At 42.9% G+C, this 576716-nt stretch overlaps 1 protein-coding gene and 1 pseudogene across 1 annotated transcript; one reads left to right on the forward strand and one right to left on the reverse strand.

Annotated features, from left to right (window-relative positions):
• The first annotated feature begins 73923 nt into the window (after window positions 1-73923).
• On the forward strand, window positions 73924-83658 carry LOC132402414 (cytoplasmic tRNA 2-thiolation protein 1-like; annotated as a pseudogene).
• Window positions 83659-172532: 88874 nt separating this feature from the next.
• On the reverse strand, window positions 172533-426563 carry mei4 (meiosis-specific, MEI4 homolog (S. cerevisiae)). Its single transcript, XM_059986607.1, has 5 exons — window positions 426504-426563; window positions 424090-424344; window positions 417261-417859; window positions 275389-275520; window positions 172533-172941 (listed from the first exon to the last, which is right to left on the reverse strand). The coding sequence occupies exons 1-5, from the start codon at window positions 426550-426552 to the stop codon at window positions 172702-172704; spliced, it is 1275 nt and encodes a 424-aa protein (XP_059842590.1). The 5' UTR covers window positions 426553-426563; the 3' UTR covers window positions 172533-172701.
• Window positions 426564-576716: the final 150153 nt, after the last annotated feature.

The raw sequence follows: 576716 nt of genomic DNA on the forward strand, positions 1-576716 counted from the left end.
TGGAATGCCAGTTCTGTGAATCAGTGCGGGTTAAAACGCGCCCGACGTTCTGAAGGAAAAATAAAGTGACCACTCATAGTCGTACTAAGAGGAAATGAAAGCAAAATACAGGAATTAGAAGTGCTCAGCAGGTCGGGCAGCATTTGTGGAGGCAAGGGTGTGGTTGATGTTTCAGGTCGAGATACGTCAAAAGTCCAGCCAGGTGGCTGCACATCGAGGAAATGGAAGTCATCCAAAGAACGAGGGATAGATCTGTATGGAAAACCATGGTCACCAACGCCCACATCGGATATGGTACCTAGACAGACATACCGCATCAAGACATTTCCATTTCCACCACAGATGCCGCCCGCTTGCACCTGCTCAGTTCTTCAAGCAGTTTATAGTTTGTTCTGGATCCTAACATATGCAGTCTTTTCTGTTTCCATGAAATGAAAAAGATTTTTTTTAAATTCCAGTATCAACAATTTAGCTGAGGAGACCAAATATGGCACCGAGAAACATGCAGATGACATGATGTGAATTGGAATTAAGAGAACTGTTAAAGGATGCAGAGAAGCCTGAAGTGGATATAAATAAGCTAAGTGACAGATGGAGGATAATGTGATAAATGAGATAAAACTAGGTTTAAGGTGGGAGGCGAAGGATTTAAAAGGGCAATTTTCTCACACAGAGGGTGGTATGAAAACACAAAGTACACTGCAGATGCTGTGGTCAAATCAAGACGTACAAACAAGCTGGATGAACTCAGCAGGTCAGGTAGCATCCCGGATGCTGCCCGACCTGCTGAGTTCATCCAGCTTTTTTGTACGTCTTGAGGGTGGTATGGAGCAAGCTGCTAAAGGAAGTAAGAGAGGTGGGTACAGTTACAAATGAAAAGGCATTTGGGCAGGCACTTGGACAGGAAAGGTTTAGATGGATATGGGTTAAATGCAGAGAAATGGGACAAGCTCAGCGAAGCAACTAGGTCCTCACAGGTTAGTTGGGCCGAAGACCTATTTCCATGCTGTATAACTGTGACTCTTTGATTTTAAAATGAATAAAACCACAGGTACTTGAAATGTAAAGCAGATCCGGCCACATTTGTGGGAAGGGATTCAATCTTAAAAGTAATTACTGTGTTTTCACTTTTTATCACAGCAATGTGAAGTTATCTACCTTACTTATGAACAAAAATGCAGAGTATTATTTAAGTGTGAGAAACTGTGAAATGTTGATGTTCAAAAGGACCCAGGTGTTGATATTACAAATCATTGAAAGCCATGCAGGTACAGTATAAATGACAGATAAGAAAGCAAATGGTTTATTGGCCTTTGTGTCAAAAGCGTATGAATCTTGAATGAGCTCTCCCAAATCCCTTTGCATATTTGATGTTTAATTTTTCTCCCTGTTTAGAAAAAATATACCCCTTTATTAATTCGACCAAAGTGCATGACCGTACACTTACCTACACTAGATTCCATTGATCACTTGTTTTATCTGTTCTCCTAATCTGTCCAAGTCCTTCTGCAGACTCCCTGCTTCCACAATGCTACCTGCCACTGCACCTATCTTTGTATCGTCCGCAAGGCCATCAATTCCATTTTCTGTATCACTGACATATAAAGTTTAAAGGAAACAGTCCCAACACCGAACTACTTGTCACCAGCAGCCAACCAGAACAAAGCCCCTTTGTTCCATAAAACCACAAAACATAGGAGCAGAGTTACACCAGTCGGCCTATCAGGTCTGTTCTGCCATTTCACTATGGCTGATCCATTTTTCCTCCCAACACCATACTCCTGCCTTCTCCCTATAACCTTGCACACCTTGATTAATCAAGAATCTATCAATCTCCGCCTTAAATACCCCAGTAACCTGGCATCCACAGCCACCAGTGGCAATGAATTCCACAGATTCATCTTCCAAATGCTCCTCATATAATAAGGCTTTCATTCCCAGAATCATTCTGGTGAACCTCCTCTGAACCCTCTCCAAATGTTAACACAGACTTTCTTAGATAAAGGGCTCAAAATTGTTCACAATACTCCAAGTGAAGCCTCACCAGTGCATCAGAAAACCTCAACATTACATCCTTGCTTTTATATATTAGCCGCCTCGAAATGAATGTGAACATTGCATTTGCCTTTCTCATCAACGACTCAACCTGCAAGTTAATCTTCAGGAAATCCTGCATGAGGACTCCCAAGTCCCTTTGCTCTTTGGAATTTTGAAGTTTCTGCCTGTTTAGGAAATAGACTACACTTTTGTTCCTTCTACCCAAGTGGACGATAATACATTTCCTGACACTATTACATCGGCCGCTTCTTTGCCCATTGTCCTAATTTTTAATAAACGTCTAAAATAGGGGATCCCAACCTTTTTTTATGCCAAAACATTAAGCAAAACATGTTATGCCATGGACCCCAGGACCACAACCCTTGCTCTGAAAAGTGACCACTCGATATCCTGCACAGCTTTATAAAACACCACCTAGGTTACATCTGGAGTATTGCATTCAGTTGTGCTCACCCCACTTTAGGAAGGATGTGGGGGCTTTAGGGTCAGTGCAGAAGATGTTTACCAGGATGCTGCCTGGATTAGGCATGCGCTATAGGGATGGGTTGGACAAATTTGGTTTATTTTCTCTGGAGAGGCGCGGGCTGAGAGGTGGCCTGATAGAAACTTACAAGTTCAGTTCAGTTTCAATTTATTGTCATTTAGAAACCACAAATGCAATGCAGTTAAAAAATGAGACAATGTTCTCCAGAATGATATCACAAAAGGTCACGACAAAACAGACTACACCAGAAAATCCAGATAACGTTTGGTAATCCCCAAATGCAGAGTCCGGAGAGGCTGCTGCATATTAATATCACGCTACCATCTTAGCACGTTCCCTGGAAAGGAGCTCCAAACCCACCAGACAAAACAAGACTACCCAGACACACCAAGTCAAGAGACCAACCTATCACCCAACAAACCAAAAACTAAACCTACAAGACCACATAGTTACATATAGTTATAGTAACATATAGTTACAACAGTGTAGACAATTAATAAAAAACAGACCATGGGCACAGTAAAAATAGTCCAAAGATGTTAAAAGACTATAAGTTCGAAAGAAAACACCACACAGTTTCCACAGGTCATCAGGGTCTCAACAGACTCGTCATCCCACACAGGCGGCAGAAGGGAATACCCCCGCTATGGACTTCCACGGCGCCAGACTCAGCCTCGCAGACGCAGCACACAGTGAAAGCACCCCGACCACAGTGAATCTCCAAGCCTCCGGCGCAGCCTCTCTGAGCACCATCCTCTGCCGAGCGCACTACGACGCCCCCGGCAACGTGACCCCGAGGACTGGGGGCCTGTTCTTCTCAGCAGAGACCCAGACCTCACAACAGCAGCAGCAACGTTTTTCATCAGATTAGGATCGTGCACGGCACCCCGCTTAACAAATAACAGATATCAGCTCCGGAGTGGCTGCTACAAACTGCGTTGTGCTGCCATCTTGGTCACAGATTATATGAGGCATAGATGATTGATATCTTTTATCCTGAAGTTGAAATATGTAATAATAGAGGGCATGTATTTAATGTAAGGGGGGGTAAATTCAAGTGAGATGTGTGGGATAAGTGTTTTACACAGCAAGTGGTGGCTACCTGGAACGTGTTGCAAGGGGGTGTTAGTGGAGGCAGGTAGGATGGAGGCATTTAAGACGCTCTCCTACATGCTCATGAATGTTCAGAGAATGGACAGATATGAACGATTTGTTGGCACAATTGGTTAGTTAAGCACTTAATTACTATTTTAAATAGTTTGGTACAACATTTGAGATCGCTAGAGACTGCATGAGGTTACTAGTATGTGGTAATACAATATGCCAAAGATTCATTTGGCACAGCTGCTGGCAACTGATCAGATCTCCATTATAAAGACTCTAGCATAATGGTCCACATGCCATCATCTGCTGATGAATGATTAGCTTAACCCTCTCTGTCTGCAGTTCCCCTTTATGGTAAAATCCCACTAGAAAATAACAAGTCTAATTGTAGCTTCCTTTTTGATCTAATATGAGTTTTCACACTCCCCTTCTCTTCACCTCTCCTGATTGGAATCTGTGTCAGCAGTTTTGAATCATGTTCCAGGTGGTCAAACAATCTCAATAGTCACAGTACAATTACATTTACAATGGGATGTCGGGTGGGAAGGTTGTCTCAATGGAAATACAGTACATATTTACCATGAGATGAGACTTAAAATGGGAAAATATAAACCTCAAAACCTTCTTGCCTGCTTGCTAATTACACACTCATTATATGTATGCAAAACAGTCCCTGACACTGAGTGAATTTTCCATTAGAGTAATTCTTTGTACAGCCAAAATGGTCTTCTGAAGAATGAAGAGAGGTATGCATATATTTTATTGTAATTCAGTTTTTTTCTATTATTGTGTATTGTACTGCTGCCACATAGACAACAAATTTCATGACACATGCTGGTGAGATTGAATCTGATTTGCCACTGACAATTTACAGTGACATTTGACCTACGAACCAAGATGTTTTGAAGAAGTGAAATGAAACTTGCTGTCACAAGGTGAACATGCAAACTGCACATAGCACCAGACATCAGGATTGAACCCAAGTGATTGCAGCAGTGAGACAGCAGCTCCACCTGCTGACTCACTCTGCTCCCAGTGTTGTTTTTCTTACAAATTTTCTCCCAGCTTACTCTACTGCCAATGTCCTCAGGTTTTTACAGTCAACCTCCTCTTTTCCTTTCTTGTGGACTATCCCCTGATGCCAACAGCCCTGTAATCCTCTTTCCCCCTCTGCTCACTAATATGATTTCAAACCATCTGGACACGTTTTGCTAAGACAACAGTCCGAGAGAGGAAAATAAACTTTTGTGTCAACTTCCCAATTTAAAGGAATCTCTATTGCACATGACGTCTTCACAAATAACGTGCTATTGCATCTGAATGCCCCTGTGTCACATTAGCACACTGCATCAAGTTCACTATAATTTCAATATCAATACTCAAAACAAAAATTGGAGGTCAATTGCTCTTAACATGTGCAACAATTGTGGCTGCAAGTTAATGCTTGAAATTCCTGATGCATAATTGCACACAGTAATTCAGAAAAATATCACACTCGAGTCGTCAAAAGAAAAAAAAAACACAATTCTTTCTGAAGACGTCATCCAGTGGAACCCCTTCCTCAGCCATTTGTTGGGTACCATACTTCTCAACTTGTTTATCTGTTCAATATGCCAGGCTGCTGAAGGTGGCAGGTTGAGTGGTGCCACAGCATCAATCACTCACTCAGACCAAGGAGCTCAGTATTGACGACAGAAGGAGGAGTTCCTCGAGACAGTCCTCATCGGAGGATCAGAGGCAGAGAAAGCCAGAAACTTTAAATTCCTTCAGAAGATCTGTCCTGGGTCCGGCATGTAAGTGTCATTACAAAAAAGGCATCACAGCACCTGTATGTACCTAGAAGTTTGCAAAGAGATTAAGCACGTCGTCTAAAACACGGGCAAGCTTCTATAGGTATACAGTATAGGTGTATATCAACTGGTTGCATCATGGCCTGATATGGAAACATATGGTTTCCATATGATATGGTTTGTGAATGGAGTAATCTACAAAATGTAGTGGATACAGTCCATTGCAGGTAAAGCCCTCCTCAATACTGAACATATCTACAAGAAATGCTGTCACAGAAAGCAGAATCAAATACCCCCACCATCCAGGCTATGCTCTTCTCAATGCTGCCATCAGGTCAGTGGCACAGGGGCCCCAAGATCTATACCACCACATTTTGAACAGTTAGCACCCCTCAACCATCAGGCTCTTGAACCAGAGAAGAAAAGTTAACTTCACTCACACTATCACTGAATTGTTCCCACAGTCTATGAACTCTCTTTCAAGGACTCTTCATCTCATGTTCTTCATATCTACTGTTCATTAATTTATTATTTATTTATTTATTGCTATAGCTTGAATATTCCTTATCCGAAATCCCAAAATCCAAAATTCTTTTGAGCGCTGACATGACAATCAGAAATGGAAAATTCTACAAAGTGCTAGAAGGTTCCCAAGTGATGTGTGTGTGTCTCTGCACACCACAGAACGTTCTAGGAAGTGACCTCACATATGTAATGAACAGAAGTTAATGGAAAAATAGGAAAACACTGCAGAAAGCAAAAAATTAAGATCTCCATTATGTATTGAAAGAATAGATTTGTCCGCATCGGAGAGAACATGTGGCTTATGCTGATCATGAAGCAAGCAAAGTTCATCACGACAAACCGGAAATTGAAGATAATTGTGATTATTCAGCAGCTGGTTGCAGAAATTAAGAAAAGGCATGGCACTATATTTTTAAAGATTAAAACGAAAGATAAAGCATCTGCTGATCACAAAGCAGCACAGAAATTCATTGATACATTTACAAAGATCATTGCTGATGAAAATTGTAACATCAGACAGACAAAGTCTGCAGTGCTGATTGCTTTGATACCAAACACAAAGCTGGAAAAAAAGTAAACTACAAACGCAGTAGACTTTTAATCAAAACTCAGTATCGTAAGTGGAGGCTGTTGTTGGTTTCAGGTATTCTGATGCTGCTGTGCTGCTTATGTTACCCTGCACACTTTATCTTTTCACTATATTAACAGTGTGTAATAACTTTTACTGTTAGTACAAGTGTAAGACAAAGACTGCTTAACAGTAGTACATAAATTCAGAGCCAGAAATTATGGTGGTCCCAAGCTATATATATCATATATTCTAAAATCCCGAATTATCCAAAATCGGAACCAATTCCAGCAGAAGCATTTTGGTTAAGGGACGCTCAACCCATATTATTATTGTTTATTTTTCCTCTTTTTGTATTTACAAGGTTGGTTGTCTTTTGTACACTGATGTTTGTCCGTCTTGTTGGCTGCAGCCTTTTATTGATTCGATTGCGTTTCTTCATTTTACTAGGAATGTCCACAAGAAAATGTATCTCAGGGTCGTGTATGGTGACGCATATCTAGTTGGATAATAAATTTAAGATCTTTGAGATGAGCTTGATGAGGCAGCTGAGACAAATGTATGGGATATTTTTATTTTGGTGGCAGTGAAGACAAAATAAAGAAATCACATTTGTGAGTAAATACCCGTCCCTCTGTGCACAGATACTGCCTCTTGCCTCTTGCTCAAGGCTCAATGCTGACCTCAGGTGTCAAATTACATTTCTCCTGTGACTGCATAGGCTTATTGTGGATGCTGGTTCCAAAGTTGCATTATTGGTAGGTTAATTGGCCACTGTAAATCCCCACCACTGTGTAGGTGATTGGTAAAGTGTACTGGAAATGGAGAATTAAAATAAAATTAGTTTGGGATGATTGTGAAAGGGTGCAGAAGCTTGATGGGTCGAAGGACTGTTTCTGTGAATCCTGACTTTGGTGAAAGATCTGTGTTGTAAGAAGACGTTGGAAAGACTACAGAATAAATTTATTTGGGATGATGAACTTCATTTATGATTAGAGTTGGAAGAAATGGTGTGATTATTTTCCTAAAGACAGGAAAGGTTGAGGAGAAAACAGCTATTCAAATTTGAGAATCGATTTATGATTTTGCTACTTCATCATTATTGGATATTTCCATACCTTTAATCTTTCTGCTAAGGGTGGCAAAAAGACAAAAGGGAAAATGAAGAAACTATTCCATGAATTAAGAATTGTTTAGGTCTGGAAAATAGAACCTGAAATGTTCCCTGTAAGTCCGTAACCAGACTATCATCTGGTAGCACTCACATCTACAGTGATAAAATGGTTTGAGAGGTTGGTCATGACTAGACTGAACTCCTGCCTCAGCAAGGATCTGGACCCATTGCAATTTGCCTATCACCACAATAGGTCAACAGCAGATGCAGTCTCAATGGCTCTTCACATGGCTTTAGACCACCTGGACAGCACAAACACCCATGTCAGGATGCTGTTCATGAAATATAGCTTAGCATTGAATACCATCATTCCCAGAATCCTGATTGAGAAGTTACAGAACTTGGGCTTCTGTACCTCCCTCTGCAGGGATCCTCAACTTCCTAACTAGAAGACTACAGTCTGTGAGGATTGGTGATAACATCTCCTCCTCACTGACGATCAGCACTGGTGCACCTCAGGTGTGTGTGCTTAGCCCACTGCTCTACTCTCTCTATATCCATGACTGTGTGGCTAGCCATAGCTCAAATACCATCTATAAATTTGCTGATGATACAACCATTGTTGGTAGAATCTCAGGTGGTGACAAGAGGGCGTACAGGAACAAGACATGCCAACTTATGGAGTGGTGTTGCAGCAACAATCTGTCACTCAATGTCAGTAAGACAAAAGAGCTGATTGTGGTCTTCAGGAAGGGTAAGACGAGAGAACACATACCAATCCTCATAGAGGGATCAGAAGTGTAGAGTTTGAGCAGTTTCAGGTTCCTGGTTGTCAAGATCTCTAAAGATTTAACCTGTTCCCAACTTATTGATGCAGTTATAAAGAAGGCAAGACTGTGACTATATACTTCATTAGGAATTTGAAGAGATTTGATACGTCAACAAAAACACTCAAAAACTTCTATAGATGTACCGTGGAGAGTATTCTGTCAGGCTGCATCACTGTCTGGTATGGGTGGGGTGGGGGCTACTGCACAGGATCGAAAGAAGCTGCAGAGGTTTGTAAATTTAGTTGGCTCCATCTTGGGTACTAGCTTACAAAGTACCTAGGACATCGAGGAGTGGTGTCACAGGCAGCGTCCATTATTAAGGACCTCCAACACCCAGGGCATGCCCTTTTCTCACTGTTACCATCAGTACAGAAGCCTGAAGCACACACTCAGTAATTCAGGAACAGCTTCTTCCCCCCTGCCATCCGATTCCTAAATGGACAATGAACCCTTGAGCACTACCTCACTTTTTAAATACATATTTGTTTTTGCACGATTTTTAATCTATTCAAAATACAGATACAGTACTGTAATTGGTTTATTTATTTATCTCTGCTAGGTTATGTATTGCATTGAACTGCTGCTGCTAAATTAATAAATTTCATGACACATGCCGGTGATATAAACCTGATTCCGATTCTGAGACAAGATGAAGTTAAACACAGGTTGGAGGAGCAAGAGCTTATATTCCATAAGACCATAAGACATAGGAGCAGAAATAGACCATTCAGTCCTTCAAGTCTGCTCCACCAATTCATCATGGATGATCCCGGATCCCATCATGGATTCCATCTGGGTAGTCACCAAACAGATAGCATGAACATAGATTTCTCTAATTATTCCCCTCTTCCCTACCTTTCTCCATTGCTATTTGTTGTCCCTAATTCTAGTTACCCCTCACCTCTTCCCATCCCTCACACTTTCCCATGGCTTTCCCATTCACATGATTCCCTTTTGTTCCACGTCCCCTTTGCTGTATTCCATGGTCCACACCCATCTCCTATCAGAGTCTTTCTTCTTCAGCTCTTTACCTCTTCCATCTGTCACCTAACAGGTTCTCACATCATTAGTTACATTCACACCCACACCTTCCCATTCATGTGGTCCCACCCATCACCATCCAGCTGGTTGTACTCTTTGCCCTTTCACTGCCTGATTCTAACTTCCACTGCCCCCCCCCCCACCACTTTCCAGTTAGATCCACCACTAATGTAAGATCCACTGCAAAACATTGACTGTTCATTGCCCTCCGTAGATGCTGCCTGACACGTTGTTCCTCCAGCATTATGTGTATGTTGCTCAAGATTTCTAGCACCTGCAGAATGTCTTGTGCCTGTGTTATTGTGGGGTTAACAGTTTGCCAGAAGCTACTAGTATTATTCAATCCTTTGGATGTAATTAAAATTTCTTCTGTTAGGCTATTTTACTGAATTTTCTCTGACACATGTCAAGGGTTTGCTGTGTTGATGAATTTGATAAAATGGGAAACCAACATCAGGCCTCACAGGAAGCCACGGGGCAACAAAGCAGTAGTTCAAAGTAAATTTAATTATCAAAGTACACCTATATCACCATATACAACCCTTACACGAGGTCCATCTTGTTGTGGGCATACTTAGCAAATCCATCGAATAGTACCTCTACCATGATCAGTGAAAGGTCAACGATCTGTGCAAATAAATAAATAGCAATAAATAACAAGAACATGAGATAGAGTTCCTGAAAGTGAGATATTTGGCTCTGGAATCATTTCAATGATGGGACAAGTGAAATTGAGTGTAGCTATCCCCTTTTATTCGAGAGACTGATGGTTGAGGGGTATGGACTGTTCTCAAACCTGGTGGTGCGAGTCCTGAGGCTCTTGTACTTTCTACCTGATGGCAACTGTGAGAAGAGCTCATGACTGGGGTGGCGGGGATCTCTGATGATGAATACTCCTTTAACAGCATTTCATGTAGATGTGCTCAATGGTTGGGAGGGCTTTATCTGTGATGTACTGGGCCAAATTCACTATTTTTGTAGGATTTTCTGTTCAAGGACATTGGTGTTTCCATACCAGGCCGAGATGTAACCAGTCAATTTACTCTCCACTACACATCTATAGATGTTTGTCAAAGTTTTAGAAGTCACTCCAAATCTCTGCAAACTCCTGAGGAAGTAGAGGTGCTGCTGTGCTTTCTTCACAACTCCACTTACATGCTGGGTCCAGGACAGGTCCTCTGAAATAGTAACACTCAATAACTTAAAGTTTAAAAAGAATGGAGGTCTTGCTCTACCCAATTTTAGGTTATATTATTGGGCAATTAACATACGAAATCTTACGTCCTGGTTATATTATATTAATCGTGAGGATTGTCCAATATGAGTCTTTTTGGAAGCCAACTCTGTTACGAAATTTTCTATTATTTCTCTTATTGGATCCTCTCTTCCTTTATCTTTAAATAAATTAACTGACAGTTTGGTGGTTAAACACACTTTGAGGATTTGACTACAGTTTAGAAAACATTTTGGTTTATTGAGACTTTCCCTTTCTAATCCTATTTTTTTTAAACCATCTACGATTGATCTGTTTTTTAGAGAATGGGATAGATTAAACATTAAACGATTTCAGGATCTGTTTGTTGGAGGGACTCTTTCTTCTTTTGAGCAGCTCAGTGAAATATAACCTATCAAATACCCACATTTTTCAATATCTACAGATTAGAGATTTTTAAAGATCTAAACTACATATATTTCCTACCAGTCTGGATAAGAACATAATAGATGTAATTTTTAATTTGAAACCTTTTGATAATAGCTCAATATCTTATATTTATGGTCTGTTGTTGGGATTGAGAATGGCTCCTTTAGACAAAATTGAAAAAGTTTGGGAGAAGATTTATAGACTTCATTATGTGATGAGCCCTAGATGGCTATTTTCAAAGTAGTTAATTCTTCATCATTATGTGCTCGTCATTCCCTCCTACAATTTAAAGTGGTACATAGGGCTCATATAGTGTTGGGAGCGGGCAGTGGGGTAAGAGGCAGCAGAGTGAAAGGGCTTTGGCTCCACAGACTTCGACAGTAGTCGGACAAGGTGAGGCAGTTGTTGATTGCAAAAGGAGGTAGTATATGTGTGAGGCCAGTTTTCTGTGGTCGGTGTCAGATGTGGGAGGTCCTGGAGTCTCCCGGCATCCCAGACGGCCACATCTGCACCCAGTGCATCGAGATGCAACCCCTAAGGGACCGTGTTAGGGAACTGGAGCTGCAGCTCAATGACCTTTGTCTGGTCAGGGAGAGTGAGGAGGTGATAGAGAGGAGTTACAGACAGATGGTCACTCCGGGGCCACGGGGGACAGAGAAATGGATCACAGTCAGGAGAGGGAAGGGGAAGGGTCAGGTACTAGAGAGTACCCCTGTGGCTGTACCCCTTGACAATAAGTACTCCTGTTTGAGTACTATTGGGGGGGGGGGGGAACAGCCTACCTGAGGGAAGCGACAGTGGCCGTGCCTCAGACACAGACTCTGGCCTTGTGGCTCAGAAGGGTAGGGAAAGGAAGAGGAAGGCAGTAGTGATAGGGGACTCTATAGTCAGGGGTTCAGACAGGCAATTCTGTGGACGCAGTAAAGAAACTCGGATGGGAGTTTGCCTCCCAGGTGCCAGGGTCTGGGATTTTTCTGGTCGCGTCCAAGATATCCTGTGGTGGGTGGGAGAACAGCCGGAGGCCGTGGTACATATTGGAACCAATGACGTAGGTAGGAAAAGGGAAGAGGTCCTGAAAAAAGACTACAGGGAGTTAGGAAGGAAGTTGAAAAGCAGGACCTCAAAGGTAGTAATCTCGGGATTACTGCCTGTGGCACACAACAGTGAGAATAGGAATAGAATGAGGTGGAGGATAAATGTGTGGCTGAGGGATTGGAATCAGGGGCAGGGATTCAGATTTCTGGATCATTGGGACCTCTTCTGGGGCAGGTGTGACCTGTACAAAAAGGATGGGTTGCACTTGAATCCCAGGGGGACCAATATCCTGGCAGGCAGTTTTGATAGAGCTGTTGGGGAGGGTTTAAACTAGTTTGGCAGGGGGGTGGGAATCAGAATGTGAGTGCAGGGATTAAGGTAGAAGGATAAGGGCAAGAGTTGATGAGGAAGGACAGGCAGAGGACAGAACATAATTGTAGCCAGTTAAAGGGGTTGAAATGTCTCTATTTCAATGCTAGGAGTATTAGGAACAAGGAGGATGAACTTAGAGCATGGATTAGTACGTGGAACTACGATGTTGTGGCCGTTACTGAAACTTGGTTGGAGGAAGGGCAGGATTGGATGATGTAGGGGTTCAGGTGTTTTAAAAGGAACAGGATGAGAGGTAGAAAAGGGGGGGGAATGGCATTGCTGGTCAGGGATAGTATCACAGCTATAGAAAGGGAGGACGCTGCAGAAAGAGTGTCCACGGAGTCAGTCTGGGTGAAAATCAGAAATAGGAAGGGATCAATCACTGTGCTGGGAGTAGTCTATAAGACCCAAATAGCCCTCGGGACACTGAGGATCAGATAAGCAGGCAAATTTTAGAATGGTGCAGGAAATACTGGGTTGTAGTTATGGGTGATTTCAACTTCCCTCATATTGACTGGCACCTCCTGAGTGCAAGGGGGATAGATGGGGCTGAATTTTTCAGGTGTGTTCAAGAAGGATTCCTGACGCTGTATGAGGACCAGCCGACGAGAGGAGAGGCTATACTGGATCTAGTTCAGGGTAATGAACCTGGTCAGGTGACAGACCTCTTTGTGGGGGAGCATTTTGGTCAGAGTGACCACAACTCCCTTAGCTGCAGCATAGCTATGGAAAGGGATAAAATCAGACAAAATGATAAAGTGCTTAACTGGGGAAAGGCTAACTTTGAAGGGATGAGGCAGGAACTAGCGAGAGTAAATTGGAAACAGATGTTCAAAGGGGAAAGCACAGAAGTAATGTGGGAGAAGTTTAGGGACCACTTGAGCTGGGTTCAGGATAGGTTTGTCCCACTGAGGCAAGGGAAAAATGGTAGGAAAAGGGAACCGTGGCTGACAAAACATGTGAGGCAACTCGTCAAGAGGAAAAAGGAAGCATATGTTAAATATAAGAAGCAGGATGTAGGAGAGGCTTATGAGAAATATAGGGTAGCCAGGAAGGAGTTAAAGAAAGGACTTAGGAGAGCTTGAAGGGGGCATGAGAAGGCCTTGGCATGTAGGATTAAGGAGAACCCCAAGGCGCTCTATGTGTATGTGAAGAATAGGAGGATGATGAGAATGAAGGTCGGACCGCTAAAGGATAAAGAGGGCAACATGTGCCTGGAGGCAAAGGAGGTTGGGGAGGTCCTAATTGAATACTTTGCTTCAGTATTCACAAGTGAAAAGGATCTTGATCAGGATGAGGTTGAAGTCGAGTGGGCCTGTGTGTTGGACAATGTGGAGATTAAGGAAGAAGAAGTGCTGAATCTTCTTAAAAACATCAAGATTAATAAATCCCCAGGGCCGGATATGATACACCCCAGGTTGTTGTGGAAATTGAGAGAAGAGATCGCAGGAGCATTAGCTATGATCTTTGAATCCTCTTTGGCTGCAGGGGAAGTGCCGGAGGACTGGAGAATGGCAAATGTAGTTCCCTTGTTTAAAAAAGGCAATAGGGAGAAACCTGGGAACTATAGACCGGTGAGTCTTACATCAGTGGTATGCAAACTACTGGAAAGGATTCTTAAGGATAGGATCTACGAGCATTTGGAGAAGTACAGTCTACTCATGGATAGTCAACATGGCTTTGTGAAGGGAAGATTGTGCTTCATGAGCCTGATTGAGTTTTTTGAAGAGGTAACAAAAGAAATTAATGAGGGTAGGGCAGTGGATGCGGTCTACATGGACTTTAGCAAAGCATTTGACAAGGTCCCTCATGAGAGACTCATCCAGAAAGTCATGAGGCATGGGATCAGTGGAACCTTGGCTGTTTAGATGAAAAATTGGTTTAAAGGAAGAAAGCAGAGGGTAGTTGTGGAAGGAAAGTATTCTGCCTGGAGGTTGGTGACTAGTGGAGTGCCGCAGGGATCTGTCCTGGGACCCCTGCTATTTGTGAATTTTACAAAAGACCTGGATGTAGAGGCAGAAGCATGGGTGAGTAAGTTGGCGATAGACACGAAGATTGGAGGAGTTGTGGGTGGAGCTGTAGGTGGTCTAAGGTTACAAAAGGATATCGACAGGCTGCAGAGTTGGGCAGAAAAATGGCAGATGGAGTTCAATCCGGACAAGTGTGAACTGATGCATTTTGGAAGGACAAACCAGAAGACTGAGTACAGGATTAATGATCAGTTACTTAAGAATGTGGATGAACAAAGAGACCTTGGGGTTCAAATCCATACATCCCTCAAGGTCGCTGCACAGGTTGATAGGGTGGTTAAGAAGGCCTATGGAATGCTAGGCTTCATTAACAGGAGGATTGAGTTCAAGAGCAGAGAGGTCATGTTGCAACTCTACAAATCTCTGGTGAGACTGCACTTAGAGTATTGTGATCAATTCTGGACACCTCATTATAGGAAGGATGTGGAAGCTATGGAGAGGGTGCAGAGGAGATTTACCAGGATGTTGCCTGGATTGGAGAACAAGTCAGATGAAGCAAGGTTAACAGAGCTGGGACTTTTCTCTTTGGAGCGTAGAAGAATGAGAGGGGACTTGATAGAGTCTATAAGATTATGAGAGGCATAGATAGGGTGGATAGTCAGTACCTGTTTCCCAGGGCACCAATAGCAAACACAGAGGGCATAGGTACAAAATTAAGGGAGGGAAATTTAGGGGAGACATCAGGGGTAAATTTTTTTACACAGATGGTTGTGAGTGCCTGGAATGACTTACCAGGGATGGTGGTGGAGGCTAAAACATTAGGGGTATTTAAGAGCCTCTTGGACAGGCACATGGATGAAAGAAAAATGGAGGGTTATGGGGTAGTGTGGGTTTAGTACTTTTTTTAAGGATTATATGGGTCGGCATAACATGGAGGGCTGAAGGGCCTGTACTGTGCTGTGGTGTTCTATAGTTCTATGTCTAAAGACAAGCGCTTTCGTTTTGGTGCAGACATATCTCTTTATTGCAACAGATTTAATAATGGAGAGGCTTCATTAATTCATATGTTTTGGTCATGTTTGAGCCTTGAAAAATATTGGAAAAATGTATTCCAAACTTTTTCTGTACTTTTTAAAGTTAATTTTAAGCCCAATCCTTTGACTGCCTTATTTGGTATTGTTGAGAAAAAAGCTATAATTTTGGAGCCTTCTCATTTGTGGGTATCGCCTCCTTATGGCGATCTTGCTTAAATGGAAGGAGATTGCACCCCCACTCCCCACCACACATGCTCAATAGTTATGCAATGTTATGTCATGTTTAAATTTAGAGAAAATTCATTGTTCATTTCTGATTCTAACCAAGATTTTCAAATGCTATGGGGACCCTTTCTGAACTATTTTAAAAATCTTTGAATTGTTATTGTTATTAAAGTATAGATCTGGGCTATTATTATAAAACACTATATGGTAAATACTCTTTTTTTTCTCTTTTTTTTTAGCAACCAGCTTTGTCTTGGTAGTGGGTGTAGATTTTTCTTATAATATAATTAACCGTATTATTCTATTTCATAATTCAATTTATTTTATTTGATTGATAATGGATATGGGATACCGTGATTGTCTCTGTGATTTATATATAGTGCATTTTGTGCTATCTTATTTTGATTTATAATAAGTATCCTTATGAATTCTGTATTTGTGTATATTAAATTTAATAAAAATATTGGAAAAAGAAAGTAATTTAAAGTTGGTAACCCTCTCCACCTCTTGTGCTCCAATGAGGACTGACTCATGGACCTTTGCTTTCCCTCTCCTGAATTCTATAATCAGTTTCTTGGACTTGCTGACATTGAATGAGAAGTTGTTATTATCACACCACTCAGCCCAATTTTCAGTCTACCTCCTGTATGCTGATTCCTCCACAATTTAGCCCATGACAATGGTTTCACCAGCAAACTTGACTATGGCATTGAGCTGTACTTAGCCACACAGTCACAAGTGTAAAGTGAGCAGAGCAGGGGGCTAAGCACGTGGCCTTGTGGTGCACCTGTGCCAATGGAGATTGTGGAGGAGATGTTATTGACAATCCCAACTGACTGGAGTCTGCAAGTCTAGCCAAAGGTGGAATTGTGTGCAATTTGCCAGCCAGATCTTCAATCTTGATCTTCAGTAGGAGGTCACTACAGTAAAGCTAAAACAGCGTCTGAAAATTCAAAGTTCTAAATATGTGTCAGGAGCCTTTCCATAATTCCATATTATAAAATATATGTAATTTATATCATTTTGTATCATATTATAGTTGTATTTCTCTTTACGATCTGCTTATAATTTCTCCTTAAGCCTTATTAATTAGTCAGAGGGAACTAAATTTAGGGTCTTGAAGATATAAATAGTGAAAAATTAATTGGTTTAACAAAATTCTCTTTGAGGTTATTCAAATATCAAAAACAAATTTGTTTCCTGAGGATGACTATTTGATTCTTAGAGTGAGATGACATTGGTCATCTCTGAGGCTGAAGTACGCAGGTGTTTCCAACGAGTGGACAATCGCAAGGCTGCGGGACCAAACAGCATCCCAGGGTGAGTACTCAGGATATGCGTTCGACAACTGCCAGGTGTGTTTACAGACATTTTTAATCTTTCCCTCTCCCAGTGTAGAGTGCCCTCCTGCCTCAAAACATCCACCATTGTCCCTGTATCAGAAAAGACCAAGGTAACATGTCTGAACGAATGGTGTCCTGTTGCACTCATCTCAATAATAAGCAAATGCTTTGAGAAGCTGGTCAAGGATTACATCTGCAACATGCTGACATCCACACTGGCCCCCCTACAATTCGCCTATCTTCACAACCTATTGACAGATGTTGCAATATCCACAGCTCTGCACACTGTCCTTACACAACTGGAGAAGAAAGATGGTCATGTGAGAATGCTGTTCTTGGACTACAGTTCAGCATTCAACCCATAATTCCCTCCAGGCTCGACAAGAAGCTCAGAGACTTCGGCCTTCACCCTGCCTTGTGCAGCTGGATCCTGGACTTCCTGTCAGATCGCCAGCAGGTGGTAAGAGTGGGCTCCCTCACCTCTGCCCCTCTGACCCTCAACATAGGTGTCCCTCAGGGCTGTGTCCTAAACCCCACCCTTTACTCTCTGTATACCCATGACTGTGTCGCCGCCCACAGCTCCAATCTGCTAATTAAATTTGCTGGCGATACTACAGTACATAGATTGGCCTAATCACAAAAAATATAGCAAGGCAACCTACAGAGAAGAGGTCATCACCCTGACATAGAGGTGTTAAGAAAACAATCTCTCCCTCCATGTCGCAAAAACAAAGGAGTTGGTTGTGGACTACAGGAGGAATGGAGACCGGCTAGCCATCATTGACATAAATGGCTCTGGGGTTGAGAGAGTGAACAACTTTTAAGTTCCTCGGCATACACATCACCGAGGATCTCACGTGATCTGTACATACCAGCTGTGTGGTGAGAAAAGCACAACAGCGCCTCGTTCACCTCAGAAGGTTGAAGTGTGGTATAGGACCCCAAATCCAAAGAACTTTCTAAAGGGGCACAACTGAGAGCATCCTGACTGGCTACATCACTGCCTGGAATGGGAACTGTACCTCCCTCAGTTGCAGGACTCTGGAGAGAGTGGTACGGACAGCCCAGCGCATCTGTAGATGTAAACTTCCCACTATTTGAGTAGTGTATATGGATTTTAGCAAGGCATTTGATAAGGTACCCCATGCAAGGCTTATTGAGAAAGTAAGGAGGCATGGGATCCAAGGGGACATTGCTTTGTGGATCCAGAACTTGCTTGCCCACAGAAGGCAAAGAGTGGTTATAGATGGGTCATATTCTGCATGGAGGCTGGTGACCAGTGGTGTGCCTCAGGGATCTGTCCTGGGACCCCTACTCTTTGTGACTTTTATATATGATCTGGATGAAGAAGTGGAGGGATGGGTTAGTAAATTTGATGATGACACAAAGGTTGGGTGTGTTGTGGATAGTATGGAGGGCTGTCAGAGGTTACAACAGGACATTGATAGGATGCAAAACTGGGCTGAGAAGTGGCAAATGGAGTTCAACCCAGATAAGTGTGATGTGGTTCATTTTGGTGGGTCAAATATGATGACAGAATATAGTATTAATGGTAAGACTCTTGGCAGTGTGGAGGATCGGAGGGATCTTGGGGGTCTGAGTTCATAAGATTTTCAATGCTGCTATGCAGGTTGACTCTGTGGTTAAGAAGGCATATGGTGCATTGGCCTTCATCAACCGTGGGACTGAGTTTAAGAGCCAAGAGGTAATGTTGCAGCTATATAGGACCCTGGTCAGACCCCACTTGGAGTACTGTTCTCAATTCTGGTCGCCTCACTACAGGAAGGACATGGAAACCATAGAAAGGGTGCAGAGGTGACTTACAAAGATGTTGCCTGGATTGGGGAGCATGCCTTATGAAAATAGGTTAAGTGAACTCGGCCTTGTCTCCTTGGAGCGGTGGAGGAAGAGAGGTGACCTGATAGAGGTGTTTAAGATAATGAGAGACATTGATCATGTGGATAATCAGAGGCTTTTCCCCAGGGCTGAAATGGGCATAATTTTAAGGTGCTTGGAAGCAGGTACAGAGGAGATGTCAGGGGTAAGTTTTTTACGCAGAGTGATGAGTGCGTGGAATGGGCTGCTGGTGGAGGCAGAAATGATAAGGTCTTTTAAGAGACTCCTGGATGGCTACATGGAGCTTAGAAAAATAGAGGGCTATGGGTAAAGCCTAGGTAGTTCTGAGGTAGGGACATGTTCGGCACAGCTTTGTGGGCTGAAGGGCCTGTATTGTGCTGTATGTTGTCTATGTTTCTATTTAGGACATTTACAAGGACAGATGTGTAAAAAGAGCCTGAAGGATCATTGGGGACCCGAGTCACCCCAACCACAAACTGTTCCAGCTGATACCATCCGGGAAACAGTACCGCAGCATAAAAGCCAGGACCAACAGGCTCCGGGACGGCTTCTTCCACCAGGCCGTCAGACTGCTTAACTCATGCTGATGCAACCATATTTCTATGTTATATTGACTATCCTGTTGTACGTACTATTCATTATAAAGTACTATAAGATGCATATTGCACATTTAGACATAACGTAAAGATTTTTACTCCTCATGTATGTGATGGATGTAAGTGATAAAGTCAATTCAATTTAATTAAACATGGAAATCAGTGTGCATCATATATTGTTCTATCTGTGGTATGAAATTATGCTCAAATAATTTAATCCTGTAAAAGCTAAGATAGATAAAACATTATTTATCTCAGAGGATGTTACTGTTGCAAGGTTGCTCAGTCAGAAATATATACTTGAAGATACAAAGTGTTAGCATTGAGGTACTAGTAAAAAACAAAATGTGCATTAAAAAGTAAGTGCAAAATACAGATGTGCAATGAAACCATATACTTATATATGTAAGAGGTACATACAGGTACTGTATTTATATTTAATGTTGTAGATTGTAAGTTCCCTTCTTTCAAAGTTTGATTCGGTATTTGTTCTGCTTGACACTCCGAATGAAGATCATGACAACCTTGTTTCGGAGCACATGATGACCTTGCACACTGGGAAGAAGCCCGTCTTGAGCTTTGCCACAAAGTAATGTCAGAGGACATACGATTCAAGTAGTTCATTTATTGAAAATGCATCAAATGGACCTTTACCTGACAGATTAAAAGTACAGAGAAATACAGAAATAATGAAACCATTAATACAAACGTTTGTAGTTATGTCATTAGTATATAATAGTAGTCATGACTAAGACAGCACCTTAGTAGCATTGGAATCAAAGTATTAAATTCTTAACAGCCAATAACCCAAAACTGAAATACAGTTTTATTATAGTCATACTACTACAGCAATGCACAAATTCCAAAATTTAGAATCAGACAATTTCAGGGAAAACGTACATGATATTGGGTGAGGAGTATCCTTTCACTGTTGGTGTCTGGGTATAAATTTGATCGAGTACAGAATGTGGCAGCACAAAAAAAACTTTTCTCAATTAGTTCACTTGTACCTTTCACCAGGTGTGAGGATAAATTATAGAAGATTCATAATGGAGCTCCATGATCTATTTCAAAGACTGATGTTTGATAATAAAGGATGTTTTTTTTGTATTTGTTCATGTAATTTTTAATGTCTGCTAATGCTGTTGCTGCATGAACAAAGTCACCAGGCCGACCTAGCTGATAGATATGAAGTAGCCTCTTTATTCGACAAAATGAGACAGGGCAAAACTGAGAGAGATCCTTTCAGAAGAAGAGGCCTACTTGACACAATATTAAATGCCATTTTTATCTGCTAAAGATCAAAGGACAATTCTATAGTTATAACGTATCTGGAACTATGAATAACTATAACTATGAATGACGTATAACTTTCACACCTCCTTCTTCAAACCCGCATCAGCATTGTCTGGTCTTCCAATGAACTGTGGTTCATGGCTCTTAGGAACCCATTGTCCAGAACTACATTTCAAATTTAATCTACAGTCCGTATTCAGACCTGAAAATCGGTGACTGAAGTTAATGGTTTGTATACAACCCAAGTCCAGATTATGTGCCAAATTATGTGTCAAGGAGGCGGTACTGTTCCATGAGGCCTAGAAACAGAGAAAACCTACTGCACAATAAAGGCCCTTCGGCCCACGAAGCTGTGCCAAATATATCCCTACATTAGAACTACCTAGGCATTACCCATAGCCCTCTATTTTTCTAAGCTCCGTATAGCCATCCAGTAGTCTCTTACAAGACCCTGTCATTTCTGCCTCCACCACTGCCATTGGCAGCCCATTCCATGCACCCACCACTCTCTGCGTAAAAAACTTAACCCTGACATCTCCTCTGTACCTATTTCCAAGCACATTGAAGCTATGCCCTCTCATGCTAGCCATTTCAGTCCTGGGGAAAAGCCTCTGACTATTCACATGATCAATGCTTCTCATTATCTTGAACACCTCTATCAGGTCACCTCTCATCCTGCGTCACTCCAAGGAGAAAAGGCTGAGTTCACTTAACCTATTTTCAGAAGGCATGCTCGCCAATCCAGGCAACATCCTTGTAAATCTCCTCTGCACACTTTCTATGGATTCCACATTCTTCCTGTAGTGAGGCAACCAGAACTGAGCACAGTACTCCAAGTGGGGTCTGACCAGGATCCTATATAGCTCCAGCATTACCTCTCGGCTCCTAAATTTAATTCCACGATTGATGAAGGCAAATACACCGTATGCCTTCTTAACCACAGAGTCAACCTGTGCAGCAGCTTTGAGCATCCTATGGACTCAGACCCCAAGATCCCTCTGATCCTCCACACTGCCAAGAGTCTTACCTTTAATACTATATTCTGACATCATTTTTGACCTACCAAACAGAACCACTTCACACTTATCTGGGTTGAACTCCATCTGCCACTTCTCAGCCCAGTTTTGCATCCTATCGATGTCCCGTTATAACCTCTGACAGCCCTCCAAACTATCCACAACACTCCCAACCTTTGTGTCATCAGCAAATTTACTAACCAATCCCTCCACTTCCTCATCCAGGTCATTTATAAAAATCACAAAGAGTAAGGGTCCATGGACAGATCCCTGAGGCACTCCACTGGTGACCGACCTCCATGCAGAATATGACCCGTCTATAATCACTCTTTGCCTTCTGTGGGCAAGCCAGTTCTGTATCCACAAAGAAATATCCCCTTGGATCCCATGCCTCCTTACTTTCTCAATAAGCCTTGCCTGGGGTAAATTATCAAATGCCTTGCTAAAATCCATATACACTACATCTACTGCTCTACCTTCATCAATGTGTTTAGTCACATCCCCAAAAAATTCAATCAGGCTTGTAAGGCACAATCTGCCTTTGACAAAGCCATGCTGACTATTCCTAATTATATTATGTCTCTCCAAATGTTTATAAATCCTGGCTCTCAGGATCTTCTTCATTAACTTACCAACCACTGAAGTAAGACTCACTGGTCTATAATTTCCTGGGCTATCTCTACTCCCTTTCTTAAATAAGGGAACAACATCTGCAACCCTCCAAACCTGTGGAACCTCTTCCATCCTCATTGATGATTCAAAGATCATCGCCAGAGGCTCAACAATCTCCTCCCTCACTTCCCACAGTAGCCTGGGGTACATCCCGGCTGATCCTGGTGACTTATCCAACTTAATGCTTTCCAAAAGCTCCAGCACATCCTCTTCCTTAATACCTACATGCTGAAGCTTTTCAGTCCACTGCAAGTCATCCCTACGATCGCCAAGATCCTTTTCCGTAGTGAATACTGAAGCAAAGTGTTCATTAAGTACCTCTGCTAATTCCTCTGGTTCCATCCACACTTTTCCACTGTCACACTTGATCGGTCCTATTCTCTCACGTCTTATCCTGTTGCTCTTAACATACTTGTAGAATGCCTTGGGGTTTTCCTTAATCCTGTTCATCAAGGCCTTCTCACAGCCCCTTCTGGTTCTCCTAATTTCATTCTTAAGCTCCTTCCTGCTAGCCTTATAATCTTCTAGATCCCTATTATTACCTAGTTTTTTTTTAGCCTTTCATAAGCTCTTCTTTTCTTCTTGACCAGATTTACAACAGCCTTTGTACACCACGGATCTTGTACCCTACCATCCTTTCTAGGTATCATTTGGAACGTACCTACTCAGAACCCCACACAAATGTCCCCTGAACATTTGCCACATTTCTTCCATATGTTTCCCCTAGAACATCTGTTTCCAATTTATGCTTCCAAGTTTCTGCCTGATATCCCCATATTGTTGGTGCCAGATGGGGTAGTCTGAGTACATCAGAAACTGCTAATCTCCTGGGATTTTCACACACAACAGTCCCAAGAGTTTACAGAGAATGAGGAGAAAACCGAAAAAGTCATACAGTGAGTGGCAGTTCTGTGGGTGGAAGTGTCTTGTCAGTGAGAGAATTCAGGGGAGAATGGCCAGACTGCTTCAAGCTGACAGGAGGGTGACAGTAACTCAATTAATCATGTGTTATAACAGTGGTGTGCAGAAGAGCATCTCTGAAAGTACAACATGTCAAATCTTGAAGCAGATGGGCTACGAACACACTCAATGACCACTTTATTTGGAACAGGCTGTAGATTGGGGTTGTCTTTTTTCATAATTGACTGTAAACATCCAATGTCTGTTAGCTTCACAGTGAAACATTCTGATTGAAAGTGTTTGTGTTTGAAAGGATTTCTCTGGAGAAAAGTTGATCCTGTAGCGGTGTGCTACACACAGCGCTAAAATTACGACACGGAGTCGGTAACTGCAGTCGAAGGAAAAAACTTTATTCGAAATCCTCAGCCTCACTTTTAAGCCTCCCTCAACCTGCCCCCCGTGGCGCAGAGGCTCCAAAGCTCTGTGCTCGCAAACCCCCGTAGGCTATCTAATTGTGAGTCGGTTCGGATGCGCCAGGAAATGGGTCGCCACAATCCTATACTTCATCCATTACTGAGAAAATATGTTGGGCCTGCCCTTTGTTATGTTTGTCTACATTTTTCTGCTGAAACAGCTGAAGCAGTGCAAGAGTTTTTACCTACAGTTGAGAAGGTTCCGCTAGTACCCCAATTCCCTCAAGATAAGTGGATGTTTTATAAGGCTCACTGAGGTAAATATGCATACATTTTCAAAAGCTAAAATATTCTTTGGTGCCCGTAAAGTTGAGTTAAATGGAAAGTTTTTAATGGGCCATCATATTTTTTTTATCAGTGCCCGAAAATATAAAATGTTTTTGTGTATGTGTTGTGCAAGACTTCAAATTGTTTCCAATGGGCAAAACCAAACACTCTTTGCTTTAAGAGGCTGGGCTGTGGAGAAGGAGAGGTGGGTGCAAGAGCTACGTACCTGCTCTCGATCTGCTTTGTATTCTGTGTTGGGTGTTTATTATGGTAACTAGTCACATGAGTGAGGGTGTGGTAGATGCAAAGAGAATAAGTTATGAATTCTTGTTCATTCTGCAGCAGTTTGTATCTTTGGTCCAGCAGAGGTCACATCCTTGGCTGACCACTGACATAACACTGAATAATATTTGGCTTACACTTGGGTACACTTAAGTTCATCGCTTCAAGATTGCATGTTTGCTAATTGCTAAGAAAGTATTGAATACAGAATTCAACTTCTGAGGCAAGCTTTGGAGCTGGGAGTGTGTCATGCGAGTGTAACAATTAAGTAGTGGTCGCAGGCTAGTGGCGATTGTTTCTGGCTTTTGGTTTAGTTTTGCCACTACTGTGGACCCCCAAAGTTGAGCAGGGTTGGTGTCATATTTAGTGATGTGAGATGTGGATGCAACAGTTGGGCTGAGAGTCACTAATCACGGTTCCCTCTGAAGGTTATATTTTTAATTTAACAGTAGACCCATTCTAAAACTGTTTTCCAGCACCAGATGCTCTGACAGACCCTCTTTTTAGTTCTGACAAAGGGTGCCTCTCGTGATCTGGGCAGAGCTGCTTCTGTGGCTGTAGCCTGTAGCCTATATATACACGTGAAATGAAATTCATAGAGGTTTCCTACTTTTAAGACCATAAGATATAGGAGCAGAATTAGACTCTTCGGTTCATCAAATCTGTTCTACCCTTCCATAATGGCTAATTTATTATCCTTCTCAACCTCATTCTCCTGCTTTATCTCCATTGAGACACTTACTAGCCAAGAACCTATCAACCGCCACTTTAAATATACCCAGTGGCTTGGCCTCCATGCAGTCTGTAGCACAAATTCCATCAATGCACCACCCTCAGGTTAAAGAAATTCCTCCTTGTTTCTTCTCAGGGGGTGGATTGCTTCTATTCTGTGACTGTGTTCTCTGGTCTTACACTGCTCTGCTATAGAAAACCTCCCAGTCCACGTCCACTGGAGGCTTTTCGATATTCAACAGGATTCAATGAGGCCCACCCCTTGTTCTTTTAAATTACAGCCAGTCCAGGCCCAGAGCCAAACAAATGGCCCTCATGTGTTAACCCTTTCATTCCTGAGATAATTCTTGTAAACTTCCCCTGGACCCTCACCAACATCAGCACATCCATTCTTAGATAAGGAGCCCAGAAATGCTCACAATACTCCAAGTGCAGTCCGTCTGATGCCTCAGCATTCCATCTCAAAATGAATGTTAACACTGTGTTTTCCTTCCCACAAACTCGACCTGCAGGTTGACCTTTGGAAAATCCTGTGTGAGGACTCCCAAGTCCATTTGCATCTCTGATTTCTGAATTTGCTCACTATTTGTCAAATAATCTATACCTTTATTCCTTCAACAAAAGTGGGACGCCCAAATACTTTCCTGCACTGTATTCCTTCCGCCATTTCGGCCATTCTCCTCATCTTAATCCTTATGCAGACTCTGTGCTTCCTCGAGCAATACCTGCATTTCAACTTATTTTTTTATGATTCAGAAGCTTGGCCACAAAGCCATCAATTCCATCATCCAAATCATTAACATTTTACGTGAAAAGAATCTTTCCCAATGCAATTCCTGCAGAAAACCACTAGTCAGCGGCTTACAACAAGACAAATCCCCTTATTCCCACTCTTTGCCTCCCAGTCAACGAATAATGGACTTCTACATCTTCCCAACCATAAAAATCAAGCTACCTGGCTTATAATTTCCTTTCTTTTACGTCCCTCCCTGCTTAAAGATCGGATAGCTTGTGCTAGCTTTTTATGTATCCGATGCACGAAAGATATGAGAAGAAAATTGTGGTCTTTGTAATTCGCAGAGTAAGTTCCAAATTTTAATCTGGTGCCTGTAAATGTTCCTGGTGCATCTGGTGATATTTAGTTTACAATTGACGAAAGCAAACAAAGTTTATAATTACATCAGAGTCTTCCATTTACCACCTCTTCCATTTTGATCTTGAAACAGTTCATGTTTTATTCTTATTTAGTCTTATTCAAAATCTGTTGTGACCTGTATGAGTAAATTCTGCTCTTATTCCACTTTGAACCTGTTGAAGATGGATTTTCTTAGAATTCCCATAGAACTTCCTGGATTTCCTGAACTATGAGGCCATATTTAACAAGGTTCACACATTTTGGGTCAGAGGTTATCACTAATAAAATCAGCAGGTGTGGGGTGCGAAATATCATGGAGGGGGGGAATCAGATTTTGGACATGCATCCCAATATTTGGTTGGGGTCCAGGTCACCAACTGGATCAAAATGGGAAATTATATGGTCAGGGAATTCTTTCTAGTAAGTTGTAGGAAATGCTGATACACTTGTTGGACGAGTAGCAATGCTGTAAATTCACTTCACTCATAGATTCACCCCTCCTCCCCTGGTGTCAGCTGCCAGATTTGAAGCTTGGAATACTCAGTTACACAGTTTAAAAAATATATATCATTTAAAGTAAAGTAATTGTACTTCATACTAAATAACCAATATGCAGATCCATAACCTTTTCCAGGTTTTATTCATTCACATCTCAGTGATGAGTCTGAGCTGTGTACAGGATATTTAAAATTCTTCAGCCTCCGCAGCTGCGAGTATCTGTAGATGTGAGCTTCCCACTATTCAGGACGTTTACAGAGACAGGTGTGTAAAAAGGGCCCGAAGGATCATTGAGGACCTGAGTCACCCCAACCACAAACTGTTCCAGCTGCTACCGTCTGGGAAACGGTACCGCAGCATAAAAGCCAGGGCCAACAGGCTCCGGGACAGCTTCTTCCTCCAGGCCATCAGACTGATTAATTCACACTGATACACCTGTATTTCTGTTATATTGACTGTCCTGTTTACATACGATTTCTTACAAATTACTATAAATTGCACATAGCACATTTAGACAGAGACATAACGTAAAGATTTTTACTCCTCATGTATGTGAAGGATGTAAGTGATAAAGTCAATTCAATTCAATTCAATTCTAGCCTTCCCAGAATTTTGCTTGTGGCATCCTGTCGCATACTATTCCTTCACCTTGATAGTGTTTCTCAACAACTGTTTATGGATTTCAAAAAAAAAAGTTTATTTCAACATGTTACATACTCGTGACACATGACAGTGGTGCCCTTGTCATGTGACTGGGGTTGAAGCTGTACTGGACTTGAGGTGATGGTCTTGTGATGGTGGAATGACGTCATTTTCCCGCCAGTAGAGATCATGTGACGGGTTTTTTTTACAGGTTATAAAAGGTAGACCCCACCCTGTGAGGAGGGGCAGTTCGTGGCTGGATTTGCCAAGTTGACTTCATGCCACTGCGTGTTTGAAGTGATGACGCAGTTTAGTTGAAGGATGAAGTTTTTATTTAATGCCTAAAGTTTAAAAGGTTAATGCCAACAGGTTCTTTATGATTCTGTTAGTTTGAGAATTAAAGGAGAGTGAAGATTCAAGGTTGGAAGTTAAAGATCGAGGAGAATCGCTTTCTACGGTGAAACGGGGGCGACCTTTGTTTGATCCTTATTTGGAAGGATTTCGTTGACTATCTTCGTGTTAATCCCTAGGTTTACCTAGAAAGGATTGAAGGTAGTGGAGAAGGAAAGGTCAGTGCCTTTAAGCCGTTCTGTTTCGAAAATTCTTCATGGGAATTTCGACGTCGGGGATCGAAGCAAGCGACGTGAAAGAGAACTTAAATCGTCCTGTAAAGTCTCTCCTTTTAAATGGACTGTGAGCATATCGAACTTTTGGCAATATCACTTTAAGAACTGTTTTGGCAATATCACTTTAAGAACTGTTTTGGAATATCACTTTAAGAACTGTTTTGGAATATCACTTTAAGAACTGTTTTGGAATATCACTTTACGAACTGTTTGGGCTGCCGCTCAGCAGCTGTTTCCGGTTACGGTAGTGTTTGTTTACTTTTGGGGGGTTTGTTTTCAGAGTTTAATAAATGTGTTGTTTGTTATAAGAAACCCTTGCTGAACTCATATATTTATTGTTGCCTGAATACATAACATTAAATATGGGGGCTCGTCCGGGATTGAATTTTTTGAGTTTACATGCTTGCTAACTTTTAAATCGGTGTTTTGGAAACGGGGATTACTCGGTTCTTTTGTTTGGCTTGTTGTGGTATTCGGCAGCAATGAATATTGATGAGTTTCTGGCTTCGCCAGCTGCAGAGGTGTTGGCGAAGGCGGAAAAAAACTGAGGTGTTTGAGCTAGCTAGTAGATTGCAACTTAAAGGTATTTTGCAGACTACTTCTAAGGCTGTAATACAGAGGAAAATCGCGTCACACTATGTGGATTCGGGTGTTTTTGATGAATCGATTTTAGAGTCGTTTCGAATAAGTAAACTGGAGATGCAGTTGCAAATCGAACAAATGAAATTGGAACAAAGTAAAGCTGATTTGGAGAGGTGTAAATTGGAGGCAGAACAAAAGAAGAGAGAATTTGCATATGCAATGGAGGAATTAAGGACTGGAAATCAGTCTTCTGGTTCTAAAAAAACGTTTGTTGCTAGTCAAGAAATTAAATTGGTCCCTCCATTTAGTGAAACAGAAGTGGAAAGGTATTTTCAACATTTTGAAACTATTGCTCGGATGTCAGAGTGGCCGAAAGATAAATGGTCAGTGTTGTTACAGAGTGTAATTAAAGGCAAAGCACAACAAGTTTACACAGCTTTAACAGCTGCGCAAGCACTTGATTATGATATTGTAAAGAGTCATATTTTAAACGCATATGAGTTAGTCCCAGAAGCATATAGGGAAAGATTCAGAAGTTTGAAAAAGTCTGTGGAAAAAACTTATGTGGAATTTGCCTATGATAAAGCTGTGTGTTTTGAGAGATGGGTTTCTTCTAAAAATGTAAATGGGGACTATGATACATTGAGAGAGCTGATTTTAATGGAGGAATTTAAAAGAAGCATTCCTGTTGAAGTAAGGATCTACTTAAATGAGAAGGATGCTGATAAATTGCAGGACTGTGCTAGATTAGCTGATGAGTATGTTTTGATCCATAAGAACAAATTTCCTCAAGGCAGAATTTTTAAGAGGAAAAATAACACGGAGACTCCAGATAAATTTGAAATTAAATCGGAGGTTAATGAGAAAGTTAATGAGCAAGGAAAGCCTGTGAAGGAAAGACAGTTTGGTCTTACTTGTAACTATTGTAAGAAGCCTGGCCATGTAATAGCTAACTGTTTCAAATTGAAAAAGAAAGAGAAGGAAGCAGTTCCAGATGCTTGTGTGCAACATACTGAAGAACCTGTAAAGTTACAGGGTTTGATAAAAACAAATGAGGCTTTGTTAGAGTCTGACCAAGTTAGAAAGGGATATGATCATTTTGTAACTGAAGGGTTTGTATCCTTGAAGGAAGGATCTACTCTGGTGCCAATAAAAATCCTTAGGGATACTGGTGCTTCTCAATCATTGATGTTAGACAGTGTGTTGAACTTTAATGAAGAGTCTGATACTGGTGAGGTAAATTACATAAGAGGTGTTGGAAGTGATTTTATGCCTGTACATTTACATAAAGTAAATTTAAAGTCAGGGTTAGTTACAGGATTTGTTAAAGTAGGATTACAGCATAGCTTACCTGTGAATGGTATTTCTTTATTGTTAGGTAATGACTTGGCAGGTGGACAAGTTTTTCCTGAAGTGCATTTGACAATGGAGTCAGAGGAACCAGAGTTGAATTCTAACACAGATTCTTCCTGTGTTGTGACTAGAGCTATGGCTAAAAAGATTGATGCGCAGAATGAGGTTGTTATTCAGGACTGTTCAACTCAGGATTCGAGTTTTGAGGATGTGTCAGAGACTTTCTTATCTTCGTTGTTTGAACAAGATTCTGGGAGTAAGTCTGACTATAAAGATTTATCTTTGTCTAGGAAGGAGATGATAGCAGAGCAGAATAGAGACTCTGAGATTATAAAATTAAAAGAGCAGGTTTTACTAGATAGTGAAATTGATAAGGTGCCAGTAGGATATTACTTGGAAAAAGGAGTGTTGATGAGGATGAGGATGTTTAAGCCTGGAGATAAGGTGTTGGTTCTTTTCCCAGTGCAGACAAATCCTTTACAAGCTAGATTTCATGGTCCTTATGAAATTGTGTCTAAAATTAATGATGTGGATTACGTGGTAAAAACTCCAGATCGTAGAAGGTCAACACAACTTTGCCATATAAATATGTTGAAACCATATTTTGAGAAACAATCTGATGCTGTGACTGTTGTGGTTAGTGAGAATGAGTTTGATTTAACTAGGAACATGATAGATGATTCATCTGACTTTCATTCTAAATCCAACATTGTTTCTGTTAGGTTACCAAATTCAACCATTCTGGAAAATATTGATGAAAAATTAGCACATTTACAGTTAGAGCAGAGACAACAGATGAAGGAGTTGATTTTTGAATATAGGGAGTTGTTTCCAGATGTTCCGAGAAGGACTAATATAGCTTCACATGATGTAGATGTTGGGGATGCCAAACCTATTAAACAACATCCATATAGGATGAACATGGAAAAATGTGAACTTGCTGAGAAAGAAATTGAATATATGTTAGAGAATAATATCATTAGACATTCTAACTCGAATTGGAGTTCGCCATGTGTTATGGTGCCAAAGCCAGATGGTAGTATTAGGTTTTGTACGGATTATAGGAAGGTGAATGCTGTAACGAAAACAGATGCATATCCAATTCCTAGAGTAGATGATTGTGTAGATAAAGTTGGAAAGGCAAAGTTCCTTACAAAGATTGATTTATTGAAAGGGTATTGGTGTGTTCCATTAACGGACAGAGGTAGAGAGATTTCTGCATTTGTAACTCCATCTGGATTATATGAATATAATGTTCTTCCATTTGGGATGAAGAATGCCCCAGGTACTTTCCAGAGGATGATTAACTTTGTGATTCAGGGATTGAAAGATACTGATGCTTATATTGATAATTTAGTGACAGGAAATGATACTTGGGAAGCACACATTATTGCGATGGAGAAATTGTTTGAAAGGCTTTCAAAAGCTAACTTAACTATTAATTTAGCTAAGAGTGAATTTGGACATGCCACTGTGACTTACCTTGGTTATGTTGTGGGTCAAGGTAAGGTAGCTCCTGTTCAGGCAAAAGTTCAGGCAATTTTAGAGATTCCCACTCCAACGGGGAAAAAGACTCTCAGAAGGTTTTTGGGAATGGTAGGATATTATCGGAAATATTGTAAGAATTTTGCTAATGTTGCCCTTCCGTTAACTAACCTTCTGCGGAAGAATGAGAAGTTAGTATGGACGGTGCCTTGTCAAGAAGCATTTGAAAAATTGAAAACAATGATATGTCAACAACCTGTGCTTAAGGCACCTGACTTTGGAAAACCTTTTTCATTGGCTGTGGATGCTAGTGATGAGGCTGCAGGAGCAGTATTAATGCAAAGAAATGAGGGTGATGAGGTTGATCATCCAGTAGCTTACTTTTCTAAGAAATTTAATAAGCATCAAAGAAATTATTCGACAATAGAGAAAGAATTGTTATCTCTTGTTTTAGCTTTGGAATATTTTGAGGTATATGTTAGTACAACTCAGAAACCACTTATTGTTTACACTGATCATAATCCGTTAGTTTTTCTGAGTAAGATGAAAAACAAAAACAGAAGGTTATTAAATTGGAGTTTGATGTTACAAGAGTACAATATTGTGATAACTCATATTAAAGGTAAAGATAATGTGGTTGCTGATTGTCTATCTCGATGTTGAATGTACACTGTAATTTTTTTTTATGGAGTGTTTTTTTTTCAATTGTAACACTCCTACTGTATTGTGACTTATAAGCTGTTATATGATGGTGTTGTGTATTGTGTATGTTATAAAATTTATACCTTTGTTTTTCTTGTAAGCAATTGTTAAAAATTTTTGTTCTTGTCAGACCAAAAATGTTTTTTTTTTGGAGGGAGGTGTTACATACTCGTGACACATGACAGTGGTGCCCTTGTCATGTGACTGGGGTTGAAGCTGTACTGGACTTGAGGTGATGGTCTTGTGATGGTGGAATGACGTCATTTTCCCGCCAGTAGAGATCATGTGACGGGTTTTTTTTACAGGTTATAAAAGGTAGACCCCACCCTGTGAGGAGGGGCAGTTCGTGGCTGGATTTGCCAAGTTGACTTCATGCCACTGCGTGTTTGAAGTGATGACGCAGTTTAGTTGAAGGATGAAGTTTTTATTTAATGCCTAAAGTTTAAAAGGTTAATGCCAACAGGTTCTTTATGATTCTGTTAGTTTGAGAATTAAAGGAGAGTGAAGATTCAAGGTTGGAAGTTAAAGATCGAGGAGAATCGCTTTCTACGGTGAAACGGGGGCGACCTTTGTTTGATCCTTATTTGGAAGGATTTCGTTGACTATCTTCGTGTTAATCCCTAGGTTTACCTAGAAAGGATTGAAGGTAGTGGAGAAGGAAAGGTCAGTGCCTTTAAGCCGTTCTGTTTCGAAAATTCTTCGTGGGAATTTCGACGTCGGGGATCGAAGCAAGCGACGTGAAAGAGAACTTAAATCGTCCTGTAAAGTCTCTCCTTTTAAATGGACTGTGAGCATATCGAACTTTTGGCAATATCACTTTAAGAACTGCTTTGGCAATATCACTTTAAGAACTGTTTTGGAATATCACTTTAAGAACTGTTTTGGAATATCACTTTAAGAACTGTTTTGGAATATCACTTTACGAACTGTTTGGGCTGCCGCTCAGCAGCTGTTTCCGGTTACGGTAGTGTTTGTTTACTTTTGGGGGGTTTGTTTTCAGAGTTTAATAAATGTGTTGTTTGTTATAAGAAACCCTTGCCGAACTCATATATTTATTGTTGCCTGAATACGTAACAAACACGATAGTGAAGGCAGAAGTTACCGCATTTTTCTCCTGGATTTCTTTGTGTGTGTTGTCAGGTTTATTGTTGTATGCACAAGCATGGTGGAGTACAGTTACAATGTCAAACTTGTAGCAGAATTACAGGCAGATATGTGGATTCAGAGAACACACAAAATATAACTTCTACAGGAATTATACAAGACAGTGAAGAAAAATACCATGCAAAACACAATTAGAAACAAGAGATGGTCCATTGTGTTCACTTCCTTGGGTAGAATGAGGGTTGTGCAGGTCGATTCAAGAAGAGGTGGCTGCAGGAAAGTCAGTGTTCCTGATCCTGCAGTGTAGTGGTGACCCTGGCAGTCCAGAGTGCAGGTTCAGAGGGCGAATCTAATGGACAAGCTCCCCTTGAGGCTCCCTCCAGTGCACCATTAATGACAATGTCTCCAACTGTATTGGTGCTGTTTCTGGCTTCTTTTTTTTATAACCATGTAACAATCACAGCACGGAAACAGGCCATCTCGGCCCTCCTAGTCCGTGCCGAACTCTTAATCTCACCTAGTCCCACCTACCCGCACTCAGCCCATAACCCTCCACTCCTTTGCTGTCCATATACCTATCCAATTTTACCTTAAATGACACAATTGAACTGGCCTCGACTACTTCTACAGGAAGCTCATTCCACACAGCTATCACACTCTGAGTAAAGAAATACCCCTCGTGTTTCCCTTAAACTTCTGCCCCCAACTCTCAAATCATGTCCTCTCGTTTGAATCTCCCCTACTCTCAATGGAAACAGCCTATTCACATCAACTCTATCTATCCCTCTCAAAATTTTAAATACCTCAATCAAATCCCCCCTCAACCTTCTACGCTCCAATGAACAGAGACCTTGAAGTGCCTTATGATATTTCTATTAGATTACATCAGTGATTCGGTTGTTGTTGGGCATTAATTGGCACTAAAATCTTGCATGGGAGATTGAAAAGAAATAGAAATCTACAAATAATCTCCATAATATCACAAAGTGAAGGTTGAGTTTGCAAACAGAGACTCTTGTGAAAGGGGAGACAGAGAACAGGACAAATTAGGCCAAACGTAGACATTTGCTTGCCATTTTTAAAGTGTATTACTTTGTCTTTGTGTTTGTAATGACACAAACCCTTTCAAATCAATGACAGAAATTTCACATTTAAACATGTCAGAATGGACCTGTATCCTGTCATTTGTGGCACTAACCTCTAAGAATTTCTACCAGGAATACCTTGATCGAAGTATATGTAGTAAGTGTTGAATGTCTCAAATTCAAGAAATAAACTTTGATGTCAGGTTACTTGTGTCTTCAGCTGAGGTTTATCTGTGCTCATCCACAGGTAGGAGTGAACTGGGGAAGTCTGGGATGTGCATGGATCTGAGGCACTTGGAGAAATCTCTACCCAGTTATTCTCAGCATATGTGAAAGGAGAAGGAAGGGAAAAAATTCAGAAAATATTTTTCCTATTTTTAAAAACATTCCATGGATTGTGACATTTTGTCACTTTGCATCCTTACTGAATGGAAATGTATGTTTAATTTTGGCAGAAATGTTACTTTAGCTATCCGTAAAATGAATTATCATTTATTCCAATAGTTTTTAGTTGATTTAAAAATACTGTGACTGATTACCATTTTGACAAATCTACACGACAAGGCTTCTGTTGGTCTTAAAGAAATTTATCTTGCAATGGTAATTAATACAAACTGTGCAAATACAAAAGAAAAAAATAATATTAATAACAATGAATATTGAGAACACAGGTTGAAGAGCCCTTGAAAGTGAGTCCATGTATGTGAACAGTTCAGTGATGTGCCTCAAGAGCCCAACAGTTGAGGGGCAATAACTGTTCCAGAACCTGGTGGTGTGAGTCCTGAGGCTCCTGTATCTTCTTCCTGATGGCAGCAGTGAGAAGGAGCATGTCCTGGGTGGTGGGGATCCCTGATGATGGATTCGCTGCTTTCCTGTGACAACGCTCCAGGGAGATGTGCTCGATGTGGCCCAGGTGAGACCTGTAGCTATTCCTCTGCCTCCCGCAACCACTCCGCAACTTAGCACTTCTATTTGCTTGAGCAGGTCTGCAAATGTAACCACATGCACACATCAGTTTCACAGTTATAATTAATTTCTCGTAGCAACTTTCAATGCTGCGTCAGGCCAGACTCCATAGCACATTAACGTTTGACACTAATTAAAATGTTGGAAGAGGGAAACAGAGACTGGTGAGATGTCACTCTAATCTCTGCTCAGTAACAGTACTCAAAGCTGTGATGTATTTGTTCACTCTGCACAGGATCACTCACCTGGAATGCAAGGGAGGGGGAAACGGGTTTTCCAAGACTCTGCCTTAAACTCATTGGGTTACTATTGGAGAGGATACTATTGGAAATTACTCTCAGAGACAGGATTTATGAGTATTTGAATCATAGAGAACTACAGCTTGGAAACAAGCCCTTTGGATCACCTGATCCATGCAAAACTATTATTATGTTGAGTCCAATTGAGGTGCACCTGGACCATTACCCTCCATACCTCTCCCATCTATCGACTTACCCAAATTCCTATTAAATGGTAAAATCAAACCTACATTCACCCACTTCTGCCAGCAGCTTGCTGAGCACTCTCACCACTCTCTGGGAGAGAAAACTCCCCCAGAATTGTTCCCTCATGTTCCCCTTAAACATTTCACATGTCCCTCAAACCATGACCTCCACTGCTAGTCTCACGCATTCTCAGTGGAAAAAAACTTGCTTGCATTTAGTTTTGACTTTTCACAGCCAGCGGGTCACGCTGGAGACTTGAAATCTTCTCCGTGGGCGCTGACTGACCCTGTCAAGGCCAGCTTGCCATCCAGTCCCGTGGTTGTTGCTTCTCGTTCTGTAAGCTTTCTGCCATGGATGTGTCCATCTCTGGCATGAATCTTTCAGCAGAGGTGTCGGGTGGAGCCTGAGACTGACAGATCATCCATCTGTTTCACATCCTGTGCGACCGCTTTCAACGTGTCTTAAATCACACTGGTGACTCTGGTGTTTGCCAATGAGAGAGTTTCCTCTGTTACTGGCAGTGCTTCCTTGGAGGTTCCCGTCTCCTCTTTCTCTGCACCTTCCCCTGCAGATATCTCCAGCTCTGGCCTGCAGCTCTCAGCTTGGGCATCAGGGAAAGCCAGCGTCTGGCAGGAGGATGTGGTTGAGTCCGACTCTCATACAATGGGCAGCCTCTTTCAGTGCCTCTCAGATAATGCTGGTTTCCATGGCATCTGCCCATGGAACCATCCTCTCTGCTGTTGTCTCCTGCATGTTTTCTCACCTTACCTCTCTTCTTGGACATCCTTCTGCCATACCGCAATTTCCTCAGAGGCACACATGATTGTTCCATAGGAACTTCAGCTGGTGCTGACCTGGGTGTGCCTTCCCCTTCCCCGGGGTTGGCGACTTTGTCCAACGATCTTTCAATTTGCCGCAGATCAGGTTCGTGAGAGGTGCTGGCATTTCTGTCATCCACGTGGTCTTGAATGGGACGATTTCACTTGGAATGTGGCTGCTTCTCTTTGACTGAAGGTCAGAGTTGGATTTTTTTTATTACCTCTTTTTTGGGGACCGCACACATATAAATGTAAAACCAACTATCAAGACAGTCCATGTATGGTCCGAGGAAGCCACCTCAATGTACAGGACTGTTCTGACAACACAGATTGGGGCTTTGTCAGACCTGGAGGAATATGCTGGTTCAGTCCTAGGATATATTAAGTTCTGCACAGAAAATGTATCAACACAAAAGACAATGAAGGTGTTTCTCAATCAAAAGCCGTGGATTAACGGCAATGTGAGGGCACTACTCAGGGAGCGCGATGCAACCTTCAGGTCAGGAGACAAGCAAGCCGACAGTGAAGCACGGGGGAATCTCCGCAGGGGCATCAGGGGTGCAAAGCGCAAATACAAATTGCGCATTGAAAATCAGTTTGATAACAACAACCCCCGCAGTATGTGGAAAGGCGAGAAGGCGCTGAGAGACGACAAAACCAATAATCTGCTGCCAGATGATGATGCCACATTGCCTGATGTCCTAAACCAGTTCTCTGCCCGCTTTGATACTCAGGGGGAGGAGGCTGCTCCACTCATCAACCCACCTGACGATGGGTCCACTCTGGTCCTCAAGCAACATCCGGTGAGGTCCACCCTGAGGAAAGTGAAGGCAGCTGGCCCAGACGGAGTGCCCGGCCGGGTACTGAAAGCACATGCCAACCAGCTTGCTGAGGTGTTTACAAGTATACTTAACCTCTCACTGTTCCAACATGCCTTAAAACCTCCACCATCATTCCAGTGCCCAAAAAATCAGCTGTGAAGTGCCTGAATGACTATCGCCCTGTAGCGCTGACACCCATAGCCATGAGGTGCTTTGAGAGACTTGTGCTCTCACACATTAAGGCTACAATCCCACCTGATCCGGACAAACGCCAGCTTGCCTACCGGGCAAACTGCTCCACAGAGGATGCAATCACAACAACCCTCCGTATTGCTCTGACTCACTTCGAGGAACCAAACACTTACGTGAGGATGTTACTTGTGGACTCCAGTTCTGCATTTAACACAGTCATCCCCCATAAACTGGTCAGTAAACCGAACACTCTTGGCCTTGGTTCCTCCCTGTGCTCGTGGGTCATGGACTTTCTCACAGACCGACCACAGCAAGTCAGAGTTGGTAATCACACCTCCACCACCCTCATCTTAAAAACAGGCACCCTGCAGGGCTGTGTGCTGAGCCCTATGCTCCACACACTCTTCACACATGACTGCAACCCCACCTACACCTCCAACTCCATAATTAAATTTGCAGACGATACCACAGTGGTTGGCCTGATCTCAGATGAGGATGAAACAGTCTACAGGCTTGAGGTGGATCATCTGACGGAGTGGTGTAAGAACAACGACCTGTTCCTTAACACTTCTAAAACAAAAGAGATGATCATTGAATTCAGAAGATCAAAGGACAGAGTACACACCCCCCTCCACATACATGGAGAGGTAGTGGAAAGTGTGGAAAACCTGAAGTTCCTTGGAGTTAAGTTGTCAAAGCAGCTGACATGGACCACCGACACCTCGCTGACATGGACCACCGACACCTCGCTGACATGGACCACCAACACCTCGCTGACATGGACCACCGACACCTCGCTGACCTGGACCACCGACAGCTCGCTGACATGGGCCACCGACACCTCGCTGACATGGACCACCAACACCTCGCTGACATGGACCACCGACACCTCGCCGACATGGACCACCGACACCTCGCCGACATGGACCACCAACACCTCGCTGCTTGTAAAAAAGACACAACATAGACTCCTCTTCCTCAGAAAGCTGAAACAGGCCAAACTCCCACAAAAGCTGTTGATTAACTTCTACAGAAGCACAACTGATACCATCCTGACCAACAGCACCACCGTGTGGTGTGCCAGCTGCACAGCCGCTGAGTGACAAGACCTGCATCGCGTGGTGAAGGCGGCCCAGAGAATTGTCAGGATGGAGCTCCCAGGACTGGACACCATCTACTCCAGCAGACCCAGGAGGAAAGCAATCAGGATGAGCAGAGACATCACACACCCCAGCCTCTCCCTGTTTGACCCGCTGCCGTCCGGCAAAGGGTTCAGGACACTAAAAGCCAGAACAAATAGACTGAGGAACAGCTTCTACCCAGAGCTGTGGCCTCCATCACACCACTCCCACAGAACAATGACTGAAACTGTGAGCACACACATGCACACGCAAGGTCTCAAATACTTGCACTAATGGCACTTTGTGCATTACTGTGAGACTGTGATATAAGTGTGGAGTGAGATTTGCTATTTTCCAGTCCTTTGGCGCCATGCCAGAGCCCAATGATGTTTGAAAGATCACTTCTAATGTCACCACGATCTCTAATGCTACTTCTTTCAGAACCCTAGAGTTCAGTTCCTCTGGTCTGGAGCTTTTTGAGCACCTTCTCTCTTGTAACAGAAACTGCACCCACTTCTCTTCCTTCACACACTTCAACATCAGGCATACTGCTAGTGTCTTCCACAGTGAAGACTGATGCTAAATACTCATTTAGTTCATCAGCCATCTCCTTGTCCCTCATTACTATTTCTTCTGCCTCATTTTCTAGCGGTTCTATGTCCACTGGCATTTCTCATTTATTTTTAACACACTTTAACAATGTCATCAAGGTAATATTGTGTTCCTGGGATATCTTGGAGCACTTGGTCCATTGCTCTTTGCCAAATTGTTGGAGCTGATGCGACACCAAAGATGAGACAATTATACCGGAACAGTCCCTTGTGAGTGTTGATCGTGAGGAACTCCTCCATCTCCATTTGCAGATAGGCTTGTGACAAATCAAACTTTGAAAACCCCTCCCCACCTGCCAAAGATGCAAAACTGTTTTCTATTCGTGACAGGGATACTGCACGGTACGCAGCACTGGGTTCATGCTCACCTTGAGACCCCCACATATACAAACGGCTCCAGCCTTCCCTTTCCTGCTCCTCTCAGCCTTGGAGAGAATTCCAGATGCCTCCAAGCTCTGACGTTCAGCATCCATTTTAGGATGTAGTACATAAGACGCTGGGCGCACTTTAAGGAACCTTGGTGTTGCTGTTTCATCCAGTTCAATTTTGGCCTTTAAGCCTTTGAGTTTACCAATCCCCTTCTTGAACAGCTTCTCATTAACATAATGCAGCCTTGCCAGTCTCTGGTTAGTGCCGCCATTTGGGCTGTCGTTGCCTGTTGATGTCACATTGAGAGCTTTGATTGAATGCTAATCCAGTTGGATTTTTCTCAACCAATCACATCTGAAAAGTGCTGGCCCTCCGCTGTTCAATACGTAAAGCTCTGACTGAGAAAATCTGCAGGTGCTGGAAATCCAAGCAATGCACACAAAATACTGGAGGAACTCAGCGGGCCAGGCAGCATCTATCTGCTGCATTTGGCCCCCATATGTCACCTTCACTTTCAGTTTGCCTTTGGGGGGCACCTTTTAGCCTCTGTAGGTCCCTAGCATCACTGAGGTCTTCTCTAATGGTATCTTAGAAAGCAGTCTGTTTAAGTCAGCCTCTGGGATTACGGACAAAGCTGATCCTGTATACAGCTCCATTTTCATTTTTACACCAGGCTCATCTATTGTGATCCGGATTATATTGCAATCCGCTTCAGTAATACCATGCACTTCTATGCATGACGGTTCACCTTTGTCAGACTCTGTGTTGTCTGCTTCTATTTTACATTCAGTTGCTTTTCGCCTTTGCTTAGTTTTGTGTTTGAGACTCTTCACTTGGCTGTTCTTCTTGACTGCCTTGCGCATTTTCTCTACCTGACCTTGTCTGTGACACGTTCTGCAGATTTTTCTTCGAACCAACAGTCATTTGTATCATGGGAAGTTTTGTCACATCGATAATATCTTTGGCTTTTTGCACCATTCAGGGTTATTTAGTGCATTTCACATTCTAACCACTCTTTCTGTAGTTCTGCTGCAGTCTCCAATGGTCAGTGCCAGTTCTAAGGTGAGGTCTCTTTTGTCAGTAGCCACTTTTGAATGCCTTGCCTACACATGCCACGTACGAGCCTGACCCTTAATGCATCAGAAAGTCCATCTCTGAAGTCACAGTACTGGGAAAGGTTGCACAGCTCTGCAAAGTGTTCAGAAAGGCTTTCATCTTTTGACTGGCTCCTTTTGTAAAATCTAGATCTCTCAGCTACTACCAGCAGTTTAGGGCTCAAGTGATTCTGTAAAATTTTAACAATTTCTTCGAACGTCTTGTTTGCTGGCTTTTCGGGGGTCACTAGGTTATGTAAGAGACTGTATGTCCTTGCACACATTAAGCTAAGAAGTGGAGGGGCTTTCTTTTGCTCCTCCACATTGTTCACATTACAGTTCACAGTTCAGCTCCCTCAATATACGACTCCCACTCTTCATTAGTGCTATCAAATTCATCAGCTTTCCCGATGGAAGCCATCGCCACGCTATTTTTACTTTAAATTCAGTGTGTTTTTCATTGTTACTATGCACTGTACTCACACATTTGTTAGTGTCTGCGATAGCCTTCTCATGCTGTTTTATCCTGTAACTGTTGGTGATATTTTCTGACCTTCAGGTTCATACTCATCTCCATTTTGTTGTGTCTGCGCACAACTCCATATCAATTAAAGTCCCCTTCTTTCCTTTGTGAATATCCATGACTGTGTCGCCACCCACAGCTCCAGTCTGCTAATTAAATTTGCAGATGAAAGAAGCTCAACAGCTCAACAGCTCCTCTTTCACCTCAGACTGTTCAAGAAATTTGCTTTGAGCCCCCAAATCCTAAACTTACTACGGGGCACAACTGAGAGCATCCTGACTGGCTGCATCACTGCCTGGTACGGGAACTGTACTTCCCTCAATCGCAGGACTCTGCAGAGAGTGGTGCGGACAGCCCAACACATCTGTGGATGTGAACTTCCCTCTATTCAGGACATTTACAAAGACAGGTGTGTAAAAAGAGCCCGAAGGATCATTGGGGACCCAAGTCACCCCAACCACAAACTGTTCCAGCTGCTACCATCTGGGAAATGGTACCGCAGCATAAAAGTCAGGACCAACAGGCTCCGGGACAGCTTCTTCTACCAGGCCATCAGACTGATTAATTCACGCTGATACAATTGTATTTCTATGTTATGACTGTCCTGTTGTGCATACTATTCATTATAAATTGCATATTGTACATTTTGACAGAGACGTAACGTAAAGATTTTTACTCTTCGTGGATGTCTCCTCCCTTCCCTCTGAGTCACAGAGCCAGACTCAGTGCCAGAAAACTGACCATTGCAACTTTCCATAAGACATAGGAACAGAATTCTGCCATTTGGTCATCAGGTCTGCTCGGCCATTTCATCATGGCTTCTCCATTTTCCTCTCAGCCCCAATCCCTCGCCTTCTCCCCATATCCCTTCATACCCTGACTAATCAAGAAATTAACTACTTCTGTCTTAATAAACTTCTGTCCCAATGACCTGGCCTCCATCCCACCAGTGGCAACAAATTCTGCAGATTCACTGTTCTCCGGGTCAAGAAATCCTTCCTCATCTGGACATACCTCTCTTCTGAGGCTGTGTCCCCTGGTCTTAGACTCCACCACCATAGGAAACATCCTCTCCACATCCACTCTATATCACAGCCTTTCAATATTCGCTGGGTTTCAATGAAATACTCCCTTATTCTTCTGAATTCCAGCAGGTACAGGCCTAGAGAAATCTACTGCATCTCATATGATAAGCCTTTCAATCCCAGAATCATTTTCGTGAATGTCCTTTGAACCCTCTGCACTGTCCGCAGATCCTTTCTTAGATAAAGGGCCAAAACTGCTGACAAGTGAGGCCTCACCTGTATCTTATAAGATTCAAAAAGTTTATTGTCATTCTAACCGTACATCAGCTCTGCAGGGCAGAATGAGACAGCGTTTCCCAGGAGCAGTGCAATCATAACATAACAAACGCAACACTAAATAATAAAGATAACAATAAATAGTAAAAACACAACAGCCACATGTCGGTTAAAAACAAGTTATAACTGTCCAGTGCAAGTTAAAAGTGTCCAAAGCAGAGTCAGGTAGAGCAGCTATTTAGCAGTCTGACTGCCTGTGGGAGGAGGCTGTTTAGTTGCCCTGTGGTTTTAGTTTTGATGCTCCTGTAACGTTTGCCTGATGGCAGAAGAACAAAGAGATAAAAAACAAATAAGCCTCAACTTTATATCCTTGCTTTGATATTCTAGTCCCCATGAAATGAATCCTAACATAGCATCTTCCTTCCTCACCACCAACTCAACCTGCAAATTAACCTTTAGAGAATCCTGCACAAGGACTCTCAAGTCCCTTTCTGTCTTAGCAGTTTGAATTTTTTCTCTATTTAGAAAACAGTCTATGCTTTTACTTCTACCAAGATACACTACCATTCACTTCCCAACACTGTATTCCACCTACCATATTTTTGTCCATTCTCCTAATCTGTAAGTCCTTCTGTAGCGTCTCTCCTTCCTCAACATTACCTACCCTTGTACCTGTCTTTATACTCTTATCTCATATCACTACTGCAGTCCTCTTCATCTCCTTTCTCTTCAAGTCTCAGTGCCAGAGATTCAGTTACTATGCACACATTCCCCCCCCCCCCCGTACCCATTTGGCTGTCCCCTCAACAGCTTGCAAAACGGTATGCTTATTATTGAGTGGAACTGCCACTGGCATACTCTGCATTGGCTGCCCCATACCCATCCTTCTGACAGTCACCCAGTTTTCTGCCTCTTGCCACCTAGGGGTGACTACCGCGCTGTAGTTCCTATCTAACAATTCCTTACTCTCTGGTATAGACGGAGGGCATCGAGTAGCATCTCCACTTTCTGAACTCGTTCTCTGAGGAGTTGCAGCTCGATACACCAGTTGCACACGTGCTTATCGTGGGGGCTGGAGGTCTCCCAGAATCCACACATATCACACACACAGCAAAGCACTGTACCTGCAAACAACCTTAACTTCACTGACTGTGTCCCTGCAACCAGCCTTAACTTCAATGACTGTGTCCCTGGAGTCGTTTTAACTTCACTGACTGTGTCCCTGGAGCCGTTTTAACTTCACTGACTGTGTCCCTGCAACCAGCCTTAACTTCACTGACTGTGTCCCTGGAGTCATTTTAACTTCAATGACTGTGTCCCTGGAGTCGTTTTAACTTCAATGACTGTGTCCCTGGAGTCATTTTAACTTCACTGACTGTGTCCCTGGAGTCGTTTTAACTTCACTGACTGTGTCCCTGGAGCCATTTTAACTTCACTGATTGTGTCCCTGGAGTCATTTTAACTTCACTGACTGTGTCCCTGGAGCCATTTTAACTTCACTGACTGTATCCCTGAAGTCGTTTTAACTTCACTGACTGTGTCCCTGGAGTCATTTTAACTTCACTGACTGTGTCCCTGGAGCCGTTTTAACTTCACTAACTGTGTCCCTGGAGTCATTTTAACTTCACTGACTGTGTCCCTGGAGTCATTTTAACTTCAATGACTGTGTCCCTGGAGCCGTTTTAACTTCACTAACTGTGTCCCTGGAGCCGTTTTAACTTCACTGACTGTGTCCCTGGAGTCATTTTAACTTCACTGACCGTGTCCCTGGAGTCATTTTAACTTCACTGACTGTGTCCCTGGAGTCATTTTAACTTCACTAACTGTGTCCCTGGAGTCATTTTAACTTCACTGACTGTGTCCCTGGAGTCATTTTAACTTCACTAACTGTGTCCCTGGAGTCGTTTTAACTTCACTGACTGTGTCCCTGGAGTCATTTTAACTTCACTGACTGTCCCTGGGTCCAGTCTAACTTCACTGACTGTGTCCCTGGAGCCGTTTTAACTTCACTGACTGTGTCCCTGGAGTCATTTTAACTTCACTGACTGTGTCCCTGGAGTCATTTTAACTTCACTGACTGTCCCTGGGTCCAGTCTAACTTCACTGACTGTGTCCCTGGAGTCATTTTAACTTCACTGATTGTGTCCCTGGAGTCATTTTAACTTCACTGACTGTGTCCCTGGAGCCATTTTAACTTCACTGATTGTGTCCCTGGAGTCATTTTAACTTCACTGACTGTGTCCCTGGAGCCGTTTTAACTTCACTGACTGTGTCCCTGGGTCCAGTCTAACTTCACTACCTGTGTCCCTGGGTCCAGTCTAACTTCACTGTGTCTCCTGAGCCATTCTGACTTCACTACCTGTGTCCCTGGCGTCAGTTTAACTTTACCAGCTGTGGCCCTCGTGCTCCCGTGCTCTGATTGGGAGCAGTCCAACTCCCTTTTCGGTCATCCTCCCCAGCAGAATCTGAAGTGCGATACCTGTTGTTGAGGTGGACGGCCTTAGGGGTACTCTGCACATCTTTCCCCTTCCTGACTGTCACCCCATCTCCCTTGTCCGGCTACCCGTACGTGTGGCCTGTCTATCACCCCCTTAGCTTACCAAATGATCACCCAGTCTCCAGCTCCAACACCTTAACGCTACAGAAATTTGCTGCAGTATTTGTTGATGTACCAAATCTCCTGAAACTTCTAATGAGATCCAGCTGCTGGTAATAGAGTTGGAGGAGGGAGTGAATGTTTCAGGCAGATGATGAGTGCTGAGGATTTGGAGCACGTCACTGCATCTGTCCACATTCAATAGGAGCAATTTTCTGACAGCTGAGCTATGGCCTTGGGACATCAAGTGGAAAGTTACGGGCCAGTCTTACCCATTTTTCTGGATTTCAGGGAAGGAGTTCCCAGCCTGGTGTCCATGCACGCTTTGGTTAACGGTATTGGTCCGTGGCATAAAAAAGACGGGGAACCCCTGTATTCGGGTAATGCTCCATGCGCCGTAATGACAGGATATCCCCAGCAGATGGCAGCAAATGACCACTGGACATCAGCAGGCTCCGATGGGTCAAGCTGCATTAATTAGGGTGTTTCCAGGCCGAGAACATTCATTTTGTCTAAAAGGGTAGATCAGAATCAGGTTTACTATCACCGGCATGTGTTGTGAAATTTGTTAACTTAGCAGCAGCAGTTCAATGCAATACATAATATAGAAGGAAAAAAAGTAACTCAATTACAGTGTATATATATTGAATAGATTAAAAATCATGCAAAAAGCAGAAATAATATATATTAAAAAAGTGAGGTAATGTTCAAGAGTTCAATGTCCATTTAGGAATCGGATGGCAGAGGGGAAGAAGCCGTTCCTGAATTGCTGAGTGTGTGCCTTCAGGTTCCTGTACCTCCTATCTGATGGTAACAGTGAGAAAAGGGCATGCCCTGGGTGCTGGAAGTCCTTTATAATGGACGCTGCTTTTCTGAGACACAGCTCCCTAAAGATGTCCTGGGTACTTTGTAGGCTAGTACTCAAGATGGAGCCAACTAAATTTACAACCTTCTGCAGCTTCTTTCGGTCCTGTGCAGTAGCCCCTCCATACCAGACAGTGATGCAGCCTGTCAGAATGCTCTCCACGGTACATCTATAGAAGTTTTTGAGTGTTTTTGTTGACGAACCAGATGGGGAAACTGGCGGTATAAAGACAGGTGAAGGAAGGGGTAGAGCAAGAGTTAGCAGGTGATAGGTGGATCCAGGTGAGGAGGGTAACAGGCAGGTGGAGGAGGGGATAGACAGTGACAGAGAAGCTGGCAGTGTGGATGCAGCAAAGGACTGCAGATGGTGGATTCTGATATGAAAGGAAGATGGAGCCTGGGATTAAATAGCCTCTCCTGCAAGCCCATGCAGATAAAAACTGTGCTACAATTTACACCATTCAGATCAAGTCCTCAACCTATTGCCCTGACAATAAGAGATTTTTGATGACCTAAAATAAGTATTTATTTCAACTTGTGGTTTGAGAACAACACCTGCAAAACATCAAATGTATCATTCAGTTTTCAGCATTATAATCCAGTTTCAGTGATTAGTAGTGTACAGCCCCTGTTGTAGCTATCCACATAATGGTGTCTCCATAGAACATAATTTTCAGATCCCTTTCATCTTTATTTGCGCGATTATAGCTCCAGTTGTCAGTAAACAGAAATCTCCATGCAAAAAAAGAGAGCGATGGGGAGAGGGAAAGGATGGGGGGGGGGGGGGGGTCTGCTGCTCAATCATTGACCCTGAAACCAAGACCCACAGGTCCCTTACGGAATGATGCTTGCACTCCCGACACAAATTAAGTGCAAGATTTCAGGACATTGCAACCATTTCTCCTGGAGTGGGGACACTGGAGGCTTGAGTCCACATGGGGATTTGAACAGGATTGCTTGTGACACGCTACGCAGCGTTGTACCATGGGGCCTGGACGAAGTTTGAGCGGTGCAATGTTGTGTCAGGAACCTGGCTTTGTAAGTGGAACAGAGGCCATTCTTCAGAATTGAATGTGGACTCCAGGCTGGATTTAAAATACAGCTCAGGACACAGGGCTTCCTGGAGCTGCAGGTTGGAGTCAGTTGCAAACAAAGAAACTCTCCACTTGGACTTCAGATGCCTGCCCATGCACGAATGCGGCCTAGAGTCAGAGGGGATTTTGGGTGTCTGGAGTGTGGGTGTGAAGAAGGAGGTGTTTGAGAACTCTATGTAATTCAAAGGAAGCACTGTAGATACACTGTAACTGTAGAATTGTCCTGCTGTTACTTTTGATCTTTAGCATATAAAAATGTCATATAATATTGGATCAGGCAGGACTCTGTCTCCAAGGGTGTCTCAAATATGATGCCTCTATAGTCGTTTCACTGGAATAAAGTCTTCTCTACCCACTAATTTCTCTGCTGTGACCTTGTTCATGTCACAACAGGGAGCTACCCAGAAACCTTCCCAGACTGGCCAAAGTGAAGATCAAACACTGACATCTTCACACAACGAGGCACCCGGACACCCAATATGACCTGGAACCTCAGTGCGTACTGCTACTCTGGGGAAATAAAACGAGTAAGGTGTCCCGGATGCTGGGGAGGCGAGTGCCCATGATGGAACTGACTGAGTTCACAACTTTGTGCAGCTTCTTTTGGTCCTGTGCAGTAGACCCCCATACCAGCCAGGTCCAAGGTACATCTGTAGAAACTTACAAGTGTCTTGGGTGACAGACCAAATCTCCTCAAACTCCTAATGAGATATAGCCACTGTTGTGCCTTCTTTGTAGCTGCAACGACCAGCAGAAAAATGGACGACACTTCATTGCAAGATGTTCCAGATGTGAGCAGGACTGGGACAGCGTCACCACATTTGTACGCCATGAGGAGTTAATCATAAAGTATACTCCCCCTCCTCTGAAGACTCAGCTGTCCTAATTCGGTGGTGAATTGTGAAGCTAGCGAGTTTATCGCTGTGTCTGGAAGGACGGTTCACATCCATGTTTCCAGAGAACAAAAAAAGCACAAGAGTTTTTAATGTATTTCTGGTACAACAATCTTGCTCTGAGACCTTCGATTTTATTTACCAGAGACTGTACATTTCCCAGCAGGAGAGTCGGTAGTTGGCTTTTAAACTCTACCCATGTGGTCTCATGGGACGATTCCCCAATAATGTATTCTCCAAGTACTGTTATTGTGCCTGCCCTTACAGAGACAACACAGGCTCGGTCACCTGTACCTGTGTCACACCTGTCACAGCTGTATCCTGGAGCACTGAGCTGTCAGTCCTGTCCTCTCTCTGATGTTTGTGTTATGGCCCTAACATCCCAGTCTTCAGTACCAATCTTCAATAAGGTCATTTGCCATGCCTGTTAAACCACACACATTGAAATAAATGCACTTTCCCTGCCTTGACTGCTCCTGTCCATCCTGATCACTGGACTTGCTTGCTAACTACTGCTTCACCTGTAACAACGGTAACTTGTCCTGCAAGGATATTGGTCCTTCTCCGATCTCATCTACCCCAAAAGACTTCCCGGTGATCCACTAGCTGCTCAGCCACACATTCATCTAGCTTATCTTTCTATTTCTGACATCGCTAGCAAGTAGCACAGGGATCAGTCCATGATTGAATGGCAGAACAGACTCGATGGGCCGAATGGTCTACTTCTGCTCATACATCTCATGGCCTTAATCTGGAGATTAAAGTCCTGATTCTTGGCTAAGTCCCTATACTCATTTTGCAGGAACTCACCCCCTGCCCCAAGTATGTCCTATGTACAAACATGCATAACAACATCTGGCTCTTCCCCCTCCCTGAGGCTTTATGAGTACTGTGAGCAGTTTTGGGCCCCTCGTTTAAGAAAGGACATGTTGGCGTTGGAGAGGGTTCAGAGGAGGTTTACAAGACTGATTCTGGGATTGAAAGGCTTACTGTATAAGGAGTGGTTGATAGCTCTGGGTCTTCACCCATACGTATGTAGAAGAAAGAGGGGAAATCTCATGGAAATTTATAGAATGGTGGAAGGCCTAGATAGAGTGGGTGTGGAGAGGATGTCTCCTGTAGGGAGGGAGAGTCTAGGACCAGAGGACACAGATAGAGTGGATGTGGAGAGGATGTTTCCTATAGTGGGAGAGTCTAGGACCAGAGGGCACAGATAGAGTGGATGTGGAGAGGATGTTTCCTGTGGGGAGGGAGAGTCTACGACCAGAGGGCACAGATAGAGTGGATGTGGAGAGGATGTTTCCTGTAGTGGGGGAGTCTAGGACCAGAGGGCACAGATAGAGTAGATGTGGAGAGGATGTTTCCTATAGTGGGAGAGTCTAGGACCAGAGGGCACAGATAGAGTGGATGTGGAGAGGATGTTTCCTGTAGTGGGGGAGTCTAGGACCAGAGGGCACAGATAGAGTGGATGTGGAGAGGATGTTTCCTATAGTGGGGGAGTCTAGGACCAGAGGACACAGATAGAGTGGATGTGGAGAGGATGTTTCCTATAGTGGGAGAGTCTAGGACCAGAGGGCACAGATAGAGTGGATGTGGAGAGGATGTTTCCTGTAGTGGGGGAGTCTAGGACCAGAGTGCACAGATAGAGTGGATGTGGAGAGGATGTTTCCTATAGTGGGCGAGTCTACGACCAGAGGGCACAGATAGAGTGGATGTGGAGAGGATGTTTCCTGTGGGGAGGGAGAGTCTAGGACCAGAGGGCACAGATAGAGTGGATGTGGAGAGGATGTTTCCTGTGGTGGGAGAGTCTAGGACCAGAGGACACAGATAGAGTGGATGTGGAGAGGATGTTTCCTATGGTGGGGGAGTCTAGGACCAGAGGGCACAGATAGAGTGGATGTGGAGAGGATGTTTCCTGTGGGGAGGGAGAGTCTAGGACCAGAGGGAAAAGCCTCAGATTAGGAGGACCTCCATTTAGAACCGAGACGAGGAGGAATTTCTTTAGCCAGAGAGTGGTGAATCTGTGGAATTCGTTGCCACAGGCAGCTGTGGAGGCCAGGTCCCTGGGTGTACTTAAGGTGGAGGTTGATAGGTTTTTGATTAATCAGGGTGTGAAAGGTTACAGGGAGAAAGCAGGAGAATGGGATTGAGAGGGAAATGGATCAGCTATGATGAAATGGCAGAGCTGATTTGACGGGCTGAATGGCCTAATCCTGCTCCTATGTCGTATGGTCCGTCTCAGGTTTCCTGCAGGCACTGAGAGGCAACCTTGACCCCAGCTCCTAACGAGCAACTCACCGTGTTCTGCAGGTACAGAATCTGTCTGAAGGGTAGCGACGCGTCTCCTGCCACTGTTACCCTGTCTGATCGCACCCCTCCCCTCAGTCAGTCAGCACTGATCACTGATCAGCCCCTTAGTGTCCATGAGGGTATACCTGGTCACGGGGGAACCCTGACTGCTTTTCCTCGTGGTCACTCACTATCTGACGCCCGTACCTCAGTGGCTATCTCACTTGTGAGGTTCTCTGCTTCCTAGATGGTCCAGATCCTTGGCCCAGTTGGGGAGACTGTGGGGGAAATCTTGCACAAGAAGCCTCCCGCTCCCCCAAATGACATCCAGCCCACACGGAATCTAACACTAACGACAAACACTGCAAATCCGTGGCCTGCCACGTGATCCAGGTGTCTTCAGGAGGGTGTTGAGACCAGGAGCACCAGAAGCCACCGCGGTGCACTCCGTGGATGGAGTCTATCACTACGGACCCGCCAACCCTGTTGACACCAGCTGTCCCGCCTGTCGAAGAGCCTGGAGTTCCCACACTGACTCCCTCCAGAGTGGAGGCAAAGTCATCCTTGATCCTGGGAGACCAACTAGGAAGGAGAAGCAGTCAGGGTAGTGAAGTTGGAACACGAATCCCATTTGTGAATGGCACCAAGTTAGACTGAATACTGACTGCTTGGAGTTGAGAATGTAAACCGGGCTGCTGACTTTGAGAACATCCTCTCAGCTGATTTATTGACACAGGTATGAGTAAGTCACTTATTTAGTTGACCGTCTTTATATAAAATCATTATTAACTTGTGTCATTGAAATCTGAGGGAGTGAGAAGAGAAACCTTTCGAAAACGGCATTTAGAAAGCCAGTACAAAGCTCTGCAGCTTAATGAGTCATTGATGTAATTCATCACCCAAGAGCAAGAAAGAAAAGTGACAGGGAGTGACAGACGGAATTAAAAATAAACGAATCTGGCTTTACAAGAAAGGGCAATCATTTCTACTCACTAATGCCCCATGTCTTCACGGGGATGAATAACTCACTGACAGAATCTGATCATGTCACAGGATTTCTTTCCTGTCAGAGAAGATGAAATCCACCCATCTCCCTGTTATGTATTAGGTTGGTTAGAACAGAGAACACTACATTATAGTCCTGGCCCACGATGTTGTGCCGAATTTTAACCTACTCCAAGATCAATCTAACCCTTCCCTCCTTCATGACCCTCCAGTGTTCCTTCATCCATCTGCCTATCTGAGAGTTTGTTAAAGTTCCTTGATGTACCTGCGTTTACCACTAGCCCTGGCAGTTACCATTCTCTGTCTAATAAAACCTATCTCTGAAATCCACCCTACAGTTTCCTCGAATCACCTTAAGATTATGCATTTTCTGCCCTGGGGAAAAGGCACTGGGTGTCCACTCTGTCAAAATTTGAAGGAATTTTATTAGGAAGTCCCTTTAGAACAGAAATCAGGAGGGATTTCTGTAGCCAGAGGGTGGTGAATCTGTGGAATTCATTGCCACAGGGGGCTGTGAAAGCCAAGTCACCGGCATATTTAAAGCAGAGGCTAATGAAAGTTCAGACTAAATGTATTATGAAAGTTCATATATGTCAGCATATACAACCCTGAGATTTATCTTCTTGCTGGCATACTTAATAAATGCATAGAATAATAACTATAACAGAATCAATGAAAGACCCCGCCACCTTGCATGTTTAGCTAGTGTTTAGAAGAGAACAAACTGTACAAGTACAGAAATAAATAAACAATAAACATCGAGAACGTGAGATGAAGAGTCCATTGGTTGTGGGAATATTTCAATGATGGGGCAGGTGAAGTTATCCACTTTGGTGTAGTAACTGTTCTTCCTGATGGCAGCAGTGAGAAGAGAGCATGTCCTGGGTGGTGGGGTCCCTGGTGATGGATGCTGCTTTCCTGTGACAGCGTTTTCATGTAGACGTGCTCCATGGTGGGGAGGGCTTTATCTGTGATGGACTGGACCGTATCCACTACATTTTGTTGGATTTTCCATTCAAGGGCCGAAGCACAGTCTGGTTTGCACACTCTCTACTACACATCTATAGAAGTCTGTCAAAGTTTTAGATGTCATGCTGAATCTATGCAAACTCCTAAGGAAGTAGAGGTGCTGCGGTGCTTTCTTCCTAATTGCATTTACTTGCTGGGTCCAGGACAGGTCCTCAGAAATAACAATGCGGGGGAATTTAAGGCTGCTGACTCTCTCCACCTCTGATCCTCCGATGAGGACTGGCTCATGTACCTCTGGTTTCTTTCTCCTGAAGTCAATAATCAGTTCCATGGTCCTGTTGCTGCGGCACCACTCAGCCAGATTTTCAGTCTGTATGCTGATTCATGTCCACCTTTGATTCAGCCAATGACAGCGGTGTCATCAGCCAACTTAAATATGGCATTGGAGTTGTGTTTAAGCCCCACAGTCACCAGTATAAAGTGAACAGAACAGGGGTCTATGCACGCAGCCGAGCGGTGTTCCTGTGCTGATGGAGATCCCGGAGGAGACGTTGCTGCCTCTTGAAGGTGCCCTCGATACTGGGGAGGCTGGTGCCCGTGATGGAGCTGGCCGTTTGCAGTGGCCCCTCGAAACCAGACAGCGACACCGACCAGTTAGAATGCTCTCCACGGTACATCTGTAGAAACTTGGCAAGTGTCTTTGGTGACAGACCAAATCTCCTCAGACTCCTAATGAAATATAGCCTTGCTGTACGCAAGGTGTGGGCTCAGTAGCACCATATATCTGCAGCAAGATTTCCCCCATCTTGTGCTCCGTCCTCACCAGTTTTCCTATTACTTGCAAGCTAACTCCCGATATTTCATGTGGAAGGTCTCCCTGATCTCTGTAAAGCAGCACTGTGTAGTATCTCTTCATCCAAACAGTATTCAGCTTCATCTCATTCTATCTAGCAAGGGCTATAACCTCACATTTCTTCCTTTCTAAACCTCGCTGCCTCGGTAAAACAGCCAGCAGAATCAAAGACCTCACCCACCCTGGACATTCTCTCGTCTCCACTCTCCCATTGGCCAGAAGATACAAAAGCCTGAAAGCATGTACGTCAAGGCTCAAGGACTGTCCATGGGGCCAGATGTCACCCAAGTGCAGAGTGAGAGACACTGAAGAGGGTCGATAGTTCACAGACTTTAATGCCCTGGACTTGATACTCAAACACAGGACATAGAGCACTGAGCCGGGACTCCTCTTCAGAGTCAGGGCATGGAGCCGGGACTCCTATTCACGGGACAGACTCAGACACAGGACGTAGAACACTGAGCCGGGACTCCTCCTTAGACACAGGACGGAGTTGGGACTTTTCTTGACACGGGGTCAAGACCCTTCTAGGGTACAGGGCTGGGACCCCCTTTAAACACAGGACACGGATACGGAGACGACACAACGATAGACGGTACTGTACCTGGGCACAAGTTTGCTCCAAGCAGCTGGAGCTCCTGACCCACCCTGGCGGGTTAACCTTGCCGGACCCGCTCTGGCGAGGGAGGGCGGCTTGCTGGCCCTTGCTTCGGGAGGGGACTTGGCTCGCTCCGGCTATATGACTTTGGCTTGCACTGGCTTCATTTAACGCTGTTGCACTGAACGGCTGAAAGCCGGAGACTTGTAAACTGCTGGGTTGGGTCGAGAGTAAGTTGCCTTTAATCACCAAGCCTGAGGGACACGGGAAAACAGGGAATTAAAGGGAAACAAGGAGTCAACGGTCCGGATCGTAAAACAAACAAGGTAAATTTAAAGCGAACCCAATCCGGACCATGACAACAACCTTCTGGAGGAAATCAGCAGGTCAGGTAGTATCTATAGAAATGAATAAACAGTCAACATTTCAGACTGAGATCCTCTGCCAGCTTCTCCCTGCCTTCTGCCCCCTTTCCTTTCAAAGATCAAAGTTGAAAGTGAATTAATAATTAAAGTACATACACGTCACCATATATAACTGTGAGATTCATTTTCTTGCAGGCAGGCTCAATAAATGCATAGAATAATAACCATAACAGAATCAGTGAAAGTCCACACCGACTTGGGATTCACCCAGCATGCAAACGGCAGCAAACTTTGCTGCCCTATTGAAGGGTTCCAGTCAGAAATGTCGACTGCTTATTTCCCTGACCTGACCTGCTGAGTTCCTCTAGCATTTTGTGTGTGTGTTGCTCAAGATCTCCAGCGTCTGCAGAATCTCTTGTCAGCACCCTGCATCCCCAGACGGAAGAGAGCCTTGTCGACTGTTTATTCATTTCCATGAGTGCTGCCTGGCCTGCAGAGTTTCTCCTGCATTTTGTGTGTGTTGCCGCAATGAGTCAGGCTCCCTTCCAGTCACCTAAAGGGTCCACCCAGAGATGGGAGCTAGTTGTTGCTAGCTAGGCCAACATTTCTTGCCCATCCTATTGCCCTCAAGGAGGTGAGGGTGAGTTGCCTTATTGAACTTCTGTTGTCCTTTGATTGGACAGGAAATTCAAGATTCAAGCTGATTTGTCACACGTACATCGAAACATGTGGTGAAATGCACTGGACACAACCAGCAACAGCATAAAAAGCCCTGTTCCTCCCTCTCACACACATATACGGTCCTCTAATCCGATGACAGGCCATCGTTCTGTGGCATCCAGCCTCCAGTGGACTTGAATTCAGACTCACTCACAGGCATTGGGCCTTCGATTCCCCCAGTGGCCTTGCAGACGTTCACAGACTCGAGGCTCCTGCCAATGGGCCTCAATGCCCGGACATCCAATTCAACCCTCAGGCCTTGGTACTTGGCATCGACCGCAGGCCCTGACGACCATGAACTCGGGCCTTGCTGATGATAGGGCCCAAAATACTTGGCCTTGAACTCTGGCCTCACCGATATGCAAACCCAGGCGTAATTGCGAATTCCCAGACTTAGGCCCAGTGGCACAGAAGGAAGAGTGATACATTTCCAAGGAGGAGGATGACAGCAGCCTACACCCAACATACTGGCACACTCTCGAAAGAACTGCAACGTGCTGTATCCCAGCTTGGTAGCCATTGCCTTGTGCAGAACTCGGATACCTCATGAAGCTGCCTTCCGTCGGGTGATATCAGGGTCTCAACGTGTGACCTTTGTCCTGAAACATTAACTCTGCTTCTCTCCCCACAGTTCCTGCTGAGAATTTCCATTTTACTCCAGGTTCCGGCATCTGCAGGGTTTTGCTTTTCGAAAGCGACACCATCGGCTGATTCAGATAAACCGCACGGGCAACAGCATAGTGTGATGCACGCTGAGATTGTTAATCATAGTGCTGAGCAACAGATCCAGCACTACATCCAGTCCCCAGCTCAGAATTAACAAGAGCTCAGTGTGGAGCCAATGTTCTCATATCATTCATTGCCACGATTTGATGTTTTGATTGAAGTTCTCTGGGAGATACCCACCCTGGCTTCTCAATATGAACATACACTCTCAAACATGATGCTTATGTGGAAGGAATTAATTGTTCTTTGGATGGTCTGGAGTGTTTACATGGAATATTTTAACAATACTTCTCTTGTTGGTAGCTAAAGAAAGACTTATTAATTCTGTGTCAATGGTGAGCATATTGCCAAATCTGTCACTTCCTTCTTCTGGAAGTGAAGGGGAGAAGATGCAGCCCGATTTGAAGAGAATCCTCCATTGCACTGTGTGAATCTTCTGAGGAGTGAGGCAGTATTCATGAACCAACAACATCCAGAAGGTAATCGACCGTACAGTAAATGGCCCTGACGGTATCATTGCCATCATGCGTGGAAGAGTCTCCTCGAGACAAGAGACAAACACACAGACTGAAAGAAAGAGGACCAGTTGCGGTGCCACGGTAGTGTAGAGGTCAGTGTGACGCTATTACAGCTCAGGGCGACAGAAATGCTGTCTGTATGTCCTCACCGTGGAATGTGTGGATTTCCTCCGGGTGCTCTGGTTTCCTCCCATGTACCAGTCAGTAGGTAAATTGTCCTGAAACTAGGCAAGGGTTAAAGCGGTGGGTTGCTGGAAGGCGTGGGTAGTGAGGTCAGAAGGGCCCGTTGCGTGATGCATCTCCAAATCAATGAATAAACAAAAGGAAGTCTGCAGATGCTGGAAATCCGGGCAACGCACTCAAAGTGCTGGAGAAACTCAGCAGGTCAGGCAGCATGTACAGAAAAAGTACAGTCGAACATCTTTTCCAAATACTCCTTGGTGTTATTGAACTAATTAAACATTTTGCAAGTGTAATTGCAGCAGGAGCATAGAGAAGTGGCACCGGTTGAGATCCAGGACTGATGCTGGTCATGCAGACTGTGTCAGTGAAGTTGTACTAGGGGCACATATATGGGCCAGGCCACTGGGGAGAACTCCAGCCTTCTATGAATGATGACAGGAGGACAGTGTCTCCACACTCGCAGCACAGTCCTGACAGCTCTGCCTTGACTCTCCCGTTGAATTATTTGGGACGCGTCTTGATTTCAGATCTTTTGGAAAGGGGTGAGAGAGGCACCTCTGAGTCAATAACTGAACGAATCGTCCTCACGAGCACAGGTGAGGCACAGGTAGTGATGATGAAATGCGTGCTGCTGCTAAGCCGGTCACATGGCCAACAAAGTCAAAGCTGTCACTGGTCTCCGGAGCAACGGGGACGACTGCAACTTCAGGCAAAGTCTGGGCCCTCCAGCCTGGGCATTGGGCTTGGTACTGGCCGTGTCTGAAGGTGCAGGTGGGGGAAACTCTCATCACCTCTGAACTCTACCTGGATAGGTATCTGCTGATCAGGAAGGGAGCTTAATCTGAGTTTTTTGTTTGGCAGGCTGCTTTGGGCTTCTCTGTTAATGCCCATATTTATCAAGGCATCCTGTTTAACATCTGCCCACCCAGTTTCTTCACACCTCTTTTCTGCCAGTGCCAATCTACTGTCCACAGAGCTTCAGCCACACTGTCCATTGCCTCGGCTGCAGCTACAGTTTAACCGCAAAGAGGCAGCTATGGGTTGTCATCGTGGGATCGCAGATGGCCTGGAGAACTGTAGGTTAGCTTTCCCATGCCTGCTTGTGTTTTTTATATAATCACCCAAACATGTGTAATTATCCAGTCGATTTTCCGGTAAGTATGATGCAGTTGCCTCTGTATTTTTTCAAGAAACTTCTTAGTTGCAGTAGCAGCTGTTTCCTTGGTTAATTGGAACCATAGAACATTACAGCACAGAAACAGGCCCTTCGGCCCTTCTTGGCTGTACCAAACCATTTTTCTGCCTAGTCCCACTGACCTTCACCTGGACCACATCCCTCCGAACACCTCTCATCCATGTATCTGTCCAAGTTTTTCTTAAATGTTAAAACTGAGCCTGCATTTACCACTTCATCTGGCAGCTCATTCCACACTCCCACCACTCTCCGTGTGAAGAAGCCCCACCCCTAATGTTCCCTTTAAACTTTTCCCCCTTCACCCTTAGCCCATGTCCTCTGGCCTTTGTGGAAAAAGCCTGCTTGCATTCACTCTGTCTACACCCATCATAATTTTATACACTTCTATCAAATCTCCCCTCATTCTTCTACACTCCAGGGAATAAAGTCCTAACCTATTCAACCTTTCTCTGTAACTCAGTTTGTTACTGGAATTTCTGTTGCCTCTAGTATGGTATGAGAAGACCACGACCACTCTTTTGTTTGTTCTCTCGACACTGTAAGAATTTAAGATGTACCTCACAGCTAGCAGGACAGAATGGTCAACATTGCTACAGATTTTACAACAGGAAATCTAGATGTCTGACTGCAGTCGGGAACGCCTAACTGACAGTATAGACTGTACATGGAATCCAGTGTTTGGGAGACCACTGGGATGGGATTTCCAGCTGCTGCAGTGCTCCAGAGGTGTTGGCGCGTGGCCTAGTGGATAAGGCATCGGTCTAGTGATCTGAAGGTCACTGGTTCGAGCCTCAGCTGAGGCAGCGTGTTTGTGCCCGTGAGCAAGGCACTTAACAACACATTGCTCTGCGACGTCACCGGTGCCAAGCTGCTTGGGTCCTAGTGCCCTTCCCTTGGACAACATCGGTGGCTTGGAGAGGGGAAGGCATACAGCTTGGGCAACTGCTGGTCTCCCACACAACCCTGCCCAGCCCTGAGCCCTGGAAACCTTCCAAGGTGCAAATCCATGATCTCACGGCATCTCCTGCCGGTTCGTGGACACATTTCTGATTTGTGAAATGTCCTGGTTATGAACAGGGAAAGATCTGTAGAGCACCAGTGAGCACCCAAAACACCGTGGACACTTCTGATCTCCTTATACACTGTAATGAGGAGATGCTGAATTTTTACCAGACTATTTGAGGATCGGTGTGTTGATTGTACGTAGAAGGAATGGGTTCAACCATTCATCTAACATTCACCCACCTTCCAGGACATGCTCTCGTCCTGCTGCTACCATCACGAAGGAGGTACAGGGCCCTCAAGTCCCACATCTACCCTGCCCGGTTCAACCACCAGATTCCTAAACAGCATGAATAATTTCACTCACTACAACAATGAACTGAATCCACGACTCATCTCCAAGGACTCTGCAACTCGTGTTCTCAGTGTTACCTATCTATTTATTTATTTGCACAGTGTCTTCTTTTGCAGATTGCTTGCTTATCAGTCTGTGTGTAGATTTTCATTGATTCTATTGTATTTCTTTGTTCTACTGTGAATGCCGGCAAGAAAATGAATCACAGCGTAGCATATGGCGACATATACGATATGTACTTTGACAGAAATTTACTTTGAACTTTGAGCTGGGCGGGTTTTTGATCATTAAAGGGATAGGCAGGGAAATACTACTGGGGGAGTAGACCTTGATAACTAGTGGAGCAGGCTTGGCTGGGTCTACCGCTCCTATCCCTGCCTCTTACGTTCCCATGAATGGAAATCTCTCCCTGTCTCAATTTCATTAGTGTGAAGCATGTCTACTATTGTGTCACAGGGTGGGGATCTTACACTAACACATCTTTTGAGCAGCTGATCGGGTGTCCTACCTGGTCAATATCAGAATCAGGTTTATTATCACCGGCATGTGTCGTGAAATTTGTTAACTTAGCAGCAGCAGTTCAATGCAATACATGATATAGAAGAAGAAAAAAAATTAATAATAACAAATAAGTAAATCAATTAGAGTCTACGTATATTGAATAGATTAAAAATCGTGCAAAACCAGAAATAATACATATTAAAAAAGTGAAATAGTGTCCAAGAGTTGAATGTCCATTTAGGAATGGGATGGCAGAGGGGAAGAAGCTGTTCCTGAATTGCAGAGTGTGTGCCTTCAGGCTTCTGTATCTCCTTCCTGATGGTGTAGGCCACCGTTAGTCTCGATAGACCATGGACTTACGCCTTGAGAAGTTTCTAGGGCGCAAGCCTGGGCAAGATTGCATGGAAGACCAGCAGTTGCCCAAGCTGCAAGTCTCCCCTCTCACGCCACTGATGTTGTCTAAGGGAAGGGCATTAGGACCCATACAGCTTGGCACCGGTGTCGTCGCAGAGCGATGTGTGGTTAAGTGCCTTGCTCAAGGATACACACACAGCCTCTGCCAAGTCTCGAACTAGCGACCTTCAGATCACTAGACAAATACCTTAACCACTTGGCCACACGTGATGGCAACAGTGAGAAAAGGGTATGCCCTTAATAATGGAGGTTCTTAATAATGGATGCTGCCTTTCTGAGACACAGCTCCCTAAAGATGTCCTGGGTACTTTGTAGGCTAGTACCCAAGATAGAGCTGACTAGATTTACAACCCTCTGCAGCTTCTTTTGGTCCTGTGCAGTAGCCCCTCCATACCAGACAGTGATACAGCTTGTCAGAATGCTCTCCACGATACAACTATAAATGCTTCTAAGTGTATTTGTTGACATACCAAATCTCTTCAAACTCCTAATGAAGTATGGTCGCTGCCTTGCCTTCTTTATAACTGCATCGATATGCTGGGACCAGGTTAGATCCTCAGAGATCTTGACACCCAGGTACTTGAAGCTGCTCACTCTTTCCATTTCTGATCCCTCTATGAGGATTGGTATGGGTTCCTTCGTCTTACCCTTCCTGAAGTCCACAATCAGCTCTTTCGTCTTACTGACATTGAGTGCCAGGTTGTTGCTGTGACACCATTCCACTAGTTGGCATATCTCACTCCTGTATGCCCTCTCGTCACCATCTGAGATTCTACCAACAACGGTTGTATCGTCAGCAAATTTGTAGATGGTATTTGAACTATGCCTAGCCACACAGTCATGGGTATAGAGAGAAAAGAGCAGTGGGCTAAGCACACACCCCTGAGGTGCACCAGTGTTGATCGTCAGTGAGAAGGATATGTTATCACCAATCTGCACAGACTGTGGTCTTCCGGTTAGGAAGTTGAGGATCCAATTGCAGAGGGACGTACATCTGCCTATTGTGGAAGTTAGCTATGTTCAAAAGCAGATTTTTTTAACACAGTGATTCCCAGAGGGGATGGTTACGTGACCTAAAAGGTGTCAGGGGAAATACAAGTCATTGGAGGATGTTCAAGGTTCTTGGGGTGAAGTGGTAAGCAGCACCCTAACTTGAAGTGGGAGATCTGACTGACTGTTAGTGAAGCAGGCACTTCCAAAAAAAAGGATGAGGCACTGGAACACTGGATGAGGCACTGGACCATAGCTCAGCAGGTGGAGAGCACTCGTTGTCACAACGCCATCTGAAATGTGGCAATCTCATCTGAGCTTACCCACCAATCAGACATTATTGGGGATGCATAAATTAGCCACCAGGGTGCTCAACAGCTCCCCTTGACTCGCAGCATGGAGCGTGTACACGCAATTTAACAGTTGGTAAGTCAAGTACTCCCTTTCATTTTTCTACCAAAAACAGGTCATGAGACAATACAGCACTGGCCAGAACCAAACTGTGAAGTAGAGCCAATCAGTGAACCTGCTGACCCCGAGGATTCCTCTTGAGGTGTTCAAAGTGACCTTGGCTTCACATGTGCAGTCAAGAACCATGTTTAGGGATTATGAGGCCTTACATGATTGGTCAATTGCGCTAACTGGAATGGTACAAAGACCAGCTCCATTCCGACTAACACTCAGATTCTGATCTGAATCCTTGACAACGTAGTTTTGTTGTTGTAATCGTCTTCATCTTCACCTCGCCGTTCCTTTGCGCACCGCTACCATTGTTTCATCCGTGTCAACTCACTGCCGTTGTCAACATCCGATAGGCATTCCCAGTTTGTGTTAATTTTTTATTTTAATTTAGCCCCATTAATGATGGATAAATTTGTATGGCGTGATTTCTGAGTCTGAAGGTGGTGAGGCCTTGAATTCTAATCCTACTAAGAAACAGAAACTACAGAAATTGTGATAATACAATGTTACATGCCTGCAGTATGATTTTAATTCTGTTCCTGTCAGATTAGCGACAGTAATTTTATTTGCAATACTGTACTGTTGAATGAAGCCATGAAACCATCAAGATTGCAGGAACACTTCCATAAGACACTTTGAAAAGGCTGCTTATGGTATTACTCAGTCCCAGAAGATGAAAAAAGCATTTGAAAAGCATTGTACATTCGAGTCATTTGCCAAGAAAGCTAAAAATGACCTTGATACTGGTCTTGTTTTTTATAATGTTTGCAAAATGATAGCAAAGTATGGAAAATCTCATAGAATTGGTGAAAGATTAATAATGCCTGCTGTATCAGAAATGCTCACCACTGCTCTCAAAATGGGTAAGAGTATTTTAAAATCAAATCCTCTGAGCATTAACTCTGTAGCTCATCGTGTTGAGGAAATGAGTGAAGACATTGAGTGTCAGCTATGCTCTTCGTTGCATTTCCATCCTCCTACCTTGTTGAAAGAGGCTTCAGTGCAGTGAGCCACATCCTCACAGAAACCAGAAACCAGGCTTTTGCTGTCACAACTGGAACCAGATATTTCAACTCTTGCTATAAACCACCAAGCTCAAGGATCACATTGATATCGAAGCTGCTGGACAGCGCATGGGTGCTGTATAAGCTAGGTTTAAAGACAAGTAAAAATTTAAAACAGTATAATTTTTATCATGTTAGCACATGGTAGGCATGATTTCACACTGTTGGAGCACTGGGAAGTATATTGTGTCTAAGAGGGGTGTTAGCAGGTATGAAGGTGCTTTAGGGTGACTTTGGGCTAAAAAGAGTTTGCAGAACAGTGTTTTAACACAGAAGGACAAATGCACATTGATTAAAAAAAATAGCAGTGCTTCCACAGTGGAAGTAGGGTAAATTCCTTCTGTTTGTCATCCGAAATGTGGGACATTTATAGACCTAGTAGTGAATGACTGCAAATTAAAATCAAAACTGAAACCAGTTCCGAGATCTTTTTGAAGGACATGTCAGGAACATTTGCAAGATTCATGTAAGACCAATTGGAAACTGAACCTAGCAAATGACAGAAAATTGGTCCTGAAGCTACATAAATTGGAGAACTTGTAAATTGGCTCATTTTTTTTTCCACATGTACCAAGGTACGAGAAAAGCATTGTTTAGCATCATTACAGAGCAATTCAGCACATCAGTACCATCGACGAAATGCAAGGAGAATATAGAATGCCGATGAGGCGTCAGCCGTCTCAACTTGAGCACTCCTCTCTCCTCCTCGAACCTTACCCCCCTCTGTACGCACTACCCTCCACTCTCTCTGCACTAATTCCAACCTCACCATCAAACCTGCAAAGGGGGTGCTGTTGTAGTGTGGTGCACTAATCTCCCCCTTGCTGAGGCAGCTCTCAGACACCTCCTCAAACCTACCCCTTGAAGAAGTCTGCACTCCAGACCATCAGAAAACTGTCTCCAGCACCCTCACTGACCTCATCAACTCTGGAGGGATCCCATCCACTGGCACCAGACTCATAGTTCCCTCTCCCCTGAACTTCTTGCTTCTGACTCCGACCCAAGATCCACAAACCTGACAGTCCGAGCAGACCCACTGTTTCTGCTTGCTCCTGCCCTCATTCCTCAGTCCCATTCTATCCCTGCTGGTTCAGTCCCTCCCCACCTACGTCTGTGACACTCCTCACACCCTCATTTCCCTGGCCATGACTGCCTCATCTTCACCATGGATATTCAGTCCCTCTACACTTCTATCCCCCATCAAGAAGGCCTCAAAGCTCTCTACTTCTTTCTTCACAGAACAACCAACCAGTTTCCCTCCTCTACTGCCCTCCTCTGTCAGGCAGAACTGATCCTTACCCTTAACAAATTTTCCTTTGGCTGCTCACACTTTTCCAGACTCAAGGGGTAGCCATGGGCACCCGCATAGGCCCCAGTTATGCCTGCCTCCTTGTTGGCTATGTAGAACAGCGCATGTTGAAGCCTTCCCTGGTAATACTCCCCAACTCTTCCTCTGCTACATTGACAACTGCATTGGTGCTGCTGCTTCATGCACCCATGCTGAGCTCGTCAATTTTATTAACTAACTTCCAACCTACCCTCAAGTTCACTTGGTTCATCTCCGACACCCTCCTCCCCTTTCTCAATCTGTCTCCATCTCTGGAGTCAAACTGTCAACCAACATCTTTTATAAAGCTGCTGATTCCCACGGCTAGCTTGACTGGAGCTCTTCCCACCCCACCTCCTGCTCCCTTTCCTCAGTTCCTTTGCCTCCGCCGCGTTTGTTTTCTCAGGACACAGTTTTCAGTTCCATGACATCAGAGATGCCCTCCCCATTTAAAGAATGGGGTTCCCTCCCTCCACTGTTGATGCTGCCCTCACCTGCATCTCCTCCATTTCCCAAACATCTGCGCTCACCCCATCTTCCTACCACCTTTACAGCGATAGAGTTTCTCTTGTCTTTACCTATCACCTCATGAGCTTCTGCATCCAACGAGTCATCCTCCGCAACTTCTGCCACCTCCAGAGGGACCCTACTAAACATGCAGGGATTGCTCCTTCATTGAATCCCTCGTCTGTTCATCCCTCTCTCTGATCTCCTTCCTGGCACTTATCCCTTGCAAGCGGCCTATGTGCCACACCTGTCCATTCACCTCCATTCAACAGTCCTTCCAGGTGAGGCAACACTTCCCCTGCGAACCTGCTGGTCACTTACTCCGCCCGCTGCTCGCGATGCGGCCTCCCCTACGTTGGCGAGACCCGTTTGTAAATTGGAGGACCGCCTCCTCAAGCACCTCCACTCCATCCTCCACAACCAGAACCTCCCCGTGGATTAGCATTTTAATTCCCATTCCCGTTCCGACATGTCAGTCCGTGGCCTCCTCTTGGATCACGATCAGGCCATCCTCAGGGCGGAAGAGCAACGCCTTATATTCTGTCTGGATAGCCTCCAAACTGAAGGCATGAATATTGATATCTCCTTCTGGTCAACAAACCTACCTCCTCCTCTATTCCCCAGTGACCTTTCACTTCTTGTCTCTGCCCTATTACTTCCCTAGGGGTCCTCTCCTGCCTCCCCTTCTCCTATGGTCCACTCTGCTCTCCGATCATATTTCTTCCTCTCCAGCTATTTACCCCTTCCCACCCAACTGCCTTCACCTATCACCTTCCTTCCCCTCCCCCCCCCCACCTATCTTCTGGCACCTTCCCCCTTCCTTCTCAGTCCTGATAATTGTTTTCAGCCTGAAACGTTGACTGTTTATTCGTTTCCATAGATGCTGCCTGACCTGCTGACGTCCCCCAGCATTTTGTGTGCGTTGCCGTGGAGAAGATGCTTTTGCAGCTGCACAGAAAGTGCACAGCAGGCACACAGCAAGGTCGAGACAGCCATGGCAAGAGTCTGGAGTCCTATTCAATCATCTCATAACGGTGGGGTAGAAACTGTCCTTGAGCCTGCTTTCAGGCTTTTGTATCTTCTGTCTGATAGGAGAGGCAAGAAGAGAGAATTCCCCACCTGTTTTATTATGTTCAAAGTTCAAAATAATCTAAAGAACCTACATGTCAACATATACTCCCTTGAGATTCATTTTCTTGCAGGTATTTACAGGAAAATAAAGAAGTGCAGAAGAATTTATGAAAACCATACATAACGAAGACTTTCAAACAGCCAGCCTGCAAAAGTAGACAAACCGAGCAAATAATAGGGGAAGTAAATAAATAAAACTGAGTTGTGGGGTCACTGAAGGTGAGTGCGTAGAGTGGCGTTATCCACTCTGGCTCAGGAGCCTGCTGGTTGTAGGTTGACTGTTCCTGAACCTGGTTGTGTGGGATCTAAGGCTCCTGCCCGGTGGTGGTAGGGAGAATGGCCTCCTGACTTTACTGAAGCAGCGAGAAGTACAAGGTCTAAGAAGTGATGGTTGGTTTTCCTGATCTGCAGTTTCTTACAGTCTCAAGCTGTGATACGTCCAAGTCCAATAGCTTCCATGGTGCATTGATAAAAATTGGCAAGGGTCATCAGGGACATTGTGAATTCCTCGGTCTCCTGAGGAAGTAGAAGCTCTTGGCCACAGCAAATACTTGTTTGGATCAGGACAGGCTGTTGGTCATGTTTACTCCTGGGATTTGAAGTCCTCAACCTTCTTGACCTCAGCACCACCGTTGGAAACATGAGCATGCACACTGATCCTTCTTCCTGAAGTCAACAACCAGCTCTTTGGTTTTGTTGACATCGAAGGGAAAGGTCGTTGTCATGGTAACGTGTCGCTAAGCTTGCTCTCTCCTCCCTGCACTCCAGCTCATCATAAGATATGGCCTACTACAGTGCAAACCTGTAGATGAAATTAGAGCGATATCTGGCCACGCAGTGGTAAATATATTAGTGCGTGAGCCAGGATCCCAAATTTGGACCACCGGTACCAGCTGGGGGAATCATTCTTATAGTGATTTTTGGCAAGGTATGCACCGCTAGTGCTAGAAAATATGTGATAGCATTGCAGTGTTGGAAGCTTCTTCAAATCATTCTTTGACCATGTGAACGACATGGCCAGTGACTTGAACCAACAATCTGCTGCAAACTCCGCTCTTAGCTGAGCTGCCAACCCTGTGGACAGACTTTCTGGAAAACCTCCGTCACAACAATGGAGAGCTATCCGCATTCTGGATATCGTACATTGACGTGGTAGGGAACGTAATACTTGGGCTTCGGCGTGCCTCTCATGAGAGGGACTGGGAGTTGCACCTCCATGCTATAAGAACCATGATCCCATGGTGCTTTGCCTATGATAAGATGAATTATGCCAGGTACCTGGTCCCTTACTTTGCTCAGATGATGAACCTCCCAGAGAAGAATCCTTCTGTATATGAGGCCTTCAAGACAGGCCAATTCTCAGTGCAGCTGTCAAGTAACAGCCCCTTGGGGCAGATTCCTGTGGACCAGGCTATCGAAGCCACAGTGAACAAAGACACACAGACTCCTGGAGGCACATCACGGTTCAGCCTGAATGCTGGAGCTATCAAGCGTTACTACATAACAGCCGAGCACCGCAGTGCATTCTGGGACAGTTAAGGGAGATGTTGCATGGCAACAAATCAGAGCTTTGTCATGCGGAGCTACAGCGGCCAAGAATCCAGAAAGATGAGGAAGCAGTTTCAGCAGTGGTTAGCCTCACACATGAATGTGTCAACCCATTTGCAGAGAAGCGGGACTCATTAGCATCTCTATGGCAAAAGCAGCCCCCAAGGACATTGCCTCCGACTTGATGAAGGCATATGAGATTGGTGAGCAATGCTATGCAACCTTCAAGGATGAGAGACTAGAGGAAGACCCACCAGCAAAGAAATTCCATGACCCAATGAAAACCAACAAGCTGCAAACATTCAGTGATATGTGTAAGAGGAGAGAAGTGAAATCAAATGGGAGGGCGATCATCTTGAAAGCAGACAGGTCTTTGTTTGGATGCATCATAGTGATGGCACAAGGGTGCAGTCTACGTATGGAGGATATTCTTTCTCATCCCCTTGGACCATTGCCCTGGGCCCTGTCCACACCAGAAGGATTGCTGAGAAAGACAAATAAAACCACTTGAGCCACAACCTTGCAGAAAAATGTAGCAGTGGAAGAGCAACTCCCAGGAAACTCTGCTACAGTGGTTGATGGAATGAACTTGGTCCAAAGAGTGAAAGGTGATCAAGTTACCTGCAGAGATGTTGCCACAACAGTTCTGGGCATGGCTCTGAGGGAAGGCAGTCAGAGTAGCAGAATAGATGTTGTGTTCGACACACAGAAGGAGAACTCTATGAAGAATAGTGAAAGATCTCTACGGGGTGAAGAGACTGGTCATGAGTTGCAAGGTATCACAGGCACACAGATGGTGAGATAGTGGAGGAGCCTCTTGACCAAAGTCAGTAACAAAAATAGTCTCATTAGTTTCATAGTCCATGAATGGAGGAAGGCGGAGTACAGAGCAAAGCTACAGGAGAAGTTTCTGTGTGCAGCTGTGAATGACAAATGTTACAGAATCACATCTCAAGACAGTGAGGAGGTGTCAGCTCTTCAGTGTCAACAAGAAGCAGATGGCCGCCTACTTCTCCATGCTGCCCAAGCCACAAGAGAGGGATACCAATCCGTAGTGATCTGCTCAGAAGACACAGATGTCTTTATCGTGTCTTTAGCATTTTGTGACAAGATTGAGGCCCCATTGTTGCAGAAGTGTGGCACTAGAACCCGTACAAGGCTGGTAGACATCAGGAAGGTTGCTGCCACTGTTGGCATAGAGGTCTGTAGGGCTCTCATCGGGTTGCACACATATACAGCCTGTGACACTGTAAGCACTTTTGCAGGCTAAGGGAAGACAAGTGCCCTAAAACTTCTGACCAGCAACAGGGAAACTCAGGACACATTCTTAGAGTTGGGTCAGGAATGGGACCTCTCCCCAGAACTGATGGACAAACTGGAGGCATTTACATGTCACCTGTATGACCCCAAAGCATCAGCCACCAAGGTCAATGAGCTCAGGTATCACCTTTTCTGTGCCAAAAAAAGTGAAATCGAAAGTCATCGACTCCCACCATGCAAGGACTGCTCAATAAAACATGCACAGTGAGCCAACTACCACGTTGCTATATGGAGATGTTTGGAGAAGGACCCACAAGTGCCTAGCCCTGTTGGCCGAGGATGGAAGATGGAGAGAGAAGAGGAAGCTGAACAGTTGGTGGTGCACTGGATGGAAGGCCAGCCAGCACCCGATGCCATCCTGGATCTACTGGCCTGTAACTGTCCAAAAAATGTTCACTTCCAAGATGTGTGTGTGTTGCAAATGGCCTCAGGTGTACTGACATGTGTAGACTGGCAGACTGTGAGAACCAGGCATCCACCTCAGAGAGTGGGGAAAGTTCAGAAGATGATGTGGAAGACTTGGAAAATTATTATGAATGTTACTAGGTTATGAATATATGGAAAACAAAGTATGGAAAGCAGTCTTTGATTAAATATATTCAACGTGCAACCAAATGGAGCCTGGGTTGTGGCCATGTGGAACCCCACATGCTATGACAAAAGCTTAAAATTTTTTTGATTTGATACAACAATATGGAAAATATCATGACATTGATAAAATTCCAGAAATCTCTCCAAATGAGGTTTTTTACCTTTGGGGGGGGGGGGGTAACATTTTCTGCTGTACTGATGTTAATATGGAATATATTCAAAAAGTCATTACTTATTTGAGTTCCTGAATAAATTCTCTACAAATCCATGTGATTATAGGTGTCCTAGGGTTTTTATTGACTTTTCCAAAATAAATAAGACAAATATTTTTCTAAAACTGAAATGATTCACTCTACTGAAATCGGGCACTGTACTGCGAGTGCCACTAATGACATAGTTTTCAATGTAAATTCTGTAACAACATTTGATGAGAAGTGCTTGAACTCAGCTATCATTGTGACAAATATCAATGTTGAGAGATCACTGTTGACAAAATACCACTAGGTTGAATGTTGTACTTTATATTGGCCACTTTTCAGAAATGCTTATTTTAGGGTAGTGTTTTAAAATGCATGATAGCGCACTTAAAGCTACCGCTGGTGCAATGCTATCGCATATTTTCCATCTCTAGAGGTGTGTGCCTTTACAAAAATCACTATGAGCATTATTCCCCTCAGACGGTACCGACCAAGGTTCCTGGCTCACGGTCTGTGCAGGGCTTAGGACAGGGACTGACGATGCACCCGTGTTGAGGATAATTACCGTGGAAGGGCTGCTGCCTGAGCTTACTCACCATAGTCTGTTGCTCAGACCGTCGAGGATCTAGCTGCTGAGTGTCAGGTTAAGGAGTTTGGAGATCAGCGTGACTGGAATTGCGGAATGAGGTCTCCGGACCTGTGCGGGCAGCAGGGGAGTCTGAGGTTTTCAGAGCACTTGAATCGGTTCCATGTTGTTTAATGTGTCACAGCCGCGGATTTGGCAGCGCATTAGATACGGCAATTGCGCTTGTGAATTTGCACGTGTCAGGTCATCATTATTTAACCGTGATAGTATTTAACCACATTCTTGTCGCGACTTGGACAGAGCATAACAAAGTTTGGTTTGCCTTCCCCGAGCCGTTGGACTTTCAAAATCAACTGACTGAAGACTAGCAGTTATTAGTTTAATGCTTGGATTTCTCTTCGGCCGCAGTATAGGCTTCATTTTCCTTTTGAGTGTTAGTTAACGACCCTGTCTGGCCTAGTTTTATTTTCCCCTTTTTTCGAATTAAAGTCTGTAAACTCTCAACCTGTTTCAGCGTCTCTCACTCCGCACTCGGGCCGTATCCGAACCCGGTAACAGCAAGTCTCGACCACAAAGGTGGACCCAGCAGAGAGAGAGAGCAGCTGACCTTGGCCGTGAGGTTCATTGGTCAGGTAGGAGACAAGCCGCAGGCAATGGAATCTGTTCTCAGTGAAGTTACGGAGGCAATGAGACAGATAACCTCGTGGCGACAACCCAGTCTCACTTGGAGGAACAGATATCGTCCCTATCCGCAACTGTTCAACAACTCACCACAGACAATCGGACTCGGGTGTCTGTGATTTCCGCCGTCCGCGAACTTACTGTGAACGGCCAGCATCGGCTGTCAGCTCAATTCAGCAGCTTCAGGCCGCCTCAGTCTCACAGGCCTCCTTCTCTGCTGCCCCGGCAATCTCTGCTACTAATGCCCTCTCTCCCGCTCCAGGACCACAGCCGACTCCCACCACCGTTCAGGAACAAAGTATTCCCCCACCAGGCAGATATTCTGGTGATCGATGGCTGCAGGAATTTTATTACCAATGCGAGCTGCCATTCCAAGCCCAGCCTGGTCGTTTTGGTGATGATGTGTGAAAATTGCGAACATGGTCACTGTTCATGCCGGACCTCCACTCAGCCTGTTCAACGCTGGACGGGAGCAAGGACACCCCCAGCCCAGTCATTCCATGGCGGAGTTAAGGAGAGTTTTCGATCCTCCAATACGGGGTCAGGAGGCTGCCGACCGGTTCTTGGACCTGCGCCAAGGCAGAGGAACGGTGGGAGCCGATGCAGTCAAATCCCGTACCCTTGCAGTAGAGACGGGATGGAATGAGGGATCTCTCATCACTGCCTTCCCGCGTGGACTGAACGCAGGGGTCCGGCATGAGATCGCCGCCCGGGACGAGCAGGAGAGTCTGGATGACCTGATTAATCTGGCTATTCGAGTTGACAACCGGGAAACGGAGTTCCTGCCGCTATTGTGGTGATCCGGGATGTTCCAGGCGTCCAGTGAAAGAGAATTCCCGTCCGCAGGGAGGGGAATCCTGGCTTCCCCTGATTCTGTAACGCTCGCAGCTTCCTTGTCGTGGGGGTCCCAGACCCATGAACTGAAGGCGTTTATCAACTCTGGTGCAGCCGGGAATCCTATGGACATCTCTCTCGCTTGAAGATGGGGAGTTCCGACTCAGGAATTAGGAGAAAAGATCAACGTCAAGGCGCTGGACCGTCGACCTCCGGAAACCGGCCAGATCCACCTTCCCACCCAACCCCTCCAACTGGCGCTCGGGGACACCCACCACGAAGAAATATCTTTCTGTTTGGTTAACTCACCTGAACTGCCCTGGTTATCCCGACATAACCCACGGATCGATCGGTCTCTGAAGGTACTCCAAGAGTGGGGACCGGCATCCTGTCTAACTGTCTGGGCCCAGCTCAAGCTCCATTCCATGAATCCCCTCCTGTGTGGACCTGTCTGGGGTTCCGGCTGAACATGCGGATCTCCTCGATGTTTTCAGTAAAAGAAGGGCCACCGCCCCGCCCCACACCGGCCATACGACCGTGTCCTGGACCTCCTACCTGTCACTATTCCTCCCCAGAGCCGGCTCGTCCTGAAACGGCGGCCATGGAGGAATACATTAATTAGTCACTGAGCACGGGGTATATCCGGCAGGAGCGGGCTTCGTTTCTGTGAGCAAGAAAGACGGCAAGCTCCGTCCCTGCATCGACTACCGGCCCCCGAACAGCATCACTGTGAACAGCCGCTGCCCTCTTCCCCGGCTGGCGTCTGCCTTTGAACATCTCCAGGGTGCGACAATATTTTCCAAAACAGATCTGCACAATGCTTCCAGTCTGGTTCGCATAAGAGAAGGGGACGAGTGGAAACCAGCTTTCGGCCCCTCTCATGGCCACTATGTGATGCCTTTCGGTCTGGCGGGTCCCCGCTCTACTCCGGGCCTTGGTTACCGATGTGCTCGGGGACATGTTGAACCGGTCTGACATCTTTGTCTATTCCCGCTCTCGGCAGGAGCACGTCCAGCGTGTCCGGAGAGCACTTGGTGAGAATAACCTGTCCGCCAAGCCTGAGAACTGTGAATTCCCCAATGGCCAGGTGTCGTTTTGGGGCCATATACCCACCCCATCCAGCGTGCAAATGGACCCGAGTGAAGAGTGGCCCCAACCCGTCCACAGACACGGCGCTTCATCCCGAATTTCGGCCCCACTCCCCAAGGAGACCTCGGCTGGATCCCACCGGACCGAGCACTTTCCGAGCTGAAGCGACGTTTCACCACCCAGACCCGTCTCAGCCATTTATCGCCGAGGAGGATGGATCCGCTGTCGGCACTGGAGCCGTCCTCTCTCAGCGGATCGCCGGCTGCACCCCTGTGCCTTTCTTTCCCGTCGCTTGGCTCCGGCCGAGAGGAATCACGACGTCGGGAACCGGGAGCTTCTGGATGTCAAGGAGGAATGGCGACACTGGCTGGAGGGGGCAGAGCGTCCATTCTTGGTCTGGACAGATCACATGAACCTCTCCTATACTCAGGATGCTCAGAGACTCAACTCTCGTCAGGCCCGGTGGACTCTTCACACGGTTCAATTTCATCCTCGCTTCCCGTCCCGGCAGCAAGAGTACACAGGCCGACGCTCTCTCCCGATCTGAGGACAAGGCCGATCCGGAGCCCACTCCCCCTCGCTCCTGTATCGCTGCTCCGGGGACCTGGGGAATACAGGCAGAGGTGAGGGCTGCCCAACAATCACGTCCAAGCCCGGGTGGGGGACTTCCCAACCGGCTGTTTGTCCCTGCTGAGATGCGTCCGAGAGTGTTGGAATGGGGTCACTCCTCCCATCTGGCTGGACATCCGGGAATTCATGGACCCAGGAGTTCATAGAGACAATTTTGGTGGCCATCTGTGTCCCGGGATGTCCCACCTGCGCTCGGAACGAGACATCACGCCAGCGCATCACGTACAACTCGCTGAAGGAACTCAGCAGGTCGGGCAGCATCTGTAGAAACGAGCAGTCAACGTTTCAGGCCGAGACCCTTCGTCAGGACTGAAGAGGGAGGGGGCAGGGGGCCTATAAAGAAGGTAGGTGAAGGAATGTAAGGGGAAAGCACTGTGGGTGGTAGAAGGAGGCAGAACCATGAGGGAGGTGATAAGCAGCTGGGGGAGGAGGCAGAGTGAAACTGGGATGGAGGAAGGGAGGGGGAAGGAATTACTGGAAGTTGGAGAATTCAATGTTCATTCCAAGGGGCTGGAGGCCACCCAGACGGTATATGAGGTGTTGCTCCTCCAACCTGAGTTTGGCCTCACCATGGCAGTAGAGGAGGCCATGAATGGACATACCCGAAAGGTGTTTACATCACGCCTGCGGCTCTGTTATGTCCACTGCCTGTGCCCTGCCGCCCCTGGTCCCACCTCTCCATAGATTTCATCTCTGGTCTGCCCCCGTCTAATGGAAACACCACCATTTTGGTCGTTGTGGATTGATTTTCCAAGGCTGCCCACTTCATTGCCCTCCCCGAGCTCCCACCGGCTGGTGAGACTGACACACTCATGGTTCAGCATGTGTCAGGCTCCACGGCTTTCCTCAAGATCGTGGACCACAGTTCACTTCCCGCTTTTGGAAGCTTTCTGCTCTCTTGTAGGAGCCACGGACAGTCTCTCGTCTGCCCCCCCCCCCCCCCCCATCTAATGGTCAGACTGAGAGAGTGAACCAGGAGTCGGAGACAACCCTGCGCTGTCTTGCCTCTTCCAACCCCACGTCCTGGAGCTCCCAGTTGGTTTGGACAGCGATCGCCCACAATAACCTCCAGCCGTCCTCGACCGGTATGTCTCCCGTTGAATGCCAGAAGGGATTCCGGTCCCCGCTCTTCCTGACAGGAGTTCCTGCTGCTGAATTGCTGATCCAGCGCTACAAGCGCACCTGGAGAGGAGCCGGGGCTTCCCGGCGGCTGATCGGCTCCATCGACAGGTAAGGCCATTCAGAACAGGAGATGAGGTCTGGATGGCATCACGGGATCTTCCCCTGAAAGTCGAGAACCGGAAACTGGCACCGCGCGATGTGAGATCATTTGTCGTGGAAAAGGCTGTCAACAAGGTGTCATAGATTGCGTCCACCAGCGTCACTGTAGATCCACCCAGTATTCCATGTTTCCCAGCTCAAGCGGGTTACTACCTCTCCCCTGGCCCCAGTCACCCCTCCTCCCCGCCTGGTAGATGGTTCCCTTGTCTATACTGTGCGGCGCCCCCTGGCATCCCGCCGGGTACGTGGTAAGGTCCGGTACCTTGTGGTCCAGCAGAACGTACTTGGATCCTGGCGAAGGGCATCTTGGCCTAGAGAGGGAGGGCCCTGTCACAACCACGGATTCAGCAGCGCGGTCGTCGCAGTGCTTGTTGAGACTTGGACAGAGCACAGCAAAGCTTCGATGCTGTTTTGCATTCAGCCTTCTCTGAGGCATTAGACTTTCAAAATCAACTGACTCTGAAGACTAGTGGTGTTCATTTAATGTTTAGATATTCTCTTTGGCTGCAGTATAGGCTTCATTTCCCTTTTGAGAGTTTTAGTTAACAGCCCTGTTCGGCCTAGTGTTTATTGTTTTATTTTCCCTTTAACAGCGTTCGTATTAAAGTCTGTGAATGATCAACCTGCTTCAGTGTCTGTCACTCCGCACTTGGGCCATATCCGAACCGCGATGAGAGTCGTTAAGACCTGGTGTTTTCTGTAAAATCTTGGTAAGTTTAGTCTGACTGGCTCGGGCATTTCTCATGGTGGTGGAGGAAGGGAAGCCCCTTTCTTTGAAAAAGGAAGACATCTCCTTAGTCCTGGCATGAAAAGCCTCATCCTGAGAGCAGATGTGGTGAAGACGGAGGAATGGAGAGAAGGGGATGCCATTTTTACAAGTAACAGTATAGAAGCATAGTCCAGGTAGCTGTGAGAGTCCTTGGGTTTATAATAGATATCAGTAGATAATCTGTCTACAGAGGTATAGACAGTGAGATCACGAAAGGGGACAGAGGTGTCGGAAGTGCAGTGAATTTGAGGGCCAGACTACTACAGCACGCCCCTGATGTGCAGGTTTGATGGTGAGGTGAGGATTGGTGCGGAGAGAGTGGAGACCAATGCGTTCAGAAGGGTTGAGCTGAGCACCTGCTCAGTTTCCACTCTTGTCCTTGATAATATTAATCTTTCTTTACCCTGTAAATTGGTGTGGAGCAATGGAGCTGACCACAGGTTCGTGCTTTGCCATCAGGAGTCGAGGCAGCCACGCCTAGTGATAGCCGCCCAGCTGTAGCAGTTCTCATTCTCCTCGTATCTCTCAGAAGATCACAAAAGCACTGGATTGTCTAATTGGCTCAAAAATAGATCCTCAACAGAGAAGTTACAGGCTGCAGAAGAGGTGTTTCTAGTGTCTAGTTGTGTCATGAGCAGTCTGCAACACATTGCTGTTGGTCGCTGATGCCATCTTGCCACTTCTCCACTCAGAGGGTGGTAGAGCGTAGAGCTAACTGCCAGATCAAGCAGTGGATCTGGGTTCAATTTCACCCTTTAAGGGAAATTTGGATAGGTACATGGGTACGAAGGATATGGAGGGATGTGGTCTGAGTGCAGGTCGATGGGACAAGGCAACTTGATGGTTTGGCCTGGTCTAGTGGGGCCAAAGGGCCTGATTCTGCGCTGTCAACACAGGCAAAACGCTGGAGGAACTCAGCAGGCCAGGCAGCATCTAGGAAAACAGTACAGTTGACATTTCCAGCCGGAACCCTTTGGCAGGACCTGCAGAGTTCCTCCAGCAATTTGTGTGTGTTGCTCGGATTTCCAGCATCTGCACATTTTCTCTTGTCTGGGATTCTGTGCGGTAATGTTTTATGACTCTATTACTCAAGACAGGCGTCTTCTTTGGCATGCAGACTCCACTGGAGTCGGATGTTCAGACATTTGGCTACCTCCGTGGACTGGCAGAGATTTGCAGACCTGGGGCTCAGGCCAGCAGCCCTCAACATCCAGACTTCGAACTCAATCCTGGGCATTGACTCAGGTTTCTTAAATCACTTGCCTTCTCTCTCCTAAAATAGAGATACCTTTGGAGAGCAGATCTTGGGCGGCAGCACACCATTGAGGTAAATCCTGACAGAATTTACACAGAGAATTACAAGTAAATTATAATTTAAATGGAGTAGTTCTACAAAATGTCACAGTATAAAGGGACCTGGGGGCTCCTTGTACTTGGAATACAAAGGGCATGCTTGCATTAACACATAATTAGGATTTGAGTAGAAGTGTTCTAAAGGGAGGATGAGGTAACCTTGCTGACAAGGGAGCAGACAAAGGAGAACAGTATAAGCAAAAGAGACAGCATACAATACAGTATAGCAAACAGTGGAAACTAGAGGATTGGGAAGCTTTTTTAAAAAAAACAGCAGAGGACAACCAAAAAAGTATAAAGGAAGGGAAGATGCATTATGATAATATAAAAGAGGAGACCAAAAGCTTTTTTCAGATATGGTAAGAGTAAAAGAGAGGCAAGATAAGTTACCCCTCATATTCCCCCTTAAACATTTCATCTTTCTCCCTTAACCTATGACCTCGAGTTGTAGTCTCTCCCAACCTCAGTGGAGAAATTCTGCTTGCATTTGTTCTATCTATACACCTCATAATTTTGTATACCTCTATCAAATCTCCCCTCAGTCTACGTTCAACCAATTCAGCCTTTCTCGATAAGTGAAGTCCTCAAGTCCTGGCAGTGTCCTTGTAAATTTACTTTGCACTCCTTCAATCTTACTTACATCTTTCCTGTAGGTATATGATTAAAACTGCACACAATACTCCAAACCAGCCTCACCAACTTATACAACTTCAACATAACACGCCATCTCCTGCAATCACTACTTTGATTAATGGAGGCCAATGTGCCGAAAGCTTTCTTTACAACCCTATCTTTCTTTGGAGCGTAGAAGGTTGAGGGGGGAACTTGATAGAGGTATTTAAAATTATGAGGGGGATAGACAGAGTTGATGTGGATAGGCTTTTTCCATTGAGAGTAGGGGAGATTCAAACAAGAGGACATGAGTTGAGAGTTAGGGGGCAAAAGTTTAAGGGTAACATAAAGGTGAATTTCTTTACTCAGAGAGTGTTAACTGTGTGGAACGAGCTTCCAGTAGAAGTGGTAGAGGCAGGTTTGGTATTGTCATTTAAAGTAAAATCGGATAGGTATATGGACAGGAAAGGAATGGAGGGTTATGGGCTGAGTGCAGGTCAGTGGGACTAGGTGAGAGTAAGTGTCGGCACGGACTAGAAGGGCTGAGATGGCCTGTTTCCGTGCTGTAATTGTTATATGGTTGTATCAACCTGTGATGCCACTTTCAATGAATCATGGATCTGTGTTCCCAGATCCCTTTGTTCTACTGTACTCCTTAGTGCCATATCACACATTGTGTAAGAACCACCCTCGTTGGTCTTTCCAAAGTACAACACCTCTCACTTGTCTGCACTAAATTCCATCTGCCATTTTTCAGCCCATTTTTTCCAGCTGGTCCAGACTGCACACCCTGATAGTCTTCCTCACTGTCCACTACACTTCCAATCTTCGCGTCATCCACAAATTTGCTGACCCACATTATCATCCGGATCATTGATATAGATGACAAACAACAAATGACCCAGCACCGAACCCTGTGGCACACCACTAGACCCAGGTCTCCTTAGGAGATTAGTGAGCAAAATTAGAGCACATGGTATTGAGGGTAGGGTACTAACATGGATAGAAAATTGGTTGGCAGACAGGAAACAAAGAGTGGGGATTAACAGGCCCCTTTCAGAGTGGCAGGCAGTGACTAGTGGGGTATCGCAAGACTCGGTGTTGGGACCGCAGCTACTTACAATATATATTAATGATTTAGTTGAAGGGATTAAAGGTAACATCAGCAAATTTGCAGATGACTCAAAGCTGGGTGGCAATGTGAAATGTGAGGAGGATGTTAGGAGAATTCAGGGTGACTTGGACAGGCTGGGTGAGTGGGCAGATGCATGGCAGATGCAGTTTAATGTGGATAAATGTGAGGTTACCTGAATGGTGTCAAGTTAGGAAAAGGGGAAATACAACGAGATCTAGGTGTCCTTGTTCATCAGTCACTGAAAGTAAGCATGCAGGTACAGCAGGCAATGAAGAAAGCTAATGGCATGTTGGCCTTCATAACAAGTGGAGTTGAGTATTGGAGCAAAGAGGTCCTTCTGCAGTTGTACAGGGCCCTGGTGAGACCACACCTGGAGTATTATGTGCAGTTTTGGTCTCTGAGTTTGAAGAAGGACATCCTTGCTATTGAGGGAGTGCAGCGTAGGTTCACAAGGTTAATTCCCGGGATGGCGGGACTGCCAAATGTTGAAAGATTGGAGCGATTGAGCTTGTATACACTGGAATTTAGAAGGATGAGAGGGGATCTGATTGAAACATATAAGATTATTAAGGGATTGGACACGCTGGAGGCAGGAAACATGTTCCCGATGTTGGGGTAGTCCAGAACCAGAGGCCACAGTTTAAGAATAAGGGGTAGGCCATTTAGAACGGAGTTGAGGAAGAACTTCTTCACCCAGAGAGTTGTGGATCTGTGGAATGCTCTGCCCCAGAAGGCAGTGGAGGCCAGTTCTCTGCATGCTTTCAAGAAAGAGTTAGATAGAGTTCTTAAAGATAGCTGGGTCAAGGGATATGGGGAGAAGGCAGGAACGGGGTACTGATTGTGGATGATCAGCCATGATCACAGTGAATGGTGGTGCTGGCTCGAAGGGCCGAATGGCCTACTCTTGCACCTATTGTTTATTGTCTCTAATCTGTGTGGGGTCCATGACCTGACCTGGGTTGGAAGACTTTGTATGTGCGTGAGTGGAGGGAAGGAACAGGGCTTGTTTTGCTGTTGCTGTATTGTTGCTTGTTCTGCCAAACATTGTGAGCATGCGATGTTGATGCTGGAATGTGTGGTGACATTGGCGGGCTGCCCCCAGCACACCCTTGACTGTTTTGTTTGTTAACGTAAGCCAGACATTTCACTGTATGTTTCGATGTACATGCAGTAAATAAACTTGAACTTTGAACCCACAAACAACTAAGTCTAATATCCAAGTATCTAACTTGAACCTAGAGCACTGTAAGCCCGATGCTAAGGGCAACCCCACAGACTGCCCGATTTGGCACCGGCAATTTTTTTTATTCCTACCTTATTCTGATCCCTCTTCATTCCCTAGTGGCCAATGTATTTATCTCCTCGGGCGTCAGTTGTGGTAATTCTCGGTCCTCCAAGGTGTAAAGTCCAAAGGTTTGCTCCTCTCTTTGGGAATTTCACTGGAGTTCAGTCCTAAGTATTCCATTCTGGGGCATTGGCTTATGTGTGCAGTTCTAGTCACCTTGCCATAGGAAGGGTGTAGAGAAGATTCACAAGGATGTTGCAGTGTGTTATTATGAGTAGAGATGGGAAAGGAAATTAAGAGGACTCATGACTGACATATATAAAATTAAGCACAGTATAGTGGTAGCATAAAAGTAAAAAGAGAAGACATACAATGTGGCGAAATTAGTGGGAAGCCAGAGGACTAGGAAGACTTTAAAAGGCAACAGACGACAACAAAGAGTGCATTAAGGGAGGAGAAGATGAAATACGAGTGTAAAATAACCAACAATGTAAAAGAAAATTTGGAAAGGTATTTTTAAAACATAAAGGATCAGAGCGAGGCAAGAGTGGACAGTGGAGCGCTTGAAAATGATGCTGGAGAAATGGGAATGGGGAAATGACGAGGACTTAAATGAGTACTTCGTCTCTGTCTTCACAGTCGAAAATGTTATCTTTTGTAACTCCAAAACATAAAAGCTGATTGAAAGGAAAGCAAGAGAGCTGGAATGTGAGTCTAACTTTGCTTTTAAATTTAAGCAACGTTTGCACTTACCACGCGGTGACATGATGCCGTGTGCCATTTACATACCTTTAGAGATAACCTGCCAATTGCATTATGCAAAAAGAGAGAATGCTTGAACAAATTATATACACAAACATACATATGAGGGATAATTGATAAGTTCATGGCCTAAGGTAGAAGGAGATGAGTTATACAGCTCTCATTACGTGCACATGCAGGTCAACTCTGAGTGATTATGCAGAAAGTTTGAAGTTAATAACTCATCTCCTTCTACCTTAGGCTACAAACTTATCAATCACCCCTGATACGTTATTAACTTCAAACTTTCTGCATAATCACTCAAAGAGTTGAACTGCATGTGCACGTAACGAGAGCTTAGGCCACGAACTTATCATTCACCCATGCTGTAGACACTTTCTGGAGGTCCAAGATCCATATGCTCCACGACCGCTGGACTAAGTGTGTAAATGTAGGAGAGGACTATGTTGAAAAATAAATGTGCTGGGTTTTCTAAAATTGACTCCTTCTACCTTAGGCCACAAACTTATTGTGTGTGTGTAAAAATACTGTATATATAATTGCTCAAATATTACTGAAATATTAAATACACAACACTCCTCCCTGCTTAGCTATAAACTTCAATATAGAATATAGAGATCATGGGTTAAGTGTGAAAGGTGAAATATTTAAGAGGTGTGTGGGGTGTCCAGGGAGGTGTAGCATCTCTGGCGAAGGGTCCATTCTGGGGTGGCCACTCTCCTTGGTCCTCACCAAACACCCAGCTCTCACCTATGGCTCCAAGTAGCTGTTTGCATGTGACAATGGCCAAACCCTGGTGCGTCACTTTGCCAAGTGGGCTGAACCAGGTGAGGGTGGCTGGCGACCTCATACCGTGGCGAGGCAGGGTCGTGCGTGTCCTAGCTTGCGAAGTCAGGTCTGGTGGACTGGGCAGATGAGATCTCCGGAGAGATCCAATAGCTAGGAAGGCAATACTGCAAATGCTCCATGGAGAGTGAAGGACGTACAAGGCATAGAAGACCACAAAAGACCCAGTTTGTGATGTTTGTTCGTACCATTGGACCCCGACTTCTGAAGTCAAAGGAGTGGAAATGCCCCACTTTAGAAACTCTCTTGCACAGGTTTCCTGTTATCGTTGGACATGATGGGCAACTACCGCTATATACAGACATCCACAGCAGAATCAATTTTAAATTGTCCCGTTCAGGCCTAAAGAGTTAATCACTGTGGAGGTTTCTTACTCTGGTGGGACAATCTCTTTCCTGGTAAGGGGATCAGTCTTCAGAGCAGGTGAGACTTGTGGCTGGGAAGCAATCTCAGGTTCTGGGGCCTCCTCCATGGTGGTTCCAGGAGCTCGGAATTCCTTTCTTCTGGACATGTGGATCACAATGTGTGAGTACAGTGTCTAATGTCACCATTTCCTTTACCTTTTTCAAAGCCACTTCACACTGCCTTGTCAGTTACCATTTCTACCAGATCTGTAGCAATGAGTTCAAAGGTTGGAGTATAGTAACCAGGTTTAGCAGAAACCTTTTGTAGTAATAGCCAAATCCTGAAAAGGACCAAAACTATGACATGTCCTTTGGCCCTGGGGCATCCACCAATACTTGAATTTTCCCAAAAAACTTGTGTAATTCTTGTGCATCAATGGTGTATCCATTGTAGGTGATGCTTGGTTTAAAGAACTCACACTCGTTGTGTTATCTCTGAATCCATAAACTAATTACTTATTACAGAAATTAACAAGAAAAACTAAATGAGCTCAGGCAAACTGCGCAGAAAGTTGATGAACAGAAATCACTGACGATACACAGACAAACTCAGTCTGAGTTACACCTGACAAGGATTCACAATGACCCAACAAAGAGGGGTCAACATGCCCCCCGAAATACACCCTGGAGCACGTAGGGGCATTGACATTACTGTGCTGATTAAATTATCCCGAATTGAATAACAGTGATAAACACAAAGAGTTTAACAATTCCCATGATCTCAAATGACACAGTTGCAAAGCAGTGAAAACCCAGAGCTAGCGCAAAGACGAAGAATTAGACATAATGGTGAAACAATCCAAGGACGAAGCACAGCCATGAGGTGACAGGAAGAAAGCAACAGTCCACAGACAAGAAGAAACCTCGTTTCTCGAAACAACCCTTGGTCGAGACGCAAGATATAAAGAGCGTTTGACTTGTCTCTGTACATGCATGTGATGGAATGCAGAAGGATGAGACCCAGATAGCTTTTGCACAGTACTGTAGTAATTTTGCATTTTGCACTGTGCTGCTGCCACAAAGATAAAAGACCATGACATACGTGAGTGAAGATAAACCTGATTCTGATCTGGGTCTCTGTCACGGACTGGGAGTGGGAAGGGAGCAGGGAGAGGGGAATCGTGGTTGGGAAAAGGGGAAGGCTGAGGGAGGCAGTGGAAAGCACCAGAGAGACATTCTGTAAAGATCAATAAACTAATGGTTTGGAGTAACTGACCACGGCTGGCGTCTCAGGGTCGAGTGTGTCTTCGACCGCAACACCACCTGCCCCAGCACTCCTCCTCTGCCACCTGCGCCGCCCTCGCCATTTCCAACATTCTTTGCTCCCACAAAATTCGCAAACTCGATTTCTGCTCCGCGTTGTCAAGTACAGGACTGTGCAGAAGTTGTAGGCACCCTAGCTATATATATGCGCCTAAGACTTTTGCACAATACTGTACCTTCCTCCATCACTTCCTCTGGCAACCCATGCCAGACTCGTAGCAGGGAATACATCTGTTGGTGAATCTTACAATGCAGTCCTCGTTCTACGGTGGGACTGGACTAGATTAGGCTTTTCACTGCAGCAGTAGTGGGAAAAAGGCAGAAACCCTCAGACGTCCCTAGGCCGGGCCCTCTGTTTTGCTATGAGTGCTCTTGTTTCTGGGCTTTTGGAGAGGAGATTCATCAGACCATTATACCTGCAAAGCTTTACCATTGGGATTGGGGCTTCCGGCACATTTCAAACATCTTAAATGGTCGATATAGTTATGGGTTAAATCTGTTGTCGCTTTCCGGATGAAAGCATTAGCGACTATCGTGATGACTCCTTGGAGACAGTAGAGATAAGCCAGCCACCATATGATCTGCATATCGAGACTATTTCCGATAAAGAACTTTGTGGCTGGACAATGGACCAGATTGAGAAAAAAGTTGGTAATGATGCTGTAAGTGAACAAGGTGTGCACAGGTCTCAGCGTAGATGATATTGCTGAGACAGTCTTGATGAATTTCCTGTGTGGAGATTTGCTCATTTTCGTTGCTGTGTTGTGATTACTCGGGGTAGTGAAGGGTTGATTCCTCATTGCAAACTGCTCAAGTATGCTCATGAGAAAGAGAGTGAGGAGCATGCCTACTTCAATAAACTGGACTTACTTCTTCAATGAGTGTGTATATTGCCCTAATGCAGTTTGGGGCTGTGCCTGTACTTCCCTGAAAGATCAGGAGTTAATCCGGAAAGGAGCTGCTTTGGGTGTGAAAACCCCTCTGTGAAGGAAGATGCCTGAACAAGGTGCCTGTGCATGTCCAGCCGAGGGCTCTGCAAGCCTCGTACTCTTTTGGAGGGACTCAACCAGGGGCTTCCCAAAATTGGCATTGGCAAGCATAGCCACCGCTAAACAAGGAACCACTCAATGAGACAGCAAGTAAGTCAAGAGCAGCTGATTTTTGAATATTTGCTGCTAATTTAACATTTATGATTAAATTGTGTAAATTGTTTGCCCGAAGCTGCCTTAAAATGTGAATTGGCCATTTTCTAAACAAGGTGTTTTTATCAATCTGAAAGAAGAACCCATGGTATTACAGGAAAGATACCAGCATGGATAGAAGATTAGCTGACTGGCAGGAGGCAATGAGTGGGAATAAAAGGAACCTTTTTCTGGTTTGGGGCCGGTCATGTTCCACAGGGTTCTTTGTTTTTCCACGTTGTGTGTCAATGATGTGGATGATAGAAACAGGGAGGCTGCAGAAGGACTTGGACAGATTAGGAGAATGGGCAAAGTGGCAGATGGAATACAATGTTGGGAAGTGTATGTATGGTCATGCAGTGTAGAAGAAAGAATGGACAGAAATCAGAAGGACTTGGGAGTTCTCTTCAGATCTAAAAAGCGTGGATTGGGACAGGTTGTTCTCTGGCAAAGATGTCGTTGGTAAGTGTCGTTGGCCTTCAAAGGAGAAATTTTGAAAGTGCAAAGTTTGTATGTTCCTGTCAGGATTAAAGGTAAAGTGAATAAGAATAAGGAACCTTGGTTCTCTAGGGATACTGGAACTCTGATAAAGAAGAAGAGAGAGATGTATGACACGTATAGGAAACAGGGAGCAAATAAGGTACTTGAGGAGTATAAAAAGTGCAAAAAACACATAAGAAAGAAACCAGGAGGGCTAAGAGAAGACATGAGGTAGCTTGGGCAGTCAAGGTGAAGGATAATCCAAAGAGCTTCTACAGGTATATTAAGAACAAAAGGATAGTAAGGGATGAAATTGATCCTCTTGAAGATCAGCTTGGTTGGCTATGTATGGAACCATAAGAAATGGGGAGAGATCTTAAATGGATTTTTTTTGCGTCTGTATTTACTAAGGAAACTAGCATGGAGTCAATGGAAATAAGGCAAACAAGTAGTGAGGTCTTGGAACCTATACAGATTGAAGAGGAGGAGGTGCTTGCCATCTAGAGGCAAATCAGAGTAGATAAATCCCCAGGACCTGACAGGGTATACCTTTGGACCTTGAAGGAGACTAGTGGTGAAATTGCAGGAGCCCTGGCAGATATATTTAAAATGTCGGTATCTACGGGTGAGGTGCTGGAGGATTGGAGGATAGCTCATTATTCCATTGTTTAAAAAAGGCTCAAAAAGTAATCCGGGAAATTATAGGCCAGTAAGTTTGGTGTCTGTCGTAGGTAAATTATTGGAAGGAGTACTAAGAGATAGGATCTACAAGTATTTGGATGGACAGGGACTTATTAGGGAGAGTCAACATGGCTTTGTGCGTGGTAGGTCATGTTTAACAAATCTATTAGAGTTTTTCGAGGAGGTTACCAGGAAAGTGGATGAAGAGAAGGCAGTGGATGTTGTCCACATGGACTTCAGTAAGGCCTTGGACAAGGTCCCACATGGGAGGTTAGTTAGGAAGATTCAGTCGCTAGGTATACATGGTGAGGTAGTAAATTGGATTTGACATTGGCTCAATGGAAGAAGCCAGAGAGTGGTAGTGGAGGATTGCTTCACTGAGTGGAGGCCCGTGACTAGTGGTGTGCCACAGGGATCAGTGCTGGGTCCATTGTTATTTGTCATCTATATCAATGATCTGGATGATAATGTGGCAAATTGGATCAGCAAATTTGCTGATGATACAAGGATTGGAGGTGTAGTGGACAGTGAGGAAGGTTTTCAAAGCTTGCAGAGGGATTTGGACCAGCTGGAAGAATGGGCAAAAAAAATGGCAGGTGGAGTTTTATATAGACAAGCGTGAGGTATTGCACTTTGGAAGGAAAATACAAGGTAGAACATACAAGGTAAATGGTAGGGCACCGAGGAGTGCAGTAGAACAGAGGGATCTAGGAATACAGATACAAAATTCCCTAAAAGTCGCGTCACAGGTAGATAGGGTCATAAAGAGAGCTTTTGGTACATTGGCCTTAATAAATCAAGGGATGGTGGTGGAGGCTAAAACATTAGGGGTATTTAAGAACCTCTTGGACAGGCACATGGATGAAAGAAAAATGGAGGTTTATGGGGTAGTGTGGGTTTAGTACTTTTTTTTAAGGATTATATGGGTCGGCCCAACATGGAGGGCTGAACAATTACAGCACGGAAACAGGCCATCTCAGCCCTTCTAGTCCATGCCGAACGCTTACTCGCACCTAGTCCCACTGGCCCGCTCTCAGCCCATAACCCTCCATTCCTTTCCTGTCCATATACCTATCCAATTTTACTTTAAGTGACAATACCAAACCTGCCTCTACCACTTCTACTGGAAGCTCATTCCACACAGCTACCACTCTCTGAGTAAAGAAATTCCCCGTAATGTTACCCTTAAACTTTTGCCCCTTAAGTCTCAACTCATGTCCTCTTGTTTGAATCTCCCCTAATCTCAGTGGAAAAAGCCTATTCATGTTAACTCTATCTATCCCCTCATAATTTTAAATACCTCAATCAGGTCCCCCCCTCAACCTTCTATGCTCCAAAGAATAAAGACCTAATTTGTTTAATCTTTTCCTGTAACTTAGGTGCTGAAACCCAGATAACATTCTAGTAAATCTTCTCTGTACTCTCTCTATTTTGTTGACATCTTTCCTATAATTTGGTGACCAGAACTGTACACAATACTCCAAATTCAGCCTTACCAATGCCTTGTACAATTTTAACATTACATCCCAACTCCTATACTCAATGCTCTGATTTATAAAGGCCAGCATACCAAAAGCTTTCTTCACCACCCAATCCACATGAGATTCCACCTTCAGGGGACTATGCACCATTATTCCTAGATCACTCTGTTCTACTGCATTCTTCAATGCCCTACCATTGACCATGTATGTCCTATTTGGATTATTCCTACCAAAATGTAGTACCTCACACTTATCAGCATTAAACTCCATCTGCCATCGCTCAGCCCACTCTTCTAACTGGCCTAAATCTCTCTGCAAACTTTGAAAACCTACTTCATTATCCACAATGCCACCTACCTTAGTATCATCTGCATACTTACTAATCCAATTTACCACCCCATCATCCAGATCATTAATGTATATGACAAACAACATTGGACCCAGTACAGATCCCTGAGGCACACCACTAGTCACCGGCCTCCAACCTGACAAACAGTTGTCCACCACTACTCTCTGGCATCTCCCATCCAGTCACTGTTGAATCCATTTTACTACTTCAATATTAATACCTAACGTTTGAACCTTCCTAAATAACGTTCTGTGTGGAACCTTGTCAAAGGCCTTACTTAAGTCCATATAGACAACATCCACTGCTTTACCCTCGTCAACTTTCCTCGTAACCTCTTCAAAAAATTCAAAAAGATTTGTGAAACATGACCTTCCACGCACAAATCCATGTTGACTGTTCCTAATCAGACCCTGTCTATCCAGATAATTATACATCCCATCTCTAAGAATACTTTCCATTAATTTACCTGCCACTGACATCAAACTGACAGGCCTATAATTTCTAGGTTTACTCTTAGAACCCTTTTTAAACAATGAAACCACATGAGCAACACGCCAATCCTCCGGCACCATCCCCATTTCTAATGACATTTGAAATATTTCTGTCAGAGCCCCTGCTATTTCCACACTAACTTCTCTCAAGGTCTTAGGGAATATCCTGTCAGGACCTGGAGATTTATCCACTTTTATATTCCTTAAAGGCACCAGTACTTCCTCCTCTTTAATCGTCATAGTTTCCATAACTTCCCTACTTGTTTCCCTTAGCTTACACTATTCAATATCCTTCTCCTTAGTGAATACCAAAGAAAATAAATTGCTCAAAATCTGCCCCATCTCTTTCGGCTCCACACATAGCTGTCCACTCTGATTCTCTAAGGGACCAATTTTATCCCTCACTATCCTTTTGCTCTTAATATAACTGTAGAAACCCTTCGGATTTATTTTCTCCTTACTTGCCAAAGCAACCTCGTATCTTCTTTTAGCTTTTCTAATTTCTTTCTTAAGATTCTTCTTACATTCTTTATATTCCTCAAGCACCTCATTTACTCCATGCTGCCTATATTTATTGTAGATATCTCTCTTTTTCCTAACCAAATTTCCAATATCCCTTGAAAACCATGGCTCTCTCAAACTTTTAACCTTTCCTTTCAACCTAACAGGAACATAAAGATTCTGTATCCTCAAAATTTCACCTCTAAATGACCGCCATTTCTTTATTACATCCTTCCCATAAAACAAATTGTCTCAATCCACTCCTTCTAAATCCTTTCGCATCTCCTCAAAGTTAGCCTTTCTCCAATCAAAAATCTCAACCCTGGGTCCAGTCCTTTCCTTCTCCATAATTATAGTGAAACTAATAGCATTGTGATCACTGGACCCAAAGTGCTCCCCAACACATACCTCCGTCACCTGACCTATTTCATTCCCTAACAGGAGATCCAACACTGCCCTTTCTCTAGTTGGTACCTCTATGTATTGCTGCAAAAAACTATCCTGCACACATTTTACAAACTCCAACCCATCCAGCCCTTTTACAGAATGGGCTTCCCAGTCTATGTGTGGAAAATTAAAATCTCCCACAATCACAACCCTGTGCTTACTACAAATATCTGTTATTTCCTTACAAATTTGCTCCTCCAATTCTCGCTCCCCATTAGGTGGTCTATAATACACCCCTACAAGTGTTACTACACTTTTCCCATTCCTCAATTCCACCCAAATAGTCTCCCCAGATGAGCCCTCTAATCTATCCTGCCAGAGCCCCACTGTAATATTTTCTCTGACAAGCAACGCAACACCTCCCCCTCTTGTCCCTCTGATTCTATCACACCTGAAGCAACGAAATCCAGGAATATTTAGTAGCCAATCACACCCCTCCTGCAACCAATAAAATAAATGCATTTAAGAAATTCTCCACCTCTTCCTCTCTGTTTATCTCTAACAGTATAAAGAACTTTACTGTCTTCTTTTACTTCCTTCTCCCATACATCTGTTTCTACACTCTGGTTCCCCTCCCCACTCACATCTAGTTTAAATCCACTGCTGCCTCTCTAGCAAACCTACCTGCAAGAATATTTGTCCCCCTCCAGTTCAGTTGTAAACCGTCCCATTGGAACAGGTCCCACCTTCCCTGGAAAACTGCCCAATTATCTATAAATCTGAAGCCCTCCCTCCTGCACCATGTCTTCAGCCACGTGTTGATCTGCACTATCTTACTATTTCTAAACCCACCTGAACGTGGCACTGGTAGCAATCCTGAGATTGCTATCCTTGAGGTCCTGTCCTTTAACTTGACACCTAGCTCCTTAAACTCACCTTTCAGGACCTCCCTCCATGGACCATGACATCCAGCTGCTCACCCTCCCTCTTGAGTGCTTCACTTGGAGTACTGAGAGCTGATTTGGACCCCATATCTAAAAACATTGGAGAAGGTTCAGAGGACCTTCGTCAGAATGATTTTGGGAATAAAAGGAATAAGACTCTGGGCCTGTAATCACTGGAATTCAGCAGAATGAGGGGCATCTCATTGAAGCCTATTGAATGTTAAAAGGCTTTGATAGAGTGGATGTGGAGAGGATGTTTCCTATGCTGGGGGAGTCTAAGACCAGCGGACGTGCTTCAGAATAGAGGGAAGTCCATTTAGAACAGAGACGAGAAGAAATTTCTTCAGCAAAAAAGAACTGAATCTGTGGAATTCGTTGCCACAAGCTGCTGAAGAAGGCCAAGTCGTTGGGTCTGTTTAGGGCGGAGGTAGACAGATTCTTGATTAGTCGAGGTATGAAGGGTTACGAGGAAAGGCAGGTGATTGGGTTGGCGAGGGAAATGGATCAGTCATGATGAAATGGCAGAGCAGAAATGGCCTTATTCTGCTCCTGTATTTTGTGGTCTTGTGGTCTAATAAAATTGCTGGTATCAAACATTCTTATCATGTTCATGTCTGCTAACCTAGCAATATCATGAAGTAAGTTTTTTATTAGGTTAAATTGCAAGGACAATGAGGTTATCGTTAAAGCATTTGGAGTAATCTTAGTAGACAGATGGAATGCAGTGCTGACGATATAGCACCAATCTGCTACTTGCCACAAACTCTTACAATGGAACAGCAAAACTAACTTACAATTTGTTTTCTTGAAAGTCAGAGATTTTTGACTATTAGATGCAATAGTTGATCATTAGGTAATTTACAATTTGCACCACATGTTGTGAACACTTTTTATGTTACCTTTATATTCCAAGCTTTAAGGTAATTAATTAAAGAGAGGGAAAAGAACACTAATATAACCAAAGTGATGAAATATCCCCTTTGAGAAACAGAATGCTATATAAATTTGGTTAATCTGGATATCGTTCCTATTTCAGTAAGACCAGGACATTAATCATACTGGATTTGAGGTTAGAATCAGATTTAATATCACCGACGTGTGTTGTAAAAAATTGTTAACATTGTGGCAGCAGTACTTAATAATTGCGAAAAATAACTGTGAATTACAATAAGGATATGTATAAAATAGTTAAATATGTAGTGGAAAAATAAAGATTAAAAAAAGGTAGAAGGATAACGTTTATGGGTTCAATGTCCATCCAGAAACCGGATGGCAGAAGGGAAGAAGCTCTTCCAGAATTGTTGAGTGTACGCCTTCAGGCTTCTGTACGTCTTTCCTGATGGTAACAATGAGAAGAGGCCATGTCCTGGGTGCTGGAGTCCTTAATGATGCACAGTACCTTTCTGAGGCATTGCTCCTTGAAGATGTCCTGGGTACTACGGAGCCCATGATGGAGCTGACTAAGTTTACTACTCTCTGCAGCTTACTTTGATCCTGTGCAATAAACCCCCACTCCCCACCATTTCTGAAATTTGCTCAGAGGTGAAAATTGAACGGTATGTTTGAGGGAGGAAGGAAAGCCAGAACATCAGAGCAGCGCAGTGCCATAACTTCTGGTATCTTGGATACCTGTTGTGAGCATTTGTTCATCTAAAGAGAAGTGGCTCAAAGATTACACTGCTGGCACTAAGATCTCCCACCTTGCTGAAATTTGTGGTGGGGGGGGGGTCATTTTCTACATTCTAGACCCAAGCATGCTTTGAATTGATCTGGAAAAGGCTGCATGTGTGGCAGGAGCCTGTTTACTGAAAATATAAAACTGTTGATGCCAGCAATCTGAAATAAAACATGACATGTTGGAAACACTGCAGAAGTTGGCAACATCTGTGAAAAGATAAGCAGATTTAACCTTCTCTGGTATCTGTGCTAAGGTGCTTCTTCCCTCTTTCCCAGTTTCCACACCTGATTCTGTCTCCACAAAGGCTGCCTGTCCTGCTGAGTGCTTCCAGCATTGTCTTGGTTTTTATCTCAGATTTGCAGCTTCTGCAGGTTTTGTTTTTCTTCGCAGTATGTTGACGGTGGGCGAACTCGGTGACTGTTGTGCCATGGAACCGAAAGGGCAGGTATCTGGATGAGCAGAACCATCAGTAGCAACTTTGCTGATGACTGGGAGGAGAACCAGAGCCAGGCCAAGCTTATAATCATCGACATATGTTGTGAAATTTGTTGTTTTGCAGCAGAAGTACAGTGCAATGCATAAAAATTACATTACAATGAGAAATACATAAAAATGGAAGTGTGAAAAGAGTGCAAAATAGTGAGGTAGTGCTCATGGACTGTTCATAAATCTGTCGGCAGAGGGGAAGAAGCTGTTCCTCAGGGAGATTAGCTTTGTCCTGCATTTTGTGAGCAGGAAATACTTGGGAAGTGCTGTATCTGTAGTGGAACAGCCTTGCTGGAGGGGTAACCAGTTCTCAAGTGTGGGTCTTCTGCTCTACACCAGCCTGTGAGTGTTTCTGTTTGCTGTGCGCAGTGCTCTTGGCCTCTTCCTAATATCACCTGGAGAGATTGGAATTGACTGACTCCTGACCTCTGTGATCTCGGCAGGGAGCTGACGGATCATTCACTTGGCGCTCCCGGTCAAAAGCCCTGTCCTCCCCGGGAACTGTCAGGTCGAATTTCTCAAGCTGTGAGATTCACACAGACTGTTGACACAATTTGAGCTTGAAAACATTGATATTTTATCACATGGTGCTGAAAACCACAGTGATCTAACTTCTAAACCCAAATCCTTGCATTAAAAGCTGAACTGTTAGGATTAGCTGCAAATCCTTGAATAATTAATTCAGAGGCTCCCATGACAATATTGATTTTAACAGAAGAATGGATCTGGAAAGCGAAATGTGTAATGAATTTAATATTTCAGTAATATTTGAGTAATATTGTAAATTTATTGTTTGATTTTGTACTTGTTTATATTATTCATTACGGGTTATATATAGAAGTATGTGAATGGCATACGTCGTTACACCAACATGTCACATGTGAGTGCCTCACTAAAGTAAAATGAAAGGGATATGTTTATCCCCAGCTCCTGTGTTTCTGATTTTATTAGTTCTTGGAGTTACAAAACACAACAGAACGTGCACTCCAATGGCCTTCTTTGACACTTTCGTTCTGAACGCCCTTGTTTGCTTTTACTATGTAACCCGTAGTTTTGGCCAGCTGTGTTAATTTGGGGGAGTCAGCCTCCGGCCTGGTTAAACTTCAGAAATCTTGTTTGTGTGGTATGTTTCCCTGTTACAAATCAGTACCATGAATAACAGACAGTACACCATATGCAATTAAACGATTGAGCTTTATAATTCTTAATTTGACTAAAGGGTTAGTCAAGAGAACAAGAAGAAGAATGGCCCATTTTAACGAAATACTCTAATGCACATGTTGAAGCTCACAGTTTTCCCGTCTGTTCATTCTCCATCGATTTCCCCCGGGTGTCATTGAGTCCCGACCCCATTCCAAGTCCACTCCGTCCTGCAGTCTATGACTTCCCCGTACTGGCATCTTCTCTCTCCATCTTCCAACGAACCAAAAGCCAGTGAAATCCCTTCTTTCAGGCACATCAGAAAGAAAAACATCTCCCCTCATTGGCTAGCACACATTCCAAAACCTCCATTTTCTCTAGTCATAACCCATACACTGCAGCTGCAGGGAAACCATTACACTAGCTGTGTTGCCTTTATGGCAGTTATTTATTTTATAATATTTTCGCTTAGTAATTCGTTTGTTAGCATTCTAGTTAAAGTTAGGATTGGTTAAAGTAAATTCATTGTCTGTGAGGTATTGCGGCATGCGATGACGTCACATCCGGTTTCGCCGAATCCTGTGGGAAAATACCGGTTTGGAGAAACGGGAAGGTGGGGGTCGAGACATGTGAGAGCGCAAGCAGCAGCAAAGTTTTCTTTCTACGCACCAGAAACATAGTGAAGGAAACACTGTAAGTCATGAGATAATCGATAAGTTGAATTAAAATGTTAACGCCTATCCTGTTAAAAGTAACGAGGGTCGATAAGGTTTATGTTTTCGTTAGTTAAAGAGTTGCGGATAGTTTGCGTCGAAGTGTATTTAAAGCAGTCAATGGCGTAGGTAGATTCTGACTGTATGCTGCACTTTAATGTAATGTAGTTGTTGTAGTTTTACTTTTGCAAGTATTTACAATGTAAATGTAATATTAAGAAGGAAACAACTGCTGTACAAATCTTGTATTGTTTTATCAACAGTTTTCGCCATACGTTAATGTGGAAGAGTGAACAGTAAATGGTTAATCTTACTGTGATCCTGTCGTCATTGACAAAGGTTTAACTCGGTGTTTAGTTCGGTGTTCCGTTACACCCGAGCGAGAACACTACACTAGCACTGAACCCTTTCCCGGGGCTTTACAATTGTTTGCACGATTTGTGTTTTTTTCACTGCCCGCTTGTTGGTCTTTTTTTTTTAAATGGGTTCTTTTGGGTTTCTTGTTTTGTGGCTGCCTGTAACATAGAAAACCGACAGCACAATACAGGCCCTTCGGCCCACAAAGCTGTGCCAAACATGTCCCTACCTTACAACTACCTAGACTTTACCCATAGCCCTCTGTTTTTCTAAGCTCCATGTAGCCATCCAGGAGTCTCTTAAAAGACCCTATTGTTTCTGCCTCCACCACCATCACTGGCAGCCCATTCCACACACTCACCACTCTCTGCATAAAAAAACTTATCCCTGACATCTCCTCTGTACCTGCTTCCAAGCACCTTAAAACTATGCCTTCTCGTGCTAGCCAATTCAGCCCTGGGGAAAAGCCTCTGACTATCCACACAATCAATGCCTCTCATCATCTTATACACCTCTATCAGGTCACCTCTCATCCTCCATTGCTCCAAGGAGAAAAGGCCGAGTTCACTCAACCTATTCTCATAAGGCATGCTCCCCAATCCAGCATCCTTGTAAATCTCCTCTGCACCCTGTCTATGGCTTTCACATCCTTCCTGTAGGGAGGTGACCAGAACTCCAAGTGGGGTCTGACCAGGGTCCTATGTAGCTGTAACATAACCTCTCTGCTCCTAAACTGAATCCCATGGTTGATTCACCAATGCACCATATGCCTTCTTAACCACAGAGTCAACCTGCGCAGCAACTTAGAGTCCTATGGACTCGGACCCCAAGATCCCTCTGATCCTCCACACTGCCAAGAGTCTTACCATTAATACTATGTTCTGCCATCATATTTGACCTACCAAAATGAACCACTTCACATTTACCTGGGTTGAACTCCATCTGCCACTTCTCAGCTCAATTTTGTATCCCATCGCTGTCCCACTGTAAACTCTGACAGCCCTCCACACTATCCACAACACCCCCAACCTTTGTGTCATCACCACAACACGCCCAACCTTTGTGTCATCACCACAACACGCCCAACCTTTGTGTCATCACCACAACACCCCCAACCTTTGTGTCATCACCACAACACGCCCAACCTCTGTGTCATCACCACAACACGCCCAACCTTTGTGAAAGGAGATGAATCTCAAGATAGTATGAGGTATCCATAATTTGATAATAAATGTACTTTGAACTTTAAAGTGCTTGCTATCTTGAGGAATACAGATACAAAATTCCCTAAAAGTGGCGTCACGGGCAGATAGGGTAGTAAAGTGAGCTTTTGGTACATTGGCCTTTATAAATCAAAGTATTGAGTATAAGAGTTGGAATGTTATGGTGAGGTTGTATAAGGCATTGGTGAGGCTGAATTTGGAGTATTGTGTGTAGTTTTGGTTACTGAATTACAGGAAGGATATTAATAAGGTTGAAAGAGTGCAGAGAAGGTTTACAAGGATGTTGTCGGGACTTGAGAAACTGAGTTACAGAGAAAGGTTGAATAGGTTAGGGCTTTATTCCCTGGAGCGTAGAAGAATGAGGGGAGACTTGATAGAGGTATATGATGGGTATAGACAGAATGAATGCAAGCAGACTTTTTCCACTGAGGCTAACGGAGAAAAAAACCAGAGGACCTGGGTTAAGGGTGAAGGGGGAAAAGTTTAAAGGGAACATCGGGGGAGGGGCTTCTTCACACAGAGAGTGTTGGGAGTGTGGAATGAGTTGCCAGATGAAGTAGTAAATGCGGGCTCACTTTTAACATTTAAGAAAAACTTGGACAGGTACATGGATGAGAGGTGTATGGAGGGATATGGTCCAGGTGCAGGTCAATGGGACTAGGCAGAAAAATGGTTGGGCACAGCCAAGCAGGGCCGAAGGGCCTGTTTCTGTGCTGTAATATTCTATGGTTTTATCTCAGCCCTTGTGAAGTTTACAAACTCTAAATCACAGCACACTCCTGCTTTGTGCCTTTAACCTGATCACTGCAACTGAATAGTTTCAATATCTATTTACCCAAACACGAGGTCTAACCTCTTGAAAGTTAAATGTTTGCAAATGAATTCCAGATATTTATCACAGTGAGACTCCCCACATGCATATACACCTCATGCTTCATCAGCTGAAGAACTGACGTCTTGAAATCAGCAGGAGGCTTAGATGTCGACAATCAGTAGCGAGTTGGACCCTGATGCTTTTGAGAGATCCAAAGGTTGTGCAGAAGTCAGGAAAGAGAAATAAGACTTTTTGCTTATGAACATTTTATTAAGTATTACAACAGCAAAGAAGAGCAAGAAAGGGCATCGAGAGAAGAAACCATAAAATAGCCAGATTGAAGTGGTGTGACACCTGCTACTGAATACTAAGAAGTTTCTAGAACAATACAGAAATAACTGTCCTGTAATTACTGTAAAATTCACTGGACAATAATATGTACATTATCATCATTATGTGCTTTGATGTATGACTTGGGTGATCATACTCTTCATGACCATGAGTGTTCTTGGCAAACTTTATCTACAGAAGTGGTTTGCCATTGCCTTCTTCTGGGCAGTGTCTTTACGAGAGTGGTGACCCCAGACATTACCAATACTCATCAGAGATTGTCTGCCTGGTGTCAGTGGTCGCATAACCAGGACTTGGGAGAGGCATCAGTTGCTCATACGACCATCCACCACCGGCTCCCATGGCTTCACGTGACCCCGATCGGGGCTTAAGCAGGTTCTCCACCTTGCCCAAGGGTGACCTGCAGGCTAGCAGAGGGAATGAGTGACTTACACTTCCTTTGGTAGAGATGTGTCTCCATCCCACCTCTCCTATAGGAGTAGAAGCAGTCACAACAAAGCTAAACTACAGGAAAAACAACAACTCTACACCCCAATGCAACAAGGGTCAACAGCTTGGTGTGAACCACACAGGGAAGTTACATCTCACACTGTTTGCCAGTGGGAATTTCTACCTGTGCGGATTGCTAACAGGTAAGAGAGCAACATTTGTCGACCAGTGTGAAGTGAATTTGGACAAACCCCCGGAGTACGAGAATAAACTGAGCAGTCTCCTTTGTGGTTGTGCATTAGGGTTTAGCATGCCTTCAACTTGCAGAGAGCTTCTCAGGACACATCCGCAGGATAAGCAGGAGGAGAGCTTTGTGTCATTTATTTCCCCAGGGTCAACTTGAAACAGCACTCAATCATTGTTGGAAAAATCAAGGATCAAATTTAATCGCCATATACATTTGCATGTTTTAAGAATTTGCTGTGATGTGTTGGTCAGGGTGTGGTATGCAAGAAAAAACAACAACATTTAACAAAGATAAAGAATAAAGAATTATATAAAAATAATGTTAGAGGTGAAAGCATGAGTAAGGAATAAACTGTGCATAAATACCAGTATGTATTCACAATGTAAAGAGCATTATCAAATGTGGTGTAAACCATTTAGAGTGCATTGCAGTGGCGGGGGTAATAGAAGGGGGTGAGGCTAACCAGAAGGGTGGATCAGGTTAACTGAGGGCAGGGAAGTAACTGGCAAGAAGGAGTGAAGGTTTCATTTTAATGGCCCTACAGCACTTCCCAGAGGAGCGATTTGTTGAATTGCTGTCATTTAATTATTCATACATAGTTGGGATATTTCAAAATTTCGTGTCAATCCAGTTTTTAGAAGAGTGAGAAAGCTACAATAGCAAAGTGTGCTGAGATGCGAATGCACATTGGATCGTCCACAGGAGTGATGGGAATATGTGTCAGATCCATCAATAGGAGTGATGGGAATTCACGTCGGATTCATCGGTGGGAGTGACAGGAATATGTATCGGATCCGTCAGTGGGAGTGACAGGAATATGTATCGGATCCATCAGTGGGAGTGACAGGAATACGTAAATCTCCTCTGCACCCTTTCTATGGTTTCCACATCCTTCCTGTAGTGAGGCGACCAGAACTGAGCACAGTACTCCAAGTGGGGTCTGACCAGGGTCCGATATAGCTGCAACATTACCTCTCAGCTCTTAAACTCAATCCCACAGTTGAAGAAGGCCAATGCACCGTATGCCTTCTTAACCACAGAATCAACCTGTGTAGCAGCTTTGAGCATCCTATGGACTCAGACCCCAAAGTACCTCTGATCCTGCAAACTGCCAAGAGTCTTACCATTAATACTATATTCTGCCATCATATTTGACCTACCAAAATGAACCACCTCATACTTAGTTGGGTTGAACTCCATCTGCCACTTCTCAGCCCAGTTTTGCATCCTATCAATGTCCCACTGTAACCTCTGACAGTCCTCCACACTATCTATAACACCCCCAATTTCTGTGTCATCAGCAAACTTACTAACCCATCCCTCCACTTCTTCATCCAGGTCACTTATAAAATCACAAAGTGTAGGGGTCCCAGAACAGATCCCTGAGGCACACCACTGGTCACTGACCTCCAAGCAGAACATGACCCATCTACAACCACTCTTTGGGCAAGCCAGCTCTTGATCCACAAAGCAATTTCCCCTTGGATCCCATGACTCCTTACTTTCTCAATAAGCCTTGCATGGGGTACCTCATCAAATGCCTTACTGAAATCCATATACACTACATCTCCTGCTCTACCTTCATCAACGTGTTTAGTCACGTCCTCAAAAAATTCAGTCAGGCTCGTAAGGCATGACCTGCCTTTGACAAAGCCATGCTCACTATTCCTAATCATATTATGCCTCTCCAAATGTTGATAAATCCTGCCTCTCAGGATCTTTTCCATCAACTTACCAACCACTGAAGTAAGACTCACTGGTCTATAATTTCCTGGGCTATCTCTACTTCCTTTCTTGAATAAGGGAACAACATCCGCAACCCTCCAATCCTTGGGAACCTCTCCCATCCTCATTGATGATGCAAAGATCATTGCCAGAGCCTCATCAATCTCCTCCCTCGCTTCCCACAGTAGCCTGGGGTACATCCCATCTGGTCCTGGTGACTTATTCAACTTGATGCTTTCCAAAAGCTCCAGCACATCCTCTTTCTTAATATCTCCATGCTCCAGCTTTTCAGTCCACTTCAAGTCATCTATATGATTGCCAAGATCCTTCTCTGTAATGAATACTGAAGCAAAGTATTCATTAAGTACCTTCGCTATTTCCTCCGGTTCCATATACATTTTCCCACTGTCTCACTTAATTGGTCTTATTCTCTCACATCTTATACCCTTGCTCTTCACATACTTGTAGAATTCTTTGGGGGTTTTCCTTAAACCTGCCTGCCAAGGCCTTCTCATGGCCCCTTCTGGCTTTCCTAATTACATTTATAAGTTCCTTCCTGCTAGCCTTATAACCTTCTAGATCTCTATCATTACAGAGTTTCATAAGGTCTTTTCTTCTTGACTAGATTTATAACTGCCTTTGTACACTACGGTTCCTGTACCCTACCACCCTTTCCCTGTCTCATTGGAACATACCTACTATTGCCTGAACATTTGCCACATTCCTTTGGTACGTTTCCCTGAGAACATCTGTTTCCAATTTATGCTTCCAAGTTCCTGCCTGATAGCCTCATAGTTCCTCTTACTCCAATTAAATGTTTCCCTAACTTGTTTGTTCCTATCCCTCTCCAATGCTATGGTAAAGGAGATAGAATTATGATCACTATCTCCAAAATGCTCTCCCACTGAGAGACCTGACACCTGACCAGGTTCATTTCCCAATACCAGATCAAGTACAGCCTCTCCTCTTGTAGGCTTATCTACATATTGTGTCAAGAAACCTTCCTGAACACACCTAACGAACTCCACCCCATCTAAACCTCTTGCTCTAGGGAGATGCCAATCAATATTTGGGAAATTAAAATCTCCCACCACAACAACCCTGTTAGTATTACTTCATTCCAGAACCTATCTCCTTATCTGCTCCTCGATGTCCCTGTTACTGTTGGGTTGTGTATAAGAACACCCAGTAGAGTTATTGACCCCTTCCTATTTCTAACTTCCACCCACAGAGACTCCGTAGACAACCCCTCCATGACTTCCTCCTTTTCTGCAGCCACAACACTATCTCTGATCAACAGTGCCACACCCCTGCCTCTTTTGCCTCCCTCCCTGTCCTTTCTGAAACATCTAAAGCCTGGCACTCGAAGTAGCCATTCCTGCCCCTGCACCAGCCAAGTCTCTGTAATGGCCACAACATCATTGCTCCAAGTACTGATCCATGCTCTAAGCTCATCTGCTTTATTCATAATACTCCTCACATTAAAATAGACACATCTCAAACCATCAGACTGAGCACATCCCTTCTCTATCACCTGCCTATCCTCCTTTTCGCACTGTCTCCAAGCTTTCTCTATTTGTGAGCCATCCTCCCTCTCCTCTGTCACTTCAGTTTGGTTCTCACCCCCCAGCAATTCAAGTTTAAACTCACCCCAATAGCCTTAGCAAACCTTCCCAGCAGGATATTGGTCCCCCTGGTATTCAAGTGCAACCCGTCCTTTTTGTACAGGTTACACCTGCCCCAAAAGAGGTCCCAATGATCCAGAAATCTGAATCCCTGCCCTCTGCTCTAAACCCTCAGCCATGCATTTATCCTTCATGTCACTCTATTCCTATACTCAGTGTCGCGTGGCACAGGCAGTAATCCCGAGATGACTACCTTTGTGGTTCTGCTTCTCAATGTCCTTCCTAACCCCCTGTATTCTTTCTTCAGGACCTCCTCCCTTTTCCTACTTACGTCGTTGGTACCAATATGTACCACGGCCTCTGGCTGTTCTCCTTCCCACTCCAGGATATCATGGACACGATCAGAAACATCCCGGACCCTGGCACCTGGGAGGCAAACTACCATCCGTGTTTCTTTCCTGCATCCACAGAATCGCCTGTCTGACCCCCTAACTATAGAGTCCCCTATCACTACTGCCTTCCTCTTCCTTTTCCTACCCTTCTGAGCCACAGGGCCAGACTGTGTGCCAGAGGCGTGGCCACTGTTGCTTCCCCCAGGTAGGCCGTCCCCCCCAACAGTACTCAAACAGGAGTACTTATTGATAAGGGGGACAGCCACTGGGGTACTCTCCAGCATCTGCCTCTTGCCCTTCCCCCTCCTGACTGTTACCCACTTCTCTGTCTCCTGGGGCCCCGGTGTGACTACCTGCCTGTAACTCCTCTCTCTCACCTCCTCACTCTCCCTGACCAGACGAAGGTCATTGAGCTGCAGCTCCAGTTCCCTAATGGGTCTCTAAGGAGCTGCAGCTAACATTGAGAAGAAGGCATGTCCTGGGTGATGGGAGTTCTTAATAATGGATGCTGCCTTTCTGAGGCACTGCTCCTTGACGATATCTTAGATACTACAGAGGCTAATACAAATGTTGGAGCTGACTAACTTAATCACTTTCTGTTGTTTCTTTTGATCCATTGCTGAGGTCCCCCACCCCCCACCATACCAGACAGTGATGCAGCCTGTCAGTATGCTCTCTCCATGGTACATCTCGATAAGTTTTTGAGTGCTTTAGGTGACAAACCAAATCTTCTCAAACTCCTGAAGAATTGTAGCTGCTGTCTTGCCTTCTTTATAGCCGCATCGATATATTGAGACCAGGTTAGATCCTCAGAGATCTTGACGTCACTCTCTCCACTTCTCATCCCTCTATAAGGGTTAGTTCATATTCCCTCTATCCTTTCTGAAGTCCACAATCAGCTCTTTGCTTTTAATGTTTTAACGTTGTTGCTGTGACTCCGCTCAACCAGAACACAAAAATACAACCTGAGTTTGGCCTCATCATGGCAGATTGGGGGACTGCTTCATCGAGCACCTCCACTCCGTCCGTCACAATAGACAGGACCTCCCGGTTGCCACCCACTTCAACTCTGCCTCTCATTCCCATCTAGATATGTCCATACATGGCCTCCTCTACTGCCATGATGAGGCCAAACTCAGGTTGGAGGAGCAACACCTCATCTACCGTCTGGGTAGCCTCCAGCCTGGTGGTATGAACATTGAATTCTCCAATTTCCGGTCATTCCCTCCCCCTCCCCCTTCCCCTATCCCAGGTCCCTCTCTGTCTCTCTCCCCTTTCAACTTCCTGCTCCTTTCCCTCTTCAGTTCTTTCATGCTTATCCCCTCCCCCCTTTATCTTTCCTCTGATTGGTTTTCCACCTGGCGCCTCTAGGCCCTACCCCCTCCCCTATCTCTGGGCTTCGGCCCTCTCTTCCCCCCCATTCCTGATGAAGGGTCTCGGCCCGAAACATTGGCTCACGGATGCTGCCTGACCTGCTGAGTTCTTCCAGCGTCGTGTACGTATTCTCCGCTCAACCAGCTGGCATATCTCACTCCTGTATGACCTCTCACCTCCATCTGAGATCCTACCAACGATGGTTGTATCATCAGCAAACTTATAGATGGTATTTGAGTCGTACCTAGCCAGAAGGTCCTAGGTATAGATAGAGTGGGCTAAGCACACACCCCTGAGGTGCACCAGTGTTGATCGTCAGTGAAGAGGAGATAGTTATTACCATTCCACTCAAAATGTTGTCTTCCAGTTAGGAAGTTGAGGATCCCTCAATCTTCATGCTCTTGAACTCACTCATCGCTGAACTGAACTCACTTTCAAGGACTCCTCATCTCATGTTCTTGATATTTATTGCTTACGTATTTATTATTATTTCCTTTTCCACCTTTCTTTTTGTATTTGCACTGTTTATTGTTGCTTTTACACATTGGTTGTTGTCTGTCCTGTTGAGTGTCGTCTTTCATTGAATCTATTGGGTTTCTTGTATTTACTGCGATTGATTGCCCACAAGAAAATTAATCTCAGGGTTGAATAAAATGATATATACACCCTCATATATATATCAGTATACTTTATGTACTTTGATAATAAATTTACTGTGAACTTTGAACTTTCATCAGCCTCTGCTTTAAATATACTCAATGACTTGGCTTTCACAGCCCCCTGTGGCAATGAATTCCACAGATTCACCACCCTCTGGCTACAGAAATCCCTCCTGATTTCTGTTCTAAAGGGACTTCTTTCCATTGTGAGACTCTGTCCTCTGGTCTTAGACTCTCCTTTTGTAGGAAACATTCTCTCCAAGTCCTCTCCATCTAGGCCAGAGGTCGGCAACCCGCGGCTCCGGAGCCGCATGTGGCTCTTTCATCTCTGTGATGCGGCTCCCCGTGGTTTGTTAGTTTTTGAAATGTAATTCGAAATTTGAAGATTTGGTGATCTTGTACAATCTAAAAACTTTGTGGAGACCCCATTTCCTGGCACATCCGAACCGGCTCACAATTAGCCACCGTTCCGGCTAAGGGAGATAGCCTACGGGGGTTTGTGAGTACGTGTCTTTTGGAGCATCCGCGCCCACGGGGACGGGTTGAGGGAGGCTTTAAAGCAAGGCTGTTTAGTTCGAATAAAGCTACCTTTTACTGCAGTGTCTTTATTTTAGCGCTGCGTGTAGCACACCGCTACAACGTGTTTTTTATCGCTATTAATATACATCACCATTGCCAATGCCCGACACCCGCCAGTGCGCGCTTTCTTTTAATTCTTCGATCCAAGGTAGGCTAACTATGGAGTAACCTTCAACCCAATGTCTTTTTTTCGGAGTTCAAAATGTTTTTGTTGCATGCAGAAATGTAATTTCGTTTTCTCTGCAGGAGTTCATCAATTTCATAAATGCAACACATTATAGTTTGTTTATACATAGCATAAAGGCAAAAAAAACCGTTGTATGCAGTGTTATTTCATTTTAAATGTCAAACGGGTTTTGTGGCTCCCAGTGTTTTCTTTTCTGTGGGAAATGGGTCCATATTGGCTCTTTCAGTGGTAAACGTTGCCGACCCCTGATCTAGGCTTTTCAATATTCGATAGATTTCAATGAGATCCCCCCCAGGACAGGGAGCAGCATGATTGTGCCTGGCCCTGGTCCATTCAGGAGGGGCACCCCCTGGTAGTTACCATATGCAGGCATCTATATGTAATGCGCTGTAAGGATTCACTGCTAATGTAATGGCTTCTCTGTAATGCTCACTGCTGAGGTGACAGTTTCTCTGTAGCAGCAATGTTTGGGTTATGGCTGGCGATAACAGGGCTGTGCTGTGCATGTTGGCCAATCAGAGACTGTTGCTCCGTCTTGTGAATCTGGAAGGAGATTTTTTGCGCTCTTTGTCGAGGACAGATGAAGGGGAAGACACGTGTGGAGAGAGCTGGTAGACCACACTTGAGTTTCTGGGCGTCATTATTTCACAGGGCCTCATGTGGGAGAACCATATCTCCTTCATCAACAAGAAGACTCGGCAGAGGATCTACGTCTTGCTGCAGCTGGTAAAATTCCATCTTCCCCAGAGCATACTGACCCAATTCTGCACTGCCATCACTGTCTGGTTTGGTGCAGCTTCCTCTCTCGACATATGAAAACCGCAGTGAACTGTCGGATCAGCAGAGAAGCTGCAGTCTACCATCTCTGCAGGTCTCGTATGTGTCCAGGACAAAGAAGCAGACAGGAAAGATCATTATGGGCACCACCTACCCTGCAAACAGTTTTCCCAAAACTTCCCTTCCGGTAAACTTACAGGGCTCCTAAAAGAAAAACTTCATGTCATCTTAAAAGCTTCTTCCCCCAGGCAGTTAATCTGATCAGCCATTCTAGTTAGCCTCTCCCGCAGCCCCCCTAATTATTACATCACTGTCACTGCACTGCATAAACTTTAAACATCCTTTTATAACGCTGTTTAACTTGTAAATTTATGTGGGCATTTTATTCCATATCCATACTATTGCCTCTACCTCCATGCTAAAAGCCATGTTTTTTTTCTCACTGCTGCCATCAGGTAGAAGGTACAGCAGCCTCAGGACTCGCGCCACTAGGTTCAAGAACAGTTACTACCCCTCAGCCATCAGGCTCTTGAACAAAAGTGGGTGGCTACATTCATTTAAGAACTCTGTCATATTGCTATTTCATGCTCGTTACTTATTGCTATTTATTTATATCTGCGTTTGCTCGCTTTGTTTACAGTTAACAGTTCCTGTTGTTTACGGTTACAATTCTATAGATTTGCTGAGTGTGCACGTGGGCAAATAAAGTGGATCCTCCTTGATCCATGTTCCTTGACCCTGCCGCACCGGATGTTCAGAGGCCGGGTACAGGAAAAGTTGATGTCTGTAACTCTGCAAAGCAGTGAGCTCTCTGGATTATAGACCAGGAAGGGTGGCAGAACTCTCCTGAAGGAGACAATATCTGCAAGCTTCACCATGCTGCTGGATTTGCAAACTGTGAAGGGTGGCAGGTCTGACCATCAATATCCAGGTCTTTCAGATTGCACTGGGTGGAGGTAGAACAATCCATGGACATAGAGGGACCTGTGGTCACCTACCTTCAGGAAAGATATCAATCTTTATAAGGATGCTGCCAGGAATCGAGGATCTGAGTTACAGAGAAAGGTTGAATTGGATAGGGGGCTTTATTTCCTGGAACGTAGGAGGATGAGAGGAGATGGGATCCAAAATTATGCCAGGTGAATGCGTACTGTCTTTTTCACCTCAAATTGGGTGAGACTAGAGGTCTTAGGTTAGGGGTGAAAGATGAGCTATTCAAGAAGGGTGAACTTCTTCACTCAGAGGGTGACGTGAGTGTGGAATGAGCTGTCGGGGAAGTGGCAGATGCAGGTTCAGTTGTAGCATTTAAGAGAAGTTTGAATGGGCTATGTGGATGGGAGGGGTATGAGGGGACATGGTCCAGGTGCAGGGAGATGGAACTAGGTAGAAGATCAGGCCAGCATGGACTAGCTGGGCCGTAGGGTCTGTTTCGGTGCTGTAGTGGTTTATGACTCTGTAACAGCTCTGATCCACTATGGGAACTAAGGCCAGCCTGGCTCTGCTTCCAGGCTACAATGTGAGGTTATGTTTGGGTTGGATGAGCGTTGGCCTGCGATTGACCAGATAATCTGCTTCCTTTGTCTAATTCCTCTACCTTTTTTAAATATACACACTCAGAAGTACTTTATTAGACACCTCCCGTACCTAATAGAGAGGCCACTGCGTGAATGTTTGAGGAATTCTGCTGCTGTAGCCCATCCACTTCACGATTTGATCTATTGTGCATCTTGAGATACTGTTGTAACGTGTGGTTATTTGAGTTACTGTCACCTTCCTGTCAGCTTGAACCAGTCTGGCCGTTCTCCTTTGACTCTTCTCATTAACGAGGTAATTTCACCCCCAGAACTGCTGCTCACTGGATATTTTTTGTTTTTTACACCATTCTCTGTAAACTCTAGAAAATGTTATGTGTGAAGATCCCAGGAGATCAGCCGTTTCTGAAATACTCAAACCACCCCGTCTGACAGCAACAATCATTCCACGGTCTAAGTTACTTAGATCACATTTCCCCCCACTCTGCTGTTTGGGCTGAACAGCAACTGAACCTCTTGACCGTGTCTGCATGTTTCTATGCACTGAGTTGCTGCCACGTGATTGGCTCATTAGATAAATGCATTAACGAGCAGGTGTCCAGCTGTGCCTAATAACGCGGATGGAATAGGTGAGAAAGAACCACAGGATGTGAATACTTCTTACTGTAATTTACAATATATTTTATTTATTGCACCGTACCGTTGCTGTGAAACAACAAATTCCCCGACATTCGTTAGTGAGAATACACCTGATTCTGATGCCGTGGGAGGGTTGCAAGTACAATAACCCTTACTAATAACCATATAACCATAAAACAATCACAGCACAGAAACAGGCCATCTCGGCCCTCCTAGTCCGTGCCGAACTCTTAATCCCACCTACCCGCACTCAGCCCATAACCCTCCACTCCTTTCCTGTCCATATACCTATCCAATTTTACCTTAAATGACACAACTGAACTGGCCTCTACTACTTCTACAGGAAGCTCATTCCACACAGCTATCACTCTCTGAGTAAAGAAATACCCCCTCGTGTTTCCCTTAAACTTCTGCCCCCTAACTCTCAAATCATGTCCTCTCATTTGAATCTCCCCTACTCTCAATGGAAACAGCCTATTCACGTCAACTCTATCTATCCCTCTCAAAATTTTAAATACCTCGATCAAATCCCCCCTCAACCTTCTATGCTCCAATGAATAGAGACCTAACTTGTTCAACCTTTCTCTGTAACTTAAGTGCTGAAACCCAGGTAACATCCTAGTAAATCGTCTCTGCACTCTCTCTAATTTATTGATATCTTTCCTATAATTCAGTGACCAGAACTGCACACAATATTCCAAATTTGGCCTTACCAATGCCTTGTACAATTTTAACATTACATTCCAACTTCTGTACTCAGTGCTTTGATTTATAAAGGCCAGCGTTCCAAAAGCCTTCTTCACCACCCTATCTACATGAGACTCCACCTTCAGGGAACTATGCACTGTTATTCCTAGATCTCTCTGTTCCTCTGCATTCCTCAATGCCCTACCATTTACCCTGTATGTTCTATTTGGATTATTCCTGCCAAAATGTAGAACCTCACACTTCTCAGCATTAAACTCCATCTGCCAACGTTCAGCCCATTCTTCTAACTGGCATAAATCTCCCTGCAAGCTTTGAAAACCCACCTCATTATCCACAACACCTCCTACCTTAGTATCATCGGCATACTTACTAATCCAATTTACCACCCCATCATCCAGATCATTTATGTATATTACAAACAACATTGGGCCCAAAACAGATCCCTGAGGCACCCCGCTAGTCACCGGCCTCCATCCCGATAAACAATTATCCACCACTACTCTCTGGCATCTCCCATCTAGCCACTGTTGAATTCATTTTATTACTCCAGCATTAATATCTAACGACTGAACCTTCTTAACTAACCTTCCATGTGGAACTTTGTCAAAGGCTTTGCTGAAGTCCATATAGACTACATCCACTGCCTTACCCTCGTCAACATTCCTCGTACCTTCAAAAAATTCATTAAGGTTTGTCAAACATGACCTTCCACGCACAAATCCATGCTGGCTACTCCTAATCAGATCCTGTCTATCCAGATAATTATTAATACTATCTCTAAGAATACTTTCCATTAATTTACCCACCACTGATGTCGAACTGACAGGTCTATAATTGCTAGGCTTACTTCTAGAACCCTTTTTAAACAATGGAACCACATGAGCAATATGCCAATCCTAATAAGGTTCCTTGTTGTTTGTCATCTATATCAATGATCTGTATGATGATGTGGTTAACTGGAACAACAAGTTTGCAGATGACACAAAGATTTGGGGGTGTAGTGGGCAGTGAGGAAGACTATCAGAGCTTGCAGTGGGATCTGGACCAGCTGGAAAAATGGGCTGAAAATTGGCAGATGGAGTTTAATGCAGACAAGTGTGAGGTTTTGCATTTCGGTAGGACCAACCAAGATAGGTCAAACACAATGATCAGTAGGTAGGGCACTGAGGGGTTTGGTAGAACAAGGGGATCTGGGAATACAGGTCCATAATTCAGAGATAGCGTCATGCCTGCAGAAAAGGAGGAAGTCATGGAGAGATGGTCTACTGAGTTACTGTGGGTGGAAGTTAGAAACAGGAAGGGGTCAATAACTCTACTGTGTGCTTTTTATAGACCACCTAATAGTAACAGGGACATCAAGGAGCAGATAGGGAGACAGATTCTGGAATAATAACAGGGTTGTTGTGGTGGAAGATTTTAATTTCCCAAATATTAGACCATAAGACAAAGGAGCAGAAGTCAGACATTCAGCCCATCGAGTCTGCTCCGCCATTTAATCATGGCTGATCCATTCTCCCATTTAGTCCCACTCCCCCACCTTCTCACCATAACCTTTGATGCCCTGACAACTCAGATACCTATCAATCTCTGCCTTAAATACACCCAATGACTTGGCCTCCACTGCCGCACGTGGCAACAAATTCCACAGATTCACCACCCTCTGGCTAAAAAAATTTCTTCACATCTCTGTTCTGAATGGGCGCCCTGCAATCCTCAAGTCATGTCCTCTTGTACTAGACTCCCCCACCATGGGTAACAACTTTGCCACATCCACTCTGTCCATGCCTTTCAGCATTCGAAATGTTTCCTTGAGGTCCCTCCTCATTCTTCTAAACTCCAAGGAGTACAGTCCAACAGCGGTCAAATGTTCCTCATATGTTAACCCTCTCATTCCCAGAATCATTCTAGTGAATCTTTTCTGAACCGTCTCCAATGTCAGCACATCCTTTCTTAAATAAGTAGCCCAAACTGCACACAGTATGCCAACTGAGGTCTTACCAGTGCCTTATAGAGCCTGAACATCACATCCCTGCTCCTATACTCAATTCCTCTAGAAATTAATGCCAATATATCCTGCATGAGGACTCCCAAGCCCCATTGCATCTCAGAACTTTGAATTCTCTCTCCATTTAAATAATAGTCTGTCCATTTATTTCTTCTACCAAAGTGCATGACCGTACACTTTCCGACATTGTAATTCATTTGCCACTTCTTTGCCCATTCCTCCAACCTATCCAAGTTTCTCGGCAGACTCTCTGTTTCCTCAGCACTATCGGCCCCTCCACCTATCTTTGTATCATCAGCAAACTAAGCCACAAAGCCATCTATTCCATAATCCAAATCATTGATATATAACGTAAAAAGAAGCGGCCCCAACACGGACCCCTGTGGAACACCACTGGTAACCGGCAGCCAACCAGAATGGGATCCCTTTATTCCCACTCTCCGTTTCCTGCCAATCAGCCAAAGCTCTATCCACGTTTGTAACTTTCCCGTAATTCCATGGGCTCTTATCTTGTTAAGCAGCCTCATGTGCGGCACCTTGTCAAAGGCCTTCTGAAAATCCAAATACACAACATCCTCAAAAAATTGCACTAGGTTTGTCAGGCAGGATTTTCCTTTAAGAAAACTACGCTGAGTTCTGCCTATCTCGTCATGCCTCCAGGTACTCTGTAACCTCATCCTTGACAATCGATTCCAACAACTTCCCAACCACTGATGTCAAGCTAACAGGTCTATAATTTCATTTTTGCTTCCTTGCCCCCTTCTTAAATAGCGGAGTGAATTTTCCATCCTCTGGAACCAAGCCAGAATCTATCGACTTTTGAAAGATCATTGCTAATGCCTCTGCAATCTCCACAGCTACTTCCTTCAGAACACAAGGATGCATTCCATCTGGTCTGGGAGATTTATCTACCCTTAGACTGTTCAGCTTCCTGAGTACTTTCTCTGTCGTAAATTGATTGGCATCTCCCTAGAGTGAGGGGTTTAGATGGGGTGGAATTTGTTGGGTATGTTCAGGAAGGTATCCTGACACAATATGTAGATAAGTCTAAAAAAGGAGAGGCTGTACTTGATCTGGTATTGGGAAATGAACCTGGTCAGGTGTCAGATCTCTCAGTGGGAGAGCATTTTGGAGATAGTGATCACAATTCTATCTCCTTTACCATAGCATTGGAGAGGGATAGGAACAGACAAGTTAGGAAAGCATTTAATTGTAAGGGGGAATATGAAGCTATCAGGCAGAAACTTGGAAGCTAAAGTTGGAAACAGATGTTCTCAGGGAAATGTATGGCAGAAATGTGACAAATGTTCAGGGGATATCTGCGCGGAGTTCTTTGTAGGTACATTCCAATGAGACAGGGAAGGGATGGTCGGGTACAGGAACCATGGTGTACAAAGGCTGTTGTAAATCTAGTCAAGGAGAAAAGTTTATGAAAGGTTCAAAAAACTAGGTAATGATAGAGATCTAGTAGATTACAAGGCTAGCAGGAAAGAGCTTAAGAATGAAATTAGGAGGGCCAGAAGGGGCCATTGGAAGGCCTTGGTGAGCAGGATTAAAGAAAACCCCAAGGCATTCTACAAGTATGTGAAGAGCAAGAGGACAAGACATGAGAAAATAGAACCAATCAAGTGTGACAATGGAAAAGTGTGTATGGAACTGAAGGAGACAGCAGAGGTACTTAATGAATACTTTGCTTCAGTATTCACTATGGAAAAAGATCTTGGCAATTGTAGGGATGACTTATAGTGGATTGAAAAGCTTGAGCATATAGATATTCAGAAAGAGTATGCGCTGGTCCTTTTGGAAAGCATCAAGTTCGATAAGTCTCCAGGACCAGTTGAGATGTACCTAGGCTACCGTGGGAGGCAAGGGAGGAGATTGCTGAGCCTCTGGCAATGATCTTTGCATCATCAATGAGGATGGGAGAGGTTCCGGAAGATTGGAGGGTTGCAGATGTTGTTCCCTTATTCAAGGAAGGGAGTACAGATAGCCCAGGAAATTATAGTCCAGTGAGTCTTATTTCAGTGGTTGGTAAGTTGATGGAGAAGATCCTGAGAGCCAGGATTTATGAACATTTGGAGAGACATAATATGATTAGAAATAGTCAGCAAGGCTTTGTCAAAGGCAGGTCATGCCTTAAGAGCCTGATTGAATTTTTTGAGTATGTAACTAAACACAATGATGAAGGAAGAGCAGTAGATGTAGTGTATATGGATTTCAGCAAGGCATCTGATAAGGTACCCCATGCAAGGCTTATTGAGAAAGTAAGGAGGCATGGGATCCAAGGGGACATTGCTTTGTGGATCCAGAACTGGCCTGCTTACAGAAGGCAAAGAGTGGTTGCAGATGGGTCATATTCTGCATGGAGGTTGGTGACCAGTGGTGTACCTCAGGGATCTGTTCTAGGACTCCTTCTCTTCGTGATTCGTATAAATGACCTGGATGAGGAAGTGGAGGGATGGGTTAGTAAGTTTGCTGATGACACAAAGGTTGGAGGTGTTGTGGATAGTGTGGGGGGCTGTCAGAGGTTACAGTGGGACATTGATATGATGCAAAACTGTGCTGAGAAGTGGCAGATGGAGTTCAACACAGATAAGTGTGAGGTGGTTCATTTTGGTAGGTCAAATATGATGGCAGAATATAGTATTAATGGTAAGACTCTTGGCAGTGTGGAGGCTCAGAGGGATCTTGGGGTCCGAGTCCATAGGACGCTCAAAGCAGCTGCACAGCTTGACTCTGTGGTTAAGAAGGCATACGGTGTATTGGCCTTCATCAATTGTGGAATTGAACTTAGGAGCTGAGGGGTAATGTTGCAGTTATATAGGACCCTGGTCAGACCCCACTTGGAGTATTGTGCCCAGTTCTGGTCGCCTCACTACAGGAAAGACATGGAAACCATAGAAAGGGTGCAGAGGAGATTTACAAGGATGTTGCCTAGATTGGGGAGCATGCCTTATGAGAATAGTTTGAGTGAACTCAGCCTTTTCTCCTTGGAGCGACGGAGGATGAAAGGTGTACAAGATAATGAGAGGCATTGATCATGTGGATAGTCAGAGGGTTTTCCCCAGGGCTGAAATGAGTAGCATGAGAGGGCACAGTGCTTGGAAGTAGGAGATGTCAGGAGTAAGTTTTTTATGCAGAGAGTGCGTGGAATGGGCTGCTGGTGATGGTGGTGGAGGTGAATAGAATAGGGTCTTTTAAGAGATTCCTGGACAGGTTCATCGAACTCAGGAAAATAGAGGGCTATGGGTAACCCTAGGTAATTTCTAAATTAAGTACATGCTCAGCACAGCATTGTGGGCTGAAGGGCCTGTATTGTGCTGTAGGTTTTCCATGTTTCTATGTGTTGGAGGGTGCGAGGGAGGAACTACTAAGCCTGGTGCAAAGAAAGGCCACAAAGATCTGGGCAAAAGGAGATTGGGATGGGGAGGGTTTCTGGAAAGATTGTTTGTTGTGGATGGAGAATTCTGAGGAATAAATATTGGGACTGGTGATCATTATATTGCTGATAATGGAGGGAGCAAACTGCCAGTGGGTTCAATGGTAGCTGGTATGGTATAGCAGGTTAGGGCCTGGCACTGGGAGGGGCAGCTGGAGGTCAGGATGAGGTGGTGTTTGGGCTGTAGGATATCTGAAAGTTACCTGACCAGCTTTTTGAAGATTAGCTTCGTTTGTCACCTGTCCATCAAAACATCAAAATGTAGAGTGAAATGTGTCCGCAGTCCGAGGATGTGTTAGGGACATCTGCAAATGTTGCCAAGCTTCCTGTGCAAGCATAACATGCTCACAGCTCACTAACTTTTACTAACGTGCATGTATTTGGAGCCGCCGGAGGAAACTCACGTGGTCACAGAGAACATATAAACTCCTTACAGACAGCGGTGGGAATTGAACCACAAGCTGCTGCCGTAAAGCATTGTACTAACCACTGTGATACTGTTATCGGTCCCCCGTCTAGTTTTTTTTATTCATTCATTTCCAGGGAGTGTGTGTCACCAGCTAAGCCAGCATTTATTACCCGTCCCTAGCTGCCCTTGAGAAGGTGGCGATGAGCTGCCTTCTTGTGCTGTGCTGGTCAGGCATGGTGCTCTGGGAGTAGCAGACCCCCAGAACAACCTGGTCCACTTTTCCATAAAAAGAGCATTGCCCAGTGAGTGCTGGCATTTTCTGCACCTCAAGACACGAATTGGATTTGAGGCGAACGGTGGCTCTTGCCTGGAAATGCCCATTCCAACTTCCAAATGCTGTAAAATCACATGGAAGTTTAAATGTTGGAACCCTGCCTCCGTGATGGTGGCCCTTGGTGTCAGTGGATTGCGTCCTGCCACATCGCCTATAGAAACCGGAAAGGCACAACAGATCAGCTGCCTCTTGGCAACCAGACTGTGATTTACACAGAATCTGATTTCTTGATTCTTGGCAGATGTCAGGAACAAGCAGAGTCTCTGGAAACTTTTGCAGCTGCATCACCCAGCAGCCAAAAGCAGGGCTGAAAGACTAGTACGCGTTTCATCTCCTCCTTCCTTGTACACGGTCTGCATCACATTCAGACAAGAGGCCTCGTCGTCTCACAGTACGCTGCTCAGAGCTGCTTTTCGGCTGGCTCTGTTTTGGAGAGTGGTTACTGCCAGTGCAGGTTATTATCGTTGTCTTCTCCACTTGCTGCCCTGATTTCTGAGGGACACCGATCTCCATTCCACATCGCAGGGTGCGGGGCAAACAGGCTGGGAGGCAGCCTTGTGAGCCATACATGTACATTCTGCAATGAAACATGTCCCTCCCTCCGTTTGGAGTGCTTGGCACTGATCTGCCCTGGCAATGTCTTCCACCTGTTGTGATGGGCGTGACAGCGCCAATAAAAAGTCTTCACTCCCCTCCCTTGGAAGTTCTCATAGTTTACTGTTTTACAACATTGAATCACAGCAGATTTAATTTGGCTTTTTTTTGACACTGGTCAAAAGAAAAAAGGATCTTTCGTGTCAAAGTGAAAACAGATCTCTACAAAGTGATCTAAATTAATTATAAACATAAAGCACAAAATAATTGATTGTATTAATATTCACCCCCTTTAATATTACACACCAAATCATCATTGGTGCAGCCAATTGGTTTTAGAAATCACATAATTAGACAATAGACAATAGGTGCAGAAGTAGACCATTCGGCCCCTCGAGTCTGCACCGCCATTCTGAGATCATGGCTGATCATTCACTATCAAGTCCCTGCCTTGTCCCCATATCCCTTGATTCCCCTATCCATCAGATATCTATCTAGCTCCTTCTTGAAAGCATCCAGAGAATTGGCCTCCACCGTCTTCCGAGGCAGTGCATTCGTGTGGAACATTCCACAACTCTCTGGGAGAAGAAGCTCTTCCTCAACTCTGTTTTAAATAACTGACCTCTTATTCTCAGTCCATGCCATCTGGTACTGGACTCTCCCAACATCTGGAACATATTTCCTGCCTCAATCCTATCAAATCCTTTAATTATCTTAAACGTTTCAATCAGATCCCCTCTCAATCTCCTCAATTCCAGCGTGTACAAGCCCAATCTCTCCAATCTCACTGCGTAAGACAGCCCTGCCATCCCAGGAATCAACCTAGTGAATCTATGCTGCACTTCCTCAATTGCCAGAATGTCCTTCCTTAAACCTGGAGACCAAAACTGTACACAATATTCCAGGTGTGGTCTCACCAGGGCCCTGTACAAATGCAAAAGGACATCCTTGCTCTTGTACTCAATTACCCTTGTAACAAAGGCCAACATTCCATTTGCCCTCTTCACTGCCTGTTGCACTTGCTCATTCACCTTCATTGACTGGTGAACTAGGACTCCTAGGTCTCTTTGCATTTCTCCCTTACTTAACTCTACACCGTTCAGACAATACTCTGCCCTCTTGTTCCTGCTTCCAAAGTGGATAACTTCACATTTATTCACACTGAATGATATCTGCCAAGTATCTACCCACTCACCCAGCCTATCCAAGTCTCCCTGTATTCTCCTAACGTCCTCTTCGCATGTCACACTGCCACCCAGTTTAGTATCGTCAGCAAACTTGCTGATATAGTTTTCAATGCCCTCATCTAAATCGTTGACATAAATTGTAAAGAGCTGTGGTTCCAATACAGAGCCCTGTGGTACCCCACTAGTCACCTCCAGCCAGTCCGAGAAACACCCATTCACTGCTACCCCTTGCTTTCTATCTGCCAACCAGTTTTCTATCCATGTTGAAACCCTGCCCCCAATGCCATGAGCTCTGATTTTACTCACCAATCTCCTATGTGGCACCTTATTGAATGCCTTCTGAAAATCTAGGTACACAACATCCACTGGCTTACCCTCGTCTAACATCCTTGTTACACCCTCAAAAAACTCCAACAGATTAGTCAAGCATGATTTGCCCTTGGTAAATCCATGCTGGCTCGGCCTAATCCTATTTCTGCCATCAAGATGTGCCACTATTTCGTCCTTAATAATGGACTCAAGCATCTTCCCCACAACTGACGTTAGGATAGTTCTCCATTTTCTCCTTCCCTCCCTTCTTGAAAAGTGGGATAACATTAGCCACTCTCCAATCTTCAGGAACTGATCCTGAATCTAAGGAACATTGGAAAATGATTACCAATGCATCCGCAATTTCCTGAGCCACCTCTTTTAGAACCCTCGGATGCAGACCATCTGGACCCGGGGATTTATTAGCCTTCAGTCCTACCAGTCTACTCATCACAGTTTCTTTCCTAATGTCAATCTATCTCAATTCCTCTGATATCTTATGACCCTGGCCCATCCATACATCTGGGAGATTGCTTGTGTCCTCCCTGGTGAAGACAGATCTAAAGTACGCATTAAATTCTGCTGCCATTTCCCTGTTTCCCATAACAATTTCTCCCAATTCATTCTTTAAGGGGCCAACATTGTTCTTAACTATCTTCTTTCTCTTCACATAGCTAAAAAAGCTTTTGCTATCCCCTTTTATATTCCTGGCTAGACTGAGCTCATACCTGATTTTTTTCTCTCCGTATTGCTTTTTTAGTTAAGATCTGCTGTTCCTTAAAACTTTCCCAATCATCTGTATTCCCACTCATCTTAGCCCTGTCATACTTCTTTTTCTTTAATGCTATACAATCTCTGACTTCCTTTGTCAACCACTGTGGCCCCTTCCCCCTCTTTGAATCCTTCCTTCTCATTGGAATGAACTGCTTTTGCATCTTTTGTATTATCCCCAAGAATATCTGCCACTGCTGATCCACTGTCTTTCCTGCCAGGGCATCCGCCCATTTAACTTTGGCCAGCTCTTCCCTCATGGCTCCGTAGTCTCCTTTATTTAATTGCAACACTGACACCTCTGATCTGCCCTTATCCCTCTCAAATTGTAGATAAAAACTTATCATGTTATGATCACTACTTCCTAATGGCTCCTTTACTTCAAGATCACTTATCAATTCCTGTTCATTACACATCACCAAGTCCAAAATAGCCTCGTTCCTGGTTGGCTCAAGCACAAGCTGTTCCAAAAATACATCCCTTAGACACTCCACAAACTCCCTATCCTGGGGTCCAGCACCTACCTGATTCTCCCAGCCCACCTGCATGTTGAAATCTCCCATAACGACTGCATTACCTTTAGCACATGCCAATGTTAACTCCCTAATCAACTTGTACCCAATATCCACGCTACTGTTTGGGGGCCTGTACACAACACCCATTAGGGTCTTTTTACCCTTACTGTTCCTCAGCTCAATCCACACAGACTCTACTTCCCCTGTTCCCAAGTCACCTCTTGCTAAGGACTGAATCTCATTCCACCCCCTCTTCCCATATTTCTGTCTCTACGATAGCACGTATACCCTGGTACACTCAATTCCCAGGCCTGATCCCCTTGCAGCCATGTCTCCGTTATCCCAACAATATCGTAGTTCCCCATTCTCATCTGAGCTTCAAGGTGTATGGTCATGCACTTTGGTAGAAGAAATACAAGCATAGACAATTTTCTAAATGGAGGGAAAATTCAAATCTCCAAGGGAGTCCTTGAGTAGGATTCCCTAAAGGTTAATTTGCAGATTGAGTCAGTGGAGAGGAAGGCAAATGCGACATTAGCCCTCATTTTGAGAGGATTAGAATATAAAAACTAGAATGTAATGTTGGGGCTTTATAAGGCCTCACTTGGAGTACTGTGAGCGGAGTAGGGCCCCTTATCTTGGAAAGGATGTGCTGACATTGGGAAGGGTTCAAAGGAGGTTCACGAAAATAGTTCTAGGATTGAAAGGCTTATCGTATGAAGAACATTTGATGGCTCTAGGCCTGTACCTACTGGAATTCAGAAGAATGAGGGGTGAAACCTATCAAATGTTGAAAAGCTCCAATAGAGTAGATTTCAAGAGGGTGTGGTGGGAGAACCTAAGGCCAGAGGATACAGCCTCAGAACAGAGGAGCATCCATTTACAACAGAGAGTGGTGAGTCTGTGGAATTCGTTGTCCCAGGAGGCTTTGGAGGCCAGGTCACTGGACTAAGACAGAGGTTGATAGATTCTTGACTGGTCAGGGTCTGAAGGGATAGGTGGAGAAGCAGGAGACTGGGGCAGAGAGGGAAATGAATCAGCCACAATGAAATGGCAAATGGTTGGGCCTGATTTTGCTCATGCATTTCTTATGGTCTCCTGTGTCACCTGCATGTGGGCCGTAACAACAATGAGCTGGGCAGCAAGGACTGGCAGAACCTGGGGCAACGTGCCACTGGTCAAACCCCTAGTATAACACCATAAGCTTACTAAGCTTCATACTGTCTGACAGAGCAGGAACTACCAAGTGCAGTCTGGTCTGGAAGAGCCTTGTGGTAATAAAAAGAGCACAGCACCAGGTTCATACTGGAGCATCGTTCGATGCCCAGTCTTCCCAACGTGAGGGTTCCGTTCTTGTCACCAGTGAGTAGAGAGAATAAGGAAGCCTTTGCTGGTCGCCACACCCAGCGCAAGTGTTGGGCATGCTTGCACAGCGATGAAGCAGACAAGTTCAGTCATGGAGGGCCCCAAGATCTTAGATAACCATGTGCAATGCTGGTACCAGTCTAACCAAAACACCCTGACACTGCACGCAGGGCCCAAACATTAGAAGGTGCAAACACAGCAATCTGCTCGCTGCAATAGCCATTCCAATTCCAATTCCGCTCCCGCAGTGATGAGGTCGTGCTCCCTCGGGAGCAGCCACTCCACTGGTGCTTCCCATGATGGTGTGTCACCTCGTCCAGCGTAAAGAGGGAAGGTGTTTTGTTGTCGGAGGCTGTATTTCATTGATGTGGCGGTGGTGGTTGAATGGAAACAGGGGGTCCCCCTCCTAGAAAATGTCGCGTGTGAACCACGCACTGGGGGGTGAAGGCGTGCTGGAGTGCAGACGTACAACTCCAAGTTTCACAGCTTCAGCAGACCACACACTATCTGTGTGGTGTTGGCAGGCCTTCCCCGTCACCATGTGGGCTGCTCTAGCCTCCTCTCATACCCCGCTGATTTACATGTCGGGAGGTTAACTGGTCACAGTAAATTGCCCCTGGTGTGTTGGCGCATGGGAAGGGAGTTGGGGCAGGCAAGAATTCATAAGGCATGGGAAAGAGAATAGGGCATAGGGAAATAAACCTGGGAAGGGGACTGAAAGCCAGCATGTTTGCAATGGGCCAAAGGGCCTCCTTCTATGGACTAAGGGCTGCTGTCTGTCAGGAGTTTATACATTTTCCCCATGACTGTATGGGTTTCCTTCGGGTGCTCCGGTTTCCTCCCACAGTCCAAAGACGTACGGGTTAGGGCTTGAGAGTTGTGAGCATACTGTGTTGGTGCTGGAAGTGTGGTGACACTTACGGGCTGCCCCCAGCACAATCCTTGGACCGCGTTCTTCGTGGACACAAATGGTGTGTTTCGATGTACACGTGACAGGCAGAACTGATCTCATCTAACTGGCCTTGCTCACTGAGCACCTCAGGGCAAGACCTTGGGGTCTGAGACCCTGCTCCAAGGGCCACAGTGTGTCCTCCCAAAGCTTTTAGACCTTCACCTAGAGGGCTTTGCTGTGTCTTACAGGTCCAGGAACTTCCAACGTAACCACATGAGATGTAATGCCTGCCCCATCCCTGTCCCTGTCCCTGTCCCACCCGCCAGCAACCTAACCAATCCTTTGAGGCAAAGCAGTGATTCACTTCCAGTCTAGCATGCTGCAGTCAGTGTCTACAACAGATTACATTGGTTAAATGATTTTATTTTGTCACAGATTTGATATTGAAATGCTCAGCAGGTCCTGCAGCATCTATGGAGATGTATAAACAGATGACATTTCAGGCCAAAACCCTTCATCTGGACTGGACATGGAGAGGATGAGTCCTATAGTGGGGGAGTCTAAGACCAGAGGACACCCTCAGTATCGAAGGGCATCCATTAAGGACAGAGATGAGGAGGAATTTCTTTAGCTAGAGGATGGTGAATCTGTGGAATTCATTGCCACATGAAACCGTCCTTTTCTGCCGAATTAAATCCACTGTGATTCAATGTTGTAAAACAATAAAATGTGAAAACTTCCAAGGGAGGTGAATACTTTTTATAGGCACTGTACTTTGGTCACTCTGAGTGAAAAGAAAGCTAATCAGAGGTTGGAAGATGATTGTTTCCTTTCTTTATGCAGTATGTAGGAGAATCCACATGGATTTGTAAAACAATTTATACCGGTGAGCAGTTTAAACTACTGGACAAAAATAGCGTTCCTTACTCTCAGTGAGTGAACCATCAATTCCATTCCTTTAGGAATATTAGCTTGACAAGTGCTAAAAAGTGGCAACTGGAATGTTGTAGCAAGTTCCTGTTACATCTTTTGAGCTTCACAGAGTGTTTCTGAGCTGAATTCTTAAAGCTTTAACCTTGATGGACCATCTTGACAAGGTCAAAGACATCGAGTGCTGCTTCACAAAAGGAGAACTGCTGTGAAGCTTTCAGCTCTCACCCATGAAGTGACACAAAGGTTCTAGAAATTGAGGTCTGACTTTGTGGTATCCAAGAAGGCATCGTACTGTGGTGTCCTTTTACCTTATGAGTACACAGGGAGCAGGGGCAGCCAACACAACTCTTGCTGTACAGTTGTGTTAGCAGACCTATTGAAATAGTGGTATTGAGAAACAAGCTGCTGGAGGAACTCAGTGCTTCAGGCATCATCAGCACTGGGAAAGACAGTTGACATTTTGGGCAAAGATCCTTCATCTGGACTGGTAGAGCAAAAACACTGACTTCCCATTTTCCTCCTCAAATGCTGCCTAATCTGCCAGGTTCCTCCAACATTTTGTTGCTCCAGATTCCAGATCTGCAGTATCGAGTGTCTCCTTTGAAATGGTAGCCATTCAACTATTATCTGCATTTGGTGAGGACAAACAAACCTGTGGTGGTTCTAAATGGCAGCCAGGATGTGGGATATATATTTCAACAGGAAATAGAAAATGAGTGTAATAAGGATAATGTTACAATGGTCATGGGGAATTTCAATATGCAGGTGGATTGGGAAAACAGGTTGGCGCTGGATCCCAAGAGATGAAATTTGGAGACTGCTTGTGAAATAACTTTTTAGAGCAGTTTGTGGTTGAGTACTCAAAGGAAAAGGCAATTCTGGATTGGGTGTTGTGTAGTAAACCAAATTTGATCAGAGAGCTTAAACTTAAAGGAACATAATATGATAGAACTCACCCTTTTGTTTGACAGGGAGAAGATCGAGTCAGAGATATTTGTTTCACTGTGGAGTATAGAGAATTACAGAGGCACGAGAGGGGAGCTGGCCAAAGTTGAGTGGAAGGGGACACTAGCATATGGCATTTGTTAGGGGAACAGAAAGGAGGCTCTTTGGATGAGAATAGGGTTCCTGGATGGTTTGTTGCTTCCTGGGTGCCAGGGTCAGGGAGTCCACATCTCAGATCAAGTCCACAATGTCCTTAAGTGAGAGGGTGAGCAGCCAGAAGTCATGCTTCACGTTGGTACCAATAACAACGTTGGTGACAAGGTCCTGCAAAATGAATTCAGGGAGTTTAAGTTAAAGGACAGATCCTCCAGGGTTATGATTTCAGAATTGCTACCCGTGGCACCTGCTAGTGAGGCCAGGACTAGCTAGATCACACAGTATGACATTGATTTTCAGAAGGCTTTTGACAAGGTGCCACTCATGAGGGTGCTTAACAAGTTAAGAGGCCATGTTTTACAGAAAAGATACTAGCATGGATAAAGCAGTGGCTGATTAGCAGCAGGCAAAGTGTGGGAATAAAGGGAGCCTTTTCTGACAGTCTGCCAGTGACTGGTAGTGCTCCACAGGGGTCTGTGTTGGCACAGTTTCCTTCTATGTTATACGTCAATGACTCGGGTGATGGAACTGACGACTTTGCGGCCAAGTTTGCAGACGATACGGAGATAGATGGAGGGACAGGTAGTTTTGAGGAAGTAGAGAGGTTACAGAAGGACTTAGAGTAGGGAAATGGGTAAAGGTATGGCTGATGGAATACAGTGTCGGGAATTGTTCGGCAGAATGGAGAGAAAATTCAAAAATCTGAGGTACAAAGGGACTTGGGAGTTCTTGGTGCAGGATTCCCTAAAGGTTAATTTGCCAAGTCATTGGGTGTATTTAGGGCAGAGGTTGACAGATTCTTGATAGGTCAGGGCATGAAGGGATACAGGAAAAAGGCAGAGGATTGGGGCTGAGAGAGCAAAAACCAGCCATGATGAAATGGTAGAGCAGACCTGATGAACTAAATGGCCTAAGTCTGCTCCTTTATCTTACGATGCAGGAGGGATGCCTTCAGATTTTTGGTTCACTGGGATCTCTTCCAGAGAAGGCGGGACCTGTACAGAAGGAACGGTTTGCACCTGAACTTGGAGGGGGACTAATATGCTAGCTGGAAAGTTTTCTAGTGCTGCACTGGGGGTGGTAGGGGGGGTGTTTTAAACTAGGTTTGCGGGGCGATGGGAACCAGCACAACTGAACAGATAGTGGAGTGGTTGTGGAGAAAAGATGTTGTTAAGCCTACATACAAAGTGAGAAATCTAAAGGTCGAGAATGGTGGGATCAATGTTCTGAGCTGTGTAAATTTCAATGTAAGGAGTATTGTCGGAAAGGGGGATGAGCTCGGGGCGTGGATCAGCACATGGGATTACGGCATTGTTGCCATCAGTGGGACTCAGTTGCAGAAGGGGCAGGACTGGCTGCTCAGTATTCAGGGGTTCCATTTGTTTAGATGTGATAAAGTGGGAGGGGTGGTTGACAGGTCGGTGTGACCCACCCTGCAGATAGTGAGTACTGGGAGCTAAACTTTCCATGCACAATACACAGGGAAGTGAATTACTCTTCGAAGATTGGGTAGTTCCAGTATAACTTCCCTATAGGGAGGGTAGCCATGGCTATTTATATCTGATAGGGATACATGTTTTTGAGCGAGCTCGAACTTTGTGGTGAGCAAACCCAGTACCATCCCAGTGGCAACTGACATGGTCACATTACGCCAAGAAGTATTATTTTAGAAGTAATTGATATTTAGCAGTAGCCCGTTTGCAAGTGGCACAGCATCACACCTAATACTATCAATTGGTCAACACCCTGGTTCCCAGTAGTTGCACAGGCAAATGCTGGTTGATATTATGAACGTGTTAATGGTATAGCTCCTCAAAATTGAGCATGATGAATATTTTATTTTTCAAGTCGGAGACTGGAATGGTGAAGTAGGAAGCAGATTAGACTGAGCAAACCCCGCTGTACGATTCTGCCGCTCTGTTACGGTTAATGCTACGTACTGATAGTACTCAAGGTGATAAACCAGAGGAGATAACAAGGAACATTTAAATTGTAGGCATACGTGGAAATGAGGTAGAGTGCCCAATTTATAAAGTTCCCACACAGATGTACGGGATTAAACAAACAATGGAAGTAACTGCAGTTTTTATATTAGTTTACCCGAGATCGTTATAAACTATAGGAACACCGGATGCTTCTGGTTGGATTTGTATTACAATCAAACCAACAGCCAATGCAACCACATTGGATGAACAAACATACATATTCAGAAACAGCCAGATTATCATCAGGGTATTATGATAACCTACATCAATACCCTAACCACTGTGAGGTGGTCGATATTGAACACAAAATGCTGGAGGAACTCAGCAGGTCAGGCAGCGTCTCTGGAAAACATCACAGTCGACATTTTGGGCTGAAAGCCTTCGGCAGAACTGGAGTAAAAAAGCTGAGGAGTAGATTTGAAAGGTGGGGGAGGGGAGACAGAAACTTGGAGGGGGAGGGATGAAGCAAAGAGCTGGGAAGTTGATTTGTGAAAGAGACAGTAGGCCATGGAAGATAGAAAAAAGGGCGGAGGAGCACCAGAGGGAGGCAATGGGCAGGCAAGGAGATAACATGAGAGAGGGACAAGGGGATGGGAAATGGTGGGGGTGGGGGGTGATGAGGAAGCATTACTGAAAGCTTGAGAAATTAATATTCCTGCCATCGGGTTGGAGGCTCCCAAATGGAATATAAGTGTCACTGGGTCCAGACATGGCCCAAGTGCGGAGTGAGAGACACTGAAGCAGGTTGATCGTTCACAGATTTTAATGCGAATGGAGTTAGAGAGAAAAGAAAACAATAAACACTAGGCCAAACAGGGCTGTTAACTAAATTGCTCAAATGGAAAATGAAGCCTACACCGCAGTGAAAGGAATAACTAAATATAAACCGAATACCGCTAGTCTTCAGAGTCAGTTGACTCGACAGTCCAACATCTCAAGGAAGACCGAATGCAAACAGGCAGTGAAACACTGCTGTGCTGGGTTCGAGCCTCGGCAAGCACTACGATGGAAAGAATGGAGTTAAATTCTATCACAATGAAATAATAGTTAGGTAACGTGCATATTCACGAGTGCAACTGCTGCATATGCTGCACTGTTGAATCCGTGACAATAAGGTGTCAGTCCTCCAACCTAAGTGTGGCCTTATCCCGACAGTAGAGGAGGTCATGGATAGATATATTGGAATGGGAAGTGGAATTAAAATGGGCGGCCACTGGGAGATCCCAGTTGCTCTGGTGGATGGAGCGTAGATGCTCAGCGAAGTTGTCTCCCAATCTACGTTGGGTCTCACCGATATATAAAAATCAACTAAATTAGGATGCAATCCTTTCCAGAAATATATTCTTGACCATTGAGGAAGGCAATCCCCCCAGGAAACTGTGGATTGCCTCTATAAACCAGGTGTTTTGATAAAAGAACCTTCACTTCTCATGTTCAGTGTAGCTAAGCAGGATGGATGACAGCAACTGGTTCTCAAATACATTGCCTGAATGAAGAAGCAGAACCTAATTTGGCCCAGCAACCATCATTACGGATTGACTCATAAAAAATATAGATCTTGCATGGATCTGGTCTGTGGCTTCTGGTCACACCCAATTAGTGAAAGTGACAGACATTACACATACTTTACAGCACCTGGTGGCTCACAATATCAGGGGACCAGACTCACACAAGGTTTTTGGAATCGTCCATAGATATATTTTGCAGGAGTCACTCAGACTCTACAGGAATACCAGACGTGGTGTGTATGTTGAAGACATATACTGCATAGCCAACACACTGGATGTTGTGTTAACACAGACTGAGCCTGTCATTAAACGATTGACGGATAGAGGCTATGTAATTAATATTAAACAAATTTCAGCTCTGTCAAACAGATATAACTAAGACTATTAGACTATGACATAGGAGCAGAATTAGGCCATTCAGCCCATTGAATCTGCTTTGCTACACCATCATGGCTGATTAATTATCCCCATAATTTTTTGATGCTCTGTCTAATCAAGAACCTTTCAACCTCCTCTTTAAATATAATAGCAACAAATTCAACAGATTCACCACTCTCTGGCTGAAGAAATTCCTCCTCATCTCTGTTCTAAATGGATGGCCCTCCACTCTGAGGCTGTGCCCTCAGGTCCTAGACTGCCCCCCTTTAGGAAACATAACTCTTCACATCTACTCTGTCTTGGCCTTCCAATATTCGACAGGGTTCAATGAGATCGCCCCACCACCCCTCTTCTAAACTCCAGCAAGTACAGGCCCAGAGCCGTCACACGTTAACCCTTTCATTCCCAGAATCATTCTCCTGAACCTCTCCTGGACCCTTCCAATGCTGACACATCTTTTCTTCCAAAACTGCTCACAAACCTCCAAGCGTGGTCAGACCAATGCCTCATAAAGCCTCAGCATTACATCCTTGCTTTTAAATTCTAGCCCCCTTGAAACGAATGCCAACATTGCATTTGCCTTTTTCTGCCACTGACTCAACCTGCAAATGAACCTTTAGAGAATCCTGCACGAGGACTCACAAGTCCCTATGCACCTCCGATTTTAGAATTTTCTCCCTGTTTAGAAAATAGTCTATTCCTTCTATCAAAGTGCATGACCATACATTTTCCTACCCTATATTCCATCTGCCACTTCTTTGCCCATTCTCTCAATCTGTCTTCCTTCTACAGCCTCCCTGCTACCTGTCTCCCCCTCCACCTGTCCGCAGACTTGGACACAAATCCATGAATTTCATCATTCACATTATAGATACATAACATGAAAAGAAGATGACCCAACACTGACCCTTGCAAAAGGCCACTAGACACCAACAGCTAACAATAAAAGGACTCCTTTATTCCAATCAGCAAATGCTCTATCCATGCTAGCATCAAATTCTATGCATGACAAGTACCAATCAGGGATGGGGTTTAACTTCTGAATTTAGACAAAACTTAACTCGAGTAGGATATCCAAAGACCTTAAAGGCATTACAATGAACCCTAGACCTATTGAATTATGCTGGAGCTTTCACATCTGACTATGCTCAACCGTCAAAGCAGTTTTACGACAGATGTGCACTGAAAAATTAAAAGCCTCCGAAGATAATGAGGCACTAGAGGATCTGATGAATGCAGTTCAGCAAGCAATTGACCTGCGGACAAGAGGTCCTGCAAAATGTCTTGCTTCATACATTCGAATTTCTCCAATGAAGAAGATGAAACACAAGCCCCCCCCGCCCCCCCCCTTACACTCCGAATCATAGAATTTCACCACGACAGAACAGAAATCTACTGCCTTAGAATGATGTCTTATTATGGTATTCTACACATTTAGTGTAGTCAGAAAAACCAGTTATTGTACAAACAGAGTTTGTGGCTTTGAAAAATGATAGCAAATTACCAGCAAATGATTGGAGAGCTTCCATAACTAGATACGGGGAACGGTAAACACTTTTACAAGATGACACTTTACAGTGGGAATACGTTCCGGACAGCTGTGGCTTGCAACGCTTATCCATCGTGGAAGATGCAGAGCCATCTCTGACCCTAATACAGCACAACATCCTTGAGAGCACAGTTTTCAAATACGCTACTTGCGGTGAATCAGCAATGAAAATCTGGTAAGATGGATCCACTCAATTATAATTCCTGCTCCTGTTTATAAAAGGATTCTTCTTGTATTCTGGGAGCTGAACTTGAATCACGAGTTGCAAGTGCACCCTTTAGGGAATTGTGTAGCTGAACTGGCAGAGGGTAAAGCCCTAGAGTGATGTCCAATGCAAGTAACTACAACCAGACCAGCCTTGATATGTATTGACCGTAATTATGTTGGGAATACAGTACAAAGAGATCTCCCCATCTGGTCAGCTACTGGATGGGGAACACATAGAGGTAAACTACTCCCACATTTGTCCAAGTGGAGAATTGTCATTGACTGGACCACTAGTAAAGCTGTTAAACATCCCAGAGCATACTGCAGGCCACTTACACAGCTAAGATAATAAACTGGCTGTGGTGAACTACATATACCAGTCTGGACACGCCCCCTGCTGGCTGCTCCTGTGGCTCCTCCCACAGACCCCTGTATAAAGGCGATCGAGGCCTGAGCCCGGCCTCTCAGTCTCCAGCATGTAGTATGGTGGTCAACCACTGCTTGTTCCTTCTTCCAGTCAATAAAAGCCGATATCCGCTCCCTGTTATGTACGTCCACCAATGCCACCCCTCATGAGTGCCTATTTTCTTTTCCCAGGAAGTCTGCCACTGGGACCACCCTACCGGCTTGGCTGACGTCCCCAGGGCCAGTGCTGCTCCGGAAACATGTGAGGAGTAATAAATACTCCCTGCTGGTCGAGAGGGTTCACCTTCTACATGTGAACCCCCAGTATGCCTACGTGGTCTTACCAGATGGGCGGGAGGACACGGTCTCCGTCCGCGACCTGGTGCCCGCAGGAGCAGCAGACCCCTACCCTGAACACTCCACGGTAACTATGAACCCTGTACCCACCGCGGTGACACTGTGCACACCGAGCCCTACACAGACTCTTTACGACACTCCCATACCAGGCGTCTCGCACACGCATATACCAGGCGCCTCGCACACGCATGAGGGATCACTGACGCCTAGTGGGCTGACACCTCCAGTTAGGCCGGAACCAGCACAACCTCCGTCTCCGGTGCAATCACAGCCGGCACCTGTGCAATCACAGCCGGTGCTACGTAGATCGCAGCGACAGATTCAACCACCTGATAGACTTAACCTGTAAATATACTTGTAAGAAACTTCACCCCATGGGGACTCTCTTTTAAAACAAAGAGGGGGTGAATGTGGTGAACTACATATACCTGTCTGGACACGCCCCCTGCTGACTGCTCCTGTGCCTCCTCCCACAGACAAAGGCGATTGGAGGCACTGCTCCCCTCTCAGTCTCCAGGATGTAGTATGGTGGTCAACCACTGCTTGTTCTTTCTTCCAGTCAATAAAAGCCGATATCTCGCCTTTACGTCTCAGAGAGAGTTATTGATGGTGCATCACTGGCCAATGAACAAACTTTTGGGCTGGACCTTACAATGATCGGGGAAGCCAGGGTTTTGTGAGTAACTAGGCAACACGTAAAAACTGCCCAGGATGATGCTTTAAGAATGCTCCTGGATACTACTGAATCCAAATCCAAAGGATTTCCAGCAGGGTACAAATATGAAGCCGGTGGTGAAGACAGGGTTTGCAGACGCACCCTAAAAAGTTAAGGAGCAAATAGCTCCTGGCCACAAGTGGGAAGCACTGACTCAGGAAATCCACCTAGGGTTTTGATATGATCGTGGTGGCGGACTAGCCAGTCATGCAGAATTAGCTATGTGATATGGGTGACTTTACATGTGGAATGATTGTAAGTGATTAGCTGCAATTTGTGAAGATTATCTAATAGAGGAGTAGTCACAAGGCCACCTCCTATCAGATAACAAGGCAACAATAAGCTCTTTGTTCATTATTTATAGAAACACTAATGCACAGTCCACAGAACGTCGTCGTCGTTCACTGTCTAAATAATTTTCTTTTGAATTATTCTCACTGTAATCTGCAGCATGTAATTTCCCTTTACTTTTAAATCGACTTAATGAACTGCAAATTTCACGATCTGCTGAAGGACTAGGTCGATATTACTCCCAAGCAAACAGGTGCAGTGCCTGTAAGTGAACAAGGGTACATATGCATGGCTGGAAGTGAGGTGGGAGGGGGACTCCAAGCCAGGCTAATAAGGACCCCCCCTCTACCCAGCATGTTATTGGCAAATGTGCAGTCACTCAGGAACAAAATTGAGAACCTGAGGGCACGATTGCTGTATCGGAGGGAAATGAGAGTTTGTTGTGGTCTATGCTTAACCGAGACGTGGCTTACTCCCAGCACCTCAGACTCGGTCATCAGACCTGAAGGCTTCTTGATTCACAGAATACACCGAACTGCTGATTCGGAAAAGGCAGGAGGTGGCGGTGTGTGTTTTGTGATAAACTCTTGGTGGTGCTCCGACGTGGCGGTTTTGTTGAACTCGTGTTTCCCCCGACCTTGAACGCCCTAATGATCAAATGCCGACTGTTCTACTTGCCTAAGGAGTTGTCATCCGTGACGCTCACTGGAGTTTACAAACCACTGGTGGTCGACTAAAACCAAGTGCTTGAGATACTGCATGGTGCCATCTCCATCCAAGAAACAGTTAATCTTGACACATTTCAGATCACAGCTGGGACTTCAACCAAGCTTGTTTGAAGAAATCCTAGACCAGTTACCATCAGCATATAACCTGCAGCACCAGTGGTCCCACACACTAGAGCACTGTTATACTAAGATAAGGAATGCCTACTGAAATCTGATCACTTGGCTGTTCTTCTACCTACATATAGGCAGAAGCTAAAGTGCAAGGCTCCAAAGATTAGAATAACAAAGAGGTGGTTACAGGAGGCAGCCGAGTGGCTATGATTGCTTGGAGTTGGTAGGCTGGGCCTTGTTCAAGAACTCAACTGTGGATTTGAATGAATCCGGTTGTCACTGACTTTATAGAAACAGCTATAGACAAATGGGTCCCCACAAGCTCATTCAGAGTCTTCCCTTAGCAGAATCCCTGGATGAGCCATGAGATACACGGAACACTGTGGGCCAGGTCTGAGCCATTCAAGTCTGGCGACCAAGAAAGTTACAAGAGGTCCAGATACGACCTCCAGAAAGCCATCTCTCGGAGGAAGTGGCAGTCCTGGAGTAAACTTGAATCAGCGAAGGGTGCTGTACAGTTGTAGCAGGGCATGAACCTCGTCAGACACATCAAGAGACACAGACCACAACAAGACTTCGTTTTCAGATGAACAGAGGGATCTGGGAATACAGATACAAAATTCCCTAAAAGTGGCGTCACAGGTAGATGGGGTAGTAAAGAGAGCTTTTGGTACATTGGCCTTTATAAATCAAAGTATGAGTATAAGAGTTGGAATGTTATGGTGAGGTTGTATAAGGCATTGGCGAGGCCGGATTTGGAGTATGGTGTGAAGTTTTGGTCTCCAAATTACAGGAAGGATATTAATAAGGTTGAAAGAGTGCAGAGAAGATTTACAAGGATGTTGCTGGGACTTGAGAAACTGAGTTACAGAGAAAGGTTGAATAGGTTAGGACTTGTAACCATATAACTGTATAACAACTACAGCACGGAAACAGGCCATCTCCGACCTTCTAGTCCATGCCAAACACTTACTCTCACCTAGTCCCACCTACCTGCACTTAGCCCATAACCCTCCATTCCTTTCCTGTACATATACCTATCCAATTTTTTTTAAATGACAAAATTGAACCTGCCTCTACCACTTCTACTTGAAACTTGTTCCACACAGCTACCACTCCCTGAGTAAAGAAATTCCCCCTCGTGTTACCCCTAAACTTTTGCCCTCTGACTCTCAACTCATGTCTTGTTTGAATCTCCCTTATGAATTTCCCAATGGAAAAAGCCTATCCATGTCAACTCTGTATATCCCCCTCATAATTTTAAATACCTCTATCAAGCCCCCCCCTCAACCTTCTATGCTCCAAAGAATAATGCCCTAACTTGTTCAACCTTTCTCTCTAACTTAGGTGCTGAAACCCAGGTAACATTCTAGTAAATCTCCTCTGTACTCTCTATTTTGTTGACATCTTTCCTATTAATTCGGTGACCAGAACTGTACACAATACTGCAAATTTGGCCTCACCAATGCCTTGTACAATTTTAATATTACATCCCAACTCCTATACTCAATGCTCTGATTTATAAAGGCCAGTATACCAAAAGCTTTCTTCACCATCCTATCCACTTTATTACCTGGAGCATAGAAAAATGGGGGAGATTTAATAGAGGTATATAAAATTATGATGGGTATAGATAGAGTGAATGCAAGCAGGCTTTTTCCACTGAGGCCAGGGGAGAAAAAAACCAGAGGACATGGGTTAAGGGTGAAGGGGGAAAAGTTTAAAGGGAAGATTAGGGGGGACTTCTTCACACAGAGAGTGGTGGGAGTGTGGAATGAGCTGCCAGATGAAGTGGTAAATGCGGGCTCACTTTTAACATTTAAGAAAAAATTGGACAGGTACATGGATGAGAGGTGTATGGAGGGATATGGGCCAAATGCAGGTCAGCGGGATTAGGCGGAAAAATGGTTCGGCACAGCCAAAAAGGGCCAAATGGCCTGTTTCTGTGCTGTAATGTTCTGTGGTTCTATGTTTCTATGAGTTCAGTGCATCTGTGCTCACTTTGACTGTCAAAACATGGAGGAACCATCATGAATTCTCACAGACCCGGTGAGCCATGTACTAAAGACCTGTGCTTATCAACTGGCTGGAGTGCTCTCTGAGATCTTCAGCCTCTCACTTCGGCAGCCCAAGGCTTGAATTATCCCAGTGCCTGAGAAGAACACTGGAACCTGCCTCAATGACTATCGTCCAGTGCCATTTACCTCCACCCTGGTGAAGTGCTTTGAGAAGTTGGTGATGCAACATATCAATTGCTGCCTGAAAATTGACTTGGATCCACTGCAAACAACACACCCGAAATGCTGGAGGATCTCAGCAGGCCAGGCAGCATCTGTGGGAAAGAGTGAAGTCGATGTTTCAGGCTGAAACCCTTCAGCAAGACTGGAGAAAAAAGGATGAGTCAGAGTTAGAAGGTGGGCGCAGGCGAGGGAGAAACAACAGGTGATTGGTGAAACTGAGAGGGGAGGGAGGGGTGAAGTAAAAAGCTGGGAAGTTGATTGGTGAAGGAGATACAGGGCCAGAGAAGGGGGAGTCTGATAGGAGAGGACAGAAGGCCATGGAAGAAAGAAAAGGAAGAGGAGCACCAGAGGGAGGCGATGGGCAGGCAAGGAAATAAGGTGAGAGAGGGTAAAGGGAATGGGGAATGGTGAAGGTAGGGGGAGGATGTTCATGTCATCAGGTTGGAGACTACATAGGAGGAATACAAGGTGTTGTTCCTCCAACCTGAGAGTGGCCTCATTGTGACAGTAGAGGAGGCCATGGACTGATTGGTCGGAATGGGAATGGGAATGGGACGTGGAATTAAAATGGGTGGCCACTGGGGGATTCCGCCTTTTCTGGTGGATGGAGCGTAGGTGCTTGGCGAAGCAGTCTCCCAATCTATGTCAGGTCTCACCAATATACAGGAGGCCACACCGGGAGCATTGAACACGGTAAATGACCCCAACAGACTCGCAGGTGAAGTGTCGCCTCACCTGGAATGACTGTTTATGGCTTCGAACGGTGGTGAGGGTGGATGTCTGGGGGCACTTGTTCCGCTTGCAAGGATAAGCACTAGGAGGGAGATCCGTGAGGAGAGGTGAATGGACAAGGGAGTCATGTAGGGAGCGATCCCTGTGGAAAGCAGAAGGGAGGGGCGGTGGGATCCCGTTGGAGATGGTGGAAGTTATGGAGAATTATGTGCTGGACGTGGAGGCTGATGGGGTGGTGGGTGAGGACAAGAGGAACCCTGGGGTGGTGAGAGGATGGCAGGAGGATGGGGAGAGTCTTCACCCCCCAAGTCTGTTGGGGTCATCCACTGTATTCAGTGCCACATACACCGACAGGGCCGAGGGTTCGCCCTTCTGAAAGATGTTCTGAGACAAAAACCTCAGGGTCACCAGATGCATGATGTAGTTACACTCTCCCTTTCAAAGTGTGTGTAAAAGTGTGAGCTCATTAGGGCCTGGAGTGGGGGTGAACCATCACAGCCATTCAGAGTGTTAAGTTTCACTTTGTAGGAAGTACTGGCCTGCAAACCCTACTGGAGCTGACGTGCATCCGATTCCGTCCATAATCTCAATTGGAATTGTTATTTTTTTTGCCCTTAAGACAGCCTTCTGAAGGTCATACCTGGACTTGGTGTACAGTTCTGGATCCCCGGTCTTGAAGTGCAGATCTCACCCTCAGCAGACTACGAATCTACTGGTTCATGCACGGCTTTTGATTTGGATATGTCTGATATGTTTTTGAAAGCCAACACTCACAGACACAGGTTTTGATGAAGCTGGTGATAACTGTGGTGCATTCATTCAAAATGGAAAATGAATCCCTGAATATTGTTCAGTTCACCATCTCGGGGCAGACGTGTAAGCTTTCTTCTGCCTCTGTCCTCACCACTGGTGCTGTGGCCCTCTGTCTCTGCCTATGGGAGTAGAAGTACAGCCAGGTGATCAGACTTTCCAAAGTGTGGGCGTGGAATGGCACAGTAAGAGCTCTTGATAGTGGCATAGCAGTGGCCCAGTGTGTTGGTTCCTCTGGCTCCATGGGTTATATGTTGGTAGTAGTTGTTCAGAAGCTTCTTCAAGCTGGCCTGGCTGAAATCTCCCACGGCGTCGTCTGCTGATTATGTTGATCAGCTCCTCCAGTGCCTGGAATGTACATCACCATCAGGATAATAGCAGAAAACTTCCCTGGCAAATTAAATGGACGATATTTGACTACTTGATGTTCCAGGTCGGCTGAGAAGGACTGAGACAGAACTGCTACGTTTGTGCACCACGGTGATTTAATCATAAAGCATACTTTACCTCCTCTGCCGTTAAGAGACTGAGCTGTCCTGTCTTTGCAGAGAATCACAAAGCCATCCAGCTGCAGCACTGCATCCAAAATGGCGAGGGATAGCCATGTTTCCGTGAAGCAAAGCACACAGTAGCTGTAGTGTTATTCGCTCTTTCAAAGTCTGCATAAAAGGCATTGAGCTCATTGGGGAGTGAAGCATCACAGCCATTGATGCTGTTACGTTTTATCTCAAGAAAGCAAAATCCATCGTTAAGGACCCTAACCATCCAGGACATGCCCTCCTCTCTTTACTACCATCAGGGAAGAGATACAGGAGCCTGAAGATACCCACTCAAATGTCTTAAAAACTGCTTCTTCCACTCTGCCATCAGATTTCAGAATGGTACATAAACACATGAACACTATCTCTTTCACTAAAACTATAGTCTTAATTAATCATCTTTGTCAATTGATCTTTGCTTAATTAAAGTCATAATAAAACTATCCATTTCTAAGTGATCCGATGTAAAGTCTCCATTCTCCTTCCGGATCTTTGTAATATGTTGTTTGGCGTTGGAACACCTCAGCTGATTGGCTAGAAATTTACCAGATTTGTCACCATGAATATAATAGCGACTCTTACTTTCAAGAAGTTGGTGTTCAACAGGTTGAGTAGACAGAAGATCAAATTTAGTTTGAAGTTCTACACGCTTCAAATATGCTTTCATGGCATCCCAGACAATCTGGAATGATATTTCAGATGACGTATTGGTGTTAAAATAAAAGGTTATCTGATCCTTAATAAATTTTAGAAAATCATCATCTGATAATAAAGTCGAGTCAATATGCCAGTGTTTATTCCTCTGAGGGAGACCGGGAAAATTTAAAGACAAAGTAATTGGGACATGGTCAGAAATCAGTATAGTCACAAGAATAGACAAATGGAATAGGTTGATTATTGAGTAAAAAGTAGTCAATTCTAGTAAAGGTATGGTGAACATGTGAAAAAAAGAATAGTCTCTCACTAGGATGAAGGAAATGCCATATTTCAGAGATACCATAATTAGAGAGAAAAGAGTGAATAGTTAAGGCAGATTTAGTAGGTAATCTAGTAACAGAGGACGATCGATCCAAATTAGGATCTAACCAACAATTGAAATCACCACCCAGTATAAGAGAGTATGAGTTTAAATCTGGTAGTGAGGAGAAAAAACGTTCAAAAAATTAACATCATCAAAATTGGGAGCATACAGGTTTGCTAGTACAACTTTAGTATTATTTAATTTACCAGAAACAATAATAAAACGGCCATTTGTATCAGATATCTTATTATGGAGTTCAAAAGGAATATTTGAATTAATAAGGATGGAGACCCCCCCCACCCCAGCTTTGGCAGTAAAGAATGAATGAAATTGTTGACCCGCCCACTTTGACAGAAGCTGAGAATTATCAGAAATACGAATATGAGTTTCTTGAAGGAAAGCAATGTCAGCTTTGAGTTGACGTATTTAAAAATTTTTATTCTCGACTTTATTCCTCTGAATCTCTGAATGAGAATATCTCTGTTGATCATTTCTTAAATAATCTGAATATTCCTTCACTTTCATCTGATTTTAAAACCAAACTTAATGCACCTATATCATCAGAAGAAATATCTTTTGCAATTTCTGCATTGTCTTCAGGGAAATCTCCTGGACCTGATGGGTTCCCCGTAGAATTTTATAAATCATTCTCTTCACTTCTTTCTCCTCAGTTATTCTCAGTATTATCTGACTCATTTAATTACGGTAAATTGCCACCCTCTTTTAATGAGGCATCTATTATCCTTCTATTAAAAAAGGGTAAAGACCCAACAGAGTGTTCCTCGTATAGGACGATTTCTTTGCTTAATGTTGATGTTAAAATCTTGGCCAAAGTTTTGGTTTATAGATTAGAAACTGTTATTCCCTCTATTATTTCTGATGATCAAACTGGTTTTATTAAATATTCAGCATTTATTTAACATTTTATATTCGCCTTCAACTGGGATTCCTGAATGTGTTATTTCCCTCGATACGGAGAAAGCATTTGATCGTATAGAGTGGAACTACCTTTTTGCAGTTTTAGAAAAATTTGACTTCAGTCAAAGTTTTATCTCTTGGATCAAATTGCTGTATCTGTGTCCTACTGCTTCTGTTTTGACTAATTTTCAGAAATCCCAGTTATTTAACCTCAAACATGGCACCTGTCAAGGATGCCCTTTAAGTCCCTTTCTCTTTGATGTGGCGAGAGAACCTTTAGCGATAGCATTTCAAAATTGTCCTGAATTGACCGGGATTTGGAGGGGGGGGGGGGGGTGTTGAGCATAAAGTTTCTCTTTATGCTGATGATCTATTACTTTTTCTTTCAAATCCGTCCACATCCTTACCTCCAATGTTTTCACTTCTTGATCAGTTTAGCCAGTTTTCTGGCTATAAACTTAATTTACATAAGAGTGAACTTTTCCCAATTAATAAAGAAGCACAAGAATTAACATTTCATGACCTCCCTTTTAAAGTAGTTCATAATCAATTTACTTATCTTGGGATAAAACTATCCATTAACCAATGTAAATTAATAGAAATATCATATGCATTTCATGCGACCCTTTGACTGAACAAACTCCACAATGGACAGTCCCAAGCCCGGCTGCAAAAGGAGGAGAGTTCCGCATGGGTCTAACAACCCCATCCTGTAAAACCCAGAGACATCGACAGAAGCTCCGACAGGGAGAGGAAGGATACATCAGGAAAACGAGCCACACCTGGGGACAACTTGCATAGGATAGAGGACTCTGGTGAGCCACACCCTCCCTCTCCCTTCCCCCATCCCACTTTCACTCTGCCTCCTCTTCCAGCTGCCTATCACCTCTCTCATGACTCTGCCTTCTTCTACTACCCATAGTGCTTTCCCCTGACATTCCTTCTTGACCTTTCCTGCCTATCCCCTCCCCCACCCCTTTATCTTTCCTCTGATTGGTTTTCCACCCTCCCCCCACCTTCTTCACAGGGCCCCTGTCCCCTCCTTCTCCAGTCCTGACGAAGGGTCTTGGCCTGAAACATTGACTGCTCATTTCAATGGATGCTGCCCGACCTGCTGAGTTCAAACAGCTTGTTTGTACCTGGTGAGCCACTGTTGGGGACCTGTGCCCCATTAGAGGTAATGGGACAAGTATCCGGTCTTTGACTAAACAGCGCACGCACAATGCTGGAGTAACTCAGCAGGTCAGGCAGCGTCTATTCATTTCCATGGATGCTGCCTGACCTGCTGAGTTCCTCCAGTATCTTATGTGTGCTGCTTTGGATTTGCAGACTTCTTTTGTGTTTACGACTTGACCGAACAGCTCTTTTTACAGATCAGGATGTTTATAACCTGGATCTATGCCCCCCTCAGCCTTAGCATTAATAGCCCCGGGAGGCATTGGCGGTGCTTGAAATAAAAATTATGTTTGAGGTGTTGGATTTGTTTATTAGTCACATAATGTAGTTATAAATACACCTCCTGGGGTAAAACTTCGCCCTCAAGTTATTTTTCAGCTTCACCAAGTTGATTAAGTTGATGTCACGCAGCGTAGGAAGAGGCCCTCCTGCCCACGGAGTGAACATTGACATCAATGATCCATTTGCACCAAATTCTCACCACACTCCCAGAGTCACTATCAGAATTATTATCATTGACTCAGATGATGTGAAATTTTAAACAAGAGAAATTCTGCTGATGGTGGGAATCTAAAGCAACACACTCAAAATGCTGGAGGAAGTCAGCGGGTCAGGCAGCACCTGAGGAATGTTTTGGGCCGAGTCCCTTCATCGGGATGGGAAAGGAAGGGTGAAGATTGCAGAATTTGCTGTCTTGTGGCAGCGATGCATTGCAAAGATAGAAGATCACTAGAAATGACATCAATAAATGGTGCAACATGACAAAAAGAGTACAGAGGTAGTATTCGTGGACCCCTCGGAAATGCGATCACAGAGGGGAAGAAGCTATTCATAAAACATTGTGTGGGTCTTCAGGCTCCTTGATGGTAGTAATGAGAAGAAGGCATGTCCTGGATGGTGAGGATCCTTAATGATGGATGTCGTCTCTTGAGGTGAAATCCAACAGCATCAATGGCAGTGATGCTTCACTCTCCACTGAGCTCACAGCCTTTATGCAAGCTTTGAAAGAAAAAAATGACACTACAGCTCTGCAAACCACACAGCATGGCACACCTCCACCTTCTGATCTACCTATAAATCACAGCTACCTATAAATCACTCGAGGAAATGGGGGAGCAGCCCTATAGGGGTGTGGTAAGTGCCAGCAATGTCCTGGCCTACACTGACCAATGCTCAGAAGTTTAGAAGAACAAGTTTCCTCGGACATCAGACCATATAGGTTGGGCAAATGTACATTCATGTCATCATCCCCAAACTCCAAAACAGATACTAATGAAGTTATTGGCATAAAGGTTTCTTGCATCCTCTGGCTGCCTTACTGTGTGTAAAAGAGGTCTGGATAAATGGGGAATCTTTTATGAATGGCATTATTTGGTGACGTGACTGCTTCTAACTTACTCTGGTGCAGCACCGTGGCTCAGCTATCTCTCAGCACCAGCTACCCAAATTCAGTCCTAACCTTGGGTGCTGCCCATGTGGAGTTTGTATGTTCTCCCCGTGACCACGTGGGTTTCCTCCGGCTGCTCCACTTTCTTCCTACAGTACTAAAGATATGCAGGTTGATGGGTATACTGGACCTTGCGAATCCCCCCCGGTGTGTGTTGGTGAGTGACGCATAGACTGCAGAGGGTTGTAGACTTAGCGAGCTCCATTCCATGCCCAAACGTCCCCACCACTATGGGCATCACCAAGTGTTGGTGCATCAAGAAGGTGACATCCATCACTGAGGACCCTCACTATCCAGGACATGCCCTCTTCATGTTACTACCATGGTGGAGGAAGTACAGCAGCCGAGAGACCCATTGTTTTACCAAGTGTTTCTTCCCTTCCACTATTAGATTTCTGAATTGCTCACAAACATAAGAACACTACCTTGTTATGAGTCTTTTGTGCTGTTTATTTATATTGAAACTTCTAGCAATTTTAATGTCTCGTACTGAACAAAACAATTTTAATGATATATGTTGGTGATAATAAACCAGAATCTGGTTCTGTGCTCCTGGCTTGGCAGTGCTGATTCTTCGGTCCTTGGAGCCTTGGAGAAGGTTCGTTGCTCTTGTTCTGAACATTGCTGCTCAGTTTGGATACTTTGGCGCTATTCTCTTGCTCCCTGTAGGTGTCCAGGCAGGACGGCTACAGTGAGACTGGTACTGAGAAAAGAAGTCTCGGCCTCAATAGTCGGCTGCTCACTGGCTGTAGCAACATATGAGAGAGCAGGAGGTAAAGAGAGGGGTGTTCAGAAAGGTAGAGGAGGGTTGTAGACTCAACTGAGACTTGCTGAGAATGAGAGGAACCTCAAACTATGAAGGGTGATTGTACATAATGTAGGAACATTAGAAACGATAGGCATTTGGTTCCTCTGTTACATACCCTGTGGGTATCTTGTGACTGTCTCATGACCATGATGTAATTGAGTATCTGGTGAGCGTGATGTAATGGTCTTGTGATGGTGGGGTGATGTATTTTCCCGCCAGTATGAGGTCACATGATGTAATTTTCCCGCCAGTGTGAGGTCATGTGACAGTCTGTTTTCGACAGGTATAAAACAGGGAAAGCCTGTTGTGACGCAGGAGTTTTTGTTGGGACATTGTTTAAGTTGTCTGTTACTCCGTCATGCTGCGTATTTGGTTTCATGACGCAGCTTTGTTTTAAAGTGGAGTTTTAATTCTTACTGTAAGGTACATTGTCGTTGTGCCTGCAGTTTTGAAAATCACTGCCAGTTGTGTTTGATGTATCTTTGATTTAATTTTAAAGTCCAAGTATTGGAGAGTGAAGATTTACCAAAGTACGGAAACCCGAAGGATCGAGTAAAGTTGGTGTTGTCGGTGGTAATGCAGGATTGACCTAATTGGATTTTCTTTCCGGAATTAGAAACCTGCATCTGAGAAAACCCCTGTCTTGTAAGGGCAGAAAGGGTTGGGGCAACGATATTTACCAAGACAAAGGTCAGTTCCTTCAAGCCATTTTTACTTCCTTCATCCTGAATACTTTGGGCAAGGCATATTTCAGCTGGGATCAGCAGTAACGTCACGTTGAGGAATTTGTTACCTCAGGAAAGTCTCTCCTAATTGACTGTACAAATCATTTGGACTTTCACATCTATCGCTTTAAGAACTGTTTAAGTTGCCGTATAGCAGTTATCTTCTGGTTAAGTTAGTCGCTTGTTTACTTTTCATTTTTATTGAGCAAAGTTTAAATAAATGTTTGTTTATAAAAATCCTGTCTCAATTCTCTATTCATTGTTGCTGTATCATAACAATTAGGGGCTCGTCGTCCGGGATATGTTCTGTTTTTAAGTTCCTTACAAAGATTGATTTGTTAAAAAGGTATTAGTGTGTTCCATTGACGGATAGAGGTAGAGAGATTTCTGCATTTGTAACCCCATCTGGGTTATATGAATATAATGTTCTTCCATTTGGGATGAAGAATGCCCCAGGTACTTTTCAGTGGATGTTTAATTCTGTGATTCATGGGTTAAAAGATACAGATGCCTATATTGATGATTTAGTTACAGGAAATGATACTTGGGAAGCACACATTACGCGGTGGAGAAACTATTTGAAAGGCTTACAAAAGCTAACTTAACTATTAATTTAGCTAAAAGTGAATTTGGTCATGCCACTGTGACTTACCTTGGTTATGTTGTGGGTCGAGGTAAGTTAGCTCCTGTTCAGGCAAAAATTCGGGCAATTTTAGAGGTTCCCACTCCAACTGGGAAAAAAACTCTCAGAAGATTCTTGGGAATGGTAGGATATTACCAAAAATTTTGTAAGAATTTTGCTAATATTGCCCTTCCATTAACTAACCTCTTGAAGCAAAATGAGAAGTTTGTGTGGACAGTGCTTTGTCAGGAGGCATTTGAGAAATTGAAAACTATGATATGTCATCAACCTGTGCTCAGGGCACCTGACCTTGAAAAACCATTTTCATTAGCTGTAGATGCTAGTGATGAGGCTGCAAGAGCAGTATTACTGCAAAGAAATGAGGTGACGAGGTTGATCACCCAGTAGACTTTTCCAAGAAATTTAATAAGCATCAAAGAAACTATTCAATTATAGAAAAGGAATTATTATCCCTTGTTTTGGCCTTACAACATTTTGATGTGTATGTTTGTACAACTCAAAAACCACTCATAGTTTACACCGAACATAATCCATTAGTGTTTCTGAGTGAGATGAAAAACAAAAATAGAAGGTTACTAAACTGGAGTTTAATGTTACAGGACTATAATATTTTGATAACTCATATTAAAGGCAAAGATAATGTGATTGCTGACTGTTTAACCAGATGTTGAATGTACAATGTAATTTTTTTTATGGAGTGATATTTTCACAGTTGTAACACTCCTACTGTATAGTAATTTGTAAGGTGCTATATGATAATACTATGTATATTGTGTATGTTATAGATTTTATATATTTGTTTCTTTTAAATAGTTAATTGTTAAATTAACAATTTAACGTCCTATACATTTAATGTCTTTTTATAACATCTTTTTATATAATTTAACGTCTGGCTGAATGTACTCCTGTGCCTAACCAGTACATTATGGAATGGATGAGAGTCATTGTCCAAGATGGCATGCAACTTGGACAGCATCCTCTTTTCAGACACCACTGTCAGAGAGTCCAGTTCCACCCCCACAACATCACTGGCCTTACGAATGAGTTTGTTGATTCTGTTGGTGTCTGCTACCCTCAGCCTGCTGCCCCAGCACACAACAGCAAACATGATAGCACTGGCCACCACAGACTTGTAGAACATCCTCAGCATTGTCTGGCAGATGTTAAAGGACCTCAGTCTCCTCAGGAAATAGAGACGGCTCTGACCCTTCTTGTAGACAGCCTCAGTGTTCCTTGACCAGTCCAGTTTATTGTCAATTCGTATCCCCAGGTATTTGTAATCCTCCACCATGTCCACACTGACCCCTTGGATGGAAACAGGGGTCACCGGTGCCTTAGCCCTCCTCAGGTCCACCACCAGCTCCTTAGTCTTTTTCACATTAAGCAGCAGATGATTCTGCTCACACCATGTGACAAAGTTTCTCACCGTAGCCCTGTACTCAGCTTCAGATGACAGACTGCTATCCTGACATTCTCCTGTAAAATGTCTTGATACAATATTGCGAAACCTCTTTTTACTGGGGGGGTGTCTGGAAATGCAGCTCGTTAGCCCTTTGCTAGCGGCCACTGGACTCCGCGGCGAGAAACCCATCTTTCTTGGGCTCTGTACGTCTAGGACTTTGGTCCTGCCAAACCCGTGAGGTTGGGATGCCTCACCCACTTAAACCCTGGTTTGTGTGAATGCTGTGTAACTTACAGCCACCCCCCCACAATCGCCCGTCAGCAAGAAATAACAGATCGTACACTGCATACAATTATAAAGAAGGTATATTTAAGAATGTTAACTTAACCTTGGAATTATTAGAGAAAAGGAAGAAAAAAACAAAAAGGGACCATTATAATAAAACAGTTGTTATGTATTCAGGCAACAATAAATATATGAGTTAGGCAAGGGTCTATATAACAAATAACACGTTTATTAAACACTGAAAACAAACCCCCCAAAAGTAAACAAACACTAACGTAACCGGAAATCAGCTGCTGTGTGGCAGCTTGAACAGTTCTTAAAGCGATGCAGCTCAAACAGATCTTAAAGCGATGTTGCAAAAACAGTTCTTTAAAGTAGTATTGCCAAAAGTTCGAAATGCTCACGGTCCATTTAAGGGAGAGACTTTTTAAGACGATTTAAATTCTCTTTCACGTTGCTTTGCTTCAGTCCCCGAAGTCGAACTTTTTCCCACGAAGAATTTACGAAACGTAACGGCTTAAAGGCACTGACCTTTCCTTTATCACACTGTCCTCAATCTTTTCTGCTATCCCGCAGAGATTAACACGAGAACAGTCAACGAAATCCTTCCGAATAAGGATTAAACAAGGTCGAACCCGTTTCACCGTCGATTTTATATTTACTATGTATGTCCTATTTGGATTATTCCTATCAAAACGTAGCACCTCACACTTATCAACATTAAACTCCATCTGCCATCTTTCAGCCCACTCTTCTAACTGGCTTAAATCTCTCTGCAGGCTTTGAAAACCTACTTCATGATCCACAATGTCATCTATCTTAGTATCATCTGCATACTTACTAATCCAATTTACCACCCCATCATCCAGATCACTAATGTATATGACAAACAACACTGGACCCAGTACAGATCCCTGAGGCACACCACTAATCATCGGCCTCCAACCTGACAAACAATTATCCACCACTACTCTCTGGCATCTCCCATCCAGCCACTGTTGAATCTATTTTACTATTTCAATATTAGCACCTAAAGATTGAACCTTCCTAACTAACCTTCTGTGCGGAGCCTTGTCAAAGGCCTTACTGAAATCCATATAGACAACATCCACTGCTTTACCCTTGTCAACTTTCCTCATAGCCTCTTCAAAAAATTCAATAAGATTTGTCAAACATGACCTTCCACGCACAAATTCATGTTGACTGTTCCTAATCAGACCCTGTCTATCCAGATAATTATATATAACATCTCTAAGAATACTTTCCATTTATTTACCCACCACTGACGTCAAACTTACAGGCCGATAATTGCTAGGTTTACACTCACAACCCTTTTTAAACAATGGAACCACATGAGCAACACGCCAATCCTCTGGCACCATCCCTGTTTCTAATGACATTTGAAATATTTCTGTCAGAGCCCCTACTATTTCTACACTAACTTCCCTCAAGGTCCTAGGGAATATCCTGTCAGTACTGGGAGATTTATCCACTTTTATATTCCTTAAAGGCACCAGTACTTCCTCCTCTTTAATCGTCATAGTTTCCATAACTTCCCTACTTGTTTCCCTTAGCTTACACTATTCAATATCCTTCTCCTTAGTGAATACCGAAGAAAAGAAATTGTTCAAAATCTCCCCTATCTCCTTTGGCTCCACACATAGCTGTCCACTCTGATTCTCTAAGGGACCTATTTTATCCCTCACTATCCTTTTGCTATTAATATAATTGTAGAAACTCTTTGGATTTATTTTCACCTTACTTGCCAAAGCAACCTCGTACCTTCTTTTAGCTTTTCTAATTTTTCTTAAGATTCTTTTTACATTCTTTATATTCCTCGAGCACCTCATTTACTCCATGCTGCCTATATTTATTGTAGATATCTCTCTTTTTCCAAACCAAGTTTCCAGTATCCCTTGAAAACCATGGCTCTCTCAAACTTTTAACCTTTCCTTTCAATGTAACAGGAATATAAAGATTCGGTACCCTCAAAATTTCACCTTTAAATGACCTCCATTTCTCTATTATATCCTTCCCATAAAACAAATTGTCCCAATCCATTCCTTCTAAATGTTTTCGCATCTCCTCAAAGTTAGTCTTTCTCCAATCAAAAATCTTAACCCTGGGTCCAGTCCTATCCTTCTCCATAATTATATTGAAACTAATGGCATTGTGATCAATGGACCCAAAGTGCTCCCTGACACATACCTCCATCGCCTGACTTATCTCATTCCCTAACAGAAGATCCAACACTGCCCCTTCTCTAGTTGGTGCCTCTAAGTATTGCTGCAAAAACCTATCCTGCACACATTTTACAAACTCCAAACCATCCATCCCTTTTACAGTATGGGCTTCCCAGTCTATGTGTGGAAAACTAAAATCTCCCACAATCACAACCCTGTGCTTACTACAAATATCTGCTATTGCCTTACAAATTTGCTCCTCCAATTCTCGCTCCCCATTAGGTGGTCTATAATACACCCCTATAAGTGTTACTGCACCTCTCCCATTCTTCAATTCCTCCCAAACAGTCTCCCTAGACGAGCCCTCTAATCTATCCTGCCAGAGCACCGCTGTAATATTTTCTCTGACAAGCAACGCAACACCTCCCCCTCTTGTCCCTCCGATTCTATCCCACCTGAAGCAATGAAATCCAGGAACATTTAGTTGCCAATCACACCCCTCCTGCACCATGTTTCACTAACAGCTACAACATCATATTTCCAGGTATCAATCCATGCTCTAAGCTCATCCACCTTTCTTACAATGCTCCATCGTTAAAATAGATGCGTTTAAGAAATTCTCCATCTCTTCCTCTCTGTTTATCTCTAACGGTGCAAACAACCTTACTATTTTCTTTTTCTTCCTTCTCGCATACATCTGTTCCTACACTTTGGTTCTCCTCCCCCCTGTATCTAGCTTAAATCCATTGGAGCCTCTCTAGCAAACCTACCTGCAAGAATATTTGTCCCCATCCAGTTCAGATGTAAACTGTCCCGCCGGAACAGGTCCCACTTTCCCTGGAAAACTGCCCAATTATCTATAAATCTGAAGCCCTCCCTCCTGCACCATGTCTTCAGCCACGTGTTGATCTGCACTATCTTACTATTTCTAAACCCACCTGCACGTGGCACTGGTAGCAATCCTGAGGTTGCTATCCTGGAGGTCCTGTCCTTTAACTTGGCACCTAGCTCCCTAAACTCACCTTTCAGGACCTCCTCACTCTTTCTATCCACATCATTGGTCCCTACATGGACCACGACATCCGGCTGCTCACCCTCCCTCTTGAGAATACTGAGAACTCGATCCAAGATATTGCGGACCCTGGCACCAGGGAGGCAACAGACCATCCGGGATTCTCAATCTCTTCCACAGAACCTCCTATCCTTCCCCCTAACTATTGAATCCCTTATCACTACTGCTCTCCTCTTTTCCCTCCTTCCCTTCTTGAGCTGAGGGTCCAGTCTCGGTGCCAGAGACACAACCACTGTAACTTGTCCCTGGTAGGTCGTCCCCTCCAACAGTATCCAAAACGGTATACTTATTGTTGATGGGAACGGCCACAGGGGTCTCTGCTCTTCCTGTCTATTCCCCTTCCGTCTCCTGACAGTCACCCAACTACCTGTCTCCTGACTCCTAGGGGTGACTATCTCCCTGAAACTCCTGTCTATTTCTGCCTCTGCCTCCCGAATGATCCGAAGTTCATCCAGCTCCAGCTCCAGTTCCCTCACTCGGTTTGTCAGGAGCTGCAGCTGGTTGCTCCTTTTGCAGGTGTAGTCATCAGGGACAATTGCACTTGCCCTGACTTCCCACATACTGCAAACGGAGCACTCAACTGCCCTAACTGCTGCCTCCATTACCTACTCCTAAGGTAATTAAATTCATTAAAGGAGCTTACTCCGCCTTACCTCACTCGGAGCGAAGCTCGTCCTCAGCCTCTGCTCGCTTTTTAAATTCTCCCGCTGCCTCACTTTCACACGCCTGCGCAGTCGTGCCCTGTTCAGACCTCGCGTCTGCCCGTTCTTGGCGAAGCCGTCCCACTCTGCCTCAGTCCACTCCGACGATGGTCGCTATGACAATGGCCGCTGTATATGGTGGTCTTTTTTTAAACCTTGGTGTGCTATGTCACACGCCTGTGCACTCTAGCCTCTTTTCCCCGACCAGTTAAAAAAAGCGGCTTCTCTCCGAGATGCCTTTACTTCTTCCCTCTCCCCCTCTTGCTTTGACAATGGATACAATGGATTACAGGAACATTAATGAACTCCATCAACTTTGGACAATGGAGATGGGAGGTCATCTGCTCCACTGGGCCAGGGAGAAGGAATTGGTGAGAAAATGTGGAGTGACAGTGTGAATGGTCTCTGTGCTGCTGCTTGCCACTCCAAACAACCTGCTGAAGGAACTCAACAGGTCGAGCAGCATCTGTGTGGTTGTATAGAATCCAGATCCAGTGTTTCGACCTAGATCTTCAAATACCGCTGGACTTGCTGAGTTGCAGCAGATGGTTTGTTAATCCAAGTCCCAGCAGTTACGGTCACTTGTGACTCCAATAAAAGCCTCCATTGGACAGAGAGGTTAATCACTGGAGCTGATTTGCAGGCAAGAATATACGTAGTTTATGCAGCGTCTGGAATTTTTATCACCGTTTGGAAGTACCCAGTTGCTGATTATATTCAGGAAGCAGTTAAAAAAATCTCCTTTGAGAGACTGATCAGGATTATTAAGATGTAGAACAGGATAGCATGCTGCATATGTAATTCCCATTTGCTCCTCTAGGATGGAAGGAAACAATTATTTTATGACCCTAATTATTCAACCTGCAGACTGTTAGCACTGGAGTCAGTCAGACATTTCTTATGTCAATTGACTTTAGTGTGAATGGTTTTCCAAAGTAATTGTCAATCTTTCCTCTGACTGAGATAAATCCTTTCCCAATTTACACATAAATGTGTCTCTTCCTTTGGGTAATACCAACTTCCTTTTAATTTGAAGTCACTCAAGTTAACACTGTGATCAGTCTTCATTTATTACAAGGCTGAGGCCATAAGGGATAATTGCTCTTTCATGCTTATGAATGTTGGTCTGGATGATAATATTCAAAGCAATCCCATGGTGTTTATGATAAAATGATCACGTTTTCACTTTATTTGAATAATGTTAATTAGGAGCATAGTTTAAAGGGAGACCTGATTTAAATTTCTAGGGCATTGCTTTATCTGTTCAACATTTCTTTGCAGACAATCAATGGACTGTCTTCCTGTTCACTATTGATCTTTTGATGCTGATGTGTTCCAGTTTTTCTAAATTCATTCACAGGATGCACATATTTAAAGAGGTGGTGCAGTGCGTTCTGGAACTACTTTCATTTGGTCAGGGGTTCTGGCATTCAGGATGGTTTTCCTGACAAGAGATACAGAATGGTGAAAACTCTTAATAACAGCGCTTGCTGTCCTAGGAACTTTATGAGTGTGATTGGCTGGATGGCAAGCTGACTGACTTCTGAGCTGTCCGACTTAAGTAACTGCAGCCCCTCTGAAAATAGAACTGCAAAGGAACTTTGCATATGATGTTGAGCGCAGTGGTTTGGTGTTTATGACAAAATTATTAAACTTCTCAGTTTATTTGAATAATACTAAATGGGAGCAGCATGGTAGTGAAGCAATTAGTGTAATGCTTTATAGGTTGGGGTACAATTCCTGCTACTGTCTGTAAGGAGTTTGGACGTTCTCCCGGTGACCATGTGGGTAAACTCCAGGGGCTCCCAAATGATGTATGGTTAGGGTGAGTGAGTTGTGGGCATGCTATGTTGGTGGGGGTGGAAGGGGCACTTGTAGGCTCCCCCAGCACAAATCTCACTGATTTGATCTAACCGAAAGGACACATTTCACTGTGTTTCAATGTTCATGCAACAAATGAATAAATACAGCTGATATTGTTTCAAAATCCACTCAGAAGTACTGATTAGAGCTCACCCAGCTTGCTCTTTTTCTTGTACATAAGGAAAAGGAGCAGGAGAAGGTATATTGGTACTTTGAACCTACTCTGCTTGTTATGAGGCTCCTGGCTGCTCTTCTACCTCAGCACTACCTCTGTGTCATTTGATCCTCAAATAAAACAGAAATGCATCCATCTCTTTTGAATGAACACAATGGCAGAACCAGCACAGCCTCCAAGGTAAAGAACCCTTACCAAGGTAAGGGTTCGTGATCACCCCTGGATGAGGAATTCTCTCCTCATCTCCATCCTTGTCCTGGCCTTAAACTCTGAGGCAGCAGAAACCTTCTCTGCATCAAATCTGTCAAGTCTTTAAATAATTCTGTATATTTAATGAGATCTTCCCACATTCTTTCTAAACGGTAGAAAATACTGATCCAGTGTACTTAATCTCTTCTCACGTAGTAAACCTGCTATCTCTGGAAGCAGTCTAGTGAACCGAGCCTTCACTTCTGGGTTTGTGGGGATACATTAGCTCCCATATGATTCTAACCAGCGGTACTGAGCCCCAGTTATGCCACTTGCCAGGATCCTGGTCCCAGCATACTTCGAGTGGAGCCCATCCCATTAGAAAAGTTTCCTCTTTCCCAATACTGGTGCCAATGTCCAACAAATTCAAATCTACTTCTCTTGAACTAACCCTTCAGCCATGCATTTCGTTCTCTGATCTTATTAACCCTATGCCAGTCTATGTGGCTAAGTAACAATCCAGAGTTATTACCTTTCCTTGGTTCTACATTCTAATTTACTCCCTAGCTGCTTTAGTTCCCTCATCAGGACCTCTTTCCTTTTTCTTCTTAAGCACATGGACGATGACAACTGGATCTTTCCCCTCCCGCTCCGAATTCCTCTGCAGGTTAGATGAGATGCCCTGAACCTGGACATCAGGCAGACAACACAGCCTTCGGGACTCTCAATCATTATGACAGAGAACTGTGACTATTTCCCTCACTATGCTATCCCCCAATTACAACTATATTCCTCTTCTCTTCCCCCACAGTGCCACGGTTCAGTTGCTCATCCTTTCTACAGCCATATTCTCATCCTCACAGACACAATAATCTCAGACCTGCTGGGCAAGCTCAAAGGCATTACTACCATTTGGATCCCACTTGCAATCACACCCTTCTGTCCCTGGCCACAGACCAAACTTGAAATCGTTTATCTACCAGGTGCGATTGGCTCCTGAAACACAGTGTCTCGGTAACTCTCCCCATCCCTTATGCATCACAGTGTTTGCACCTTAGGTTCCAGGCCAGCAACGTTAAGCCTAGGTCTCTTGAGCAGCCAACACACTTGCTGCAGGTGTGGTCACCTGGAACCACAGTGGAGTTCTCTGGCTCCCATATCATGCCACTACAACAATTAATTCTCCATTCCTATTTTATATAATTTACTGTAATTTGATATCTTTTACCAAATTAATCTTTATAAAACTAATAAATATATAAAAATAATTCAAAAGCGCACCTGGGCTTACCTGCTCCTCACCTGCGCCTCTCTGCTGAAGTCCCTTGAGCCAAAGCTTCGGGTCCTGGACTCCTCCACTGGTCTGCTCACATAATGGCCTCGTCTCACCGAAGCCTTTTGAGACAAAGTCTCAGATCTCCCACTCCAACAACGGTGGCTCTGCTTAAAGCTAACATTTTGATTGGCCCCGACCTAGTGCTTGATTACCACGCACCTTTTATCTCACTGAATGTCCCAACTAGTCCCACTCACTACTCCTCGTTACCACAATACACAAACCAATGGCTCCTTGTGACCTCAAGTCTGCTGAAAGTTCAGGAAGTCAGGGGGCATCAGATCCAAGGAAACCTGGCAGTGTTTATTCAGAATTGACTTGCCCTTAGAATGCAGAGGGTGGCAATAGATGGAGGTATTTTGCTAGAGGTCGGTGGTCAGTGGTGTTTCACAGGGATCTGATCTTCGACCCTGCTCTTAATGATTTTTTTTTATAAATGACAGATGTGAAAATAGAAGAGTGGGTTAGTAAATTTGCAGATGACATGAAGATTGGCGGTGTGGATAGTGTAAAAGGTTACAAGACATTGAAAGGATACAGAGCTGGGCTGAGGAGTGGCAGATGGAGTTCAGCCTGCAGAGCTGTGCAGTGATACACCTCAGAAGGTGGAACTGGAAGGCAGAGTATTAGGTTAATGGTAGGTTAACAGTGTGGAGAGACAGAGGGTCCATGTCCATAGCTGCTTCAAAGTTGCAGTGTGAGTTGATAGGGCAGTTAAGAAGGTGTATGGTGCGTTGGCTTTCATGAGCTGGGGGGGGGCGGATTGAGATCAAGAGTGGCAAGGTAATGTTGCAGCTCTATAAACTCCGGTTAGTCTGCACTTGGAGTACTGTGTTTAGTTATAGTGGCCTCAAAATAGTAAGGATGTGGAAACTTTAGAGAGGGTGCAGAGGAGATTTACCAGAATGCTGCCCGGATTAGAGAGCATGTCTTATGAGGGTAGGTTGAGTGAGCTAGGGCTATTTCGTTGAAGCAATGGAGGATGAGTCGTGACTTGATAAAGATGTACAAGATGTAAGAGGCACAGATCGAGTGGAAAGCCAGAGACTTATTCCCAGTATGGAAATGGATAATACAAGGGGGCATAATTTTAAGGTAATTGGAGGAAGGTATAAGTGGGTGTCAGAGGTAGGTTTATTTTACACAGGGTGATATGATGCATGGAGCATATTGACTGGGGCAGTAGTGGAAGCAGATACATTAGGGACATTTAAGATAGGCACATGGGTGAAAAAAAATGGAGGTCCATGCAAAGAGAGCCATCAGATTGATGTTGGAGTGGGTTAAAAGGCCAGCACAACATCATGGGCTAAAGTGCCTGTACTTTCCTGTGACGTTCTGGGTTCTGGGTACATCGTCACTTGGACTGGGCACCTTCCTTCAGGAACTCCAGTTTTCTCCCATATTCTAAAGCAAAGTTGGTTGCAATCAGACCTTACCCACCATACCAACTGTTGATGTTTTTGACCTTGACAGCACTGATATGACCCACAATCCTTGTGAACACCATGACTACTGGACAGCCATAGGACACTACAGTACAGAAACAGAAGCTCTTTGGTCTATCCAGTCCCTGCTGAACTGTTATTCCATTGCCTGCAGCCGAATCACAGCCTTCCATACTCCTCCCATCCATGTACTTATCCAAACCTCTCTTTAATTTTTAGATCAAACCTGCATCTGCCACTTCTGCTGGCAGCTTGTTCCACACTCTCACCACCCTCTGAGCGAAAAGGTCCCCCCGATGTCCTCCGTTCTCCCCGAACCTATGACCTCTACTTCAAATCTTACCCAACCGAGCAATGAATAAAGCCTGCTTGCATTTGCCCAATCTATACTCCCCACAATTTTGTATACTTCCATCATATCTTCCTTCTCTCCTCATTCTCATACACTCCAGGGGCAAAAAGTTCTAACCTATTCCACTTTTCCCTATAACTCAGATCCTCAAGTCCCAGCAACAGCACAAACACAAAAGGTTTTGCAGATGCTGGAAATCCCGAGTAACACACACAAAATGTTGGGGGAACTCAGCAGGTCAGGCAGCATCTATGGAAATGAATAAACAGTTGACATTTCAGTTCAAGACACTTCTTCCGGTCTGAAAAGGAAGGAGGAGAAACCAGAATAAAAAGATGGGGGAAGAAGGATAGCTAGAAAGTGAGAGATGAAGCCACGTAGGTAGGAAGGATAAAGGGCTGGAGAAGAAGGAATCAGATAGGAAAGGAGAGCAGACCACAGGAGAAAAGAAAGGAGGAGGGGACCCAAGGGGAGGTGATAGGCAGGTGAGAAAAGGAAAAAAAAGGCCAGGTTGTGGAATAGAAGAAGAGGGGAGGGGGTGGGAAAAGTGTTTTTACTGGAAGAAGAAATCAATATTCATGCCATTAAGTTGGAGGATACCCAGACAGAACACAAGATATAGATCTTGGCACAGGAGGAGGCCATGGATTGACATGTCAGAATGGGAATTAAAATGTTTGGCCACTGCGAAGTTCCACTTATGGCGGATGGAGCGGAGGTGCTTGACGAAGCGGTCCACCAATTTATGACAGGCCTCACCAATGTAGAGGAGCCTGCATCAGGAACACCAGACACAATAGACAACTCCAGCAGATTCACAGGTGAAGGGTTACCTCACCTGGAAGGACTGTTTGGGGCTCTGAATGGAGGTGAATGGGCAGGTGGAGCACTTGGGCTGTCTGCAGGGATAAGTGCCAGGAGGGAGATTAGTGGGGAGGGACAAATAGACAAGGGATTCACAGCAGGAATGATCCCTGAAGAAAGTGGGGGGGGGGGGCAGGTACAGATATGTTTGGTGGTAGGATCCCTTTGAAAATGGGGTAAGCAGTGGAGGATGATACTTTGGGTGCAGAATAGGAACTCTATCACTGCTGAGGTGGCAAGAAGATGGGGTGAGTGTAAATGTTCAGGAAATGGAGGAGATGTGGTTGAGAGCAGCATCAATGGTGGAGGAAGGGAAACCCTGTTCTTTGAAGAAGAGGACATGAGTTGAGAATTAGGGGGCAAAAGTTTAAGGGTAACACGATGGGGAATTTCTTTACTCAGAGAGTGGTAGCTGTGTGGAACAAGCTTCCAGTAGAAGTGGTAGAGGCAGGTTCGGTATTGTCATTTAAAGTAAAATTGGATAGGTATATGGACAGGAAAGGAATGGAGGGTTATGGGCTGAGTGCGGGACAGTGGGACTAGGTGAGAGTAAGCGTTCGGCATGGACTAGAAGGGCCGAGATGGCCTGATTCCGTGCTGTAATTGTTATATGGTTATAAGAAGGAGCACACCTCCGATGTCCTGGAAAGGAAAGCCTCATCCTGAGAACAAATGCAGCAGAAATGAAGGAACTGAGAAAAGGGAATAATTTCTGTGTTTCTGTTTCTGTGCTGTAATTGTTATATGGAATAGTGTTTCTACAGGAGACAGGGTGGGAAAAGTTATAGTCAAGATAACCGTGGGAATCGGTGGGTTTATAAAAGATATCGGTCGACAGTTTGTTTCTGAGGTGGAGACAGAGAAATTGAGAAAAGGGAGAGAGGTCTCAGAAATGGACCAAGTGAATTTAAGAGGAGGGGAGAAGTAAGAGGCAAAGTTGATAAAATTGATAACCTCAGCACGAGTGCATGAAGCAGCACCAGTGCAGTCATCAAAGTAGCAGGGGAAGAGTTGGGGAGTATTACCGGGGAAGGGTTGGAACATGGCCTATCCTAAGTGGCCAGCAAAGAGGCAGGCATAGCTGGGGCCCATGTGGGTGTCCATGGCTACTTCTCGAGTCTGGAGAAAGTGGGGGGAGCCAAAGGAACTTCAGAAAATTGGTGAGGGTGGAGATTAGATCTGCCAGAGGAGGGTGACGGTGGAGAAGAACTGGTAGGTTTCTTTACTGAGAAAGAAACAGAGAGCTTTAAGATTTTCTTGATGGGGGAATAGAAGTGCATATGGACCAGACATGCATGGTGAAAATGAGGTGGTTATGGCCGGGGAATTGGAAGTTACTGAGGAGAAAGCGAGCATGAGAAGTGACACGGATGTAAGTGAGAAAGGACTGAACCTAGAATGAAGTCGAGGTATGAAGACATGAGTTCAGTGGGACAGGAGCAGGTGGAGTCAATTGGCCTACCTGGAAAGCCAGGTTTGTGGATCTGGGTAGGAGGTAGAAGCGAGCAGTGCGGGTCAGGGAACTATGAGTTTGCTGGCAGTGGATGGGAGTTCTTCAGAGTAGATGAGGTCAATGATGGTGTTGGAGACAGTTTTCTGATGTTCTGGAGCGGGGACCTCTTTAAGGGGTAGGTGTGAGGAGGGTCTGAGAATTGCCACCTAGCCTCAGCAAGGTAGAGGTTAGTGCATCACACTACAACAGCACCCCCTTTGTCTACAGGTTTGATGGTGAGGTTGGTTCAAGAGAGTGGAGGGCAGCACATTCAGAGGGGGTAAGGTTCAAGGAGGAGAGAGGAGTGCTGAAGTCAAGACGGTTGATGTCTCATCAGCAATTTGAGATGTAAAAATCCAAAGCAGCAAAGAACAAGTGGGTGTCCAAGAAGAGGAGTTAGGAAGGAAGTTGAGAAGCAGGACTGTAAAGGTAGTAATCTCTGGATTACTGCCTGTACTACGTGACAGTGAGTATAGGAATAGAATGAGGTGGAAGATAAATGCGTGGCTGAAGGATTGGAGCAGGGGGCAGGGATTCAGATTTCTGGATCATTGGGACCTCTTTTGGGGCAGGTGTGACCTGTACAAAAAGGACGGGTTGCACTTGAATCCCAGGGGGACCAATATCCTGGCAAAGAGGTTTGCTACAGCTACTGGGGAGAGCTTAAACTAGAATTTCTGGGGGGGGGGGAACTGAACTGAAGAGACTGGGGAAGAGGAGGTTAGCTTGCAAATAGAGAAAGCTTGGAGACAGTGTGTGAGGGAGGGTAGGCAGGTGATAGAGAAGGGAAGTGCTCAAAGCGATGGTTTGAGATGTGTCTATTTTAACGCAAGGAGTATTATGAACGAAGTGGATGAGCTTAGAGCGTGGATCAGTACTTGGAGCTATGATGTGGTGGCCATTACAGAGACTTGGAGGGCTCAGGGACAGGAATGGTTACTTCCTGTAACCATACAGATGGATGTCATGGAGGAATTGTCTACGGAGTCTCTGTGGGTGGAGGATAGGAACAGGAAGGGGTCAATAACTCTACTGGGTGTTTTTTATAGGCCACCCAACAGTAACAGGGATATCGAGGAGCAGATAGTGAAACAGATCCTGGAAAGGTGTAATAATAACAGAGTTGTCATGATGGGAGATTTTGATTTCCCAAATATCGATTGGTATCTCCATAGAGCGAGGGGTTTAGATGGGGTGGAGTTTGTTAGGTGTGTTCAGGAAGGTTTCTTGACACAATATGTAGATCAGCCTACAAGAGGAGAGTCTGTACTTGATTTGGTATTGGGAAATGAACCTGGTCAGGTGTCAGGTCTCCCAGTGGGAGAGCATTTTGGAGATAGTGATCATAATTCTATCTCCTTTACAATAGCACTGGAGAGAGATAGGAACAGACAAGTTAGAAAAGCCTTTAATTGGAGTAAGGGGAATTATGAGGCTATCAGGCAGGAACTTGGAAGTTTAAATTGGGAACAGATGTTCTCATGGAAAGGTACAGAAGAAATGTGGCAAATGTTCAAGGGATATTTGTGTGGAGTTCTGCATAGGTATGTTGCAATGAGACAGGGAAGTTATGGTAGGGTACAGGAACCATGGTGTACAAAGACTGTAATAAATCTAGTCAAGAAGAAAAGCTTACATAAGGTTCAAAGAGGTAGGTAATGTTAGAGATATAGAAGATTATAAGGCTAACAGGAAGGAGTTTAAGAAGGAAATTAGGAGAGCCTTCTGCACGGAGTTCTGCGTAGGTACATTCCATTGAGACAGGGAAAGGGTGGTAGGGTACAGGAACCATGGTGTACAAAGGCTGTTGTAAATCTAGTCAAGGAGAAAAGTTTATGAAAGGTTCAAAAAACTAGGTAATGTTAGAGATCTAGAAGATTACAAGGCTAGCAGGAAAGAGCTTAAGAATGAAATTAGGAGAGCCAGAAGGGGCCATTGGAAGGTCTTGATGGGCAGGATTAAGGAAAACCCCAAGGCATTCTACAAATATGTGCAGAGCAAGAGGATAAGACGTGAAAGAATAGGACCTATCAAGTGTGACAGTGGGGAAGTGTGTATGGAACTGGAGGAAATAGCAGGGGCAATTAATGAATACTTTAGTTCAGTATTCACTACGGAAAAGGATCTTGGTGATTGTAGTGATGACTTTCAGCAGACTGAAAACCTTGAGCATGTAGATATTAAGAAAGAGGATGTGCTAGAGCTTTTGGAAAGCATCAAGTTGGATAAATCACGGAAACCAGATGAGATGTACTCCAGGCTACTGTGGGAGGCAAGGGAGGAGATTGCTGAGCCTCTGGCGATGATCTTTGCATCATCAATGGGATGGGAGAGGTTCCAGAGGATTGGAGGGTTGTGGATGTTGTTCCCTTATTCAAGAAAGGAGTAGAGATAGCCCAGGAAATTATAGACCAGTGAGTCTTACTTCAATGGTTGGTAAGTTGATGGAGAAGTTCCTGAGAGGCAGGATTTATCAACATTTGGAGTGGTATAATATGATTAGAAATAGTCAGCGTGGCTTTGTCAAGGGCAGGTCATGCCTTACGAACCTGATTGAATTTTTTGAGGATGTGACTAAACACATTGATGAAGGAAGAGCAGTAGATGTAGTGTATATGGATTTCAGCAAGGCATTTGATAAGGTACCCCATGCAAGGCTTATTGGGAAAGTAAGGCCGCATGGGATCCAAGGGGACATTGCTTTGTGGATCCAGAACTGGCTTGCCCACAGAAGACAAAAAATGACTGTAGACAGGTCATATTTTGCATGGAGGTTGGTGACCAGTGGTGTGCCTCAGGGATCTGTTCTGGGACCCTTAATCTTCGTGATTTTTATAAATGACCTGGATGAGGAAGTGGAGGGATGGGTTAGTAAGTTTGCTGATGACATAAAGGTTGGAGGTGTTGTGGATAGTGTGGGGGGCTGTCAGAGGTTACAGTGGGACATTGATAGGATGCAAAACTGGGCTGAGAAGTGGCAGATGGAGTTCAACCCAGATAAGTGTGAGGTGGTTCATTTTGGTAGGTCAAATATGATGGCAGAATATAGTATTAATGGTAAGACTCTTGGCAGTGTGGAGGATCAGTGGAATCTTGGGGTCCGAGTCCATAGGACACTCAAAGCTGCTGTGCAGGTTGACTCTGTGGTTAAGAAGGCATACGGTGTATTGGCCTTCATCAATCATGGAATTGAACTTAGGAGCTGAGAGGTAATGTTGCAGTTATATAGGACCCTGGTCAGACCCCACTTGGAGTACTGTGCTCAGTTCTGGTCGTCTCACTACAGGAAAGATGTGGAAGCCATAGAAAGGGTGCAGAGGAGATTTACAAGGATGTTGCCTGGATTGGGGAGAATGCCTTATGAGAATAGGTTGAGTGAACTTGGCCTTTTCTCCTTGGAGCGAGGGAGGATGAAAGGTGACCTGATAGAGGTGTACAAGATGATGAGAGGCATTGATCCTGTGGACAGTCAGAGGCTTTTTCCCAGGGCTGAAATGGTTGCTACAAGAAGACACAGGTTTAAGGTGCTTGGGAACAGGTACAGAGGAGATGTCAGGGTTAAGATTTTTTTTCAGAGTTGTGAGTGCGTGGAATGGCTTGCCTGCAACGGCAGTGGAGGCAGATATGATCGGGTCTTTTAGGAGACTTTTGGATAGGTACATGGAGCTTAGAAAAATAGAGGACTATGGGTAACCCTTGTAACTTCTAAGGTAGGATCATGTTCGGCACAAGTTTGTGGGCCGAAGGGCCTGTATTGTGCTGTAGGTTTTCTGTGTTTCTTAAGAGGAGGAAGGTTGGCAATGGGAGAAGGGGCTATCAGTGCGGGGTGTGGAATTCTTGCAAAAGGAGTGTGCTCAGAGTGAGACACGTGCAAGAAGAGCTCGGCATTGTGGCGGGTGCTGAACTTACTGGAAGGCAGAAGGAAGTGGGCAAAGATAAGGCCCCTGCTGAGGACAGAACATTCTGCCTCAGAAAGTGGTAGGTCAGAGGGAACGGTGAAGACATGGCAAGCATCAGAGAGGGGCAGGTGAGTTAGTGGTGCCAGGGCAGAGAGGAGGGTTGGGGTGTTCAGCGAAGGTGGAGCCTGAGAGACAGGGGTTGGAGAGTGGTAGTGGGGGAAGAGTAGTCTGGAGACCCTAATGCAAGTTAAGTCTGGCGGTTGAGGTCCAGGCTGGAGCTTGAGACTGCACAATATGCTGTCTGAAGGCATTCAGGGTCATAGGAATGAGCAATGATGGCAGTGGAATCTGGGGTCTGCATCACCCCAGTTGGTATGACAGCTGTGCGTAGACAGGACAGCCCAGAGGGTGGATCTGAGGAACGGGAAAGGTGTGACCACACTAATAGGGTTGTATTATAAACCGCCAAGTAGTCAGAGAGAACTGGAGGAGCAAATCTATAGGGAGATAGCAGACCGATGTAAAAAACAGGAATTTGTAACAGTAGGGGATTTTAACTTTCCACATACTGACTTTGACCCTCACACTGTGAAAGGGCTAGATGGCTTGGAGTTTGTCAAATGTGTTCAGGAAAGTTTTCTAAATTAATATATAGAGGTACCTGAGAGAGAGGATGCAATACTTGATCTCCTATTAGGGAACCAGACAGGTCAGGTGACAGAAGTATGTGTAGGCGAACATTTTGGGTCCAGTGACCATAATGTCATTAGTTTCAAGTTAATTTTGGATAAGGACAGGTCTGGTCCTCGAGTTGAGGTTCTAAATTGGAGAAGGGCCAATTTTATGGAGATGAGAAAGGATCTAGGAAGATTGGATTGGGATAAGTTGTTTACTGGCAAGGATGTGTTCAGTAAGTGAAAGGCCTTCAAAGGCGAAATTTTGAGAGTGCAGAGTTTGCATGTTCCTGCCAGGATTAAAGGCAAAGTTGACAGGCATAGGGAACCTTGGTTTTCAAGGGATATTGGCGATCTGGTTAAGAAAAAGGGAGAAGTGTATAGCAGGTATAGGCAACAAAGAACAAATGAGGTACTTGAAGAATATAGAAAATGTAAGAAAATACTAAAGAAGGAAATCAGGAAGACAAAAAGAATACATGAGGTTGCTTTGGCAGATAACGTGAAGGTAAACCCAAAGGGTTTCTACAAGTATATTAAGAGTAAGAGGATAGTAAGGGACAAAATTGGTCCCCTAGAAGATCAGAGTGGTTATCTACGTGTGGAGCCTCATGAGAGGGGGGAGATCTTAAACATTTTTTGTGCATCAGTATTTACTCAGGAAACTGGCATAGCATATATGGAAGGAAGGGAAACAAATAGTAGTGTCACGAAACATATAGAGATTAAAGGGGAGGTGGTGCTTGCTGCCTTATAGCAAATAAAGATAGATAAATCCCACGGGCCTGACATAATATTTCCTTGGTCCTTGAGAGAGACTAGTGTAGAAATTGCAGGGGCCCTAGCAGAAATATTTAAAATGTCCTTAGCCACAGGTGTGGTGCCAGAGGATTGGAAGGTAGCTCATGTTCCATTGTTTAAAAAAGTCTCCAAAAGTAAACCAGGTAATTACATCAGTAGTAGGTAAATTACTGGAAGGTATTCTGAGAGATCGGATATACGAGTATTTGGACAGCCAGGGGCTGATTCTGTAGTCAGCATGGCTTTGTGCGTGGTAGATCCTGTTTAATGAATTTTGTAGAGTTTTTCCAGGAGGCTACCAAGAAAGTAGATGAAGGAAAGGCTACGGATGTTGTCTACATGGACTTTAGTAAGGCCTTTGACAACTGGAAAAATGGGCCAGAAAATGGCAGATGGAATTTAATGCAGACAGGTGTGAAGTGTTGCATTTTGGAAGGACAAATCAAGGTAGGACATACACAGTAAATGGTAGGGCACTGAGGAGTGTGGAGGAACAAAGGGATCTGGGAGTACAGATACCTAATTCCCTGAAAGTGGTGTCACAGGTAGACAGGGTTGTAAAGAACGCTTTTGGCATCCTGGCATTCATAAATCAAAGTACTGAGTATAGGAGTTGGGATGTTATGATGAGGTTGTATAAGACATTGGTGAGGCCAAATTTGGAGTATTGTGTGAAGTTCTGGTCACCTAACTATAGGAAGGATGTCAGTAAGGTTGAAAGAGAGCAGAGAAGATTTACTACGATGTTGCCGGGTCTTCAGGAGTTGAGTTACAGGGAAAAATTGAACAGGTTAGGACTTTATTTCTTGGAGTGTAGAAGAATGAGGGGGCATTTGATAGAGGTTTACAAAATTATGACAGAGTAAATGTGAGTAGGGAACTTCTTTATTTAGAGAGTGGTGGGAGTGTGGAACGAGCTGCCATTTGACATGGTAAATGCGGGGTCACTCTTACGTTTTAAGAAGAGATACATGGATGGGAGAGGTCTGGAGGGTTATGGACTGGGCGCAGGTCAATGGGACCAGCAGAGTAAAGTTTCGGCACAGACTAGAAGGGTTGAATGGCCTACTTTCTGTGCTGTAGTTTTCTATGAGTGTTGGCGCATGGCCTAGTGGATAAGGCATCGGTCTGGTGATCTGAAGGTCACTGGTTCGAGCCTCAGCTGAGGCAGCGCGTTGTGTCCTTGAGCAAGGCACTTAACAACACATTGCTCTGTGTTGTCACCGGTGCCAAGCTGCTTGGGTCTTAGTGCCCTTCCCTTGGATAACATTGGTGGCGTGGAGAGGGGAAGGCATACAGCTTGGGCAACTGCCGGTCTCCCATACAACCCTGCCCAGGCCTGCGTTCTGGAAACCTTCCAAGGCGCAAATCCATGGTCTCACGAGACTAACGGATGCCTATTATTACTGTTCTATGGTAACAATTGTGTCACCAGTCTGTAGGTGTTCACAGCTGTTGGAGCAGGGGCTGGAGTCAGGGGGATCTATGGTATGAAGCATCCAACTGAATTGAGATCCAAGCGGGAGTCAGCAGAGGCAATGCTCTGGGGGTGTCCAGGGCCTTTGGAACCAGAATTGGATCTGCAGTCTGGAGGCCAACAACCTTCTGATCCTTACAGGATGTGACAAATCAACGGTTGAAGGTGTCGATGATTAGCCAACAACATTCTTGTAAATTTTCCCTGACTCCTTCAATCAACTGGTCTTTCCTGAAGGTAGGTGACCAGTACAACACACAATACTCTAAATGACGCCTCACCAATGTCTTACACAACTGTCTTACATAACATCCAAACTCCTGTACACAATACTTTGATTTATGAAAGGCAATGGGCCAAAAGCTTTCTTTACAACCTTAACTATGATGCTGCTTTTAAGAAATTATGAATCTGTATTCTCAGATCCTTCTATTCTACCGCTCTCCTCAGTGCCCTACCATTCATTGTGTAAGTCCTAAGCTGTTCTTTCCTCCCAAAGTACAAGTACTTGATCACTTTGCACTAAAATGGACATTTTTTTTGTTCTAATTTAGTTGTGCTCTTTTTTGTAAAATTTGTGTTTTTTTTGGGGAATGCTGCTACTATGATGCCATGTGTCTGTGATGTTGCTGCATGTGATGCATCTGTAGATACATGCCTACACTGTGTGAATGAGAGACACTTGCTCTGTGTGTGTGTGAGAGAGAAAGAAAGGCCTGCATTGGTGCCAAGTCATTGGGTATATTTAAAGCCGAGGTTGTTAGGATCTTGATTAGTAAGGGCATCAAAGATTATGGGGAGAAAGCAGAAGAATAGGGTTGAGAGGGATAATAAATCAGTCATGAAAGAATTAGGGAGTACACTCAATGGGCTGAATGGACTAATTCTATTCCTGTGTCTTATCTACTTGTGCTTATGACAATAAATTCAATTTTGACTTTGATTTGGAGACAAAGACTGTCTTCACACTGAACATACTTTTGATCATGTTAGGTGCCATGACTATTATGCTGAATGAATTAGACTTATTTTGCAACTTCAGCATAGCAGTTAGCATAACACTGTTATAGCACCAGCAGCCTGGGTTCAATTCCACTGCTGTCTGTAAGGAGTTTGTATGTACTCCCACTAACTGTGTAGGTTTCCTCCTGGTGCTCTGGTTTCCTCCCACATTCCAGACTTACAGGTTAGTAGGTTAATTGGTCACATGGGTGTAATTGGGCAGTATGGTCTAGTTGGGCTGAAAAGGCATGTTAACTTACCTGTTAATTTAAATTAAAAAAAGGCCTGTTAATTTAATTACTAAAAAAAATCTAATTGGGTATCCACAAGAGGCTGGAAACCTCAGCAACACAAGGTGTCTGGATGAAAAATCTGTGACCTCTTGTGCTTTTCTCTACTATTACAGTCACTGGAATTAAAGACCACAGACACAAGAAATCTCTGGCCAGGAGTCCAAAATGAGAAGTATAAATTATGTGGTGTAAATCCTTCCAAATACCGTTAGGGCATTCTGGGGTGATGTCAGAAAGCAGTTCTTCACATAAAGGGCAATGAGCTACAAGGTCCCATGGACTGAAAACTTCAATTGAAGATAAGTCAATAAATTATATGGAGGGATACCAAGTCACAGCAAGCAAATGGTTTTGAGGTACATCTCTAAATGAATAATGATACCAGGATGATGACCTGAACTAGCTTCTCTTCTGTTGATAGCTGCTGCATTGCTCACAGAGTTATCACTACAGGAAATATATTCGGTCAAAGTCTACACCATGCACGCTGATAATTCACACTTTCCCTTTGACCCGTGACATTTCCAAGCAGCTTTCCCTTGATACAAGGTATTAAGCTAAAGTATTTTCCATTCTGGCTTGATCTGCACACTGTAGCAACACAAATAAACTGCACAATAACCATGGGTTAAAGTGACTGATCTGAGGGAGCACCAAAACCTGACTATGATGACTCTACACTAAAGCTGCAACCAGCTACCTTTCTGTCTAGAGTTCCTGAGCTCTTCTATCAAAAGTATAGTTGGCACTGGGTGCTGGTGGGGCTAAAGTATTTGGAGCAGTGCCATGTCTTACTAGGCTGGCATTCATAACCATCTCTGCTGCTCTTAAAGCTAGAAGATAACTTGAACCTGCAGCGTGACAGAGTGCTTTATTACAAGCCCATTGTTTCTTTTTATCAGTGTAATAAACACCTTTCCAACCGCTTGACTTTGCTGAAATTTATAAAAGAACGTTATAAACAGAAATAGACCATGGTGTGGCTGACCCTTCACCTCACCTTCACATTCTTTCCCTTGTACTGGTTCTGAGGTTTTGAAAATTTATCTTGGATTTCCTCTGCGAGTTTGTTTTATCTAATTGTGAGTCACAATGGTACCCACATAGAAAATTACAATGAAGTAATACCATTAACATCCTCTTCTCCAGTCTATTGAGTACAGTCACTGACCTTACCCGAGTGCAAAATAGGCACTTTTTATATTTGTATGACTTTTCAAGTAATGCAGCATAAGGCAATTTCTTAACAGATTTGGAACAATTTCAATTAAGTATGGAGATGGCAGTACTCAGAAAAGGTTAGACAAACACTTGCTGTTATGTTGCACTGTTTATTGTGATTAAAAATGTCGAAGGCTTATGTACTACCGAAGATAAAAAAAATCTGTCCAAGGATTTGTACTGAAACAAATAATTCAGTAATAATGACTGACCACAATGGCTGAATGAGTATTGGTTTTGCAAGGACTGTAAAAGCAAAACAGCACGTGAATGGCATGTACACAAGTGAAATGAATGCTAGATCTTCCACTATACACAGCTACTGAGCCAACGGTTCATTTTTCATACTACATTGAGAAAACTGCATTTTCCACTGGCTCAGCCAATGCATCCAATAAGTGATCGAAGAAAGATGTTCACTTATTCAACCTGGCCAGTTCTCTGGTCTGCTTCTCTGCCTTATGGTTGGGTTGAATTGTTCTTCGATCTTGGCAATTTATTTGTAAACTTATTGTCACCATATGAGGAAACATCATCAGTGTGCTGTTAATTGTGGTGTGTCCTCCGAATGCTTGGCTTTTGAATACTTATCAATCAGCTGATTGATCATTATTTTGGGACAACACACACAAAGTGCTGGTGGAACACAGCAGGCCAGGCAGCATCTATAGGGAGAAGCGCTGTTGACGTTTCGGGCCGAGACCCTTCGTCAGGACTAACCGAAAGGAAAGATAGTAAGAGATTTGAAAGTAGTGGGGGGAGGGGGAAATGCAAAATGATAGGAGAAGACCAGAGGGGGTGGGGTGAAGCTGAGAGCCAGAAAGGTGATTGGCGAAAGTGATACAGAGCTAGAGAAGGGAAAGGATCATGGGACAGGAGGCCTTGGGAGAAAGAAAGCGGGGGAGGGGGGGGGAAGCACCAGAGGGAGATGGAGAACAGGCAAAAAACTAAATATGTCAGGGATGGGGTAAGAAGGGGAGGAGGGGCATTAACAGAAGTTAGAGAAGTCAGTGTTCATGCCATCAGGTTGGAGGCTACCCAGCTGGTATATAAGGTGTTGTTCCTCCAACCTGAGTGTGGCTTCATCTTGATAGTAGAGGAGGCCATGGATAGACATATCAGAATGGGAATGGGACGCGGAATTAAAATGTGTGGCCACTGGGAGATCCTGCTCTTTCTGGCAGACCGAGCGTAGGTGTTCAGTGAAACGGTCTCCCAGTCTGCGTCGGGTCTCACCAATATATAAAAAGCCACACCGGGAGCACCGGACGCAGTATACCCCACCAGCCGACTCACTGGTGAAGTGTCGCCTCACCTGGAAGGACTGTCTGGGGCCCTGAATGGTGGTGAGGGAGGAAGTGTAAGGGCAGGTGTAGCACTTGTTCCGCTTACAAGGATAAGTGCCAGGAGGGAGATCGGTGGGAAGGGATGGGGGGACGAGTGGACAAGGGAGTCGCGTAGGGAGCGATCCCTGCGGAAAGCAGAAAGGGGGGGAGGGAAAGATGTGCTTGGTAGTGGGATCCCGTTGGGGTGGTAGGTGAGGACAAGGGGAACCCTATCCCGAGCTGGGTGGCGGGTGGATGGGGTGAGGGCAAATGTGTGGGAAATGGGAGAGATGCGTTTGACAGCAGAGTTGATGGCATATCTCCCATTTCCTGCACATCTGCCCTCACCCCATCTGCCAGCCACCCCACTCGGGATAGGGTTCCCCTTGTCCTCACCTACCACCCCACCGGCCTCCAGGTCCAAAGTATAATTCTCCGTAACTTCTGTCACCTCCAACGGGATCAATAAATATTATGGAAAAATTAAATATTATCTCAAAATGTCAGTGAGCAGGTAACAGTGAATGTAAGTTTATCACCATTGGACTGAAGGGACAGATCATGTAGCCTTCCTTCAGAGAGCAAGAAATAACGATTGTAGAAAATCTGGAACGTCACAAATTAAATGAAAAACATTCTTTCAATCTGAAAGCTTTTAAAATGATATGGGGAATAGAACTGTGTGGAGCTACCAGGCATAACATGCTTTCAACTTTGACTTTGCTTTTATTGTGAAATAGTTAGTTAGTGTTTTGATAAATCTTTCTTGATTTCTGAAAATTGGAAATTATATTTTATCATTACTTAAATTACTGTTACTTAAATTCAAAATGGCCCCTTATAACTTTAATAGAACACAGAACATGTACAGGCCCTTTGGGCCACTATACTGTGCCAAACCAATTAACTAAGTAATCAAATGGCCAACAAATCTCTTCTGCCTATACATTATTCATATACTTCCATCTTCCCTTTAAGTATCTCTTAAAAGTCCCTAATGTATTTGTCTCTACTAGCACCACCCCAGGCTGTGCATGCCAGGTAGCCACCCCTTTCTGTGTAAAAAAAACTTGCCCCTCACATCTCCTTTAAAATACTTCTGTGATTCTGGGAAGATGGGGCCTGTAGAGCACAGTTAGACTACACTTTTAGGGAGCAATACAGAGGGAAATGAACAGTTAATGTTACAGGTCAAGACCCTTCACCTAGACTTCTTCAAATCAGTCCAGATGAAGGAGCTGAACCTGTAATGTTGACAGCCAATTTCTCTCTTTAGATGCAGCCAGACACATTAAGTTCCTCTAGCATTTAGTATACTCTTCCCTATTTCAGCATCTGCAATCTCTTGTGTCTGAACCTTAACAGCATCAGAACCAATATTCAAGTGGGAAGGATCTGCTCAAGAGAGATGGGACACTGAACAAAGATTCACAAGGGAGAAAATGAGAAAGTCAAAAAATGGTGTAAGAGTTCAAGTTGCGGAGAAAATTAAGGTAATAAAATAGATAAGAAGGAGCTTGGCTGATTTAATAGTACACATTTAACTGCAAGGCTTAGAGTCAATAAGGGAGATAAGTTAAGGGTATCGATAAACTGAAAGTATAATATTACACCAGTTACAGAAATGTGCTTAATGAGGGGCAGGAATCGTTATTTCAGCATTTTCAGACCAGGTCAGAGTGGAATTAGAAAGGATATCGTCATTGTTAATATGTGCCGTGTCGTATGATGTGGGTGTTTTCGACCATGATTGTTCTTGGCAAATTTTTCTACAAAATTGCCATCTTCTGCCCAGAAAGGACAGGAGCAAAATTAGTGCAAGTGCCAAGCACAGCTGTAAAAAGGTACGGTATTTTACAAGGATCATCAAATGAAGTTGTGAACCAGAGAAAAGTAATCACATTGTTGGGAGTGTACCACAAACCTCCAAACAATCTGTGAGGTAAGAAGGCAAATTTTCAAGCATGTTTCTGAGAAGTTCATAAGTAGCAGGGTAGAGTTTATCTTTTGGGTAGAGAGCGAGATTGAGGGACCAGTAGGGTTAGTACCAATTCCAGATTTAGTTTTGAGGAATGAAGCTGGACAGATAGGAGTTTTTTTTTTCACTGGGAGAGCATTTCAATGTGAGTGAATATAATTCTGTTAGATTTAGAGCAGTTATGTGAACATAATTTTGTTAGATTTAGAACAGTTATGGAAAAGGACAAATATAAGATAGCATGTGAAGTAATCTAGCAAAAGTGAACTGTAACCAGTTACTTGATAGTAAATTAGTCTCAGAGCAATGAGAGGCATGCTAAAAGGAGATCTCATTAGATTTGGGATATGCATATTCACATAGAAAGGCCAGTCCTACTAAATCTGGAGCTCCATGAACAGCAAGGTGCACAGAGGGTGGGATACATCAAAAATTCTGTTTCAGAGCACTGAGAGCTTAATGATAGAAAGCTTCAGAGTGTAGAATGGTGAGAGATATTAGGGAAATTAGGAATGAAAAGAGTGTTTGAAAAAATATAAGTAAAACTGAAGCAAATGCAAAGATGCTTTTTGAAGAGCATGAAGACCTCTAAAGGTCTCTTCATGACCAAAACCTGTGTGGTGACAGGTAATGAATATTTTACAACTGTCTTTACACAGAAGGGGATAAAGTCAATGTTATGGCAAGGATGAACAAATGTGTAATACTGGATGTGATAAACTTAACAACAGAGGAATTATTAAGGGAGACAACACTTTGAAAGTGGCTACGTTCCAGAACCCAAGTGAATGATATACCATGCTGTTATAAGAAGCAAGAGAGGAACTGAAGAGATTCTCTGACTGTAACTTCTTAACCCTCCATGTTACTGCACCACTGCCAAAGCATTGGAGGACTGCCATTGTTAGAAAGGAGGAAGAGCTAAGCAGAGTCATTACAGGTCAGTTACTTTAACTTTAGTTAGGCAAATTAATCACTTAGAAGACACATGTTAATCAGGGGCTGAGGGAATGGATTTGTTTAGGGAAGGTCATGCCTGAATATCCTGAATTAAGTTTTTTGAGAAAGTAACAAAATGGATTGATGAGAGCAATATAATTGAGGCAATCTAGATTTTAACAAGATAGCGTTGGACATGATCCTGCATGGGACACTAGGCAAAAAGTAAAGACCCATGAGATCCAACAGAGTGTGAGAAAGTGATTCAAAGTACGCTTATTATCAAGTCACCTCCTTCGGGATCCCACCACCAGACACATCTTCCCCTCCCCCCCACTCTCTTGTCCATTCATCCCGCCCATCCCTCCCCATCGACCTCCCTCCAGGCACTTATCCCTGTAAACGGAAGAAGTGCTACACCTGCCCCCACCCTTCTTCCCTCACCACCATCCCAGGCCCCAGACAGTCCTTTCAGGTGAGGCACCACTTCACCTGCGAGTCAACTGGGGTGATATACTGTATCCGGTGCTCCCAATGTGGCCATTTATACCTTGGGGAGACCCGCCGCAGACTGGGAGACCGTTTCGCCAAATACCGGCGCTCAGTCCTCCAGCAATGGCGGGATCTCCCTGTGGCCACACACTTCAATTCCACAGACCACTCCCACTCTGACATGTCTGTCCATGGCCTCCTCTACCGTCAAGATGAGGCCACACGCAGGTTGATGGAGCAATACCTTATCTCCCGCCTAGGTAGCCTCCTACCTGCCGACATGAACATTCAACTCACAGACCTTCGTTGATACCCCTGCCCCCCCTTACCCCATCTCTATCTATAATTTTAGTCTGGTTCTCTTTCTCTCTCTTTTTCCCCCCTCACTATAATCTCCCCCCAGCCCTACCTTCCTTTCTCTTTTATTTCCCATAATTCTCCACCTTCCCCCAGCCCATTTCCCTCCAGCCTATCACTTCCCAGCTCTCTACTTCATCCCTCCCCCCACTTCTTATCCCCCCTCGACCATCTCATGTTACTTCACTCCTGATGAAGGGTTTTGGCCAGAAACGTCGTCACTACCTCCTCCCATAGATGCTGTCTGGCCTGCTGAGTTCTGCCAGCATTTTGTGTTTTTAGTTATTATCAAATATGTATACTATGTATGTAGTATGCAAATTTAAGATTTGTCTTCTCGACAATCAGACACAAAACAAAACAAAGCATGGGACCTGTTCAAAGAAAAAAAATCAAACTGCCCCTTTGTGCAAATAAAAACCAAATTGCGCAAACAGCAACAAAAAAAGAGCGAAAAACAGAGTATAAAATACAAAATTGAAAGAGCCCAGGTATATTCAGTTCAGCTCAGTGTTTGCTATCTGCTGGCCACCCCGATTCAAAATTGCCCAAATCAGCACCAGAAAAAGGGACAGCCAGAAATCAGACAAATGTCATAACTTGAACTCCAGAGTCCAATCCATAAGCCGCACTTCGGCACCATCCTCGGATAGCATGGAAGGGGAGAGAGCGAGAGAGGGAGGACATTCGAATGCATGGACTTTCGTTCAGGAGCAGTGAGCCAGAGGGAGAGAGAGTGGCCATCACATGCAGACCCCTTCCTCCAACAGCAGCAAGAGAGCCCTGAACACCCGCTCACCTTCCTCTCCTCATGGATTTCAATCTTCCTCACTGCTTTAATCGGTGAGAAATGGAGTCAATTTTGGGCTCATGCCCTGTCTCCAGGCTTCTTGGCTTTGAGGCTGTACACTTTGCTCAAAGCCTTATGGAATCTCTTGGAGACAGCAAAGCTCCAGATCACTCAATCAACCCCAAAACACTCCACAAAATGTTGATCACTGGCTCCAAGAGTAGCAGAACCATATTTGAAAGAAAAGGAAGATGTAAAAGGAGCAGAAGATGTAGATTCACAAACCGTCTGAAGGATGTCACCCTTATCACATTGTTTGCTGGCACCATCTTAGAAGGTAAAGAGTGGTTGGGCGGTATTTTCTGACTAGGAGACTGAAAACAGTGGGTTTCTCTGAATTCAGAATTCAGTCACTTGTTTTGAGGGTATATATTATTATTTATTGGGGAACACAGCAGATGATAAAGAAATGATGGTGTGTTTAACAGTGAGGAGGAAAGCTTTAAACTAACAGAGGATATAGATGGTTTGGTCAGTTGGGGACAAAAGTGGAAAAGAGAATTTAATGTAGGCACAACATTCAGGGTGCACTTGATCCAAAAAATTGGGAAGGAACTGTGAAGCGTGGGCAACAAAGTGGTCTTAAGTGCATATCAACACATCCTCAAAGGCAGGTAGGATAGGTAGATAAAGTGATTAAGAAGCAAGATAGAATGCTTTCCCTTCTTAGTCAAGGCACAAAATATAAGAGCAAACAGGCTTGACAAGAATGAATTAGACCACAGATGAGTTTTGTTTATCTCATTATACTGGATGTAGAGTCTTGTGAGGATATTGTCAGAAAATAGGGACAAGCCATGTTTTGTTTGAAACAGAGGAAGATGTGGGAGATAATTGGAGATGCTTGAAATGATGAAGGGACTGAAAGAACAGATTCCCCTTATGTCTAATACCAGAAAACATGTACTCAGTGTGAGAGAGGGGTAAGTTCAAAGGAGATGTGTGAGGCAGATTTTTACACTGTCTGCTGTGGTGGTGGAGTAAATATGAGACAAATATTCAAGAGGCTCTTCAATAGGCACATGAATTCACAGGAAATGGGAAGATAGGAACATTGTGTAGGCAGAAGGGATTCATTTGATTACTAATATAATTAGTTCGGCATAACACTGTGGGCCAAAGGGCCTGTTCTGATGCTATACCGTTCTATATTCTATGTCCAGAGGGAGCATAGGTTTAATGTAATAGAGGGAAGATAGGCGACTCAGAGGCTGTAGTGGTTTGAAGCTCACTGCCGGAAAGGTGGGAGAGACAGAAAGCCTGAATGTGGACTTGAGGAACTGTGACCTCCAGGGCCACACACCCAGTGCTGGAAGGTGGGATAGCTCATTTGTACAATGTACAAGCACAGACCTGATGGGTCATGCAGGCTTGTTCTGTGATTCTGTGTATTCATCACATAAATGACGATGTTCTAGACAGTGTTACATTGAGATTCATGGGCACAAGGTGGATCTGTCTCACCACTGTTGCACTGTGCCTGTGAAACTTCAAACCAAAATCTGTGCAGATTATCCTAAAAATAGTCAGTGCAGCGAATTTGGGTTGTGCAGAAGATTTTTGATTCAACTATGAAAGGTTTCCCAGTTTACAGCACCCATGCTCATTTCCTGACTGTGAATCTCAAAGAAGAGTCGGTAAGGAAATTATATTTCACTCACTATGCATTAAGGCTGCCTTGGAATGTGGCACAGGATATTATACTGTGAGAAGTAATTCACTGTGATGCTTTGACAGATGCTATTTAAGTGAGAGCATTATTACCAATGGAAGCGACATCTCTGTATGATTAGCTGAGTGTTTTAAAACTGTTAGTGTCTACAGAAAAAGGTATAATACTCACATTAAGAAAGTGTACAACTGCTCTTGTAAAAGGCAAGCTAAGGCTGGGGAAGGGAACAGCTGTTCATGTACTTGGGGTGCTTCCTACGATAAGATTTTGGAGGCACACAGCTGCCACATAGTTCTGCAAGTTAAACAGATGTTTCACCACGTGTTGGGGGTTTGGGTTACCATTTAGAACATAGAACAGTACAGCACATTACCAGCCCTTTGGCCCACAATGTTGTGCCAACCCTCAAACCCTGCCTCCCACATAACCCCCCCCCCCTTAAATTCCTCCATATACCTGTCTAGTAGTCTCTTAAACTTCACTACTGTATCTGCCTCCACCACTGACTCAGGCAGCGCATTCCACGCACCAACCACTCTCTGAGTGAAAAATCTTCCTCTAATATCCCCCTTGAACTTCCCTCCCTTTACCTTAAAGCCATGCCCTCTTGTACTGAGCAGAGGTGCCCTGGGGAAAAGGCGCTGGTAGTCCACTTTGTCTATTCCTCCTAATATCTTGTACACCTCTATCATGTCTCTTCTCATCCTCCTTCCCTTCAAAGAGTAAAGCCCTAGCTCCCTTAATCTCTGATCATAATCCATACTCTCTAAACCTGGCAGCATCCTGGTAAGTCTCCTCCTTTCCAATGCTACCATATTCTTCCTATAGTGAGGCGACCCAGGACTGGACACAGTACTCCAAGTGTGGCCTAACTAGAGTTTTATAGAGCTGCATCATTACATCGCGTCTCTTAAAATCTATCCCTTGACTTATGAAAGCTAACATCCCATAAGCTTTCTTAACTACCCTATTTACTATTTATTACTAATTATGCTGCAGTCGCAGGACACCTGACGGTAAATGGTGCTGCTGGCATTCAGTCAAGGGTCGCCAATGGAGACGTTAGTTTAATCTCTCCGTAGGTTTAAAACGACACTGTATTTAAACCCTACCTCCTGCCAAACTACAATTTCCAGATGTCAGACAGACCTCTCACTTTCATTTCACACAAATAATTTAGTGTTGATATGCAGTGGCTGTGCTTTCCAGCAGTATTAAACCCAATGTTAATGCAACATTAGCACGGTGATGGATTTGCCATTTCTGATCAAAAACTATGGCCTAATTTCAATCTTTAGGGTGCTGAGTCAAAATAGATATAACCATATAACAATTACGGCACGGAAACAGGCCATCTCGGCCCTTCTAGTCCATGACGGACACTTACTCTCACCTAGTCCCACCGACCTGCACTCAGCCCATAACCCTCCATTCCTTTCCTGTCCATATACCTATCCAATTTTTTTTTTAAATGACAAAATGCCTCTACCACTTCTACTGGAAGATGAGAAATAATGTTCACCTTAGACATTGTCCTTTTAAGTGTATTAAGGATGGTCTAAAAATTATTTTCCTTACATCTTAGTGCTTTTAAGCAAGTATTCATTATGTGCATTGATAAAATGTCGGGTTTTATTTTTATATAGAGAACCGTGCAAAAATCTTAGGCACATATATGTAGCTAGGGTACAGTTTTGTACCTGTCAACAAGGAACGGTGAGCAAGTTTGTAAATCTGATAGGAGCAAAGGGTGTTGGTAATGGTGAGGGCAGAGTGCCATGGGAGGGCTGTGGGACAGGTGGCAGAGAAGTGCCGGGGCGGAGAGTGGCATGAGTCACCATTAAAGTTTGTTTGATTTCTAACAATTAGTTTATTCATCATTACAGAATGTCCCTCTGGTTCTTCCCACTCACTACCTTCTCACTTCCTCTTTTCCCAACCATGATTACCGTCTTCCTCCCTCAAGGGAAGCACTCCTAGTCCACAATAGAAACCCACATCAGAATTTATCGGGTTCAATGATTACTCACAGATATTATGAAATTTGCAGCAACAGTACAATGTAATACATAAAATTACTACAGTACTGTGCAAAAGTCTTAGGCACCCTGGCTATATATATGTGCCTAAGACTTTTGCACAGCACTGTACAGTCACACCAAATTCATTCTAGTGTTGAGTTAAAGTTCGGTTCTCATGAGTTACTTGACTCCCCTTTCTTTTCTGCAAATTAATCTAGATTGGAATGAAAATGGTTTATACCGGCAGGGTAAAGCCATCAGTAGTTCAGCCTTTTGGAAGAGTTACTATTTCAGAAATGCAATGGCAATTCACTGCTAGCCTGTGGTGAGTATACATAAAATTCTTTATTAGACATTTGAACACAAGGGCAGTTTTCCTGATTTTGTTTTGTACATCACTGCATCTGAACATTTTTAGAGGTCTTTATAAGTTTTAAGTATTTAAAAATTAGCATGCAGGGAAGTTGACACGTTTGAGAGAGTTGAGGCTGGATTGTAAAATATGGAACTATACTTCAGTTCTCTTTCTGCTGTGCATCGAACAGACCTGCTAGTTTCCAAAGGTACACTGTAAACAACGGGAAATCACTTGATAGATGAAGCAATGTCTGGTCTAATCTCTGTTGCAGTTTTTCCAGCTCCACTAAATTCACAGCTGCGGCTCCACTACCTGCTGGCTTCCTGCGCTGCAAGATCTGCTCCAGAATCCAAAATAGGTAGTAGACATTTTCATACGAAGATACATCAAGCTCCATCTGAATATGATAAGAAATACATAATACCAGTTAATCAGACTGCTGACAGCTAGTACCAAACCTTAGCAACTGACGCTACAGTTTTAATGCCTGATTTGGAGGGCGGAGAGGAGGAGGTTGGTGTAAGGGTGTTTCGACACAGAGACGGGGGAACTTAACTCTCCTTCGTGCAAGTGATTCTGCAGATGCTAGGAATTCAGAGAAATACACATAAAATGTTAGAGGAACTCAGCAGGTCAGGCAGCATCTGTGGAAAGGAATAAACAGTCGACGCTCCAGGCTGAGACCTTTCACTAGGACTCTTAAATCCTCTCTATAAATACTGCCTGACCAGCTGAGAACTCTAGTATTTTGTGTGTGTTATGTCTTCTTTGTCAGCCAAGCGCAACTTTGAATTGTAAGCTCCACAACGATTTGCCCGGCTGTGTGATGAACCTGAGGCTGAGCCTCTGGGCTTCATGTCAATGGACTCACTTCCGTTCGAAATGCTGCTGTTTGCTTTTATTGTTTGCACGATATGTGCGTTTTTTTCCTCTCTGCGCATTGGGTGTTTGTTGGTGTTTTTTTTTAATGGGTTCTTTTGGGTTTCTTGTTTTTTGGCTGCCCGTACACAGGGAAATCTCAAGGTTGTATAACTCATACATACTTTGATAACAAATGTACTTTGAATTGCAGATAATTTGATTGCAGGGCACTTGCCCAAAGTAGCAGGTTCCCCTTTAAACACGTTAATAGATATGAATCCCAGGAGGTCATTTTGTTACTTCAATTGAAAGCCTCAGGAGGGAGCAGTGCTGACTTCTCCATTAGGCCAAGCTTGCCTAATGGACATAGATCTGAGTTTGCAATTTACATACTTAACTGTGTTATTATTTGTGGCCTTGCCACTTATGTTTGGAGGATGAGTTGATTACAATCTGCTTTTGTAATCGCATATTTCATGTTCATAATATAAACAGTGATGGATTTATTAACAGTTCCAAGACCCTCCTTATATCTTTCACTGTGGATTTAATTCCCACACCTGTGCAATGAATTCCAGCTTTGTAAACTAATTTATCGGTTAACCGTCTCCAGGATAAGTCAGTGGAATCACAAAATTCAACTGGTATTTGTGGTTGGGAATGCCACTGGTGTGATGCTATTGATGCTTTTCCAGTAACAAATTAACGTTTAATGCAGGCAGTTATTGTGCAATTCTGTTTATCGATGTTGCTGACATAAGCAGTAGCTGACAGTCCAGAAAGTACGGTTGGCTGGCAATCATAAGGAAATCCAGCCACACCATCTGCTGTACTTTGTTTTTTAAAGCACTTTAAAAGGCTTCTCTGCTAATATCAGGACACTTCACATGGGAGCTTCACAGCTCAGTGTCAGCTGTTCAGCTATGGTTCAAAATGCTTGATAAATAGCTAATGCTTTCTACCTGTGAAAGAACAGATCTGCAGTCCGGACATCGAACCGCTTGGTTTGTGTCCTTTTTTTATCAACTTCGCCATATTGCTCATTGCCTACATTCTACCTTCCCAATGCAGCGTAGAGCGTTCCTATGAAACGGTTTGAAAGCCGGAATGTCGTGAAGTGAAGAAGCAATGACCATTTCTTTATATGGGAGAAATTTGTGAGCGCTCGCAGACCCAAAAACCTGCCAAATCATGCCAAATAACACATAAAACCTAAAATAACAGTAACATACATTAAAAACAGCCATGATATGATAAATACACAGCCTATATAAAGTAGAAATAATTCTCTGCAATCATTAAGCACTGTCTAGCGTAGTGAAAATCTCACCCAAGTACTCTTGTCAGTACTCACAGCAGAAACACTCGGCACAAGCGCTCTTGCAGAAGCACTCTCTCCAGTAACGTTTAAGCTATGAAGCTACCGAATCATACCAAATAAGAAATTGTACCAAATAATACATAAAAATACGCAGTCTATATAAAGTAGAAATAATGTATGTACAGTGTAGTTTCACTTACTGGAATCGGGAAGACAGCGAGCACACTGATGATAGTGTGTTAGGCTGAGTTGTTGGAGGTTGGGGTGGTGGGAGGTAGAGGAGACTGGGATGTCATCTCATCGTCGTCCGTTTCCATCAGGGCAGGCAGGTCACCTTCTATGTTTTCCTGCCTTGATGTTGAAGGTCGGGGTTTGTCGTCTGCTGTGGCTTATGTGGAAGGCTTGAAAAACGACAGTATGCTTGACTGCTTAGCCTCGTGCATTTTTCTATCATACCGTTCTTTGTAAGCACTCAAACCATCCTGCCAATATGCCCTAAACTTACGTACCCTTTCAAAATTAAAGTCATACTTTTCTGCAATCATTGCAGCGATGTCAATCGCAACAAAAATCTCATGCAATTGCTTCACGACTTTTGGGCTATTCGCTACTGCGTTTGGTTTCAATTGTTATCCTTTCCTCTTCATCATCTCTTCATCTGTCAGTTCTTGGTCATAGGATGCCAAAATCTCTTCAACATCATCTTCATCAACTTCCACAAACCCTTAACCAAACTCACCGTGTCCTTACTTCATTTACCACGATCGAAACGCTTAATTATGTCTAATTTTACGCTAAGTGTAACACCCTTACGAGCTCTTTTAGGCTTTTCCGATACCTTAGAACTCATCCTGCTAACGGATGCACAAAATAAATCGACATAAAGCACGGATGCTCACAGGCATGTGTTTAAGCAATGGCAGCTAGATTGCAGTTCCGGGGGAGGAGCTTGGCTGCTCGGTGCGCGCGCTGCCTTTTTTCGTAACAGTGAAAACACCTTCTGTTAGCGAAAACAGGTAACTGATGTAGGTCTTTCGTAACAGCAAGGTGTCGTAAAGTGAACGTTCGAAAAACTGAGGACACCTGTACCACCATTGCAAGACTCCAGACTCAATACTCCAATACATTCATTGCAGTATCGGGATACTTCAACCACGTTTCTCTCTTGACAACCCTACCCACCTTTGATCAGTTTGTCAAGTGTCATACAGGAGAAAATAAAACACTGCATCTCTTATCTGCACATATTAAAGATGCACACAGCTCCACAGCTCTTCCCCACTTGGAAGATCAGATCACCATCAGTTCACCTCATGCCCAGAGTACGGCAACATCTAGCTACCACCAAAATAGTACAGAAATGGTCTCAAGCGCATCGAGGCCTTGAAGGGCTGCTTAGAAGTTACTGACAGGTGTGCTCTGTGAACCATAAGGGGGGGACATTAGTGGATTTCTTGATTGCATCACTGGCTACATCAACTTCTGCATGGACGCTGTAATACCATAAAGGACTGTTCGCTATTTCCTAACAACAAACCAATGGTCACCAGTGATCTAAAGGCTTTTTTCAACTACAAAAAAGAGCCTTTAGATCAGGAGACAGGGAGGAATCGAAACATGTGCAGAGGGAGCTGAAGGAGAAGATCAAGGTGGCTAAAGAGGAATATAAGAGAGAGCTGGAGAACAAGCTTGGGCAGAGTAGCACATGGGAGTTGTGGAGAGGCATGAAGAACATTACTGGCTTCAGTCAACCTCGCTGTAGAGCCCCAAGATGCAGCTGTGAATGAGCTAATGAGTTAAATCAACTCTTCATTAGGTTGGCCAATTGCCCTCCTGTTCACACCCCCCTCAGCACACCAGTCCAGGTGCCGAGGCACCCAATGCTCTGTCAGCACCAATCCGTCCCCTTCTCCCTCCTTTCCTCTTCAGTTCAACATGTGGACAAAGGGCACAGGCTACCACCGTCTACATCCCCTCCTTGCCCTGCACTGGCCATCCACAGCTCCACATTCCAACTGCTATCATCCCAATCTTTACCTCCCCCAGCCCCCACCTTCCACCAACTCCCCAGTCATCATGAACTCACCTTCACTACTGAGCAAGTGAGAAAGGCTCTGCGGAAACTCAGACACGGCAAAACATTGGGACTGGATGGTGTGAACCCCAAGGTCCTGAGGGAGTGTGCTGAGCAGCTATGTGGAGTTCTCCAGCACATTTTCAATCTGAGTCTCAGCCTGGAAAGGGTCCCAGATGTGTGAAAAAGATCATGTATGGTCCCAGTACCCAAGAAGGGCTGATCAAAAGTCTTGAATGACTATCATCCAGTAGCCCTGACTTCACACAACATGAAGACCCGAGGGAGGCTGGTCCTGGCTCACCTCCGATCCCTGGTCAGATCAGCCTCCGATCCCCTGCAGTTTGCCTACCAGGAGCACACTGGAGTCAACGATGCTGTCATCTACCTGCTGAACAGAGCCTACTCCCATTTGGATAAGCAAGGCAACACTCTAAGGATCACGGTTTTTGTGCCTTCAGTTCTATACAGCCCTCATTGCTGGAGGAAAAACTTCCGTTCAATGCAGATTGGCACTTCCATTGTAGCCTAGCTAATGGATTACCTGACCAGCAGGCCACAGTTTGCACGGCTTCAGAGCTGTGTGTCAGACATGGCTATAAGCTGCTCTGGGGCCCCACAGGAGGACTGCATTGGCTCCCTTCCTATTGACCCTGTATACCTTGTACTTCAGATACAACACTGAGTCATCATCTGTAGAAATCTGTAGATGTGGTGAGGGACTGCACCTGGATGACAGATTTGAATGGAGCACCAACACAGAGGCTGCGTACAAGAAGGTGGAGTAAGGAAAATTACAGTGGTATGAGAGAGGAGCTGGCCAAAGTAAATTGGAAGGAGATGCTGGCAGGGATGACCGCAGAGCAACAGTGGCTTGAGCTTCTGGGGAAAATGAGGAAGGTGCAGTATAGATGTATTCCAAAAAAAGGAAATACTCAAATAGCAAAATAATACAACCATGGCTGATAAGGGAAGTCAAAGCTAATGTAAAAGCAAAAGAGAAGGCATATAACAATGCAAAAATTAACAGGAAAATAGAGGATTGGGAGCTTTTAAAAACCTACAGAAAGCAACTAAAAGAATCATTTAAGAGGGAAAAGATGAAATATGAAAACATGCTAGCAAAGTGGATAGGAGAAGCTTTTTCGAGTTCATAAAAATAAATAAGAGATGAAAATGGATATTGGTCTGCTATAAAATGAGGCCAGAAAAATAATAAAGGGGGACAAGGAGATGGCAGTTGTACTAAATGAATATTTTGTGTCAGTCTTTACTGTGGAAGACACTAGCAGTGTGCCAGATGTTGAAGGGTGTGAGGGAATAAAAATGAGAGCAATGAAGAAGGTGCTCAAAAAGCTGAAAAACCTAAAGACACGTAAATCAACTAGACCAGATAAACAGCATCCTAGAGTTATGAAAGAGGTAGCAGTAGAGATAGTGGAGGCATTGGTAATGATCTTTCAAAAATTATTGGACTCTGGTAAGGTTGCAGAGAACTGGAAAATTGAAAATGTTACTCCACTCTTTAAGAAAGTAGGGGGGCAGCAGAAAGTAAATTATAGACTAATTAGCCTGACCTCAGTAGTTGGGAAGATGTTAAGGATGAGGTTATGGAGTACTTGGCGGCACAGTACAAGATAGGGCAATGTCAGCAAAACTTCCTTAAGGGAAATCTTGTCTGTCAAACCTGTTGGAATTCTCTCAGGAGATTACAATAGGATAGATGAAGGGGATACCGTAGAGGTTGTACATTTAGATTTTCAGAAGGCCTTTGAAAAGGCGCCACACATGAGGCTGCTTACCAATTTAAGAGTCCGTTGAATTACTGGAAGTTACTAGCATGGTTAAAGCATTGCCTAATTAATTGATAGGAGGCAGCGAGTAGAAATAAAAAGATTCCTTTCTGGTTAGCTGCCAGTGGCTAGTGGTGTTCTGCAGGGGTTAGTGTTAGGACCACATTTTTTATCCTGTATATCAATGATCTAGATGATGGAATAGATGGCTTTGTTGCCAAATTTGCAGATGATATGAAGATTGGTGGAGGGGCAGGTAGTGTTGAGTAACAGATTAGTAATGTTTTTAATAATAGACAGATTAGGAGACTGGGCAACAAAATGGCAAATAAAATGCAATGTTGCAAAATGCACAGTCATGCATTTTGGTAGAAGAAATAAATGTGCAGACTGTTTTCTTTTTTATTAAACTAGTTCAGGTTCTCAAAATCATAGATTTTGTCAATGTGGTCAGCCCGTTATGAGATGTAAGACACTAATTGCTATTTGATCTACTGATGTTCAAAAGTTCAAATTTCAAAGTTAATTTATTATCAAAGTACATATATATCACCACATACAACCCCGAGATTCAGTTTCTTGTGGGCATACTCAATATATCCAGAATAAAATAATAACCATAATAGAATAATGAAAGATAGTACCAACTGAGATATTCAACCAGTGAGCAAAAGACAACAAACTTAGCAAATACAAAAATCAACAAATAAATAAATAAGCAATAGATTCGAGAACATGAGATGAACAGTCCTTGAAATTGAGTCCATAGGTTGTGGAAATAGCTCAGTAATGAGGCAAGTGAAGTTATCTCCTTTGGTTCAAATGCCTGAAGGTTGAGGGATAATAAATGTTCCTGGTGTGAGTCCTGAGGATCTTTCTTCTGATGGCGGCAGTGAGAAGAGAGCATGTCCTGGGTGGTGGGGTCCCTGATGCTTGATGCTGCTTTCCTGACAGTGTTTCATGTAGATGTGCTCAATGGCGGGGAGGGCTTTACCTGTAATGGACTGGGTCATATCCACTACTTTTTGTAGGATTTTCTGTTCAAAGGCATTGGTGTTTCCATACTGTGATGCAGCCAGTGAATATACTCTTCTCCAAAAGTCCCCATTTGTACTTGATTCTCATTGTTAACAGCATCACAATTCAATAAAATTCCTTTCCCATTTCTTTGTCATATTAAGCTTCCTTAGTTTATCTTACTAGTATGCATACATTATGGAAATCTAGCTTGAATGATGTGTAGAATTTGGTATTTAATGGAATTTTTTCATTAAAATGAATTCTGCAATAAATGAAAAGTGAAGTTAATTTTAAAGCAATAATTGTTTCTGATACTATTATGGGCTTGCACTTTGACAGCTTAAATGGAAGACTGGGCAAAAGCAGTTTAATTGTTTCATCGTTTATGCTTGTTATTTGATGTTTCCAGTTCTCTAAATACAAATACTCTTCTGAAACTGGACTACATGCAAACAAAATTGGCTTTTCATGTAAAGATGGATCAAATAAAGTTAAGGTGTTTACCATTACGACTGGTTCTAGTTCAGCAGTTATTCTGCCTATGACAAAAGCTGTAGGTTTGTTTTTTTTCTCATCTCCTTTATTCTCATTTGTATTTTTGTCCAGTGTGTCAGTGACCCTTCTTATGTGTTCTGTCCAAGATATTTCATTCTACCTTCCACTACTACGTATGGAAAGAAAAGCCTGCCCTGCTTTAGATGCCAAGCGCTGTTTGTAATATAGTTGAGTGGCCAGTTTATTTTTGGCTGAGTTTTCAGTCCAGCATTGTCTGCTGGGACGGTCAGTCACGTAAACTACATCTCGCAGGGTGCGGGAGTTGTAAGAGAAAGGCTGTTCAGCTCTGCTGGAAGTTCAACACGGTTGGTAAGTAGCTGCACACTGAGAGAAAGCACATTCATTCTGACGAGGTGATGCATTACTTACTCTGATTCTCATAGGAGAACTACTCTGCCATTTTTAACACTGTTCTGGTACAAGAGATCAGAGTTTACAAATCTAGCCTGCGGGATTGCAAAGAGGCACCTTGACACACTAATCTCTATTCTGGCCCCTGGATTAACAAGGGCAGCATTCTCCCAGCATGTCCATTAAGTAGGACCTGGCTGTCAGGATCCAGAGTCACATTGTGATAGTCATTCAGCATGGGAAAAGGCTCCCTCTATCCACTGAGTTCACACCGGGCATCCAGCAGCCAGTTCCACTAATCCTTTGTGAAACCTGTTAGGTTCTCCTCACATTCACTTCAATATCGCGCCCCCCCCCCCACCAGATTCTATTACCTACCTACACACAACGGGCAACTTATAGCGCCCAGTTAAGTAACCTGCACGTCTTTGCGATGTGGGAAGAAACTGGAGCATATGGAGGAACCCCATACAATGACAGGGAGAAAATACATACTACATCCAGACAGAAGGACTGAACCCAGACTGTAAGAGGTGTGAGGCAGTGGCTCTGCTAGCTGTGCCATTGTGCCATTCATCATTTGTGATAAATTCAAAATTACTATATGTTTAATAAATAATATTATGTACTTGAATATGTTCATCAACTGCCAATCCTACAATGTAGTGCCAAGAAATGAGCACAGTTATGGCCATGAATTGCCTCCCTGTCTTCCATAGTTATAATTTCATTGCACTAAGCAACTTAAGTTCAGCTGATAACATTGCCCTGCTCAACTAATGCAAAAAAGAAGTGAGAGTCTGTTTACTTGGCACTCATAATGATTTGACTGCAATCCCTGGATAATGTGTCTGATGATAGCGTTTCTATGGCCATCAGAGAAAAGTAATACCCTATTATTGTACTGGGATTTGCTATGGAACGCATTTTCCTTTGATTTCAAAATGACTCCATTTATATGGATGATTCAACCAAGCTGAAAGCTCACTAAGTAACACATAGAGGGACCAAAATGCAGAGTCGGAAAGGAGTATCTGAACAATTAAGGTTGCTCACACCTTATGATGCCCAGATTATGACGTCCACTCACTTCCTCCATACTTTCTCTGCTCTAGCCATGCACTCTCTAGAAAAAGAAGCAAAAATCAAAAATACCAAAAAGACACAAAATAAGTTCAGGAAAATTACTCTTCATGCTTCTGAACACGTTCAGTGAGAGCCTCAGGAACCCTGACTTACCCATTCAGAGATGTAAGCTGTATTTATATGGTTGCCCTGATTAAAGCACATAGTGTATTCTCTCTATACTTAATAGTGCTTTCCCTACTGAGCCCACTTCTTCACCTGCCTCATATCCCACACATCTGTCCAAATTCTCTTGAGGAAAATTTCTCTGGAGAAAAGATAGGAAAATGGATGAGCATAAAACAAACACAAAACTGAAATAAATAAATAAAACTAACAGAGTTACCACTGTGCTGTTTTGGAAATAAGCTCCATTGTGATGTCCACTGTCAAATTCAACGCTGAAAAGTGGCAGTAAATGTCACTAATTGTTTTCTGTTTGAGCAAATAACCTGGGATCACAGGCAGGATTGTTAACTTGTCTTAACTCTGCTGCAGTTATCTGGAAGGCAGAGATAAACTGCAGTGAAATGATGCCAGCAATCCCGGAGACAAGTTCTGGGGATGTTAATTAGGACATCAGAGCACAACACTGTGTAGGCATTAAGTTTCCAATTCTGCACCATTTCACTGAAATGGGATCTGGAAAGGATGGTCCCCATACAGTTACTGACACTGAGTAGAAATAAATTAAGACTGCATCTTTGCTGAGCTGTCACATCCAGTCTACAAGCACATGGATCAATTAACTCCCTGAATCTCTCTTTGGTAGCTTGACAGAATGTGAAAAATGGAAGCATTTCGTTCCTTAACCCTGCTCCACATTCAGTAACATCATGGCCAGTCTGATGATAGACTCACTCCCCTTTGCCACACTCCTCAAATCCCCTGCAGTTTAACAAAATACCTACCTCAACAGTGAACACATTAATAGATCAGCTTCCCCAGCTCTCTGAAGTAGAGAATTCTAAAGATTTACAATCTTCAGAAAAAAGAAATTGTTCCTTATCTCATTCCCAAAAAGGAAGCCTTAATTTTGAACCTGTAAACCCATTCACAATTTTCCATTTCAATAAAATTTCATTTTTCTAAATCCATCTGTTCGTTACGTGCTGTGTCGTATGATGTGGGTGATCATAGTCTTTTCATAACCATGATTGTTCTTGGCAAACTTTTCTACGTAAGTGGTTTGCATTGTCTTCTTCTGGGCAATGTCTTTACAAAATGGGTGACCCCAGCCATTATCAATACTCTTCAGAGATTGCCTGCCTGGTGTCAGAGGTCACATACCCAGGATGTGATGTGCACCGGCTGCTCATACAACCATCCACCTCCTGGTCCCATGGCTTCACGTGACCCTGATTGAGGGCTAAGCAGGCACTACATCTTGCCCAAGGGTGACTTGCGGGTTAGTGGAGGGAAGGAGCGCCTTACACCTCCTTTGGTACAGATGTATCTCTGCCTTGCCAACCATTTCCCAAATTACAGAGTACATATATACAGATAAAACCCAGATGTCTCTGAACACAATATTCACGTCTCACAGCTTTAAAATAATAGTGTGCTTTATGATTTTTCCTACCATACATATTCACTTATTATAATCCATCCCCTAACTTTTCTCCCACTGTTTTGTTTTGTGTACGTGGACAGGTACAGGAATGGGAGGGGTCTGGAGGGCTATGGTTCGGCTGCAGTTCGACGGAACTAGACAGTTTAAATGGTTTGGCACAGACTAGATGGGCCATATGACCTGTTTCTGTGATGTAGTTTTCTACGACTCTGTGATAATCACTAAACCTCCCCATTTTCTTTTGTCCTTTTCCAAACTACCCTTTTACCATCAACAAATGCAGATATATACAACTAAGTCAGAAATAAATGTAAATAATTAAGTCCCCAGTATTAATCCTTGTGGTACCTCACTGGCTATAACTTTCTAATCTGAGAGCTATCCACTTTTTGCCTCATGCTGTCTTCTGTCTGTTCAGCCTGCCTGAAGCTAAAAAGGAAACCACTGGAAACACTCAGCAGGTCGGGCAGCATCCGTTGAAATGAGCAGTCAATGTTTCGGGCTGAGACCCTTCGTCAGGGCTGAAGAAGGAGGGGGCAGGGGCCCTATAAAGAAGGTGGGGGAAGGGGGGAAGGCGCCAGGTGAAAAACCAATCAGAGGAAAGATAAAGGGGTGGGGAGGGGAAGCAGGGCCAGATATATAATGTCAGGGGAAAGCACTATGGGTAGTAGAAGAAGGCAGAATCATGAGAGAGGTGATAGGCAGCTAGAAGAGGAGGCAGAGTGAAAGTGGGATGGTGGAAGGGAGAGGGAGGGAATTACCAGAAGTTGGAGAATTCGATGTTCATGCCAAGGGGCTGGGGAGGCCACCCAGACGGTATATGAGGTGTTGCTCCTCCAACCTGAGTTTGGCCTCATCATGGCAGTAGAGGTGGCCATGTATGGACATATCCGAATGGGAATGTGAAGCAGAGTTGAAGTGGGTGGCAACCGGGAGATCCTGTCTGTTGTGGCGGACGGAGCGGAGGTGCTCGACGAAGTGATCCCCCAATCTGTGTCGGGTCTTGCCGATGTAGAGGAGGCCGCACCGGGAGCACCGGATGCAATAGATTACCCCAACAGACTCACAAGTGAAGTGTTGCCTCACCTGGAAGGACTGTTTGGGGCCTTGAATGGTGGTAAGAGAGGAGGTGTAGGGGCAGGTGTAGCACTTACGCTTGCAGGGATAAAGCAGGCAGTCACAGAGGGAACGATCCCTGCGAAAAGCAGAGAGTGGTAGAGAGGGAAAGATGTGCTTAGTGGTGGGATCCTGTTGAAGGTGGCGGAAGTTGCAGAGGATAATATGCTGGATCCGGAGACTGGTGGGGGTGGTAAGTGAGGACAAGGGGAACATGGTCTCTGTTGTGGTGATGCAGGATGGGGTGGGGGCCGAAGTGCGGGAAATATAGGAGATGTGGGTGAGGGCATCGTTGATGACGACAGAAGGGAAACCACGATTCTTAAAGAAAGAAGACATTTGAGATGTCCTGGAATGGAAAGCCTCATCCTGGGAGCAGATGTGGTGGAGATGGAAGAACTGGGAATAGTGAATAGCATTTTTACATTTGGCAGGGTGGGAAGAGGTATAATCAAGGTAGTTATGGGAGTCAGTGGGTTTATAGAAGATATCAGTGGACAGTCTGTCTCCAGAGATGGAACCCGAGAGATCGAGAAAGGGGAGAGAAGTGTCCGAGATGGACCAAGTGAATTTGAGGGCTGAGTGAAAGTCAGAGGCAAAGTCGATTTAATTGACGAGCTCAGCATGGGTGCAGGAAGCAGCACCAATGTAGCGAAGGAAAAGTTGGGGAGCAGTACCAGTATAGATTTGGAGCATAGATTGTTCCACATAACCCACATAGAGGCAGGCATAGCTGGGGCCGATGCGAGTGCCCATAGCTACACCCTTGGTCTGAAGAAAGTGGGAAGAAACGAAAGAGAAGTTATAAGTGTGAGTACCAGTTCCACCAACCGGAGGAGTGTGGTGGTGTTGGGGGAACTGGTGAGGTCTATTGTCAAGAAAGTAGCGGAGGGCTTTGAGGCCTTCTTGATTGGGAATTGAAGTGTATAAGGCTTATTCCCTCCCTTCTTCCCATCCCCCACCCCTTGATCTTTCCTCTGATTGGTTTTTCACCTGGCACCTTCCACCCTCCCCTCACCTTCTTTATAGGGCCCCTGCCCCCTCCTTATTCAATCCTGACAAAGGGTCTCAGCCTGAAACTTTGACTGCTCATTTCAACGGATGCTACCCAACCTGCTGAGTTCATCCAGCTTGTTTGTACATTTTGATTTGACCACAGCTTCTGCAGTGTACTTTGTGTTTACTGGAAACACTCAGCAGGTCAGGCAGCATCTGTGAAGAAGCAGAGGGAACGTTTCAGGTTGACGGCCCTTGAAATTCAGAGGGTGGCTGAAGAATCAATAAAATAAAAAGTATCTCTCTGATAGACTAAGGGTTGTCATGGTGATAAACTGTTGATGAAACTATCTCATTAAATAGTTTAAGCAGACAGTTAAGAAAAAAGAACAAAAAAATGTAAAAGCTATGAAACGCAATTCAGACCTGTAAGAGATTCTCAGCAGACTAGACAGCTTCAACCTGTCACGTTAACTTGGTTCATCTCTCTACAGATGTGTCTTGACAGGCTGAAACTTTCCAGCAGTTACTGCTTTAATTTCATTTCCAACATGTGCAGGTTTTTAAAATTAATTTCAAGGCGCTCTTGCCAAAGGTCAGAAGGTAAGTTAGCTGATGGACCTGAACTTTTTAGCAATCTTCAGTAGGTGTTCTGTTATGTTAGAACAGTCTGTACAAACTCACACCTAATTATCACACTATTAAGTTTCTTTAATGTCAGTGATGTGAGTTTTCCTGGCTTTTTAACAGCTTCCACAACTCTCCATTTCTATTATAAACTTCTGAAAAGAATAAAATAAAATGGATTCTGTCGTGGTTTCTTGAAATAACCAGGAGATGCAGAAGATTCTTCGAGAAGTTTAAGCCTTCATTTGCAAACAAAAGGAGACAATTAATGAACGTGTCACTAATTGTCCCCCGAGCCCCAGTTCACAGTATTCTTTATAGTAATTTCTTATCTTAGTTGCATTAGCATATACTTGTTCTAGTGCCTTGACTGGTCCCCATACCATCACACCATCACACGATCCTGTCTAGTCTACTCCCTGGAACACGTGTCCCCTTCTCGGCCTTGACTGGTCCCCATACCATCACACCACTCCACGATCCCGTCTACCACCGTTATCTCTACATGCTTACTTTCACTGTCAGCTACATTCTCAAGGCATTGATGTGTTCAAAAGTACAGAGACAATAGAGAGATTTCATTCTGGCTGATAAGTTGGATACATAGTAAACACAAGGCTGGTTACATAGTTTTGGTTACACAGCGAACAATGCAACTTTATTCTCCAATAATGCTTCGTAAATTAGGCTAATTGTTAGAAAAAATACAGTGTCTGATTCAGGCAGGGAGCTTTAAAACATCTCTAAATATGGTTTTAATATTTCTGGTCCACAGATGTGTTCTCAGCTGTCATCAACTTTTGCACACCAAGACTACTTGATCACTTGACAGTTCTGGCATACTGTGGGGTCAGAGCTCTAAGGTGTGCTCTTAGAGAACAGCAGAGTATGACTGTAAGGGGAATCTATTGGCATGACCCAAGGCTCTGGCCCATTATATATTACCTAGACTGGGGGTCGGCAACCCGCGGCTCCGGAGCCACATGTGGCTCTTTTACGTCTGTGCTGCGGCTCCCTGTTACTTTGGGAAATAACTGGTTGTGGCGACCCTTTTCCTGGCACATCCGAACCGACTCACAATTAGATAGCCTACGGGGGTTTGCGAGCACAGAGCTTTGGAGCCTCTGCGCCATGGGGGGCAGGTTGAGGGAGGCTTAAAAGTGAGGCTGAAGATTTCGAATAAGGTTTTTTCCTTCGACTGCAGTTACCGACTCCGTGTCGTAATTTTAGCGCTGCGTGTAGCACACCGCTACATGGTCAGTATTTAATTAAAATGTATTTTATGTTAGTTTGTTAGTTTTTGAAATGTAAATCTAAATTTGAAGATTATGGTGATCTTGTACAATCTAAATAAGATGTTGTGGCGACCCATTTCCTGACACATCCGAACCGGCTCACAATTAGCCAGCGTTCAGGCTAAGGGAGATAGCCTACGGGGGTTTGTGAGTACGTGTCTTTTGCAGCATCCGCGCCCATGGGGGGCGGGTTGAGGGAGGCTTAAAAGCAAGGCTGTTTAGTTCGAATAAAGCTATCTTTGACTGCAGTTTACTGACTGCGTGTAGCAACCGCTACGTGTTTTTATCGCTGGCTGTCCAGAGGGGAGGTGCTGAAACGCTTTGTCGCGTGTCTGGAAGAAGTGAAAACTTTCCTGGGCAGCAAAGGACTCAACTTTCCTGAGCTGGAACAGCCAGAGTGGCTGGAAAAGCTACACTTCATGGTAGACATGACAGCGCACCTGAACACGCTGAACACAGCTCTTCAACGGGGTAAGGACGTACAGCCCTGCACATGTTGGAGGATGTTTTGGCATTCGAGCGCAAGTTGACGTTGCTTGCCAGAGATTTACAGAAAGGCACATTGTCTCACTTGCCCAATTTGAGAGAGTTCAAACAATGTCACGACATGATAAATTCGGAGTATTTACATTCTGCAATCATCGCAATGCAAACATCGTTTGGGAAACGCTTCTGTGAGTTCAGAGAGGAAAAAAACACATTATCCTTCCCGGTCACTCCCCTAAGCATTGATCCATCCCTACTGAATACGACTGCATTGGCAGGTGTGAGTCAACCTGAACAAATATGATAAATATTTTAATTGCCTATTATTTTACGTATATTCATATGTTTTCATTGTTCAGTGAAATAGTCCTTTTATTTTTCAGGTTGACAGCCGGCTGACGTTATTTTTGGTTTGCTGCTGGCGGCAAATTTAAGTTTGGCGTTTTTCATAAATACAAGAAGGACTCAAATAGACGTTGAGTATTTTACTTAAAAGTAACCTTTAACCTAACGTCTTTTTTTCGGAGTTCAAAATGTTTCTGTTGCATGCAGAAATGTAATTTCGTTTTCTCTGCAGGAGTTCATCAATTTCATAAATGCAACACATTATAGTTTGTTTATACATAGCATAAAGGCAAAACAAAACGTTGTATGCAGTGTTATTTCATTTTAAATGTCAAACGGGTTTTGCGGCTCCCAGTGTTTTCTTTTCTGTGGGAAACGGGTCCAAGTGGCTCTTTCAGTGGTAAAGGTTGCTGACCCCTGACCTAGACTATCACAGCTGCAGTAAATACAGACACAAAAGAGATTACAGATGCTGGAAAACAGTGTGTTGCCACAGTAAATATAGGACCTTCAAAGACATCTTAGAGTAGTCAAATTCCTAAGACAGCAGTGCATATCCTCCTTTATGAAGATTATTTCCCTAAATGGGTCTGCCTATTGCAATGAAGTTGGCCACGGCCTTGAATGTGTTTGATAATGTATGGTTTAAAGGGTGTCACAGAGTGCCTGTTTAAAAGCCCCCTCTTGTGACTCCCACCACACCAGGGTCACCGCTACAAGCTGGGGGGTGGCGGTGGGGCCAAACCTTGGACACGAAAAATAGACATTGCACATTTCCACAAATGACGATGTCCCAGCTGTGATGGAGGCTGAGACTGGGAGGACATGAGAGCAAGGGAACCAGCTGCCCCAGATGAGGCCTGGGTCTTGTCATAATCAGGTTTTTGGCCATGCTTGTATTAAGGACCTGAAAAAAAACTACACAGTTGGAGGACAGGGTCAATCAGAGGTCTGATGGAGAATCAGTGACAGGTTGGGCAGTCAAGCTCAGTGCCGTACTTGGACAAACAGTCATCATGTGACAGTCCAATGTAGGGTATACTGGAATTCCTTGGCCATAATCTTTACAGAGGCACTGATTCATGGGGAAATGCAAGAAAACATGTTGGGAGTATGAAATACACTGAGAAAATGCTGGAGATACTGAAAAGGGCAGACAGCATCTGTGGAGAGAGATTGGTTCAGCTTTACATCCTCTAGGATAGGTGGAGGGGCCGTTAGTGCTGAGGAAACAGAGAGTCTGTAGAGAGACTTGGATAGATGGGCAAAGAAGTGGCAAATGAATTACAATGTCGGAAAGTGTACGGTCATGCACTTTGGTAGAAGAAATAAACGGGCAGAGAATTCAAAGTTCTGAGATGCAACGGGACTTGGGGGTTCTTGTGCAGGAAACCCTTAAGGTTAACCTCCAGGTTGAGTCGGTGGTGAAGAAGGCAAATGCAATGTTGGCATTCATTTCTAAAGGAATAGAGTACAGGAGCAGGGATGTGTTGTTGAGGCTCTATAAGGCACTGGTAAGACCTCACTTGGCATACTGTGAGCAGTTTTGGGCTCCTTATTTAAGAAAAGATGTGCTGACATCGGAGAGGGTTCAGAGAAGAGTTTAGAAGAATGAGGGGGGACCTCACTGAAACATTTTGAATGTTGAAAGGCATGGACAGAGTGGATGTGGCAAAGTTGTTACCCATGGTGGGGGAGTCTAGTATGAGAGGACATGACTTGAGGATTGCAGGGCGCCCATTCAGAACAGAGAAGCGAAAACAATTTTTTTAGCCAGAGGGTGGTGAATCTGTGGAATTTGTTGCCACGGGCAGCAGTGGAGGCCGAGTCATTGGGTGTATTTATGGCAGAGATTGTTAGGTATTTGAGTAGTCAGGGCATCAAAGATTATGGTGAGAAGGCCGGGGAATGGGACTAAAGGGGAGATTGGATCAGCTCATGATGAAATGGCGGAGCAGACTCGATGGGCTGAATGGCCGACTGCTGCTCCTTTGTCTTATGGTCTCTCCTCAGAACAGTTCTGATGCTCCATTAACTCTTCCTCTCTCCATAGACACAGCCTGACCCACTGGACATCACTAGACTTCTCGGTTATTCTTTTCTGGTACATGAACATGTCACTGTGTGATTTGAGAAATTGTGCAACTTTGCATGTAAATTCCTCAGGAAAGCTGCACAACCCTTTCTGCTGACTTATGGCACATTACCAGCTCAATATGGCAACAACAGAGATAGAGGGCATTCAGGGGCAATACACACAAAGTAGTGGAGAAGCTCAGCAAACAGGGCAGCATCTATGTAGGGGAATAAACAGTAGACATTTCAGGCTGAGATCCTTCATCAGGACTGGAAAGGATGGGGACAGAAGCCAGAGTAAGAAGGTAAGGGAGAAGGAGAAGTAGAAACTGGAGAACAGCAGAGACCACGGAAGAGCAGTAACAGAAAGTGTCACTGAATTCCCATTGAAGAGGCGATTCTTTCCACATTCCTTTCAAGTCCTGATGAAGGGTCTCGGCAGAAAACATCAACTGTTCAATCATCTCCATAGATGCAGCCCGGCCTGCAGAGTTCCTCCAGCATTTTGTGTGTGTTGCTCCAGATTTCCAGCACCTGTAGAATTTCTTGAGTTTAGAAACAGAGTTTAAGTTCTCATTATAGGTTCTGACATCACTTTTATTGATCCAGCTGCTAATTAACTTTCATAAGAAAGGCAAAACTGATGATCAACAATCAATAGATTTCCGACACAAAGGGAATCCAGGGAAGGACAGTAGGCATGAGGTGGACGATGAGTTACAGTCTTACTGAATAAACAAAGCTGGCACAATGAACCAAATGCTTCCCCCACTTTCGCTTGCCTATGTTCTTCATTGTACATCATTAATTTTCTTAAATCTGTCTGCCCTAGATAAATGAAAATCCTGAGCTAGCCTTCCAAATTACTTTCTAGAAAGATTCAATATTGTTTTGAGAAGCTGTAAAGAAAGTAAGACAGTAGAACGTTCCACAAGGTTTCATTTATCTCTGAATTCATTATTGCTTCTTTTTCTCCCTAGGGGTTGAAAGTGATAGCAACTATCTGTGCAGAGTAATACTGTCTGTTTTTATAGTTTCCTTTGAAAGTCTTTGTGTATGCTCTAAGCATGCAGTCTGTCATATCCTGACTCGCTCTATTATCTTCACGGTAGTCATTTTTAACAGTCTGATTACAATGACTCACTGTCAGACTGCTTATCATCCTGCTGATTTCTGCTTGTCAACTCGCAATCTACACTGGATAAAGGAGTTGATACAGCAAAACAAAATGTTAAAAAGTTTGTTGAGCAAGAACTATGCATCTAGTCTTGTATGGTGACATTAATAGGAACACCCTTAGTGGTTAGAATTTAATTATTTTCTGTTGTTTCCTCCAATGTTTTGATATGCAGCAATCACAAGTCATCAGTGGCAGATTCTCATTATGGTGAATAATACTATTCCATCGTCAATATCTAGTCTGTATTTCCACAAATGTATTCACAGGAAATTAAATCAACGATAACAAATTCATTGACTTTTGCTCATAATACATTGCAGAAGCTATGAAAAATAACAGAAAAGGTGGTATCTAAAGGTAGCAAATGGAAGAGTCTGCCTCTACTGTGAGATTGGCGCAGAAGAGTTTGGAACTTCAATGGCATTACTTCAGAATGAACAGTAGGATCACCAATAACCTACTGCAAACAAGCAGGAACCTAAATCAACTAGCATGTTTTATCTTACAAAACAGTTTTCAAAGATTAGGAGAATAGCTTCTTTTATGTCGTCAGTACAAAGAAATAATGCTTGTCACAGACATTTTCAGGGCTTTTTCTGCCGTACCTAATGATAATCACTGTCTGAAACTTTGCCGTGCTCACAACAAGGGATGTGGGATTTGTGTGAGCAGGGAAGCAACTGCGCAAATTCTCCACCATCAGACTACAACACATCTTGGGCCTAAATCGGAAGGTACAAAATAGAATCCATAACCTAATCACAATGTGACAGCCAAATGAAGAGAAGAAGTGATTAGGATTAGTAAGAGGCAAAAAAAGTATAGGAATTAATTTTAATATTTTTAAAATTTCCAAAAATAATTTAAGATCTGTGTCTGTAAATGCTAATATAATAATTCAGGTCGTAGCTGAACCACTACTCTGAAAATTTACTTGGGTATTGTTCAGTAGTGAGTAAACTTCCTGTGCTCTTAAATACTTAAAATAGAAATGTTCCATCCAGCTTTATCTCGCATGCAGCATGTGAGTTCACGATTTCCACCCATTATTAGTAAGTGCCCTCAGACTAAGGAGTTAGTATACTCCAGCAGAATATCTATTGTCTAACATATTACTAGGACTGTGTAAGTAATTCTGGGGGGTGTGGCAATGCCTACACAGAGCATAAATCTTAGGATGACAGCATTCATCAGGTCTCCCTATCAATCCACCAACACCCATGGTGCTGCCCACCTGGACATTATGATCAGGCCTGAAGTGTGTGAATACCTAACAATCGCTAGTAATTGGGTAGCTACCAGGGCAGGAGATACAAATGGTTTTTATTCTGACTGGAAAGATGTACTGAGTGGTAAGCCAGAGGTCTCACAGCCCAATTCATTTTCAGTTTATATATTTCACTTGGATGAAGGCACCAAGGAATGGTCACTAAGTTTACTGACGACGCAGAAGTAAGACAGTAAGTTGAGAAGACAACGTGAGAAAGCCATTAAGATATATCAATGGGACAAGGATCTCTCAAATGGAGCATTCTGACAGGCTGCATCTCTATCTAGCATGGGGGGAGGGGGCCTATGCACAGGATCGAAAGAAGTTACAGAAAGTTGTAAAATTAGTCAGCCCCATCGTGGGTACCAGCCTCACAGTATCCAAGCCATCTTCAAGGAGCGGTGCCTGAGAAAGGCAGTGTCCATTATTAAGGGCCCCCCATCACCCAGGCCATGCTCTCTTCTCATTGTTACCGTCAGGAAGGAGGTACAGAAGCCTGAAGGCACACACTCAACGATTCAGGAACAGCTTCTTCCCCCGCCAGCTGATTCCTAAATGAACACTGAAACCTATTCACTTATTACTTCTGTTTTTGCACTACTTTTAATTTAACTATTTAATATAGATATATATGCTTACAGAAATTCATTTTTCCCCGATATTTATCATGTATTGCATTGTACTGCTGCCGCCAAGATAACAAATTTCATGATATATGCCGGTGATATTAAACCGAATTCTGATTCTAATGAGGAAAATTATAAGTGTCCATTTTTCATGGAATATTTAATTTAAAAAATCGAAATAGTCAGAGGATGCAGAGGAATCTGGGTGCCCTTGTACAGGATTTTCGAAAGGATAGTATTGTATGCAGGCGCAGTGAATAATTATAATTTTCTGCTCAGAGAAGTGACTGCTTCATTCATATAGTTTATTGATGAAACCACATCTGCTATTCTGTGACCAGTATCGATCTCCTTATTTGAGGGAGAATGTTAATGAGTTGGATGCAGTTCAGTTAAGACTCACTAGATGAAGACCTGGAAGGGTGAGTTGCTGTATGAGGAAAGTTTGGACAGGGCAGGCATGTGATTAAGGACCCTGAAAGACATTGCCATTGTAGATATGGAGAGGAATATTTCCTTTTGTAGTGGAATCTACAATTAGGAGTCAGTTTAAAAATACCAAGTTACCCATTTGACACAAGGATTGTGATGGACATTCACTTTTCAGGGCCTGAGAGGCTTATCACTAAACTCAGCTTTTGAGTAAAGCTGCATGACCTTTCCATGGGACAGAGGTGTTGGTGATAAAGTTAAACTTCTAACAAATATTCTTTGCTCAGCTTTTTATAAACAGGAACCAATCTCCAGTTCTTGATGTAAGTTGCAAGGAACAATCAGTTTGAAGTTGGATGCATAGCTTTGCGAAGTAAAGTGACCAGGTGATTTGTCTCTATTAGCAAAACCCAAGACAATGGGGTTATATCACTTAGCACACCAAACATTGCTACAAGTTGGAATGGTTGTGTACTCAGAGGCTCACCCCTCACAGTATTAATTGCGAATGTTTGGGATCTGTCACCAGAAGCCTTTAAGACCATCTGAATGGCTTCATTTGTCACAGCAAAGGTATCTGGTAAGTATCACATGCAGGTGACCTCACCTAATTAAAAACAGTATACATACCATCATAGTTTGGGGATTGTTTGGGATGAGAAGGAGAATGTCAGAAAGATGGGGTTACAGAAAAAGAATTAGAATTCATCCTCAACCTTTGGTTTCTGTGATGGATGATTCAATTGTCTTCAACTCATTGGTTTGTTCTTCTATGTTTAGAAATCTTCTGTAGTCTGTAAATCTTTTCTAATTTAGATATCTTTTCTAAATCCTCTGTGAGTGTTAAATGTGTGTTGAAATGGATGCAGAATTCAACAGGTTGTTTTTATTGCCTTTAAAGGTTCTGAAACATCTGAGTAAAATTAAGTCCCCAAAAAGTTTATAGGATTGAAAGTCTGTAGCAGGTCAAAGTAATCTGAGCAAGATAATTTTATGGTCTTTCATGATAAGGAACATCTCTATCATGGTCATATATGAGTGGAGGCAATCAGTTGCTAAATCATATAAATCAGGCAATCAGGCTTAAAAATCATATAAATAGACATTTAGACCTCTCAGCACCATGGGTGAAGGTCTAGGAAGACAAACTGCACCAACTAAAATGTCAGAGCAACTAAAACCATGTTAGAGACCACACTCACCTGGAAATGTACTGCTATTGTCGCCACTGATGTGATTCTTCAAAAACACCAATTACAATAGATTACATTTTATAAAACAATGAATCATGCCTGCTGGGCAGAACTGTAGAAATGGAAGTTATTCTGGTACAATTCTTTAACAGAAGTAATGGACTGAATTGCTGAAGACCACCAGCCACTATAAACACCCATTAGGACACTGATGTAAAAACATCATAGCTGATATAATACATGCAGAAAGAAGACTGAGCTAGTTCCTCTTTTTTCCTGCACATACAGTTACGGATGGACTGATATATTGAAAGTCTACTTAAACTGCCGAATCTCTGATATGGGTTGTCTACTGCTTTGGGCTAAATCATTTGACCTGCTGACTCTTGTGTTTCAGGTCACCAGCTTAAATTTACAGGCATCTGACTCTCTTTTGGCTCTGCTCTCACTCTCAAATGCTTCAATACTAATTAATAATCGGCAAAAAACTCTTTCTTTCTGATCTTTAAAGAAAAATGATTGGTTTTCAGAAATACTAACATATATAAGTTGTTTTAAAAAAGATGTGCATGTAGCTTAAGCTTAGCCACTTCAATTCCAGAAATAAACATGAGTAATGGCCAATTATTTTCTTTCTGCAATTATCTCTATCTTGTTCTCAACAGCTGAAATTTTATGAAGTTCATCCTGCCATGTAGAGGGCATAGCCTTGGAACAAAAGGATGTCTCTTTAGAACAGAGATGAGAATTTATATAGGGTGAGAATTATATAGCCAGAGGGTGGTGAATTTATGGAATTCAGTTGTAACTGACAGCTGAAGCAGCCAAGACATTGGATATATTTAAAGTGGAGGTTGATAGGTACTTAATTAGTAAGGGCATCAAAGGTTACGGAGAAAAAACAGGAGAATGGTGTTGAGAGGGAAAGTAATTCAGCCATGATGGAATAACTGAGCAGACTCAATGGGCTAAATAATCTAATTCTGCTCCTATGTCTTATGGTCTGATATGCATAAAGTTCTAATATATTCATAGTTCAAAGCTCAAAGTACATTTATTATCAAAGTATGTTACACAACTTCACAATTTGTCTCTGTACAGGCAGCCACAAAACAAAAAAATCAAATAGAACCCATTTAAAAAGAAGACCATCCTACACCCAATGTGCAGAAACAAACAAATTGTGCGAATAATAAAATTAAGCAAATAACATTTAGAACTGAAGCTAATGAAGGTGAGTCCACACCATGAAGCCAGTGATCACTGCAGCTGATCCAGGAGTCTGCTAGTTGCAGGCCACAGCCTCAGTTCAGTGGAGAGATGAGGAAAACTCGTGAAGCAGTGAGCTGAACATGACCCATCCCTCACCTCCATCCCTGACATCCTGACCTTTGACCTTTTCAATCTGGCCTAGCACTTAAATCATCCAAATAGGGGGTCCTCCCTTGCACTCGGACCTGGGCCCTATTGTTTCCATACAACCTTGAGCCTGGGTACCGCCGCCTTGATGTACCATACTGACCTTTCCGATTTAGCCCAGCGCTTTAGCATTTGTCTGGTTTTTTGAGGCCGAGTTGCTAGCTCAACGCTCATCCCAGCATGGATGGAAAGCGTAGAAGGAGCCGGCCAGATTTGAACCTGCGACCAATTGCCTTGAAGTTTGGTGCAGATGCCATTACACCATCAGCAGGCCCTACCTTCAAATACCATACCCAAATTCAGTGCCACCAGATCTGAATGGATCAATGTTTACTTGTCCCAATGGCAATTTTCCATAAGTGACAGTACAACTAGTCTCTCAAATTTCCTTAGTCCTGCAATAAATTTACCAACTTCTTTTTTGAATTTAAAGGAAGGAAAACCACGTCATCTAAAAACAGTCCCTGCAAATGCATTTTATGGCCATTTTATTAGGTACATCTGCTCGTTAATGCAAATACCTAATTGGCCAATCATGTGGCACCAACTAAATGCATAAAACCTTGCAGACAGGATCAAAAGACTCAGTTTTTGTTCAAACCAAATGTCAGAATAGGCAAGAAATGTGATCTAGGAGACTTTGACTGTGGCGTGATTGTTGGAGCTAGATGGAGTGGTTTGGGTATCTCACAAACTGCTGATCTCCTGGGATTTTCATGCACAACAGTTGCAATAGTTTACCGAGGATGGTGAGGAAACAGAAAGCATCCTCTGAGAGGCAGTTCTGTGGGCGAAAATGCCTTGTTAATGAGAGAGGTCAGAGGAGAACACCAGCCTGGTTCAAGCTGACGCGAAGACAACAGTAATTCAAGTAACCACACATTGCAACAGTGGTGTGCAGAAGAGCATCTCTGAACATACAAAACATCAAACCTGGAAGTCGATGGGCTACAAATTAAGTACAGGAAATACCCAATAAAGCAGCCATTGTGAGTAGATTTACGCACAAGAAATTTCTTCCTTTATCTAGTGGAAACTTAAAAAAAGAAAAAGTATAATTCGTGTGGTTCAGTCAACTTCCATTCTCCTAAAGAGTGGGAACAATAATTTTCACTCTTTCCTGTGCCCGCACTACTCAGAAGGACAAACTTATGGGGAACAGCAATAGAAGATGAAAAAACATTTCATGCTAATCTGACTCTATCTATTGGGCAAGAGACGTAGACCATGCTTTAATCAGGTTGTAAAGTCAGAAATAAAACAGAAGATGCTGGAAGTATTCAGCAGGACGGAAACCACCAATGGAAAGGGAAAAATAAATTAATGTTTCAGGTCAGTGAAAATCATAAGGGTTTCATCTACAGCCATAAGTAGGGGAGCAGGAAGGGTATTTAACTCCCTATTGTAAATGTGGCCAATGCCAGTGAAGAGAAAGAAAGAGAATTAGTAAAGCTTGGGTTGCAGTATGTCAGGTACAAGATAAGATGATGATATATGCACTGAAGTTTACGGATGGATTGACAGGCTGATTTGTTCATGCTTCAAGAGATTTCGACTTGTTGACTATTTTGCATAAAATACATTAAGGTAAGGCTTTGCTAAACTCATCTACTTTTGTCAGGCACTATGATCCACCCTCAAGGCCTAATCAGAATACTTTCATCCACCTGTGGTTACCTAAAGCCTAACGTTCATGAAAATAAAAGCTGAAGGTAACTGATCAATGCACATATTACAATACATTTCCAGAACTGAACAAACAAGGAAAGAATAATGTAAAAACAAAGCATTAGGAACAACACACATAAAATGCTGGAGGAACTTGGCAGGTCAGGCAGCATTTATGGAGTGGAATAAATATCCAACATTTTGGGCTGAGAGAAGGGGGAGTAACTTCCACCATCTTCAATGGTATCCTACTACTAAACACATCTTTCCCTGTCCACTCTCCACAGGGATTGTTCACAACATGACTCCCTTGTCCATTTGTCCTTCCCCATTGACCTCCCTCCTGGTGCTTATCCCCATATACAGACAAATGTTACATCCCTTCCCTTTACAGCTCCTCTCTCACCACCACTCAGGAGCCTAAACAATCCTAGATGAGGCAACACTTTACCTGCAGGTCAGATGGGTCATCAATTCTATTTATTTATTTAGAGAAACAGTCAGAATAGGCCCTTCAAGCTGCACTGCCCTGCAACCCGACAACTATGATTTAACCCTAACCTAAACATGGGACAATTTACAATGACAGATTAACCCACCTGGGTATGTCTGGGCTGTGGGAGAAAACCAGAGCACTCAGTGAAAGCCCACACATTCAATGGGGAAAACATACACCTCCTTAGTGAATTACGCTGGGATTGAACTCTGAACTCCAATGCCCCGATCTGTAATAGTCAAGCTAACTGCTAGGCTACCAAGGTGTCCACTGTCCTCTCCTATCAGATTCCTTCTTCTTCAGCCCTTTACTTTTTCCACCTATCACCTCCCAGCTTCATCCCCCCACCTCATCAACCAACCTTCCCCCTCACCTGACTTCACATATCACCTGCCAGCCTGTACTCCTTTTCCCCTTCCCCACCTTCTTATTCGGCTATTATTGACTATTAATTCCTCTCCATAGATGCTACATGACCTGCTGGGTTCTTCCAGTATCTAGTGTGCTTTGCTCTGGATTTCCTGCATCTGTAGAATCTCATGTGTTGAAAGTATTAGGAATGTCAGAAACCTGAAATAATAGCAAGAAATGTTGGGAATACTCACCAGATTAAGCAGCAACGGTGGGGAGAAAAAACAGAGTTAAGGTTTCAAGTTGTTGTTCATGAGAGCACTAGGAGTAAGGGTGGGCTGGGTCAGGAGAAAATTCTGCACTGAGGTTGTTGTATAACTTTGGGATATTTTTTGTCCAGTGGATGCTCATTCTGCCCATTGCTGTTCCTCCTACACACTTTCATTAAAGGTGAGAGCAGCTCACACTAAAATCCAATTGACTGCCACTTTCCTACACCCCAGCTATCAGGTTAAACCTCATTACTGGTTTCCCACTTTGAGTCTGGGAATGTGTACTTCCCCTATTGCTAGGCACACATTTTGTGAGGTCACCTGTCCACAAAATTAATCCTTACTGCTTCACTTACTGGAGTACTTTGAGGATATAACGAGAACAGCAGATAGAGTGGAACAGATGGATGTTACTTACTTGGATTTCCAGAAGGCGTTTGATAAAGTGCCACATAAAAGACTTATCCATAAAATAAGGATGCATAGAGTTGGGGGTGATGTAGTAGCATGGATAGAGGATTGGTTAACTAACAGAAAGCAGAGAGTTGGGATACATGGGTATTATTCTGGTTGACAATCAGTGGTGAGCAGTATGACGCAGGGGTTGGTGTTGGATCTGCAGCTGTTCACAATATACATTAACGATCTGGAAGAGGGGTTCGAGAGTAGTGAATCTAAGTTTGCTGATGATACTAAATTGAGTGGAAAAGCAAATTGCGCAGAAGATATGGAGAGTTTGCAGAGAGATATAGATAGGTTAAGTGAGTGGGTAAGGGTCTGGCAGATGGAATACAATGTTGGTAAATGTGAGTTTCATCCACTTTGGAAGGAAAAATGAAAGAGCAGATTATTATTTAAATGGTAAAAAATTGCAGCATGCTGCTGTGCAGAGGGACTTGGGAGTGCTTGTGCATGATTCACAAAAGGCTGGTTTGCAGGTGCAGCAGGCTATCAAGAAGGCAAATGGATTGTTGGCCTTCATTGCTAGAAGGATTGAATTTTAAGAGCAGGGAGGTCATGCTGCAACTGTACCGGGTACTGGTGAGGCCGCATCTGGAGTACTGTGTGCAGTTCTGGTCTCCATACTTGAGGAAGGATATACTGGCTTTGGAGGCAGTGCAGTGGAGATTCACTAGGATGATTTCAGAGATGAGGGGTTAGACTTGGAGGAGAGATTGAGTCGCTTGGGACTGCACTCGCAGTAATTCAGAAGAATGAGAGGAGATCTGAAAGAAACATATAAAATTATGAAAGGGATAGACAAGATAGAGGCAGGAAAGTTGTTTTCACTGGTAGAGGACACTAGAACTGGGGGACATAACCTCAAGATTCCGGGGAGTAGATTTAGGACAGAAATGAGGAGGAACTGCTTTTCCCAGAGGGTGGTGAATCTGTGGAATTCTCTGCCCAATGAAGCAGTGGAGGTAACCTCAGTAAATATAGTTAAGACAAGCTTGGATAGCTTTTTGCATAGTAGGGGAATTGAGGGTTATGGAGAAAAGGCCGGTAAGTGGAGATGAGTCCATGGCCAGATCAGCCAGGATCTTACTGAATGGCGGAGCTGGCTTGACGGGTCAGATGGCCTACTCCTGTTCCTATTTCTCATGGTCAACACATTCCATACTAAACTGCTGCCCACAAATCCTACCATGCTGACTTCCACATGGGCTGACAACCACTTTCTCTACTCAGGTCCTGCGATCTCTCCTTCCAATTTATCATCACCAGTCCGCTCACTAATTAAAACCCTCTGTGCTGTAAAGCTACTGCCCTATCTAAATCTTTACTGACCAAAATCCCTGGGTGTGCTATCGTCTCCCATGAATCAGAATCAGGTTTAATAATACTGGCATATGTCGTGAAATTCATCAACTTTACAGCAGCAGTAGAATAAAATATATGATATATAAATGTAGAGACAAAAATATATTACAGTAAATATATATAGGTCTATTAAATAGTTAAGTGAAAATAAGTAGTTCAAAAAATAATGACATAATGTTCATGGATTCAATGTCCATTTAGAATTCAGATGGCAGAGGGGAAGAAGCTATTCCTGAATTGCTGAGTGTTTGCCTTCAAGCGTCTGTTCCTCCTTCCTGACAGTAACAATGAGAAGAGGTCATGTCCTGGGTAGTGGAGATCCTAAATGATGGATGCCGCATTCCTAAGGTACCGCTCCTTGAAGATGCCTTGGGTACTATGGACGTTGACTAAGTTTGCAAGTTTCTGCAATTTATTTATATCTTGTGCAGCAAATTCCACACCCCCCCGCCACTTCCAGACAGTGATGGAGCCAGTCAGAATGCTTCACTGTACATATATAGAATTTTCCAGTATTTTAGTTGACAAACCAAATCTCCTCAAACTCCAAATAAAATATAGCTGCTGTCTTGCCTTCTACATAGCTGTATCAAAGTGTTACATCCTGGGTCCCTAGAGATACTGACACCCAGGAACTCGAAACTGCTCACTCTTTTCACTACTTATCTCTCTATGAGGATTGATTTGTGTTCCCTAATCTTACCCCTTCTGTAGTCCACAATCAGCTCTTTGGTTTATGCTGCAACACCATTCAGCTAACTGGTATATCTCACTCCTGTGTGCCCTTTCATCACCATCTGAAATTCTGCCAACAATAATTGTATAATCAGCAAATTTATCAATGACGTTTGAGCTGTGCCTAGCCACACTGTTGTGGGAGTAGAGAGAGTAGAGCACACACCCCTGTGGTGTGTCAGTGTTGATTGTCAGCGAGCTGGGGATATTATTTCCAATCCGCATTGACTGTGGTCTTCCGATTAGGAAGTTGAGGATTCAGTTGCAAAGGGAGGTACAGAGGCCTAGATTCTGTAGCCTTCTGATCAGGACTGCAGAAATGCTGAGCTACAGTCAACACAGCAGCATTCTGATGCAGGTATTTGCATTGTCCAGGTGATCCAAGGCCACGTGGAGAGCCACTGAGATTGCAGATTGAAAGAGTACTTTCAATATCCTGACCAACATTTATTCCCTCAGTCAACATCCTGCTAGCAGGTTATTTGAGAATTATCTTATTGCAGTTGGTGAGAACCTGTACTATTCCAAATTGCCAACTGTGGTCATTACAGTGCTGATTCTGTAATCTGTCTCAATTCTTTGATGAATTAGAGGAAAGAATTGATGAATGTTGTGCAGTAGAAATAAAATTTCAATGGGAATTTAATAAAGTACCACAGCAAAGACTTACTTAGAACATGGAAGTGACTGGAATTCATAATTTGTTAATGAGGTCACTTATTCCTTCCAGTTTATGCCACCTTTAGCACAATCTCACCAACTGCATTCCCCAGCCTTGAAGCCTATATTCTCCCTCACGTGCCCATCAACTCCATCCTGGTTCTCTTCCCATTCTCCTACACAAGGGTAATTTTCAGTCACCATTAACCTATAACTGACTAGGTCTTTATATCTTTAGAATGGTGGAGGAAACCACAGCAGCTGAGGAATTAAACAAGTTAATAACTTTAATTGGTTAATGTTGTGTATTTAATACTTAAGAAAGGTTTGAATAATACATGTTATATATATTGGTTGATTAAGCATTCTTGTTCACTTAAACAATTCATTATGGTTTATCTGTATAAAAACATGAATTGCATATGTCATCACGCTACCATGTGATACATGCGTGTCTTGCTTAAAGCATTCCCAGAGTCCTGAGCCTTCCTTTGAATTAGTTTAATGTTTTGAAGTTACAAAACATAACATTGACGATGTAGCTGAGATGGCTACTGACCCACTCAAGTGTAGCGATACATTCAAGTTCAAAGAAATGCCCAGTGAAGAATGGTTATTTAAAAAAAAGCAGCCTGGCATATTTCTTCAGAAGGGGAGACATGACTGAATTCAAGAAAGAACAGAACTGGCTACCTACATCAGAAAGATTGATAAATTTGATTACACAAAGGGTAACTGGCTCATGCATACTGAGCTAATTCAGCAATATTTTAAACCAAATTAAATAGCTAATGAGAAATGAGCTGCAACTTTGCTAAGTTTAAAGGCATACAGTTTTCTTTGAAATTTAACAGCTCCAACCAAACCATCTGAAATGAGCTTTGCTGATATTGTAAAAGTGATTCAGGAATACTTAGAACTGAAGCCACTGTTAATTGCAAAACACTTTACGTTTCATAAGCGTAATCAAAAGGAAGGGGAGTCCATTTCAGCATATGTGTCTGAATTAAAGAGATTGTCTGAGCATTATCAGTTTGGTAATGGGCTTAATGATACACTAAGAAATCGTTTAGTTCATGGAATCTTAAAACAAAACATTCAAAAATGGCTCCTAACTGAAGTGCAACTTACATTTAAAACAGAAGTTGAAATCACTGTTTCAATGGAAACTGCAGACAGAAGTGCAATTGCAGTGTCTAAACAGAAACTAACCAGGCCAATGGAATTGTGTTACCATTGTGGCAGGGGCTGACATACACCAAACAATTGTATATTTAAAGACAAAGCTTGCAAAAAATGCAATAAAGTAAGACGCATAAACTGTATGCCGGGCAGTCAAAAATAAATGGACTGCACAGAGAAGAGAAAAAGATATAAAGTAATTAACAGTTTCAAAAAGAGCACTAATAGGCATGCTGTTAATGAAAAATCTGATAATGATGAGACACAGGATTGTGCAGCTTTGAGATTTATCGTATGAAAATTAACAACAGACAAGCAATATGGTTTGCGCCAGAACTGAGTGGCAAATTAACTAAAATGGAAATAGACACTGGTTCAGTGAGTCATTCCACAAAATGAGTTTGAGAGACACTTCAAAGATACTAAACTGAAGCCCAACAGAAGACAAACAGGTGTTGGTATCAACGTCCGTGCTTCTGGTTGGAAAGCACATTGGACTAAGAATGAACCACACTGCTCAGAGGGATCATGAAAGTGAAACAGTGGTCCGACTATAACAGTTTTTGTAGGCAACATATCTGAGAAAGCTTCTGATATGTTAATCAGCAGTTACTTGCGAAATGTGGCTTGGTTTTAAGCTGCAAGAGAGTTCGAAGAGTTTCAGTAAAGTTCAGATCGTAAAGGGAGAAACATAAAGATTAATAACTGAAAACTCCAGTGAACTAAATGCACCTTCTCAACGTTAACATGCACAAACTAGAAGGAAAAGGAACGAGAAGAAAGGTGTCCAGAGTTGTCAGAATCACTTCTTGCAGTGTTGGAGTCAACTCCTTTCAACCCACATGATTAGGCCTCAGAATCTGAGATTGTTTCATAGCCACAAGTCTCCACAGCGATTGAATCTTTAGGCTTGAATGGGATCATTTAAAGTTTACTGCGCTGTGGATTTTTGTATACAGTAGTTATATTAGATAATATATTGTGTATATCATTGAAATGCATTCTCTATTACGTTGGAGTTTATGGCTAACCAGAGAGAAGCGTTGTGTATTTAATATTTAAATGTTTTTGTAATTTTGTGTATATACGGACTCCGCCTCCCGTTCATTGACATGTAAGGCACAGTTGCTTCTTGTCCGCCTTTAATCTCTCCCTTTCCTGACTTAAACTTTGAAATTTCAACTTTACTCAGTCGAATCTGTACAGCAATAGTTATAATTATGGCTACTTTAAAGAGCACCTGGCGAAATCCAGACCCAACTAATGGAAAGTTTAAAAAAGCAGATGAGTTCTCGGAAGAACCTTTTTGGGTGAAGAGATTAGAGTCTTGAATCAGCAGTATCGGCACTGAAATAACTCAACTAAAAGAGAAATTTGAAGAAAAAATTGACTCTCTGAGCCTCAATCTTAAAGAAGTTAGTCGAAATGTGGCTGACCTTTCTTCTCGTTTGGAAAAGGCTCAACAACTAATCGTGGAATTGGAGGCTCGATCGCGTCAGAATAATATTCTAATTGTTGGATTAAAAGAGAAATCAGAATCTGTCGACACATTGAATTATTTTGCTAAAATGTTTCAGTCTTTATTTCCGGAGGTTTGTTCGCAACTCCCGGAGATTGAATTGGCACACAGAACCGGTGCTTTAAAATTTTTGGATGAAGGTAAAAACAGGCATATTGTTGTGCGTTTTCTCTGTTTTAGAGACAAGAAAACAAAGGTTGTTTCAATTTCAAGGTTCAGAGGTTCGCTTTTTTGAAGATTTTCCACGTGAAATTATTAAGAAGCGTGTTGCATTCGCTTCTGCTATGAGACTAGCGTATCAAAAAAAGCTCTTCCCATCGTTACAATACTCTGCCAAATTAAGGCTTTTTGTCAAAAATTCTGGAGCTCGTATTTTTGATGATCCAGCTGAAGCATTGCATTTTATTTACTCTTTGTCTGATGATGAGTCTGAAGCCTAAAGTTTGAATGATCTATAACAGTTTGATTGTCTCGTGGCGTAAAGGGTGATGAAGTTGGAAAATTTGATGGTTATAGAAAGTCTTTACCTTAAAATGTATTTTTATCTCTGAAAAAGACTGGTTTGGATGGCTTTAATCTTAGAAGACATAGCGGGAGAACTGTTGAAAGACTGGTGATAAGTTTGAACCATCTAGAATTTTTTTTCTGCAGCATTTAGATGAACTAACTATTTTTTTTTGTTCCGTATGCTTTTGTGAAGATTTTTAAAGTAATTACTTGGATTTTTTCATGTTTTAAAAATAGATTGGATAACTTAAAGATAGCAATTGTTTTTCTTTTGTGCAAATATTTCAAGAATTGTTCTGGATGTGCTTTTCTTTCCTTATCTAATATTATGAAGGTTACTTTCAAAATTGAAGGTCATTTTGTTCAAAACAAAACACTGCTCCTTCCAATTTAATTATATTGAGATTCATGTCGACTGTTTTATGTTCGGTAGAGGGAGACAGAGATGACCTTTTTTATTTTTTTATTATTTAGGTAGGTGGAGTTCATTATTGCTTCTTTGATTTTCTTGGGGCTTGCGTCAATTGATATCGACTTATTTCTGGGCTTTTTAGTTTGGGTGGTTTTGTTTCCTTTTTTTATCCCCATTATGGAATCCCGGGGCACATGCAAATGATTTTTATTGTTGTTCATCTCTGCCATTTTCGACTACCTTATCCTGACATGCGTCTAACTACTCTCTTTAGATACAAAGTCTCATGATGATATCTAAACAGTTAAATGTTTTAAGTTGGAATGTCCGTGGTTGGAATCATCCTATTAAGTGTAAGAAAACATTTAAAATTATTAACCGATTCCAACCTGATATAATCTTTGCTCAAGAGATGCATATCAGTTTATGTGATAAGAATCGATTTTTTAAATCTTGGAAGGATCCTCAGTTTCATGCAAACTCTCAGAGTAAAATTAAAGGCGTTTCTATTTTTATTGATCCCAATACCCCTTTTAATCAGGAAGACATTATAGCTGATATAAATGGTAGATTTTTGATTGTTAAAGGATTAATTTATAATAGGAAAACAGTTTTGGTTAATATTTATGGACCAAATGTAGATGATCACTCTTTTTTTAAAGCTAACTTTGTTCTGTTACCTGATTTAAATGAATATATGTTATTAATGGGTGGTGATTTTAATACTTGTTTAAATCCTTTAATGGATAAGTCATCACCCAAACATCAACTCTCTAATCATTCTGCATCACTTATTAATTTCTTTTTAATTGATTATGGTCTAATTGAAGTATGGAGGCATATGCATCCTAGTGATAGAGAATACTCCTTTTTCTCACATGTTCATAATACATATTCGAGAATCGACTATTTTATAGTTGATCCTCGACTTGTTTTTAATGTTCAGCAATGTGAGTATGATACAATTGCTATCTCTGATCATGCTCCTTTAAATTTAATATTTGAACTGAAAGATATCGCTTCTACCAGACCATTTTGGCGTTTTCTAGAACACTTGTTACAAAGTTCAGATTTTGTTGAATTTACTAAAACTCAAATAAAAGAGTTTTTTCTCTTTAATAATAAAGGAAACATCTCAAAGTCAGTAATCTGGGATACATTAAAAGCCTATTTACGTGGGCACATTATTTTTTATATAGCTAAATTGAAGAAACATACAAGAATAGAATTAGATTAAATCTCTAAACAAATTAAAGAATTAGATAACATTAATGCAATCTCTCCAAATGTTGTTTCATTTAAAAGAAGAGTAGAATTACAATCACAATATAATTTATTATTAACATATCCTATTGAAGGATATTTGCTTAAATTGAAAAGTCAATTTTATATTTTTGGGGATAAAAATAATAAGCTCTTAGCTTCTCAGTTAAGAGCAGCTAGAGCTAAAAGGCAAGTTTTAAAGATTCGTAAAAATAATGGAGATATAGTATGTAACCATGAAGACATTAATAATATATTTCAAGATTTTTATTCTGATCTTTATAAATCTCAATTTCCTGTAGATTCCTCCAAACTGCAGGCTTTTTTACATAAGATTAGATTTCCTCAAGTTTTTGCTGAAGATCAACAGATGCTTGATGCTCTAATTACTGAGCATGAAATTCAGAAAGCTATTTTATTAATGCAATCAGGTAAAGCTCCTGGACTTGATGGTTATTCGGTAGGATTTTACAAAAAATTTTAAAGGTTACTTTCTCCGTATCTTTTGGAAATATTTCATGAATCTTTTGAGAAGGGTGGTTTACCTTCCTCTTTCTATGAAGCTTCTATTTTCTTAATCCTTAAGAAAGATAAAGATCCTACTGAATGTTCATCATATAGACCTATTTCACTATTAAATGTGGATGCAAAAATTCTCTCTAAGATAATGGCCAACCGCTTGGAAAATATTTTAACTAAAATCATCTCTATGGATCAAACAGGCTTTATTAAAGGCCGTTATTCTTTCTCTAATGTTTGGAGATTGATGAACATTATATATTCACCAATATCCAAGGAACCTCAATGTGTTATCTCTCTCGACACAGAAAAGGCATTTGATAGAGTTGAGTGGCCATATTTGTTTAAAGTATTAGAAAAATTTGGTTTTGGTAATAATTTTAATAGGTGGATTCAAATGATTTATAAGAATCCTATTGCTACGGTTATTACTAATAATTTCAGGTCCTCTTTTTTTCCACTTTCTCATGGCACTAGACAGGGATGTCCATTAAGTCCTTTATTATTCAATCTTGTATTGGAGCCTTTGGCTATAACACTAAATGAAACTAAAATTATTCATGGTATCTCTATGAATGAAACCATGTATAAGATTTCTCTTTATGCAGATGATCTTTTGGTGTTTATTTTGAATCCTGAGGAATCAATTCTTAATCTTTTGGAAACACTAAAAAAGTTTGGTAAATTTTCAGGATATAAACTTAACTTGAATAAAAGTGAATTGTTCCCATTAAATGCCCCTGTTTTTATTTATAATGATATTCCTTTTAGAATTGTCAATACTTTTAAATATTTAGGTATTATTATTACTAAAAATACAAAGATCTTTATAAAGCTAATATAGTTCCTTTAATGGACTCCATGAAACAATTATTTTCTAGATGGAATCCACTTACTCTCTCTTTAATAGGCCATATCCATGCTGTGAAAATGATGATTTTACATAGATTTTTATATATTTTCCAAAATATACCTATCTTTTTAACTAAAATTTTTTTCTGATGAAACTGACTCTCTTATTTCTTCCTTTAATTTGGAACAATAAAAGACCAAGAATTAATAAGTATCATTTACAAAAATCTAAAAAAGATGGTGGACTTGCAATTCCTAATTTAAGACTGCATTATTGGGCTGCTAATATTCAGACAATTACGTTTTTGGCTATGTTGGCTCGATAAGAGCCAACAGCCACTATCGGTTGATTTGGAACGAAACAATTTCATTTAACTTCAATATTAGGAGTTACATTACCTCTACAACTCTCTAAAATTCCAAATTTAAATCTTTATCCTGTTATTAAACAGTCCTTATGGATTTGGTTTCAGTTTAATTTTAAATAATTTAAGTTGTCTAGTTTTTTATATCGAAAGTTTTTATTTAAACCTTCAATAACCAATCCCACTTTTCTCCTATGGAGAAATACAGGGATCCATTCTTTTACAGATTTATTTTGTGATGGTTGATTGATGACTTTTTAAGAGTTAATTAACAAATATTCTCTCGCTCATATACATTTTCTGCAATATCTTCAGGTTAGACATTTTTTACAACAATATTTATCTAAGTTTCCATATTTGCAAGAATCTGATTTGTTGGATACTATTTTGAAGTTGAATCCTTTAGTGAGAGGTTCCATTAGCAGAATTTATGATTTACTTATGTTACAAAAAGAGAACCTCTCACTAAAGATTAAACAAGATTGGGAGAGAGAACTTAATATGACCTTTGTTAATAAAGATCGGGTATGAGTTTTGAAAAACGTAAATTCTTCTTCTATATGTGCTAATCGCTATTTAATTCAGTTTAAAATTGTTCATCGTTATTATTTAACAAAGGAGAGACTGTCTAAAATATTTCCTAGTATAGATAACCATTGCGATAGGTGTAAAACTGAAGTAGCTACTTCATCCCATATGTTCTGGTCATGTTCTTTATTAAAACTGTTTTGGAAATATTTATTTTCTACAATTTCTAAAGCTATGAAAATTAATTTACAAACCAACAGATTAACTGTTCTATTTGGAATAGTTCCGCATCATGTTCAGGGCATTTCATCTTCAGATCAACATGTAATTGCATTTGTTACATTATTGACAAGAAGCACTATTTTATTAAAATGGAAAGATACTACTGTCCCTACATTAATTGAATAGTTTTCTCAAGTAATGTTATGTCACAGTTTGGAAAAAAATTGGAAGTAGAAGTTTTGATCCCCGATTCGATTTTGAGAGAAGATGGGGCTCTTTTGCCAAATATTATAATTTAATTTGTATTATTTTTTTAAGGTTTCCTTCCTGTCTTATTTTATATAAATATGACTTGGCGGTTGATGATTCTTTTTCTTTATATATATATATATATATATATAGAGAGAGAGAGAGAGGATGGTAAGATGTATAGATGTATTGCTCCAGGGGCTGATTCCTAATGGTTTTTGCCCTTTTTTTTGCAATTAGTGGTTTTTTTTCTTAGTTAGATGGGGTTCTTTTTTTCTTTCTTTTCTTTGTATAATTTTTTCCCTTCATTTTTATATATTACTATCAGTTTCTTTAATTTTCTTCAGCTTTACTAATTGTATATATATTAATTTGTTGAAGTTTTGTATTATCTTATAGCTGTAGAAGATTATGTATCAATTAAAAGATTCTAAAAATGAAAATGAAAATGTATACATATTGGTAGATTAAGCATTCTTGTTTGCTTAAATAATTAATTACAGGTTATCTCTATAAATATGTGAATTGCATACATCATCACACTACCATATTTTGTTATATAAAAATAACATGGACCTGGGTATTGGTAACACTATTTTAGAGTCACGGTGTCATGCAGCTCAGAAACAGGGCAGTTGGCACAACTTGTCCATGCTGACTACACTGCCTACCCGAGCTTGTCCCATTTGCCTGTGTTTCACCCATATCCTCTTCAAGCTTTCTCATGCACCCAAAGTTTGTTTTAAATATTGTAATTGTTCCCACCTCTATCACTTCCATTGGAAGATCATTCACATACCCACCCGCCACTCTCTGCCGTATGTACCTTCCAGTTCTTCCTCTCTCACTTCAAATCCATGTTCGAGTTTTAGATGGGAAAAAGTACATGACCATGCCTCTCATGATTATTAATCCCCTATAAGGTCACCACTCAGACTCCTATACTCTAGGCCCTGCTATTTATTATGCCACACTAATGCTGTCTTACTTCCCAAAATGCACCACATCATATTCATCTGAGTTTATTTTACATATCTATTTGCTTATTGGGATACAGCTTGGAATAGGCCTTTTCAGACCTACTGAGCCACGCCACCCAGCAACCTCCGATTAACCCTAACCTAATCACGGGACAATTTACAATGGCCAATTAACCTACTAACTTGTACGTCTATGAATTGTGGGAGGAAAGCAGAGTACCTGGAGAAAACACACGCATTCCATGGGGAGGACGTATAGACTCCCTACAGATGATGTCAGAACTCTGAACTTCCGACACCCTGAGCTGTAATAGCACTAATAGCTATGGTGTCATCTGCAATTACGCAACACAAAACAGCAAATATTAAGTAGAATGGTAGATTTCAGAAGAACAAAGAGCATCTTGTGAAGTGAGCAACTCAGTTGCTGGGAGGAATTCTCCTGAAAGGTACAATGTCAAACCAGAGTGTATAGTCACAAATGTTTCAAAGTGGCAGGGCAAAATGATCAGATACCTAATAATGTATAAGTAGTGTCAATCAAAGCAAAAACAGGGAAATCAGGCTGATTGTTAAAAATCACAGTTGGACCTCAGCTGGATATTGTGTGCAATTGTTGGTATCACAGATAGGGACAAAGTCAAGTCCCCAGAATGGGTCGGGTAGACTTTTATTAATAGTAGCAAGGTGGAGGAAGTTCCTCCTGAAGAGACTGGATTCACCTTAAAGCACAGTGAACTCTAAAGTACTAAAGATGCGAGAAGTAATCAATAAAAAGAGAGCCTGTAGAGCTGCTGCCTCACAGACCCAGTCTCGTTCTGACCGCAGGTGCTGTATGTGTGGAGCTTGTATGTTCCCACCCGCCCGATGACGCATGGGTTTCCTCTGTGTGCTCCAGTTTTTTTCCCCATATCCCAGAATCATGCTGATAGGTTAATTAGTTCCTGTAAATGACACCCAGTGTGGGTGGATGATAGGAGAATCAGTGTGGAGTTGCTGGTACGAAGGAGGGAGAATAGCTTTTAGGAAATCATTGGGGAATGGAAATGCTCTGAGAGCTGGCATAGATTTGACAGTGTCCTGTGCCATGATAAAATATGTCAATCACACGGAAGCAACCATTCACAGAACAAAGTTCATCAATACCTAATGTTATCAGTGTAAATAATGAATGCAATACCTCACTGCTTCCCCGTTTTATAATAAGGCGATGGTTTGAGCACTGAGCTAAAGGCAAGCAAAAGATGTTGCTAAGGGCAGCCAGCTGAGCAAAGAGGATGAAATGTAGTAGGGAAGTCCTTCTGCGTAATTCCAAATGTGGAATTAGTGCTGATATGTATGATACTCAACAACTTTACACGGATTATTTAACGTAAAGTCACTTATGACTGGCTCACTCAAGCTGCACTACACAGTGGCATGCAAAAGTTTGCGCACCCCTGATCAAAATTTCTGTTGCTGTGAATAGTTAAGTGAGTAGAAGATGAACTGATCTCCAAAAGTCATAAAGTTACAGATGAAACATTCTTTTCAACATTTTAAGCAAGATTAGTGTATTATTTTTGTTTTGTACAATTTTAGAGTGAAAAAAAGGAAAGGAGCACCATGCAAAAGTTCGGGCACCCCAAGAGATTTGAGCTCTTAGATAACTTTTACCAAGATCTCAGACCTTAATTAGCTTGTTAGGTCTAAGGCTTGTTCACAGTCATAGTGAGGAAAGGGCAGGTGATGCAAATTTCAAAGCTTTATAAATACCCTGACTCCTCAAACCTTGTCCCAACATTCAGCAGCCATGGGCTCCTCTAAGCAGCTGCCTAGCACTCTGAAAATTAAAATAAATGATGCCCACAAAGCAGGAGAAGGATATAAGAAGATGGCAAAGTGTTTTCAGGTAGCTGTTTCCTCAGTTCATAATATAATTAAGAAATGGCAGTTAACAGGAATGGTGGAGGTCAAGTTGAGGTCTGGAAGACCAAGAAAAATTTCCGAGAGAACTGCTCGTAGGATTACTAGAAAGGCAAATCAAAACCCCCGTTTGACTGCAAAAGACCTTCAGGAAGATTTAGCAGACCCTGGACTGGTGGTGCACTGTTCTACTGTGCAGTGACACCTGCACAAATATGACCTTCATGGAAGAGTCATCAGAAGAAAGCCTTTCCTGTGTCCTCACCACAAAATTCAGCATCAGAAGTTTGCAAAGGTACATCTAAACAAGCCTGATGCATTTTGGAAATAAGTCCTGTGGACTGATGAAGTTAAAATGGAACTTTTTGGCCGCAATGAGGAAAGGTATGTTTGGAGAAAAAAGGGTGCAGAATTTCATGAAAAGAACACCTCTCCAACTGTTAAGCATGGGGGTGGATCGATCATGCTTTGGGCTTGTGTTGCAGCCAGTGGCATGGGGAACATTTCACTGGTAGAGGGAAGAATGAATTCAATTAAATACCAGCAAATTCTGGAAGCAAACATCACACCGTCTGTAAAAAAGCTAAAAATGAAAACAGGATAGCTTCTACAACAGGATAATGATCCTAAACACACCTCAAAATCCACAATGGACTACCTCAAGAGGTGCAAGTTGAAGGTTTTGCCATGGCCCTCACAGTCCCCTGACTTAAACATCAACAAAAATCTGTGGATAGATCTCAAAAGAGCAGTGCATGCACGATGGCACAAGAATCTCACAGAACTAGAAGCCTTTTGCAAGGACGAATGGGCAAAAATCCCCCAAACAAGAATTGAAAGACTCTTAGCTGGCTACAGAAAGCATTACAAGCTGTGATACTTGCCAAAGGGGGTGTTACTAAGTACTGACCATGCAGGGTGCTCAAACTTTTGCTTCGAGCCCTTTTCCTTTTTTGTTATTTTGAAACTGTAAAAGATGGAATTAAAAAGTAATCTTGCTTAAAATATTAAGGAAATGAGTCATCTTGAACTTTATGCCTTTTGGAAATCAGGTCATCTTTTACTCGCTTAGCTATTCACGGTAACAGAAATTTTGACCAGGGGTGCCCAAGCTTTTGCATGCCGCTGTATATATTTTCCTGCAAAAACACTTAGCTGACACTAAAATCAACTATGAAATGATGCACAGATTTCAATAGTATATTCTTGCAAAATAATTAACATAAATGTACAAAGATAATGCTAGCTATTATGTAGAGAAATAAACATTAAAATGGAACTAGGTAACATTTATTGCTTTCATGTATTGCTGACATTAACTATAAGTTATACCTTGTGAAGCACAAATTCTGAAGCAGTTCTATCCGCCTCACGATCCAGTTTATGACAGGCATATTTTGGTAGTGATGTTTGGTAACCAATATCAGCACAAGGGACTTACACAGATTTAATATAAGATGTGCCACAATAGTACATTCTGTTTGCATTGATCAAGAGGAAAATACTTGGCTAAAACTCAGCATAAGAGCACAAATCGGTGTGAAATTAGCAAAAAAGATGTCTGATGTGAAAGCTAAAATTTCATTAGCTGCTACAGTATCAAGATTGAGATCCAGTTGTAATACGCTCTTTAATTTGCCTCAGACCACACGTTCAAACTGACATGAAAGCGTTGGGAAAATGAAGTTGGAACTGGATAAGGTTTCACTTTGAAATACTACTTCCTGATTTTAACAAAAGTATACCACTAGCATCACAATTTAACATACAAAAAGATTGTATTTTGTTTAAATAGGTGCATGATAGCAAATGTGATGGGCCAAAGGGCCTATTTTACCTCTGTACATCTAAATAACTTCAATTAAAAATTAGTTGTGAGTGACATGACAGACAATGAAGGTTGAATGATATTTCATAAGCAGATGTCTATTTGAAACATCAATAGTTTCAGCAAATTAAGCTATGTAGAGTAAGTTGCTAATATTAGCATGTGCTATAAATCAGCAGCCACTGCTTTGAGCTGTATTTACATTTCACAGGCAATCCTTCTTCATTAGTAGTGCAGAACACAGCATCACCAATTAGATCACGGGGGTAATTTTATTTCCAGCTGGCTAACAGAAGAGTATTTCAGGAGATTAACATTCTCTTCTACCATTAAATGTTACCAACTTTAAGAATTTTACGATCTACTATAATTAAAGTAAATTACAGACTGAAATTATTGTCGGAAATGTTGTCATAAGGAAACAGTACAGGCAGTCCCTGGGTTACGTATGAGTTCCATTCCTGACTCCGTCTTTAAGTCGGATTTGTACGTAAGTCGGAACAAGTACATCCGGTATTATTTAGCGTTAGTTAGTCAAACGTTTGACTTAGTATATAGTATATATTTTACCTTTCTGTGCATATAAAATACTTAAGAAACATATGTACTCCAATAATTAAACCACTGTGTTGATTAGTAATAATTGCAGCCTTCATCGGGGCAGGGCCTTTCACATGCTCTATTATTCTCACTTTATCCGTTATCCTTTAAAATTGTTCCGATTGTTGACCGACTGTACGATTTTCCAATGACCGATGGCATTTCACCTTTTTCCAAACGCTTTATTATTTCCACTTTATTTTCAATCGCGATCGCTTCCCATCAATGGATCAGAAACACTGCGGGTGGCGGGTCCCAAGCTACGCCGGCTCCCGAGGTCTGCTGGGTCCTAAGGACCACCGCACTGAATTCCCCGGGTCCACACTGAGACAGGTTAAATGGGACAAGTGGGGGCTGTGCTGAGTTTGGGTATTTGATCCTCCACAATATTCCACGTGGGAATTTAAACTGGAGGTGGCAGTGTATTTTTTTACAAGGTCGAGTTGCGAGTTCGACATTAACCCGGCATGGGAGCGGTCTGTCACTACATCGAACTTGGGAACCTCCGTTCTCCAGCCTGGCACTGACCTCCTAACTGCGCCACCAGTCGACCGGAACGGGTGGGGGGGGAGAGGAAGGGGGGTCAGGGTGAATCTTACTAAGAAAAATTTAAGCCAAATACAAAGTTAAACACTCAACACTGTCAACGGCAACGACTTAAAATGGCGGACAGCGTCATGATCTGACTTAAAATGGCAGATGGCATTCTCCTTCCTCGGTTCATAAGTATGAGTTGTCCATAAGTCGGACATTTGTAACTCGGGGACTACCTGTATTAATTTTAAATAGATTAACATGACACTGACAGAATGAAAGGTGGCTTTTCAGATCAACAATTGTTTGAGCAATTGGGACCAATATACAGATTTATGTTAAATAATAAACGATACTAGTACTATTTTGTTGTATTTCTCTAGATTTGCAAGTGTTTTTTGTACATCCCCAAAAGGAAAACAGCTGCTATAAAGGAAACTCAGCACTGTCATTCATTTGCTCATGAGAAGGCGATAGGGAGTCGTCCTCTGGAACTGCTGCAGTCTTTATGGCACGCCATGGTGCTGTTGGGGAGGGAGTTACAGAATTTAGACCCAGCAGTGACGAAGGGTCAGGGACATGCAGGGAAGCTGTACATGGTAACTTTGTCCTGTGCCTGCTATCTTTGCCCTTTTTGGTGGTGGATACTGCAGCTCGGTGGAGTATTCCGGCTGAGTAACTGCAGCTAACGTGTAGCAGGAGTGGAGGGGATGATTGTTTATATCATAATGTCTCCAGTAGAGAATGAGGACTTTCAGCTCATTTTATCAATGACTGCTCAAAACATCCCATGGTTTATCTTTCGCTGCTGCATACTTTAACTGGCTTTCCTTTAAAAGTCTCATGCAATAACCCCAGACAACTTCCCACTCCACCCAATTCAGCTTACTAGAAGTGTAGGAGAACATGTTGACTATCATGTCTATAATCTTTAAATTTGGCTAACATTGGGAATTTCTATTATGTGCCACCTATGTCCAAGAGCACACACAGATATAAACAAATACAGATGCATTTTGAGAATAAAAGTACATTGCTTTTTAACTCCTCTTTTCCCCCTCTAAAATCTAAGCATAAATCTTATAGCTTACTTTCTTACTATTCAATATTTTTACCTATGCTAAGTGTCTCCTATGTGACAGGTTCACAAATAACTTTTGAAAATCTAAAAATGTTGGATTTCTTTTACTGTCCACTTATTATGAATGAATAATCAATTATTTATTCATTGTTTCCCACAACTGCACAAAAATAACCCTGCTGCTATCATCAGCTATTGTTCCAGCGCTAATGCTGGCAGCACCAATGCCTAAACTCAGTAAGCGTCCTTCCTACCTCAGCCTTGTAGAAATTCCATTTTAGCTGTTCCAAAAATCAGCCTTGGGAATAGGCTGGCTTTTGCCCTGTGCATCACCAATATCTTAATTACTAGTCTCAGCCATAGCCGAAGGGTGGTAGTGGGGACGAGCTCCCGCTGCTAAACAAATGCTCTTCATGGTGTGCATCTCAAACAGTCTCTGACAACCAAGTCCAACTCCTGGCCTTCACGTGTGGCATGGTTCTTATGCCCGGCGGAGCTGTTCTCACTGATAGAAGGGGCAAAGGCAGGCCACTGGCACCTTAAAACCAGTTGCTCTGGGCAGATGGGGCTAGTTAACCACGGAAGGTAGCTCATCTAGGAGAGGGAAAACTCTGATCTCAAAGCTCCGCTGCCTTATGGCTATATCCACTCACGGGAAAGGCTTTGGGAGTAAACCCCGAGGAAAAATCCGGAGTCGGAGTCCCGAAGGCGGCTGACTGCTGTACCCGGCACCAGCACGGCAACTCCTGCTATGCTGCTGGCTCCAAACTGTACTGACTTTCGTTGTTCCTTTGGACTGTCATCAGCATGGAGAGGGGGGTCCCACTGCATGGGCAACAGATGGATCTCCTTATCAACTCTGTCTTGGCTTGTGGCCTGGAGAGGCCACTCCAGCTTCACTTTATAGCGCCAGACAAACACGGGAAGCAACAGTTACCGGTTATAAGCCATAATGCTTGATTGGTGTAGAGCACGGCGCCAGGGGTTGCTTCCGATGGTGGGAGAGACCAGCGTGTTTCATTGGACAGCTACCGCCCGCCTCAAGCTGGGCAGCCCCCAGCAGGACTGTGCTGTCCCGCCACAGTCAATTCTTCCTCTTTGGGTGCATGGGGATAATGGATGATTCCACGAAGAGCTGACTGTAACTACTGCACCAGACAAGAAAGAAAACAAATCGAATAAGACAACTCCCCTCAAGTTGGGATGTTGGAATGTCCACACAATGATGACTGGACTTGACCAAAACCTCAAGGATATCAAAGATGCACGATAAACAGTGGTCATTAACAATGAGCTACTAAGGCTCAAGGTAGATTTGGCTGCCCTACAAGAAACACATTTGGAAGATTCAGCTACACCGATGGAAAAGGACTACACATTTTTCTGGCAGGGTAAGAACCAAGACAAGCCCCATGAGCATGGAGTGGGTTTTGCTGTTAGGAACTCCTTGTTGCAAATGGTGGAGCTACCAGAAAATGGATCAGAACGACTTATGACTCTCCGCCTACACACCAGCCATGGCCCAGTATCTCTCGTCAGTGTGTATGCCCCTACCTTGAACTCCACCTCTGAGGCAAAAGACATGTTCTACGACAAATTAGAAGCTGTTGTCAGGAATTTTCTCAATGATGAGCACCTCGTTCTCCTTGGTGACTTCAACGCCAGAGTGGGAGCCAATAACGATTCCTGGCCGTCTTGTCTTGGCCATTTTGGAATTGGCAAAATAAATGACAATGGACAACGTCTCCTGGAGTTCCGCTCCTATCACGGCCTGTGTGTAACTAATTCCTACTTTCAGACGAAGTCACAATACAAGGTCTCATGGTGATATCCATGGTCTAAACCGTGGTATCAACTAGACTTGATAATCACCAGGCGCTCTTTCATCAACTCTGTACTAATCACCCGCTCTTATCATAGTGCAGACAGCGATACATATCATGCTTTAGTATGCTGCAAGATCAAACTACGTCTGAAAAAATCCACCACTCCAAACTAACTGGAAAACCTTGCATCAACACAACAGAGATGAAACAGTCAGAAAAGTTTGCCAAGTCAGTACAGGGTGCTATGACTACCTCCTCACAAGGAGATACAGAACAATGGTCATACCTTCTCGACACCATCCTCGAATCAGCACTCTCTATCTTTGGAAGAAAGACCACAAAGAGCAGTGACTGGTTTGAGGCAAAGTCCAACCTCATGACCCCTGTCATCGAAGCCAAGCGTGCAGCTCTCACAGAGTACAAGTGCTCACCATCTGACCAAACACCCCAGGCACCTTGAGCTGCTAGAAGCAAAGTGCAACAGACTGCAAGGCAGTGCACAAATGAGTACTGGCTCCAGCTCAGTGAGGGCATTCAGACAGCAGCTGTGACAGACAACATCAGATCGATGTATGATGGTACCAAGAAGGCCCTTGGCCTATCACAGAGCAAGACAACACCCCTGAAGTCATCCATTGGTGAAATAATCACTGATAAAAGCAAGCAGATGGAATGCTGGGTAGAACACTACTCTGAGCTCTACTCGAGGGAAAATGTTGTTGTTAGCTCAGCCATTGATGCCATCGATTGTCTACCAGTCATGGATGAACTCGACTCCGTGCCAACCACTGAGGACCTCAGCGAGGCAACTGACAGTCTGGCCCCAGGGAAAGCTCCTGGCAATGATGGGATTCCTCCAGACCTGATCAAACACTGCAAGAGCTCACTCCTCCAACCTTTACATGAGGTCAGTGCTGGAAGGAAGGAGCCATACCACAGGATATGCGCGACTCCAAAACCGTCACTTTGTACAAGAACAAGGGTGATAAGAGAGACTGCAACAACTACAATACTCCTGAGTATTGGCAAAGTCTTTGCATATGTAACCTTGGCATGTCAAACTCTGACAGAACGGGTATACCCTAAATCCCAATGTGGCATGCAAAAACTTCGGGCTTACCATCAGCCTAAAGAAAACAAATGTCCTTGCCCAGAACGTAGTGGAGACACCAGTCATTACCATCGACAATTACGATCTAGAAGTGGTCCACGAGCTCACATACTTGGGGTTGACCATTACGACATTCTCTCCCTCAATGCTGAAATTAATATGTGTATCGGCAAAGCAACAGCGATCCTTGCTCAACTCTCCTCGTGGGTCTGGGAGAATCTGAAACTCGCTACAAAGACCAAGACTGCTGTGTACAATGCATGCGTTATCAGCACCCTCCTGTATGGTAATGGGACTTGGACCATTTACTTCAAACAGGAGAGGAAACTCAATAGTTTTCACCTGCGCAGCCTTTGCCACATCCTCAGCATCACCCAGAGAGACAAAGTCCCAAACTCTGAGGTCCTCTCCCGCGCTGGACTTCCCACAATGTTCACGCTTTTAAGACAACACAGACTGCACTGGCTGGGCCACGTCTGTCATATGAAGGATGGTCAACTGCCAAAGGACATCTTCTATGGAGAACTAGCAACAGGCAAGAGGAATGTTGGTAGACCCCAGTTTTGCTTCAAGGATCTCCGCAAGTGCGACATGAAAGCCTTAAAAATCAACACAGAGTGCTGGGAGGATACAGCAGATGGCTGCAACAAATGTTGAGGTACTCTTCAGCAACACCTAGAGCAAGGTGAAAGAGTGATTCTGAGTCAGTTTGAGGAGCGGAGAGCTAAACGAAGAGCACAGCGGACAGCAATTCCACGACACCCTACACATGCAGCAACTGTGGCAGAGCCTGCTGTTCCAGGATCGGCCTCAATAGCCACAGTCGACACTGCTCAACAAACCAGTGACTACCAGAGGTGCAGTACCCATGGTTGACCACGACCAATGGCAATACCATTAAGGAAGGGGCTCATGGACCACAGGTTGGAAACACTTGCTCTATATCATTGGGTTGAAAGGGATACTATCTCAGCCCTGATGGAATGGCAGAACAGACTTGATGGACTGGATAGCCTAATTTCACTCCTGTGTCTTATGGAACTATCATCAGAAGATCAGGTCACAGATTGAAGATCAAGGACTTTTGTACTCCCATTTTCAGTCTGGTAAAATACCACAGACTCTGAACTTCTGAAATAAAAACTAGAAGCAAGAAACAAATAGAGATATTCTGTGGATCAGGCAGCATCTTTGGGGGGGTAGAGGGAAGGAGAAGGAGAGAGAGAGGGGAGGGAGAGAGGGAGAGGGAGGGAGGGGAGAGAGAGGGAGGGAGGGAGAGGGAGAGAGAGAGAGAGAGAGAGAGAGAGGGAGGGAGGGAGAGGGGGAGGGAGAGAGAGAGAGAGAGAGAGAGAGAGAGAGAGAGAGAGAGAGAGAGAGAGAGAGAGAGAGAGAGAGAGAGAGAGAGAGAGAGAGAGAGAGACACACACACACACACAGAGGCTATTATTTCAGGCTGCTGACTTTCTGTCAGAACTCCTGACCTGTTGAGCATCCGATCAGCTGTATCCAGTATTGGCTGTTTCTATTTCAACCAATAAACTGATGTCACTATCCCAAGGAATGCTATACTGCTCTCAACTGCAGCCCTGCTTCAATTGTTCCGGCTGCTGGATAACAAGGAGACAAGTCAATCAATGCATGAGTTCATGTCTGACCAACCTTGTTTCACACTTCATGCCTAACAGGTCAACATAAATTTTTCACTCGGTTTCCCTTCTAGTAATTAGAGTTGTACATTGCAAACATTAGGTGAACAAAGTCATGGGAAAACTCTCCCTGTACATAGCGTATGTATTATTGTTTACATGCTTGCTAAGCATCTTGACTAACTCCAAGCCTTTAAACTTTCATTCCAAAAAGTCTTCCATTAGCCATTGTTGCCTCACCTGCTGTGAACTTTAATACTACATGTAACTTTGGGCAGATTCTCCTTTCGTACGTGGTTGCACAGTAGTGTAGCAGCTGGTGTAGTGCTTTACAGCACTGTGGTGTGTTCGGAGTTCAATTCCCACCGCTGTATGTAAGGAGATTGTATGTTCTCCCCGTGACTGCGTGGGTTTCCACCCACATTCCAAAGAGCATGGGGGTTAGGATTAGGGGTTAGGATTAGGAGTAGGACGTTGTGAGCATGCTATGTTGGCACTGGAAGGGTGGAGACACTTGCTGGCTGCCCCCAGCAAAATCCTCGGACTGTGCTGTTCATTGACACAAACAACACATTCCTTGGTTTGTTTCGATACATATGTGACAAATAAAAACAATCTTTAATCTTTAAAAAGACTCTAATGGTATATTGGATTTCCTCTTTTGAAAAAATTGTGCAAGCTTTTATGTTACTAATTTGATATTCCTTTGACTCATTTCTTGGTTACAATTACCTTATAGGGTGTGTCTTATTTAAAAGGGACAGGAATAGCTCAGTGGTAATGTGGTGGAAAATTCAAAATGACAAGTAACCAAAGCCCAGGCCATAGCAGCACACCATCCAGTTTGCATTTGATTTTTTCAGTGCAAACAATCAGAAGAATGAATATATTGGACCAAATTAAAAGAAGTACAAGTTAAACCTGTTCTTTTTGGATGGAATTTTAGAGCCACTGACTTGATTGGAAAAGTGAGGTAAAGGCATGTATTGTGAGCTCTGCTGCTGGAAGAGAATACCAGGTGTATTTTGGTAAAGGTTCAAGTATGAGCTTCTGATTACCTGCCTGAGATACAGCTGAAAACAGACTCCCTAACAGCATCTCAGAAGTGTCTAGACAAGTACTTAAATGGGCTTGGCATAGAAAGCTACAGGCCAAGTGCTAGAAGATGAGATTAATGCGGATGGGCGCATGCCAGTCAGTGTGCGTGTGGAGGGCCGAACGGCCTGTTTCAATGCTGCATGACTTCACGAATAGGAATTGCAACGTCTTCATTGACCCCTGGAAATCTCTAACCATGATTGCTCAAAGGGGAGAAGGAGCAATCAGGGTGGTATTGAGAATCTTGAGGCTACGCATCAAAAGCACAAAGAACATACTTACCTCAGAAACTACCCACCCTCTGCCCCAACTGAGTCTTTAGTGTCCACATTAGACTCATCAATCACCTCAGAACTGGAGCAGAAGTAAATTATTCTTGATCCTGAGGCATTGCCTGAAATGGAGAAGACGCTTGAATAGTTCTCTCTGAGCATGTTTCCAGCTGAGCATATTTCTATATGCAAGTTTTAGATCAGACAAGCTCTCCATTATACACAGAGCTGAATATTAACTAGCATAGTCCAGAATTAATTCCAAGCTATAGTAAATTGCTTGCTGAGGAATCTAGGATATCACTGCCATTCTAAATACGTGGGAGGAATTAGACATCAACATTGATCAAATTATGGATGTAGACAGATTTTTTTAATTATCATCTTCTGTCCTCCCTCAGATGATGAATCAATACTCTACATTAAGCAATACCAAAGGCAGCACAGAACCGCATGCACTCTGCTCATCACCCATAGTAACTTGTAGCCCCACCACAGATAAGGTTGGCCACATTCTGATGGGAAGAGTGGGTGTACTAGATCTCCAGCAGACACAGAGTGAGACATCATGAGAGATAGCCCACAGTACTCAGTCATTACTGGTCTACCTGTGGCAATTGCACTTGTAGATGACATTGTTGAAAGGAGTCACTACTACACAATCCTTATAGAGACAACCTGCTGTCTTCACACAGTTATCTTCTCCATTCTCATTGTTGAGACACACTACAATCAAGCTAAGTGGTATAGATGGATCAGTTCTAGCAGCCCAAAAACTGAATGACCATGACTATCATCAGCAGCAGAGATGTACCCCACTGTATTCTGTAATTCTGTGTCTCAGCATATCCCTTGTTTACTATCAAATAAAGGGATCTACTCTGGTTCGGTGGGTACTACAGGTGGTGATGGGGATACAACACTGGCATACTATACAAAAATTAGTTGTCAGCCTGGTGAAGCTGCAACACGGGACTACTTGAGTGCTGCACAGCAAATGGAGCACATCGAGCAATCCCACAGTAACAGGCCAGATCAAACTTCTTGGTCCTGTCCACATTTATGAATGCTGCAAGACAATTGAACAGCATAACAGCAGGGTGAGGTTCCAAGAGCAGCTCATTCTCAACTACAATGATGCCAAGCATATGAATGCCAAAGCCTGAAACACTCATAACTATGTTTAATCGGAAGTGTCAAACTGATGGTCTATTTCAACTTCCTCCTGAGACCCCTATCCGAACAGAAGCCAGTCTGTAGTCAATTCTATGTGATATCAGGAAGGAGTTAAGAGCACTGAAAACAGCTAAGGCGATAGCACCTGACAACATCCAAGCTGCGGTACTGAAGACTCGTACCTGAAAAGCAGGTGGAGGCAGAGACTCCCACAACAATTGAGAAGTGTCTAAAGAGTACCGGTACTTGAACCAGCAAAGCATAGAAAGCTTCAGATGAAGTGCTGGCAATGGGATTATGATTTGATTGTTAGTACAGGCAGGATGAGCCAAGAGGTGTGCTTCAGTGTTGTAAGATCCTATAACTTTTGAATTAAACCATTACAATTGAAATAGACCACAAAAGGGCAGAGTAGAAGTACTGTATAAATACAAATCTTCATATACGTAATATATACTTCTTTAACATTGTACTGGAAATGGCCATTGCATTGATGGCTGCTGTCTTCAATATGTTTAATGTGGACGAGATGGGACTCTTTTGGAAAGTGTATCCAAACACTTTCTAAATCTTCTTGGAGGCAATGTTGAGGGTGACTGTCAGCTTATGCCTCTCAATGAACTGCTCTGAGAGCATGACAGCTCTGAACAAATGCTTAGAGGTTAATCTTCCAGTGGAGTTGCATTCAATAAAAAACCTGGATGCTGACACTGTGTCAGGAATTGCAGAGGGGGCTTGACCCAAATGAGGAGCAGCAAAGGCGATTTAGTGGTGAACGATAACTGTAAATAAACTGAAAAATAACAAGCCACAAGGGGCCACAAAGCAAAAGAGAAAATATACTAAATACAACAGGCAACAAGGTAACTAAAGACTAGGAGCAACTGGTTGAGGCTGACTGGTTTGATGGGTGAACAGAAGACTATGGGTGTGAGCTGGGTTTTATTAGGTTGTAGGAGATGAGCTGGAAACGGGTGATTGGTGATTCCTGTCAACTGGGTGGTGCCTGACACCCTGTTCTTGCAAAATTACATCAGGCAGATGCTCTCCCCTTCATCAAATGATACTGAGTGAGGAATAACTTGGACTACAGAGCCTTAGTCATTGATAATGCCCCTGGCTATTCATGTAACACTAATGACAAAACTAACAACATATAGCTGGTAATGTTTTGCCCCTAATATCACTTTATTGTCACAACTTATGGGACAGGATGCTATTTTATGTTCAAGATTTATTACCCTTTGCCCAGTGAGGCATGATCTTTGACTCCCACAGCACTAAGAAACCTACTATTCAGGAAACTTGGACAAAGTACAATATCAAAACTACCTTTTGATATTGAAACTATCTTTTGGAATCTTGCAATCCTTGTAACAATGAATGTTTTATGGAGGAAATATGGCTAGAATGTGAGTATAACTCCCATAGGTTAGAAGCCTGAAAAGTTTAGAAGGTATTTGCAAATTGGCAGATGCTGTTAGGTTTGATGATGTTCATCAAGGTGAGTTGGAAGAATTATTGGCACCACATAGCGAAGTACTAACAAGTTAGATCTTGAGCAACTGTAAAAGCAAGTAAGCACAACCTTTAAAATAGCCCGCTACAAGCTTTTGGAAGCTGGAAGAACTCAGCAGGTCAGGCAGCATCCGTGAAAAAAGAGTAGCCAACGTTTCGGGCTGAGACCATCAGTTCTTCCAGTGTCGTGTACGTATTCTTTGATCCACAGCATCTGCAGTTGTATTTTTGTGTTAAGCTTTTGGAAGTGTTCTTCTGCATCAAGAAAGCAAAAGCCATCTTCAAAGATGACAATCCCAATGTGACATGTGCCTACATGATGGAAGATTTACGCTTGGATTAAATCAGGAGCTTTTGTCATGAAAGAGGACCATGATCACCAAATGTTCATCAGCCTTCAGGAGCAGTTACAGGAAGAATCCTTGACGTTGATCTTGTAAACTCATTAAGCTTGGATTTGCCTGCACTTACACCATTGAGACATGAGTGGCATCTCTGCCTCTGTCTCTCATTTCACCCTATTAGCATCTTGATACAAAAAGCCATCATAGCTATTTACCTAAGAAGCTTCTCACAGCTGCTCAAACCTCAGTCCCTCAAACCTGTTTCCTTATTTAGCAAGATCACAGCTGAATTGACTGTAACCTCAGACATGCATTCCTGCCATGATTATCAAGAATCTGGTTCAAATATACTGCACCCATCAGCCTTTGTGAAAAAGTTTCAAAGGCTCATTATCCTCTAGAACAGAAAAGCTCATCTCTGTCTTAAAAAAGGCGTGATTTTTCGTTATAGATTCTTTTACAAAACAATATGCACACCCTGTCAAGACCTCTTAGGATCTTCTGTTTTATCTGGTATGTATTCAAAGAGGTAAATTACAAATGACCTTAGTGCCTTAATTATAGTTTTTATTGTTAATAAGATTTCATTATTCCCAATACATGTGTCGGTTTCAAATATTTTGATGAGATCCTGGAGTAGAACACAATATTCACATTCAAACTCATAGGAAATCATTTTCACATAATGAAATATTACTAAATGTAAAGTTTTCCCAGAACATAATTTCTTTATAAATTGAGCAATATCTGTACTCTCCAGTTACAGCTCTACAACACTCAAGAAGCTTGAAAGCAGTCTTCCTAAAGCAGTCTGGTTGACTGGCATCCCATCACTAAATAATTCCTTAGATCACCTTAAGATTCCTTAGTCTCAAGTGTTTCTCTTTATTCATATTTAGGAATTTGGGCATTGTTGGTAAGACTAGCACTTATTGCTCTTGGGCAGTTGAAATAACTAAATATTGTTTGTTATTTTCCAAAATTCTACCTGCAAATTAAAGGGCCTGTACTGTGCTGTTGTGCTCTATGTTCTATATTGCAAATTAAAATACAGAACAATAGCACAGTACAGGCCCTTCAACCCATGATGCTGTGGTGAAATTTTAACCTACTCTAAGATCAACCTAATCCTTCCCTCCTACATAGCCCTCCATTTTTCTATCATCCATATATAATCACACACTCTTAAATGTCAATAATACATTTGTCTATACTCACCACTCTCTGTGTAAAAATCTTACAAAAATAATACTGCCATTTAAAAAAAAGGAGTGAGAGGAAATGGAACTACAGATTGATTAGCCAGCATCAACATTAATATGGAAAATAGCAGAAACAATCATAAATGATGTGGTAATCTGACAAGTAGGCAATAACCACAGGATTTATCAAAGTCAAGTTGCTTAAGTTTTGTAGTGATGCCTTTAATCAAGCCACGCCTCCACAGGACCAACAGGAGTTTAAATAACAGAGAGCTACAAAGACGAGGACTGGTTTTGGAAAGAGACATCACCACAGGTTGTTGTGGCTCCTTGTTAGGATCTGGAACTACACCGGAGTGAGCCAATGCCTGGCCACATAGTCTAATCAACAGAAGATTCTCCTGAAGAAGCGGCACAGCGATAGATTGTTAACTGACAAGATCTCATCTATGCTCGTTCCCCAGCTGAACACAGCAGAAAACACCCGCGAGATTCTTTCATTGTAAATTGTTGTGCACACCCACCCACAAAGTTAAGACACTTCATAGAATCGATGGGAAAGCAATAACACTGCGGGTGCTAGAGATATTTGAAATAACAACAGTGACTGCTATAAACACTCAGCAGGCTAGGCAGGGTCCATGGAAAGAGATTAAAAAAATACTGTTGACAACCTTCATCACAACTTGGCAGTCTGATACAAACTGAGAAGCCTACTTTTCCTGAAACTGTTGAATTCAGTGTTATGTCCTGTGGGCTGCAGTGTGCTAAATTGGAATATAAATGCTATTCCTTGAGATTATACAGAGTCAGAGGGAGAGTTACACAGCATGGAAACAGGCCCTCTGGCTCAAAACACCTTCCTGAGCTAGTGCTATTTGTCAGCATTTGGCCCATATCCTTCCAAATGTTTTCTATCCATGTACCTGTATAGATGTCTTTTACTCAAAACATCCTCTGCAGTTGCTCTGGCTTGCTTCATTAATCTACCACCTTCTGTGTGAAAATGCCACCCATCAGATCTCCTGTAAATACCTCTCCTCTCACCGTACATCTGTACCCTTTAGTTTTAGACTTGTCTTTGGGAAAAGACTGTGACCATTTACCTTATTTAGGCCCCGCAGAATTTTAGTCAAGTCAAATTTATCATGTGCATGCATCTGGTGCAGTACAGGTACTACGAAAAGCTTGTCTGCAACAGAATCACAGGCACATAGATTCAAACAACGCACAGAACATAAAATGTACACAAGCATGGAAGAGAAAAGATTGTGCAGAACACGGTATTAGGGCCAAGCAAAACAGAACCAGAGGCAAGTCCATGGTTATGCACATGAGAGCACCTCATGTAGATGCTCTCAACGATGGGAAGGTTGAGCCTGTGTGGGACTGGGCTGTGTTCACTCCTCCCTATGGCCTCTTCCATTCCTGAGCATTGGATCGGACAATCAGGATACTTTTAACAGTGCATCTGTTATAGTTTGCTGGAGTATTTGGCGATTATGCCACATCGTCTGGCTGCTTGTTTCACATATCCGCTACCTACTGTGTTAAAATGTTGCTTCTCAGATCCTCGTTAAACCTTCCTCCTCTGGTTTTAAGTTTATACGAAAGTCAAAGCTCTGGTACACCTCTTTTGCTTCAGTGACAATGCGCTGGGCACAAGACAGGTTAGCTGAGACACTGACACCTAAGAGTTTGAAGCTGCCAGCTCTATCTCCCTCTGACCCACCGATGAGAACTGGCAAGTGGTCTAGCAGTGTGCCTGATGTTGTAGTGTGTGAAAGAAGAGAAGAGTTACAATTATAAGGGAGATCTTTCAAAAATTATTGCACTCTGGCATGGTGCCAGAGAACTGGAAAATTGCAAATGTCACTCCACTCTTTAAGAAAAGAAGAAGGCAGCAGAAAGGAAATTCTAGACCAGTTAGCCTGACCTCAGTGATTGGGAAGATGTTATAGAGTCAGTTGTTAAGAATGAGGTGATAGAGTACTTGGTGACACAGAACAAGATAGTATAAAGTCAGCATGGTTTCCTTCAGGGAAAATTCTGCCTGATGAACCTGTTGGAATTCTTTGAGGTGATCACAAGTAGGATGGATAAAGGGGATGCAGTGGATGTTGTATGTTTGGACTTTCAGAAGGCCTTTGACTTACCAGGTTAAGAGCCCATGGTATTTCAGGATAGTTACTAACATGGTTAAAGAATTGACTGATTGGTAGGAGGCAGTGAGTGGGAATAAAACGATCCTGGTTGGCTGCCAGTGACTAGTGGTGTTCTGCAGGGGTCGGTATTGGGACCACTTCTTCTAATCCTGTATATCAATTATTTAGACGATGATATAAATGGCTTTGTTCCCAAGTTTGTAGATGATATGAAGATTGGTGGAGGGGCAGGTTGTGTTCAGGAAACAGGTAGGATGCAGTAGGGCTTAGACAGATTAGGAGAATGGGTAAGAAGGGGGCAAATTAAATACAATGCTGGAAAATGCATGGTCATGCACTTTGGTAATAGAAATAAATGTGCGGACTCTTTTCCTAAATGGGGAGAAAATCCAAAAAACTGAGATGCAAAGGGACTAGGGCAGGGGTCGGCAACGTTTACCACTGAAAGAGCCAATATGGACCCATTTCCCACAGAAAACACTGGGAGCCACAAAACCCATTTGACATTTAAAATGAAATAACACTGCATACAACGGTTTTTTTTGCCTTTATGCTATGTATAAACAAACTATAATGTGTTGCATTTATGAAATTGATGAACTCCTGCAGAGAAAACGAAATTACATTTCTGCATGCAACAAAAACATTTTGAACTCCGAAAAAAAGACGTTGGGTTGAAGGTTACTCCATAGGTAGCCTACCTTGGATCGAAGAATTAAAAGAAAGCGCGCACTGGAGGGTGTCAGGCATTGGCAGTGGTGATGTATATTAATAGCGATAAAAAACACGTTGTAGCGGTGTAGCGCTACACGCAGAGCTAAAATAAAGACACTGCAGTCAAAGGTAACTTTATTCGAACTAAACAGCCTTGATTTAAAGCCTCCCTCAACCCGTCCCCGTGGGCACGGATGCTCCAAAAGACACGTACTCACAAACCCCCGCAGGCTATCTCCCTTAGCCGGAACGGTGGCTAATTGTGAGCCGGTTCGGATGTGCCAGGAAATGGGTCGCCACAAGGTTTTTAGATTGTACAAGATCACCATAATCTACAAATTTCGAATTACATTTCAAAAACTAACAAACTACGGGGAGCTGCAGCACAGCGATCAAAGAGCCACATGCGGCTCCGGAGTCGCGGGTTGCCGACCCTTGGACTAGGGAGTCCTTATCCAGAACACCCTAAAGGTTAACTTGCAGGTTGGGTTGATGGTGAGGAAGGTAAATGCCATGTTAGCATTCATTTCAAGAGGTCATTGAAACCTTTCGAATGTTGAAAGGCCTAGACAGAGTAGATATGGAAAGGATGTTCCCCATGGTGGGAGAGTCTAAGACAAGAGGGCACAGCCTCTGGATAGAGGGGTGCCCTTTCAAAACAGAGATGCGGAGAAATTTCTTTAGCCAAAGGGTGGTGAATTTGTGGAATTTGTTCCACATGCAGCTGTGGAGGCCAGATCACTGGGTGTACTTAAGGTAGAGATTAATAGGTTCTTGATTGGACATGGCATCAAAACTTACTGGGAGAAGGCTGGGAACTGGGGTTGAGGAGGAGAAAAAAAAAGGAACAGCCATGATTGAAAGGCAGAGCAGACTTGATGGGCCAGATGGCTCCTATGCCCTACGGTCTTATGGTCAGCTCTCAGCCTCCTAGGGAATAAAGCCCTCCACCCCCAATTCTATAGTCTTTCCTGATATCACAAGCCCTCCTGGTAATATCTCTGAATCATTTTCAACTTACTGCTTGATCAGAGAAGTCCTGATGAAAGAGAGATCAGAGTGGGGGTGGTAAGATAATTAAAATGAGAGGTAACTGTAAACAAGGTCTTCCTTGTGGGACGAACCGAGTACTTCTCACAAAGTAGTCATCTCCTCTGTGTTTGCTTTCCCCAGTATACACACTGCGAACTCTAAATTGGAAGATGCACAAATGAATCACTGCTTCAGCTGCAAGTAGTGATGGTGGGAAGGAAAAAGGTCAGAGAATATTTCCTGCATTTGCATAAGAAAGTGCTGTGAGATGGGTGTTGCTGGAGATAGAAGAGTTAACTAGGGGTTATAGGGAGAAAAGTCTCTTGAGAATGAGGGGAGGGAAAGACGAGCTTGACAGATCAGCCTCTTTAAATTCCACCTGCCTGACAGCAGTATTGTGTCAAGTAGGTGGAAATGAAAGAGGCTGATCTGTTGATGAATGTCTGGTAGGTTTGAAAGGTAGCAAGCTCAGAGTACAAAGAAGTAAGATGCAAAGGACACAAACATTATTAGATTGTAAAAGGTCAATGAGTGTAAGGGTACTTTATCTGAATGTCCGTAGTATTTGAAACAAGGTAAGTGATCTGTGGCACAAATCATCACAAAGGGGTAGATTTGGTGGCCATTACAGAGATGTGGTTGCAGGGTAGAGATGATTGGAAATTAAATAAAGAGGGTATCGGGTAATACAAAAGGATGGGCAGGAATGTAAGGATGGGAGTGGAACTCTTTATTAAGGATAGATCGGGCGATAATGAAAGATGATATAAGATCTAAGGAGCAGAATGTTGAATCCATCTGGGTAGAGATTAGTAACAGTAAAGGGGAAAAATATCACTGGTGGGCTTGTCTGAAGGTCACTAAATAATAACATTAAAATGGCATAGGCAATAAACCAAGAAATAACTGAAGCATGTAAAAATAGAACAATGTATAAAGGTAGACACAGACCATGGAACTTCACTGATGGGATAGAAATCCAAGACAATGAGTAACCCACTCAAAATGCTCAGCAGGTCATGCAGCATCTACGCAGAGGAATAAACAGTTGACATTTCAGACAAGACCTTTATCAGGACTAGAGAGAGGGAGGTGGAAGAAGGCAGATTGGGGGAAGGGAAGGAGTACAAGCTGGAAGATGATAGGTGAAGCCAGGTGAGGGGAATAGGTAGGCGGGTAGGGTAAGGGGATGAAGTGAGAAGCTAGGAGGTGATAGGTGGAATAGGTAAAGGGCTGAAGAAGATGCAATCTGATAGAAGAGGAGAGTAGGCCATGGGAGAAAGGGAAGGAGGAGGATCACTCGAGGGAGGTGATAGGCAAGTGAGGAGAAAGGGTAAGAAAGGAGCCAGAATGGGGAGTGGAGAAAGAGAGAAGGGAGAGGAGGAAGAAACTATCAGGTTAGAGAAATCAATGATTGTGCCAGCAGGTTGGGGGCCACCTATGCAGAATATGAGGTGTTGCTTCTCCTACCTGAGAGTGACCTCATTGTGGCAGTAGAGGAGACCATGGACAGATATATTGGAATGGGAAGGGGAATTGCAATTAATGGCTGATCATCAGGAAATCCTCCCTGTTACACACAGAGAAAAGGTGCTCAACAGAGGTCCCTGAATCTACATCAGATCTCACTGATATAACAGAGGCTGCACCAGGAACATTCGATAGAGTAGATAACCCCAAAAGATTCACAGCTCAACCGTTACTTCACCTGGAAGGAGATTAGTGGGGAGGGACGAATGGACAAGGGAATCATGGGAGAGTGATCCCTGAGGAAAGTGGAGAGTGGGGTGGGGAGAATAGAAAACCTGTTTGGTGGTAGGATCCCGTTGAAGATGGCAAAAGTTGCATAGAATGATGTGCTGCACGTGGAGTCTCATGGGGTGATAGGTAAGGACAAGAGGAACTGTATCTCTGTTAATGCAGTGGGAAGATAGGGTGAGGATGTATGTCTAGGAAATGGAGATGTGGGTGAGGACAGCATCGATGCTAGAGGAAGGGAAAACCTATTTTGGAAGAAGGAGGACATCTTGGATGTTTTGGAAAAGAAAGGAACTGAGAAAAGGGAATGGCATTTTTATAAGTGACAGGCTGGAAAGGAGTATAGTCAAGATAACTGAGAGTCACTGGGTTTAGAAAAGCAGGGAGAGGGAGAAGGAGAGAGGGTGAGAGGAAGAGTTAGAGGGGGGAGGGGATGGGGAGAGTGAGGGAGAGAGGGAGAGAGGGAAAGGGAGAGGGAGACCAATAAATTCTCGTTACTAATGAAAATGACAGAGACTTTATAAACTGACTAAGCATTGAGAATTACTTTGTCACTCCACCAGCTCAACAATATAAGAAACGTTAATGAACTCAATGAGGAGTCTACTATTATCACATTTCCCTATTCATACAAACACTAATACCTCGCATAATCCATTCACACTTTCATCATTGTTTATTTGGTCTTTAAGAATGCTTAGAAATGATACGTTACAGAGGATGGGTGACGCTGAATAGATTCAACAGCTAACCACACTACCTTGATTACGCCTGTCATATGAGTCCTTTCTTCAAAAAGCACTACTTCAAGTTTTTGCAGATCCTACAGATGGGAAAGAATTTTGACAGAAGAATCAACTGGAAGGCATACTAGTTCATCAGCTGAATTTCATGGTGGGTGTGGGAACAATCTTATTAATTCACATGTAATCTACAGCAGAGCAGTGCGGCATTGTATGACAAGCAGCTTCAGTGGCTAGACACAGTGACTCAGCGTTTTGGAACTGAAATGCAAGTTACTTCAAAGGAAGAATGCCCCAGTGGCACCATTCATTAACACTTCAGCAAGACATCTCGCAAAACAATGTTTTGGCAGACCAGAAAAGTTGTAATCCAATTTCTCAGTGTGAGCCTGTATTTTCATATTACTGGAACTCTTGTCAGAAATTCCAGTCAGGAAGTCAGTGTTCCCATTCCAGTGTGTGTTCCCATCAAGCAATCTATTGTGCTGGAAGCATTAATCATTAATTTCAAAATGAGTTCTCTACTGGTTCCCTTTTACTTCATAGCATTTAGTTCACAATATCTCATTAAAATCTCTTATTGCCACTCAGGGTTGCTCAATGCAGATGACCACATGGTTGCTAATGCAAAAACAATATGTGTTATTCAGAGTAAATTTTTTTCTCTTTTTGTGATTTTTGAAAGACACTCTCTAAAAGGTCAGGTTTTGCTTTCATAGCCTACTATCATACTATCCTTAAAGCTTTGAATGAATCTAATATGAGTTATTGGACTAATCAATTGGCAGTGACCCTGAATTCTGGATTCTCCCTTAAGAGGATATGTCCATCCAGTCAAGGCACTTTAAGATCATATGGTAGGTATCCCGAAAAAGTACATTATAAAGGCTTTCATTGTCTGAATTTACATTTAACTATTAATAAAATGTTTCAATATTTCAAGTACAAGTGTTGGAGTATTTTTAATGCTTAGGTTTTATTGTCTGAGAATCCTCACTCCAGAACGTGACCACACTTTTTAATAGTAAACCGTTTTTCACGTTATGAATTACTATTCATAAAGTGGTAATCATTGACATTGGAGCAACAATAATTTCAAGCTGGCAACAAACCCACCTTAACACATGTCAAGTAGCCAAATTGAAACCAATTTTATACCACTTCACATCTCTCAAACCCAATGTGTAGCCATGAGCACCTGCATGGGTCCCAGCAATGCTCGCCTTTCCGCTGGCAACGTGAAACAGTCTATGTTTCAAGCTTTCACCGGTAAAGCTCCCCAGCTCTTTTTCTGCTACAATGACAATTGCACTGATGCTGCTTCTTGCACCTATGCTGAGCTTGTCAATTTCATCAACTTTGTCTCTAACTTTCACCCTGCCCTTAAATTCACTTGGTCCACCTCCAACACCTTTCTAGCTCTCTCTGTCTCCATCTTTGGACAGAGACTGTCCACTGATATTTTTTATAATCGTATCGACTCTCACAGCTATCTTGATGATACTTCTTCCCACTCTGTTCCTTGTAAAATTGCAATTCCCCTTTCTCAGTTCCTCCATCTCCGCCACATCTGTTACCAAAATGAAGCTTTCCTTTACAGAACATCCGAGGTTTCCTCCTTCAAAGAATTGGGACCCCTTCCTCTACATTTGATGCTGCCCTCACCTGCATCTTTCTTCTCTACTTCCCAACATCTGCCCACCCTTAACAGAGATAGAGTTCCACTTGTCCTTACTTGCCATCCCATGAGCCTCTGCATCCAACACATCTGTCTCTGCAAACTCCACCATCTTGAATAGGACCCTACCACTAAACACATCTTTATCTCGCCCCCACTTGCCACTTTTCTCAGCGATCTCTCTTTCCGTGATTCCCTTGTCCATTTGTCCTTCCTAGCACTTACCCTACCAGTGGAAGAAGTCTGCTGGGAGACCTGCATTTTCACCTGCTTTCTCACTACCATTCTGGGCCCCTAACAGTCCAACAATTCACCTGCAAGTTTGTTGGGGTTATCTAATGTATGTAAAGGGACCCTCCTTAGGGCCTTGACAGGATGAACAGATGAACTAGAATTGCACAGATAATAGAAGAACCTGGTTGTGTTACCTCAGTCATAATTGATCTGATTAGTACTCATGGCAGCACCGGAAGAGGCAAAACGTAAGTGATTCAGCCACATCCACTCTTTGGATATAAACCTATAACCACAGGTCTAATTGCAGCAAAAATGCAGGCTAATCATTAAGCATGTCACCTCCTTAGAAAGCCTTTTTGCTAAAATTTGTGTAATAACACACTGATGCACATGTTAGCACCAAGCTCTATATCTTTGGTGCTTATCACCTCCCACAAGTGTTTCTTCCCCAAAGTATCTAGCAGAGAGAAATAAAATGTTATATCCTTAAGGGTAAAAAATATCACCATAAGGATTAAGGCTTGATTCTTCTCTTGGGCTAACAAAATATGAACATAGAACACTACAGCACAGTACAGGCCCTTTGGCCTATGATGTTGTGCTGACCTTTTAACTTACTTGAAGATCAATCTAACCCTTCCCTCCTACATATCCCTCCATTTTTCAATCATCCTTGTGCTTATCTAAGAGGTTCTTAAATGCCCCTAATGTATCTGCCTCTACCACCACTCCTGTCAGGAGTTCCACACACCCATCATTCTCTATGTAAAAAACTTACAGTACTTCTGGCATACTCCCTATACTTACCACCAATCACTTTAAAATGATGCCCCCTCCTATTAGCCATTATCATCTTGGGGAAAAAGCCTCTGGCTGTCCACTCTATCTATGCCACTTATCATCTTGTACACCTCTATCAAGTCATTTCTCACCTTCCTTCACTTCAAAGAGAAAATCCTTAGCTTGATTAACATATCTTCATAAGACATACCCACTAATCTAATGTGGAACTTTTCAAGTCCTGAATTAATATGCATGTTCATTTCTGCTCTATAAAAAATAATGAGTGAAAGAAACAATAGTTCTGATTTACTAAGTTACTATATTAATGCAAGTCTTTCTTCTTTTCTTGTCAATATATTAAAAATGTATGAGCAGGAGCACAGGTTTTGACCTACTCATCTATTAGCTGAACACCAATAAAAACAAGTAGTCTCTAATGGTTATCAAATGAACACACTAAGCAAATTATATCAGAAGAGGGTGCTTTACTCCAGAACATAACCCAACCTTATGAATATTATTAAATTAGACATCATTCCCCAATCATATAAAGGTCAGAGTAGCACAAGTTTTCAGAAGACGGAGCCCCAAGTTTGCCCTGCTGTTTCAACTTCATATTCAGAATCAGTTTAAAAGATTAAGTTTTATGATGAGATCTCACGAACAATGCTTTTAATTCCTATTATAGTGTGCATTGAAATGCAATTTCATCAAGAGCATTTCTTCAGCATCAGTCTCTTTGAAATCTCAGTAGACACTTAGGAAAAGAGACAACTTGATAGATTTGAAGATGAGTCAGGCACAGAAGATAGTGGAACATTATGATTCACACCACTGAGCCAGCAAACAAAGAATTAACAGGGCATCAGGCCTTGAAATTAATAGTGATTTTACATGCTATCAAAAATATGGATGAGTCTTAACTGCAGCACATAACTAATAATCACAACTGTTTTTGATTCTCTTTGGGCACCAGAAAGGAATATGCAACCATGAAACTGCCAGACTGCTTAATTTTAATAAACAAACTAGCACAAGTACAGCTGCCAACACGAGAAAATCTGCAGATTCCTGAAATCCAAATAATACACACAAGATATTGGAGGAACTCAGAGGCCAGGCAACATGTAAGGAAAAGAGTACAGTCGACATTTTGGGCCGAGACCCTTCATCAGAATGCATGACAGAACAAGGACACCAGTGTTTAAAAGGGACAATGTTTTAATCTGGCATTATTTCGATTGAAGCATTTAGGAAAGCAAAATTCAACTTTATAAAAAACAAGCTCTTCGCTCTTTGACCTTGGATGATTTTGCCCAGTTTTTTTAAAGCTCATTAACTAAAAGACCAACTCATCAAGTGAGATCCTTTTTCTGTGATTGGGATCATAGATAGGAGTGAGTGGCTGTTTCAACTACTTTACCTGCAGTAAAATGCTGATGAAGTGTCTCTGACCAGAAAAGATAACTCCAGTTTCTCCACAAATACTATCTGATCTGCTGTTTAAGCTTCTTAGTTATATTAGAAACTAATCCTTTTGCCCCAAAATTGGGTTTCACCTCTCACTGTTAAACATCACTGTATCTTACCATCTCTGTCAAATTAAGCTACCCTAAACACATTGAAAAATTGATCAAAAGCACAATGGCTCATAGCTCCAGTAACACATGTTTAATTCTGTCTTTGAGTGACATCTGTTTGGAATGTCAAACACAAGATCTGCAGATGCTGGAAATCGAAGTAGCACACACAAAATGCTGGAGGAACTCAGCAGGCTAGGGCACATGGAAAAGAGGAAACAGTTGACTTCTCGGGCCGAGACCCTTCATCAGGACTTCATCAGGGTCCTAAAGAAGGGTCTTGGCCGAAACTTGACTGCTTATTCTTTTCCACAGATGCTGCCTGCCTATTGAGATTCTCCAGCTTTCTGAGTGTGTTGCTCTGTTTGGAATATGAATGTTCTCCCTGTGATTGTGTGTGTTTCCTTCGGGGGCTCTGGTTTCATCCCAATCCCAAAGACACGAGGTTCGATAAGTTAATTGGCCATGTAAATTGCTCCTCATGTATAGATGAGTGATACAGCCTGGGGAACGATGGGAGTACTGAATGGGATTGGTGTAGGTTAGTGCAAATAGGTGTCTAATGATCAGCGTAGAATTAGTGGGCTTGAAGCTGTATGTTAATGTTTATTCTTATCTGGCTAAAAGGAGACTTTATTCAAAATCATTTTACACAATACATCTGACGCCATTTACTGTAAACAGCTTTTCATTTCTCTTTCCCACACATTCCATGGGAAATTAAATATGAATCCTTTTTTATGAAGAGTTCAATGCTCTGTGCAGTGGTGCAGTTCTAAATATGTCATTTCCCCATACATCTTCATGCCCAATAGCATCTTATGGTGTGAACACCAAAAATCAGCAGCATAAAGGCAGCGTTTAGAACAGGAAAACATTGGGTGGAATAAAAATACAAAAGGACAGCACAAAAATAATAATATTATTTTGATGACAGTACACTATCAGATAAGCAGAGAATTGCCACTGCAGCTTGTATTTTGTGTAGATTTTTAGTTTTCTATTGTTGGGCAGAGGGAATATATATGTCAGTGAGAGGGGGAAGGTTGGACTGCAGATACAACATGAAATGAGTCTCAGTAACTTCAACCCAAAATAAGTAAGTTGTTTTTGTACAGCACAAGTATGAAGTTCTGCTCCATAAGACATAGGAGTAGAATTAGACCATTTGGCTCATCAAACCTGCTCCGCCATTCCATCGTGGCTGATTCAATATTCCTTTAAACCCCATTTTCCTGCCTTCTCCCCATACTCCCAGTAAACTTTAATGACCTTACTAATCAAGAACCTAGCAAAGTCTGCCTTAAATACACCCGATGACTTGGTCTACACTGTTGTCCGTGGCACTGAATTTCACACATTCACTACTCTCTAGCTAAAGAAATTCCTCTTCATCTCTTTTCAAAAGGATGTCCTTCCATTCTATAACCTCTGCTCCTAGGCTCCCCCACTATATAAAACACCCTCTCCATGTTAATGGCATCAATATTTTTCAGTATCTGATAAGATTCCATGAGATCCTCCCTCATTCTTCTATACTCCAGCAAGTACAAGCCCAGAGTCCTCAAACTCTCCTCATATGTTAACCTAATCATTTCTGAGATCATTCTGATAAACTGCTCTGTACATTCTGTAATGCTAGCTCATCCTTTCTTAGATAAAGGGCCAAAAACTACTCAGAATACTCCAAATACAGTCTGACCAATGCGTTATAAAGCCTCAGCATTACATTGTTAACTTTATAGTCTAGTCCATTCCATCATCCAAATCACTGACATATAACTTGAAAAGAAGTGTGATCTCAACACTGAACCCTGCAGAACACCACTAATCACCGGCAGCCAACCAGAAAGCATCCCCTTTATTCCCACTCTTTGCCTCCTGCCAGTCAGACAATCTTCTATCCATGCTAGTATCTTTCCTATAATATCATGGGCTATTTTGTTCAGCAGCCTCCTGTGCAGCACCTTGTTAAGGGTCTTCTGAAAATCCAAGTTAACAACAGCCACTAACTCTTTCTTTCCTCAAAGAATTCCAACAAATTTGTCGGGTAAGATTTCCTCCTAAGGAAACCTTGCTGACTTCGGCTTATTTTATCATGTGCCTCCGTGTACCGCAGACCTCATCCTTAATAATGAACTCCAACATTTTCCCAACTACTGAAGTCAGTCTAACTGGCCTACAATTTCCTGCTTTTGCTTCACTCCCTTCTTAAAGAGTAGAATGACATTTGTCGTTTTCCAGTTCTCAGGTTTATTTTGACGGACCAATCAGTGGCAGAGCAGGCCACAGAGACGAGGTTTTCTCGCAGGTCGGCGAAGCACGTTTAAAAGGAGAGCTTTGCGGGTGTTCAGGTTTATTTTGACGGACCAATGAGGTTTTCTCGCAGGTCGGCGAAGCACGTTTAAAAGGACAGAAGGGACAAGCGGGTTGGCCATTATTGGAAGTAGGCCAGTGGTGAGAGTAGGAGTGTCAGGCTTTGGCTCAAAAGAGGCTCTGGCTTGGAAGAGGCATTAGCTCTGGGTAAGCTTCTGTTAAGTTTCCTTTTTTTTCTCTCTTACTGTACCAAGAGTAGTAAATGGCTGTTGTGTGTTTTTATGCCAGCTGTCTCAAAGGGAACTACATCTGGAGAAGTGTATCCGACTGCAGCTCCTTGAAGACCATGTTAGGGAATTGGAGCAGCAGCTGGATGACCTTTGGTTTCCATGGGAGAGTGAGAAGATAATCGTTCGTAGTTACAGGGAAGTAGTCTCCCCAAAGCTGCGGGAGGTGAGTAGCTGGGTGACTGTCAGGAGAAACAGAAATATAAATAGGTAGTAGCACAGAGCACCCCTGTGGCCATTCCCCTCAAAAATAAGTATACTGCTTTGGATGCTGTTGTGGGGATGACCTTCCAGGGAAATGCCAAAGAGACTGGGTTAAAGGCACTGAGCACAGGCCCCAGGTGCAGAAAGGAAAGAGGAGTAGAGGGGAGTGGTGGTGACAGAGGACTCAATGGTCAGGGGAACAGACAGGAGATTCTGTGGACGTGAATGGGACACCCGAATGGTATGTTGCCTCTCAGGTTCCAGGGTCAGGGACGTTTCTGATTGCGTCCACAACATTTTGCAGAGGGAGAGCAGCCAGATGTCTTGGTACATATTGGTACCAATGACAAAGGAAGGAAAAGCAAAGAGTCCCGAAAAGAGAATTTAGAGAGCTGGTAGCAAGCTGAGAATCAGGATGTCCCAGGTTGTAATTTCTGGATTGCTGCCTGTGCCATGTGCAAGTGAGCATAGAAACAGGGTGATCTGGCAAATTACTGCATGGTTGAGAAGCTAGTGCAGGGGGCAGGGCTTCTGGTTCTTGGATCATTGGGATTTCTTTTGGGGGAAGGTATGAACTGTCGGAAGTGACAGGTTGCACCTGAACCCGAAGGGAACCAATATTCTCATGGGCAGGCTTGTTAGAACTGTTGGGAGGGTTTAAACTAACTTGGCAGGGGAGGTAGGAACTGGAGTAAAGGGACTCAGGATAGGATGGATGGTAAAAAAGCAAAGATAGCATGCAGTCAGACTGTTGGGAAGGGCTGGCAGATGATAGGACATAATTGCAACCAGCAGGGTGGGTATCAGTGCATTAGGGATGCAGAATCAAAAAGGGCAGCAAATGCAGCACTCAAAGTGTTATATCTCAATGCATGGGGTATAAGAAATAAGCTGGATAACCTTGTTGTACTTTTAAAGATTGTGGGCTAAGATGCTGTAGTCATCACTGAATCGTGGCTGAAGGATGGTTGAAGATGGGAGCTGAATGTCCAAGGTTACACATTGTATCAGAGGGATAGGAAGGTTGGCAGAGGGGGTGGCTTGGCTCTGCTGGTAAAGAATGGCATCAAATCAGTAGAAAGATGTGACATACGAACGGAAGATACTGAATCCTCGTGGGCTGAGTTAAGAAACTGCAAGGGTAAAAGGACCCTGATGGCAGTTAAATACAAACCTCCCAACAGTAGCAGGGATGTGGATCACAGATTACAACAGGAAATAGAAAAAGGGTAATGTAAGAGTAAGAGTACTGTCAAAGAGTAATGTTATGATAGTCATAGGAGATTTCAACATGCACATTGTTTGGGAAAATCAGGTTGGAAATGAATCCCAAGATAGTGACTTTGTTGAATGTTTATGAGGCGGCTTTTTAGAGCAGCTTGTCTTTGAGCCTACTAGGGCATCAGCTACATTGGATTAGGTGTTACAGTCAAAGTAAATTGGGAGGAGATGCTGGCAGGGATTACAGCAGAGCAACAACGATGAGAGTTTCTGGGAAGAATGAGGAAGGTGCAGGATAGATGTATTCCAAAAACAAAGTAATACTCAAATGGCAAAGTAGTACAACTGTGGCTGACAAGGGAAGTCAAAGCTCATGTAAAAGCAAAAGAGAGGGCATACAACAAAGCAAAAATTAGTGGGAAGATAGAGGACTGGAAAACTTTTCAAACGCTACAAAGAGCAACTGAAATAACCTTTAGAAGGGAAAAGATGAAATATGAAAGCCAGTTAGCAAACAATTTCAAAGTGGGTAGTAAAAGCATTTTCAAGTACGTAAGAAATAAAAGAGAGATGAGTGTGGATTTAGAACCACTAGAAAATGAGAATTAATAATGGGGGCTAAGGAGATTTCAGATGAACTAACTGAGTACTTTGCATCAGTCTTCGCTGTGTAAGACACTAGCAGTGGACCAGATGCTGAAGGGTGTGAGGGAAGCTAAGTGAGCGCAGTTACTATTACAGGAGAGAAGGTGCTCAAAAAGCTGAAAGACCTAAGGGTACGTAAGTCACCTGGACCAGAGGAACTGCACCCGACGGTTCTGAAAGAGGTAGCGGTAGAGGTTGTGGAGGCACTAGCAATGATCTTTCAAAAATAACTGGGTGCCAGAGGACTGGAAAATTACAAATGTCACTCCACTCTTTAATAAAGGAGGAAGGCAATAGAAAGGAAATTATAGACCAGTTAGCCCAACCTCAAGTAGTTGGGAAGATGTTGGAGTCAATTGTTAAGGATGAAGTTATGGAGTACTTGGTGACACAGGACAAGATAGGACAAAGTCAGCATTGTTTCCTTAAGGGAAAATCTCGCCTGACAAACCTACTGGAATTCTTTGAGGAGATTACAAGTAGGATAGTAAAGGGGATGCAATGGATGTTGTACATTGGGACTTTCAGAAGGCCTTTGACAAGGTGGCACACTTGAGGCTGCTTATCAAGTCAAGAGTCCATGGTATTACAGGAAAGTTACTAACATGGTTACAGCATTGGCTGATTGGTAGGAGGCAGCGAGTGGAAATAAAAGGATCCTTTTCTGGTTGATTGCCAGTGACTACTGGTGTGGCACAGGGGTCAGTGTTGGTATCACTTCTTTTTATGCTGTATATCAGTGATTTAGAGGATGGAATAGATGGCTTTGTTGCCAAGTTTGCAGATGGTATGAAGATTCATGAAGGGGCAGGTAGTGTTGAGGAAACAGGTGGGCTGCAGGAGGACTTAGATGAGGGAATGGTGAGTGAGTGGAAAAAGAAATACAATGTTGGAAAATGCATGGTCATGCACTTTGGTGGTAGAAGTAAACGTGCACATTATTTTCTAAAGGGGGAGAAAATCCAAAGATCTGAGATGCAAAGGGACATAGGAGTCCTTGTACAGAGCATCCTAAAGGTTAACTTAAAGGTACAGCTGGTGGTAAGGAAGTCAATTGCAATGTTATCATTCATTTCAAGAGGTCTAGAATACAAGAGCAGGGATGTGATGCTGAGACTTTTTAAGTCAGTGGTGAGGCCTCACCTTTAGTATTGTGAAAAGACGCGCTGGCATTGGAGAGGGTTCAGAGGAGATTCACAAGGATGATTCTGGGAATGAAAGAGTTATCATACGAGGAACGTTTGATACTTCCGGGTGTGTACTTGCTGGAATTTAGAAGGATGAGGGGATATCTCATTGAAACCTTTTGAATGTTGAAAGGCCTAGACAGAGTAGAAGTGGAAAGGATGTTTCCCATGGTGGGGGAATCTAGGACAAGAGGGCACAGCCTCAGGATAGAGTGGCGTCCATTTAAAACACAGATGTGGAGAAATTTCTTTAGCCAGAGTTTGGTAAATTTGAGGAATTTATTACCACGGGCAGCTGTGGAGGTCAGGTTGTTGGGTGTACTTAAAGCAGAGCTTGATCAGTTCTTGATTAGACACGGCAATAAAGGTTACGGGGAGAAGGCCGAGGAGTGGGGCTGAGGAGGAGGAGAAAGCATCAGCCATGATTGAATGGTGGAGGAGACTCAAAGGCCAAATGGCCTAATTCTGCTCCTATGTCTCATGGTAATAGCAACTACACTTACTTCTCTCCTAAAATCTGGCATACTGCTGGCGTCTTCCATTGTGAAGACTGACATAAAATAGTTATTGAGTTCATATGATGTTTCTTTAACCCACATTACTATCTCTCCAGTGCCATTTTCCAGCAGTCTTATATCCACTCTCAGCTCTCTTTTCTCTACTCCTGTTCCTCAGCCAGGGAGGGAGCAGGCATGGCTTCACCACAATGGTAAGACTCTGCTCAAAGTTCAAAGTAAATTTATTATCAAGGAGTATACGTGTCACCATATACTACCCAGAAATTCATTTTCTTGTGGGTATTCACAGTAAACAGAAAGAAACGCTATTGACCAATGAAAAACTGCACACAACAGAGACAGACAGTGACCAATGTGCAAAAGACAACAACTTGTGCAAATCAACAACTCACAGACTGAGCCCCTCCTCAAGAGTGTAACAGTGGAATCATTGCTCTGCCATATTTCTTGTGAAAGCATGACTCTTGCACTATACCCACTAGCATGAGTTAAGACCAAAGGTGCATCATCCCTTTTGCTCAGTCACTGTACTTTGGTTTGCCATGACCATTAACACATACCAGATACACACGGAGAACATATTAATAATAATGAGTAAATAAGCAATAAAGATCGAGAATATGAGCTGTAGAGTCCTTGAAAGTGAGTCAATAGCTTTTGAGAACAGTTCAGTGATGGGGTGAGTGAACTTGGATGAAGTTATCCCCTCTGGTTCAAGAGCCTGATGTGAGGGTGGTAACTGTTTCTGAACCTGGTGATGTAAGGTTCCTGATGCTCCTATACCTTCTTCTTGATGGCAGCAGTGAGAAAAGAGCATGTCATGGGTGGTAGGGGTTCTTGCTGATATATGCTGCTTTCCTGCAACAGTGCTTCGTGTAGATGTGCTCAGTGGTTGGGAGGGCTTAACTTACGATGACTGGGTTGTATCTACTAATTTTTTAGGACTTACTGTTCAAAGCCATTGATGCAATATACTCTCCACCACACATCCATTGAAGTGAAACCTCATTGCTACCACCACCTTGTTGTGAGGACTACATGCTGGCATACTGTCCTCTAAAGGAGGCTTGTCAAGATGTGAAATTATAGGGAGTACTGAGAAAATAAACTAGGAAGGTGAAAAGGGGTGTCACAAAATACCACTGGTGAGCAGGATTAGAGATAAATCTGAAGGCATTTTATATTAAGTACAAAGTAATAACCAGGGAAAGAGTTGGGCCTATTAATGAGAAGAGGACAAATCTGTGCTTAGAGCTAGAAGGTACAGGTGAGGTCTTTGAAGGAAGAACTTTCATCAGTATTCACTAAAGAAACAGACTTTGTTGTTAGAAGATTCAGTGAAAGGGCAGGTGGAATTTTGGTGCAAACATCTCTGTAAGTAAAGAGTAGGTATTTGCTGCCTTATTGGGCTTAAAATTGATCAATACCAAAGTTCAGTTAAGATTTATTCCAGGCTGCTATGAAAAACAAGGGAAGAGACATAGATATAGTGAGGTATCAATTGTCTAGAAATGATAAGTGAGGCCCCTTTTCAAAGATAGTAACAGGACAAAGCCTGGAAATTTCAGACCTGTGAGCCGAACATCCTGAGGGAGGGAAAATATTGCTGAAATCCTTAAGGACAGGATTAGTGATCACTTTGAAAGGTAGGGACTAATACGAGATAGCTAGCACGACTTTGTCAAAGGCAGAGCTTGTCTGATCAAACTGATTGAATTTCTGAGGAGATATCAACATATATTGATGAGAGCTGTATGGTTTATATGAAATTCAGAAAGACCTTTGATAAGGCTCCACATAGAAGACTGGTCCAAAAAATTAGGGCCCATGGGATTCAGGGCAACTTCACAAATTTGATTCAAAACTAACTTAGCAATAGGAGACAGGAGGTGATGGTAGAGGGCTGATTTTGTGACTAGTAGTTCCACAAGGACCACGCTGTATATAATATACAGGATTTAGATGTGGGAAGCATGATCAGTTAGTTTGCAGATGAGATGTAGATTGATTGATTTGTTGCCAGTGTGGAGGGTTATCTGGGGCTACAGGGCGTTATTGATGTGTTGTTGAAATGGGCTGAGAGATGGCAGGTAAAGTTTAATGTCACATTTTGGAGGTACTAATGATGGTATTGCATGCATCATGAACGGTAAGGTCTTAGGGAATACTGAGCAACAGAAGGAACGTGATGTGGAATCCAAATACATTTGAATGTGGCAGCACAAGTAAGTAAAGTGGTTAGAAGGCTCATGGGCTGCTAGCCTTAATTACACAGGGCACTGGACACAAGAGCAGGGAGGTCATATTCTAACATTGGTCAGACCTTGGTGGAGTACTGTGCAGATCTCATCACCACACTATGGGAAAGTGACAGTGCCATTGACAGAAATAAAATCTAATGGCTAATTCTTTGATCCCTTTCTGCCAGTTATTCTTACTCATTTTCAAAAAGCAGAAGCCCAAGTGCTGTATTGTTTTAACTTTTGGCTTGTTACAAAGAATACTACACATTTTAAAATTTGTGCAAATGAGAAAATATCTTATTATACATTCAGGCTTGTTCAGTTTAATGACATTTTGTATAACTCTTGTCTCTGTAGTATAGTCAAACTAAAAAATTAAAATACGTTTTGCACGTATAAATGAAACTGTCTCTTAAAGGTCATAGACTTACTGCAGTTGATTTAAATTTATTTTTAATGATAATTCCCAAAGGGCATCACAATGCAAAACTCCAAAATCAGTCTGTCATTTTTATTCAGGTATCATAATCACCATGGGTCCCTGATTATATAGAAAGGGACAAGAACTTTATACAGCAATTAAGCAGTTACACAAAGTAGGTGGATGGATAATGAACCCTGCTAATCATTACTTTAGACCCATCTCTAAATACAGTATGCAATCACTTCGATCCTGTCTTAGAACAAGTGTTTTTGTGGTTTTGAATAAAATATAATTTGCCATTTAATATATATTCAGACAAATGGTTCTTGAAACAAGAAGCAAAATTTACCAGGTTCTAGTTTTCAAATGCAACTTGATGACAACTAAATCAGTGAACGGTAATATAAACTGTTGAAGTTTATCCAACACAATTTACAAACTACATCTATTTCAAATTGAAGTGGAATGAACTGACTGAACTGACAGAGCTGCTTGGGATTATCCTACTGTTTTATTACTGTAGAACATTACTGTTTCATAGCATCAACAGTAATTATTCCTAGTTATAAATAACTGAAACTGTGTAATTGAAAATACAAAAACACGAGCAGTTCAGTTCAGTAAAAAATATCAGAGCACTGAATAATAGAAGGAAAATGTCAGCCTTGGACACAGATCACAAATTAATTCAAACTACAAAATTAATACTTTAGCCAATAAAAACATCAATAAGGAATATATAAAGATGCTATATTGATATGGAAGGAAATCCTAAGTGACTCAATATTCTTTGGGTTTACTTTAAATATTACTACTTCCTGCCTCCAGAGTTAACTGAATGAAACACTATTGATCATTAAACAATCAACAATGTACGGTCAGAAGTTCTGGACCTGCTACAAGTTAAAACTAAATGCCAAGGATCCTTTTAAATCCAATGTGTGCTTGTCAGTGAGATCTATCCATAGCACATTTTCCTTCCAAATCCATGAACTCTGATTTATGCAGAAAACTTTCCAGTGAGAGCCTGTGAAATGTCTTTTCAAAATCCAGATATAGTTCATCCACTAGTTACTCATTCTTGCAAATACATTTAGAAAACTGAAAGATTCATCAAAAACTATTTATCTTTCAAAAAGCCATGGTGACCCTACCTAATCAAATAATGATTTTCAAAGTATCCTGTCACCATTTTCTTAAATAATGGATCCCATCATTTTTCTGGTTAGAGATACAAGGTTAGCTGTCCTACAGTTTCTTATTTTCTCTCCCTCTCCTTGCTTGGAGTGGTATTAAATTTGCCACTTTCCTATTAGAGAAGCAAGTTGTGGTATAAGGAAATACTGTTAAAAACAGGAACATGGCAATCTCTGTCAGATTCATTAAACAGGACAAACAGTTAAATTAGAGAATAACAGAATGTGGTTGTAGATTTAGAAAGCCAACCAATGATTAAAATTGGTTACATTTTGGTTAAAATTGGTTAAATAAATCAACCAATGGAAATGGCGTTTTTGTTATTTTTTACATGAGCAAAGAGTTTGAAATTGCAGTATCCAATTATATTTGTTTTCTGTTTGTTCATGATATCAGAAATAAAACTGTGTACAGAGGCTTCCAAGTTATAGAAATCCAACTATGAAAATTCTCCAATTTTTAAAGAATTTTTCAAGACAGGAAATTAGTAATAGAAATGCAAACATCTTCAGGAGTTATGGAATAGGATTAGCAATTACTTAATTCAGAACTCAGTTAGTCTTAAACAAAACCTGTTTGCATATTACCTGCCTCTGCAATCAAACACATAAATTTGTCTTTAAGAACATAGATGCCAGTTCACAGTATGAGCTACTTAAGAGAATTGTTTTGGAAACTGACACTTAAAATACTTTATCAAACAACATGACATTGATTGATACTTTAAAGCCATCAAATTTAGCCATTGGATGTGGGATATTTTAATTCTATAACTACATAGGGCAGGCAATAAGTAAGTATCCATGTTAACCAACTCTTGCTGAAAATGTTTGTTTCTGATGCACGGAAAAATCACTTTACGTACAGTTCACAGGGCAGAACTCCAATGTAAGCTGTAATTATTTCCATTAATTAGTATTTCAACAAACTTCCAATTAGTCCAGCTTCAAACAGATGGAGCAACCCACACAAGATGAAGTCTTGAATATTTAGCTCCAATGACAAAAAGACTTCATTGTTACACAAAGGGTGATATTACTGACCATTAATATTTACTGCAAGGAAAGTTAGCTCACAGAATAACAAAACAGCAGTGCATGGAACTGTATCATTTGAGTTGATGGATTCAGGAATGATGTCTGAAAACATGAAGGGCAATAGAAATCTGGATCTCCTCTCCAAAATATGATTTTGTTAGGAATCATATATAGTGTCGTTAAGAAGGCATATGGTGTGATGGGCCTTCATCAACTATGGGATTAAGTTCCAGAACTGTGAGGTAATGATAAAGCTATATAAGACCTTAGTTAGACCCCACATGGAGTACTGTGTTCAGTTCTGGTCACCTCACTACAGGAAGGATGTGGATACTATAGAAAGGGTGCAGAGGAGATTTACAAGGTTGTTGCCTGGATTGGAGAGCTGCCCTATGAGAATAGGCTGAGTGCCTTTTCTCCTTGGAGTGACGAAGGACAAGAGGTGACCTGATAGAGATGTATAAGATGATGAGAGGCATGGATCTTTTCCCCAGGGCTGAAATGGCTAACACAAGGCGGCACAATTCTAAGGTGCTTGGAAGCAGGTACAAGGGGGACATCAGAGGTAAGTTTTCTCACAGAGAGTGAGAGAGTGGGTGTGTGGAATGCATTGCCTGCGACAGTGGTAGCGGTGGATACAACAGAGTCTTTTGGGTAGATGGAGTTTAGAAAAGTAGAGGGCTATGAGGTAGGGTAACTCTAGGGAGTTTCTAGAGTAGGTTACATGGTCGGCACAACATTCACAGGCTGAAGGGCCTGTAATGTGCTGTCGATTTCTATGATTCTATGATTGAAGGTGGGTTAACTGAAAAATTTCAAAAAATAAAAACAATGATTTTTGTCACTCATATTTGGCAAGAAGTAAGCAGCAGGATAATTCCAAACTGTCTTGCTCACTGTGGTTTGAAGCATTCAGACTTGGAGATGCCAGAAAGAACCAGGCGTGAAAATAAAATGATTTCACTATATCAGCAAGTTAGCACCACAAAGAATTTGAAGATATCGACAATCATTTTGAATGTTACAATGAAAAAGGGGATTTGGAGGATGTCTACCATTGTTGATAGCATTGTGTGTAGGCAGTCCATTACCTGCGCTAGGCATGGTATCACTACAATGGTTTATGAATTTGTCATGAAATCCAAAATCAAGATGAGTGAATGAATAATGGAAGAGGTAACAGAGATTGTATCATGTCACTGAAACTTACTTTATCTAGCAATCATGCCCTCAAAATTAAAGATAATCAGAACAAAGGAGAGAAAGGATTCTCATCAATAATTTCCATTGCAATGGTGGTATCTTAGAGATAACCAACAACTGTACAGTTCAGAAAGGCAACTACATTATTCTGGCAGGTTATCAAAATTACTCTGTAATCAGAACTGGCTAATTAGTCAAAGTTAAAACATTTTCTATTTTTAAAAGAAGCTTCTCAATTTGACTTTTTCAGAACTTGAAGATGTTTATGTGCCTTTGTGTTACTTTTCAAGGTTAGCTATAGAAGATGTAGCCAACTGAATTCTAATTGATTTTTGTACTTGATTACCATGCATTTCAATTATACACTGCAGCAATTATGGTAGTGCTTTCATGGCTGATAACAGTGATTGACACAGCACTCTAGAAGATTAGGCATGAGTTCCTTTCAGAGCATTAAATATTTAACAGAATTATGTTGCATTTTGACTATTAGGAAAGGAATACAAATTGGAAAAGTTAAAGAGAATGAAGAATATCTGGATTATTCCTTGTGGTGAAAGTAAAAATCTACCTATTTTCTCCCATCAGCTCCCAGTTTTACACTGCAGCTTAAAGGGAGAATGTAGTAAGCACAGAGGGCCGAATGGCCAACCTCTGCTATTAGCTTTATCTTCTAAAGAATCACGTGACTGCTTTGTGCAATCACAGTAACTGAAAAAAGTACTGGTGGCACCAAGCATTAGCAAACAAATCCATTCCAGATTTATCGATGGTTCTCTGCTACTAACTTTACCTTTTAGTTACTTTCTTTTACATTCCTTCATAAGCTTCATTAGTTTCCTTGGGTTGATTGTTCCCATTTCACTCTATTTGATATCTAGACTGGATCCCTGCTTCAACTGGCCAATATGTGCACAACAAGGATTAAGCTGAAAGTATCCTTCTGATGCATACACATTAGCTGTCAGAAGGTATTTTCCAGGAGATGGGACTACACTTACAAAATGTTCTGAACATTTTGTAATAAACCACCACAGGGTTTACACTTGCTAGAGGTGAGATCAAAACAGAATGCTAGATCATTGCAGATACAATTAAAATGCATGTTGCAATATTGTTTGAAATTACAGGTCAGAGTCAGTGGGGCCATACCTTACCAGGTTCCAATTACCAGTTGCTACTGACTGGTTTTATGTATAGTAGTTATCTGACTTTGTTCTGATTCCTTATGCAATTAATTATATGAGTGAATTCAAATGTTTACATAATAATTGCAAATGGACCTACCCATATAAAGCATTATCAGTAATAATTAAAGTGGGATGGACAGTGGGATCAGAGTCTGTAGAATCTTGGTTAAAGACAGGGTTCTGAACCAGCAGTCAATTCTCACTGCACTGCATGTACTGCCAGTGCTGTGAGAATTGACTGACACTTCCCTGATAGCAGCAGGAAGAAACCTGCTTGATAAGGTCAAGGAGACTTGGCACAGGAATGAGCATCAGTAGAAACAGGCCACAATCACAGATTCAATGAATGACATGCTTCAGTGACCTCATCACTATGCACAGATTGCTGTAGTGCAGTGAATAACTCTGTCAGTGGGAACTCTATTGCAAAGCAGCAGGTTTAAGTGTCATCTTTTTCTGATAGGGAATTTTACTTCAAAGTTCAGGGCACATGCTCCTCACTATGTCAACAATGTTGAGATTGAGGGGGTTGAGGGCTCCAAGTTTCACTAGCTTGCCCTGGTCCAACCACATTGACATTATGACCAGGAAAGCTCACCAACACCTCTATTTCCTCAGGAAGCTATAGAAATTTGGTATGACCCCATCAACCCTTGCCAACTTCAATCAATGCAGCATAGAAAACATTCTGTCTTAATAGGTTGGTGTGCCAACTGCTTTGCACATGTAACTATTAAAGACCTGTGCTGATCAATTGGTTGGAGTATTCATTCAGTTACCCGTCTGCTTCAAACAGGCTTCAATTCTACCGATGCCTATGAACATGACATGGTAACCTGCTTCAATAACTTTCATCCAGAAGTACTTATATCCACAGTGATGAAGTGCTTTGAGAGGTTTGTGACGAAACCTATCACATCCTGCCTGAGAAATTACTTGGTCCCAATCCAAGTTTGCTTATCATCACAACAGGTCCAAAGCAGATGCTACATCACTGGCTCTTCACTCAACCCTGGAACATTTGGACATCAAAGATGTATACAACATGATGCAATTCATCAACTACAGTTCAGCATTCAATACTATCATCCCCTCAAAACTAACTAATAAGCTTCAAGACTTTGGCCTCAATACCTGCTTGTGCAATTGTATCCTTGATTTCCTTAGTTGCAGACCCCAGTCAGTTCAGATTGGCAACAATATCACTTCCACACTCTCCATCAGCACAGGTGCACCACAAGGCTGTGTGCTTAGCTCCCTGCTGTATTCTCTTTATATTTATGACTGTGAGGTTAAGCACAGCTCCAATGCCATATTTAAGATTGCTGACGACACCACTGTCACTGGCTGAATCAGAGGCGATGGCAAATCAGCATATAGGAGAGAGAATGAAAATCTAGCCAAGTGGTACAGCAACAACCTCTCACTCAATGTCAGCAAGACCAAGGGAGCTGATTATTGACTTCAGGAGGAGGAAACCAGAGATCAATGAGCCAGTCCTCACTGGGGAATCAAAGGTGGAGAGGGTCAGCAGCTTTAAATTCCTGTGTTATTATTTCGGAGGAACTATCCTGGACCAAACATATAAGTGCAATTATGAAGAAAGCATGGCAGAGCTCTTATAAGTTTGTGAGGGTTTAGCATGACATCTAAATGACAAAGTTCTATAGATGTGTGGTGGAGAGTGTATTGACTGGTTGCATTATGCCCTGGTATGGAAACACCTATGTCTTTGAATGGAAAATCCTCCAAAAGGCAGTGGATATGGCCCAGTCCATCACAGGTAAAGCCCTGCCCAACACTTTGCCACCAACTTCCACCCTGCCCTTAAATTCAATTGGTCCATTTTTGATACCTCTCCCTCCTTTGTCGATCTCTCTATCTCCATCTCGTGCTACACCCGCACCATACTCCACATGTGGCTTTCCAACATCATCTTCTGCAGTATATTCAATGCCCTAACTGATGAAGGTAATTACACCAAGACACTTCTTCACTACCTCATCTATCTGTGACTCCATTTAAAGGGAACTATGTACCCAGGGCCCTTCTGCTCAATATGAAAACCCTACACTTGATTTGTCTCTCTGAACTGTAACACTTTTCACTGACCTGAAGTAAATTCCATTTGTCATTCCTCACCCCACCTCCTCAGTTGATCAAGATCTGCAGCAATTCTTGGAAATCCTTTACACTACCTATAACACCATCTATTTTCCTGTCATCTGCAAACCACCAAGTATTCTTCGTTTATTTTCATCCAAGTTATTAATACAGACGACCAGTAACAATGGGCCCAGTACTGATCCCTGAGGCACACTTCTTGTCACAGATATCCTGCCTCAGAAACATTCTTCCACAATCACCCTCTGTTTCCTATCATCCAGCCAACTGAGCATCCACTTTGCTAACTCTCCTTGAATGTCAGGCAATTTAACTTTCCACAGCTGCCTACCATGCACATTATCAAAAGCCTCACTAAAATCTATATAAAGTTATGCCTACTGTCTTTCTTTTTTCAAACTTTCTTCTCACTTCATCAAAATAAATCAAATTCCTGAGGTATGATCATCCACGCACGAAACTGTGGTGGCTACCCATAATCACCTCCTGCCTTTCCAAATATTCTTCACCCCTCAGAATGCTTTCCAGCAACTTACCTACCAGAAATGTTAAGCTAATGGGTCTGAAATTATCAACTCTCTCCTTACAGTCCTTCTTAAAATAAAGACACAATAGTTGCTATCCTCCAGTCTTTCAGCACCTCGCCAGAGGACAGCAATGTGGCACATATCTCAGCAAAGACACCTTCAGTTTCTTCTCTAGCTCCCATAGTGTTCTTGGATACACTTCATCTTGGATCTGGGAAGAAGATTACTTTTATTTGAATAGGTTTCTGATCTAAGCAGAAGAGATGCTGCAGATGTTTGAAATCCAAAGTAAAACACACAAAATGCTGGAGGAACCCAGCAGGTCTAGCAGCATCATTCTATGGAGAACAGTAAACAATCAACATTCCAGGCCAGGGCCCTTCATCAGGACTGGAAAGGAAGGGAGAAGAAGATTGGGGGGGGGGGGGGGGAGTGTAAGGATCTAAGCCTATAGTAGAGCCATTTCCTTTTTTATGACACTTTATTATGTTTTCCTTTTATTCAGGGAGAGAGAAAAAAAGGGAACAAAAAAGATTTTGTTTGGGGCAGATCTTTAAGCAAGCACACTCACAACTCTTAAGAAATATCCCGATGAACACTTGAAACTCCAATGCATAGAAAGCTGTGAATCAAGTACTAGTAAATGGGATTAACAGAAATAAGTTCTTGATGGTCTGCAAAGACATGGTGGTCCAAACAGACCTGTTTCCATATTGTGTGTCTCTATGACTCAAGGATGCTTAAGGACAGTGGGAAAAGACAGAAGACTATTCAGTCAATTTTGTCCACAAATGCCATTATATATATCTTTGCATTGTGTCTTTTAATCAAAATGTAAAGGGTTTTGCTGCACATGTAACACCTCTAAATAATTATTTTAAAAAATAAATTTTCTGGAAATATTGAGAAGGGTAAGTGATATCTACTTGGACAGCAATGAGACAGATATGGTGTTTAAAGAAACATAGTTTCTGACTGGCTGTAAATTCACCAGGAAGTATCTGGTATTTTTAAGTCAGCAAAAACACAGTGAGTTGCCTCTGGAAAAGTTCAGTGAATCATACAGCACAAAGCATATGCTATTATCTCTAAAATTGATACCATTTAAAGCATTCAGCTGAGTTTTTTTAAGTGCTAGAGTAAACCACCTCCACCAAGATTTTATTTCTGTGATTTACGAGATTAACTTCATTTCGGATAAATAACACATAGAAGAAGCTGAAGGAGGCTTATGTAGAGAGATTCAGTCTAATAGCTGTGTGGCAGCTTCAGACAAATTCACAAAATCCAATTTAAGGTAATGGAACTACATCTACAAAAGCTCTAATTGAAACTAGACTGCTGGGAGGGGTCAGCAAGTCAGTCAGCCTGTCCTGGTCCAACCACTTTGTTGCCACAGCCAGGAAAACTCACCAGCAACTCTACTTTCTCAGGAACTGAAGTAATGTGCCATGCTCCCTTTGACTCTCACCATTTTTATCGATGCATCACAGAAAATTACAGGAAACATCCTATGTGGTTGTATTGCTGCTTGGTATGGTAATGGCCATGCTCGAGGTTGCAAAATAACCGCAGAGTTGCGGACGCAGCTCAACACATCATGGAAATCAACCTCCCTCAGTGCACTCGGTCTAAACTTCTCACCACCTTGGTAAAGCAACCGGCACAATCAAAGATCCCACCCATCCCAGATATCCTCTCTACTGTCCATTCTCATTGAGCAGAAGAAACAAAACTCCAAGTGCATGTACCATCAGGCTCGAGAACAGCTTCTATCCTGGTTTTATAAGAGTATTGAACGATTCGCTTGTGTGGTAAGGTAAGACTCTTAACCTCACAATCTAACTCGTTATGACTTTGCATCTCATTATAACATAACATAAGAAATAGGTGCAGGAGTAGGCCATCTGGCCCATCAAGCCTGCCCCCCAATTCAATAAGATCATGGCTGATCTGTTCGTAAACTACCTGCCTTTTCCCCATAACCCTTAATTCCCCTGCTATGTAAAAATCTATCTATCTGTATCTTAAATATATTTAGTGAAGAAGCCTCAACTGCTTCCTTGGGCAGAGAATTCCACAGATTCACCACTCTCTGGGAAAAACAATTTCTCCTCATCTCCGTCCTAAATCTTCTCCCCTGAATCTTGAGGCAATGTCCCCTAGTTCTAGTCTCACCTACCAATGGAAACAACTTTCCTACTTCTATCTTACCTATCCCTTTCAAAATTTTGTATCTTTCTATAAGATCCCCTCTCATTCTTCTGAACTCCAGAGAGTATAGTCCCAGGCAACTCAATCGCTCTTCATGGGTTAACCCCTTCATCCCTGGAATCATCCTGGTGAACCTCCTCTGCACCGCCTCCCAAGTCAGCATGTCCTTCCTCAAGTATGGAGACCAGAACTGCACACAGTACTCCAGGTGTGGCCTCACCAATACCCTGTATAGTTGCAGCATGACCTCCCTGCTCTTGAATTCAATCCCTCTAGCAATGAAGGCCAACATTCTGTTTGCCTTAACAGGTTATTAACCTGTTGTACCTGCAAGCCAATTTTTTGTGATTCATGAACAAGCACTCCCACGTCACTTTGCACAACAGCATGCTGCAATCTTTCACCACTTAAATAATAATCTGCTCTTCTATTATTCCTTCCAAAGTGGATGATCTCGCATTTAACAACGTTGTATTCCATCTGCCAGAACTTGGCCCACTCACTTAACCTATCTATATCCCTCTGCAGACTCTCCACATCTTCTGTACAATTTGCTTTTCCACTCAGTTTAGTGTCATCAGCACCAACCCCTGCGGCACCCCACTCACCACTGACCGCCAACCGGAGTAACATCCATTTATACTAACTCTCTGCCTTCTACTGGTTAACCAATCCACTGTCCATGCCAATACACTTCCTCCGATGCCATACATCCGTATCTTATTTATAAGTCTCTTGTGCGGTACCTTATCAAACATCTTCTGGAAATCTAAGTATATAACATCCACCTGTTCCCTTCTATCCACTGAACTCATTATGTTCTCAAAGGACTCCAGTAAGTTTGTCAAACAGGACCTGCCCTTTATGAATCCATGCTGCATCTGTCTAATGGAACCACTCCTTTCTAAATGTTTCGCTATTTCTTCCTTAGTGACAGCTTCAAGCATTTTCCCGACTACAGATGTTAAGCTAACTGGCCTATAGTTGCCCATCTTTTGCCTACATTCATTTTTAAAAAGTGTTGTGACATTTGCTGTCTTCCAATCCGCCGGGACCTGCCCAGAGTCTACAGAGTTTTGATAAATGATTACCAACACATCTACTATAACCTCCACCAATTCCTTCAGCACCCTGGGATGCATTCCATCAGGACCAGGGGACTTATCTACCTTCAGGCCCTCTAGTTTGCACATCACTATCTTTTTAGTGACAGTGATTTTATCGAGGTCCTCATCTCCCATTTCGTCCATAACATCCTTCTTTCGCATATTAGACGTGTCCTCCACCGTGAAAACCGACACAAAATAGTCGTTCAAGACCTCAGCCATTTTCTTATCACTCAATATCAATTTCCCCTTCTCGTCTTCCAAGGGACCTACGATGACTTCAGCCACCCTCTTCCACTTAATATATGTGTAAAAACTTCTGCTATCTGTTTTTATATTTTGTGCTAATTTACTTTCATACTCTATCTTCCCTTTCCGTATTTCTTGTTTAGTTGTCCTTTATTGCTTTTTAAAGTTTTCCCAATCCTCCAGTCTCCCACTACTCTTTGCGACTTTGTACACATGAACTTTTAATTTGATACTATCTTTTATTTCCTTAGTTATCCAAGGCTGGCTGTCCCCACTTACTGCCCTTACTTTTGACTGGAATATACTTTTGTTCAGTATCATGAAAAATCTCTTTGAAAGTATTCCACTGTTCCTCAACTGTCCTACCAAATATCCTGTGCTCCCAATCCACATTAGCCAACTCCTCTTTCATCCCGTTGTAGTCTCCCTTGTTCAAACATAATACATTAGTTTTAGATTTAACTATTTCATCCTCAATCTGAATGCGAAATTCAATCATACTATGATCACTCTTTCCAAGAGGATCCCTGACTACTACAAGATCATTAACCTTACCTTCTCATTGCACAGGACTAGATCTAAGATAGCATTTTCCCTGTAGGTTCACTAACATGCTGATCAAGAAAGCCATCACAGGTGCATTCTATGAAGTCCTCCTCAGGACATCCTTGACCAACCTGATTCACCCAATCTGTGTGGAAGTTAAAATCCCCCATGACAACTGCCATTCCGTTCTTACAAGCCTCAGTTATTTCTTGGTTAATAGCCACTACCACTGCAATATTTTTATTAGGTGGCCTATAAACAACTCCCATCGGTGATTTTTTTCCCTTTACTATTCCAAATTTCTACCCAGATGGCCTCAACATTCTGCTCCATAGATCTTACATCGTCTTGCACAATCGCCCTGATCTCATCCCTAATTAAGAGCGCCACCCCATCTCCTGTGCCTTCCTGCCTATCTTTCTGTATTACCTGATACCCTTGGATAGTTAATTCCCAGTCATCTCTACCTTGCAACCAGGTTTCTGTAATGGTCAATCAAATCATATGCCTTGGTACTGATCTGTGCCACAAGTTCACTAACCTCGCTTCTAATACTACAGGCATTTAGATAAAGTGCCCTTACACTCATTGTCCCTTTAGAATCTATGCAATTTTTGTTTTTTACTTTTATGCACTCTACTCTTACTTTTTTCTTCACTAACTCTAGCTTTGGTCTCTGCATCACTTCCCTCTTCGTTTCTGTGTGGGTTCCCATTATCGAACTGCACTGTCTCTCTGTACTGTAACACTATTCTGCACTCTATTGTTTTACCTCAATGCACTGTTGTTATAAATTGATCTGTATGGGCAGTATACAAGACATGTTTTGCACTGTATCTCAATAAATATGACAATAATAAACAAATTTATCTATTTAATATAGTTTCTGGGAGTTTCATTTTGTTTCCTAGTAAGCAGATGTGGTAACCAGTTTCACAGTACAAAGGTCCCACAAACTGTAATGAAATGACAGATTTGCAAATCTCTCTAATTCTGATAGTAGTAAGATGAATATTGTCTAAAACACCTTCATTCTGTTAAATTCCTTAATTAGGAACTATAACACCTTTAGTTTCAAAGTTCAAAGCAATGAAAATTCCAAGTAAAATTTATTATCAGAGTACATACATGTCACCACATACAATCCTGAGATTCTTTTTCTGTGGACATGCTTAGCAAATCTATAGAACAGCAACTGTAAACTGTGAACATCAGGAATTATAAACTGTAAACAAACAGTGCAAATGCAAATTTAACTATATAGAAATAAACTGTAGGCCTCCGTTAGTCTTGATAGACCATGAATTTGTGCCTTGCAAATTTCCCAGGGTACAAGCCTGGGCAGGGTTTTTTTGGTGGAAGACTGCCAGTTGGCAAGCTGCAAGTCTCCTCTCTCCACGCCACCGACGTTGTCCAAGGGAAGGGGATTAGGACCCATACATTTTGGCACCAGTGCTGTTGCAGAGTAATGTGTGGTTAGGTGCCTTGCTCAAGGACACACATGCCTCAGCCATGGCTCGAACTAGCAACCTTCAGATCACTAGACGAATGCCTTAACCACTTGGCCATGCGCCAACAGAAATAAATAATGAGCATGAAATAACAATATAACAGAGTCCTCAAATGAGTGCAGCCACCCCCTTTTGTTCAAGAGCCTGATGATTGAGGGGTAGTAACTGTTCTTGAAGCTGGTGGTGTGAGTCCTGAGGCACCTGTACCTTTTACCTGATGGCAGCAATGAGAAAAGAGCATGGTCTGGGTGGTGTGGATCTTTGATGATGGATGCTGCTTTCCTATGGCAATGTTTCATGTAGACGTGCTCAGCGATGGGAGGGTTTTATCCATGATGTGCTGTAATGAATACACTACCTTTTGTAGGATTTTCCACTCAAAGGCATTGGTGTTCTCATAACAGGCCATAATGCTAGCCAACCAGCACACTTACCACCCCACATCTATTGAAGTTTGCCAAGGTTTTCGATGACAAGACAACCTTCTGCAGACTCCTGAGGAAGTAGAGGTGCTGTCGTGCTTTCTTTGCAAAAGTATTTATATGACAAGTCCAGGACAGTTACTTCAGTTAGTGACACGCAGGAATTGAAAGTTATTGATCCTCTCTACCTCTGATGATTACTGCTCATGGACCCGAGTTCCCTCTCATAAAGTCTATAATCAGTTCTTTTGGTCTTATTGTCATTGAGTGAGTTGTTGTTGTTATTACACCACTCAGCCAAGTTTTCAAACTCCCTCCTGTATGCTGATTCACCACTCCTTTGATACAGTCCATAACAGTGGTGTCATCAGCAAACTTGTATATGGTGTTTGAGCTGTGCTTAGCCACACAGTCATAGGTGTAAAGCGAGTAGAGCAGGGTGCTATGTACATATTCCTGCAGTTCTCCTGTACTGATGGAGATTGTGGAGGAGATGGCTTTGCCAATCTGAACTGACTGGTGTCTACAAGTAAGGAAATCCAGGATCTAATTGCACAAAGGGGTATTAAGGCCCAGGTTTGGGGAGTTTACTGATTAGTGTTGAGGGGATGATGGTGTTAAATGCTGAGCTGTAATCGATAAATAGCATCCTGATGAATGCACGTTTGCTGTCCAGATATTCCAGGGTTGTGTGAAGAACCAACGAGATAGCATCTACTGTGGACCTGTTGCTTCGGTAGGCGAATTGGAGTGGATCCAAGTCGCTATTCAGACAGGAGCTGATATGCTTCACCACCAGCCTCTCAAAACATTTTGTCACTGTGGATGTCAGTGCCACTGGGCGATAGTTATTCAGACAAGTTACCATGCTCTTGTGGGGCACCGGTACGATTAAAACCTGCTTGATGCAGTTGGGTACAACTCCTAGAGTGAAAGGTTGAAGATATCTATGAATACACCAGCCAGTGGGTCGGCACAGGTCTTTAGTACTCAGCCAGGTACTCTGTCTGGACTAGATGCTTTCCTTGGATTCACTCTCTTGAAGACATCTCACACATCACCTTCAGATACTGAGACCAAAGAATCATTAGGAGACATGGGGCTGAGCAATGATTCCTCCCTATTCTGGTGATCAAAACAGGCTTAGAAGGCATTGAGCTCAGCCGAAACGAAGCTCTGCTGTCCTCTATGTCGCAAGATTTAACTTTGGAGGAGGTTATGCATTCAAACCCTGCCACAGCTGTAGAGAATCCCTCATTGATTCCAATCTAGTCTGGAATCTCCACTTCGTCCAAGAGATGGCTTTCCAAAGAAACATAGAAAACTTAAAGCACAATACAGGCCCTTCAGCCCACAATGCTGTGCCAAACATGTACTTGCTTTAGAAATTACCTAGAGTTACCTATAGCCTTGTATTTTTCTAAGCTCCATGTACCTATCCAAGAGTCTTAAAAGACCCTATTATATCCAACTCCATCACCATCGCCGGCAGCCCATTCCATGCAGTCACCACTCTCTGTGTAAAAAGTTTACGCCAACATCTCCTCTGTACCTGCTTCCAAGCACCTTGAAACTGTGCCCTCTCATGTTAGCCATTTCAGCTCTGGGAAAAAACCTCTAACTAGTGTTACGTACTCGTGACACATGACTTGTCACATGACTGGGGTTGAAGCTATACTGGACTTGAGGTAATGGTCTTGTGATGGTGGAGTGACGTCATTTTCCCGCCAGTAGAGATCATGTGACAGGTTTTTTTTACGGGTTATAAAAGGAAGATCCCACCCTGTGAGGAGGGGCAGTTCGTGGCTGGATTTGCCATGTTGACTTCATGCCGCTGCATGATTTAATGTGATGACGCAGTTTAGTTGAAAGATGAAGTTTTATCTAATGCCTAAAGTTTAAAAGGTCATTGCCAGCAGTTTCTTTACAATACTGCTAGTTCAGAAATCAGTGGAGAGTGAAGATCGGAGTTCGGGAGTTAAAGATCGAGGAGAATCGATTTATGATGGTGAAACGGGTTCAACCTTATGTAACCCTTATTCGGAAAGGAATTCGTTGACTGTTCTCATGTTAATCTCTGCAGGATAGCAGAAGATTGAGGACAGTGTGATAAAGGAAAGGTCAGTGCCTTTAAGCCGTTTTGTTTCGTAAATTCTTCGTGGGAAAAGTTCGACGTCGGGGATCGAAGCAAAGCGACGTGAAAGAGAATTTAAATCGTTTTAAAAAGTCTCTCCCTTAAATGGACCATGAGGATTCCGAACTTTTGGCAATACTACTTTAAAGAACTGTTTTTGTAACATCGCTTTAAGAACTGTTTGAGCTGCATCGCTTTAAGAACTGTTTAAGCTGCCGCACAGCAGCTGATTTCCGGTTACGTTAGTGTTTGTTTACTTTGGGGGGGTTTGTTTTCAGTGTTTAATAAACGTGTTATTTGTTATATAAACCCTTGTCTAACTCATATATTTATTGTTGCCTGAATACGTAACACTAGCCACAGGATCAATGCCTCTCATCATCTTATACACCTCTATCAAGTCACCTCTCATTTTCCATCACTCCAAGGAGAAAAGCTCAAGTTCACTCAACCTATTCTCATAAGGCATGCTCCCAATCCAGACAACATCCTTGTAAATCTCCTCTGCACCCTTTCTATAGTTTCTGCATCCTTCCTGTAGTGAGGTGACCATAACTGAGCACAGTACTCCAAGTGGGGTCTAACCAGGGTCCTATATAGCTGCAACATTACTTCTTGACTCTTAAACTCAATCCTACAATTGATGAAGGCCAATACAATGTATGCCACACATTCAATCTGCTCAGAAGCTTTGAGTGTCCTAGGGAATCGGACCACAAGATCCCTCTGACCCCCCACACTGCCAAGAGTCTTAACATTAATACTATATCCTACCAAATTTCACCTACCAAAATGAACCATCTCACACTTAACTGGGTTGAACGCCATCTGCAACTTCTCAGCCCAGTGCTGCATCCTATCGATGCCCCCCTGTAATGTCTGACACCCCTCCACACGATCCAAAACACCCCTAGCCTTTGTGTCATCAGCAAATTTACTAAACCATCCCTCCATTTCCTCATCCAAGTCATTTATCAAAAAAAATCACAAAGAGTAGGATTCCCAGAACAGATCCCTGAGGCGCACCACTGGTCACCGACCTTCAAGCAGAATATGACCTGTCTACAACCACTTTATGCCTTCTATGGGCAAGCCAGTTCTGGATCCACAAAGCAATGTCCTCGTGGATCCCATGCCTCCTTACTTTCTTAAGAAGCCTTGCATGGGGTACTTTATCAAATGCCTTGCTGAAGTCCATATACATCTACGGTTCTACCTTCATCAATGTCACATCCTCAAAAGATTCAATCAGGCTCCTAAGGCACAACCTGCCTTTGACAAAGCCATGCTGACTATTCCTAATCATATTATGCCTCTCAAAATTTTCATAAATCCTGCTTTTCAGGATCTTCTCTATCAACTTACTAACCACTGAAATAAGACTCTCTGGGCTATCTCTACTCCCTTTCTTGAATAAGGGAACAACATCTGCAATGCTCCAATCCTCTGGAATCTCTCCTGTCCCCATTGATGATGCAAAGATTATTGCCAGAGGCTCAGCAATCTCCTCCCTCGCCTCCCACAGTAGCCTGGGGTATATCTCGTCCCGTCCTGGTTATTTATCCAACTTGATGCTTTCCAAAATCTCCAGCACATCCTTTCTCTTAATCTCTATATGCTCAAGCTTTTCAGTCCGCTGTAAGTCATCCCCACAATTGCCAAGGTCCTTTTCAGTAGTGAATACTGAAGCAAAGTATTTTTTAAGTACATCCACTGCTTCCTCAGGTTCCAGACACACTTTTCCACTGTCCTGCTTGATCAGTCCTTTACTCACACATTTTATCCTCTTACTTTTCACATACTTGTAGAATGCCTTGGGATTTTCCTTAATCCTGCTCGCCACAGCCTTCTCACGGCCCCTTCTCGCTCTCCTAATTTCATTCTAAAGCTCCTTCCTGCTAGCCTTGTAATTTTCTAGATCTCTATCATTAGCTAGTTTTTTGAACCTTTCGTAAGCTTTTATTTTCTTCTTAACTAGATTTTCTCCATCCTTTGTACACCATGGTTCCTATACCCTACCACCTTTTCCGTCTCATTAGAACGTACCTATGCAGAATGCCACGCATATATCCCTATACAGAAGGTTTTAGGATTTTCAGAATAGTAAAAGGTGGAGGAGTATGCTTTTTAGTCAATTCTCATTGGTACAGAGACATTGGTTTTCTTTAAGTAGGCCTGGTTAATGTTGCCGACTATTATTTGAAATGCGCTGGGATGGCTATTTCTTGTTTACAGACGGCGATATGCAATTTTGTGAGTGCTTGCTTATTATTGACCACTGGTAAACTGCATTAAGGATCACGGATGAGAACTCTCCAGGCAAGTAGAATGGTCTGTATTTAATCATTTGTTATTCTAAGTCAGGGAAACAAGAAATTGATATAACCCCAATGTCTATGTACCAATGAGAATTTACTAAAAAGCATACTCCTCCACCTTTTACTATTCTGCAAATCCTAAAACCTTCTGATTGGATAGCTGCATCCGGCGTGTTCACTGTTAACCAAGTCTCAATGCAACAAACAACTGAGATCTGGCTCTGATCCTTGCCCTAAGATTGTCAATCTTCAAGTGACTGTACATTCGCCAACAGGTTGCTCAGAAGATAAGGCCTCATCCCCTGTGCTTCAGCTTGGTTTGAATGCCGTCTGCCCTGTAGCGTTTTCGGCCATGGTGTTGATCCTTAAAGGCACCATGCTTAACTGCTCTGCACTTAACCATCGAACACGGGACCTGAAGGTCACTAATGTAGTTTAATCGTTGTTAAGAGGAAATATATATGCTACATTTTGCAGTAAAACTAGTTCAAATGGGGTATAGTTAAGAGGAAAGCTCATACGAATTCCTGCAGCCCGCAAAGAGTCACTGATGTACACCAGTGCCATCTTTGTTTAATCTCAAAGTTCACATTTCAAAGTAAACTTATTATCAAAGTATGTACATGTTACCATACACTACTTTGAGATTCATTTTTATAGGTACTTATAGGAAAGAGAAGAAATACTATAGAATATCATGAAAAGCTATACATAAGCAAAGACTGACAAACAACTGGTGTGCAAAAGAAGATAAGCTATGCAAAAATACTAAGAACAAGAGTTGTTGTGTCCTTGAAAATGAGTATGTAGATTGTAGAATCAGTTCACAGTAGAGGATATTGAAGCTATCCATGCTGGTTGAGGAGCCTGATATTTGTAGGGTACTAACTGTTCCTGATATGGTGCTGTGCGACCTAAGGCTTCTGTAGCTCCTGCCCAAAGGTAATAGTAACAAAAGAGCTTGTCCTAGATCGGGGGTCGGCAACCTGCGGCTCCCGAGCCATTTGTGGCTCTTTCACCTCTGTGCTGCGGCTCCCTGTGGCTTTGGGAAATAATTGGTCAGTATTTAATTAAAATGTATTTTATGTTAGTTTGTTAGCTTTTGAAATGTAATTCTAAATTTGAAGATTATGGTGATCTTGTACAATCTAAGTGTGGCGACACATTTCCTGGCACATCCGAAACGGCTCACAATTAGCCAGCATTCCGGCTAAGGGAGATAGCCTACGGGGGTTTGTGAGTACGCGTCTTTTGCAGCATCTGCGTCCATGGGGGCTGGGTTGAGGGAGGCTTAAAAGCAAGGCTGTTTAGTTCGAATAAAGTTATTCGACTGCAGTTTACTGACTGCGTGAGCACACCGCTACAACGTGTTTTTATCGCTATTAATATACGTCACCACTGCCAATACCTGACACCCGCCAGTGCGCGATTTCTTTAATTTTTCGATCCAAGGTAAGCCAACTATGGAGAATTCTAAAAAAAGAAAAGTGACTGAAGAAAACAGAACGTTTAATGATACGTGGACAGATTCATTTGCTTTCACTGTTGACGAGACTGGTTTACCGGTATGCTTAATATGCAATGAGAAACTAGCAAACAACAAAAAGTCAAATGTCGCAAGGCATTTCCAGAATAAACACGCAGCCTTTGCTCAAAAATATCCGGATGGAGATGAGAGAAAAAAAGCCGTTTCGGAACTGATGCGGAAGGTTGATCTGAGCAAAAATCATTTCCAGAAATGGATGAAGTCTGGAAAATCAACGACATACGCCAGTTATATTGACGCTCAGGAAATAGTCAGGCACGGGAAGCAGTTTACAGATGGTGAATATATAAAAGAATCTTTCATTAAGATTTCAGAACATCTATTCACGGACTTTAAAAACAAGAGTGAAATTGTGCAGAAAATCAGGGATATGCCCCTCTCTGCAAAGACTGTCAAAGACAGAACCATAAAAATGGCAGAAGACATCACAAGACAGCAAATTAAAGACATCAATTCAGCTGTGGCCTACTCGATTGCCTGTGACGAGTCTAAAGACAAAGGTGATATTGAACAAATAGCGTTGTTCTGCCGGTATGTAAACTCTGCCGGGCCACAGGAAGAACTGATTGAGTTGATACCTCTAAAAGACCAAACACGGGGGGAGGACATCTGTGAGGCTGTCTTGAATTGTTTAAGAGCCAAAGGAATAAAGACCACCCATCTGGTGTCAGTAGCTACTGATGGGGCACCTGCTGCACAACAAAGTCCAGTGGCTGTCCAAAGGGGAGGTGCTGAAACACTTTGTCGCGTGTCTGGAAGAAGTGAAAACTTTCCTGGGCAGCAAAGGGCTCAACTTTCCTGAGCTGGAACAGCCAGAGTGGCTGGAAAAGCTACACTTCATGGTAGACATGACAGCGCACCTGAACACGCTGAACACAGCTCTTCAACGGGGTAAGGACGTACAGCCCTGCACATGTTGGAGGATGTTTTGGCATTCGAGCGCAAGTTGACGTTGCTTGCCAGAGATTTACAGAAAGGCACATTGTCTCACTTCCCCAATTTGAGAGAGTTCAAACAAGGTCACGACATGATAAATTCGGAGTATTTACATTCTGCAATCATCGCAATGCAAACATCGTTTGGGAAACGCTTCTGTGAGTTCAGAGAGGAAAAAAACACATTATCCTTCCCGGTCACTCCCCTAAGCATCGATCCATCCCTACTAAATACGACTGCATTGTCAGGTGTGAGTCAACCTGAACAAGTATGATAAATATTTTAATTGCCTATTATTTTACGTATATTCATATGTTTTCATTGTTCAGTGAAATAGTCCTTTTATTTTTCAGGTTGACAGCTGGCTGACGTTATTTTTGGTTTGCTGCTGGCGGCAAATTTAAGTTTGGCGTTTTTCATAAATACAAGAAGGACTCAAATAGACGTTGAGTATTTTACTTAAAAGTAACCTTCAACCCAACGTCTTTTTTTCGGAGTTCAAAATGTTTTTGTTGCATGCAGAAATGTAATTTCATTTTCTCTGCAGGAGTTCATCAATTTCATAAATGCAACACATTATAGTTTGTTTATACATAGCATAAAGGCAAAACAAAACGTTGTATGCAGTGTTATTTCATTTTAAATGTCAAGCGGGTTTTGCGGCTCCCAGTGTTTTCTTTTCTGTGGGAAACGGGTCCAAGTGGCTCTTTCAGTGGTAAAGGTTGCTGACCCCTGTCCTAGATGGTGGGGGTCTTTGATGATGGATGTTCCATTCATATGGAAGTGATCCATATTAATGTACTCAATGGTGGGGAGTGATCGACTGGGTTGCATCCACCACTTTCTGTAGCCTTTCCCATTCCTGGGCATTGGTGTTTCCATATGAGGTCATGATACAGTCCGTTAGGATACTCTACACTGTGCATAAACAGAAGTTTATCAACCTTAGTCAAACTCTTATCTGAAAGATATGACTTTCAGCACCGCATCCCACTCAAAAAATTGCACTGAAGTGTCAGCTCATATTATATGACCAGGTCCTGGAGGGGAACATGAATTCAAAATGTGATTCAGTAGTGAACGTGGTCCCATTGCCATATGAACAGCACTGAGTGGTTCAGCTAACTTTCATTATTTGTTCTGACATTTCAACCACACTGTTTCTTCAGGCACTGACTGATCCGTACATCTGCTGGATATAGAGAAATATTAGACTTTCTTCCAGTTTTGCAGCTTTTAATGAGGGCCATAAATTAAGCTGAACACCACATAATAACCTGACAAGCCGAGGTTCTCTGAGACTTCCAATAGTACCATACCTCCAATCCTTCCTGATGGTACAAACAATACCAATGCAGCTTACTGCACTCAGTCTCACCTACTAAGTACTTTGACCATGATTAACCACTCCAGCTCACATAACAGGGAAATTCTTCAGCATAAGTATGAAACCAACCAACCAGAGAGGAATCAGGAAGCATTATTGAATATTTGTTCCATACAGTCATTGAGCACTACAGCACAGAAACAGGTCCTTCAGCCCATGTAGTTTGTGCCAAACTACATAATATTCTGCCTTGTCCCACTGAACCACACTTGGACCCAGCCAATATATATCTATCTTTCACCATTAATCTATAATCCCTAGTTCTATATTCTCCCAACCTCAGTGGAAAAAGGCTGCTTGCATTTACCCTATCATTTGCTCGTTATGTTGTATGACATAGGTGTTCATAGTCTTTCCATGACTATGATTGTTATTGGCAAACTTTTTTGGAAGTAGTTTGTTGTTGCCTTCTTCTGGGTAATGTCTCTACAGACGGGTGACTCCAGCAATTACCGATACTCTTTAGAAATTGTCTTCTTGGCATCAGTGTTGCACCAGCTGCTACACCTTGCCCAAAGGTGACCACTGGAAGAATCTAATTGAGGTGCCGGATTAATAACATCCACAAACCTGTAAGGAAGCTTAAATCACAGCACTTACAAGATTCCCTGTGAATGTGGAGCAGCATATATCATCCAGAAGGGACGAACGGTAGAAACCCACATCAAGGATCACGGGAGGTGTATCCATTTGGGTTACCCAGAGAAATCGGCGGTAGCAGAACATTGCATTCACAATGGCCATAGGATTGACTTTAATGGCACAAAACTACTGTGCTCTGCCAATGGCTTTTGGGACTGCCTGTAAAGAAAGCCATTGAAATAAAATTCGAGGAAAAGAATTTTAACAAAGATGATGGACTTGCTCCAAGTAAGAACTGGAATTGGACTTGTAAACAAGGTGGGACAGTGGAAACCTGATGAGGACTAACCAACTAGGAGGGACAGACAACAAAGTATAAATACCACCGGACTAAACATGCCCAGGCATTATCCCTGAAGAAGATGCGAGAGTTTGTCATTGAAGTGGGTTGGTTAAAATCGATACCTGTATCCAGCTGGAAGCCTGAGAAGAGTTTCTTCTCCTTCAGCTTGTCTGCCAGAACAATCTCATGCCTTATTTTTGCCCTCTTGATTTACCTCTCAGTTCCTTGTCTTTATCCCTATACCTTCTATGCACCTCTTTCACTTTCTTAACTAGGGCCCCAATATCCCTTGAAAACCAAGGCTCCCTAAATCTGTTAGCCTTGCCATTTATTCTAACAGGAACATATAAACTGTACTCTTAGTATTTCACTTTTGGAGGCCTTCCATTTACCATGCCTCCCTTTGCCAGTAAACAACCTATCCCAATCTTCACCTGCCAGATTCTTTCTAATGCCATCAAAATTGCCCTTTCTCCAATTTAGAATCTCAACCTGAGGACCAGTACTATCCTTTTCATTACTATCTTAGGGGCAGATTTTAAGGAACATGTATAAAAAGGCAGAGGTCATGGCAAGGCAAATGATTGGAGCTGCTGGTTGAACTTAAGATGTTTATGACACAGAAAGAGGCCATTCTGCCATGCAAGTTGAAATTGGACTTTAGAATCATGTCACACAGTACAGTAATAGGCCCTTCAGCCCATCATGTCCATGCCAACCATCAAGCATCCATTTATACGATTTATATACTATAGTATACTATAGTCCTATTTACTAGCTCTTGATCCCTAGCCTTCTGTGCCTTGGTGATTCAAGCCCTTGTCAAGATACGTTTTAAGTGTTGTCAGTGTACCTGCTCCCAGCACTTTTCAGATAGTGCATTCTGGATTGTGTGTACCCTTCCATATAAAGAAAATTCTTCTTCAGATTCCCTATGTTCATAATACTCAAACCACTGTGCTCTTGGCTTTGATGCTACCAGTGCAGGGAAAAGTGTCTGACTATTCATTATATCTCAGCTCCTCATAATTTTTATATGTCCATCAGGTCCTCTGTTAGCTTTCTCTACTCCAAGGAAAACAAACCCAGTCGATCCAATTTCTCCTTGCAATTGAGATACTCCATCGCAAGGCCAATTTGCACTTGATTCAGTTATGAATATTAATGCAACATCAGTTGAGGAATGCAGTCAAGACCATGGGTGGCTTATTTATATATCTATCTGTTTATCCATTCATTCACTTATTTATTTGCAGTTTGTCTTCTTTTGAACATCTGTTTTTCGTCAGTCTTTGTGTGCAGTCTTCCATTGATTATATTGTATTTATTTGTTTTCCTAAGAATGCCTGCACAAAAATGAATCTCAAGGTTATATATGGTGACATATACGTACTTTGATAATAAATTCACTTGTACTTTGAAATACACAAGTACAGGTATGCATAGGTGCATAGAAAAGCTTTCTTGCAGCAGCATCATTGGCACCTAGCATTATAAAACCAGTATCATTAAAACATAAATTAAGCATAAATTTACACAAAATCTTTTTATGTTCTTGTACATTTGAACTGCCATTATCAGACCAACAAAGTAGAACATAGAACATTGAACGCAGAAAATCTACAGCACATTACAGGCCCTTTGGCCCAGAATGTTGTGCCGACCATGTAACCTACTGTAGAAGCTGCCTAGAATTTCCCTAGCGCATAGCCCTCTGTTTTTCTAAGCTCCACGTACTTACCTAACTCTCTTAAAAGACCCTATTGTATCCGTCACTACCACCTTTGCTGGTAGTGCATTGCACACAACCCCCACTCTCTGTGTGAAATACTTAATCTCCGACATCCCCTTTGTACCTACTTCCAAGAACCTTAAAACTCTGCCCCCTTGTGTTAGCCATTTCAGCCCTGGTAAAAAAAGCTCTGGCTATCCACATGATCAATGCCTCTCATCCTCCGTCACTCCAAGGAGAAAAGGCCAAGTTCACTCAACCTATTCTCATAAGGCATGCTCTCCAATCCAGGCAACATCCTTGTAAATCTCTTCTGCACTCTCTCTATAGTATCCGCATCCTTCCTGTAATGAGGTGACCAGAAATGAACACAGTCCTCCAAGTGGGGTCTAACTAAGATCTTATATAGCTATAACATTATCTCATGGCTTTTGAACTCAATCCCATGGTTGATGAAGGCCAACACACCATACGTCTTCTTAACAAGACTGTTAATCTGCACAGCAGTTTTGAGTGTCCTAAAGACTCAGACCCCAATATCTCTCAGATCCTCCATAATGTAGTGAATCTTATCATTAATATTCTATTCTTTCTTCAAACTTGAGCTACCAAAAAGAACCACTTCACTTATCTAGGTTGAAATCCATCTGCCACTTCTCAGTCCCATTTTGTATCCTATTGCTGTCCTGCTGTAACCTCTGACAACCCTCCAGACTATCCACAATCCCCCAACTTTTATATCATCAGTAAACTTGCTAACACACTCTTTACTTCCTCATCCAGGGTATTTATAAAATTCACAAAGAAGGATGGGTTCTAGGACAGATCTCTGCGGAACACCACTGGTCACCATCCTCCAAGAAAAAACATGAACCATCCACAACCACCCTTTGCCTTTTGTGATCAAACCAATTCTAGATCCACAAAGCAATGTCTCCTTGGATCCCATGCTTCCTTACTTTCTAAATGAACTTTGCATGGGGAACCTTATCAAATGCCTTACTGAAATCCATATACACTATATCTGCAGCAATACCTTCATCAATATGTTTTGTTCCATTCTCAAAGAATTCAATCAGGTTCATAAGGCATGACCTGCCCTTGACAAAGCCATGCTGACTATCCCTAATCAGATTACCTCTCTCCAAATACTCATAAATCCTGTCCCTCAGAATCTTCTCCAACAACTTACCCACTACTGAAGTAAGACTCACTGGCCTAAAGTTTCTTGGGTTATCTCTATGCAGTATGCAGAATATGATGATTGTTGTATGAAAATATATCTGTAATGGTGAAGCCTTTATGAATCTATAACCTTCGTAAAACATAATGTGATAAAATAGAATATGTGAAATTCCAGTGTGGCTTGCTAATTTGGATGGGAGGGCTTATAGTCTGTGTATCTCTACTTTATCAAGATGTGCGTTTTATAACGGGGGTGGTGTTTTTATGGCAGGAAAGTTTTGATGACAGAGGAAATCTAGGCACAGGCAGAGAAGCCTCGAAAGAACAAATGACAGGAACTAGAGATGTTTGCAGATGATGGAGGAATATCATTATGGAATGAAACAACCTAATTACCTTACTCTGTAAAAAGTATAACAGTGCTTTGTTATAAGATTGAAGCTATTTTCCAGACGATAATATGTGGAATAGCTTCCCTTGCAAGTGAGTAAGATGTGCTTATAATTTGATGCGCTTTGAATTTGTTGTAGTTTGTTACTGTTTATTAGAAGACCTAGCTGAACGGTAATGACAGTCAGCTCCAAACAAGAGTTTCAAGGAGAGTCTAATCTTCTGGCATATTGCTGTTGTTTTACAAGACATCAGTTGCATTGTCAGTAAATTTTGTTACAAAGAGGCCAAAAACAGCAACTGAATTTATAGCACAACTTCTTCATAAAGAGCCTTTCTGTGCACTGACTTCATTTCAAATGAATACTTTAGAACATAACACTGACACTTTAGAACATATGTTGGCAAACCTGGTTCAGAAACTTGGGTCTGAAGTTGAAGGTAGTCTACATCTTATGTAATATAAATGAACCCCTGGTTGCCTAGTTAATTTGCATAAAAATCTGAACATAATTCATGCATAGATACTTCAAAATCAAAAGCCAAGCATAAAAAGATTATGTTTTATCTGACAGCACTGATCTAAAATACTCAAATATTAAGTGTATATGTATGTTGAAACTTAATTTTCTAGCTTCCCTGATTGCTACATCTGTAAAAGGCACTAAGTCTGGCTCTATAGTTCAGAAGGGAAGGGGGTAGAAGAAGAGAGAGGTAGTGATATGGGATTTCCATAGTTAGGGGAGCAGACAGGAGATTCAGGAAATGAAAGAGACACTTAGATGGTATGTTGCTTCCCAGGTGCCAGGGCCGTGTCAGACCAGATCCACAACAATTTAAAGGGTGAGGGTGAGCAGCCGTAAGTTGGCATAAGTATGAAAAGGGATGAGGTTCTAAAGGGAGAATATAGGCTGTCTGGTTGGAAACTGGAAAGCAGGACCTCTGGGGTAGTAATCTCTAGACTGCTGCCTGTGCCACTCACCTGTGAAGGCAAGAATAGGATGATTTGAATGTGTGGCTAAAGAATTGGTGCAGGGGGCAGGGTTTCAGATTTGTGGATCATTGGGATTTCTTTTAGGGAGGGTATGACCTGTACAAAAGGGATGGGTTACACCTGAACTCGAGGAGGGCCAATATCCTTGTGGGCATGCTTGCTAGAACTGTAGGGGAGGGTTTAACCTAGTTGGTTAGGAGGTTGGGTCAGAGGATGAAGCAGTTGGTGTAAAGGTAGATTCATCTTGTAGAGAGACTGTGAGGAAGGATAGGCAGAGGACAGGGCATAATACTAGTAAATGGGATGGGTTGAAGTTTGGCTATGTTAATGCAAGATGTATCAGGAACAAGCATGATGAACTTAGTGCTTGGTACATGGAGCTATGACATTGTGGCCTGTACACAGACGTGGCTGTCACAAAGGCTGCAGGATGTTCTGGAGTTGAGCTGTTTCAAAAGGGACAGGGAGGGGGTTAAAAAAGGCGCAGGAGTGGCAATGCTAATCAGGGATAGTATCAAAGCTACAGAGGGAAGGGTGCCATGGAGGGATTGACTATTCATTCAGTGTGGGTGTAAGTCAGAAGCAGGAAAGGAGCTACCAATCTACTGGGAATATTCTATAGATAACCTTGCTCCCCTTGCCCCCCCACAACAGCGATGGAAACATTGAAGTGCAGATTGAAGGTAGATTTTGGAAAGATGCAGAAAGTAACAGGATGTTATTTATTTAAAAGCTATTTATTAATGCTTTTTGGGAGGGTGATTTCAGATGCATATCATATTTATACTGTTAAATACTGTATGTAATTAGTTTTGCTACAATAAGTGTATGGGACACTGGAAAAATGTTGAGTATCTATCTATCTATCTATTTATTGAGATACAGAGCAGAACAGGCCCTTCCAGTCCTTCGAGCCACCTTGCCTAGCAATGCCCCGATTCAATTCCAGCCTACTCACGGGATGATTTACAATGACCAATTAACCTACCAACTGGTCGGTCTTTGGACTGTGGGAGGAAATCAGAATGCCTGGAGGAACCAAACACAGCCACAGAAGGAACATACAAACTCTTTACAGATGGTGTCAGGAAATGAGCCCAGGTCGCTGGTACTGTAAAGCATTGCACTATTGTTGTCATGGGTGACTTCAACTTCCCTAATATCGACTGACACCTCTTTAGTGCAAAAGATTTAGATGGGATGGAATTTGTTCGGTGTGTCCAGGAAGGATTCCTAACTAGAGGTGAAGCTATACTGGAGCTAGTACTAGACTATGAACCTCGTCAGGTGACAGACCTCCCAGTGAGTATGGTTTTCAGAGGCAGTGACCACAACTCTGTGACCTTTAGCACAGCCTTGAAGAGGGATAGGAAAAGATGCTATGGGAAGGTATTTAATGGGGGGGGGGGGGAAATTATGATGCTATTAGGTAGGAACTTGGAAGAGTAACCAGGAAACAGATGTACTCCAGGAAATGCAGAAAGGAAATGTGGAGATTGTTTAGAGAGTTTTTGCAAAGGGCTCCAGATAGTTTTGTCCCATTTAGGCAGTGAAAGGATGGTAGGGTGAAGAAACTATGAGAGCGAGGATAAGAATGATCTTAGAGTAGGTTAAGAGTTCGCACACATTGTGGGCCAAATGGCCTGTACTGTGCTGTACTATCTGATGTCCTAAATCAAATACGTATATTGGATGTGTGTCAAACTGTTTATAAGACAACTGTTTCGTGAACCACAAGAATAAACTGAATTCAGTACCTGGTTTATCTGCCAAAGATAATCGATGAAATTATTAATTGCTGAGAGAAGGCAGGAAAAAACCTGAGCATTGAAAGACGGGCACTGTCCAAGCACAATGAGAAGCTCAGCCACCATCTCCTGTTCCTGGAACTGAGCACAGAATACAGGAAAAACCTGAGTAACGCTCATTTAATTTGAAATGAATAAGATAAAAGTACAGAAGAAAAACACATATTAACAAAATGTCAGAGTTTCACACCATTTTAATATATTGCTTGTCTGCAGACCTAATATTTCTGATTTTGACAGTTATAGATTCATTCCGGTAATTCATTTAGAGACTGTGATAACCAGAATACATTATTTCATAACAATACATTAGAGATTATGAAATAAATTTTGTAGCAGAGTAGTGACACTAATTTGCAATAAGTACACAAGAAAAATAGCAAAGGCGCAAGTTATGATGCACAGGAAATAATACAATTACAAAATCAGATGTCGTTCACTTTGGTGGCTGGAGATATCCTAAGGTTGTAAAAGCAGCTAAATAAATTTTAAATGAGTCATTTTTTCCCTATCACAAAATTTATAACTTTGCAATCTTTGATTGTCTGCCTTGCCATGTCAATGTAAATCAAACAATTTCTTCATTTGAACCTGTTAGGACAGTGTGTGCAAATCCACTCTCAAGTCTTCTCCTTCCTCCTTACAATAAGACCAGAAACTTGAGATATGATAAAACATTGTACTACATATACTGCTCCCACTTAATGGAGTTCTGTCCAAGGGCACCAATCTACTGTTCACACCTCAATATCCTGTATAACTTCTGATGAGAAGGGGAGGGAAGGGAAAAAAAGAACAAAGAACATTAGAAATAATAAAAAAAGGCATACCTTATTTGACCCTATCCATGACAGTAAAAACCACCTAGAGGATCTTTGGGGACTCCTTCCCCCTATTTGTGACATTTACTGGGAGTGTTGCAGGGAAAGGGCCCAAAGCACATTTGAGGATCTCTTTGCCCCGTTAGCATCAGAAAGGAAATACAGATGAATCAGAACCAGGACTGCCAAACTGGGTAACAGCCTCTTCCCTCGGGCTGTAAGACAAATGAATACCCTGCCACCACCGAGGTCTCGTCACTAGGACAGCGAGCTGTTTTCTGTTCATCTGTGCTGTGCTTTGAATGATATTTTATTAACTTATTTATAGTATAGTATTTTGGTTTATGTGCCGTGTGTGTTATATGTTGTGTGGGTGTTCTGTGGTCTGTAGGAACATTGTTTCATTTGGTTGTATATATGTATAGTCAGGCGACAATAAACAAACTTGAACTTGCTTACTACTTATTTAGTACCTCTAACCTTAGATATCTAAAATTGTTTTGCAAAGTTTGAGTACAACACTCGGAAAAGTGTTAAGTGAATTAATTTTGGATTAGAGTTCAAGTTCAATTATCATTCAAACATACAAATGAATACAGCCAAATGAAACAGCATTTCTCCAGGGCCAAGGGCAAAACACAGTACCATCAGTCACACACAGCACAAAGCACATCTAGCAATATATAGTTACAATAGCAGAAAAATAGTCACCCAAAATAAATAAATAAGTGTGTGTGTGTGTGTGTGTGTGTATATATATAAAATACAGACCAAGTCCTTGAGTGGCATGGCCTTTAATTGATGTGCGTGTGATGTTATCCTGGAGCTATGTTTCTGCAAAAATAAGCATGTGCAGTTCCTCATCATGCACTAGTGCACCCACAGATGAATGCAATTTAGTTTGTCTTCCACCGATTAAGCACTGGAGAGCAGCAGTGACTGGAGGGGCCAGCCCCCACCCAGCATAGATCCCAGTGCACCCACAGAGGTCTCTGCTCTCTCCAACACCGCATCCAGTGTCTTGTCTCCTGGGCAGATGCAACAGGTGATGCTGCGGCATGAGGGTCTGATCCGCGCAACATCCGAGGCAACGTGGCTCCTGCTGCTGACCTCGCCAATGAACCAGTGAACCCGATGTGAAGCGCTCTACATTACCTATGTCCAACAGGGTCTTGCAATCACAATAAAAACATCCAAGACAACGGACGTTGTGGAGCATGGAAGCTAAGGATTTGGTGATCGAGGAATTTTGGTAGAATCCAGGGGTTCCCAACCTTTTTTATGCCATGGAGCCTTACCATTAATTTAGGGGTCTGTAAACCCCAGGTGGAAATGAAGGTATTTCCTCTCAGCCAATGAGGGGCAGAGACAGGGTGAATGCCCTTAAGCACTTTCCCAGGGGTGGGAAATCAAGAAATAGATGGTATAGGTTTAAGGTGAGGGGTTAAATTGATGGGCATCTTTTTTATACAAAGGGTAGCATGCCAGAAGATGTGGCTGAGGCAGGTAATCTAGCAACTTTCAAAAGTTAGACAAGTACATGGATTGGAAAAGTTAAGAAGGTTATGGGCCAAACACTGGCAAATGAGACTGACTTGGACTGGGCATCTTGGTCTGCTGAACGGCATGTTTCCATGCTGTATAATTAAAAAGCAAGAATGGAGCTAGAGATTTATCAAATAAGTTACATACACAGACAGCTAAAATAGTTCACTGTTTAATGATCTCTGCACTCCTTGTTAAGCTTCAGCTAATCAGTTCCTTTAGTTCATTCAGTTTCATCCGCAGTTTGTTAACATGCAAAATTCAATTTTACAAAATTCTGGATCCCAGGTAGATAAAGTTGAATATACTCTAGGCAGAGGCATTCACAGTATAGGAGTGCTCTGCTAAGGTGGGCTTTTACTTCTGTATTCAATGCTGAATCAATGATATCTTAAAGGGTACAGTACTGAATGTGGTTAAGGTCTGGTGGGAAGGAGTGCAAATTGATAAGTGCAGTCATAATTGGGGACTGGATAGATGGAAGCACAAAGGCAATTCTGTTCGTGATATGCTACCTACTCCCAGGGTACAGGTGATCCCAGAGAAGACTTCAGTCACATTACGCAAGGGTAGGAGCCAAGAGTCATGATCCATGTAGAAATCAACATAAAGGTGATATTGGTTGAGATAAATGTTTAAGGAACCAGCAAGGCTTCAGATCTCTGGACTACTCCCAGTGCCGTACTCCAATTAAATTAGAAACAGGAAGGCATGGCAAGTTAACATGTGCTAGAGGCATTGCGTAGCCTCAGATTCCTGGGGCACTGGGGTAGAAAGGACGAGTAAAAGTTTAATGGGTTGCACCTGAATGAAGCTGGGATCTATAATCCTTACAGGCAGGTTAATCAGTGCACTGGATAGGGTTTAAATTGATTTCAGATTTTGCACTGGTTGTGGGTTGGGAGTGGTTGTGGAGGGAAACTGGAAAAGCTGTATTGATACTTGAACGTGGACAAATTTGAAACTGGTTTACCTGCACACATATTAAGACTGTAGTGGGGGGAGGGGGTAAGAGAATTAGGATTTTGGCAGTGTTTGCATCATTGGGACCATGGACTTGGTGATCAGAGGACACTGGGGGGGGCAAAGGGAGAATTAAATGTTATGGGATCTAGGTTTCCAAATAATATTGACATATCTGGAAGAAATCCCAGTCCACTGTTGCTTTCACAAGACCACACAGTCCCAGATATGACAAACAATGATCATTCTCTGGGGATCTTTCGAACTGCCCTGCTGTAATCCAAAATTGTTATAGAGAATATTATCCTCTGCTCCTCTCCTGTGGAAACAAGATACATGAGTGACTCATTCCCAAAAGTGCCCAGTTGCATTTTTAGCACGATCTGGATGACTGGGAAATGGCTATTAGCAAGTTTCACTTGGTAGACCAAACACCAACTTGAGTTGCAAAGTGCTGAAAAAACACATTTTTGCTAATGAATTTCTAATAAATAGGATTTGCATTCTTCAATCATGTTTACAACATAAAACTTGTTTTTTATAAATCCATACAAATCTGCTATTGTTAGGCAATCCCCCACCTCCAACCCTCTGACTCTCAATACAGGAGCCCCTCAGGGCTGCGTACTGAGTCCCCTCCTTTACTTCCTGTATACCCATGACTGTATCGTCATCCATAGCTCCAATCTGCAAATTAAATTTGCTGACAACACTACATTGATTGGCCTCATCTCAAACAATAATGAGGTGGCCTACAGGGAAGAATTCACCTGACACAGTGGTATCAAGAAAACATCTTCTCCCTCAATGTCGCAGAAACAAAGAAGCTGGTTGTGAATTACAGGGAGAATGGAGATGGGCTAATTAACTCTTATTGGCATCAAAAGATCTGTGGTTGAGAGGGTAAACAGTTTCAATTTCCTCAGCATCCACATCATCAAGGACCTCACACACCATATGCACACACCGGCTGTGTGGTGAAAAAGGCAAAACAGCACCTCTTTCACCTCAGACAGTTGAGGAAGTTTGGTATGGGCCCCCAGATCCTAAGAACTTTCTATAGGGGCACAATTGAGAGCATCCTGACTGGCTGCATCACTGCCTGGTATGGAAACTGTAATTCCCTCAATCGCAGGATTCTGCAGAGAATGGTGCGGACAGCCCAGCGCATCTGTAGTTGGGAACTTCCCATGATTCAGGACAGGTGTGTAAAAAGGGCTCGTAAAATCATTGGGGACTCAAGCCATCCCAACCACAATCTATTCCAGCTGCTACCATCCGGGAAACGGTACTGCAACATAAAAGCCAAGACCAACCAGCTTCGGGACAGCTTTTTCCACCAGGTCATCAGACTGATTAACTCATGATGATTTGAGTGTACTCTACATTACATTGACTGCTCTATTTATTGTAAATTACTATGATTGCACATGGCACGTTTAGATGGAGACGTAATGTAAAGACTTTTACTCCTCATGTATGTGAAGGATGTAAGAAACAAAGTCAATTCAATTCAATTCAAAACCTCTTTTTTTACTTACTAAATCTGGAGGATGAAAGCCATTTGCTGGTTTATGACAATAGCCCATGATTTATGATTAACTGTTACTCTTCAGATTGTTCTGAGTGCTTTTGTATTTGATCAATCAAAACATTTGATGTGTGACTTCCTCAAGGGGATCAATTGCTTTGGGAGAGCATTTGACTGATTTATAAAGTGCTGTCAGATGTAAAGTTGTAAATGGAAAACCTCCCTGTGGTGTTATGAAGGGCAGAGAGAGATGAAAAGGATGTGCTTTTCTTCAAGCTGACAGGCTGCCTTGTTGAAACTGTGGGTTGCCTCTGACACCTGGTAGTGCAGAATGCTGTTCCTCCCATGACTAATTTTACCTCAAAAAAATGAAGCTCAAATTCACACCTGATGTTTCTTTTATACAATACGAAATAAAACCAAGTTTTAAAGTGCCATTTATATTTTTCTGCTTAGAAAGGTATTCTCTGAGCTGAAAAATTTCCTTTTTGTTTGTATAAACTGATGGTTAGATAAAGTGTACTACAAGTTAATGCATATTGTAACAGATTTACTTTTTATTCTGTAAAGCAAACACAACATTTTGATTTCAAAGTATGACATAGTGGAGTCAATAGGGCAATGGGTCACTGTGAGTCAGAGAATGTGTTTATGAATGTGGCAACAAAAATTTATACAGAGGGTATGATATTTAGAAAAGGAGTAAGAAATTTTGCCCTTTGAGCTTGTTCTGGCATTCAAAGAGATCACAGATAATGCATCATCCTGTCTGCATATGGCCCTTATCCCTCAACGTCAGGAGCTAACAATCACACGTTAAGGGCTTTGTAACAACAAAATTTATGGACAAAATTTTCAAACTTTTATTACCATTTATGTGCACATCCGTAATGGAGTTTGAGTCTTCATCCAGGAACTGCCAGTAGTATTTTGAGTTATCACTGATTTTACACAGCTTCCTTCTTCAGCACCCTACCTGCAGAGGATGAGTGATGCCAAATTTAAGTGCAAGTGTTCTTCTCCTCAGTAGGGATCATCAAATCTTGATAAGTTCCAATACATCTCTTAAGCGTTGATGATCATGCACTACTAATTTAAGGATTTCCAACTCCGACAGTCTGTCCACTGACATGCATGGCTTGTTTGAAAGTTCTGTCAGAATTCCCCAACTGCAGGGGGCTCTTGTGCATTTAGATCAAGGTACTTTTACAAATGACCAGAATTCACTGAAGTTGGAAAGGATGGCAAGAGTTATTCAGTCCTCAGTTTTTAATTAAAAAGAGTTTACATATATAGGCATAGCACTATTACAGTGCCAGCAACCGAGGTTCAATTCCGCCACTGTCTGTAAGGAATTTGTACGTTCTCCCCATGACCGTGTTGGTTTCCTTCAGGTGTTCTGGTTTCCTCCCACGTTCCAAAGGCAGACAGGTCAGTAGGTTAATCAGATGTAATTGGGTGATGTGGGTTCACTGGGTCAGAATGGCCTATTAGTGTGTTCTATCTCTAAATAAATAAATGCACCTCTTACTTTGAGCTTTCTTTCTTGTCTGGGAACTGATAACATTTCGCTGTTGCTTTTCTTTAGGTTAACCAAGGCCACATACTTGTTTCTTAACATGGAAACTGAAACTGAAGTTCTGCCTCTTGAGTATAAGATTAAGAAAGGACCAGCAATATAGTGGAAAACAGTGATGCGGAAGTGGAGAGTCTCTGGCTCTCTCTGATAGTGGAATCCCTATTGTACAGGCAGTCCCCAAGTTACGAACGTCCTACTTACGAACAACTCGTACTTATGAACGGCCTGCCATGAAGCCTAATATATTAAAAATATGTCGGCTCGAGGAAGGAGAACACCGTCTGCCATTTTAAGTTGGATCACGTTGCCATTAACACTGTGTTGAGTGTGTAACTTTGTATTTGGCTTAAATTTTTCTTAGCAAGATTCACCCTGACCCCGCTTTTCCAGTCAGCACCACCCCTACTTGTCCCATTTGACCAGTCTCAGTTCGGGTGGACTTTAGGACCTGGGGGAGCTCAGGACCCACTACCCGTGGCTGCTGCTGAATCCACAGTGTTTCGGAAAAACGATCATGAATGAAAATAAGTGGAAATAATAAAGCAATCGGAAAGAGGTGAAACGCCATTGGTCACTGGAAAAGCATTAGGCTACAGTCATTCAATGATTGGAACAATTTTAAAGGATAAAGTGAGAATAATGGAGCATGTGAAAGGCCCTGCCCTGATGAAAGCTACAATTATTACTAAGCAACGCAGTGAATTATTGAAATACATACATTTCTTAAGTGTTTTATATGTATAGAAAGGCAAAATATATACTGTATGCTACGACAAATGTTTGACAAACTGACACTAAATACCTGATGTACCTGTTTCGACTTATGTACAAATCCAACTTAAAGATACACTCAGGAATGGAACTCGTTCGTAACCCAGGGACTGCCTGTATATTGTGTAGCATAACATTGTCTCTATTACTTCAACTTGATTCAGTGGGCACTGGCAGTAACAAAAATTGTGAGGAAATTGTACATTGCGAATAGCCAGATCAGTAGCTGCCCATGGCACAGTTCATTCTTTAATAACCTTCACTCTACAAATGCTTGTCTCTTGATTTGGGTTGGTGCACTTAGGGACAAAATTAGATACAAGACTGCCTGCAGTAAAACATGGCCAGTGCAGTGGTGTATGAAACTTTGACAGATATTTGTATTGATACATCAAGTTCAGGAATAGCTGCAACCAGTGTCTTTCTTGCCTGGCATAAAAATTCAGTCTTCATTGTACACCTGTGCTTCTATGTCAATCATAATCCTGCAGTAAACTGGTAGCTTAGTTGTAGAAGATTTAGTTACAAGGCAGGCTATCCTATTAGTAGAGGGAAAGGAAAACTAAAACAGATCTCAGCAACATTGTTCTTATGTGCTTATTTTCTCGATGTTTTCTCCCAATTTACATCTTGCCCATTGCCTCCTGCTACTTTTTTTTCTCCAGGTAATTTTTGAACGATACGTTGCATTTTGTTTTTACTTTTTTAATGCTTTGTGAATTCATGCCAGAATCTCCAGAGCCCCAATCAAACAATAATGAGAAACAGTGCAAATTGAGAGCTTCAGAATGATTGTGGAGGAGCCTTGAGTGACCATGAAGTCAAACAATGGACAGCTACAAATATGGGGCAGCACAGTGGTGCAGAGAGTGACGGGTGTGTGGAATTTCAGAGACTCTTGGATAAGGATATGTACTAAAGGAAAATGAAGGGTGATGCGGAGGGTGGAATTAGATTGATTTTAGGACCTGTGCTGTGCTATACTATTCTACGAGGGGTGATTGATAAGTGCGTGGCCTAAGGCAGAAGGAGTCAATTCTAGAAAACCTAGCACAGGTAGAAGGAGATGAGTTATTAATCAAACTTTCTGCATAATCAATGAGTTGAACTGCATGTGTATGTAACGAGAGCTGTATAACTCATCTCCTTTACATTAGGCCACAAACTTATCAATCACCACACGCTGTGGACCACGTCTGGAGGTCCAAGATGCCGACTTCTACAAAGAAGAGATCCGTATGCTCCACGACCACTGGACTATGTTGAAAAATAAATGTGCTAGGTTTTCTAAAATTTACTACTTCTAACCTTAGGCCACAAACTTATCAATCACCCCTCGTATGTTCTATACAGTAAATTATTAATGTATATGCTTCACAAAATGCTTAATCTCAAAGTTGGGTAAAGAATTGAAAAGAATCCATCCAATGAACTTCCTTAAATCTGCATGTCACTGAAGGCTGAACTTTAAACTATAAATAAATGCCGGACTACACTGTATTGCACTGAAATATCTTAAAGCACTTCACATAAACCACAGGCATCCTAAATGAAAGATTGCACAAACCTCAGGGAGTTAGGAAGTGAGTTGCTGATTCAGTTAGTCTTTTGCTATTCTTAGTACCTCTTAGAGTTCTTCTTTACCTTATCTATCAATGATATCATGTAATGCATACAAAATACTGGAGAAGCTCAGCAGGCCAGACAGCATTGATGGAAAAAGGTATAGTCAATGTTTCAGGCAGAAACCCTTTGGCAAGACTGAAGGAATGGACAGCAGGAATGATATCATGTGACCTCTTTTGTCCCTCCTACAGTCCTTCCAGATGAAATGATATCATTGAGACTCAACACAGATTGGGGGACCGTTTTGTACAGTACCTTCGCTCTGTTCACTGCAAATGGCAGGATTCCTTATTTCAATTCATCTTCCCATTCCTAATCTGTCACATTTGTCTATGGCATCTTCTTCTTGTTCAGCACTTTACTTCTTCCACCTTCATCTCCCCTCCTCCATCCACCTTCCCCCTCACCTGGTTTCACAATTCCTGCCAGCGTACATTCCTTTTACTCCCCCCTTCCTTTCTAGTCCTGGTAAAGGGTCTCACCTTGAAACGTCACCTGTTTATTCTCCTCCATAGATGCTACCTGACTTGCTAATTATCTCCAGAATTTTGTGGGTATTGCTTAAGATTTCCAACATCTGCTGAATCTCTTCTTTTTAGGCTCTCATTATTACTACATTTGCTGGAAGTACTGACAGGGAAATGGAGCCAGGATATGGGCCTACTCAGTGACTTTCTTCCAGCTTTCATTCGTTACATGCCGTGTCATACGACATGGATGATTATGGTCCTTCCAGGACCATGAGTGTTCTTGGCAAATTTTTCTCCAGAAGTGGCTTGCCAGTACCTTCTTCTGGGCAGTGTCTTTACAAGACGGGTGACCCCAGCCATTATCAATACTCGTCAGAGATTGTCTGCCTGGTGTCAGTAGTCGCATAACCAGGACTTGTGATATGCACCAGCTGCTCATACGACTATCCACCAGCCACTCCCATGACCTTATGTGGCCCTGATTGGGGGTCTAAGCAGGTGCTACACCTTGCCCAAGGGTGACCTGCAGGCTAGCAGAGGGAAACTGGAAGATCTGAGTACAGAGGAAATACTGACAAAATGGACACAACTGCAAAAAAGCCAAAAATTTGAACTGCTTTTGGAAATACAACTGACAGCCTTGGGGAAGGCTGAAGGGCAAGGATGGTGGAAAAGTGATTGAGCCAACCCATTTCCTGGCTCCATTCTCTTGTCAGTACTTCCCGGTATTCCCTCTCAGTCAGATAGCAGCGCAGCATGTTTGCTGAAAACAGACAATGTTCAATAAAAGGACTGATTTGTACTCTTGAACACAAAGTATTCTATTGTCATGTTTTTAATCACGCAGATGTCAGATTTCATTTATTCAGAAAATGCCGAGTACATACATTGTAAGGATAAGGTACTGATGACAATTCACCCCATCATGTCTTTGTGCTGAGCTAAAGCTGTTCAATTAGCTCCACTTCCCAAGTACTTAGCAACAGCTGTCTCCTCCTTCATATATGTATTGAATAGCATTACTGAATCTGCTTCCCCATTTTCCTACTAATAGGAAATTCAAAAAGACTGAGTCAGGGAACATTAACTACTTTTTCCTACTGACAGTTTAGTAAGCCAAAGATAAGGTCTGTCCTTCTTTTCCGTTCACCCAATACCAACTTCAGAGGTAGAAATGGCAGTCAACGGAGTGGTATGCTCCTCCTGTGAGATGAGGGAAGACCAGAACAAAGCCAAGTGTGCCTGATAACTATATTTGGAGGAAGTATGCCCAGCTTGCCTCAGTAATGGTTAGGTTAGACCAGGGGTCAGCAACCTTTACCACTGAAAGAGCCACTTGGACCCGTTTCCCACAGAAAAGAAAACACTGGGAGCCGCAAAACCCGTTTGACATTTAAAATGAAATAACACTGCATACAACGTTTTTTTTTGCCTTTATGCTATGTATAAACAAACTATAATGTGTTGCATTTATGAAATTGATGAACTCCTGCAGAGAAAACGAAATTACATTTCTGCATGCAACAAAAACATTTTGAACTCCGAAAAAAAGACGTTGGGTTGAAAGTTACTTTTAAGTAAAATATTCAATGTCTATTTGAGTCCTTCTTGTATTTATGAAAAACGCCGAACTTAAATTTTCCGCCAGCAGCAAACCAAAAATAACGTCAGCCAGCTGTCATCCTGAAAAATGAAAGGACTATTTCACTGAACTATGAAAAAATATGAATATAAGTAAAATAATAGGCAATTAAAATATTTATCATACTTGGTTAATGGGATTTCTGCTCCTGGACCTCAGCGCACAGCGTCTGCACATCAGGGCTGTATGATGTCACCTTCATCTTTACACAGGATCGCAAGCTGTCATCTGTGAGGTTTTCAATATCACTCCATTTGTGTTTCTGAGCAAGAACGGCCTTCTGACGGGCAACATCTTCAAGGTCTGCTGTCAAGCGTCTAAACTTGGACACCCATATGTCTTTGTCGGCTATGTCGGCCAGTTCCATCTCAAGATCAGGTTGACTCACACCTGCCAATGCAGTCGTATTCAGTAGGGAAGGATCGATGCTTAAGGGAGTGACCGGGAAGGATAATGTGTTTTTTTCCTCTCTGAACTCACAGAAGCGTTTCCCAAACGATGTTTGCATTGCGATGATTGCAGAATGTAAATACTCCGAAATTATCATGTCGTGACCTTGTTTGAACTCTCTCAAATTGGGGAAGTGAGACAAAGTGCCTTTCTGTAAATCTCTGGCAAGCACTGTCAACTTGCGCTCGAATGCCAAAACATCCTCCAACATGTGCAGGGCTGTACGTCCTTTCCCCTGAAGAGCTGTGTTAAGCGTGTTCAGGTGCGCTGTCATGTCTACCATGAAGTGTAGCTTTTCCAGCCACTCTGGCTGTTCCAGCTCAGGAAAGGTGAGCCCTTTGCTGCCCAGGAAAGTTTTCACTTCTTCCAGACACGCGACAAAGCGTTTCAGCACCTTCCGTCTGGACAGCCAGCGATAAAAACACGTTGTAGCGGTGTCAGTAAACTGCAGTCAAAGATAGCTTTATTCGAACTAAACAGCCTTGCTTTTAAGCCTCCCTCAACCCAGCCCCCATGGACGCAGATGCTGCAAAAGACGCGTACTCACAAACCCCCGTAGGCTATCTCCCTTAGCCGGAATGCCGGCTAATTGTGAGCCGTTTCGGATGTGGCAGGAAATGTACAAGATCACCATAATTACATTTCAAAAGCTAACAAACTAACATAAAATACATTTTAATTAAATACTGACCAATTATTTCCCAAAGCCACAGGGAGCCGCAGCACAGAGGTGAAAGAGCCACAAATGGCTCGGGAGCCGCAGGTTGCCGACCCGCGGGTTAGACTGTGGAGCAAACAGGAGGCAGGGAAGTGCTGAGATAGGAGTTTCAGGGAGGAAGCCACATGGCAATTCAGTCAGACAGATGGAAGCAAGCTGGCAGTCTAAGAGTCTCTTGTGGCTTTTCCCTCTCTAATAAGTACTGTGGATTCTGGTTAATTGGGCCATTGGGAGCCACATTTGGGACAACTCTTAAAGAATAAAAACAAACTGAGAGAATAGCTGGGATTCCCTTTGTTTATTTGGGATACTATGCCACTTAATTGGGGTAGAAGACTATTGCTAAGCAGGTTCTAACTAACGTCAGTCAGCCACTTGGTGTGGCTGTTGGACACTACACCACATTTAGAGTGAAGTTTTAAAATAGCATCAGTTACGTGTGATTGTGTTCAAAAAGTGGTGATTTTTGTCACTAATAGTCGGTGAGAATTAATCAATAAGACAATTCTGAACTGTTTTCCACACCTCGGTTTCAAGCATTCAGAGCTAGAAATGTCAGTGCAGCCAGGAATTCAAATGTTTTGATTTTGTTACTTCAACAAGTTAGGAACTATGAAAAACTTGAAGGTGTCAACAATGACCTTCAACTTCGGTCCCCACCAGATACTCAGCTTTCACCTGTGGCTCCAAGAAGCTGTTTGTATGTGACAGCGGCCACACCCCAGTACACTGTTTTGACAGGTGGGCTAAACCAGCTGAGGGTGGCCAGTATGTCTCATACCCCAGTGAGAGAGGGACATGCCTGTCCTAGCATGTGAGGCCAGCTCTGGTGGACTGGGCAGATGAGATCCAATGGCCAGGAATGCAGTTCGGCAATGCTACATGGAGAACAAAGGGCATGACGAGGCACAGTAGTCACGGTCATCCACTGCAACCAAGTAAGACCCCCGCTATGTCATCTACTCGTCCCACTGGACCTGGATTTCCAAGGTCGAGAGAGTGGAACTGCCCCAGTGCAAAGACTTTTCCACTTTTCCCCCTCCAATTCACCTACCGACACCACCGATCAACAAATGACACAATAGCCACAGCTCTACACACCGTCCTTACACATCTGGAGAAAAAGGATGCTTATATGAGAATTCAGTCGGCCCTCCTTATCCGCAAGTGCAGATTCAACCAACTGTGGATCTGGAAAACCCGGAAATCCTCTCTCCAGCATGTACAGACTATTTTTTCTTGTCTTTATTCCCTAAACAATACAGTATAACAACTATTTACATAGCACTTACATTGTATTAGGTATTATAAGTAATCTAGAGATGACTTAAAAGTACAGGCAGTCCCCGAATTATGAATGAGTTCCATTCCTGAGTCCATCTTTAAGTTGGCTTTGAAGTCGGAAGAGGTACATCCGGTATTATTTAGCGTCAGTTAGTCAAACGTTTTTCTTCGTCTATAGTATATATTTTACCTTTCTATGCATATAAGACACTTAAGACACATATAGTAATAATTGTAGCTTTCATCGGGGCAGGGCCTTTCACATGCTCCATTAAAATTGTTCCGATCGTTGACTGACTGTAGCCTAACGCTTTTCCAATGCATGGTGTTTCACCTCTTTCTGATCACTTTATTACTTCCACCTTATTTTCAATCGTGATCGTGATTATTTTTGTGAACAGAAACACTGCGGATTCGGAGTTGTGCCAGGTCCTAAAGTCCACCGCACTGAGACAGGTTAAATAAAGTCCGGGGTTCCGCTGGGTCCTAAAGCCCACTGCCTTGAGACTGGTTAAATAAGGGACTTCGAGCATCCGCGTTTTCTGGTATCTGTGGGGCGTCCCAGAATCAATCCTCTGCAGATAAGGAGGGCTGAATGTACTATTCTTGGACTACAGTTCAGCATTCAACTCCATAATTTCTTCCAGGCTCGACAAGAAGCTCAGAGACTTCGGCCTTCACCCTGCCTTGTGCAGCTGGATCCTGGACTTCCTGTCAGATCGCCAGCAGGTGGTAAGAGTGGGCTCCCTCACCTCTGCCCCTCTGACCCTCAACACAGGAGCCCCTTAGGCTGTTTCCTAAGCTCCCTCTTTTACTCTCTGTATACCCATGACTGTGTTGCCACCCACAGCTCCAATTTACCAACTAAATTTGCCGATACTACATCGATTGGCTTAATCTCAAATAATAACGAGGCAGTCTACAGAGAAGAAGTCATCACCCTGACGTAGTGGAATCAAGAAAACAACCACTCCCTCAATGTCGCAAAAACAAAGGAGCTGGACGTGGACGACAGGAGGAATGGAGACAGGCTAACCCCCATTGACATCAATGGATCTGGGGTTGAGAGGTTAACAGCCCTAAGTTCCTTAGCATACACATCACCGAGGATCTCACGTGATCTGTACATACTGGCTTTGTGGTGAGAAAAGCACAACAGCACCTCGTTCACCTCAGATGGTTGAAGAAGCTTGGTATGGGTCCCCAAATCCTAAGGACTTTCTACAGGAGCACAGTTGAGAGCATCCTGACTGGCTACATCACTGCCTGGTACAAGAACTGTACTTCCCTCAATTGCAGGACTCCACAGAGAGTGGTGCGGACAGCCCAGCGCATCTGTAGTTGTGAACTTCCCACTATTCAGGACATTTACAAAGGCAGGTGTGTAAAAAGGGCCCAAAGGATCATTGGAGACCTGAATCACCCCAACCACAAACTGTTCCAGCTGCTACCATCCGGGAAATGGTACCACAGCACAAAAGCCAGGACTAACAGTCTCCAAGACAGTTTCTTCCACAAGACCATCAGAATGATTATTCATGTTGACACAACTGTATTTCTGTTTTTTTGTACATACTATTTATTATAAATTACTATAAATTGCACATTTCACATTTAGACGGAGATGTAAAGATTTTACTCCTCATGCATGTGAAGGATGTAAGTAATGAAGTCAATTCAATTCAAAACTCTTCCGTATAGGTTTCTTGTCATTGTCAGTACTATTGGTAGTATTCAAATTTGTTTGGTATTTCATTTAAATACATAATTTGTTACTTAGTTAAATGGTAGTTTGTGTTTTTTTTTAATACATTTTTAACTATTTCCAGGAAAAATTGATAAATTGGGGCAGCCATGTGTCCCAATTAATCAGAATTCAATTAATACTGTCTTGGACACTTTTGCCGGAGATGGCATCCTCAGGGGAGACAATCACCAGACAGGTGGCATAAGGACAAACAAGGAAATTCAAAGCCTGTAAATGTTAGGGGCAAAGACAAGCACCTCTGTGGCTCCAGGATGGTGGGTTGCCTCCCAGGTGACAGGATAAAGGATGTTTCCCGGTGGGTAGGACATTTTGAAAGAGTAGGATGAGGAGCCAGACATTATGGTCCATGTTGGAACTAATGACATAGTTAGGTACAGAGGTGAGATCCTGTAAAGTGACAATAGGGGGTTATGCAAAATATTAAAGAGCAGCCACATCTAGTGTAATCTCAGGATTATTGAGGGAGGAGTAGGAGGATAAAGCAAATGGATTTGTGGCTAAACAGCTGGCACAGGCAGAATGTCTTTAGCTACTTCGACCTCTGTAATCTCCTCTAGGGACGAGGAGCTCTGTACAAGAAGAACGGGTTCAAATGGAATTAGAGGAGGACCAATGTTCTTACAGAAAGGTTTGCTGGTGCTACTTGGGAGGATTTAAATGATTACGACAGGGGTTGTGTGACTCAAAGAAATTTGTGTATCAGAGTAAAAAAATGAAGCAAATACACGTGTTACAGCAAACAGCTCTGGTAGGCAGGTCAGGCAGTGTAAGGTAGGGAGAATTAGAAGGTCTGCAAGACTAAGCTCTGTTTACTCATAGAAATATGCATTTAATATTTCAGTAATATTTGAGTAATCTTGTAAATGTATTGTTTTATTAAGCATTCTGGTTTATTTAAATAATTAGAACCATAGAACATTACAGCACAGAAACAGGCCTTTTGGAACCATTTTGTAAGAACCATTTTTCTTTCATAACTTTATACACCTCTATCAAATCACCCCTCATTCTCCTACGCACTAGGGAATAAGGTCCTAACCTATTCAATCTTTCTCTGTAACTCAGTTTCTCAAATCCCGGCATCGTCCCTGTAAACCTTCTCTGCACTCTTTCAATCTTATTAATATCCTTCCTGTAATTAGGTGACCAAAACTGCACACAATACTCCAAATTTGGTCTCACCAATGTCTTATACAACCTCACCATTACATTCCAATTCTTATACTCAAATACTTTGATTTATAAAGGCCAATGTACCAAAAGCTCTCTTTACGACCCTATCTACTTGTGATGCCACTTTTAGGGAATTATGTATCTGTACTCCCAGATCCCTCTGTTCTACTGCACTCCTCAGTGCCCTACCATTTACCTTGCGTGTTCTACCTTGGTTTGACCTTCCGAAGTGCAATACCTCACACTTGTCCGCATTAAACTCCATCTGCCATTTTTCAGCCCATTCCTCCAACTGGTCCAAATCCTTCTGCAAACTTTGAAAACCTTCCTCACTGTCCACTACACCTCCAAGCTTTGTATCATCAGCAAATTTGCTGATCCAATTTGCCACATTATCATCTAGATCATTGATATAGATGACAAATAACAATGGACCCAGCACTGATCCCTGTGGCACACCACTAGTCACAGGCCTCCACTCAGAGCAGCAATCCTTCACTACCACTCTCTGGCTTCTTCCATTGAGCCAAAGTCTAATCCAATTTACTACCTCTCCATGTATACCTAGTAACTGAATCTTCCTAACTAACCTCCCATGCGGGACCTTATCAAAAGCCTTACTGAAGTCCATGTAGACAACATCCATTGCCTTCCCTTCATCCACTTTCCTGGTAACTTCCTCAAAAAACTCTAATAGAATGGTTAAACATGACTTACCACACACAAAGCCATGCTGACTGTTTCTAATAATTCCCTGTCTATCCAAATACTTGTAGATCCTATCTCTTAGTATTCATTCCAATAATTTACCTACTACGGATGTCAAACTTACCAGCCTATAATTTCCTGGCTTACTTTTTGAGCCTTTTTTAAACAACGGAACTACATGAGCTATCCTCCAATCCTCTGGCATCTGACCTGTAGATATCGACATTTTAAATATTTCTGCCAGGGCCCCTGCAATTTCAACACTAGTCTCCTTCAAGGTCTGAGGGAATACCCTATCAAGTCCAGGGGATTTATCTACTATTTATTAACCCATACCATTCATTATACGTTATATGTAAAAATAGGTGAATTGCATATGTCATCACCCTACCACGTGATATGTATGAACCCTGCTTAAACTACACCTTAGGTTAAGTTAAGACACATTTCGGACTCTGGTTTCTTCCTTTGAATGAGTTTAATGTTTTGAAGTTACAAAACACATCACACAGGCCAGGCAAATGAACTCAAAGCATGGCTCAGTGCATTGAATTGCGATATAATGGCTATTACAGAAACATGGTTGTGGGATAGACAGAACTGGCAGCTCAATGTTCCAGGGTACAGATGCTCCAGACATGATAGAGGAAGAGGCATTGGGTGCTATACTGGTTAAACATCACAACAGTACCTAGAGAGGATATTCCTGAGGGAACGTCCAGCAAAGCCACATGGGCAGAATGTAGAAATAAAAAAGGGAGGATCACTTTGATGGGATTATGCTATAGGCCTCTCAATGGACACTATATATGGAGGGAAATCACACATAAGTGTAGGAAAAATAGGGTTGCAATTATAGTTGATTTTAACTTTCTTAATATCGACTGGGACTGCTTTAGTGTTAAAGGACTAGATTGGACAGAATTTGTGTATTAGTGTATCCAGAAAAGTATTCTGAGCCAATATACAGATGGCCTTCCTAGAGAAGAGAGTGCACTCAACTTCTGCTTGGAAAATGAGGCTGGACAAGAGGTTCATAATGTCACATGGGAAAAATTTGGGACCATAATTATTTCAGTTTCAGGATAGTTATGGAAATAGATATCTGAGCCCTCACTGTCTCAACTTCTATTCTTTAGACATCTTTTTTAGGAAGGTCTTGAGTCTTCTGGAACTATTATCCAACCATTTCCTCTGCATTAACATAATCATCTATTTGGCAGAATACGTTCTTCCTTTAACAGTTTCCCCTTTGGTTCCTCTCACTTTCTACTAACTAAAGTTTTCTATTAACTATGGGCACTCATATGGCTACACCTATCCTTTTGTTGGCTATATGGAAGAGTCAAGTTCTAAAACTAATCAGGCACCGCTCCTCAACTCTTTCTCTGCTATACTGACAATTATGCTTGTGTACTTGTATACAACTCATCAATTTTATCACATTCAGTGCCAACATCCATGAAGTTCCAAAATTCACTAGGAACATTCTCACAACTCTCTCCATTCTCTGGATCTCTCTGTCTCCATCTTAGAAGGTAAATGATCTATTGGAATTTACTATGAATCCACTGACACACACAGCTACCTTGACTACACCTCCTCATTTTCAATTTCTTGTATGGTATCATCCCTTTCTCTTGGTTTCTTTACCTTTGTTACATCTGTTTTCAGAATGATGTCTTCCATTCCATGACATCTGAAATGTTCCCCTTCTTTATCTTATTTGTTTCTACCCATCACCCACCAGTCACTGTCACACAATTCTGCTCCTCCATCCCTCCTACCTGCTCGTCATCTCCCTCATCATCTCGTTCCACCTATCACCTGCCAGCCCCTGCCTAACCCTCCCTTGCACCTCTTTATACAGGCTATTTCCCCTCTACACTCTCATTCCTGATTGCAGAGTCCTTATCTGAAATGCTAATTACCCTTTTACAGAAGCTACTTGACCTGCTGAATTCTTCAGATTCCAGTATCTGCAGGTTCTCTTTATATACATCCCTTGGTACCTTAGCTTCACTTAACCGTGGCATCTAATAAATACTGAAATGAAATAATTTACATTTTTTAAGAAGCAAGTGACCACATTATTGAAGAGGATCATTTGGCATATCATTCTGTCAAGGTTCTTTGCTGCAGCAATCCAAACTTATTACTATTCTCCTCTTAGCTTTGAAACTTCAAATAGCTATCTACCTTTGAAGTAAATGACCTCAAGAACCGTGACAATGTATTATTCCATGCTTCAGATATAACTAATTTTCTCCTAACCACCTTTCGTCTTTACTTAGTCTCATATTTAAATTGATGAATCTCTTTCACTTTTACTCTCATCAGAAGAAATAATGCTTCCTTAATCATCTCCTAAAATTCTTCAATATTTTAAAATGTGCCACTAAATCTGTTCTCCAGAAATGCCATTTGCCTTATTTTTTTTTCCCTACCAACTACTTTGTCTTCATCCTTCAATTAAAATTTCTTCAAAATAGTTTAATTTGCCCAAATCATTTAACAATTGTGTGCATACTGACATTGGTCTTGCAACCATTTCTAGATGTTCATTATTTTAGATAGTGAAATTTTGTACTGAGTTACTGTTAAATAAACTAAAGGACTCTCCAGTTTGTCCCTCTTTACTTCAGTGTTACACCCCTTCCAGTGACGCAGTTTTTTTAAATTAGTTTTTCAAAACATTTTACAAATTAAAAACCCCAAATCCCAATGAGGAACATTAAAACAGTGCAAAATTAAGCATACAATAACAATATGTTACAAAGGAAGAAAATTTAGCAAAAAAAAAGCACCTAAATTAAAGACAGTGACGCAGTTTTTAAGCTGAATGAAACTTCTGTGTGACTACTATTCACCTGCAACTACTGTTTTTGCCCTGCCCAGCTGCATGTAATATTTCAATGCCGACTTGTTAGGAGAATGGGTTTTCATTTGGATAGTCCAGACTGCAGGGGGCACCAACATTAAGAATAGCAATTCACGGTAAGTGGCCTGTCATAGCAACCCAATGGGACCCCAGTATCCCTATTGTTAATTATTGACTGGAACACTGAAACATAAATCCTTTCTCTTCACCAGAGGAAGTCTCAAGTGCTTTTAAAAAGTGAAAAAGCAGCCATTTAAAAAGCGAGCAGCAGAACTGGAGACACAAGGATTGTATTGGGAGAACAGCAAGAGAGACTAGAAGACCAAATAACATAGAAGCAGGCTGAGGTCATTCAACACATTGAGTCTGCTCTGCCATTCCATAAAGGCTGATTAATTATCCCCCTCAACCCCATTCTCATGCCTTCACACCGTAACTTTGGGAGTAACTTATCCACACCAAACTTATCCACTTTGGGAGTAAGAACAGGAAGGCAGATTATTATCTGAACGGTGTAAAGTTAGGTAAGGGAGAAATACAAAGAGATCTAGGAGTCCTTGTTCATCAGTCACTGAAGGTGAATGAGCAAGTGCAGCAGGCAATGAAGAAGGCTAATGGAATATTGGCCTTTATTACAAAGGGAATTGAGTACAAGAGCAAGGAAATCCTCTTGCATTTGTACAGAGCCCTGGTGAGACCATACCTGGAGTATTGTGTACAGTTTTGGTCTCTAGGGTTAAGGAAGGATATCCTGGCTGCAGAGGAAGTGCAGCATAGATTCACAAGGTTAATTCCTGGGATGTCTGGACTGTCTTACGCAGAGAGGTTAGAGAGACTGGGCTTGTACACGCTGGAATTAAGGAGATTGAGAGGGGATCTGATTGCAACATATAAGATTATTAAGGGATTGGACAAAATAGAGACAGGAAATATGTTCCAGATGCTGGGAGAGTCCAGTACCAGAGGGCATGGTTTGAGAATAAGGGGTAGGTCATTTAGGACAGAGTTAAGGAAAAACTTCTCCCAGAGAGTTGTGGGGGTCTGGAATGCACTGCCTCGGAAGGCAGTGGAGGCCAATTCTTATGGATAGGGGAATCAAGGGATATGAGGATAAGGCAGGAACCGGGTATTGATAGTAGATGATCAGCCATGATCTCAAAATGGTGGTGCAGGCTTGAAGGGCCGAATGGTCTACTTCTGCACCTATTGTCTATTGTAACCTTTAACACCCTTACTAATCAATAATCTATCAACCTCCTCTTTAAAAATAGCCAGTGACCTGGCCTCTGCAGCCGACTGTGGCAATGAATTCCACGGGTTCACTATCCTCTGGATAAAGAAATTCCTCTTTGTGTTTGCTCTAAAGGAACACCCCTCTATTCTGACGCTGTGCCTTTGATCCTAGACTCCCGCACGATAGGAAACATCTTCTCCACGTCCGCTCTATCTAGGCCTTTCTATGAGATTCCCCTTCATTCTTCTGAACTCCAGTCAGTACAAGCCCAGAACTATCAAGCGCTTTGCATACTTTAACCCTTTCATTCCCAGGATCAATCTTGTGAACATTCTCTGTAGAGAAGAAGTGAGGAAAGCAAAAAGGCACCTGGCATTGGATTGATATTTAAAATCCAGATTAATTTGAAAACATATAAATGCATTGAATTTAAATAAAAACTGAATTTAATAAGATCACTTTTAACAAATTATGACATTTATATCTTTATAAGTATGACTGGTTATTGGCAACTTTATTTTTAAAGCAACGTTTCTCATGAATAATCCTTGAAGATTTTTGGATTATCAGTTTTGCCCTTCATGTAAAAGAAATTGCACTCCACAGATCTTCTGAAATATGTATTTTCACTTTGAAATATAAATAAAAACCATGGCCATTACGCTCTCCTTCCCAGCTAAAAGCCTGCCAAACTAGAGTAATTTTGTGACTTGGCCTATCGATCTGCCCAATAGAATTTAAATCCAGTGAAATCAGTCAAAGCCGAGTTTATTGTCATATGTACAAGTGTATATATGCACTCATTTTAATAGCATCACAAGCATATTGCATTCACAAGAAAAGCAAATTATTTATAAATTGTACACAATTTTTTTTACAAGTAAGCATAATTAAAAGAAAACAAAGATCCATTTTAGTGCAAGGTAGTCAAAGTGGTCATGGTGTTGCTAAACTGTAATGACTAGTGTTTTGCTAGTTGGTTCGAGAACCAAATGGTTGAAGGGAAGTAGCAGTTCTTGAACCTGGTGGTGTAGTACCGTCCGCTTGGTGGCAGCTGCAACAAATAAGCCAAGATCCAGATGGTGGGGACTTCTGATTACAGATATTGCCTTTTTGCAGCAGCAGCTTCTGCAGATACCAGCATAATGGGGAGGGATATACCAGCAATGTACTGGGCAGAGTACGCTCTTGTTCTGTACCAGACCATGATGAAGTCAGGATACTTTCAACAACACATCTATATAAGTTTGTTCGAGTGTTTGATGACAAGTTGAACATCCCTAACCGTCTAAGAAAGTAAAGATACATTCACACTTCCCTTATGACTGCATTTACGTGATAGGCCCAGGAATTTAAAGCTGCTGACTCCCTATGCCACTGATCCCCCCAATATAGACTGGCATATTTCCCTCTTCTCCCTTCCTGAAGTTCACAGTCCACTCTTTATTTTTGCTGACATTGAGCAAAGAAGTTGTTTTTATGGAAACGCTCGACCAGGTAAGTAAGCTGATTCATCGTCACCAGTGATTCATCCAGCAACAGCAGTGTTGTGGCAAATTCAAAGATGGCATTGGAGTTATGCTTAACCACTCAGTCATGTGTGTAGAAAGAGTAGAGCAGGGGTCTAAGCATGCAGCCTTGAGATGCACCTGTGCTGATGAATGGCGAGGAGATTCTATTACCAAATCTGCCACTGCTGACTGAGGTCTGCCAATGAGGAAGTTGCAGAAGGAGCGACAAAGACCCAGATCCTGAAGCTTGATGAGAAGTTTGGTTGGGATAACTATAGTGTATTGAACAATCGAAAACAGACCAGTCTCTGTAATAATATCCATGAAACAACCAGAAATAAAATAAAATTATAAGAAATCTGCCGTCCTGATCCAGTGTGGTTCATCCATGACTCCAGCCTAACAATAAAGTGGCTGTACCTTCAAATAATCTTTGAAATAGCCTAACACGTCATTCATTTGTACTTCAGCTGAAAGTGGCTCGTCACAATCCTCTCTGGGGCAACAAATGCAGGCCTGCAGCATCTGAAAATGAATAAATTGAAAATAACGTTCTCTATCAGCTCATGTGCCTGCTTACATGCATCCTCTGCCATGGATCTTCAACAGACACCCATAAACAGATTATATAAACCAAAGCAATACACATGCTCAAGGAAGAAAATAAGAGGTTCTACGATGCTCGTTAAAGCAATGTATCAGAAATGAAAAGAGAAAATGGCACATAATTGTTGCTGTGTAAATATGTTGGAAAATTAATGGATTAAGAAACTTGGCCCAAGAAGTCGCACCACACCATTTCGTGTTGACTTAAAAATGCCATGTGTAAGTCACACAGAGCATGTAAACTGTAACTGTGGTTAACAGACAAGCACAGTCAAGTTTTCCTACTAAAACTACACTGAAACTGACTTTTGTCAGCCAATGTGTTGCCGTTCTCAGCAGGCAGCCCAGCAGGTTCTATCTTTGCAGCTGTCAGAGAGATAAACAGCACATTTCCAGCTGTAAGGAAGAGCTCTTAATGAATGGAAGGATGATAGGAGGGCAGCAGCAAGGGGGAGGTTCGGTATCAGAGGTAATTTCACAAGTTAATGAAGAACCTTGACCAAAGAAAACACATTTTTTTTTGCATTTGGTTACGTAGGATTTCCATTCTAGAGCCGGGAAGGTAGTGTAGAACATTACTGATATTTCTAAATGCCAGTCTTTGGGAAGCCTAAAAACAAGAAAGTTACTGTACCCACTTTTTCTCCTTTGTGCTGAAGGAAAAGTAGCTAAAGCCCCTACTCCACGGGTATGAAATTTGGGTGATTCCCTTGATGCAAATGTACACAGCAAAGTGGCAGAGATTGGCAGCAGCAGACCTTAGGATGAGAATCTGAGAGACCCTGAACCCCAAGGGCTAAGCATTCATACATCCTTGAGGAACTAGAATTTTTCATAGCTAAGTGAGAAGGAACAATGCAGGTTGAATGTTGGCCCTTTAAGTAGCACAGCTGTAGAAAAAGCTGAGTAAATAAAAATACAAATTTTTTCTTCCTCTGGCCAGGAGTCCAAAACTGTATACAACACTCCAGACACAGCTTACCAATGCCCAATATCCTTACACTTGCCATCAAAGCCTCCCATAATAAAGGCTGACATGCTATCACTTGCTGCACATGCATTTTGGTATTCAGTATCTTACCCAACACTTAATACAGGTTCCTCAGAACATCAACCTTCTGAATCTCTTACTGTTTAACAAATATTCTGTTTTTAAAGTACATTAATGTAGATAATCTCCCATATTTTGATATTATGCTCTTTCCATCTGCCATGTTCTTGCTAACTCACCAAAACACAGAGTCCTGTGGTACCTATTTATTCCCACTCTTTGATTTCTGCGCAATACCAATTCTCAGTCCATCTCAATACATGACCTTCAATTCCATATGCTCTCACCTTGTTAACCAAATTCATGTGACCTAAAATTTTTTAAAAAGTGCTAGAAACACCCTGCAGATCCATGCAAAACCTTAATAGGAGCATACTGGAAATTCAAATGCACATATCCACTGATGCCCTCTTATCTGTTCAGCTGGATACATCTTCAAAGAACTCCAATAGATTAATCAGTAATTATTTTCCTTTCACAAATCCGTGCTGACTTTGCTTAATCCTATTATTCTTTTCAAAGCTCTCTGTTGTGAAATATCCTTCATTATAGATTCCAGCATTTCCCCTACCACTGACAACAGGTTGTTAGTTTCCTGTTTTCTCTCTTGCTCCTTTCTTTGAGTGGCATCACATTTGCCACCCATCAAATCACAGGGACAGTTCCAGAATCCACTGAACCAAAATCACCCACTGTAGGTAAAATCAATCTTTCTAAAACTCTGGGATGTAAATCATTGCGTCCTTGGGATTTATTAACCTTGAAACTCACCAATGTCTCATGCACTATATTTTGACTAAGTTTTTCAGTACCTCATTCTCACTAGGCTTGAGTTCTTTTACACATCTATCAAGTTTTGTTTGTCTTTTTTTGTGAAGGCAATTGTAAGATAATTGTTCCTTTGTCACTTCCTATTACTCATTATTAATTATCCTGTCCTGATGAGAAGCCCACATTTGTCCCCACTTGTTCTTTCCTTTTTATGACATAGAGAATCTTAAAGCCAGTTAACACACACAATATGCTGAAGGAACTGAGCAGGCCAGGCAGCATTGATAGAAAAAAGTACAGTCGATGTTTCGGACCAAAACCCTTCGGCAGGACTGGAGAAAAAATGCTGGAGTAGGCTTAAAAAGGTGGGTGGAGGAAAGAGAGAAACGCCAGGTGATAGGTGAAACCTGGAGAGGGAGGGTAAAGTAAAGAGCTGGGAAGTTGATTGGTGAAAGAGACAGAAGGCCATGGAAGAAAAAGGGGGAGGAGCACCAGAGGGAGGAGATGGGCAGGCAAGGAGATAAGGTGAGAGAGGTAAAAGGGGATGGGAAATGGTGAAGAAGGGTGGGGGGCATTACGAGAAGCTTGAGAAATCGATGTTCAAATGATCAGGTTGGAGGTTACGCAACGGACTATAAAGTGTTGTTCCTCCAACCTAAGCGTGGCCTCATCACGACAGTGGAGGAGGCATGGATGGACATATCAGAATGTGAATGGGAAGTGGAATTAAAATGGGTGGCTACTGGGAGATCCCACTTATTCTGGCAGATGGAGTGCTGATGCTCGGTGAAGTGGTCTCCCAATCTATGTCGGGTCTCACTGATATACAAGCAGGCCACACTGGGAGAACACAGTAAATGACCCCAACAGACTCACAGATGAAGTGTTGCCTCACCTGGAAGGACTGTTCAGGACCCTGAATGGTACTGAAGGAAGAGGTGTAGGGGCAGGTGTGGCACTTGTTCCACTTGCAAGGATACGTGCCAGGAGGGAGATCGGTGGGGAGAGACAAATGGACAAGGGACAAAGCCGGTGTTGACATTTCTCATCAGTTCTTTATCATAAACGAGACCTTTCTTTCTCAATATTTTCAACCTCCTTTGCTAAATCTTTGGGCTTATTAGAACTTCTTGGCGTCGTTGCAGTCACATCCACTTAGAGAAATGCTTAGGCCAGTACTTTCTCAATGCTGAGGCTTTCTAGTTCCCCATTAGGTTTGTTCTGTATGGCAACAGAGCTGCCACAATGCGCACCAACTTCCAGACTAGTGGCAGAAATTACTTGGCACTTAGCCAATATTTCAGCATCCCTATTGCAGTTTTTCAGGCAGCAGAAAGCTTTAAAAGCTAAATCTAAGGCCAAAATTTGGTCTTTTTGCTACGAGGTGGCAATCATTTGCCATTGTTTTCACAGAATATCAATGGGTGTGAAACTCTAGACCAAGATGCTACTTCATATCTCTGCAGTGCTTGTAAACCTATAGAAGGAAGGCAAGAAAAATAAGCCAACCACCTCATTTTTGTCTAGTTTAATGCCATCATCTGTTGACTATGTGCCAGGCATACTCCCATGTTTTAAATGGTCCTTGATTTACAAGAAACCAGGTTGCAGCTGCTTCATCTGCAGAATCACCTCATCATAATATTCCCAGATTTAACTCCCACTGTGAAGATGCATGTCACAATGGAATAAATGTGAGCTTAATTAATTTAATCAGTCCTATTGAATGGTCACAATATATAAAGCTCTAATTATGATCTCTTTAGTTACCTGCCATTGGTGCTTTTAAGCAGGTTATTGACAGCAAAAGACAGCAGGGTCAGTAACAGTGTCAAAATCTCACTTTTTAAAAAATATCCTGGCTCGCAGGGCCACTTAAAGAAGAATATATTCTGTTTTTATCATAGTCACATTTGTATGTACACTAAACAAAATATGCAAGCATTGGACCAAAATGCAAATATATTGCTTGCCTACAATCTTGGAATGGCAGCTATTTCAAATTGTTGCATATTAATCTATAGTAAACAATGAACTTTAAAAATGTTACACTGTTAGTAATTTCAAAAAGTTATCCTGGACTGAATTTTGTATGAAGTTTTAAACTGTCATAATTGACAACAGACAACTTCTGGATCTCATTACAATGTTCAGACATTACAAACATCATTGCCACCAAGGTAGACTGCTTCTTAACATATTGGCTTCTGAAATGGTCAAATAAGCCGCGGTTGAATTAGTGGAAGAATAAATACTGAATAATTGATAACAAAAAACTACAATTGCTTAATATATGAAACAAAAACTGAAAGTGTGGAAAACTCAGCAGATCAGGAAGCATCAATATGAAGAAAACAGAGCAAATGTTTCAGACTAAGGATATTTCATAATCTGGCACGACAAAGTAATGCCCACCTAGCCAACCCTGCAAAGTTCTTACTAAAGTCACTCTAGACAAATATGTTGGAGAGATAAGCATTGATGGGCAAATGGAAGTTTGCCTTCATTTCAAGATGTCTGAGTACAGGAACAATGATGACTTTCTACAGTTAACACAGGGCCTTGATGAGGCAACACCTGGAACAGACTGCATTTAGTTTATCTTTATGGAAGAGAGAATGATGTTCTTGCATGAAGGGAATGTAGTGAATCTTCACCAGATTGATTCCTAGAATGGCAGGAGCTGCAAGAGGAGGAATCGGGCAGATGAACCTGTTTTCTGCAGAGTTCAGATCTCACTGAGGCATGTAAAGTTCTGGCAGAGTTTAGAGGACATTACAGGGAATATGTTTCCCCATGCTATTGAGTTGGAGCCAGGAAACAAGTCCTTAGGATATGGGGCAACATATTTCGGATGATTAAGAGATGAAGTGTTTTAACTGGAAGAGTAATGATCCTCTGAAAAAGTCTATCCATAAAGTGATGAAGGCTAATTCATCGAATACATTCAAGAAGCAGGTAAAAATGATCTCTGCACAGATGGCATCGAGGGGCATTTGGAGAATGTGGGAAGATGGTAATGAGATAGAAAATCAGTCAAGAAATTACCTCTGGGACTATATAGTAGGTCATTAAATTCATTTCAACTCAACCTGAAATAATATTTGAATGCACTGTACACTGCAGTCCCCAAGCTGATTTATCAGCCACTCAAATGAATTCTATCTACATATTTAGTGAATGCGTGACTTTTCTGTGCTTATCATAGTTTGGCATAAATTTCTTGTGCATGATGTTCCTATGTTAGCCTGCTGGCAATCAATGAGTATGCTTTTTCATGGTAAGTAACAAGTATTTAGTAATATTTGAAAGGGAAAAATAACTTTTATAGAAAACATTCATATGTATGCTTTAATTTTCTGCACACTGACCGTTAATTCAGTTGCTCTTCGCTGTATTAATTTCCAGCTATTGCTCCATTAAATTATCCAATTACTAAAAGAAAGAACTAGTAGTTATTTAACACCTTTCATAATATTATGATTTCCCAAAGTGCTTTGCACCCAATTTTCTTAAAGAAGAGTAAATGTTTGTCACGTAGAAAACAAGCATATATTTGTGTTCAGCAAGGTTACCAAGAGAGCAGAGATCATCTTTAGTCATTTTGACAGGCACATATGTCATCCAGTGGTGCAAAGAACTTTGCAGCTCTTCCTCAGGTAATGAAATAGAAACTAGTGTAGCCACCTGCAAAAGGTCTAACATCTCAGAATAATGACACTTCTGACAGTTTCAGATTTCCTCAGTCTTACTATAGGGTTTTGTACTGTTGGGGCCAAGAATGAAAAGTCAGCCCAGGTTCTTCTGCAGATGGATGAGGCTGCTATCATTGTTCCAAGCCCATCACTAGAATTAGATCCCGCCGCACCCCCCCCCCCACCATCAATGTAAGTCATTTTGTGCACGAATTTGCTCTTACCTATGAATTTAATGGAATGCCTCTTATTAAAGTTTTATTTTTTGTCCACTCAGTTTCTATCACTGTTACTCTGCTAGTTAATTATTTGTACATTCCTCTTTTACCTCATTATTTAACTCATGCTCCTTGTCAGTGATCTTTCTAACTTACTATTGCATCACATTGCATTTAGTTAGTGCCTACTGCTGTGTGAATTTATTGGTTGCTTTGTTGATTCAATATTTGCCTTTTATTAATTTAATATGCCAGCTGCTCTCTACACTTATTGTTTAGTTGCTACCATCTAATTCATTAAATTATTTGGCTGCTTGTGCCTGCTTGCCTCCTCCTTTGTTCTCAATTCACCCTCTGCTTGACTCATTAATAGTTGTCATGTTATCAATCCTGACACACTTGGGAGCTTAACAATGTAAAAGAGGTTTCTCCCATCTCCTCTGCTCCTTCAAGATCTAAGTCCAATAGCAGAATATGGCTTTGCAGCTGAGATTCACAGAACTCCCTAAGCTCTCTATCTCCTTCCTTTGGTCCTACTCATCATTAAGTGAGATACAGTGCACCATGGTGGCATTATCTGCACATTTGGAAATAGTTACAAAATAAAGAGCTGGTGCTTAAAACTAAAATGTCTGGAAATTTCTTCCATCAGAGAGTACGCAATCTCAGGAATTCTCTGCCCAGAGGATGGTGGAGGCCAGATGGTTAGATATATTTAAAGTGTAAATGTATCAATATTTGTAAGATTGAGGAACTGACTAGCACAGAAGTAGACTTGAGGCCAGCATGGACCAGCCGTGATCATATTGAATGGTAGGCCAAGCATGAGGGGCTTGGTATCCTATTTCAGCTTTCCTTGGTGTTCTTCATTCTAGGAGCATCATGTGGGTTGGGGGGGGGGGGGGGGGCTGGCTGCCTTTTGAGATTTAATTTATTCTTCTGAGACTTACATGCCAAAAAATAACAAAGTTCTCTAATATTAGCCTACTAGTTCAGCAAGATCACCCAAAAAGCAATGAGAGAATCACCAGATACTCTCAGTGTGATCTGTAAGCAGTAAACAGAACCCTCTGCAATTTCCTGTGATTTGGGGCAGAGCAGCTGTATATCACACAGTAATGCATGCAAGTAATTTAGTTTCTGTAGTCGATCTCAGTACTATTGATGGAAACAGGAGCATGTGCACCACTGCTGCGTACCTGTAATGGTTTAAATGAACCAGCAGCAATAGACCATGCCTGGAATCTGATTTTGATGTTAAAACCACTATCTTTATTAATATCTACCTTAATATAGCAACTTAAACAAGAATAATCAAAAATGAACAGTGTTATGAGTATACATATGTGTAAATATAACTCCCAAACTATTGAGCTTGGGGGCACCAGGCTTAAAATCTTGAGATGGTAAGGTATGAAAGTTCAGTTCATCCACAGATTAAATGATGTGAGAGAGATATTTGTAATCCAAGGTGAATAGCGAGAGAAGGCATTTATGTCATATTCCACAGGTTCCATGGTGGTAAAACAGGATAACAATCACCACAGGTTTTACCCGTTGTCATTCCAAATCCACTTACAAATTATCACCAATAGTAGCTTATCACGGGGTACTGTCTTCAAAGGGAACTAACAAACAGGCAAGGGTTAACACATAGGTAGATTCCACAAAGTTGTCCTAATCACACAACGTGATAGCCACTTATCAATGTGCCAGGCCGGTGCTCAACCGACCCTTGTGGGCACTCAAAAGTTCCAACCAGTGACCCCTTAGGCTTCTTTCCATTGTCCAACTCCAACTGCAACTGCATGTGAGTGAGTGTCCTTGTTTTAATCAAAACAAGCTGCAGAGTCAAATAGTTCCGCCCCTCTCTCTCTTAGTAAGAATCAAACAGGAGCCGAGAAAGCCAGCGGCTGATGTCACTCAGGCACTCTCTCTTAAAAAATGACAGTCCACAACAAGATAAGCCTAGAGGTTCATCACACTTCCCCCCAAAAAAGAAAATTTTGATCAACGAGCTGAATTTTAGCTGCAAACTAAAGAATGTAAAACAATATATATGTGATTATCATGTAACACATTGTAGAAGTGTATACAAATACCAGTTTTCTTTTTCCACTCTTGAACTTAGCTTAGCATCTGGACAGACAATCTGCAATAATATTGTCTGCACCTTTTACATGCTTTATTACCATATCATATTCCTGCAAAATCAGACTCCAGTTTAACAACCTTCTGTTTTTGTCCTTTACCTTACTCAGAAACACTAACGGATTATGATCAGTGTAAACTACAAGTGGTTTCTGCGCAGGACAAATGTAGACATCAAAATGTTGTAAAGCCAAAATGAGTGACAACTCTTTCTCTATAGTGGAATAACTTCTTTGATGTTCATTAAATTTCCTCAAAAACTAAGTTACAGGAGGTTCAACATCATCATCATCTTTTTGTAATAACTCTACTCCGACAGCTTTGTCACTGGCTTCCACAGCTATAGAAAACGGCTTTGCAAAATCAGGTGCTCTGAGCACAGGTTGATGACATAGAACAGCTTTTAATTGATCAAATGCCTCCTGACAAGGCTCGGTCCAAACAAACTTTTCACTCTTCCATAGGAGATTAGTTAGGGGAAGAGTGATATCAGCAAAGTTCTTTCAAAACTTACAGTAATATCTAATCATTTCCAAAAACCTTCTAAGAGTCTTCTTACTCAATGGAACAGGAACCTCAGCAATTGCTTGGACTTTTGCCTGAACAGGAGCCAGCTTGCCTTGACCTACTACATAGGCAAGATAGGTCAGTGGCATGGCCAAATTCACTCTTAACTAAGTTGACTGTAAGGTTGGCCTTGGAAAACCTGTCAAATAGCTTTTCTACTGCCGAGATATATCCTTCCCAAATGTCACTCTTTATGACTAAGTCATCAATTCAGGCATCTGTATTTTCTAACCCTCGAATTACAATTAATCATTCTTTGGAAGGTTCCTGGAGCATTTTTCATTCCGAACTGCAAAACGTTATTTACATACAATCCAGAAGGTGTCACAAACACAGAGATTTCTCTGCCTCTCTCCATCAATGGAGCACACCAACATCCTTTTAACAGATCAACCTTGGTAAGGAATTTAGCTTTTCCAACCTTATCAATGCAATCATCCACCCTAAGGATAGGGTAAGCATCTCTCTTTGTTACTGCATTTACCTTCGTATAATCAGTACAAAATCTAACGCTACCGTCAGTTTTGGGCTCAGTAACACAGGGTGAGACCCAATCTGATGTTGACAGCCTGATAATGCCATTTTCAGCATATATTCAATGTCCTGCTCAGCCAATTTACTCTTCTACATTCATGCGATAAGGGTGCTGCTTAATTGGGTCAGCTTGACCAACATCTATGTTATGCACAGTGACCTAAGTTTGCTTGGGTACATTGGGAAACAAATCTTCAAACTTCAGAATTAATTCTTTCAGTTGCTGTCGTTGCTTTGGCTGCAAATGGACCAATTTGTTATCAATGTTTTCCAAAATAACTGAGTTCATGAGCCTCATTGAGACTATGTTTGGCTTGTCAAAATTCAGATGAGTCAGTTATCCCAATCTCAGGCCCTCTAGTTTCACATGTTCCCACAACAAAGCTCACAGATGGAGTCTCCGGGTCAAAAAAATGCTCTATCATATTTACATATACCACCTGTGTGGGTTTTCTTCGATCAGGTGTTTTAATAACAAAATTCAAAGAATCAATTTTAGAGATTATTTTGTATGGCCGGCTAAACTTTGATTAGTCAACATTGGAAATAACACCAATACTTTGACTCCCACGTGATATGTCCTTTCCCAAGTTCACTTATCATACCAAGATTTCTTTTTGTTTTGAGAATTCTGTAAGTTATGTCTTGCGAGGCTACAGACTTGATGTAATTTATTTTTGAACTCCAAAACATGGCTTAACAAGCTAACATACACTTTTTCATCAGTCCACTGTTCCCTCAGCAAGATCAAAGGTCCCCTCACTCTGTGACCAAATAAGAGTTCAAATGGACTAAAAACCCAGCAATTACTGCACCAATTCTCTTACGGAAAATAGGAGCAAATATACCCCCTCATCCCAGTCTTTTCCATTCTCAATACAGTATGTCTTAATCATTGTTTTGAAGGTAGAATGAAATCTTTCTAAAGCTCCTTGTGCTTCTGGATGTACGCAGACAATGTAATTTGTTTAGCTCCCAGTTCACAAACTACCTGCTGGAATAATCCTGATGTAAAATTACTGCCTTGATCAGATTGAATTTCCTTAGGCAAACCGAACAAAGTAAAAAACTTGGTGAGAGCCTTCACAACAGTTTTAGCTTTAATATTTCTGAGAAGGATCACCTCTGGGAATCTGGATGCAGTGCACTTAAATGGTTAACAGATACTGATGGCTAGCTGTTGTCTTTGGCAATGGGCCAACACAATCCACTATAACTTTGGAAAAAGGGTTCACCGAATGCAGGTATAGGCCGAAGTGGGGCCACCGGGATGGCCTGATTAGGTTTACCCTCAACTTGACTAGTGTGACAGGTTCTGCAAAAGGTCACAACATCTTTCCTCAGATTAGGCCAGTAAAATACTTTCCTAATCCTGTTTTTAAAGAGCAAACACGAGGAAATCTGCAAATGCTGGAAATTCAAACAACACCACAAAATGCTGGTGGAACACAGCAGACCAGGCAGCATCTATAAGGAGAAGCACTGTCGACGTTTCGGGCCGAGACCCTTCGTCAGGACTAACTGAAAGAAAAGATACTAAGAGATTTGAAAGTAGTGGGGGGAGGGGGGAATGCGAAATGATAGGAGAAGACTGGAGGGGGTGGGATGAAGCTAAGAGATGGAAAGGTGATTGGCGCAAGTGATACAGAGCTTGATAAGGGAAAGGATCATGGGACAGGAGGCCTCGGGAGAAAGAAAGGGGGGGAGCACCAGAGGGAGATGGAGAACAGGCAGAGTGATGGGCAGAGGAAGAGAAAAAAAACAAACAACTAAATATGTCAGGGATGGGGTAAAAAGGGGAGGAGGGGCATTAACAGAAGTCAATGTTCATGCCATCAGGTTGGAGGTTACCCAGCCGGTATATAAGGTTGTTCCTCCAACCTGAGTGTGGATTCCAGGTGAGGTGACACTTCACCTGTGAGTCGGCTGGTGTGGCCTTTTATATATTGGTGAGATCCGACGCAGACTGGGAGACCGTTTCACTGAACACCTACGCTCGGTCCACCAGAGAAAGCAGGATCTCCCAGTGGCCACATATTTTAATTCCATGTTCCATTCCCATTCTGATATGTCTATCCATGGCCTCCTCTACTGTCAAGATGAATCCACACTCAGGGTGGAGGAACAACACCTTATATATCGGCTGGGTAGCCTCCAACCTGAAGCAATGTATACTGATTTCTCTATCTTCTGTTAATGCCCCTCCTCCCCTTCTTACCCCATCCCTGACATATTTAGTTGTTTGTTTTTTTTCTCTCTCTGCCCATCACTCTACCTGTTCTCCATCTCCCTCTGGTGCTCCCCCCACCCTCCTTTCTTTCTCCCGAGGCCTCCCGTCCCATGATCCTTTCCCTTCTCCAGCTCCAATCACCTTTCCAGCTCTTAGCTTTGTCCCACCCCCTCCGGTCTTCTCCTATCATTTTGCATTTTCCCCTCCCCCCACTACTTTCAAATCTCTTACTATCTTTTCTTTCAGTTAGTCCTGACAAAGGGTCTCAGCCCGAAACATCGACAATGCTTCTCCTTATAGATGCTGCCTGGCCAGCTGTGTTCCACCAGCATTTTGTGTGTGTTGTTCCTAATCCTGTTTATAGTTTTATTCACCCCAAAGTGTCCACCTAAAGGCATACTGTGAGTCAAAGTTAAAATTTCAGTCCTATAGACTTTAGGAACTACAACTTGGTGAACAATTGCCCATTCCTCATTCACAGGTACAGGGGGTGGTCTCCACTTTCTCATCAATACCCCATCCTTGAGATATTACCCCCGCTGGCACTTTTTTAATGTCATCATCTGCGAGAGCTGTTTCTTTTAAAGCTTCAATCTCAGGATCTCGATTTTGTTCTGCTATAAACTCCTTCCTAGACAAAAATAAACCTTTCTCATCAGACTTACTCGCTGAATCCTGTTGAAGCAATGAAGGCAGAAAAGTCCCTGACAAATCATCATCATCTAAATCCCGATTTTGGCTATCCTGGGCATCAGAACAATGCTGCTCAGAACCATCTGCATTGGCAGACGTTTTAGTCATGCTTCATGTTACTGTGATTGAATCTCTCCTTGACTCGGTCAAACCCCTCAGTCCTTAACTGAGCCTCAACAGCACGTTCAGAACCCAGAGGGTTTTTAGGTGCTTCAGCATACTGAACACAGGCATTTGGGACTGCCTCCTTTTCCTTTTCCCTCCTCTTCTTCAGAACAGAACAATTAGCTATCATGTGACCAGCTTTCTTACAACAGTAACAAGTATGACCAGAATATTTCTCCTTATTCTTCATCCTTACTTTTGTCACTAGTTCCCAATTTAATTTCCGGTTTACCCTGCGGGTTATTCCTGATACTCTTTTGGAAGCTCTTATTCGGGGTAAACTTAGCCTTGTGGGTTAAAGCAAACTCATCTGCTAATCTAACAAACTCATCTGCTAATCTAGCAGACTCCCGTAAAGTGGCAGCATCCTTTTCATCTAAATATGTCTTTGTATCATTAGGGACACATCTTTTGAATTCTTCAATCAAAACCAACTCTTTCAAGCTGTTAAAACAACATCTACGTTCTTAGATGTGCACCAATGATCAAAATACACAAGCTTCTCATAAGCAAATTCCACATAAGTCTGGGTCATAAACTTCTTTGAATTTCTAAACCTTTGTCCAGTACCATCTCATAAGCTTTAAGCACTGCCTATTTCACAATATCATAATTAGCTGCATCTTCAAATGACAGGGCCAAATAAGCTTCTTGGGCTTTACCCGAAAATACACTTTGTAACAAAACAGGCCAACTTCTTTTTGGCCATTTTTGACTCTGAAAATGCAAGTATTTATCAATTTCTGCTTCGTCAAATGGAGGTACCAATTTAACCTCCCAACTGGCACTAAACCCAACACCAGGGTCTACTCTACACTAGACCTCCTTGCTGCAATCTCTTTTATCTTTTCCAACTCCAACCATCTCTTTCTGCTCTGCCCTCTGTTTTCTGCCTCGAACTGTTGCTGTCTTCGCCTATCCTCAGCATCCATCTTTAATTTTTCCATCTGATACTGGAGCTCATGCTCAGCAGGTTTACCCTCTGGAAACAATTCCAACTATTCTGCTTGAAACACATTCTCTGCTATTATCCTCTGCATCTGTGGCCTCTTCATTGTCGACTTCACCTTAAGGTTTAACTTCTTAGCAATCATCATCAGCTCAACCCTCCTGGCATCATCTATCGCCTCAGAGGATGGCGCCACCAGAAATGTATCAACATCTATTTCTGCTGATTTTCCCTCACAAACAAATCAAAAGGGATTTCCCCAATCAAATTGATATTTGATCAATCAATAAGCCCTCAAATTAGTTCATATCCCGGATCAGCCCCCAATTTTGTTATGTGCACATAACAGTTTAAATGAACCAGCAGCAATAGACCATGCCTAGAGTCTGGTTTTGATGTTAAAACCACTATCTTTATTAGTATTTACTTAATATAGCAACTTAAACAAGAATAATCAAAAATTAACAGTATTATGAGTATACATATGTGTAAATATAACTCCCAAACTATTGAGCTCAGGGGGCACCAGGCTTAAAATCTTGAGATGGTAAGGTATAAGAGTTCAGTTCACCCATGGATTAAATGATGTGAGAGTAATGTTTGTAATCCAAGGTGAATATCGAGAGAAGGCATTTATGTTGTATTCCATAGGTTCCACGGTGGTAAAACAGGATAACAATTGCCATAGGTTTTATCTGTCATCGTTCCAAATCCACTTACGAATTATCACCAATAGTAGCTTATCACAGGGGTACTGTCTTCAAAGGGAACTAACACCTAGGCAAGGGTTAACACATAGGTAGATTCCATAAAGTTGCCCCAAGCATACAACGTGACGTCACTCAGGCACTCTCTCCTAAAAATGACAGTCCACAGCAAGATAAACTTAGGAGTTCATCACAACCACCCCAAACCCCCTAAATCAATGACTAGCTCATTTGCTTTGCTCACATTGAGAAAACGGTTGCTGTCATGACACCATTTCACTGAGCTCTCCATCTCCTTCCTTTATTCTGACTCATTGCATGGGATAAACCCCACAATGGTGTTATACTCCACATATTTGTAGATGGACTTAGAGCAGAGTCTGGCCACACAGTCATGAGAGGCACAAGTGCCTACTTTGTGCTGTATTGTTAAATAAAGAATCCCCCCCAACCCTGATGCAATTACAATCTGGAATGTGCTGCCTGAGAGGGTGTTGGAGACAGGTACTTTTGTATTTAAAAAGTATTAAGACAAGCACTTGAATCACCAAGGCACAGAACGCTATAGGCCAAGTGCTGGTAAATGGGAGTTCTAAAGATGGGTACTTAATATTTGGCATGAAACCAGTGGCAATGGGTTGCGTGCTGTGTAACTCTGTGATCCCAATTGTCATGGGTGTGATTGTTCTGTATTATGAAAAGAGGGATTTGGGACAAACAGAGAAAGCCTGCATGGAAAATATGGACAGGGTGATGGGTGGAAAATACTTTGATAACTGAAGTGAGGTGCAGCCAGAGTTACACAGGAAATTCAGAGCTGTGGTGGAGAAAGAGAAAGGGTTTGCAGGTATATTCTAGAAGAGGAGGATGAGCAAATAAAAGTTGTGCAAGACTACGAGAACACAAAGCTTATAGCATGGTGATTAATAACAGATAACATTTCTTACCATATAATTATTTGGTAGCTTCTTGTAATATATAATGTTACATATTTGTAGTATTTAAAATTATATTAATGCAGCTTTTATTGTATGGATTCTGCTTTGTGCTCTATAAGAGCCTCGTTTAGCTGAGAGCCAAACACAGATAAAGCAGAGCAGCAAGGTCAACCTAGAGGACAAGGGAGCTGGAGAGAGGGTAAATAAAAGCTAAGACAGAACAGTACTGAGGAGGAACGAATGATACTTATGTATCAGCTGAGGTCTCACATCAGGGATTGATCAGAAGATTATTCCACAAATATTAGGAGTTATGTACAGACATTGATTAGTTATTGGACAGGATGCAACGGATGGGAATAAACAGATCTTTCTTAGATTGGCAGGTTGTCATTAGTAGGTACTATAAGAATTATTCTCAGGTTCCCACTTCTCACAACCTATATCATTGCTTTGGCTGTTGGAACCAAATGCTATTTTCTACTTTGCTGATGATATACAAACTAGGTGAAATGATGAGTATGGAAAAGAATGTAAAGAGAATTCCAGGATAAAAGTAAAGTGACTGGGCAAGAACAGCAGGTGGAATATAATACGGAAAATTATTTGGTCACCTCCTTTGATCCATAAACAAAGGGAGAGCATTTTATAAATAGTGACAGACTGGTAAGGTTATTGTTCAAAGAGATCTGGATATGCGCGTACAAGATATTGATAGTCAAAATATAACTGCAACAAGTAATTTGGCAGACAAAAGGTGTTAGAGCTTTTATTATAAATATAAGGAATTTTACAGGCAGTCCCTGAGTTACAAATGTCTGACTTATGAACAACTCGTACTTACAAACTGAGGAAGATAACCGTCCACCATTTTAAGTCGGAATACGACGCCATCTGTCATTTCAAGTCATTGCTGTTGACATTGTGTTGAGTGTGTAACTTTGTATTTGGCTTAAAATTTTCTTAGCATGATTCACCCTGACCCCCCTTTTCCAGTCAGCACTGCCCCCACTTGTCCCATTTAATCTGTCTCAATGCGGTGGACTTTCGGACCCAGTGGAGCTTGTGACCCACGCCCACAGTGTTTCTGTTCTGTTGCCGGAAAACGATCATGACTGAAAATGAAGTGAAAATAATAAAGCGATCGGAAAGAGGTGAAAAACCATCGGTCATTGGAAAAGCATCAGGCTACAGTTGGTCAACGACTGGAACAATTTTAAAGGATAAAGTGAGAATAATGGAGCATGTGAAAGGCCCTGCCCCAATGAAAACTACAATTATTATTAAGCAATGCAGTGGTTTAATTATTGAAATACATGCATTTCTTAAGTGTTTTATATGCATAGAAAGGTACAATATATACTATATACTAAGACAAACATTTGACTAACTGACAAATCCCACTTAAAGACTGACTCAGAAATGGAACTCGTTCGTAACCCGGGGACTGCCTATATTGCAATTGCATTGGGCCTTACTGAGACTACTCGTATAGTTTTGGATTCCTTACCCAATATCATAGATGAATTCACAGCAAGGACTCATTAGACTAATTAGGTCCATGGATCCAGGGATTCAATGATGGCAAGTTTGACATATAGGGAGAGAGTGAGTAGTCTAGAACTGAACTGGGTAAAGTTTTGAATAGTAAGAGAAGATTTCTTTGAAATTTACAAAAGATTTTAAGTTCCTAAAGGTCAGATGTAGGATGGACATTTCACCTGGCTGGAACCAAAGGTTATAGTCTCATAACAAGGGGAAAGCTGCTTTAGGTTAAGAGAAATTTCTACACTGATAGGTAGTGAATCTTCAGAATTTACTTCCCCATGTGGATTGTGTGGGGGGGGAGAGTGTGCTTTGGAGGCTTAGTTGTTGAGGTCATCAAATCAAAGTTAGAATTCTTGATGTTAAAGGAATCAAGGTGGGAATAATGCAGAAAAATGCTGCTGAGATAGAAAATCAGGCCATAAACTTGTTAAATGGGGCCAAGTGAGCATGAATGGTCAAATAGCTTACTTCTGCTTCTATTACTTGTGTTCAATTGCCAGAATAACATGTTTCTATCTACAGGGATTTGCATTGTTTCTGTTCTTGCGCAGTACTGCCTGGTGGGTCTCTGGAGGCAGGTTTGCAAGCCTGGGAATAAGGGCTTTGCAAAAACACAGCAAAGAATGTGGAAAAATTACATTGTTAATTCACAAGCTGGTCGATCTTTGTAGATTAATTAAGAGTCCATTCCTTTCAACTTTAATTCCAAACATTCACAAGTCCACATTTACAGACTAAATTTATTTGCAGTTCAGTCTTTTCCATCTGTGTGGTTCAGATGTCTGAAATTTCTCAGCCACACTACACCTCTTGTTTTCAATTCTTTAACCTTACCACTGCATTGCCATGCAGTATGCTAGAAGCACATGGTTGCTACTAGACTGGACAGTCATTTCTGCAGCTCCTGGTGCTCTCAGATTCACAATCAAGATCAGTATCATTGTGTTAAGATACCATGAAATCTGTTGATTTTGGCTGCAGTACAGTGCAAAGATATAAAATTAATATAATTTACAAAATAAATAAAACAGTGCAAACAGAAAGGAATAAAGAGATAATGATCATGAATCTCTCAGAAATCTGATGGCAAAGAGGAAGAAATTGTTTCTGAGTTGTTCATCTGTTCTGTGTTCAAAGCTCAAAGTAAATTTTTTATCCAAGTACTTATGTGTCACCATATACAAACCTCAGATTCATTTTCTTGCAGACATATTCAGTCAATCCAAGAAACATAATAGAATCAATGAAAGACCACACCAAACAGGATGGACCAATGAACAAAAGACAAACAAAAATATAAATATAAAATAATAATAAAATAAATAATAAGTATTAAGAACATGAGATGAAGAGTCCATGAAAGTCATAGGTTATGGGGACAGTTGTGTGATGGGGCGGGTGAAGTTATCCTCACTGGTTCAAGAGTCTTATGGCTGAGGGGAAATAACTTCCTGAATTTGGTGGTGCAGGTCCTGAGGTTCCTGTACCTTCTTCCTGATAGCAGCAGCGAGAACAAAGTTCCTGTGATGGACTGAACTGATTTCACTACTTTTTGTAGGATTTTCTGTTTTCATACCAGGCTGTGATGCAACCAGTCAATATACTTGCCACCACACATCTATATAGTTTGTCAAAGTCTCGGATGTCATGCCAATTCTTCGCAAGCTTCAAATAAAGTACAGGCGCTGCCAGGCTTTCTTATAATTGCACTGAAGTGCTGGGCCCAGGACACATCCATTGAAATGATAACACTGAAGTCTTTAAAGTTGCTAACCCTCACCACCTCTGATCCTCTGTTGAGAACCAGCTCATGAATCTCTGGTTTCTGCTTTCTGAAGTCAAAAACCAGCTCCTTGCTCTTGCTGATATTATGTGCGAGGTTATTGTTGTGGCACCACACAGATTTTCAATCTCCTGCCTATGTGCTGGTTCGATTTAGATTAGCTAGATTTTCTGTATGCCATTTGTAGGTTCCAAGGCAGTCTCAGAATCAGTATTGACTGGGACTAAACTAAGGATGTTTTAATTTGTGAAGAAAATATGCTACACCTATGCCAGGGAAGCCACTTAAAAGACAGTTTGAATGGCAGTTGACCCAGCTAGAGGACTAAACTTGACAGTCCCACGTAATTGACAGATTTTGGATTCTCTGGTTTATGATGTGTTCTAGTTCTGGTTGCTCTTTTTTGTCTCTACTTTTGGGCAATTTTTGAATCAGGGCAGCCTGCAGATAATGAACACTGACCTGAACCGTAAAGATATATGCCTTTTATTTTGCGTTTTTATATTCTGTGTTTTTGCTCTTTTTTTGTTGCTATTTGCATGATTTTTTGTGCAGGAAGAGGGGGGAGGCGTTTGACGTTTTTCTTCAGGCAAGTTGGTTCCACGGTTCTTGTTTCATGACTGTCTGGGGAAGACAGATTTCAGAGTTGTATATGTATACGTACTTTGATTAAAAAAAAGTACTTTGACCTTTGATATGTAGTGATGTTCATCTATATTATAACAAGGAGCTCAAAATGTAGAATATTAGAAACAGAATTCAAACTCACGTCTCCAGTGGAAACTGCGCCCTGATTATGGCACCTCAGACAGACATGTCATTATACTGTCAACCAAGAATCTCATGACTCGAGGTGATATTCACAGTTCTAACTCTTGAGTCAAAGAGAGATACATCTGAAATTTGTGGGAAGATTCAAGATGCAAATCAGGTTACTCTGATATTCCTTTCCTATAAAGAGGACAGCATATTGTGTTAATTGCAAATCATATAATTGCTCTTTTAATAAAACTGGGTAGAAAAAATGAGCACATATATATTGCCGCCCTGTTTAAGCAAAAGTTTTTCCAATGATAAATGATGAATAATGTGCACTGTCAAAACTGAAATTATTTGTCTGCCAAAATGAAAGATGAGCATGGTTTGTTTTGGTACAAAAAAGCAAGATAAATCAGTAACACCTTCCACAACCAGGGGACGTTCTGCTCCCATTCTAGATGACAATTCTCATTTTGATAGTCTCCTTTCAAATTTTTAAGAGCCTGAACACTTTCAACAATATCCTTTAATTTTTTTATATTCTATAATTCAATATGACACTACATTGAACCTTGATGTAATTCAGCATCACAATAGTGCAATAATACCTGGGCTGTATAACAGATGATTAAGAATACAGCTGTTGTCATTATTCTAACTGTTACATTGAAATTTTGTGCCTCATGCAAATATAATAAGACAAGAGCAAAATTAGCCCATTTAGTTCATCGAGTCCCCTCTGACAGTTCATTGTGGCTGATCTAATTTTCCTCTCAGCCCCTGTCTCCTGCTTTCTCCCAATATCCCTTCATGACCTGAAGAATCAATCCCTATCATAAATATACACAAAGAATTTGCCTGGGGCAAAGAATTCTACAGATTCATCATTCTGGCTAAAGAAATTCCTCCTCATCTCTGTTCGAAAAGGACACAACTCTATTCTTCTCTCCCAATGTAGGAAACACCCTCTCCACATCCACTCTATCAAGATCTTTCACCATCTGATAAGCTTCAATGAGGTCAAAACTCATTCTTCTGAATTCCAGTGAATGCAGATCCAGAACTATCAAACATTCTTCGTATGACAAGCCGTTCAAACATCAAGTCATTTTTATGAACCTCCTCTGAACCCTCTCCAGTTTCAGCATATCCTTTCTAAGATAGGGGGCCCAAAGCTGCTCACAATACTCCAAGTGAGACTTTACCAGTGCTTTATAAATTCTCAACATTACATCCTTGTTTTTATGTGGTAGTCCTCTTGAAATTAATGTTAACATCACATTTGCCTTCCTCACCACAGACTCAACCTGCAAATTAACCTCTAGGGAATCCTGCACAAGGATTCCAAAGTCCCTTTGCAGCTCAGTTTTTCTTTTATTTTTCTCTCCATTTAGAAAATTGTCAATCCTTTCATTGCATCTACCAAAATGCATGACCATACACTTCCCAACACTGTATTCCATCTGCCACTTATTTGCCCATTCTCGTAATCTGTCTAAGTCCTTCTATAGCCTCTCTGCTTCCTCAAGACTAACTGCTCCTCCACTTATCTTCATATCATCTGCGAACTTTGCAACAAAGCCATCAATTCCATCGTCAAAATCATTGACATATAATGTAAAAAGTATCGGTCCCAACACACCCCTGTGGAAAACCACTAGTCACCAGCAGCCAGCCAGAAAAGGCTCCCTCTATTCCCACTCTGCCTCCTGCCCATTAGCCACTGCTTTATCCATGCTAGAATCTTTCCTGTAATACCATGAGCTAGTAGCTTGTTAAGCAGCCTCATGTGCGGCACCTTGTCAAAGGCCTTCTGAAAATCTAAGTACACAAAATCAACCAATTCTCCTTTGTCTATCCTCCTTGTTATTTCTTCAAAGAATTCCTACAGACTTGTCAAGCAAAGTTTTCCCTTGAGGAAACCATGCTGTCTACAACTTAATTTATCATATGTCTCCAAGTACCGAGACCTCATCTTTAATTGCAGAGGACCTATCAGCGGTGGGTGCAGAGCGCTGCAAACTAAATAAAAGTATAGGAGGAACAAGTGGAACAGCCATTGTTGGGAGCAGGCCAGTGATGAGAGTAGAAGCATCAGGCTTTGGCTCAAAGGAGCCTTTGGCTTGGAGGAAGCGTTGGCTCTGGGTAAGCATCTGTTAAAATTTTCTTTTTGCTTTTCTCTTACTGTACCTGGTATAGTAAATGGCGGTTGTGTGTCCTTCATGCCGGATGTTGGGAGTCCAGGGAGACCCACAGTCTCCTAGGGAACTACATCTGCATGAAATGCATCCGGCGGCAGCTCCTTGAAGACCGGGTTAGGGATCTGGAACAGCAGCTGGATGACCCTTGGTTTATATGGAAGAGTAAGGAGATAATTAATCAGAGGATCACCCCGTAGTTTCAACAGGCAGGTAGTTGAGTCACTGTCAAGAGGAATGGAAATATAAACAGGCAGTTGGAGCAGAGCACACCTATGGCCATTACCCTCAAAAGTAAGTATACTGCTTTGGATACTTTTGTGGGGGCATGACCTCCTGGGGGAATGCAACAGCGACCAGGTTACAGGCACTGAGCATGGGTCCATAATGCAGAAGGGAAAGAGAGAGAAGAAGGGAGCAGTAGTGACAGGGTACTCAATAGTGAGGGGAACAGACAGGAGATTCTATGGACGTGAACGGGTATGTTGCCTCCCAGGTGCCAGAGTCAGGTACTTCTCAGATCGTGTCCACAACATTTTGGAGAGGGAGGGGGAGCAGCCAGTTGTCTTGGTACATATTGGTACCAATGACCTAGGAAGGAAAAGCAAAGAGGTCCTGAAAAGAGTTTTTAGAGAACTAGGTAGAAAGCTGAGAAGCAGGACCTCCAGGGTAGTAATTTCTGGATTGCTGTCTGTTGCACGCGCATGAGGGTAGAAACAGGGTGATCTGGCAGATAAATGTGTGGCTGAGAAGCTGGTGCAGGGGGCAGAGCATTAGAGTCTTGGATCATTGGGATCTCTTCTGGTGGATGTATGACCTGTGCAAGAGTGACAGGTTTCACCTGAACACAAGGGGGACCAGTATTCTCGTGGGCAGGTTTGTTAGAGCTGTTGGGGAGGGTTTAAAATAATTTGGCAGGGGGGTGGGAACTGGAGTGATGGGACTCAGGACTGGACGGATGGTATTAAAGTAAAGATATCGTGCAGTCAGAATGTCAGGAAGGGCAGGCAGGTGATGGGAGAGTCGCAGCCAACAGGGTGAATTTCAGTACATTAGGGATGCAAAATCAAAAAGGGTAGCAAATACGACACTCAAGGTGCTGTATCTCAATGCACGGGGTATAAGAAATAAGGTGGATGATCTTGTTGCTCTATTACAGATTGTCAGGTACGATGTTGCGGCCATCACTGAATCGTGACTGAAGGATGGTTGTAGTTGGGAGCTGAATGTCCAAGGTTACACATAGTATCAGAGGGATAGGAAGGCAGACAGAAGGGGAGGCATGGCTCTTCTGGTAAAGAATGGCATCAAATCAGTAGAAAGATGTGAAATGGGATTGGAAGATGTTGAATCCTTGTGGGTTGAGTTAAGAAACTGTAAGGAAAATAGGACCCTGATGGCAGTTATATAAGGGACACCCAACAGTGGCTGGGAGGAGGACCACAGATTACAACAGGAAATAGAAAAGGTGTGTCAAAAGGGCAATGTTATGGATAGTCATGGGAGATTTTAACATGCAGGTTGATTGGGAAAATCTGGATGGTAATGGATCGCAAGAGAGTGAGTTTGTTGAATGCCTTCGAGGTGGCTTTTTAGCGCAGTTTGTCGATGAGCCTACTAGGGGATCAGCTATACTGGATTGGGTGTCATGTAATGAACTAGAGATGATTAGGGAAGCTTAAGGTAAAAGAACCCTTAGGAACCAATGATCGTAATATGATTGAGTTCAACTTGAAATTGGATAGGGAGAAAGTGATGTAGCAGTATTCCAGTGGAGTAAGGGAAACTACAGTGGTATGAGAGAGAAGTTGGCCAAAGTAAATTGGAAGGAGCTGCTGGCAGGGATGATAGCAGAGCAGCAATGGCATGTGTTTCTGGGGGAAATGAAGAAGGTGCAGGATATGTGTACTCCAAAAGTGAAGAAATACTCAAACGGCAAAATAGTACGACTGTGGCTGTCAAGGGAAGTCAAACCTGACGTAAAAACAAAAGAGAGGGCATACAACAAAGCAAAAATTAATGGGAAGAATGAGGATTGGGGAGTTTTTAAAAACTTACAGAGAGCAACTAAAAAGTCATTAGAAAGGAAAAGATGAAATATGAAAGCAAGCTAGCAAATAATATCAAAGTGAATAGTAAAAAGCTTTTTCAAGTATGTAAAAAAATAAGAGAGACGAGAGTGGAAATAGGGCCGCTAAAAAATGAGGCAGGAGAAATAATAACAGCAGGGAAGGAGACGGCAGATGAAATAAATAAGCATTTTGCATCAGTCACTGTGAAAGACACTAGCAGTGTGCAAGATGTTGTAGTGTGTGAAGGAAGAGAAGTGAGTGCAGTTACTATTACAAGGGAGAAGGTGCTCAAAAATGTGAAAAACCTAAAAGTACATTAGTCACCTGGACCAGATGAACTGCAGAGGTAGCGTTAGAGACTGTGGCAGCACTAGAGATGATTTTTCAAAAATCATTGGATTCTGGCATGGTGCTAGAGGACTGGAAGATTGCAAATGTTACTCCACTCTTTAAAAAAGGAGGAAGGCAGTAGAAAGGAATTTATACACCAGTTAGCCTGACCTCAGTAGTTGGGAAGATGTTAGTCAATTATTAAGGACGAGGTGATGGAGTACTTGGCAACACAGGACAAGATAGTACAAAGTCAGCACTGTTTCCTTAAGGGAAAGTCCTGCCTGGCGAACCTGATGCAATTCTTTGAAGAGATTACAAGTAGGATAGATAAAAGGGATGCAATGGATGTTGCATATTTGGACTTCCAGAAGTCCTTTGACAAGGTGCCACACATGAGGCTGCTTAAAAGTTAGCAGCCCATGGTAATAAAGAAAAAGTTACTAACGTGGTTAGAGTACTGGCAAAAGATCCTTGTTTGGTTGGCTGTCAGTGACTAGCGGTGTTCTGCAGGGGTCCGTTTAGGGACCACTTCTTTTTATGCTGTATATAAATGATTTAGATGATGAAATAGATGGTTTTGTTGCCAACTTTGCAGATGATATGAAGACTGATTGAGGGGCAGGTAGTGTTGAGGAAACAGGTATGAAGCAGAAGGACATATTAGGAGAATGGGCAAGAAAATGGCAAATTAAGTATAATGTTGGAAAATGCATGGTCATGCACTTTGGTAGTAGAAATGAATGTGTGGACTATTATCTAAATAGGGAGAAAAGCCAAAAATCTGAGATGCAAAGGGTCTTGGGAGCCCTTGTGCAGAACACGCTGAAGGTTAACTTGCAGGCTGAGTCGGTGGTGAGGAAGGCAAATGCAAAGCTAGCACTAATTTCAGGAAGTCTAGAATACAAGAGCAGGGATGTGATGCTGAGGCTTTATAAGGCACTGTTGAGGCCTCACCTTGAGTACTGTGTACAGTTTTGGGTTCCTCATCTTAGAAGAGATGTGCTGGCAATGGAGAGGGTTCAGAGGAGGTTCATAAGGATGATTCCAGGAATGAAAGGGTTATCATTCAAGGAATGTTTGACGGCTCTGGGTCTGTACTCACTGGAATTTAGAAGAATGGTGGGGGGGGGGGGATCTCACTGAAACCTTTCTAATGTTGAAAGTCCTAGACAGAGTAGACGTGGAAAGGATGTATCCCATGGTGGGAGAGTCTAGGACAAGAGTGCACAGCGTCAGGATAGAGGGGCGTCCATTCAAAACAGAGATGGAGAGAAATTTCTTTAGCCAGAGGGTGGTGAATTTGTGGAATTTGTTGCCACGTGCAGCTGTGGAGGCCAGGTCGTTGGGTGTATTTAAGGCAGAGATTGATAGGTTCTTGACTGAACATGGCATCAAAGGTTATGGGGAGAAGGCCGGGAAATGGGGTTGAGGAGGAGGGAAAAAAAAGGATCAGCCATGATTGAACGGTAGAGCATACTCGGTGGGCCAAATGGCTTCATTCTGCTCCTAGGTCTTATGGTCTTAATAATCAACAACATCTTCCCAACCACTGAGGTCAGACTAACTGGCCCAAAGTTTTCTTCCTTCTGTCTCTCTCTCTTCTTGAAGAGTGGAGTGACATTTGCAATTTTCCAGTCTTCCAGAACCATTCCAAGATCTAGTGATTCTTGAAAGGTCATTACTAATGCCTGCACTACCTCTTCAACCACTTCTTTCAGAACACTGGGTTATATAACATCTAGTCCAGGTGACTTATCTACATTTAGACCTTTCAGTTTCCAAAGTACCTTCTCTCTGGTATTGGTAACTTCACACACTTCATGCCCCCTGACACCTGGAACTTTCACCATACTGCTAGTGCCTTCCACAGTGAAGAATGATGCAAAATACTTATTCAGTTCATCCACTATTCCGCCATACCCTGTTACTACTCCCCAGCATTGTTTTCCATTGGTCCAATATCTACTTCTGCCTCTCTTTTATACTTTATGTATCTGATAAAACTTTAGGTATCCTCTTTAATATTAGTGGCTGCTTTACTTTCGTATTCCATCTTTATTTTCTTAATGACTTTTTAGTTGCTTCTGTTGGTTTTCAGAAGTTTCCCAATCTTCTAACTTCCCACTAATTTTTGCTCTATTATGTGCCCTCTCTTTGGCTTTTATGTTGACTTTGACTTCTCTTGTTAGCCATGGTTGTGTCATATTTCTTTTAGTATACTTCTTCCTTTTTGAGATGGATATATCATGTGCCCTCCGAATTATTACAGAAATTCCAGCCATTGCTGCTCTACTATCATCCTTGCCAGTGTTTTACCCAATCAATTCTGGCCAACTCCTTTCTCGTACCTCTATCACTTCCTTTACTCCACTGATATATCTGATTTTAGCTTCTCCTTTCAAATATTATTATCACTTCCCTTAAGGGTTCTTTTACCTTAAGCTCTTTAATCAATTCTGTTTCATTGCACAACACCCAATTCAAAAATAGCTGATTCTCTAGTGGGCTCAACCATGAGCTGCTCTAAAAAGCCATCTCATAAGCACTCTAGAAAGTCCCCCTCCTATAATCCAGCACCATCCTGATTTTCCCAATCTACCTGCATATTGAAGATCCCCATGACTTTTATAACATTGCCCTTTTGGCATGCATTTTCTATCTCCCATTGTAATTTGTAGGCCACATCCTTACTACTGTTTAGGTGAGTCTGTATACAACTCCCATCAAGGTCTTTTTACCCTTGCAGTTCCTTCGCTCTACCCACAATGATTCAACACCTTCTGACCCGATGTCACAACTCTCTTAATGACTTGATTTATTTTTACCAACAGAGCAATGCAGCCCCCTCTGACTTACTGCCTATCCTTTCTATGTAATGTGTATCCTTAGATTCAGCTCCTAGCTATAATCTTTGTCATGATTCAGTAATGCCTACTCTATCATACCTGCACTACAAGTTCATCTATCTTACTCTGCACACTGCACGCATTCAGATACAACACCTTCAGTCCTGTATTCACCCTTTTCAATTTTGTCCACCTTTACATTGCAACTCATCCTGTTAATTCCCATGTTGCCCTATTAACATCCATCACTACACACTGCCTCTGTTTTTATACCAGCTATTTCATCTTCAGCACTATTATCAGCCTTTTCTATGATACTTCTTACATTGAAATATACACAGCTCAGGACACAAGTCACACCATGCTCAACCTTTTGATTCCTAACTGTCTGAGGTCTTACCAACATCTGCCTCCACAACCTCTCCGCTAATAGTTCTAGCACTCTGGTTCTGATCCCCCTGTAACTCTAGTTTAAACCTTTAACATGCAGCATTAACAAACCTTCCTGCTAGGATATTAGACTCCCTCCAGTTCAGGCGCAAACCGTTTCTTCTGTACAGGTCCCACTTTCCCTGGAAGAGAGCCCAAACATCCAAAGATCTTATGCCTTCCTTCCTACACCCACTCCTTAGCCACTTATTAAACTGTATAAGCCTCACTAGCATGCTACATGGGTAGCAATTCTGAGATCACAAGCCTGGAGATCCTACCCTTTAACTTGGCACTTAACTCCCTGAACTTCCTATGCAGAACCTTATCACTACAAAAGTCATTGGTGCCTACATGGACCACGGCACCTGGGTGTTCACCCTCCCACTTAAGAATGCTGAAGGACTTGATCCGAGATATCCTGAACCCTGACACCTAGAAGGCAATATATTATCTGGGAATCTCATTCTCACCCACAAAAACTCCTGTACATTCTCCTAACTAACAACAATATACCTGTTGCTGGGATAATTAGTCACAGGGGTACTCTGCACTGGCTCCTGAACCCCTTTTCCCTTCCTGACTGTCACCCAGTTTATATGTTCTATCTATCACCCCTTCAGCCTCCGAAATGATCCGAAGTTCATCCATTTCCAGCTTTAACTCCTTAACACGGTTTGATAGAAAGCCGGGTGCACTTCTCGCAGCTGAAGTTGTCAGGGACACTGGGGGTCTCCCCACCTTCCCACATCCCACAACAGAAGCATTTCACTATCCTGCCTGGCATCCCTACTATCCTAGATGAGCAGATATGAAGAAGAAATGGAAAAAAAAACTTGAGGTTTCCTTTCTTTTGCTTTCTCTGAGTGGTGTCTTTTCACTGAAGCCTCGAAGAGCTAAAGCCTTAAGATCATCACTCTATGTCCACTCAAGATGATGGCTGTTGCACTTGCCCCTGCCTTCACTAGACACTAGAATACTACAGCACAGTACAGGCCCTTCAGCCCTCGGTGTTGTGCCAACCCATATATTCCTTAAAAAAAGTACTAAACCCACACTACCCCATAACCCTCTATTTTTCTTTCATCCATGTGCCTGTCCAAGAGGCTCTTAAAAATACTCCTAATGTTTTAGCCTCCACCACCATCCCTGGCAAGTCTTTCCAGGCACCCACAACCTTCTGTGTAAAAAAACTTTCCCCTGATGTCTCCACTAAACATCCCTCCCTTAACTTTGTACATATGCCCTCTGGTATTTGCTATTTGTGCCCTGGGAAACAGGTACTGGTTATCGACCCTATCTGTGCCTCTCATAATCTTGTAGACCTCTATCAAGTCCCCTCTCGTCCTTCTATGCTCCAAAGAGAAAAGTCCCAGCTCTGCTAACCTTGCCTCATAAGACTTGTTTTCCAATCCAGGCAACATTCTGGTAAATCTCTTCTGCACCCTCTCCATAGCTTCCACATCCTTCCTATAATGAGGTGCCCAGAACTGAACACAATACTCTTAAGTGTGGTCTCACCAGAGATTTGTAGAGCTGCAACGTGACCTCTCTACTCTTGAACTCAATCCCCCTATTAATGAAGCCTCGCATCCCATAGGCCTTCTTAACTATCCTATCAACCTGTGCAGCGACCTTGAGGGATGTATGGATTTGAACCCCAAGGTCCCTCTGTTCATCCACACTCTTAAGTAACCCACCATTAACCCCGTACTCAGCTTTCTGGTTTGTCCTTCCACCTCACATTTATCTGGATTGAACTCCATCTGCCACTTTTCTGCCCAACTCTGCATCCTGTCTATATCCTCTTTAAACTTTTGACAACCTACAGCTCCATCCACAACTCCTCCAATCTTCGTGTCATCTGCAAACTTACTCATCCATCCTTCTGTCTTTTCATCCAGGTCATTTATAAAAATCACAAACAGCAGGGGTCCCAGGACAGATCCTTGCAGCACTCCATTAGTCATTGACCTCCAGGCAAAATACTTCCCTTCCATTACTACCCTCTGTTTTCTTCCTATAAGCCAATTTTTTATCCAAACAGCCAAGGTTGCACTGATCCCGTGCCTCATGACTTTCTGGATAAGTCTCTCGTGGGGGACCTTGTCAAATGCTTCCTTTAGTTTAGTCTTTCTAATCAATCTCAAATGCTGAATGGTCACTGGTCAAAGCTCTATTATGCTGCTGCAACCTGTTGCTGTATTTTATCCTTGGACAGTGGACCTGATTGAAGCCCCCTCCTCTCTAAACTTCCGATGTCTGGATTGGCTGCTGGTAAAAGCTCTAGTTTAAAATAAAAGAACAATGTAAAAAAGAAATCAAAATACATGATTGGAGTGCACGACCACACTTAAAAAATGACAGTTACCAGGATTCAGGGATCCATTCAGCAGCTAATAAATTTTGAACGTGGTCATTACAAATTCACTTAGTTGCAATTTTTATAGGTGAACCACAGGGAGTATCCTATCTGGATGCATCATGGGTTGATATGGCAACTGCTCTACTCAAGACCGCAAGAAACCACAGAGTGTTGTGAACACACTTCAACACATCACAAAAACCAATCTGCCTTCTAAGGATTCGGTGCACATTTCTTATTGTCTTGGTAAAATGGCCAACATTATCAAATTCCTCACCAACCACAGGCATTCTCTTTTCTGCCCCTTCTACAAAACAGGAGACACAAAACCCTGTGCGCATGTGCTACCAGGTATATGGACAGCTTCTATCCTGCTATTATGACGACTGAACGATCACCGAGTACAAAAAGATAGACTCTTGACCTCAACGAGTACCTTGTTATCACCTTGGACCTTGTTGTCTGCCTGCACTGCAGCTGCAAAACATAATTCTGTATTTTGAATTGCTTTTCCCTTGTTCTACTTCAATGCACTGATATGATGAAATATTCAGTGTACATGGCATGCAAAATGAAGTTTTCCATCGTACCTTGGTAAGTGGTTCAATAGTACAATAGAACTATTGGTTCAATAGCTCTATTTAATATCAGAGAATGTATACAATACACAACCTAAAAATATTGCTCCTAGCAGACACCCATGAAAACAGAAGAATGAGTGACAGTAAGAACGTTAGAACCCCAAAGCCCCCCTCTCCCCACTCCCATACACAAACAGCAAAGTATCAACCCTCTCCCACTTACTTCAGCAAAAAGCATCAGCTCCCATCATCCTGCAAGCAAGCAATAGCAAAGCCCCCAAGAAAGACTATGATCTGCAGTAACACAAAAACTAATTGACATGCCACAGGCTCTTTCTCTCTCTAATAAAGGGACAGAGAGGTGTCATTCAGCAGGAAGGGTAAACAGAAACAAAACTCGCTGATTATGGTGTTAAATTCTGCCGTGCAGTTTTTATGAGTTTTCCTACTCAAGAATCAGCTGCCAATTCTCCCTCACCAGTGGCAAAAAGAGAGAGAAAGAGCGGTTCGCCAATTACAAAGACTTCCGACAGCTATTCCGCTGTTCCTGCCATTCAGTTTTCTCCCACAATGCTTCAGTGACACCAGCCAGGAATCAGTTCATTCACAGGGCTGCGCAGCAGTGGAACCCCAAAGGCATGCTAGTCTTCTTGGCCGCATCCTTGGGTTATCAAAATACGGCCTATCAGTGAGCCCTGGGAGCGGGTTCCATTGCCGCACAGAACCGCAGTTTGAGTGCAGCACAGATCAAAGGCACTGACAGAACCTCATCCACCTTTAAAAGCCAATGTTCCAATATAATTTACCAATTTCAACACCATGCTTTCAAGTGATTTAACTTCGTAGGTCAGGCTGCAGCTGTGGGACGAGAAACAGCTCCCGTTTCAGGTTGATGATCAGAACAAAGTAACTGATGTATTTTGCTGTACAAAATTCTGTTCAAAACAACTCAACTGATTTAATGTGAGATATATCATAATCAATACCCATTAGTTACAAGAAATAGCTGACACTAACTAAATTTTATTGGCATTCAAGCTCATAAAAACATTTGTTATATAATGTAATTTACTTTAATAATTAGACTGTCAAATTTTCTAAAACATTTGGTGTTCTGGCATTTGAGTTAATAACTAATAATATGCCCACTCAAACACTTGATAGACAACAGTAATCCCATTAAACTCTCTCACCCAAAAAGAATGGCATTGATTTTTATCAGTTGTATACTTATATCTGTTTTCAAAACTCAGGAATGTGCTGTGAATTATACTGATGAGGTAGATTCTGCTATTCCTTCTATGTACAATCTAGTAGAAGAGAAAGTGCTTTAGAGATAACAGCAGTACTGCTCTCAAGAAACTGAAAATGGGCAGCTCAGATAAAGCTGCAGCATTAACAGAAACAATATAAAACTGCTACTGCAAAATGGAAAAAGGTAAAGTTTAAAGAGAAAACAGAAAGGGTACTTTTATTAATTCAGGTTTCTGGCAGAGTTTTGTGTAGCATTTTAGTACTTGGACATCTTTCCTGGGGTTTTACATAAATGATAAGAAACAGAAGAGTGAGCCGTTCAGCCCTTGTGTCTGGGTCTGTTTCCCATTGCTGTCTCTTTCCTGTATGAATCCCAATTCCCGTTTCCTTCGGGCAGCTAAAATCTATTGATCGCTGCTTTGACTATAATTAGCAACTGAACTCCTGAAGTGAAGTGAATTCCAAATATTCACGATCCTGTGGCATAAGTAATTTCTTCTTTTCCCTAATGGCTGACATATTACAAACTTGAGAATACAGACCTTATAATGACAAATTCACTATTCCAAGAATCCATCTGATCAACCTATGGTGTTAGCATATCCTTCTTTAGGTAGGAGACCAGACCTGTACAAATTCTCCAGATGCAACCTCGCCAGGGCTCTTTATAATTGGACAATTCCAGCTCTACTCTTGTACTCAAATCTTCTTGTAATGGAGATCATTATACAGTTCACCTTCCTAATTACCAGTTGAACCTGCACGTCAATTGTACCCAGATCTCTCACAATTTAAACCATTTTCTATGTTTTCTATCAAAATGGATAACAGTACATTATTCTAATTTATATTCTACCTGTAATGTTCTTGCTCACTCACCACCTATTTATATACCCCTGTAGCCTCTCTACATTCTTTTCATAGCCCATATTACCACTTAAATTAAGACAAAGTTTTCAATCAGTAAAGCACATTTCTTTTCAGCTTTTTGTTTAATAAGATAATATTCAAAAATGAAAAATATTATATTCTGACAAGGCAAATTAAGATAAAAACAAGGTGAATTTGTCACTGGAACGACAGATACTGAAAGTCTGATCAGTAAACACCAGCAAGCCATGTAATAAATGGCAGATGGAATTTACCGCAGACAAGCATGAGGTGTTGCATTTGGGAGGACAAACCAAGGTAGGTCTTACACAATGAATGTTAGAGTACTGAGGCAGGTGGTAGAACAAATGGACTTCGGAATATTGACCCTTAATTTCTTGAAAGTTATGGGGTCATTAAGAGAACTCTTGGCACATAAATCAGGGCATTGAGATTTCCAGCATCTGCAGAGCATTTTGTGTGTGTTGCTCAAATTTCCAGTATCTGCAGATTTTCTCTTGTTTTGTGAATTGCGTATAGGAGTTGGAATGTTATGTTGGAAGTTGTAGAAGATATTTGTGAGGATGAATTTACAGTATTGTATGCATATCTAGTCACCTACACAGAAGATTTTGCAGATGCCGGAAATCCAGAGCAACATAGACAAGATGCTGAAGGAACTCAGCAGGTCTGGCAGGATCTCTGGAGAGGAATAAACAGTTGATGTTTTGGCTTGAGGCTGGAAAAGAAGGGGGAAGATGCCAGAATAATGTGGGGGGGAGGGAAGGAGGATGAACTAAAAGGTGATAGGTGAAGCTAGGTGATTGGGGTGGGGGTGATAAAGTAAGAAGCTGGGAAGTGATAGGTGAATAATGACACAAGTATTGTTGGCAGAATTTTAGATGGTGACAAGGAAATACAGAGGAGTGAGATAGATCAGCTGTTTGAGTGGTGTCTCAACAATAACATTGTACTCAGTATCAGAACAATCAAAGGATTGATTGTGGATATCAGGAGGGAAAGTTGAGGGAACACAGACCAATCCAAATTAAGGGACATGATTTGAGAGTTAGGGGGCAAAAGTTTAAGGGAAACACGAGGGGGTATTTCTTTACTCAGAGTGATAGCTGTGTGGAATGAGCTTCCTGTAGAAGTAGTAGAGGCCAGTTCAGTTGTGTCATTTAAGATAAAATTGGATAGGTATATGGACAGGAAAGGAGTGGAGGGTTATGGGCTGAGTGCGGGTAGGTGGGACTAGGTGAGATTAAGAGTTCGGCACGGACTAGGAGGGCCGAGATGGCCTGTTTCCGTGCTGAGATTGTTATATGGTTATACGGTTATATGGATCAGCAGTGGAAAGGGAATATATATATATATTATATATTCTAAAATGAACACACATATTTTGAAGTCAGAATCTAATATTAATGGTAAGACTCTTGCTGTGTGGAGGATCTGAGCGATCTTGGGCTCCGTGTCCAAAGTATACTCAAAGCTGCTGCGCAGGTTGACAGTGTTGTTAAGGTGTATGGTGTGTTGGCATTCATCAGCTGTGGGACTGAGTTCAAAAGATATGAGAGGTAATGTTTCAGCTATACGAGACCTTGGTCAGACCCCACTTGGAGTACTGTGCTCAGTTCTGGTCACTTCACTACAGAAAGGATGTGGAAGCCATAGAAAGGATGTAGAGGAGATTTACAAGGATTTTGCCTGGATTGGACAGCATACCTTATGAGAATAGGTCGAGTGAACTTGACCTTTCCTCCTTGGAGCGATGGAGGATGAGAGGTGACCTGTTAGAGGTGCATAAGATGATGTGGGGCATTGATTATGTGGATAGCCAGAGGCTTTTTCCCAGGGCCGAAATGGCTAACACAAGGAATCAAGGGGATGTCAGGGGTTAAGTTTTTCACACAGAGAGTGGTGGGTGGATAGAATGCACTGCTGGGGGTGGTGGTGGAAGCAGATACAATAAAGTCTTTTAAGAGCCTCTTAGATACATGGAGCTTAGAAAATTAAAGGGTTATGCGCTAGGGAAATTCTTGGCAGTTTCTAGAGTAAGTTACATGGTCGGTACAACATTGTGGGCCAAAGGGCCTGCAATGTGCTGTAGATTTCTATGTTTCATACACACACTTCTTATTGTAATTTATGGTATTTTATCATTATGTATTGCAATGTACTGCTGCCACAAAACAACAAATTTCATGACATACGCTCATCCTGATTAAAGAGCTGGAGAAGGATTCTGATAAGTGAGGAAAGTGGACCACAAGAGAAAAGGAAGGAGGAGGGCACCAGAGGGAGGGGATAGGGGTAAAGAGAAGAGGTAAATGGCCAAAGGGGGAAACTGAAGAAGAGGGAAGCGGGGGGGAAGCAGAAACTGGAGAAATCGTGGTTACCTACTACAGGAAAGATATCAGTAAAATTGAAAGAATGCAGAGCAAAGTAACATGGACGTTGCTGGGACTTGAGACCAGAGTCATAGAGATTGGTTGAATAGGTTAGTACTTTATTCCCTGGAGCACAGAATGAGGGGGGAAATCTTATAGAGATACACAAAATTGTGAGAGGCACAAATAGGGTGAATGCTTGCAGGCATTTGCGCCTTAGGTTGAGTGGGACTAGAACATAGCTTAAAGTGAAAGATGAAATATTTAAGGAGGATTACTTCACTCAAAGGATGGTTGAATGCGGAAGTGGTAGATGTGGGTTCAATTGTAACATTTAAATGAAGTTTGGATAGACAGATGGATGAAAGAAGTATGGACTAGATGGGACTAGGCAGAATACTAGATGGGCAGAGTGGTCTGTTTCTGTGCTGTAGTACTCTATGACTCTACAACTGATCAGTGGAGAAAGAAACAGGAGTTAATGTTTCAAGCTGAAGAACCCTTCACCAAAAAAACATGCAGGGCCTTCAAACTGAAATATTATCTCTTCCTCTTCTCACAAATGCTGTTTTGATCTGTTGTGTCTTTCCACAGTTTCTGAACCTATTACTGTCACTATGCTCCAAATCAAAATACGATTAAAATTATAAAATAATTTTACAGCCACAACACAAAAATAACTGCTTAAATGTACTCTGTGCAGCACAATAAAACAAACCACATGGAAGTCAAAAAATGTGCTGTCGTAAGACCAGCTTTTGGTGATGAATATAAAGATAGAAATAGAAACTTCTAACCAAGTTGTTTTAGAAAGATCGTTTCTAGCAGACTGGAGAGATCAGGTCGGACAAGGCTAAGTAAAGCTTTGTGGTAAAGCCAAATGCATATAGAGTTAGAGCCTAGAGCCTCTTTTACACAATTACAAAACAAAACCCATCAATTCTTCTCTTGGCAATAAACACAAGGTGCTGGAGGAACTCAGCAGGTCAGGCTGCATCTATGGAAAAAAGTACAGTTGACGTTTCAGGCCGAGACCCTTCAGCAGGACTGGAGAAAAAAAGATGAGTAGATTTAAAAGTTGGGGGAGGGTGGAGAGATACACAAGGTGATAGGTGAAACCAGGAGGGGGAGAGAGGTGAAGTAAAGAACTGGGAAGTTGATTAGCATCTAGGGTTACACATAGCCCTCTTTTTCTAAGCTTATGTACCTATCCAGGAGTCTCTTAAAAGATCCTATCGTATCCACCTCCACCACCGTCACTGACAGTCCATGCAAGCACTCACCACTCTCTGCGTAAAAAATCACCCCTGACATCTCTGTACGAAGCACCTTAAAACTGTGCCCTCTCGTGTTAGCCATTTCAGCCCTGGGAAAAAGCCTCTGACTATATGCACGATCAATGCCTCTCAGCATCTTATCAAGTCATCTCTCATCCTCCACCACTCGAAGGAGAAAAGGCCAAGTTCACTCAACCTATTTTCATAAGGCATGCTCCCCAATTCAAGCAACATCCTTGTAAATCTCCTCTGCACCCTTACAATATTACTCAAATATTAGTGAAATATTAAACACAAAACATCTACTAGATCCCCCATCCTCAGCAACATCCTGGTGAATGAATCACCTGTGCAATTAGATCCTTCTAATCATATAGCAAACATAACAGTGCAGGGAATACCAGCTGTGGCCTAACTAACATCTTACATAATTGTACCTTATCTTACTTGTCTATGTCTAGTATGTGAAGATAAGTACCCCATCCATTTCTTGTTGTCCACTATCTTAACTAGCTATGCTGCCTCCTTTAGGGGTCCTTGGACATACACTACAATCCCTTTATTCTCTACTAAAGTGCAAGATGGTGTCAGTGACCAATGATGACGTCCTGGAGATAGTTCACAAAATTACTACTACTTTTAAATATGCTTTTTCTATTGAACTGCATGCAATTGGACACTGTAGTTGCCATTTTTTGAGCTGACTGGACAATATTGCGCTTTTGCTGTCTCTGGGAAAGTTTGGCACAGTTGAGAGCGGAGATTACGGCCTAATGGTGCAGTGCAACCTCATGAACTGCTCCATAACTCATCACCGTTTAAAGCATCGAGCAAGAAGTTGACGAAGGCGAGAAAAGGCAGCAAGCGGGTGCTTATGCCATTTGCCTGCATTTGACTGGTCTCCCTTTCCCTCGCTGCTGCTGGAGGCAAGTGCAAAAATTTTCGGTTCATACTGCAAGGATTGGCTCTGTGGCTAAGGGACCCTTTCTCAGAAGGACATTGTGGTTTGAGGTTTAGACTAGTTCTGGAATACTCTTGCGGTTTATGTTGAATGTGTCTCGATTTTCCAATTGCTCTTCGTTTTAGCTGTTTGTGTAATTTGACCATCCTCGGTGCAGACTGACCTGCAGTCAATGAACATTACAATGCTAAGCTGAACAGAACAGTCCTAGACCATTTCAAATTTAAATATTTGATATCCTGTGTGCTATTCGTTCACTTTTTGTCATTTGCACGATTTCTTTTTTTATCATGCATTGGGTGTTCGATGTTTTCTTCAAATAGGTTACACTGTGTTTCTTTGTTTTGTGACTGGCTGTGGGAAGACAAATCTTAGCGTTGTGTACTATGATGTACTTTGAATTTAATCACTAAAACTCTACTGTGTATCGTGTATGTCCTACCCCTTCCCAGAGGGCATTAACTTGCACCTCACAGGATTACTTTCTACCTGCACTGTTCTGCTCATTTTACCAGTTTATCAATATCATGTTGTAGCCTAAAATAATACTCCTCACCTCAGCAACTCTGTGTTGAGTGTACTCGGCCTTTTCTCCTTGGAGCGACGGAGGCTGAGAGATGACCTGATAAGAGGTGTATAAGATGATTAGAGGTATTGACCGTGTGGATAGTCAGAGGCTTTTTCCCAGGGCTGAAATGGCTGCCACAAGAGGGCACAGTTTAAAGTGCTGGGGAGTAGGTACAGAGGAGATGTCAGGGGTAAGCTTTTTTTTTTACACAGAGACCGGTGAGTGTGTGGAATGGGCTGCTGGCAATGGTGGTGGAGGTGGATACGATAGTGTATCTTAAGAGACTTTTGGATAGGTACATGGAGCTTAGAAAAATAGAGGGCTATTAGTAACCCCAGTAATTTCCAAAGTAGGGACATGTTCAGCACAACTTCGTGGGCCGAAGGGCCTGTATTGTGCTGTAGGTTTTCTATGTTTCTATGATTGCAGAAAACAAGTTTTATGGTGTATTATTGTTACATATAACATTATATATTAGTAAAAGGTAAAAGATTTGCTGTCTTAAAGGAAGCATAAAAATATTTTTATTTGTTTGGCAAGATGCAAAGCATGGTATGCCACAAAATTTGATTCCCATGTCTCAAGATTTTACAATTTATATAAACTTGCTTGAGAGCACTGAAGGTAAATTTTCTGATACCAGCAAGATGGGCAGGAAAGTATATTTTGAAGACATCTGTAGATTAGAAAAGAATAAGGACAGTTTAGAGCACTGCACCTCAGAAACAGGCATTTTGGCCCATCTAGTCTATGCAAAACTATTATTCTGCCTAGTCCCATCGACCTGCATCTGGACCATAGCCACTCATACCCCTCCCATCTATATATTGATCCAGATTTATTTCAATTGTTGAAATCAAACCCACATCCACCACTTCTGGTGGAAACTCATTCCATACTCATTCTCACCACCCTCTGAGTGAAGTTCCCCTCATATCCCCTTTAAATATTTCACCTGTCACCCTTAAACCATGACCTGTAGTTCAAATCTCACTCAACCTCAGTGGAAAAAGCCTGCTTGCATTTACCTAATCTATACCCCTCATAAATGTACACCTTTATCAAATTTTCCCTTATTCTCCTATGCTCCAAGGAATACAATCCCAACGTATTCAACTGTTCCCTATAACTCAGATCCTTAAATCCCAGCAACATCCTTGTAAATTTTCTCTATACTTTTTCAATCTTATTAGTAGATGACCAAAACTGCACACAATACTCCATATTAGGCCTCACCAACATCTCATACAATTTCAACGTAACATCCAACTCCAGTACTCAATATTTTGATTTATATTTAGTTTGGCAGGATTTTAAAAAAACTAAGTTTATTATCTAAATGACAAGTGACTGTAGAGAACTCAGATGTAGAGAGAACAAGGTACCCTAGAATGCTTCACAAAAGGCTAGTAATCAGGAAATTTAAAGAATATTATTGATAATCATTAGGAGATTTGAGTACAAGTAAAGAGGGCATGCTTCCCTTAAATAGGATATGGAGTACAGTGTATAGTATTGGTCACTTTACTTAAGGAACATGTCCATTGAAAGGCTAGGCTTGTATCTGTTGTTCAGAAGGGAGAAAGTGGGGGACAACTGAAAAATGATCCCGGGGTAGATGTGGAGAGGATGTTTCCTCTCATGGTCATATCTAAAACCAGAACTCAAAAACAAAGGATGAGCCTAGTTCAATCAGAAGCACTTTTTTCTCCTAGAAGGTATGAATGAAACAGTAGAACTCTTGTTCCCAAAGGCTGGTGGAAATTAAACAGCGTATTTGAATAATTGTAAAGCAAAGGTAGACAGACACTTGGTAAGCAAGGAAAGGTTACCAGGAATAGACAGGAACATGGAATTGAGGCTACAATCAGATATAACTTTAATAAGTGGCAGAGAACACCGAGAAAGATCCAGTGGCTTACTTTTTATAATTCATATTTTGACACAATCCTTCACCTTGCTGGGCCCTGCCTGGAAACCTCCTGCCAGGAGTGTCTGGTGGCTCACTGCTTCTGCTGTCAGCATGAATTGCTATTGCTCATTGATGCAATCACTTTCTTCATGGCTATCTTTCGGTAGCGTGTTGAAAGCAGAAGCAAAGAGGAGAGTATGCTCTTGTGCTTGCAAATATATTTTGACTGATTACAATAAGATCACCATAATGTTCAATCTTTGATCAGTCATAATGTTCCCAACCTTTGATCTCTTTCCCCTCATCACCCCTTCCTATGTCTTCTCCAATATCCTTTTTGGCAAATGTCAAAATGTATCTAACTTTAAAATTCATTCACTTAACATCCCCACACAACCTTTCTTGACAGTGTAGCGGAGAAATTGCTGTACTGTCTTTTAATGGCTGTAGAACAGTTTTCTGGAGCACCCTAATGTAATTTATGAAGATCATACAAAGATTTAAGTCTTCTAAGGTTGGTTCACAGAACTACAATGTTGGGTTTCCTGTAGTTACATTATACTTGTCACTTCCAGCATGACATATTCTATTGATCCCTGTACAATGTCACATAGCTACTAGCATGGAGTCTCCCAGATGCAATCTCTCCATACCACAAAGAGTGTCACTCTTCTAGCTACAAGTGAGTGTTGTTATCTAGTTAATCGATACTGCAATAACAGGAGAATGGAGAGGATTTATCTGAGAAGGTCTTTGTAGGCTGCTGAAGAAAAACACCAGCAGGACAATATTCTTTGTCAATACATGTACTTCGATCAATCTTGAGATGATCCATCATTAAGATCCTACATTGATATAGTTGAGGCTTTTCTGATACTGGGCTATTCTCCTTTTATGAATCTGTTGTAAGATTATCCTACTAACTCCACTGTCAAATGGGAAGAGCTAAATCTCCTCCCCGTAAATTCCCTTCCAGTAACACAGTAATTTGCATATTTTCACAACTATCTGCCAGTCTCTCTTTACAACAGAGGTTGACCCTATAGATGAATAAAAATTGATAGATTAATGTAATAATCACATGCGATCCGACAGACAAGAGTTGCAGATGAATTCAAAGCGAGCAAGACGGGGAGACAAAAATACACATGAATTGTGAAGAATTATGTAACAATGGTATTAAAGAGTGTTGGTAATAGGTGTTAAGAAGCTAGATGTTTTACTAATAGAAGCATTATGGAATTCATTGCTTACCATGGAGTAATGAGTCTGTTGCACTTTTAAACAGATACTAAGAATGGAGCCAATGGCTAAGAAGCCAAGTATTTTCAGTCTCCTAGTATTTAACTAGATGTTTTTATTTAACTCAGCACAATCCAGATATAAGATGTACAATACATGGGCAGTGGATACTGAAAGATTTAAAAAGTGACTTAATTAAAGTTGTTCTCATCCAAAATTCCAGCAAAAGGTAATTACATTTCTGCACAAAAGCTTTAAAAAGAAGTACTGGATCAGAACTTAAAGGGGAAAGTTGCAGACCTGACAGACAATGGATGAGGAGGTGACAATGACGAACTGTTCTTTTAAATGCCCAAAACAGGTATCTATGACCCCACCATTCTGTTATTGTAAATTTTTTTACTCCACATGTAATCAAAATCAAGTTAAAGTTCAAGTTTATTATCATTCAACCCTACACATGCATACAGCTAAATGAAACATTGTTCTTCTGGGGTTAAAGTGCAAAACACAGTACCTACAGGGCTTTGGAAAAAGTATTCAGCACCCACAACTATTTTCACGTTTCACTCTCTCATTTTCTAAATTTAAAAGAGTCGGATTTTTTCAGCTAATCTACAAAACATGGTGTATGTAGTAACTTCTACTTTGAAAAAGGAACACTCGACAAATTCACGTCCAAAAGAACAACTTTACCTGGGACAGCAAAACCGATAGTTACATACAGAGGCTTTCACTGAACCATACGGCACAGCAGCGAGCTATGCACATGCACACCGGAAAAGACTGAAGTAAAACCCCCCCAACCCTGGAACCAGCCTCTCTTTACAAACTTCTTCCCCTGGTGGGAGTATTGTTATATTACCATTATCCTAAATAGTATTGACTTATTTTTATAATGCTCACATTACAGCACTTCTTCCCCTTTAAATTCCAACATTCCCCAAATGTAAAGGAGCTGGGAAACAAAACCAGTGGTGTCATTAGCTTGCATACCTCTGAAACTTATACTAGTGTCTCAGCAACAGCTTACCAATACAAAACACCTGATAACGTGGCAGATTCAATATTCAGCCTAACAAAAAAAACAGTCCAGTCAAGCATTCAGTCTGTCAGGAGGTTTGCGAGGGCGCTGTAATCTGCACACTACCCCCGGTGACCCAGCAGGCACCGCTGGTGAGGGTGTTTTGGGTGGATCTGGTGTTGGGGGCATGAGAGGGGTCTGTGTGTCCGCGTGAGAATGTCCATCTTCTTCAGGGGACCCAGACCCCTCTGTCAGCATCTCTCTCTCTCTCTCTCTGGCAAAATCACTGGTGGACATGCTCCCACAGTAGACTGTCTCACCATTGCAAACTCCATGGAACTGTCCGCCTCTGAGCCTGTATCATGACGCAGGCGCGCATGGTCCTGATGTCTGCGGAAAACACGTCCGTCAGTCTACTTAACAATATAGGAGACTGGACCACTCTGCTTAAGAATAACCCCAGGTAGCCATTGCCAATTGTTTCTCACATAGACATTGTCATCCGGTTTTAACTGTCTCTCTCGCACATGTTGATCATGTCCCTCCTTCTGCTTTTCCTGCCTTTGCCTTCATGTCCCGGCACAGCAAGTCCAATCTTGACTTAGGCCTTCAGCACCTCTGCTGGAGTGTGTGCAGTCATAGTCTGTGGCATGAGGCGGTATTTAAACAGGAAACGTGAAAGCCAAGTGCTGAGCGAGTCCCCTGTCATCCGCTTCAGCCCTTCCTTCACTGTCTGAACAGACCGTTCAGCCAAGCCATTTGAGGCTGGGTGGAAAGGGGGTGTCCGAATGTGATGAATGCCATTCTGCCGCATGATTTCACCAAACAGCTCACTGGTGAACGTCGGTCGGGCCATTATCAGTGGCCAGAGTGTCAGGCAACCCGCGGACTGCAAACACTTGCCTGAGTTTGTCAATGGTTGAGGGGACTGTGATGTTGCTCATGATGTGAGCTTCCATCCATTTGGAGTGCGCATCCACCATTACAAGAAACATCTGCCCCATAAAGGGGCCAGCAAAGTCCAAATGTAGCCTAGACCAGTGGTGGTCTGGCCACTCCCATGGGTGCAAAGGAGCTGGTCGTGCCATGTTCTGACTAGTGTGACATTGCGTGCATGGTTTGTTCTCCAGTTCCTGATCCATTCTTGGCCACCAGACGTAGAATCTTCCAAGGCTTTTTATTCAAGACACCCTTGGATGAGTCTCATGAACGGCCAGGGGGAGGCAGGATGAGCCTCGACCCTCCCCCCTAGAAAATGCAGCCACCCTACAGATTCAGTTCTGTCTTGTGTTTGGCATAAGGCCTTAGCTCCTCTCCTTCCACAACACTGGGCCAACCTTGTAAAAGGGAAGTCTTGACATGGGACAGGACTGGGTCCCTCTCTGTCTACTGCTTGATCTGGGTTACCTTTACAGTTGTCTCTGACAGCCTCGCCAATGAAAACACAGTCTCCAGAGGCACATACGTAGTAACAGGTGTCTCAGGTAACGGTAGTCGACTCAGTGCATCGGCGTTTGCATTATCCCTACAAGCTCTGTACGCTATAGTATACCGGTAGGCTGACAATGTAAGAGCCCAATGCTGTATCCTGGCTGAGGCTAGCGGTGGGATGCATCTGGTCTCAGTGGTTTATGGCCTGTATAAATTGTGAATGCACGTCCATAGAGGTACTGATGAATACGTTTGACTGCAAACACAATGGCCAGACATTCTTTGTCTAGCTGTGAATATCCCTTCTCAGCAGTCATCAGGGTATGTGAAGAAAAACCAATAGGCTTCTCTGAATGGTCCTCCATTACATGAGAGAGGACTGCCCCGACTCCATAGGGCAAGGCGTCGCATGAGAGGACGATCCCCTTGTCTGGATCATAGTGAACAAGCAGCTTCGCTGAGTAGAGGAGTTCTTTCACTTCCTTGAAAGCTTCCTCCTGCTCTTCACCCCACTGCCACTTAGTGTCACTGTGATGCAGCTTGTACAGTGGGGCCAAAACCTTAGAGAGGTCAGGAAGAAACTTGCCATAATAATTCACTATGCCCGAAAATGATCTGAGTTCAGTGACACTCTTGGGGCTTGGGGCCTCCTTGATAGCTCTCACTTTGTCCTCCACTGGGTAGAGCTCCTCAGCAGTGATCTTGTGCCCCAGGGAGGTCATGCTCAGTGCTAGGAACACACATTTGCCACATTTCAATCACAGCCCTGCGTCTACACCTCTGTGGCCCCCGTGACCAAAATATCATCAAGATACACTGCTACGTGCGGAATCCCCTGCAGCAACTTTGGAAAATGGTGGGGCTGGACGTCACTCCAAACACCAGGCAATTGTATCTGAATAATCCTTTGTGTGTGTTGATAGTGATACTCCTTTGAATCCTCGTCGAGCAGCAGCTGTTGGTAAGCGTAGCTCATGTCCAGCTTTGTGAACAGCTGACAGAGTCGCAAACAGGTCATCCACCGTGGTAATGGGTACTCCTCTAGCTTAGAGACCTGATTTACCGTAAGCTTGTATCCTCACCGTTTTATCTGCCTTCAAAACTGGAACAATGGGAGCTGCCCACCTTGAAAACTGGACATGCTCAATGATGCCCAGCCCCTGTAAACGTTCCAGCTCCTCCTTGACTTTGTCTTTCATGGCATAGGGCATCGACCTGGGCTTAAAAAAACGTGGTGTGGCCTCAGGGTCGACATGGAGTTTCACGGTCACGTCCTTCGGTGTGCCCAGCTCGTTCCTGAAAACGTCACTGTACCACTGCAGAATGTCCTCTGTGCATACTTAATTTCATACCAGTTGAGCCTGATTTTGCGAAGCCAATCATGGGGCAAAAGACTGGGCCCACTGCCCTTAGCTATCACCAGCCTGGCTTCAGCCTTCTGACCCCCGGCTGAAATGTCCACATATAACACCCCTAAATGAGGTATGGGCTGCCCCATATAGATCCTGAGTTTGAGCTTAGACAGTCTGATGGGAGGCAGGTTGGACCCCCATGTCCTCCTGTAGGTCTCCTCACTAATGACTGATGCAGTAGCCCCTGAATCAATCTCGAACTTAATGTCCTTTCCCCTGATGGTAACTGTGGCATAATATGGTTCAGGTGGTTCCTCATCCATTTCCACTCCAAACATGTTGTACGCACACGCTGCTTCTTCATCTGCCTCTTCTAGGTGATGTGTGGCTGCCTGAGCCTGTTGAGCTTTCCCCTGCCCAAGCTTAACCTTACCCTTTGAACTCCTGCACTTTTTAACTAATGTCCCTTTTTGCTACAAGCATGGCAGACAGTGTCTTTGATTTTGCAATCATTTGCACAGTGCATCCCTCCACACTGAAAACATTCCACCTGCTTTGCCTGCTTACCAGTCTCCCTCCTGACTTGGTGCACTACCGCTGACTACAACCCCCCCCCCCCCGCCCCCCACAATGTCCTTTCTGGATATCCTTGGCATTATTAGCAGCCATCTCCATGCCTTGGGAAATCTCTAGGGCTTTCTTGAAAGTCAGCGGCAGGGTTTCCCCCCGCAGACGGCATTGTTATTAATGCCGCATACCAATCTGTCATAGAGCATGTCATCCAACCCTGCTCCGAAATCACAATACTCCGACAGCTGCCAAAGCTCGGCCACGCACTGACCTGGCTTCCTGAAATGGCTGTGAAAATTGAACCATTGGACTATCACAGGTTTCCCATTGTGGTGGTTCCCCACGAGCTTGACCAGTTTGTCATATGGAATTTCCCCCGTGGTGTGGCTAAGTTCCTTATCAGCTTGTTAAGTCTTTGCCCCACACACACTCAGAAAAATAGAGCGCTTCTTAGCCTCCTCCGTAATTCTATTAGCACAGGAAAAGTGTCCTAACCTTTAGTCATACTCCAGCCACTCCTCATTCCCCTCCATAAATTCACCGATAGTCCCAAACGTAGCCATCTGAACGCAAGGCTCCTTGTCCCTGCGCAGCTCCTGTTCAGACACCGGTGCCCTTTTGCCTCTTGTCCCTGCGTTGATCCTCCTCGGCACGTCCAGAAAAAACAGTTCACCTCGTCACTGGAAATGACTTCTCTAGTAAAATTATGAATTCTTAAAAACTGGAGCTTGGACAATAGTTTGTGGAGCGTTTTGCTGTATCAGCTAAACTGTACGGGGGAGGTCAATTTCAAGAAATGCTCATGCGCTTTTACTTGTAGGTAAAACAGGCAAAGCAACCAGTCTCTCTTATCACTGACATTAAACTGCCTGTTCAGGTTCTGCCCAGATGTTAAACATCTGGGGTGAACTGCTAGATTACCAATAAGTATTGTGAGAAATTGAGAGAGGGAGTGTGTTGTGCAAAGGAGGCAGATCGGGTTGATAATAGGGCTATTTTGTTGCATGGTTAGTTATGCAACCCGTAAAGGCACTGGAAATTCCCTCTCACCCTTATCCTGTCCCAGGTCTCCTCTTTTCGAGGCCCTTTACTCATAACCTTAACTGTCTCAAGTTGCTTCTAAACTGCTTTGGAGAGGTTGTTTCTATTTTAGACATCTTGATGTTTAAAATTATGTTTTGAATATATTTTTATATATCAACTGCACATCTACAGGTTGTATCATCTTTTCCTAAAACATTTAGGCTGTTTAAATCCCCTCCTCGGTGCCAAAAATATGTGGTAACTTCTACTTTGAAAAAGGACCACTCGACAAATTCACGTCCAAAAGAACAACTTTACCTGGGACGGCAAAACCGATAGTTACATACAGAGGCTTTCACTGAACCATACGGCACAGCAGCGAGCTATGCATATGCACACTGGAAAAGACTGAAGTAAAAAAACCCCCAAACCTGGAACCAGCCCTCTCTTTACAGACAACTTCCCCTAATGGGAGTATTGCTATATTACCATTATCCTAATTAGTATTAACTTTTCTTTATTATGCTCACATTACAACAATGTATGATGTCAAATCAAAATTCCAAAACCTGTCAATTTATTAATAAATAAAAACAAAAATTGTGAGGCTGAAAAAGTATTCATCCCCTTTGTAATTACTACGCTAATGTTCCTCAGGTGCAATACTGTATATTACCTTACCAACTCACCCAATTTGTTGATGTAGAAAATTGGAAGATCACCTGAATAAATGCCCTTTCTCTCTGAAAGGTACAACAGTATGGTACATTGTCACGAGACCAAACAAAAATGAAGACAAAAGATCATGCAAGGCAAGTCAGAGAAATGATAATAGAGAAGTACAAATCTGAGGAAGGGTACATTTCAAAGGCACTGAACACACCTTAGTGCTCAGTGCAGTCCATCATGATAAAGTTTAAAAAATATGAAAACACAACCACACTGCCTAGGTCAGGCTGCCCCTCCAAACTTAGTCGCTGGAGAAGAATGGCACTTGTAAGAGATGCTACTGTGACACCAACAGTCACTCAAGAGTGAGCAGCAGAAATCAGTGGTTGCAACAGAGATGAAGTTCATGGTTCCGCAATCTCTAAGGCCTTGTACAAACAGGGCATCTATGGAAAAGTGGCAGGGGAGAAGCCCTGGCTAAAAATAAACATATCCTTGCTCTTAAAGACTTTGCAAAGTATAACCTAGAAGATCTTCTGGTTAGAGAAGACTAAAGTGGAATTTTTTGACCTCAACACTAAGTGGTACACGTAGCATAAATCTAAACCTGCGCAACAGCCAGTTAACACCATCCCTACTGCAAAGTATGGTGGTAAAGTATCATGTTCTAGGTATGATTTTTAGCAGCAGGTACTGAAATTCTGGTTAGGAATAATAGGAAGATGAATGCTGTTAAATACAGAGACTCCTGGATAAAATAACTGCTTGCCTCTGCCAAAAAGCTTAAATTGGAGAGGATCTTGGTCTTTCAGCAGGATAATGACACCAATAGACAATAGGTGCAGGAGTAGGCCATTCGGCCCTTCAAGCCAGCACCGCCATTCAATGTGATCATGGCTGATCATCCACAATCAGTACCCCGTTCCTGCCTTCTCCCCATATCCCTTGACTCCACTATCTTTAAGAGCTCTATCTAACTCTCTTGAAAGCATCCAGAGAATTGGCCTCCGCTGCCTTCTGAGGCAGAGCATTCCATAGATCCACAACTCTCTGGGTGAAATAGTTTTCCCTGAACTCCATACTAAATGGCCTACCCCTTATTCTTAAACTGTGGCCTCTGGTTCTGGACTCTCCCAACATTGGGAACATGTTTCCTGCCTCTAGTGTGTCCAATCACTTAATAATCTTGTATGTTTCAATCAGATCCCCTCTCAACCTTCTGAATTCCAGTGTATACAAGCCCATTCGCTCCAATCTTTCAACATATGACAGTCCCGCCATCCTGGGAATCAACCTCATAAACCTACGCTGTACTCTCTCAATAACAAGGATGTCCTTCCTCAAATTTGGAGACCAAAACTGAACACAGTACTCCAGGTGTGGTCTCACCTGTACAACTGCAGAAGGACCTCTTTGCTCCAATACTCAACTCCCCTTGTTATGAAGGCCAACATGCCATTAGCTTTCTTCATTGCCTGCTGTACCTGCATGCTTACTTTCAGTGACTGATGAACAAGGACACCTAGATCTCGTTGTACTTCCCATTTTCCTAACTTGACACCATTCAGATAGTAGTCTGCCTTCCTGTTCTTGCCACCAATGGATAACCTCACACTTATCCACATTAAACTGCATCTGCCCACTCACCCAACCTGTCCAAGTCACCCTGCATTCTCCTAACATCCTCCTCACATTTCACACAGCCACCCAGCTTTGTGTCATCTGCAAATTTGCTAATGTTACTTTTAATCCCTTCATCTAAATCATTAATGTATATTGTAAATAGCTGTGGTCCCAGCACCGAGCCTTGCGGTACCCCACTAGTCACTGCCTGCCATTCTGAAAGGGACCCGTTAATCCCCACTCTTTGTTTCCTATCTGCCAACCAATTCTCTATCCATGTTAGTACCCTACCCCCAATACCACGTGCTCTAATTTTGCCCACTAAGCTCCTATGTGGGACCTTATCAAAGGCTTTCTGAAAGTCCAGGTACACTACATCCACTGGCTCTCCCTTGTCCATTTTCATAGTTACATCCTCAAAAAATTCCAGAAGATTAGTCAAGCATGATTTCCCCTTCGTAAATCCATACTGACTTGGACTGATCTTGTTTAGTCTTCAGTGTCCTGCCTAACTGACTACTGTCCCGTTGCACTTGCATCCATCATCATGAAGTGTTTCGAGAGGCTCGTCATGAGGCATATCAAGACCCTGCTGCCCCCCTCACTGGACCCCCTGCAGTTTGCGTACCATCCCAACCGCTCAACAGACAATGCCATTGCCACCTCTGTCCACCGGGCTCTAACCCATCTGGACAAAAAAGACACATACGTTTGGATGCTGTTCATAGACTTCAGTTCAGCATTCAACACAATCATCCCTCAGAAACCGATTGGAAAGCTGAGCCTACTGGGCCTGAACACTTCCCTCTGCAACTGGATTCCAGACTTCCTGACTGGGAGACCTCAGTCAGTCCAGATCGGGAGCAGCATCTCCAACACCATCACACTGAGCACGGGGGCTCCCCAGGGCTGCGTGCTCAGTCCACTGCTGTTCACTCTGCTGACCCACGACTGTGCTGCAAGTCACAGCTCGAACAATATCATCAAGTTCGCCGACGACACAACCGTGGTGGGTCTCATCAGCAAGAACGATGAGTCAGCTTACAGAGAGGAGGTGCAGCGGCTAACGGACTGTTGCAGAGCCAACAACCTGTCTCTTAATGTGAACAAAAGAGATGGTTGTTGACTTCAGGAGGTCAGCTGAGAAGATCATCGAGGTTTCTCTTCCTGCCATCACGGACATTTACACTACACGTTGCATCCGCAAAGGAAACAGCATTATGAAGGACCCCATGCACCCCTCATACAATCTCTTCTCCCTCCTGCCATCTGGGAAAAGGCTCCAAAGCATTCGCACTCTCATGGCCAGACTATGTAACAGTTTCTTCCCCCAAGCTATCAGACTCCTCAATACCTGAAGCCTGGACTGACACCTTGCCCTATTGTACTGTTTATTATTTATTGTAATGCCTGCACTGTTTTTGTGCACTTTATGTAGTCCTGTGTAGGTCTGTAGTCTAGTGTAGCTTTCTCTGTGTTGTTTTTATCACATAGTTCAGTCTAGTTTTTGCACTGTGTCGTGTAACACCATCGTCCTGAAAAACGTTGTCTCATTTTTACTATGTACTGTACCAGCAGTTATGCTCAAAATGACAATAAAGTGAATTGACATGATTGACTTGACAAATGTGCTGTTATTTCATCTTTTATAATTGACTCTAGCATCTTCCCCAGCACTGATGTCAGGCTAACTGGTCTATAATTCCCTGTTTTCTCTCTCCCTCCTTTCTTAAAAAGTGGGATAACATCAGTTACCCTCCAATCCTCAGGAACTGATCCTGAATCTATAGAACATTGGAAAATGATTACCAATGCGTCGACGATTTCTAGAGCCACCTCAAGTACCCTGGGATGCAGACCATCAGGCCTGGGGATATATCAGTCTACCCAACACCATTTTCTGTCTAATGTGAATTTCCTTCAGTTCCTCCATTACCCTAGGTCCTCTGGCCACTATTACATCTGGAGACTGTCTGTGTCTTCCTTAGTGAACACAGATCCAAAGTACCTGTTCAACTCATCTGCCATTTCCTTGTTCCCCATAATAAATTCACCCATTTCTGCCTTTAGGGGCCCAACCAAGCACAAAGTTGAATGAAGAAATGAAGACCTGACCTTTACCCGATTGAACATTTCTGGCAAGAACATAAGACTGCTGTCCAACACCGTTACTCAACTAACCTGGCACAGCTTTAGCAATGTCAGAAGGGGGAATGGACAAATATTGCTTCATGATGTTATACAAAGCTAAAAGAGCCTTATCCAAGACTACTGGCTCTAATAGCTACGAGAGGTGGTTTGACTGTGCAAAAGAGGATGAATACTTTTGAACTGTTGACATTTCAGTTTTTGATCTTTTTGTTTTTCATGTATTACAATTTTCCCTGTTTTGTGGGCTCTACAATGAAAAAAGGAACATGTGATTCACAAATAAAAACTCTCAGTTAAATTGAACAAAATCCCAGGTTGTAATACTCCTTTATGTGATCAAAGGTTTGGGGATGAAAACTTTTACAAGGCACTTATTGTTACAATCCAGCATATATAGTCACAATAATATTAGCACAAGTCCCTGAATGGCATGGCGTGAAGATGAACAGGTTTACATAAAGTGTAAGGTGCATGTTTATGGAAGATAGTATAATGTTACTGGCACTAACGTTAATCAAATATGATGGTGGCATGCTTCATCACAGCAACCTCTCCGGATCTAATCAGTGGTATAATTGTTCGTCCTTTGCAGCTTTCTTCTGATCGCATGACAGTGCTGGATATTAAAATGCCAAGCACTGTGGGTCTAACTCACTTACGAGTTGTTGGATAATGGTGAAGTTGCACAGAATGGGCTTGTTGTGTACTGTGTTGTCATCCGCTGCAGCCACTCAGAGAAGATGGCGTCGGAGGCAGAGCACGGTCAATTCAATAAACTGCAAATATTAGTCCTGGACGTTTTTCTGGTGATCGCAAGACCCCATTTGTAATGTACGTTTGTAGAATACTGCAAGCCAGCTCATTAGTGGGTGAGCTGCGTGGCCTCGGTTGCTGTGCGGACCTAGCCCTTGTGGCACGGCATCGTCTGTTGCAGCTACCCCAGGGAGGAGGAGCCAGAGGCAGTGTTGGAGAGAGCAGAGGTGTGGCATGTGCACTGGAGTCTGTGCAGGGCTGGGGCTGGATCCTTGTCGGTACTGCCCTCCAGTGTTCGCTCGTTGGAAGATAAATTGGCTTGCTTTTGTCTGCAGTTACACTAGTGCATGATAAGGAACTGCTACGTGCTTGTTCTTACAGAAATGTGGCTCCCGGACAACATCCCATCCACCATCAATCGTCATGCCATCCAGTGAGGCATGTGAAGTATTATTACTTGTTTGTGACTGTACGTGCTATTGTAACTATATGTTATATGTGCTGTTTGTGACTATATTAATAGTGCTTGCACCTTGGGCTTGGAGGAAGGCTGTTTCATTTAGCTGCATACATACATATTGTTCAATGACAATTAAGCATGAACTTGAATAAAATAAGCTGTTGTATAAATATTTGAGACAGCAACAATAAAAGCTGAAAAGGAGCCAGTGCAGAATGAGTGTCTGTGATTTGGGGAGTTGAGGGCAGGGGGAGTCGATTGGCAGAGTATTCATTCAGCACGTGGCTGTGTGCTGGGTGGCAGAAGGGTGTTAAGAAGTCTAACAACTTGGGGGAGAAGCTGTTACCCAGCCTGATGGTTCTGGTTCTTTTACTGAGGCACCTTCTGCCTGACAGCAGGAGGTCAAAGTCATTGTGGGAAGGATGAGAGGGGTCTTTGACAATCCTAGAGGGGCACTGTGTATCCAGTGTTTCTGATATATATCCTAAATGGGAGGGGGTGGGGGGGGGGGGGGAGAGAGATCCCGATGATGTTTTCAGCATTCCTCGCTATCTGTTGCAGTCTTGCGAACTGATGCATTGCATCAGTTTCTGAACACAATAGCTGTGCAGACCTTCTAAATACATCTGCATAGCAAAGAAAGAAACTTGCTAGCTTTGCTAAGCTTCTGTTTAAATCGATATCCAACAGCATAATTTACTGTGGAAACTATAGTGGTCCAATAACTGCATCAAGCAGTAACTATATTATATGGTTGTACAAAGCGCCCTTGGAAATTAATCTGGTGTTGCTTGGTTGAAACCGTACAGCAGTTATAAGAGGAATTGATCAAAAAGTCAGAACATATACATTAATTTAACCTTGTGCAGGACTGAGCTAAAAAACAATCCCAGAATAATTATGGAAACTATGGAACAAATAAATTTGAAGTTTGCTGCTAAAAAATTGCTACCGCATCAGACATTAAAGGTGGCTTGAGGAAGATTATTTTAAGAGTTTAGGACAGACAAAAAGCCAACACATTGTGTTCTCTGTAATATTCTCGATAACATAGTACACAGTATAGCTGCACTGTAAGTAAAACAGCTGCCTCTCAGCACCAGCGACCCATATTCTGTCTGTGTGCAATGGCAATGATCTCCCTGTGACCACAGATTATTCCTTCCAAAAGACATACAAGTTGATAGGTTAATTGCTGCTGTAAAATGTCCTTAGGCTGTAGGTGAGTAGTGGAATCTAGGGTTAGTAAGTATAATACAGAGGGAGGTAACAGGAATGTGGAAAGAATAAAATCAGGATTACTGAGAATATGGGTGCTTGATAATTGGCATGGGCTTGGGTATGTCTACATCCACTCTGTGACTTTATGACTTGTCTCTAAGGAAGGCTGGGGTTAGTTGTGTTGAGTAAATGCTTGCTTGACAGTCGGCATAGATTTAGTGGATCAACAGATGTTTCCACTCTGTAGTGGCTGTGACTGTTGAGAAGTTTTTAAATTTCCCAAAGCTTATTCAAAATTATACGGCATGTTAAAGATTTAGTGGAAAATATTAACTAAGTAGAAATGTGTAGATTTACAAGTTTATTGTTGTTCCTCTGATGGATGTGCCAACAATTTGACTTTTCTCAAGCTAATGCTTTATTGCATGTTTGAGGGAAACAAGCCTCAGACAATTGCAGAGATCAGGCAATTCAAGATGCTGCGTGAGGAAGCTAGATTTTCTTGTCAGAATTTAAGTTTTCAAGAATATGCTGGTAACCAAGGAAAACTGCAGAATGGTGTTGGATGAAGTGAAAACAAACACTCCAAGCATATTTCAAAAGCTTAGGCAATAAAAAGTGACAGCCTTCTTCCCCTAAGTATTAGCAAGATTCAGGTTCATTTTCAGAAGTTACTACTATTGCTGGCTGTGAGAAAAAAAGCTTATGAAGGGGTTTATGTAATAATATCAGAAAGAGGTTTCCCAGGAGGAACTCAGCAGATCAAGCCACATCTATTGGAGGAAAGGGATTGCCTACATTTTGAGTATAAACCCTAAATCAGGACTGAGAATGAAGAGGTAAGATGCCAGCATAAAGAGAAAGGGAGAGAAAGGATTCTGAGGTGATTGGTGGACTGAAGAGGAGTATAAGACAACAGCCAGGTATTGCCATGTAAATGAAGTGTGGGTGGGTGAAGATGGGAGACCATGAATGTAAGTGATAGAAGGAGGCAGACAGAGAGAAAGGTGGGGCAAGGCAGAGGAAAGGAGTATGAAGATGAAAGACTGCTGCTGGAGGGGGAAGAGGGAACACAACAGACCACCAGGCTAGACTCAAAATAAGCAAAGGAGAACTCATGGGTAATCATTTTGAGCATATAATGCATCCTCTCAGGGCTTCTGTTCTACACCACTTCACTGACACCTGCTGCACCTGACATTGATGTTCCTAATCTAACACCTCTCCTTCCTTCTAGTGTGGAGGCCCTCACGAAAGGGATCCACTGTCACGTTGGCCACACTGATCATCCACTTTACCTAGTCGCAAAAACCCACTGAATTTTTTCTTTCAGCCATTCTGGAAAACAATGGCAGATGAAATTTAATCTTGAAAACCATTAAGTAATGCACTTTGGAAAGTCTAATAATGGTAGGATGTGTAGGTGGCAGTATAGGTAGGTAAGATGGTGAAGTTATAAAGGTTATTTGCTTTACTTAACCAGCACATCGAACATATAAACAGGGAAGTTATGATACAGCTTTATAAAAGTTAGGCCACTGTTGAAGTATTGTGTGCATTTCTGGAGGGCAAAATTGCACTGGAGTGGGTGCAGAGTTGCTTCACAGGATGTTTCAGCAACAAGTGAAGATTGAATAGGCTGGGTCTGGTTTTCTTGAAGAGGAGGTTGTGATGGATACCCTGTTGAAGTTATCTAAATTTCTGATGGACATAGATAGATAGTATAAAATTCCTTCCCATGACAGAGATATCTGGGTTAGAGTCAAGGGAGAGAAACTGAGGAACATTATTTCACTCGGAGTGTATTTGGAATCTAAAGCACACTGACTAAGGGGCTGCAAAAGGCAGAGACTCTCTCACAATATCTAAGTATTTAAACAAGCAGCTGATCTGGCCGGAAATAGGTGGCTACAGATCAAATGTAAGTAAATGGGATCAGTATAGATGATTACTAATGGCTTTCATGGATGTACTGAGTATAAGGACAGTGCTGTAAATCATTACTACTTACAGTACAATGCTAAAGTCTTAGGCACATATATATGGCTAGGGTGCATAAGACTTTTGCATAGAACTGCATTTGTCAATGCGGAGCGGAAAGTGAGTTTGTAAATCTAGTGGGAGAAAGGATGTTGGGAGTGGTGACGATGGAGCACTGTGAGAGGAGCAAGGGGCAGATGGCACAGAAGTAGCAAGCAGTGCTGTGATTGGAGACACACTCAGCCCTAAGACACCAGGGTTTATGATTATTACAGAATGTCTCGGTTGTTTCCTGCTACTCCCCTCTCCGTCTCCTTCCCATTCTCAGTCCACAATAGAGACCCTATCAGGATCAGGTTTATCATTACTTACAAATGTCATGAAATTTGTATTTTTTTGTGGCAGCAGTACAGTGCAATACATAAAATTACTACAGTACTGTGTAAAAGTGTTAGGTACCCCAGCTATACATACTGAATGTGCCTAAGACTTTTGCACCATATAGTAGCTGTAAATGAAAACTGGGAGGAAAAAAATTCAAGGAATTAGTGTTGAACTGCTATCATGTACTTGCCACCATGGAATACTGCCACAAATCTTTGGTATTTAAAGAGATCTTTGGTATTGACAATGAATCCTCAACTTATCAATATGTGCACTTTACAAAAGCTCACACTGTAACAGTACAGTCTTTATGATTTATATTTGGAATAAAGTATGTAAAGGGGGTTTCTTCTTTTTTCTTTGTTACTGCGTATGTAATCAAAAGGGCTTCTTTGTTTTGTTAACTAGCAGGAATGCTTCTTTGTTGCGAGAGAGTGCTGGAAGCTTGTTTGGGTTAAAATTTACTGATAACGAAAATTGTATTCCTTTGTAAACCAAATGGGGATTAATGTTCTTTCTTCTGAGTCTGTAAGCTTTTGTTGACAGGCCTTTGGGCAGATCGGCGTGAGGGGGTGAGAGAGAGAGGATGCTGTAAACTGGGCGAGGAACGGACCCCAAGCGGGGGTCCAAGGCCAGGAAGTACTCCAAGGAGGGGGGGATGAAGCTAGATGTGCTTGGTTGACCACTCAGAGGGTCCTGAGCTGCGAGTCGAGGAGTTCAGAGGGGAGCGAATGGTGGCCAGAAGACTTCAGTAATTGAGCTCCAACGGTTGTGCACAAAGTGGTTTGGACTTTGATAAGTTTGGCGCCTTTTCTTTATTTTTTCTCTTCATATATACTGTATCATTATTAATCACTTAGTTATAGTGACCTTTATAAATTGTACTCATTTAATCGCTTATGGTGTACTGTCTGTTTTAGGGCGAGGAGGGGACATCACACAGCATCCACACCAGCAGATTACCCAGTTTGGCGGGGCCGAAGGCTGCTCCCCCTAGATGAGAACGAGCTGAGCGAGCCTGAGGTGACCCAGGGGGTTACAAGTAGTTTTGAGGGGGGCGGAGTTTCAAGATGGCAACGTAAACATCTGCCTTTTAGGCGCTCTTCATTTTCTCAACTATAATCACCCTTTAAACAAATCTTTTCGTAATCATATGGGTTGATACTTACGATTTATTTTTTTTTCTAAAACAATATTTGATCTAATCTTGTCAAACTTAAAATGGCTGCAGCTAAGAAATCGTCTAAAGACCCTTTATCCCTCGAGGCAATTTCTAATCTTCCGGATACTAAACTTGCAAGTTTGGAAAGTAAAATGGAAAGTTTGGAAAATAAGCTTACCACGAAAATGTCTGAACTTGAAGGAGCTGTTAGATCGCTTGATACTAAGCTTCAATCGCAGGCATCCGATATTCAACGGCATGAAGACAAGATCACGACTTTTGAAAAGTTAATTTGTGAAAAAATACGTTCAATTGTAACATTGGAGAAGAAGGTACTGTCGACTGCTAAAACAGTAGATCAGTATAAGTTTAAAATTACCGATCTTGAAAACCGATCTCGCAGACAGAATTTGCGAATCATCGGGCTTCCCGAAAAAGTTGAGTCCGGTGACTTAACTGAATTTTTCTCTAACTTATTATGGGAAGTCCTCGGTGGTGAAGCTTTGCAGGCTAAACCTGTTATCGACCGTGCCCACAGAGTTGCGAGATTTTCGACTTCGGGCGATAAGCCACGAGCTGTGATTGTTCGCCTCCATTATCCTTGGGAGAAAGAGCTTTTAATCCGATTAGCTCGTCAGAAAGGTATGATTTCTCACAGAAACTACGTTTCGTATTGTTGAAGATTATTCATTTGAAGTGATGAAAGCGAGAATTGCTTTTAAACCAGTGATGGCAGAGATTCATTCGACTGGACTTAAACAAGCTTTAAGATACCCAGCGAATCTCAGAATTACGTTGAATGACAACAGTCAGCACTTCTTTAACACTCCAGAAGAAGCGAAGAAATTCGTCGAAGAATATCGATCTCCTAGTACAAGTTGAACTATGTGTTAATTTGAAGAATTCTTGGAGAGAAAATGCCATTTCGTTTTGGGTTTTAACCTATGAAGCTGCGTTATAGCCTTTTACTTTGATCTATAGATCTGTTTTTTTTCATTATTATCATGGCTTATAGATGCTCTTTTAATTTTTCTATAATGTCTTTTTTCTTATTTTTTTTTCTCTGTATTGGATATACACATTTATATTTTGTAATAATGATTTACTTTTTTTTAAGATGTCGTTTCTTCTTCCCATAAGACCTTGCTTTCTGTAAACATTTATTTGTTTGCTTGTACTTGGAAATTGGACGAATATTTTGGATATTTTGGACTTTTTTTATATTGTAGTGTCTATTGAATCCTTTTTTAATCCTATTTTGATGACTTTTTTATTAAATTTTTTAATAGATTGCTGAACTTACATTTATATTTTGTAATATGGTTTTTTCAAAATGTCATTTCTTCTTCCCATAAGTCTTTGCTTTTGAAACGTCATTTTTCTTGTATTTGAATATGGAATTTTTTTTTAAAGGTATATTACACTTTTTCAAATTTTAATGTTTATCCTTTTTTATTAATGATCTTTTGCTTTATTATATTACTTTTTTCATTTTGATTGATATATATTCTTTTTTTTTACAACCCTGTATTTAAATCTGGGTGTTATATGGTTTTTTTAAATCTTTTCATGGAGTTGCCATCTTGAGATGGGGGTAATACTAGTATTAGTTTGTGCACCTGCCGCTTGGCTTTTTTTTGAGGGGTTGGGGGAGGGGGTAGGGATCTTTTCTCACGCTTTTGCTTTTTATTTTTTTGCTTTTAGTTCATGGGCCTACTTTAAATTATTAATAGTGGTGAGGTGTCATGTTCTCCGGTTGCTCCTGTATAATTTTTCCTTCTTCCTGAATTATGGGTTATGTGTCTTTTAACCTTTTATGATATATACAATTAATATTGGCATGATGGATAAGTCTATTAATTTTATTTCTTGGAATACTAATGGTTTAAATCATCCGATTAAACGTAAAAAATTATTTAAAGTATTCCATAGACTAAATGCTAATATTATCTTTGCACAGGAGACCCATATTAGGAGGGAGGATAATCAATGCTTTTTTAGGTTCTGGAAGGGTCAACAATTTCACTCGAATTGTACCACCAAAATTAGGGGTGTGTCTATTTTTATAGACCCCTCAATTTCGTTTATACATCATGAAATTATATCTGATCCACAGGGCAGATTCTTGTTGATTACTGGTTCACTTTTTAATCGAAAAGTGGCTTTAGTTAATATTTATGCTCCAAACTTTGACTGCCCTGAATTTTTTAAACGTTTATTTACTTCCCTTCCTAATCTAAATGAATATATGTTGATAATGGGTGGAGATTTCAATTGTTGTTTGAATCCTTTGATGGATAGATCTAAACCTATTCGAATTCTTCCGAATAGATCAGCCTTACTTATTAACTCTTTTATGGTTGATTCGGGAATTACTGAAATATGGCGGTTTTTGAACCCTAAAGATAAAGAATTTTCGTTTTTTTCACATGTATATCATAGTTATTCTAGAATTGATTATTTCCTTATTGATCATCGTTTACTAACAGATGTTACTGATTGTAAATACGATTCTACTGCTATTTCGGATCATGCACCTTTGAAGTTATCTATCAAGATTTCGGACTCTTCCTTTAATACTAGATCTTGGAGACTCAACACTACTTTGCTTCAAGATCCAGAATTTATTGCCTTCATAAAACAACAAATTGACTTATTTTTTTCAACAAACTATACCGAAGAGATTGACAGAGGAATACTTTGGGACTCTTTTAAGGCTTTTATTCATGGACAAATTATCTCATATTCCGCTGGTAAAAGAAAACAAAGATATTTAGATATAGGTTTATTGGTGGATAAAATTAAAGAAATTGATAAGATTTACTCCGTGACTCCTACCAAAGAACTTTATAAGAAGAGAGTTGAGCTTCAAATGGAACATAGCTTATTATTATTTTCTTCAATTGAGAATCAATTAATTAAGACTAGGGCTCAATTTTATATTCATAGTGATCGAACTGGTAAATTGTTAGCTAACCAATTAAAAGCTATTTCGACTAAGCGACAAATTATTAAAATTCGTAAACTAGACGGTAATCTGACTACTGATCATAAAGAAATCAATAATACTTTCCAAGATTTTTATAAATCTTTATATCAATCAGAATTTGATGGCGATCTGTCTATGATGGATAATTTTTTTAACAATTTGAATATTCCCAAACTGACAGATGAAGATCGAAGTTTGTTTGACGCTCCTATTTCTATGGCCGAAGTAGGTGAGGCTATCTCATCAATGAATTCAGGGAAAGCTCCTGGTCCTGATGGCTATATTATAGAATTTTTAAAAACTTTTTCTTCTTTGCTTTCCCCTTGGTTATGTGAAATCTTTAATGATGCATTTATTAAGAAGAGATTACCCCAGTCTTTTTATGAAGCTACTATTTCTTTAATTCTTAAAAAAGATAAGAATCCTACTTTATGTGCATCTTATCGCCCTATATCGCTACTAAATGTAGACTCTAAGATTCTTACAAAAATTTTAGCTATTAGGTTAGAAAAGATACTATCACAGATTATTTCAGGAGATCAAACTGGTTTTATTAGGAACCGATATTCCTTTTTTAATGTTAGAAAATTGATTAATATAATTTATACTTCTTCACCCACAACCCCAGAATGTGTTATTTCATTAGATGCTGAAAAAGCTTTTGATAGAGTTGAATGGACATACTTATTTAATGCCTTGAAAAATTTTAATTTTAGTTCTAATTTTATATCATGGATTAAATTAATATATTATAAACCTGTTACTTCTGTTCTTATGAATAATTATAGATCCTCTTTTTTTCAATTATCTCGTGGTACGAGACAAGGTTGTCCCTTAAGTTTTTTATTATTTAATATTGCATTAGAACCTTTAGCCATTGCTATTCGTGAATCTCCTAATATCTTTGGTATTACCCGTAATGAGAAGTTATACAAGTTATCATTCTATGCTGATGACTTGGTGTTATATATTTCTGATCCTGATAGGTCTATTCCCGCTATTCTATCCTTGTTGGTTGAATTTGGTAGTTTTTCTGGTTACAAACTAAATTTGGATAAGAGTGAATTACTCCCTTTAAATGCGCAAACTTTACTGAATGACAGGATACCATTTAAAGTTGTTACTGATAACTTTATTTATTTAGGTATAAAAATTACCAAGAAATATAAAGATTTATTCAGATTGAATTTTTTACCAATGCTTCATCAAATTCAACAACTTACTACTAGATGGTCTCCTTTATCCTTATCATTAGTTGGTCGGATCAATGCCATTAAAACGATGATTTTACCGAAATTTTTATATTTATTTCAAGCCTTACCAATTTTTATTCCTAAATCTTTTTTTGATAACATTGATTCAAAAATTACCTCATTTGTGTGGCAAAATAAAAACCCCAGATTAAGTAAAAGACAGTTACAGAAATCTAAAAAAGATGGTGGTTTAGCTTTACCTAATTTTAGATTTTACTATTGGGCGAATAATATTCGAAATTTAATATATTGGAAACTAGATTTAGATTTACCATTGTGCCCACAGTGGGTAAATTTAGAATGTAATGATGCACAAGGATATTCTTTATTCTCTGTTCTTGGTTCTTCTCTCCCTGCTGATTTAGTTTAACTCAATAAACAGATGTCTAACCCTATTGTCAAACATACATTACGAATTTGGTTTCAATTTCGTAAGTTTTTTACTCTGAAAAACTTTGTTCTTGATAGCCCTATCTTACTTAATTTTTTTTTTAAACCTTCTTTAACAGATCAAGCTTTTAGCATATGGAAAAGGAAAGGTATAATATGTTTTCATGATCTTTTTTCTGAAGGTAGTTTGATGTCTTTTGACCAACTTTCCAACAAATTTAAGTTACCTAAATCTAATTTTTTTAGATATTTACAAATTAGAAATTTTTTATATAAAGTTTTACCATCCTTTCCTAATTCAACTTTGATAGATTTTTCAGATATGATTTTTATTTTAAATCCCTGTCAGAAGGGATTAGTGGCTCTTATTTATAATATGATTATGAAGATACAACCAGAGGTATCGGGCAGAATTAAACAGGAATGGGAAAAAGAACTTCAATACAATATATCAACGGAAAAATGGGAAAAAATTTTACAAATGGTTAATTCTTCTTCTATATATGCTAAACATGCTTTAATACAATTTAAGGTCGTACATAGAGCTCATATGCCTAAAGATAAGCTTGCTCGGTTTTATTCTCATGTTAATCCTCAATGTGACAGATGTCAATCAGATGTGGCTTCATTGACCCACATGTTTTGGTCATGTCCTACCTTACATAACTATTGGAAGGACATATTCGCTACCATTTCCTCAATTTGGAATATTGATTTACAACCTCATTTTATCACTGCAATTTTTGGTATACCAAATGAGGATGATAGTCGACTTTCCCCTTCAATTAGACGAATGATTGCCTTTGTAACATTAATGGCCAGAAGGTCTATATTACAAAATTGGAAAGAAGTAAATCCTCCTACCACATTTCAGTGGTTCTCTCAAACTATTTCTTGTCTGAGTTTAGAAAAAATTAGAAGTACTATTTTCAATTCATCAATTAAATTTGAAGAAACTTGGGGACCGTTCATTCGACACTTTCATATGAATTAATTTGGCTTCTTCCAGGCCTTTACTCTTTTTATTCTTGTTCTGGTATGGAGTTCCGGAGTTTTTGACACTATCATATACATATAAACTATTATTATTGCCCATGTTAGTTTAGGTTTTTTTTTAATATGCATTTTTTCCTGTATTTTTATATATTTTTTTTCTTTTGATGTCTATTCTTAATCTTTTTCATGTATAATCAATATAGGTTAGATTGATTATTGTACTATCTTTTTCTTTGCTGATAGCTTAATAAGATATTGTTATCTTGTTATTAATTTAATTTTAAGTCTAATGTACTCATAACCTATTTAATACAATATTATGTTATGGTTTTTTTATATATGAAATTTAATAAAAATATTGAAAAAGAAAGTAGTTTTGAAAGATAGTTTAAAATAAGTGCTCTTACATGCATACCAATTCTCAAATCGTTTGTAAAATCATGAAAATGGCTTTAGCCTAATATAGAGAATGATAATTTTATATCAATGTGCTTCTAGATACGTGGATTTTAACATAAATCATTTTGGTAAATTGCCCTCTCTAAGCTTTCACATTCTTCCCACAGTATAGTATGCAAAACTGGACACAAAACTCCAGTTGCGACAAAACCAGTCTTTAATAAGATATCAATGGTCGGCTGGTGGGGCAGTGACATCAGCACTGGACTCCGGAATGGGAGTTCCCGGGTTTGAATCCAGTCAGGCCGTTCCTGAGTAGACTTTCTGTGCTGGTTTGAGTGTTGAGCTCGCAACTCGACCTCGCAAAATAAAAGAAAAATATTGTGAAATGTCTGTGCGAGGAGTGGCACTCCACACAGTCTTTTGTTCCGCGCCTGAAAATGCCTGATGCTGGCCTCTCAGGCCTGAGTCAAAGTCATCAATGGGTCTTCCTTAGTGTTTAAGATAACACCTATTGAGGGATATGTAATACCAATTACCCTCCCTTTAGAATACAGAATAAACTTGGCATTGGGATACCATTCAACCACAAAGATCACCACTCCCAACATCTTTAAAGTATCAAGGTAGGTGGTTCATTTTAAAGTACACTGTACAATGAGTGGTAAAAACTCAAATCAGAAAATGACCTTTTGTAGAAATTAAGTTTTTTTTATCTCAGCATCATCCTAGGTTAAGAACTCACTGAGTGTTGGTAAAATAAGTACTAGATGAAAGTAACATTTGACAAACCACAGGAGAAAGTCAGCAGTCGATCCATAAGAAGACTACGCTGTGTGGTACAAAACAATCAAAAGTTATAACTCCTCCACATTTTGGTCACTGTTAGAAAAATCAAGCTGGCCTCTGATTCAATTTGCCACTAGCCAGGAAACACCTATAGTCCTATGTGCTGAGAAGAAGAAACTGAAAAATAAGAAAAGCAGCCCTATATTATTTTCCATATGTTGTACCTTTCCCTGCTATTGCAAGGAATTGCCGCAAATCAACTAAATAATATTGAGAAAAATGCTGATTACATCCAAACTATTACATTATGGAGCGGCACGTATCATAGCAGTTAGCGTGGCCTATTACAGCGCCAATTCAGTTGCTGTAAGGAGTTTGTATTCTCCTCGTGACCATGTGTGTTTCCACCAGATGCTTTGGTTTCATCCCACATTCCAAAGATGTACAGGTTAGTACATTGTTAATTGGTCACATGGGTGTCACATGGCAAGAAGACGGCACCAGTGTTTGACAGCAATGTGTTGCAGACAACCCACAAAACTACTAGATACTCTTCTTCTAGAAATACCACTACTTCTGAACTATGATGAACTGCAGTCCACAACCTGTAATTTCCCTATTAAAAATATATTTTTGAGCAGACTAAACGGTCCTAGGGATTCGGCTAACTAGACTCTCAGGAGTGCAGGTACGGCCAGGGTGATGTAGCGGCCCTGTCTGATAGCAGGACACAAACCCATGGTTGGCTCCAGTTAAAACATCCAGTAAGGTTAGAATCTGAGGATGATTGCAGAAATCGAATAAGTTTCAGGCTCATCTGCTTGTATTTGACCAGTCTCCCTCTCTTCCCGCTACTACCCAGTACCGGGTGGGAGATGCACGAGTCTTGGGTCCCACACCGCCAGCTTCGGGAGCAGTTGTTGCCCTGCAGCCACTGGGCTTCTGGACGGGCTTCACTCACTTCTACACTGAACCGCCTCCTGTGGTTCATGTTCTCAGTGTTATTTATTTACTTTTTATTGTTTACACAATTTCTTTTGTACATTGGGTGTTTGATGGTCTTTACTGTGTGCTTTTGTTAAAAACAGGTTCTACTGTGTTTCTTTGTTTTGTGGTAGCCTGCAAAAAGACAAATCTCAAGATTCTATACAGTATACATACTTCAACAATAATAAATATACTTTGTACTTTGTCATTGGATGATGTGGGCTAGTTAGGATAGAAGGCCTGTTACCCTGCTGCATCTTAAATAAAAATAAAGATGATCAGAATCACAGAATCATTGAAATTCCCAGCACATATTGGACATCATTCATTTATCATACAGCCAGATGGGTTAACCCCAATGTTCAGCTGTCAGTCTATGGCCGAGTCACGACTACAGATGCTTATCAACTTATGTTTTAAATGTCACAGGAGTTTCTGCCTCCACCAACCCTTCGAGTTCCAGGACTCACTTCACAAAAATAGCAAACAAACCAACCAAAAAGCATAATTCAATTAAGAGACCTTAATAGCTGTTACTTTACCTGCTTCAACCATTTGACCTGGATATGAAGGGTCTCAGCCCAAGACATCAGCCTCTCATTTCCCTACAAATTCCTGCTGGACTGCTGAGTTTCTCTAGCAGACTTTTTTTTTGCTCCAGATTCCAGTATCTGCAGTCTCTTGTGTCTTGAAATTTTTTTTTAGACATTTCATCTTTTTTCATTTATCCAAACCCCAAAATAAATTTCTTACTTGTGATGAACTAGTAAATCATGCTCTTGATTGGACTGTCTATACACTGTTCAATGATGAATAGTGTAAGTAACTCCCACAGACCATTCTAATTGCAAAAATGACTTGACATGATATATTACACTGAAGAAAACTTACAGCTCGATCAGTTAACAGAATAAAAAGAACAAGGAATATATATATCCTACAACCTCCAAAGATCTTTTAATTATTTATATCGAGATATAGCACAGTAACAGGTGCTTTCGGGGACCAATCAATCTTCCAACCTATACAACTTTCAAGTGTGGGAGGAAACCCACACAGTCATGAGAAGAACATTCAAACTCCTTACAGACAGCAGTGGAATTGGACCCAGGTCACAGTCATTGTAACAGCATTACGCTAACTGCTGTGCTGCCATGCCATAATGACAGTGTGATTGCTTCAGATTCCTGAAGAGTTAGGCTATATTGATTACATTCTCTGTTGATGATTCTAGAGTTTATTTATTTAACCCAACTTTGTGAAACTGCTTGATAAAATGAAAGGTTTAGAAATTCTGAACATATTTGACTCCATTTATTTTTTATCATTCATCTCAAACTGCTCTGAACTAAATGGCACGTTAGCTTTTTCAAAGTCACCCATTCTCATGGGGTATGGTCAATTATACAGTGGCGGGGTGGAGATACGTCTCTACCAAAGGAGGTGCGAGGAGCTCCTTCCCTCCACTAGCCTGCAGGTCACCCTTGGGCAAGGTGTAGCACCTGCTTAGCCCCCTCCATCAGGGTCCTGTGAAGCCATGGGAATAGCTGGTGTATATTACAAATCCTGGTTATGTGACCAATGACACAAAGCAATCTCTATAGTGCATTGATAATGGCTGGGGTCACCCGTCTTCTAAAGATCCTGCCCTGAAGAAGAAAATGGCAAACCACTTATGTAGAAAAATTTGCCAAGAAAAATTTTGCCCATTGAAAAATTGTGATCGCCCACGCTATACGATACGTCACACAATAACGATGATGATGATCAATTATAGGCTACACTGGACTAGGACTGCAGACACATTTTTTTTAAAAACTGCCACCCATTAGCTTTACAGACAGTATTTCACATTTATAGTCGGTCCTCTTTATTGGTGCCGAGACCCCCCCACGGATACCAAAAAACATAGATGCTCAAGTCCCTTATTTAACTTGTCCCAGTGCGGTGGTCTGTAGGACCCAGCAGAACCCCAGACTTTATTTAACCTGTCTCAGTGCGGTGGACTTTACGACCCAGCTCAGCTCTGAATCCGCAGTGTTTCTGTTCATGAAAATAATCACGATCACGATTGAAAATAAGATGGAAGTAATAAAGTGATCAGAAAGAGGTGAAACACCATCGGTCATTGGAAAAGCGTTAGGCTACAGTCAGTCAACGATCGGAACAATTTTAATGGAGTATTGATGAGCATGAGGCATGAGTATTGATGCAAGAGTAAACTAATGCAGCAATATTCCTGGGTATTAGGATGGGATTTGGAAACACGAGGTGGTAGCTAAAATACCAGGAAAGAGAGAAAATTTCAGGGGAGGTGAACGATGGAAACTGGAGCAGTAGGTCAGCAGGTAAAATGATTGAGGAAAAAGGTGGCATTCAAGTCAAATCAGTGCAACTGGAAAATCAGGCTGGGCCATAATGAACACAGCTGAAATGAAGATCTGATGTATGGTTAGAATGACAATAAGGTTTTTGAATCTTGAATCTGAATCTTATTTCTTTTAATTCAAGTGTAACAGGCAAGGCAGATGACCTTGGAGGCTGGATTAGTACATGGAACTATGTTATTTTAGGTAAGGTTTCCCCCGCTATCCGAAGGTAGAGCGTTCCTATGAAACTGTTTGTAAGCCGAAATGCCGTAAAGTGAAGAAGCAATTACCATTTATTTATATGGGAAAAATCTTTGAGCGCTCACAGACCCAAAAAATAACCTACCAAATCACGCCAAATAACGTTTAAAACCTAAAATAACAGTAACATATAGTAAAAGCAGGAATGATATGATAAATACACATCCTGTATGAAGTAGAAATACTTTTCTGCAATCATTGTAGCACTGTCTAGCGTAGTGAAAATCTCACCCAAGCGCTCTCGGCAGAAACACTCGGCGCACGTGCTCTCTGCAGAAGTACCCTCTCCAGTAACTTTTAAGCTATGAAGCTGCCAAATCTTCTTCTATGTCTGCCTCCCTTGATGTCGAAGGTTGAGTTTCGTCGTCTGCTGTGGCTGATGTGGAAGACTTGAAAAACGACAGTATGCTTGACTGCTTAACCTCAAGCATTTTTCTATCATATAGTTCTTTGTTAGCACTCAAACCCCCCTGCAAATATGCCATAAACCTACGTACCCTTTCAAAATTAAAGTCATACTTTTCTGCAATCATTGCAGCATTGTCAATTGCAGCGAAAATCTCACGCAATTGCTTCACGTTCAGTTCCTGGATGATTTCACTTTCCAGCCGTTCGCTACTGCGTTCGGCTTCGATTGTTATCCTTTCCTCTTGCAATTGCATCTGCTCTTCATCTGTCAGTTCTTGGTCGTGGGATGCCAAAACCTCTTCAACATCATCTTTGTCAACTTCCACAAACCCAGCCTCCTTAGCCAAACTTAATATCCTAACTTCGTTCACCACGATCGAAACACATAATTATGTCCAGCTTTACACTACGTGTAACACCCTTACGAGCTCTTTTAGGCTTTTCTGATACCTTAGAACTCATCTTGCTAACGGATGTACAAAATAAATCGAGGTAAAAGCACAGGTGCTCACAGACACGTGTTTAAGCAATGCCGGCTAGAATGTAGTTCCGGGGGAGGAGCTTCGCTGTTCGGGGTGCGTGCTGCCTTTTCGTAGAAGTGAAAACATTCATTGGTTAGCAAAAACAGAGTACTAATGTAGGTCTTTCGTAACAGTGAGGTGTGATAAAAACATTTGGAAAATGGGGTATTGTAGCATTAAAGTAGGGTATGTGATTAGCCAACTTGCAGATGATATGAAAATTGGTGGAGCTGTGGAGAGTGAGGAAGGTCATCAAATGATACAAGAATATATCAATCAGTTGGAGATTTTGGCAGTGAAACGGCTGGTGGAGTTTAGTCTGGAGAAGAGTAAGGTGATGCATTTTGGGAAGTCAAATGCAAGAGAAAAGCAAATGGTAGGACCTTAAACAGAATTTAAAAGTACAAAGGAATCTTAGGGTACAAGTCCATAGTACTCTGAAAGAGGAAACATAAGTGGTATAGGAGGCCTTTGGCATGCTTGCTTCTATCAGTCAGAGCGTTGGATACAAAACTTGAAAACCTTGATAGAGGCACAGTGAAGAATATCCTAAATTGTTGTATCACATCCTGGTGTGGAACCAGCAATGGCAAAGAATGGAAAAGCCTACAAAAAATGGTGTATATACCCCAGTTCATCATAAGAACCCACCCCACCATTAAGCACATCTACAAAGAGTACTATCAGAAGAAAGCAGCATCCATCATAGAGGACCCTCACCATCTAGGCCATGCTCTCTTCTCACTATTACCATCAGGAGGGAAGTACAAGAGCCTTAGGTCCCAAATCACAGGATCAGGAACAGTTATTACCCTTCAGCCCTCAGGTTTCAGAATCAGTGTGAATAGATTCACTCTCCTCAACACAGAACTGATTCCACAACCGATGGATTAACTTTCAAGGACTCTGCACCACACTCAGTATTATTTATGAATTTATTATTATTGTTACTTTTTTGTATTTGCAGTTTGTCTTTTGCATATTGGTTGTTTGTCAGTCTTTGTGTATGGTCTTTCTTTGTTCTACTGTAAATGCCTGCAAGAAAATGAATCTCAGAGCAGTACATGGAGACATACAGCACATGTATTTTAATAAATTTACTTTCAAAAGTTGGGAGGTCATGTTGAAGCTGTATAAAACTGATTAGGCATATTTAGAGGTGTGTGTGCAGTTCTGATCATCGCACTATAGGAAGGATATGGAGGCTTTGAAGAGGATGCAGAATGGGTTCACCAGGACACTGGAAGGTATTAGCTATAAGAGGTTGGAAAAAACACTGATTGTCCTGAATGTCAGATGCTGAGGTATATGACGTTATGAGGAGCATAGGCAAGGTAAATAGTCAGAGTTTTATTAGGAAGGAAATGTCAAACACTAGAAGGCACAGGTTAAAAGTGAGGGGAGAGTTTAAAGGAGATTTGAGAGGATTGATTTTTTTTAAATCAGCAAGCACCAGGTGGCTGGAATGCACTGCCAGAGGATATTGTGGAAACAGTCACAATAACAACTTTTAAGGGACATTTGGACAGATGCATGAAAAGGCAGGCAATGGAGGAATTTAGACCCCATGCAAGCAGATAGGATTAGTTTATATTGACATGATGGCTGGTGCACATTTGATGCTGAAGAGCCTATTTTTGGGCAGTAATGCTCTATGATCAATAAGACTATGAAAATAAACGATATACTGCAGGAGCAGAATAGGCCATTTGGCCCATCTACTCTGCTTCAACATTCAATTTCAGCTGATTTATTTTCTCCACAACCCAGTTATCCTGCCTTCTCCCCATAACCTTCAATGCCTTTATTAATCCTATGAGATGGCTTTTTAAGCAGTTTGTAGTTCAGCCCACTGGGAACAAGGCAATTCTAGACTGGGTGTTGCGTAATGAACCAGATTTGTTAGGAAGATTAAGATAAAGGAACCTTAGGAAACGGTCATAATACAAAAGATTTCGCCCTGCAGTTTGAGGGAGAAGATAAAATCAAATGTATCAGTATTACAGTGGAGAAAAGGGAAGTACAAAGGCATGAGAGAGGAGCTAGCCAAACTGTTTGGAAAGGAACACTAGCAGGGATGATGGCACAACAACAATGGCTGCAGTTTCTGGGAGTAATTTGGAAGACAGAATAGATACATTCCAAAAAGTAGTAGTATTCTAAAGGCAGGATGGCACAACCATGGCTGACAAAGTCAAATACAGCATAAAAGCAAAAGTGAGTGGGAAGCCAAAGAATTGGGAAGATATTAAAAAAATTATAAGGCAAGTAAAAAAGCAATAAAGAGAGAAAAGATGAAAGATGAAAGATGAAGGTACGCAAGCTAATAATATAAAAGAGGATACCAAAAGACTTTTCAGATACATAAAGAGTAAAAGAGAGGCAATCATGGACATCAGACTGCTGAAAAATGACTGTGGAGGTGAAGTAAGGGAGAACAAAGAAATGGTGGTCAGACTGATTAAATATCTGCAGTAAGCTTCACAGTGGAACATGTCATCAACATCACAGAAATATGAGTGTTAAGGGAGCAGAAATGATTCTAGCTCCTATTACTTCTGTTTGCGAAGCTGCAAATTTTTTTTGTAATTTTTTTCCATTGAAGTTCATCAAACATTTCCATAAGATGTATTTCAGACATTGTACCTATATATCATATAATCATATATACCTCAAATCTCCACGAAGTATTTATCTGAGGTATACACTTATATAAAAAAGTGGAAAGAAAAAAACAAGCAAAAGGAAAGAACTATGTACAAGTAACCATATAACCATAAAACAATCACAGCATGGAAACAGGCCATCTCAGCCCTCCTAGTCCGTGCCGAACTCTTAATCTCACTTAGTCCCACCTACCCTCACTCAGCCCATAACCCTGCACTCCTTTCCTGTCCATATACCTATCCAATTTTACCTTAAATGACACAACTGAACTGGCCTCTACTACTTCTACAGGAAGCTCATTCCACACAGCTATCACTCTCTGAGTAAAGAAATACCCCCTCATGTTTCCCTTAAACTTTTGCACCCTAACTCTCAAATCATGTCCTCTCGTTTGAATCTCCCCTACTCTCAATGGAAGCAGCCTATTCACATCAACTCTATCTATCCCTCTCAAAATTTTAAATACCTCGATCAAATCCCCCCTCAACCTTCTACGCTCCAATGAATAGAGACCTAACTTGTTCAACCTTTCTCTGTAACTTAAGTGCTGAAACCCAGGTAACATCCTAGTAGATCGTCTCTGCACTCTCTCTAATTTATTGATATCTTTCCTATAATTCGGTGACCACAATATTCTAAATTTGGCCTTACCAATGCCTTGTACAATTTCAACATTACATCCCAACTTCTGTGCTCAATGCTCTGATTTATAAAGGCCAGCGTTCCAAAAGCCTTCTTCACCACCCTATCTACATGAGACTCCACCTTCAGGGAACTAGGCACTGTTATTCCTAGATCTCTCTGTTCCACTGCATTCCTCAATGCCTTACCATTTACCCTGTATGTTCTATTTGGATTATTCCTGCCAAAATGTAGAACCTCACACTTCTCAGCATTAAACTCCATCTGCCAACGTTCAGCCCATTCTTCTAACCGGCATAAATCTCCCTGCAAGCTTTGAAAACCCACCTCATTATCCACAACACCTCCTACCTTAGTATCATCGGCATACTTACTAATCCAATTTACCACCTCATCATCCAGATCATTTATGTATATTACAAACAACATTGGGCCCAAAACAGATCCCTGAGGCACCCCGCTAGTCACCGACCTCCATCCCGATAAACAATTATCCACCACTACTCTCTGGCATCTCCCATTTAGCCACTGTTGAATCCATTTTATTACTCCAGCATTAATACCTAACGACTGAACCTTCTTAACTAACCTTCCATGTCAAACTTTGTCAAAGGCTTTGCTGAATTCCATATAGACTACATCCACTGCCTTACCCTCGTCAACATTCCTCATAACTTCTTCAAAAAATTCAATAAGATTTGTCAAACATGACCTTCCACGCACAAATCCATGCTGGCTACTCCTAATCAGATCCTGTCTATCCATATAATTATAAATACTATCTCTAAGAATATCTTCCATTAATTTACCCACCACTGATGTCAAACTGACAGGTCTATAATTGCTAGGCTTACTTCTAGAACCCTTTTTAAACAATGGAACCACATGAGCAATACGCCAATCCTCCGGCACAATCCCCGTTTCTAATGACATCTGAAAGATCTCCGTCAGAGCTCCTGCTATCTCTACACAAACTTCCCTCAAGGTCCTGGGGAATATCCTGCCAGGACCCGGAGATTTATCCACTTTTAAATTTCTTAAAAGCGCCAGTACTTCCACCTCTTTAATTGTCATAGGTTCCATAACTTCCTTACTTGTTTCCCACACCTTACACAATTCAATATCCTTCTCCTTAGTGAATACCGAAGAGAAGAAATCGTTCAAAATCTCTCCCATCTCCCTCGGCTCCACACATAGCTGACCACCCTGATTCTCTAAGGGACCAATTTTATCCCTCACTATCCTCTTGCTTTTAATATAACTGTAGAAACCTTTCAGATTTACTTTCATCTTATTTGCCAAACCAACCTCGTATCTTCTTTTAGCTTTTCTAATCTCTTTCTTAAGATTCCTTTTACATTCTTTATATTCTTCGAGCAATTCCTTTACTCCATGCTGCCTATATCTATTGTAGACATCCCTCTTTTTCCAAACCAAGTTTCTAATATCCCTTGAAAACCATGGTGCTTTCAAACCTTTAACCTTTCCTTTCAACCTAACAGGAACATAAAGATTCTGTACCCTCATAATTTCACCCTTAAATGACCTCCATTTCTCTATTACATCCTTCCCATAAAACAACTTGACCCAATCCACTCTCTCTAAATCCCTTCGCATCTCCTCAAAGTTAGCCTTTCTCCAATCAAAAATCTCAACTCTAAGTCCAGTCCTGTCCTTCTCCATCATTATATTGAAGCTAATGCTATTGTGATCACTGGACCCGAAGTGCTCCCCAACACATACATCTGAGAGCTGACCTATCGCATTCCCTAACAGGAGATCCAACACTGCCCCATCTCTAGTCGGTACTTCTATGTATTGTTGCAAAAAACTATCCTGCACACATTTCACAAACTCTAAACCATCCAGCCCTTTTACAGAATGAGCTTCCCAGTCTACGTGTGGAAAATTAAAATCTCCCACAATCACCACCTTGTGTTTACTACAAATATCTGCTATCTCCTTACACATTTGCTCTTTCAACTCACGCTCCCCATTAGGTGTCCTATAATACACTCTTATCAGTGTTACTACACCTTTCCCATTCCTCAATTCCACCCAAACAGCCTCCCTAGAGGAGCTCTCTAATCTACCTTCCAAAGCACCGCCATAAGATTTTCTCGATTTTCTCGGACAAGCAATGCAACACCTTTCCTCTGGCCCCTCCTACTCTATCACACCTGAAGCAACTAAATCCAGGAATATTTAGTTGCCAATCACACCCTTCCTGCAACCATGTTTCACTAATAGCTACAACATCATAATTCCAGATATCAATCCACGCTTTAAGCTCATCCACCTTTCTTACAATGCTCCTAGCATTAAAATAGATACATTTAAGATACTCTCCACCTCCTCCTCTCTTTTCATCCCTAACAATGCATTCAAATTTATTATCCTTTTCTTTCTTCTCCCCTACATCTTCGTAGGGAGTGATCTTTTTTTTTTACAACATATTCATTGATTTGTGAGAAAAAAAATCAGGCCTATAAGGTATATGTAGTTAAACCATTTTCCCCAGTATGAATCAAATTATTCCAGCTTATGATTAACAGATGCTGTTATCTTCTCCATTTTGTAAATGTCCATTGTAATTTCCATCCATGTATTTAAAGTTGGGCTCTCCTGTGATAACCATTTCCTAGTAAGAATCTTTAGGTCGATAAATTGTCTGGACCAGATGGATTTCATCCCAGAGTTCAAACAATAGTTGCTGAAGAAATTGTGGGTACTGATCTTTCAAGAATCACTAAATTCTGGAATGGTTCCAGAGGAATGGAAAATCACAAATGCCACTCCACTCTTTAAGAAGGGAAGGAGGCAAAAAACAAAATATTATAGGCCAGTTAGCCTGACTTCAGTGTTAGTGAGATGTTAGACTGATTAACCCTAGCTGGGTCGTTTGGCCGAGGGTGTCTGATGGTGAAAGACTCATAACCTGGGGTCAGTGGGTGCTTTATCACTGATTCAATGTCTCAGCATCGAGTCCATTATTAACAATAAAACTTCAGGGTTTTTGGAGGCACACAAAAAAAAAAGGTGGAAGTCAATATGATTTCCAAAAAGGGAAATCTGGCCTGACAGACCTGTTGGAATTCTTTGTGGAAAATACAAGGCAGGATAGACAAAGGAGAGTCAGTGAATTTTCAGAAGGCCTTTTACAAAATGCTAAACAAGATAAGAGCCTATGGTATTACAGGACAGATACCAGCATGGGGAGAAGACTGGCTGACTAGTAGAAGACAAAGAGTAGGAATAAAGGTGATCTTTTCTGGTTGACTGCTGGTAATTACCTTGTATGTTAATTATCTGAATGGCAGAATTAATTGCTTTGTGGCCAAGTTTGGGGATGACACAAAGAGAGATTTAAAGGTAGGCAGCGTTGAGAAGCAGGGAGTCTGCAACGGGCTTAAATTTTTAAAAATGAGTGAAGAAGTGACAGATAGAATATGTTGTAGGGAAATGTACAGTCATGAACTTTGGAGAAAGATATAAATATGCCAACTATATTCTAAAATGAGAACAAAATCAGAAATCAGAGGTACAAAAGGACTTAGAAATCATAGTGGAGGATCCCTAATCATCAACTTGAAGGTTGAATCAATAGTAAAGAAGGTAAATGCAATGTTAGCATTTATTTCCAGAGCACTAGAATATAAAAGCAAGGATGTATTGCTGAGATTTTGCAGGGCGTTGGTCAGACTGTATTTGAAATACTGTGAATAGTCTTGGGCTCCATATTTAAGAAAGGATGTGCTGGTATTGGAGAGAGTCCAGAGGAGGTTCACAAGAATGATCACAGGAATTAATGGGTTAGCGTACGGTATGAGGAGAGTTTAATGGCCCTGGACCTGTTCTCACTGGAGGTTAGGAGAATGAGGATGGATCTCATTGAACGTTCAGAACATTGAAAGGACATGACATGAAGATTTTCAGTAGTGGTGAGTCTAGGACCAGAGGGCACAGCCTCACTATAGAAAGACATCCATTTAGAACAGATGAGGGATTATTTTAGCCAGAGTTTGATTCTGTGGAATTTACTGCCACAGATGGCTGTGGAGGCCAAGTCACTGAGTACATAAAGCAGAGGTTGATAGGTTTTTTATTCGTAAAGGTGTCAAAGCTTGTGGGGAGAAGGCAGAGAAATAGGGTTGAGGTAGATAAAATAACTCATGATTGAATGGCAGAGCAGAATCAATGGGACAAAGGACCTAATTCTGCTCTTACAGCATGTCTTTTGGTCTAATCAATATTGCCTATATGTTGTCAGAAGTAAATTTTTTATACATTTCTGAACTTTTGTCTTATTTTTTATTCTGGAGACTTCAGTAAGCTCTCTTGAACTGTCCTTCTCTTTACTTTATCCTCACTTTACCAAGCTGATAAAACCACCTCCCTACTATTTAATTTAAAGTATCACAGCCCTAGTTACGTTATTCACAAGGACATGGTCCTAAGCATGGCTCAGGAGGAGACCGTCCCATCACAACAGCTCCCTCCTTCCCCAACTCTCGTCCAATGTCTTACAAATTCAAATCTATTTCTCTCACACCAATCTTTGAGCTCTGTGATAATTTGATTCAGCTAACAATCCCAAGATTATTACCTTTAAAATTCTGTGTTTTAATTTAGTCCTAGCTGCTCAAATTCCCTCAGTACTTTTTTTTCCAGTTTTTCCTACATCATTGGTACCAAATGGAGCATGGCAACTGAATCTTATCCCAAATTCCTTGAGGTCAGATGAGATGTCCTGAACCCAGGCACCAGACAAACAACACAGCCTTTGGAATTCTCAGTCCTTGCGACAGAGAATTGTGTCTATTCCCTGGACTATACAATCCTCAAGTACACCTATGATCCTCTTTTCTTCCCACTCTTGAATGGCTCCCTGGAACACGGTGTTATGGTTTAGTTGCTTATTCTACCTCCAGCCCTCACTCTCATCTTCATAGGGAACAACAGTCTCATACATCTTGGGCAAGCCAGCATGAATGAAACAATTTTCTAACCTTCTCATGATATAAACCACGTAATGAAATAGAACAATCTGTGCTGTTCAAACCATTTGCATAAGAAAATTAATTTTAATCACATGGTGGGATGATGGAGACTTGTCACTTGAAAACATTAAAGACCATATGAGTAAAGAGTTACAAAATCTGAAAATCCAAGGCAACAAAAAGCTGATTCTAAATAAGACTAAGAAGCATCTTTCATCTACATGGCGCAACTATATTGAAACTCAAGTTTAATCGGCCTTTACCACAGAAGGTGTGGTCTGTATAGCTAACTGCTAAAGGCATGCACGAGGTTGTATAGGTCAGAGGAGATGACAGAAAAAAAAACACTGCAGCTTGAGTTTTAGCCTTTTAAATTGCAATTTCATTGATTTGCAAAAACCCATTTCCAGGAACTAGAAATTGTAGCCTTTCAGATTGGAGCTGGGGAAAGGGAGGGTGGGTGGGTGGTTGGTTGGTGGTCTTTATGCCAGAGAAGCAAAGGTATCATATGTAAAGAAAAATATTCCCAAAAAGTCAGGAGCTGAATTTCTCATATAGATACTAAGCTATCAAGGAATGGACATAAAATCATTTTATGGTGGGTTAGGCTAAACTTCACCAGCATTGCACATGTTTTTCTGGGATATATACATAAGTGAATTCAACTCCACAAAATACAGCAAAAAATACAGTAAAATATTCCTCCTTTGTGATTTCTCTGGTGTTCCATAGATGACTACACACATAAAATATTAATTGTTAAGTTAGACCTCTAAAATTAAAATTCACATATTAAAAGGTTTCAGTACACAAGACTTCATGCATAAATATTTCAAAGTAGTTCAAAGAAAATTCATTATCAAGGTATGTTTAAGTCACTATATACTTCCTTAAGATTTGTTTTCCTGCTGGCATTTATAGGAAAATAAAGAAATAAATATAATTTATAAAAATCTAAACAAAGATTGACAAACAAAATATGCAAAAGGCAAATTGTGCAACAATAAAAAGGAATTAACTAAACAATACTGAGTTGTAGAGTCCTTGACAGTGAGTCTATAGGTTTTGCAATCAGTTCAGCATTGAGTTGAGTGAAGTTATCCACAGTGGTTCAGGAGCCTGACGATTGTAGGGCATCAGGCTTTGAGAAGGTCTCAAAGCTCTCTTCTTCTTTTTGGATTCCAGACCTAGCCAGTTCCCTTCTACCACCACTCTCCTTCATCTAGTGGAATTAGTCCTCACTCTCAATAATTTCTCCTTTGGCTCCTCCCACTTCCTCCAAACTAAAGGTGTAGCCATGGGCACCCGTATGGGTCCAGGCTATGCCTGTCTTTTTGTTGGCTTTGTGGAATAGTCCATGTTCCAAGCCTATACGGGTATCCACCCCCAATTTTCTTTTGTTACATCGACAACTGCATTGGTGCTGCCTCCTGCACGCATGCTGAGCTCATTGACTTCATTAACTTTGCCTCCAATTCTAACCCTGCCCTCAAATTTACCTGGTTCATTTCTGACACCTCCCTCCCCTTTCTTGATCTTTCTGTCTCTTTCTCTGGAGATGGCTTATCTACTGATTTCTACTATAAGCCTACTGACTCTCATAGCTACCTGGATTATTCCTCTTCCCACCCTGTCTCTTGCAAATTTGCTATCCCCTTCTCGCAATTCCTCCATCTCTGCCACATCTGCTCTTAAGATGAGACTTTTCATTCCAGATGAAGGAGATTCTTCCTTTTTTAAAGAAAGGGGCTTTCCCTTCTTCCACCATCAACTCTGCTCTCAAACACATCTCTCCCATTTCACGCACATCTGCTCTCACCCCATCCTCCCACCACCCCACTCGGGATAAGATTCCCCTTGTCCTCACCTACCACCCACCAGCCTCCGGGTCCAACATATAATTCTCCATAACTTCCCCCACCTCCAACGGGATCCCAAGCACATCTTTCCCTCTCCTCACTCTTTCTGCTTTCCGCAGGGATCGCTCCCTACGCGACTCCCTTGTCTATTCGTCCCCCCCATCCCTTCCCACTGATCTCCCTCCTGGCACTTATCCTTGCAAGCGGAACAAGTGCTACACCTGCCCTTACACTTCCCTCCTCACCACCATTCAGGGCCCCAGACAGTCCTTCCAGGTGAGGTGACACTTCACCTGTAAGTTGGCTGGTGTGATATACTGCATAAGGTGCTCCCGGTGCAGCCTACATCTTGGTGAGACCTGATGCAGACTGGGAGACTGTTTCGCTGAACGCCTACACTCTGTACACCACAGAAAGCAGGACCTCTCAGTGGCCATACATTTTAATTCCACATCCCATTCCCATATGTCTACCCATGGCCTCTTCTACTGTCAAGATAAAGCCACACTCAGGTTGGAGGAACAACACCTGATATATGGGTAGACTCTAACCTGATGGCATGAACATTGACTTCTCTAACTTCCGTTAATGCCCCTCCTCCCCTTCTTACCCTATCCTTTATTTATTCCCCACTTTTTTCCCTCTCTCCTTTTTTCTCCCTCTGCCCCTCTCACAATCACTCCTTGCTGTATCCCTCCCCTCCTGTCTTCTCCTATCATTTCAGCTTTCCCCCTCCCCCTCTCATACCTCCTACTATCTTTTCTTTCAGTTAGTCCTGACGAAGGGTCTCAGCCCGAAACGTCGACAGTGCTTCTCCCTATAGATGCTGCCTGGCCTGCTGTGTTCCACCAACATTTTGTGTGTGTTGCTTGAATTTCCAGCATCTGCAGATTTCCTCGTGTTTGTGATTGTAGGGCAATAACTATTCCTGAACCCGATGATGTAGGACAGGACCTAAGGCTCCTGTATGCTCTTTCCAATGGTAGTAGTGAGAAAAGAGCAAGGGGGTCTTCGATGAAGAATGCTGCTTGGATCTGGCAACACTCCTTGTAAATATGCTCAATGCTGTTAAGGACTATGCCTGTGATGAACTGGGCTGTGTCCACCACGTTATGGAGCCTTCTCTATTCCTGGGCATTAGTGTTTCCATGCCAGGCCAGTTAGGATATTCTCCACTGTACATCTATATTAGTTCATCAAGGTTTATGCGGATATGTCAAACCTACACAAACATCTAAGCAGAGGAGCTGTTGTGCCTTCTTTGTGATGGCATTTGTATGCTGGTTCTTGGACAGATCCTCCGATATGGTAATGTTAACAAATTTCAAGTTAGTGACACTCTCCACCTCCAATCTCCTAATAAGGACTGGCTGAAGGATCACAGAATTTTTCCTCCTATTGTCCATAATAAGCTCTTTGGTTCTGCTGATGTTGCATGAAAGGTTGTTGTTATGGCACCATTCAATCAGATTTCAATCACATATACAGTGGCATGCAAAAGTTTGGGCACCCCTGGTCAAAATTTCTGTTACCGTGAATAGCTAAGTGAGTAAAAGATGACCTGATTTCCAAAAGGCATAAAGTTAATATTTTTATTTAACGTTTCTTTAATATTTTAAGCACAATTACTTTTGCATGGTCACTGCTAAGTAACACCCCCTTTGGCAAGTATCACAGCTTGTAAATGCTTTCTGTAGCCAGCTAAGAGAGTCTTTCAATTCTTGTTTGGGGGATTTTCACCCATTCTTCCTTGCAAAAGGCTTCTAGTTCTGTGAGATTCTTGGGCTGTCTTGCATGCACTCCTCTTTTGAGGTCAATCCACAGATTTTTGATGATGTTTAGATCAGGGGACTGTGAGGGTCATGGTAAAACCTTCAGCTTGCACCTCTTGAGGTAGTCCACTGTGGATTTTGAGGTGTGTTTAGGATCATTATCTTGTTGTAGAAGCCACCCTCTTTTCATCTTCAGCTTCTTTACAGATGGTGTGATGTTTGCTCCAGAATTTGCTGGTATTTAATTGAATTCATTCTTTTCTCTCCCAGTGAAATGTTCCCTGTACCATTGGTTGCAACACAAGCCCAAAGCATGATCAATGCTGAATTTTGTGCTGAGGATGCAGGAAAGGTTTTCTTCTGATGACTCTTCCATGAAGGTCATATTTGTGCAGGTGTCGCTGCACAGTAGAACAGTGCACCACCACTCCAGAGTCTGCTAAACCTTCCTGAAGGTCTTTTGCAGTCAAATGGGGGTTTTGATTTGCATTTCTAGCAATCCTACAAGCAGTTCTCTCAGAAAGTTTTCTTGGTCTTCCAGACTTCTACTTGACCTCCACCATTCCTGTTAACTCCCATTTCTTAATTACATTACGAACTGCGGAAACAGCCACCTGAAAACACTTTGCCATCTTCTTATAGCCTTTTCCTGCTTTGTGAGCATTATTTATTTTAATTTTCAGAGTGCTAGGCAGCTGCTTAGAGGAGCCCATGACTGCTGAATGTTGGGACAAGGTTTGAGGAGTCAGGGGATTTATAAAGGCTTTGAAATTTGCATCACCTGGCTTTTCCTAACGATGACTGTGAACAAGCCATAGCCCTAAGCTGATTAAGGTCTGAGACCTTGGTAAAAGTTATCTGAGAGCTCAAATCTCTTAGGGTGCCCAAATTTTTACATGGTGTTCCTTTCCTGTTTTCACTCTAAAATTGTACAAAATAATACACTAATCTTGCTTAAAATGTTGAAAACAATGTTTTATCTTTAACTTTATGAATTTTGGAGATCAGTTCATCTTCTACTCACTTAACTGTTCACAGTAACAGAAATTTTGATCCGGGTGCCCAAATTTTTGCATGCCACTGTATCTTGTATTCATCATTACATTCAGGCAACATCAGAGGTGTCACCAAATTTAAAGGTGGTGTTGGGAGTTGTATATAACCACACAACAAAAGGTATAAAGCAAGTAGAGCAGGGGTCTTAGCACACAGCCTTGTGATACACCCGAGCTGATGGTGATTGTGGAGATGTTGCCAATCTGTACTGACTGGGGTCTTGAAGTGAGGAAATAGAGGATCCAATTGTACAGCGAGGTATCAAAGCCTATGACTAGGAACTCAATGATTAAACTTCAAAGGGATGGTTGTGTTGAATGCTGAGCTGTAGTTAATGAACTACATATGCATTTTCAATGAAAAGAGCAACAAACACAAATTGCTACAGGAACTTAGACGGTCAGGCAGCATCTATAGAAAACGACAAACATCCTGATGAAGGGCCTCCGTCCAAATCGTCGATTCATTGTTCCTCTCTGTAGATGCTGCCTAACCTGATGAGGGCCTCCAGCATTTTGTGTGTGTTGCTCTGGATTTCCAGCATCTGCAACCTCTTGTATTTATTCATTGTCTAGATGTCCAGAGCTGAGTGAGGAGCCAATGAAATGACATCTGCTGTGGATCTATCATGTCAGTAGGTAAACTGGATGGATCCAAGTCACTCCTCGGGCATTGGTATGTTTCATGACCAATTTCTCAAAGCTCTTCACAGTGAGTATGAGTACTACTGGACTATAGTCATTGAGGCATGTTGCCACATTCTTCTTGGGTCCAGTATGACTAAAGCTTGTTTGAAGCAGGTGGGTACCTCAGACTGCCAAAGCGAGAGATTAAAGATGTCAGTAACACTCTAACCAAATGATTAGCATAGGTCTTTAGTACTCAGCTTGAGCACCATCTGGGCCAGATGCTTCTCATGGGCTCACCGTTCTGAAGGATGCCCTCACATCAGCCTCAAAGATGACATGACAGGGTTGTTGGGTGGGTGCTGTAGGGGTTCGTAAAGGTACCTCCATGGTCTGTCAGTCAAAGTGAGCATTAAAGCCACTGAGCTCATTAGGGAGTGTAATCTTTTTAACATTTATTTTGCTTGTTATGCTTTGTATGTCCGGCATTCAAGCCCTGTCACAGCTGTTGATCTTCCTTCTGTGATTCCAGTTTGGTCCAAAATTGCCAGATTATTTCTGTTTCCCTTCTTGAATAATGGAGTAATGGATAATCTGTAAACTATAGAACAGTTAGTGTTACGGATACCAGAGAGGATTCATAAAGATAGGATTTATAAACATTTGGAAAACCATGTATGTTTTTTTGTGAACAAGCCTTGTCTTATTAACTTTGATTGGGTTTTGAGGAGTTGATGAAGGAACAACTACGGATGTTGTCTACACGGACTTTAGTACAGCATTTGACAAGGTCCCTCATGGGAGACTCCTCCAGTAGATTAAGATGCATGTGATCAATGGAGAGGTGGTCACTTGGATTCAGAATTGGCTTACCCACAGAAGCAGAGGGCAACGGTCACTGGGACTTATTCCGGCTGGAGGTCTGTGACTTTTGCTGTTCTGCAGGGATCCATATCAAGAGCTCTGCTATTTGTGATACTGTATATATAAATGTCCTGGATGAAAACGCGGATGGGTGGGTTAGTAAGTTTATATAGATAAAACCAAGATTGATGGTATTGTGAGCAATGAAGTAGACTGGCAAAGATTACAGCAGGATGTACAAAATATCAGCTGCAGGATGAATGACAGTAGCAACATTTCATTAGGAGTTTGAGGAGATTTGATTTATCAATTTAAACTGTCAAATTTCTACACATGTACCATGGAGAGCATTCTGACTGGCTGTATCACTGTCTGGTATCGGGGGGGGGGGGGGGGGGGGGGGGGGGGGGGGGAGAGTGGTGGTGGGGGAGGTGGCTACCGCACAAGACCAAAGTTGCAGAAACTTGCAAGGCTAGTCAACTCGATCATGGGTACTGGCCTCCATCATATCTAAGACATCTTCAGGGAGCTATGAAGTTGGAGCTCAAGATCCCTCTGCTTGTCAATACTCTTAAGGTTCTTGTCATTAACAGTGTACTGTTGCATTATGTTTGATCTTGCAAAGTTCAACAATTCACATTTGGATGGGTTAAACTCTGTCATTTTTCTGCCCATTGCAGAATCAGATTTAATATCACTAGCATACGTTGTGAAATTTGTTAACTTTACAGCAGTAGTACAGTGAAGCACATGATCAATAGAGAAAAGAATTACTGTATGTATATATTTATTTAATAGTTAAGTTAAAATAAGTAGTGCAAAAAAACCCCAAAAATGTAGTAAAGTAGTGTTCATGGGTTCAATGTCCATTTAGAAATCAGATGGTATAGGGGACAAAGCTGTTCTTGGATTGCTGAATGTGAGCCTTCAGGGTTTAGTATCCTTCCTGATGGTAACTATGAGAAGAGGGTGTGTCCTGAGTGGTGAGGTTCTGTAACGAAGTGTCTAATGTCAGAGGGCATGCATTTAAAGTGAGAGGGGACACATTCAAAAGATGTATGCTGCAAATTTATGTTACCTAGAGAATGGCAGGTTCCTGGAATATGCTGCATGGGTGGTGATTAAGGCAAATATAATAGAGGCATTTACAATGTTCCGAACACATGAATGTACAAGAAGTGGAAGGACATGAACATAGTGCAGGCAGAAGGAATTAGTTTAATTGAGCAATTAATTACTAATTTATGCTGGAGGGTCTACTCCTGTGCTGCATTGTTCTATTTTTTACATTTTTATACTGCCATCCTTCCTCCCTCGCACCAGCACAACAAAGAACAAATTTCAGATCAAGGGCACCTTGTGGACATCCTTTTCTGTTGCTCCCATTCATAAAAGGTATATGATGACAATAAATCAAGCCACTACAAGTTCTGTCACCTTAAGAATATAAAAATCAATGAAGTTACAAAATTCCTCAGTCTATAATGTAACAGATTTCATGCCCACTGAAGCAAAGAATTGCTTTGCTTATTCGAGAATTTCAGAATACTGCAAAGGAAAATATCCACCCCACCAGGTCTGCACATGGATTTTTTTGAAAAGCAAGGCATTTTGTTCCACTCTCCTGCTCTTTACTCCTACACTTGCAATTTTCTCTGCTTCAAGTATTCAAACATTCAACAATTTAAAATAATCAGCATTCCAGAATTTTTATTCCACCATCAGGTGTTTTCTTTTGATAATTCCATGTAAATTCATGACATTCATCCACATGACAATATCAACCTCTAACCCTGCTTCAGCTGAGCTACGAATGAAACAATTTCTTGGAAGTAAATCTTCTTTTAGAAAAAGCAATTTCTGCCTTCAGATGTGGTTAGCTAATCAGGTTTCATACGCATTGTGAAGTTCAGATTCCTTATAACATTAACTGTGCATGTTATAACATTACTTCAAAATTAGTTATTACATGCTGCATTCAGCACTGATGTACAAATAGAAGCAGATACCCTTCATCTAGTATATCGCTGCAATTTATCAAATCAAATATTACCAAACATGGATGAGACATGAAATGCTCTACTCCAGGGTTTCCCAACCTGATGGTAACTGGGATCTGGCAACCTGGCATCCACAGACCCTTCAGCTAACGGTAGGGGGCCATGGCATAAAAAACTTGGGAACTCCTGCTCTAGTCTGTCTTAGAGTCAGAAAGCCAATGCAACGAGGTATACATACGAAGATAGGTCTGTTTGCCCAACGGGTCCATGTCCACCAACAAGCATCTGTTTTTATGTAAATCTGACGTTTGCCCATTGTATTCTCCCTATATTCCCATCAAAACCCCTGACTTCACATACAAACTAAAGCCATACAATTATGTACAAACTTACACCATACAATTAATCTTTAGGACTGCAAGGAAATGAACACCAACAGAAAATGGACACAATCACACCTGGGAGAGCATGCAAACTCACAAAGTCAGTACTGGGAGTCAGACCTGAACCCAGGTTCTTTGGAGCTGTCGGCAGCGGCTCTACTTGCAGAGTTCCAGAGCTGCTCTGAGTAGATAAATTGAAAGGGGGTGATCTTCACACAAATATACAAAGATTATCTCAAAAATAAACTAATTATTGTGCATGTTCTAAAGATCTACATGGATTTCTGAAACTTGCCAACTGATCAGCCAAAGCCTATTCTTGCTGTGGTAATTACTGAGTTTGCACTGGAGAAGGGGGTTTGTAATTATATATATTTATTTGTCACTGTACAGCAACAACATTAGCTTGGAGGGAGAAAGCAGAGGGTGGTAGATGAAGGCTGCTCCTCAGATCACAAGGGTCAATGTTGGGACCCTTGTTATTCATGATTTATGTAAATTATTTGGAAGTGAATGCAAGGATTTGATAAGTAAGTTTGTGGATGATATAAAATTAGGTGGTGTTGTTGACACTAAAGGAGGATGGTGAGTATATGGAATGACAAAGTGGTTGAGACGGGTAAAATAATATCACATCACAATTGCTGCTCAGTATATCCATTACTGAGCAGCAATTTTTATTTCAGATGGCTATCAACTACAGTATTTCACTTTTGAAAATCTTTTCCTGTGAACCTTCAAGCTAAGCTTACCAATATTTTAATAACTAAAATGCATGAGAATCCTAAAGATAATGCTAGAAAATAAAATAGATCTAATAAAAATAAAAGAAAATCAAACAAAAAATGATGGAAAATGAATATATTAGAGCATTACCTGGACAAACAACAGGAAATCCAAGAGGAACACATACAAAATGTTGGAGGAACTCATCAGATCAGACAGCATCTATGAAAATGAATAACCAGTCAACGTTTCAGTCTGAGACCCTTCTTCAGGACTGGAAAGGAAAAGGGAAGATGCCAGAATAAAAAGGTAGGGGGAGGGGAAATACGCTAGCAGGTAGGTGATAGGTGAAGCCAAGTGGGTAGGAAAGGTAAAGGGCTGGAGAAGACGAAATTTGACAGGAGTGGATAGTGGACCTTAGGAAAAAGGAAAAGAGAAGGGGTCCTGGAGAAGTAATGGGCAGGTGAGGAAAAGAGGTAAGAAATGGGGAAATGGGGAATTCATGAGGGAAGGGGGATGGAACAAAGAAATTACTAGAAGAAAATGTCAATGTTCATGCCATCAGGTTAGGGGGAACCTAGATGGAATGAGCTATTTCTCCTCCACCCTGACAGTGGCCTCAACATAGCAAAAGAGGCAGCCATGGACCAACATGTCAGAATGGGAATGGGAAATGGAACTAAAAGTGGCCAACAGGAAATTTCACTTTTGCCAGATAAAGTGGAGGTGCTTGACAAAGCAATCCCCCAATTTACATCGGGTCTCACTAATGTAGAGGAGGCCAGATCAGGAGCACCAGATGGAAAAGATGCCCCCAACAGTAGGTGAAGTGTTGTTTCACCTGGAAGGAATGTTTGGGGTCCTGAATGGGGATAAGGGACGAGGTGAATTGGCAGATGTAGCATTTCTGTCACTTGCACGGATATGAGCCAGGAGAGCGTTTAGTGGGGAAGGACGAACTGTCAAGGGAATCGCGGAGGGAGCAATCCCTGTAAAAAGCAGAGTGGGGAGGCAAAGATATGTTTGGTGGTAGGATCCTGTTGAAGATGGTAGAGAAAGCTGTAGAGGAAGTTGTATTGAACATGGAGAAAGTTGTGTTGATCGTGAAGGCTAATGGGGTGATAGGTGAGGACAAGAGGAACTCTAACTCTGTTATGGTGTTGGGAAGATGGGGTGAATGCAAATAACTGGGAAATGACCATGTGAAATCAAAAGGCAATGAGAACAAAAATAACAGGAAGGTGAGAAGTTGGCAAGGTATTAAAAGCTTTTTTTGTTTGTTTAGAAAATGTCAAATGAGAACATCACAGAAATTAACAAAGTACACTTAATGACTGAGCAGCTTCCCTTGCAATTACTGAATGCAACTTTTGCAATAATTTTGTAAATGAGTTTTGGGTTTGTTGCCAAGCGAGAAAAGTATTCACGGTAGGAAAAAAATGAGAATTATAGCAGCAGTAGCAAGAAAGAATGCACGTGAGAATAATAAGAATCTGGAGTGGAGAATTTGGGATAAAGGATTTAAAAATTTACGAGGAAGATTCTGAACAGTGCCAGCTTGCACGATAGGCAAAAATATACACTGTGGTCACTCTTTTTTTTAAAAAAGGTAACCTGTACTGTGGCAACAAAATAATCGGCGGGAGTACAGAAACGGATGGAATCCCAGACACCGCCATTCAGCTGATTATTTATGCAACAGATTTCCCCCCAAGCAATCAGACTACCAACCTACTGACCTCTGCTGTGCCTATTGTCTTGTTTATTACTTATTGTAATGCCTGCACTGTTGTGTGTACTTTATGCAGTCCTGGGTAGGTCTGTAGTCTAGTGTAGTTTTTGTGTTGGTTTACGTAGTTCAGTGCAGTTTTTGTATTGTTCATGTAGCACCATGGTCCTGAAAAGCGTTGTCTCGTTTTTACTGTGTACTGTACCAGCAGTTGTGGTCAAAATGACAATAAAAAGTGACTTGCTTTGTCTAATGCAAATATCTAATTAGCCAATCATACGTCAGCAACTCAATGCATAAAATCATGCATACATGGTCAAGAGATTCAGTTGTTCAAACCAAACATCAGAATTAGAAAGATTCCATAGGCCATCTGGTGCCAGATGGGATGGTTTGAGTATCTCAGAAACTGCTGATCTCCTGGGATTTTCATGCACATGGTGTGGTGCATAAAAAAACAAAAACAAATCCAGTGAACAGCAGTTCTGTGGGCAACAATGTCTTGTTAATGAGAGGTCAGACTGGTTCAAGATAATAGTAATAGTAACTCAAACAAGATAATAGTAATAGTAACTCAAATAACCTCACTTCGTAACAGTGAGATGCAGAAGAGCATCACTAAATGCATAACATGTCAAATCTTGAAGCGGATGGGCTACAGCAACAGAAGACCACAAATATAGACTCAGTAACCATTTTGTTAGGAATAGGAGGTACCTAATAAAGTGTACATTCAGTGGCTAACATCTCCAAGAGTTTTACTGGTATTGCACCATGGAGAATAATACAGATTGTGACTGGAATATTTGGTAAATATTTATCAACATTCTTCCCTCAAGTATTAAGGACTTTTTTAAACAAATAATCATGATTCTTGTAAACACTAAGGGAGAGCTTATGCACTCATCTGTGAAAGAGCAGGGGTTGCTGAGGAGTTAGTTCACAACAGGAAAAGGGCTTCCAGGCTGCACAGCAGGTCTGGACTAAAACTATAAGATCAATATTTCAAGCCCTGCACGACCCAGAAGTAATTTAACATGAATCTGTCCCAAGTCTCCAAAACCATAATGATTCAGGTGAATGTAATGGGCTTTTCTGGTAACAGAAGGCTTTGCTTTCTAACAGACGTACTGCTTTGGGTAAATAGTGAAATAATTGAAATTCACTGGAATGAAAATTCCAACTAATCTCAAAAACCATACACAAAAATTACTGAATCTCTTTTTGAAACATACTGATAATGACCAAACAGGAAGTCTAACTGCCAAAGCCAAGAGATATTTGTACACCTGCAGAATGATAGATCAGCCAGTCTTGTGTGGTAATGTCCACAGGCAATTAAACTGTTCTTATTTTTCTGCATAACTGCCCTACTTTCTTTGTCAACCTACCTTCCCATCTTATTCATTCTGCTATGCTACCTTGTCATCCTTGAAGTTCCAGGTTTCTCCATGACATCAATGTCACACCATTATCACTGCAGATCCATATCATGGGCATCTGACTATAGCAGGATATTGGAGCTAACCACATTATCACTACAAAACATTAAATACAAACCTTAGAAAGCCTGGCACTAACTTCATGTTATTTAACACTTCTAGTTTGTAAACCAATTTTGATAATATTGCAAAAAAAATAAAAACACTAAATGCTGGCAGAACTCAGCAGGCCAGACAGCATCTATGGGAGGAGGTAGTGACGACATTTTGGGCCGAAACCCTTCATCAGGAGTGAAGTAACATGGGATGGTCGAGGGGGGATAAGAAGTAGGGGGAGGGATGAAGTAGAGAGCTGGGAAGTGATATGCTGGAGGGAAATGGGCTAGGGGGAAGGTGGAGAATTATGGGAAAAGAGAAAGAAAGGTAGGGCTGGGGGGAGATTATAGTGGGGGGGGAGAAGAGCGAGAAAGAGAACAGACTAAAATTATAGATAGGAATGGGGTGGGGGGGAAGAGCGAGAAAGAGAACCAGACTAAAATTATAGATAGGGATGGGGTGGGGTGGGGCAGGGGTATCAACGGAGGTCTGTGAGTTTGATAATATTGCAATCAGCAGAATTACGTGATAAATATTCCACATTTCCAAATTTATTTAGAAAGTCAAAACTATACTAATCTACCATGCAATCCCATTCCCCAAGTTTCCATCAGTTTTACCATTCTGTTGCACTAGGGACAACTAGCCAACCAACTAGCATATTTTGGGATGTGGCAGGATACCCAGATGAACCCTACATAGTCACTTTAAACTCCACACAGACAGCAGAGGTCAGGATGAAACCCAATCACTGGATCCTTGAAGTAGCAGTGCTACCAGCGACACAAAAATCCTTTCAGAGAAGAGATTGACTCACTCTAAACATGTTAGAACATTTTCTTATTTACTTACAGAATATGGGCACTGCAAATTGCTATGTTACTTGGGATGGTGGTGGTGGGAAACTGCTTTCTGCATTCCTGCCAATCTTCAGCTGGTTCACACACAGTGCTGCTTGGGTTTTAATGGTTTAGACTTAGTGACAGTGATGTACTTGGAAAGAAACTTGCAGGTGATGATGTTCCCTTGTATCTGCTGCCCTTTTGCTGGCCCTGGTAACAGTTATCACATCTTTGCCATTAGCTGTAGTGTTTTATAAATGTTATGCACTGTAGCTTCTCTCCATTGATGGTTGGGACAAAAGTGTTTAGGTGGTAGATGGGGTGCTAATGAAGCAAGCTGCTTCACTCTGGAAATAATGAACATGTTGACTGTGATTGCAATTGCACTCATCAAAAACAGAAAACACCAGAAATAAATCATCCAGCCATGCCCTTCATGAAACATTTACTCTTCCGATCTCTACCTGAAAATGGGTTGTAAGAGATTCTATCTGGTTTCTGTTGCATAAAAGGGATTATTCGACCCTATAAACATGGGTTCCTTATGTCCGGAATAGTATTCAGACCTTAAAAATAATCAGTGTTTGGTGATCTAGTGGGTCATCCAAAAAACACACCACTATTCCAGGAATGCTCAACTTGATGTCTGGTTCTCTCTGATGAGTTTCTGTGTAACTTTTATTTTAACCTGTTCATGCTAACAATTTCTCTTCTTGTTCACAACACGGTATAAAACCAAGTTCTCTTCCACAGCCACAAATCTTTCTCAGCAAAAAGTCTCAGGGTCCACGTTCATAATAATGATTTCTCCTCTTGTTCTCCATAATGGGTAGACCAAAGTTCTCTTCCACAGCCACATACCCTTCTCATCAAAAGTCTCGGGGTCCAACTTATTTCACATGGATTCCAAATGAAATTCCATCTTTCCCTGTTCAGATCCATCCTTGCATGTTGAAACTGCCAGACTGCCTACTGCTACTTTAACTAGTATCCCATCTGACTTGTACATTATAGAAATGCTTTGGGGAGCAATGGAGAATCATTCCCCAGAGGATGCCCAGTCTCTGGCCTGTTTTGGTGGCCATGTATGTACAGTACTATGCAAAAGTCTTAAGCACACATATACAGCTAGGGTGCCTAAAACCTTTGCACAGTACTGTAGTAATCTTATATATTGCACTGCACTGATGCTGCAAAAAAAATCATGACGTGATGATAAATCTGATTTGGGTCTCTACTGTGGACTGGGAGTGTGAAGGGGGCAGGAAGAGGTGAATCATAGTTGGGAAAAGGGAAGGGAGAGAGAGGAAGAAGCAGGAAGCACCAGAGAGTCTGTAATGATCAATAAACCAATTATTTGGAATCAAATTACCTTGCCTGGTGTTTCAGGGCTTGGTATGTATGCATTTGTGCCAACCCCACCCCTGTCACTCCTCTGCCACCTGTCCCACGGTGTTCCACCCTCGCCATTCCCAACATTCTTTTCCCCCCGCCACATTTACAAACATGCTCTCCATCCCACATTGACAAATACAGGACCATGCAAAAGTCTTAGGCACCCTAACTACATAATGTGTCTAAGATTTTTGCACAGTGCTGTACATCTAGCCCCAGTGTGTCTCTGGGTATTAGTATTTCTCCAGATACGAAGAGTGGCTCCTGCAGCTCAAGGGGAGGTTATCATGCCTTTCTATTGTTGGGGGTAGCTATTGCCTGGTACTGGTGTTGCACAAATGCTCTTTGTCACTTATCCTACCCATCCTTATTTTTTTCTGGTCTTCCAATGACTAAGATTAGGAGGCACAATCTAAAAATTAAGTGTCTTGTTACCACCACCTTAGTAAATGGATTCTGACATCTTTCCTCCGATAAATAGTAGGCCATCTGGTCTGCAGATTCACATTTCAGTGAGATTACACCACGGAATTTCACAAGATGACAACCAGTCATTGACTTTGTAGCCATTTTCTTTCAAAACATTTTATCATAGGTCATTAGGTCCAGGGTAATTATTGGTATTCAATCTCATTCACTTCTCCAATACTACTACATTTCTATGTTGCTGTTTAAATTTAACATTTCACATTTATCGTATGATGTAAAATGATCCTCTTATAAAAATGAGATTCTCCAACTTATTGTTAATGCAGGTTGAATTTCAATAGATTAATTTTTATAAATTGCTCTTCAGAGGGAGTGAGGTCAAATGGCCTCATGCAAATTTCTCTCTTCAAGAATCTGTTCATTCTGACAGTGTAAGCAATTTGAATTAATATTGCTTACAGGCACTATTACCACAAGGTCCTTAAGATAAGGTCTGTAAGCTTCAGCCAAACATGTATTAACTTCATTTCTTCACACCTATGAACCATTTGCCAGAAGATTTTATTCACACTTTCCATGCTTGAACTAAAAGATAAAAAAAGTTTTGTCAATGTGAATTCCAATTCTACTTGGCATTGTTTCTGTTTAAATGAGAGCTTAATTATGATAATGGATCATTAAGCATCATGCTAGTATCTTCTGGAATTGTTATTTTATACAAATTATGGAGCTCGCAGATTTCTAACCTTTACGATTCAATGTTGACAAATTTTTCTTCCCCTTGGATTCAATGCCTGAAGGAAATTAAACTTACTATCCTAAACCTGGAAGGGTCCTGATTCCAACTGTTATTATTTCCATCTCATAATGAGAATGCAGTTAAAAATTTTACTGCTCAACATGCTATAAAATTGATTTTTTACAATCAGTTAATTCAAGAATTTTATTAACTTAATCTGCTGAATTAAATGGACATAAACATTTGGCCTAGAGAATAAATAAATAAATTTATGGTGCACTCTAATGCTCAAGATAAATATTTGAAACTAGCCAATCATGTTGTTTCTTTGCAGAACACTTTGCAAAACAGATTTTGTTCAAGTCACTTCAACTTGTTGCTTCTGCTTTCTACATATTCAGCTACTTTCCTCTTTAACTCTGCACTGCTGATCAGTTATCCTGACTAAATTACATAAGCATTAGCACCAGGTGGATCTCTAACTGATTACTTAATGCTTTGAAATCCAGCATCTCTCCAGGCTGTAGGAATTATGCACATCAATTACCCTACAATTCTGACAAATAACCTCCTGATTGAAGGAATATGGGATCAGAGCAGGATCACTTCCCCATGGAGCTCCTCCTCCTTCCCTTTCTCCTCCCCTATCAGATTCTTTATTCTCTTGCACCCTTGACCTTTCCCACCCACCCGGCTTCATCTTTCACCTTCCAGCTTGTCTCCTTCCCCTTCCCTCCCAGCTTTACATTCTGGTGTCTTCCCCCCTTTCTCCTCGATCCTGAAGGAGGGTCTCAGCCTGACTGTTTATTCATTTTCACAGATACTGCCTGACCTGTTGTGTTGCTTCAGATTTCAAGCATCTGCAGACTTTCTCATATAAATGGTAGCTTCCCTTTTCTACCAACTTTTCTGTCCACCAAACTAAGATAATTCTTCCAGAGTTTTTCATTTACATTTTTAATTGAAAAAATTGCTCTCATTGTCTACTCGTCTCATTTGACACACCCTCATGTGGTTAACAACCTTTGGGAAAAGACAAAATCTTTCTTTAGGATGCATCATATTCTACTGTCCACAAACAATAAAATCTGGTGCAACTTTTTAACCAGTGGGCAAAAGCTTGTAAATAACTCACACTTCACCAGAATCTTGTTCTTAAATTTTAGGGCAGGAAAATACTTAGAAATATTGCTAACTTGTCCAGAAGATATCTTGTTAAAGTGCTACCTGCCTACTTGTCGCAATTCCTGTAAACCACATCCTTCTTTTGGATGGCAATTTCAGTTTACACAATTTGGAAATATTGATTCAGTCACTCAACAAAAAAAATTAGAAAAGTAATGGAATCCTTAAGTGGTTGGATCAAAGTGTGGAACTACAGAAGATGCAATGTCTCACAGGTTCAGACCTCATTAAAGTTTTGATCCAAATTTGAAAGTTGATTTTCAGAACTAAGTTGAGAATGATGGGAGGAAGGTTGAACGATTGTCTAGGCTCACACCCAACCCCACCCACTATATTCCAGCTCCTTTCCATAACCAAAACACCATGCCACCAGAGTCTAGAGTCTAGTCGACGTCTAGATGCCGCTACTAGACATGAAACTGCAGAGGGATAGCAAGATCAGCTCTCTGCACAAGAGCTATGTAAGTGTGGCCACGTGCAAACCTAAACTGGTGATTCTCAGGTGGAAGTCAAGTCTAGTACTATTACATCGATTTAATTATTTGCTCAAAACCTTTTTTCTGCTATGCATTATTAAGTTAACCAGATCGAATCATCTACCCAGGTGCTACACCATTATTTGCAAGTGAAAGTTCCAGCTATCAAGCTAATACCTGATCTAGTGTCTCACCAAGGAATTTTAGCAGAACTGAATTAAAAAGGGATCAAGGGGAACAATGCCGGGATTCACTGCTGAACCCTCTGGAGGTGTTGTGGGCTCATCAGCAAAACACTGAGGAAAGAGGGTGCCCACTTGATAACCCAGAAGATGCACCACTCACTTGGCTACCCCACATAGTCTAAGCAGCATATTAACATCTAGTCCTACATAACATACCATAGCAGCTCAGAAGCTGCTATTGGATTTCCATGATAAGCATTTCATGTAGAGGTCCACAAGTCTCAATTCTACAAATGAAAGACATGTCAGGAGTGAAGTGCAATGCTACCCATTTCCTCCTTCACCTACACTAATCAACAGCTCTTTACCATCCTGGACAAAGAAGTCCACTTAAACATTCACTCTACATACCACTGACTGCAACATAAACAACCTACAGTGTATTCAATAACCCAAATTTCTTCAGCAGAGCCATCCAAAGCAGTGTTCCCTATTCCACAAAAACAGTATCATGCATGCCCAAGTCCCTTTCTAAGTCACTTATTCTTCTGACATGAACACAAGAAATTCTGCCGATGCAGGAAACAAATTGCTGGAGGAACTCAGCGGGTCAGGCAGTATCCATGGAAATAAACAGTCAGTCATATTTCGGGCCAAGACCCTTCTTCACAACAGGAAAGGAAGACAGAAGACACCAGAATAAAAGAGTAGGGGAGGGGAAGGAGGAGAGCTAGAAGGTGATAGATGAAGCCAGGTGAGCAGGAAAAAAAAAGGGCTGGAGAGGAAGAAATCTGTCAGTGGACCATAGGAGAGGCAAGAGGAGGAAGTGATAAGCAGGTGAGAAGTGGTAAGAGGCCAGAGTGGAAAAATAGAAGAGGAGGGGAAGGAGAGGGATTTTTTTTATTGGAATAAGAACCAAGGTAATGGCTCTTTGACCGTCTTCATGTCATCAAAATCCTTGAACAACACAGTTAATAACAACGATTACCTGACTTGCTCCAGGTTATACTGAATTACTGCTCATTTCTGGGTTAAAGAATGACACTGGGAAAAATCGCATGGTCATGATTTTTTTTTGGCTTCAATGAAATCCTGCATCAGCGAGCGACAGGATGAGATCATACCTCGTTTGAGAGAACAGCAAGGGAGTTGCCCAGATCCTCCTGCGACATTCTTAACTGGGCACCACCAAGTAAATCTACAGCAACCACTTTCCTGGAGACTTAAAAGTGTAGAACAATGACCTAAATTGCATCACCTTTGATCTCTAGTCTAGCTCTGCACTCACTTCTCAGAAATGCTGTCTCTTTAATTACTTTTCATCTTAAGGTCAGTTTTCCTAATCCCTGCTCTCCTCCTACACCAGATATTACAGCCAACTAGATTCTTGCCCTCCTCATTATACAGGCTACCCAACCCAGCTCCTCCTCCTGACCCCAGCCTTTTTTGATAACTCAAACTTGCACTGTAGTTCCCACACATCCAGACTTAACCTGGGGGGCTTGATGCAGAGAGCATTCAGAGGGTCATGAAAGTATGGAATGAGCTGCCAACACAAGTGGTGTATGCAATCTCGAGTTCAATATTTGACAGAAGTTTGGACAGGTGCATGGATGGTAGAAGTAGGGAGGGCTATGGTCCCTGTGCAGGTCAAAGGGAGAACACAATTTAAATGATCCAGCACGAACTGGGCTGAAGGGCCTGTTTCTATGCTGTACTGTTCTATGAGAATAGAACAAAGAAATACAACAGAATCAATGAAAATGTACACACAAAGACAGACAACCAATGTGCAAAATAAGTACGACAAACTGTGCAATAAATAAACAATACAGAGAAGATGAATGTTATGTCCTTTAATGCGAGTCCATAGGTTGTGGAATCAGTTCAGTCCCAAAATGTTTATGTATCACTTTTCTTTATTAAATGCTCTTAAAGTAATGAAGATTTGAAAAATGCCAAGTAAAAAGTCTGTAGTTAACAATATATCCTACATTCCAACTGGAATGGAAGTATCCCTGGAATGATCATCTGAGCTTTGTTTGTAGATACACAAATGTGAGGAGAATAAAATGAGTTACAACAAATAAATAAATGGTTTATTATAAACGTGTTACACTTCTGATCCCTTTATTCAAAGAAAGGATAAAAAAATGCTGGGTAAGGTGCAAAAAGAGGATTTTAAAAAATTGTGTCAGAACTGAATGATCACAACAGGCGAAGATTTAAAAAGACAGCTTAGCACTTTAAATTTATCAATGGGTTGACAGGTCAGGTGTGTAAAGAATGTTTTCAGTCAGAAGGGACATGAAGATAGTCATGAATAAATCAAATAGGACAGAAGGAGAAAGCCTTTACTCCAAGTGTGATTAAAACTTTGCAGGAAGTTGTAGAGGTAATAGCTTAGGTTGTTTCAAAAAATAATGTGGATAAGAGAAACATTATATCAAAAAATTGAAAGATTGAGATGAGGCAGATGAAAAGGGAGAAGATTTATGTTAATTATAAAAAAATGGCATATTCATTCATCACACAGGTTTGCTTTGGTGCCATTTCCCTACAAAATTAGTGGTGTGTGGATAGATACAGAAGATTGACAGAGAAAACAGCAGGGTATAGATCAGTTGCAGATAGAGTCAGAGGAACAGCAGAAGGAATGTTATCTTTCCAAATGTGAGGTAATGCACTTTGGGAGATCAAATATAAAGGAAAAGTGCTTATGATAGCAAAGAAAAGACCCTTAACAGTATTAATGGAAAGAGAGACCTAGAGCTCCAAGTCCATAGATTCCTGCAAGTGGCTGCACAGGTTGATTGGGTGGTAAAGAAGGCATATGACATGCTCATCTTTATTAGTCAAGGTTGTGAGTTCAAGAGTCAAGTAGTTAATTTACATATTTTAAAATGCTGGTTAGGCTGCAACCGGAGCATTACATTCAGTTCTAGATGCCATAATACAAGGAAGTGGAGGCTCTGGAATGGGTAACAGAAAAGGTTTACTGGGATTAAAAGGCATATTCTACAAGGAGAGGTTAGATAAACCAGCTGTTAAGGCTGAGGTGACAGCTGGCAAAGTCGACAGACACTTAGTTTCTTTCTCCCAGGGTCAATATGTCTAATGCTAGAAGTCATGCATTTAAGATGAGAGGGGCTAAATTCAAAGGATATGCACAGGACTAGATTTTTTTATATACAAAGCATGGTGGGTGCCTAGAATGCACTGCCAGGGTTGGTAGTGGAGCCAAATACAGAGGTATTTAAATGTTCTTAGAAATGCACATAGATGTGCAGGGAATGGAGAGATATGGACATTGAGTGGATAAAATGGATTAGTTTAGAAAAGCAGTTTCCAGCCCAGGGTTCACAGACCCCTTGCTTTATAGTATAGGTCAGTGATTCCCAACGGGGCAGTTATGTGTCCTTAAGAGGGCATTAGGGGAAATAGAAGTTGCCAGGGGGTGTTCAAGATTCTTGGGGTTGGTGGTAACCAGCACCCTATGTTGATGCACGAGACCTGACTGACCACGTCAGCTTACTGCAGTTGTCACCACCCAATAGACATTCCTTGTTAGTGTTAATATTTTATTTTAATTTAGCCCTATTACTGATGGATAAATACACACAGTGTAATCTCTCTGTCTGAAGGCAGTGAAGCCTTGAATTCTAATCCTCTTAAGAAACAGAAACAACAAAAGAGCGTCAATACAATGTAAAATACCTGCAGTATGGTTTTATTCTGTGCCCATCAGATCAGTGACACCCCGTGTGTCTTATTTGTAATACGGTACTGTCTAATAAAGTCATGAAACCATCAAGACTGCAGGAACACTTCCTTAAAAGACACCTTGAAAAGGCTACTTATGGTATTACTCTGTTCCAGAAGATGAAACATTTGAAAAGTGTTGCACACTCAAGTCATTTGCCAAGAAAGCTAAAAATGACTTTGATAGAGGTCGCATTGTTTCTTATAACTTTTCCAAAATGATAGCAAAGTGTGTAAAATCTCATACAATTGGTGCAAGATTAATCAGAATCAGATTTATTATCACCGACATGTGACATGAAATTTGTTAACTTGGCAGCAGTTCAATGCAATACATAATATAGAAGAATAAAAGAACATTAATAAATAAAGTAAATCTTATTCAGTATATTTTATACAGTATATATACATTGAATAGATTAAAAATTGTGCAAAACACATTAATACTATATATAAAAAAAATGAGGTAGTGTCCAAGGATTCAATGTCCATTTAGGAACCAGATGGCAGAGGGGAAGAAGTTGATCTTGAATCGCTGAGTGTGTACCTTCAGGCTTCTGTACCTCCTACCTGATGGTAACAGTGAGAAAAGGGCATGCCCTGGGTGCTGGAGATCCTTAAAGAACGCTGCCTTTCTGGGACACCGCTCCTTGAAAATATTCTGGGTACATACCAGACAGTGATGCAGCTTATCAGGATGCTCTCTATGGTACGTCTATAGAAGTTTTTGAGTGATTGACATACCAAATCTCTTCAAATTCCTAATAAAGTATAGCCACTGCCTTGCCTTCTTTATAACTGTATCAATATGTTGTGACCAGATTAGACCAGATTTATAATGCCTGCTGTATCAGAAGTGCTCACCGCTGTTCTCAAAATGGATTTTAAAATCAGTTCTTGAGTGATCTTTCTGTATCTCATTGCATTGATGCAATAACTGAGTATCAACTATCCACAGAGCTACAAAAAACAATAGAATTTGGGATACAACTGGATGAGTCAACTGTAGCATTGCTAATGGTAATGGTAAAGTTTATGAAGAGATTCTCTTTTGTAAAGTTAAAAATAAAAGTCAGTGAATCAATTTATGACAAGCTCAAAATGTACATTGAGGATACAACTATTCCGATTAGGAACGATTTCTCGTGCAACAGATGGAGCACCATATAAGACAGGTTGCCATGCTAATTTAGTGGCATTTATGAAAAAAGAAATTCCAAGTCTGTTTGCAATCCATTGTGATCATGCAGACAAAACCTCAGCCAGTGACTTATTACAAGAGTCATGCTTGAAAAATCTACCACCAACAAATTTACAGCTCATCCATTACATTGCAGAATATTTTGCCAGTTACGCCAAGATAATGATGAAGAGTTTGAACTCTTACTTCTTCACACTGAAGTGTGTTGGCTGTCAAAAGGCCTGGTGCTTAAAATGTTTCTTTGATCTTTATGAAACTGTCGTTGAATTTTTGCTTACAGTTGATAAGAGCTTGGGAAGCAATATTTAACTTCTATGTGGAGATGCAACATAACTAGCCAATCTGCATGACAAAATAAACGTTCTAAATATGAAGCAGCAGGGTGAGAATTTCAAGTTAATCCAGGCAAAAAGTGCAGTGTCCACTTATCTGAAAATTGGAAATACATAAGCAAAACATTGGGATACTTTTGCATGGCACTCTCTTTCACAGATGGTGATTTGGAAGAATACTGCTTACACCTGCAGTCACTGAAGGAGGACTTTTCAGATTCGGTTCAAGGACTTGAAAGATCTGGAAGTTCCAGACTGAGTAAATAACCCATTTCTTTTCAAGGTGGAAGAACAGGAAGAGAGCTTGATAGAAGAAATGATTGAAATTCAGAATGAAGAAGTAAAACTGCTTTTCAAAAATGTCAGCTTTTGTGATATATGGCTATGCAGTCATACAAAGTTGCCTGGACTTTGGAGAAGAGCCAAACTGCTCTTCACTGCATTTCTATCCTACCTTGTTGAAAGAGGCTTCAGTGTAGTGCACTGGAGTTCTCCGCAGGTGCAACAGAAGTGTTCCTGGTGAAGAGCTTTAATAATTCAGTCTCTATGACAGAGGGGTACCGTCTAGCAGAGTGGCCATCAACAGGGCTTCAGTGAAAACAGATGAAGGCAAGGTAAGTAGATAAGTTCATTCCTTATTTCTTTCTTCTTTTTCTGTATTAACTCTTGAGAGAATAGCAGGTATGTCTGCAGAGCCAGTGTTCTGGTCTGGGTGTTAGATGTGGGATTCCCAGGAGACTACCAGCCTCCCCAATGGCCACTTAGCACAAGGTGCATCGACCTGTAGCTTCTTAGAGACCATATTAGGGAACTAGAGCTGCAGCTTGATGATCTTTGCCTTGTTAGTGATAGACAGAAGCTACAAGGTAGTAGCCACACCAAAGCTACAAAAGACAGATAAATGTGTGACTGTCAGGAGAGGGAAGGGAGAATGTCAGATAGTGGAGTACACTTGTGGCTGTCCCCCTCAACAATAAATAACCCATTTTGAGTACAGTTGGGGGGGGAAGTAACAGCAGTCGTGCCTCTTGGCCCCGAGTCTGGCCCTATGGTTCAGAAGGGTAGGGAACTGAAGAGGATGCAGCAGTAATAGGGGACTCTATAGTTAGGGGGACAGATAGGTGTCCCTGTGGACTCGAAAAGGAAACACGGATGGCAGTTTGCCTCCCAGGTGCCATGATCCATAATGTTTCAGAATGCGTCCACAATATCCTGAAAAAGGAGGGTGAACAGCCAGAAGCCATGGTACATATTGGTACCGATGACATAGGTAGAAAAAGAGAGGAGTTCCTAAAAAAAGAATACAGGGAATTAGGAAGGAAGCTGAGCAGGACCTCAAGGGTAGTACTCTTGGGATTGCTGCCTGTGCCACATGACAGTGAGGATAGGAATAGAATGAGGTGGCAGATAAATGGGTGACTGAAGAACTGGAGTAGGGGGCAGGGATTCAGATTTCTGGATAATTGGGACCTCTCCTGTACAAAAAGGACCGTTTGCACTTGAATCTGCAGAGGACCAATATTCTCATGGTTTGGTTTACTAGAACTGTTGGGAGTGGTTTAAACTAATTTGGCAAGGGAATGGGAGCCAGTATGACAGAGCTGAGGATGAGCCAGCAGGTTTACAAGTAGATGATGGATGTAACACGAATGTAAGGAAAGACAAGCCAATGACCGGGTACAAATGCAGAAAGAAGTAAAATTCAGAAGGATGAAGAATGCAGTACTGAAGGTACTGTATTTAAATGCATGTAGCATTCGGAATAAAGTGAACAAATTTGTGGCTCAATTAGGGATTGGTCCGTATGATGTTATGGGCAATCTTCCAGTCCTCTGGGACCATGCCAGAATTAAGTGATTCTTGAAAGATCATGACCAATGCATCCATTATCTCTTCAGCAACCTGCCTCAGGCCTTTGGGATGTAGTCTCTCTGGTCCAACTGACTTGTCCACCTTAAGGCCTTTGAGTTTGCCTTGCACTTTTTCCTTTCTTTCTAATAGCAACAACACTCACTCCTGCACCGACACTCATGGACCTCTGCACACTGCTAGTGTCTTCCACAGCAAAGAACAATGTAAAGTACCTATTAAGTTCATCTGCCATTTCTTTATTCCCCCATTACTACCTCACAAATATTTTCCGGTGGTCCAATATCGACTCTCTCCTCCCATTTACTCTTTGTATAACTGAAAAAACCTTTAGTATCCTGCTTTATATTATTGTCTAGTTTGGCCTCATATTTCATTTTTCCCCTATAGCTTTTTTAGTTGCCTTTTTGTGGGATTTTAAAAGCTTCCCAATCATCCAACTTCCCACTTAGTTTTGTTACCTTTTATGCAGACCCTAACTTCCCTTGTCAGCCACAGTTGCCTACCCTTGCCTTTTGAGAACAACTTCTCTGGGATGTATCTATCTTGCACCTTGTGAATTATTCCCAGAAACTTCAGCCATCTCTGCTCTGCTGTCATCCCCACCAGTATCCTCCTCCAATGCAACTAGGCAAGTTCCTCTCACATGCCTCTGTAATTCCCTTTATTCCATTGCCATACTGATGCATGTGCTTTGCCTCTTGTATGGCAATATGAATTCAAACGTATTATGATCACTGCTTCCTAAAGGTTCTTTTACATTAATACACAGTACTCAATCTAAGATAAACTTTCCACAAGTAGACTCAAGCACAAGTTGCTCTAAAAAGCCATCTCGAAGGCATTCAACAAATTCCCTCTCTTGCGATCTGACTCCAACCTGATTTTTCCCATATTGAACTTGCATATAGAAGTTCTGCATAACAGTTGTGTCATTACCCTTATTACATGCCTTTTCCAGCTCTCTTTACAATCCCAATTCCATATTGTGGCTAGTATTTGGAAGCCTATGTATGATTCTCATAATGTTTTTTTTAAACCCTTGCAATTTCTCAACTCCACCCACAAAGATTCAACATTCTCTGACCCTATGTCACCTCTTTCTAAAGATGTAATTCCATATCTTGCCAACAGAGCCACACCACCGGCTATGCCTTCCTGCTTGTACTTTCAATATAAAGTATATCCTTTAGAAACATAAAAAACAGTGCAATACAGGCCCTCTGGCCCACAAAGCTGTACCGAACATGTCCTTCCCTGAGAAATTACCTAGGGTTATCCATAGTCCTCTACTTTTTCTGAGCTCCCTGTACCTGTCCAGGAGTCTCTTAAAAGACCTTATCGTATCCACTTCCACCACTGTCGCTGGCAGCCCATTCCATGCAGTCGCCACTCTCTGTGTTTAACTTAAAAAAAAACACTTACCCCTGACATCTCTGTACCTACTTCCCAGCACCTTAAAACTGTGCCCTCTTGTGCTAGCCATTTCAGCCCTGGGGAAAAAGCCTGAGACTATCCACACGATCAATGCCTCTCATTGTTAAACTCCCACCTATGGCCTTCTTTCAGCCATTTCCCCCTTCACCAGCCCTGTACCTCATTCATCAATTGACTTCTCAGCTCTTTATTTCATCCTTCCCCCCACATTGGTTTCATCTATCACCTTGAGAGGTTCTTCCTCTCCACCCTGCACTTTCTTACTCTGATGCCTCATTTTTTTTTTCTTCCAGTCCTGATGAAGGGTCTCAGCACAAAATGGCAACTGTACACTTTTCCACATATGCTGGCCTGCTGAGTTCCCCCAACATTTTGTATGTGTATTTAAGAACTTGAATCTGCTCATCTTTTCCACTGCTGATCCCTCAATAAAGACTGGTGTGTGTTCTCCCAAATACCCTTCCTGAAATCTACAATCATATCTTTGGTCTTACTTGTGCAGAGTGCAAGGTTGTTGTTGCAACATCACTCACATATGCCTCCTCATCAGCATCTGAAGTTCTGTCAATAGCTGTGTCATCAGTGAATTTAAGCTGTGCCTAGCCACACACCCAGGAGTGTAGATAGAGTACAGCAGTGCATCGTTGAAGTGTGCCCATGTTGATTGTCACTGAGAAGATGTGTTTCCGATCAGCACTGAATGAGGTTTCCCAATGAGGAAGTTATAGTTTAGCATTCGTCAGGTTGTTTAGTTTAATTAGTTCAGCACAAATTCATGAGCTGAAGGGCATGTTTCTGTGTTCTATAATTCTAGCAATACAAATTCATTATTATCATGAAGACTTAATTTGTTCATCCTTTAAAATTTAGAATGGAGGTAGGAGACATGGGTGGGGGAGAGAGGATATAGCCTGTTTTCAGTAACTCCCACAAAGTAAAGCTGAAATCTAGAACACTGGAAAAAACTCAACAACAATTTCTGATGCTTTTGGAATCCATATGAAGGAAATCTGCTGGGGGTATTTCAAATGCATTACATGATTACAAACAGAACAAAATAGTCAAGCTTTCAGAACCTAATCTCTAGTTCAATCAACTAGAGATGAAAAGGCGCTGGTTCTGATGAAACAAAATAACATTTTTCAACACAGCTTTTCAAATAAAATGATTGCACTTAATGATTGGATTCAAACCTACAAAGGAAGATGGTGTGGTTGCTGAAGTCATTCATTCCACCTCCAGGATATCATGAGTTGTTTCTCCTGGTGAGCCATATCCAATCATCTTCAGCAGCCCAATCAATCGTCTTCCTTCTACTAGATGTGGGAATTCACTAATGACTCCGCAATGTTTAGTTCCAGTCAAAACTCCTCAAAAACAAACGATGTTAGTCTGCATTCAGCAGATTAGATATCACTTATTAGCTCATGGTTGAATGTTAAGTAACATTTTTGCTGTATGAGAGTTAGGCAAGGGCCCTTCTCCAGAGAGTCTAACAACCCAACCTCTGCATTCAATGGCATTGAGTTACATCAGCATCTCAAGGGAGTTCTTATTCAGTAGAAACTGAATTGGATTTATGCATATCAATAAAAACAGGTCACGGATAGAATACTCTGCAGTGAGTGACTCATCACCTAATGCCCCAAAGCACCACAAGAATTACAAGGCAGAAGTCAGCAGGGCAATGTACTCTCTATTTGTCTGTTTTAATAAAGTTTCAACATCATTCAATACGTTTGATGCCATTCAGAGAAAAGCAGCCTATTTGATTGGCATCCCATCAGTGGCCTAAACACTGCACGATGGTTGGACTGTGAGCCATCTCATCTGGACTAATCTGAGAGCACCTCTGAATTTCTGTAGACCCTACCATTAAGGACTAGGGCAGCAGGTATGGGATCCACTGATTCACATAATAAACTCACTTAAAAATACATGATTCCTTCACCACTGGGTCAAAGCACCAGACCTCCCAACCAGAAGGTCTACAAAGATTAATGAGCATGATTCATTTCTTTCCCAAAAGTAAGAAAGAAATGCTGGCCAAGGTAGCAGCATTATGTTACAGCTGTACAAAATGTTACTGAGACCACACTTGGAGGGTTGTGTACACTTCTGGTCATCCAGCTATAGTAGGAAAGATGACATGGAGCTGGATAGGTTCAGCAAAAGATTCAGAACAATGTTGTTGGGACTGGAGGGTTTGATTTATAGAGACTGGATAAGCTGAGGCTTTCCCCCCCCTAGAAGCATAGGAGACTGAGGAGCGATCATACAGAGAAATGGAAAATTGAGGGTCATAGATAAACTAAATAAATGCTTTTACCCAGAGTATGGCTGTCTAAAAAATAAAGGACAGATTCTAGGTAAGAGGGGAATGATTTAAAGGGAAAACACGTGGTTGATTTTACCACAGAAAGAATGGTGGGCTTATCAAACAAGCTGCAGGATGAAGTGATAAAGGTAGGTACAATAAAAATGTTTATGCATTTAGAGAGACATGGATAGAAATGGTTTGGATGCACATGGACCAAATGCAGGCAAATAAGACTAACTCAGGTGGATAGCTTCATCAGAATGGCTCTAAAGCTATGGAAAATTCAGTGCACAGATTTGCCGAGTAACAGTGGGGCGGGGCAGGGTGGGGGAGGGGGAACATCACTTAAAGTTTCTAGACAACCATGTCCACTTTTTGAAATATCCATATGCTTGCAATCTGCATTACTTGCATATTTGTGCATGCCTTTAAGGCATGAAACTTTATGGGAACTCATATAAAGAGAATATAATAAAGAGAATAAAAGAACAGGGCCATCAAAAAAATAATCACATTCAATACTAGTGTAACCCCCTGGGTCGCCTCAGGCTGGCTCAGCTCGTTTCGTCTAGGGGGAGCAGCCTCCGCCCCCACCAAACTGGGTAATCAGCTGGTGTGGATGCTGTGTGATGCCCCCGCCTCGCCCAAAAACAGACAGTACACCATAAGCGATTAAATGAGTACAATTTATAAAGGTTACTATAACTAAGTGATTAATATCGATACAGTATATATGAAGAGAAAAAAAATAAAGAAAAGGCGCCAAACTTATCAAAGTCCAAACCACTTCGTGCACAACTGTTGGAGCTCAATTACTGAAGTCTTCTGGCCACCATTCGATCCCCTCCGAACTCCTCGACTCGCAGCTCAGGACCCTCCGAGTGGTCAACCAAGCACATCTAGCTTCATCCCCCCCTCCTCGGAGTACCTCCCGGCCTCGGACCCCCCTTTGGGGTCCGATCCTCGCCCAGCTTAGAGCATTGCGTCGTCTCTCTCGACCCCCTCGCGCCGATCTGCCCAAAAGCCCATCAACAAAAGCTTACAGACTCAGAAGAACGAACATTAATCCCCATTTGGTTTACAAAGGAATACCATTCTCGTTATCAGTAAATTAGCATTCCTGCTAGTTAACAAAAGGAAACCCTTTCCCAACAGTAACAAAGAAAAAAGAAGAAACCCCCTTTACACTCTCCCTCCACCAAATAAAAGTCATGTCCTCATGACTACTAAATAACTCGCCAACACACCGTAACCCAAGCACAAACAGTGACATCTCCTCCCCACACAGTAAACCTCACGCCCTGTTCCTCAGGCGCTACTTAGGCCAACTATCTGTGAGTTCTCTAACCCTTCTGAGACCTCTGTACCCCCTCACCTAAACCCTTCAGGCTCAGACACAACTGGGGATACCTTGGGCCCACTACCAACTCCTCTCTCAACTTCTCACTCATGCCCCACACTGCACACAGCTAACCCTCCCCGCTACACCTGACTCAATGGGAGAAGGGCCAAAGGTCTCTTCCTCAATCGAGGGAAAGTCAGCAAAAGACAGCATGTACCACACATCCAGCACATCATCCATCGAATCTGTATTCTTCCTCATTTCTGTGATCGGTAGCTGCTGTTTGAACTTCTCCAAACGGAAACACATGGCCTGCACTGCTCCCGCAGTCTCTTCAGCCTCCTGTTCAGTATTCACTGCACTTCGCTCCAACTTTTTCTTCCTCATGACTTCTTCCAGATCAACTTTCAGGTTTTGCACTTCATTTGAACTGTTGATGGTCATCTTCAGGTTCTCTTCAAGCTTCGGGTTCTCTCTTCTGAGATTTGTCTGTAATTCCTTCACCACCGCAAACTCCCCTCTCCGGGTTCACAGTTTGCTATTACCCTCAGTCAGACAACTTTCTTCATTCTCTCCAACTTGTAATTCTTCCGAATGGTTCCAGATCACTTTCTCCAGTCTCTCCGTCTTCATTTCAAACTTGATTCTGTAGAGACAGTCACTCATGAGCTGCGACCTTCGCCAGCCCTGGCACGTGTCCAGAAAACACTTTAACTCGGTAGTTCTCAGCTGCTCCTGCAACGACCTCACTTCATATTCTCCTGAGGCAAATCCAAATACCAAGAGATCATCCACATACACCAAAACTCCAAACGCCTCCACATCCCCTATGGTCTTCCACCTGCCCCGCAGGAAGGTTGCAAGGGCTCCAGATATGCCCTGTGGCATCTTTTCGGACCCGAAGACTCCTAGGGAATTTATAACGGCCGTCTTCTCCCTGTCGGCCCCACTCATCGGGATCTGGCAACATCCACTCCTCAGATCCAGCACCTTAAACCATTTCGCACCACTCAGATAGGCCATCGCCTCTTCGGCCCTCAGGGCCATATTCTGGTCACTGACAGTGCGCCTGTTCAGCGCAATATAATCCACACACATGCTACCTACGTCTTCCACGGCTGTAGGGGCCAGTCGCCGCAACCTCTCTCTCTCCGAGGTGTCTTCAGCAGTCAACTCCCCTCCCTCGTGGTATTTTGCAGCGTCCACTAAGAGGGTCTCACCCTCAGATACTTCCCCCAGGCCGTACCACCACCGGCCCTTGTTTGAATTCGGTATCGGCCCAATGCTGCTACACACGTTCGCACAAGCAGCTCGAAACTCTGGGTGCATCGACAAATCCTCCAAACAGCGCTCACCCGCTTCCTCCGGGCAGCCCCCCAAGCGCACCAGCAGGATACTGGTTCTCTCTAGAACAGAAACGCTGCCCGTCTCAACAGTGTCCGGACACATCAGCATTAACGATTCATGAACCTCAGTCTCCTCCACATTTGCCTCTAAGAACTCCATTTTCACTGACCAACAACCGTCGTCTGGATAATCAATGGCACTGGTACCCCAAATCTCCAGTGTCCTCAATGTCGTCAAGGGTAAATGCTTCCAATAACGATTATGAAACAAACTGTTCAGCAACTTAACCGGCGCCCTGGTACCGAGGATGGCTTTAACTTGACTTCCATCCATCCGTAACAACACCTGTGCGCATGGCCCCTCTAAGCCTTCAGGAATAGAGTCTGTTCCTTTCGGGAGTTCCTTGGTACATTGCTGGGAACGTGCTCCCCCCAGAGACCCCAAGCCGTTCCCCCACTGGGCCTCCTCTAAGTTTCCCGACACCTCTCGAATCAACGGAACAACTGATCCCCTTGACAGATCCCCTTGGCATTACAAGCAATTTATCTGCCCCCCTAGGCAAAAAGGGATACCCTAAAAACTTCCCACCAATCTCCTGCCACGGATATGATAAGCCCCCCAGCTGCGGCATTTGACTTCCAGTCGAACCACACGCATTTTCTCACACTTTCTCAGAACTGGCAGCGGTCACTTCGAGGTAATTGCGCCCGACAGTTCTAACAAAGTCACCAGCCCGCCTACTCAAACTTTCAACCCGTCCCTGTCGCTTTTCCTCAGCCAAGCACTGCCACTCAACCAACAACTGAGCGGTCCGCTCCGCCCACGCCTCCGCCCCTTTAGGGCTGGACATTATTCCAACAAGTGGGCGGAGCCCACCACTGCTGAAACATCCCAACCTGTCACTCCTCACTCCCCAAACAGCACGGACAACCCACGGTCCCCCCACCATTTCGTCAGAACTAATCGGAACTCGAACAACGACCTCCAGGCTACCAACAGCAGCCACCCCACCCAACACACACACAGTGATCACCAGCAATCACACACCCACAAAGGCACACCAGCTCTTCGCCGCAGACACAATTTAAAGCGGGTGATCACACAGCTTCCACAGAAATCAATCCCGGATGAGCACCCCACAATGTAATCCCCTGGGTCGCCTCAGGCTGGCTCAGCTCGATTCGTCTAGGGGGAGCAGCCTCCGGCCCCACCAAACTGGGTAATCAGCTGGTGTGGATGCTGTGTGATGTCCTCGCCTCGCCCAAAAACAGACAGTACACCATAAGCGATTAAATGAGTACAATTTATAAAGGTTACTATAACTAAGTGATTAATATCGATACAGTATATATGAAGAGAAAAAAAATAAAGAAAAAGGCGCCAAACTTATCAAAGTCCAAACCACTTCCTGCACAACTGTTGGAGCTCAATTTCTGAAGTCTTCTGGCCACCATTCGATCCCCTCCGAACTCCTCGACTCACAGCTCAGGACCCTCCGAGTGGTCAACCAAGCACATCTAGCTTCATTCCCCCCCTCCTTGGAGTACCTCCCGGCCTCGGACACCCCTTTATAACAGGAGATAGAAAAGGCAAGTGAAAAGGACAATGCTGTCATTGTCATGGAAGATTTCAATATGCAGCTAGACTGGAAAAATCAGGTAGGTGCTGTATCCCAAGAAAAGGAATTTGCAGAATGCCTACAAAATGGCTTTTTAAGAGTAGTTTGTGATTGAATCCAAATCCAAAGCCAAATGTATCAGTGGAGTAAAGGGAACTACAGGGGCATGAGAGGCATGGCCAAAGTTGATTGGAAGGAAACACTACCAGGAATAATGGCAAAACAGCAATATCTGGAGTTTCTAAGAGCAATTCTGAAGGTGCAAAATAGATAGATCTGAAAGTAGTAGTATTCTAAAGGGAGAATGAGGCAACAGTGGCTAACAAGGGAAATAAAGACAGCATAACAGCAAAAGGGCAAAAAAATCAGTGGGAAGTTAGGAGACTGGGAAGCTCTAAAAACCAACAGAAGGCAACTAAAAAAATTGAAGGAAAAGATGAAATATGAAGGTAAACCAGTCAATAATAAAGAGGATACTAAAAGTTCTTTTCAGATATATAAAAGAGTAAGAGAGGCAAGAGTAGATATCAGACTGCTGGAAAATCATACTGCAGAGGTAGTAATGAGGGACAAAACAAAGGTGGACGAATTTAATAAGCATTTAGCATCAGTCTTCACTGTGGAAGACCTCAGCAGTATGTCAGAAATTTAAGTGTCAGGAAGCAGAAGCAAGTGTTGTTTCAATTACGAAGGAGCAGGTGCTGAAGGTAGATAAGTCACCTAGACCTGATGGACTATACCCCAGGGTTCTGAAGGGTCTGAAGGTAGATAAGTCACCTGGACCTGATGGACTACACCCCAGGGTTCTGAAAGGTCTGAAGGTAGGTAAGTCACCTGGACCTGATGGACTACACCCCAGGGTTCTGAAGGGTCTGAAGGTAGATAAGTCACCTAGACCTGATGGACTATACCCCAGGGTTCTGAAAGAGGAAACTGTAGAGGCATCTTTCAAGAAACACTGGATTGTGGAATGGTTCCTGAGGGCTGGAAAATTGCAAATGTCATTCCACTTTTCAAAGGAGTGAGGTGAAATAGAAGAAATTATAGGCGAGTAGCTTGACTTCAGTGATTGGGAAGATGTTGGAGACTATCAGTAAAGATGAAGTTTCCAGGTTCTTGGTGGCACATGAAAAAATGGTTTCCTTCAGGGGACATTTTGCCTGACAAACTTTCTGGATTTTTAAATAAAAGAAATAACAAGCAAGATAGACAAAGGAGAGTCAGTGGATGTCATTTACTTGGATTTTCAGAAGGCCTTTGACAAGGTGCAGCATGAGGCTGCTGAACAAGGTAAGAGTACACAGTATTGCAGGAAAGGCACTAGCATGGGTAGAAGTAACACACAAAATGCTGAAGGAACTCAGCAGGTCAGGCAGCATCTATAAAAAGGAATAGAGTCATGCTTTGGGACCATTCATTAGGACTCTTACTACATGGAAATAAGATTGGCTGCCTGGCAGGAGGCAAATAAAGAGAAATAAAGGGAGTCTTTTTAAGTTGGTAGCCAGTGACTAATGACCTTCAGCAGCGGTTGATGCTGAGACCACTTCTTTTCACATCGTATGTCAATGATTTGTGCAATGGCTTTGCGATTAAGTTTGGGGACTCTACAAAGATGGGTGGAGGGGCAGGTTAGTGCTGAGGAAGCAGGGAGTCTGTAAAAGGACTCAGACTGGGAGAATAGGCAAAGTGGCAGATGGAACATAGTGTAGGGAAGCATGTGGTCATTCACTTTGGTGGAAGGGTAAAAGGTGTATACTATTTTCTACATGGGGTAAAAATTTTAAAAAAAATCAGGAGATGCAAAGGGATTTGGGAGTCCTCATGCACAATTCCTCAAAGGCTAACTTGCAGTTTGAGTCTGGTCATAATGGACACCAAGGTGATGTTAGCATTCATTTCAAAAGGCAAGGATGTAATGCTGAGGTTTTAGGATTTGCTCAGATCGCACTTGGAGTACTGCAAACAGCTTTGGGCCCGTTATCTAAGAAAGGATGTGCTAGCATTGGAAAAGATCTAGAGGACGTTCACAAGAATGATCGAGGGAATTAAAGGGTTAACAGGAGTATCTGATGGGTCTGAGTTTATACTCAATAGAGTTTAAAAGAAAATAGGGGAATCTCACTGAAATCTATTGAAAATTGAAGTCTACACAGCGGACATGGAGAGAATGCTTCCTCTAGTGGGCATAGCCGCAGAATAGAGGATGTTCCTTTAGAACAGAGTTGAAGAGGAATTTCTTTAGCCAGAGGGTGGTGAATCTGTGGAATTCATTGCCACGGACAGCTGAAGGCTACGACACTGAGTGTATTTAAAGCAGAGGTTCTTGATTAGTAAGAGCATCACAGGTCATAGGGAGAAGACAGGAGAATGAGTTGAGGGGGAAAATAAATTAGCCATGATCAAATGGTGGAGCAAACCTGATGGGCCAAATTACATAATTTTGCTCCTATGCCTTATGGTCCACCACTGCTGGCCAACATGGAGCTCAGAAATGCCTTTACAGTTAGAAGGTCAAACACCATTCCTGATCTCATACCCCAGACAGCAGACACTCACCCACCCCTCATTCTCACAGCCTTGATTGTGAGAGCTAGTGCACTGTTTCCTTCCGTGGCATATAGCAGATTAGGACTTAGACATCCCTGCTGCTCCATGATAGTGTATGTGCACACACAGGCAGGGAGAATGAAAGAGCACAGCAACAAGAGGAATGGAAATTTCTCTTCTACTCCTCTTTCCACCTTGCTCCATTCTTATCCTGCTCTCTCCAGATCAATCTGAATCCTTCTTGTTCCCTCCAATACTCTCTTCCAACAGCAACTCTACCCTCTCCCTTAACCACTTGCTCTTTCTCTCCTCCTTCTCACTCCGATATCCCCCTTCCTTTTCCTTTTACTTCTCTACATTGGGAGGGGCAGAGTCCAGCTATTCTCATCCCACAGTTTTATCTGGCGAGCTAAACGTTTCCACCATTTTATTTTATGTTGATTGTCTAGTTTGGCAACTTCAACTTCAAATCAGCCAATCCCAAACTCAAAATAGATCCAAAATTTACATCTTATGACTAAGGCTGCACACCAGTAATTTCAAACACAGCAAAATTTGGCCCAGAAGACCTGTGGGGTAAAATAGCTTGATTTCTTTGTTTCTTCTGAACAATTATATCACACACTTTATAGCCAGAGTCAGTAAGACTAAATTTCTCCACAAAATACATTACAATTAACACCTTACCAAGCTGCTCCAGCAATATATCAAAAAGTAACAAGCACCTATTAGTTCCAAAATTCCTAGCTGATTAACTTCATTTTTACTTATTTAGAGATGTAGCACGGCAGCAGATCCTTCCAGATCAACGAGCCCAGGGTGCCCAATTATACCCAGGTGAACAATTAAACTATTAACCCATATGTCTTTGGGATGTGAAGGGAAACCAGATCACCTGGAGGAAATCTACTTGGTCACAGGCAGAATGTACAAACTCCTTACAGACAGTAGTGGGAATTGAACCCACGATGCTGGCATTATAAAGCATTACACCAACCATTATACCACTGCAAATTTGACTATTGTTCCATTATCAAATAAGTTTCATCGACATTTGCCTCGAAGTGCAGTACCATATCAAAGTACATATGGGACCAGCACGCAAGTCTCATTACAAAGGCGGCACAGCAGCACCTCTACTTTCTTAATAGTTTCTGAAATTTAGATTCACAATGCGATCTAGGACTGTGACAATTTTCTATAGATGACAGAGGACAGTATCCTGACTGGTTACATCACAGCACGGTACAGAAACACTAATGCCCAGGAACAGAAAAGTCTACAGTAAGTGGTGGACACAGCCCAGTCTATCGCAGGCAAAGCACTCCCCACCACTGAATACATTTACAAGGAGCGCCGCCACAAGGAAGCAACATCCATCATCAAGGACCCCCACCATCCAGGCCATGGTCTCTTCTTGCGATTACAATCAGTCAGGCAGAACAGAAGCCTTAGGTCCCGCACCACCAGGTTCAGGAACAATTATTACCCTTCATTCATCAGACTCCTGAACCAATGTGGATAACTTCAGTCACCTCAACAATGAATTGATTCCACAACCTACATACTCACTTTCAAGGACCCTACAACTCATTCTCAGTATTATTTATTTTTTTTATTTGCAAAATTTGTCTCTTGCACATTGAAGTCGGTCTTTATTTATAGTTTTCTTCATAAATGCTGTTGTATTTCTTTATTTTCCTATAAATCAATTGTAAGCAAATGAGGGGACTCCAAGTCAGGCTGAAACACAGAGGAATGAGACCCCCTCAACCCAGCATCTTGAAGGCAAATGTGCAGTCACTGGAGAACAAAATTGAGGATCTGAAGGTAAGATTACAGTATTGAAGTAAAATCAGAGATTGTTGAGTTCTGTGTATAATTGTGACATGGCTTAACTCCCAGCACACCACATATGTTGATCCAACCTGAAGGCTTCTTGATTCACAGGATGAACCAAACTGGTGTTTCAGAAAAGGCAAAAGGTAGTGCTCTAATGTGGCGGTTTGTCAAACTCGTGCTCCCGACCTAACAATCAAATGCCATGCATTCCATTTACCTAGGAAGGTCTCACCTGTGATCCTCACCAGACTTTACATAGCACCAGTGGCCGACTATAATCAAGCATACTGCATGATGTTGTCACCAAAAAAATAATGTATTTGAAATCATAGTTTGAGACTTCAACCAGGCTTGTTTGAAGAAATTACTGCCCAATTACCATCAGCACATAACCTGTAGCACCAGAAGTTCCAACACTGTTATACTATGATAAGGAATGCCCAGACCGCATTTCAGTACATCTGATCACATGGCTGTCCTACAGGCATACAGGCAGAGGCTAAAAGAGCAAAACTCCAGAGATTATGAAAACAAAGAGGTGGTCGCTGGAGGCTACAGGATTGCTTTGAGTCGGTGGACTGGGCCCAGTTCAAGGACTCATCCGTTGATCTAAATGAATACACAATGGTTCTCACGAACTTTATAAAATTAGTTGTAGACAAGTGTGTACACATAAAATCATTCAAAGTATTCCGCAAGAAGAGTCCCTGGATAAATCATGAGATCTACAATCTGCTGAGGGCCAAAATCAGAGGCATTCAAGTCTAACAAACAAGACATTTACAAGAGGTCTAGATATGATCTCCAGAAAGCCATCTCATGGGTGGTGGCAATTCCGGACAAACTTCAATGAAGGATGCTCAGTAGTTGCAGCAGGGCTTAAATGCCATCACCTCTTATGAAGTTAAATCAAGCAACATAGGCAACAACAGGGCTTCGCTTATCAATGAGCCCACTGCTTCTATGCTCACTTCGACCGTCAAAACATGGGGGAAACATCTCAAATTCCCACAGCCCCAATGATGCTTTGACTTCAGTCTGAGGCTGACGTGTGAGCATCTTTCAGGACGGCGAGCCCACGAAAAGCATCCGGCTCAGATGGAGTACTTGTCTAAGTACTAAATAACTGTGTTGATCAACTGGCTGGAGTGTTCACTGAGATCCTTAACTTCTCACTTCAGTGGGTATCTCGCTTCTGAGGTACCCGCCTGCTTCAAGGAGGCTCCACTTATACCAGTGCCCAGTGTTACGTACCCCGTAACTGGGTCACTTACCAGCAAAGATAGAGAGGTCCGTTGAAGTCTGATGGTACTATTTTTAACAGTATTTATTGATAAAAATACACAAAAATAGTATCAATGAAAACATACAGATAATATACATCGTCAATACTAAATCTAAAAGCGCGGGTATAATAATAATCAATAAGAAATAGCTCTGTCATTGTCTAGGGGATAATATATTGTCCGATGGAAATATAAAAGTCACTTCAGTTCATTCAGGCTGCAGCTTTTGGTTGGAGAGAGAGACGATGTTTTTAGAACTTGCCCATTTTCCTTTTTATGATGTCAATCCTTCGAAATGTCGTCAATGGTGATCTCTTCTTTAGCTAAGCTGTCTTCCGTGGTAAGGCCTCAATCCCGGGCAACGGGAAAGGACACACGTGGGCCTTCCACCGGCTGTCACTATTAAACGCTGTCACGGGATTTCTAGCGTTTCCCCTGGTGCATCTAAAGGGGTTGTTCCCCAGACCCTCTTTTATCCTGACTCACGGGGTCTCAGATGTCAATCAGGTCGGGATGATGCAATCCCTCAACCAACCCCCTCTGATCGTTCCCTGAGGGCTTCCATGAAGTACAGTACTCAATACACAATTCCGTCTCCAAGAGACAATGGCCGTTATCCGTGGCTTTGTATCGCGGAGGCCAGGACACATTCCAAACGTCTCTCTCTCATTTCCTGGGTTTCCTGACCTGAATTAATAGCGATCTTGCGATTCTCAAAAAGGAGGGGGCTACTTTGTACCCTTCGGCCCCTCAGAGTTGGGGCACAGGCGTAACACCAGGAAGAACACAGTAATCTGCCTCAATGACCATTTTCCAGTAGCTCCAGCGTCTTCTGCAGTGAAGTGTTGTGACAGGCTGGTGATGAATCATGTCAATCTGAGAAGTAACTGGATCCACTCCAATTTGCCTACCAGAACAACAGGTCCAAAACAGATCCCGTCTTATTGGCCCTAGAACATCTGGACAGCAATGATGCATACATCAGAATGCTCTTTGTTGAACACTGCTCACCATTCAATAACATCATTCCCTCAAAACAGATCAATAAGCTTCAAGACCCTGGCCTCAAAACTACCTTGTGCAGCTGGATCTTCAATTTTCTCACTTGCATACCCTAGTCCATTTAGATTGGCAACATCATCCCCTCCATGATCACCATCAGCACAGGTGAATCACAAAGTTGTGTGCTTAGACCCCTGCGCTACTTGCTTTACACTTATGATTGTATGTCTGAGGACAGTTCCAATACCATATTCAAATTTGCTGACAACACCACTGTCGTAGGCTAAATCAAAGGTGGTGACAAATCAGGAAATTGAAAATCTGGCTGTGGTACAATAATGATATTCTCTTACTCAGTATCAGCAAAACCAAGGAGATGATAATTGACTTCAGGAGGAAATTAAATGTTCTTGAGCCACTTCTCATCGAAGGATCAGAGGTAGAGAGAGTCAGCAACCTTAAATTCTGCAGTGTTATTATTTTGGAGGACTTGTCCTGGGCCCAGTACACAAGTGCAGTTACAAAGAAAGCATGGCAGTGACTACTTCCTTAGGAGCTTATGAATGTTCAGCATGACATCTAAAATCTCGACAAGCTTCTACAGATGTGTAGCAGAGAGTATATTGACTGGCTGCATCACAGCCTGGTATGGAAACACCAATGTCCTTGAACAGAGAATTCTACAAATAGTACATACGGCCCAGTCCATCACAGGTAAAACCCCTACATGAAGCGCTGTCATAGGAAAGCAGCATCTATCAGCAGGGATCCCACCACCCAGTTCATGCTCTCTCACTGCTGCCATCAGGAAAGTGGTACAGGAGCCTCAGGACTCACACCACCTGGTCCACGAACAGTTACTGTCTTTAGCAATCAGGCTCTTGAACCAAAGACAAGTGTCTTCATTTACCCCATCATTGAAATTATCCCAGAACCTGTGGACTCACTTTAAAAGGACCCTTCATTTTATATTCTCAATATTTATGGCTTATTTATTATTACTTCTTTCTTTTTGCATTTACAGTTTGTTATCTTTTGCACACTGGTTGAACACCCAGTTGGTGTGGCCTTTTATTGATTCTATTGTGGTTATCATTCTGTGATGGATTTAGAAGAGTATGCCTGGAAGAAAATGAATCTCAATGTATATGCTAACAGACAGTTGAAGTCAGAAGTTTACATACATCTTAGCCAAATACATTTAAACTCGAGTTTTTCACAATTCCTGGCATTTAGTTCTAGAAAGCATTCCCTGCCTTAGGTCAGTTAGGATAACTACTTCATCTTAAGAATGCGAAATGTCAGAATAATAGTAGAGAGAATGATTTATTTTAGCTTTTATTTTTTTCATCACATTCCCAGTAGGTTAGAAGTTTACATACACTTTGTTAGTATTTGGTAGCATTGCTTTTAAATTGCTTAACTTGGGTCAAACATTTTGGGTAGCCTTCAAGAAGCTTCTCACAATAAGTTGCTGGAATTTTGTTCCATTCCTCCAGACAGAACTGGTGTAACGGTCAGGTGTGTAGGCCTCCTTGCTCGCACATGCTTTTTCAGTCCTGCCCACAAATTTTCTATCGGATTGAGGTCAGGGCTTTGTGATGGCCACTCCAATACCTTGACTTTGTTGTCCTTAAGTAATTTTGCCACAACTTTGGAGGTATGTTTGGGGTCATTGTCCATTTGGAAGACCCATTTGCAACCGAGCTTTAACTTCCTGGCTGACGTCTTGAAATGTTGCTTCAATATATATAATTTTCCTTCCTCACGATGCCATCTATTTTGAGAATTGCACTAGTCCCTCCTGCAGCAAAGCACCCCCACAACATGATGCTGCCACCCCTATGCTTCACAGTTGGGATGGTGTTCTTTGACTTGCAAGCCTCACCCTTTTTCCAACAAACATAACGATGGTCATTATGGCTAATTTTTGTTTCATCAAACCAGAGGACATTTCTCCAAAAAGTTAGATCTTTGTCCCCATTTGCACTTGCAAACTGTAGTCTGGCTTTTTTATGGCGGTTTTGGAGCAGTGGCTTTTTCCTTGCTGAGCAGTTTTTCAGGTTATGTCGATATAGGACTCATTTTACTGTGGATATAGATATTTGTCTACTCGTTTCCTCCAGCATCTTCACAAGGTCCTTTGCTGTTGTTCAGGAATTGATTTGCACATTTCACGCCAAAGTACGTTCATTTCTAGGAGAAAGAATCCGTCTCCTTCTTAAGCGGTATGACGACTGCATGGTCCCATGGTGTTTATACTTGCGTACTATTGTTTGTACAGATGAACGTGGTACCTTCAGGCATTTGGAAATTGCTCCCAAGGATGAACCAGACTTGTGGAGGTCCACAATTTTTTTTCCTGAGATCTTGGCTGATTTCTTTTGATTTTGTTTGTAAACTTCTGACCACTGGGATTGTGATATAGTCAATTAAAAGAGAAATAATCTGTCTGTAAACAATTGTTGGAAAAATTACTCAAATCACGCACAAAGTAGATGTCCTCCACGTCTTGCCAAAACTATAGTTTACTAATATGAAATCTGTGGAGTGGTTAAACAATGAGTTTTAATGACTTCAACCTAAGTGTATGTAAACTTCTGACTTCAACTGTACATGTACTTTGATAATAAATTTACTTTGATTTTGAAGTGTTAAGTGGAAATTTAATGCAACATTTGACATCCTTTTCCAATGCAACAGCCAAAAAAGAGTGTCTATTGAAAGTCAAAACTAATCATCTAATTGACGAACTTTCACTCAATAGGAAAACTTTAGTATGTTTACCTTAATTTCAAATAACATAACATTACAAACAAAATCCCAACTAAAACTCTATTGTGGGTCAGATATATTTCTGTTCTTACATAAATATTCTATACCCAAGTCTTTGAAACTAGGTCCTTCAGTCATAAACAATATTCAGATACTGAAAGTAATTGGTGCTACATCTCAGTAAAAGACAATTCACTCAAGAAGTTTAAGCAAAGCTGATCCAACAATATATCTTGCAGGCCTTTCTATTCTGAATTTTGTATTCACCTTTTCTTGAAATTGATTAGCAGCCTACTAAAACGTAATAATATTAAAATATACAAAGGCATCTTTTAGAGTGAATATAGTACTTTCATTAATAGGCTGCTTGCAATAATATTGGGTGAATTAAAATATACAGTATTACTTCTAACAAACAATAAGGGAAAGCTGTCACAGTCTAAATTAGTTAAGCTGTAGACATGTATTTGATTAAAGGCAGTTCTCAAAGGAACAGAAGCTTATTCAAAATGTGCTTACCCGATTTATTTCCACATTGTCCAAAATGACTTTCACCAACTTCTTTACAAGTTCCTCTACCCTCTTGATACACTGCTCAAGGACAGGCAATGGCAATTTACCGTCTTGCATTATGCTGACAAGGGACTCGGTTGCTTGCATCAGCAAAGAAGGTGGAGGTAGAGATTTGGGTTTTGTACAGAAAACTAGCAAACTCTCAGCAAAATGTGACACTGAGTCTATCACTATTGAGTAGTCAACAGCTAAAGTCAATGTTTCTGCTGTTGGAGTTCTATCAGCTGCAATCTTTCTAATGCGTATTAAACTCTGTAAAAACTGAGTGTGAAAATTAAACATTTTCTTAACCACTTGTAATTCATCCCCTCTGGCAGCGTCTGATGCAGCAGGGAGCAATGTGGAATTAACTAATGGCAATGTTTCTTCACTGGTTAATGAATAAGAATCAACATTTTTCAGTCTGCAGTTTGTTAATAGGTCCTGAGTATCTGATCCTTGACCATTAGATACATCACAACCAGAATCCTCTAGAACAGCAGACTCATTCATAAAGCTCACAGGATCTTGAGCTGAAAATTCTAGGCAGGTGGAAGAGTTAGCTCCTGGAAAATTAAACAAATTTTGAAGTCAAATATTGGTAAAAAAAAAACTATATATACATTTTATAATAACATGACATCTCTACGACTCCAATTATGTTGTATTTAATAAAGTCTAAAGTGCAATGCATTACATGAAAACATTTCAGTGCATACAAACTTCCTTTGTGGCTTAAAGGTGTCGATCGTAATTTGGACTTTTTTGAAAAACATATCCCTCTATTACCCTGTAAAAACAAAATATTCTACCGTTCAGCTTATGATCTGTCAAATGTTCTTACTTGAGCTGGTGATATACAACAAAAGGCAGGCAGGGCAAATCTAGTTCTTCATCATTCACCAAGTTTATGATACAGATTATTACATTTAAAACCAGAGTCCAATGATACAAATATATGATCCATTAAACCAAGAGTGATGCTTTATCTAGGTTTGATCTCTTGGAATAGTGGCAATAAAATGTATTGTTGATTAAATAAGTTAAATTAATCTTGTTTTATGAAGGGAGGACAGATCATTTGTCATATATAGAAATTTGTCATAAAAATGTTGCATTGATGTACGAATTGTTTACTTAAGAAACTGGGTCACAGAGCATTTCTTCCTCAGTGCAATGCAATTCAGTATCAATCTAACTTGGAATAAATTGTATTACCAGTCAATTCTGGGTGAAATTATGACAACTGCTAAACTGAGTCAGGCAATTCCAGTCAGAGCCCACAATAAATGCTTGACAATTTCCCAACATCATGCACTTAATGGTGTCAATTGTGCAATCCATAATTAAAGTTTTCCTTACATAAACTGAAACTTTAACAGTTTAGCAGCCACAACTAAACAAAGAGCAAAATATGCTGCCTTCTACGTTCAGATCTTGTGTAATAGGACACTTTGATTTCAAATGTGCCTAGACTGTTTCAAAACTCACTGGAGACTGCTTAAACATCTCCCAGAGTGCTAAGATTGCACTCAAACTAATAAATAGTGCTTTCCAAAGAACTTAATTTCTGAGTAATGTAACGGTGCCTCAGTGATTATACTGCAAACATCACTGTGTGGAAGCTTCAAACTACATGTAATGTTAACTGAGGCAAGGTTGACTCCCCAGAGAAGGGACAAGTAGGGGTCTTCACATTCATTGGATTTGGCAGGATTGCGTGCCCTTAAGGGTTTTATTTAAAACCATTGAGCTCTTCCTGAGCAGAAAGGACTTCTTTTCCATCAGAATCCAAGATTTTGATAAGAAGCTTTAGTGAGGGCAAAATATCACATAGCAATAATTTCAAGTTTCAATCAGCTCTCACAAAACCCTAAAAATTATGAGGAGTAAGCCATCAGGCCCTTCAAGCCTGCCCTATCATTTAATATGATCTTACTTGCTAATGCTGACCTCCACAAGGTTCATAACCTTCTCGTAGGGTTTGCAGGCTTGCATGTTTCAATGACCCAGAGAGCTATGTTGGCTGGAGTCAGGATCTTGTGTTTTGGCTCCTGGTAGAGTCATCCATGCCAAACAGGTCAAAGGGCAGAGGCCAGACTAAGAGTGGTCTGCTGGGGGTTTGTCTCAGGGCTAACATCCCTGACTTGTAAAATGACATTGTTACAGAAACAGCAATGAAGAAACCTTCTGTCTGTGTGTGACTGTATGGACAAGACAGAGATGGAGGACCTCCATCACTACCCTAAGTGCCAGCAATGTAATGGGCCATAAGGAAGCTAATGCTGATTCCAGCTCCTCTTCTACACCATTTCTGCATACCCCTCTATTTCTCCATCCTTCATATATTCATCTATTTCCATTTTAAATACTTCTGACAATTCAGCATTACATCACCCACTGGGTCACTGAATGCCAAAGATTCACCACTCTCAGAAGAAATTTCTACACATTAGTTTTAACTGGTCAGCTCCTTATCTTGAAGTTTTGGCCCCTTGCTCAAGAGTCTTCCACCAGTTAAATTTTTTGACACTTACCCAGTCGAGACATCATGGTATTTTGTTTGATTATGGTCAGCTCTCATTCAGTTCAAGGAATACACGACTGAAATATTTACTTTCTCTTTGGTGAATAACCCTTCATCCCAGGAATTAGCCTGCTGAATCCCCTTTGTACTTCCTTCAATGTTGCTAAGTATATTTTTAAGCAACTATATGTAGCTTTCCAGGTAAGGCTTCAACACTCCATACAATTGCAACAAACCTTCTCTACTTTTAAACTTCAACCCCTTTGTGTTGTGCATTTAACATTTTAGCATTTGAGTAATATTGTAAGCATAGCTTAAGAATTCTTGTTCAATTAAATAATTTATTATGGATTATATGTAAAATACATGAATTGCATATGTCATGGCACTACCATGTGATACGTGGGCACTTCACTTAAAATAAAAAAATGAAGTTAGACTCACATTTTGGAATCCCATTTATTCCTTCAAAGTAGTTTTTGTGTTTTGCAATTACAAAATATAACACTTTGCAGCAAAGGCCAAAACTATGCCTACCTTCCTAACTACTCATTGGACTTGCCAGCTAACATTTTGTGATTACTGTACTAGAACTGTTTTTCAATTTCTCTTACTGAACTGCATGACCTCACATTTCCATACATTCGTGAGATTAACGTAAAGGGAGGGGGGGTGTTCAGTAGGTCAGGCAGCATCCATGGAAATGAACACACAGTTGACGTTTCAGACTGAGACAGATACCTGACCTGCTGAGCTCCTCCAGCATTGTGTGTGTTGCTTTGGACTTCCAGCATTTGCAGAATTTCTCATGTTTTTAAATCCTATTTGTCTGTCGGTTACTCACTCAATCTATATCCTGTGGCAAAACGAGAGTTTATAACATGTCCTTTCATCCATTTTTGGGTCAAATTTGGAAACCTTCCATTCACTGTTTCCTCCTTCAGTTAATTAATGCAAATAGCAAATAATTGCAGGTCAAGAACATCCCTGCAGTATTCCACTAGTTACTCCTTCCAGCCTCACAAGGACACATTTATTCCAAATCTCTGCTTTCTTGAGATAGTCAGTTTTCAAACAAACTGAGTCAGAATTCTTCAAACTAGTTGAATAATCCAAGATGCACAACCAGCAAGTACAGATAGAAACTAAGATGTATAACCAAGATTGATCGTCACACCAAATGCAATTTATGCATTGCTGGAAAAGGAATCAATTTTGATTTAGAGAAATTTAACCTACAGTACAAATTACGCTATAATATGCAGCCTGAAGAGATGCTGCACCTTGCTCATATCCTAGTCACTTCAAAGGGTTCTACCTTCAAAAGTATATTGGTAGTATATTTACCACAGCATTTTTGAGATTCTTTTGCCTAAAAATTCATTCACAGAGTATCATGGTTTGTGACCTTCACAACTCCATTTTAAGGAGAATCAAGTGGAAGAAAGGTTGGTTAATTACAGAAAGTTTGATGAAGTTTCTGATTTTCCAGTTGTGTCCTCTGTGCAACTGAGGAGTCTAGGTTAACAGAGCAATGTCTGAAATCACACCTTGTAACCACTTCTATCATGGTCTATAGACTCTGCTGGCTATTCTCGGAGAACCAGGACGTATAAACCAAGGTCCAGGCTACAGCGTCCATTACAGAGGCTGACCATTACAGGGAGGTCCCCTTTAACTACACAAGGAACCACTGACCTGAACTCTGCTCCTCTCAAAGGATATCCCAGCCTAACCACCTAAGCTACAGCCAACATTACAGCTTAGTGCTCTCTCCAAAACCCCCTCTTAATCCCCAGAGGCCTTACTGAGTCCCAGCCAGTATGTTGATTTCCAGGAGCTAATTCTTGCACTTGTCCTCCTTTACATCTCCCACTCAAGCTTTTCCCCTTACCAAGCACTCACAAGCCAACAACCGGCAAACTGCACCTGGACATACCCAACTTCCTCGTGCTTCTGGCTAGTGAAATGTGCGTAGGAAAGGCCTTTGATCTTGAAAGATTTATTTTTTTGCATGCAGCCTCATGAGCTTTTGCATATTTCTGCAGTGGGCCCACAAACATCTGCTAGTCTGCCATGTTTCAACTGATGATGTCCCAAAACATACTTCAAATAGTTTCATAGAATGGATGTAGCACAGGAGAAACCATTCAACCCATCACATTCTTGTTAGCTCTCTACTAGATAGATTCTCACAATCCATGTACTGGTCCTTCCCCTTGCACCATACATTTATCCAATTCCTTCTTTAAAGCAATGACACAGATCTCCACATCTGAAGGAAATGCATTCCAGATTTTATTTATGCCTCTCTTAATTCTCATACTTTTTGTTTTCTATCTGTGATTTCTGGTCCTCCACCAGAGAAACAACCTCCCACTCTTCATACACCATGGTTGACAGTTCATCTGGAAGGAAAAAACTTATCTCAGATCTCTGCTGCCTTTCAGTTACACCCACTCATGGGGAAGGCTTTGGGAGTAAATCCCATTCCTTCGTATTTATCAGCAGCGTAGAGAAGGGAAGCCTACTGCATGGGCAACAACTTGCTCTCCATATCATTCAGCCCTGGCCTGAGTATCATATAAAGTTTGGATGCAATATGCGTGGTGGACCTTGACTAATGGAGGGCCTCCAAGCAGCTAGTGTAACATTATTACAGCACCTGTGAATGGGGTTCAATTCTGCTGCTGTCTGCAAGGAGTTTGTGACCTCATGGGATCCCTCCCCCCCCAGGTGGTCCAGTTTTCTCCCACAAAGATGTAAGGGTTAATCAGAATCAGAATTTAATCGCCAAGTACCTGTGCACATACAAGGAATTTACTTCCGGCAGATGTTGTCTCTCTGCTCATAACAATAATAATGATAAATATAAATGAAAATATAGATTATACATACAAGTAGTGCAATCCAAGTAATAGTTAGCCGACAGTTAACCGGCAGTTAACTGCTCAGCAAAGTGACCGCAGTAGGGAAAAAACTTCCCCAGTGCCTATTAGTCTTAGTCTGGAGGGATCTGAAGCGCCTACCAGACCAATTGGTCATATTGAGCCAAAAGGGCCTGTTACTATGCTACATCTCCTACAAAAATATTTAGCTACATTTGTACTCTCTCCCTCTATAATTGTTACTGCCTTATGAACCACTTTCTTAACTTATCCAGCCACTTCCAATAATTTGTCTACCTCCTAGCCTCTGCTCCAGGCCTTTAACTGTTAATATCTGGTTCAATAGTTTATATGTTGCTTGTGCAATTTGATAACGAACAAAGTGTCTATGCACTTATTTATCAACAATAAAAGGCAATGTGAATACTACAAATGATCTTGAAAAAAAATGATGGAACTGTAATGGACTTGATTGCAGATTGTTTGGCAAACAATTTAATTAGGAGTACAGCATGTAACTTGGCCTGAGGGAAGTGGTTTCCCAATGATTTCTTAGAGAGTTATGTTATTATTAGAGTGTTAATGTTATTTAAGAGATTAAAAGCTAACACATCACCAATGAGTAGCATCATCACAAGGAAAACATAATTGAAGGAATGCCATTTTTCTGCCAGGTTAAACATTATTGAAACATCATTGATATGTTGAGCTGGAATACTAAATCTACATCATCTTACAAAATAAACAACACATTGAAAGAAATGAATAATAAAAAACGCATACGAAAACAAATCACGAATGAAACATGAAATGCTTAACAGTTCAAAAAATTGTGACCAAGGTCAGAAGTGCCATTGATAGCGGGGCTGAAAGCATTGTTGCTGACTACACTAATTTAAAAAAAACAGGGTCAACATTTCAAGTTATGATTTTTGATTTAACCCAACATTTGTTGAAATGATTTGCACCCACTGCTTGTTGCTTTCCTGCCACTCCTCCAGCCCTCAGCTATGCTAATTTTCCCATCTTCTTCAACATCTACAGTGCATTTCTCCATTAAAAATATACATTGTTTTTTAAAGAACATAAGCTTCCTTAATTCTGTATGGTAGAATGTAACTTAATGCACTTAGTGTGCATCCTGTTCTTAACAACTGGACTACCCTTTGCCCTGCTGAGCAATACCTTTCTCATGAATTTTATTAATTTCCCATTTTTAAAGCTGTCGGGTATAATAAGAATCTGTTCATCATAAAGGTGCAAAATGTTGAATATTCAGTACTAAATAATTTTGAACTTCTTGCAAAAAAATCTTTACTTCCCAACTAAAATACATTGAAGATAATGATGCTACTTGCATGAAGCATTATGACGTACTTACCAGTGCCATCATTTGATCTTGCTTCAGGTTGCATTTGAGTTAGAAATAACTTCTGACGCAGGTGTAATGCCTCAGCTTTCCAAGCCTCAGCCTTTAACTTCCATTCGACTCCCTTCTGATATAAGCTATTAGCCAATTGCTCTGCATATTCTCTGCTGCTCTTTTCTGAGGGTGTGCTGCCAATTATAGCCAGAGCTAGTGCTAATTTCGATGTTTTTAGGTACCATGGCAGTAAATCTTCATTTATCTGCTGTCCTGTTATTAAGGCAAAGGAATATATTCAACAATCACAGGAACTGAACTTCAAATGACATTATGAAGTTGCATTATGACTGAATAGCTACTCCTACTAGACAAAACTTATTTAAATTTCAGACAGGGATACCAACTTGGTATTTTTAAAATCATAGTTAAGATAAGTGATAATCCATTTCAATGTATAAAAATGCACTATTAACATGAAGAATGTCCTATTCTATATTGTCATATATAATTTTAGGCAATGCCATTTCTCCACATAGAGCATGAATTTTCTATTTTAATGATTGTTAAGCAGTGCTGCATTTTGAAGAGTTAACGCATAGGAATGCATTTCAATGGCCTATGACATCCTAAACTAGTTAGTTGAACAATCTAAAAACACAAAATGCTGGCAGAACTCAGCAGGCCAGACAGCATCTATGGGAGGAGGTAGTGACGACGTTTCTGGCTGAAACCGAAACGTCGTCACTACCTCCTCCCATAGATGCTGTCTGGCCTGCTGAGTTCTGCTAGCATTTTGTGTTTTTATTTCCAGCATCTGCAGATTCACTCATGTTGTAGTTGAACAGTCTATGAGTTTGATAAGTATGCAAAGTTAAAACAAATTGAAAACATTGCTTGCCCTTGGCAATTCAATTCAAACCAAACCATTTATTCATTTTATGGCGCACATGATGTACATCATTTTATATCTCTAATGCTGTGCAGGAACTAAAGTATAAAGTGACTTTAATGAGATTAGGATCTAATCTGAAGAACAGATCAAATCTCTTCTAACTTCCACTTGAAAATTGTTCCTGTAACAGAGAGATAACTTTTTAGATTTGCGATTTATTATATAATGTGGGGAAAAATGGCTTCTTGTAACTTAAAATCACTACAGCTGTGCTTTCTGCACATCAATTAGGTGATTTTCCATTGCATAAAAATATTTTTCAGCTGCTTTTAGCCAGATTCATATAAAATTTAATAAGAAAAAGATGTAGGAAAGTGCTGATACAGGACTAATATCTTTTACTCTGCATACACAAATGCTTTTACATAATTTAGCTTCAAAGATCACACTAAAATACAGCTTCATTCTCTGATTTCAATGACAAAGCAGCATTTTATTTCTTGCAGTGCTCTGTACAGCCAAGGTACAGGCAACTTCCACATTATTCATGCCTGGAAAATCTGTCTGCATTATGATTCTCTGCAAAGTGAAAAATGATTTCCTGTTGAATCCAATTTACAGACAGAAACTCATCCCTACATGTTGTTTTACTACTATCAGTAATGATGAGTACCACAGCTGCTGGTTTACCATGGCAGGCCATTGCCTTTCAGTTCCTGAAGTAAATTTCTTCAGTTGCTGGCAGCTCAAACACAAGTGGATGTTTATCACCTTGTCCACTAGAAATGCATACCAAGTGCAGGAAAGTTAATTTAATGATATAACCCACAACAAATAAATGGTCATTTAGGTTTACAACTTGCACTTAGACTTGCTAGCCTTATTTTAGACATCTTGTATGGAAATTTCTTGGGAAAAACCACTTGAAACTGAAACATGCGATACAAAAACCCCACATTTTCTGCAAAAAAAAGCAGTCTAAAAATTATAGACAAAACCCATTGATTTTTTTTCCAACTTGTGTATTTATTTAATTTTTCGCCCACACATAATTCCATTACAGCAAAGTTTGTGCATTCCGTAAGGGCTAATTTCTTGTAACCCAGAGGGTTATAACCTGTACGTAGGCAAGATAAAGTAGGAAATACAGAAAAGCAAAAAAAAACAATAAAATATTTAAATGAGTGCAAGAACAAGCAATGCTGTAAATATTCTCGTTGGCTTGAGATCATTAAACAAGCCAAGAGATTAATGACGGGGGAGGGGGGGGGGTAGCGATATCGCAAAATTTTAGAGAGATTTGCGAGAAGGTTAAGGGAACAACGGGTGGAAAATACCATTAAAAGAAAACTATGAAAAAATCTCGGCGATCAGAAGTGGAAGAGATCCTTATGCAGGAGCCCAGAACTGGCAAGGACGCTTTTGCACCCAACTCTGGCAATCCAGGAGCAATGCAGCACCCAATCACCCCACCTGGGAATCCACGTACAGCAAGAGTGATGGGATGGCGAGGAGGCGACCCGCACTACTCACTCACCCTCGCAGGCCTGCTCAGCCCCGTCCTCACGCCTCGCAACCGCCGCCATGCTCTCGTGCTCCTACAGCTGGCCGAGTGCCGCCCGCGATGGCGTAGGGAGCGTGACGTCACGCCCGTCCGCGATGACGCGAGGGGTGTGACGTCACGCCCGCCCGCCCGCCCGCGGCTGGAGGATGGTCGCCCGCACCACGTTCCCCTCAGGTAATCCGCGTTGTGAGTAATGGGAGTCTTCATTGGCCTCGCTTCGTCCTGTGGTTGTGGAGACCTGTGATCTGAGTGAAGAAAACGACAAAATGTCAAGAGTAAACCCATGTGGTCACAGAAAGCACAACACCAACAGCATTTTGCCCCAGTCATAATGAATGGAAACTGGCCATTTGACCCAACTGGTCCATGATGAGCTGGAGCCACTTGCCTATATCCTACAAAACCTTTCCTATCCATATTTCAAAGGTACATTTAATGTCAGAGAAATGTATACAATATACACCTTTTCTTCGCAACCATCCACAAAAACAGAGTACCACAAATAATGAATGACAGTTAAATGTTAGCAAAGCGGTACCCCAAAGGCTACTCATCCACCCAATATTTGACATACCACAGGCACTCTCCCTCCCTACTAAGGGAAAAAGAGGGACTTCCTCTGGCAAATTAGTCCATGTACTGATTATCCTTTTGGGTGAAAAAGTTGCTGCTCGGGTTTCCGTTAAATCTGTCCAGTTTCACCTTAAAACTATGCCTTCCGGTTCTCAATTGTTGCCTGCCTTTCGAAGTGGACGTAAATCCTGTTCATCAGAATCTTCTCCAACAACTTCCCTTGCATTGATGTAAGAATCACTGGCCTATAGTTTCCAGGCTTATCCCTATTGTCCTTTTTGAACAAGGAGGCAACATTAAACATTTTCCGGTCTTCTGGTACCTCATCCCTGGCAAAGGTGTCCAACAGAGCTACAGAAATCTCCTCCTTTGCTTAATTTGGCAACATGATCCATCCCATCATGCCCTGAAGATTTATCCACCCTGACGTGCTCTGATATTTTTTGGCATTTCCTCCTTCCTGATTGGTGGTGATATCTTGGACAGTGAAGAAGTTACTTAATATTACAACAATATCTAGATAAACTGGGGAAATGGACCAAGGAATAGCAAAAGGAATTTAGCTTGGACAAACAAGATGTCGCATGTCAGTAAACCAGGTCAGGTCTTAACAGTAAATGGGAGGAACCTGTAAGGTGTTGTAGAACAGAGAAACTTATACTTAAGGGTGCATAGTTCTTGGGAAGTGGTGATGGTGGTGAAGAAGGGATTTGCCATTCCAGCTTTCATTGATCAAGGCATTGAGTTCAGGAGTTGATATGCCAGGCCCCCACTGTGCAAGTCACTGATGAGGCCACATTGGAGTATTGTATGCAGTTCTGGTTACCCAGCTAAAGGAAGGATGTTGTTAAGCTAGAAAGTATGCAGAAAAAAAGACTCATGAGATGTTGCTGGGTGGGATTACAGGATAAGATCATGATGAACATGTTTTTATCCAGCAGTGGATGGTCACAGTCCTTTTCCCAGGTAGGGATGCTTTAAATGAGGGTGCATAAATTCAACATGAGAGGGGAAAGATTTCCAAGTTAACTGAGGGGAAACCCTTTTTCACAGAAGATGGTGAGTATATGAAATGAGCTCCTGGTGTAAGCTGTAGAAACAGGTACAATTTGATAATGTTTAAGGATAAGTTTATACAGCTACATGGATAGAAAAGGTTTTGGGTGATGTAGGCCAAATGCAAACCAATTAGTCTAACTAGGATGGATATTTTGGTTGGCATGGACAAGTTGAATCATAGTGTGTGTGTTTCTCTCTCCCTCTCTCCCTCCCCCTCATCCCCTCCCTTCCCTGCTAAATATTGATGAAAGAACCTATTCCTTCCCTAGCTACCCTCTTGTTTCAAATGTGCTTATAAAAACTTCTAGCCAAAGTTATTTCATGCCCCACTATTGCTGTTGAAAACTTTCATGTGCTCCTATTAAGACTGGGGAATTTACTGAGTTAGCATTCCAGAGGATTGGAGTTCAATTTGACATTTAGTGTATATGTATATTTTAGACAGCAAAGATTTACAGTAAATACCTCACACAATGGAAGGAAAAATTTTAGGTTGCTGCTTCCAACTGTTTTTATCATTACCCATTTTTCTGCATTATCATAAAGGGAGAGGGAAAACTCCGATTTCAAACCTCCACTGCCTTGCAGCTATACCCGCTCACGGGAAAGGCTTTGGGAGTAAACGCTGAGGAAAAATCTGGAGTCAGAGTCCCAAAGGTGGCTGACTGCTGTACCCAGCATCGGCACGGCAACTCCTGCGATGCTGCTGTCACCAAACGGTATCGACTTCCGTCGTTCCTTTGGACCTGTCATCAGCATGGGGGGGGGGGGGGTCCCACTGCATGGGCAACAGACGGGTCTCCATATCAACTCTGCCCTGTCTTGCGTCCCGGAGAGACCACTCCCAATGACTAACAGAGGCGCAGTACCCATGGTCGACCATGACCGATGGAGGCCACACACACCATAAAGGGATTTTTGGCAGCCTCAACATTTTTGCCGTTCCTTGTTATCAGTGTCATTAGAAATGGCCTTGCCAGCTTTCTGACCCTTGAAAACAGATGATCTGACTGCCTGCTGCAGCAGCACACTCATTTGCCATGTTGGCTCACACATGATATGACATCATTGTCAGCACCTTTTGCATGCCATTCAGTCTCACATTTCTGAGCAGATCTGCCATACATCAGAGAATCACGGAGTTACATATAAAGCAGAGGAGCAGGCCCTTTGGTTCACTGTAACTTCTTAAGTGTTGCCCTGTTCCTGACTTCATCACCTCCACCGGAAGCTTATTCCAGATGCTGACTACTATGTGTGAAAAATCCCTCTTTAGATCCCCTTTAGTCCACCTCTTTCTTTCCTTAAGCCTATGCTCTCAAGTTTCAGACACCCATACTATAAGAAATAGACCTTGTACTTGCCCTAAATATACCAAGCATAATTTTAATATACCTCTTCTCTTGTCATCTCTCATCCTCCATTGCACCAGGAAAAATAGGCCCAGCCTATCCAAGCAACACACAGAAAGTGCTGGAGGAACCAGCCTATCCAATCTCCCTTCATAATCCAAGGCCTCCAATACAGGCAACAGCCTTGTTATTCTTGTAATGGCGAGACCATAATTGAATGTAATATTCCAGAAGCAGCTAGAGTTACATAAAAGCTGCAACATAACTTTATTTTGAACTCATTGCCTCAACTAATAAGAGCAAACATGCTATGTGCCTTCTTTGCTACCCTGTTGACTTGCATAGCTACTTTCAAAGAGCTATAAACTTGGACACTAAGAACGCTTTGTAAATGAATGCTGTTAAAGGCCATGCCATTATCAATAAAGATGTTAAAGATTAATTTTATTTGTCACATGTACATCAAAACATACAGTGAAATGAGTTGTTTGCATCAAGGATGTCCTTGGGGCCAAGTGTTGCCATACTTTCAATGCCAACATACAAACAAGATGCCTACACTTTACTAACTCTAACCTGTACAACTTATAATGTAGGAAGAAACCAGAGCACATGGAACCACAAGGAGACCATACAAACTTCTTACAGACAATAGTGGGAATTGAACCTTGATCTTGCAGCTGGTGCTGTAAAGCATTACTCTACGTCTATGTTACCATGCTACCCCCTCTCCCCCAAACTGATACGTCTATGGAATATGGGAGGTATCTGGAACAGCCTGAGGAAATCCACACAGTCATAGGGAAAAAGTGCAAACTCCTAACAGTCAGTTGCAGAAATTGAACCCCTATCTTCAAGCAGGCACTGTAAAGCTTTAAACTAACTGCTACGCTACCATGGACAATGTACTTTACATTTGATCTCCCAGTGCAACACCTTAAATTGTCCAGATTAAACTCCACCTGCCATTTCTCTGCCCATATCTGCACTGATCTCTATCCCAGTAGCATCATTTGGTAACCTTCTACACTATCCACAAAACCACCAATCTATCTGTCATCTGCAAACTTACTAACCCAGCATCCAACTTTTCATTGGTCATTTATATCTAACACAAATAGCAGAGATACTGGTATGGATCCCTACAGAACATCAATAGTCATAGACTTTCAGCCAAAGTGATATCCATCAACTACTGCCGTCTGTCTTCTATGGGCAGGTCAATTCTGACTCCAAACAGCTAAGTCACGTTGGATCCTATGCAACTGGATGAACCAAACATGGAGGACCTTGTTGAAAGCCTTACTAAAATCCGTGAAGACAACATCCACAACTCTACCTTCATCAATCACCTTTGTCACCTCCTTAAAAAGCTCAATCAAGTTAGTAACACATGACCTACCCCACGCAAAGCCATGTTAACCCTTCCTAATAAGGGTACGCTTTCCCAAATGCTCATTAATGTTATCACCAAGAATACCCTCCAATAGCTTCCTTATCACTGATGTGAGACTCACAAATCTATAATCTATAGATTATCCCTATTTCTCTTCTTGAACAAAGGAACAATTTTAGCTACTTGCCATTACTCAAAGGCTTTGCCTGTGGTTTGAGAAGACACAAAGATCTTGGTCAAGACCCTAACAATCTCATTTCTTGCCTCTCTCAATAACCTGGGTATATCCCCTCAGGTCCTGGGAACTTATTCACCTTAATGTTTTTCAAGAGAGCTCGTTCTACCTTTTCCTTTATCTCAAAATAGTCTAGCATATTAGCATAATCCACATTGATCTCACTATCCCCCACTTCCTTCTTGGTGAATACCAATGCAAAGTGCTCATTTAGGACCTTGCCCTCATCCTTAATTCCCAAGCACATGTTCCATCCTTTATAAGACCATGCAATATAGGAGCAGAAGTAGGCCATTCAGCCCATTTAGTCTGCTCTACCATTCAATCATGGGCTGATCCAATTCTTCCGGTCATTCCCACTTGCCTTCACCCCATACCCTTTGATGCCCTGGCTAATCAAGAACCTATTTATCTCTGCCTTAAATACACCCAATGACTTGGCCTCCACAGCCACTCATGTCAACAAATTCCACAGACTTACCACCCTCTGACTATCGCTGAGCTATCCTACCCTCTCTAAAGTTATTCTTTTGTTCTTGATGTATGTACAGAATAGGCAGAGAATAGAGGGACATAGGCCATGTGAAAGCAGTTAGGATTAGTTAAAGTTGGTGTAGTCCATCCAAACTATTGCTTCATAGTGGCATGGATGGCAATGGGGAGGTGAAGAGATTAAATTGATGGGGGTGGGTTTAGTCTAGCTGGGTCGTGGACCTGGATATGATGGATCAAAGGGTCTGCTGTATATGACTTCTTGCAGAGAATGTTAGTTTTTACTCCACTAGAGTGCAGGGAACACATCGCTGTTGCTGAATGCAAACAATGTGTAGCACCAGCTGTGTCAAGTCTGGAGAATGCACAACCTTGATGCAGTCAAGTGCAGAGATGGCAGAGCATTGGCATGTCAAGTTCAGGGAAGGCACTGCTCCTGCTGAACACAGTGAATTCAAGGTGGAGAACATGGGACTCTTATGGGGCCAAGTGCAGAAAGCACATGTCCCTAATGTTGCAGAATTCTCAGAATACATACCTTAACACGTGTTACATTCACAGATAGTTTTGACACTGCCAAATACAGAGAATGCACAAACCTTATATGGCATACTTAACTGCACCGGTTATGCTGGGAACGCAAACTCCATTTCACAGCAAACACTTACAACTGAATGCAGAGATCGCAGATCCCTAACTTTGCAGAGAACAGAGAAAGCTGCCTAGACCACTACTGACACACAAAGTATCCTTGCTGAGTGTAAAGATGCATAGTCCCAATTTCATCTGATGTAAAGAACGCATAGCCTCAAAATTGTCAAGGCAGCGGATGCATAGAGAATCAGAATCATTTTAAAAATCACTGACAAATATCATGAAATTTGTTGTTTTGTGGCACCAGTACAGTGCAATACATAAAATGCTATAAATTACATGAAGAAATATATATCATATAAGTACTGCAAAAGAGAACAAAAATAGATAGTGTTCATGGGTTGATTCATTATCCGTTCAGAAATTTGATGGCAGAGGGAAAGAAGCAGTTCCTGAATCATCGAGTGTGTGCCTTCAGGCTCCTGTACCTCCTCTCTGATGGTAACAATAAGAAGAGAGCATGTCCTGAGTGATGAGTCCATAATGTTGGATGCCGCCTTCTAAAGTCATCATCTATTGAAGATGTCCTAGATGCAAGGAAGGCTTGTACCAAATGATGAAACTGGCTGAGTTTGCAGCTTTTTCTGATCTGTGTAGTAGCCTCTCCATACCTGGCAGTGATACATCCAGTCAGAATGCTCTCCATGGTAACAGTGTAAAATGCACTACCTATCCCCTCATTTAAATTCCATCAAGTATGGTGCTCATAACAGCCTTTTTCAAATATCATTTAGGTAGAAGAATGCAATCTCACTGAAATAAGATTTGAGGGCACCAGGTGAAAGAAATCAAATATTACCAGTTTGAGAGCTGGATTTGTCCCAGGCTTATCTGGGATGTATTCAAGACATGTCAAAGCCCCTGTCCTGACTCAACACTCTTCATCTTGTTTCTGTAAAAACACATTTGTATGTCAGACATGATAACCTTTGGAAGCAATTTTACAATGGCGAAAAGCTTAATTTATATTGAGAACGGCATGGTAGTGTAGTGGTTAGCCCAACACTTTAAAGTGCCAGCTGTAAGATCAGCATTCGATCCCCACCGCTGAAACTCATTGACCATGTAGGTTTCCTCTGGATGCTCCCGTTTCCTTCCACACTCCAAAAATGTACGGTTAGTGTTAGTTGTTTGCATGGGTTGGCACCAGAAGTGTGGCAGCACTTGGGGACTGCCAGGCACAATGTTCATTGATTTGATTTGATGCAAACGATGCAATTCACTGTTAGTTTCAATATACATGTGACAAATAAAGCTAATCTTTAATCGAATTGTACTGTGATGCTCAATTTAAATTGTCAGATTGAAACAACATCAGCATTGAACAGCATACATAAAATTTTTACATCTGAATAATAAAATAATGGCAACTCACTTATGGCATTGAAGGTCTTCATTTAAGGACCTAACACAGAATACTATGAAAGAAAATATGCAACAAAAGGATACTGACAACCAATTACAGTGGCAATGTTGGGGATACCTGCATTGAGAACAACTTTCCAAATTCCATAGGTTTTCCATCGGAGGCTGGGTGCTTATTGTGGCATTTCAACATAAATTATTAGACAGACTACAGTAGCATAGCGGTTAGCACATTACTATTATAGCTCAGGGCATCAGAGTTCAGATCCAGCACCATCTATAAGAAGTTTGTACAACCTTTCCATGAGTGCGTGAGTTTCTTCTGGGTGCTCCGGTGTCCTCCCACATTCCAAAGACATATGGTTAGTAGGTTAATTGGTCATTGTAAATTGTCCAGTGATTAAGCTAGGATTCAATTGGTGGGTTGCAGGGTGTTATGTCTCTATGGGCCAGAAAGGCTTGTTCCACACTGTAACTCTAAATAAAATAAAAATAAATATGTTATGTTTTATTTTGAAGAAGAAAACAAGTTATTGTTTTGATCAGATTGGAATAAAATTGTAAGAAAGAAGTAAATGCACTTCTTAGGAAACAAATGGTGCAGATGGACTTTAATTTAGAGAAGTAAGTGCTAGATAATGTGTTTTGGAAGATAAAATTCTGGTAAGATATATAGAGTAGATAGCAGGGGCCTTAGGAACATTGATGATCAGAGAGACTTCGGGGTTCAAGTCCATAGTGCCCTGAAAGTGGAACACAGGTAGACAGGGTAGTGATGAAAGCATTTGGTATGCTTGCCTTCATTGGCCTGGGCATTGAGTTTAACCTTTGGGACATTAGTTAGAGCTGTAGGTCATGTAGATTAGAATGATATGCACAACAGGACTGTAAATTGTCAATGGAGAGAGTGCAGAAAGGATTCACCAGGATGTTGATTGGAATGGAGAACTGTCCAATCTCTCTCAAGGAGGGATGGGGGACCTTATAGATGTTTATAAAATTGTGAGGGGCATTAGTATACATTGTCAGAATTTTTTGTCAGAGCAAGAGAGTCTGCAAGTAGACAAGGCAGGTTTAATGTTGAGGGGGGAGACAAACTTTTAAAGGAGATCTGAGGGGTAGATTTTTCACACAGAGGGTGTTGTAGAACTTGCACGATTTGCAACACACATTTTGCACATGGTGTAAGTTTGCTGTAAGATGAATAGTGGGAAGCACATGAACCTCACCAGCTGTACTATAGTTTTACATGCAGCAAATTAGAGGAATGAGGGAGGTGGGAAATGTGGGGCAAAATACAAATACATCAGAAATGTATCTGGAGCATGCAGAATATACCGGGTCCAAACTTTCAGATTGTAGTGGACTGCACTCACAAAATTTCATGGAGTGAAGGTATGCTTACCATTTGGCTGTTAAAGTAATGCTTTACAGGCAGCAAACAATACTACTAACTATTCTATTAATTACATGGTCCTGAATTTTGATTACTGCAATCCACAGCCTGAGATTTCCCTTTGGGTATTGTGCTTTTCAACTGCCTGTACAACCTGGCATTTTTGTGGTATCCTGAAGGATTCAGCAAACTGGACTCTCGAAAATGCAGTTACAACTGTGGTGGCTATTGCTAGAGTAAACTTGGAGCTAGGTCAAAGCAGCGGGACCCAAGCCCAAGAGCGAGAAATGAACCAATGTTAGGCCATTGCTGGAGTGGACTTGGGGCTGGATTGAGGCAGTGGGCCCAGGCCTGAGAACAAAAGACAAACTGATATTTGGCCAATTTAAGTGCTGAGCTAGATTTAAAAGGTCAAAGCCAAGGGCAAAAGGTGAACCAATGTTCAGCTCACCACTTGGTAAGGTTTACTCCCTCAGTGCTGAATTGGCTCCATGGCTGTGGCCTGCAGCCATTGGGCTCCTGGGCCGGATGCAACGCTGAAATGGCTCTGTGGCTCAATTTCAGGGACTTTGCAGTTCATATTCTGTGTGTTATTTGTTTACTTTTTTATTGTATGCATGATTTGTTCCTTTCTCACACGTTGGGTGTTTGACAGCCTTTATTGATTGGGTATTTATTAATGAGTTCTATTTTGTTTCTTTGTTTTGTGGCTGTTTGCAAGAAGATGAAACTCAAGATTATAATAGTGTATGTACTTTGATAATAAATGTACTTTGAGCTTCAACAATGTGGAGACCTGAAAGAATCTGAAAGATAAAATAGATAATATTCTATGCTCAGGGGGATTAATAGAAGAAAACTGTGAGGCACATAAAGCAAACACTGATATAACAGTTACGATTACTCTATTTGGTGACAGTATTGTAAAGCAGTCATGAATCACCAACATGATAGAAATTGCTAAAGGTTCATGAGTGTGATATAAATTTACAGCAAACAACTAACCAATAGTACAAAAAATAAAATCTACCAATGATGTGCTACTATTTACATCCCTGAAAATATTACTGTGGGGAATGCAGCAGTCAATCTACAATGTACACATTGGTTCTCTAGCATTTTTTATAATGCATTATTGATTAAAGCAGCTTTGTACAACCATAAAGCAAAGTGGTCAAAAATACTAAGCTACAAGCAACTTCAGAAAGCAGTACCAAAGCCAGCTGATGTCTTGGCCTCTGCATGCTAAGGGTGCATTTTGAGAGCAACCCTGCTTCAGCTTTCAGCCTCCTATTGCCATCTTCCTTGCAATTCATTTCTTCAAAAAATGCTGGGCTGACTTTTGGTATTTATACTCAGTGGTTCCTGTACCTTATAAATTGGACACTGAGTCTATATTTGTGGTCTTCTGCTGCTGTACCCATCCACTTCAAGGTTCGATGGGTTGTGCGTTCAAAGATGCTCTTCTATTAGAGTTACTGTCACCTTCCTGTTGGCTTGAATCAGTTTGGCCACTTTCATCTGACCTCCCTCATTAACGATGCATTTTTGTTGTCAGATCTGCTGCTCAATGGATATATTTTGGGTTTTTTTTGCACTATTTTCTGTAAACTTCAGAGACTGTTGTGTGTGAAAATTCCAGGAGATCAGCAGTTTCTCAGCTACTCAAACCACCCCATCTGGCACCAACAATCATTCTGTGATCAAAACCACTTAGAGAACATTTCTTCTCCTTTCTGATGTTTGATCTGAATAAGATCTGAACCTCCTGACCATGTCTGCATGCTTCTATGTGTTCAGTTGCTGCCACACGGTTGGCTGAGTATACATTTGCATTAATGAGCAGGTGTACTTAAAAAAACTGGCCGCTGAGTGTATATACATAACCTCAACATGAGCCTGAAAGTTTGTTGGCATAAACCTAACAGTGTAGCATGGTTGAAAATTTGCTTAACCTTTACTAGAACAGCTTTGTACTTTTAATGGGAGCCTTGGTGCCTCAGCCCATTTTGGGAAATTTGATCCATGACTTTTTGATAGGATTTTGTTTGCCTGAGTGCTTTTTTTATGTGCCCTGAGTAATTTTAACAATATTACAGTATGCACCATTGGTGATTTGCAAAAGTTCATAGATGGCATGGCTTTAGGGGAACACAGAGAAAATGCTGGAGGAACTCTGTAAGTAAAGCAGTGTCTATGGAAACAGTCGACATTTTGGTCGAGACCCTTCATCAGGACTTTAGGGGCTTTACTATTGCCTGAAATAATGTTATCTAGGATTTAACAAACAGATTCCATTCTTTGTCCCTAATGTCTCCTCCTATGACCTTACGTGTGCTTGATTTTCTTTCCCCTGTGGAGGTCATTGTCAGCTTCTCAGATTTATTCTAGATGCTGCTCTTGACTTTTGCCACATCTCACAGTTTGCTGCTCATTGTGGCTGGTGGCGTAGTGGCATCAGTGCTGGACTCCGGGGTGAATAGTCCCGAGTTCGAATCCAACCGGCTCCCTTTCACTCTTTCCATCCGTGCTAGCAAATCGGCCTCATTAAAAAAATGGAGAATGCTACAGAAACACTACATGATGAGCAATCACCAAAAAGATTGGTGCAAAAAGCTTGTCATGAAGGCACCCCGATAACTCCACCAGGAGTTAGGGGCATTCTTCTTCGTCTTTCTGCATAATTACTCAAAGACCTGCATGTGCATGTAACAAGAGCTGTATATCTCATCTCTTTCTACCTTAGGCCACAAACTTATCAATCACCCCTGCTCTGGACACTTTCTGGAGGTCCAAGGTCCATATGCTCCACGACCGCTGGACTAAGTGTGTAAATGTAGGAGGGGACTATGTTGAAAAATAAATATGCTAGGTTTTCTAAAACTGACTTTCTACCTTAAGCCACAAACTTATCAACCACCCCTCATATAAAAGCCAGACAGCCATTTAGAACATTAGTTAGGCCTATTTGGAGTACTGTGTGTAGTTTTGGTCCTGCATTTACATGAAGGATGTGGAGGCTTTGGACAGGATGCAGACAAGGTTCACCAGGATGTTGCATGGATTGGACAGTGTCAGCCAAAGGGATAAACTGGGCAAACCTGAATTGTTTTCTCTGGAGTATAGGAAGCTGAGGGACAAACTGATAAAAACATGCAACTGTCAGAGTCATAGATGGGATAGATAATTAGAGTCTTTCCTTCACGTGGAAAACATCAAATACCAGAGGGTACAGTTGAAAGTTTGGAAGGGTGGGAAGCTCAAAGGAGATGTGTGAGAAAAACTTTTTACACAGAGTGATTAGCTGCCCGGAGCATGCCACTAAGGGTGGTGATAGAAGCAGAAACAATAGCAGTATTTTATAGGCATTTAGACAGGGGTGGTTGCCAGGCTAGGTTTGAACCAGGATTGTTACAGTAAAGTTCTGTATTCTGACCCATAGACTACTAGGAGAGACTTAGAACAGGTAGACCCAAGTGTAGAGGAGACGAGAGGGAATGATAGAATCAAATGAAGAGTATTCACTGTGGATTGGTAGTAGTAACCACAGCCTATGCCTTGAGAATCACTACACAGAGTAGGTAAACTCAAGAAAGAACAAAGACAAACAGAACAAAGGAGACTTGAATAGGCAGACAAAACAAGGCACAGGTGCACTGATAACTAAAACAAGATACATGTGAAAATAATCAACTAATAATTAGGGAATGAGGAGTATCAGAGTCTGGTGGACTCTGGTGATCAAATGGTAGAAGACTGGGAACACATGCACATGCCACTGGCCAGCATCCAATGGCCCAAGGTGATCCAGATGGTGACAGTGGAATTCTCTGATCAGGTCTGGGTCTAGGATGTTGTGGGAGGGAACCCACAGTCTTTCCCCTGAGCTATAGCCCTCTCAATCCATCAAGTACTGGAGACAGCCACAGACCGGACCAGACCAGAGTCTAGTAGCTGATGGAAGGTATATGCCAGCTCACCACCAATGATGCAAGGAGCTGGGGCTGTCTTGGACTCATGGCAGCAGACTGCACAGAAAGGGTTTTAGACAGGAGACATGGAAGCTGGTGTTAATACATATGGCATGTGGCAACTAGAGACAGTAAGTAACTGGATTGGTTTGATGGAAAACCTTGAATGGTCTGATGTTGCCTGTCAACCTGCAGAGGAAGGTCTTGGGTGGAGAGCCAGGTGCTTTGATCAGGCTGAAATAAAGGTCCTAGGTTCCTTCAACAGTTGGTATGCCACTGTTGATGTAGAGAAGCTTTCAGTATAGCTTCACAAGCTTTTTGCCACTTCTACCAGCAACAATGGACCAGCTGTTCAGCACAAAATATGCCCACTCTAAGCTCCGGCTCAGGAAACAGAGGGAATAGGTCACCAAGCTGGCACTCAAAGGGAGACATACCCATAAAAGACTGGTGCAGAGTGTTATGAGCAAACTCTGCCCAGAGCAGATAACTCCAAGGTGGAAGACTGGTTCTCTAAGGCCTGCCACCAAGTATCTCTACTCAAGCTTCCCTTGGTTCGGGAGACAGCTGACCTTATGGTGCCACACCAAGTGGATGGAGTTCCCAGCACAAGGCACCTCAGGGTCTTCTCCAGGTCCTGGTTAGTCCTTCCTGTCTTCCCATTGGACTGCTGGTGAAATCCTGATGAGAGACTGACCATAGCACCAATGAGTCAACAGAAGGCCTTCTTTAACTGGGAGTTAAGTGAGAGCTTTGGTCAGAAACAACATCCTGGGGAAAGCTGTGCATTCTAAACAGGTGTGGCAGCATAAGGTCAGTGAGTGGCATCCATTGTGAGCAAAAGCTGTAGACATGCATCCAATTGGACTATCTGATCAATATCACTTCGTACCAAATTCTCTTTACAGAATGTTGAGGTACTCTGCTACATTCAATGTACTGGATGATTATCAGTGTTGCTAGTACATTGGATTATTTCTGACATTCTGCTTTTTTAAAATAAGTTCCTCAGAATGATAATCAGTTTGTCACAATTTATTTCTCCTAATCTCTTTCACTACTCTGGCATAAATATCATATATCTGTAACAAATTATATGTTTAGAGCCTGTCCAGATCTTCTGTTGATCTTTAAAGAAAAGTCATTGATTTTCATTGTGGCATATTTTAAAGTGGGAAAATATTGCTTCTGCCTTTTGTTATAAACACTTGTAGATAATAAGCATTCAGAATATTTCCTACTTCATACTCATTTTCTAGCCCATTTAAATTTTTCAATATGTTAATTGCCTCAATGAGTGCACTCTGTTGTGATAATTCAATAATTACCATGTTGTTACACTCAGTTTGAATTACTAACTTTTCTCCTTAATTCTTTTCAACTATTTCCAAACATGATTCTATGAAGTTATCCAATAATTGCAGCGATCTCTTTCTTTACCCTACAGGATTTCATAAGCTACTTTTCCTTTTAATCAGAATTTACATGTGTTTGCTGACTCAGTCAGCTTGACATCTATTTGCTTCAAATAGTTGATTTTGGAAATATATTTATCTTGCACTTATTACTCTTATTCATTCTATCTGTGTTCCTTATCAAATATTATCAAGTAAGCTTTTACAATCTATTTACTTTAAATTTAGCTATTTTCAGATTATTTACTTGTTTCTTAAGTATTTCTTACAAGTTCAAATTTATTGTCATGCAATCATACACGTGTACACCACCAAACAAAACAATGTTCCTCCAGACCAAGGTGCACAACACAGTACATATTGTACAACTCACACACTTAACACATACTGTATGTGTTCCATAAGATATTAAGGCTCTGGTTAAGAGAAAAAAAGGAGGTACATAGCAGGTATAGGGAAGTAGGAACAGATGAAGTGCTTATGGAGAACAAGAAATGCAAGAGAACACTAAAATAAATCAAGAAGTCTAAAATAAGGCATGAAGTTGCTGTAGCAGACAAAGTGAAAGAAAATCCTAAGGGATTTTACAAGTATATTAAGAGCAAAATGATTGATAGGGACAAAACTGGTGCTCTGGATGACCAGAATGGTCATCCATGTGTGGAACCACAACAGACAAGAGAGATATTAAATGCATTCTTTACATCTGTATTTATTCAGGAGATGGATAAGGATCCATAGAAGTGAGTCAAAGCAGCATCAAATTCATAGACTTTGTACAGGTTACAGAGGCGGAAATGTTTGCTACCCTGAGGCAAATCAAGGTGGATAAATCCCCAGGTCCTGTCAAAGTATTCCCTCAGACCCTACAGGAGGCAAGTGCAGAAATTGCCAAGACCCTAGCAGAGATACTTAAAACTTCTTTAGCGACAGGAGAGGTACCAGAGGAATGGAGGATAGCCAAGGTTGTCCTGCTGTTTAAAAAAGGCTCCAATCAAAAACCAGGAATTTGTAGGCCAGTGAGTCTGATATCAGTTGTGGGAAAGTTATTGAAAGGTACTCCAAGGGACTGGATATGTAAATGTTTGGATAGACATGGACTGATTAAGGATAGTCAACATGGCTTTGTGTGTGGTAGGTCATGCCTAAGCAACCTTATAGAGTTCTTCGAGGAAGTTACCAGGAATGAGAATGAAGGCAAAGCAGTGGATGTTGTCTACATGGTCCTTACTAAGGCATTTGACAAGGTCCTGCATGGGAGGTTGTTCAAGAATGTTCAGTTGCTCGGCATTCATGATGAGGTAGTAAATTGAATTACACGTTGGCTTTGTGCGAGAAGCCAGAGAGTGGTAGTAGATGGTTGCTTCTTGGACTGGAGGTCTGTGACTAATGGAGTGCCACAGGGATTGGTACTGGGTCCTTCATTGTTTTTCATCTATATCAGTGATCTGGATGGTAATGTGGTTAACTGGATCTGCAAATTAATGGATGGCACCAGGATTAGGGGTGTAGTGGACAGTGAAGAAGGCTATCAAGGCTTGCAGAGGGATTTGCATCAGCTGGAAGAACAGGCAGATGGACTTTAATACAAGGTTTTGCACTTCAGTAGGACCAACCAGTGTAGGTCCCACACAGTGTATGGTAGGGCACAGAGGAGTGTGATAGAACAAATGCAACTGTGAATACAGGTACATAATTCATCGTAAGTGGTGTCACTGGTAGATAGGGTTGCAAAGAATGCTTTTAGCACATTTTCATAAGTCAATGTATTAAGTACTGGAGATGGGATGTTATGCTGAAGTTGTATAAAACATTGGTGAGGCCTAATTTGGAGTAGTGTGCAGTTTTGGTCACCTACCAATTTACAAGGATGTGGCCGAATCTGGAGGACCTGAGTTATAAGGAAAACTGTATAGGTTAGGACTGTATTATTAAGGATGTAGAAGATTGAGAGGAAATTTGATAAAGTATACAAAATTGAGGAGTATAGATAGAGTAATTGCAAGCAGGCTTTCTTCACTGAGGCTGGGTGGGAGTACAACCATAGGTCATGGGTTAAGGGTGAAAGGTGAGAAGTTAAAAGGGAATATGAGGGGAAACTTCTGTACTCAGAGGGTCGCGAGAGTGTGGATTGAGCTACCAGCACAAGTGGTGCATGTGAACTTGATTTCAATGTTTGAAAGAAATTTGGATAGGTACATGGATGGTAAGGGTATAGAGGGCTATGGTCCCGTACCAGATCAAAGGGAGTGGGCAGTGTAAATGGTTTCGGCATGGACTAGATGGGCTGATCAACCTGTTTCTGCACTACTGTATGACTATATAATATACTATACTGTATACATTACTATATACATATACGTGTGTGTGTGTATATGTGTGTATATATAGATATAGATATATAATAGTAAATTAAAAATAATACTTGCAGATTGTTAAATCCTTTTGGCATTATTATTTCACAGGAATGTCAAAATCTCCATTAGCATTACACTCAGTGGCCACTTTATTATGTGCAGCTGTACACCTGCTCATTACTGTAAATATCTAATTTGCCAATCATGTGGCAGCAGTTCAATGCATAAAAGCATACAGACCTGGTCGGGGGTTCTGCTGTTGTTCAGACTGAATATCAAAATGGCGGAGGAATGTGTTCTTAGTGACTTTGACCCTGGAATGATAGTTGGTGCCAGATGGGGTAGTTTGAGTATTTTCAGAAACTGCTGCTCGCTTGGGATTTTCATGCACAACAATCTCTAGAGATTACAGAGAATGGTGCCAGAATCAAAAAAAAAAATCCAGCATGTGATAACTCTGTGGGCAAAAATGCCTTGTTAATGAGAGAGGTCAGAGGAGAATGGTCAGATTGGATCAAGCTGACAGGAAGGTGACAGTAACTCAAATAACCAAGCATTACAAGAGTGGTGTGCAGAAGAGCATCTCTGAACCTTGAAGTGAATGGGATGCAGCAGCAGAAGACCATAACCATACAGTGCCTTGAAAACGTCTTCAGCCCCCGACCTTTTGTTCACATAAATGAGTATTACAACTAGGCATCTTGATCAATTTAACTGAGAATTTTTATTCGTAAATCACCTGCTTTTTTTTTCCAAAGTAAAGCACCAAAATCAGGGATAATTGTAAAGTATGAAAAACTAAAAATTTTAAGACTGAAATGGCAGCAGTTCAAGTGTATTCATCCTCCATTGCTCAGTACTTAGTTGAAACACCTTTCGCAACTATTACAGCCAGTAACCTTTTAAGATAAGTCTCAATGAGCTTTGCACAATGTGACGCAGCAAGATTTACATATTCTGCCTTGCAAAATTGCTCAAGCTGTGCTAGGTTAATTGGATGGTGGCATTGGCCAGCAGTCTTGAAGTTTTGCTAGAGATGTTTGTTTGGGTTAAGGTCAGGACTGTCTGAGCCACTCAAGGACATCAATTTTCTTCATTTGAAATCACTCCATGGTTGCTTTGGGTCATTGTCTTTTGGAAAGACAAACCTCCCGTCCTGGTTAAACTTTCTGGAAGAGGCTAGAATTTTTTTATTCAGGATTAGGAAATGAACCTGGTCAGGTGTCAGATCTCACAATGGGAGAGCATTCTGGAGATAGTGTTAACAATTCTATTTCCTTTATCATAGCATTAGAGAGGGATAGGAACAGACAAGTTAGAAAAGTGTTTAATTGGAGTAAGGGGAAATATGAAGCTATCAGGCAGGACTTGGAAGCATAAACTGGAAACAGTTGTTCTTAGGGAAATGTACGGCAGAAATGTGGCAAATGTTCAGGGGTGTTCTGCATAGCTACATTCCAAAGAGACAGGGAAAGGATGGTAGGGTACAGGAACTGTGGTGTACAAAGGCTGTTGTACTTCTAGTCAAGAAGGAAAGAAAAGCTTACTAAAGGTTCAAAAAACTAGGTAGTGATAGAGATCTACAAAATTATAAGGCTAGCTGGAAGGAGCGTAAGAATGAAATTAGGAGATCCAGAAGGGGCCATGAGGAGGCCTTGGTGAGCAGGATTCAGGAAAACCAAGTCTTTCTACAAGTATGTGAAGAGCAGAGGATAAGACATGAGAGAATAGGACCAATCAAATGTGACAGTGGAAAAGTGTGTATGGAACCGAAGGAAATAGCAGAGGTACTTAATGAATACTTTGCTTCAGTATTTACTATAGAAAAGGAACTTGAAAATTGTAGGAATGACTGACAGTGGACTGAAAAACTTGACCATATAGACATTAAGAAAGAGGATGTGATGGAGCTTTTGGAAAGCATCAAATTGGATAAATCACTGGGACCAGACAAGATATACCCCAGGGTATATCTCCATAGGACACTCAAAGCTGTTGTGCAGGTTGATGACAAGCAGGAAGGAGATTGCTGAGCTTCTGGCAATGATCTTTGCAACATCAATGGGACTGGAGAGATTCCGGAGGACTGGAGGGTTGCAGATGTTGTTCCCTTATTCAAGAAAGAGAGAAGAGATACAGGAGATTATAGACCAGTGAGTCTTACTTCAATGGTTGGTAAGTTAATGAAGAAGATCCTGAGAGGTAGGATTTGAGGATGTGACTAAACACATTGATGAAGGTAGTGCAGTAGATGTAGTGTATATGGATTTCAGTAAGGCATTTGATAAGGTACCCCATGCAAGGCTTACTGAGAAAGTAAGGAGGCATGGGATCCAAGGGGACGTTGCTTTGTTGATCCAGAACTGGCTTGCCCACAGAAGGCAAAGACTGGTTGTAAACGGGTCGTATTCTGCATGGAGGTCGGTCACCAGTGGTGTGCCTCAGGGATCTGTTCTGGGACCCTTACTCTTCGTGATTTTTATAAATGACCTGGATGAGGAAGTGGAGGGATGGGTTAGTAAGTTTACTGATGACACAAAGTTTGGAGGTGTTGTGGATAGTGTGGAGGGATGTCAGAAGTTACAGTGGGACATTGGTAGGATTTAAAACTGGGCTGAGAAGTGGCAGATGGAGTTCAACCCAGATAAGTGTGAAGTGGTTCATTTTGGTAGGTCAAATATGATGGCAGAATATAGTATTAATGGTAAGACACTTTGCAATGTGGAGGATCAGTAGGATCTTGGGGTCCAAGACCATAGGATGCTCAAAGCGGCTGCGCAGTTTGACTCTGTGGTTAAGAAGGCGTATGGCATATTGGCCTTCATCAATCATGGAATTTAATTTAGGAGCTGAGAGGTAATGTGCAACTACATAGGACCCTGGTCAGACCCCACTTGACGTATTGTGCTCAGTTCTGGTTGCCTCACTACAGGAAGGGTGTGGAGACCATAGAAAGGGTGCAGAGGAGATTTACAAGGATGTTGCCTGGATTGGGGAGCATGCCTTATGAGAATAGGTTGAGTGAACTCAACTTTTTCTCCTTGGAGTGAAGGAGGATGAGAGGTGACCTGATAGAGGTGTACAAGATGATGAGAGGCATTGATCGTGTAGATAGTCAGAGGCTGAAATGGTTGCCATAAGAGGACACGGCTTTAAGGTGCTGGGGAGTAGGTACAAAGGACATGTGGTGAATGCGTGGAATGGGCTGTTGGTAATGGTGGTGGAGGTGGATACGATAGGACTTTTTAAGAGGCTTTTAGATAGGTACATGGAGCTTAGTAAAATAGTGGGCTATAGGTAAGCCTAGTAATATTTAAGGTAGGTGCATGTTTGGCACAACTTTGTGGGCTGAAGGGCCTGTATTGTGCTGTAGGTTTTCTGAGTTTTCTATGACTAATGACTAATATCTTATGTTGATCTGGAAATATCTTTGGACAAAAGGAAGCCTGACAGGCTTTAGAACTTCTTTTAATATTCAATTATGACACAGATGATTTGTTACTCAGTAAATTTACTTCTATTTTTAGCTATTTTATGTTCTTATCATTTTTTGGTCCCCAGTCCTGATGAAAGTCCTGAAATGTTAGCTGTTTATTCATTTCCATAGATGTTGCCTGATCTTCTGAATTCCTACGTATTTTGTATGTGTTGCTCTGGATTTCCAGAATCTGCAGAATCTCTTGTGTTTAGGTTCTTATCTGCCAACTCTTAGATTTCTGGTTTTATTCCACTTCTATATTTAAATCAGATATTGCTGAATGTAGCCAGTATGGTAACTGCTTGGTTAAAGCAAAGGTGGGCATCGATCATGGATGTTTATTATTCTCTGCTATATACTTACCTGAAATTAAGCTGTTATTAAATAATAAAACATGTTTTGATTTATTCCAGCTGGCTACATGCGAAGAAGCAATAGAAAATCACTTAAGGGTTTAAAATTATTAACAGTTTGTAGTAAATCAAATAATCTGAATAGTCATGCTGTGGGAGACTAATTTGGTTCTTTCCATTTCAAATTCTGCAATGTGAATTAGATATAGCAGGAAGATGATTAAATGGAGATGACAGATCTAACAACATTTAATTTTCTTTGTTCAGTTCATTTTAAAGAAGGTACTTTTAGTTTGAATATGCTACAAAAAAAATAGACAGCACTTCAAAGAACTGAACACGGAGAGTAATGCTCTGTCAGAGTTGTTGAATTTCAGATGAGGTGCTACACCATCTGTTCTGTCAGGTAAGCAGAAAAATTCTTTGTGTGTGTGTGTACGTGTATGTGTATGTACTTACTTCCGGGGATCAAAGGGTTGGTTTTGAGTAAGCTAAATTTACAACCAAGTTTAGCTTCTTGCCATAAACAGGAGCCAGTCTTCAGTTCTTAGTTAAGTGGCAAGCAATAATCTGCCTGAAGTTAAAAGGAGAGCTTTGCAAATGAGCATTGTCTGTAGGGCACAGGATTCTGGCTTGCAGCATGGGGCTATCTCCTCAAGAGATGCAATGTAAGACAATGGGGTTATATTAATTGGCCTGTACAAAGCCAAGCAACACTGGCTAAGTTATTTAGTTCAAGGATGTTTGCAGACCAGATAGATACTATCACTTATCATACAAAATAGCTGATCTATCAATAGTTGGAAGATTTGTGTACTCAGAAAGTGTGGATTCATGGCATTAATTGTGGGTGTTTGAAATATCTGTCCCCCGAAGGTTTTAGACTATCTGTGTGAAAAGGTATCTCAAAAATTAACACGTGCATGAAGACACCAAGTAGCAAAAAGACACTATAAATATAAGAGGGCAGTCACATTTGTCAGGGGTGGTCAACGAACAGCAAGCAGAATGGCAGAGAGACGGGGTAAATTAGAATTCATTCTCTGCCTTTGATTTCTATTACAGATGATTTATTCATCGGTATGTCTTTTTATCTTATTGGAATTGTACCTATGCTTTGAAAATCCTTGGTATTTTAGAAATCGTTTGTAATTTGTAAATCTTTTATAAGATAGAAACTGTCTGAGTTTTAAAATGTGTTTTAAGACTTGTCTAAATTTAAACATGTATCACTATAAATAAATGAACCGTGTTTAAACTACTTTGTTAGCTGGAAGAATCTCCTCCCTAGCAACATACAAAAAATACTGGAGGAACTCAGCAGGTCAGGCAGCATCCATGGATTTGAACAAATAGTCGATGCTTCGGCTTGAGACCCTTCTTCAGGACCTGTTTGGTTTTCTTCTCTTCCTTGGTAGGGAGGGCAAACCTACCATTCAAAAAGTGGATATTGGCAGCTAAATGTACCATGGAGGATAAACAGGGAAGTGATCTAGCTTTTAAAGAGTAGGTGGTTATAATATAACCTCCCTTTAGTGAGTGTACTCATAGCTATCTATATTGGATAGAGCTTTAGATCCCTGTTTGAGTTTAGTTTAGAACTTCAATAAACTCGATATCATTATATCGTTATCATATCTTTCTCCATGTAATTTCTGCCTTCTACCTTATCACAGACTAGCCCTTTATTTTCTTCCCCCTCCTCTTTGCTCCCTTGACCCTGTTTTTTTTTCCTAATTATGATCTGTTGCATCTGATCTTAAGATAATTATATTTTTTCTCCGCATAGTATACCTGACCTGCTGAATGCTTTAAACGTAACTTTTTAAATCCATAGACGCATGTTTTATGAACAAACCATTTCCAAATGGTAGGATAGTTATGCTCGCTATTTCAGAATTTATCTTACTTTTAATGAAACCCAGAGATTCCCATTATGTTTCTGCGTTACTTCTAGTGATGGATTTCTGTACGCCCTTGTGACCAATAGAAATGCTATTAGATTTAAAAGTAGGTTGAAATATTCCACCACTGAGCATTTATTATATAGGCAGTGCTGCAAGAATGAAAAATAAAATTGCTTTGAGGAGCTGGACATGTTGAGTTGCACCTGTGGAAAGAGATATTGAGCTGTTGTTTCAGGTCAATGACTTTTTGTCAGAAGTGGAATGTGTTAAAAAGAAAATACAGCCAGTTTTAAGATGTAGAAAGGAGAGAATAACAAATAAATATATAAGGTAGAATACAAGTGATTAAATCACAACTGGGATGATGGTGTATGAAGCACCATGAGCTTTATGGCTCAAAAAAGAAAGAGATTGGTGAGAGCAGGTGAAAGTAGAAGATGAAGCATCATCCTTTGAAATTATTGAACTTAATATTGTGTCCAAAAGTTTAGAGTAAATTTATTTTTCAATATGTATAGGTCACCATATACACAAATGAGATTCAGTTTTGTGTGCATACTCAATAAGTTCATAATAGAATAATGACTATAATATAAAGAATGTTGACACTTGCGATTCATTTCCTCAAATTTATGTTGAGCTTTTGAAAAGTATCAAGTCAGGTGAAAAAGAGGTGTTCAAAATACACAAGGCTTACTATCCCATGGCATAGAATGTAAGAGTGGTATACATAAAGCATCAGTTAGGCCACAGAAGAAGAAGAATTTCAGGATGTATATTGTGTACATTTCTCTGATATTAAACCTATTGAATAGTGAGTACAGCCCTTGCATTGCAGAAAAGATGAGCTTACACTGGGAAGGGTGCAACGATGATTTACGAGGTTGTTGCTGTGACATATTGAGATATACACCTAGTGGCTACTTTATTGGATATTTCCTCTACGTCATGGTTTTCTGCAGCTGTAGCCTATCCACTGCATGGTTTGGCATATTGTACATTCAGAGAGGCTCTTCTGCGTACCACTGTTGTAAAGTGTGGTTATCTGAGTTACTGTCACTTTCTTGTCAACTTGAAACATTCTGGCCATCCTCCTCTGACCTTTCTCATTAACAAAATGTTTTTGGCCACAGAACAGCCACTCACTGGATGTTTTTTTTGTTTATTGTGCCATTATCTGTAACCTCTAAAGACTGTTTTGCCTGAAAATTTCAAGAGATCATCGGTTTCTGAGATACTGGCATCAAAAATCATTCCATGGTCAAAGCCACTTAGATCAAATTTCTTTCCCATTCTGATGTTTGGTCTGAATAACAACTGAATCTCCTGACCAGGTCTGTATGCATTGTGTTGCTGCTACATGATTGGCTGATTAGATATTTGCATTAACGAGCAGGTGTACAGGTGTACCTAATAAAGTGGTTACTGAGTATACTTACTATAGAGAACATGCTGTGAAGATAAATGAGACAACTTCTTAAACCACAAAGGAGATGTTAATTTGCTTGGTATCTAGATTAACAAAGATTGGAAGGTGACCTCATTGAAATGTAAAATTCTTTGACGGGGTAATATGGGAGGATGCTCAAAGTTCATAGTTCAAAGTAAGTTTATTATCGAAGTACATATATAGCTCTATATGCATACTACCCGGTTTCGTTTTCTTGCAGGCATTCACTGCAGATCAAAGAAATACAAAAGAATCAATGAAAAACTACACACAAAGACTGACAGGCAACCAATGTGCAAAAGAAGACAAGCTATGCAAATAAAAATAATAGTATTAAGTAAGTTAGTAAATAAAACTGAGAACATCAGCTGTAGAGTCCTTGAAAGTGGGGGCATGCCTTATTCTGATTGTCAAAAATTACTTCCATTGTGATTGGTTAGTTTAGAAGCTGCAGCTTCTTTTCCCATTGGATAGCTGCCTATGCCCAGTTTCAGATATCCTGGCTATATAAAATGGCACATGGAAGGGGCTTGCTCTCTTCTTCCTTTGTTTAAAGTAAGACCATTGGGAAGGTGTGCTCCGTGTGCACTTTTAACCAATCATGTTTGTTAAATGTACGCATGTCTGTTAAATATTCAGCTTTGTACTGTCTGTAACCTGGGGAACATGAATGTTTGGTTGAATTTTTACTGTTTGTAAATAAATGATTAATATATTTATTCACAAAGAGAGCTTTCTGTAACACTTGCCAGACCCATGAACCTGATTGAACATTACAGTGAATCCATAGATTACGTTCAGTGATCAGTTCAGAGTTCAGATGAGCAAAGTTATCCACGCTTATTCAGGAGCCTGATGGTTGAAGGCTCCTGAACCTAGTGGCATGGGACCCAAGTCTCCTGTAGCAGCAAGAAAGGAGCATGGTCTGGATGGTAGGGGTTCTTGAAGATGGATGCTGCTTTGTTGTGGTAATGCTTCTTGTTGATGTGCTTAATAGTAGGGAGGGCTTTCCAGTGATGGATTGGACTGTGTCACTTTGTGTAGGTTTTTCTGTTCTGGGGCGTTGGTGTTTCCATACCAACTGAGACGCAACCAGTCAGGATACTTGCCACTGTGCATCTATAGAAGTTTTAGATGACATGCCGAATCTGTACAAACCTCTAAGAAAGTAGAAGTGCTGCCATGCTTTCCTTGAAATGGCATTTACATGCAGGTCCCAGGAAAGATCCTCTGAAATGATAATGCCAAAGAATTTAAAGCTACTGATACTCTCCAACTCCAGTCCCCCAATGTGGACTAATTTATGGACCCCCAATTTCTTCCTCCTGTGGACCACTGATTTATTCCTCCTGTAGACCCTGACTTCATCCTTTTGAGTATCAAATGACCTTCTGCTGCTTATATTTCTAAAGTCCTTTTGTTCTTGTGATGGTAGTGTTCTGGAAGTCACTACCTTCAAGTCTGGTAGAGGCAGAAACATTGTTCAAGATTCAAGATTGTTTCATGTCATTTTCACTACACAAGTGTAAAGGTAAATGATGTTTATGCTGGATATGATGCAGCACAAACTAATCACAATGAGATAAAGAACAATAATAAGAAGAACACAATAAATATGAATACGTAAGATACCTTAAGCCTTAGATTGATTGTATGTACAAGCTTTATATTTAAATAATACTTTAATACATGTACTTGAAAAACCATGTGTGGTGAACTACATATACCTGTCTGGACATGCCCCCCCACTGACTGCTCCTGTGGCTCCTCTCACAGACCCCTGTATAAAGGCAATTAGAGGCACTGCTCCTCCCTCAGTCTCCAGGATGTTGTGTGATGGTCTCTTGCTGCTGATTGTGCTCTCTTCCAGTAATAAAAGCCTATCTCTCACCTCACATCTCCGAGTGTTATTGATAGTGCATCACCATGACCAGCTGAAAGATGCAATAACATTGGTGAGCACTTTTTTGATTGCCATAGACAAAATGGGCAGAATAGCTTAGTTCACTGTTGTAGACTTCCTACTATTCAGTGTCAGAATTAGAGGGGGTAAAGAGATCTGTTTGGGAGTGAGAAAGAGAATTGTTAGGCAAAAGAGTTCCAGATTTTATTATTCTATTGCATCCAAAATGCGTTGCAGTAATTCACTTGGACACTACCTCCCAAAACATGCAAACTCTACAAAGGCTGCGCACCGCCTGCATTGCTATCTTCAGGACCCCTACCCCCCACTCCATGTCACTCATAATCCTGACTTCAAAATATTTTTGTCTTTCAATCATTGCTGCAGGGAATTATTTCCGGAATTCTGTGCCCACCCCTTCCATTAGTAAATGGTGGGACCTTGTGGAATGTTGTAGAACAGAAAGACCTGGAGGTGTAGGTACATAGTACCTTGAATGTGGCCACACAGATAGACAGGTAGTAAAAAGGCATTTGTCAAGCTTACCTTCAGTGGTTGAGTGCAGGAGTTGGGGTGTGCTGTAACAGCTGTGCAAAATCTTGGTAAGCCCAAATTTGAAGTACTGTGAACAGTTAGACTATAACACCATAAGACATAGGAGCAGAATTAAGTGATATGGCCCACCTAGCCTGTCAACCATTTGATCAAGGCTGATTCATTATCCCTCTCAATACCATTTTCCTGCCTTCTCCCCAATGTTGTTGATGCTTTTACTAATCAAGAACCTATCATCCCCCATTTCAAATATACCCAAAGACTTGGCTTCCACAGCCATTTGTGGCAATGAATTCCATAAATTTACTGCCCACTGGCCAAAGAAATTCCTTCTCATCTCTGTTCTAAAGGTACATCCTTCTATTCTGAGGCTATGTCCCCTGGTCCTAGACTCTCCCACTATTTGAAGCATTATCTGTACATCCACTTTATCTAGGCCTTTCAGTATTTAATAGGTTTCAGTGAGATCTCCCCCGCCCCATTCTTCTAAATTCCAGCAAGTTCAGGCCCAGAGTCCTCAAACATTCCACATACATTAATCCGTTCATTCCCAGGATAATTCTTGTGAACCTCCTCTAGAACCTTTCCAAAACTGGCATGTCCTTTCTTAGATAAGGGGCTCAAAAATACTCAACAATACTTCAAGTACAATTTGACCAATGCCTCATAAAACCTCAGCATTATATCCTTGCTTTTATATTCTAGTCCTCTCGAAATGAATGCCACTGACTCAACATGAAAGTTAAACTTTAGGAAATCCTGCATGTGAATTCCTAAGTCACTTTGCACCTTGGATTTCTGAATTTTCTCCCCATTAGAAAGTAGTGTACAGATTTATTAATTCTACCAAAGTATATAGCTGCACACTTCCCTACACTATTTTCCATCTGCCATTTTTTGTCCATTCTCCTAATCTGTATGTCTTTCTGCAGACTCCTCCTTCCTTAGCACTACCTGCCCCTCCCTCCACCTATCCACAAACTTGGCCACAAACCTAAACCATAATGATGATTCTTGAATGATCATTAATAATGTCTGCAAAGTTTCTCAGGGTTATTTTTTCAGCAGTTTGAATGGGGCACGACTGCGCACGCGTGTGGAGGTCGGCCATTGAGAACAGCGAGAAGAGTTTAAAAAGAAGACAGATTCGTACAGCGGGTGTTGGAGGAGTGGGCATCAGACTAGAGGGAGACAGAGTAGAAAGGCTTTGGCTCAATGAGGCTTCAGCGATAAAGGGTTGAGGTGAGGCAGGTTACCTGTGTAGAATACAGACAGAAAGTATGTGTGTGAGGCCGGTTTTCTGCGCTTGGTGTCTGGGAGGTCCTGGATCCCAGCCTCCCAGATGGCCACATCTGCGCCAGGTGTGTCGAGCTGCAGCTCCTTAGGGCCCGTGCTAGGGAACTGGAGATGCAGCTTGATGACCTTTGTCTCGTCAGGGAGAGTGAGGAGATGAGAGGGAGGAGCAATACGCAGGTAGTCACACTGGGCCTGGGAAGACAGATAAGTGGGTAACAGTCAGGAGAGGGAAGGGCAAGAGGCAGGTACTAGAGAGTACCCTAGTGAATGCCCCCCTTAACAGTAAGTACTCCTGTTTGAGTACTGTTGGGGGAAATAACAGTGGCCGTGTATCTGGCACAGAGTCTGGCCCTGTGGCTCAGAAGGGTAGGGAAAGGAAGAGGATGGAGCAGTGATAGGGGCTCTATAGTGAAGGGGTCAGACAGGCAATTCTGTGGACACAGGAAAGAATTGTGGATAGTAGTTTGCCTCCCAGGGATCTGGGATGTTTCTGATCGCATCCCCGATATCTTGAAGTGGGAAGGAGAACAGCCAGAGGTCGTGGTACATATTGGTAGGAAAAGAGAGGAAGACCTGAAAACCGACCACAGGGAGTTATGAGGGAAGTTGGGAAGCAGGACCGCGAAGGTAGTAATCTCAGGATTACTGCCTGTGCCTTGCAACAGTGAGAAAAGGAATAGAATGAGGTAGAGGATAAATGCGTGGCTGAAAGATTGGAGCAGGGGGCAGGGATTCAGATTTCTGGATCACTGGGACCTCTTTTGGGGCAGGTGGGACCTGTACAAAAAGGACGGGTCGCACTTGAATACCAGGGGGACCAATATCCTGGTGGAGAGGTTTGCTAAGGCTATTGGGGTGAGTTTAAAATAGAATTGCTGGGGGGTGGGAACCAAACTGAAGTGAAGGTGGAAACGGAGGTTGGCTCACAAATAGAGAAAGTTTGGAGACATTGCGAGAGGGAGGATAGGCAGATAATAGAGAAGAGACATGCTCAGACCGATTGTTTGAGATGTCTATTCTAATGCGAGTATTATGAATAAAGCGGATGAGCTTAGAGCATGGATCAGCACTTGGAGCTATGATGTTGTGGCCATTACAGAGATTTGGATGGTGCAGGGGCAGGAATGGCTATTTCAAGTGCCTGACGTTAGATGTTTCAGAAAGGACAGGGAGGGAGGCAAAAGAGCATGGTACTGTTGATCAGAGATTGTGACACACCTGCAGAAAAGGAGGAAGTTATGGAGGGGTTGTCTACAGAGTCTCTGCAGGTGGAAGTTAGGAATAGGAAGGGGTCAATAACTCTACTGGGTATTTTTATAGACCACCCAATAGTAACAGGGACATCGAGGAGCAGATAGGGAGACAGATTCTGCATGGAGTAATAATAACAGGGTTGTTGTGATGGGAGATTTTAATTTCCCAAATATTGATTGGCATCGCCCTAGAGTGAAGGGTTTAGATGGGGTGGAGTTTGTTAGGTGTGTTCAGGAAGGTTTCTTGACACAATATGTAGATAAACCTACAAGAGGAGAGGCTGAACTTGATCTGGCATTGGGAAGTGAACCTGGTCAGGTGCCAGGTCTCTCAGTGGAAGAGCAGTTTGGAGATAGTGATCAGAATTCTATCTCCTTTCCCATAGCATTGGAGAGGGATAGGGACAGACAAGTTAGGGAGATGTTTAATTGGAGTAAGGGGAAATATGAGGCTATCAGGCAGGAACTTGGAAGCACAATCTGGAAACAGATGTTCTCAGGAAACGTACTGAAGAAATGTGGCAAATGTTCAGGGGATATTTGTGTGGGGTTCTGCATAGGTACGTCCCAATCAGGCAGGCTAAGGATGATAGGGTACAGGAATGGTGGTGTACAAAGACTGTTGTAAATCTAGTCAAGAAAAGAAGAGCTTACGAAAGGTTCAAAAAACTAGGTAATGATAGAGATCTAGAAAATTGTAAGGCTAGCATGAAGAAACTTAAGAATGAAATTAGGAGAACCAGAAGGGGCCATGAGAAGGCCTTGGTGGACAGGATTAAAGAAAACCCCAAGGCATCCTACAAGTAAGTGAAGAGCAAGAGGATAAGATGTGAGAGAAAAAGACCAATCAAGTGTGACAGTGGAAAAGTGTGTATGGAACTGGAGGAGATAGCAGTGGTACTTAATGAATACTTTGCTTCAGTATTCACTACGGAAAAGGATCTTGGTGATTGTAGGGATGACTTGAAGCAGACTGAAAAGCTTGAGCATGTAGATATTAAGGAAGAGGATGTGCTGGAGCTTTTGGAAAGCATCAATTTGAACAAGTCACCAGGACCACATGGAATGTACCGCATGCTACTGTGGGAAGCACGGGAGGAGATTGCTGAGCCTCTGGTGATGATCTTTGCATCATCAATGAGGATGGGAGAGGTTCTGAAGGATTGGAGGATTGCTGATGTTGTTCCCTTATTCGAGAAAGGGAGTAGAGATAGCCCAGAAAATTATAGACCAGTGAGTCTTACTTCAGTGGTTGGTAAGTTGATGGAGAAGATTCTGAGAGGCAGGATTTATAAATGTATAGAAAGGCATAACATGATTAGGAATAGTCAGCATAGCTGATTGAATTTTTTGAGGATGTGACTAAACACATTGATGTAGGTAGAGTTATAGATGTAGTGTATATAGATTTCAGCAAGGCATTTGATAAGGTACCCTATGCAAGGCTTACTGAGAAAGTAAGGAGGCATGGGATCCAAGGGGACATTGCTTTGCAGATCCAGAACTGGCTTGCCCACAGAAGGCAAAGTGTGGTTTCAGATGGGCCATATTCTGCATGGAGGTTGGTGACCAGTGGTGTGCATCAGGGATCTGTTCTAGGACCCCTATTCTTTGAGATTTTTATAAATGACCTGGATGAGGAAGTGGAGGGATGGGTTAGTAAATTTGATGATCACACAAAGATTGGGTGTGTTTGTGTATAGTGTGGAGGGCTGTCAGAGGTAACAGCAGGACATTGATAGGATGCAAAACTGGACTGAGAAGTGGCAGATGGAGTTCAACCCAGATAAGTGTGAGGTGGTTTATTTTGGAAGGTCAAATATGATGACAGAATATAGTATTAATGGTAAGACTCTTGGCAGTGTGGAGGATCAGAGGGATCTTGGGGTCTGAGTCCATAGGACACTCAGAGCTGTTATGCAGTTTGTCTGGGTGGTTAAGAAGGCATACAGTGCATTGGCCTTCATCAATCATGAGATTGAGTTCAAGAGTCAAGAGGTAATATTATAACTGTATAGGACCCTGATCAGATGCTGCTTGGAGTACTGTGATCATTTCTGGTCGCCTCACTATAGGAAGGATGTGGAAGCCATAGAAAAGGGTGCAGAGGAGATTTACAAGGACGTTGCCTGGATTGGGGAGCATGCTTTATGAGAATAGGTTGAGTGAACTTGGCCTTTTCTCCTTGGAGTGATGGAGGTTGAGAGGTGACCTCATGGAAATATTTAAGATGATAAGAAGCATTGATCGTGTGGATAGTCAGAGGCTTTTTCCCAGGGCTGAAATGGCTGCCACGAGAGGGCACTGTATTAAGGTGCTTGGAGGTAGGTACAGAGGGGATGTCGGGATAAGTTTTCTATGCAGAGTGTGGAATGGGCTGCTGGTGACAGTGGTGCAGGCAGATACGATAGGGTCTTTTAAGAGGCTCTTGGATAGGTACGTGGAGCTTAGAAAAATAGAGGGCTATGTGTAAGCCTAGGTAGTTCTAGGGTAAGGACATGTTCGGCACAGCTTTGTGGACCGAAGGGCCTGTATTGTGCTGTAGGTTTTCTATGTTTCTAGCTATCTCTATCAGAAATCCTGGGGTGTAGTCTATCTGGTCCAGGTGATACCTATCATCCATCTTTAGATCTTTCATCTTCCCAACCATCTTCTCCTTAGTAACAGCAACTGAACTCACTTCTGCCCTCTGACACTTAAGAATTTCTGGCATACTGCAGGTGTCTTCCACAGTGAAGGCTGAAGCAAAATAGTTATTAAATTCATCTGCTGTTTCGTTGTCCCCATTAGTAACTCTCCAGAGTCATTTTCCTATATGCAATATTTACTTTCACCTCACTTTTACTGTATATATCTGAAAGAAATTGTCATCTTTTATATTATTAGATAGCTTACCTTCATATTTCATGACTTCTCTCCTTATTGCCTTTTATTGTTGCCTTCTATTGATTTTAAAAACTTCCTACTTATCTAGCTTCCTACTAATTTTGCTTTTGTGCTGTCTGACTTTCTTTGTTAGCCATGGTTGCCTCATCCTTCATTCAGAATACTTACTCTTTTTTGAAATGACCCACAGAAACTCCAGCCATTGCTGTTCTGCTATTATCTCTGCTAGTGTCCCCTTCTAATCAACTTTAGCCAGCTTCTTTCTCATGCCTCTATACTCCCTTGTAATACAGATACACCTGATTTTAGCATCTCCCTCTCAAGGGCATCAGCAACTAACAGCAATGTTCTGCAGACAGTTTACAAAACTACTTTTCATTCTTCTTTTAAATATACTTCTATTAATCTGTGTGCAAGTGCCACTTACATTTTGATAGTTTCTTTCGGGCTGACTGAGTGATCAAGTGCTTTTGCTGTCTCCAGGGAATTCGATGTGATTGAGTGTGAAGTTGAGAACAGACTATGCAGCCTCATGGTGGAGAGCCAACCTAAGATCTGATCCATTAGTTGCCGATCTTGCCAACTAAATCGTCAAGCAAGATTGAAATTGATGGACAAGTGTAGAAGGCAAGCGGGTGTTCAGTGTTGTCTGCCTGCAATTGACTGGTCTCCCTTTTCCTCTCGCTCGCTGCTGCCAGAGTGAGAGTCTTGAGTCTTGGGTCGGGTAAGATTTGATTGGCGTGACTTGTGGATTGTACTTGTTTTTAGATGACTCTGCGGTTCATGTTACACTTGTTTCTGGTTTCTTAGTCAGTCTTTTTTTTATTGTTATTTTGCGTGATTTTGATCACACAGACTGGCTCTACGGCATGCAGTCTGGGAATAATAGAAATTAAATATGAACTCTCCTAGACTGTTTCAAGCACTCTATGGTTTGATATTTAATATTCTGTATGCTATGTGTTTTCTCAGTTTGCCTTTTGTGCGATTTGTCCTTTTTCCATGTATTGGGATTTGACGTTTTCTTTGAATCTATCAGCCAATCAATTCACTTTTCCAAACTATTGAACCTACTATTTAGTTTAAATACACACTTAACCCATCCCACTGTATGCTGATTCATCTCCACTTTTGATTCGGCCGCAAACTTAAATAGTGGTGTCATCAGCAAACTTAAATATGGCATTGGAGCTGTGGTTAGCTCATAGTCATAGGTATAAAGCAAGTAGAGCAGGGGTCTAAGCACAGAGCCTTGTGGTGCACATGTGCTGATGGAGATTGTGGAGGAGATCCTGTTTCCAATCCAAACTGACTGGTATCTGCAAGTAAAGAATTCAATGATCCCATTGCATGAGGAGGTATTGAGGCCTAGGTCTTGTGGCATTCTTATTATTAAGGGGAACATCCAGAAGGGTACTCTGCACTGGCTGCCTATTCCCTTTCCCTCTCCTGACATTCATCCAGCTAACTGCCTCTTGCAACTTAGGGATAACTACCTCCCTGTAGCTCCTGTCTATCATTTCTTCCTCCCAAATGAGTCCTTCAGATGCAGCTCCAGTTCCTTAACACAGTTTGTGAGGAGCTGGATGCACCTTGTGCAGATGTAGCTAACAGGGAGACAGAATATACCATTGACCTGAACCAATTCTCTTGCACTAGTGATGCACCATCAATAACTCACTCCGAGACGTAAGGCGAGATATCAGCTTTTATTGACTGGAAGAAGGAACCAGAAGTGAGTGACCATTATACTATGTCCTGGAGACTGAGGCCGAGCGTCTTTATGCAGGGGCCTGTGGGAGGAGCCACAGGAGCAGTCAGCAGGGGGTGCGTGTCCAGACAGGCACACATAGTTCACCACAACTAGCTATGTACTAATAGTTAAAGAAAGACCAAATCTTACCAGAAACTTAACTAGAGCCTTCGTCTCTTTGAGTTCAAGCCTTCTGAGCCAAAGCCTGAAATTAACCACTCTAACACTGGCCCACTCACACAATGGCCGCTTCACTTAAACCTTTTCCAAGTACCTAATAAAGCACAATGATTGAAGCCTGCTGATAATTCTCAAAAGGCCCTGAGATCTTTTAAAATCTTGCGTCACCTCACCGAAACAAGTGACCACTTGCGATGATTGAAGGCCATTGAAAAGTTCTGGTCCCCCTGCTGTAGGAAGGATGTCATTAAACTGAATAGGATGCAAAAAAGATGATGAGGATGTCACTGGAACTGAAGGTCTTGGGTTACAAAGAGAGGCTGGATTGGCTAGGATTTGTTTTCCTGGATCATAGGCATCATAAGGGACAAAAATCAGACGAAGAGCTAGAATCTTTTCCCCAGGGTATGGGTTTAAGATGAGAAAGGGAAGATTTAAAAGGGACCTGAGGGACAATCTTTTCACCTAGAGTATTTGGAACAAACTGTCTGAGGAAGTGATAGACTTGGGGACAATTACAGCATTTGGACAGGTTCATAGATAACTAAGGCTTAGAGGGAATTGAGCTAAGTACAGGCAAAGGAGACAAACTCATTTGGGCAAAACCATCAGCATGAACAAATTTGGCTGTAGGGCCTGTGTAGCTCTATAATTCTAGTGTCAGCCTCCCAACTGGAAAATGACCCATCTTATGTTTTCTATGCATTAACCTATCTTCAATGCACAACAGTATAATACCACCATCACGTTTCTTGTGTTTTAATTTTGTTCTGTATTCTAGGTATCAAAATGCCTTTTGAATGTCTAAATACACCACATCAAATGGTTCACCGTTCTCCTGCCAAATAACTAAAAAAATGTTTAACAATTTTCTAAATCTGATTCTCTCCACTTCCTACTGAAGTCCAGGACTGCTGCTTTCATATTGGGTGACCCTGACCTACACAAGAAATCTTGTTTTGACCTTTGTAAAGCTTTCAGAGATACCAGAGACAACACCAGTCCAAAATCAAGCAGACACCAGTTTTGACAATGCTTACATGCTGTAATGGGTATAAAACAAAGTCAGACAGCATCGGCAACAATAGTGCATTCCTACCCCATGAGCTTAATATATTCTGTGCACATTTTGAACAGAAGCAGATTGGAATATCACCACTTGCTCAACAGCCTCCAATGCACCTGAAACCACAATCAACATTGAAATTGTAACATAAGTCTTCCAGAGAGTGAACACACAGGAAGCATCTGGCCTGGATGGTATCCCTTGCCATGCCCTTAGATCCTACTGCCAGGGATATTTGCAGACATTCCTAATCTCTCCTTGCTTCAGTCTGAGGTTCCCACCTGCTTTAAGACTATCACCATCCCGCTACCTAAGAAAAACAAAATAACATGACTTACTGACTGCTCTCCAGGGGTTCTGACATCAAGCATTATTAAATGTCTCAAGAGGCTAGTCATGACATACATTAACTGCAGCCTCCACCAGGGCAACCTCGACCCATTGCAATTTGCCTAGTGCTACTGGCTACTCGGGTACTCTTGCAGGTGGATAGCTGAAAGGAGATGGCAATGATGCAGATGAGAATGCACACATTCCAGCCAATTAGGGTTTCTTTGTAATTGTATTTAACTCGCTTCCTTTAGTTTCTGTCTTGTCTTGATTGAAATACAATGATAATAGTGTTCCCTGCTTGCCATAGTCCATATTCCGGGAAAGGAGATTAGTGATTTAGATAGATGCTGTTAAAGGAATGGTATTAACTTAGTTCTAGGTTACTGCTTTCAAGCCACAGTGATGGCATTACTTTTTAGTTAGTTTGAGAGCCTGTTGGCCTAGCATTTATTATTTTCCTTTGTTCTGTACAATTCTTATTAAAACTGAGTGAACTGTTCATTCCGGGTCTTTGTCTCTCCCTCTGCACTTGGGCCATCACGGAACTCCCATCAGCAAGATGTGACCTTCAAAATGGACCCAGCAGAGAGAGAACAGCTAAAACTGGCCCCAGGTTTCATTGCTCAGGTGGGGTTAAGTTCAATGGAGGCTCGGATGCCGGAAGTGGCTCTCACACTGTGACAATGATGCTCAGTCCAAGCTGGAAGAATATGTATCAACAAACAGCCGGAATCAAGTGGCAGACATTTCTGCTCAGTTCCTCTATTCAGCAGCTCTCGGCCACTTCCCCATCCTCCCCTGTTGTGGTCTCATCAGCTACTAGTGACCCAATTCCCTTGGTTGCTGATGGTCCTGAACCAGGTATTCCTTCACCAGGCAGACACTCTGGTGACCCTGACGGCTACAGAAACTTTATTACTCAGCTGACTTTCCAAGCCCAGCCAGATCAGTTCAGCGATGATGTACATGAACAGTCTTATATGATGTATCCCATAGATGGACCCCCCCTCTCTGTCTGATCAATGGCCAGTCTTCCCAGCAATTTGTAGTCAAGTTCAATAGAGTGTTTGACCTTCCAGTACGGGTCAGGAGGCTGGCCACTGACTCCTAGACCTGCGCCAAGAGAAAGGGTCAGTGAGGGACTACTCAGTAAAGTTTCTCACTCTTATCACAGCTTTCCAATGTGAGTTGAGTGCAGGAGTCCAGCATGAGATCACAGTGCCTGATTAACAGGCCAGCTTGAATGTACTGATAAATCTAGCAATTCGAATAGACAACCCGGCAGCTGAGTGGTGCCAAGAGAGCCTCCTACTCGTCAGATCACCACCTGTCTTCATGCCTTTTCTTATCACCCACGATGTCTGTTTAATATTTCAGTAATATTTGAATAATATAATAAATCTATTGTTTGATTAAGCATTTTTTATTGTTTAAATAATTAATTACAGTTATATGTGAGAGTACATAAATGGCATAGTTCATCTTGCCACCACATCATATGTACATGCCTTGCTTAAAGTAAAAATAAAATTTACATGTATTCCCAACTCCCTTGTTTTTCTTTCAATTAGTTTTATGTTTTAGAGGGACAAAACATAACAGTGGCGACAAGGAAATCTTAAATGAACCCAAGATGACTACCTATATGTTGAAGTGCAGTGAGATGTTTGACTTAAAAAAAAAGACCAACGATAAATGGCCCGATACATCAGAAAGATGGATGCATTTAATTGCACGAAAGAAAACACAATATTGTATACTGAGTGAATTGAGTAGTATTTTGAAGCAATTAAAGTAGGCAATGAAAAGCGACTGCCAGTTTTGCTGAGTGCATTGGGTTTAAAGGCATAGAGTTCACTTAGAATTTTACCTGCCCCAACCAAACCAGCCGAAATGAGCTTCGCTGATATCGCAAAAGTGGTGCAGGAACATTTAGAACCAAAACCATTGCTAACTTGGAGAACGCTTTAGGCTTCATAAGCAGAAGCTAAAGGAAGGTGAGCCTATTTCAGCATAGGTGGCTGAATTGAAGAAGTTGCCTAAGTATTGTCAGTTCAGTGACAGGCTTAACGATGCACTGAGAAATCATCTGATTTGTGAAATCTTAAAAGATAGCATCAGAAAATGGCTCCGAACTGAATTACAACTTGCAGCGAACAACAGAACCAAAGGTGGCATCCTTTAGACAATTCACAAAACTCCTTCTTTCACTTCTTTTACTTCTTCTTCTTTCAAATACGATTCTGCTACTTTTGGAATCTGGGATTTATATCTTTGCTGTCTCAGAGGGCATTCGGTGAGGTTTTGAGTGGATAGTATGGCCCAGAGGCTAAGAGGCCTGGAGACTGGGTGCAAGACCATGATCAACTCCGCTTCTCACTGGTCTAGCCAATTAAAGCGATGAGCAAGATTGAAATCAATCAGGGTGAGAGCAGAAAACGAGCTGTCTGCCTGCATTTGACCGATTTCTCTTTTGCTCTCGCTCACTGCTGTCTACATGTGAAGACACATGGAAGGTGTCTACATGTGGCCGGTCTCTTACTCTCCCTCAATGCTGCCAGACTCCTGGATCTTGGGCAAGATTTAATTGATGTGGTTTGTGGATTGGACTCTTTATTTAGTGTTTTGGTTACTCCTTTTTTATTGCTATTTTGAGGCACTCCAGGGTTGCTTTGAGGTGACAGACCGGCAGGCACTCTGTGAGCCACATGGAGAGGACATTGATGGGCTCACTGTGTGCATCACTGGTTACATCAACTTCTGTGTGGACTGCAATGTTCCGGCAAGAACTGTCCTTTGTTATTCAAATAACAAGCCATGGGTAACAAAAGACATTAAGGACATCCTGAATGCTAAAAAGAGGGTGTTTAGAGATTAAAATAGGGAGGAGCTGAGGGCAATACAGAGGGACCTGAAAGCCAAGATCAGGGAGGCTAAAGACAGGTATAGGAGGAAGCTTGAGTGGAAACTCCAGCAGAACAACATGAGAGAGGTCTGGAGTGGGATGAGGACTATCACTGGGTTCCGGCAAACTAGCAACAGAGGAGCTGAAGGCAGTGTGGACAGGGCCAACGAACTTAACCTGTTCCTCAACAGATTTGACACTGTGGCCCCTGCCCATCCCCCACATGATTCATCTGTTGTCGGCCCCCAACCAACACATACTCCACTCTCCCCTCCTACCCCTCCTCACAGCCCCCCACCCTGCTCTCATGACTACACCCCTGCCCCACCTGAAACCACCACGGTGGGCTTCATAGCTGAACAGGTGAGAAGACAGCTGAAACATCTCCACCCAAGCAGGGCTGCAGACCCGGATGGTGCCAGCCCCAGGGTGCTCAAAGCCTGTGCCCCCCAACTATGTGGAATACTTCACCAGGTCTTCAACCTGAGCCTGAGTCTCCAGAGGGTTCTTGTGCTGTGGAAGATGTCATGCCTCGTTCCTGTACCGAAGACGCTACGCCCCAGTGGCTCCAATGACTACAGACCGGTGGCATGGACTTCCCACATCATGAAGACCCTGGAGAGACTTGTTCTAGAGCAGCTCCGGCCTATGGTTAGGCCACACTTAGACCCCCTCCAGTTCGCCTATCAGCCCTGACTAGGAGTTGAGGATGCCATCGTCTACCTGCTGAACCATGTCTACGCCCACCTGGACAAGCCTGCGAGCACTGTGAGGGTCATGTTTTTGACTTTTCCAGTGCGTTCAACACCATCTGCCCTGCTTTGCTGGGTGAGAAGCTGACAGTGATGCAGGTGGATGCTTCCCTGGTGTCATGGATTATTGATTACCTGACCGGCAGACCACAGTACGTGCGCTTGCAACATTGTGTGTCAGACAGAGTGGTCAGCAGCACTGGGGCTCCACAGGGGACTGTCCTGTCTCTCTTTCTCTTCACCACCTACACCTTGGACCAACTACAGCACAGAGTCTTGCCATCTTTAGAAGTTTTCTGATGACTCTACTATAGTTGGATGCATCAGCAAGGGAGATGAGGCTGAGTACAGGGCTACGGTGGGAAACTTTGTCACATGGTGTGAGCAAAATCATCTGCAGCTTAATGTGAAAAAGACTAAGGAGCTGGTGGTGGACCTGAGGAGGGCTAAGGCACCGGTGACCCCTGTTTCCACCCAAGGGGTCAGTGTGGACATGGTGGAGGATTTCAAATACCTGGGGATACGAATTGACAATAAACTGGACTGGTCAAAGAACACTGAGGCTGTCTGCAAGAAGGATCAGAGCTGTCTCTATTTCCTGAGGAGACTGAGGTCCTTTAACATCTGCTGGATGTTGCTGAGGATGTTCTACAAGTCTGTGGTGGCCAGTGCTATCATGTTTGGTGTTGTATGCTGGGGCAGCAGGCTGAGGGTAGCAGACACCAACAGGATCAACAAACTCATTCCTTAGGCCAGTGATGTTGTGGGGGTGGAACTGGACTCTCTGACGGTGGTGTCTGAAAAGAGGGTGCTGTCCAAGTTGCCTGCCATCTTGGACAATGTCTCCCATCCACTCCATAATGTACTGGTTAGGCACAGGAGTACATTCAACCAGGGACTCATTCCACCGAGATGCAACACTGAGCGTCATAGGAAGTCATTCCTGCCTGTGACCATCAAACTTTACAACTCCTCCCTCAGAGTGTCAGACACCCTGAGCCAATAGGCTGGTCCTGGACTAATTTCCACTTGGCATTATTTACTTATTACTATTTAATTATTTATGGTTTTATATTGCTATATTTCTACACTATTCTTGGTTGGTGCGACTGTAACGAAACCCAATTTCCCTCGGGATCAATAAAGTCTGTCTGTCTGTCTGTCTGTCTGCAACTTTGATCAGGGCGGACTGGCTCTGCAGTCAACAAACAACACATCTCCAAATTGAACTGAACATTTCCAGACTGGTTCAATGTCTCTATGGTTTGATGTTTCATATTCTGTGTTTTTCATTCTTTTTTTTTGCCTTTTGCATGTTCTATTTTTGTGCATTCCATGTTTGATGTTTCTTTGAATGGGTTCTATGATGTTTCTTTGATTTGTGACTGTCAGTGGGAAGATAAATCTAATGGTTGTGTGCTCCATACATATTTTGATAATAAATTGGTAGCTTTGTTGCGAAGTTTGCAGATGATATAAAGATAGGTGGAGGGATAGATAGTTTTGAGGAAGTAGAGAGACTACAGAAGGACTTAGATAGATTAAGAGAATGGGTAAAGAAGTGGTAGATAGAATACAACGTTGGCAGAGGTTAATAGATACACAGTTGGTCAGGGCATGAAGGATACGGAGGGAAGGCAGAAGATTGGGGTTGAGAGGAAAAGTGGATCAGTCATGATCAGAAAAGATTCAATGTGCCAAATGACTTAATTCTGTGCCTGTTTGTTATGGTCTTATGGTCTTATAAATGTACTTTGAATCTTTGAATTTAAAAGGGCAGTTGAAATTGCTGTATCATTGCAAACAGAAGGCAAAGACATGATTGAGTAGCAGTCAGGAATGAAAGTGTGCATGAATAGAATTGAAATGTCTAAATAAAAACTGGCCTGGTCGAGCAAGTTGTGTTACTGTTGTGGCAAGGACTCGCATACACCAGATCAATATAGATTTAAAATGAAACTTGCAAAGAATGGAACAAAGTAGGACAGATATATAGATCATGTCTGGCAGACAAAAATAAATAGACTGCACAGATATGAGAAAAAGCCAAAAAGTCAAGTTCCAGTTTCCAAAAAGGCACTAATCTGATGTTAATAAAAAATCTGATAATCACAAGAGTAACACAGGACTTGTAGCCTGTAGACAAGCAATATGGCTTCCACCAGATGTGAACAGCAAATAAATTAAAAAAGAAATTGGATACTGGATCGTCTGTTTCAGTCATTCCATAAAATGAGTTTTAATGGCATTTCAAAGATACTAAACTGAAACCTTTAGATATCAAAATAAGAACTAATACTGGAGAAAAGATGACTCCTATGGGAATGACATTCAATACAGTGAAATATAAGCAATAGGCCGCATTGGGCTTGTATGTGGTAAAAGCAGGAGGACCAGCATTTTGGGGACGTGAGTAACTAGGAGGGCTACACCAGTTGGAGATCCATGCACCATTTGCATGCCGCATCCCCTGCAAAAGAGCTAACTGAAAGTGAACTAAGAAAGCTATTAGATGAATGCCACAGCAGAGTTCAGGGATGACACTGGAAAACTCAAACATATCAAGCGTTAAATGAAAATACCACACTGAAGTTTTACAACCCCCATCCAGTTTCTTATACCATCTGTGATAAAGTAACCAGTGAAATAGACCACATGGAGGCTGAAGGAATATTTTCCAAGTTTGAGTGGAGTCCATGGACAACACCAGTGGTCCACTAGCCAAGAAGGATGGATCTGTAAGGACACTGTCAACCCAGTACTGAAAGTAAATCAATACCCTCTGCCCAGGAGAGAGGATATCTTTGCAATTTTTTCAGCAGGCAAACACTTCAGCAAAATCTACTTACCTACAGATGGAGAGGGAAGAAGAGTCCAAAGCATTTCTCACCATAAGCACTCACAAAGGGCTTTAAAGGCTTATTTTTGGAGTAGCATCTGCACCTGCACTCTGCAAATCAGTGTTACCTGGATGACATCATTGTTACCAATAAGGATGGCAAGGGACATCTCCAAAATTTCAAGACAATGTTAAAAAGATTGGAAGATTATTAGCTCAGAGCACAACACAACAAGTGTGAGTTCTTTACACCAAGTATTACTTATTGCAGTTACACTGAGAATATTCAGCAGTGGTGGATGCTCCAAGGTCAAAGGACATGTCATAGTTGTGGTCTTTTTTAGATTTTGCCAATTACTGCAACAGTTTCCTGCCGAACCTGGCTATTGTGCTCCACACCTCAAATTCATTGCTATAGATCGGGAAGAAATGGTACAAGGACAACCTCAAGTCTAACCTTAAGTGGGCCAAACTCCAGCCCCGCGATCTCGAACACACTGCTGCTGATCGGTCCAAGTGGCGCAATCTATGCTCCAAGGCAGCAAACAACTTCCAAGCCAACTGGCACATGCAGCGCCTCAAGGCGAGTCAAGAAAGACACAGGAAGGCATCCGCTCCTGCCCCAACAGACGGTGCTCCTTGCCCCATCTGCAACCATATCTGCGCTTCGGACTTCGGCTTCAGAAGTCATGTGCATGCCCACAGACATTGACCGCACAACACATTCGTCTTCCTCGGACTTCGAGAGACCACTACTAGTACTACTATCGCTGCTTCATCAGAAACTTCAGTTCCATCACAACTCCCATAAGTGCACTAACCAGGAAGACCTCTATAGGTTTCCAATGGTCAAGTGAAGCAGACCAAGCATTTTCAGAACTAAAGTAATACCTCACTACTTGTCCCAGTGCTGCAACATCTAGACCCATCCTGTCCATTCATCGTCGAGGTTGATGCAGCTGTAATATTGGCATTACACCCCTGCAGAGTGTAACTATATAACAGGAACTGAGAACTTCTGGTGGTCAAGCAGACCCGGGAGGCATGGCATGACTGGAGGGAGCAGAGCACTCCACTGGACATATCACAAAAATCTCTTCTACATTCATGGCACCAAGAGACTCAACTCTTGTGCAGCCTATTAGGCTCTCTCCTTCATCTGATTTAATTTTACCCTCATCTACCATCCTGGCAGTAAGAATAGCAAGGCCAATGCTCTCTTTTCCATCAGTTCAACATCCCTCAAAACAATGCCAATCTAGAGCCCAATATTCTCCATACAGGCATAGCTGCTCTAGTGATGTGGGGAATAGAAATGGGTGAGGGCTGCTCAGTAGTTGGATTCATGCCCAGGTGGGGGACCTCTCAACCTGCTGTTTGTCACTGCCACTGTGTGCCCCAAAGTGTTGGAGTGGGGTCACTCTTCCCAACTAGTTGGCCTCTTGAAGATTCAACAGACCCTGGAATTTATAAGGAGACTATTTTCGTAGCCCAACGTGACTCAAGATGTCCACAACTTTGTCGCTGCCTGTCCCACTTGTGGCCCATACAAGAATTCATGTCTGCTCGACCCGTTTCCTGTGCCTCACGGCCTTGGTCCCATGTCTCGATGGATTTCATCACTGTTCTGCCTCTGCCAGATGGGAACACTACCATTCTGGTAGTTGTGGACCCACTGTCAGAAGCAGCCAACTTCATTGATCTCTCCAAGCTCCCATCAGCTTGTGAGACTGCCACCCTCGTGGTTCAGCACGTGTTCAGGCTGCATGGCTTCCCTCAGAACATAGTGTCTGATTCCATTTTTTGGAAGGCTTTCTATACTCTTCTGGAAGCTATAGGCAACCTCTCATCAGATTTCTATCTCAAATATAATGTCCAGACTGAGAGAGTGAATCAGGAGCTGGGGACAATCTTGCTCTGCCTCTTCTCTTCCAAACCCACGATCTTGAACTCGCAACTAATTTGGTCTGAGATTACCCAGAATAACCTCCAGCAGTCATTCAATGGCACGTTCTCCTTTGAAAGCCAAAAGGAATTCCAACCATCACTCTTCCCTGACCAGGAGATTGATGAGAAAGTCCCACTGCTACAATGCTACAAGTACACATGGAGATGAGCCAAGGCTTCTCTGCTGCACATCCAGGAACAATATGCCTGGCAGGCTGATCCTCTCCACCAACCAGTGAGGCCCCTCATGTGAAGGGAAATCTCTGGCTGGTGCCTATAGACCCTCTGTTGAGAGAAGAGAGCTGCAAGTTGACTCCACACTACATAGGACCATTTGTACTGGAGAAGGCTATTAACAGAGCCTCCAATAGGTTGCCCCCGCCATCATCCATAAAGATTCACCCACCCAGTGTTCCATGTTTCCCAGTTCAAGCTGGTGATTTCCTCCCCCTTTCTGCAGTCTCTCACCGTCACTCCTGCCCACTTGCTGGATGGTCCCTTGTCTATTCTGTGCAATACATCCCGGCATCTTGCTGGGTGTGGGACTGTGTCCAGGACTTTGTCGATTGGAAGGGCATGGTCCAGAGGAACATTCTTGGGTTCTGGCTCAACACATCCTGTGAAAGACTCTCCTGCAGGACTTTGAGCAGACACATGCCTCTGGAACCTTGGGAGCTGCGCCTAGGGTGGGGGGCCCCTGTCTGCCATTGTCTCTGGGTACTCCTGCAGGCAGGCACCTGAAAGAAAACTGCAATCACACACCTGAGAATGCACATACTCCAGCCAATCAGAGTTTCTTTATAATTGTATTTAACTCCCTTGTTTTTGTTTCAGTCTTGTCAAGTCTTAATTGAAGCACAGTGACGATAATATTCCCTGCTTACTTTAGTCCACATTCTGGGAAAGTAGACTAGTGACTTTGATAGATGCTATTAAAGGAGCAGTATTAACTCAGTTCTAGGTCATTGCTTTTGAGTTGTTGTGATAGTGTTATCGTTAGCTTGAGAGTTTTTAGTTAGCAGCCCTGTTGGCCCAGCATTTATTAATTTTACATCAATCTTTCTCAAGTAATTGGCAAAAAATGGTTTGGACATTTACAGCTTTCAAATTGATGAGACAGACTTCACATTGGATACTCTGATGACAAAAGTGAGGAGTGTTTTGTCCCATGTAAAAATAACACATTTGAAAGATACAAGTTCTTTTCCTATCACCAGAAACAAGGTCTTCGCTTTGACCAATACTTAGCTGAGATTCACACACTGAGTAAGTCCTGTGAGTTTGGAGATTTGAGGGTCTTGCTAGTTAGAGATATGATAGTTTGTGGAATCACAGATAATATTCTCAGAAAAAGATTGTTTTGGAAGAAAGATTTAACACTGGAAAATGCTGTAAATGCGTGTAGGGCAGCAGAGATCACACAATCTCAAGCTAAGGAGCTGCACAGTGCAGAAACATCAGTGCATGCTGTGAAAACAGATGGGCAGAGCATCAAACATTTCCCAAAGCAACAGCATAGCAAAGAGGTAGGGTCAAGGAGCAAATGCAGCAAACGTGGAGGTAGGCACATCCCAAAGACGTGTCCTGTTTATGGAAAGTCCTGCAATAATTGTGTGAACAGAATCATTTTGCAGGTGCTGCAAAGTTGGGGCTACCAAGAAAAAGGTGCACACAGTTGCTGAGGAAATGGAAGAAGTACTTATAGATTGTCTACAGGCTGCTGGTGCTGGTAAAACAGAAGGGATTGTTCCAGTAACTGTGAATAAGACAGTAATTACATCGATGATGACAGGACTCTCAAAGTAAAGAGCAAGATTTACCCAGTGAAGTTAAAAGTCACAGGCTATACTGCAGAGAATGTACCAGTAAAAGGAGGCAGTATGGTAACCTTCAAGCACAAGAGGCAGCACATAAAGGTACAGCTCCTGATCGTTGAGAAGTGAATACAGCCAGTATTAGGTCTGACTGCATGTGAAAGGCTCAACTTGGTGGAAAGAGTTTTCATATGGCTTTGCAGACCAATGATGAACATGCAATACTCATGAAAGTGTACGCGGATATCTTTGAGGGGTTCAGATGTTTACCTGATGTAACTCGAGGAACTTATAACAGGACTAATGAGAGCTCCAGAGAGGTTATGCAAGAGAAACACAAGAATTCCACTTTCCATTGTCCATACTAGCTACACCAGCATGTCAGTCGGAATCCACTGCTAAACAGGGTGATCATGATGAAGTCATTAGTTTTGATTCCAGATTATGTAGCTTTGGTTCAAAGTCTGTCTCTCATTGACTTCCAGTTAAAGACTGTAAATCAATATATCTCCACAATCCTCTCTGAAGTTGAAATGCAAAAGTAAAAAGGAAAATGGGGAGACCACACAGACTCCAAGTTCAACACAAACCAGCTGCAGGAGTTGTTACCTACATTATGATACACAGCCAACAGAAGAAGCTCTGTGAATTAAGGCAGAATCAGTAGGAACTTGTGCAAAGACTCACAGATCAGATAGATGATTACATAGTTGTAGTCCAGGGCTCCATTATGAGGCACATGGAGCAAGTTATGGCCACACAGCTAGAGCAAAAATAGAGATGAACAGATGATCTTGGCAGAGGGATGTGAAAGAAAGGAACATGTAGAGTTCTCAAAAAGACACTAATATAAACACATAAAATGAAAACAATAATCTGTGGAGCAAATAGCAGACCAAAAAAGATTGCCAGACCACCTCAGAGACTGATTGAGAGGTGATGAGCAAATAGGAGACTATATTTTCTCATTACAATTAGTTAATGGAAGTATCTTTGTTGGAAAGCATTAGTGTTTCTTGCAGGTTTATGAGGACATATTATGTTTGTCTTTTTCTTAAAAGGGGGAAGATGTGTTATTATGTGTGTACATATTGAAGAACTGCAGTTCCCAGTGAGCAATGCAGGCAGTTCACCTGGAACTGGAAGTGCTGTTGGGGAGCTGTATACTTGTGTTCTGGTTGAGCTGGAGCCATGACTGGAATTTCCTATAAATAGAAATATGCCAGTGCTTTTACCCAAGTTGTTGGTCTTTAATAAGAACAAATATAACAATACCTTCTCCCTGGCCCTACACCAACTCTGAAGCATCTGGACAGTAAAGACATCTACATAAGACTATTGTTTAATGTTGACTGCTCCGCCTTCAAAGCTGTCGTTCCAAGCAAGCACCTCCACACTCCTGGATCTGGGTCTCATCACCTCCCTTTGTAGCTGGATTGTTGACTTCCTGATCAGCAAACTGCATTAGTAAGGTTAAACAGCAACTCCCCTGCCATGATTATTGTCCACATTGGTGCCCTCAGCCCGTGCTCCCATTATATTCAAGGCAGTGTGGCCAGATTCTGCTCTAACTTCATCTACAAGTTGCAGATGATACCACCATCATGGGCTGAATCACAAAGAATGATGAGTCAAGAGTACAGAAAGGGGACAGAGAGCTTATCGGCATGGTGCCACGACAGCCTTTTCCTCAGTGTCAGTCAATCATAAGGATGGGTTGTTGACTTTAGAAAGAAGGGCAGTGAACATGCTCCTGTTTTCATCAATTATGCTGTGCTTGAGAGGATTAAGAGCTTCAATCTCCTTAGTGTGAACATCACTGAAGGCCTATCCAGGTACAACCACATTGATGTTACAGCCAAGAAAGATCATCAATGCCTCTACTTCCTCAGGAGAATAAAGAAGTTTGGCACATCCCTGTTGATCCTTACCAATTTTTATTGATGCAATATAGAAGGCATTCTCGCTGGATGTATAACAACTCCGTAAGGCAGCTGCTCGTATGTGACTGCAAGAGCTGAAGGACTCTGTCTATACTTCTCAATGCCTCAGTAAAGCAGCTAGCATAATAAAAGACCCCACCTGCCCTGGTCATTCTCTCATCTCACCCCTACTATCAAGCAGAAGATGTTCCCCCCCATCAGACCTGAAAGCAAGGACAGCTTTTCTCCAGCTGTTATAAAATTATAGAATGGTTCCCTAGAATGATGAGATGGACTCTTGACCCTACTATCTACCCCATTTTGACCTTGCACTTTATTGTCTGCCTGCACTGCCCTTTCGCCGTAACTGTAACTCTTTATTCTGTGTTCTGTTGCTGTTTTCTCTTCACTGTCTAAGTGCACTGTTGTAATGAAGTGATCAGTATGCAAGTATGCATGACAAGTTTTTCACTGTACCTCAGTGCCTGTGACAGTAATAAACCAGTTTATAAATCTATAAATTTGCCAAATTTAACAATTTATTTTCTAAGTGCTCTGTTATCCCTTCCTTATCAATAACGCTAGCAAATTCTCTACCACTTACATCGAGCTAACTGGCACATACTTCCCTGCTTTCTCAATCCCTCCCTTTTTACTGTGACATTTTCATTGTTTAGCACAGATGTAGTTTTGGGGTGGTGGGGTGGAGATGCGTCTCTACCAAAGGAGGTGTGAGGTGCTCCTTCCCTCCGCTAGCCTGCAGGTCACCCTTGGGCAACATGTAGCACCTGCTTAGCCGCCACCGCCTGATCAGATTCATGTGAAGCCATGGAAGCAAGTGGTGGATCAGCTGGTGCGTATCATATGTCCTAGTTATGCAACCACTGACCAGGCAGACCATCTCTGAAGAGTATTGATAATGGCTGGGGTCACCCATCTTGTAAAGCCACTTCCTAGAAGAAGGCAATGGCAAACCACTTCTGTAGAAAAATTTGTCTAGAACCATCATGGCCATGGAAAGACCATGATCGCCCATGTTATACACCACGGCACATAGCAAACGATCAAACGGACATAGTTCTGCACTGTAACTTCATTAGGTTGATATCTGGTTTTTAAGTGCACATTGTGGCACCCCTAATGCATTCCCTTCAAAATTCCTTCTAGAGCATCTGGGTTGATTTTAATGGGAGAATGTGGCATCTGACTCGGCTGCAGATTTTGGGACTATACATTTCTCTTACTGTTGATTGGCCAACAGCATCTAATGAATTCACAGCTTTGAGATGCCACATTGGTTCAAAATCAATTCCATTTAGCAAGATGGTAGGTCACCATGAGAAGTGCCCTCAGTGTGAAGATTTTACTCCATAATTGCAAGAAGAAGTATCTAATGGTCTCCCACAGCCAATGCTGTCATAGACAAATTCATTTGTAACAAGAAGTTTGGTGAGAAAGCTTTCAGGTGAGATATTCCTTCATGTTGCTTTGCTCTTTAGATGCCAGATACTCACCTGGATAGTTCCGTTAGCAATGGTGATGAACAGCTAAGGCTGTATAAGGCACTGATGAGGCATAATTTGAGTATTGTGAGCAGTTTTGAGTCCCTTATTTAACAACGGATGTGCTGATATTGGAGACGGTCTGCGAACGGTCACGAGAATGATTCCGGAAATGTAAAGGTTATAATATGAGCAGCAACTGAAGACTCTGGGCCTGTACTCACAGGAATTTATAAGAATGAGGGGGAATCTCATGGAAATCTTTTGAAGTTGAAAGGCCTAGATAGAGTGGATGTGAAGAGGATGCTTCCTTTGGTGGGGAAGTCTAGGATCAGAGGGCACAGCCTCAAAATAAATGGATGTCCATTTAGAACAAATAAGAGGAATTTCTTTAGCTAGAGGGTGGTGAGTCCGTGGAATTCGTTGTCACAGCTGTGAAAGCCAGGTCACGGTGTATTTAAAGTGGAGATTAATAAATTGTTGATTAGTCAGGAAGTGAAAGGTTATTGGGAGGAGGCAGGAAACTGGGGTTGAAAGGGAGATGGATCAGCTATGACAAAATGGCAGAGCAGATTTGCTGGGCCAAATGGCCTAGTTTTGTTCCTACGTCTTATGGTCTAAATTAAATCTGCCAAGAGGAGTTCATTTTATGCCTTTGCTACTTACAGCTCATCTCATAAAGTCCAACATGGAGGAGCAGTGGAGAATGAAAAGAGGAAACAAGGAAGGTTTCTTTGTCTACATTTGGCCAAAGTGGAAGCTTTAGTGAGGGGACAGAGAAGATTTACCAGGATGCTGCCTGGATTAGAAAGTGTGTCTTATGAGGATGGGCTGAGCAAGCTAGTGTTTTTCTCTTTTGAGTGTAGGAAGATAGAGTGTTGTGTAATGAACCGGATTTGATTAGGGAGCTTAACAGAAAGGAACACTGAGGAAGTAGTGATCATAATTTGATAGAATTCACCCTACAATTTGAGAAGAAGGAGCTATAGCCAAATGTATCAGTATTACAATGGAGTAAAGGGAATTACAGAGGCATAAGAGAGGAGCTGGCCAAAGGAGATTGGAAGGGAGAACTAGCAGGAATGAGAGCAGAGCAGCAATGACTGGAGTTTCTGGGAGCACGGAACAGATGGATCATGGGAAGTCAAAGCCAACATTAAAACAAAAGAGAGGGCATATAATAGAGCAAAAATTAGTGGGAAGTTAGAGGATTGGGAAGCTTTCAAAAACCAATAGAAGACATCTAAAAACGCTATAAGGTGGGACAAGATTAAATCTGAAGGTAAGCTGGCCAATAATATCAAAGAGGATGCCAAATGTTTTTCCCATTATATATAAAGGGTAAAAGAGAGATGAGAGCAGATATCAGACCATTGGAAAATAACACTGGAGAGGTAGTAATGGGGGACAAAGATTTAGCAGATGAAATGAGTAAGTATTTTCCATCCATCTTCACTGTGGAGAACACCAGAAGTATGCTGGATATTTGAGAGTGTCAAGGTGCAGAAGTAACTGCAGTTGCTATTACTATGGAGAAGCTGCCTGGGCAGCTGAAAGGTCTGAAGGTAGACAAGTCACCTGGACCAGATGGACTACACTCCAGGTTTCTGAAAGAGGTAGCTAAAGAGAATGGAGAGACATTAGTAATGATCTTTTAAGAATTAATAGATTCTAGCCTGGTTCCAGAGGACTGGAATATGTCACATCACTCTTAAAGAAGGGATGGAGGGAGAAGAAAGAAATTATAGGCTAGTTATCCTGTCCTCAGTGGTTGAGAAGATGTTGGAGTCTATTGTTAAGGGTGTTTCAGAGTACTTGGAGGCACAGGATAAAATTGGCCAAAGTCAGCATGGTTTCCTTAAGGGAAAATCTTGCCTGACAAATCTGTTGGAATTTTTTGAATAAATAATAAGCAGGATGGACAAATGAGAATTGATTGCTATTGTGTATGTGGATTTCCAAAAGGCCTTTGACAAGGTGTCACACATAAGGCTGCTTAGCAAGAAAGCAGCCGATGGCATTACAGGAAAGATACTAGCATGGATAGAGCATTGGCAGGAGGTACAGGGTGGAAATAAAAGGAGACTTTTCTGTTTGGCTCCAGTGACTAGTACTGTTCCACAGGGGTTGTTGTAGCTTCTTTCTACATTGTGTGTCAATGATTTGGAAGACAAAATTGATGAGTTTGTGGTCAATTTTACAGACAAGATGAAGATAGGTAGAGAGGCAGGCAGTGTTAGGAAGCAGAGAGTCTGCAGAAGGACTTAGACAGATTAGGAGAATGGGCAAAGAAGTGGTACATGGAATAATGTTAGGAAGTGTATGGTCATGCACGTCGGTAGAAGGATTAAAAGTGCAGACCATTTTCTAAATGAGGAGAAAATTCAAAAATCAGAGGTGCAAAGGGACTTGGGAGTCCTTGTGCAGGATTCCCTAAAAGTTAACTTGCAGGTTGAGTCAATGGCGAGGAAGGCAAATGCCATGTTAGCGTTCATTTTGAGAGGACTAGAATATAAAAACAAGGATGTGATGCTGAGACTTTATAAGACACTGGCGTGGCCTCACGTGGAGTATTGTGAGCTGTTTTGGGCCCTTTATCTAAGAAAGAATGTGCTGACATTGGAGAGAGTTCAGAGGAGTCACACAAAAATGATTGTGGAAATGAAAGGGTGTCATTTGAGGAGTGTTTGATGGCTCTGGGCCTATACTTGCTGGGATATAGAAGGATGAAGGTTATCTCATTGAAACCTATCAAATATTGAAAGGTCCCATAGAAAGCACGTGTGTATAGGATGTTTCCTATAGAGGGGGAGTCTAGGAACAGAGGGCACAACCTCAGAATAGAATGGAGATGAGGAGGAACTTATTTAGCCAGAGGGTGATGGATCTGTGGAATTTTTTGCCACAGGTGGCTATGGAGGCTAGGTCATTGGGTGTATTTAAGGCAGAAGTTGATAGGTTAATGATTAGTCAGGGTGTTAAAGATTACAGGGCAAAGGCATGAGAATGGATTGAAAAGGAAATAAATTAGCCATGATAAAATGGTGGAACAGACTTGATGGGCCAAATGGCCTAATTCTGCTCATATACCTTATGGTCTAATAGATTATTTTTGAGTTATGGATAGGGAAGTTTAATTAAAATGAGAACTAGTTTTAAGGAAGTAGTACCTGACCTGCTCACAGTTTAACATTAACTGAGACTTCAAGGCTATAGAAACCAATCATTGGGTGTGGGACATTCTGATTCTGACCTATTTAGAAACTACACAAGGGAAGACAATAAATTAATATTCATGTTAATTGGTGGCCGTGGAAACTCCAGAATGAGATCAGGGAAGGCTGAAAGTGGCCATCTCCTATAATGTATTGTTAAATGTATAACTCTGAATGCATTGTTCAGGACAGATCTGTTTTATCACTTAATATTCTGGCTAGTTGTATATTCAGGGAGCTATCCCTCAAACTGTAACAAAAGAGGGATTTTTTGGTGTTGGGAACTCGTGTTGAGAAAATTCAAGGTTCTGCTAGTTGAGATGTGCTACTAATGTAAACATGTCATTCTGCAAAGTTACCTGTCTGCATTGAAGATGTTCAGGTTCAGTGACACATAATCTGCTAGAAGAACTCAGAAATTCAAGCAGCAGCATCCATGGGAAGAACTTGTTCTTTCCCTTAAAATTTATTCTTTTGACTCCACTCACTTTGTATAAATCAAAGGCAGACCATGGGCTCTAATTATACCCGTCCTTTTGTTGGCCACATGGAACAGTCCCTGTTCCAAACCACTCCTCAACTCTTTTTTCATTATATTAAAGACTACATCAGTGCTGCTTCTTGTGAACACTCAGATCTCATCAATTTTGTCATCTTTGCCACCAATTTCCACCTTGCTCTCAAATTCATGTGGGCCATTTCTGATACTTCTCTCCATTTTCTAGATCTTATTGTCTCCATCTCAGGAGACAAACTACCCACTGATGTTTACTATAAATCCACCGAGACACACAGCTACTTAGACCACACTTCTTCCCATCCTGTCCTTTGTAGGGATGTCATTCCTTTCTCCACCTTGACCAAATCTGGTCTGAAAATGTAGCTTTCTGATCCAGGACATCTGAGATGTTCTCCAATGTCTCCATCTCCACTGCAACTACCCTCAACTTGAGGTCTTCTGTTCCCAGACGTATGAAATGTTCCCTTTTTTCAGAAAGTATGGCTTCCCTTCTGTTGTGGTTGATAGGTCTCACAGATCTCCTGTTTTTCGTCCTTTTGCTTTCACCCAAGACAAAACAGGTCCTTTTGCCCTTACTCCTCACCCCATTAGCCTTGACATCCAGCATACCATCCTTTGACATTTCTGCCAGCTACAGTGTGATTCCATCAGCAGCCTCATCTTTTCCTTCCCATCGCTTTTCACCTAACACAGAGACCACCCCCTGCATGACTCACTGATCCGCACATCCCACCACGCCCCAGGCACTTTTCCCTCCTTCTTTTTGCAATAAATGCAACACATGAACATGCAATTCCTCCCTCACCACCATATAAACCACCACCCCCACAAAAATCATGTCAACATTTCCCCATGAAAGCACATCCACATCCACCACTAGAAATAGATTATCCCCACCTCGTCAATCGTTCTGTTTGTTCTTTGCATTTTCTCAGTAGCTGTATATCTTCATTGTATTCCAAGTGTGCTTTCACCAATTACAACTCTAATACCCTTTATCTCTACTTAACCATTTATATCAATGCAATTCTATTCTTCATTGGATGCTTATAAATTTCCATGACAGAAAAATCAAGAGTTCAAGCTTCATTCCAGGTAACTAAGTAAAATTTCTTTACAGTGAAGTACTGATAGAAATCTCTCAAATGACCTTTCAAGATCAATGCAAAGACAAAGCATTCTTCCAATGCTCTAGCTATTAATTATGTTTACATCGCAGTACTAAAGTTGGTAAGTTATCACCACTCATTTTATGGTTCATGAACATTAACAGATCAGTTGTTGCTCTTTGGGAGAGGCTGATGGCATGAGCAGCACTCCATAAAGGCAAATACTTTCATAAGTTTAAGAAATAATTTACATAACACAGTTTGAATCTGATTGAATAGAAAACAGATTTAATTCCTGGATAAACTCATGTTATGTGCTGTCAATGGAAATTTTAACAATCACAAACAAGAGAAAATCTGTAGATGCTGGAAATCCAAAGAACGCACACAAAATGCTGGAGGAACTCAGCAGGCCAGGCAGCATCTGTGGAAAAGAGTACAGTCGACATTTTGGGCCAAAACCCTTCCGCAGGACTGGAGCAAAAAAGGTGAGGAGTGGACTTAAAAGGTGGGGGAAGGGGAGAGAGAAACACAAGGTAATAGGTAAGTTCTGAAGGAGGAGGGGATGAAGTAAATAGCTGGGAAGTTGATGAGTGAAAGAGACAGAAGACCATGGAAGAAAGAAAAGGGGGGGTGGGACACCAGAGGGAGGTGAAGGGTGGGCAAGGAGATAAGGTGAGAGAAGGACAATGGGATGGAAAATGGTGAAGGGGGTACTGTGGACTTTCCAAGAAGTTTGAGAAATCAACGTTCATGCCATCAGGCTGGAGGCCACCCAGTCAGAGTATAAGGTGTTGCTCCTCCAATCTAAGTGTGGCCTCATCACGACAGGGGAGGAGGCCATGGATGGACATATTGGAACAGGAATGGGAATGGAATTAAAAAAGGGTGGCCACTGGGAGATCCCACTTTTTCTGGCGGACGGAACGTAGGTGCTCAGTGAAGAGGTCTCCCAATCTACGTCAGATCTCACTGATATATAGAAGGCCACGCTGCGAGTATCAGACACAGTATATGAACCCAACAGACTCACAGGTGAAGTGTCACCTCACTTGGAAGGATGGTTTGGGGCACTGAATGGTAGTGAGTGAGGAGGTGCAGGGGCTGGTGTAGCACTTGTTCTGCTTGCAAGGGTAAGTGCCAGAAGAGAGGTCAGAGGGGAAGGACAAATGGACAAGGGCATTGCATAGGGAGTGATTCCTGCAGAAAGCAGGAAGTAGCAGGGGAGAGAAAGATGGCAGTGGGATCCCACTGGAGATGGCGTAAGTTGCAGAGAATTATGTGCTAGACGCGGAGACTGGTGAAGTGGTAGGTGAGGACAAGAGGAACCCTATCCCTGGAATCTCCTTTCTTTGAAAAAAGAGGACATCTCCTTCGTTCTGGAATGAAAAGCCTCATCCTGAGAGCAGATGCAGTGGAGACAGAGGAATTGAAAGAAGGGGATGATGATTTACAGGTAACAGGTTGGGAAGCGATATAGTCCAGGTAGCTGTGAGAGTCTGTGGGTTTATAATAGACATCAGTGGATAAGCTGTCTCTGGAGGTAGGACAGGGAGATCGAGAAAGGGGAGGGAGGTGTCAGAAATGGACCAAGTAACTTTGAGGGCAGAGTGAAAGTTGGAGGCAAAGTTGATGAAATTGACGAGTTCAGCATGGGTGCAGGAAGCAGCACCAATGCAATTGTGGATGCAGTGTAGGAAAAGTGGGGGAGTGACACCAGTGTAGGCTTGGAACATAAACTGTTCCACGTAGCTGACAAACAGACAGGCACGGCTGGGACCCATCCGAGTGCCCATGGCTACATCTTTTGTTAGAAGGAAGTGGGAGGAGCCAAAGGAGAAATTATTTAGTGTGAGGACTAGTTCCACTAGGTGGAGGAGAGTGGTGGTGGTGGAGAACTGGTTAGATCCGATGTCCAGAAAAAAGTGGAGAGCTTTGAGGCCTTCCTGGTGGTGCATGGTAGTTTACAGGGACAGGACATCCATAGTGAAAATAAAATGATGGAGGCCAGGGAACCTGAAATCATTGAAAAGATCCAGAGTGTGTGAAGTGTCCTGGATGTAGGTAGGAAGTGACTGAACCAGGGGGGATAAAACAGAGTCAGGGTATGCTGATATGAGTTCAGTGGGGCAGGAACAGGCTGGAACAATGGGACTATCTGGACATTTAACTTAATTAGTCCCTTCTGCATTTCACATTTGGAACATTGATTTATTAATAAATCCTGTCATGCAATTTATTTGAAGCTTTCTTCTATCGAACGGCTGCACAACATTTAGGCTCGTGCTTTTATTTACGTCAGTTCCTCCAAAGTAGTCCGGCTAATGGAGAGTGAGATGGATGAATTTCTTCAGGAGATTTTGTAAAATTGTTGAGGTGGAAGAGTTAATAAAAACTCTGGAAAAGAATATAAGTGACATTAATGCCTTTCTCTGATCTTCTTACAGATGTTTTTCACGCACGCGCACACACACGTACACATTTTAGGATCAGCTTCTACCCTTCTGTCATCTGAATTCTGAATGAGCAATGAACCAACTCTTGGACACTCATTTGTTCATTATGTGCAGGGTCGTATGATGTGGAAGATCATGGTTTTTCACCATGATTATTCCTGGCAAACTTTTCTACAGAAATGGTTTGCCATTGTATTCTTTGGGGCAGTATCTTTACAAGACAGGCGGCCCCAGCCAATATCAGTACTCTTCAGAGATTGTCTCCTCTTCACTGATGCTGCCTGGCCTGCTGAGTTCCTCCAGCATTTTGTGTGTATTCCTTTGGATTTCCAATATCTGCAGATTTTCTTGTGTCAGAGATTGCCTGGCATAAGTGAACACATAACCAGGACCAGTGATATGCACCAGCTGCTCATATAACTGCTCTTGTGGCTTCACGTCGACCTTGATCAGTGGGGAGCGGTGGAATCCAATCAGGTGCTACACCTTGCCCAACCGTGACCTGCAGGCTAGTGGAGTGAAGAACTGCCTCACACCTCCTTTGGTAGAGATGTATCTCCACCTCGTCATCCATCATCAACACTGCTTCCACTATTTTAACTTTCTTTTTGCACTACCTATTTTATAGATATGATGATGATGGCATCTATCTGTCTCAAAAGACAATGGATAGTGGCACTGAAGTGACCTCTCCAGGGTACAAGCCTGGGCAGAAGGCATAGTGATCCTGGGTTGCCCAGTCATTCAGATCCCTCTCTCGGCTTCACAATGAGGCACACACCAGTAACCACAGCCCTCAAACCCCACTATCACCCTCCTCACCATCATTATGCCAAACAAAACCCCTACCAGAGACTTGACACTGCATCATTATATGCACTGTTTTCCCTGTACCTTAAAATCCTGGGATGCTCTGATATCTTGAACCTCAAACTCCTAAATATTCTCGAACTCTGGGCATTCATAGAGACCCTGCCATAACCAGGCATCTGCTTTTTTAAAAAAAGATTTCATTTCAGTCGGCATGGGGACTGTAGTATGTAGTGTTCCTTGGATTTTTTTATGTAGAAACATGGAAAACCTACAGCACAATACAAACCCTTCAGCCTACAAAGTTGTGCTGAACATGTCCCTACCTTAGAAATTACTAGGCTTACCTATAGCCCTCTATTTTACTAAGCTCCATGTATCTATCTAAAAGCCTCTTAAAGACCCTATCGTATGTGCCTCCCCCACCGTTGCCGGTAGCCCATTCCACACACTCACCACTCTCTGAGTAAAAAACTTAGCCCAACAACTGCTTTGTACCTACTCCCCAGCACCTTAAACCTGTGTCCTCCTGTGGCAACCATTTCAGCCCTGGGGAAAAGCCTCTGACTATCCACATGATCAATGCCTCTCATCATCTTGTACACCTCTATCAGCTCACCTCTCATCCTCCATCGATCCAATGAGAAAAGGCTGAGTTCACTCAACCTGTTCTCATAAGGCATGCTCCCCAATCTAGGCAATATCCTTGTAAATCTCCTCTGCACCCTTTCTATGTTCTCCACATCCTTCCTGTAGTGGGGTGACCATAACTGAGCAAGTACTCCAAGCGGGGTCTGACCAGGGTCCTATATAGCTGCAACATTACCTCTCGGCTCTTAAATTCAATTCCACAATTGATGAAGGCCAATACACCATACGTCTTCTTAACCACAGAGTCAACCTGTGCAGTTGCTTTGAGCGTCCTATGGACTCAGACCCCAAGATCCCTCCGATCCTCCACACTGCCAAGTGTCTTACCATTAATACTATATTCTGTTATCATATTTGACCTACCAAAATGAACCACTTCACACTTACCTGGGTTGAACTCCATCTGCCACTTCTCAGCCCAGTTTTGCATCCTATCAATGTCCCACTGTAACCTCTGAAAGCCCTCCACACTATCCACAACACCTCCAGCCTTTGTGTCATCAGCAGACTTACTAACCCATCCCTCCACTTCCTCATCCAGGTCATGTATAAAAATCACAAAGAGTAAGGATCCCAGAACAGATCCCTGAGGCACACCACTGGTCACCGACCTCCATGCAGAATATAACCTGTCTACAACCGCTCTTTGCTTTCTGTGGGCAAGCCGGTTCTGGATCCACAAAGCAATGTCCCCTTGGAATGTCTAATTGTATTTGCCCTAGTTCTGGGTTTTCAATTTGTATTGCAGATGTCTCATTTGGGTTCATGGGGATTTGTTAAGCTCTCTGTGTATTTATCACTTTTATTCAATTCAGGGCAATCCGATTAACACGGGATTTTTAATGTCGTGCATTGTATTTGTTGTCTTTGGGGATTGTTGCTTCGTCTGGACACTAGGGCTGTCTGACTGGTCCTGAATTCCTACATCTCCAGGGTGTATTTCAGGGCTCTTGCCAACACTTCTTTGTTTGGTGTTGTGGATTCGTGTCTGGTGAAACTACGACCAAGATCTTCTGTGTATCGTGAGTGACTTCATTTCTTCAAGATTCTGTATAGTTTACCTGAGTTCTTGTTAGTTTTGTCAGTTAATTCCTGTAATAATTTTTTTGATTTTGTTTGAATTGCCGAAGTCTCTGTAATTCCAGTACTTGAGTTTGCTAGTGACCGTGACAAACCCAGATCACACAGTGTTACAGAGAGGCACAATAGTGTTCCTCCAGACTTTAATCATCTTTTGAAAAATGTTTTGAGTCTCTGGTTCTATCCCAGTGCACCAAGACTCTCCGGGCAGGCCTAGACCATCATCAGGCCAGTTTGTCTGGTAACATGCAGCTGTCTGGATGCTCAAGAGCAGAATGGAGAGCTAATGTGATTGCATCCAATTTCAAGTAAACGTGTGGTTGATGGTCCCTATGGACTTGACTAAAAGGGCCTGTTTCCATATTGTATCTTTCCACAACTCTTATGGACCTATGTTGATTGTATTTTGAAAGGATAGGAAGTAATCTTATTGACCAGGTAGATGCTGAGACTAAGCTTTCCCTCATGGGGGCATTTAGAACTAGAGGTCATGATTTCAGAATGGGTGTCTGTTTTAGGTGAAGATGAGGAAGTTTGTTTTAATCTCTGAGGATTAGTTATCTGTATTTTTCAAACAAGTAATGTAAAAGAATGCAACATAATTTGGAAAAAAATACCGCCTATTTTGTTGAGTTATCAGTTGAATTTATATTATTCCTTCTCATTTACTATCAGTCTTTTCTACAAAATTTTCCTTCCATGTTCTGTTGTTCTATTGAAAAAATAACTACATTAAAAAGCAATGAAATCAATATAAAGCATGAACATGATATAAAAAATGTCAACTTGGCTGCAGTCATCTCAGGGTAGACTCATTGTCGTTTTGTTTCTAGTATCAGATCTTTAATAAGGTAAGCTGAAGCCTGGTAGCTTGGTCATAAGAATTATGTTAGTCATTTAAGAGAAGAAGCTAATATAAATCGCCTTAGGAATTTATATATGCTTTGAGAAAAGGGCCATTTGGATGCGATAGAAGATCAAGTATGATGCTATGCATATTTCAAATGAAAGAACTTTAAATATTACCATTAATAGCCCTAGTACATGGAAATATGATGAGTTCAATTATATCTGCACAAAATAGCACATACGTATCCTCCAGAAATGGGTAGTTAAATCTTAAGGGAAGGAGAATGATAAAGCAACTGCCCAAAAATGAAATAAATTCCCCTGTAGTAGTTATGTAATTGCTATGTATGAGTGATTTGTGATGCAGTAGGAAATAAGAACTAGGCCTTGTTAGAATCAATGTGACCATTGCAGTTTTGTATTATGTGATCCCTGCCCATATAGTCGAAGCACAAAGAGTGTTGTGACTGAAAGTGAATGGTGGATGAGGAGGCAACAACTATTCATTTCTTTGGGGTTGAATTGTCATGTGAAATAGGACTCTGTAAAAGACAGGAATAATATCTTTAAGGAGACTCTCAAAAATCATAAATAGCAGATGCTGAGAATTGAATTAAAAATAGCAAATGTGAGAAAAACACAGAAGGATACGCAACATTTACCGAGGGGGAAATAATCATTTCAAGTTTTCAGGGCTTTCATCAGAACTAGGAAAGGTTATAAGTGAAACATGCTGGAATTAAGAAGATTGAGAGGGGATCTGATTGCAACATATAAGATTATTAAGGGATTGGACAAGATAGAGGCAGGAAATATGTTCCAGATGCTGGGAGAGTCCAGTACCAGAGGGCATGGTTTGAGAATAAGGGGTGGGTCATTTAGGACAGAGTTAAGGAAAAACTTCTTCTCCCAGAGAGTTGTGGGGGCCTGGAATGCACTGCTTCAGAAGGCAATGCAGGCCAATTCTCTGGATGCTTTCAAGAAGGAGCTAGATGGGTATCTTATGGATAGGGGAATCAAGGGATATGGGGACAAGGCAGGAATCGGGTATTGATAGTAGATGATCAGCCATGATCTCAAAATGGCAGTGCAGACTCGAAGGGCCGAATGGTCTACTTCTGCACCTATTGTCTATTGTCCATTGAAATTTATTTTAAGTTGTAGAGATGGAGGAGGGTCAGAAGAAACCAAAAGATATCTATGATGTAGTGGAAACAAGGGAGTCTGAAGGTTCATATTGTGGCAGTACCTGATGACTGAGGGTGGCAGAGGCTTGTTAAATGCAACAATTTAACTAGAGGAGGCGAAGGAGGACAAATTTCAAAGTAAATTTTATTATCAACATGCATATATGTCACCATATACAACCCTGAGATTCATATTCTTGTGGGCATACTTAATAAATCTATAGAATGATAACCATAACAGAATCAGTGAAAGACTGCCAACTAGGGTGTTGGACCAGAGTGCAGAGGACAACAAACTGTGCAAATACAAAAGAAAGAGATAATATAATAAATAAATAAGCAATTAATATTGAGAACATGAGATGAAAGGTTCTTGAAAGTGAGTCCATTGATTGTGGGAACATTTCAATTATGGGGCGATTGAAGTTATTTCCTTTGGTTCAAGATTGGGACAGAAGAGAGAGCAAAGAAAATTGTGAGTGTGAGTGTGTCTATACAGTTTGTCCTGCATATTGAATGCAGGGAGCATAACTAGGTATAATTCAAAGCGTCATATCAGTTACCTTAGCTAATCCTAAACAGAATTTCTTTTGGTCTTTCTCTCAGCTGTAGGGGTCATTCATTCTTGGAGGTTAGCTCCACCATGGCTATTGCTTTTCTAGGTATTTGACGGTGAATATTATCTACAGTGGACTACTTTATCCATGAGGATGAGATCTGCAACAGAGAATTGAGAGGGAATGCTTTCTGTTTCTCAGTGATAATAGCCATACAGATTAGACAATAGATCCTAACACTTGCAGTGATGTTGTGTTTAAGTGCATATTGGCACAAGGTTTACAATGAATCATGTATCCAGTCTGTATCTGCATGAATAAGAAGCTAACGGTGCTGTACAGGATAGTGCTTTATTTTGTAATGATCCAACATGAGGACAAATTCTAACATACCAGCAATGTTCTAATCAGACTGACCTCAGAGAAAACACCCAGGGACTAGACTCTGCAGACTGGCTGTAATCCAATCCAGTATATAAATAACCAAAAATGATGGAAATACTCAATGTGGAGCCTCTATGGAGGGGGAACACTACAGTTAATGTTTCAGACCAACTGTTGATCCTTTATCAGGAGACAAAAGAATGGCTGGTTCACAATCCAAAAATAAAATCAGGATTGGTCAAAAGACCCTCTTTTCCATTTGTAAAACTGACAAGTGAAATGGAGGTTGGATCAAAGTTAAGGGCGCTAAACAGTGACTCCTTTGCTTGCATCTTCAGAACCAGCTCTATTTCTATCCTTGATACCTCTTTCTTTCCTTTTCAAGGTTCCTGACCTGGAGCTACACTCTGACTTTGGTTTTTTGTGAGAATGGGACCTGCTGTCAGGGCCTCACGACCGGCCACTTTTTGAATCGCCAAGAACATGGCCTGGAGGACTAGCGTGCCTTCAGGGTGCCGGATTTTCATGGCCCTGGACATGGGTTGATTCAAGGCTGGAGGCCTCGTGGGAGAACACGGGACGTTGGGAGCCGTGTGTCCAGAGCCAATTCTCTGGGCGCGGAGCTCAGAAAAAGTGAAGCAAGAGACTTTTAACATCAAAATTCAGCGAGTTGTTTGTTATGTGTCCCCTCTTGCTGTGAAACAGGGTCACCTCTTTTTCCCTTATTAGAAGAGAGAGAGTCTGTGCTATGTTGAATTGCCAGGTGAACGAGTAGTCTTTGGGGCACTGCAAGTCTGTGTCTTTATTGATGCTTGCTGCACCATTGAGTGCTCGGTGGAGGGTGCAGATGTTTTTTTGTTGGTGGGAGTGAGGCTGGATCATTGCCTAGCTGTTGCTTTGCATGGGAGGGGAAACTGGGGGGGGGGGCTTTTGGGTTCTAACGTTCAACTGTCATTCATTCTTTGGGGGTAATCCTCTGTTTTCATGGATGTTTGTGAAGAAAAAGAATTTCAGGATGTATACTGTATACAATTCTCTGACATTAAATGTACCTATTGAAGATCAGCAACATCTTTTCTATTAGAACAAGTTGTTTTTCACTACCAATTGCCTAGTTATCACTTGATACCACGGTCCAGACAATAAGTAATTATTTTGATCCAGGGTAGTCTTAGGTAGCTCAAAGTTCAATGTAAATTTATTATCAAAATACTTTTATGTTACTATATACTATCCTAAGATACATTTTCTTGTACACATTTGCAGGAAAAAAAGAAATGCAATGAAGTTTTATGAAAAACTAGACATGAATAAAGACTGAATGCACAAAAGAAGACAAATAAAAGTAATAAGATTATGAGTTGTAGCAGATTTGAAATTGAGTGTGCAAGTCATAGGATCAGTTCAGAGAAATGGTTAATGAAGCTATTCATGCCCGTTCAGGAGCCTGTTGGTTGTAGGGTTCCTAAACGTGGTGGTGCAGGACTTAATGCATCTGTAGCTCTTGCCCGGTGGTGGTAGTGAGAAGAGGGTATGGTCTGGTTCGTGGGAGTATTTGATGATAGATGCTGCTCCCTTGCGGCAGAACTCCATGTAATTGTACCCAATGGTGGGGAGAGCTTCATGGTAGACCGGGCTGTATCCACCACTTTGTGGGATTTTCCGTTCTTGAGCATTGTCATTTTAATACTAAGCCATGGTACAACCAGTCAGGATACTCTCCACAGAAGTTTGTCTATTATTTTGGTGACATGCCACATCTGTGTAGAAGGGTTTTGCCTTCTTTGTGGAGCACTGGCACAAGAAAGCATCCATCATCAAGGAGCCCCGCTCCTGGCTTCAGGAAGGAGGTACAGGAGCATTAGGTCACACAGCACCAGGTTCAGAAACAGTTATTACCCTTCAACCATCAGGATCCTGAACTAGCATAGATAACTTCATTCAAAGGTTCAAAGGTCCATTTAATGTCAGGGAAATGTATGCAATATACATCCTGAAATGCTTTTTCTTCACAAACATCCATAAAAACAGAGAAGTACCCCAAAGAATGAACGACGGTTAAACATGAGAACCCCAAAGTCCCCCCTCACCAGCTCCCCTCCCTCCGGCGCGTAAGCAGCAGCGAGCAACGATCCCCCTTCCCCCCACCAGCAATAAAAAAACATCAGCACTCATCACCGAGCACTCAAGCATGAACAAATCAACAACAAAGACACAGTTACCCCAAAGACTTCACGTTTCATCCGTCATACCACAGGTTCTCTCTCTCCCTGGCAAGGGAGAGGAAGATGTCTCCCATTTTTCACAGTGAGTGGGAGACATAACAACAACCCGCTGGTTTACGATGTTAAAAGTCCATTTTGTCGCTTTTTACGAGCTCTGTGCCTGAGGATCGCAAAGACCTCAGGTCTTCGGGCCCACAGCGAAAGATTTTCCAGCCTCCCCGACAACACGTAAGTCTGCTGCCGTGACACCGACCCTCGACCCAGGGCCCCAAGACTTCCGAACATGAACAAGATTCTCAGGCTGAACCCTTGGCATGTCAGACAACAGCCAGTCCTGAAACCCCAAGAACGGGTCCCATTCCGTAAAGAACCGAAGTCTGCACGTAACTCCAGGTCAAAAGAACCCTGAAAGGGAAAAATAGGGATATTAAAGATGGAAATAGAGCTGTTTCCGAAGATGCAAGCAAAGGAGTCGCCATTTAGTGCCATCTTAACTCTGCCTCCACCTCAACTCTGAACTGATTCCACAACCTACAGACTCACCATCAAGGACTCTACAACTCATATTGTCAGTATTATTTATTTACTTACTTACTATTACTTGTGGGGGGGGGTTGTATTTGCACATTTTGTCTTCTTTTGCACTTTGACGTTTGCCGGTCTTTGTGTGTAGTTTTTCACTGATTCTACTGTATTCTGTGAATGCCCGCAAGAAATTGAATCTCAGGGTAGTATACGGTGACATATATGTACTTTGATAATAAACTTACTTTGAACTTTGTGATGACATTTATATGTAAGGACAGAATTCTGACAGGTTAACACCCAAGCTACTGATCCCCACCACCTCTGTTCCCCTAATGAGGGCTGGCTCACAAACCTGCAGCTTCTTCCTTCTGTATTCAATAATCAGCTGTTTGGTTTTGTTGACGTTGAGGGAGAGGTTGTTGCTGTGGCACCACTCAACCAGTCTTTCAACCTCCCCCCTATTCGCTGATTCATCATCACCTTTGACTCAGCCAATGGCTCTGGTGTTGGCAGCAAACTTGAATGTGGCATTGGAGCTGTACTTATCCACACAGTGTAAAGCGAGTAGAGCAGGGCGCTAAGCACACGAGCTTATGGTGCACCTGTGCTGATGGTGACTGGGAGGAGATGTTGTTGCCAATCCAAACTGACTGGGGCCTGCAAGTCAGGAAATCCAGGATTTGGTTTCTCCACTCACTTCCAGAATAATCAGCACAACTTATTGAAAAGATGATGTGTCCTGTGATTTATTTGAATGTCTCCAATAAACTGTTCAACTGCGCAAGTTGAAGAGGAATAGATGTGCGTGATGTATGTGCCAGTACTTCAGAGAAGCATCCCATATGACAGATGTGCACTAGAGATCTTCATTGGCTTCTTGGATTTGTATTTGAGTCATAGGCAAGAAGTAAGTTTAATTATTGAATACTCTGTAATATTATAAATACAAACTAATAAATTCGCTGCCTCAATTTCTGGTGTCCTAGATCTTGAGACTAATCAAATCATAGCTTACATCTGAAAGCTGTAGGAATTTCCAGGCCTATGTTTATTTTAGTGTAGTTCAACTGTATTGCCAAAATGACCCAGGGTTGTTGTAGGGCCCATTAAGTATCGTTTCAAGATTCATTCCCCACAATCCATAATAATCTCAGTAATCAGCAGAATAGACAGTGTGGTGACATTTTCCTGTTGTTCCATTTTGTTCTCAAGATAGCTTGAAACTAAAGAACGTGATACCTTTACCTCCCACTAAACAAGCACAGCAGTGTGCTCTAGCACATAAACTTTAGAAAAATACTGATTAGACACTGCTGTTGTTGTTATCTTCATAATTCACAGTAAGGTTCAGTCCCTACAGAGATATGAACATGGAGTGATTATGGTCTATTCTTTGTGCTCTAGTAGCTTTATTAAGCATTGTTTCTGTTGATAAGCTGTGTGAAAATAATTGAAGAAGTTAATTAACTTTACAGAGGGGACTTGTGATGTCCCATTTCAGTTCTTATTTGTGTTGTGGTGCCTTGTTAGTACAGGCAAACACATTTTGTATAAAAGTGGCAGCAAACCTCTGAAGTGTGCTTTGAATTTGTCCGTAGCCTGAGAACAATGTTTACCAATGTGCGAAAGCAGCATGTTTTAGTCATCGTTACGGTGTGTGGCTGGGGGCCATACTTGTAAAACATTGCCAGCCTCATCAGGATGATGTTCAATAGTTTGCTGGGGAATTAATTTGACAGTATTGACTCAGCAACAATGAGCGAACAGTTATATTGAATTTGCCTTCACAAGAATTACCCTCCAGTTGCACCTGTCGGCAGTATTCTGAAATGACCTACCTGCAATAATCAGGTTATCATACTTATTCTCATTATCTGTCGACAGCCTAGGTTGGCAGCCCTTCCTTTGGCGAACAACAGAGCTGTTTTTAATATTCCCCATCCACATCCATATAGATCTGATGCATATTCACAGATTTCTGGACCAACTGAGGGAGGATTTGAACCCATGGTTAATAATTCAGTGTCATAAACCCCAGGCTAAAACCTATATGGAACTCTATGTGATCACCCCTTCTATTTCCAAGGAATAAAGGCCTACCGAGTTCGCCATACTTACTGCCCGTTACGCCACTGGCATTTGGGGCAACAAAGAAGGTCCTCTATCTCTGGCAGTGTTCAGGACTTCCTCCATCGTGCCAGTGGCTTCTTCTCGGTTTTCATTACCGTCAATCATGTGAGTCCTGGGTGAATACCGTCACACTCAGCTACAGAAGGATTTTGCATTGCTGTTTCCCTAATAATTTAGTTTGACTATTTAGGGTTGTTAGCCGTGAGCTGAACCTCAGAACCTGGAGGACCGGTGGACCATTCTTAGTCTGGCCTCTACCCTTTGACCTGTTTGGGATGGGTGATCCCATCAAGAGCCAAAGCGCAAGGCCCTGACTCCAGCTGACATAGTTCTTTGGGCCACTGAGGGATGCAAGCCTCCAAACCACAATAAGGTTGCAGTCGTCTCGGAGGACCAGGTCCAACCTACCCCTATAATCCGGGTGCTTACATCCCGGCAGCATCTTTGTAAATCTGCTCTTCACTTTTTCCCCAGATTGATGATGTCTTTCCTACAACAGGGCAACCAAAACTTTTAACAATACTCCAAGTGCGGTCTTACTAACACCTGCTGTAGTGGCTCTCTAACGTCCCAAGTTCTATGCTCGGTGCTCTGAATAATGAAGACCAACAAGGCAAACCCCCTCTCCACCTGTGCTGATCTTCTGTTCCACAACATTCCCCAGGGCAAGACCATGCACTCTATGAGGCCTATCCTGCCTTCTCTTCCCAAGATGCAATATTCTGTACGTTTACAAATTGAAAGCCATTGCCAACTTTTGATCCATTTACCTAACTTATCAAGATTCCCCAATCTTTCCTGAAAGCCTTCTTCACAGTTTATGATGCCATCTATTTTAGTATCATCCACAAACTTGCTAACCAATGTCTTGCTCATTCATATCCAAATCATTTATATAAATAATGAACTGTAAAGTCCCAGCACTGACCAACGTGGCAATCTTTGATAATCCCCCTCTGCTCCCTAATATTGAGTCAATTATAAATCTAATTAGACATCTCTCCCCTGGATCCCATGTGATCTAATTTTCTTGACTAGCCCATCTTGTAGGACCTTGTCAAATGCTAAAGTCCATAAGTCTGATGCTCTACCCTCATCTATCCTCTTGGTTAAGAGATTTGTCAGACACAATTTATCATGCACAAAAAGCTGTGCTGACTATCCCTATTTAGACTTTGCTTATCTAAATATTGATTAAAAACTCTCAGAAGCTTCTCTAGTATCTTATCCACCACTAATGTCAGACTGACCAGTCTATAGTTCCCTTGCTGCCCTTCTTAAATAACAGTGCAACATTAGCCACCCTCTAGTCTTCTGGAACTTCACCTATGGCTAAGTATGAAGCCAGTATCTCTGGAAAGCTTCCTCAGTTTTTTCTCTAACATTCCACAAGGTCCGAGGTTGTAAGAAAATAATGTGTTTAATTTAGTGAGCTGGTGGTTGTCCGTAGTGTCCAGTGATGATAGGAGACCTGTGCAGGAGTGCTTAAAGTGACAAAGCCATTGCACTGGGACAGTTACATTCTCTTGACCTCAGAAGTCGGAGTCCAGTGGTACGAACAAACATCACAAACTGGTATCTTCCTTGGTTGCAGAAGATGACCATGACGTCATGCCCTTCGTTCTCCATGGAGCATTGCAAAACCACCTTCCTGCCCATTGGATCTCACTGTAGATCTCATCCGCTGAGTCCGCCAGAGCCGACTTTGCATGCTAGGACGAACGTGATACTATTTCAGCAGGGTAATGTAAGACTGATAACCAAAACTAAGAAACAGAAATAATAAAGTTATTTGCAGAAAATCACTGTGCTTTTAAAAAAAATAACTGTTCATCATGTTGTCAGATTGTGATGCGATACCCCAAAACAAAAAAGGCGGCCTGTTTACCACCTTCAGTTCTCCAGTAGTTTTGCTGTTGTTACATTGCCTGACAGTTTCTAGCAAAGTTGGCAAATCAGGTCTTTGTGCTGGTTCCTTCTGACAAAGGACGTAAGACTAACTTCATAGAACTTGTAATTTTTTTCCCCAAATCAGACTGTAATAAGAAAAATGGTTATGTTTCAACTACAGAACAGTTGTACATTTTTTCAGATGCCTGTTGACCCAATGGTTTAATATTTGTGGTACTCATTTCGTTTTCCATCGTTGGCAGTTTCTTTTATCATTAAGACATACATCTGCCTTTATACACATAGTCAATTGGCTTTCTTCTGTGCCAAACCCTGTAAGATTGATCCAAGCTAATTAAGCCTATTCTGAATTTATCCTCGAATGAAGATTTCTCCAGTTTTGCCCAATGAATGAGAAGCCATGGTTGCTTGAATTAGGAAACATGTTAAGGAGAAACAAAATGGTCCTGCCAAAGGGTCTCAGCTCAAACATCGACTCTGCACTTTTCCATAGATGCTGCCTGGCCTGCTGAGTTCCTCCAGCATTTTGTGTGAGTTGCAAGGAGGTACAGAAGCCTGAAGTCACATACTCAGTGATTCAGGAACAGCTTCTTCCCCTCTGCCATTCTATTTCTAAATGGGCATTGAACACTTGGATACTATCTCACTACTTTGTTATTTCTGTTTTTTTTTATCTACTTATTTTAACTTAGCTATTGAATAGACATGCATATATTTGCTGTAATTCATTTTTATCTCTGCATTTAGTTTTCATTGTACTGCTGCCATAAAGTGTCAGTACCTCCAGTTGAACTCTGTCGTTTTGTGTGTTTCCCCCTGGCTGTCAGTCTGTGGTTTTGTATTGCCATGTGGTCCTGTCCCCACTCCTGCTCTACTCCAGCCCCTGTATCACTGAGTACTCCGTCTCTCACCTGTTTCTCATTATTACCTGTTTTGCTGCCACCTGTGTCTCATTGTGCTCCACCTATCATCTGCCTCTCTGTTTATTGCTCAGTGTACTTACGTCCTGTGTTTTCACCGGTTTGTTGCCAGCTTGTGCCAGTGAATTTTCTTGAGCCATTCCAGCATTTGTATCTGTACTCTGTCCATCTGAATATTGACTCTGCCTGTTTCCTGATTTTGGATTTCTCTGGATATTTTGATCTCTGCCTGAACTTTGACACTGACTTTGTTTACACCTCGGGATATTAATTTATACTCAATTAATATCACTGTGTGCACAGTACTGGGTCTGCGATTGGATCCCAGGCATAAAGTTAACAGATTTCATGACGTGTGCCAGTGATAGTAAACCTGACTCAGATGTTGGGTTGGTCTGCGTCTTTCTGACCAGTTGGTTCATAGTTAGCAGGGCTGTACAACAACAGTAATCAGGGGCTGTTTGAGGCGAGGCTCTAATGGGTAGCAATGAATAACAAGATCAGCCTATAAAAGGTTTTATCTGCAACCAAACATGTAGAAACCGAACAAAAAACCCACAGAGGCAAAATTTGTCTTAGAATTGCTATCACCCAAGTGTTGGTCAACAGCCTAAATACTTTTAATAGCAAAGCTGAAATGCATATATAAAGATAAAAGTGCTAAGTGAGAGTAGGTTGTACAAAACTAAGTGTCTCTCTCTCTCTAACCTCAATCAGCATGTCACATGTTGAAATAAGTGAACATTATCTTTCACTTTCAGAACCATCCAACAGTTTCTGCCTGAGAGAAAATTGTGATAGCTGAACTTTTTTCCTGATGTGCATTTATTAGAAATATCTTAAACAACATTATATACTGCAGATTTGACTCATAACAAATACAAGAAAATATTTTATTCCATGTATTAGAATAATCTGTAATGACTAGTAGACATTTAAGTATCTCTTCGCGGAGATACATTACTTGGGATTATCTCAATATTGATACCAAAATAACAGAAAGGAAAATTTTACAGAAGGTGATTACATGTAAATATAGTAAATTAGATAGCAGACTGCTATAGGGAATCCTAATATGAACTATTTTACTGCACTCTTGGAAGTACTCGATTTGAAATGAGAAATTAAACCAATCCATTTTTTTCATGTTGTAAGAAACATTAAAATGTCATTTTTGAAGAAGTACACAGAGTTTTCCCAGTGAACCAACCAATATTAAAATAATCAGATAAGTGAAATGTTAAAGATCTGGAGATATATTTGTATTTCAGGTTTTTTTTTTAGTATTTTCCCTCTCTTTTTGCACTAATTTATTTTTTATATTTACTTGTTGCAATTTATATTTTTAGTACATATTACAATTGACTGCTGTCACAAAACATGTCATGTGCCGGTGATGTTAAACCTGATTCGGATTGTGCAGTCAGTTTATCTGTTCCATTATTTTCTCTGTCTCTCTTTAGTTTGCTCCCCTCCCTATGGAGGAAGGCTGCCTCAGTAAAAGTTCCTAGTCATCTTGCGTGCTATGCCAGTGAACCCTAATCTGTTAGGGAGCATGTGGTGACCACCCATGCATAAGCCTCCCCATGTTAGACAAATTTATGCACAGACGTTCTCCATTAAGAGAATCCTGCCTAACATCCCAGACACGTAGATCTCAGATCAGCCTCTACAGCCACCTGAGGACTCAACATTAGGAAACCCTTCAGGAGAACTTCATTCTTGATTCAAGTGTCACACTTCTACTGCTGCTGTCATTGCACAGATGTTTCATTCTTTCCATAGGCTGGTTTTACTCATGTGGGTGGACCACTGGAGGGACGCTCCTATGTCTCCAACATGCATCCAATTCCAGAAGAGCTCGTCGTGTGGTAGCCATTAATAGCCAGTTTAGGTAGTTTTCTCTGAACCTTCTATGTAATGAGAGACCTATAGATAAAGATGAACCCAAGTTCAGAGTAAGGTCTAGAATTAATTCGGAATCAGACTTGAAATGAACAAGCCAACACAAACAAAATCCAAAGGCACACTGCTAAACCGTAGTGGTAGAAATGGAAATTCCCTGATTGAGCACTGAGGACTCAACACAAGGCCTTTAAGTACAGACTTTCCATGAAGGAATGTGGCAGGCAATAACTGGCAGTCTGAGTCAGCAGGAGCTAACTGTTTTCCGAGGAATTGGATGCTTGCCGCTGTTCAGTCAGGACCACAGTAGGATCCCGTTTGTTATCCTTGGGCTCTTAACACAGCACTGTTCATAAGCTAATTTGAGCATCAAGTATGTTCAACTGGTACTATATAATCTGAGATGTAAAGCTGCGTATTTAAGCAACACTGCAGGACTGGAACACATAATACAATACAATAATTCAACGTGATCTCCAAGGAGTATATTATCAAAGTACATATACCATATACAACCTTGAGATTCATCTTCTTGCAGGCAGCCACAAAACAAAGAAACACAATAACATCCATGAAAATCCTCACACAAGAAAGGTCCAACAAGTGAAAAAGGAACAAATTGTTCCAACAATAAGAAACTAAACACTTAACACAAAGAACATTAACCACAGAGTCCCCAAAAGTGAATGCACAGCCTCAGAGTCAGTCCAGCACTGAGGTGAGTGAAGCCCGTCCAAGAGCTGGATGGTTGCAGACCGCAGCTGCAGAGAACATTCAGCACAGAAGCGAATGTGAAGCCAGTCCAGGAAGCTGATTGCTGTACTCGATTATTTGACAAAGAGGATTATTCAAGTTTGCCTCCCAGGTGCCAGAGCTTGTGATGTTTCTGAGCACGTCCACAATATCCTGAAATGGGAGGGTGAGCAATTTGGTACCAACGACATAGGTAAAAAAAAAGTGTGGAAGTCCTGAAAGCAGAATACAGGGAGTTAGGAGGGAAGCTGAGAAGTAGGACCACAAAGGTAGTAATCTCGGGATTGCTACCTGTACCACGCGACAGTGAGTGAGCACAAGTAGAGACAGCTTGTAGGCAGTTTTTGAGGAAGGATTGTCAGATGTTAGACTAAAGACGCACTCAGCCTGATGGTTTGAGATGTGTCTATTTTAAGGCAAGGTGTATCATAAACAAGGAGCATGAACTTAGATGGATCAATACATGGAACTGTGGAGTTGTGGCCATTACAGGGACTTGGATATCTCAAACAAAATGGATTATTGAGTCACTTGCTACTGAGTGATCATGCTGTGATCAAATTGCCTGACTGAGTCCATGTGTGATCCTCTCACCAGGGCTCACATACAGACCTGGCTCTTCGGCTAGCTCTGCTAACAGCCACCTTTCATAGGCACTGTACATCTAGGGGGCAGAGTGATTTGGGGTGCAACCAAACAGGAAAGTCATGAAGTTCTGATTAAAGAAACCTTGATTTGAGCAAATACTGTGTAAATACTGCCCATACACAATTACCTGCCACATCTGTGACAGGTGCATTGAGCTGCAGCTCCTTAGAGATCGAGTTAGGGAACTGGAGCTGCAGCTCGATGACCTTTGGCTTGTTACTGAGAGTGAGGAGGTGATAGACAGGACCTATAGGCAGGTAGTCACCCCAGGGTGACAGGGGACAGGTAAGTGGGTGACCATAAGGAGAGGGAAGGGAGGGTGTCAGGTAGTGGAGAGCACCCCTGTGGCTGTCCCCCTTAACAGTGAGTACTCCATCTTGAGTGCTTTTGGGGGCAGCAACCTACCTGGGAGAAGCAATTCTGGCACTGAGTCTGGCCCTGTGGCTCAGAAGGGTAGGGAATGAAAGAGGAGGGCAGCTGTTATAGGGGACAGTTAGTTGAAACTGTGGATGCGAAAAAGAAAAACAAGGATGGTAGTTTGCCTCCCAGGTGCCAGAGCTTGTGATGTTTCTGAGCACGTCCACAATATCCTGAAATGGGAGGGTGAGCAAATTGGTACCAACGACATAGGTAAAAAAAAGTGTGGAAGTCCTGAAAGCAGAATACAGGGAGTTAGGAGGGAAGCTGAGAAGCAGGACCACAAAGGTAGTAATCTCGGGATTGCTACCTGTACCACGCGACAGTGAGTGTAGGAGTAGAATGAGGTGGATAAATGCGTGGCTGAAGGATTTGAGCAGGGGGCAGGGATTCAGATTTTTGGATCATTGGGAACTCTTCTGGGGCAGGTGTGACCTGTACAAAAAGGACGGGTTGCACTTGAATCCCAGGGCGACCAATATCCTGGTAGGGAGGTTTGCTAATGCTATTGGGTAAGGTTTAAACTAGATTTACAGGAGGGTGAGAACCGAAGTGAAGAGGCAGAGGATGGGGAGGTTGGAGTACAAGTAGAGACAGCTTGTAGGGAGTTTTTGAGGAAGGATGGACAGATGTTAGACTAAAGACGCACTCAGCCTGATGGTTTGAGATGTGTCTATTTTAAGGCAAGGTGTATCATAAACAAGGAGGATGAACTTAGATGGATCAATACATGGAACTGTGGCGTTGTGGCCATTACAGGGACTTGGATATCTCAGGAGCAGGAATGGCTACTCAGTGTGCCAGGCTTTAGGTGCTTCAAAAAGAGCAGAGAGGGAGGCAAAAGAGGTGGGGGCGTGACAGTGCTAATTGAGGATAGTGTCACAACTGCAGAAAAGGAGGAAGTCATTGAGAGATTGTCTACTGAGTCAGTGTGGGTGGAAGTCAGAAACGCAGAAGCAGCAGTAACTCTACTGGGTTTTTTTTATAGACCCCCAAATAGTAACAAGGATATTGAGGAGCAGATAGGGAGGCAGATTCTGGAATGGTGCAATAACAGTAGGGTTGTTGTGGTGAGTGATTTTAACTTTCCTAGTATCTCCTAAGTGCAAGGGGTTTAGATGGGGTGGACATTGTTAGGTGTGTTCAGGAAGGTTTCTTAACACAATATGTAGATAAGCCAACTAGAGGAGAGGCAGTGCTTGATCCGGCATTGGGAAATGAACCTGGTCAGGAGTCAGATCTCTCGGTGGGAAAGCATTTTGGAGGTAGTGACCACAACTCTATCTCCTTCACCATAGCGCTGGAGAGGGACAGGAACAGACAATTTAGGAAAACATTTAATTGGGGTAGGGTGAAATAGGGTGCTATTAGAAAGGAACTTTGGGAACACAAATTGGGAGCAGACATTCTTAAGGAAATGCATGGCAAAAATGTGGCAAATGTACAGGGAATATTTGCATGGAGTTCTGCATAGGTATGTTCCAATGAGGCAGGGAAAAGATGGTAGAGTTAAAGAACCATTGTGTACAAGGTATGTAGAAAATCTAGTTAAGAAGAAAAGAGAAGCTTTCTAAAGGTTCAAGAAATTAGGTATTGTAAGAACTCTAGAAAATTACAAGGTTGCCAGGAAGAAGCTTAAGAATAAAATTAGGAGAGCCAGAAGGGGCTATGAGAAGGCTTTGGTGATCAGGACAAAGGAAAACCCCAAGGCATTCTACAAGTATGTGAAGAGCAAGAGGATGAGCTGTGTGAAAATAGGACAAATCAGGTGCGATAGTGGAAATGTGTGCATAGAGTCGGAGGAGATAGTGGAGGTACTTAATGAATATTTTACTTCAGTATTCACCAATGAAAAGGACCTTGGCAATTGTAGGGATGACTTGCAGCGGACTGAAACCTTTGAGCATATAGACATTAAGAAAGAGGATGTGCTGAAGCTTTTGAAAAACTTTATGTTAGATAAGTCATCGGGACCAGATGAGATATACCCCAGGATATTGTGGGAAGTGAGGGAGGAGATTGCTGAGCCTCTTGAGATGATCTTTGCATCATCAATGGGGATGGGGGAGGTTCTGGAGGATTGGAGGTTTGCAAATGTTGTTCCCTTGTTCAAGAAAGGGAGTAGAGATAACCCAGGAAATTATAGACCAGTGAGTCTGACTTCAGTGGTGGACAAGTTGTTGGAGAAGATCCTGAGAGGCAGGATTTATGAGCATTTGGAGAGACATAACCTAATTAAGGATAGTCAGCACGGGTTTGTAAAGGGCAGGTCATGCCTTACAAGCCTGATTGAATTATCTGAGGATGTAACAAAACACATTGATGAAGGTAGAGCAGTGCATGTAATGTATATGGATTTCAGTAAGGCATTTGATAAGGTTCCTCATGCAAGACTCCTTCAGAAAGCAAAGAGAAGGCAAAGAGTGGTTGTAGATGGTTCGTATTCTGCATGGAGGTCGGTGACCAGTGGAGTTCTGCAGGCATCTGTTCTTGGACCCCTCTTCTTTGTGATGTTTATAAATGACCTGGATAAAGAAGTGGGGGAGGGGGGTTAGTAAGTTTGCTGATGACACAAAGTTAGAGGTGTCATGGATAGTCTGGAGGGTTGTCAGAGTTTACAGTGGGACATCAATAGGATGCAGAACTGGGCTGAGAAATGGCAGGTGGACTTCAACCCAGTGAAGTGATTCATTTTGGTAGGTCCAATCTGAAGAGAGCGTATAATGTAAATGGTAAGACTCTTGGCAGTGTGGAGGATCTGAGAGATCTTGGGGTCTGTGTCCATAGGACACTCAAAGCTGCTGCACAGGTTGACAGTGTTGCTAAGAAGGCAAATGGTGTGTTGGCATTCATCAGCTGTGGGATTGAGTTCAAGAGCTGTAAGGTCATATTACATCTAAATAAGAGCTTGGCCAAATCCTTCTTGGAGTACTATGTTCAGTTCTGGTCACCTCATTACAGGAAGGATGTGGATACTATAGAGAGATTGAAGAGGAGATTTACAAGGATGTTGCCTGGATCGGAGGGCGTACCTTATGGGAATAAGTTGGGTGTACTTGGCCTTTTCTCCTTGGAGTGGCAGAGGATGAGAGGTGACCTGATAGAGGTGTATAAGATGATGAGGGGCATTGATCGTGTGGATGGTCAAAGGCTTTTTCCCAGGGCTGAAATGGCTAACACGAGGGGGCACAGTTCCAAGGTGCTTGGAAACAGGTACTGAGGGGATGTCAGGGGTAGGTTTTTCACACAGAGAGTGGTGGGTGCGTGGAATGCACTGCCAGTGGTGGTGGTGGCAGCGGATACAATGGACTCTTTTCAGAGACTCTTAGATAGGTACACGGAGCTTAGAAGAATAGAGGGCTATATGCTAGGGAAATTTGAGGCAGTCTCTAGAGTAGGTTACATGGTCGGAACAAACACTGTGGGCCGAAGGGCCTGTAAGTTTCTATTAAACGTGAAGGTCTTGCCCCACTTTCTATAGCCTTTTCTGTTCTTGGGCATTAGACATTATGATGACGTGCCAAAGTTACACCAACTTCTAAAGAATGTGGCTTATCATATGTGGTCACAGTTGATCTGTCAATAGTTGGGATAGTTGTGTTCTCAGAGTCAGGCCTCACAGCGTCATTCAGGGTGTCTGGGATTTCTGTCCTTAGAACATCTGACCTGCACAGGCAGGTGCCTCCCAGTCTCCACCCAGCTAACAGGATTCACTTGCCACTTATTTCCTATGCATTACCTGCAGCCTATTTAACCCCAGGTCTCATCCACAGTCTGGGTTCAATCATCGAACCAGCCAGCCTCAACAAGCTGCTCCCAGCCTTGTGAGCTTGTTGCCTGTTGTGTCAAGTATCTGTTCTCTCTTGTTTGTGGTCCCCTGGTAGCTTGTTATTTTGCACTTTATTAGTAAGGTATTGTTTACCGCTAAAACGTCTCTGCTGCGCTGCTGTTGGGTCAAGCCCCCTTTAGAATTCCTGCCAGGATGAGTAAACTAGCAATTGACCTAGTGGAGTTTGCTTGCCTAAACAAAGTTGTCTGTTGGCATGAGCACACATTCCAGAAGCAGCAGGAAAGCACTGACCATCTGCTCTCCAGTCTCAACCAACTCTCTGTCTCGATACAACAATCCCACGGCAGTCAACCTCCTCCCTTGGAGCCCTGGATTCCGGTGCCTGAACACTTTGGCGGATCACTAATCTGGTGCCGCAATTCCCTATCCCAGTGCATCTTACACTTCAAGCTTCAGCCATCGCTGTATGTTAAAGACTGAGCCCAAACTGGCTTTGTCATCTCTCTCTTCACTGGGCAAGCTCTGACCTGGGCCATTGCTAAAGGAGACAATAAGACTGCTATTTGCAATGAATATAACGCTTTCACTGCTGAGACCATCTGGAAAGCAGAAAGGAGGCAGTGGATAAGCCTGCATCAAGCTCATGCTCAGTGCTAGATTATACCATGGAATTCAGGATTTTCATGACAGAGCGCCGCTGGTCCATTACCATCATGGCCCTCAGAGCTCTTGAAGGACAAGCTACTTACCCAAGAGATGTCATCGGAACTCAAAATCCTCATTACCCTGGCCCTCCATATAAGACCATAAGATATAGGGGGTGCGCTAGCGAGATGAGTACAGTATAGATGTGTTTTTACCAGCTCCTCATGACACACCAAACTTTATGAGTTAAAACTGCCTTTTTGAACGCTTGACTCTCGGTTTTTGTTGCAAGATCTCCATTGTTTGTTTCTCTTTTATGTTACCAAAAAGTGTAACATGAGCATGCCCAGTAAAACGGCACGAGGCGGGAAGGCAGCTGCTCGCCCGCGAGCCGATACTGCCGTTAATGCTAGCCGGGACCAAGTTAGCAAGAACTCTCCAGAAATGTTGCCGGACGAAGAGGAAGATGAGCTTCCTCTTATTTGGCAGAAAATGTTAAACAAGCTCTTGCAGTCCTTCAACGAGCAGTTTGACAAGTTTGAGCACAGTTTCCGGAGTCTGTTGTCCGCCCAGCAAGCGCTCACTGAGAGACCGTCGAACACCGAAAGTCAGACCGCCGACCACGAGTAGCAAATCCACCTCATGGAAACTTCAGTCGCCGAGCTGCAGCAAGAAAATAAAAGACTGCAGGCCAAGCTATCAGATCTGGAAGGGAGATCCAGACGCAATAATATAAAGGTTGTTGGCATCCCAGAAGGTGAGGAGAAAGGGAGGCTGAATTTGCTGAATTTGTCACTAATCTGATCCCCAAGCTGCTGGGGGGTGATAACTTCACTAAGCCGGTCGTTATCGATACAGCGCACCGCTTACAACAGCCCAAACCAGCAGAAGGCTCAAGGCCCCGCACGATAATTGCACGGGTGCATTTTGCACAGGAGAAAGAAAAGATTCTGCGACTTGGGAGGCAACATTTGATGGATAACAGAAGTCATCGAATCTTAAGCCACCTCCACTACACCGCGGAGGTTATGGAGCAACGGCGGAGTTTCCGTGAGGTGCTACAACTGCTGAGAGAGAAGGAAGTCTGGCATTTGCTTTGTTTCCCGGCCAAGCTCCATGTTCATCACCAAGGGCAAGTAAAAGTATTCAGCAACTTGGTTGAAGCTAAGACTTTTGTAGGCCAGAAACTTTGAAAGGCTATTTTTCACAACATAAATGAAGAGAGTCTAAATGTGCTCCGAGCAGACTTTAATTATGGCAGTTCTTTTTGCTATCCTCAATTTGTTCTTTACCATGTGTGCTAATGAGGGGCTGTTACTTGGAGGTGTTTTTCTCTGCCTTTGTCCAGCGGTCCCACATTAGGAGTTAAATGGAGTTAAATGTGTTGAAAGAATAAGTAAATTTAGGAAGGACAACAAAATTCTAGGGGCGTATAGCCCGATGGGAGTTTGGGGAGCTGGGTTAAGCACAATAGGCAGAGATTCAAACAGAGAGAGGAGAAATAGGCTGAAAGTTCTATATCTGAATGCACAAAATGTCAGAAATAAGGCAGATGAGCTTGAAGCCCAGGTGCGAATGGGTAACTATGATGTCGTTGGAATAACGGAGACATGGCTGCAGGGAGATCAGACCTGGGAAATGAATGTGCAAGGGTATACGTGCTATCGTAGGGACAGAAATGTGGGCAGAGGGGGTGGGGTGGCCCTGTTGGTGAGGAATGAGATTCAGTCCTTTGCAAGGGGGGACATAGGGTCAGGAGAAGTAGAGTCTGTGTGGATAGAACTGAGGAACAGTAAGGGCAAAAGGACCCAAATGGGTGTTGTCTACAGGCCACCAAACAGTAGCATGGATATTGGGTGCAAGTTGAATAGGGAGTTAACGTTGGCATGTGGCAAAGGTAATGTCGCAGTAGTTATGGGGGATTTCAACATGCAGGTGAACTGGGAGAATCAGGTTGGTGCTGGACCACAGGATAGGGAGTTTGTAGAGTGCCTACGGGATGCATTCTTGGAACAGCTTGTACGAGAGCCGACCAGGGACAAGACTATTCTGGATTTAGTGTTATGTAATGAACAGGATTTGATAAGCGATCTTGCAGTAAAGGAGCCATTAGGAGGTAGTGATCATAATATGATAAGTTTTTATCTGTAATTTGAGAAGGATAAGGGCTTGGAGGTGTCAGTGTTGCAATTGAACAGGGGAAACTATGGAGCCATGAGGGAGGAGCAGGAAAGACAGTGGAACAGCAATGGCAGGTATCCTTGGGAATAAAGCACAAGGTTCAAAATCAGTTCATCCCCAGAGAAGGAAGGATTCAAAGGGGGGAAAGGGGCCACAGTGGTTGATAAAGGAAGTCAGAGATTACATAGCATTAAAAAAAAGGAAGTATGACAGAGCTAAGGTGAGTGGGAGGACAGATGATTGGGAAGTTTTTAAGGAACAACAGAACTTAACTAAAAAGGCAATATGGGGAGAAAAAATGAGGTACGAACACAAGCTAGCCAGGAATATAAAGGAAGATAGCAAAAGCTTTTTTAGGTATGTGGAGAGAAAGAAGATAGTTAAGAACAATGTTGGGCCCTTGAAGAATGAATTGGGTGAAATTGTTATGAGAAACAGAGAAATGGCAGAAGAATTTAATGAGTACTTTAGATCTGTTTTCACTAAGGAAGACACAAGCAATCTCCCAGATGTATGGATGGGCCAAGGACATAGGATAACAGAGGAAATGAAACAGATTGACATTAGGAAGGAAACAGTGATGAGAAGACTGATGGGTCTGAAGGCTGACAAATCCCCAGGTCTAGATGGTCTGCCTCCTAGGGTACTAAAGGAGGTGGCCCTGGAAATTGCGGATGCATTGGTAATCATTTTCCAATGTTCCTTAGATTCAGGATCAGTTCCTGAGGATTGGAGAATGGCTAATGTTATCTCACTTTTTAAGAAAGGAGGGAGGAAAAAAAAAGAACTATTGACCTGTCAGCCTGATATCGGTGGTGGGGAAGATGCTAGAGTCCATTATTAAGGATGAAATAGTGGCATATCTAGATAGCAGTGATAGGATTGGGCCGAGCCAGCATGGACTTACCAAGAGTAAATCATGCTTGACTTACCTGTTGGAGTTTTTCGAGGATGTAACCAGGAAGTTAGACGGGGGAGATCCAGTGGATGTCATGTACCTCGATTTTCAGAAGGCATTTGATAAGGTCCCACATAGGAGATTGGTGGGTAAAATCAAAGCTCAGGGGAAGACGTTGACATGGATAGAAAACTGGTTGGCAGATAGAAAGCAAAGGGTAGCGGTGAATGGGTGTTTCTCGGAATGCCAGGTGGTGACTAGTGGGGTGCCACAGGGCTCGGTATTGGGACCACTGCTGTTTACAATTTACATCAACAATTTAGATGAAGGCATTGAGAATAACATCAGCAAATTTGCTGATGATACTAAGCTGGGTTGCAGTGTGACATGTGATGAGGATGTTAGGAGAATTCAGGGTGACTTGGATAGGCTGGGTGAGTGGGCAGATACTTGGCAGATGACGTTTAATGTGAATAACTGTGAGGTTATCCACTTTGGGAGTAAGAACAGGAAGGCAGATTATTATCTGAACGGTGTAGAGTTAAGTAAGGGAAAAATACAAAGAGATCTAGGAGTCCTTGTTCATCAGTAACTGAAGGTGAATAAGCAAGTGCAGCAGGGAGTGAAGAAGGCTAATGGAACGTTGGCCTTTATTACAAAGGGAATTGAGTACAAGAGCAAGGAAATCCTCTTGCATTTGTATAGAGCCCTGGTGAGACCACACCTGGAGTATTGTGTACAGTTTTGGTCTCCAGGGTTAAGGAAGGACATCCTGGCTGTAGAGGAAGTGCAGCGTAGATTCACAAAGTTAATTCCTGGGATGTCTGGACTGTCTTACGCAGAGAGGTTAGAGAGACTGGGCTTGTACACGCTGGAATTAAGGAGATTGAGAGGGGATCTGATTGAAACAGATAAGATTATTAAGGGATTGGACAAGATAGAGGCAGAAAATATGTTCCAGATGCTGGGAGAGTCCAGTACCAGAAGGCATGGTTTGAGAATAAGGGGTAGGTCATTTAGGACAGAGTTAAGGAAAACTTCTTCTCCCAGAGAGTTGTGGGGGTCTGGAATGCACTGTCTCAGAAGGTAGTGGAGGCCAATTCTCTGGATGCTTTCAAGAAGGAGCTAGATAAGTATCTTATGGATAGGGGAATCAAGGGATATGGGGACAAGGCTGGAACCGGGTATTGATAGTAGATGATCAGCCATGATCTCAAAATGGTGGTGCAGGCTGGAAGGGCTGAATGGTCTACTTCTGCACCTATTGTCTACTAACAATTTGGTGAAGTCGAAGAAGGTGGTGGATATTTGGAGACTACAACACCCATCTGACCGTGATTATTCTTTTTATTCTCATGTACACAGATCATATAAATGGATCGATTATTTTTTAGTTGACTGTAGATTAATCTCTAATATTGACCACACCAAATATCACAGCATAATAATATCTGACCATAGTCCTGTTAATCTCAATCTTCAATTGTCCCTCCCTAAGCAAGCCTATATCTGGCGCTTTAATCCCTTTTTGCTCAAGGATCAGGCATTTAAAGAATATATTATGAAGTACATCTTGCAGTTCTTTGAGACCAACGACAATGGTGAGGTGAATGACTCAACACTCTGGGAAACACTTGAAGTGTATATCAGAGGACAAATTATTTCTTATGAAGCAACACTAAAAAGGGCTAAGCGAGGTAGATTGGAAGTGATTGAGAAAGATTTACTAGCGGCTGAGCAAGCTTACAAAAACTCTTTGCTCCAAACAGATTATAATAACATTCTTAAATTAAAATACGAATACAACTCCATTCTAGGGGAACAAATTGGCAACATACTACTTAAACTTAAACAGTGACATTTTGAGTTGGCTGACAAACCACAGAAGTTATTGGCAAGGCAGTGAAGAGGAGAACAAGCAAAACGAGCCATTTACACGATAAAATCCAAATCTGGCCTGATGCTTACGGACTTAAAGGATATTAACAAATGATTTAGTGAGTTCTATTCAGAAATTTACACCTCCAAATCAACAGCCACACAGGAAGATTTTGATAAGTTTTTGATCCGCTTTACTTCCTGCAATTAGATGCAGCTTTCAGGGAGAATTTGGATTTGGATTTTTCGCTATCTGAGTTATAGGATGTCATCAAAGCATTTCCCAATGGTAAGGCAGCCGGACCTGACAGGTTTGGGCCAGAGTTCTACAAAGCCTTCCGGGATGTCCTTACACCGACTTTGCTGAGAATGGTTCAGGATATCTTTATAAACAAGAGGCTCCCACCCTCTCTCAGTGAAGCAAATATCTGTGTTTCATTAAAAAAAGATAAAGACCAAACGGACCCTGGAAGCTATAGGCCCATTCCACTACTAAATTATGATCTGAAAATAATTACAAAAGTATTAGAGAATCAGCTCGGTAAGCATATAGCAAATATCACTCACCTGGACCAAACAGGATTTATCCCGTGCAGGTGCTCCTTTTGTAAAGTCCGCAAAATTCTCAATATCTTGTATGTCGATTATGGGAAAGATGATAGAGCTGCTATACTGTCCATAGATGCCCACAAGGCATTCAGTACGATAGAGTGGCCCTATCTAATTGCAACACTCAAGAAGTTTGGATTCGGTGACACTTTTATAGAATGGGTTAAAATATTATATACCAATCCAAAATCCCCCATTTTCACAAATGGGGATAAATCCAGTCCATTCTCCCTGCACTGTGGTGTTCGCTAAGGGGACCCATTGTCCCCCCTGCTGTTTAACATAGCGCTGGAGCCCCTGGCAATTGGCATTAGGGGCAACCCACACATTCAAGGTATTAAGTTGGGCAATATTGAGACCCATGTGACCCTATACGTGGCTGATCTCCTTATTTGTCTAGCCGACCCAGCAGTCTCTATTCCCATCCTACTAGAATACATAAATTCCTTTGGGAGCATTTCTGGCTCTACCATAAATTGGGGAAAGAGCAAATTCATACCCCTAGTGGATCAATTTACTGAAGACTTCCTGAAAAAATTGCTTTTTAGAGTAGAGAAGGACTGTTTCACCTATTTGAGGATTAAACTGACTAAGAATCCAAAGCATCTTTTCAAATTTAACTTTACAGAATCCTTAGAAAAACTCAGAACAAATATCGAGTCCTGGAGGATACTGCCCTTATCCATGATTGGACAGGTAAATGCGATCAAAATAGTGACACTACACAGGTTTCTATATCTTTTTCAAAACCTGCCTATATACTTAAATGCATCCTTTTTTAAGAAACTTGACTCTATCATACTGCCCTTCGTGTGGGGCTATAAATCACACAGGATATCTCACCTACACAAACCTCTTAAGAAGGGCAGTCTTGGTCTGTCAATTTTCAAACATGACTATTGGGCAGCTAACTCCAGGGCTCTTACACACGGGAAATGTGGAGGTGCTGAGACCGAAGAAAATCCTTCATAGCTACAACTGGAAGCCTCTGTTGTTAAATATTCTTCACTTCCTGCTCTTCTGCTTTCCACTTATGCCTCAACAGACAAACTAATCCAACAAAACTTTACCTTAAAGAATTCTTTACGAATATTAAACCAGATAAAAGTGGCTCATCAAATTCCCAGAGTTTCCATACAACGCTCCCATTTGTCAAAGTCACTCATTTAAGCCTCGACAATTAGATGGGGTGTTTGCAGTTTGGAGAGAGAGGGGTATCTGTACACCGATGGCCAATTTGCATCATTCACACAATTAAGCACTAAGTTTAACCTTCCAAATTCACATTTTTTTTGCTATCTCCAAGTTAGACACTATGTTAAGGAAAAGTGCCCACACTTCGAGCCTATTTCCATCACCCATCCCTTTTTTGAAAACCTCTTGCTCCCTCCAGACTCCGAACAGTTAATATCAAAATTTGTGAATTGTTCTACTCCTCTGGTTTCTACAGATTTTATTAGGGAAGCCTGGGCTAGGGACTTGAACTCAGAGATATCAGCAGTGCTTTGGGAGGAGGCAATGACCCGGGTTCACTGTTGTTCTATTAATTCATGCTACAGGTTAATCCAATATAAGGTGATGCATAGATTGCATTAATCAAAAACAAAACTGAATCACATCTTCCCATCTGTGTCTCCTGATTGCGACAAGTGCCGCTCTGCTGGGGGCTCACTAGCACATCTTTTCTGGTTTTGCCCTACGTTATACAACTCTTGGACTGCAATTTTTGAGTGGCTCTCAAAAGCCTATTCTAGAGACGTTCAGCCCAATCATGACCTCGCCATCTTTGGATGTTCTGCAGCGACTCTTGAGTTGCCGCACGACATACAGATTGTTCTGCATCTAGGAATGGTGGTGGCTAAGAAACTTATTCTTCTGATCTGGAAGTCTACTACTCCACCTACCTTTGCACACTGGCTCAAGATGTTGTCCATTATACAAATGGAAAGACTGCGTCTGCACAAACCCAATACACAGAATATATTAGAAAGATATGGAGACCTTCCTTGGCTCAGTGTCATATTACCTCACATACGTAGTGACCTGGACCTGTCCAATCTCATGAGTGGGTGTGGTGCCTAATCGGATACCTTTATTCATTTTATTTTACATTGCTTCCGTGATACCACTATCTGTCTATTGTCTATTGACTGTTGGTAGCGTGGTTTTGCACCTTGACTCCAGAGTAATGCTGTCTTGTTTGGCTGTATTCATGGGTATTATGTATAGATTAATGACCATTAAACTTGAATTGAATTGAAACCAAGCTCTCATCCACAGTCTTGGTTCAATCATCGAATCAGTCAGCCTCAACCAGTTGCTCCTTGTCTTTGGTTACCTTGTTGCTTATTGTGATTAGTATTGGTTCTCTTTTGTCTGTGCCCCCTCATAGCTTGTTATTTTGCAGTTTATCAGCAAAGTATCGTTTACTGTACTACCAAATTGTCTCTGCTACTCTACTTTTATATCAAGCCTCCTCTACAATTCCTGAATTGTAGAACAATTCCTGAACAATACAGAAACTTAAAAGCTTTTGTGTGAATTAGTTAGTCTCAGCAAAGGTGTTTGAATCTTCAGGGATGTCATCAATTACAATAGGCTTCCAGTGTAAACAAATATTTCAACAGAACCATTTGTCAGGCACAAAATATTGAAGTAAATGATATCATTGTAGCTTTTGAAATTATATTGAATCACCTGCTGTACCATATTCTTCAAAAGTATAATGTCTTGGTGTAATTTGATATTAGGAGATTCTACCTTGTTCTGATGAATAAAGACTTTCATATCTACCAGTTCCTCCAGTGACTTAGTCACCGTCACAACATAGGGGTCCTCTTCAATCATATCTTGACATTGGGCAATGCAGAGCAGATTCCCTCCATCTAGGGGGACAATGGACATGATTTTCTTAGCACAACAATTCCAGTAAAAATGCTGGAGCACATCAACACTATGCATACCAAGAGCCTTTGACTTCATCAATTGAGAGGATTTTGTAAACAATGGTTTTACTCAGAAAATTTGTTTCCTTCCACCACATGATAGTGTACAAATCCATCTCTGGTTCCTGCTGGATAGCACATTTCCACATTTGATAACCAAGCTCAAAGGCATTGCGGACTGGATCGGTTCAATGAAGCATGGATCAGGGCATGGGCCTTAGTTAAATGTGTAAAACATTATGTGTGTACAACACCACTGTCCATGATGGAAACCCAGAAAATGGGACAGATATGGACAGTCATGCTCACCATTGCCTCCACTGTGTCAACATAACCTTTGGTCATCCAAAGAGAGGAATATTTGAAGATAAATACCTCAAACACAGAACAAAGTTCATGATCTGCTCGATGGCAGTGTCCGTGACCTCCCACCCCTGCCTTGCATCGGCTACCTTGTACACTTCTAAGACCCAGGCTACCTACAGCAGGTTCTTCAAAGTGCTGATCAAATGCCACCCCGCAAAACCCTCCCAATGTACCGTAAAGGTAAATGGACCATGAGCCGTGTCAGCGTTCAATGATCAGACCAACGTGCTCAGCACTGAGGTTCTCATGACATTTGGTGGCAGGCCTGATCGCTTTGCAGCCATAACACAAACTCCTCGAGTAGGCATTCTGATCTCCTATGCACCAAGACGGACAGGGGAAATGACCGAAATATGTTTTCAATCCACATTGAAGACTTGTAGCCCAATTGTTGGTCCATGATGCCTCAAAACTGAGAAAGAGATAGCATAACGATCCTTGAGTCCTTTCATCGGAAGGCCAGGAAGGGCAAACAGAACCTATTATCTTCCCAACTAGCCACTTGCTCTCCCCATCAACTACCATTTGCCTCAGCCAAAGTCTATGAGTCCCCTAAGAGCCTAATCAGCCATCGCTGAAGCCATGGACCTTGGGTGAAAGTAAGTGATCCTCAGCTCCAAGAGACTATCTGAGAAGAAGATAGGAATCAGTACCACAGCTCCAGGGATTCATGGCTTGGTATCAATATTTATTGTTTACTTATTTATTATTATTATTTTCTATTCCTTTTCTTTTGTATTTGCACAGTTTGTTATCTTTTGCCCATTAGTTGATCATCTGTCCATTTGGGTGTGGTCTTCCACTGATTCTGTTACAGTTCTTGGACTTACAGAGTATGCCTGCAAGAAAACAAATTCCAGGGCTGTATATGGTGACATCCATGTACCTTGACAATAAATTTACTTTGAAACATAGAAACATAGAAAACATATAGCACAATACAGGCTCTTCGGCCCACAAAGTTGTGCCGAACATGTCCCTACCTTAGAAATTGCTAGGCTTACACATAGCCCTCTATTTTCCTAAGCTCCATGTACCTATTCAAAAATCTCTTAAAAGATCCTATTGTATCCACTTCCACCACTGTTGCTGGCAGCCCATTCCATGCACTCATCACTCTCTGAGTAAAAACTTACCCCTGACATCTCCTCTGTACCTACTTCCCAGCACCTTCAACCTGTGTCCTCTTGTGGCATCCATTTCAGCCCTGGGAAAAAGCCTCTGACTATCCACACGATCAATGCCTCTCATTATCTTGTACACCTCTGTCAGGTCACCTCTCATCCTCCGTCGTTCCAAGGAGAAAAGGCTGAGTTCACTCAACCTATTCTCATAAGGCATGCTCCCCAATCACTTTACTTTGAAATTTGAACTTTGATGAATAGTACATTTCTAGTTTGCTACTTAGAATGGAAAGGTTGCTGCGGGAGGCTGGAAAAAGCCTGCAAAAGGATATTCACTTAGTGGCCAGATTATTAGGTACACTCCTGTAACTAATAAAGAGGCCTCAGTAGTGGAACCTGGTGTGGCCTTCTGCTGCTGTAGCGCATCCATTTCAAGGTCCAACCTGTTGTGCATTTAGAGATTCTCTTCTGCACACCACTGTGGTAACATGTGGTTATTTGAGTTACTGTCACCTTCCTGTCAGCTTGAACCAATTCTCCTCTGACCTCTCTCATTAACAGTGCATTCTCACCCATAGAAATGCTGCTCATTAGATGTATTTTTTTTTTGTTTTTCACACCATTCTCTGTAAACTCTAGAGACCGTTGTACCTGAAAATCCCAGGAGATCAACAGTTTTTGAGAAACTCAAGCCACTCCATCTGGCACCAGCAATTATTCCACATACAAAGTCACTTCTGTTACATTCCTTCTCCATTCTGGTGTTTGGTTTGAATAAAATCTGAACCTCTTGACCTTGTCTGCATGCTTTTGTGTATTGAGTTGCTTCCACATAATTGGCTGATTAAATGTTTGTATTAATAAGCAAAGTGGCCACTGAGTGTGGAAAGATTAGTTGAAAACTAAAGGGTATGATGAATTTTAAGGTGCAAGAATGTGAAGTCATTCATGTCAGTGGGAAGAAAAGGAGAATATCACATTTGGGTCCTGAAGAAGAGTGTCAACCCAAAACATTGGTTGTTTATTCACTTCCATAGATGCTGCCTGACCTGCTGAGTTCTTCCAGCATTTTGTGCATGCTGCTTTGTGAGAGTGAGAAAGCAGTCAATGTCACGAGCCCTATGTTTGTGTGAGCTCACAAACACAAGAGATTCTGCAGATTCTGGAATTCCAGAGTAACACACACAAAATGCTGAAGGGACTCAGCAAGTCTGGCAGCATCTACGGACGTGATGCTTCATCAGGACTCAAATGACACAGGAAGTAGAATTCAGGTACACCTAGCAATGGAAAACAAGTGGAATGGTAGTCTTTACAGCCAGGACCGAGGGGTATAATAGTTCCAGTTTGCCCCCTCCACCCCTCCTCTATCTATTACCCCTATCACTGCACTGCTGTCACAACCACGGATTCACCAGCGCAGCAGATACAACAATTACACTCATGGGTATGCAGCCGTCAGCTAATTATTAATTCATTGTGATAATATTTAACTTCATTCTTTCTGTCGTAGTGCTTGTCGAGACTTGAACCCAGCACAGCAATGCTTTGCTGCCTGCTTACATTTTGCCTTGCCTGAGAAATTGGACTGTCGAGTCAACTGACTCTGAAGACTAGTGGTATTCGGCTTATATTCAGTTATTCCTTTTAGCTGCAGTGTAGACTTGATTTTCCATTTGAGAGTTTTATTAACGGCCCTGTTTGACCTAGCGTTTTTTGTTTTAATTTCACTTTAAAGTCTGTGAACTGTGGACCTGCTTCAGTGTCTCTTGCTCCACATTTGCGCCATATCCGAACCCAGCGACAACTACACTGTGGACTCTTTAAACTCATTTTTGATAATTCTCTTTACATTCTAAATACACACTGATGTTTATGTATTTTTTCACATTACTCCATATCTGTACTTTAATCTCTAACTTTATATTTAATATAGTTCTTTATTATTTATACTTGTTGAATATTGTTCTTTGTTCATGTCACGCCAACACACCACAGCAATTTCCTAATATATGTAGAATGTATAGTGAATAAAGTTGATCCTCGATATACTTGCCTGGGGGTCAGTGAGTGAAGATTTACAAGATTGATTTCTGTCCTTTGAGTGGAGACTGAGAAAGATAGGTTGATATTCTGGATTTAATAAGAGTGTAACCTGACCTATTGAAACGTAAAAGATTCTGTGACAGATTGATAGGGTGGACAATGGATTCCACTGATTGAAGAGTCTAGGGCTAGGAGACATCTTCAGATGCCAGTCTGCTACCTAGAGGTCACTTTGTTACTTCATCGTTTCCTCTCTGTCACCTTGTGTTTAGGTACTCCTGCACATAATGTCACTTTCTGTACAATCAGTCTATGTAAACAAGCTAACCTTTTGTACAGATACTCCCGTACTGGGTGTCACTTTCTGTACAATCAGTCTATGTATATAAGCCAATTTAATGTATATACGACCACACTCAACAGTTATTTGAACATTGATTTTTAAAGGATTATTTTTATATCTATACTTATTGTGCTTTTTATACTTATTTTTTATGCTACATCAGATCCGGATTAACATTCATTTCATTCTCCTTTATGCTTGTGCACTTAAGGAGGACAATAAACAGTCTGGAATCTTGAACCTTGAATTTTGGATTCTTTAATTGTAATTTAGCATTAGGCTTGGAGGCAATGTTCTATTGCACCTGAAATATACTGTGCAGAAACCTCCATGAAAGCAAAGCCCTGGACGTCGCTAGTGCAAAAGTTTCTTCAGCATATACCTCATTAATTTTAGCATCATTAGGGCACTTAAATCACTGGCACTCGGAGAAGTTAGTCTGCAGTATTGGTCAGTTTGATTTTAAGGTATATAAAAGGACACTTGATATATCTCATAGAGGCATAGAATCACATGGCATGGAACAATTGGGCCCAAGGGCCTGTTTCCGAGACATCCATCTAAGTTAGTCCCACTTCCTTGCACGGATCCCTCTAAGCCTTTATTATTGATGCATCTGTCCGAGTGTCCTTTAAATGTTGTTGATGTACCTGCTTCAATCACTTCCTCTGGCAGCTCATTACATGTACTGACCACCTTTCCCCTAAAATTCCTATTATATCTCAGTAGATTCTCAACACTCCCTGTCTTTATTAAATGGTCTTGTTTGGTCTTTTCAGAAAAAGGCCCAATAACTCTATTCATGTCTTCTTCTCATTAAGGGGTTACCTTTACATTTGTCGGATGTACATAAGCAAAATAAAAAGTAAACGGATGGAAAGCAAGAGATTGTCAAATCAAGTTATATGGTTTTATGACAGACAAGAGAAAACCTGCAGATGCTGGAAATCCAGGCAACACACACAAAATGCTCGAGGGACTCAGCAGGTCAGGCAGCATCTACGGAAAAGAGTACAGTCAATGTTTCGGGCCGAGACCTTTCAGCAGAACATATGGTTTTCTGCACCATATACTGAGAGATAAATGCTACAATTAAATTTTCAAGTTTTCCTGAGTCCTAGTATCTGTGAGTATTATACCAGTATTAGGTACAATTGTTTGTATGAGCATCAGATTCAATCAAATTAGAGCATTCCGCTGTGAAAGGTAGTTTCATCATTGAAAGAGTGTATTTCATGGCATTCTGGAAGCTGATATTGTCTATGGTTCAGGAAAAAAATCAACTACATTTCGTTATTCACAAGGTTGAAAGGTTCATTTATTATCAAAGTATATATATACACACACACAACTCTGAAATTTGCCTTCTCCAGATAGCCACGAAACAAAGAAAGAAAGTGAAAGTTATTCAGACAGAAACATCAAGCCCCCCTGCACAAAACAGAACAGGAACATTATCCCCTAAAACAACTGACCATCAACCTCCCCTCCCACACAAAAAAACTATCAACACAGCAGAACGTCAGCCCACAAACACCCTCCCCTCACACAACAAGATGGAAAAGGAATGGATGATAAAAACACAGAACATAAAAGCCATGAGCCTGAAATAGCCCACAGTCCATGAATGCAACAGTCCAATCCATAAACACGGAACCACGATACCGTCCCATGATAGCACCAACATTCATAAAAGAGAGGCAGAGAGGCCTATCCGCCACTCACAGTCTCCTTCTCTGGCAGCGATCAAAGGGAGGCAGTTGCTGCTGAACTCTTGCTCGCCTTCCACATTCTCCTCGATGTCTCAATCTTCCTCGACGCTTTAATCAGTGATTAGTGGACACTTTAACCAGCAAAATGGAGCCGAACATCAGCTCGTGGCCGGTCTCAAAGCTTCTTCACATCTGAGTCCGTGCTCACTTACTGGAATCTTCACGGAGACAGTAAAGTGCTGGATCACTCAAACGATCTCCAAACTGTTAATCACAGGCTCTAACAGACTCAGAAACACACTTAGGTGAAAAACAGATGTAAAAGAAGTAAAAAGATAATTTTTGTGAGCCAAGTGGAAGATGTTGACTGAGGGAGCATTGCATGCTGGCGTACAATGGTATACACAGTGGATTATATTCATAAGGATACATACCGTATACAAAGTACAAAATACAAATTAAAATTTATTCTCCGAGTACATACAAGTCACCACATGAGATTCTTTTTCTGTGGACATACTTAGCAAATCTATAGTAGCTGTAAACTGTAAAGATCAGGAACTGGTAACTGTAAACAAATTGTACAAAGCAGATTTAAATAAGTAGCAATAAGTAACAAGCATAAAATAACAATTAGCTATTAGCTAAAGGGTTGGACCAGCTTGCATTGTTTTCTCTGGAGTGTAGAGGGACAACCAGATAGAATTATGTAATATTGTGCAAGGCGTTGATGTGAAAGATTGAACCTTCTCCCCCCAAAATGGAAACGTCAAGTACCAGAGTTCACGGGGTTTGCGTGAAAGGGGAATGTAATTGAGCTGTGTGAGGTAAATATTTAATGCAGAGAATACCAGTGTCTGGAATGTGCCACCAGTGGCGGAGAGCAGTAGTTATATTTAAGAGGCATTTAGACAGAAGAGTCAGTGTTTGTTGTGTACCAGGACTTTCAGAGGGCCTTTGACAAGGTGCCACACACGAGGCTGCTTAACAAGATAAGAGCCCGTGTTATTACAGGAAACGTACCAACATGGATTGAAGATTGGCTGACTGGCAGGAGGTAGAGTGGCCATAAAGAGAGCTTTTTCTCATTTGTTGCCGGTGATGAGTGCGTGTCCCACAGGGATTTGTATTGGGTCTGCTACTTCTCCCATCATACGTTAATGATCCGGATGATGGAGTTTGTGGCTTTGTGGGTGATATGAAGATAAGTGGAGGAGCAGGTAGTGCAAAGGAAGCAGGGAGTCTGCAGAAGGACTCAGACAGATTAGAAAAATGGGCTCAGAGGTGGCAGATGGAATATAGTGTAGGGAAGTGTATGGTCATGCACTTTGGTAAAAGCAATAAAGTCATAGATTATTTTCTGAACAAAGCAAATTCAGAAATCAAAGTAGCAAAGGGACTTGGGAGTCCTAATGTAGGATTCCCTAAAGGTTAACTTCGAAGTGAATTTATTATCAAATTATGTATAAGTCACCATATGCTACCCCAAGATTAATTTTCTTGCAGATATTCACAGTAAAATAAAGAAATACAATAAAATCAATGAAAATCTACACACAGACAGGCAAACAACCAATGTGAAAAATAAGACAAACTGTGCAAACACAAAAATAAATAATACTGAGAACATGAACTCTAGAGTTCTTGAAAGTGAAATACTCTTTAATAAACTTTTGCAACGAGGTGTGCGATAAAGGGAAATCAGAATGGCTTATTCACCACAGATGCAGATGTGATTGACTAATGCTCACAACTTCCTTTCCGCTCTCAAACTCCACTAACCACTTCCCTTTTCGCCACAGAATCAAAATTGGTTTACTATCGCTGACATATGCTGTGAAATGTGTTGTTTTTGCACCAGAATTATAGGTCAATACATAAACAATCATTATAAATGACAATAAAATATATATTAAAAGATTAAATAAGTCATGCAAAAAGAGAGCAAGATTTGTGAATATGGGTTCATTGTCCATTCTGAAATCTGATGTCAGAAGGGAACCAAACTGTTGAGTGTGTGTCTTCAGGCTCCTGTATCTCCTCGCTGATGGTAGTAATGAGAAGAGGGCATGTCCTAAGTGGTGGGAGTCCTCATTGATGGAAGCCGCCCTTTGGAGACATCTCCTTTTTAAGATGTCCTCAATGATGGGTGGTAGGTGTCCACGATGGAGTTTGACTTTACAGTAGTCTGCAGCATGTTTCCAATCTTTTCAACACACATTGCCTCACAGCCAGAGGAGGTCCAATGCTTTCTCTTTTTATAGACCACTACAGTGCAGTACAGGCCTTTCCAGCTTGCAATGTTGTACCCACCTTTTAACCTACTCCAAGATCAATCCAATCCTTTCCTCTTACACACCACTCCATTTTGCTATAATCAATGTGCTTATCTAAGATCTTCTTAAATGTTTCTAATATATTTGACTTTACCACCATGCATCTATATCTCTCCATGTAAAAAAGCTTAATTCTGACACCCCCCCCCATCTCCTTAAAATGATGCCCCTTCATACTAGCCATTTCCGTCCTAGGCAGAAGTCTTTGGCTTCCACCCGATCTATGCCTCTTATACACCTCTATCAAGTTGCCTCTCATCCTCCTTCACTCCAAAGGGAAAAGCCCAAACTCTTACTTCATATTCATTTTTGGACACAAACAATCTTTCAGGAAGATTTTGTTCTATCATCTGCCTGACCTTATTCACAGTCTCACTGCATGCTGCACCTAACTACCCCATCCTCAGCCCTCTCATTCCACTTCCCATCTCCCTGCCAAATTAGTCTAAACCCTCCCCAGCTGCTCTAGCAAACCTGCCCACAAGAACATTGGTCACCCTCAAGTTCAGATGTAACTTGTTCTTACTCTATGGGTCATACCTTCCCCAGAAGAGATCCCAATGATCCAGAAATCTGAAACACTGCCCTCTGCACCAGCTCCTCAGCCGCACATTCATCTGCCAAATTTATCCTGTTCTTACCCTCACTGGCACGTGGCACAGGCAGCAACCCTGAGAGTACTACCCTTGAGCTCTTGCTTTTCAGCTTCCTACATTGCTACCTGTGTTCTCTCTTCAGAACCTTATCCCTTTTCTTACCTGCATTATTGGTACTAATATATACCACGACTTGGGCTGTTCAGACCTAATCCCTCTTTCCTGACTACTGAACTACAAGCAAACGTGGAATCTCAACACTGCAGGGTAAACTCAGTGGAATAGTTACCATATATGAAACAGCAGTCAACCTCAGCTGCTGTGGGGCAGTGGTGTAGGGCCGCTGCCTCTCAGCCCCATGGCCCTGGTTCGATACTGACCTCCAGCACTCTCCATGTGAAATTTGTGTGTGCTTCCAGTGGGGAGATAGCTTTCGCCAACATCCCAAAGATGGACAGATTGGGCACTGTAAACTGCCTTGAGTGTGTGTGTGTGTGTGTGTGTGAGTTTGAGTCCGTGGAAGAATTTCGTGGGATTCAATGGGAATGCTGAGAGAAGTAGGTTATAGAAAATAGTAAGGAGAGAACAGGATTACTGTGTGAATCTTCAGGGATTTGATGGGATAAAGCCACCTCCTTCCACGTTTACTGAAAACATGACATCCCAAATTTCACATCCCATCTGCTTTTCTCCCTTTCTTACATAAACAAAGCCATAAGATATAAAAGTAGAATTAGGCCATTTGGTTCATCGAGTCTGCTCCACCATTTCATCATGGCTGATCCAATTTTCCTCTCAGCCCTAATCTCCTGCCTTCTCCTCATGTCCTTTCATGACCTGATCAATCAAGAAAACATCAACCTCTGCCTTAAATACACATGAAGACTCGGCCTCCACAGCTGCCTGTGGCAATGAATACCACAGATTCACCACCCTCTGGTAAAGACATTCCTCCTCACCTCCATTCTAAAAGGACAGCCCTCTATTCTGAGGGCTGTGTCCTCTGGTCTTAGACTCTCCCCCCATAGGAAACATCCTCTCCACATCCACTCTATCAAGGCCTTTCAACCTCCAATAGATTTCAATGAGTTCACCCCCATTGACAACAATGTCTCTTCCCTGGGGATGGATATGCTTCTTAAATCCGTCATCTATGTCTTACACCTCTTTATCTGTATATTGATGTGGCTTTCTTGCATACTCCATTCTGTAGGTGTTGCACTGGTCAGGGAATTCAACACATCCACCTTCAGATCATTTGATCTCATTATTAGTAGTAGTGCTGGTCTTCTTCCTTAATTCTCTCATTTTGCATTATCTTCCCTCCTGGATTTGTTGTGCAGGGAGTTTTCTTGAGTCTTCCCTGCCCACATGATATGGCATTAGTATTACTGGACCACATCTAAGTACATAAATCAGCAGTGGGAATTGGGGTGAGATAGCTTACACTATTCTCTTTAAAAACATGTGCTGTTACACACAAACCAATTCTAATTGTCCTTTTCTGTTCTGACTAAAGTTCCGTAGCCAAAGTAAACTGTGCTTTAGCAAATATTCCAGTTTGTATTACATACTGTTATGCATTTTAATTCACACTCTGTGAGATAAAAGCTCGTCTTAGCAGTATCCACATCAAAACAAAATATATTTTTGCTTTTAACAATGTTCAACTGAGAACCATCCAAGCTTAACTGTTAGTTATTCAAGGTTGAAAAGGATGTCTGGATATAAATCGCTGATTCTTTAATCTTTTACGTTTTTTTTTGTTTCAAATGCCGCACAACTTTTACTCTTAAGATCCAGAAGTTCAGATGCAATGACCAAATTCATGAGCCACATCAAGGTTGGTTTTCTGAAAGGATAACATCCCATGGAGGCAGACAAATTTGGAGTAACAAATCCCCCCTCCATTTTTCCTCGTTAATTACCAAAATACCAATTCAAAATTGCCATTTTTTGATGTGTCTTTGCATCCAAAATTAGATATTTTCACCACATTCATAACATCAACTGGCTTCATATCTGGCTTTGATGTATTGGTGGTTTTAGGTTCTTGTTTCTTACTGTGTTAACTCAGATGAAATCTACTCCTACGTAACGCACAGTAGCTAATAAACAAGTGGAAAGAAAAAGTAAATAAAAGTGTTTGCTTAAAGCGGATGAAAAAACAAGCTCCAGTTATTCAGTTTAATTCATGTTTAATTGTCAGTTAACCACACATGAATACTCATGAATACAGCCAAATGAGACAGCGTTACCATAGGTTCAAGGTGCAAAACACTGTACCTACAGTCACACAAGACCACAATCACATATTGAGAGTCCTGCGGTCCCCCTCCTCCACCCAGCCCCCCATAACGCTGCAGATTGATGCACACGTCAACAAACCCATATAGAATATCAGTCAAGCTACAGTAATGCAGAATATGACTGTGTATGTATAGTCCAGACACCTCAAGCCACCGATATCATCTGTCAACTGGCCGCCAACACCTGCTAGGTGACATTGTAGCTTTGAGACCCAGTCTTCGCCCCAGCGCCCGACTCCCACTAGATATATCTGTGGCTTTGCGACCCAGCCCTTGCACATACAAGTATATATGGAATATTAGTGAAAGCACAACCAGACAAATATATAGTCTGGACCCCTCAATCCATTTTAAATCTTCAGCCACCACAACTGTGCCACACCGTCCCTGGGTGACCGCGGTAGCTCGGACTCCTCTCCTCCAGTGGCTGAAAAGCAAGTGACCTTGCAGCTTGAGGTCCAAGTCCATTGGGGGCTGCTAAAATTTCTGCAGTCAGCCACCGCAGAGCTTGCCTTTTGCCGAGCGAATCCCTGGGAGGGCAGCTCTGACTCTGACTCCGTTCCGGGCACTGTGCCACACTGGCCCTGGTGAAATGCAACGGCTTCGTCCTCTCCCTCCAGGCAGCTGCAAGCAGGCAACACCGTGGCTTCAGGCCTAATCCTCACTACGACCAAGGACTAGGCCCGCTCCATCTGCCCCTGCTCCCATTCAGTAAATCAGCAAATCCAATTTGTGGCATACCAGATGAACAATGTCCAAAGAGGTCTTGCTGTCGCAAGAAAAGTGACCATGATGGCCACTCACTGTTTGATTGTAAGCCCCCATCGATTCAGGCAGCAGCACGTTGCACAACTCCTTCATTATCTTCGCCAATGAGCAACTCGCTGTGGTGGGGACCTGCAGTTCTAAACGTAGAGCAGGGTCTTGCGATCGTTAGAAAGGTAGCACCTTTTATTGATCCCATAGAAGCCACTGCGACCAGTCTCACTGCCATCTTGCCAGAAATCTTTCTTCCAAATCCTTTACATATTATTGCAAGCTTATTCCTGCAATGAGAGAAACCCTAACAGACAGTCCAAATAAGAGATTGTGAAAGAGACTTAGCCTTGTAAAATTTAATAGTTCACACAACTCTACATTATGTCAAATAATATAAAGTCTTCTTCCAAGTTGCATTCAATTCTCTGAGACATAGTTACCAGGATTAGGTTTTTGGCAGAACGTTGCACAATTATGTGATGGGGTTCTTCTCTGAAGCATCATCTAAGGAGGGAATTCGCAGTAGGGTACTGCACAAACGTGCTCAGAAAAGACCTCATTAATGGGTGAGAAATGGAAGCTTTCTGAATAAATCCAGAGTTAAGCAAAGCTCTTCTCGGTTTTCAGAGAGAAATTGTTGGCCTCAGGTCAAAACCCTGCATTAGTCCTTGGATGTTGTGTAAACTAACTTTCCAGAGCATATCATGAGCCTTACTTAAATTCATATCTAGGGCCCCACCCTTACGAATCTTCCTCATCATTTCAAATTACGCATTCAAATTCATAAGACAAGACCTTCCACGCACCAATCCATGCTGGTCTCCCCGGTCATGTTGGCAAGGTTAGAAATGATGCTGGGGTTGTCGACCAGTGGAAGTTACACTTTGATCTTCCAGAAGCTTCCCCTCTAGTTTCTGAGGAGGCTGAAGAAAGCTGGTCTACACACGTCAATATTCACGACTTTCTACAGATACACAGCGGAGAGCATCCCGACGTGCTGCATCACTGCACGGTACAGAAACTTCGGTGTGGCAGACATGAGGGCTCTACAACGGGTAATTAAAACTGGGCAACACATCACTGCTACCAGTCTACATGCCACCAGTGGCATATATACAGGAAGGTGGCGGGAAAAGGCCAGCAATTTCATGAAGGATCTCACCCAGCCTGCTGAAAGACTGTCTCTCCACTCTCATCAGGGAGGAGGCTACGCGGCTTCCACATCAGGACCTCTGGACTCACGAACAGCTACTTCCCCCAAGCCGTCAGACTGATTAACACCTCCACCCGCTAACCCACCCCACCCCACCCCACCACCACTGCTTTATAATTGATGCTCCTGTGCCTGGCAAGCAATCAGTCTATATATTTATAAACTAACCTTGTGTATTTATATTTATTGTGGGTTTTTTTTGTGTTCTTTATGCATTTTTTTTTATGTTGCATCGGATCCAGAGTAACAATCATTTTGTTCTCCTTTACACTGGTGTACTGACGAATCTTGGATCTTGAATTGCTGGCCTTCCAGTGGAGGGAACTGTCTAAGACCAAAGTTTGACTGGATACTCCAAGGTGCAGAATTACAATTCCAAGCTTTGGCCTCCACAAAGACTCCACGGAGAAGGCTAATAGCTGGAGAATCTTCTGCTAGAAACTGAGTAAAACATGCTTAGACTTCATCCATGGAGTATATGTAAGAGAAGAACTGATGTGTGTTGGATGGCAGGGTGGAGATAAGCCTTAACCAAAGGAGGCGGGAGGCATTCCTTCCCTCCAATGGCCTGCAGGTCACTCTTGGGCAAGTGTAGCACCTGCTTAGCCCCCTGATCAGGGCCATGTGAAGCCATGGGAGCAGGTGCAGGATGGTTGTCTGAGCAGCTGGTGCACATCTTTACAACTGATGCCAGGCAGACAGTCTCTGAAGAGTACTGATAATGGCTAGTGTTGTCCCTCTTGTAAAGACACAGCCCAGAAGAAGGCAATGGCAAACGATCTTTAGAAAAATTTGCCAAGAACAGTCATGGTCACGGAAAGATCGTGGTCAGCCACATCATCCAATGTAACACATTGTGATGATAATGGTGTTGTGTGACATCATGTAAATATAATACTAAAGGAAATGGAATGATTTAACTTGTACTATTAAAGATCACCTATCAGTTCATTGTAAGTTAAATCTGAGTGAATTAGATGAACAATGTGAGACAATTTGTAAAATAAAACTAGACAAAGCAGAAGGTTATTAGAGTTACAGCACAAAATAACAGGCCCTTTGCACCCATTGGTCCACACTGACTAAGAAGATCCTATATTTGGTCCATTACTTTCTAAACCTTTCCTATCCAGAGCAACAGACACAAAATACTGGAGGAACTCAGCAGGTCAGGCAACATCCATCGAAATGATTAAATAATGTTTCAGGCTGAGACCCTTCATCAGGACTAGAAAGAAAGGGGAAAGGTACAGATGACACAAAGGTTGGGCGTGTTGTGGTGATGACACAAAGGTTGGGTGTGTTGTGGTGATGACACAAAGGTTGGGCGTGTTGTGGTGATGACACAAAGGTTGGGGGTGTTGTGGTGATGACACAAAGGTTGGGCGTGTTGTGGTGATGACACAAAGGTTGGGCGTGTTGTGGTGATGACACAAAGGTTGGGTGTGTTGTGGTGATGACACAAAGGTTGGGCGTGTTGTGGTGATGACACAAAGGTTGGGTGTGTTGTGGTGATGACACAAAGGTTGGGCGTGTTGTGGTGATGACACAAAGGTTGGGGGTGTTGTGGTGATGACACAAAGGTTGGGCGTGTTGTGGTGATGACACAAAGGTTGGGGGTGTTGTGGTGATGACACAAAGGTTGGGGGTGTTGTGGTGATGACACAAAGGTTGGGTGTGTTGTGGTGATGACACAAAGGTTGGGTGTGTTGTGGTGATGACACAAAGGTTGGGGGTGTTGTGGTGATGACACAAAGGTTGGGCGTGTTGTGGTGATGACACAAAGGTTGGGGGTGTTGTGGTGATGACACAAAGGTTGGGCGTGTTGTGGTGATGACACAAAGGTTGGGTGTGTTGTGGTGATGACACAAAGGTTGGGCGTGTTGTGGTGATGACACAAAGGTTGGGGGTGTTGTGGTGATGACACAAAGGTTGGGCGTGTTGTGGTGATGACACAAAGGTTGGGGGTGTTGTGGTGATGACACAAAGGTTGGGGGTGTTGTGGTGATGACACAAAGGTTGGGTATGTTGTGGTGATGACACAAAGGTTGGGTGTGTTGTGGTGATGACACAAAGGTTGGGGGTGTTGTGGTGATGACACAAAGGTTGGGCGTGTTGTGGTGATGACACAAAGGTTGGGGGTGTTGTGGTGATGACACAAAGGTTGGGTGTGTTGTGGTGATGACACAAAGGTTGGGGGTGTTGTGGTGATGACACAAAGGTTGGGGGGTGTTGTGGATAGTGTGGAGGGCTGTCAGAGGTCACAGTGAGTCATTGATAGGATGCAAAACTGGGCTGAGAAGTGGCAGATGGAGTTCAACCCAGATAAGTGTGAGGTGGTTCATTTTGTTAGGTCAAATATGATGGCAAAATATAGAATTAATGATAAGACTCTTGGCAGTGTGGAGCTCAGAGGGATCTTGGGGTCCGAGTCCACAGGACACTCAAAGCTGCTACACAGAACATCTCTGTAGTTAAGAAGGCATATGGTGTATTGGTCTTCATCAATCATGGACTGAGTTTAAGAGCTGAGAGGTAATGTTGTATAGGACCCTGGTCAGACCCCAGTTGGAGTTCTATGCTCAATTCTGGTCTCCTCACTACAGGAAGGACGTGGAAACCATAGAAAGGGTGCAGAGGAGATTTACAAGGATGTTGCCTGGATTGGGGAGCATGCCTTATGAGCATAGGTTGAGTGAACTCGGCCTTTTCTCCTTGGAATGACGGAGGATGAGAGGTGACTTGATAGAGGTGTACAAGATAATGAGAGGCATTGATCATGTGGATTGTCAGAGGCTTTTTCCCCAGGGCTGAAATGGCTAGCACGAGAGGGCATAGTTTCAAGGTGCTTGGAAGTAGGTACAGAGGAGATGTCAGAGGTAAGTTTTTTACACAGAGAGTGGTGAGCGCATGGAATGGGCGGCCGGCGGCAGTGGAGGCGGAAACGATAGAGACTCCTGGATAGGTACTTGGAGCTTAGAAAAATAGAGGGCTATGGGTAAGCCCAGGTAGTTCTAAGATAAAGACATGTTTGGCACAGCTTTGTGGTCTGAAAAGCCTGTATTGTGCTGTAGGTTTTCTATGTTTCTAGATTAACAAAGTGGGAGAAGGGGAAGGAGGATAGGTGACAGGAGAAGCCAGGTGGGTAGGAAAGGTGAAGGGCTGGAGAGGAAGGAATCTGACAGGAGGGGAGAGTGGACCGTAGCTTCATGCTGCCTGACCTGCTGATTTCCTCCAGCATTTTGTGAGTGCTGCTCTGGATAGGCGAGGACTATTTTCCCTGGAGACTGAGGGGTGACCTCGACCTTATAAAGTCATGAGGGGCATATACAGAGAGAATATTCACAGTCTTTCCCCAGGGTAGGGAAGTCCATGACTGTAGGGCTTCCATTTAATACGAGAGGGGAAAGATTTAAAGGGGACCTGAGGGGCAACTTTCTCACACAGAAGCTGATGCAGAGGAAACAGTAGTGGTGTGTACAATCACAACATTTTAGAGATATTTGGGCCGGTCCACGGGTAAGAAACATTAGAGGGCTGTAGACCAATGGCAGGCAAACGGGATTAGCTCAGGTAGGCATGGGCAAGTAGCCAAAGGCCTGATTCTGAGGATAACTATGGCCTCATGACTAAGAACACGTTGGCAAATTTGGCTGTGATAGAAATTCCCTTAAACCCGAAGTTTATTTTATTTAGAGATACAGCACAGTAACAGACCCTTCTGCCCCAACGAGCCCCCACTGCCCAATTACACCCACGTGACTAATTCATGCATGAAGCCGTACAGCTTTCAGACATGGAAGGAAACCAGAGAATCTGGAGGAATCCCACGTGGTAACGGGGAGGACAGACAAACTCCTGACGGACAGCGACAGGAATTGAACCTGGTTCTACAACAGTGTTACTCTAACCACTACGTTACTGTGACAATAGACAATAGACAATAGGTGCAGAAGTAGACCATTCAGCCCTATGAGCCTGCACTGCCATTTTGAGATCATGGCTGATCAACTACTATCAATACCCGGTTCCTGCCTTGTCCCCATATCCCTTGATTCCCCTATCCATAAGATACCTATCTAGCTCCTTCTTGAAAGCATCCAGAGAATTGGCCTCCACGACCTTCTGAGGCAGTGCATTTCAGACCCCCACAACTCTCTGGGAGAAGAAGTTTTTCCTTAACTCTGTCCTAAATGATCTACCCCTTATTCTCAAACCATGCCCTCTGGTACTGAACTCTCCCAGCATCTGGAACATATTTCCTGCCTCTATCTTGTCCAATCCCTTAATAATCTTATATGTTTCAATCAGATCCCCTCTCAATCTCCTTAATTCCGGCGTATACAAGCCCAGTCTCTCTAACCTCTCTGCGTAAGACAGTCCAGACATCCCAGGAATTAACCTCGTGAATCTACGCTGCACTTCCTCTACAGCCAGGATGTCCTTCCTTAACCCTGGAGACCAAAACTGTACACAATACTCCAGGTGTGGTCTCACCAGGGCTCTGTACAAATGCAAGAGGATTTCCTTGCTCTTGTACTCAATTCCCTTTGTAATAAAGGCCAACATTCCATTAGCCTTCTTCACTGCCTGCTGCACTTGCTCATTCACCTTCAGTGACTGATGAACAAGGACTCCTAGATCTCTTTGTATTTCTTTGTACTGCCCTTTCTGGCTGAAGTAATTAATTGATTTCAATGTAGCTTAGCAACTGTTGTAGGAATTAAAGCAAAGGCAAAATAAAGTGGGGAAAGACATAGAAAGAGTAAAGTTATCCTATGGGGGTTGCAGCAATAATGGGTTTTGGGGACCACAATTGAGATAAATCTTTAAGTAAGAATTGCCTTTGGCTCCGGTTGTGAATCAATTGATGAATGAGATCTACTTGCTGAATCCAGCAGAAATGAAGATGGTGAAAGAGGGGTGAGCAGCAAGGGTTACTGCCTGAAGTCTTGGCTCAGTGAGAGCAAGAGAAATCGGTTTCAGCGTATGTGAATCCCGGAGGAGCCAAGTCATCAGTCACTCGACGTGAACTCCAGTCACTGCACCAGGAATGGACTGAATTCAAAATAAATCAACATGAAAGGGGACTGTAAGGTTAGTTATATAAACCGCACACGCTTCAAATCCGAGGATGCTGTTGGAAGTACCAGGACTTTTAAATGAGTTTTTTTAAACAAGCTATGGGATGAAAGGAATGCAGTTTGACTTATTCATGCAGGGGCAACGACACAATTGACTGATTTTATGGATGTATTTAAGATTTAAAGATTCAACATTATTTAATGTAATTTCCTCTACACAAGTGTAAGGAGAACGAAATAATTATTACTCCAGATCCAATGCCGCACAGAATAAAACACAAAAGATAAAGAACATAATAATAATAATAAAAACACATTGAAAATAAATACATAAGATAGCTTAAATACATCGATTGATTGTGTGTATTTAAAGAGACTCTAGGCTGTACATAAGGTGACTGATAGGAAATAATAAAACATTGGTGGAGTTAGCCGGTGGAGGTGTTGATCTGCTTGGGAAGAGTAACTGTTGTTGAGTCTGGTGGCCCTGGCATAGATGCTGCTAAGCGTCCTCCCTGATGGGAGGGGGGCAAACAGTCCATGAGCAGGGTGGGTGGGATCCTTCATGATATTACTGGACCTTTTCTGGCACCATTCTGTATATATGTCCTTGATGGCGGGTAGATCGGTGCTGGTGATGCGTTGGGCGGTTTTGACTACCTGCCCAACCCCAACGCTCTGCCTGTTGCAGGACTTTCCAGTCCGCAGCAGTGCAGTTTCCGCTCCCCGCCGTGACGCAGCTTGCGGTGCGCCCTCTACAGCACACTTGTGGAATGACACGAGTATGGATGTGCAATGTCCAGCTCTCTTCCGCCTCCTCAGAAAACACAGGTGTAGGTGAGCTTTCCAGGATGTGTTCTGGGGCCAAGACAGATTGTGTGTGATGTGCACTCCCAGCAGTTTGAAACTGCTTGCTTTTCCCACTGCTGTGCCACCAATATAAAGGGGGGTATAAGAAGTGCAAGTTCTCCTGGAAGTCAATAACCATCTCCTTTGTCTTGTTGACATTGAGGAAGAGGTACCAGGCCTCGAGCTCTTCCTCCTCTCGTCTGCAGGCCGTCTCACTGTTGTTGGTGATGAGCCCTACCGCTACCGTGTCAACAACAAATTTACTGATGTGATTGCTTGAGTGTTTGGCCATGTAGTCATGTGTGAGCAGAGTGTACAGGAAAGGGTTTAGCGCACGGCCTGGGGGGGGGGGGGATCTGTGTTGAGGACGAGCAGTTGTGCATCCTGACTGTCTGAGGTCCAACACCCAGTTGCACAGCGGTGTATTTAGACCGAGGAGTCGGAGTTTGTTCAGCAGCGTCTGTGGGACAATCGTGCTGAACGCCAGACTGAAATCCAGAAACAGGGTTCTGATGTAAGTGTCCTTGTTTTCTCGCTGTGTCAGGGCCAGGTGATTGACAGATGGAAGGGCATCTGTCGTAGAGCGGTTCTGTCGGTAAGTGAGTAACTGACTGGAGTAATCAGCTACCCAGTACCATGAGTTTCACACACAAAACGCTGGAGGAACTCTGCAGGCCGGGCAACAGGACAGTTTTTTCCTCAGCGGTTTGATCAAGGCATGACTGAGCAAGCACATGGATGTTAGCAAGTTAGACTGGCAGGAAGGATTTAAATGAAGACAGTTTTATAGAGCGGGCGACCGAGTAGAGGTAGACAGAGTGGGAGGGCTTTGGTTCAACAGGGCTTCGGTGAGGCGAGGTAAGCGACTTGTGAGGAATAGGAATAGGAAGTATGTCTGTGTGTTCTGTACTGGGTGTCAGATGTGGGATGTTCCGGAGATTCCCAGCTTCCCAGATGGCCATATCTGCACCAGGTGCTTCGAGCTGTAGCTCCATAGGGATTGTGTTAGGGACCTGGAGATGCAGCTCAGTGACCTTGTCTGGTCAGGGAGAGTGAGGAGGTGATAGTAATGAGTTATAGGCAGGGTTACCGTATGCCTTCTTAACCAGAGAATCAACCTGCGTAGCAGCTTTGAGAGTCTTATGGACTCAGACCCCAAGATCCCACTGATTCTCCACACTGCCAAGAGTCTTACCGTTAATGCTATATTCTGCACATGTTGACTGTGTTGTTAAGAAGGTATATGGTGTATTGGCCTTCATCAACCATGGGATTAGGTTCAAGAGCCAAGAAGTAATGTTGCAGCTACATAGGACCCTGGTTAGACCCCGCATGGAGTACTGTGCTCAGTTATGGTCACCTCACTACAGGAAGGATGTGGAAGCTATGGAGAGGGTGCAGAGGAGATTTACAAGGATGTTGCCTGGATTGGGGAGCACGCCTTATGAGAACCTTATGGTAAGTTTTTTTACACAGAGAGTGGTGAGTGCATGGAATGGGCTGCCAGCAACAGTGGTGGAGGTGGATATGATAGGATCTTTTAAGAGACCCTTGGATAAGTACATGGAGCTTAGTGAAATAGAAGGCCTAGGTAATTACTAAGGTGAGGACACAGCTTTGTGGGCTGAAGGGCCCGTATTGTGCTGTAGGTTTTCTGTTTCTATGTTTCTGTGTTTTAGAGCCGGGTCCATCACAGGCAGAGTCCTCCCCAGCATTGAGCACATCTACATGGAAAGCAGCAACCACCATCAAGGGCCCCCATCAGCCAGGAGATTCAGGAGCCATGGGTCTCACACCACCGGTGTCAGGAACAGTTATTACCCTACAACCATCAGCTTCCTGAGCCACACTCACCGTGACACTGAACTGATCCCGCAACCTACGGACTCACCTTCAAGGACTCTACAAGTCATGTTCTCAGTATTATTTATCTACACAATATGCACATTGAATGTTTGTCAGTCTTTGCTTATGTGTAGATTTTTCATAAACTCCTTTCTATTTCTTTATTTTCCTGTAAGTGGCTGCAAGAAAATGAGTCTCAAGAGGGAAAATGGTGGCATATACTGCTATACTGTACGCATTTAGGTAATAAATTTGCTTTGACTTTGAACACAGAACAGACACTTGAACAAGTAATGCCATCTGACAATTGGGCACAGTGATTTACAAGCCCTCCAAAGTTGCATTTTTCAAATGAGATGTTAAACCAAAGGTCCTTCTATAAATGGCATTTACCAGGTTCTTAAAAGGTTATTATATGGCAAGTAATTAGAAAAAACAACAGAATGCTGTTATTTTTGAGAGGGGGTTGAATAGAAACTTAGTGAAGTTATTCCTCAGTTACATAATGTGTTGGTGAGACCACGCAGAATGAAACAGCAATTTATCTGGAGTACTGGCCTTACTTAAGGAAGGGCATCAATATATCGGAAACAGTTCAGAGAAGGTTTACTGGACTGGTGCCTTGCCTTGTGGGACAGGTTGGAATGGTGACGCTTGTACCTGATAGAGTTCTACAAAGCGAGAGGGACCTGACTGAAACAGGAATGGATTTGGGAAGGCAATGAGAAGGTGCTGTCTCTTCTCGGACCCAAGTCACTGTTTAAAAACTAACGAGTACCTGTTCTTGTGGAGAAATACGTGGATCTTTTTCTCTCAAATGGTCAGGTCTCTGCAACTCTCTTCTTTAAAGGGTGTTGAATGCAGAGTCTTTGAGTACTTTTTTAAAGAAAAAGGAGTTAAATTCTTGACAAGAAGCAGATGAAAAGTAGATAAAATGTGGGGTTGATGTTATAGCCTTAACATTTGTTGCATCGTGGAGTAGGTTTGAAGGCAACCAAAGTTTGCTCCTATATCTAATTAGCATATTTGTATGTACATATGTATGACATAGTAAATTTTGTACATTGAATACAGCAAAAACTATATCTCCTTGTCAATATGTAATACTGTGCTACATGCATCATATTCAATTAAACTTTCAGTGGTAAGACATTGAGATTACAATGGCATAACTGATTCCTATAAATGTTGATGTTTTGCACTTTAATTTATTCAGAGCATTTAGAAGTACTTGAAAGCACGCATAAGATAATGAATAATAAGGAAATGGAATTGTCTTCAAGAAACATTTTTTGAGCACATGCTGACAAATAGGGATGTCTATCTACACCTTAAAAACTTGTAATTACTTAATTCAAAAATGCCCACAAAGTATCTTGAACTGATGAAGTGATTGTGAAAGATAAGGTAGTAAATATTTTTTGGAAATCAGGATACAGCAGGATGCATTTGGATAACAAGCCGATAATACGTTTTTACTAATTTTGACCTGGGGTTAACTATCTGTCAGAAGAGTGAGAATAAATCTATTTTTCTTCAAAGTATGTCCACCTAAAAGGGTAAAGGAAGTTTCTGTTTATCCCTTATTCAAAAGACAAAGTTAGACCTTCATCTTGCCTTCAGACTATAATTTGCAGATTATTACAAAGCATAACATAGACAGGAAAATGATATGTGCTCTCTTTCACATGAGTAATTGGTAGTCATTGCAGTTCCTATCTAACTGAGTAAGAGATCAAGATTTAAGAATCAAAGCACACTTATTATCAAAGAATGTAGAATTATACACCTTGACATTTGTCCGCTTACAGGCTGCCACAGAGCAAGGAACCCATATGATCCAAGTTTCAAAAAGGTCAAAAATCACTGCACAGAAAAAAAGAGAGCGATAGAGAGAGATAGAGAGATAGACAGAGAGAGAGACAGAGAGACAGAGAGACACAATCAATGCAAACAACAGAAGCAAGCCAACAGTATCCTGAACCAGACTGAGTCCCAAATCCGCTCCTGGAGCAGCTGGAGTAGGCCCAAGCCAAGCCTCGGTCCCCAGTTCATCACAGCAGCTGGGCAGAAATGCACAGCAACCAGATCAGTTCACGGCATTGGCGCTGCAGACAAAGGAATAAACATTTGCAGGAGAGTGAGTGAAATCAGCCCAACGCTTACCTCCGTACCTGAAATTCGGGCTTCCAACCTATCTGAGCCAACGTTTAAATTCCCCCAGCACCGGGTAGTAGCTCGTTCCAGGACCTGAGTCCAGGGGCAGTGACACACCCAGACCTCCCAGTCTGAACCTCTTCTCGTTCTCAACAGTTGGAGTGATCCAACCTCACTTTGGGGTTAGATGGACAGGCATCAAAACTCTATTGTCTCAACTCTCTGGCTACAACACTGGTTTGAACATGTTACGCCTCGCAATGCCCCAACACGGCTAATCCCCTGAACCATCCTCACCTCCACCTGCCTCCTCATGGTCTACGGTGAAAGCTCACCATAATTTGCATCTTCAGTTGCACCATCTTAAATCGGAAATCAAGCAATGTAAAATAAAACTTCTGCAAGTATTTTACATGCCTTTCACAATCTGTAAAATAATGTATATAGTAATGAACAGTCCCATCCACCATGTGTCAACTGAATGTAAACAGTGGCTTACATTCACAACGTGTGAGAAGACATCCTTTAAATAGCACACACAGAATGCTGGAGGAACTCAGCAGGTCAGGCAGCGTCCATGGAGGTGAACCAACAGTTGGCATTTTGGCCTGAGATCCTGCTTGAGTCCTGAAGAAGGGTCTTGGCCTGAAATATCGTGTATGTTCAAAGGTTCGTTTATTATCAGAGTATAACATTCCGAAATACTTCCATTCTCTAGATAGCCATGAAATCAAGAAAAGAAAGGCAGCACGACCATCAACACCCCTCCCCTCACAAACAAGCAAACAAAAATGGAAAAACGCAGAATACAAAAAAAAACTATAAGACTGAGTCTACAGTCCGAGTCCACATCCAAAATACAGAAAGCCTGGGCAACTTTCTCTGAGCACAGCGGCAGGCTCTCCCCTCTCCAGTAGCGTAGCAGAGGGATCCTCAGCAGTTGCTCACTCCTTCAATCTCCCTCATTGCTTTACTTGGTGCACTATGGAAGCTTTAATCGGAGAAGCGGAGTGAAGCATTGGCTTGCGCTCCGTCCCGCAGCATGCCTGCCACGAGGTACGCACGCACTATCTCTGTCTCCCCAGCTCCTCTCGGAGACTGCAGAGCGCTGAGCACCCAAATGATCTCCCAACTTCCGCATTCGCCTCGACGTTTCAATCTCCCTTGTCACTTTAATCGGTGAACAATGGAATTGAACGTGGGCTGGTGCCCCACAGCCGTCCCATGGCCTGACTGCCTTGAGGTTTGCACATGCTGCCTCGGCCTTCTGGAATCCTCCTGGAGACTGCAAAGCACTGGAACACCCAGAGATCTCCAACAGTTCCAGAACCACATCCAAGACGAAAAGCAAACGTAAGAGGCATAAAAGAAGTGAAATATATGGTTCCATGATCTATTCAGAAGATGTCAACTGAAGGAGTGTTGTATGCAGGTGTCATTTTGACCTGAAGCTGCTTTGGATTTCCAGTTTTTGCAGAATTTCTTGTGTTTTATTTTAAATAGCAATGTTTAAAATTTTAAATCTATGACTAGAATCCACAAAGAATTATGAAACTAAGATTTGCAGATTCAATGTAATATTTCTGCTTCAACAGTGGATAAATTCAGTATTTTGCACTAAAAACCTAAGTAACACTGGCAGTAACCTTTAGATAATTTCTGGACACAAAGAGTTCAAAAATAAGCGAAAAATCCTCAAAGTTAGTGAAATATTCCAGGGACAATGGGTCTTAATGTTTCTTATTTGTCAATGATAATTTAAATAAAATTATCAATTAGCCTGAAAATCTAACCACCATCTTTGTAGCTTGCTGGAGATTTAAGTATTGAGTTTTGCCAGCTATTCACTTAATTTTCACCCTGAGCCCATTTCTAGCCTCAATAAAGATGATTTTAATTTATTGGAAAGAAAGCAGTTACAAATTAAAATAACATATGAAATATGAAATGTGTTCTTATGCTCTACATGCTATTAATAGGATTTGTCTTAATGGTTATAGAATTGTTAATATTATGTACCAAACAGGAAATATGAAATAGATCTATCACAGTGATCATAAACACAAGAGATTTTGCTGGAATTGTGTTGCTCTATCACAGCTACATTGAATATAGTGGAATTTGACTACAACCTAGAAAATTATTTTATTTTGTACATATTTACAGCCTGGCAAAAGAATAATTGAAATGAACCCTAATTCAGTGAGGTTAAAGAACATAATGGGATCGCCACAGTTCTGGCAAACCTCTTGCCACACATAAAAATAAGCCGGCCCATCAATTTCCTTTTTTCCCCTCACTAAGTTTGACCATTTCCATTGTACATTAAAAACTATCGAAGTGATTGCAAGTTTGACATTTCCTTTACCAGCATATTGCAGTCCTTTCCTCTGCAAACTATGCATTCAGCTCCCTCAGGATTTCAGGCACTTAAGGACTGTTGAAGACATTATATGGCATCAAAGCTTCAATACTCTCGTCTGTCATCTACGTAGCCAGGGAATGACGCAAGAAAACCTGTCCCAAGGTTCTCAGAAGCTACGTAAATCAGGACAGTCGATAACTATTTACATCATTGTCACCATTAGTAATTATGCTACTTCGAGCCTCCATCTGAACTATTCACCATTTCTCTGTACAGAGAGGTATCCTCACAACTTCACTATCTTGGCTGTCTTCGTTCTTAGTATTTAATTTAATTCTGTTATTTATATATATTTTGTAGTAATTTATAGTTTTGCACAGGGCTGCTGCCACAACCCAACAAATTTTATGACATATGTCAGTGATATTAAACCTGATTCTGAGTGTGACCAAATCAATAACTTGTGTGTTATTGACCAAGAACATTTTGTAAATTATCAGGTATCTCTGCTTGAGAAAGCTGACCGATTTCACTGCAGTACAACATTTATAACATAGCTCAGTCACCTGGGGACATTGGTGGAATCCCTCATTTAAGGCACTCTGAAGATTTCAAATCTGTAGGCTCAAGTTCACTTGCTGAGTGATACACATAACAGTTCATTCTTAGTAAGACCATCAGTAGCAGGCTGAGTAAAACTATAGAATTGAGCTCTTTGAAACAGAGGCTTCCCGTAATGCTATTTGGCTATAAGATATAGGAGCAGAAGTAGGCCATTTGGCCCACCATGGCTGATTTATTATCTCTCTCAGCCCCACCCACCTGGCTTCTCCCTGCAAACTCTGATGTCCTTGCTAATTAAGAAGTTATCAACCCAATGACTATTCTCCACAGGTGTCTGTAGCAATCAATTCCTCAGAATTACCACCATCTGGCTGAAAAAATTCCTCTATATCTCTGTTCTGAGGGAGATCTTTGCATTCTGAGGCTGTGTCCTCGGGTCCAAGGCTCTCCCGCTATAGGAAACATACTCTCCACCTTCACTTTCAGGATTTGATTGGTTTCAATGAGATCTCCCCCTCATTCCAATGAGTATAGGTCCAGATCCACCAAACACTCGTAATACATTAACCCTTTCATTCCCAGGATCATTCTCATGAACTTCCCCAGCAGCAGGCTGAGCTCAAGGAGCAGCAAAACTATAGGGTGCAGACACACCCAACCCTTTAGCACCAGGAAGGTAATTTAATTCCAAACAATTGGTTTATTGATCATTACAGATTGCCTCTCAAGGTGCTTCCTGCTCCCTCCCACTCTCAGTCCACAATAGAGACTCATATCAGAATCAGGTTTATCATCACTCACATGGGTCATGAAAATTGTTCTGTTTGTTTTTTTTGCAGCAGCAGTCCAGTGCAAATTATAAAATTACTACAGTACTGTGCAAAAGTCTTAGGTGCCCTGGCTATATATATGTGTGCTTAAGACTTTTGCTCAGTATTGTACATCTGAGATTGCTCTTGCTTAAGGAAACTACTGATGATCTTATTTTAATGGTTTCCTTGAATTACCCTAATTCATTTTATATCTGTAATTACATCTGCACACAGTACTCCTGGCTGTTGCCTAACCAATGCGTTTAGATTATTGTATCATAATTTCCCTGCAATTATACTCTCTGCCACAGCTAATGAAGGCAAGAATCTCACGCGTGGTCTTCACAGCCTGCTGTCCCTGTACAGGTACAGCAAGGCTCAAGTCTTCCTTCAGCACTTCCAAGATTCAGAACTTCAAAGTACATCAAACACCCAGTGTGCAAGAAGAACAGATTGTGCAAATGGCAAAAAAATGAGCGAATGACACACAGAATATAAAGCATCAGACCCTGAAACAATGTTCAGTTCAGTTTAGCACTGTGTCATTTGTTAACTACAGACTGCAGAGGCAATCTACCCCAATCAAAATCACACAAAATAGCAATAAGAGTAACCAGAAACCAGAAAAACATATACCATGCATCAAAAAATGAGCTCAATCCACAAACCTTGCTCAAGACCCAAGACTCCAGTATCTTCCTCCAGCAACAGCAAGGGAGAGGCTGAGGAAGACTGATGAAATGGAGGCAGATGGCGAAGAACACCCGCTCGTCTTCTGTTCTTATCCTTGTTGATTTAAACCTTGCTCGATGCTTAATCGCCAAGAGCAGCGAGTATTCGAGTGGATCACGGGTTTGCGCTCTCCTAATGGGCCGAACACTCCATCCTAAACCTCGCCCTCAACCACGCCCAATTCCCTGGGAGACAGACCAGGTCACCCAGTCAGCCCCAAAAAAACATTATTGAGATGTAAATGACAGGCTCCAGTCGCACAGGATTAGTAGAAATATATGTAACTCTCTCACCAGGGCTTGTACAACAACATGGCCCAACAACTAACTCTGCTAACAGCCACGTGACTCACAAGCAAAATACATCTAGACCTGGTATGATTTGGGGTTCAATGAACAGGAATGTCAGGGTGTTCCAATTAAAGGAACACATGTTGTATTGAAAGCCGAATAAATATTGCTCATACACAGTTATCAGCAGCCCAGACGTGACAGATCATAACATCAGCATGTTATAAAGAATGTATATTTACCAAATTTACAGTTACAGAAAAAAAAAATGAAAACAGAAATAAAAGGACCCAATACAGTTAAACCAACCCAATGTTGGAGCTCATTTCTGGAGTAGTCGGGGGTGTATCGCTTCACTCATGTACGGAATCCAAGGAGCACCCACCACAGTCTGAATTTCCCTGGAATTCTTGACCAGAACATTACATTCTCCCACCCATCCCACAACCAACAATAGTCGTGCCCTCATGACTTTGGAACTCATTAAACCATGACTAATAACACAGCATTTAAATGAATTTCATGATTTCAGTACCTCAATCCATGGGTAAATGGAAGTGTAACGCTCACGCGATCAGCTGGTGTATGTCTAGGGGAAGATTCGTCCACCCGCCAAACCGCACCTCCCGTATATGTGGGTGCTGTGAAATGCACACTGGTACAAACCCGCACACACAATATCAAACCGCACACCATGTACGTTTACAGAATACACTTTATAAATCTTACTAGAACTAAGTGATTAATAGCGATACAATATATATGAAAGAAAAGAAAAGGCGCCAAAAATTATCTAAGTTCGGTCAATTAGTGCACAATAATTGGAGCTCAACCATCAAACTCAACTATTCGATCTTCTCTGACCTCCAAGACTCACCGCCTGGGACCGACCTCGGTGGTCGACCAGAGCGCATCCAACACCGTCCGCCTTCCTCGTGATCTCCCCTCCAACTCCCCAAAAGTCCGCACAACAATGGCTTACAGACCCACAAGGAAGAATAACATCTATCCCAATTGGTTAACAAATTAATACAATTCTCATTATCAGTAATTATAACCCAAACAAGCTGCCAGAGAAAGCCAGTTACCATAACAAAAAAGCATTCTTACCTTTAACTTAACAAAGAAGCCATTTTGATTAACATACGCAGTAACATAAAGAAGAAACCCCTTACAGAAGTAACATATCTTACTACAGGATGGACACAAGACTCAGTTTCCCGGATGTATCATATGCCAGAGGGTGCATCTCAGAGAAAATATGTTCCAGTCAGTATAACAAAGGAAATACGAAAGTGTAATTCCTTCCCCTCACTTCGCAGAAATGTGAACAACTTGTCCTTAAAGTCCTATCACAAGCAAGAGAAAACCTGCAGATGCTGGAAATCCAAAGCAACACACTCAAAATGCTGGAGGAACTCAGCAGTCCAGGCAGCATCCATGGAAAAGAGTAAACAGTTAACGTTTCGGGCCGTGACTCTTCATCAGGACTGGTTGAAGGGTTTGGATGACAGTCTTGGCCCAAAACATTGATTGTTTGCTCTTTTCCATGATGCTGCCTGGCCTGCTGAGTTCCTCCAGCATTTTGAGTTTGTCGCTTGTCCTGGAGGCTTTGGTGTTACTCATTCGTATCTTCTATCCGGCATTAAGGTAAAAAAAATATGGTCAGCCTAATTATGCCACATGGAAAGAGGAAGGGGACATTATGGTCAAGTGATGATGCCAAACGTCGTCGGGAAGTGGCAAGGAGAGGGAGAGAACAAGAATCGGTTGAGGCCAGGGCTGCACAAAGCCAGGATCAGAGGCAAAGAACAAACAGCAGAAGAGATGAAGAGACAGCAGATGAAAGGACTGCACGTCTCCAGAATGACAACGAGAGGCACAGGAGGAGGAGAGAGGAAGAGACAAAGGAGCTGAGAAATGCACGACTTCAGGATCAGGGACAAAGAACAAACAGCAGAAGAGATGAAGAGACAGCAGATGAAAGGACTGCACATCTCCAGAATGACAACGAGAGGCACGGAGGAGAAGAGAGGAAGAGACAAAGGAGCTGAGAAATGCATGACTTCAGGATCAGGGACAAAGAACAAACAGCAGAAGAGATGAAGAGCAGGCGGATGAAAGGAATGCACGTCTCCAGAATGACGACGAGAGGCACGGAGGAGAAGAGAGGAAGAGACAAAGGAGCTGAGAAATGCACGACTTCAGGATCAGGGACAAAGAACAAACAGCAGAAGAGATGAAGAGCAGGCGGATGAAAGGAATGCACGTCTCCAGAATGACAAGAGGCACAAGGGTGGCAGATCAACCAGAAATGTTGCCATCACAAGTGTCCTTCGTTAAACAAGGAGGAGCTATATCTGCCTTGCTTCGCATCTTTCTTCTTTAATAAACTGGTTTTTCTTCTTTAATTTCCAAAGCACATCACTTCAGACTGCACTACCTTTCTCTCAAAGGTGCCCGGTCATCTAGTTACACCTAACCTTAATCCCTGTAGCATCCATATTGAACTATCTTAATTATAACACACATCACTTTCCCCAGACACCTGTTTAAACACTGGCTGAAGCACACAAATAAACTGCTTAATCAATCCTTAAACAGCACTCATATAGCATCTGAAATCCAGGACGAGCACCCCACAGGTGTGACCCTCTCACCAGGACTTGTGCACCAACTTGGTTCGATAGCTCACTTTGCTGACAGCCACAGGACTCAGCAGTGAGAAGGCCACATTTCATAAGCAATATACGTCTGGGGTCGATGTGATTTGTGATTCAACCAAACAGGAATGTCATGATGTTTCGATTAAAATAACCTCGATGTGAGTGAATGGTGTGTAAAAACTGCCCATGCACAGTTACCAGTAACCCAGAAATGCCAGAAAAGTATACTTACCAAACTGACAGTTACAGAAATAAGAAAAGCACAATGAAAAGGCCCATTACAGTTAAACCAGTCCAATGTGCACTTAAATGTTGGAGCTCGTTTCCGGAGTAATCAGGAGTATCACTTTACTCATGTGCAGAACCCACAGTCTGCATGAAAACACACACCACAGTCTGAATTTCCTTCAAAGACCATCTCCAATGAACTGGCTCTCAGAGTATTGGCCCTTCCTCCTTGAATCCATTCATCTGCACAAAGCACTTCAGGCAATGGGGACTTTTCTTCCAATTGCATTCTCTGGCACCTTCCCTTATGTTCGGCTGCACAGCTCCTGCCTAAAAGGACCCCAAACCAGACCACTGTCCTTCAGAAATCTCTTCCTGCCCAGCTCGCTAGAACCTTCTGTACATCCCGCAGTCCTGATTGGCTGACACAACATTCCTAAGTTGGACAACATGGCTCTTCATCTTTAGTTGAAGCCAAAACATTCTTGCCAGCAGGATACACACTGCTTTTACAGAAAACTGCTAAAATAAAGTACCTCACAGCATAGCAGTAGAAATCTTAACCAGGGCATTACATATACTTAAAAGTAGTACTTTCGTAAGTTGTCTGGTGCCATCTTGAGCATTAATCTTCTTGAGAATCTTGGATCCTTTGATTCAGTATATGTAAGTCCTGTCTTATTGGCCCTCCCAAAATATAATTCATCGCACTTATCAGGATTAAGTTCCATCTGACATTTCATACTATAGCCTGAGACTACTCTGCCCACTTTAACAACATTTCTAATCATCACGGCATGTGCAACCTATTAATCATACTCCATTTGCATGAAGTTATTAATGTTTCCAATAAATAACAGGGGTCCCAGCACCGATCCAGTGGTACATCACTAGCCACACACTTCCAATCACAAAGGTAATCCTTGACCATTATTGAATTTTAAATTTTACATCAAGAAAGTGACCAGAGCAGCATTTCTACACTGAAGAAATATTACAAAGGTACATGCATAATGATGCTGAAAAGTTAATTCATGCCTTTATATTGAATAGACTGGATTACTGCGACAAACATTAACTCATTCAGAATGCTGCTAATAGACTTTTAACTAAGAGCAGGATGACGGAACATATTGCTTCTGTACTTGCTACTCTGCACTGGCTTCCTGTCTCTCCTAGAATTCATTTTAAAATTCTCTTACCTGTTTTCAAAGCTCTGCGTACATCAGAGAATCACTTTTGTCTTGAGCTCTCAGGTCTTCTAACACCAGTCTCTTAAATTTAAACAATCTCCCTCAGATGAAAATTGGAAGGTCGGCTTTTCTGAACTGTGCTCCTAAACTGTGGAATTCAATACCTAAAGCTACGATGGATGCCCTCAGCTGCCACTTTAACACACCAGTTCAAAACCTATCCACTTAACCTTGCTTTTAACTAACATCTTTTTTATCTTCTATTTTCACTTTATCTCATTGTAAATCACTTTCAGCTATATCATTTGAAAAAATACTCTATAAATAATAATAGTTATTATTATCTCTTACCTCCCAAGTCAAAGTCAACATCAAAGTAAATTTATTATCATAGTATGTATGTCTCACCATATATTACCTTGAGATTCATTTTCTTGCAGGAAAATAAAACCATCCAATAGAATTTATGAAAAGCTATACATAATCAAAGACTGACAGACACCAATGTGCAAAAGAAGATAAATGTGTCAATAATAAATAAATAATACTGAGAGCATGAGTTTTAGAAGCCTTGAAAGTGAGTCTGCAAGTTATGGAATCAGTTCAGTGTTGAGGGGAATGGAGTTAACCACGAAATCCTATGGTATATCACTGGTTACAAGCTTCCAATCACAAAGGTTAATTACAAGCTTCCAAACCCTCAACTATCATTCCGCGCCTCTCATCTCCCAAGTCAGTTTGGAGAAGTTCCCCAAATTGCTCCATATTGCGCAGTCTCTTAACTCATGGTATAACAGTGGAAAGGTATCGATTCATCAACAGCTGTGTGCAGTTTGGGCTACCATAGTCTAGGACAGATATTATTGAATTGGAGAGGCCACAGAGGGATTTGTTAAATTGTTGCCTGTTACGAGGAGAGACTGGACAGGCAAGGTTTTGGAGTAGAGAATATTGAGGAGTGACCTGATTGAGGTTACAAAATGATGAAGGACATAGTTAGGATAAATAACGAGGAATTGCCATTTATCGATGTAGAGACACAACACGGAATATCCCTCCCAGCCCTTCAAGCTGCATTGTCCCAACGACCCTGACTTTTGTACACTTTTATCAAATTGCCTCTTAACCTCCTTTACTCCAAAGAAAAAAGCCCTAACTTACTCAAGCTGTTCCCATAAGGTATGCTCTCTAATGCAGGCACCGTCTTGGTAAATCAATGCACCCTCTCTGAAGCTTCCACATCCTTCCTATAATTAGCTGACTGGAAATGAACACAATATTCCTAGTGTGGTCTAACCAGAGTTCAGTAGATCTGCAACGTCACTTCGTGGCTTTTAAATTCAATACCTCAACTAATGATGACAACACACCATCCACCTCCCTAACAACCCTATCAACTTGCTCATCAGCTTTGAGGGATCTATGGACACGGACCCAAATTTCCCTCTATTCTCCGCACTACTAAGAGCCTTACCCTTACCCCGTCTTCTGTCTTTAAATTTGATCTTCCAAAGTGAGTCACTTCACACTTTTCCAGAGTGAACTCCTTTTGCCACTGCTCAGCATGGCTCTGTATCCTGTCAACGCCATGTTGCAACTTACAACAACCCTCCACACCATCCACTACTTCATCATCCTTCATGTCAACTGCAAACTTACTAACCCACCCTTCCACTTCCCCAACCAGGTCATTTATAAAAATCACAATGAGCAGGGGTTCCAGAACAGGTACCCATGGAACATCACTGGTCACCGACCTCCAGGCAGAATGAGCATCATCATCTTTTACCTTCTGTGGGCAAGCTAATTTTGTATCCACACAGCCAAGTTTCCCTAGATGACATGCCTCCTACCTTTCTGAATGAGAAACCATGGGAAACCTTATCAAATGGCTGACTAAAATCCATATGCATCACATCCACTGAGTTGTGTATTTAATATTTCAGTAGTACTTGAGTAAAAAGGTAAATATATTTTGTTTGATTCAGTATTCTTTGTCTACATAATTCATTATGGGTTATATGTAAGAAGTACGTGAATGGCATACAACATTACACCACCACGCCACACGTGAGCCCCTCACTAATGAAGCACCTAAGCAGGCAAAACATATCCTGGCTCCCTCCCGAGTTTGCCTTTCAGTTAGTGGTGATGGGGAAGTTTTCAAATGAACCTGAGATGTCTACCTACCCGCTGAAGTGCAGAACATTTTCCTTCAGAAGGGGAGAGAGACATTTACGTTAAAAAGAAAGCAGATAACAGACAAAATTAACAAGCAACTAGTTCCTCCAGTGAGTACCAGGTGATAATGATAAAAAAAAAAATAAATAAATAAAAGGAGAAATGGCTGTCTTCATCAGAAAGATAGATGTGTTCAAATGCTCAACAGATAACTGGATGATGTATACTGTATGAATTGCGCAGTATTTTATAGCAAATGGAATAGTCGATAAGAAATGAGTGCCAGTGTTCATGAGTGTAATATGAGTGTAAAAGCATAGTGTTTGCTTAGAAGTCTGACTGCTCCAAACAAACCAGCCAAAATGAGCTTTGCTGACATCATGAACTTAACGCAGGAACATTTAGAACTGAATCCATTGTTGATTGCAGAATGCTTTAGTTTTCAGCAACAAAATCTAAAGCAAAGTGAGTCCATTACAGCTTATGTGGCTGAACTGAAGAAATTGCCCAAGCATCGTCAGTTCAGTGATGGGTTTAATTGTTTAGTTTATGGAATCTTACAAGAAAGCGTTCAAAAATGTCTCTTAATTGAAGCACAACTGACATTTAAAAGAGCAGTTGAAATCGCTGTATCATTGGAAACAGCACATACTGAAGCAATTGCTTTGCAGTCAGGAATGAAAGTGAGCGTGACAAAACAGCCATTCTGGCAGGGGCTCGCATTCACCAGATCAATGTACATTTAAAGACGGAAGTTTCAGAAAATGCAACGAAGTTGGACACATACAAAGAGCATCTCAAGCAGACAAAACTAAAAGGCCTGCACAGAGAGGAGGAACGAATAAAAAGTCAAGTTGCAGTTTTAGAGAGAGCACTAATCCACATACTGTTGATAACACAACTGATAATGATGATGGTGACACAGGACTGCGATTTACAATCTTGAGATTTAAAATGTGCAAACAATAGACAAACAATATGGCTTACACTAGAAGTGAATGGCAAATTAATTAAAAGGGAATTGGATGTTGATCCAGACACTCCACAAAATGAGCTGCAATGGCATTTCAAAGATACTGAACTGAAGCCTGCAGATATGCAAGTAAGATCTTATACTGGAGAAAAGATCATTCATAGAAACATAGAAAATCTACAGCACATACAGGTCCTTCAGCCCACAAAGCTGTGCCGAACATGTCCTTACCTTAGAAATTACCTAGGGTTACCCATAGCCCTCTATTTTTCAAAGAGAAATGAAGTGTTGTTTGTTGTTCCTTTTCACACCCTATGGCATATCGGGTGGCAACTTTGCCATTTCTTACTCATTTTCCTGTTTTTTTTAACAACCCAGCACAGATGGAAAACATGTGAGGACCCAGCAGGATCCGAACCCAGGACCACTCAGCTCAAAGTCTGCTGCAGATGCCACTACACCACCGTCTGGCACTCCTGAGGGAATGACATATGAAACAGTGAAATACAACAACCAACAACCCATATTGGGCTTGCATGTGGTAAAATCAGGAGAGCCAGCAATGTGGGACCGTGATTGGCTGAGTCAACTACAGCTTGATTGGAGATCCATCCACCGATTGTTTAGTCAACTGAAAGTGAATTGAAGGGACTGGATGTTGCCACAACAGTGTTCAATGAAAACTCAAACATCTCCAGGTGTTAAATGAAAATGCCACACCAAGGCTTTACAAAGCCCATCTGGTTAGTCCTGACGAAGGGTCTTGGCTTGAAATGTCAACTGTACTTCTTCCTATAGATGCTGCCTGGCCTGCTGTGTTTCACCAGCATTTTGTGTGTGTTGCTGGTTTCTGTGGTAAAGTAACCAGTGACCTAGATTTCATGGAAGCTAAAGGAATTCTTCCAAGGATGAGTGGAGCCCATGGACAGCACCATTGATCCCAGTAGCCAAGAAGGATGGGTCTGTCAGAACCTGCGGTGATTTTAAGGCCACCATCAATCCAGTGCTGAAAGTAGGTCATTACCCTCCGCCCAGGATAGAGGATATGTTTGCAAACCTTTCTGGAGCAAAACATTTTAGAAGATTGTGGGCTCAGAGCACAACTCAGCATATGTGAATTCAAGCATCACTTACTGGTTTCACACCATTAACACACAAGGATTCCACAAGTGAGTTGAGAAAATTAAAGCAGTAGTGGATGCCCCAGGGCCAAAGGATGTGGCACAGTTGTGGTCCTTTTAAGGATTTTCCAATTGCTATAAGAGGCAATAGCTAAACCTGGCTACTGTGCTCCAGCCCTTGAACTCATTATTACAGATCGGGAAGAAATGGCAATGGACAAAGCAGTGTGAAGTGGCTTTCCGAAAGGCAAGGAAGTGGCGACGTCAGACACTGTACCCACACATTATGATCCACATTGACCATTGAAGCTAGCCTGTGACACCTTGGTGTATGGTATAGGTGCAGTCATGTCACATGTTATGAGTGATGAAAGATAACACCCCATAGCCTTAGCATCACATTCCCTTACAGTTGCACAGATTGGCAGAGAGGCCTGGTTAGGAGCGTAAAACATTTCAACCAGTACTTGTACAGGAGAGAGTTTACCCTCATCACTGATCATCAGCCACTAGTGTCTAATTTCAGTCCAGGGAAAGGGGTCACTAACAGCAGCAGTATGGATGCAGAAATTCAGCTCTGTTTCTTGGAGATTGAATTCGAGAGGACAACAAATCATGGAAATGCTGATGGATTGTCCAGTTTACCTTTGGAAAAGGAAATACCTGAAAAAATTTACGAAAAAGGACACTCTTCTTGACATATTCTCCCTAACATAAATAGGAAGTCTCTCTATTGTGGCAGAAAAGACTCCACGCTGCCTTAGGTCTACATGGCCACCCAAAATGGCTGGAATGAGTATCAGAAATTCCAGTTCCCCTGTTTTTATTAGCTCTGGGATGAACTTGCCCTTGACTGGGGTTGCCTTATGTGGGGATTGAGAGTCGTTGTACCATCCAAGCTGAGTCAAAGTGTTGGAGGAGCTCCATGACAGGCAACTAGGCACAGCCAAGTTGAAAGCATTGGCTCAAAGCTTTGTCCAGTGGCCTGGGTTAGATCAGTGGATCGAACAGGTTGCTGTGCACTGTTTGGGATGCCAACATGCCACAAGCAACACCACTCGATCCTTGAGAATACCCCGCTTTGCCCTCGCAAAGGATTCATGGGGATTTTGCTGGACGACTCATGGGCACAAATTTCTTGGTAGCAGTGGATGTAGCTTCAAAGTGGCCAGAAGTGATCTCCATAGCCTCCGCTATAGCGTCGCACACTGCTGATGTTTTGAGAAGCCCCTTCTCAAGGATACTTAGTCAGTGACATTGGACCACAACATGTTGTGGAATAGGTTCAGTCCTTGCTGAAAATGAATGAAAAAAGACAGATGATGACTGCACTATACCACCCAGCCAGAAATGGCTTGGCAGAAAGGTTTCAATAGAGTTTAAAGGATGCACTACCAGCGACGTCAGCAAAACACACAACACTGGCACTAAACAAAAGGTCTTTGATTTCCTCCTTGTATATGGCAATGCAGGACACACCACAACCAACCACTTATGCTGCTCCTGGGTTGTCACTTACATAGAAACATAGAAAACCTACAGCACAATACAGGCTTTTCGGCCCTCAAGGTTGTGCTGAACTTCTCCCTACCCTAGAAATTACTAGGCTTACCCATAGCCCTCTATTTTTCTAAGCTCCACGTATCTATCCAAAAGTCTCTTAAAAGCCCCAATTGTATCCGCCTCCACCATCGTTGCTGGCAGCCCATTCCACACACTCACCACTTTCTGAGTATAAAACTCACCCCTGACATCTCCTCTGTACCTACTCCCCAGCACCTTAAACCTGTGCCCTCTTGTGGCAACCATTTCAGCCCTGGGAAAAAGCCTCTGACTATCCACACGATCAACGCCTCGCATCACCCTGTATACCTCTTATCAGGGCACCTCTCATCCTCCATCGCTCCAAGGAGAAAAGGATGAGATCACTCAACCTATCCTCATAAGACATGCTCCCCAATCCAGGCAACATCCTTGTAAATCTCCTCTGCACCCTTTCTATGGTTTCCACGTCCTTCCTGTAGTGAGGCGACCAGAACTGAGCACAGTGCTCCAAGTGGGGTCTGACCAGGGTCCTATATAGCTGCAACATTACCTCTCGGCTCCTAAATTCAATTCCACGACTAATGAAGGCCAATACACTGTACCCCTTCTTAACCACTGAGCCAACCTGCACAACTGCTTTGAGCGTCAATTGGACTCAGACCCCAAGATCCCTCTGATCCTCCACATTGCCAAGAGTCTTACCATTAATACTATATTCTGCCATCATATTTGACCTATCAAAATGAACCACCACATTTATCTGAGTTGAACTCTATCTGCCACTTCTCAGTCCAGTTTTGCATCCTATCAATGTCCCGCTGTAACCTCTGACAGCCCTCCACACTATCCACAACACCTCCAACCTCTGTGTCATCAACAAACTTACTAACGCATCCCTCCACTTCCTCATCCAGGTCATTTATAAAAATCACAAAGAGTAAGGGTCCCAGAACAGATCCCTGAGGCACTCCACTGGTGACTGACCTCCATGCCACACCCACATCTCTTTTGCCTCCTTCCTTGTCCTTTCCGAAACATCTAAAACCTGGCACTTGAAGTAACCATTCCTGGCACTGTTGATCAGAGATAGTGTCACGGCTGCAGAAAAGATGGACATCATGGAGGGACTGTCTACAAAGTCTTTGCAGGTGGAGATTAGGAACAGGAAGGGGTCAATAACTTTACTGGGTATTTTTTATAAGCCATCCAATAGTAACAGGGATATCGAGGAGCAGATAGGGAAACAGTTCGTGGAAAGGTATAATAATAACAGAGCTGTTGTGATGGGAGATTTTAATTTCTCAGATATTGATTGGCATCTCCCTAGAGCAAGGGGTTTAGATGGGGTGGAGATTATTAGGTGTGTTCAGGAAGGTTTCTTGACACAATATGTAGATAAGCCTACAAGAGGAAAGGCTGTACTTGATCTGGCATTGGTAAAGGAACCAGGTCAGGTGTCAGATTTCTCATTGGGATCACACCTGGATCTCCTCAAACCCAGTCTCAGAGGTATGCTGGACAAACAGCTGAGACAAATTGAGGGTTCCTCAAATAAGGAGGTTCAATGTTTCGTTCCTGCATAAGCAATACTGGTGAAGGACTGTAGAGTTAATCAAACAAGCATAGAGAAGAGAAGGGTCCAGATCAGTCAGAACCACATCCTGCAGTCCCATGGTCAACTGCTACAACCAGCATGGAGACAGCCCAATACCTGCAGTCCCATGGTCAACTACTACAACCATCAAGGAGAAAGCCCCATACCTGCAGACCCCTGGTCAACTGGTACAACCAGCATGGAGACAGCCCCATACCTGAAGTCCCATGGTCAACTGCTACAACCAGCATGGAGACACCCCCATACCTGCAGTCCCACGGTCAACTACTACAACCAGCATGGAGTCAGCTCCATATCTACAGTCCCATGGTCAACTGCTACCACCATCATGGACACAACCCTGTAACTGCAGTCCCATGGTCAACTGCTACTACAATCAATTAGACAGCACCATACTAGCTGCCCCATGGTCATCTACTACAACCAGCACAGAGACAGCCTCATACCTACCGTCCCATGGTCAACTACTACAACCAGCATGGAGACAGCCCCATACCTGCCGTCCCACAGTAAACTACTACAACGAGCATGGAGACAGTCCCATACCTGCAGTACCATGGTCAACTGCAACAACCAGCATGGAGACAGCCGCATACCTGCAAACCCATGGTCAACTGCTATGACCATCAAGGAGACAGCCCCATACCTGCAGCCACATGGTCAACTGCTACAATGAGCACGGAGACAGCCCCATACCTGCAGTCCCATGGTCAACTACTACAAACATCATGGAGACAGCCGCATACCTGCATTCCCATGGTCAACTACTACAACCAGCACAGAGACAGCCTCATACCTGCAGTCCCATGGTCAACTGCTACCACCATCATGGACACAACCCTGGAACTGCAGTCCCATGGTCAACTGCTACTACAATCAATTAGACAGCCCCAGACTAGCTGCCACATGGTCAACTACTACAACCAGCACAGAGACAGCCTCATACCTACCGTCCCATGGTCAACTGCTACAACCAGCATGGAGACAGCCCCATACCTGCCGTCCCACAGTAAACTACTACAACGAGCATGGAGACAGTCCCATACCTGCAGTCCCATGGACAACTGCTACAACCAGCATGGAGACAGCACCATACCTGCAGTCCCATGGTCAACTCCTACAACCAGCACGGAGTCAGCCCCATACCTGCAGTCCAATGGTCTACTGCTACAACCAGCATGGAGACAGCCCCATACCTGCAGTCCCATGATCAACTGCTACAATCAGCAAGGAGACAACCCCATACCTGCAGTCCCATTGTCAACTACTACAACCAGCACGGAGACAGCTGCATACCTGCAGTCCCATGGTCAACTGCTACAACCAGCATGAAGACAGCCCCATACCTGCAGTCCGATGGTCAACAGCTACAACCAGCAGGGAGACAACCCTATAACTGCAGTCCCATGGTCAACTACTACAACCAGCATGGAGACAGCACCATACCTGCATTCCCATGGTCAAATACTACAACCAGCACGAACACAGCCCCATAACTGCAGTACCATGGTCAACTACTACAACCAGCATGGACTCAGCCCAATATCTGCAGTCCCACTGTCAACTGCTACAACCATCATCTAGACAACCCCATACCAGCGGTCCCATGGTCAACTGCTACAACCATCATGGAGACAGCCCCATACCTGCAGTCCCATGGTCAACTGCTACAACCAGCATGGAGTCAGCTCCATACCTGCAGCCCCATGGTCAACTGCTACAACCAGCACGGAGTCAGCCCAATACCTGCAGTCCCATGGTCAACTACTACAACCAGCACGGAGTCAGGCCAATACCTGCAGTCCCATGGTCAACTACTACAACCAGCACGGAGTCAGGCCAATACCTGCAGTCCCATGGTCAACTACTACAACCATCATGGAGACAGCCACATTCCTGCAGTCCAATTGTCAACTACTACAACCAGCACAGACACAGCCTCATACCTGCAGTCCCATGGTCAACTACTACAACCAGCACGGAGACAGCCGCATACCTGCAGTCCCAAGGTCAACTAATACAACCAGCAGAGAGACAGCCTCATACCTGCAGTCCGATAGTAAACTGCTGCAACCAGCATGGAGACAGCCCCATACCTGCAGTCCCATCGTCTATTGCTACAACCAGCACAGAGACAGCTCCATACCTGCAGTCCCATGGTCAACTGCTACAACCAGCATGGAGACAGCCCCTTACCTGAAGTCCCATGGTCAACTGCTACAACCAGCATTGATACAACCCCATACCTGGAGTCCCATGGACAACTACTACAACCAGCATAGAGACAGCCCGATACCTGCAGTCCCATGGTCAAATGCTACGACCATCAAGGAGACAGCCCAATACCTGCAGTCCCATGGTCAACTGGTACAACCAGCATGGAGACAGCCCCATGCCTGCAGTCCCATGGTCAAATACTACATCCAGCGTGGAGACAGCCCCATATCTGCAGTACCATGGTCAACTGCTACAACCAGCACGGAGACAGCCGCATACCTGCAGTCCTATGGTCAACTGGTACAACCAGCATGGAGACAGCCCCATGCCTGCAGTCGCATGGTCAAATACTACATCCAGCGTGGAGACAGCCCCATACCTGCAGTCCCAAGGTCAAATACTACAACCAGCACAGAGACAGCCCCGTACCTGCAGACCCATGGTCAACTGCTACACCACCAAGGAGACAGCCCCACACCTTCAGTCCCATGGTCAACTGCTACAACCAGCATGAAAGCCCCATACCGGCAGTCCGATGGTCAACTGCTACAACCAGCATAGAGACAACCCCATACCTGCAGTCCCATGGTCAAATACTACAACCAGCACGGAAACAGACCCATAACTGCAGTCCCATTGTCAACTACTACAACCAGCATGGAGTCAGCCCCATATCTGCAGTCCCATGCAACCATCATGGAGACAACCCCATACCTGCAGTCCCATGGTCAAATACTACAACCAGCATGGAGACAGTACCATACCTGCAGTCCAATGGTCAAATTACTACAACCAGCTTGGAGACAGTCCCATACCTGCAGTCCCATGGACAACTGCTCAACCAGCATGGAAACAGCCCCATACCTGCAGTCCCATGGTCAAATGCTACGTCCATCAAGGAGACAGCCCCATACCTGCAGCCCCATGGTCAACTGCTACAACCGGCACGGAGACAGCACAATACCTGCAGTCCCATGGTCGACTACTACAACCATCATTGAGACAGCCCCAAACCTGCAGTCCAATGGTCAACTACTACAACCAGCATGGAGACAGCCCCATACCTGAAGTCCCATGGTCAACTGCTACAACCAGCATGGAGACAACCCCATACCGGCAGTCCCATGGACAACTACTACAACCAGCATAGAGACAGCCCCATACCTGCAGTCCCAAGGTCAAATACTACAACCAGCACAGAGAGAGCCCCGTACCTGCAGCCCCATGGTCAACTGCTACAACCACCAAGGAGACAGCCCCATACCTTCAGTCCCATGGTCAAGTGCTACAACCAGCATGAAAGCCCCATACCTGCAGTCCGATGGTCAACTGCTACAACCAGCATGGAGACAACCCCATACCTGCAGTCCCATGGTCAAATACTACAACCAGCACGGAAACAGACCCATAACTGCAGTCCCATTGTCAACTACTACAACCAGCATGGAGTCAGCCCCATATCTGCAGTCCCATGGTCAACTGCTACAACCATCATGGAAACAGCCCTATACCTGCAGTCCCATGGTCAACTTCTACAACCAGCCCGGAGACAGCCGCATACCTGCAGTCCCATGGTCAACTGCTACAACCAGCATGGAGACAGCCCCATACCTGCAGTCCCATGGTCAAATACTACAACCAGCATGGAGACAGTCCCATACGTGCAGTCCCATGGACAACTGCTCAACCAGCATGGAAACAGCCCCATACCTGCAGTCCCATGGTCAAATACTACATCCATCATGGAGACAGCCCCAAACCTGCAGTCCAATGGTCAACTACTACAACCAGCATGGAGACAGCCCCATACCTGAAGTCCCATGGTCAACTGCTACAACCAGCATGGAGACAACCCCATACCTGCAGTCCCATGGACAACTACTACAACCAGCATAGAGACAGCCCCATACCTGCAGTCCCAAGGTCAAATACTACAACCAGCACAGAGACAGCCCCGTACCTGCAGCCCCATGGTCAACTGCTACAACCACAAAGGAGACAACCCCATACCTTCAGTCCCATGGTCAACTGCTACAAACAGCATGAAAGCCCCATACCTGCAGTCCGATGGTCAGCTGCTACAACCAGCATGGAGACAACCCCATACCTGCAGTCCCATGGTCAAATACTACAACCAGCACGGAAACAGACCCATAACTGCAGTCCCATTGTCAACTACTACAACCAGCATGGAGGCAGCCCCATATCTGCAGTCCCATGGTGAACTGCTACAACCATCATGCAGACAGCCCCATACCTGCAGTCCCATGGTCAACTTCTACAACCAGCACGGAGACAGCCGCATACCTGCAGTCCCATGGTCAACTGCTACAACCAGCATGGAGACAGCCCCATACCTGCAGTCCCATGGTCAAATACTACAACCAGCATGGAGACAGTCCCATACCTGCAGTCCCATGGTCAACTACTACAACCAGCATGGAGACAGACCCATACCTGCAGTTCCATGGACAACTGCTCAACCAGCATGGAAACAACCCCATACCTGCAGTCCCATGGTCAAATGCTACGTCCATCAAGGGGGCAGCCCCATACCTGCAGCCCCATGGTCAACTGCTACAACCAGCATGGAGACAGCCCCATACCTGCAGTCCCATGGTCAAATGCTACGTCCATCAAGGAGACAGTCCCATACCTGCAGTCCCATGGTCAAATACTACAACCAGCATGGAGACAGTCCCATACCTGCAGTCCCATGGTCAACTACTACAACCAGCATGGAGACAGTCCCATACCTGCAGTCCCATGGACAACTGCTCAACCAGCATGGAAACAGCCCCATACCTGCAGTCCCATGGTCAAATGCTACGTCCATCAAGGAGACAGCCCCATACCTGCAGCCCCATGGTCAACTGCTACAACCAGCACGGAGACAGCCCAATACCTGCAGTCCCATGGTCGACTACTACAACCATCATGGAGACAGCCACATACCTGCAGTCCCATTGTCAACAACTACAACCAGCACAGACACAGCCTCATACCTGCAGTCCCGTGGTCAACTACTACAAACAGCATGCAGACAGCCCCATACCTGCAGTCCCATAGACAACTGCTACAACCAGCATGGAGACAGCCTCATACCTGCAGTCCCATTGTCAACTACTACAACCAGCATGCAGACAGCCCCATACCTACAGTCCCATGGACAACTGCTACAACCAGCATGGAGACAGACCCATACCTGCAGTCCCATGGTCAACTCCTACAACCAGCACGGAGTCAGCCCCAAACCTGCAGTCCAATGGTCAACTACTACAACCAGCATGGAGACAGGCCACACCTGAAGTCCCATGGTCAACTACTACAACCAGCATAGAGACAGCCCCGTACCTGCAGCCCCATGGTCAACTGCTACAACCACCAAGGAGACAGCCCCATACCTTCAGTCCCATGGTCAACTGCTACAACCAGCATGAAAGCCCCATACCTGCAGTCCGATGGTCAACTGCTACAACCAGCATGGAGACAACCCCATACCTGCAGTCCCATGGTCAAATACTACATCCAGCGTGGAAACAGACCCATAACTGCAGTCCCATTGTCAACTACTATAACAAGCACGGAGACAGCCGCGTACCTGCAGTCCAATGGTCAACTGCTACAACCAGCAAGGAGACAGCCCCATACCTGCAGTCCCATGGTCAAATACTACAACCAGCATGGAGACAGTCCCATACCTGCAGTCCCATGGTCAACTACTACAACCAGCATGGAATCAGTCCCATACCTGCAGTCCCATGGACAACTGCTCAACCAGCATGGAAACAGCCCCATACCTGCAGTCCCATGGTCAAATGCTACAACCAGCATGGAGACAACCCCATATCTGCAGACCCCTGGTCAACTGCTACACCCAGCACGGAGTCAGCCCCATACCTTCAGTCCCATGGTCAACTGCCTCAACAAGCATGGAGACAGCCTCATACCTGCAGTCCCATTGTCAACGACTACAACCAGCATCGAGACAGCCCCAAACCTGCAGTCCAATGGTCAACTACTACAACCTGCATGGAGACAGTCCCATACCTGCAGTCCCATGGTCAACTGCTACAATCAGCACGGAGCCTACCCCGTACCTGCAGTCCCATGGTCAACTACTACAAGCATCACAGAGTCAGCCTTATACCTGCAGTCCCATGGTCAACGACTACAACCAGCATGGAGGCAGCCCCAAACCTGCAGTCCAATGTTCAACTACTACAACCAGCACGAAGACAACTGCTACAACCAGCACGGAGACAGCCCGATACCTGCAGACCTATGTTCAACTCCTACAACCAGCACGGAGTCAGCCCCATTCCTGCAGTCCAATGGTCTACTGCTACAACCAGCATGGAGACAGCCCCATACCTGCAGCCCCATGTTCAACTGCTACAACCACCAAGGAGACAGCCCCATACCTTCAGTCCCATGGTCAACTGCTACAACCAGCATGAAGACAGCCCCATACCTGCAGTCCTGTGGTCAACTGCTACAACCAGCATGGAGACAACCCTATACCTGCAGTCCCATGGTCAACTACTACAACCAGCAGAGAGACAGCCCCATACCTGCAGTACCATGGTCAAATACTACAACCAGCACGGAGACAGACCCATAACTGCAGTCCCATTGTCAACTACTACAACCAGCATGGAGTCAGCCCCATATCTGCAGTCCCATGGTCAACTGCTGCAACCATCATGGAGACAACCCCATACCTGCAGTCCCATAGTCAAATACTACATCCAGCGTGGAGACAGCTCCATACCTGCAGTCCCATGGTCAACTTCTACAACCAGCACGGAGACAGCCGCATACCTGCAGTCCAATGGTCAACTGCTACAACCAGCATGGAGACAGCCCCATACCTGCAGTCCCATGGTCAACTACTACAACCAGCTTGGAGACAGTCCCATACCTGCACTCCCATGGACAACTGCTCAACCAGCATGGAAACAGCCCCATACCTGCAGTCCCATGGTCAAATGCTACGACCATCAAGGAGACAGCCCCATACCTGCAGCCCCATGGTCAACTGCTACAACCAGCACAGAGTCAGCCCAATACCTGCAGTCCCATGGTCAACTACTACAACCATCATGGAGGCAGCCACATCCCTGCAGTCCCATTGTCAACTACTACAACCAGCACAGACACAGCCTCATACCTGCAGTCCCATGGACAACTGCTCAACCAGCATGGAAACAGCCCCATACCTGCAGTCCCATTGTCAAATGCTACGTCCATCAAGGAGACAGCCACATACCTGCAGCCCCATGGTCAACTGCTACAACCAGCATGGAGTCAGCCCCATATCTGCAGTCCCATGATCAACTGCTACAACCATTATGGAGACAACCCCATACCTGCAGTCCCATGGTCAAATACTACATCCATCATGGAGACAGCCCCAAACCTGCAGTCCAATGGTCAACTACTACAACCAGCACGGAGTCAGCCCCATTCCTGCAGTCCAATGGTCTACTGCTACAACCAGCATGGAGACAGCCCCATACCTGCAGTCCCATGGTCAACTGCTACAACCAGCATGGAGACAGCCCCATACCTGCAGTCCCATGGTCAGCTGCTACAACTCGCATGGAGACAGCCTTATACCTGCAGTCCCATGGTCAATGACTACAACCAGCATCGAGACGGCCCCAAATCTGCAGTCCAATGGTCAACTACTACAACCAGCATGGAGAAGGTCCCATACCTGCAGTCCCATGGTCACCTGCTACAATCAGCATGGAGACAACTCCATTCCTGCAGTCCCATGGTCAACTACAAGAACCATCACGGAGACAGCCCCATACCTGCAGTCCCAAGGTGAACTACTACTACCAGCACTTAGACAGCCTCATACCTGCAGACCCCTGGTCAACTGCTACAACCAGCATGGAGACAGCCACATACCTGAAGTCCCATGGTCAACTGCTACAACCAGCATGGAAACAACCCCATACCTGCAGTTCCATGGTCAAAAACGACATCCAGCGTGGAGACAGCCCCATATCTGCAGTACCATGGTCAACTGCAACAACAAGCCTGGAGACAGCCCCATACCTGCAGTCCCATGGTCAACTGCTACAACCAGCACGAGACAGCCGCATACCTGCAGTCCCATGGTCAACTGCTACATCCATTATGGAGACAGCCCCATACCTGCAGTCGCATGGTCAACTACTACAACCAGCACGGAGTCAGCCCCTTACCTGCAGTCCCATGGTCAAGTGCTACTACATGCATGGAGACAGCCTCATACCTGCAGTCCCATAGTCAAGGACTCCAACCAGCATCGAGACAGCCCCAAACCTGCAGTCCAATTGTCAACTACTACAACCAGCATGGAGACAGCCCCATACCTGAGGTCCCATGGTCAACTGCTACAACCAGCATGGAGACAACCCCATACCTGCAGTCCCATGGACAACTACTACAACCAGCATAGAGACAGCCCCATACCTGCAGTCCCAAGGTCAAATACTACAACCAGCACAGAGACAGCCCCGTACCTGCAGCCCCATGTTCAACTGCTACAACCACCAAGGAGACAGCCCCATACCTTCAGTCCCATGGTCAACTGCTACAACCAGCATGAAGACAGCCCCATACCTGCAGTCCTGTGGTCAACTGCTACAACCAGCATGGAGACAACCCTATACCTGCAGTCCCATGGTCAACTACTACAACCAGCAGAGAGACAGCCCCATACCTGCAGTACCATGGTCAAATACTACAACCAGCACGGAGACAGACCCATAACTGCAGTCCCATTGTCAACTACTACAACCAGCATGGAGTCAGCCCCATATCTGCAGTCCCATGGTCAACTGCTGCAACCATCATGGAGACAACCCCATACCTGCAGTCCCATAGTCAAATACTACATCCAGCGTGGAGACAGCTCCATACCTGCAGTCCCATGGTCAACTTCTACAACCAGCACGGAGACAGCCGCATACCTGCAGTCCAATGGTCAACTGCTACAACCAGCATGGAGACAGCCCCATACCTGCAGTCCCATGGTCAACTACTACAACCAGCTTGGAGACAGTCCCATACCTGCACTCCCATGGACAACTGCTCAACCAGCATGGAAACAGCCCCATACCTGCAGTCCCATGGTCAAATGCTACGACCATCAAGGAGACAGCCCCATACCTGCAGCCCCATGGTCAACTGCTACAACCAGCACAGAGTCAGCCCAATACCTGCAGTCCCATGGTCAACTACTACAACCATCATGGAGGCAGCCACATCCCTGCAGTCCCATTGTCAACTACTACAACCAGCACAGACACAGCCTCATACCTGCAGTCCCATGGACAACTGCTCAACCAGCATGGAAACAGCCCCATACCTGCAGTCCCATTGTCAAATGCTACGTCCATCAAGGAGACAGCCACATACCTGCAGCCCCATGGTCAACTGCTACAACCAGCATGGAGTCAGCCCCATATCTGCAGTCCCATGATCAACTGCTACAACCATTATGGAGACAACCCCATACCTGCAGTCCCATGGTCAAATACTACATCCATCATGGAGACAGCCCCAAACCTGCAGTCCAATGGTCAACTACTACAACCAGCATGGAGACAGCCCCATACCTGAAGTCCCATGGTCAACTGCTACAACCAGCATGGAGACAACCCCATACCTGCAGTCCCATGGACAACTACTACAACCAGCATAGAGACAGCCCCATACCTGCAGTCCCAAGGTCAAATACTACAACCAGCACAGAGACAGCCCCGTACCTGCAGCCCCATGGTCAACTGCTACAACCACAAAGGAGACAACCCCATACCTTCAGTCCCATGGTCAACTGCTACAACCAGCATGAAAGCCCCATACCTGCAGTCCGATGGACAACTGCTACAACCAGCATGGAGACAACCCCATACCTGCAGTCCCATGGTCAAATACTACAACCAGCACGGAAACAGACCCATAACTGCAGTCCCATTGTCAACTACTACAACCAGCATGGAGGCAGCCCCATATCTGTAGTCCCATGGTGAACTGCTACAACCATCATGCAGACAGCCCCATACCTGCAGTCCCATGGTCAACTTCTACAACCAGCACGGAGACAGCCGCATACCTGCAGTCCCATGGTCAACTGCTACAACCAGCATGGAGACAGCCCCATACCTGCAGTCCCATGGTCAAATACTACAACCAGCATGGAGACAGTCCCATACCTGCAGTCCCATGGTCAACTACTACAACCAGCATGGAGACAGACCCATACCTGCAGTCCCATGGACAACTGCTCAACCAGCATGGAAACAACCCCATACCTGCAGTCCCATGGTCAAATGCTACGTCCATCAAGGGGGCAGCCCCATACCTGCAGCCCCATGGTCAACTGCTACAACCAGCATGGAGACAGCCCCATACCTGCAGTCCCATGGTCAAATGCTACGTCCATCAAGGAGACAGTCCCATACCTGCAGTCCCATGGTCAAATACTACAACCAGCATGGAGACAGTCCCATACCTGCAGTCCCATGGTCAACTACTACAACCAGCATGGAGACAGTCCCATACCTGCAGTCCCAGGGACAACTGCTCAACCAGCATGGAAACAGCCCCATACCTGCAGTCCCATGGTCAAATGCTACGTCCATCAAGGAGACAGCCCCATACCTGCAGCCCCATGGTCAACTGCTACAACCAGCACGGAGACAGCCCAATACCTGCAGTCCCATGGTCGACTACTACAACCATCATGGAGACAGCCACATACCTGCAGTCCCATTGTCAACAACTACAACCAGCACAGACACAGCCTCATACCTGCAGTCCCATGGTCAACTACTACAAACAGCATGCAGACAGCCCCATACCTGCAGTCCCATAGACAACTACTACAACCAGCATGGAGACAGGCCACACCTGAAGTCCCATGGTCAAATGCTACAACCAGCATGGAGACAACCCCATACCTGCAGTCCCATGGCCAACTACTACAACCAGCATAGAGACAGCCCCATACCTGCAGTCCCAAGGTCAAATACTACAACCAGCACAGAGACAGCCCCGTACCTGCAGCCCCATGGTCAACTGCTACAACCACCAAGGAGACAGCCCCATACCTTCAGTCCCATGGTCAACTGCTACAACCAGCATGAAAGCCCCATACCTGCAGTCCGATGGTCAACTGCTACAACCAGCATGGAGACAACCCCATACCTGCAGTCCCATGGTCAAATACTACATCCAGCGTGGAAACAGACCCATAACTGCAGTCCCATTGTCAACTACTACAACAAGCACGGAGACAGCCGCATACCTGCAGTCCAATGGTCAACTGCTACAACCAGCAAGGAGACAGCCACATACCTGCAGTCCCATGGTCAAATACTACAACCAGCATGGAGACAGTCCCATACCTGCAGTCCCATGGTCAACTACTACAACCAGCATGGAGTCAGTCCCATACCTGCAGTCCCATGGACAACTGCTCAACCAGCATGGAAACAGCCCCATACCTGCAGTCCCATGGTCAAATGCTACAACCAGCATGGAGACAACCCCATATCTGCAGACCCCTGGTCAACTGCAACACCCAGCACGGAGTCAGCCCCATACCTTCAGTCCCATGGTCAACTGCCTCAACAAGCATGGAGACAGCCTCATACCTGCAGTCCCATTGTCAACGACTACAACCAGCATCGAGACAGCCCCAAACCTGCAGTCCAATGGTCAACTACTACAACCTGCATGGAGACAGTCCCATACCTGCAGTCCCATGGTCAACTGCTACAATCAGCACGGAGCCTACCCCGTACCTGCAGTCCCATGGTCAACTACTACAAGCATCACAGAGTCAGCCTTATACCTGCAGTCCCATGGTCAACTACTACAAACAGCATGCAGACAGCCCCATACCTACAGTCCCATGGACAACTGCTACAACCAGCATGAAAGCCCCATACCTGCAGTCCGATGGTCAACTGCTACAACCAGCATGGAGACAGCCCCATACCTGCAGTCCCATAGACAACTGCTACAACCAGCATGGAGACAGCCTCATACCTGCAGTCCCATTGTCAACTACTACAACCAGCATGCAGATAGCCCCATACCTACAGTCCCATGGACAACTGCTACAACCAGCATGGAGACAGACCCATACCTGCAGTCCCATGGTCAACTCCTACAACCAGCACGGAGTCAGCCCCAAACCTGCAGTCCAATGGTCAACTACTGCAACCAGCATGGAGACAGGCCACACCTGAAGTCCCATGGTCAAATGCTACAACCAGCATGGAGACAACCCCATACCTGCAGTCCCATGGCCAACTACTACAACCAGCATAGAGACAGCCCCATACCTGCAGTCCCAAGGTGAAATACTACAACCAGCACAGAGACAGCCCCGTACCTGCAGCCCCATGGTCAACTGCTACAACCACCAAGGAGACAGCCCCATACCTTCAGTCCCATGGTCAACTGCTACAACCAGCATGAAAGCCCCATACCTGCAGTCCGATGGTCAACTGCTACAACCAGCATGGAGACAACCCCATACCTGCAGTCCCATGGTCAAATACTACATCCAGCGTGGAAACAGACCCATAACTGCAGTCCCATTGTCAACTACTACAACAAGTACGGAGACAGCCGCATACCTGCAGTCCAATGGTCAACTGCTACAACCAGCATGGAGACAGCCCCATACCTGCAGTCCCATGGTCAAATACTACAACCAGCATGGAGACAGTCCCATACCTGCAGTCCCATGGTCAACTACTACAACCAGCATGGAGTCAGTCCCATACCTGCAGTCCCATGGACAACTGCTCAACCAGCATGGAAACAGCCTCATACCTGCAGTCCCATTGTCAACGACTACAACCAGCATCGAGACAGCCCCAAACCTGCAGTCCAATGGTCAACTACTACAACCTGCATGGAGACAGTCCCATACCTGCAGTCCCATGGTCAACTGCTACAATCAGCACGGAGACTACCCCGTACCTGCAGTCCCATGGTCAACTACTACAAGCATCACAGAGTCAGCCTTATACCTGCATTCCCAAGGTCAACTACTACAACCAGCACAGTGACAGCCTCATACCTACAGTCCCATGGTAAACTACTACAACCAGCGTGGAGACAATCCCATACCTGAAGTCCCATGGTCAACTGCTACAAGCAGCATGGAGACAACCCCATACCTGCAGTCCCATGGACAACTACTATAACCAGCAGAGAGACAGCCCAATACCTGCAGTCCCAAGGTCAAATACTACAACCAGCACAGAGACAGCCCTGTACCTGCAGCCCCATGGTCAACTGCTACTACCACCAAGGAGACAGCCCCATACCTTCAGTCCCATGGTCAACTGCTACAACCAGCATGGAGACAGCCCCATACATGCAGTCCCATGGTCAACTGCTACAACCAGCATCGAGACAGCCCCATACCTGCAGTCCCATGGTCAACTGCTACAACCAGCATGGAGACAGCCTCATACCTGCAGTCCCATGGTCAACGACTACAACCAGCATGGAGGCAGCCCCAAACCTGCAGTCCAATGTTCAACTACTACAACCAGCACGAAGACAACTGCTACAACCAGCACGGAGACAGCCCGATACCTGCAGACCTATGTTCAACTCCTACAACCAGCACGGAGTCAGCCCCATTCCTGCAGTCCAATGGTCTACTGCTACAACCAGCATGGAGACAGCCCCATACCTGCAGTCCCATGGTCAACTGCTACAACCAGCATGGAGACAGCCCCATACCTGCAGTCCCATGGTCAACTGCTACAACTCGCATGGAGACAGCCTTATACCTGCAGTCCCATGGTCAATGACTACAACCAGCATCGAGACAGCCCCAAATCTGCAGTCCAATGGTCAACTACTACAACCAGCATGGAGAAGGTCCCATACCTGCAGTCCCATGGTCACCTGCTACAATCAGCATGGAGACAACTCCATTCCTGCAGTCCCATGGTCAACTACAAGAACCATCACGGAGACAGCCCCATACCTGCAGTCCCAAGGTGAACTACTACTACCAGCACTTAGACAGCCTCATACCTGCAGACCCCTGGTCAACTGCTACAACCAGCATGGAGACAGCCCCATACCTGCAGTTCCATGGTCAAAAACTACATCCAGCGTGGAGACAGCCCCATATCTGAAGTACCATGGTCAACTGCAACAACAAGCCTGGAGACAGCCCCATACCTGCAGTCCCATGGTCAACTGCTACAACCAGCACGAGACAGCCGCATACCTGCAGTCCCATGGTCAACTGCTACATCCATTATGGAGACAGCCCCATACCTGCAGTCCCATGGTCAACTGCTACAACCAGCACGAGACAGCCGCATACCTGCAGTCCCATGGTCAACTGCTACAACCAGCACGAGACAGCCCCATACCTGCAGTCCCATGGTCAACTACTACAACCAGCATGGAGAAGGTCCCATACCTGCAGTCCCATGGTCACCTGCTACAATCAGCATGGAGACAACTCCATTCCTGCAGTCCCATGGTCAACTACAAGAACCATCACGGAGACAGCCCCATACCTGCAGTCCCAAGGTGAACTACTACTACCAGCACGGAGTCAGCCCCTTACCTGCAGTCCCATGGTCAAGTGCTACTACATGCATGGAGACAGCCTCATACCTGCAGTCCCATAGTCAAGGACTCCAACCAGCATCGAGACAGCCCCAAACCTGCAGTCCAATTGTCAACTACTACAACCAGCATGGAGACAGCCCCATACCTGAGGTCCCATGGTCAACTGCTACAACCAGCATGGAGACAACCCCATACCTGCAGTCCCATGGACAACTACTACAACCAGCATAGAGACAGCCCCATACCTGCAGTCCCAAGGTCAAATACTACAACCAGCACAGAGACAGCCCCGTACCTGCAGCCCCATGTACAACTGCTACAACCATCAAGGAGACAGCCCCATACCTTCAGTCCCATGGTCAACTGCTACAACCAGCATGAAGACAGCCCCATACCTGCAGTCCTGTGGTCAACTGCTACAACCAGCATGGAGACAACCCTATACCTGCAGTCCCATGGTCAACTACTACAACCAGCAGAGAGACAGCCCCATACCTGCAGTCCCATGGTCAAATACTACAACCAGCACGGAGACAGACCCATAACTGCAGTCCCATTGTCAACTACTACAACCAGCATGGAGTCAGCCCCATATCTGCAGTCCCATGGTCAACTGCTGCAACCATCATGGAGACAACCCCATACCTGCAGTCCCATAGTCAAATACTACATCCAGCGTGGAGACAGCTCCATACCTGCAGTCCCATGGTCAACTTCTACAACCAGCACGGAGACAGCCGCATACCTGCAGTCCAATGGTCAACTGCTACAACCAGCATGGAGACAGCCCCATACCTGCAGTCCCATGGTCAAATACTACAACCAGCCTGGAGACAGTCCCATACCTGCAGTCCCATGGTCAACTACTACAACCAGCTTGGAGACAGTCCCATACCTGCACTCCCATGGACAACTGCTCAACCAGCATGGAAACAGCCCCATACCTGCAGTCCCATGGTCAAATGCTACGACCATCAAGGAGACAGCCCCATACCTGCAGCCCCATGGTCAACTGCTACAACCAGCACAGAGTCAGCCCAATACCTGCAGTCCCATGGTCAACTACTACAACCATCATGGAGGCAGCCACATCCCTGCAGTCCCATTGTCAACTACTATAACCAGCACAGACACAGCCTCATACCTGCAGTCCCATGGTCAACTACTACAACCATCATGGAGGCAGCCACATCCCTGCAGTCCCATTGTCAACTACTATAACCAGCACAGACACAGCCTCATACCTGCAGTCCCATGGTCAACTGCTACAACCAGCATGGAGACAGTCCCATACCTGCAGTCCCATGGTCAACTACTACAACCAGCTTGGAGACAGTCCCATACCTGCACTCCCATGGACAACTGCTCAACCAGCATGGAAACAGCCCCATACCTGCAGTCCCATGGTCAAATGCTACGACCATCAAGGAGACAGCCCAATACCTGCAGTCCCATGGTCAACTACTACAACCATCATGGAGACAGCCACATCCCTGCAGTCCCATGGTCAAATGCTACGACCATCAAGGAGACAGCCCCATACCTGCAGCCCCATGGTCAACTGCTACAACCAGCACAGAGTCAGCCCAATACCTGCAGTCCCATGGTCAACTACTACAACCATCATGGAGGCAGCCACATCCCTGCAGTCCCATTGTCAACTACTATAACCAGCACAGACACAGCCTCATACCTGCAGTCCCATGGTCAACTACTACAACCATCATGGAGGCAGCCACATCCCTGCAGTCCCATTGTCAACTACTATAACCAGCACAGACACAGCCTCATACCTGCAGTCCCATGGTCAACTGCTACAACCAGCATGGAGACAGTCCCATACCTGCAGTCCCATGGTCAACTACTACAACCAGCTTGGAGACAGTCCCATACCTGCACTCCCATGGACAACTGCTCAACCAGCATGGAAACAGCCCCATACCTGCAGTCCCATGGTCAAATGCTACGACCATCAAGGAGACAGCCCAATACCTGCAGTCCCATGGTCAACTACTACAACCATCATGGAGACAGCCACATCCCTGCAGTCCCATTGTCAACTTCTACAACCAGCACAGACACAGCCTGATACCTGCAGTCCCATGGTCAACTACTACAACCAGCATGGAGACAGCCCCATACCTGCAGTCCCATGGACAACTGCAACAACCAGCATGGAGACAGCCCCGTACCTGCAGCCCCATGGTCAACTGCTACTACCACCAAGTAGACAGCCCCATACCTTCAGTCCCATGGTCAACTACTACAACCAGCACAGAGACAGCCTCATACCTACCGTCCCATGGTCAACTGCTACAACCAGCACGGAGACCGCCCCATACCTGCAGTCCTATGGTCAACTTGTACAACCAGCATGGAGACAGCCCCATACCTGCAGTCCCATTGTCAACTGCTAGAACTAGCATGGAGACAGCCTCATACCTGCAGTCCCATGGTCAACTACTACAACCAGCATGGAGACAGTCCTGTGGCGCCCCATTTCCCAGCGTATCCGAACCGACTCACAATTAGATAGCCTACGGGGGTTTGCGAGCACAGAGCTTTGGAGCCTCTACGCCATGGGGGGCCGGTTGACAGAGGCTTAAAAGTGAGGCTGAAGTTTTCGAATAAAGTTTTTTCCTTCGACTGCAGTTACCGACTCCGTGTCGTAATTTTAGCGCTGCGTGTAGCACACCGCTACAATTGGTGACCCCGAGGGTCCAAACGATTTTTGGACCAGAAATGACCGACGCCGCCTCTGTTCATGCGGTTTCGTTGAAACTGCCGGGTTTCTGGACACAGCGCCCGGACCTATGGTTCCAGCAAGCCGAAGCCCAATTCCACGTTCGCCAGATCACCTCGGAGGACACCCGCTACTACTACGTGGTGAGCTCCCTCGACCAGGACACAGCGGCCCAGGTCGCGGAGTTCGTACAGTCGCCCCCGGCCGACGGCAAGTACACGGAATTCAAAGCCCTGCTCCTCAGGACTTTCGGACTCTCACGGCGCGAGCGGGCTGCCCGTTTACTGCACCTGGATGGGTTGGGAGACAGACCTCCATCGGCTTTAATGAATGAGATGTTGTCTCTCGCCGACGGACACACACCCTGCCTCATGTTTGAGCAGGCATTCCTGGAGCAGCTGCCCGAGGACATACGCCCGCTGCTGTCCGACGCGGATTTCAGTGACCCCCGGAAGGTGGCAGCCCGGGCGGACTTGCTGTGGAACGCCAAGAAGGTGAGCGGGGCGTCCATCGCACAGATCTCCCAGCCACGCTCCCAGCAGCAAACCAGTCCAGGCCCGGCCGCAGAGCCCGCCAACCCCCGGCCCAATGAATACTGGTGCTTCTACCACCAGCGGTGGGGTGCAGAAGCCCGCCGTTGTCGCCCACCCTGCAAGTTCCCGGGAAACGCCAGGGCCAGCCGCCGCTGATGGCTACGGCGGCTGGCCATCGGGATAGCCTCCTGTATGTGTGGGATAGAAGGTCGGGACGCCGGTTTTTGGTCGATACTGGGGCTGAGATCAGCGTTTTACCTCCGACGAGTTACGACACCCGCAGCAGGGCACCGGGTCCCCCCCTGAGGGCCGTGAATGGCAGCACAGTAAGGACCTATGGCACCCGTCAGGTGCAGCTACAGTTCGGCTCCAGCCAGTTCACGTGGGACTTCACACTGGCCGCCGTAGCCCAACCGCTTCTGGGTGCGGATTTTTTGCGGGCTCACAGCCTGCTGGTCGACCTGCCCAGGAAGAGACTGGTACACGCCGAGACCTTTCAGACGTTCTCCCTGGGTGCAGCCCAGTTGCCGGCCCCTCACCTCGGCTCCATCACGCTGTCCGACAACGACTTCACCAGGGTCCTGGCGGAGTTCCCATCGGTTCTGGCACCGCAGTTCACAGCAGCCATGCCCAGGCACGGCGTACTGCACCACATCCCGACCCAGGGACCACCCCTCCACGCCCGTGCTCGGCGGCTTCCCCCGGACAAGCTCCGACTGGCGAAGGAGGAGTTCCAGAGGATGGAGGAATTGGGGATCATCCGGCGGTCCGACAGCCCATGGGCCTCCCCCCTGCACATGGTGCCCAAAGCGACGGGGGGCTGGAGACCGTGCGGCGACTACCGCAGGCTGAACGAGGCTACCACACCGGACCGCTACCCTGTGCCGCACATTCAGGACTTTGCAGCAAACCTGCACGGCGCACGGATCTTCTCCAAGGTAGACCTCGTCCGAGGGTACCATCAAATCCCGATGCATCCTGACGACGTCCCCAAAACGGCTCTCATCACCCCATTCGGCCTTTTCGAGTTCCTCCGCATGCCGTTCGGCCTGAAGAATGCCGCACAGACGTTCCAGCGGTTAATGGACGCGGTGGGACGGGACCTGGACTTCGCGTTCATCTATTTGGATGACATCCTCATAGCCAGCGGCAGTCATCAGGAGCATCTGTCCCACCTCCGTCAACTCTGCGCCCGACTGAGTGAGTACGGTCTTACAATCAACCCTGCCAAATGCCAGTTCGGACTCGATACCATTGACTTCCTGGGCCACAGAATTACTAAAGACGGGGCAACCCCTCTGCCCGCTAAGGTAGATGCAGTCCGCCACTTCCCCCGACCCACCACGATCAAAGGCCTTCAGGAATTCATAGGTATGGTCAATTTCTACCACCGCTTCCTCCCTTCAGCTGCCCGGATCATGCGCCCCCTGTTCGCCCTGATGTCGGGTCCGAGCAAGGACATTACCTGGGACGAGGAGTCCGCCGCCGCTTTCGTTCAAACGAAGGAAGCTTTGGCGAACGCCGCAATGCTAGTACATCCCAGAATGGACGCCCCTACCGCCCTCACAGTGGACGCATCCAACACGGCAGTCGGTGGGGTGCTGGAGCAACTCATCGCAGGTCGCTGGCAACCCCTGGCGTTTTTCAGCAAACACCTGCGCCCACCGAGCTTAAGTACAGTGCTTTCGACCGGGAACTGTTGGCGCTCTACCTGGCAATCCGGCATTTCAGGTACTTCCTAGAAGGTCGGCCCTTCACCGCGTTCACGGACCACAAACCGCTTACGTTTGCGTTTACGAAAGCGTCCGACCCCTGGTCGTCCCGCCAGCAACGCCACCTGTCCTACATCTCTGAATACACGACGGATGTCCGACACGTCTCGGGTAAGGACAATGTCGTGGAGGATGCGCTCTCTCGCCCTACCGTTCATGCCCTTTCCCAAGGGGTAGACTTTGAGGCACTGGCAGAGGCACAGCAGGTAGATGAGGAGATTCCGAGTTACAGGACTGCAGTCTCTGGTTTGCAGCTCCAGGACCTCCCCGTGGGCCCAGGTGAGAGGACCCTACTCTGTGACGTCGCCACCGGCCAGCCCCGTCCCGTCGTCCCGACAGCCTGGCGGCGCCGTGTTTTCGTCTCCATTCATAACTTGGCGCATCCCTCCATCAGGACAACTGTCCGGCTGGTTTCCAGCAGGTTCGTTTGGCACGGACTCCGCAAACAGGTCAGCGAATGGGCCAGAACGTGCATGCACTGCCAGACGGCCAAGGTTCAGCGGCACACCAAAGCCCCACCGCAGCAGTTCCATCCCGCCCACCGGCGTGTCGACCACATTCATGTGGATATCGTGGGCCCCCTGCCAGTGTCGCGCGGAGCGCGTTACCTCCTGACTATCGTGGACCGGTTCACAAGATGGCCCGAGGCGGTCCCGCTCACCGACACCACCTCCGAATCTTGCGCCCGAGCCCTGATCGCCACCTGGATATCTCGCTTTGGTGTACCAGCCCACATTACCTCCGACAGAGGCGCCCAGTTCACCTCCAGCCTGTGGTCAGCTATGGCCAGCCTTTTGGGGACTCAGCTGCACCACACAACTGCCTACCACCCACAGTCGAACGGGCTAGTGGAGCGTTTCCATCGTCACCTGAAGTCGGCCCTCATGGCCCGCCTGCGAGGAGCCAACTGGGCGGACAGCTTCCCTGGGTCCTACTCGGCATCCGCACAGCGCCCAAGGACGACCTGCACGCCTCGTCGGCCGTTGGTATACGGCGCGCCCCTGGTCGTCCCCGGGGAGTTCCTACCAGCCCCAAGGGGGCAAGAGGAAGAACCCGCAGCAGTCCTGGGCAGACTTCGCGAGAAGCTCGGTAACCTGGCCCCCATACCCACTTCACAGCATGGGCGGCACCCGACCTGCGTTCCCAAAGACCTACAGAACTGTAAGTTTGTGTTTGTACGAAGGGGCGGGCATCGGCCACCGCTGCAGCGGCCATACGAGGGGCCGTTTATGGTGCTCCGGAACAACGGGTCCACGTTCGTGCTGGAAGTTGGGGGGAAGGAGGAGGTTTTCAAGGTGGACCGCCTCAAGCCGACCCATGTGGACCTGGCGCAACCGGCCGAGTTTCCGGCGCCTCGGCGCAGAGGCCGACCTCCCAAGCAGGTTCTGGCCCAGACTGTGGACATTGGGGGGTGTATCGCCGGTTCTGGGGTGGGGGGGTTATGTGGCGCCCCATTTCCTAGCGTATCCGAACCGACTCACAATTAGATAGCCTACGGGGATTTGCGAGCACAGAGCTTCGGAGCCTCTACGCCATGGGGGGCAGGTTCAGGGAGGCTTAAAAGTGAGGCTGAAGTTTTCGAATAAAGTTTTTTCCTTCGACTGCAGTTACCGACTCCGTGTCGTAATTTTAGCGCTGCGTGTAGCACACCGCTACAGTCCCATACCAGCAGTCCCATGGTCAACTGCTACATTCAGCACGGAGACCCCCCCATACCTGCAGTCCTATGGTCAACTGGTACAACCAGCACGGAGACAGCCACATACCTGCAGTCCCATGATCAACTGCTACAACCAGCATGGAGACAGCCCCATACCTGCAGTCCCATGGTCAACTGCTACAACAAGCATGGAGACAGCCTTATACCTGCAGTCCCATGGTCAACGACTACAACCAGCATCGAGACGGTCGCAAACCTGAGTCCAATGGTCAACTATTACAACCAGCATGGAGAAGGTCCCATACCTGCAGTCCCATGGTCAACTGCTACAATCAGCACGGAGACAACTCCATACCTGCAGTCCCATGGTCAACTACTAGAAACATCACGGAGACAGCCCCATACCTGCAGTCCCAAGGTCAACTACTACAGCCAGCACTTAGACGGCCTCATACCTGCAGACCTCTGGTCAACTGCTACAACCAGCATGGAGACAGACCCATAACTGCAGTCCCACGGTCAACTGCAACAATCGGCATGGAGACTGCCCCATACCTGCAGTCCCATGGTCAACTGCTACAACCAGCATGAGACAGCCGCATACCTGCAGTACCATGGTCAACTGCTACAACCAGCATGGAGTCAGCCCCATATATGCAGTCCTATGGTCAACTGCTACGACCATCAAGGAGACAGCCCCATACCTGCAGTCCCATGGTCAAATACTACAACCAGCACGGAGACAGACCCATAACTGCAGTCCCACGGTCAACTGCAACAACCGGCATGGAGACTGCCCCAGACCTGCAGTCCCATGGTCAACTGCTACAACCAGCATGAGACAGCCGCATACCTGCAGTACCATGGTCAACTGCTACAACCAGCATGGAGTCAGCCCCATATATGCAGTCCTATGGTCAACTGCTACGACCATCAAGGAGACAGCCCCATACCTGCAGTCCTAAGGTCAACTACTACAAACATCATGGAGACAGTCCCATACCTGCATTCCCATGGTCAACTGCTACAACCAGCACAGAGACAGCCTCATATCTGCAGTCCCATGGTCAACTACTAAAACCAGCATGGAGACACCCCGATAACTGCAGTCCCACGGTCAACGACTACAACCAGCATGGAGACAGTCCCATACCTGCAGTCCCATGGACAACTGATCAACCAGTATGGAGATAGACACATACCTGCTGTCCCATGTTCAACTGCTACAACCAGCACGGAGACAGCCCCATACTTGCAGTCCAATGGTCTACTGCTACAACCAGCATGGAGACAGCCCCATACCTGCAGTCCCATGGTCAACCGCTACAATCAGCACAGACACAACCCCATACCTCCAGTCCCAAGGTCAACTACTACAAGCAGCACAGAGACAGCCTCATACCTGCAGTCCCATAGAAAACTACCACAAACAGCAAGGGGACAGCCCCATACCTACAGTCCCATGGTCAACTGCTACAACCAGCATGAAGACAGCCACATCCCTGCAGTCCCATGGTCAACTACTACAACCAGCATAGAGACAGCCCCATACCTGCAGTCCCATGGTCAAATACTATAACCAGCATGGAGACAGCCCCATAACTGCAGTCCCATTGTCAACTACTACAACCAGCATGGAGTCAGCCCCATATCTGCAGTCCCATGGTCAAATACTACATCCAGAGTGGAGACAGCCCCATACCTGCAGTCCCATGGTCAACTACTACAACCAGCACAGAGACAGCCTCATACCTGCAGTCCCATGGTCATCTACTAAACCAGCATGGAGAAAGCCCCATACCTGCAGTCCCACGGTCAACTACTACAACCAGCATGGAGACAACCCCATACCTGCAGTCCCATGGTCAACTACTACATCCAGCGTGGAGACAGCCCCATATCTGCAGTCACATGGTCAACTTCTACAACTAGCATGGAGACAGCCCCATACCTGCAGTCCCATCGTCAACTGCTATAACCAGCATGGAGACAGCCCCATACCTGCAGTCCCATGGTCAAATAGTACATCCAGCGTGGAGACAGCCCCATATCTGCAGTCACATGGTCAACTTCTACAACTAGCATGGAGACAGCCCCATACCTGCAGTCCCATCGTCAACTGCTACAATCAGCATGGAGACAGCCGCATACCTGCAGTCCCATGGTCAACTGCTGCAACCATCATGGAGACACCTCCATACCTGCAGTCACATGGTCAACTACTACAACCAGCATGGAGTCAGCTCCATATCTGCAGTCCCATGGTCAACTGCTACCACTATCATGGAGACAACACCATAACTGCAGTCCCGTGGTCAACTGCTACTATCATCAATGAGACAGCCCCATACCAGCTGCCCCATGGTCAACTACTACAACCAGCACAGAGACACCCTCATACCTACCGTCCCATGGACAACTACTACAACCAGCATGGAGACAGCCCGATACCTGCAGACCTATGTTCAACTCCTACAACCAGCACGGAGTCAGTCCCATTCCTGCAGTCCAATGGTCTACTGCTACAACCAGCATGGAGACAGCCCCATACCTGCAGTCCCATGATCAACTGCTACAACCAGCACGGAGACAGCCGCATACCTGCAGTCCAAAGGTCAACTACTACAACCAGCGCAGTGATACCCCCATACCTGCCGTCCCACGGTCAACTACTACAACCAGCAGAGAGACAGCCTCATACCTGCAGTCCGATAGTAAACTGCTACAACCAGCATGGAGACAGCCCCATACCTGCCGTCCCATCGTCTACTGCTACAACCAGCACAGAGACAGCTCCATACCTGCAGTCCCATGGACAACTGCTACAACCAGCATGGAGACAGCACCTTACCTGAAGTCCCATGGTCAACTGCTACAACCAGCATGGAGAAAACCCCATACCTGGAGTCCCAAGGACAACTACTACAACCAGCATTGAGACAGCCCAACACCTGCAGTCCCATGGTTAAATACTACATCCAGCGTGGAGACAGCCCCATATCTGCAGTACCATGGTCAACTGCAACAACCATCAAGGAGACAGCCCCATACCTGCAGCCACATGGTCAACTGCTACAACCAGCACGGAGACAGCCACATACCTGCACTCCCATGGTCAACTACTAAAAACATTATGGAGACAGCCCCATACCTGCATTCCCATGGTCAACTACTACAACCAGCACAGTGATACCCCCATACCTGCCGTCCCACGGTCAACTACTACAACCAGCATGGAGACAGTCCCATACCTGCAGTCCCATCGACAACTGCTCAACCAGCATGGAGACGGCCCCATACCTGCAGTCCCATGGTCAACTGCAACAACCAGCACGGAGACAACCACATACCTGCAGTCCCAAGGTCAACTACTACAACCAGCACAGAGACATACTCATACCTGCAGTCCCATAGTAAACTACCAAAATCAGCAAGGGGACTGCCCCATACCTACAGTCCCATGGTCAACTGCTACAACCAGCATGAAGACAGCCCCATACCTGCAGTCCGATGGTCAACTGCTACAACCAGCTTGGAGACAACCCTATACCTGCAGTGCCATGGTCAGCTACTACAACCAGCATAGAGACAGCCGCATACGTGCAGTCCCATGGTCAAATACTACAACCAGCACGGAGACAGATCCATAACTGCAGTCCGATTGTCAACTACTACAACCAGCATGGAGTCAGCCACATATCTGCAGTCCCATGGTCAACTGCTACAAGCTTATTGGAGACAACCCCATACCTGCAGTCCCATGGTCAAATACTAGATCCAGCGTGGAGACAGCCCCATACCTGCAGCCCATGGACAACTGCTCAACCAGCATGGAAACAGCCCCATACCTGCAGTCCCATGGTCAACTGCTACGACCAGCATGGAGACAGCCCCATACCTGCAGTCCCATGGTCAAATAGTACATCCAGCGTGGAGACAGCCCCATATCTGCAGTCACATGGTCAACTTCTACAACTAGCATGGAGACAGCCCCATACCTGCAGTCCCATCGTCAACTGCTACAACCAGCATGGAGACAGCCACATATCT

The sequence above is a fragment of the Hypanus sabinus genome, chromosome 12 (assembly GCF_030144855.1).
Source record: "Hypanus sabinus isolate sHypSab1 chromosome 12, sHypSab1.hap1, whole genome shotgun sequence".
NCBI classification, from domain to species: domain Eukaryota; kingdom Metazoa; phylum Chordata; class Chondrichthyes; order Myliobatiformes; family Dasyatidae; genus Hypanus; species Hypanus sabinus.

What these genes read in the sequence shown, in the direction of transcription:
- mei4 (XM_059986607.1), bottom strand. Translation starts at nt 426,552, where the DNA reads ATGGCGGCGGTTGCGAGGCGTGAGGACGGGGCTGAGCAGGCCTGCGAG. An exon ending in GGCTGAGCAGGCCTGCGAGG is followed by an intron (nt 424,345 to 426,503) that starts GTGAGTGAGTAG and finishes CCTTAATAACAG; the next exon opens with GACAGCAGATAAATGAAGAT. An exon ending in AAGATCAAATGATGGCACTG is followed by an intron (nt 417,860 to 424,089) that starts GTAAGTACGTCA and finishes TTAATTTTCCAG; the next exon opens with GAGCTAACTCTTCCACCTGC.